At 44.9% G+C, this 576716-nt stretch overlaps 5 protein-coding genes and 2 non-coding genes across 11 annotated transcripts; all 7 read left to right on the top strand.

Annotated features, from left to right (window-relative positions):
- Positions 1–155794: 155794 nt before the first annotated feature.
- On the top strand, positions 155795–443876 carry ASIC4 (acid sensing ion channel subunit family member 4). 2 transcript variants are annotated; one of them, XM_069732768.1, is made up of 10 exons: positions 155795–157097; positions 429935–430079; positions 431385–431512; positions 433493–433652; positions 433980–434036; positions 434377–434530; positions 435435–435526; positions 435758–435837; positions 435919–436023; positions 440130–443876. In XM_069732768.1, the coding sequence occupies exons 1-10, from the start codon at positions 156522–156524 to the stop codon at positions 440241–440243; spliced, it is 1611 nt and encodes a 536-aa protein (XP_069588869.1). In that variant the 5' UTR covers positions 155795–156521; the 3' UTR covers positions 440244–443876. The 2 variants fall into 2 exon arrangements, with proteins under 2 accessions (XP_069588869.1, XP_069588870.1); XM_069732769.1 differs by lacking the exon at positions 155795–157097 and adding an exon at positions 428658–429229.
- A 26314-nt stretch (positions 443877–470190) lies between these two features.
- On the top strand, positions 470191–487032 carry LOC138644423 (uncharacterized). Of its 3 annotated transcripts, none has more exons than XM_069732765.1 (7): positions 470191–470333; positions 470713–470795; positions 470967–471053; positions 471409–471461; positions 472159–472186; positions 472515–472885; positions 485951–487032. In XM_069732765.1, exons 6-7 carry the CDS (start codon positions 472536–472538, stop codon positions 486834–486836), a joined length of 1236 nt encoding a protein of 411 aa, XP_069588866.1. In that variant the 5' UTR covers positions 470191–470333; positions 470713–470795; positions 470967–471053; positions 471409–471461; positions 472159–472186; positions 472515–472535; the 3' UTR covers positions 486837–487032. The 3 variants fall into 3 exon arrangements, with proteins under 3 accessions (XP_069588866.1, XP_069588867.1, XP_069588868.1); XM_069732766.1 differs by having other exon boundaries at positions 470197–470333; positions 471406–471461; positions 485951–486967; XM_069732767.1 differs by having other exon boundaries at positions 470200–470304; positions 485951–486967.
- On the top strand, positions 471112–471224 carry LOC138646262 (small nucleolar RNA SNORD89). Its single transcript, XR_011314835.1, has one exon. It is a non-coding gene; the product is annotated as a small nucleolar RNA SNORD89 (small nucleolar RNA).
- LOC138646263 (small nucleolar RNA SNORD89) lies at positions 471987–472091 on the top strand. Its single transcript, XR_011314836.1, has one exon. It is a non-coding gene; the product is annotated as a small nucleolar RNA SNORD89 (small nucleolar RNA).
- Positions 487033–501566: 14534 nt separating the features above from the next.
- RETREG2 (reticulophagy regulator family member 2) lies at positions 501567–509062 on the top strand. Of its 2 annotated transcripts, none has more exons than XM_069732762.1 (10): positions 501567–501761; positions 501875–502668; positions 502849–502955; positions 503607–503637; positions 503891–504029; positions 504553–504637; positions 504714–504845; positions 505901–505995; positions 506509–506644; positions 507332–509062. In XM_069732762.1, exons 2-10 carry the CDS (start codon positions 502397–502399, stop codon positions 507787–507789), a joined length of 1455 nt encoding a protein of 484 aa, XP_069588863.1. In that variant the 5' UTR covers positions 501567–501761; positions 501875–502396; the 3' UTR covers positions 507790–509062. The 2 variants fall into 2 exon arrangements, with proteins under 2 accessions (XP_069588863.1, XP_069588865.1); XM_069732764.1 differs by having other exon boundaries at positions 501573–501678; positions 501762–502668.
- A 10894-nt stretch (positions 509063–519956) lies between these two features.
- On the top strand, positions 519957–553273 carry ABCB6 (ATP binding cassette subfamily B member 6 (LAN blood group)). Its single transcript, XM_069732761.1, has 20 exons — positions 519957–520205; positions 528912–529452; positions 532038–532175; positions 534334–534517; positions 536311–536403; positions 538354–538546; positions 538628–538749; positions 539695–539804; positions 541428–541493; positions 541730–541855; positions 541936–542012; positions 542413–542476; positions 543113–543198; positions 543421–543478; positions 544021–544125; positions 544197–544371; positions 544583–544695; positions 544903–544997; positions 551296–551364; positions 551934–553273. Exons 2-20 carry the CDS (start codon positions 528934–528936, stop codon positions 552088–552090), a joined length of 2550 nt encoding a protein of 849 aa, XP_069588862.1. The 5' UTR covers positions 519957–520205; positions 528912–528933; the 3' UTR covers positions 552091–553273.
- Positions 553274–556778: 3505 nt separating this feature from the next.
- CNPPD1 (cyclin Pas1/PHO80 domain containing 1) lies at positions 556779–576055 on the top strand. The gene is made up of 8 exons (XM_069732760.1): positions 556779–556963; positions 559463–559565; positions 559920–560001; positions 561545–561665; positions 568699–568827; positions 569190–569251; positions 571177–571294; positions 571374–576055. The coding sequence occupies exons 1-8, from the start codon at positions 556868–556870 to the stop codon at positions 571983–571985; spliced, it is 1323 nt and encodes a 440-aa protein (XP_069588861.1). The 5' UTR covers positions 556779–556867; the 3' UTR covers positions 571986–576055.
- The last annotated feature ends 661 nt before the right edge of the window (positions 576056–576716 follow it).

Below are 576716 nucleotides of genomic sequence, written 5' to 3'. Positions count from 1 at the left end.
TTGTTTTCTCTTGTCCAGCTTAGACTGTGTCAGGGTTTTCTCAGTCTGGTTGGATTCTCTGGAGTTGCAGATATAGGCTCCACATCTTTAGTTAGATGGTGGAGTTTTTGTATTTTCTGCTGTGGATATTTTTGGAAGGATTTTAATACTGACCGCTTAGTATCCTGTCCTATCCTTTCCTATTTTAGCTAGACTGGCCTCTTTTGCTAAATCCTGTTTCCTGCCTGCGTGTGTCTTTTCCTCTTCTACTCACAGTCATTATTTGTGGGGGGCTGCCTATCCTTTGGGGTTCTGCTCTGAGGCAAGATAGAATTACTATTTCCATCTATAGGGGTATTTAGTCCTCTGGCTGTGTCGAGGTGTCTAGGTTTTGTTTGGCACACCCCACGGCTACTTCTAGTTGCGGTGATAAGATAAGGGTTTGCGGTCAATATAGTTACCACCTACTCCAGTGAAAGTTTTCATGCTGCTCCAAGGTCACCTGATCATAACAGGAGTATAATACTGGATGTAACTCAGGATCAGTAATGTAATGTATGTACACAGTGACTGCACCAGCACAATAGTGAGTGCAGCTCTGGAGTATAATACTGGATGTAACTCAGGATCAGTAATGTAATGTATGTACACAGTGACTGCACCAGCAGAATAGTGAGTGCAGCTCTGGAGTATAATACTGGATGTAACTCAGGATCAGTAATGTAATGTATGTACACAGTGACTGCACCAGCACAATAGTGAGTGCAGCTCTGGGGTATAATACTGGATGTAAATCGGGATCAGTAATGTATGTACACAGTGACTGCACCAGCAGAATAGTGAGTGCAGCTCTGGAGTATAATACAGGATGTAACTCAGGATCAGTAATGTAATGTATGTACACAGTGACTGCACCAGCAGAATAGTGAGTGCAGCTCTGGAGTATAATACAGGATGTAACTCAGGATCAGTAATGTAATGTATGTACACAGTGACTGCACCAGCAGAATAGTGAGTGCAGCTCTGGGGTATAATACAGGATGTAACTCAGGATCAGTAATGTAAAGTATGTACACAGTGACTGCACCAGCAGAATAGTGAGTGCAGCTTTGGAGTATAATACAGGATGTAACTCAGGATCAGTAATGTAAAGTATGTACACAGTGACTGCACCAGCAGAATAGTGAGTGCAGCTCTGGGGTATAATACAGGATGTAACTCGGGATAAGTACAGGATCAGTAATGTAATGTATGTATGCAGCGCCCCAGAGTCCTGGTCGTTGCAGTAATGTCGCTCTGCCACTAAGGGGAGTGATGTTATGTCTGATTGCACTAAAGGAGTTCACCTGACCAGGTATCACAGTCACACATTACACTTCACATTCCGGCCACCAGGGGGAGCAAAAGGTTCTATTTACTAGGCCACTCCTCACACTTTGGTAAAACTGGGGGTTGGATAGGAAGTTAGGCAGAAGCTGACTGGGTTTTGTCCAGGCAACATCCCGTGACAGGGGGTATTGCAGGGAAGATTCAGGGGGGTCGCTGTCAGGCGTGGGAACCTGGCAGGCAGCTAGCGACAAGGATAGATCGTCACGGAACCGCGCCTGCACTACCTTGCGACGGAATCTAAAGAAAGGACACGAAGCGAAGTATATTGTGGAGAAGTGAGAAATGAGATCAAAGCACAAAGGAGAACCAGTAGGAGTCATGCCCCGAGATCGGCAACATCCTACTGAGGCGCGTAGCCGGTGGCCAGAACGCCGAGGAAGTAACTGACTCCAAGCATTACTTCAAACAGAGGCAGGACATTTGATTATAGGTTGGCTGTCTACCATACATCACCTAAGAAGACATAGGGGGCAAAGTTGGAGATTGGCGTCTCTAGGGTCTCAGAATAGCTCCGAGCCTTCCCGTCAAACGGGTGCATCCTAGCCATAACATACTGGGGGACGAAGCAGAACATCAGAATAGAAACGACAGTTGGGAGGACTATCCCGAATGCTCAGCAGGGAAGCACTACAACACACAGGCGCTAGTTGGTAGGCAACGATTTCCACCTGCAAAGGGAACTCTGGATGTGCCTTCGGACCGGCCGGTCTCAGCCAGCCCTGTTAACAGTGCTCTGGATTGCGGATCCTGAAGTCACCAGTAAAGAGGTAAAGAGACTGCAACCCTGTGTCCTCGTTATTAACTGCACCTCACACCACCTACACTACTGGGAAGCCCTGGGGATATACTTCACCTGTGGGAAGGTATACCATCTAGCTGCTATTACATCACCCCAGTGGACCCTAAGCAGCGTCGGTCACCCTGACCGAGTACCACAGGTGGCGTCACAAACCCTTGACAAACTACCATCAGCCCTTTCATTGGACGCCCCTTAGCAGGGTCATGGACCGGGTCCAGCCACCGTGACAACCCCAGAACTGATTCAGAGAGGACCGGTACCGAGTAATCTGTGGCCCTGTGTCTGGGGGCGCTCCATGTACACAGTGACTGCACCAGCAGAATAGTGAGTGCAGCTCTGGAGAATAATACAGGATGTAACTCAGGATCAGTAATGTAATGTATGTATTGTACACAGTGACTGCACCAGCAGAATAGTGAGTGCAGCTCTGGAGAATAATACAGGATGTAACTCAGGATCAGTAATGTAATGTATGTATTGTACACAGTGACTGCACCAGCAGAATAGTGAGTGCAGCTCTGGAGAATAATACAGGATGTAACTCGGGATAAGTACAGGATCAGTAATGTAATGTATATACACAGGGGTGTAGCAATCGCAGTCACAGAGGGTACAACCGATGCAAGGCCCATTTTGGAGGGGTCCACCGAAGCAAGAGCATATTTCAGCTGGATCTACATCTGAGGATGCACATTCAGCTGAAATGTATTGCGGCAGATTGCGGAGATTTAGAAATCTAAAAGTGCTCGTCCATTTGACCAACATGTACGTGGGGGTCCAGGTCCAAGTTTTACATCGGGGCCACTTAGACTCTAGTTACGCCTATGGTAATGTATGCATACATGTACTTATTCTTTACATAAAATCCATAAATTATACATTTTTTGCCATCCTAGATTAAAGTCTCCCCATAAGATCCAAGCCACGTTTCGACACCTGGAGGATCGGGGTGGATACTTCTGTTACTGTATTATTTTGTTGCTACATTACCCATGTTGGGCGCTTACTCCTGCAGTAATAGCAGAAAATAACTGTTCCTGCAGAGCAGCGCTTCGCCTCACATTGGACACAATGTTCCGATTCTTTATGTAGTTAAATGGAGCTTGGAAGGCAGACTGACACTTTTACCCTCCAGAGGAAGTATATGATGCAATGACACAGCCATATGTCTGCCGGCTACCGGAGACTTGCTGAACTAGAAGACTGCGCGCATTACGCCATGGAGGATCTTTTCCATTAGACTGAGGTTGCCGAAAATTTCACAGTTTTTACCTGCAGATCTTTTTTTTTCTGACATTTCCTCTGAGGTAGAAGGAAATCAATAAGATATAGAGCGCAGGGAGACGGTTATGTGTGCAGCAGATTCTGGCCATTCCTCACTTAGTTCTAGGATAGCTGAAGTCAGGCTGAAACGTGCAGAAAATACTCGGCTATTGCTACGCCAGGACATTTCTGTAGAAAATTACGGGGCAGCTTTTAACATATGTCTGAAGTGGGGGAGCCTGGACGACAGTGGAAAATGGCATGTCTGCTTTATAAGTATCACACAAAGGCTGCGGACGTTGCTGTCACGTCCGACAATGGAGCATACATGGGTCATTGACCTCTCTGCCACATACATCATGGTCCAAATGATTATGCAAATTGAATTTAAGTGTCATAAAGATATTGTTTTTTCCCCATAAACTAATGGATGGTTTGTGTCTCAGGGTGTTTGAATCAATGAAATCAATCTCTGACCCCTGTGATAATTAGTTTGCCAGGTGCCCAATTAAAAGAAAACTCCTTAAGAAGGACATTTCACATTATTAAGCAACCTCAGTTTTTAAACAATAAGGATCTCTCTGCCTTGGACAAGGTATGAAAATATTAGATATTTCATGAACACCTAAGCGTGATCATCCCACTGTGAAGACATTTGTGGCCAATACACAGCACAGAAAGGTGTGTGCAGATAAAGGCAAAATAAGGAAGGTTTGTGCAGATAAAGGCAAAATAAGGAAGGTTTGTGCAGATAAAAGCAGAATGAGGAAGGTTTGTGCCAGACAAGTTAATTTAATTAAGAGAGCAGCTGCTAAAATATCACAAAGCAGCAAACAGGTTATATGAAACTGCTGATGCCTTTGGAGTCCCGGGAGCCTCAAGGTGAAGGATTATCTATAGGCTGCAGTTGGGCATGAAGCTACTATTTGGCTGCCCCTATACAACTTTCACAAGCAGAAACAGTTGCGGTGGTCCAAACATACATGAAGACACATTGTAGAAAAGTCTTGCGTACTGATGATGTTGTGCAACCCTGGATGGTCCAGATGGATGGAGTAGTGGATGGTTGGTGGATGGACACCATGTCCCAACAAGCCTGTGATGTCTGCAAGGAGGTATGTTATGGGGAGAGAGCTGGTAGCCCCTCTAGGGTCCTTGAAGGTGTGAAAATGACCTCAGCAAAGTATATAGAGTTTCTGACTGATCACTTTCTTCCATGGTACAAAAAGAAGAACTGTGCCATCTGTAGCAAAGTCTCTTCATGCTCACAATGCCCAACTCATGCTGCAAGGAAGACCTGAGTCATTGGCGGCTATGGTGATAAAGGAGGAAACCCATGCGCGGCCACCACCCTCCCCTGACCTCAGCACTATTGGGAACCTTTGGAGTATCCTCAAGCAGAAGATCTATGAGGGTGGGGGGCCAATCACATTAGAACAGCAGCTCTGGGGGCGATTCTGATCCTGCAAAGAAATTCAAGAAGAAACTCTCCAAATACCCACAAGTTCTATTGGAGGCAGAATGGTGGCGCTGACATCACAGACGCTCCGATGTTACATGGACCTTGGCTGTTATGATGGTTTTGACTGAAAAAGCTTCTGATGTCAGTAATGTGACGTCTTAATGCTGCAGATCCCACAAATGTCCATTTTTATTTCTTTTCAACCTATAAAATGTTTGGAAACTGTTGTGCAGAATAATTTGGTGCATTTTGAATTTTTTTTTAGTTTTGCTCATTGGGAGGTTCTTCAAATAAAATGTGATTTGACCTCTAACGGTCAATGATTTTAACATCAAACTGACTCATCTGCATCCAGCATTTAGGAAAAACAGAGAAAAAATAACATTTTCCTCATATTTTGGAATGCCGTGTTTGTTATCTATCTGTTGGGGCGCTGTTGCAGATTTTGCATTGAAGCCATGCTGCTTTAGAGCGCTTTCACATGTCCTGATATCTCCGATAGAGGAAAAACAGTATCGGAGATATGAGAGTCTGTGTGTACGTTTGTAGAATTCTTGTGGCATACGTGTGGCAACCATGTGCCACATCAGTATCACACGTACTGGCACCTGGGAAGCAGCAGTACAGTTAGCGTTGTTCCACGGCGCCGGGTGCTGAAGACCGGTCGCATCATTCTCCAATGCTCAGGCTGCAATCAGTGCCAGCAGGGGAGAATGTTGAGAGTTGTGTTCAAATGATAACAGCGAGAGCAGGCGGCGGCTGATGGGAGTATTCAAGGCTCCATACATTACAAAAAAAGCCCCATTTAATAAACTGTGTATATTATATAATATATATTTCCCTATAAAGAGTAATCCCCCTCATCTCCGTATCCAAGATCTGGCATTTCTAACATTTATACTGGAATTTTTCTCATTTTGCTTTCTGGAGTTTGATTAACTTTTTTGTCACTTTGTTAAAAGTAACGACAATTACAGATGGAGAAGAGAACCAATTACCTGCTATTGTGCTGAGACACTCGTATCTATCCACAATGAGGAAAGGTAACAAGGGAATAATATCTGCACATTTGCATAGATCAGACAGCGGCAGCTTTATCTATAGGGTTAACACAGCCGAGATAATGGGAACATTAACTACAACTTGTCTCACAAAATATCGAGAGAAAGAGAAAAAAAATGTCCAGGTTATAGCAGCTGTAAGTATTATATACAGGAGATGCCCAGGTTATACCAGCTGTACATATGTAATTATATACAGGAGATGCCCAGGTTATACCGGCTGTACATATGTAATTACAGGAGATGCCCAGGTTATACCGGCTGTACATATGTAATTATATACAGGAGATGCCCAGGTTATACCAGCTGTAAATATTATATACAGGAGATGCCCAGGTTATACCAGCTGTACATATGTAATTATATACAGGAGATGCCCAGGTTATACCGGCTGTACATATGTAATTATATACAGGAGATGCCCAGGTTATACCGGCTGTACATATGTAATTATATACAGGAGATGCCCAGGTTATACCTGCTGTACATATATAATTATATACAGAATATGCCCAGGTTATACTGGCTGTACATATATAATTATATACAGGAGATGCCCAGGTTATACCAGCTGTATATATATAATTATATACAGGAGATGCCCAGGTTATACCGGCTGTACATATATAATTATATACAGGAGATGCCCAGGTTATACCAGCTGTACATATGTAATTATATACAGGAGATGCCCAGGTTATACCGGCTGTACATATGTAATTATATACAGGAGATGCCCAGGTTATACCTGCTGTACATATATAACTATATACAGAATATGCCCAGGTTATACCGGCTGTACATATATAATTATGTACAGGAGATGCCCAGGTTATACCAGCTGTACATATATAATTATATACAGGAGATACTGAGGTTATACCAGCTGTACATATATAATTATATACAGGAGATGCCCAGGTTATACCAGCTGTATATATATAATTATATACAGGAGATATCCAGGTTATACCAGCTGTACATATATAATTATATACAGGAGATGCCCAGGTTGTACCAGCTGTACATATATAATTATATACAGGAGATGGCCAGGTTGTACCAGCTGTACATATATAATTATATACAGGAGATACCCAGGTTATACCTGCTGTACATATATAATTATATACAGAATATGCCCAGGTTATACCAGCTGTACATATATAATTATATATAGGAGATGCCCAGGTTATACCGGCTGTACATATGTAATTATATACAGGAGATGCCCAGGTTATACCTGCTGTACATATATAACTATATACAGAATATGCCCAGGTTATACCGGCTGTACATATATAATTATGTACAGGAGATGCCCAGGTTATACCAGCTGTACATATATAATTATATACAGGAGATACTGAGGTTATACCAGCTGTACATATATAATTATATACAGGAGATGCCCAGGTTATACCAGCTGTATATATATAATTATATACAGGAGATATCCAGGTTATACCAGCTGTACATATATAATTATATACAGGAGATGCCCAGGTTGTACCAGCTGTACATATATAATTATATACAGGAGATGGCCAGGTTGTACCAGCTGTACATATATAATTATATACAGGAGATACCCAGGTTATACCTGCTGTACATATATAATTATATACAGAATATGCCCAGGTTATACCAGCTGTACATATATAATTATATATAGGAGATGCCCAGGTTATACCGGCTGTACATATATAATTATATATAGGAGATGCCCAGGTTATACTGGCTGTACATATATAATTATATACATGAGATATCCAGGTTATACCAGCTGTACATATATAATTATATATAGGAGATGCCCAGGTTATACCGGCTGTACATATATAATTATATATAGGAGATGCCCAGGTTATACTGGCTGTACATATATAATTATATACAGGAGATACCCAGGTTATACCAGCTGTACATATATAATTATATACAGGAGATGCCCAGGTTATACCGGCTGTACATATATAATTCTATACAGGAGATGCCCAGGTTATACCGGCTGTACATATATAATTATATACAGGAGATGCCCAGGTTATACCAGCTGTACATATGTAATTATATACAGGAGATGCCCAGGTTATACCAGCTGTGCATATGTAATTATATACAGGAGATGCCCAGGTTATACCGGCTGTACATATGTAATTATATACAGGAGATGCCCAGGTTATACCTGCTGTACATATATAATTATATACAGAATATGCCCAGGTTATACCGGCTGTACATATATAATTATGTACAGGAGATGCCCAGGTTATACCAGCTGTACATATATAATTATATACAGGAGATATCCAGGTTATACCAGCTGTACATATATAATTATATACAGGAGATGTCCAGGTTGTACCAGCTGTACATATATAATTATATACAGGAGATATCCAGGTTATACCAGCTGTACATATATAATTATATACAGGAGATGCCCAGGTTATACCTGCTGTACATATATAATTATATACAGAATATGCCCAGGTTATACCAGCTGTACATATATAATTATATACATGAGATATCCAGGTTATACCAGCTGTACATATAAAATTATATATAGGAGATGCCCAGGTTATACCGGCTGTACATATATAATTATATACAGGAGATGCCCAGGTTATACCGGCTGTACATATATAATTATATACAGGAGATGTCCAGGTTATACCAGCTGTACATATATAATTATATACAGGAGATGCCCAGGTTATACCAACTGTACATATATAATTATATACAGGAGATGCCCAGGTTATACCGGCTGTACATATATAATTATATACAGGAGATGCCCAGGTTATACCGGCTGTACATATATAATTATATACAGGAGATGTCCAGGTTATACCAGCTGTACATATATAATTATATACAGGAGATGCCCAGGTTATACCAGCTGTACATATATAATTATATACAGGAGATGTCCAGGTTATACCAGCTGTACATATATAATTATATACAGGAGATGCCCAGGTTATACCAGCTGTACATATATAATTATATACAGGAGATACCCAGGTTATACCTGCTGTACATATATAATTATATACAGAATATGCCCAGGTTATACCAGCTGTACATATATAATTATATACATGAGATATCCAGGTTATACCAGCTGTACATATATAATTATATACAGGAGATGCCCAGGTTATACCGGCTGTACATATATAATTATATATAGGAGATGCCCAGGTTATACCGGCTGTACATATATAATTATATATAGGAGATGCCCAGGTTATACCGGCTGTACATATATAATTATATATAGGAGATGCCCAGGTTATACCGGCTGTACATATTTAATTATATATAGGAGATATCCAGGTTACACCAGCTGTACATATATAATTATATATAGAAGATGCCCAGGTTATACCGGCTGTACATATATAATTATATACAGGAGATGCCCAGGTTATACCAGCTGTACATATATAATTATATACAGGAGATGGCCAGGTTATGCCAGCTGTACATATATAATTATATACAGGAGATGCCCAGGTTATACCAGCTGTACATATATAATTATATACAGGAGATGTCCAGGTTATACCAGCTGTACATATATAATTATATACAGGAGATGCCCAGGTTATACCAGCTGTACATATATAATTATATACAGGAGATGCCCAGGTTATACCGGCTGTACATATATAATTATATACAGGAGATGTCCAGGTTATACCAGCTGTACATATATAATTATATACAGGAGATGCCCAGGTTATACCGGCTGTACATATATAATTATATACAGGAGATGTCCAGGTTATACCAGCTGTACATATATAATTATATACAGGAGATGCCCAGGTTATACCAACTGTACATATATAATTATATACAGGAGATGCCCAGGTTATACCGGCTGTACATATATAATTATATACAGGAGATGCCCAGGTTATACCAGCTGTACATATATAATTATATACAGGAGATGTCCAGGTTATACCAGCTGTACATATATAATTATATACAGGAGATGCCCAGGTTATACCAGCTGTACATATATAATTATATATAGGAGATGCCCAGGTTATACCAGCTGTACATATATAATTATATACAGGAGATGCCCAGGTTATACCAGCTGTACATATATAATTATATATAGGAGATGCCCAGGTTATACCGGCTGTACATATATAATTATATACAGGAGATGCCCAGATTATACCGGCTGTACATATATAATTATATACAGGAGATGCCCAGGTTATAGCAGCATTTGCTCTATGAATAGACTGGACGGTGATGGATGGGGCTGGCTGTGATGTTCTGCAGCGCCGGTTCCTTTCCTCTGCAGCACATCTATATCGGTCACGCCACAATGTAACACTTTGTTTTACAGTTGATACATCGGACCTGCACCGGGGGTTAAAGGTTTACATGTGTCAGTCGGGGAAATGTGCAGAGTCTGCAACTCTTTCCAATGACTGTTTTCCTGTCAGTTCATCGCGGAGCCAACACTTCGCTGAGCGGTGTAATCATATCATGCTCCAACCATTAAAGCGACAGTACAGTTTTTTATATTAGGAAATCTCTTGTACTTTGCTGTTTTATAAGTGAAGTTACTGTAACAGGAGATGGGAGAATTTAAAAAAAAAAAAAAAAGCCAATAATTTGCATTCCTGTTCCAGAAGACACATATTGGGCAGGATTCCATGTGCCGCAGCTGAACGTTGACCGCTATGTAATGTTTGAGCCATCGGTCACTCGGTGACTCCGGCGATTCCTCCGAGCACATTTTATTACAATGTAACGTTTTTAGATTGAGTTTTGCCCTCATTAAAGTAATTGTCTTGTGGCAGGCAGTGCGTTTATCTTGAGCACAGAATCCCATTATTTCCCATTAATCCTCATCTCAGAAAAATCTGAGGCCATTTAACTCTCACATTGACCAGGGAAATGCTTAAAGGGCAATTCCAGACACAATTGTATTACCAGTTGTAGCTGCAGTATACACTTAGAGATTACATGGTGCCAAGACTGGGGCAAATTAACCCCTTTCTGACCTCGGACGGGATAGTACGTCCGAGGTCAGAAGCCCCGCTTTGATGCGGGCTCCGGCAGACATGTGCCCATAATAGGCGCGGGCAGAATCGCGGTCTGCCCGCACCTATTAACTAGTTAAATGCCGCTGTCAAACGCAGACAGCGGCAGTTAACTACCGCATCCGGCCGGGCGGCCGGAAATGATGGCATCGCTGACCCCCGTTACATGATCGGAGGTCAGCGATGCTTGTACCTTGTAACCATAGAGGTCCTTGAGACCTCTATGGTTACTGATCGCCGGTAGCTGTGAGCGCCACCCTGTGGTCGACGCTCATAGCACACCTGATTTTCAGCTACATAGCAGCGAACAGCAGATCGCTGCTATGTAGCAGAGGCGATCAGGTTGTGCCTGCTTCTAGCCTCCCATGGAGGCTATTGAAGCATGGCAAAAGTAAAAAAAAAAGTGAAAAAAATAAAAAAATATAAAAGTTTAAATCACCCCCCTTTCGCTCCAATCAAAATAAATCAATAAAAAAAAAATCAAATCTACACATATTTGGTAACGCTGCGTTCAGAATCGCCCGATCTATCAAAAAAGAGCATTAACCTGATCGCTAAACAGCATTGCTATCATTAAAAACGTCAGCTCGGCACGCAAAAAATAAGCCCTCAACCGACCCCAGATCATGAAAAAATGGAGACGCTACGAGTATCGGAAAATGGCGCAATTTTTTTTTTTTTTAGCAAAGTTTGGAATTTTTTTTCACCACTTAGGTAAAAAATAACCTAGTCATGTTAGGTGTCTCTGAACTCGTACTGACCTGGAGAATCATAATGTCAGGTCAGTTTTAGCATTTAGTGAACCTAGCAAAAAAGCCAAACAAAAAACAAGTGTGGGACTGCACTTTTTTTGCAATTTCACCACACTTGGAATTTTTTTCCTGTTTTCTAATACACGACATGCTAAAAACCAATGATGTCGTTCAAAAGTACAACTCGTCCCGCAAAAAATAAGCCCTCACATGGCCAAATTGACGGAAAAATAAAAAAGTTATGGCTCTGGGAAGGAGGGGAGTGAAAAACGAACACGGAAAAACGAAAAATCCCAAGGTCATGAAGCGGTTAAGGCTCATCGTGTACAGGGACGTGTGACAAGTGACGGTAAAATTGCAGAATAATGTTGCGACATTGCATTTGATGATTTCCTATGGTGTCGCACATGGATCTCCTGCGATGAAGAGTCACAAATGAATCTCCAAAATATTGGATTTTCTGTCTCTGGTCGTACGGTGCACATGACTCACTTGCCATAAGCTTCAATGCAAGTCACATGTAACTATGAACTATCTGCAGATAAAGGTCAACAAATCTGCCTGAGATCTCTAACCATGTTGTGTCAGGGTTTACTATTAGCACCACTAACAACTACAACATGCCTCCCTAGTGCGGAATACTATAATACTGACTCCTATGTGCAAGAATATAACTACTATAATAATGCTACTATGTACAAGAATATAACTACTATAATACTGTCCCTATGTAGAAGAATATAACTACTATAATACGGCTCCTATGTACAAGAATATAACTACTATAATACTGTCCCTATGTAGAAGAATATAACTACTATAATACGGCTCCTATGTACAAGAATATAACTACTATAATACTGCTCCTATGTACAAGAATATAACTACTATAATACTGCCCCCTATGTACAAGAATATAACCACTATAATACTGCTCCTATGTACAAGAATATAACTAGTATAATACTGCTCCTATGTACAAGAATATATCTACTATAATACTGCCCCCTATGTACAAGAATATAACTACTATAATACTGCCCCTATGTACAAGAATATAACTACTATAATACTGCTCCTATGTACAAGAATATAACTACTATAATACTGCCCCTATGTAGAAGAATATAACTACTATAATACGGCTCCTATGTACAAGAATATAACTACTATAATACTGCCCCTATGTACAAGAATATAACTAGTATAATACTGTCCCTATGTACAAGAATATAACTACTATAATACTGCTCCTATGTACAAGAATATAACTAGTATAATACTGCTCCTATGTACAAGAATATAACTACTATAATACTGCTCCTATGTACAAGAATATAACTACTATAATACTGCTCCTATGTACGAGAATATAACTACTATAATACTGCCCCTATGTACAAGAATATAACTACTATAATACTGCTCCTATGTACAAGAATATAACTAGTATAATACTGCTCCTATGTACAAGAATATAACTACTATAATACTGCTCCTATGTACAAGAATATAACTACTATAATACTGCCCCCTATGTACAAGAATATAACTACTATAATACTGCCCCTATGTACAAGAATATAACTACTATAATACTGCTCCTATGTACAAGAATATAACTACTATAATACTGCCCCTATGTAGAAGAATATAACTACTATAATACTGCTCCCCATGTACAAGAATATAACTACTATAATACTGCCCATATGTACAAGAATATAACTACTATAATACTGCTCCTATGTACAAGAATATAACTACTATAATACTGCTACTATGTACAAGAATATAACTACTATAATACTGTCCCTATGTAGAAGAATTTAACTTCTATAATACTGCTCCTATGTACAAGAATATAACTACTATAATACTGCCCCTATGTACAAGAATATAACTACTATAATACTGCCCCTATGTACAAGAATATAACTACTATAATACTGCCCCTATGTACAAGAATATAACTACTATAATACTGCCCCTATGTACAAGAATATAACTACTATAATACTGCTCCCTATGTACAAGAATATAACTACTATAATACTGCCCCTATGTACAAGAATGTAACTACTATAATACTGCTCCCTATGTACAAGAATATAACTACTATAATACTGCTCCCTATGTACAAGAATATAACTACTATAATACTGCTCCCTATGTACAAGAATATAACTAGTATAATACTGCCCCTATGTACAAGAATATAACTAGTATAATACTGCTACTATGTACAAGAATATAACTACTATAATACTGCTCCTATGTACAAGAATATAACTACTATAATACTGACCCTATGTAGAAGAATATAACTACTATAATACTGCTCCCTATGTACAAGAATATAACTACTATAATACTGTCCCTATGTACAAGAATATAACTACTATAATACTGCTCCTATGTACAAGAATATAACTAGTATAATACTGCCCCTATGTACAAGAATATAACTAGTATAATACTGCTACTATGTACAAGAATATAACTACTATAATACTGCTCCTATGTACAAGAATATAACTACTATAATACTGACCCTATGTACAAGAATATAACTACTATAATACTGCCCCCTATGTACAAGAATATAACTACTATAATACTGCTCCTATGTACAAGAATATAACTACTATAATACTGCTCCTATGTACAAGAATATAACTACTATAATACTGACCCTATGTACAAGAATATAACTACTATAATACTGCCCCCTATGTACAAGAATATAACTACTATAATACTGCTCCTATGTACAAGAATATAACTAGTATAATACTGCCCCTATGTACATAATTGCCTCCAATAATAATGTTCTGCAGCGGCTGTTGGTAGTTTCTTTTTCTAAGGCTGCCGTCACACTATCAGTATTTGGTCAGTATTTTACATCAGTATTTGTAAGCCAAAGCCAGGAGTGGAACAATCAGAAGAAAAGTATAAGGCCGGCATCACACTCAGCGTATGGAAGTACGGTCCGTATTTTACGGCCGTAATACGCATAAAAATTCCAGAAACGGTGATCCGTAAGTACTCTGTCGGCAAGGTGTGGCCGTGTATTTTGCGCATGTAATGTTGCGTATGTAGGCCGTATGACATCCGTAACGCACATTTTTCACGCAACCTGACAAAATGGACATTTAACGGTTTTTGAGGCTGAAATTAATTTCAGAGGCTCTATACAGCTCTGCGGTCACATCCTGACATGTTCTATCTGTACTGTCGCATGACCATCAGAACCTGTGATATATTGTTGGAGATATTACGTCCAGGTATCACCTATCAGGACACAAGGATGCGAAAAGCCATATCTGCCGAGGAGCGGCTTCTCCTAACCTTACGGTATGTATTCTACATTCTCACATACTGTGTGTTGATGATCTTTTTTTTATGTGTTGTGTTCTAGCAGGTTTTTTCAAGTATATGTGTTCATATGCGTGACCGCTCATACAGGAGAAGATGCGGCCAGAACAGGAAGCAGCGCCAGCGAGGGAGCCGGGTGAGTATTTTAATAACAGCGGGCGGGCGCCCAGGGGGTGGGAGGGGGTTGGGGACAGGGATCTTTATGTTAAACATGAGAAACAAAAAATAAAAGGAATATTCATATCTTCTCTACAGCAAACGCTGCTGCACAGAAGATATGAATGGCGGCTTCAGCACGATGCAGGGGACAGCACTAAACTTTAGCGCTGTCTCCTGCAAGGTGCGTGCGGTACCCAGTGGGCACACGGGCGGCACACGTGTGCCGCACGTGTGCCACACTGATGTGCCACAGAAACACACGGGCACACGGACACGGATAATTCCGGTACCGATTTTTCCGGTACCGGAATTATCTGGATGTGTGGGACTGCCCTTAGATCCATACTGCCATCCAAAAAGGAAAGCCGATCGTAGTAAATGTACTTCCTTTTTTTGGGTGGTGCTGCTGACCCACTTGCTGCCTTTCCCGCCAGTACTGGTCCCTGATGCTGCGCCATCGTCTCCTAACATCATCCACTGCAATGACAAGGTAACAAATATTGTTTAGGCTCATTCTGCACATTGCAGATAGGCATTGATAGATCATATATAAACGATGATAATAAAATGCCTTCTTAAATGATTTTCATAACGTTACAATTGCTTAAAAAACAAAAAAAAAAGAAAAAAAAATAGAAAAAGAAACAACACAAGGACAGGGTCCACACCCCTCTGTACCAGTTTGGCGTAAAAAAAAAAAATAGTACCCAAAGCAACATCCATATTCGCTATGTACGTAAACAGTTTCTCATGTTAATCATCTTTGTTTTTACCAAAAAATACCATACTAAGGCCAAAAATATTCTTCCTGCAATCATGTAGGTAAAGCATTTTTCAAGGTTAATTAATGTGGAAACATGAGAGCACTTACAAAGTTGTGTCTGCGCCGCACGTGGCCGTTGGGCATAATCTGGGAATAGGAGCCCACAGATGCTCCTCCAAGCTGCCTCTTTCCTGGCCCGGCTGGAATAATTTGGATCCCGCTGGTCCCATATTTCTGGCCTTTCTTGGACCAGGATGAGGAGCATATCCACGTTGATTATGCTGGCCATGCTGCTTGCAACTCCGTGGAGGCGAGCGCCAGACTTCCGGGATGTCTGTGTGGCTTTATCAGCTAATTAGCATGTCTGAGCTTCCTGATTGAGGGCTTGGCACAATTCCTGGCACCTGGAGATGTCTGGCGTATTTCTCGCAAGTCACACTGTTGGTCCCTGTGTAATCTGTATTTTTCTCACCCCCATAGACTTTCATTGGCGATTTTTTTTTTTGCGCAATACGGTGACAAACGCAGCATGCTGCGATTTTCTACGGCCGTACAAGACCGTATAATACGGATCTGTAAAATACGGCAGATAGGAGCTGGGCCATAGAGAATCATTGTACCGTATGCAATCCGTATTTTCTGCACCTCTCATACGTCCGTAAAACTCACTAGTGTGACGCCGGCCTTATAGAAACATCTGCACCACTTCTGCATTTATTACCCACTCCTGGTTACAGATACTGATAAAATACTGACCAAATACTGAGCGTGTGTCGGCAGCCTAATGGTGAAATCTGCAATGTTTTCCTCTGCTGCGTGGTGAAAAAAATATAAAATAAATAAAATAAAAGTTGTTATTAATTTCAGATCAGCCTCTTTGCTGTTTAACATCATTATCTCCTAATCTGCAGTCACACTGTGGGTTTCTATAATACAGAATAAAAGCCTCGCTGGTTGTGATGATAATTGCTTTTTTATTTTGGTCCACAAATACCAAATTACACTCATTTCACTGAAAGTTAATGTTTCTGTAACCGAGAGAGGTGTCTGCAGCCGCCGGCGGTGGATTTAAAGGGTTTTCACCACTCCCTTTAAACGCTGTATAGAAGACAGTGACTCTTGCACTGCAGATGTCATCGCTTGCCGTCCCCTCCAGCCAGGGAAGGGTTACCCCAGGTTGTGTTTTCGTGCTCCCGGCGCAGTAATTGCCGGCGTGCCCCTGCATTATGAGGGCTGGCAGGCAGCAGGTGTGTGTTATAGAAGTCGTTAGGAAAACTGCGGCCTCTTTATCATTCCCAACTCCTTCCCGCGGCGCCGCCGGGTCTCCCGAACATGACTACCAGGCCGGTGAGGTGATTTGTCCTCATTGGAGGCTTGAGCGAGAGGCGAAGAGCTGCCCGCGAGAGAGGCCTCCATCCCTCACGAAACGCATTAGAGAGGAGGCCGTGCGCGGCGCCTCATCTGTCCTATTAAGGCAGCGCGGAGGAGACGCACACGGTGACCTCCGAGAGGAGAGGTGCAGGCGGCGCCGCTGTACAATCAGCCCAGGAACATCATTCTCCTGGACTTTTTCCATTATCTCCTCTTTTGAATACTGAACACTATTATATTTTATTACACTATTTTGTTATTTTACAATATATTTATATATATTTTTTTTTTTACAAAAGGAATATGTTTCAGACCAGATGCTCTTAAGAACAAGATGTTCAGCCCTCAAAAGAGGCCATTGTGCTCATGCTACACCCAGAGGAAGAAAACCTGTACTATTCCCTGCGATCATCTAATACTCCTAACTGCTGAGGGTTTGCTACTAGTGATGAGCGAATATACTCGTTACTCGAGATTTCTCCAGCACGCTCGGGGGTCCTCCAAGTATATTTTAGTGCTCGGAGATTTAGTTATTTCTTGCCGCAGCTTTTCCTCCAACAAACAATAAAGATATGTTTCCATCTTGTAACAGTCTGACATATTGCTAGTACATGCCATGACATTAATATTGATGGGGGTCCAAACTCCGGGACCCCTATCGATGCCAAGAACAAAGAGGTAAAATGACACTCACCCGTACAAACATTACAAGGTTGAAGATTGAGGGTTTTTTTTTTTTAAATATTTGCAGAGTTATTTCTTTGGCTTCTGAATAGTAATCCGGAGAGACAGAAATTCATTTTTTTCAGTTTTCAGCCCTTTCCTACAGCGTGAAGCGCCATTTTAACCTCTGTCAGATATTATTTTCCCCGTGATATCGTGAAGACTAATGATTTTCTTGATGAAGTCACGGTTGCTTAACCAAGAGAATTAGCTTGAACCAACCGGGCAACTGTAACTCAGAATTTGAGGATTTGATGAGCGGTGGATAACGGTTGTTTTTTTTTTAATGCCGCTGATGGAAATCCCACCCAATGTAGGCAGGATATAACTGTGCCCACTTCTGTACGTGTGGACCAAGTGTTCATCACACTGGCAGAAATACATCTGGTTCTAGGAGACTTCGCACTTCATAACTTTGAAAATAAGGAAAGAAGGAAACATCTTTTCTTTTTCTTTTCAAATAAACCACATCTATAAACCCCCAATCCTTCTGCAAACACAGAAATCACTATCCCAGTAAAGTTTATCATTTGCTGATTTTTCTTTTAATTTTGGCCATTTTTAAATGTATTTTTCGTTGTTTCTTTTTTTTTCAGATCCAGTTGGATGAAACACGTAAGTTGGGCTGCGCTGCTGGAGTAAACCGATTCTTTAACAATGATGATAAAAAGGTTTTCTATGTTACAATGCTGTAACAATGTCTTTGTCAAATGGAAAAACAAAACAAGATAATACAAACTTTATTTATACAGAGTTTGCAGATGTTTTCAGTTCTGCAACATCTCAGCAGAACATTCACATTTTTATCCTAAGCCAATGTTTAATGTTTACACGTTGCAGTTTTTTTTTTTTCTAAGGCTATGTTCACACCTTGCATATTTGCGGTGTTTTTTTTTTTTGCTGCATTTTTTTATTAAAATTAAAAGCTGCTTTTTACAGTACCAGCAGAAGCTATGAGATTTCAGAAATCTAATGAGCACGCCTTTTTCCCTGACTGAACTGGAAAACAGCTGCCTTTTTTTAAAACTGCAGTATGTAAACTCTTTATGTATTTTTTCAGCATTTTTTTACCCATAAAAAGCAATGAGCAAGTAAAAAAGCTGCAAAAATGCTGCTACCAGTTTGTAGTGACGAAAATGCAGGGACAGCAGGATTGGAAACTCATTTAGTTTTGTGTTTTTGCTTCTACTGACACCAAGTACAGTTTAATTAAATTAGTGCTATGTGTGAAAGCAAACCAATGTGTAAAGTAAACAATGCCCAACCAAGTCAATGCCCTACCAATGTGTAAACAATGCCCAACCAAGTCAATGCCCTACCAATGTGTAAAGTAAACAATGTCCAACCAAGTCAATGTCCTACCAATGTGCAAAGTAAACAATACCCAACCAAGTCAATGTCCTACCAATGTGTAAAGTACACAATGCCCAACCAAGTCAATGCTCTACCAATGTGTAAAGTAAACAATGCCCAACCAAGTCAATGTCCTACCAATGTGTAAAGTAAACAATGCCCAACCAAGTCAATGTCCTACCAATGTGTAAAGTAAACAATGCCCAACCAAGTCAATGTCCTACCAATGTGTAAAGTAAACAATGCCCAACCAAGTCAATGTCCTACCAATGTGTAAAGTAAACAATGCCTAACCAAGTCAATGTCCTACCAATGTGTAAACAATGCCCAACCAAGTCAATGCCCTACCAATGTGTAAAGTAAACAATGCCCAACCAAGTCAATGCCCTACCAATGTGTAAAGTAAACAATGCCCAACCAAGTCAATGCTCTACCAACGTGTAAAGTAAACAATGCCCAACCAAGTCAATGCCCTACCAATGTGTAAAGTAAACAATGCCCAAGTCAATGCTCTACCAATGTGTAAAGTAAACAATGCCCAACCAAGTCAATGCCCTACCAATGTGTAAAGTAAACAATGCCCAACCAAGTCAATGCCCTACCAATGTGTAAAGTAAACAATGCCCAACCAAGTCAATGCCCTACCAATGTGTAAAGTAAACAATGCCCAACCAAGTCAATGTCCTACCAATGTGTAAACAATGCCCAACCAAGTCAATGCCCTACCAATGTGTAAAGTAAACAATGCCCAACCAAGTCAATGCCCTACCAATGTGTAAAGTAAACAATGCCCAACCAAGTCAATGCTCTACCAACGTGTAAAGTAAACAATGCCCAACCAAGTCAATGCCCTACCAATGTGTAAAGTAAACAATGCCCAACCAAGTCAATGCTCTACCAACGTGTAAAGTAAACAATGCCCAACCAAGTCAATGCCCTACCAATGTGTAAAGTAAACAATGCCCAAGTCAATGCTCTACCAATGTGTAAAGTAAACAATGCCCAACCAAGTCAATGCCCTACCAATGTGTAAAGTAAACATTGCCCAACCAAGTCAATGTCCTACCAATGTGTAAAGTAAACAATGCCCAACCAAGTCAATATCCTACCATTGTGTAAACAATGCCCAACCAAGTCAATGCCCTACCAATGTGTAAACAATGCCCAACCAAGTCAATGCCCTACCAATGTGTAAAGTAAACAATGCCCAACCAAGTCAATGCTCTACCAATGTGTAAAGTAAACAATGCCCAACCAAGTCAATGCCCTACCAATGTGTAAAGTAAACAATGCCCAACCAAGTCAATGCCCTACCAATGTGTAAAGTAAACAATGCCCAACCAAGTCAATGCCCTACCAATGTGTAAAGTAAACAATGCCCAACCAAGTCAATGTCCTACCAATGTGTAAACAATGCCCAACCAAGTCAATGCCCTACCAATGTGTAAAGTAAACAATGCCCAACCAAGTCAATGCTCTACCAACGTGTAAAGTAAACAATGCCCAACCAAGTCAATGCCCTACCAATGTGTAAAGTAAACAATGCCCAAGTCAATGCTCTACCAATGTGTAAAGTAAACAATGCCCAACCAAGTCAATGCCCTACCAATGTGTAAAGTAAACATTGCCCAACCAAGTCAATGTCCTACCAATGTGTAAAGTAAACAATGCCCAACCAAGTCAATATCCTACCATTGTGTAAACAATGCCCAACCAAGTCAATGCCCTACCAATGTGTAAACAATGCCCAACCAAGTCAATGCCCTACCAATGTGTAAAGTAAACAATGCCCAACCAAGTCAATGCTCTACCAATGTGTAAAGTAAACAATGCCCAACCAAGTCAATGCTCTACCAATGTGTAAAGTAAACAATACCCAAGTCAATGCCCTACCAATGTGTAAAGTAAACAATGCCCAACCAAGTCAATGCCCTACCAATGTGTAAAGTAAACAATGTCCAACCAAGTCAATGCCCTACCAATGTGTAAACAATGCCCAACCAAGTCTATGCCCTACCAATGTGTAAAGTAAACAATGCCCAACCAAGTCTATGCCCTACCAATGTGTAAAGTAGACAATGCCCAACCAAGTCAATGCCCTACCAATGTGTAAAGTAAACAATGCCCAACCAAGTCAATGCCCTGCCAATGTGTAAAGTAAACAATACCCAACCAAGACAATGCCGTATCAATGTGTAAAGTAAACAATGCCCAACCAAGTCAATGTCCTACCAATGTGTCAAGTAAGCAATGCCCAACCAAGTCATTGCCCTACCAATGTGTAAAGTAAACAATGCCCAACCAAGTCAATGCCCTACCAATGTGTAAAGTAAACAATGCCCAACCAAGTCAATGCCCTACCAATGTGTAAAGTAAACAATACCCAACCAAGTCAATGTCCTACCAATGTGTAAAGTAAACAATGCCCAACCAAGTCAATGTCCTACCAATGTGTAAAGTAAACAATGCCCAACAAAGTCAATGCTCTACCAATGTGTAAAGTAAACAACGCCCAACCAAGTCAATGCCCTACCAATGTGTAAACAATGCCCAACCATGTCAATGCCCTACCAATGTGCAAACAATGTCCAACCAATTCACCTTCCCTTGCAGTTTTTACTTTTGCAATTGTGTATTTTTTCATGAAATCATTTAACCTTAGTTCATGACTTTGCTTCATGCATGAATCCAGTATTTTGTCCAGAACAGCCACTACTTTGTCAGACATTTTGTTTTACTGCTAAGAGATCAGGTTTTAGCTGCAGAAAAAAATGCGGCAAAAAAGCAATGTGTGCATAAAGCACACAATGAGCTGTTGATTAGTCTTTGATGTTGCAGATTTTCAGCAACTATTAAGTAAAATCGGTTATTTGCATTTTTTCATTTTTTTTTATCCTTTTTGACATGGTAGTTTTGATCCCTTGTTGCTAGATCATGTTTTAATCAAAGATGCTTTGTTTTTCATAATTCCTGAAATTTGGCTTTCACAAAACTTTACTAATATAGTTTTCTGCATCTAATGCAAGTCTATGGGGAATATCCGCACAGAAAACTGCAGGAGAAGCTGACATGTTACGGATTTCAAACATTCACCGCAGGTCATTGTATTCTGCATTAAAAAACGCACAGTGGGCAGGAGATTTCTATAAATCCCATCCACTTTGCTGGAATTGTAAGACGCTGCAATTTTGACTCAGCGAAAATATGCAACATCAAAAACTCATTGTGGGAACACAGCTTATAAAGTGAAAAAAAAAAAGGCAAAAATAAAGATCATTTGTTAATTTTGCGCAAGATTAATTACCAATATGCTGAACTGTGAAGAATTTGCTGCAAAAACCATCTCAATAATCTGCACATATGAACGCAGCCCCATTTTCTTCCCTCCTTTGCTGTAGTCATGAACCCTCTTCAGGTGAGATGAGCAAATACATTTCAGGCAAATTCTCAGATTTCACAAAGAAATTTGGATTCACCAGTATCCGAATTTTTTTCAACCTCTTTTCCGTCAATTCAATTTGAAACCAATTTATTCCATGCAATCGAATATTTCCCCCCGGACTGAGCGAATCTGCTCGGATCCAATTTCTGGAGATTTTCTCAACTCCACTCATTGCTTCCGGATCGGATCCCGGAGACGTTCTCTCCCCACCAAGGCAGATCCTTTCTATGATCGGATTTTCCCAGGATCTGTCTTGTTGTGGCGTAATTAATATAATTAATATAATAAAACACAGCGACTTTAGGGCAGATTTGCACAAGCCCCGGCCGCGCTGCAGCAGATCGTGACGGGACGTATTTCGCAGGTGATAAAGACGTCACTCCGGGTTTGATTCACTTTTCTTTTTTTTTTCTCAAGTCTTGAAGATAAATTAGAATCTGGACAGGAATCAGATGAGACCGGGGACGGAGTGCGCCCTGTTATTTGGGAATGTGGAACGCGCCAGCCGCGGGGTAACGTGGCGGAAATGTGCAATACGTGTTTGCTCCACGCCGGCGCGCGGCTTGGGATCTCAATTAAGTTAAACGTCCTTTTCTTTTTACGAGAGATAAACTTTATGGGAAGTCGTAAGAAATAGTGCGGGAGAGTAATTACAATAATTTTATGACAAAGGCTTATCAACTACCTGTGATTAAACTGTAAATCCAGAGACCTCGAAAATTGTGATTTTCTGGCTGTGTTAACAATAATGCCATGCAACATTTACTAAATCCTTCGCCTCTTTTGCATAATCTATTTCCCCTCGCCCGTGCGTCACCGCACTCCTCCGATTCCTCACTCTCCACTGCTAATAGCGCTTATTCCTCCAGCTGCAGAGAACTTCACAGAACCAGAGAGCAAGTTCCGATAATCCAGCACGTTTAGGGTTGATGCCGGATTAGTGGATTTACAGTCTTCATATAAAACAGCATCTAATTATATAAAGTCCAAAATGAAAAAAAAAAATCATGGCTGCTTTGTTTCAGAAACAGCTCCACACCGGTTCACAGGTTGTGAGAGGAACTGCAGCTCTTTCCAATTCTCTCAACTGCTTTTGGAAGAAAGCAGATATTATTTATTTTACTCACTTATTTAGCGCCATTAATTCCATCATCATCACTGTCCCCATTGGGGTTCACACTATATAACCCCTATCAGTGTGTCTTCAGAGTGTGGGAGGAAACCCAAGAACCCGCAGGGAACCCACGCAAACATGGGGAGAACATACAAACTCCTTGCAGATGTTGTCCTTGGTGGGATTTGAGCCCAGGGCCCCTGCACTGCACAGCAACTGTGATGCTCTATTTGTAGTAAAATGCTAACCACTGAGCCACCGTGCTGCCCTATATATAAGTACAGTGCTAATCACTGAGCCACCATGCTGCTCTATATATTAGTACAGTGCTAACCACTGAGCCACCATGCTGCTCTATATATTAGTACAGTGCTAACCACTGAGCCACCATGCTGCTCTATATATTAGTACAGTGCTAACCACTGAGCCACCGTGCTGCCCTATATATAAGTACAGTGCTAATCACTGAGCCACCATGCTGCTCTATATATTAGTACAGTGCTAACCACTGAGCCACCATGCTGCTCTATATATTAGTACAGTGCTAACCACTGAGCCACCATGCTGCTCTATATATTAGTACAGTGCTAATCACTGATCCACTATGCTGCCCTATATATAAGTACAATGCTAACCACTGAGCCACCATGCTACCCTACATATAGTGCAGTGCTAACCACTGAGCCACCATGCTGTTCTATATATTAGTACAGTGCTAATCACTGATCCACTATGCTGCCCTATATATAAGTACAATGCTAACCACTGAGCCATCATGCTGCCCTATACATAATAAGCATACAACCTTAAACCTCTCATACACCTATGGGGGCAACACTTCATATAATTGAAAACCACATACTGTACATCAAACTATAGTGAATCGTATGTACTGTAGATCAAGAAGTGTTTGATTAAAAGAAATATTATTAAAATCAATGCTTTATTGTGATAAATATAAAATCATACACATACAATTTAGAAGAGCGCCTCAAACCAAAACAGCTGACACATAAGAAGTAGCTGGACGCTGTCTCCCTTCACCTCGAATATGCAGAGGAACAAATGGTGCAAATGTTTTAATGAAACCAATTGCAAAAAAATATATTTTAAGCCCCAAATATATTATTATTATTATTTATTGTTATAGCGCCATTTATTCCATGGTGCTTTACATGTGAGGAGGGGTATACATAATAAAAACAAGTACAATAATCTTGAACAATACAAGTCATAACTGGTACAGGAGGAGAGAGGACCCTGCCCGCGAGGGCTCACAATCTACAATATATACATTTAAATGAAAAAAAGATAGTCTTCAAAAATGGACAAACCCCTTTAATCTGCAAGGTAGGAATCCATGGCAGACACTCAGCAGCGATTCACTTTATGGTGCTAACGATCGATAACAGAAAGCAATAGCATAACAATCGCATTTACTGCTTTATGGGATGGGAATACATTATAGACGCCCATAAGAGCAGGAGGTCATAAATCTCCCCATACAGATACTTTGTTATATTTTATGGGCTTCCTCTTCCTCGCTGGTTGATGGCGGATGGTTCTCTCCATCTTTCGTGGTTTATTTCTATTCCAATTATTTATGAATTGATACTGATATTATCACAGAGTAGTTACATTGTGTCATCATGTGACTGTATTCAAAGAATAAACAATTCACAACACCTCATAGCAAATAAAGGGTTAACTATCACCCAAAAGAGAGGCGCACGTCAATTCCAGAGAGTCCTTCCCGGAAAATATCCAAACATTCAAATAGAGAATGAAGACAGCGCCTCGTACGTTGGTGAAAAATCGCAGTTCCTTTATTCTGCCCTCTGTGGCAACATTTCGATCTACATGATCTTTTCCAAGCACAGCACATGTCACAATAACCCTGTTTAAATAGTCTCCATAACCTCCCTTTAATCAACAATAACCAATCATAAACAATAACAATAACATGTCAGAAATACACTTATCTGTAGTCACTGTATCCTTAGTGATTGTAGTTACATTGTGTCCTTGGCGACTGTTAAAGTGTGTCCTCGGTGACTGTAGTTACAATGTGTCCTCGGTGACTGTAGTTACAATGTATCCTTGGTGGCTGTATTTACATTGTGTTCTTGGTGACTGTAGATGCAATGTGTTATTGGTGACTGTAGTTACAATATATCCTTGGTGATTGTAGTTACATTGTGTCCTTAGTGACTGTAGCAGAGCAAAAAAAGGGGAGAAGCCAGCGCCCTGCCCTGCCTCAGGCTTTGTTTAATTATGCACCTGTGCCTCAGCCTGTCTCACTCTTCATCTGTGGCTCTGGATGGGCAGTGTGGAGGTTGGATCCGAAATGTCTGTCTGGACCTGGTCAACCTTTATCCTCGCTTGCCTACTCTGGCGCCATGGGGGTGACTCACTAATGCTCCAGGTACAGCATGCTTTTAATGTGGTCTTGCTTTTAGTTCTTTTAGGAGGCCTTTATGGCACAGCGAATATAAAAAACGTAGTGTAGGACTGCCCCAATATGAGATTGCCGTGAAGAGGCGGGGTGGCTCAAAGAATTGATCAATTGTTTGCTAAATGTCTCATTTTGAAAATACAGTTAGAAATTAATATGTGCATTTGCACTTTATGTATTGCGTCTTAACCTTAGGCTGCGCTGGCTTCTCCCCTTTTTTGCTCCCTTAGTGACTGTAGTTACAATATATCCTTGGTGATTGTAGTTACATTATTCTTGGCGACTGTAGTTACAATGTATCCTTGGTGACTGTAGTCACATTGTGTCCTTGGTGACTGTATTTACTAAATATCCTTGGTGACTGTAGTTACATTGTGTCCTCGGTGACTGTAGTTACAATATATCCTTGGTGACTGTAGTTACAATGTATCCTTGGTGACTAGTTACATTGTGTCCTTGGTGAATGTAGTTACAATGTATCCTTGGTGACTGTAGTTACATTGTGTCCTTGGTGACTGTAGTTACAATATATCCTTGGTGACTGTAGTTACAATGTATCCTTGGTGACTAGTTACATTGTGTCCTTGGTGAATGTAGTTACAATATATCCTTGGTGACTGTAGTTACAATGTTTCCTTGGTTACTGTAGTTACAATGTATCCTTGGTGACTGTAGTTACAATGTATCCTTGGTGACTGTAGTTACAATGTATCCTTGGTGACTGTAGTTACATTGTGACCTTGGTGACTGTAGTTACTCTGTATCCTTGGTGATTTTAGTTAGAATGCATCCATGGCGACTGTAGTTATATTGTCTCATCATGTGACATTACATCACAGTCCACTATAGATGACGGATTTCAGCCAAAGTGGTGCTGACGAATGGCTTTTGCACAGCACCTAATTCTTTTACCCTTTCATCCAATAATCTAGAAAGTCTGTTAATCCGGCACAGAATGTGGAATTACACAAATCAAATCTAAAGACCTGAGTGAAAAAGTAAATAACAGTGGAAAGAGTTCTCTAATGTACAAGTGAAGTTCATACACCTTTCTATGACAGAAACTCTCCAAGCAATCATCCGGTTCCATCATTGCCATATGACAGGATTTTTACTGTTCATGGATGATTTTAGTGCATTGGGGCTTTCCCTGCTTGTTGCACACCTCTATGATGCCAGCCCCCACCCCGAGCAAATGACTGCCATGTAATATCTCATTTCAGGGCAACACGGTGACTCAGTGGTTAGGAATGTATCTTTGCAGCCCTGGGGTTCTGGGTTCATATTCCATCAAAGACAACTTCTGCAAAGAGTTTGTATGTTCTCCCCGTGGGTTTCCTCTGGGTTCTCCGGCTTCCTCCCATACTCCAAAGACTGATAGGGAATCTAGATTGTGAGCCCCAATGGGGACAATGATAATACCGTCTGTAACGCGCGGCGGAATTAATGGTGCTACATAAGCAACGCATAATAAGTAAATAATAAATAAAATGCCTTCTGCCTGGTGGCTGCTTCCACCCAGTCACATCAGCTATTTATCAGGGTTGCCACAAAAAAGGACCAATTGACTGAGTCTTACTGAGGCTATGTGCACACGTTGCGGATTGGCCGCTGCGGATCTGCAGCAGTTTTCCATGCATTGTACAGCACCATGTAAACCTATGGAAAACAAAATCCGCAGTGCACATGCTGCAAAAAGAAACGTGCGGCAACATAGCGTTGTTCATTCCGCAGAATGTCAATTCTTTGTGCAGATTCCGCAGCGGTTTACACCTGCTCCATAATAGGAATCCGCAGGTGTAAAACCGCAGGTGGAATCTGCAAAAAAAATTGCGGTAAATCCGCAGTAATTCAGCAGGAAATCCACAGTGCGGGTTACCTGCGGATTTACCAAAATCAGTCAGGAAAAATCCGCACCACTTTCCGCAACGTGTGCACGTGGCCTAAAAGGGCTCATTTCTGCTGAGATAATTCCTTTAATTAAAGGAGTTTAAGGTCTAGCATTTGAAATCCCTGATGATCGTCTCTTACTACCTGGAAAATCTGCAGTGGCCACTACAGGCGAAATGTGGTATTACATGTTGCCCATTGAAGCGTCAGGTTGACCATGCATTTGGTGGCTCTGAGTCCTCCAGATGGGGAGATGCTCTTTTAAGCTGCCATCCTCACCGCGGAATAGAGGGGTCACAATCTATAGACACCCGTCTTTTTTTCCTAATGGCTTTCGACTCAATCTTGAGCCACGGCCATGGTTATGGATAACCGATCTGCAGGAAGACCGATCTTGGGTAGCTTAGGTCACCAGGGTCTTCTCTGTCGAGTTTGCCTTGGTTCATGGTTCCGAGCTTTATAACACCCTCAGTTATGTGCCAAATTCGTAATTCTGTCATTTTGGCCAATTATTATAATAACTTGTGATTATTTGTGGATTGTAATAAAAGTTTCGGCTCATGTGACTGCTGAAAGATTTCCTCTATTGATGGGGGCGCCGTGGTCTTCTTGCCTCTGCTGATCTCTGTATTTCCCCATGCGGCGTACGACCCCCTTCCTCAGTCTCCCGCTCTTCTGCTCGGCGTGCCGCCTTATCTCACTCCGTCTATCTTGCTTTATTGGAGAGCCGCTTCTCTCTGCCCCATTTCACAGGCTCAGATCTCCCTCTGTTCCTCCGTTGTTTGCCTCTCAGATAATATAAAGTCTCAGACAATGCTCTGGGGAGCAGAGATCTCGCAGGCGCCGGGCTCTGAACTGGCGCACACAATGCTCGGGTTTCTATGTGGCTGCTCTCGGCGGGGAGTCGCAGCATGGGGACGTGATTGCAAGAGGACGCGGCTTTCTTTGCCGCCAACCTATTTGGTCTGATGCCAGGAAAAAAAAGGGGCCAAGATGCAAAAAAAAAAGAAGAGGGCGCTGCGCTCCCCCACCTCTGTTCTAACCAAACTCCCGCCAGTTTCATAGGCGCGGCGGGATGCCTGTGTACTATGATGGGGGATGCTAATGCGGGATACATTTTGATTGTTTGCGGACAGCGGGGCCCTTTGATTGGAAAATCAATATGGGAGTTTGTTTAATGAGTGAAGATGTAAAACTTGTCTCGATGGCAGAACAAAGCGTTGGCGCTGCTGTGAAGGGGCCTTTTAATATATTCTTGGAATTTCCCGATGCAAATAAAAAAAAACTTAGTAAGTGCCGGAGTTCCAGACATGGAAACGTCTTCATCATGGAGAACATCTCCTTGACCCTCGCTGAGATCAGCATTGTCAGAGCCCTCGGTGACAACGTCAATGTTATTTTGGTCGCAGCGTGACGGCTTGTTTGTTGGCGAGTCCGCGGGACCTCAGTCGCTGTCTTCTTCCGACACATATATGTATATGGAGAAGTGGCCCCGGGTCCCCAATGATCTCATTAAAACTACTTATGCCCTTTCCAGACAATTACAGATGTAATAGCTGTCAGGGAGGATGTGTGCGTTCTCTGTCAGGACAGCGGACATTTCCCGGCTTGTCTGCCTCCAATATGCATCAATTCTAACCCACCAGAGAGGAGCGGGGATTACGGGGGGCCGCCGCGGAAGTAGCGTTTGATGTGCACTGCAACCCACCTCACTCCAGGCTATTTATAAGACTATAAACGTCTTATAATTAGTGAGCGTTCCTCCTGTCTCCATTATACATTACAGCTGGGTTGGACCGCTTATAGCTCATCCGCCCTGTGGCTGCTTTTTTCCTCCCACTGGACTCGTGTTTTGCTTCCTGTGCAAAATCTTGGTCAACTTGGAAGCCATGTTTTCTTTCATGAGGAGCAAGGAAACAGTTTACTGCTTATGCAAGGCGACGCGGCTTCTTGCAAGTGTTTGCATCTTTTTTAGGCTGGTTTCACACTTGCGTTTAAAAAAAAAAACGCATGGTGAAAAAACGCATGTAAACGCGTGCAAACGCTGCGTTTTTTTGACGCATGCGTTTTTGCATGTGGTGAAAAAACCGTGGCGTTTTGACGCGTTTACATGCGTTTTTTCATGCGTTTGCGTTTTTTAAACGCATGCTGAGAAATGTGTGACAGCTGCCAATCATCAAAATAAAGTAAAAAACCCACTATAAACACATAGTTAGGGTTAGGGGTAGGGATCATAACCCTAACCCTAAAGGGATCCTAACCCTAACCCTAAAGGGATAAGGGGTAGGGTTAGGATCCCTTTAGGGTTAGGGATAGGGGTAGGGTTAGGGATAGGGTTAGGATCCCGTTAGGGTTAGGGTTAGGATCCCTTTATCACCTTTATGGTGGGGGTGGCATATCAGTGTGTTTTCTGGGTTTTTTTTTAATAAAAACACATGCATTTTTAACGCAAACAAACGCATGTGCTTAAAAACGCATGCGTTTACATAGACATCAATAGTTTTTTTTGCCGTGAAAAAACGCATGCGTTTTTTTGCGGCAAAAAAAAGGCCGCAAAAATTACTACATGTTGCATTTCCGCAACACAACGCATGCAGAGAAACGCATGCGTTGCAAAAATGCGTCAAAACGCATGCAAAAAACGCATGCGTTATTAATGTTAAATATAGGAAAAAACGCATGCGTTTTTTTCCGCAAAACAACGCAAATGTGAAACCAGCCTTAGATATATAGGATAAAGTTTAGTGTATACAGCTCATATATAGATTAATCAGATGGGTAACCACTTGTATGCAAAATATTGTGTCATGCACCAAAAATACATAAATCATCCCAAATAAAAAGTGCAAAAAGGACAGTGTATAAAATTATTATACAATTTTTATTGAAAATAATATAAGGTATAAAAAAAACTAATATAATCACCAAATATAGCTGATAAACATGGGCACAATATAATAGTAAGAACAGACGCCAACCAAATATTACAAAAAAGTACAAAATAATATATAGACCTCCACAATAATGTACCATATACTTTATATTATTTTCAATAAAAATAATTTTATACACTGTCCTTTTTGCACTTTTTATTTGGGATGATTTATATAAGCTCATATATAGAGCCAAGTGTAACCATGGTTACAGACTACAAACAAACCCTGTGTAGTCGGATCCTGCTACTCCACTATCAAAAAGAGAGAGCTGCTCAGCTTCAATCACCCTGATGAAGCTGCTATTCCAGACACAGCCTATGGATAATTGCGGATTTGATAGCGGTCAGGGATATTTGTGCACCTTTCAGGACATTGGATAGTTCTTTGCTTCCAGTACATATCAATGATGGAATACCAGAGTGGAGCAGGAATGATGGAGCCTTGTTGTTAGCACTGAAATAACAACCTGTGCAATGTACTCGATCCAGCGAACAAATCTCATGCACCGTTAGAAATTCTATACAAACTCACTGTGACCTTTGCTGTATTTTTGTCATTCTATCTCTGGCTTGAAAAAAGTCCAAATATGGCTGAGACGTTGCTTTGTCTACCATCTTCTATTTCTACTGTGTGATTTTAGGGAAGGAATAAAAGTTCATTTTTTTCATACAAGCTATCTATGTTGCCTCGGATTACTTGTTTGTTTGTTTGTTTGTTTTTTTTTGCAAACTTTGTAATGTAATAAGTGCCATACTGGAAAAATCCATGACCTTAGTATGGACTCATGGAGGGTGTACTGATCCATTGTCGGATGAGTGACTCCGGGCCATCAGAACAGATGATTCTGTGTTCCACCCTCTATCTATGCAGAACAGGTTCACATCCATATTCCTTTGCATCATAACCTTTGCTGTTATCACTGGACACACATCTATGAGGTCTAATATGTTATTTCTGAGTCATTTCATAAGAAATGTTTGGCACAAACATCGGCTCCATATAGGAACTTATGGGGTTCATTACTGTGAGACTGAGCCCACAGGAGGATGCTCTGGTAGTCGGTATGACCTTGCCTTGGACTGAGCCCTCAGGAGGACGTCTGGTGGTCAGTATGACCCTGCCTCAGACTGAACCCACAGGAAGATGCTCTGGTGGTTGGTATGACCTTGCCTGAGACTATGAGCCCTCAGGAGGACGTCAGGTGGTCGGTATGACCTTGCCTCAGACTGAGCCCACAGGAGGACATCAGGTCGTCAGTATGACCTTGCCTTGGACTGAGCTCACAGGAGGACACTCTGGTGGTCAGTATGACCATGCCTCAGACTATGAGCCCACAGGAGGACACTCTCTTGGTCGGTATGACCTTGCCTCGGACTGAGCCCAGAGTAGGGTGCTCTGGTGGTTGGCATGACCTTGCCTCGGACTGAGCCCAGAGTAGGGTGCTCTGGTGGTTGGAATGACCTTGCCTCGGACTGAGCCCAGAGTAGGGTGCTCTGGTGGTTTGAATGACCTTGCCTCGGACTGAGCCCACAGGAGGACACTCTGGTGGTCGGTACGACCTTGCCTCGGACTGAGCCCACTGTAAGACACTCTGGTGGTCGGTATGACCTTGCCTCGGACTATGAGCCTTCAGGAGGACATCTGGTGGTCAGTGCAACCTTGCCTCGGAATGAGCCTACAGGAGGATATCTGGTGGTCGTTATGACCTTGCCTTGGACTGAGCTCACATGAGGACGTTTGGTGGTCAATAAGACCTTGCCTTGGACCATGAGCATCTTTCTGATCTGCTTGTCTCTGAACCACGGTATGAAAATGGGTTCACCATAACGTGGCAATGGAGCCATGAATTACTGGATCAATTTTAGATCACCCCCTATATAATCCACTAACAACCTGTCTCGGTCTTCAATTCCAATGCCCAGTCTTTCCATCACACACCTTTCAAACTACCTCCAACACCTCTTATCTTCTACTCTTCCACCTTTTGCTTTGCCATTCCATTCAACCTCCCCAAATCGATCACACATGTAACTTATCAGGTCTCGAGTTAATCCACACACCTCTCTGCTGCAGAGAAATCCACTTTTAGAAGTGATTTGCAAATGGGTCTACAAATGCTGGGGGCGGGGCAGAGCACTTCCACTGCCTCTTAAGGGTGGTTTCACACTTGCATTTTTGTCTGCAGCGTTTTTTGCACAAAAAAACGCATGCGTTTTTTCCCCTATATTTAACATTGAAAACGCATGCGTTTTTTTGTGTACACTTTTGGTCGCATTTTCAATCGCATGCGTTTTTTTACTGCATGCGTTCATTTTCAAAAATGCAACTTGTAGTATTTTTGAGAGGCGTTTTTTGGACACAAAAAAACGCATGCGTTTGCATGCTTTTTTTGGGTCAAAAAACACATTGGAGTCAATGGGAACGCATGCGTTTTTTTGTGCATGCGTTAAAAACGCATGCATTTAAAAAAAAAAAAACATAAAAACACACTGATAAACCACCCCACACCATAAAATTGATAAAGGGATCCTACCCCTAACCCTACCCCTAACCCTAATCCTAGCTCTTTCTGTTTATAGTGGGTTTTTTACTTTATTTTGATGATTGGCAGCTGTCACACATTTATCTGCATGTGTTTAAAAAACGCAAACGCATGAAAAAACGCATGTAAACGCGTCAAAACGACGCGTTTTTTCACCACATGCAAAAACGCATGCGTCAAAAAAACGCAGCGTTTACATGCGTTTTTTCACCATGCGTTTTTTTTTTTTAAAACGCATGCGTTTTGAAACGCAAGTGTGAAACCAGCCTAAGTCAGTACCATTCTCAGCTGAATTCCTTCCTCCAGTGAGTGACTGATGTGCTACATAAGTAATAATCCCATAGTGGGGGCAGAGTTAGGCTGAGAATTGTGTGGACAGAGGATGTAGTACAAGATTTTGGTGCCACCCAGAGCACTTACTCATTTATTTATAATTTCTAAAGTGTTTTGAGGGGTGGTGATGTGGGGGAGATATAGAAGGCTCTCAACTCTTCCCTTTCTCCTCTTCCAATCTATCATCATCAATGAAATTGCTCCACTTTTCCACCACACTTCTTTCAATACATCTTCAACTTCTCTGCTCGACTCTTAGTCTTCCAATCTACTTTCAAAAGTCATCTCTTCCTTTTCTCCTTTTTCAGCCTCCACTGCTTGACTTTCCCACTTTTCCATGTCTTTCAATGTATCTTCAATTCCAGTATTTGACTGTTCCACCTTAAAATCCTCAAATCTATCCAGTCCACTCCCTGACATTTCCAGTGCACTTTTTTAAATCTACCTTTTAACTCTGCTTCTTGATTCTTCAATGTCTCCTCTTCCTATCGCCTCTGCAGCTTGACTCTTCCACTGCACATTTTCCAACACTCAAGCTCAGCTCTTCCTTTTCGCCTCTTCCTTTATTTACATTACTTAACTCTTCCTTCTTTAACTCTCAGTGTTAATATCTATGTATTTTTTGTTACATAGCTGTTCCGCGTATCCTGGGCTCCACTCCCTTCACCTGGGTCCTCTGCCCTCTGTTGTGCTCCACCTCGTGTTTTTCCGGTTTCCTGATGTGGATCATCTCCTTAGACCTATTTAAGGCCCAATGACTCACAGGTCTGTGTCTTGGGATTGAGGCTCTAGTGTTACTTGGTTCCCCTCCATCTGTCTGTCTGTTCCTGAGTTTCCAATTAGTCCTCGTTCCGATGATTCCACTTGTCCTTTGGAACCTGCTCTAACGCCTGGGGACCATGTTCCCACCCAGACCAAAGGCTTAGCGTATCCACCTCACCTGGTGCGTCCTTACACTATCAAGTCCAGTTCTTGACTTTTCCACTGCACTTCTATCAGACTACCTTCCACCTTATTGCTCGATTTTTTTTTCACATCTTCTCTTCTAAGCTACCTTCATCTGTACTGCTTGATGTGACCTTCAATTCTACTGCTCAAGGTTAAGTGCTCACCTGTGGGTAGGTGGATTCTCTAAGCCATACGCCAGGATTAGCAGCACAGACAGAGGGGATGATCCAGCAGAAATGATCTCGCGGAACGTCCAGTTATAGTATAACTGGATATACAAGATGGTAGATGGATAAGCAAAACAGGAAGCACTAGATGCAGCAGAGCCAAGTAGGCAGCAATGGAACAGCAGAATAGAAGATGAAGCAGCGCCAGGATGGCTGACATGAGCTTTGCAAATATTACTAAGACACAGCAGAATTTTAGATGCAATAGCACCAGAATAGCAGAAATGGGTACATTTTCAGGTACTTTGTTGCAGCAGAGTTGTAGGTGTCACCAGTACCAGGGCTGAGCTTTGTAGTTAAAACTGATTGTAGGGCCTGGGGGGATCAGAGACCAGTATAACTTAGAAACCACATAGTAGCATATTGCACCATTACCTCAATACTCAGGCGGTGCACAGCTGCCTGAGCCAGAAATAACAAACCTTGTATTTTGACATCAGAGGTGCTTTCCAGGATTTTACAGTAATACTACACGGACTAATACAGAGAGAACACATTGCCTCTCACACTGCAGTCCAATATTCTCCCTTCTTATTGAATTCACAAGCAAAGTTCATCCCCCTCCTCAGTTTTCACCTCCATCCTCTGCTCTACCTCCCGCTGTATCGGATATTGTTACATGTTTGTGGATCCATATATTTAAATATTTATTGTTTTGGTAAACTTGAGTATCAATCAAGTGCTGGGGGCGCTGTTGCAATGATGCTAATGTAAATATTTTACTTTGATGATGGTGGTAATTGGTACTGCAAGTGACTAATTGTAATAATGTTTTACATGAAGCTTTACCCATATCCTGGCATATCTATTTCTTTATCTCATGGAAAATTCTACATTATGTAATAAAACATTTTTCATTATGACTGACACTTCCCCTTTAAATACATTTTTGTCACAGTGAGTCTTCAAATATAAGAGGTGAGTATAAGGATTAGGCGCCATCATTAAATAGAATTAATTAATGCAAATCTTATCAGACTTTGGTAACAACATTTGCGGTTAGATAAGAGCCGTTAGGGAGGACGGGTGTCATGCCTCGAGAATTTCAGTCTCAGGCCACTTGATGCCTCCGTGTCCTCTCGTATCCTCTTTTATCTTCCCTTCTGCTGCTTCTGCAGAGGTGATAGATCACGCCAATAAATCCCACAGTGTGTACGCCGTAATATCCAATATATTTTCAAATATAGTTCAATTATTTTTCACATATATCATAGCAAAATTGGGCCGGCGCAAGGCAGAATTAAGGTCTGTGAGCCGAGTGGGGAAGCCTTAATGAGTTTTCTGTGTGATATTATGCATGAGGTCAAGCAGGACACGTCTGGGAATCTTACAGTGACGGCCCGAGCTGCGGTGACGGCCCGAGCTGCGGTGACGGCCCGAGCTGCGGTGTCTGGCTGCTGTCGCTGCACTAAAACCTAGTCCCACATCACTGTATCTGCAGATGTTGTGTTATTATAAACACGCACACAGTCGGACCCTCCCCGGACAATTACACCAAGAAAATTACAATTTCTAAACTATCGGCTGGAGCAGCCCTGGCATGTAATTTCACAGCATTTTAACATAATGTAATTCACAGGGGTAAAGATACGCTGAGCCGGCAGCTTACCTGATGGAAGTCCCCTTGTCATTTTACAGCAACTTACCTGATGGAGCCTGCTTGTCATGTCACAGCAACTTACCTGATGGAGACTGCTTGTTATGTCACAGCAACTTACCTGATGGAGCCTGTTTGTCATGTCACAGCAACTTACCTGATGGAGCCTGCTTTTCATGTCACAGCAACTTACCTGATGGAGCCCGCTTATCATGTCACAGCAACTTACCTGATGGAGCCCGCTTATCATGTCACAGCAACTTACCTGATGGAGCCCGCTTATCATGTCACAGCAACTTACCTGATGGAGCCCGCTTATCATGTCACAGCAACTTACTTGATGGAGCCTGCTTTTCATGTCACAGCAACTTACCTGATGGAGCCTGCTTGTTATGTCACAGCAACTTACCAGATGGAGCCTGCTTGTCATGTCCCAGCAACTTACCTGATGGAGCCTGCTTGTCATGTCACAGCAACTTACCTGATGGAGCCTGCTTGTTATGTCACAGCAACTTACCTGATGGAGTCTCCTTGTCAAGTCCCAGCAACTTACCTGATGGAAGCCCCCTTGTCATATTACAGCATCTTACTTAAAGGAGCCCCCTTGTCATGTTACAGAAAAATACCTTGAAAAAAAATAGTAGTGATGTCAGCAGAGCATACTTGGCTGAAATTTATGATGTCACAGCAGCAGCCCCTTTGTGATATCATATAGGTTAACATTACTAAAACACGCTCCTGATGTCACAACAGTTTACCTGACATCATATACTGTACATACTCACTCTTTCTTTCCTCTCTTTCTTTCTTCTCCTTTCTTTCTTCTTTCTCTCTTCTCTTTCTCTCTTCACTTTTCTTTTTTCTTCTCTTCTCTTTTCTTTCTCTCTTCTTTTTCTCTCTTCTCTTTTTCTTTTCTTCTTTCTCTCTTCTTTTCTTCTTTCTCTCTTCCTCTCTTCCCTTTTTTTCTATTTTCTCTTCTTGTTCTCTGCTCTTTTCTTCTCTTTTTCTCTCTTCTCCTTCTCTCTTCTCTTTCTCTCTTCTCTTTTTCTCTTTTCTCTTTCTTTCTTCTTTTCTCTTTCCTTTCTTTCTTTGCAGAACTGAATATTCAGTGCACTCATTCACTCCTCTGTCCTTTACTCACCATGACATCCGCTCTGTGCTCTCTGGAGCAGATATTTGATAAGTAATTTCTTGGTGAATTTGGCGCGTTCTCAGAACTAATGAGTCTTCTGATTTCAGATCTTTTATCCTCAGACTTTGTTGTTTCTTTGGTTCTTGGCGATCCTGTGTACAGGCCGGTGCTCGGAGTAACTACACGGACGGGGGGCAAGTTACATGATAGAGTAACCACTTAAAGCCTTCTCTAAATTTGGGCATTGTATCTAATAAAGAGAAAAAAAAATCACAATTAAAGGGGTTTATCTGCCCTTCAAAGCAATATAGAAATAATAGAAGTTTCACAGTTACTAACCCTGCACTTTGCAATGTAGGGGGATGTTTAAGTGCTGCCCCCCATTACCACCCCGAATATAAAAGGACTATTTCTAAGCGAGTTTGTGTGAATTCCATACATTGTAGGTTTCAGTTGAAAATTCAAGACAATTCCAGAAAACTTAGATCTGTTTTTGGGGTCTACAACTTTGGTACCCCCAATGAACCATACTGCATCCTTGCCACTGATTGGCTGTCGTGTATTAGTACCGTCCCCTGCAGAGGCTTTGCTTGATCTCCATTGCAGGGAGAAGAGTCGGAGAGGAGATTTCTGCTGCAGCAATTTGCCCCCAGACAAGCACAAAGTCTGCTAAGGTGGCTCCTTTCACGAATCTTGTCAGCATCAGCACCGTGAGCAGGAACAAAGGGAACATTGGAGAGTTCCTTTAATTAAGTGACCACAACCACTAATGAGCCACGGCGAGAAACACAACTTCACAGTTATATTTCCTAACAAATTAGGCCGCGCGGCTATTAATGAGCAGCAGAACGTGCTGAGGTGTGTGATAACTATTAACCCTTTAGGTTAGCCAGTGCCTCCGGCGGCCTCCCCAGGTGCAGTAATATGCCAAGGACGTCACAATATCTGCTGGTCTCATGTAAAGTGGGTCCTGTCCCCTGTATGTAATATCTCCGTGTGATTTGCGCTTTCTTATGGCTCGTCCCCCCCTTGCCCTTCTTCCTTTTTGCAGTGCACAGGCAGACAGCTCGGAGACGGATGTAATTCTTCAGCTCGGGGTGCTGTGATTACAGAGGGCAGGTCCATCTCTTTGCAGCTTCAATGAATATTTATGTAATTTGCGCTGTATTGCCTGGGCTTGTGAGAATGGAAATGTCAGGGGACTTCTGTCTTCTGCGTCATTCTGCCCCCAGGGTCTTTTTATTGCTCTGCCCTCTTGTCAGGCCCATTTAAGGGTGCAAAGACATAATGGAAAGTGGTGGGGGGCCACAATGAGAAGGGGAGCGCACGAAATGACATTTACATTCACAGAACGCAGAATAGTGTCATTTAAAGATCTTCATGGAGCTGCAGCGGGAAAGCAATCACATTTACGAAATAGGGCAGTGGCCTTTAGATAACACATCAAGACCGCAAACTTAACACCTATAACATGTTTTCCTCTCGGCTGGCAACAAGCGGCGTATAATTGAGCTTTCCTATAAGAGGAGAAAAGCCTGCGGCCAGCGTAGATTGCAGGGTTTGTCTGATCATCTGATCGCTGCTGATTCTTTACTGTTTTGCTCCTGACTCCACCTTCAGGCAGCTATCGGGTACTGCAACCGAAAAATTACAGAGATAATCTGCAAATACTTTGAGCATTTGCACAGATTCCACTCACTGAAGATGGGTCACATAAATCCCTGATATAGATGAAGCAGAGATGGGCTTGTCATTTCACCCGCTAAGATATTGCAGATTAATTTATCTGTGATTTTCGCTTAGACCTGCAAGTAATGTATTCTATCACCGTAAGCTTTGCATTAGCAGAAAGCACTGGTTAAAGTGTATCTGTCATCTCAGGGGTATGTGCATGAGGAATAAAACTATTTTAGACCATTATATGACTTGTGTCCTCTATTTTAAACCAATTTACTCTTTACGTGCTCCATCTCTAATTTCCAGTTCTCTCTGAGCTAGTGGGTGTAGATGAGCTGCTATGATGTATCCCATACACAGCACACACAGACATGAGTGATTCTTGCTCTCCTGCCTTTATAATACATGTTCATAAGCAGCAGAAAGCATGGAGGACATTATACGGCAGTGCTGAGCATTGTAGCTGTGAATCCAGCTCTGCGGGTGAGATGAACTTTTACTAGAAAGTAGCAGCATGGAGACTTATTTTATATCAACAATATGCTGCACAGCTGTGAATCCATCACTAGGGTGAGATTAAAAAAAAAACTTATTAGACAGCATCATGAATGGCATTTTGTGGCATTACTGAGCAGTATATCTGTGAATCCAGCACTGAGGGGAGATTAAACAACTCAAAAAGCAGTAGAAGGGTTTACAGTGGCATATTATTATTTATTATTATAGCGCCTTTTATTCCATAGCGCTTTACATGTGAGGAGGGGTATACATAATAAAAAACAAGTACAATAATCTTACACAATACAAGTCCCGCCTGGTACAGGAGGAGAGAAGACCCTGCCCACGAGGGCTCACAATCTACAAGGGATGGGTGAGGATACAGTAGGTGAGGGTAGAGCTGGTCGTGCAGCGGTTTGGTCGATCGGTGGTTACTGCAGGTTGTAGGCTTGTCGGAAGAGGTCGGTCTTCAGGTTCTTTTTGAAGGTTTCAATGGTAGGCGAGAGTCTGATGTGTTGTGGTAGAGGGTTCCTGAGTAGGGGTGATACGCGATAGAAATCTTGTATACGATTATGGGAAGAGGAGATAATAGGGGAGTAGAGAAGGAGATCTTGTAAGGATCGGAGGTTGCGTGCAGGTAAGTACCGGGAGACGAGGTCGCATATAAAAGTTTGGGCATCCCTGGTCAAAATTACTGTTATTGTGAACAGTGTTAAGTTGAAGATGAAATTTATCTCTAAAATCCCTAAAGTTACAGATAGCACATTTCCTTTATATTTTAAGGCAATATTTCTGTTTTAATTTAAAAAATTACAAAAAAGAAAATGGGCAGATGCAAAAATTTGGGCACCCTTGGAGATTTGTGTGCTCAGATAACTTTGACCATGGTTTCAGCCCTTAATTAGCCTGTTAGGATTATGGCTTGTTCACTATCATCATTAGGAAAGGCCCAGTGATACAAATTTCCCAGCATTACAAGCACCCAGCCTCCTCTAATCTTGTGCCAAAAAACAGCAGCTATGGGTTCTTCTAAGCAGCTGCTAAGCACCCTGAAAATGAAAATGGTGGAGGACCACAAAGCAGGAGAAGGCTATAAGAAGATAGAAAAGCGCTTTCAAGTTGCCCTTTCTTAATTTTGAAATGTAATTAAGAAATGTCCGTTACCAGGAACAGTGGAGGTCAAGAGAAGGTCTGGAAGACAAAGCAAAATTTCAGTGAGAGCTGATCATAGGATTGTTAGAGAGGCAAATCAGAACCCCCGCTTAACTGCAAAAGACCTTCAGAAAGATTTATCAGACTCTGGAGTTGTGGTACATCGTTCTACTGTTCAGAGACACCTACACAAATATGGCCTTCATGGAAGAGTCATCAGAAAAAAAGCTCTCCTGCATCCTCACCTTAAAATTCAGCATCAGAAATATGCAAAAGAACATCTAAACCAGCCTGATGCATATTGGAAAAAATTCACGTGGACCGATGAGGATAAAATAGAACTCTTTTGGGCAAAAAGATAAAAGGTGTGTGTGGAGAAAAAAGGACACAGACTTTCAGGAAAAGAACATCTTGCCTACCATTAAGCATGAAGGTGGATCAATCATGCTTTGTGTTGCAGCCAATGCCACAGGGAACATTTCACGGCTTAGAGGGAAAAATTGATTCAATGAAATTTCAGCAAATTCTTGATGCAAGCATCAAACCATCTGTAAAAAAGCAGAAGGTGAAAAGAGGATGGATTCTACAAAAGAACACATCACAATCCACAATAGACTACCTCAAAATGCGCAAGCTGAAGGTTTTACAATGGCCCTCACAGTCCCCTGATCTGAACATCATTGAAAATCTGTGGCGAGACCTCAAAATAGCAGAGGATGCAAGACGACCACCCAGGAATCTCTCAGAACTGGAAGAATTCTGCAAGGAAGAATGGAGGAAAACCCCTCAAATAAGACTTGTCTGGCTACAAAATTGTTAACAAGCTGTGATACTTGTAAAATGGGGCGCTACTAGGTACTAACAATGCAGGGTGCCAAAACTTTTGCTTTGGTCCATTTTCCTTTTAGTCATTTAAAAAAAGGTAAAAGATGAAAAAATATATATATTTTTTGCCTAAAATACAAAAGAAAATGTGTCATCTTTAACTTTAGGCCTTTTAAAGATCATTTAATCTGCAGCTTGCTTAACTGTCCACAGTAACAGTCATTTTGACCTAGGGTGCCAAAAAAGTTCATGCCACTGTATGTGTACCTGCCTCTCCCTCTCACCCCGCATTTCCATAGATCTCAATGGGCAACTGTAATCTGATCCCTCAGTGACATTTTCAGTCCTACTTATCTAGATTTTAGCAGTATTTCAAAGTGGATGATAAATTCAGGAGTCCGGGTGGGAGAGAAGAAGTGGCTCGAAAGTGGAGAAAGAAGCATATTTTTCTGATATGATATATTACAACTTTTCTTATATTCGCTGCTACTAGGGTTGAGCGAAACGGGTCGAACATTTTCAAAAGTCGCCGACTTTTGGCTAAGTCGGGGTTTCATGAAACCCGATCCGACCCCTGTGCGGGGTCGGCCATGCGGTACGCGACTTTCGCGCCAAAGTCGCGTTTCAATGACGCGAAAAGCGCCATTTCTCAGCCAATGAAGGTAAACGCAGAGTGTGGGCAGCGTGATGACATAGGTCCTGGTCCCCACCATCTTAGAGAAGGGCATTGCAGTGATTGGCTTGCTGTCTGCGACGTCACAGGGGCTATAAAGAGGCGTTCCCGCCGACCGCCATCTTACTGCTGCTGATCTGAGCTTAGGGAGAGGTTGCTGCCGCTTTGTCAGAAGCAGGGATAGCGTTAGGCAGGGTCCATTAACCACAAAACCGCTTGTGCTGCAGCGATTTGCACTGTCCAACACCACCCTCGGTGTGCAGGGACAGTGGAAGTTTTTTTTTTTTTTTTTTTCCCCTCAGCGCTGTAGCTCATTGGGCTGCCCTAGAAGGCTCCCTGATAGCTGCATTGCTGTGTGTACGCCGCTGTGCAAACCAACTGCTTTTTTCAAAGCACAAATCCTCTTGTTCCTTCCTTTCTGCACAGCTATCTTTTTTGTTTGTCCACACTTTTTATTTCATTTGTGCATCAGTCCACTCCTTATTGCTGCCTGCCATACCTGGCTGAGATTACTGCAGGCAGGGAGATAGTAGCTGCCTGCCATACCTGGCTGAGATTACTGCAGGCAGGGAGATAGTAATTGTAGGACATTCCCTGTTTTTTTTTTTTTTGTTTTTTTTTTGGTGGGAGATTAAGATTGGCAATTTGGCATTTCTGCTAGAGTGCCATCCCTGTGTGTGCCATCTCTCTCACATAGTGGGCCATAGAAAGCCTTTTCATTTTTCTGTATTTTTTTTTGTGGGGTGTATAAATTCTCCCTGATAAAAATACAGTGGGAGATTAATATTGGCCTTTGGGCTTGTGTGCCAGTCCTGAGTGTGCCATCTCTCTCACAAATAGTGGGCCATAGAAAGCCTATTTTATTTTTTTTGGGGTTTTATAAATTCTCCCTGAAAAAAAGGGAGATTAATATTGGCCTCTGGGCTTGTGTGCCAGTTGTGAGCGTGCCATCTGTGCCAGTCCTGAGCGTGCCATCTCTCTCACAAATAGTGGGCCATAGAAAGCCTATTTAAATTTTTTTTTGGTTTTATAAATTCTCCCAGAAAAAAAGGGAGATTAATATTGGCCTCTGGGCTTCTGTGCCAGTCCTGAGCGTGCCATCTGTGCCAGTCCTGAGCGTCCCATCTCTCTCACAAATAGTGGGCCATAGAAAGCCTATTTTATTTTTTTGGGGGGTTTTATAAATTCTCCCTGAAAAAAAGGGAGATTAATATTGGCCTCTGGGCTTGTGTGCCAGTCCTGAGCGTGCCATCTGTGCCAGCCCTGAGCGTGCCATCTCTCTCACAAATAGTGGGCCATAGAAAGCCTATTTATTTTTATTTTTTTTTTTATAAATTTTCCCTGAAAAAAGGGAGATTAATATTGGCCTCTGGGCTTGTGTGCCAGTTGTGAGCGTGCCATCTGTGCCAGTCCTGAGCGTGCCATCTCTCTCACAAATAGTGGGCCATAGAAAGCCTATTTAAATTTTTTTTTGGTTTTATAAATTCTCCCAGAAAAAAAGGGAGATTAATATTGGCCTCTGGGCTTCTGTGCCAGTCCTGAGCGTGCCATCTGTGCCAGTCCTGAGCGTCCCATCTCTCTCACAAATAGTGGGCCATAGAAAGCCTATTTTTTTTTTTTTTTGGGTTTTAGAAATTCTCCCTGGAAAAAAAAAGGGAGATTAATATTGCCCTTTGGGCTTGTGTGCCAGTACTAAGCGTTCCATCTCTCTCTCTCTCTCTCTCAGTCAGTGGGCCATAGAACGCCTATTTTTGGTTTTATTTGTTTTCTAAATTCTCCCTGAAAAAATCATTTTATTTTATTTGGTTTCTAAATTCTTCCTGATAAAATCACATTTTTTTTATTATTTTTTTTTCTAAAGTCTCCCTGAAAAAAAAAAAAAAAAACAGTGGGAGATTAATATTGGCCTTTCTGCTTGTGTGCCAGTCTTGACTCCTGGGTGCGTCATCTCTCAGTCAGTGGGCCATAGAACGCCTATTTTTGGTTTTATTTGTTTTATAAATTCTCCCAGAAAAAATCATTTTATTTTATTTGGTTTCTAAATTCTTCCTGATAAAATCACATTTTTTTTATTATTTTTTTTTTCTAAAGTCTCCCTGAAAAAAAAAAAAAAAAACAGTGGGAGATTAATATTGGCCTTTCTGCTTGTGTGCCAGTCTTGACTCCTGGGTGCGTCATCTCTCAGTCAGTGGGCCATAGAACGCCTATTTTTGGTTTTATTTGTTTTCTAAATTCTCCCAGAAAAAATCATTTTATTTTATTTGGTTTCTAAATTCTTCCTGATAAAATCATATTTTTTTTATTATTTTTTTTTCTAAAGTCTCCCTGAAAAAAAAAAAAAAAAAACAACCAAAAAAAACAGTGGGAGATTAATATTGGCCTTTCTGCTTGTGTGCCAGTCTTGACTCCTGGGTGTGCCATCTCTCTCTCTCTCTCTCTCTCTCTCTCTCTCTCTCTCTCTCTCTCTCTCTCTCTCTCTCTCCAATTGTGGTCCATAGAAAGCCTATATTTTTTTTCCTTGATTTGGGTTCTAAAATCTACCAGAGAAAATAACTACATCAATCATTGGTAGAAAAATATTGGCCTCTGGGTTTGTGTGCCACTCCTGACTCCTGTGTGCGTCATCTCTCAGTCAGTGGGCCATAGAACGCCTATTTTTGTTTTTATTTGTTTTATAAATTCTCCCTGAAAAAATCATTTTATTTTATTTGGTTTCTAAATTCTTCCTGATAAAATCATATTTTTTTTATTATTTTTTTTTCTAAAGTCTCCCTGAAAAAAAAACAAAAAAAACAGTGGGAGATTAATATTGGCCTTTCTGCTTGTGTGCCAGTCTTGACTCCTGGGTGTGCCATCTCTCTCTCTCTCTCTCTCTCTCTCTCCAATTGTGGTCCATAGAAAGCCTACATTTTTTTTCCTTGATTTGGGTTCCAAAATCTACCAGAGAAAATAACTCCATCAATCATTGGTAGAAAAATATTGGCCTCTGGGCTTGTGTGCCACTCCTGATTCCTGTGTGCGTCATCTCTCACTCAGTGGCCCATAGAAAGCATATAGTTTGTTACATTTGTTTTCTAAATTCTCCCTGCAAAAATCTTTTTTTTTTTTTTGGGGGGGTTTCTAAAGTGTTCCTGAAAAAAATAAAAATAAAAAAAAAATAATAGTGTGACATTAATATTAACATTTGTGCTTCAGTGACAGTCCTGCGTGTGGGGCATCTCTCTAATTTGCAGCCACCAAAAAAAGAGTGTGTAACATTGGGCCTGATTTTCGCTGTGGTCTCACCAACCTGTAAAGGGGTAGCTAAATCATACTGAAGTTATAGCTCACCGTGTAAGTTGTGTGACTGCAACAAATAACGTTAGTTTGGTTACGTTTTTAAAACAATGAGGAAGTCTAGTGGAAGAGGTCGTGGCCGGGGGCGTTCATTGTCAGCTGGTAATGAGGGTAGTGGTAGTGGTGGAGCATCAGGTGGTCGTGGGGGAAAAAATATTGCACCTAAGTCTGGAGCTGTGGAGCCAGGTTCGTCGTCCGGCTACACAAGGCCTCGAACGCTCCCTTTTCTGGGATTAGGAAAACCGCTTTTAAAGCCGGAGCAGCAAGAGCAAGTTTTGGCTTATCTTGCTGACTCAGCCTCTAGCTCTTTTGCCTCATCTCGTGAAACTGGTAAAAGTAAAAGCAGCGCGTCGTTAGTGGATGTTCACGGTCAGGGACAAGTCACTTCCTTGTCCTCTTCAGCAAAAACAACAACAGAGAAGAATGCAGCAGGCGACACAACGGGTTACTCCATGGAGCTCTTTACACATACCGTCCCTGGCTTAGAAAGTGAAGCAGTTAACAGTCCATGCCCATTACAAATTGAATCTGACATGGAGTGCACTGACGCACAGCCACAGCCAGACTACTATGCTGGTCCTTTGACTCAGACCACAACATTGCCCTCGCAGGGTGCTGATCAAGAATCAGACCCTGATGAGACTATGTTGCCCCATCACGAACGCTATACCACCGAACGACACGGTGACACAGACGAAGTTGCGCAGGAGGTACAAGAAGAGTTATTAGATGACCCAGTTCTTGACCCCGATTGGCAGCCATTGGGGGAACAGGGTGCAGGCGGCAGCAGTTCTGAAGCAGAGGAGGAGGAGGGGCCGCAGCAGGCATCAACATCGCCACAGGTTCCATCTGCCGGGCCCGTATCTTGCCCAAAACGCGTGGCAAAGCCAAAACCTGGTGGAGGACAGCGTGGCCATCCGGTTAAAGCTCAGTCTGCAATGCCTGAAAAGGTATCCGATGCTAGAAAGAGTGCAGTCTGGCATTTTTTTAAACAACATCCAATTGATCAGCGCAAAGTCATCTGTCAAAAATGTTCTACTTCCTTAAGCAGAGGTCAGAATCTGAAAAGTCTCAATACTAGTTGCATGCATAGACATTTAACCACCATGCATTTGAAAGCTTGGACTAACTACCAAACGTCCCTTAAGGTTGTTGCACCCTCGGCCAATGAAGCTAGTCAGCAACGCAACATCCCTTCCGGCAGTGTAGGACCACCATTTAGCGCACCACCTGCTGTATCTGTGCAGGTATCTTTGCCAGGCCAAAGCAGTCAGGGTCAGGGAATCACCAGTTTCGTAGTAGGAAACACTGCATCTAGGGCACCGGCGGCAACAATACCATCTCCCACCGTCTCTCAGTCTGCCATGTCCACCGGCACCCCCGCTAGTTCCACGATCTCCAGCTCTCCAGTCCAGCTCACCCTACATGAGACTATGGTTAGAAAAAGGAAATACTTAGCCTCGCATCCGCGTACACAGGGTTTGAACGCCCACATAGCTAGACTAATCTCGTTAGAGATGATGCCCTACCGGTTAGTTGAAAGCGAAGCTTTCAAAGACCTGATGGACTACGCTGTACCACGCTACGAGCTACCCAGTCGACACTTTTTTTCCAGAAAAGCCATCCCAGCCCTCCACCAGCATGTTAAAGAGCGCATCGTCCATGCACTCAGGCAATCTGTGAGCACAAAGGTGCACCTGACAACAGATGCATGGACCAGTAGGCATGGCCAGGGACGTTACGTGTCCATCACGGCACACTGGGTAAATGTGGTGGATTCAGGGTCCACAGGGGACAGCAAGTTTGGGACAGTTCTGCCTAGCCCACGGTCTAGTAAACAGTTGTCTGTAGCCGTTCGCACCCCCTCCTCCTCCTCCTCCTCGTCCTCCTGCAGAAGCAAGAGCTCGTCCACAGACCGCAGTCGCACAAACACTCCATCCGCACCTGCCACTGTTGCACACCAGGTCTCCCATTATGGGGCAGCTACTGGCATACGTCAGCAGGCTGTATTGGCTATGAAGTGTTTGGGCGACAATAGACACACCGCGGAAGTTCTGTCCGAGTTCTTGCAGCAAGAAACGCAGTCGTGGCTGGGCACTGTAGATCTTGAGGCAGGCAAGGTAGTGAGTGATAACGGAAGGAATTTCATGGCTGCCATCTCCCTTTCCCAACTGAAACACATTCCTTGCCTGGCTCACACCTTAAACCTGGTGGTGCAGTGCTTCCTGAAAAGTTATCCGGGGTTATCCGACCTGCTCCTCAAAGTGCGTGGACTTTGCGCACATATCCGCCGTTCGCCTGTACACTCCAGCCGTATGCAGACCTATCAGCGTTCTTTGAACCTTCCCCAGCATCGCCTAATCATAGACGTTGCAACAAGGTGGAACTCAACACTGCACATGCTTCAGAGACTGTGCGAACAGAGGCGGGCTGTTATGTTTTTGTGGGAGGATACACATACACGGGCAGGCAGTAGGATGGCAGACATGGAGTTGTCAGGTGTGCAGTGGTCGAAGATTCAAGACATGTGTCAAGTCCTTCAGTGTTTTGAGGAATGCACACGGCTGGTTAGTGCAGACAACGCCATAATAAGCATGAGCATCCCCCTAATGCGTCTGCTGATGCAAAGTTTGACGCACATAAAGGATCAGGCGTCTGCACCAGAGGAAGAGGAAAGCCTTGATGACAGTCAGCGATTGTCTGGTCAGGGCAGTGTACATGACGAGGTACCGGGCGAAGAGGAGGTGGAGGATGAGGAGGATGATGGGGATGAGTATATTTTTAATGAGGAAGCTTTCCCGGGGGCACGGGAAATTGGTGGCGTGGCAAGGCCGGGTTCTGGTTTTTTGAGGGACACAAGTGACGTAGATTTGCCTGCAACTGCCCCTCAACCAAGCACAACCGCAGATTTGACAACGGGAACTTTGGCCCACATGGCGGATTATGCCTTGCGTATCCTCAAAAGGGACACACGCATTACAAAAATGATGAACGATGACGATTACTGGTTGGCCTGCCTCCTTGATCCTCGCTATAAAGGCAAATTGCAAAATATTATGCCACATGAGAACTTGGAACTAATATTAGCAACAAAACAATCAACTCTTGTTGACCGTTTGCTTCTGGCATTCCCTGCACACAGCGCCCGTGATCGTTCTCACACGAGCTCCAGGGGCCAGCAGACCAGAGGTGTTAGAGGGGCAGAAATCAGAAGTGGCGTTGGCCAGAGGGGTTTTCTGACCAGGTTGTGGAGTGATTTTTCTATGACCGCAGACAGGACAGGTACTGCAGCATCAATTCAAAGTGACAGGAGACAACATTTGTCCAGTATGGTTACAAACTATTTTTCATCCCTTATCGACGTTCTCCCTCAACCGTCATTCCCATTTGATTACTGGGCATCCAAATTAGACACCTGGCCAGAATTGGCAGAATATGCATTGCAGGAGCTTGCTTGCCCGGCAGCTAGTGTCCTATCAGAAAGAGTATTCAGTGCTGCAGGTTCAATACTAACAGAAAAAAGGACTCGTCTGGCTACCCAAAATGTAGATGATCTAACCTTCATTAAAATGAACCACAACTGGATTTCAAAATCTTTTGCCCCACCCTGCCCGGCTGACACCTAGCTTTCCTATGAAAAGGTCTTGCCTGTGGACTATTCTGAATGACTTTTCCAATCTCGTAATTTTCTTCACCTGATTGTCCAGCATACGACATGTTTCCACCTCACGAAATGGCCAAACTCCCCACACGGGGCCGTGCTATCGCCACTTTGCGCTTGGACCCTTGAGAGTGCTGTTTGTCTGAAGAGGTGGGTGTGGCCGCTTTTGGTCGACGGCACTGCCACTGGGTCCCTCATAGTACAATAAAGTGTCTCTGGCGGTGGTGGTGCGCACCCAACGTCAGACACACCGTTGTAATATGAGGGGCCCTGTGCCTGTAACGCCGGCCACAAGACAGTTCCCCCCCCCAGCTCAAACAGTGCTTTACCACTAGCAAAATTATCTCTCACAGCTTCACCAATGTGTAGTCTAGGCGCTGACATCCTTCAATGCCTGGCACTGACAATACCATTGTTTTGACATTTTTGTTATGTTAGGCCTTCGAAGCCTGTCTGCGGTCCCTTCTTTCTACAACTACTACACTGACCAGGCCACTGCTGGCCGTGTTACCCTGGAACCAATTTAAAAGTGCCTACAGTCAGCCCAATTTTGTTATGTTAGGCCTTCGAAGACTGTCTGCCGTCACTCCTTCCACTAGACTTCCACTGACCATACACTGCTGCCCATGTACCCCTGGAACCAATTTAAAGTGCCTACAGCCAGCCCAATTTTGTTATGTTAGGCCTTGGAAGCCTGTCTGCGGTCACTCCTTCCACTAGACTTCCACTGACCAGACCACTGCTGCCCGTGTACCCCTGGAACCAATTTAAAAGTGCCTACAGCCAGCCCAAGTTTGTTATGTTAGGCCTTGGAAGCCTGTCTGCGGTCACTCCTTCCACTAGGCCTCCACTGACCACACCACTGCTGTCCGTGTACCCCTGGAACCAATTTAAAATTGCCTACAGCCATGTGTTATTATTTTAGGCCTTCGATGCCTGTCTGCGGTCACTCCTTCCACTAGGCCTCCACTGACCACACCACTGCTGCCCGTGTACCCCTGGAACCAATTTAAAATTGCCTACAGCCAGCCCAATTTTTTTATTTTAGGCCTTCGATGCCTGTCTGCGGTCCATTCTTTCAACTACTACTACACTGACCAGGTCACTGCTGCCCGTGTACCCCTGGAACCAATTTAAAATTGCCTACAGCCATGTGTTATTATTTTAGGCCTTCGATGCCTGTCTGCGGTCACTCCTTCCACTAGGCCTCCACTGACCACACCACTGCTGCCCGTGTACCCCTGGAACCAATTTAAAATTGCCTACAGCCAGCCCAATTTTTTTATTTTAGGCCTTCGATGCCTGTCTGCGGTCCATTCTTTCAACTACTACTACACTGACCAGGTCACTGCTGCCCGTGTACCCCTGGAACCAATTTAAAATTGCCTACAGCCATGTGTTATTATTTTAGGCCTTCGATGCCTGTCTGCGGTCACTCCTTCCACTAGGCCTCCACTGACCACACCACTGCTGTCCGTGTACCCCTGGAACCAATTTAAAATTGCCTACAGCCATGTGTTATTATTTTAGGCCTTCGATGCCTGTCTGCGGTCACTCCTTCCACTAGGCCTCCACTGACCACACCACTGCTGCCCGTGTACCCCTGGAACCAATTTAAAATTGCCTACAGCCAGCCCAATTTTTTTATTTTAGGCCTTCGATGCCTGTCTGCGGTCCATTCTTTCAACTACTACTACACTGACCAGGTCACTGCTGCCCGTGTACACCTGGAACCAATTTAAAATTGCCTACAGCCATGTGTTATTATTTTAGGCCTTCGATGCCTGTCTGCGGTCACTCCTTCCACTAGGCCTCCACTGACCACACCACTGCTGCCCGTGTACCCCTGGAACCAATTTAAAATTGCCTACAGCCAGCCCAATTTTTTTATTTTAGGCCTTCGATGCCTGTCTGCGGTCCATTCTTTCAACTACTACTACACTGACCAGGTCACTGCTGCCCGTGTACCCCTGGAACCAATTTAAAATTGCCTACAGCCATGTGTTATTATTTTAGGCCTTCGATGCCTGTCTGCGGTCACTCCTTCCACTAGGCCTCCACTGACCACACCACTGCTGTCCGTGTACCCCTGGAACCAATTTAAAATTGCCTACAGCCATGTGTTTTTATTTTAGGCCTTCGATGCCTGTCTGCGGTCCATTCTTTCAACTACTACTACACTGACCAGGGCACTGCTGGCCGTGTTACCCTGGAACCAATTTAAAAGTGCCTACAGTCAGCCCAATTTTGTTATGTTAGGCCTTCGAAGACTGTCTGCCGTCACTCCTTCCACTAGACTTCCACTGACCATACACTGCTGCCCATGTACCCCTGGAACCAATTTAAAGTGCCTACAGCCAGCCCAATTTTGTTATGTTAGGCCTTCGAAGCCTGTCTGCGGTCACTCCTTCCACTAGACTTCCACTGACCAGACCACTGCTGCCCGTGTACCCCTGGAACCAATTTAAAAGTGCCTACAGCCAGCCCAAGTTTGTTATGTTAGGCCTTGGAAGCCTGTCTGCGGTCACTCCTTCCACTAGGCCTCCACTGACCACACCACTGCTGTCCGTGTACCCCTGGAACCAATTTAAAATTGCCTACAGCCATGTGTTATTATTTTAGGCCTTCGATGCCTGTCTGCGGTCACTCCTTCCACTAGGCCTCCACTGACCACACCACTGCTGCCCGTGTACCCCTGGAACCAATTTAAAATTGCCTACAGCCAGCCCAATTTTTTTATTTTAGGCCTTCGATGCCTGTCTGCGGTCCATTCTTTCAACTACTACTACACTGACCAGGTCACTGCTGCCCGTGTACCCCTGGAACCAATTTAAAATTGCCTACAGCCATGTGTTATTATTTTAGGCCTTCGATGCCTGTCTGCGGTCACTCCTTCCACTAGGCCTCCACTGACCACACCACTGCTGTCCGTGTACCCCTGGAACCAATTTAAAATTGCCTACAGCCATGTGTTTTTATTTTAGGCCTTCGATGCCTGTCTGCGGTCACTCCTTCCACTAGGCCTCCACTGACCACACCACTGCTGCCCGTGTACCCCTGGAACCAATTTAAAATTGCCTACAGCCAGCCCAATTTTTTTATTTTAGGCCTTCGATGCCTGTCTGCGGTCCATTCTTTCAACTACTACTACACTGACCAGGTCACTGCTGCCCGTGTACCCCTGGAACCAATTTAAAATTGCCTACAGCCATGTGTTATTATTTTAGGCCTTCGATGCCTGTCTGCGGTCACTCCTTCCACTAGGCCTCCACTGACCACACCACTGCTGTCCGTGTACCCCTGGAACCAATTTAAAATTGCCTACAGCCATGTGTTTTTATTTTAGGCCTTCGATGCCTGTCTGCGGTCCATTCTTTCAACTACTACTACACTGACCAGGGCACTGCTGGCCGTGTACCCCTGGAACCAACATCAGAAAATATAAAAATAAGTATTTTGCTTATAAAAAAGAAAATACTGGTGAGATATCAAATGCAGACATTTTAACATTAAAAACAAACACACAACTAAAATCTGGTACAGTACTAAAAATGGCCACCAGCTACAATTACTTTCTCCTGCAAGTAGTTAACTGAAAGTTTTTTTAAATTGAAAACACACATATGGCATCCACCGAGTGTTGTCCTGTCGCGTCTTCTTTATATTATTGCCGAGAAGATGCAAAATAATGAAAATAATAAAATCATTAATTACCAAAATAATAGAGAAAGTCAACACCACATTGCAAATAAACATTCATTCCAAATAAAGAAGCAGGGCGCGTCCGAGGGTGAGTATATACCTAATAAGAATCTAATCACCCTCGGACGCGCAATGCTTATTTCCAACAGCCTTCCTTCCTAAGAATCAGCCCTTCCGTCGTGTAGAGAGACGTTGTGTTACACTCCAAGGTGTTCCCCAGGTTGCCTTTCCTGAGCTTCGATCTTCCGGCTCTCGTTTAGTAGTTCTTGGAAACTACACTGCATTAGGCCTTCAAATTGGGTATGGGGTGTAGAGAGAGGGTGTGTTACACTCCAAGGTGTTCCCCAGGTTGCCTTTCCTGAGCTTCGATATTCCGGCTCTCGTTTAGTAGTTGTTGGAAACTACACTGCATTAGGCCTTCAAATTGGGTATGGGGTGTAGAGAGAGGGTGTGTTACACTCCAAGGTGTTCCCCAGGTTGCCTTTCCTGAGCTTCGAAATTCCGGCTCTCGTTTAGTAGTTGTTGGAAACTACACTGCATTAGGCCTACAAATTTGGTATGGGGGAAACATTGGCGCATCTGCGGTCCCTCCTTCCTCTAGGCCTCCACTGACCTGTCTACTGCTGCCCGTGTTCCCCTGGAACCAATTTTAAATTGCCTACAGGCAGCCCAATTTATTATGTTAGGGCTTCGAAGCCTGTCTGCGGTCCCTCCTTCCACTAGGCCTCCACTGACCTGTCTACTGCTGCCCGTGTACCCCTTGAACCAACATCATAAAATAAAAAAAAAAGGATTTTGCTTATAAAAAAGAAAATACTGGTGAGATATCAAATGCAGACATTTTGACATTAAAAACAAACAAACAGCTAAAATCTGGTACAGTACTAAAAATGGCCACCAGCTACAATTACTTTCTCCTGCAAGTAGTTAACTGAAAGGTTTTTTAAATTGAAAACACACATATGGCATCCACCGAGTGTTGTCCTGTCGCGTCTTCTTTATATTATTGCCGAGAAGATGCAAAATAATGAAAATAATAAAATCATTAATTACCAAAATAATAGAGAAAGTCAACACCACATTGCAAATAAACATTCATTCCAAATAAAGAAGCAGGGCGCGTCCGAGGGTGAGTATATACCTAATAAGAATCTAATCACCCTCGGACGCGCAATGCTTATTTCCAACAGCCTTCCTTCCTAAGAATCATCCCTTCCGTGGTGTAGAGAGACGTTGTGTTACACTCCAAGGTGTTCCCCAGGTTGCCTTTCCTGAGCTTCGATCTACCGGCTCTCGTTTAGTAGTTGTTGGAAACTACGCTGCATTAGGCCTTCAAATTGGGTATGGGGTGTAGAGAGATGGTGTGTTCCACTCCAAGGTGTTCCCCAGGTTGCCTTTCCTGAGCTTCGATCTTCCGGCTCTCGTTTAGTAGTTCTTGGAAACTACACTGCATTAGGCCTTCAAATTGGGTATGGGGTGTAGAGAGAGGGTGTGTTACACTCCAAGGTGTTCCCCAGGTTGCCTTTCCTGAGCTTCGATATTCCGGCTCTCGTTTAGTAGTTGTCGGAAACTACGCTGCATTAGGCCTACAAATTGGGTATGGGGTGTAGAGAGAGGGTGTGTTACACTCCAAGGTGTTCCCCAGGTTGCCTTTCCTGAGCTTCGATATTCCGGCTCTCGTTTAGTAGTTGTCGGAAACTACGCTGCATTAGGCCTACAAATTGGGTATGGGGTGTAGAGAGAGGGTTTGTTACACTCCAAGGTGTTCCCCAGGTTGCCTTTCCTGAGCTTCGATCTTCCGGCTCTCGTTTAGTAGTTGTTGGAAACTACGCTGCATTAGGCCTTCAAATTGGGTATGGGGTGTAGCGAGAGGGTGTGTTACACTCCAAGGTGTTCCCCAGGTTGCCTTTCCTGAGCTTCGATCTTCCGGCTCTCGTTTAGTAGTTCTTGGAAACTACACTGCATTAGACCTTCAAATTGGGTATGGGGTGTAGAGAGAGGGTGTGTTACACTCTAAGGTGTTCCCCAGGTTTCCTTGCCATTGCTTCGGTCTTCCGACTCTCGTTTAGTAGTTGTAGAAAAGTACACTGCATTAGGCCATACAAAATGGGTATGGGGTGGAGAGAGATGGTGTGTTACACTCCAAGGTGTTCCCCAGGTTGCCTTTCCTGAGCTTCTATCTTCAGGCTCTCATTAAATTGTGGTTAAATGGAACAACTGCATTTGGCGTACTAGTTGGTTTGGGGCCTACTATCGGTGTCTGCCACTCCTTGCTGTTCTCCTCCACTGAACAAAGCTGTGCCGCCTGTTTACTACGGTTGCCAATTTTGAACTGCATTTCGACTACTTACTGATTTGGCCCTACTCTCTGTGTCAGCCTCTCATTCCAGTTGTCCTCCACTGCAATGCCCCCTGGTTATTCCTGTGTTACCAATTTTGAACTGCATTTAGCCCACTTTCTTCTTTGGGCCTATATCTGTGTTTCCACTTCATCGTGCCCATTGCCCAGCCAGTGATAGATGAGTCTGCTGGTACATTGACCCATAACGCAACATTCCCCGTGCACGCTACACAACAACATTGTGACCCTGCTGAAAGTCAGGTTGCTCTTCCCGCATACCATACCACCTTACACGGGGACAAAGAGGAAGGTGCAGATGAAAGTGCAGGTTCCTTCATCAGGTGGGGGGAGGAATACTAGTTGGCGACGTCACTGGCACAGGGCCTCTCATAGTACGCAAAAGTGTTGCTGCCGGTGGGAGGCGCCCCCGCCGTGCAAACACACCGCTGTACTTTGAGGGGCCCTGTGCCAGTGCCAATGCCAACGAGTGGGCCCCCCCTGCTTGCTCAGGTTCACAGCACTTGCAAAGTTGAAATACTTACCTCTCCCTGCTCCACTGCCGTGACGTGGTCCAGATTTCCTGGGCCCACTAATTACTTGAACCAGCCCTACCCCCCACAACTTTAGCCAAATGACCCCCAATTTCAAATGCCTTCCAATTATTATAAGGTAAATTACGCTTGACAAGCTTCATTAAGAAGAATGGATGGTTTTGACATTAAAATGGGCACTCTAGGTGTTTTCCTGGCCCCCACTCACTGCCGACTATGCTGCCCCATTGACTTGCATTGGGTTTCGTGTTTCGGTCGATCCCGACTTTACGTCATAATCGGCCGATTTCACTCGACCCGACTTTGGACATAGTCGGGTTTCGCAAAACCCGGCTCGACTCTAAAAAGGTCAAGGTCGCTCAACTCTAGCTGCTACTATTGATCTATGTAAAGTTTGTTGAGACGACAGTGACCATTTAAATAGACTGGATTGAGTCTGGTGATGGTCCCTGGGCAGATATTTAGGGATGAGAGCATCTAACCCCCTTTTTTGGAGAGTCCTAATTTAGAGCCACATGCGTGGTCCCGTCCCCCCCAATATAGGATCACTGGTCTTCTGGGTACCCCGCCAGCCATGCCCACTACACTATAACAAAAGCCACCATCTTTCGGGACTACCAGGCTTTTGTCAGCTTCCTCCCTCTGCATAGAGATGATTATTATCTTCCATTAAGGATCCAAATATTGTGCTGCGGCGGAGCGCCGGGGGAGGGGAGGCAGTGACATACAATTAGCTCATATGCATGATAGCAATTTGTCACATTCATCTCCGACTGGTGAGGAGAACTCTGCTCAGCCGAAGATTTACTGCAATAATTTCTACTTAAAGAATGGAAGTAAAACATATTCTTAAATGACCCATTGATTGAATGAGAAGGAACCTGAACGTTATTGCTCGCGCTGCGCTGAAAGATAACATTCAGCATCCACTGACCGGGAACGCTCTAAGTCTCCGGAGGACTCGTCCTATGGAGGATTCGGGTCATTTGTGATTTAATGAATAGTAATAGGCACAAAGCGGCCCTCTTCTGCTATAAATATACGCCCCGTGCCGGTAGTACGAGCCGGAGTGATATCACGCGGCTGATAATACACGCACCTGCAACTCAGTGTCTTCTATGGGGTCCCGAGAAAAAACTTCATTTCCAGCCTGGGTGACCGCAAATACGATTATAGGTAGGGCAGATTTTATTGAAAGTTAAGAATGACCCCCATTCGTCACACATATATAATACAGACTTTGTATACAGAGGACACATGAATGTTTATATGTAATCACTCCAATGGGATGTGAAATAATACCGCCATAGATATCACATAAAAAATACTTACATACATCGCATAAGTACAATTGCAATTCAGCATCCAAATAATGCAAACATATAATTTCCAAATAATACTCCCACACAATGCATATATAAAGCTGCAATTCAATGTCCACATAAATTGCATTTTAGACAGTGAAGAATTGAAAGGATTATTCCGATGCTTTGCATAATTTGCTTGTCTGGATCTGCTAATTACGGTAATCTGGTGGGAAGTTGTTCCAATTAAGCACAAATTCTGTGGCGCGATGTTTGGAAAAACTATTACTGACAAAGTCCACATAGTACAGCCACACAATGCCCAAAATGCTTCCATACAATGGTCATATAAAGCTGCAAATAATGCCACCATAGAACCAGAGAAGATCATTCCAATTGCAAATCAGCATCCAAATACTGTCATAAAATTCCAGCTAATACTTCCATACAATGCTCAAATAAAACCGCAGTTTTGTATCCAAATAATGCCACCATAGAATGCTACCATCCCCCTCTGCGATTCATATAATACAACCATTCAATGTCAGATAATACTTCTGTACAGGGTTAAAATAATTTGCAATTAAAGGTAAATGTAATAACACAATACAATACTTAAATAAAGCTGCAATTCACTGATCAAATAACGCCATCATGCAATGCCAGATAGTACTTCAATACATTGCTAAAAAAAACTGCAATTAAGTGTCCACACGACACTGCAACACAACATAAGAACAATTCCTAGAGACAATAATCATTTTCACCTTGAATTTTGTGTGCAAATAATACCCCCAGACCATGCTTACACCCCACTCTGCAAATAAAATAATTCAGCCATTCAAGGTAACATAATACATCCAAACAGTGTCCAAATATACTGCAATACTAGCAACATATAATGCTGCAATAAACCTGCAACTCTGTGCCCAAGTAATATCGCTTGCAATTCTAACGAATGCTCCCATACAATGCTCATATAAACTGCAATTCAGTATACAAACGATAATGCGCATGCAAATCTGTAATTTTGCTTCCAAATAATACCACCATACAGTGCTAAAAAAAACTTCAATTCAGTGTCCAAATAATACATTAAAACAGTTAACTTTGAAATGTATCTGCTATTAAATATCCCTTCTGTTCCCAAAGAAAGCGAGCTTCTACATTTACTGCCCGCTGCCTAGATTACCGGCCATTTCTGCAGTCTATCAGAGGTGGCCGGTTTCTTAGGCAAGGAGTGCAATACTTACAAGCTCTTTGGTGTAGGGCTTGTAAGCGCTGCTCTGACGCTTCCTCCAGGGAAGCAGAGGGAAACCTGCTAGGATTATTGGAGTGGCAGCCCAGCCGCGGAGCGCAAAGACTCCCAGCATGACTCCGGAAGGCTGGGGGAGCAGTGCAATCCTGAAGACCCCTTTAAGGAAGTATGTCTGAAGTTTTTGAGTGTGTGTCCACCATCTTTGAAGTTCACTCAGACACCACAGTCCAACCCCAGGTAGATAAATTCACTGAACTGCACTTCTCGACTCCCAGTCTGATGCATTGACTCCCACGCTGCGGATTTGATGAGCGTTACAGGTACTCAGTTTGGCATATCTGACACATTATACATCATCTCCAGATTCCTACTTGACAGCCTCTTAATTGTACATTTTCATGAAAGACAAAGAATACAGCATTTTGCGTCGTCGCCTTATAGAAGGAAATAGATCATTTTACGAAAAAATTTATTTACGGCCGGTCAGTGACAGTCCTCGCCTGAAGGACGTGGTCTTCTCTAAAGTGGCTGCCATCACCGGTAGTCACAGACATTATCACGAGGGCCATTTTCTCATATGCAACGTACGATACAAAGCTTGAGGTTGGGGTACTATGTAATAGTCTAATTTCCGGATATAAGAATTGACCTCGGCTGCTAAATTGCCAGTCTGCACAATGCTAAGGTGCTGCCTTAAAAAGGATGTCCTGCTTAGACAATCTCTTCTGGGACTGATGTCTTCCATACACAGCGAACACAAACAAAAATACTATCATTTCTCAATATAGCGTATGTTCAGAAGCAGCAGCATGGAAGACATTATGGAGCAGCACTGAGCAGCGTAGCTGTGAATCCTGCACTAGAGTGAGACAACACTTAGTAGAAAGCAGAAACTAAGAGGATATCAAACAACAGTAATGAACAGTATAGCTGTGAACCCATCACTGTGGTGTGAAGGAAACACTTAACGGAAGGCAGAAGCATGGAGGACATTTTAAAGCAGCACTGAGCAGTGTAGCTATGAATCATCCACTAGAGTGAGACAACACTTACCAGAAAGCAGAAACAAAAAGGATATCATACAACAGTACTGAACAGTATACCTGTGAACTCATTACTGGGGTGAGAAGGAAACACTCAATGGAAGGTAGCAGCACGGAGGACATTGTGAAGGAGCACTGAGCAGTATAGATGTGAATCATCCACTGGAGTGAGACAACACTTATTAGAAAGCAGAAGCAAGGAGGATATCTTACAACAGAACTGTGAATTCCTCACTGCTGTGAAAAAAAACACTTATTAGAAGGCAGCAGCATGGAGGACAATATGAAGCAGCACTGAGCAGTGTAGCTGTGAATCATGCACTGGAGTGAGACAACACTTACCAAAAAGCAGCAGTCAGGAGGACATTATGCAACAGCAATAAAAAGTTTAGCTGTGAATCCATCACTAGAATGAGAAATAAACATTTTTTAGAAGGAAGCAGAATGGAGGCCATTATATTGCAGTACTGAGCAATATAGCTGTGAGTCCACCTAGCAAGTGAAATAAACATCTACTAGAAAGCAGAAGAATCAGTCTATGTGCGTCTCCCACTCTGCTCCTGATTCATTCTCACTCCATAGACATAAATAGGCAGCAGACATCTGATCTCACAGAGAGCTGGTCAGTTTTAGCAATGTTTTATCCTAAATAATAGAGAGGCAGTGAAGAGGAGAAGTGGCTCATAAGTGGAGAAAGATGCACATTTCCCTGATGAGATATATTACAAAGTATCTTCTCTTTCCTTGCACTATTGATTTTCGCAGTTTGCAGAAGTGGCAGCGATTATTTTAGTGACACGAATGGATGGTCGCTCAGCAGTTGAGTTACATCCTTGGGGAGAATGGGAACCCCCAGTTTCTCGATTGTGGCCTCGGGTTGATCAAGCATTTAGGGAATATGAATCCTTATGTTGTAAATATATTTATTGGTGGTAAACCCCTGACATGCTGTAGACATTTCCGAGCCGCGCACACTTTGATTCTCAGCACTGTAGATTTCCCAGCTTTAGATCTCGCCTTCAGAATCAGCAATGAAGAATTGATTTCAGAGCCGCCGTGCGCCGTCCCTTTTTATGTGGCGCGCAGCCAAATTATGAGACACGCAGAGAGCTGTGATCGTATCTGTAAGCATCCCCCAAGGGATCACGGGGGTCACCGTCACATTTATCCGTACACAAGAGCTGTGATTTAAAGCACAACGTTTCTACCCAAAATAAATGGGGATTATTATGTTAAAATATTGATTTGCTTCCAATATCTATGATGAATCTCCTCGCTGGGGCGGAAGATGTGTTTTATATTTATATTTTATTGCTCTGATGTCTGGAGTCCGATAACAGCAAAGATCCATTTATCTTTCATAAGATGTGCAGCCGAGCATTGAATAAAGATTAGCGCTGGGGAGTCAGGTACTGGCACCCATGGAGGGCCGGACTGCACCGGGGGCCACAGGGGCCGCAGACTTTATGTATAAAACAAGTCTGATACTTGTGAAATGATCGACAATCCCTCCCTGCTCTACATGAGACCCCCAGGGAGGATCCGGCATTATTGAATGTAGACGCATTTTTTCAAGCACTCGGATTATTGTATGACGAACCTAATTCTGTGGATCATGCAGAAAAAACCCTGTTGGCCCTGTGTCAAGGTCAGGAAGCGGCAGAATTATACTGCCAGAAATTTAGGAAATGGTCTGTGCTCACTAAATGGAATGAGGATGCTCTGGCTGCTATTTTCAGAAAAGGTCTTTCTGAAGCCCTTAAAGATGTTATGGTGGGCTTCCCTACGCCTGCTGGTTTGAGCGAATCTATGTATCTAGCCATTCAGATTGATCGGCGTCTGCGCGAGCGCAAAGCTGTGCACCATATGGCAGTGTCCTCTGAGCAGAGTCCTGAGCCTATGCAATGTGATAGGATTTTGACTAGAACAGAACGGCAGGAATTCAGACGTCAGTATAGGCTGTGTTTTTACTGTGGTGATTCTGCTCATGTTATTTCTGTTTGCCCTAAACGTACTAGGAGGGTCGCTAGGTCTGTTACCATTAGTACTATACAGCCTAAATTTCTTTTATCTGTGACCCTGATTTGCTCATTGTCGTCCTTTTCTGTCATGGCATTTGTGGATTCAGGCGCTGCCCTGAACTTAATGGACTTAGAATTCGCCAGGCGCTGTGGTTTTTCCTTGCAGCCTTTGCAGAGCCCTATTCCTTTGAGGGGTATTGATGCTACACCATTGGCCAAGGATAAACCTCAGTACTGGACGCAGATGACCATGTACATGGCTCCTGCACATCAGGAAAATTGCCGTTTTCTGGTGTTGCATAACCTGCATGATGTGGTTGTACTGGGATTTCCATGGTTACAGGAACATAATCCGGTGCTGGATTGGAAAACTATGTCTGTGACTAGTTGGGGCTGTCAAGGGGTACATAGTGACGTTCCTTTGATGTCAATTTCCTCTTCCCCCTCTTCTGAGGTCCCTGAGTTTTTGTCGGATTTCCAGGATGTATTTGATGAGCCCAAGTCCAGTTCCCTTCCTCCACATAGGGACTGTGATTGTGCTATTAACTTGATTCCTGGTTGTAAGTTCCCTAAGGGACGACTTTTCAATCTGTCTGTGCCAGAGCATGCCGCCATGCGGAGTTATGTTAAGGAATCTTTGGAGAAGGGGCATATTCGGCCGTCTTCGTCACCATTGGGAGCGGGTTTCTTTTTTGTTGCCAAGAAGGATGGCTCCTTGAGACCCTGTATTGATTATCGTCTTCTTAATAAGATCACGGTCAAATTCCAATACCCCTTGCCTTTGCTTTCTGATTTGTTTGCTCAGATTAAGGGGGCTAGTTGGTTTACTAAGATTGACCTCCGAGGGGCATATACCGTATATACTCGAGTATAAGCCGAACCGAGTATAAGCCGACCCCCCCTAATTTTGCCACAAAAAACTGGGAAAACTTATTGACTCGAGTATAAGCCTAGGGTGGAAATGCAGCATTTACCGGTGAATTTCAAAAATAAAAATAGATCATTATTTCCCCATAGCTGTGCCATATAGTGCTCTGCACCGTTCATATTTCCCCATAGCTGTGCCCCATACAGTGCTCTGCACCATTCATTTTGTCCCATAGCTGTGCCCCATACAGTGCTCTGCACCGTTCATTATTGTCCCATGGCTGTGCCCCATATATGCCCTGCACCGTTCATTGTGCCCCATATCTGCTCTGCACCGTTCATTGTGCCCCATATATGCTCTGCACGGTTCATTATTGTCCCATAGCTGTGCCCCATATATGCTCTGCACGGTTCATTGTGCCCCATATATGCTCTGCACGGTTCATTGTGCCCCATATATGCTCTGCACCGTTCATTGTGCCCCATATATGCTCTGCACCGTTCATTGTGCCCCATATATGCTCTGCACCGTTCATTGTGCCCCATATATGCTCTGCACCGTTCATTGTGCCCCATATATGCTCTGCACCGTTCATTGTGCCCCATATATGCTCTGCACCGTTCATTGTGCCCCATACTGTGCTCTGCACCGTTCATTGTGCCCCATAGATGCTCCACATAAATCTGCGCCGCTGCCGCTGCTGCTGCAATAAAAAAAAAAAAACACATACTCACCTCTCTTGATTGCAGCTCCCAGCGTCCGGTCCCGGCGCCTCCATCTTCCCGGCGTCTCTGCTCTGGCTGATCAGGCAGAGGGCGCTGCGCACACTATACGCGTCATCGCGCCCTCTGACCTGAACAGTCAGAGCGCAGATAGACGCCGGGAAGATGGAGGCGCCGGGAAGCTGGAGCGGCGCCCGGCGGCTGGAACGCGGACAGGTGAATATAAAATGCTTACCTGGTCCCGCCGCTCCTGACACTGCCCCCGCCTGTCACAGCTGGTCTTCGGTGCCGCAGGTTTCTCTATCAGCGGTCACCGGCACCGCTGATTAGAGAAATGAATACGCGGCTCCACCCCTATGGGAGGTGGAGCCGCCTATTCATTTTTCTAATGAGCGGTCCCACGTGACCGCTGAAGAGGGGAAGAAGCTGCAGCACAGAAGACCGTGGGACGGCAGGGACAGCGCGAGGATCGCTGGGACTAGGTAAGTATGCCTCAGCGCCCTCACCCCCTCACCCGCCGACCCTGCCGCCCACCTTGACTCGAGTATAAGCCGAGAGGGGCACTTTCAGCCCAAAAATTTGGGCTGAAAATCTCGGCTTATACTCGAGTATATATGGTAATCTTGTTCGTATTAAACAGGGTGACGAATGGAAAACTGCATTTAATACGCCCGAAGGCCATTTTGAATACCTTGTGATGCCATTCGGGCTCTCTAATGCTCCATCTGTGTTCCAGTCTTCCATGCATGATATTTTCCGCAATTATCTTGATAAATTCATGGTTGTATATTTGGATGATATTTTGATTTTTTCCGATGATTGGGAGTCTCATGTGAAGCAGGTCAGGATGGTATTCCAGATCCTTCGTGATAATGCTTTATTTGTGAAGTGCCTATTCGGAGTTCAGAAGGTCTCTTTTTTGGGTTTTATTTTTTCTCACTCGTCTATAGAAATGGATCCTGTTAAGGTCCAAGCTATTCATGACTGGATTCAACCCATATCTGTGAAGAGCCTTCAAAAATTTTTGGGCTTTGCTAATTTCTATCGCCGTTTCATTGCCAACTTTTCCAGTGTGGTTAAGCCCCTTACTGATTTGACGAAGAAAGGCGCTGATGTGACGAATTGGTCCTCTGGGGCTGTTGAGGCCTTTCGGGAGCTTACACGCCAATTTACTTCTGCCCCTGTGTTGCGTCAGCCGGATGTTTCTCTTCCTTTTCAGGTTGAGGTTGACGCTTCTAAGATTGGGGCAGGGGCCGTTTTGTCTCAGAGGGATTCTGATGGTTCTTTGATGAAACCGTGTGCTTTTTTTTCCAGAAAGTTTTCGCCTGCGGAACGCAATTATGATGTCGGCAATCGGGAGTTGTTGGCTATGAAGTGAGCGTTTGAGGAGTGGCGACATTGGCTTGAGGGAGCCAAGCACCGCGTTGTGGTCTTGACTGATCATAAGAATCTGATTTACCTCGAGTCGGCCAAGCGGCTGAATCCTAGACAGGCTCGATGGTCTCTGTTTTTCTCCCGTTTTGATTTTGTGGTCTCGTATCTTCCGGGATCTAAGAATGTTAGGGCTGATGCCCTCTCTAGGAGTTTTTCGCCTGATTCTCCTGGAGTCCTTGAGCCGGTTGGCATTCTTAAGGAAGAGGTGATTCTTTCTGCCATCTCCCCTGATTTGCGGCGGGTGCTTCAGGAATTTCAGGCTGATAAGCCTGACCGCTGTCCAGTGGGGAAGCTGTTTGTTCCTGATAGATGGAGAAGTAAGGTAATTTCTGAGGTTCATTGTTCAGTGTTGGCTGGTCATCCTGGGATTTTTGGTACCAGAGGTTTGGTTGCTAGGTCCTTTTGGTGGCCTTCCTTGTCGTGCGATGTGCGTGCTTTTGTGCAGTCCTGTGGGACTTGCGCCCGGGCCAAGCCTTGCTGTTCCCGCGCTAGTGGGTTGCTTTTGCCTTTGCCGGTCCCTGAGAGGCCCTGGACGCATATTTCCATGGATTTTATTTCGGATTTACCCTCCACACCTTTAGTCAGGTGTGGAGATTTTTGTAAACTGTGTGGATTTTTTGTAGTGTTTTATACTGACCGCACAGTATTCCATCCTGTCCTATCTATCTAGCTAGACTGGCCTCCTGTGCTCATCCTGGTTTCATTCTGTGTATGTCTTTTCCCTCCCCACTCACAGTCATTACTTGTGGGGGGCTATCTATCCTTTGGGGATTTTCTCTGAGGCAAGATAGTTTTCCTGTTTTCTATCTTTAGGGGTAGTTAGTTCTCAGGCTGTGACGAGGTGCCTAGGGAGTGTCAGGAGCATCCCACGGCTACTTATAGTGTTGTGTTGAGCTTAGGGACTGCGGTCAGTACAGGTACCACTTCCTTCAGAGCTCGTCCCATGTTGCTCCTAAACCACCAGATCATAACAGCAGCCACAGTCTCATTAACAGTGCAGCCACAATGTCCCATTAACAGTGCAGCCACAATATCCCATTAACAGTGCAGCCACGATGTCCCATTAACTGTGCAGCTGTAAGAGGGTGGAGCTGTTATGGACAGTAAGGAACATGCTGTCACTTTAAGAAACTGCACCCCCTTGTCTGAAGTGATGAAATGTTCTGCTTATCCCCTGCAATAGAGTGTGTGAATGAGCTGGACTGTGCAGATGGCAGGGGTGGAGCCTGAACAGCCTGTGTGAGCTGAAGCTGCTGCAGAGAGAACTTTGTGCTGTTTTCTGCAAGAGAGGACCCACAGCCTGACAGACTTTTCCGGATGCAGCGAGAGTGGCTGTCCTGTGTGAGTTTGAGAAGCCACGAAGCTACCGAAAAAGAGATTTACAGTTTCCAGGAGCACCTCCAGGACCCAGAAGCAAGGAAAAGACCAAGTTTCACGGAGCTGGCAGAGAGCCGTGCTCAGCACCACCTTACTAGACTGCTGGGGGCCCCCCGGGACTGGATCTGAGTCCGCAACATCACTGTGAGTTTGTTCCTGTTTTGTGCACATGCCAGGGCCTAGTGTAGGCTTCAATGGTCAGAACACGGCAGCCGTGAGGCCTGCTTAGTAAAAACTAGGGAGGTTATATGTAGCATCATTATTTGTTTATTGTTTGCATTTACCTGTGTGACGTATGTTGATACTGTAACTGTTGGAGTACTGTGCTATTTTACAGACAAGCTAAAGAATATAACTCATGTAAATTATGTTTTACCATTGCATACCCGTTTGCATCTTCCTCATCCACTTCATTCCTTGGCTTCCAATAAATCTATCCTTTGTTGTTTGCACCTCATCTTGGTCCCCCGGCCATCGCTTCACAGCCACGATGTCTCATTAACAGAGCTGCCACAATGTCTCATTAACAGTGCAGCCACAATGTCTCCTTAACAGTTGTAAGTTTGTGCTTACCGCATGTGTTGGGGGACACTCGCTTGGCACAGGATTCGAGCACACAGGCTCGGTTTTTCGTTTAAACACAGTCTATGCGTTTTTTTTAAAAGTGCCGTAAACCAGGTTATGCACAGTTCATTATATACATTTCATAGAACACAATAGGCACCAACCGGTGATATTAACTTGCAGCTTTATCTTAGACACTTCATATACGGCTTTGTCTCACAGACATTAAACATGCTGAACCTCTCACTTGGTCCAGTTACCATGGATGTCCGTACGCCGAACAGTTCATCAATGTCCCTAGTCATATAGCGCACATAACATTGGGTCGCGGTCTCTAAATACGCTGAACCTCACTTCATTCAGTTACCGTGGGAGGCCACACAGTTCATAGAATATCACAAGCACCAACAGTCAATGGTACCTTATGGGAGCTCCTGCTCCACCTGCTGACTCCTCGTCAGTCCTCTCTCCTAGGGAAACTGCCTTACGGGGTTCACCAACTTGCCTGGCCGGCACACATCAGTCAGTCCAGAGCCACCGAAGGACTGTAGGTTCCCCAACACAGACCATCCAGGTCCACAGTCTCTCAGGTGCTCCAGGAAGACTCCACTCACCGAAGCTTCCAACACAGACCGTCCAGGACCCCAGTTTCACTGTGCGCTATTTAGGACGTCCATCCCACCCGGGACCATCCAACACACTGGCATGTGCTCTTCAGGACTCCTTCTCCCAAGACATCCAACACATATTGTGCTCTTCAGGAAGCCTACTCCCAGGTCTCCCAACACAGGTTACTCCCGGTGACCCCCAGGCCAGTAGAACCTGCTAAGGACCCGTTCTTGTGTTTTGTCTACTCCCAGATGTACACCCAAGATATAGGAATGGGCCAGGTTTAATACCTTATGCCTATAGGGACCTGGTACTAACAACTGCTCTACTACTTCATCTCTCAGCTTAGTGACCCGTGAAATGAGTAAATCCCCATCACTGCTTCTACTCAATGCCCGACTGTCAGGATAAAATATAACTGGAGCGGGAACTTTTCACATTTTCCATACATTTCACCCAAAAGCCAAATATCCCTAACTTGATGGCCGCCAGCACGTCATTCTGTATGGCACCTTGATTGCTTCCATCTTGGTCTGACTCCAATCTTCCTACAAACAGCCCAACACCCGACTAATCCGGGGCATTATATCACCTCCAGGGAGGTATCTCAGGCTTTCTGCCTCCAGGGCGCCCACCGGGCACAAATACAGATGCAGAGACTGGATTTTATGGGCGAGCTGCCAGGCTGCACACTTCACCATTCTTCTGGGACTTGCGGTCCCTTCCCTGCAGCAAAAGGAATATGACTGAATATTTGGCAGTAGGATGAAGGCAGTCTGCTAAGTCTTCCTCCAGCGCTGGAGAACATTCCAAGAGCCGTGAAAACCTTTTACCATCTGCAGACTTCTGTTAATTATGTCCTTTCTCATACTCTGTCTTAATTAGAAATTGTTTTACTGACAGTCTCAAAAATATAATCGTCTCATTTGTGGCATATTTATCACCTGTGCAAAACTGCAAATCAAATCCACCGGGAGCTGAGGGAGGAAGGTGCGGAGGGCGGCAAATCTTCCCAGGGGAGTAGGAGAATGGGGCTGTGACTAGAAGAAAAGTCTGACCATGGAAAGGTTGTGCCTTCCATAGAGGCAGACCAGGCGGCTTGGTTTTGGCTTGGTGGGGACTTGGTTTTTGCTTAGTTGTAGAATTAATCTCCAGTTTTACAAAAAACAATTTTCGAGAAGCAAATCCAGCAAATTATTATTACGGGCCAGGAAGGGGCTATAATAAAAGGTATATTCCCTCACTTCTCCCGCCATGCTTCTTTGCTCTGTTTTAGTCGTCTTCTTCAGTCTCGTCTTCCTTAGCCTCACAAGACATCATCCTGAAGAAGCTGAACACGAGGAATATGGCCGGACACCGAAATATGCGCCCAATGGCCCAGTGAAGACTGGACTGAAGAAGACAGCTGGACTGGAGCTAGGCCAGGGGCGTAGAATTTATTTTAGTTTTTATCTATTACGTTTATGTTCTAGGATCAGTAGAAAATTGAATTTCCTGCACAAATTCTAGTGAATCTGGACATTAGAACTTTTGCAGATTCGCTCACTTCCACCAAGGAGTTTTCTCTTTTCCATGTTTCCTCGTAAGTACCGCCAATCTTTAGGAAATTAAATATGGACGTATAAGATGGCCACACACGAGATATGTGTCTACTAAATCTGAAGAGTTTGTCAAGAACAGTCTATGTATATGGTTATGTCATCCAATGGCAGATATTGGAGGAAAGAAGGATTGTACATGCTGGATTTCAAAATTCCCAATCGTTCTGATCTTCAGGGACATAAGTCGATGATCTATGAAAGCAATATCTTGTCTGCGCTGCTGCCTGTGTCTGCGCTGCTGCCTGTGACTGCGCTGCTGCCTGTGACTGCGCTGCTGCCTGTGACTATGCTGCTGCCTGTGTCTGCGCTGCTGCCTGTGACTGCGCTGCTGCCTGTGTCTGCGCTGCTGCCTGTGACTATGCTGCTGCCTGTGTCTGCGCTGCTGCCTGTGTCTGCGCTGCTGCCTGTGACTGCGCTGCTGCCTGTGTCTGCGCTGCTGCCTGTGTCTGCGCTGCTGCCTGTGTCTGTGCTGCTGCCTGTGACTGCGCTGCTGCCTGTGACTGCGCTGCTGCCTGTGTCTGCGCTGCTGCCTGTGTCTGCGCTGCTGCCTGTGACTGCGATGCTGCCTGTGACTGCGCTGCTGCCTGTGACTATGCTGCTGCCTGTGTCTGCGCTGCTGCCTGTGACTGCGCTGCTGCCTGTGTCTGCGCTGCTGCCTGTGACTATGCTGCTGCCTGTGTCTGCGCTGCTGCCTGTGACTGCGCTGCTGCCTGTGACTGCGCTGCTGCCTGTGTCTGCGCTGCTGCCTGTGACTGCGCTGCTGCCTGTGTCTGCGCTGCTGCCTGTGACTGCGCTGCTGCCTGTGTCTGTGCTGCCTGTACAGTACAGTAATGTGAGTCTTGTATTAAGCTACTTGGCTAAAGGGAATTTCTTATTAATAATGTTAAAAAGAAAATCTATATTTAACATAAAACCTGTTTCCACATTTGGTGATGTAAATAATTCACTGTAATAATAATAATTTTCTGATGCCGCTCGCTGTATCTTGTGTGTCCGCTCAGGGGAAGGTGCCGCCGGTAACCTCGCTGTTTGCCTCCTAGTTCCAGCCTCCATGTAAATGTCAGGTTTTTGCCTCAGTTGTAAAGTAATGAATGTTCGGCATTCATCTAATCCTCGACGATGTTCCACCACAGTTTACACAACATCCGCCGTCCTCCTCTTATCTCCCGTGATCCCTTTAAGGTGTAGCCTCAGATGTCGCTGCTCCTTCACGGCTCGCGCGGTAGAACTTGCTGCAGGGGTTTGCGGCATTTTTTATTTTACAGGTTGTGGAATTGATAATGTGTTTGTGTGAGGATATAATATCATCTGCATGTCTGTGAAAGGCGTTAATTCCTTACCCCCCTCCCCAGAATATGACCGATCTTTTGTACTGAATTTCTGAAATGTCAAATTTCCATAAAGATGATACACGGGAGCCGTAGAACATGCATTCAATTACCATGCAGCCGTAACAGCACAAAAAAGCCGCCTCCTTCCGCCAAGCGCCGTGCGCCAGCTGCTTAACCCCTTACCTATCCTCTGGGGAGATGGAAAATTTTCACCGTTACGCTATGTTCACATGTTGCTTTTTTACTGAGTTTTCTTCTGCAGCCCAAACCTGCTCTCTTGACAGTAATAAAAGCTGCTTACAAAAAAGGCAATTTTGCTGCTTTCTCAGTGCGTTTTTGCGATATTTTTTTTGCTGCATATTTGGTGCAGAATATATGTGTCATTTGTCTACTGAACAGGTTTAATAAAGTTTATCTCATTCAAAAAAAATGCAGCAAAAACGGATGGTTGCGTTTTTGCGGCTTTTTTTTTTTTGCACTTTATCATTGTTTTCTATGGTGAAAAAAAAATTGCAAAAATGCTGAAAGAATTGACAGGCTTCAGTTTTCAAAAGAGCAGCAGTTGCATTAAAAAACAGCGCAAAAACACACCCTTATAGTCCTATGCTAAAAAAAAGAAGCAGATTTCTCTGATAAGATATATTAGCAAGTTATTTATTTTCATGTGTTCTATTGACTTATGAGATAAAACTTTACACACTGGTTCCTCTTTAAGTATTAAAGGTACTGACATACGGTACAGAGGGTGCGTACATAATTGTGCCATCCAGTGCCCAAATATCTTACTGACTAAACATAGCTCAGCTGGTGCCATAATAACGCCATGATGTGCGCCAGGAGGGAACTGGAGTGATTTGACTCCAAAATGGTCACAGAGTCAATGGAGTAGATTTGGAGTCTCTGAAAAGTGACCCACTGAGAAGCGAGTCTACGGTGGGCCGTTAGTGGCTGGTATAGGGCGCTGAAAATCCCCAAAAAGGTTGAGATCCCTGTTGCCCTTACTATAGCCCAGACCTCTGCCATGGTTTGTGGCTGGACGCCTCTGCCATGAAGGGGGCCAGCCGTTCTCTTTTCATGGATGGAGGTGGAGGACACCATCTAAAATCCTGACAAATACCTGGAAATGTACAATCTGACCGTCCCCTTAAACCATCATCTTGTATAATATAGCATTACACCACATAGGCATCATTTTTGCACCACGTAAATATTTCCGTGCTAATAACCGCGTGCTTTATAGATACAGAAATTAAAAAAAAAAAATTTAATCCTTAACTGAAAAAAAATCATTAAACTCAAAGCTTCAGACTGGAAAGAAAATGTCCGACAAAGCAAAAACAGATATTAAAAAAAGACGCGATTTGAAATTGATTATTATAGATGACACCTTAAAACTCATCTGTGTTAAATGTGATAAACCTGTTTTGCAACTTTGATGAATTTGCACTGAGAAGGACTTGGCTCAGCACAGCTGGCACCCGAAAGTGGCGCGGCGTCTCTCCTGGCCGCGCCTCAGGCTGGCATCTGTACTACTTCTTAAAGGGGCCGTTCTCCTGTCTGTACGAAGAATCACTGGCGATCAGCTCTCATTGGAGCTGCGAGTTAGCATTTTCCCTGCAGCGGCCACTGCAGGAGAAACGTGGTATTACATGACGCCCTTTCACATGTGACCATGTGAGACAAAGTGGCGCTACGTCCTCTGGAGAAGACCAGACTTTCTGGAAATATAGACAAACCTGATATTCAGCTGCTGGATCCTTGGTCCAATCTGGCCATTCCATTTTTTATTAAAGGGGTATTCCTACCTTGTAAAGTAATTTCTAAGATAGGACACCAGTTTATGGTCAATGGAGGTCTGACCTATCCTGAGAATTTTTCCTTAATATGGCCATGAGACTGTGCAGGAAACCATATCTGGACCTATTCACTTAAAGGCTCTGTCCACTGCAATATTGTATTGCACAAATGGGCCCATGGTGGTCTTAAAAGAGCAAAAACAGACAATGGCCTACTGGTCTCCATCAATCCTCTGCATTAGCGGCTGTAATACCTGCTCCTTCTTCCATCGGGAGCGTCATATGACCCCTTACTGATAATCAGTGACCACTGATTTGCTGCAACCGTGAAATTTAATCCAAGCCGATAGACATACAGTAGACGGTTTCTCCTACTGGACCGCTGCAGGCAATCAGTGTCCACAATCATGTGACCCCCTCTTTCGGAAAAGGATGCTGGGGACATGGCCAGGAGCTATGGCCAGTAGGTGAGTATGTGTTTTTTTTTCTATTTTAAGACCCTTGTGGGTCCACTTGTACATTCAAATCTTGTGGTGCCCAGCCCCTTTATATGGGGAGGGTCTGCACTGCCTTCGAAATTGGCAGCCAGGTGCCGCTGTGTAAGGAAAACTGTAAAGGCAATGGCGGTCTACACCAGCACGAGTCCCTCATTCTCAGTGACGCTCCCCTAAATCGGACCATAAATTGGAATTAGGCGTTGGGTGAGTATAACTGTGTTTGTTATTTTTAATTATATTTGTAACACGGTGTGTATTTTTATTTCTTCTAATAATGGACTTTATTCTGGCGGTGTGTTTAGGATTAGTAATGGATAGGTGTCTTAAAGGCACCCCTCCATTATTAATCTGTGGGCTTGATGTCACCTGACAATACAAAGGTGACAACGACCCCAGAAATATGAACCCTAATTACCACCGCTACAGGGCAAGTGGGAAGAGCCGGGCAAAGGGCCAGAGTAGGTGCATCTAATAGATGTGCCTTTTCTGGATGGCTGCGGGCTGCTGTTTTTAGGCTGGGGGGGTCAATATCAATGTCAAAAATGTCAGGGATCCCATGTAATTTTTTAAATTATTTATTTAAATAATTAAAAATAAGGTGTGCGGACCCCTCTATTCTTGAAACCAGCCTTGCTAAACCTGACAGCTGAGGATTGCAGCCTGCAGCTGTTAGTTTTGCCTAAAAGACCTCACATCATTTAAAAAAAAAAAAAGTATTTATAGTGCAGGTGCCGGCTCATGAATACTCCTATCAGCCACCGCCTGCTCTTGCTTTTATTAGTGGCAGCAGGCGCAGGCTGATGAGTGTAGTAGTCCCATCAACCAATGCCTGTGACCGGAGGTAAACTTTTTACTGCCATTCACAGCTGAGGACTCACGCTGTCATCTGACAGCGTGAAAACCGTGGCTCTGACCGCTGGTAATAATCCTACCGCCGATCAGAAGCAGTGTTTGCCACACTGTCATGCAGATCACAGTGTGGCAAACAATGGATGTTTGGGCCCCCCATTCATCTGAATGGGTCTTGGATTCAGGTACTGTTCTGGTACCCATACCAAACTTTTTTTAAGGGTTCGGCCGAACTCGCCGGACCAAACATTCAGGGGTTCGCCAATCACTACCATCAAGAATTTTCTAATACTGACGACTTTTTATTCTCCGTATAAAAGCTCCTTACGTCTGTTGATTTTCCGTAACACTGGCGGCTCCTCGGCTTCTGCTGCTTCCGTTCAGGATGAGTCTCAATCGATTGGAGAGAAACCGGTTAAATTGGAAAGTCTCAAATTGAATTTAAAAGGACGATATAAATCAGGAGGCGATGGCGGTGCTGCCGGGGTCTGGGCGCTCTGCAGGAGCCATCAAAGCTTCCCCGAACAGGAGGATATGGGGCGCTGGCGTCGCTCTGTGTCACATTTCCAGCACTGATTTATGTTTTGGTTCATTCCGGGATTTCTGAAGTTTTTTTTCTGCTTTTTTCTTCTGTTATTTAAGTAGATTTTTTTTCTTTATTATTGATTTTTTTTGCTTTGTTTATTCCCCTTGTTCTTAATAAGCAACCTATGGAGAAGCGGGGAAAATGGCCAATGGAACTTTAAAAAGAGAAGAAAAAAAGCTCAGCATGTAGAATGGGCCATAAGGATGGGACAGGAAGGCAAGTAAATACTTACTGCAACATAGTAATGATGCTGAGAAATATTCTGATCATTATTCAAGGGTTAATGAAACGGCACAAAAATACCGCTACCCCAATGTGCAGGGCTGGTCTTACGCCTGAGGGTGAGCTATGCCCTACGTTCCACGGCCATCCCATGTAGAGTACTATCTTACAGTGTACACATAATCATGGGGCCTAAATAAACAGCACCATCCAACATGGCACCAAACATTATGAAATAATACTTCTATACCATTGCTTAAATAAAAATGATACATAGTGTCACTACTATTAAGTGCAAAAATAATGTACTGTACATTTCTTAAAAGAGAACCACTTAATTCCCAGCTCCATACCGTCATACAGTGTAATATAATATGCTATACAGCATGTATGTTGCAGCATAACACGATGCCTACGTCAATACCACCATACAGTGCAAAGAGTGTACACTGTGCAGTGTTTAAGTTGTAGAACCAGTTTACACCTAGGCTAATACCGCCATACAGTGCTCACATATTACACTATACAGTGGTTAAATGGCAGCAGTACATATTGCCGAAGTGAAATACTGACACATAATGCATAAATAGACTTCAAGACCATCATATAGTGCAAAACCAATATACTGCAGTATACAATGTTTAAGAAGGAGCACACAATGCTTATGTTAATAGAGTTGAAAAGTGAAAAAAAATAATATACCGAACAGTGCATAAGTTGTGGCACCACACAATGACCAAGTCTGTAACACTGCCATATGGTGCAAAGTTATATACTGTGCAGTGTTCAAGAAGCAGCACACAATACTTAAATTAATACTGCCATACAGTGCAAAAATATAGTCATCATACAGAGACCTAATAAAAGCACCAAATATAAAATAAGAGAAGACGCAAGTTACGTCTGTTCATGGGCTTGTGAGCCGCGGGCGTGAGGGCATCTGTGGCTTCTACTTCTGCGGGAGCAACGGATGCAACCGATGAGACACAGCGGAAATTGCACAATCCCAAAAGCCAACCCTGCTCCTCTCTGTCTGGCCAATCCAACGAATGAATGATCCATCCACGATACCTCTGGGGTGGGACGTCTGATGGAGCTGGGAGACGCTAATTATGCCTGAGTAAGACCGATTCAGGTCGAAACGCGTAGCCTTATCTATTACAAACACCTGTCTGGTCCACCACATGTAAGGATTGTCTATTTTAACCATTTGGATTATTAAAGATTTCAAGTTTTTATCGGAGCTGGAGTATCTATTTTCTGTTGGATTTGCTGTTGCTGATAATATATATATATTGTGCATGACAGCGGTATTCTACATCTGGACTTCAGTTCTCCACATTCTGCAGCACGTTGTATACTCAGGACTTTCCGTTTTAATTTGCAATTAACCAAATGTTCTTTCTACTTCTTTTACCAGGTGTGAAGATAAAAGAGAAGCTTCAGGGTCTCATGATTCACAAACATACAGTACATGTTCCTAACCGCACTGCTCTCATCACACGAGGCGACGCTGCAGACACACGGATAAAATAACTAGAATAATGGGAACAGACGTGAAGACGATCAAATAGATGGAAGATGTTCTGAAATATACAAAAGTATTGAATGTATTTGCATTTATCCTTTCCTGATATCTGAAGAACTCTATTTTGTTTTGCAATTTTTACTTCATGAAAAATTCCTGAGGATGAGAAAATGTGGAAATCAAAGCAAATATATAGGTACAGCAAAGTTGTGAGAACAAAAGCTAAGCTACAAGCATACTGCCCCTATATACAGGAATAAAAGCATTATAATACTGCCCCTATACACAGGAATATGACTACCATAATACTGCTCCTATGTACAAGAATATAACTACTATAATACTGCTCCTATATACAAGAATATAACTACTATAATACTGCTCCCTATGTACAAGAATATAACTACTATAATACTGCTCCTATGTACAAGAATATAACTACTATAATACTGCTCCTATGTACAAGAATATAACTACTATAATACTGCTCCTATGTACAAGAATATAACTACTATAATACTGCTCCTATGTACAAGAATATAACTACTATAATACTGCTCCTCTGTACAAGAATATAACTACTATAATACTGCTCCTCTGTACAAGAGTATAACTACTATAATACTGCTCCTATGTACAAGAATATAACTACTATAATACTGCCCCTATGTACAAGAATATAACTACTATAATACTGCTCCTATGTACAAGAATATAACTACTATAATACTGCCCCTATGTACAAGAATATAACTACTATAATACTGCCCCTATGTACAGGAATATACCGTAACTACTATAATACTGCTCCTATATACAAAAATATAACTACTATAATACTGCTCCTATGTACAAGAATATAACTACTATAATACTGCTCCTATGTACAAGAATATAATTACTATAATACTGCTCCTATGTACAAGAATATCTACTATAATACTGCTCCTATGTACAAGAATATAACTACTATAATACTGCCCCCTATGTACAAGAATATAACTACTATAATACTGCTCCTATGTACAAGAATATAACTACTATAATACTGCTCCTATGTACAAGAGTATAACTACTATAATACTGACCTATGTACAAGAATATAACTACTATAATACTGCCGCTATGTACAAGAATATAACTACTATAATACTACCTCTATGTACAAGAATATAACTACTATACTACTGCTCCTACAGTATGTAGAAGAATATAACTACTATAATACTGCCCCTATGTACAAGAATATAACTACTATAATACTGCTCCTATATACAAGAATATAACTACTATAATACTGCTCCTATGTACAAGAATATAACTACTATAATACTGCTCCTATGTACAAAAATATAACTACTATAATACTGCCCCTATATACAAGAATATAACTACTATAATACTGCCCCTATATACAAGAATATAACTACTATAATATTGCCACTATGTACAAGAATATAACTACTATAATACTGCCCCTATGTACAAGAATATAACTACTATAATACTGCCCCTATGTACAAGAATATAACTACTATAATACTCCTGTTAGCTGTGAGGACATGTCTCAGCAGTTCGCCTCATGTCTGGGGCAAGCCCGGGGAGGGGCCACTCTGGGCGGGGAAGCTCCCCAAACAAGGCCCAGGCTTCTCGGCCTACACTCGGAAAAAGCTCCCAGGCTCCTTCCAATTGGAATACACATCCCAGAGCCACCATTAAGCAATGTAAATCAACAAGCCTAAGCTCCACTGCTAACATGAAGAAAGAAAACAGAGTGAATGTGAGTAAAGTTATGGAAGATACACCAGCTTCATTAACAACAAGGAAACCTGAGGTAAAAGTGTCATTAAATAAAGAAATGCAGCAAAGCCCAACTATATAGATACTGTAGTTTCTCTGAAGTGTGTGGAATAGTTCTGAGTCTCTATGAGCAGTGGCGTATCCAGGGGGGGCAGCCGGGGCATGTGCCCCGGGCACAGCCGACAGGGGGGCGCCAGCGGGCCGCCTGATGATGCGGCGGTCCAAGGAGGCTCCTCATCGGCTGCATTCTGCCACCCCCACACTGAGATAGTCCCGTTCTCTGAGCCAACTGTCAAATTGATGGAGGGGGTGGGGGGAGGCAATGATGGAGGTGGAAATTGGTATGGGCAATGATGGTGATGGGGGGAAAATGCAATGATGGTGGGGAGGAGGAAATCATGGAGGTGGTGGAAAGGGCAATAATGAAGGGGGGAGAAATGATGGAGGTGGTAGAATGGACAAGGATGGTGGTGGTGGAAAGCACACTGATGATATTGGAGGGGGAGAAAATGATGGAGGTGGTGGAATGGGCAACTATGGTGATGGCGGCGGAAAGGACAATGATGATGGTGGTGGAAAGGGCAATGATGGGGATGGTGGGGGAAATGATGGATATGGTGGAAAAGGCAAAGGAGGAAATGATGGAGGTGGTTGAATGGGAAATTATGGGGTGGTGGGGGAGAAAGCAATAATAGTGTTGGTGGAGAAGGCAAAGATTGAGGTGGTGAAGAGAGCAATGATGGGGTGGGGTAGAGGAAAATAATGGGCATATATGAGGAAACAGTACAGGAGAATGGGGGGCATATCTGAGGAAACAGTATGGGGGATGAGTGCAGACAGTATGAGGCGCGAACGGGGGAAAGTATGTGGACACAGTATGAGTAGCGATGTGAAAAATGTATGTGGACATAGTACGGGGAGTGAGGGTGATGGGATGTGTGCAGACAGTATGGGGAGTCAGGTGAGCAGGCAGTATAGAAAGTGAGGGGGGAAATATATGAGGAGACAGTATGGTGAACAGGAGGGATGACAGAGGAGGAGACAGCATGGGGGAGGAGGGAGGAGGGAGGGGAATAGTGTGAGGAGACAGTATGGGGGAGAAAAGTGAGTGGGCACAGAATAGAAAATGAGTATTGGGGGCATAGCATGGGGGGACAGTGTAAGGGCACAGCCAGGAGGGGACAGTATACCAAGGAGGGGGAGTGTGATGAGAGAGTACAGTATAAATACTGGGCCCTATAGAGGGGGACACAGTGTGAGAGGACAGTGTGAAGAGGGGGCCGATATCGAAAAGAAAGGAGAGGTCAGTGTGAAGAGCATGTACCATAAGAGGAACAATGTGAGGGTCATATTTTGAGCAGACAATATAGTGAGGGGCAATTTTTTATTCAGGAGGATTATAATGACACTTATATCTTTAAGGGCGTCATGTTGAGATTTTCTGCAAAAGAACGGAGAAGATGGAAGTCTGCAGAGATGGTTGTGGATGAGAAAACTCATAAAGGGGTCTGGACAAGATGAAGAAAAGGAGAATGACTCCAGAGATGACGTCATCAAAAGGTACCTGGATGTAAATGTTATTGGTGATACTGACTAACTCTCATGTTTTTATTTATGTTAGGAGCATTAAAGGGGATGTCCAGGTTTGTAATGAGTCTGCAGTCATTCTTTGTGACTGCAGACTTCTGAGTTCTCACAGTGCGCCCTGCACGCTGTCAGGATTCTCTCGTGCCGGTGATGAACTGAGCGAGTCCGGGCACGTCTAGTCGGAATGTGGTCAGAAGTATCCAAATCACATGCTTGTGCTGACATGACTGTCCACCCGCAAGGGAGAATCCTAAGGGTATGTGCACAGGTAGAATGGTCCACTGCGGATTTTTCCGCAGCGGATTTGATAAATCCACATTGAAAATCCGCTGCAGTTTTTACTGCGGATTTTTTCGCGTTTTCTATTGCGGATTCCGCTGCGGATTTACATCTGCAGTTTTCTATTGGAGCAGATGTAAAAACACTGCGGATTCCGCAAAAAGAAGTGTCATTCTGCGGAAAATAAAACGCTGCGTTTCCGCTGTTTTTTTTCCGCAGCATGGGCACAGCGTTTTTTGTTTCCCATAGGTTTACATTGTACTGTAAACTCGTGGGAAAGTGCTGCGGATCCGCAGCAAAATCTGCATCGTGTGCACATACCCTAAAAGTGTGCAGTGCATGCGTTGTGAGAATTCAGAAGCTGCGATGTCAGGATTCGGCTCTGCAGGTTCCAGTAGTCGTCACATGGACACTTCACTCACATGCGACTTTCATACTCGTGGTCCTGTGACAACGAGCTTCTCTTCTGCTTCTCTCAGTTTTTCACTGAATGTTGAGAGCATTGGGGAGAGGAGCTCGTGGGTACATGACTAGTGTGCAAATCACATATGTTATGGGGGTGGGGGGGGCGCCAAAATGTATTCTTGGCCCGGGTGCCAGAAACCCTAGATACACCTCTGTCTAGGAGATCACTCAGATATCAATCTCAAGTGAAGGAGACAGTGAGAGGTTATCAGGGCAAAGTGCCCCCTCTAGTGGCCGCTGAGAGCAGGTGTTGAGTGTATCTGATGTCTGACTCTGGGCAGTGACTGCGGCCGCTGCGGCTTTATTGCACTATCTGCTCTGATTTCCCTTGTTGAGATCAATGGAAGGTTACAGAGTTTCTTCTCGACCCTTGTTGGCCAAAGAGCTAATCTATATTTGCGTAGATGACTTATAGATTGTGTGCATGAGGGAGGGCTGTAGTAGGGGAAGAATTATTGGCTTTTATTGATCATTCACTGACCCCTTAATGTACAATCTTTGCTAAAAGCCCCGGGGGTGGGTGATGGTGGGGTTTTGGGGGCTGGACGGGGTCCGGAGCCCAGTGATCAGTCCTCTCCCCATTATACATTCACATTGATACTTTTCAAGTGCAATGTTCCGTCACTATCTATTTCTCCCTCTTGTCATCCACTAGCTAGGGAGAGGCTAAGCTGCAGTGTTCTTCGATGGCGTTCTTCACCATGGAAAGGTTTCTTTTTAAACCATATAGCAGTATTATTCAGGCCAAGTACGACACTATTATGAAGCTTCAATTGGCAATCTTGTTTGACCCTTTGTGGTGCACTTTCGTGGTTTTCATTTATAGCATTACTATTTCAACACTATATGGCAGTATTAAGAGCTTACTATGGCTGAGTAATTTTATCCCGAAAAATGCTGGTTTGTGTTCACTTTATAGCAGTATTGTACATGCACTACATGGCAGTAATCTGTGGCTATTGTATGGGACTGTCCTGTTGCTATGTGTTCACCTTATGGCAGCCGTATATATGCACTACATGGTAGTAATATGTGGATACTGTATTGTGTGGGCATTTGGCTGTGTATCGTACTGTGAAGTGTTCACTTTATAGCACTATTATGTAAGTACTGCTAGGCAATTATATGTGGCTTTACACAGAGCTGTAATTTAGCTCTGTTTGATGCTACTTTATTCACTTTGTGATATTATTACTTATGCACTATATGGTAATATTAAAGAGAAACAGTTAACTCGAAGAACACTATTGGCCTGCAGATATACGGTAGGTGTAGTGCAGCGGTGTCCATGGTGTGCAGTGATGAGGCAGTGACCCAGCAAAGTTCAAAACAAAAGTCTCTTTAATGTTCAACTCACAAAAAGTAGACAGTACATGATATCCTCGTACACGATCCTAACGATCACAGCCGGGAACCATATCCTCTGGTTTGCAGCCGATAAACACGCCAGTCCACCTCCGAGACCAGTTGCCGTGGGCAACTACACCGCTGTGTACACTTTGGGTGCCAGACTTTCTGGCTGCCTTGGCTGTTCAACTCCGCTGGCCTGCGTTGCCTCACACAGGTGGAGCTCTGCAGAGCCTCCTGCTCTGTACTCCTCTAAACACCAGACACTGATTCTGCACCTGACACACCCAACCCTCTGCTTCAGGGGTTTTAACTGGAATCTGTGGCCTTCAGCCACAAGGAAAACCCAGACAGGATTGAAACGGACTGCACGACTACCATCCTGTAGCCTGTTTCAAAAAACAAAAGCCCAGAGCAGGTTTTCTCTAAATCTGCCTTGGACAAGCAGCATGTCCAAGACCTATACTTTTTATTCCGCATTGCAATCACAGCTATGCCTGTGACTGCAATGCACTCTCATGGCCTCATTACGCCCCCGTGCGCATTCTGGGGGAAAGCACAGTGACCCTTACACGTGACACCGGTCACTGTCTCACAATTGCACTCGCTGCTACGCCTGTGACTGTAATGCACCCCCATGGCCCCAACATGCCTCTGTGTGCATCCTGGGGGAACACACAGCAACCCTTACAAGTAACACTGGTCACTGCCTCACAATTGCAATCACTGCTACGCCTGTGACTGTAATGCACCCCCATGGCCCCGACATGCCTCTGTGCACATCCTGGGGAGACACACAGCGACCCTTACAAGTAACACCGGTCACTGCCTCACAATTGCAATCACTGCTACGCCTATGACTGTAATGCACCCCCATGGCCCCAACATGCCTCTGTGCGCATCCTGGGGGGAACACGCAGTGACCCTCACATGTAACATCAGTCACTGCCTCACAAGGGGTAAACAGCGTTACATCACTGCTCACCTGCCTATACTGCAGCTAAATCAGAAAAAGAAAAATGTACACAAGAACCAATCCTAATAAAAGAAATACAACATTTTATTAACAAAAAGAACCTAAAAGACAGATAAGGTTATTAAAAAAGTGCGGCTACCATGAAAAAGTTGACTTTCCTCCCAGGAGCCGACTGCTCTCAGTCATAGGTGGAGCACAGAGCGGTATTGTAAGATCGCCCCAGCGCTATGACTGACAGCTCCCTCTCCAATGTCAATATTAGTAGCTTCCATATGGCAACTTTATGTACCGTAGCCATTGTGTATGAACATTGTGTGCACTGTATAACAATGTTATTTGCACAGTGTAATGTTGTGAGATCTTCCATTTATCTTATTATTGTGTTAGCACTATATGGCAATATTATTTGGCCATTGTATAAGATCACTTTTGGGGGTAGTTTGTGCTGTTACATATTAGATGTGTGTGAGTATTATTTAAGCACTAGATGGCAATATTATGTGTGTAATTTATGGACTGTTTTATGCATTTTATGGTAATGGTATAAAATCACTTTTTTCCATTACTATTATGTAGCTACTATACATCAATATTAATATTTCATGGGGGCTGTTTGATGCCATTCTAGACACTGTGTGGTGTTTTTATTGGGGTAGTAGTAAAAGTTTTACATTGTTATATTATTGTTTTATTTATTTATTTATTTTAATTTGTAGCACATTTTTTTCTGGAACTGTTTTATTATCCTATTTATGGTTGGAATCCACATGTGCAGTGCAGACGATTCATTACTGTCTTATCCAGTCTCTGCAATTTGGTTGCTGCCTATGTAGAGCGCAACAGTTGAGATGTGTTTGTCATTGGCTACTGCACTCTGCATAGGTAGCAAATGAGCTGAAAAGCCGTCTTCATTATACTCTGAGCTTTATCATTCCAGTTTCTGTCTAGAAAGATCGCAGCAGCTGATGACAATCTTATCTGGACTGCTGACTGGCGCACTTTTATAAGCGATGTCCCTTTAAGCGCTGGTTTCTGAAGCTGCTCCTGTCCGCCGGTTTGACCTTCCAGATGTAATGCCGCCCTCACATTTCATTCGGCTCACGTCATTCCACAGGGCCAAAGAAATGCAATATTTAATTATTATTAATTGGAAGACGCCCAGCGTTTCTTTCTGCCACAGGCTCCAGCAGACCCCAGAATTGGGAGGGGAGGTGGAAATGATATTTATGGGGCTGTCCTGCTCCAGTGGCCTTCACCAAGCCAGAGGTGCCGTTTATTTGCATCGAATCAATACTCATAATCAAGACAACATTGTAAAAGCCGTCACCGAAGAAAGTGGTTACATTGTGAGCGGCACAGAGCGTTCTGCGCCCCGGCCCCCGCGACTTTCTCTCCTCTCCTGTAATTGTGTTACAGTTTTGCCCAGAAGGAGGGAAGTAGATCAGATTTAGAAGAAAAGGAAAATAAAGAGAAAAAGTGACAGAGCGGTGACAAATCTGAGGACTGTAGAAATGTCTGTGCTGACGCCAGAGAACAAAACCTTCAATAATCTAACAAGTATCAATATATTTTCTGTTTTCATATTCCTCTCTATCTATATCATTAATATCAAGTTATACTGTAACATCACTGTGTGCATTATCCCTGTACTGTGACATCACTGTGTGCATTATCCCTGTGCTGTGACATCACTGTGTGCATTATCCCTGTACTGTGACATCACTGTGTGCATTATCCCTGTGCTGTGACATCACTGTGTGCATTATCTCTGTACCGTGACATCACTGTGTGCATTATCTCTGTACTGTGACATCACTGTGTGCATTATACCTGTGCTGTGACATCACTGTATTATCTCTGTACTGTGACATCGCTGTGTATTATCCCTATACTGTGACATCACTGTGTATAGTATTGCTGTAATGTAACACCACTGTGAGCATTATCTCTGTACTGTGACATCACTGTGGATTATCCCTGTACTGTGACATCACTGTGTGGATTATCCCTGTACTATGACATCACTGTGTGGATTATCCCTGTACTGTGACATCACTGTGTGCATTATCCCTGTACTGTGACATCACTGTGTGCATTATCCCTGTACTGTGACATCACTGTGTGCATTATCCCTGTACTGTGACATCACTGTGTGCATTATCCCTGTACTGTGACATCACTGTGTGCATTATCCCTGTACCGTGACATCACTGTGTGCATTATACCTGTGCTGTGACATCACTGTATTATATCTGTACTGTGACATCACTGTGTGCGTTATCCCTGTACTGTGACATCACTGTGTGCGTTATCTCTGTGCTGTGACATAACTGTGTGCGTTATCTCTGTGTTGTGACATCACTGTGTGCGTTATCTCTGAGCTGTGACATCACTGTGTGCGTTATCTCTGTGCTGTGACATCACTGTGTGCGTTATCTCTGTGCTGTGACATCACTGTGTGTATTATCTCTGTGCTGTGACATCACTGTGTGCATTATCTCTGTGCTGTGACATCACTGTGTGCATTATCTCTGTGCTGTGACATCACTGTGTGTATTATCCCTGTACCGTGACATCACTGTGTGTATTATCCCTGTACCGTGACATCACTGTGTGCATTATCCCTGTACCGTGACATCACTGTGTGTATTATCCCTATACTGTGACATCACTGTGTGCATTATCCTGGTACTGTAACATAGTTAGTAAGGCCGAAAAAAGACATTTGTCCATCCAGTTCAGCCTATATTCCATCATAATAAATCCCCAGATCTACGTCCTTCTACAGAACCTAATAATTGTATGATACAATATTGTTCTGCTCCAGGAAGACATCCAGGCCTCTCTTGAACCCCTCGACTGAGTTCGCCATCACCACCTCCTCAGGCAAGCAATTCCAGATTCTCACTGCCCTAACAGTAAAGAATCCTCTTCTATGTTGGTGGAAAAACCTTCTCTCCTCCAGACGCAAAGAATGCCCCCTTGTGCCCGTCACCTTCCTTGGTATAAACAGATCCTCAGCGAGATATTTGTATTGTCCCCTTATATACTTATACATGGTTATTAGATCGCCCCTCAGTCGTCTTTTTTCTAGACTAAATAATCCTAATTTCGCTAATCTATCTGGGTATTGTAGTTCTCCCATCCCCTTTATTAATTTTGTTGCCCTCCTTTGTACTCTCTCTAGTTCCATTATATCCTTCCTGAGCACCGGTGCCCAAAACTGGACACAGTACTCCATGTGCGGTCTAACTAGGGATTTGTACAGAGGCAGTATAATGCTCTCATCATGTGTATCCAGACCTCTTTTAATGCACCCCATGATCCTGTTTGCCTTGGCAGCTGCTGCCTGGCACTGGCTGCTCCAGGTAAGTTTATCATTAACTAGGATCCCCAAGTCCTTCTCCCTGTCAGATTTACCCAGTGGTTTCCCGTTCAGTGTGTAATGGTGATATTGATTCCTTCTTCCCATGTGTATAACCTTACATTTATCATTGTTAAACCTCATCTGCCACCTTTCAGCCCAAGTTTCCAACTTATCCAGATCCATCTATAGCAGAATACTATCTTCTCTTGTATTGACTGCTTTACATAGTTTTGTATCATCTGCAAATATCGATATTTTGCAAATGTGACATCACTGTGTGCATTATCCCGGTACTGTAACATCACTGTGTGCATTATCCCTGTACTGTGACATCACCGTGTGCATTATCTCTGTATTGTGACATCACTGTGTGCATTATCTCTGTATTGTGACATCACTGTGTGCATTATCTCTGTGCTGTGACATCACTGTGTGCATTATCCCTGTGCTGTGACATCACTGCATTATCTCTGTACTGTGACATCACTGTGTGTATTATCCCTGTACTGTGACATCACTGTGTGCATTATCCCTGTACTGTCTCATCACTGTGTGCATTATCCCTATACTGTGACATCACTGTGTGTATTATTCCTGTAATGTGACATCACTGTAAGCATTATCTCTGTACTGTGACATCACTGTGTACATTATCCCTGTACTGTGACATCACTGTGTGTATTATCCCTGTCCTGTGACATCACTGTGTGTATTATCCCTGTCCTGTGACATCACTGTGTGTATTATCCCTGTACTGTGACATCACTGTGTGCATTATCCCTGTACTGTGACATCACTGTGGACATTATCCCTGTACTGTGACATCACTGTGTGTATTATCCCTGTACTGTGACATCACTGTGGACATTATCCCTATACTGTGACATCACTGTGTGCATTATCCCTGTACTGTTACATCACTGTGTGCTGCCTACTGTGCTTTTTATACCAATGTTTCAGGAATATTATGCCGCTGAGCTGCTGTATCTAAGCTTTTCCCGTGTGATACGGTATCAGAGCTTTACATTCCCCTTCGGTTCGGTTCGTGTCGGCATTTCTTACGTCACGGTTACCCAAAGCGATTCGGCGCTGTGAGATGGCGGACACTCCGCAGACAATGTCTCTGCACACAACTATCACAGGAGAGAATGGTTCTTTTGTGGTGCAGAACAAACCTGTGATTGCAAAGGAGACTCCAGAAACTTCTGTGACTCTTTCATGATTTCAAGGTGACAGAAGCCGATTGAAAGTCTCCAGAAGTCTCGTCGTTACCGGAGTTCACTGCAGACTGATTCTCTGCTCCTGGAGACGCCTGATAGAAAGAAGAGCGACGACAGTTTATACTCTAGGAAAACGTATCAGCTGCCGGTAGAGATGAAATACGGCGAATCGTAACAGGCTGTGCGGCCGGACATCCCGCACCCCGGGCGCAGCCGCAGGAAACATGCGCGATGCAACGGAGGATCGTGTCTGTCTAGAGTAAAGTGTTTCTTCCGACAATCCTGACAGACTAAAGATGTGAATGGGTTAATAATAATATCATTGGTAGTAGAAGGCGGCGAAGAGGTTAATAGTATCAATCCTTGTGGGCTAGAGGAGTGATGGGGTTCTCACAGCGAGGAAAGCATGGTGGGTTTTGTCCACGATCGTAACTCACTACATTGGAGTGATGGGTTTACTGTAAGTTGCAGTACCTGACGCAACCTGTGGGCAGGTGTGGCACTATTTTTGGAAGAAGCCGACTTTTTTTTCTAATCCTACATAATTCCTTTAAAGAGAATGTCCCTGGTGGTATAGGGCAGTAAATATGTCCATTTTAACATCCATAATGGTGTTTGGAAGCCAGGGGGTAAGTGAAAGCATCCTCGGTGGCTTAAGGCACTGAAAGGGTCAATGGTCATATGTAAGTTTGCACTTCGCTTCTATGTCGGGCAGGGACATGATCCCGTGCTTTCTCCTGTGGATACCAATGGGGGACTACTAAGGGTGAGCTGAATACTTTTTTCCTTGTCAATGATAATGTACCTGATGGTCTAGGGAAAGTGAATGAGTCAATGATAACATTCCTGGTGGTCTAGGGAAATAATTGAATCAATGATAACGGTCCTGGTGGTGTAGGGAAGTGAATGAGTCAATAACAACATTCCTGGTGATCTAAGGAAATGATTGAATCAATTATAACGGTCCTGGTGGTCTAGGGAAATGAATGAATCAATGATAACATTCCTGGTGGTCTAGGGAAATGATTGAATCAATTATAACGGTCCTGGTGGTGTAGGGAAGTGAATGAGTCAATAACAACATTCCTGGTGGTCTAGGGAAATGATTGAATCAATGATAACATTCCTGGTAGTCTAGGGAAGTGAATGAATCAATGATAACGGTCCTGGTGGTCTAGGGAAATGATTGAATCAATTATAACGGTCCTGGTGGTCTAGGGAAATGAATGAATAAATGATAACATTCCTGGTGGTCTAGGGAAATGATTGAATCAATGATAACATTCCTGGTGGTCTAGGGAAATGAATGAATCAATGATAACATTCCTGGTGGTCTAGGGAAATGAATGAATCAATGATAACGGTCCTGGTGGTCTAGGGAAATGATTGAATCAATGATAACATTCCTGGTGGTCTAGGGGAATCAATGATAATGGTCTTGGTAGTCTAGGGAAATGATTGATTCAATGATAACGGTCCTGGTGGTCTAGGGAAATGAATGAATCAATGATAACGGTCCTGGTGGTCTAGGGGAATCAATGATAACGGTCCTGGTGGTCTAGGGGAATCAATGATAACGGTCCTGGTGGTCTAGGGGAATCAATGATAACGGTCCTGGTGGTCTAGGTCAGTCAAGAAGTTAATGATAACATCCCTGATAGCCAAGAACAGTGGAGGACTCAATGTTACCAAGCTTGGAAGCCTTGGAATTACATTGTGTTGTTTTTAAGTGTTCCCTTTATGCTTTTTGAGCAGAGTATATGATGCACACACCTCCCCCTCCTGGGGTTATCAGGAGAACGGTCCTCCGAGCTGTGAGTCTGAGTGACTGATATACTGCCCCATTATGTCTGATATGTTAGTCCTATAAAGTAACTTAATAACACAGTGAGGTATCAGAGACGCCCGGGGCATAAACACGTCCTTCTCCTCGCCGGTGCTGCAGATTCTCTACAAAGGACACAGACGGAAATTAACTTGTGGTAGAAGAGGAGAAATATATAAGGGACAAAACTCACCCCCAGAGCAGCGTTAATACAGCGTCTCGCTGCATGATATTATCCCCACAACACATCCCCATCATCAGTGCACGGCCGCAGGACCTAAAGTTCCATAATCATAATAGTTAATAACTGACCCCATGGTCCGTCCTATGAAAAGTCCAATAATGGATCATATAAGATCATCTACAGTGGGAAAATAAGTATTTGATACACTGACGGGTTTGCAAGTTTTCCCACCTACAAAGAATGGAGAGGCCAGAAATTGTTATAGTAGATACACGTCACCTTCTTTGTAGGTGGGAAAACTTGCAAAATCAGCAATGTATCAAATACTTATTTTCCCCAATGTACATAGTATTACAGTATTATGTATTGTGTAGTATTATTAGTGTCTCAAACTTTATCATTGGGTGAGTGAAAAGTCTATAGAAAAAATATTACAGAAAGGTTCAATTTCTAGAGCATAAAATAACTGAATGAAAAACCATTATCATAGTAGTTATATTCTTGTACATAGGGGCAGTATTATAGTAGTTATATTCTTGTACATAGGGGCAGTATTATAGTAGTTATATTCTTGTACATAGGGGTAGTATTATAGTAGTTACAGTATATTCTTGTACATAGAGGCAGTATTATAGTAGTTATATTCTTGTACATAGGAGCAGTATTATAGTAGTTATATTCTTGTACATAGGGAGCAGTATTATAGTAGTTATATTCTTGTACATAGAGGCAGTATTATAGTAGTTATATTCTTGTACATAGGGGTAGTATTATAGTAGTTATATTCTTGTACATAGGAGCAGTATTATAGTAGTTATATTCTTGTACATAGGAGCAGTATTATAGTAGTTATATTCTTGTACATAGGAGCAGTATTATAGTAGTTATATTCTTGTACATAGAGGCAGTATTATAGTAGTTATATTCTTGTACATAGGGGTAGTATTATAGTAGTTATATTCTTGTACATAGGAGCAGTATTATAGTAGTTATATTCTTGTACATAGGGAGCAGTATTATAGTAGTTATATTCTTGTACATAGGGGGCAGTATTATAGTAGTTATATTCTTGTACATAGGAGCAGTATTATAGTAGTTATATTCTTGCTCATAGGGAGCAGTATTATAGTAGTTATATTCTTGTACATAGGGAGCAGTATTATAGTAGTTATATTCTTGTACATAGGGGGCAGTATTATAGTAGTTATATTCTTGTACATAGGAGCAGTATTATAGTAGTTATATTCTTGTACATAGGAGCAGTATTATAGTAGTTATATTGTTGTACATAGGGGCAGTATTATAGTAGTTATATTCTTGTACATGGGAGCAGTATTATAGTAGTTATATTCTTGTACATAGGAGCAGTATTATAGTAGTTATATTCTTGTACATAGGAGCAGTATTATAGTAGTTATATTCTTGTACATAGGGAGCAGTATTATAGTAGTTATATTCTTGTACATAGGAGCAGTATTATAGTAGTTATATTCTTGTATATAGGAGCAGTATTATAGTAGTTATATTCTTGTACATAGGGGGCAGTATTATAGTAGTTATATTCTTGTACATAGGAGCAGTATTATAGTAGTTACAGTATATTCTTGTACATAGGAGCAGTATTATAGTAGTTACTAGCTGAAGAGCCCGGCGTTGCCTGGGCATAGTAAATATCTGTGGTTAGTTATAGCACCTCACTTCTCTTATTTTCCCATCACGCCTCTCATTTTCCCAATCACTTCTTTCAATTTCCCCCTCTCATTTTCTCCCTCACTCCTCTCATTCCCCCTAACACTTGTCATTTCGACCTCACATCTGTCATTTTCCGATCACTCCACTATTTTCCCTCGCTCCTCTCATTTTGCACTCACACCTTTTCATTTTCACCTCACACCCCTCATTTTCACCTCAGTATATACATGTTTGCATCTCCCCTGTATATAGTATATACCTGTATGTCATCTCCTGTATATAGTATATACCTGTATGTCATCTCCCCTGTATATAGTATATACCTGCTGTGTGTCATCTCCCCTATATATAGTATATACCTGTATGTCATCTTCTATATATAGTATATACCTGTATGTCATCTCCTTCTATATATAGTATATACCTGTATGTCATCTCCTCCTGTATATAGTATATATCTGTGTCATCTCCTCCTGTATATAGTATATTCCTGTATGTCATCTTCTATATATAGCATATACCGGTATGTCATCTCCTCCTGTATATAGTACATACTTGTAGGTCATCTGCTCCTGTATATAGTATATACCTGTGTGTCATCTCCTCCTGTATATAGTTTATACCTGTATGTCATCTCCTCCTGTATATAGTATGTACCTGTATGTCATCTCCTCCTCTATATAGTATATACCTGTGTGTCATCTCTCCTGTATATAGTATATATATGTGTGTCATCTCCTCCTGTATATAGTATAAACCTGTGTGTCATCTCCTCCTGTATTAGACCTCGTTCACACGTTATTTTGTCAGTATTTTTACCTCAGTATTTGTAAGATAAATTGGCAGCCTGATAAATCCCCAGCCAACAGGAAGCCCTCCCCCTGGCAGTATATATTAGCTCACACATACACATAATAGACAGGTCATGTGACTGACAGCTGCCGTATTTCCTATATGGTACATTTGTTGCTCTTGTAGTTTGTCTGCTTATTAATCAGATTTTTATTTTTGAAGGATAATACCAGACTTGTGTGTGTTTTAGGGCGAGTTTCATGTGTCAAGTTGAGTGTGTTGAGTTGCGTGTGGCGACATGCATGTAGCGACTTTTGTGAGATGAGTTTTGTGTGGCAACATGCGTGTAGCAACTTTTAGTGTGTCGAGTTGCATGTGACAGGTTAGTGTAGCAAGTTGTGTACAGCAAGTTTTGCGCGTGGTGAGTTCTATGTCTGGTGCCTTTTGATTATGTGCAAGTTTTTTGTGAGGCAACTTTTGCATGTGTTGCAACTTTTGTGCATGTGGCAATTTTTCCGCGTGTGCAAGTTTTGCGTGTGGCGAGTTTTCCATGAGGTGAGTTTTGCACTTGTGGCGAGTTTTGCGTGAGCCTAGTTTTTGCATGTGGCGAGTTTTGCGCGTGGCGAGTTTTGAGTGGCGACTTTTGTGTTTCGACTTTTTTGTGGCGAGGTTGGTGTATGTGTGGTGAAATGTGTGCTGAGGGTAATATGTGTTCAAGCACGTGGTAGTGTGTGGCCCATTTTGTGTGTGTGTTCATATCCCCTTGTGTGGTGAGTATCCCATGTCGGGGCCCCACCTTAGCAACTGTACGGTATATACTCTTTGGCGCCATCGCTCTTGTTCACATCTGGCAGCTGTCAATTTTCCTCCAGCACTTTTCCTTTCACTTTTCCCCATTATGTAGATAGGGGCAAAATTGTTTGGTGAATTGGAAAGTGCGGGGTTAAAATCTCACCTCACAACATAGCCTATGACGCTCTCGGGGTCCAGACGTGTGACAGTGCAAAATTTTGTGGCTGTAGCTGCGACGCGTCCAACACTTTTCCTTTCACTTTTTCCCCATTATGTAGATAGGGGCAAAATTGTTTGGTGAATTGGAACGCGCGGGGTTAAAATGTCACCTCACAATATAGCCTATGACGCTCTCGGGGTCCAGACGTGTGACTGTGCAAAATTTTGTGGCTGTAGCTGCGACGGTGCAGATGCCAATCCCGGACACACACACACACACACACACACACACACACACACACACACATTCAGCTTTATATATTAGATATTCTTGTACATAGGAGGCAGTATTATAGTAGTTATATTCTTGTACATAGGAGCAGTATTATAGTAGTTATATTTTTGTACATAGGAGCAGTATTATAGTAGTTATATTCTTGTACATAGGAGCAGTATTATAGTAGTTACATTCTTGTACATAGGAGCAGTATTAAAGTAGTTATATTCTTGTACATAGGAGCAGTATTATAGTAGTTATATTCTTGTACATAGGAGGAGCAGTATTATAGTAGTTATATTCTTGTATATAGGGGGCAGTATTATAGTAGTTATATTCTTGTACATAGGGGGCAGTATTATAGTAGTTATATTCTTGTACATAGGAGCAGTATTATAGTAGTTATATTCTTGTACATAGGGGCAGTATTATAGTAGTTATATTCTTGTGCATAGGGGCAGTATTATAGTAGTTATATTCTTGTACATAGGAGGAGCAGTATTATAGTAGTTATATTCTTATACATAAGAGCAGTATTATAGTAGTTATATTCTTGTACATAGGAGCAGTATTATAGTAGTTATATTCTTGTACATAGCGGCAGTATTATAGTAGTTATATTCTTGTACATAGGGGCAGTATTATAGTAGTTATATTCTTGTACATAGGGGGCAGTATTATAGTAGTTATATTCTTGTACATAGCGGCAGTATTATAGTAGTTATATTTTTGTAAATAGCGGCAGTATTATAGTAGTTATATTCTTGTACATAGGGGGCAGTATTATAGTAGTTATATTCTTGTACATAGGGGGCAGTATTATAGTAGTTATATTCTTGTACATAGGAGCAGTATTATAGTAGTTACAGTATATTCTTGTACATAGGAGCAGTATTATAGTAGTTATATTCTTGTACATAGGAGCAGTATTATAGTAGTTATATTCTTGTACATAGCGGCAGTATTATAGTAGTTATATTCTTGTACATAGGGGCAGTATTATAGTAGTTATATTTTTGTAAATAGCGGCAGTATTATAGTAGTTATATTCTTGTACATAGGGGCAGTATTATAGTAGTTATATTCTTGTACATAGGGGGCAGTATTATAGTAGTTATATTCTTGTGCATAGGAGCAATATTATAGTAGTTATATTCTTGTACATAGGAGCAGTATTATAGTAGTTATATTGTTGTACATAGGGGCAATATTATAGTAGTTATGTTCTTGTAAATAGGAGCAGTATTATAGTAGTTATATTCTTGTACATAGGAGCAGTATTATAGTAGTTATATTTTTGTACATAGGAGCAGTATTATAGTAGTTATATTCTTGTACATAGGAGCAGTATTATAGTAGTTATATTTTTGTACATAGGAGCAGTATTATAGTAGTTATATTCTTGTACATAGGAGCAGTATTATAGTAGTTACATTCTTGTACATAGGAGCAGTATTAAAGTAGTTATATTCTTGTACATAGGAGCAGTATTATAGTAGTTATATTCTTGTACATAGGAGGAGCAGTATTATAGTAGTTATATTCTTGTATATAGGGGGCAGTATTATAGTAGTTATATTCTTGTACATAGGGGGCAGTATTATAGTAGTTATATTCTTGTACATAGGAGCAGTATTATAGTAGTTATATTCTTGTACATAGGGGCAGTATTATAGTAGTTATATTCTTGTGCATAGGGGCAGTATTATAGTAGTTATATTCTTGTACATAGGAGGAGCAGTATTATAGTAGTTATATTCTTATACATAAGAGCAGTATTATAGTAGTTATATTCTTGTACATAGGAGCAGTATTATAGTAGTTATATTCTTGTACATAGCGGCAGTATTATAGTAGTTATATTCTTGTACATAGGGGCAGTATTATAGTAGTTATATTCTTGTACATAGGGGGCAGTATTATAGTAGTTATATTCTTGTACATAGCGGCAGTATTATAGTAGTTATATTTTTGTAAATAGCGGCAGTATTATAGTAGTTATATTCTTGTACATAGGGGGCAGTATTATAGTAGTTATATTCTTGTACATAGGGGGCAGTATTATAGTAGTTATATTCTTGTACATAGGAGCAGTATTATAGTAGTTACAGTATATTCTTGTACATAGGAGCAGTATTATAGTAGTTATATTCTTGTACATAGGAGCAGTATTATAGTAGTTATATTCTTGTACATAGCGGCAGTATTATAGTAGTTATATTCTTGTACATAGGGGCAGTATTATAGTAGTTATATTTTTGTAAATAGCGGCAGTATTATAGTAGTTATATTCTTGTACATAGGGGCAGTATTATAGTAGTTATATTCTTGTACATAGGGGGCAGTATTATAGTAGTTATATTCTTGTGCATAGGAGCAATATTATAGTAGTTATATTCTTGTACATAGGAGCAGTATTATAGTAGTTATATTGTTGTACATAGGGGCAATATTATAGTAGTTATGTTCTTGTAAATAGGAGCAGTATTATAGTAGTTATATTCTTGTACATAGGAGCAGTATTATAGCAGTTATATTCTTGTACATAGGGACAGTATTATAGTAGTTATATTTTTGTACATAGGAGCAGTATTATAGTAGTTATATTCTTGGACATAGGGGCAGTATTATAGTAGTTATATTCTTGTATATAGGAGCAGTATTATAGTAGTTATATTGTTGTACATAGGAGCAGTATTATAGTAGTTATATTCTTGTACATAGAGGCAGTATTATAGTAGTTATATTCCTGTACATAGAGGCAGTATTATAGTAGTTATATTCCTGTACATAGGGGGCAGTATTATAGTTGTTATATTCTTGGACATAGGAGCAGTATTACACTAGATTTTGCTCACTCTAACCAGTGGAAGTGAAAAATGTATAGTATTACAACTACACCAATAAAAGCATCTACCGTTAAAGAAGAAATACTTTTAGTATGATTCCGTGAATGTTCCTGATATTCTTTTTTAAGCAGGTGATTTTAATGCTGTCTATGAGGAATAAGAGTAATTATTGATCATTGATTTACAAGGTAGGAAAAGTGAAGAAAAAGGGAAGTTGTAATATTTAAAAAACTAAACATAGTTGCAGTCATCTGTTGAGTGATATTTATGGGAAATGAGTGAGTGGATAGAAGACATGGAGAAACTTGCATCGTAGCAGCGTCTACAGAAAATACGTGCCTGTTACAAAGCCGACGTTGTCAACTGAGTTTGTCACCGCAGGGGTCAATGTCTGCAGGCAAGAGGCGCGCTGCACGAAAGGAGAATCAAGGAATTGACATTGCAGAATTTCAGGCCGTCCAAAGAACGCCGGGAGACAGGATTGTCCCTGGATGAGACCACAAGGATCTGATCATTTCTACCATGCAAAATATTTAAGATCCCCTATAAATTGCAATTCCATGTAGCACCACGCGTTAATAATATTTACATGTTTTTAACAAATATCAAAGAAATTCAAAAGAAAACAAACATAGAATCTAGTAGATTTATTGCCTTTATGTGAAATTTAGAGTAAAGAATTTTCTTTTCCTTCTGCATTTTGGGGGTAAATGACCCTTTGTTTGGATTTTCCTAAAGTCGGGTGCAGCAATGCTCACAGTAAGGTCGGGTGCAGCAATGCTCACAGTGTGAATACAAACACTAGAAATGACTCTTGTCTACTGCACGGATTCATCCTCATCCTTCTGCAGCTCTTCAGTCCTAATATAGATGTTATCAAATACAAGTGTGTGTTCATGTCAGAGGGAATCCTCCAGGGAAATACTAAAACAGAATAAAAATATTACATTTTAAATTCATACATGGAAGTGCCCAAATCCTCAGCCTCCGGGGCGTCTGGATTTCTACAACCTCAGAACATCGTCAACTTTCTGTCATTCACAATTTTGAAGAACTCAAAGGAAAAACGTTATAAAATCTGTCAGCGAAACGTCCACAAATGTATAAAAGTATAACAGAAAAATAGGAATGACCTCAGTGAATAATGTGCAAATGCTCAGAATAAAATATGTCATGTGGTTAAAGAAAAGTGTCTGCTATTATCAACTATCCACTCCTGAATTCACTAGTCTGCTGCAAAACTACTGGAGCTACCGCCTCACCAAAACCGGAGCTGCTGCAACCCCCCAACCTACTGTCTGCTTCCCCACCATCCTGTAGAATGTAAGGACCTCTCCCCTCCGTATCAGTCTGTCATTGTTAGTTTGTTTATTGTAAGTGATATCTGTAATTTGTATGTAACCCCTTCTCATGTACAGCACCATGGAATCAATGGTGCCATATAAATAAATAATGATAAAATATAATAATAATAACAAGAATAAACTACTATAAACTGCCTCCTATATTCAAGAATATAACTACTATAATACTACTCCTATGTACAAGAATATTATTATAATACTGCCCCCTATGTACAAGAATATAACTATTATAATACTGCTCCCTATGTAAAGGAATATAACTACTATAATACTGCCCCTATGTACACGAATAACTACTATAATACCGCCCCCGATGTACAAGAATATAACTACTATAATACTACCCCTATGTACTAGAATATAACTACTATAATACTGATCCTATGTACAAGAATATAACTGCTATAATACTGCTCCTATGTGCAAGAATATAACTATTATAATACTACTCCCTATGTAAAGGAATATAACTACTATAATACTGCCCCTATGTACTAGAATATAACTACTATAATACTACTCCTATGTACAAGAATATAACTACTATAATACTGCCCCTATGTACTAGAATATAACTACTATAATACTGATCCTATGTACAAGAATATAACTACTATAATACTACCCCTATGTACAATAATATAACTACTATAATACTGCTCCTATGTACAAGAATATAACTACTATAATACTGCTTCCTATGTACAATATAACTACTATAATACTGCCCCTATGTACAAGAATATAACTACTATAATACTGCTCCTATGTACAAGAATATAACTACTATAATACTGCCCCCTATGTACAAGAATATATCTACTATAATACTGCCCCTATATACAAGAATATAACTACTATAATACTGCCCCTATGTACAAGAATATAACTACTATAATACTGCTCCTATATACAAGAATATATCTACTATAATACTGCCCCCTATGTACAAGAATATAACTACTATAATACTGCCCCTATGTACCAGAATATTTCTAGTATAATCTATAGATTGGAATGGGTATGGTTATTTGCACTTCTCACTGGAGATCATCCTTTTGTCTTTCACTAATATATTATGGGGCACTGACTTTCAGACATTCTGTGGATTTTTAGTTAGTAACTTTCTCTCGGTTAATGAATATTGGGATTTCCTACATCCGCTCTGAACGTTGGGTCTCACTGGCAATTACATAGTTTTCCTCCTGACCAATCAGAAGACAGATCTCCCAGATTTGCATGCCGCACTTGTGCAGATCGTTGGACTTTATTGCCCAGTTTTGTGGCCCTTGAGACTGAAGTAATCCTGACTATTCGTTCTTTGATCCAAAAGAATATTGAATTTTTCAAATGAATATTTTTATACAATTATCATACAACTCACATCACTCATTGACGATCCTTCACCAACCCGCTCCTGTTCAGAAAATTCAGGAATAAGGTAGTATTTGCAGATCTCATTAAATCCAGCTGCCAGTGACCTGATGAAGACTGGACTCTGTAATTAGATTAGGGAGCTTTGACAAAGACTGAATTGTTCACATTAAACCCTCAACTGTCTATTATCTATCTATCATCTATCTATCTATCTATCTATCTATCTATCTATCTATCTATCTATCTATCCTTCTATCTATCTATTATCTATCTATTATCTATCATCTATCTATCTATCTATCTATTATCTATCTATTATCTATCTATCATTATCTATTATCTATCATTATCTATCTATTATCTATCTATCTATTATCTATTATCTATCTATTATCTATCTAGCTATCTATTATCTATCTATTATCTATCTATATATCTATCATTATCTATCTATCTATCTATTATCTATCTATTATCTATTATCTATCTATCTATCATTATCTATCTATTATCTATCTATTATCTATCATTATCTATCTATTATCTATCATTATCTATCATCTATCTATCTATCTATCTATTATCTATCTATTATCTATCTATCATTATCTATTATCTATCATTATCTATCTATTATCTATCTATCTATTATCTATTATCTATCTATTATCTATCTAGCTATCTATTATCTATCTATTATCTATCTATATATCTATCATTATCTATCTATCTATCTATTATCTATCTATTATCTATTATCTATCTATCTATCATTATCTATCTATTATCTATCTATTATCTATCATTATCTATCTATTTCCTATCTCTATTTATTATCTATCTCTATTTATTATCTATCTATTATCTATCTATTATCAATTATCTATCTATGTATCTATTATTTATCTAATATCTATCTATTATCTATATATCTACTATCTATCTATTATCAATTATCTATCTATATATCTATTATCTATCTATTATCTGTCTATCTATCTCTCTGTCTAAATATCTCATATCAATCTACGTTTATCTTTCTATAGCTCTATTAGAGATGAACAAATCAATTTAATGAGAATGTCATTCGTCATATTTATGAAATTTGCAGGTCTTGGCAACAAAAAATTGCCAGCTTCTACTTTAGACATTGCTGAAGTTTCCAAATCTGGTAAGAGGCAAACATTACCAAATGGCCGCATGGTCTTCCATGTAATACTTTGCAGCTATCACATCACATGATATAGCAAAGCTAATTAGGAGAAACTATCATAGCCATTATAAAAGCCAAGGCAGGGAAAGCAGTGGCCATTTTTTTGGCAACTTAGCATATTAAGGGGACATTAGAGCGCAGAGCTCAACAATAGAAATAGAGAGGGTAAGCCATAAATCACTGGACAAATACTCCAAACAATAATGTGTTGTTTAACTGCAGCACAGATAAAGGTGTGTGTACTAGTCTCTGAATAATTCGGAGATTCAATTGATAGGGGAGAGAGAAACAGATAGGAGAGAAGTCAGCAGCAGCACTAGACTCAGTTTGAGTGATGAGTGGCGTGGTGCAGCTAGCATCGGTCCTGCCGCATTTGAATTACACATTTCTTAATGCTCTAGAAAGCAGAAACAAGGCAGCACAATAGTTTTTACGCACAAAAATATCTGAATTCAGTGTAAGTCAGAGACATTGTGCTTGCTTGTCACCAGGGCTGGCATTAGGGGCAGGCAGACCAGGCAGCTGCCTGGGGCCCCCGCTCCCCCAGGGGCCCACAGCTAGCGGCAAGTCACGCAGCCACTATGAGGCCTGTTGTAAATTCTGTTGTCGGGCTCCCTCCTGTGGTCATGAATGGTACTTCGGCTGGTTCTGTCCATGGACTTCCTCTGGTGGGTGTTTCTGAGTTTCCTTCCTCAGGTGACGAGGTTAATTCGTTAGCTGCTGCTCTATTTAACTCCACTTAGATCTTTGCTCTAGGCCACCTGTCAATGTTCCAGTATTGGTCTAGTTCACTCCTGGATCGTTCTTGTGACCTGTCTTCCCATCAGAAGCTAAGTTCCAGCTTGTATTTCTTTGGTTTTCTATTTTTCTGTCCAGCTTGCTATTTAATTTGTTGTCTTGCTTGCTGGAAGCTCTGGGACGCAGAGGGAGCGCCTCCGCACCGTGAGTCGGTGCGGAGGGTCTTTTTGCACCCTCTGCGTGGTCTTTTTGTAGGTTTTTGTGCTGACCGCAAAGTAACCTTTCCTATCCTCGGTCTGTTCAGTAAGTCGGGCCTCACTTTGCTAAATCTATTTCATCACTGTGTTTGTATTTTCATCTTTACTCACAGTCATTATATGTGGGGGGGCTGCCTTTTCCTTTGGGAAATTTCTCTGAGGCAAGGTAAGCTTTATTCTTCTATCTTCGGGGCTAGCTAGTTCCTTAGGCTGTGCCGAATTGCATAGGGAGCGTTAGGCGCAATCCACGGCTATTTCTAGTGTGTTTGATAGGTTTAGGGATTGCGGTCAGCAGAGTTCCCACGTCCCAGAGCTCGTCCTTATTATCAGTAACTATCAGGTCATTCCGTGTGCTCTTAACCACCAGGTCCATTATTGTCCTGACCACCAGGTCATAACAGAGGCCCCTGTAAGGCAGGGGGCCCCGCCTGCTGCCAGCGCTGACTCCCCCGCCACATCGAACTATACCGGCGTCTGCCGATACAGTTCAATGCAATGATGGAGGAGAGAGCTTCACCTGACACTCCCTCTCCCATCATTCCCCGCTTTGCCTCTGTCACTGCGGGTGCGCGCGCACTCACTGTGTGCCAGGCAGTGCAGCGGTATCCGCCGAGACAGGAGCAGGGAGCACCGCGGGCACATGGAGAGGTGAGGTTATTTACTGGACTGTGGGACCATTCTCGGGAGGGGAGAAGAGGGGAGGGAAGGGGGATGTGGGCTGTGCTGTGTACTACTGTGTGGGCTGTGTTGTATACTACTGTGTGGGCTGTGCTGTATACTACTGTGTGGGCTGTGCTGTGTACTACTGTGTGGGCTGTGCTGTGTACTACTGTGTGGGCTGTGCTGTATACTACTGTGTGGGCAGTGCTGTATACTGCTGTGTGGGCAGTGCTATATACTACTGTGTGGGCTGTGCTGTATACTACTGTATGGGCAGTGCTGTATACTACTGTGTGGTCAGTGCTGTATACTACTGTGTGGTCAGTACTGTATACTACTGTGTGGGCAGTGCTGTATACTACTGTGTGGGCAGTGATATATACTACTGTGTGGGCAGTGCTGTGTACTACTGTGTGGGCAGTGCTATATACTACTCTGTAGGCTGTGCTGTATACTACTGTGTGGTCAGTGCTGTATACTACTGTGTGGGCTGTGCTGTATATTACTGTGTGGGCATTGCTGTATACTACTGTGTGGGCTGTGCTGTATACTACTGTGTGGGCTGTGCTGTATACTATGTGGGCTGTGCTGTGTACTACTCTGTGGCTAGTGCTATATACTACTGTGTGGGCTGTGCTATATACTACTGTGTGGGCTGTGCTATATACTACTGTGCGGGCTGTGCTATATACTACTGTGCGGGCAGTGCTGTATACTACTGTGTGTGCAGTGCTGTATACTACTGTGTGGGCTGTGCTGTATACTACTGTGTGGGCAGTGCTTTATACTACTGTGTGGGCTGTTCTTTATACTACTGTGTGGGCTGTGCTATATACTACTATGTGGGCTGTGCTATATACTACGTGGCAGTGCTATATACTACTATGTGGGCTGTGCTATATACTTCTATGTGGGCTGTGCTATATACTATGAGGGTATATTATATTCTATGGGGGAGGCTGTGTTATATACTATGTGACTGTGTTATATATTTGGGGGTACATTATACATTATATTCTATGGAGGAGGCTGTGTTATATACTATTGGGGGCTGCATTATATTCTGTGGGGGGCTTTATTAGATTTTATGATGGATGATTGCATCATACTCTTTGATGGACTACATTATATTCTATGGGGAGGTGGGCTGTATTATATCCTGTTCAGGGCTACATTATATTCTATGGGGGGCTGTATTATATTTATATTCTATGAGGGGTTATTGCATCATACTCTTTGAGGAGGCTACATTATACTATATGGGGGGCTGCATTATAGTCTATGGGGCGGTTACATTATACTCTGTGGGGGGGTGACATTATACTTTGTTGGGGGCTGCATTATACTCTGTGGGGTGGCTGCATTATACTTTGGGGTAGTGGCTGCGTTATACTATATGTGGGATGCATTATACTGTATCAAGGACTATGGGGAATACATTATACTATATGAAGAATTATGGGGTGCATTATACTATGGAAAGTGAATTGTACTACATGGATGACTATGGCGGTGCATTATACTAAATGGAGCACTGTGAGGAGTGTATTATGCTATATGAAGGACTGAGGAGTATATTTTAATATATGGAGGACTATGAGGAGTGTATTATACTATATGGAGGACTATGGGAAGTATAATACTACTAGATTGTGGCCCGATTCTAACGCATCAGGTATTCTAGAATATGCATGTCCCCGTAGTATATGGACAATGATGATTCCAGAATTCGCAGAAGATTGTGCCCATCGCTGATTGGTCGAGGCAACCTTTATGACATCATCGTCGCCATGGCAACCATTATGACATCTACGTCGATACTGTGCCCGTCGCTGGATCAGAAACGTGGGATTTCTACGTCCTTTATGACATCATCGTCGCTGTGCCCGTCGCTGATTGGTCGAGGCCTGGCGGCTTCGACCAATCAGAGATGCAGGATGTCTACGTCCTTTATGACATCATCGTCGCTGTGCCCGTTGCTGATTGGTCGAGGCCTGGCAGCCTCGACCAATCAGAGACGTGGGATGTCTACGTCCTTTATGACATCGTCGCTGTGCCCGTTGCTGAATCAGAGACGCGGGATTTCTACTTCGATGCTGTGCCGGTCTCTGATTGGTCGAGGCTGCCAGGCCAATCAGAGACGCGGGATTTCCAGGACAGACAGACAGACAGACGGAAAAACCCTTAGACAATTATATATATAGATATGGAGGACTATGAGGACTGTATTATACTATATGGAGGACTATGGGAAGTATATAATACTATATGGAGGACTATGAGGACTGTATTATACTATATGGAGGACTATGGGGCACATTGTATTATATGGAGGACTATGAGATGTGCATTTTACAATATGGAGGACTGTGGTGCACATTATAATATATGGAGGAGTATGGGGTGTATTATACTAAACAATCAAAATGCAGCATATTAATTGGGTGATTGTTTATGCCGGAGTAAAAATCCTTGTTCTCAGCAGCACAACGTCGGTGTAAACTGTAGATGTGCTGCTCATAACATGATACTGTATGGTGATCTGTTAGTGATCTATTAGTGATCGTTCTGTTCCCATCATTCTTTCTCAGACAGTGGAAAGAGGCCGGGAAACAAGCGTCCAATGACTTCAGTATTGTCGATCACACTCATTTAGCGGCCTGAACTCAGCGCATGTAAATACAACCGAAATGCTTCTGTGTGATGTGCAATATGTTAGCATTTGGGGCCCCATTTTAAACTTTGCCTTGGGCCCCACTTTGCCTAAAGCCGGCCTTGCTTGTCACAAGCAACTGTACTGAATTTTACATTTCTTGTGCAATACTTTTCAGAAAGGCGGTGTGATTGTCTTTTAAAAAATACAAAAAAAATCTTCAAAATCCAGGAGTAGAAAAGCTTGTCAAAAGTTATAGCATTGTATAAAATGGATGGTAAAAGGGATATTGGCAGTAGGAATGGGTGGGGTAGGAAAAAGAAAAATAATGATTACCTCGGCTAAGAATATGGAAGCCACTAGCATCAACCACCACTTGCACCAGCTGACGTCGTTTGCCTCCACCAAATGTATCAGTGGGCATATTCCGTTATGGAATATATGCAAAATTAATTGTCTCAGCCACAGCAGGACGATGCTACCTCTGTCAGAGACACCATCAGTTTTAGTCAACATTTGGCAAAGAATGTTCTGCTTGATCATGAATGGCTAATACGGAAAATCTTTGGACCATTTTTAATTTAAATAAAAACTTGAAAAAGTTTGTGCTATTAAAAGGGCTGATGGATATTACTGGTGACCGACCATCCATTTCTATGGGGAGGTCACTACATAGTTACATAGTTATTAAGGTTGAAGGAAGACTATATGTCCATCTAGTTCAACCCATAGCCTAACCTAACATGCCCTAACATGTTGATCCAGAGGAAGGCAAAAAAACCCCATGTGCAAAGAGTAAGCTCCACATTGGGGAAAAAAATTCCTTCCCGACTCCACATACGGCAATCAGACTAGTTCCCTGGATCAACGCCCTATCAAGGAATCTAGTGTATATACCCTGTAACATTATACTTTTCCAGAAAGGTATCCAGTCCCCTCTTAAATTTAAGTAACGAATCACTCATTACAACATCACATGGCAGAGAGTTCCATAGTCTCACTGCTCTTACAGTAAAGAATCCATGTCTGTTATTATGCTTAAACCTTTTTTCCTCCAACCGCAGAGGATGCCCCCTTGTCCCTGTTTCAGGTCTATGATTAAAAAGATCATCAGAAAGGTCTTTGTACTGTCCCCTCATATATTTATACATTAAAATGAGATCACCCCTTAGTCTTCGTTTTTCCAAACTAAATAGCCCCAAGTGTAATAACCTATCTTGGTATTGCAGACCCCCCAGTCCTCTAATAACCTTGGTCGCTCTTCTCTGCACCCGCTCCAGTTCAGCTATGTCTTTCTTATACACCGGAGACCAGAACTGTGCACAGTATTCTAAGTGTGGTCGAACTAGTGACTTGTATAGAGGTAAAATTATATTCTCCTCATGAGCATCTATGCCTCTTTTAATGCATCCCATTATTTTATTTGCCTTTGTAGCAGCTGCCTGACACTGGCCACTGAATTTAAGTTTGTCATCCACCCATACACCCAGGTCTTTTTCATTGACGGTTTTGCCCAGAGTTTTAGAATTAAGCACATAATTATACATCTTATTACTTCTACCCAAGTGCATGACCTTACATTTATCCCCATTAAAGCTCATTTGCCATTTATCAGCCCAAGCTTCTAGTTTACATAAATCATCCTGTAGTATAAAATTGTCCTCCTCTGTATTGATTACCCTGCAGAGTTTAGTGTCATCTGCAAATATTGAAATTCTACTCTGAATGCCCCCTACAAGGTCATTAATAAATATGTTAAAAAGAAGAGGGCCCAATACTGACCCCTGTGGTACCCCACTGCTAACCGCTACCCAGTCCGAGTGTGCTCCATTAATAACCACCCTTTGTTTCCTATCCCTGAGCCAGCTCTCAACCCACTTGCACATATTTTCCCCTATCCCCATTATTCTCATTTTATGTATCAACCTTTTGTGTGGCACCGTATCAAAAGCTTTTGAAAAGTCCATATACACTACATCCACTGGGTTCCCTTGGTCCAATCCGGAACTTACCTCTTCATAGAAACTGATCAAATTAGTCTGACATGAACGGTCCCTAGTAAACCCGTGCTGATACTGGGTCATGAGGTTATTCCTCTTCAGATACTCCAGTATAGCGTCCCTTAGAATGCCCTCCAGGATTTTACCCACAGTAGAGGTTAAGCTTACTGGCCTATAATTTCCGAGTTCAGTTTTTGTTCCCTTTTTGAATATTGGCACCACATTTGCTATACGCCAGTCCTGTGGCACAAACCCTGTTATTATGGAGTCTTTAAAGATTAAAAATAATGGTCTATCAATGACTGTACTTAATTCCTGCAGTACTCGAGGGTGTATCCCATCCGGGCCCGGAGATTTGTCAATTTTAGTGATTTTTAGACGCCGCCGCACTTCCTGCTGGGTTAAGCAGGTGACATTTAATTGGGAATTTTTATCACTAGACATTTTGTCTGCCATGGGATTTTCTTGTGTAAATACTGATGAAAAAAAGTCATTTAGCATATTGGCTTTTTCCTCATCCTCATCCACCATCTCACCCAGACTATTTTTAAGGGGGCCAACACTATCATTTTTTAGTTTCTTACTATTTATGTAGTTAAAGAATATTTTAGGATTATTTTTACTCTCTCTGGCAATGAGTCTCTCTGTCTCAATCTTTGCTGCCTTGATTTGCTTTTTACAGAATTTATTTAATTTTCTGTATTTATTTAATGCCTCCTCGCTACCTACTTCCTTTAATTCTCTAAATGCTTTCTTTTTGTCACTTATTGCGCCCCTTACAGCTCTATTTAGCCATATTGGTTTCCTCCTATTTCTAGTATGTTTATTCCCATACGGTATATACTGTGCACAGGTCCTATCCAGGATGCTAATAAACGTCTCCCATTTTCTTTGTATATTTTTGTGTCTCAGGATATCGTCCCAGTTAATTGCACCAAGATCCTCTCTCATCCGTTTGAAATTTGCCCTCCTGAAGTTTAGTGTCCTTGTAACCCCTCTACTACACATCTTTTTAAAGGATACATGAAAACTTATTATTTTGTGATCGCTATTTCCCAAGTAACCCCCAACCCTTATATTTGATATGCGGTCTGGCCTGTTGGTTAATATTAGGTCTAGCAGTGCCCCCCTTCTTGTTGGGTCCTGAACCAGTTGTGAAAGGTAATTGTCTCTCATAATTGTCAAAAACCGATTACCTTTGCTGGAACTGCAGGTTTCTGCTCCCCAATCTATTTCAGGGTAGTTGAAGTCCCCCATAATAATGACTTCTCCTTGAGTCGCAGCTTCATCTATTTGCTTTACTAGGATATTCTCCATTGCTTCCATTATTTTTGGAGATTTATAACAAACCCCTATCAGTAATTTATTATTTTTTCCCCCTCCCCTTATCTCCACCCACAGGGATTCTACATTTTCATTAAATTCACCTATATTATCGCGCAGGATGGGTTTTAAGGATGATTTTACATATAGACACACCCCTCCCCCTCGCTTATCTGTACGGTCATTTCTGAACAGGCTATAGCCCTGCAAGTTAACAGCCCAGTCATGGCTCTCATCCAGCCACGTTTCAGATATCCCCACCATGTCATAATTATGCTCCAACAACATTAGTTCTAATTCGTCCATTTTGTTGGCGAGGCTTCTGGCATTCTACGACGTTACTATGTTTGTGTGCACATTTTGGTGATATGTTTCCTCACGACCGCTCCTCCTCGATATGACCAGTTGTAAAAATCCTCATAAGTGGAATACTGAACGTTATGGGCACCCGAACAAATGAGCATGCAAGGATCAGACACGGTGATTGTTACACGTTTTTTGACCCTGAACAGCTTTCCTCCTCCGTCTGTTACACGCACCCGTCCTGTGGACTCATAACAAGAGAACTCTTTTTATTTCTGTTTTATTTTTCTGACACATTGTAGCAAACTTCCAGAGATTTGTGCCGCTGCTGCTGATGCGTTTACTTCGGAAGACCCTTTTATGACAATTCATTTGTCCGCATTATTATATGGAGTATTCGCACTGGGTCCTGACATGATGGACAAGGGGAAAATAGATATTGGGGCACTCGAGAAGCTCAATGTGTACCGACAAGTTGGACAGTAAAAGGCCAAATACTAAAGGAGCCCCTGTCAGACGGTGCGAAAATCTCCAACCGGGGACATTTACCTATTTGCATCTGTTCACCAGGTGTCTAAATAATTAATCCCGTCCACATCAATAGACTTGGATGGTCGATGGCACATTTACCTAATCTTCAGGGCGCAATGTGAAGATGGCACTTGTCAGTGACCTGGCATTCACGTCGAGCTGGTATTTAGTCGCTGCTGCCGCCGGTGCAGGCGGCGCAGACTGTGACATATGAAAGCCGAGAGTCTGTTCCTATAAATGTTGCTGAAATGTCTTTGGCAGTCTGCGGTCAGAGCCTTGCCAGGGCCATGTACAGTAGATGTGATGCCAATCTGTTGTCTCTCTGCACGCCGCCAACTGCGTCCCCAAACTGTACGGTGTCTACAAACACAAAATGAGGCACAATATCAAGTCTAAGAAAAACAGAGTGCGAAGACAGACCTGCGTGGTGGGAAGTCGGGTGGCAAAATGTGTCATAAACAACATTTCGATAGTCCAATTGAAGCCAGATTATCAGATGTTTAGAAGCGGTGCCCTGAAATTAGCGCCCAGTCTAAAGTCAGCAAAATGTGACAAGTCCGGAACGTCAGCAAATCCTGAATCAAAATGGAAGAGAGCTATACTACACAATCAACTGCAACATTAATTCTACCAGATTTATAGTGTTACAGAAGGGTAACCTTAGTATCGGGTGCAGATGTAAGATTTTCTCAAGAGGGTCATTGTCATGTATATACAAGGTGGACACATCATGCTCTTACTGTAAAAGAAGCAAAATGAGTACAAAGTACATGTAAGTTATGATGATACCGCCATACTGTATCACGAAACTAATGCCAGAATACACTTAATAATGGTGCAACAATGTACATATAACTAACGCCATTATATAGTGCACATAAATAATTCTGTTCACATAACTAATGCCGTAATATAGTATACTTAATAATGGCGCAACAATGTCCATATAACTTATGCCATTATATTGTCTTCAAAGGGAGATTTGTAGTTAAAATTCTGCGCCACCGCTAACATGAATTTCAGGAGAGTATAGTTGATTCACAGTGGTTTTATGCAACGCGTTTCAGGGGTCTCATGCCCCCTTCATCAGGAAATACCACCACCTAGACCTTTTGCAGTCTCTACATGGATGTAAAGGTGTAGCCAGGATCTGATGGCTCCGTGCTCCACCATTGAATTCCCAGTTACGTGACCTGAAGGTCCTTCAGTCTCCATTTGAATGGAAAGGTGGAGCGGGGATCTGACTGCTCCATGCTCCACCACTGCATTCCCAGTTATGTGACCTTAAGGTCCTTCAGTCTCTACGTGGATGGAAAGGTGGAGCAGGGATCCGACGGCTTCCTTCTCCACCATTGAATTCCCAGTTACGTGACCTGAAGGTCCTTCAGTCTCTACGTGGATGGAAAGGTGGAGCAGGGATCCGACGGCTTCCTTCTCCACCATTGAATTCCCAGTTACGTGACCTGAAGGTCCTTCGATCGCTACATGGATGGAAAGGTGGAGCAGGGAGCCGTCAGATCCATGCTCCATCATTGTATTCCCAGTTATTTGACCAGAAGGTCCTTCAGTCTCTACATGGATGGAAAGGTGGAGCAGGGATCTGATGGCTCCCTGCTCCACCATTGCATTCCCAGATACATGACCTGAAGGTCCTTCGATCTCTACATGGATGGAAAGGTGGAGCAGGGATCTGACGGCTCCCTGCTCCATCATTGCATTTCCAGTTATTTAACCTGAAGGTCCTTCATTCTCTACATGGATGGAAAGGTGGAGTAGGGTTCTGACGGCTCCCTGCTCCACCATTACTTTCCCAGTCACATGACCTGCAGGTCCTTCGATCTCTACATAGATGGAAAGGTGGAGTGTCATGATTCCAATGGCAGGGAATCACAAAAGGACAAGCACCAACGAGCTCTAGGGTGATGGAACCTGAGCTGACCGCGACCCTAAACCTGAACACACAAATAACAATAGCCGGGGAACGTGCCTACGTTGATCCTAGACGTCTCGCACCAGCCGAAGATCTAACTTCCCCTATTAGAAGAAACACAGACCTCTCTTGCCTCCAGAGAAATACCCCACAGAAATAGCAGCCCCCCACATATAATGACGGTGAAATGAGAGGAAGGCACATACACAGTATGAAATCAGATTCAGCAAAATGAGGCCCGCTAAAACTAGATAGCAGAGGATACAAAAGTAAAACTGCGGTCAGCAAAAAACCCTTCAAAAAACCATCCTGTAATTACTTGAACTCATGTTCCAACTCATGGAACATGAGGAGCAATTACAGCCCGCTAGAGCAACCAGCAGCAAAGAAACAATTATATGCAAGCTGGACAAGACAAAAATAAATCAAAACGTGGAACAAGAAAATCAAAAACTTAGCTTGTCCTGAAGAATACTGAAGCCAGAAGCTGAGGTAACAAAACACTCTGATAACCTTGATAGCCGGCGGGGAAATGACAAGAAAGCCCGGTTAAATAGGAAACTCCCAAATCCTAATAGAACAGGTGGACACCAGAGACAGCAGAACACAAATCACCCAGTACCATCAGTAACCACCAGAGGGAGCCCAAAAACAGAACTCACAACAGTACCCCCCCCTTGAGGAGGGGTCACCGAACCCTCACGAGAACCACCAAGGCGACCAGGATGAGCCCTATGAAAAGCGCGGACCAAATCATCAGCATGAACATCAGAGGCAACCACCCAAGAATTATCCTCCTGACCATAACCCTTCCACTTGACCAAATATTGGAGTTTCCGTCTGGAAACACGAGAATCCAAGATCTTCTCCACAACATACTCCAATTCTCCCTCCACCAGCACCGGAGCAGGAGGCTCAGGCGAAGGAACAACAGGTACCTCATACCTCCGCAACAACGACCGATGGAACACATTATGAATAGCAAACGATGCCGGGAGATCCAAACGAAATGACACAGGGTTAAGAATTTCCAAGATCCTATAAGGACTGATGAACCGAGGCTTGAACTTAGGAGAAGAGACCTTCATAGGAACAAAACGAGAAGACAACCACACCAAGTCCCCAACACGAAGTCGAGGACCCACGCGGCGACGGCGATTAGCAAACTGCTGAGCCTTCTCCTGGGACAACTTCAAATTGTCCACCACATGACTCCAAATCTGATGCAACCTATCCACCACCATGTCCACTCCAGGACAATCAGAAGGCTCCACCTGACCAGAGGAAAAACGAGGATGAAACCCCGAATTACAAAAGAAAGGAGAAACCAAGGTAGCAGAACTAGCCCGATTATTAAGGGCAAACTCGGCCAGCGGCAAAAAGGTAACCCAGTCATCCTGATCAGCAGAAACAAAACACCTCAAATAAGTTTCCAAGGTCTGATTAGTTCGCTCCATCTGGCCATTCGTCTGAGGGTGGAATGCAGACGAAAAGGACAAATCAATGCCCATCTTAGCACAGAACGTCCGCCAAAATCTAGACACAAACTGGGATCCCCTGTCAGAAACAATGTTCTCCGGAATCCCATGCAAACGAACCACGTTCTGGAAAAACAGAGGGACCAACTCAGAGGAGGAAGCAAACTTAGGCAAGGGTACAAGATGAACCATTTTAGAAAAGCGGTCACACACAACCCAGATGACGGACATTTTTTGAGAGACAGGGAGATCCGAAATAAAGTCCATGGAAATGTGCGTCCAAGGCCTCTTCGGGATAGGCAAAGGTGACAACAATCCACTGGCTCGAGAACAGCAAGGCTTAGCCCTAGCACAAACCTCACAAGACTGCACAAAAGAACGCACATCCCTAGACAAGGAAGGCCACCAAAAAGACCTGGCCGCCAAGTCTCTAGTACCAAATATTCCAGGATGACCTGCCAACGCAGAAGAATGGACCTCAGAGATGACTCTACTGGTCCAGCTATCCGGAACAAACAGTCTCTCAGGCGGACAACGATCAGGTTTACCCGCCTGAAACTCCTGCAAAGCACGTCGCAAGTCTGGGAAGACGGCCGACAAAATCACCCCATCCCTAAGGATACCAGTGGGCTCAGAATTTCCAGGGAAGTCAGGCACAAAACTCCTAGAAAGAGCATCCGCCTTCACATTCTTTGAACCTGGCAGGTATGAAACCACAAAATTGAAACGAGAGAAAAACAGTGACCAACGAGCCTGTCTAGGATTCAGACGCCTGGCAGACTCAAGGTAAATCAGATTTTTGTGATCAGTCAAGACCACCACACGATCTCTAGCACCCTCCAGCCAATGACGCCACTCCTCAAATGCCCACTTCATGGCCAAAAGTTCCCGATTACCCACATCATAATTCCGCTCAGCGGGCGAAAATTTTCTAGAAAAGAACGCGCATGGCTTCATCACCGAGCAATCGGAGCTTCTCTGTGACAAAACCGCCCCCACTCCAATCTCGGAAGCATCAACCTCAACTTGGAAAGGAAGCGAAACATCAGGCTGACGCAACACAGGAGCAGAAGAAAACCGGCGTTTAAGTTCCTGAAAGGCCTCCACAGCCGCAGGAGACCAATCAGCAACATCAGCACCCTTCTTAGTCAAATCCGTCAAAGGCTTAACAACACTAGAAAAATTAGTTATAAAACGACGATAGAAATTAGCAAAGCCCAAGAACTTCTGCAAACTCTTAAGAGATGCAGGCTGCGTCCAGTCACAAATAGCCCGAACCTTGACGGGATCCATCTCAATAGTAGAAGGGGAAAAAATATACCCCAAGAAAGAAATCTTCTGGACTCCAAAGAGACACTTTGAGCCCTTTACAAACAAGGAATTAGCCCGCAGGACCTGAAACACCTTCCTGACCTGCTGAACATGAGACTCCCAGTCATCAGAAAAAAACAAAATATCATCCAAATACACAATCATAAATTTATCCAGATATTCACGGAAAATATCGTGCATAAAGGACTGGAAGACTGAAGGAGCATTAGAAAGTCCGAAAGGCATTACCAAATACTCAAAATGGCCCTCAGGCGTATTAAATGCGGTTTTCCACTCATCACCTTGCTTTATTCGTATAAGATTATACGCACCCTGGAGATCAATCTTAGTGAACCATTTAGCCCCCTTAATGCGAGCAAACAAATCAGTCAACAAAGGCAAAGGATACTGATATTTTACGGTAATCTTATTCAAAAGACGATAATCTATACAAGGTCTCAAGGACCCATCTTTCTTGGCCACGAAAAAAAAACCTGCTCCCAAAGGGGACAAAGATGGACGGATATGTCCCTTTTCCAAGGACTCCTTAACATAATCCCGCATAGCAGTATGCTCTGGCACTGACAGATTGAACAAACGACCTTTAGGAAATTTACTACCAGGAATTAAATCTATAGCACAATCGCAATCCCTGTGAGGAGGAAGCGAACTGAGCTTAGGCTCCTCAAAAACATCCCGATAATCCGACAAAAATACAGGAACCTCAGAAGGAGTAGATGAAGCGATAGAAATCGGAGGTGCATCATCATGAACCCCCTGACATCCCCAGCTTAACACAGACATTGTTTTCCAGTCAAGGACTGGATTATGAGTTTGTAACCATGGCAGACCAAGTACTAGAACATCATGTAAATTATACAACACCAGGAAGCGAATCACCTCCTGATGAACGGGAGTCATACGCATGGTCACTTGTGTCCAGTACTGAGGTTTATTCATAGCTAAAGGTGTAGAGTCAATTCCCTTCAAAGGAATAGGGACTTCCAGAGGCTCAAGACTAAACCCACATCGCTTGGCAAATGACCAATCCATAAGACTCAGGGCAGCGCCTGAATCTACATAGGCATCGACGGAAATGGATGATAATGAGCAAATCAGAGTCACAGACAGAATGAACTTAGACTGTAACGTACTAATGGCAACAGACTTATCAACCTTTTTTGTGCGTTTAGAGCATGCTGATATAACATGAGCTGAATCACCACAATAAAAGCACAACCCATTTTTCCGCCTATAGTTTTGCCGTTCACTTCTAGACTGAACTCTATCACATTGCATTGTCTCAAGTGCCTGTTCAGAAGACACCGCCAAATGGTGCACAGGTTTGCGCTCCCGTAAACGCCGATCAATCTGAATAGCCATAGTCATAGACTCATTCAGACCCGTAGGCGCAGGGAACCCCACCATAACATCTTTAATGGCCTCAGAAAGGCCATCTCTGAACTTTGCAGCCAGGGCGCACTCATTCCACTGAGTAAGCACTGACCATTTCCGAAATTTTTGACAATATATTTCTGCTTCATCTTGCCCCTGAGAGAGAGCTAATAAAGCTTTTTCAGCCTGAATCTCTTGGTTAGGTTCCTCATAGAGCAAACCCAATGCCAGAAAAAACGCATCCACATTAAGCAACGCAGGATCCCCTGGTGCCAATGCAAATGCCCAATTTTGAGGGTCACCCCGCAGGAAAGATATAATAATCTTAACCTGCTGAGCAGGGTCTCCAGAAGAGCGAGATTTCAAAGAAAGGAACAGCTTGCAATTGTTCCTAAAATTCAGAAAACTAGATCTATCTCCAGCAAAGAACTCTGGAATAGGAATTCTAGGTTCAGACATAGGAGCATGTACAACAAAATCTTGTATATTTTGAACCTTAGCAGCAAGATTATTCAAGCTGGAAGCTAAACTCTGGACGTCCATGATAAACAGCTAAGGTCAGAGCCATTCAAGGATTAAGAGGAGGAAAAAAAAAAAAAATCAGCCAGGCTGCAATTAGGGCTAGGCAGCAACCTCAGAGGAGAAAAAAAAAAAAAAAAACTTCCTCAGACTACTTTTCCTCCTACTTCAGCCCAAACATTTTTAGGCCGGCTATACTGTCATGATTCCAATGGCAGGGAATCACAAAAGGACAAGCACCAACGAGCTCTAGGGTGATGGAACCTGAGCTGACCGCGACCCTAAACCTGAACACACAAATAACAATAGCCGGGGAACGTGCCTACGTTGATCCTAGACGTCTCGCACCAGCCGAAGATCTAACTTCCCCTATTAGAAGAAACACAGACCTCTCTTGCCTCCAGAGAAATACCCCACAGAAATAGCAGCCCCCCACATATAATGACGGTGAAATGAGAGGAAGGCACATACACAGTATGAAATCAGATTCAGGAAAATAAGGCCCGCTAAAACTAGATAGCAGAGGATACAAAAGTAAAACTGTGCGGTCAGCAAAAAACCCTTCAAAAAACCATCCTGTAATTACTTGAACTCATGTTCCAACTCATGGAACATGAGGAGCAATTACAGCCCGCTAGAGCAACCAGCAGCAAAGAAACAATTATATGCAAGCTGGACAAGACAAAAATAAATCAAAACGTGGAACAAGAAAATCAAAAACTTAGCTTGTCCTGAAGAATACTGAAGCCAGAAGCTGAGGTAACAAAACACTCTGATAACCTTGATAGCCGGCGGGGAAATGACAAGAAAGCCCGGTTAAATAGGAAACTCCCAAATCCTAATAGAACAGGTGGACACCAGAGACAGCAGAACACAAATCACCCAGTACCATCAGTAACCACCAGAGGGAGCCCAAAAACAGAACTCACAACAGTGGAGAAGGGTTCTGACGGCTCCCTGCTCCACCATTACTTTCCCAGTTACATGACCTGAAGGTCCTTCGATCTCTACATGGATGGAAAGGTGGAGCGGGGATCTGATGGCTCCCTGCTCCATCATTGCATTTCCAGTTATTTAACCTGAAGGTCCTTCAGTCTCTACATGGATGGAAAGGTGGAGTAGGGTTCTGACGGCTCCCTGCTCCACCATTACTTTCCCAGTTACATGACCTGAAGGTCCTTCGATCTCTACATGGATGGAAAGGTGGAGCACGGATCTGACGGCTCCCTGCTCCATCATTGCATTCCCAGTTATTTGACCTAAAGGTCCTTCGGTCTCTACATGGATGGAAAGGTGGAGCAGGGATCTGATGGCTCTCTGCTCCACCATTGTATTCCCCTATATGAGTCCTCAGGACATAGATACAGCTAAAGTCGGCACAGACCCCAGACCACCAGGGATGGTGGAAAAGCTCCCCAAATTCGGGACAGTCCCGTTGCATCTGGTACAGTTGGGAGGTATTTAAGTCATAGGACATCACCCCATCCCTATTTTATGGTGGCGTTTATGGCTTTGCATATAGGACCAGTGTAATCGCCTGTCTCCTGCTGCTGTGCCCATAGCCCACCATTCATTCCATGCCTGCAGACATCTCCCCGGCCGCTGGTTGCTCCTTCTATAGTATCTACACCAATGTATAGTATGTTCATTTGTATTCGGTGGACTGGTGGGAGGCGCAAGCTCGTCTTCAAGACAAAACTGTGCCTGTGCGGTGTAAGTGTCCCTCCTTGGAGTGGCCAGGGGCTTCCCTTAGATAATGATCCCCTCATTGTCTACTCCACTTCTGCTCACAGGTTTTATTTCATAGGAAACACCAGCAATTGCAGATTTGCATTGTAAATGGGGGCAGTTGGCGGTGGCCGGTCCAGGCAGTGTGTTATCGGCAGCCAGATGGCGGCGTTAGATGGTTGTGTGTCGCGCGCCTCCTGGAACAAGTTTGTCTCGGGTTCAGTGCTGGGATTTAGCCGGCAGGATGCCAGTCAGTGGAAGTGAGAGATAAGTCTCTTGGATGGGGAACAAAGCAGGATTGTTGGCAGCGAGGCGCCGAGGGAGAGCTTTAGAAATCAGGAGGGTGCAGCTACGTGGAGCGCCCTACACAAAGTCACCCGTAACCAGATCACAGCCAATGGGGAGGCTGCATTACTGCTCTGGACTGAGCTGCCTAAATCCATATGTAAAGGGGATATTACTGCCTCGGTATTAGAGAGATAAGGGAGGAGACGTGGAAGAGGAAAGTGAGTGTGAAATGAGGAAAGCGCAGAGCGGAGGATGGAAAAAAAGTGACGCCAGGAACGGATCAATGGGACCTCAAATGCAGATGGAGCAGAGTCAGAGGTTTGTCAGAGGTCGCAAAGTCCGTCAGATGGATCAGATCAGACTTTGCCATTTGGCATGGCCTGGAAAGCTACCGCATTGTCACACACAAGCTAAGTGTCCATCCCCCCAAAAAATTATATCTTATATTAAGTAATAATTACATAGTAATAGTACATGAAGATAACATACGGAACTTAGTTAACACTTGTATTCTTCCCATACAGAAGGCCACTGCAAAGAAAGCATATACAATCCACAGAGGCATAACATGATGCTCCTGGACCCCAATGCAATGGAGCCCCCCATCCAATCCACAGAGGCATAATGTGATGCTCCTGGACCCCAATGCAATGGAGCCCCCCATACAATCCACAGAGGCATAACATGATGCTCCTGGACCCCAATGCAATGGAGCCCCCCATACAATCCACAGAGGCATAATGTGATGCTCCTGGACCCCAATGCAATGGGCCCCCATACAATCCACAGAGGCATAACATGATGCTCCTGGACCCCAATGCAATGGAGCCCCCCATACAATCCACAGAGGCATAATGTGATGCTCCTGGACCCCTATGCAATGGAGCCCCCCATACAATCCACATAGGCATAATGTGATTCTCCTGGATCCCAATGCAATGGAGCCCCCCATACAATCCACAGAGACATAACATGATGCTCCTGGACCCCAATGCAATGGGGCCCCCATACAATCCACAGAGGCATACCATGATGCTCCTGGACCCCAATGCAATGGAGCCCCCATACAATCCACAGAGGTATAACAAGATGCTCCTGGACCCCAATGCAATGGAGCCCCCCATACAATTCACACAGGCATAATGTGATGCTCCTGGACCCCAATGCAATGGAGCCCCCCATACAATCCACAGAAGCATAATGTGATGCTCCTGGACCCCAATGCAATGGGCCCCCCATACAATCCACAGAGGCATAATGTGATTCTCCTAGACCCCAATGCAATGGGGCCCCCCATACAATCCACAGAGGCATAATGTGATTCTCCTGGACCCCAATGCAATGGGGCCCCCCATACAATCCACAGAGGCATAATGTGATTCTCCTAGACCCCAATGCAATGGGGCCCCCCATACAATCCACAGAGGCATAATGTGATTCTCCTAGACCCCAATGCAATGGAGCCCCCCATACAATCCACAGAGGCATAATGTGATTCTCCTAGACCCCAATGCAATGGAGCCCCCCATACAATCCACAGAGGCATAATGTGATGCTCCTGGACCCCAATGCAATGGAGCCCCCCATACAATCCACAGAGGCATAATGTGATGCTACTGGACCCCAATGCAATGGAGCCCCCCATACAGTCCACAGAGGCATAATGTGATTCTCCTAGACCCCAATGCAATGGAGCCCCCCATACAATCCACAGAGGCATAATGTGACGATCCTGGACCACAATGCAATGGAGCCCCCATACAATCCACAAAGGCATAATGTGATGCTACTGGACCCCAATGCAATGGAGCCCCCCAACGATCACAGGTCTTTAATAGTAATGGTCTTGTCATATGGATCAAACGAACCCTCTGGACCCCCCATGGCTCTGAAGTCTGGGTGCGACTGCCACCCTTGCACCCACTATAGTTGAGCCCCTGACCAAACAGGATCGGATTTTCAGCAGTGAGTCCCAATGGTGGACAGATGCCATTGGGTCCATCAAGTAAGTCCGGGAATCCAACATTAACCACTTACAAATCTGCTGTATTCTTGTGTAACAAAGGTCTTGATACAACTGCACCAAACATTCGGAACAAAGTAGTTTCAATTGGATCTGGTAATTATCAGAATTTCCAGATTTTGGTTTACACATCCAGAGTGGATATCTACCATAAGGGTTGCAATGCTGGCAGTGATATCTGGGCCCAAAGACTAAGGGGGCCAACAATGTGCACCTGGCTGCTGGTCGTAGATTTGGGAATTTTTCCCTATCTGTCAAAAATTTGCAGTCAAGAGATATTCACATTCACCAAAAATGAAGTGAAGTCTCATCGCCACCGCCGGATTTGGCATTACTGTGCTAATTAATACAAAAGATTTGTGGGTTAATTAGGTCAATATGACTAAAAGTTTGGAGGAAGGAGGTAAATGGCTGCCTGCTGAGACTATTCCAGAGAGAGGGGAGAGGGAGCGTCCCTGCGGGAGCCCACCGTCTCCTGCGCTCACCTGCTGTTCTAGGTACTGATTGCGGGGGCGGCGGAGGGAGCGAATGTAATGTAATTAATGGCACTGGACAAACATTCCTAAACTTCATCTGACAAATTAGGGAAAAATGAAGACGACGCGAAAATCAGCACACGTAAGAAACGTGAAGATCACAAAGCACAATCAGATCTGCAGGTCCTAAGACATGAAGAAAAGTCTCCTGGCAAAAAGATCGACCCCCAGAACACATCAACCACCCTCCATTTGTCATTCTAGAGGCCATATAATAGTCCGAGTTATAAATGGAGCAGCTCTCTCTGCATCTATCTCAGCAGGAGGTCCCAGCACAGTAAGAATGGACATTCTCAAAAAGTCACCTAATAGGACAGAGCGTCAGAGCTTCGTTCTTAGGGTTCCAAAGCCCTGATCCCGAGATCCGTATTTTGGAAGCCTGAGAATGAGGATTTGAAGCTTTGTCCCGAATTAGGTGAGCATGCGCCGCCTCTGTTCAATTCATTGTCTATGGGACTGCTCAATATTTACTGGCAGTCCCATAGACAATGAATTGCCTCCATTCAGCAGAGTTCCATAGCAAATTATGGGATCACTAGAGGCCCCAGTAGCCTGTCCTGCATTTTTCTCTCCATAGAGGAAGCAGCACGTAAGTGTCTTCAATTGGCACCAGGTAAAGAATATTGCACTCCAGGGGAGACATCACGGTACCTGGACTGTGCTTACAGACATGAAGAATCCTCAGTGGTAAAAATATTAAGGTTTTTATTCAAGCAACGCATTTCGGTGCCAGAATGGCGCCATTTTCACATTTTTTATGGGGTTGCAAAATGCGATTTTGCCTCTATGCTCTGATAAGTGACATGCAATTAATCAGCTGTGTGAACCTTTCATCGTCCAGACTGTGATTGAAGCAGCTCTATCAGCCTCTCTCCCAGCAAGAAATCCCAGCAATATAATTATATTGAAGCCAGTTCTTCTCCTGTAACTCAACTTGTAACTTTTTAGGTCTGAATTTAATGTTTTACATATAGACTGTAACTAGAGATGAGCAAATTATTTTGATGTAGATGAAATTTGTCCACGCAAACTAGAACAATTTACGATTTTATCCAGGAAAAATGCAAAAAAAATATGCCTGCCACTGTTTTATACAAAGCAGAAGATTGCATGGGCTTTCTTGTAATGCTTTTCACCTATCATAGCACATGGTATAGCACAGCCAATCAGAAGGGATTATCATGGCCAGTTTAAAAGCAAAGGCAGGGAATGCAGCAGCTATTTTTATAGTGAATCTGGATAGCAAGATGACGTCACAGCTCGCAGCTTCGCAATAGAGGCAGGAAGAAGAAAACTAAAACACTCAATAAACATAGCAGATAGTATGTGTCAGCAGAGAAGTGAAAAACAGCTACCCCAACATTCACCCCTAGCCATGAGGTCACTTGGACTTAGGCTGGGTTGCACCTTGTAGTGCTTGCAATTCGTGCTGAATCCATTCGCCGTGGATCAAATTTAGGCGCAAAAGTTCAACTAAGTGTGCAGATTCGAATTTCTAAAGATCCGCTCAAATTAGAAACAATAAAAAAAATCAATCTCGCGACCTTAATAAGGATTATGACTCTCGCCTAGGTTTGTATTTTCCAATAGTTATTTCAGGGACTCCTGGAAATGTGATAAAACTCCTTGATCAATTCGCAACAATCCTGATACAATTAAAGTCTTTAGAAAGCATTTTATGAAGAAGAAATAACACTTTTTACAAGTGACGGTAATTGACCCCGAAATGCAAATTTTCTCTATAAAATGTTAACCCCCGAGTCTGCAATGCAGATCACACAATGTGCTGCCAAGTTATCACTAATTAGGACGAGTGCATGGAAATTGAGGATACGAGAAGATGTTCTGAGAGCTCAGCAAAGGGTTCCCTAGAGGAGACTGGAGAAATCTAACACTGGACAGACTGGTCCTTTACTATTTTGGCTAAAATACCGAACAGTGAATAATATATGGAATCTAAACCCGCCCATTGATTCCAGAGACGTAACTAACTAATTGTCTATTACTAGCTAATATGGAACCCAAGAAGACTTTGTCCAAGAGAGGAAGCCCCTCCAAGATATGAATCTTCAACTGTGGCAAAACTACAACTCCCAGCATGCCCTCCCAGCCTTTCCTAAAAATAAGAAGTGGACAGAAAAAGGACAATTGTCATAGGTTACAACTGGGATAATTTGTTCCTCAGACGTCTGGGAAAACCAAGTCACCCCAACCTTGTGGTTGTCTCCTAGAATTCCTGGTGATTTAGAAAACCTATTGGTTTGATTTAGATATGTGCACACGTTCAGGTTTTTTCGCGTTTTTTTTTCGTGTTTTTTCGTGATAAAAATGCTATAAAAACCCATTTAAAACGCATACACTATGCATCCTATCATTTAGAATGCATTCTGTAATTTTTGTGCACATGACCGCATCGCGGTAAAAAAGCAGCATGTTCATTAATTGCGTTTTTTTCACGTTTTCCCGCTATTCTATGCATTTGGAAAAAACGCAAAAAACACATCAAAAACGCATAAAAATGTGCAAAAAAACGCATCAAAGCTGCGAAAATAAACGCGAAAAAAACACATGCGGATTTCTGGCAGGAATGTCCGGTTTTTGTCAGGAAAATTTCTGCCAGAAATCCTGACGTGTGCACATAGCCTTAAAGGGTATGTAAACTTTTGCAAAACCATTTTTTAATTGCTTCATTACACTCTAAAAATAAAATTGAGCAACTTTACTTAAACTTTGATTAAAAATATCCTACAAACGTCTGTCTCGATGGTTGTAGACTACACGTAAACACTGTGTAGTCTCTTTCTCTCTCTTATTCATCAGCTACTTTTTTTTATCGTATAGGGTAGAAAGAGTGGAGAAAATACATTATCAGACTACGCAGGGGTTCTTTTGTAGTCTGTAACCATGGAGATTGATAGAGCTGACAGGAGCTGCTTAAACAAAGTAAGAGATATTTATTAACAAAATTGTTTCTTTTATATATATTAGATACCTTGGTGACATACGGGAAGCGCATTTATCTTTAAGAGGGTTTTGGGAACCATTCTAATTTTTTTATGGCGCTAAGAACTAACAGGCAGTTAGTTGCTAACTACCTGCCTGTCCTGCCCGGTGCCCATCTCTGCCGACACACAGTGGTCACAAACCGCTCCTGCCAGCGATTCTGCAGCTTCCGGAGATGTCACTTTGACAGAGCAGCTGCTTCTCTTCCGCTCTGCTCTGTCAATAGGAAGCTGCTGTCAACGTCATGCTGATTGACAGCTGACATCTTGCTGCTAAACTATGTTAAAAGTATAAAAAAAAGTGTTTTTAAAGTAGGATATAAACACATAAAGAAGGGGCGCATTCTGAAATATGTTGGGGTAAGAGGAGATTAGAAGCAGCGTCCGAGAAAATATTTTAGTGGAAGCATAGTAGATTGCTTGAATTTAGCTAGATGTTGTAGTTTTTAGAAACCTTGTATAAATTGTTAGTACAAGCAAATATAAGAAAATGTAAAAATATCATTGAACTCTGCTTCTGTCTCCACTTATGAGACACTTCTTTTCCTCACCAGTTCTTCCTGAGCTCAAGATTTACTCTGAAAAAACTGGGAATTTGTCACCAGGATTTTGTCACCTAATCTACGAACAGCATGATATTAGCAATGGAAACCCTTATTCCAGCAACTTGCCTCTTACTGGGCTGCTTGCTGTAGGTTTAATAAAAATCATAATTTTATCAGCAGGAAATTATCACTAGAAGAGTAGTAATCCTGCTGCCATATAGTTCAATGCCGCTGCCACCACTGATTGGCAGCTTTCTTCCTATGCACAATGCCCATAGAGTGCTGCTAAGCAGTGGTGGGCGCGGGGTAATGTAGAGCGTAACAGTCAGAAGTGCTAGATCTGCAGCAGACAAAATAGGGATTTTATCAAAACTGCAGCAAACACCAAAGTAAATGATATGTCTGAAATCAAGGTCTCTGACCCTACACTATGCTGCTCTCAGGTGGGTTAGCAAAAACCTGGTGATAGATTCCCTTTAAATCTATCTTGGTCACAAAGGAGATGGACTGCAATATCCCTGATGGATCAGATTATAGCTACGTATTGGAATCTATGAAATGTATAAGGTGGATGGGGAGGAAAGATCAGAATAAGAGGAAGACCTATCAGTGTGTTATATCATTCTAGAACTGGATTCATAGTTACACTGCTCATTGTTGCTGTATGATGTTCTAAATGCTTCTGTTTTATGGTAGTGTGTATTTCACCCCAGAGCCTGATTTACAGTTACACTGCTCAGTACTGCTGTATAATGTCCTTTCTGCTGCTGCTTCAGAACATGTGCTATATAAAACCAAGAGAGCAGGAATCCCTCATGTCTGTATGTGCTGTGTTTGGGAGACATCACGGCAGCCAGTCTTCACCCACCAGCTCAGAGACAACAGAAAATGAGAGAGAGAGCCTGTAGAGGGAAGAACTGGTGAAAATGCAGAATACCAGTCATATAATGGTCAGAAATAGCGTTATTCGCCATGTACTATACATATAACAACTGTCCCTGAAGAGAACCTGAAATTATTATTATAAATGTTATGAGGGCAGAATTATTTTTTTTTTTCGCTGTTAATTTTAGATGATTTTATGAAAAGGGTAAACAACGCCAAAAAAATGTATCTATGAATATTGCAGATGCCCGTTCTAATCTCTTCTCTCTACAATCTGCCTTCCAGGAGAACATAAAGGGTTGGCTATGGGCGGTTTATCTCTTAGGTTTCCATAAATGTTCCATATTGTAGGATTAACATTCTTCGGGTCAGAACTGCAGAACATAATCTGTGACTGTATTCTCGCTTTAATGCCAAAGATTTATAGCAGCACTGAGCTGAATGAGAAAAGCATGAATCCAGAGCGGGAGTTAACATTAAACACATGGTCTGCGCCTCGGGGTTCAGCTCACTCCTCACTATGCACATATGCCAGAATCTTCATCGCTTGTTGGCGAGTAAAAAATAAAGTTTTACGATTCTTCTATACAGCACGCGGCCAGTTTGTAAAATGTATTTCTTCAACTTTAAAGGGGTTGTCTTATTCTATAACCATGTTTCACGTATCCTTTGCTGATTGTAAAAAATAAGGATCCGTCAGCTCTCCTGCGTGGTGTGATATACACAATCATGGCTGAAAGAGATGGCACCATTGAAATTGTTCCAGAAAATCAACGATTTCTCCCAAAAATTATTGCAATTACAAATGCTTTGTTATACATATTTATTTCCTTTATGTGTATTGGACACAGAAAAAAAAACAGAAAAAAAGGCAAATTGGACATAATTGCACAGAAAACCCCAAAATTGTTGCACCATCAACTTAATAGTTGTTTGCACCCTTTGGAATAAATAATTGCAATCAATCGCATCCTATAGCCATCAACTTCTTACAACTCTCAGCCGGAAATTTTGGACTCTTTCTTTGCAAACTTCTCCAGGTCTCATTTCGCCTTCTCCCTACAACAATTTTAAGATATCACCACAGGGGATCAATGGGATTTAGATCCTAACTCATTGCTGCCACTTCAGAATTCTCCAGCACTTTGTTTTCATCCATTTCTGGGGGCTTCTTGAAGTATGTTTGGGGTCATTGTCCTGATGGAAGACCCATGAGCTAGGACACAAACCCAGCTTTCTGACACTTGGCACCTAAAATCCTTTGGTAATCTTAAGATTTCATGATGCCTTGCGTACAGACAAGCACCCAGTGCCAGAGGCAGCAGAACAATCCCAAAACATCTTTGAACCTCCACCATGTTTGACTGTAGGTACTGTGTTCTTTTCTTTGTAGTCATCATTACGTTTTTGGCAAACAGTAGAATGATGTGCTTTACCAAAAAGCTCTATATTGTTCTCACGTGTCCACAAGATTATTTCCCAGAATGATTTTGGCTTACTCACGTACATTTTGGCAAACTGCAGTCTAGCTTTTTTATGTCTCTGTGTCAGCAGTGGGCTCCTCCTGGGTCTCCTGACATAGCGCTTCATTTCATTCACATGTGGACGGAAAGTTTGTGCTGACACTGATGCACCTGAGCCTGCAAGACAGTTTGAATTTCTTTGGAACTTGATTGGGGATTATCCACCATTCGGACTATCCTGTGCTGCAACATTTCAACAATTTTTCTTTGTCGTCCAGGAAGATTAGCTACAGTGCCATGGGTTGTAAATTTCTTGTTTATGCTGCGCACCGTGGACAAAGACATCAAGATCTCTGGAGACGGACTTGTAACCTTGAAATTATTGATATTGTTCACCAATTTTGGTTCTCAATGCCTCAGACAGTTCTCTTCTCCTCTTTCTGTTCTCCATGCTTAGTGTGGCACACACAGACACACAATGCAAAGAATGAGCCAACTTCTCCGCTTTATATCTGGTTTCAGATGTGATTTTCATATTGCCCACACCTGTTGCTTGCCACAGGTGAGTGTGAACAAGCATCACATGCTTGAAACAAAGTTGTTTACCCACAATCTTAGAAAGGTGCCAACAATTTTGTCCTGCCCATTATTGGGTTTTGTGTGAAATTACGTACAATTTGCTTTTTTTTCCTCTCTTTCTTCTTGTGCTGTTCCAATACAAAAAAGGAAATAAATGTGTGTAACAAAATATGTGTGATTGCAAAAATTTTCTGGGAGAAATACTTAATCTTCTGGAAAATATTTAAGGGTGCCAACACTTTTGGCCATGACTGTATATGATCTGTCAGCTCTCCTGTACGGCATAATATATAGAGGATCTGTCTCACACTATCTATATAGTTTCTTCAGTGTTTTATGCTTTTCTCTTCTTATTTTTTATGGCTGAGCTATGACGTCCTCTCACTATCCAGATTCACCACAAAGCGTCTGCTGCATTCCCTGCTTTGGCTTTAATATTGGCTATACTTGTGTCCCTCCTGGTTGGTTGCACTTTACCATGTGACGTGATAGCTGCAAGGCATTATGGGCATGAAAACCTGAGGTCATGTGATCCATAAGGTAACAGAGCATAAACTACAAGTAACTCATCAACAACTTCCTCTAAGTTGTTTCAAAATTGAAATAAAGTATCTAAAATCTTTGTTTTCCTTTTTCATTTATTTTTCTGCTCCCCTTCCACTTTTCTAGACTTTAGGCTGCAGTTAAAAAAACATCTTGACACAAGTGTCACTCAACTCCGCAACTTTCCAAAACTTAACGTTAACCATGGAGGAAATGCGGCTGTCAAAGTTTAATAATTCGCTTGCAGATTTCTTCAAGAATTTGTAGATTTTCAGACTAGAGACAAATAGGAAAATGTTTCCTTTCTGCTTCTATAATTGCTAATTTCTTTTTAGGGTCGTGTCCCTTTAAGAGGATATTTTAGCTAATTCCTCATCTGTGATCTTGAGCCCCCCATGTTTCGTGCTGCCGCAGGTCCGCTCGGCTGATCAGAGGTGGATATCTATCGATGCCGGAAATGTCTCCATTGCACCTCATTAACTATCGCAACATTTTATACTGAAGATTAGATGATGACCCTAAAAATCCCGTTGACTTCTTGCCTGGGAAATTATTAATCCTCATAACCTGTGCCTCTCAATCAATCATATGTGATTGGCGCAGACCTGTCCGTCACCCCCTTCCCCCTTCACATTGCCGGGTCCGGTGTCTTTACCTCCCTGATGAATTTCCCATCAGTCCCCCACTGCATGAGTAATGGAGGGAGCCGGGGGCAGAGTATCGACACGCGCACATACTAACACAACATGTCTGTCACGGGCTAATCAATACTGAGATGGAGGATGTGCGTCGTGGAGAGGAAAACCTCAACGTGCTAAAATATCACCGCCGTTACCTTCTGCTCCTGGGTGACTGCCGGCGACGGGGGACTGCTAAATATTCCAGATCGGATGATGGATCACTTCTGATCCCACTGATCTGTATGACACAGAGAGATCCTGCCGCTACGCAGTGCCATCTGTTAGCCCCTCCAGCGGGCACCACAAGGGGTCTCGCCATGGCAGCGATGCTCGGCATTTTTCGATTAGTTTTACGCATCGATTTATCGTTCCACAAACCTATCATATCTTCTTCACCATTACAGAATCCATATCTCACCTCCCTCCTACATACCCCCCTCTTCTACCCAAAACTACGTCTCGCCCCTGGTGCTCCTGTATCTGCTTGACTTGTAGGCTATTGTTCTGTCCCCCATCTTTTTCTGGTACCCCATGCCCCCCAACTAGGGTTGTTTCTCCTCTACTATGCATTACACAGCCTACTAACCACCAGGAGACATCTACTGCACGTCCTGGGGGGCCGAACGAGTACCTCTTGCTAGAAATGGGCAAATTGATTCTCCAAATTCACAATTGATTCAACGCTAATCAAAAGTACTACAATTACCCTGAAAAGATGTGTGTAACACTCTGAGGTCTCCTAGGACTGCATCTAACGCCTTTCATGCTCGTTAATGCAAACACATATAGCTATGAGTACACAGATGGCAGCCGTTCTTCATTGCTGTGCTGTTACACACTATCTATAATTTATTCAGTATTTTATGGCTTTCTCTATTGATAAAGTGTGAGCTGTGACGTCCTCTCACTATTGAGATTCACCCTAAAATGGCTGCTGCATTCCCTGCCTCGGCTTTTATACAGGCTATGATTATGGTTGGCTTCTTCTTTTGATATTGCAGTATTCAGATACATTTCTGTTAAATATGTATCAATATGATTTATCTCTCATGCAATGATTTTGCCATCGACTCCAAGTGGGAATCCTCCGCATCTTACTATGTGGGCACCGGACCATCTGGGCTACGCAGGACTCTGCCCACTCGGTGACTGTATCTCTGTAAGGAAATCGGAGGTTATACTGCCTCCTTATATAACCCGGCCTCATCTACAATGGAGTCTGTGTGGTGCAATTCCCCAACGTCTCCATGTATGGGTGCCCACGTCTGGCTCCTGGGGAACCTCCTTTGCTTCTGATTTTTACCCCTCCAAGAGTTTTTTCCTTATCACTTGATAGACTTGTATCAGCCTTAGTTTTTGCGGTGCGAGTTGATGTTTTTCTTCGTACCATTTTGGGCTCCAGTCAACTTTCTGATCTCTTTTTATTCCTTTTTTTTTTTTCATTAGGTGAAAGGCTCATAAAACAGCGATTCTGCCAATTTGTATTTTTTTCTTTGTTTCTCAGGGTTTATTGTACAGAATTGACATTTTATTTCTTTAGTTCAGATCTTTTATTTTTGTTCTAGTAAAGGGAATTAAAGACGTCTTTATAACTTTTTTTTAAACATTTTAAATCGATGTGTTACATTGTTAGCTGTCCTCCCCCCCACCCCCCCTATGGGGTTCGAACAGAAACAAGGGCTTTTAGTAGGCCTGTTGCTGCCTTGATAACATCATTGGCTCTCCGCAGCGCATGTGGGGAGCGATGATTGTCAGAAGGAACGCTTCTCCCTATTTCCAACCCTTTAAATGCTGCTGTCATGACTGACTGTGACATCTAAGAAGTTCAACTAAGTACCGACTGTAGAACCTGATAGACCCCCCCACAGTTAATTTACTGGCGGTCCAAGGTCAAGGATACATTTTGCCGCAACGGTCAGCCCCCGTCGGAGCACCTCCATACTGGTCAAACCCTGGACATTACATAGAACCAAGCATCAGGAAGGGGGACCTAAAGGCACGAGCCAGTTCCAAGAAGACGAGCCCATTTTAATTTGGCAGTGCCGCCTCCTTTGCCCCACTTGGAGGACGCCGGGACTCTCTGATTAGGTCTCTCTGGAGATCAGTTTTTGCAGGAAGGCGCTTACGAGTTAATGAAGTGCTTTCAGGATATTGGCTGCGCCGCTCTCCCGTCCTCCTCCTCTTAATATGGCTTTAAATAACACGCAATGCATCATGTTAATGGAGATAGCCACGTCTGCCGCAAGTGTGTAAATGCTGGGGGACAATGGAGACGATAAATGTGCTTGTTCCACTCCAGGAATTTATTACAGAGTCCGATGCCCATTAACCTTTTCACTGCCCGCATCACATGGTCTCGTGCTGCCAAATCTATCCGTCCTATTAAATAAATAGCCCCTTTTATAGCGAGCCCCTCCCTGTCTATACCGAGATGATGATATCGCAGAGGCCGCGCTTGGCAAAACGGCACAAAAAAAAAAAAACAAGAAAAAGGACGATTACAGAAGAAAAGTGTAATTAAATCGCCTTTAAAAAATAACAGATCAATAACTTATTTAAACAGCCCGCACCCCGTCTGTGTACTAATGAGACGCCGGAGCCTCTGTGTATTACCATCCTCTAATATGGGGCTGCTTCCCAGAAAATTGCTTAAATTGCAATTCCATTATTTTATCTTAACCCCTTTAGGACGCAGCCTTTTTTTTTTCATTTTTCTGCCTTGATATTTTTTTTTTCCTCTTCTTTTTTTCCGAATCCATAACTATTTTATTTTTCCATTCGCATTTGTAGATTTGAATGAAACCATATAATTTACTGAAAAACGGGGAAAAAAATCCAAGTTCTGTGAAATGGTGAAAAAAAAAATAAATTGGGGATTTCTTTCTTACCAGCTGTAAACTTGATTCTCCAGGTCAGTGTGATAACAAATTTGTACAACTTTTTTTATTTAGCTGCTTTTTAAAAAAAAAAAAAAAAAAATCTGATTTTTTTTTATATTTTACATATTTTTTTTTCACCGTTTCCCGAGACCAAAACCTTTTTTTTTATTTCTCTGTTTTTGTGTGGTGACCTGTAGTTTTTCTTAGCACTATTTTTTTTGGGGGGGCGTAAGATATCTTGATTAATTTTTGTAATAAGTGCACTAACCCAAAAAAAAAAAATCTGAGATATATTTTATTTTTTTTATTTACACTGTATACAACAAGGGGAATTTAATGTTATATTTTGATAGATCGGATTCTTACGGATGTGGCAAAAACAAATTTTGTTTATTAATTTTTGTTTTACATTTTTGCTTTGTTTTATTTTTTAAATATTTTGTTCAAGTTTTTAGTTACTTTTTACACATTAATTTTAGTTTTCCTAAGAAAGTGTAATAAGGCTTCTTTCACACTTCAGTTGTTTGGTGTCAGTCTGCTCCGACATCGTGACGATCGACGGATCCGTCAAAATTGTTGAGAAAACGGTTCTAACGGATCCGTTTTTTTGACGCATCTGTGTATCTGGGAAAAGTATCTACTTTTTGGAGAATGCTCAATTGAAAAAGCGGATTGGGGCGACGGATCCGCCAAATGACGGCCAATAGGCGGCCATTCTAGGAAATGGCGGACGCGACGGATCCGTTGCGAATTGCCATTTCGGTGCAGACAAAAAATGTTACAATGTCCGAGACGACGTCCGTCAAATTTCGACGGATCCGTCAGATGGCGGATAGGACTGACGACCATCCGCCACAATCCGTCGCTATCTCGATTTTTCCAAAGCGTTTGATACCGTGCCGCACAAGAGGTTGGTACACAAAATGAGAATGCTTGGTCTGGGGGAAAATGTGTGTAAATGGGTTAGTAACTGGCTTAGTGATAGAAAGCAGAGGGTGGTTATAAATGGTATAGTCTCTAAAGGTACCTTCACACATAACGATATTGTTAACGATATCGTTGCTTTTTGTGACGTAGCAACGATATCGTTAATAAAATCGTTATGTGTGACAGTGACCAACGATCAGGCCTCTGCTGGGAGATCGTTGGTCGCTGAAGAAAGTCCAGAACTTTATTTCGTCGCTGGACCTCCTGTGGACATCGCTGAATCGGCGTGTGTGACACCGATCCAACGATGTCTTCACTGGTAACCAGGGTAAACATCGGGTAACTAAGCGCAGGGCCGCGCTTAGTAACCCGATGTTTACCCTGGTTACCTTCCTAAAAGTAAAAAAAACAAACAGTACATACTTACCTACCGCTGTCTGTCCCCGGCGCTGTGCTCTGCACTCCTCCTGTACTGGCTGTGAGCGTCGGTCAGCCGGAAAGCAGAGCGGTGACGTCACCGCTCTGCTTTCCGGCCGCTGTGCTCACAGCCAGTACAGGAGGAGTGCAGAGCACAGCGCCGGGGACAGACAGCGGTAGGTAAGTATGTAGTGTTTGTTTTTTTTACTTTTAGGAAGGTAACCAGGGTAAACATCGGGTTACTAAGCGCGGCCCTGCGCTTAGTTACCCGATGTTTACCCTGGTTACCGGCATCGTTGGTCGCTGGAGAGCGGTCTGTCTGACAGCTCTCCAGCGACCAAACAGCGACGCTGCAGCGATCCGGATCGTTGTCGGTATCGCTGCAGCGTCGCTTAATGTGAAGGGGCCTTAAGGCTACATTCAGACTAGCGTTGTGCGCCGCTGCGTCGCCCGACGCTAACCCGACGCACACTAGCACAACGCTAGTGTGAACGTAGCCTAACTGGGTCGCTGTGACCAGTGGGAACCGCAGGGGTCGGTATTGGGACCTGTTCTCTTCAACATATTCATTAATGATCTGGTAGAAGGTTTACACAGTAAAATATCAATATTTGCAGATGATACAAAACTATGTAAAGCAGTTAATACAAGAGAAGATAGTATTCTGCTACAGATGGATCTGGATAAGTTGGAAACTTGGGCTGAAAGGTGGCAGATGAGGTTTAACAATGATAAATGTAAGGTTATACACATGGGAAGAGGGAATCAATATCACCATTACACACTGAATGGGAAACCACTGGGTAAATCTGACAGGGAGAAGGACTTGGGGATCCTAGTTAATGATAAACTTACCTGGAGCAGCCAGTGCCAGGGGGGACAATACAAATATCTCGCTGAGGATCTGTTTATACCAAGGAAGGTGACGGGCACAAGGGGGCATTCTTTGCGTCTGGAGGAGAGAAGGTTTTTCCACCAACATAGAAGAGGATTCTTTACTGTTAGGGCAGTGAGAATCTGGAATTGCTTGCCTGAGGAGGTGGTGATGGCGAACTCAGTCGAGGGGTTCAAGAGAGGCCTGGATGTCTTCCTGGAGCAGAACAATATTGTATCATACAATTAGGTTCTGTAGAAGGACGTAGATCTGGGGATTTATTATGATGGAATATAGGCTGAACTGGATGGACAAATGTCTTTTTTCGGCCTTACTAACTATGTTACTATGTTACTATGTAATGCAAGTCTATTGGAAAATAACGGATCCGCCCCCAAAAAATGGCGGATCCGCTATTTGACGAAAACGGCGGCTTCAAACTGACGCCAAAAGACTGAAGTGTGAAAGAGGCCTAACCTACAAGCATTTAATCGCTTGAACTATATGATGTAATGCTATAATATTGTGCTATATAGTAAAAATAAGTACACCCAATAATGTTCAGCCACGGGTTTTGTTTGCTGTCAGTGAATGGAAAACAGTCGGAATGGAAAAAACTTGATTGTGGAATTGTCTCTGTTACATCCTATCTCTCTCCTGTTGTGACAATTGCTACAATGTATCAATGCAGGTAAAATGTATCACTCTGGAAAGAGACAGACACATAGATTATTCAATATTATTTTCTCCCTATTAATTGGCATGTTGCTCCTTTAAATCTCCGAGACATAAAGGATTCGATTTATTCTGGGGATCTGTCCTTCATCTTATTGATAATCATTGATCCATACGACAGTCGCTGATCCTGCCAATTTCCTCTGAAAAGAAAAAAAGAAAAGCAATGTAAAGGTCATTAGACGTCTACAGAGATGTATGGCGCTCCTGCAGATGACATGTTGTGCAGGTGGATGAAGTGACAAAACTAAATCATGCGACTTTTACAATTTGCCACTGGGGGTCTTCGAGGGAATAATCTGATAGACCACTCAGCCATATAGAATAATAGCATATTTTAATTCATTTTCATTGTTTTTATTACACATTTTGGCAGTGACCATAGAAGCAGTGCAAAACTGCTCTATGGCGGGAGGAGGTCTGGGACTGGGACTGCTTTAAATGATACTGATAAGGCAGCTGCCAAAGTCACCACTAGGGGGAGCTCCATGTATCTGGACTTATACTGCTCCCATTGAGCACTATATTAGCTGTATAAGTCCAGATACAGTGAACTCCCCCCAGTGGTGACTGTATGCAGCACCCATCTTTTCACTCAAGTCCTGTAAAAAAGCACGATCTTGCTGCCCTCATCTTCACAATGACTTAAAACTGCTTCTGCTGCACATACCAGCCTAATATGTACTGGAACTCTCTCAAATCTCATGCCATCACATGCAATTAATTGCACGAGTAACAGAATGTATGGATCAAAGTGTTAGTAACTTTCCTTTGTGTTCTTGCAGCCATTTTTTTTATCCTGCATGTTAATAAGTGTTTTCTTTCAATGAAAAGAAGAGGTAACTCTGCATCATTAGCTAGGACACCAGACATAAATAGGTTAATGGCGGCCTCTTTTTATAGGGCACATGCATGTTCATTAAGAACGCCGGCATATCTAGGGTAACAGCTGATGCTTATCTGCATAATGATGCCACCAATATTCCCTTAGAGTAAATGACCGCTCTCGATTGCTACTTTCTTCATATAAATAAATCTAAATTTATGTGCTCATTAATACCATAATATCTTCGTAGTGTCTGGAGCTCAATATTTGGAACACAGAGCACCAAACCCCTGAGTGGACCTGAAAAGACAATAAATCACAAAATTCTTCATACTTTAGGCCACCACTTGAGGGAGCTAAAGAGCTCAATGCTAAACTATTCAGCCGAATTTGCCTCCTCTTCACCACGAGAGATTTGATGTTTTCAGATCGACATATTAGGAGCAATTTTAGGTTTTCTGTGCGTCGTTAACATCTGTCATAGAGCTGAACCCCCTAAAAAAAAAAAGTAAAAATACTCAGCTAACAATACCGGTCCTGACCCAACATGTAGGCAGCTCTTCTCATACCTGGAGATGAGCCGTGAAGGGGGCACATATTATTTTGTATATACAGCATCCTCTATTCTGTATTTTACCATGATGATTAAATGACTTTAATAATAAGTGAAGTTATTGATCTATGGGAATATCATGTAACACTGTCTAGGCCCTAAGTCCCCGTTACTGTTCGGCGCATTTGACAGATTTTCGCGAGTCGCCCCCTCCGTCCCTGCGGCCGGTCGCTTGCTCCCTCTCTAATCCTTCACAGCTGCACATTTGCTGGAGATCAATAGATTATGTTCCTGCTCTTTGCGGCAGCGCTGGGTTTTGTGCCTGGACAGTGGGATATCGCTCGGGATTACTTCTTACTTCGTGCGCCCTATTGCTCGCCATTGTTCCTAGGAGGATAGGGGCGGCCAAATCTCTACATAAAGAGGCCAATCTGGATCGGATCAGGGTGAATTATAGATGGAAATAATATAATGACATCTTAATTAATCTGAGGCTGTGATACAGATGTGAAGGACTACAAGCCCCAGCATACCCTGCGAGTCAAAGGGTGGCGGGGGAGATCAAGAACCTGCCGTTCTGTGACCATAGTTGATGCATTGAAGTCCTGGCAAGTCCTCAATGCTGGGACTTGTAGTTTTGGATTTACTACAGTTGTGGAACTACAACTCCCATCATACCCTGATCCAAAACTCCTTCTAGAATTAGTTAAATGGGACTGAAAATAAAGAAAGCTACAGGCTTACACAGCGCCTGGTGGGAGTAGCTCCTATTTGTATTGAGGTAATGCATAAGTTCCTTCTTTTGGGTGATAGTAGATGCAGAATGTGTAAATGACTGGCCCTAGATTGGAGCACGCTCCACTTTTGCATTTAAGACTAAAAATCACTTTTACTATAAGACGTCAATATAAAAGTTGGCCCGTTTGCTTCCTGTAGTCTCCGTGCTGCACAATCTTTTGCGAGTTAACTGAGGATCTGTCAGTGAGCTCGTTCTGACAGTCTGAGCTTAGAGCTTGTAACTCTTTTATCTGTCTGTTTCGAGCTCCCCTCAGCTGAATAATGACTACAGACGACATCAACATTGAATGTGCACGTGCAAAACTTGTAATGAAACTCAGTTGCAAAAATTATTATTTTATCCTCAAATACCAGCATTTAGATGAAATATTACATTTTTTTTCCCCAAATGTGGACAACCCTGTGTCAGATCTAGAAAACGAGGCAAATGACCTAGAGAGGAATTCTGAGTCAATAGAAGAAGACGCTCGTTTGTTTCCCATAGTGACGATATGAAGAGCGTCTCTCACTTCAGAGGACCTTACATGGACAGCCCACTGATAGAAATAAGAATGATGTAATACTTCATTTATCCTGTGGTGGCGCTGTAGGAGAACTGAACCCTTACTGGCAGGTGATGGCTGATCACTGGTGGTCTCAGGACATCTTGTGATCAGGTTATTGTCAAGGGGCCTCCCAATAAAAAGGGATAATCTGAAGCGGAAACTCCATGATAGAGAAGAATGTATTAGGAGTTTCTTTTTAAGCAATTGTAATGCAGCTCGCAGCTTCCCTATTTTATTTGCTGATTATAGGGTAACTGTAACCTGTCTTAGAATTCTTCATTTTAAGCATAGAGCAATTCTCCGGTGTACGGCGATTTCCCTTAGTAAATGATCCTATCGCAGGAACACATAATTTAGCCATTAAAGTTGTTAGTTCAGCTTTGTTCCCCTGTTTGCAGAGCAATTACAATACAGTCATTAGTCAAACAGCCACAGACACCTTCCAAGTGTCCGCCGGTAGCCAATAGAGCTACCCGAATTAATTGATAGGAAGTTTTTACACAATATGAAACAAGCAATTTGCCAGAGATTAGATGTGCTAGCGATTACACGACATATTAAAAAGAGGTTTTACAAAAAAAAAAAAGAAGTTCTTAATTTTGGGGGGGGGCCGTAGATACTTTACAAATTGAGTGATGAAATTGCAATTTTTTTCCTTGACCACTAGATGTCAGCATAGCAGAGTGGACTCGTATCTCGCTTTACAATCTGCTGTGAAACGGAATGTCCTGATGATCAGTAGGCGGGAATTGGTTACAGATTATCTCTCGCTCCTCTTATAACATGGCAGATCACCATGAGTATTCCTACTGACAGTGTACATAATTATACCTGCACACCTGAGTAACCCCTAGAATTAAATATGATTCCTTAGAATTAGATCAAAATGAGCTGCAGTCAGAGGCATGTATATGAGGGGTGCAGAGGTTGGAACCTCATCTTTGCTACATAGGAGGACGCTAGTGCTATAGGTGGCACTTTTTCCCATCATCTATGGGCAGTCCGCAGGGCCGGCAGTGCCACCCGGTGCCTAAGCATTAACTTGAAATATCCGCGGCATGTGTGAGGGTGACGTGCACCCCGCATATATGGAGTGGGCTCCGGAGCTCAGCTGACTCCGTACTGCTGAGTGGGGGGTATCTGTTCCAACACCATTAATCCCCCCACTTATATGGGCTTATTGGAAATCAGTAATGTTATAACACAGCAATATTACATTATTACAGTGCATTGTACAGAGATCGTAGGTTCAAGTCCCCTAGGGGGAACCAATAAAAAAAAAATAATTATATATATATTAAATTGTACATTATTCAAAATTAAAGTTCTAATCGTGCTCCTTTTCCTGGAATGTAAATATAATAAAAACTATAATATTTTTAACGTATTTGGTATCGCCACTAAAAGTGTCTGTCAGAACTAATAAGAAAGATACACAGCGGGCTCTACTATATATTGTATAACAAGCATGTATAAGTAAGAGGATATAGAAAGAAGAAGAAAAAGACAAGATACAGAGGGGAAACACCTGACATTGGCAACATATTTATTGGTCAAAATAAACAGAACAGAACACACAACAGTTAAACACTTTAGCGTGTCTTTTTCTTCTTCTTTGTATATCCGTCCGAAGCACTAAAACATCAGAATATTTATCTCACTCACTAAATGACAAAATTAAACACAAAATCGAAATGGCAGAATTGCTGTTTTTCAATCACTTCACCTCCCCAAAAAAAGGGAATCAAAAGAGATTAGAAAGTTGTATTGTCTCCAAAATGGTAATGATAAAAGATATAGCTTGTATTGGAAAAAGTAAGCCCTGATACAACTCTATTGACCAAAAAAAACAAAAAAAAACTTCTATCTCCTGGAAGGCGAGGAGGAAGAATCAAAGTCAAAGAGGAGCCCGACAGCACCCTGTCACCCAAGGGTCCGGCATGAGCCTGGGAGGCAGCCTCTATCTACACTTACGGTGCTCCACACCGCCACCCTTTGAGTCCGGAACACAAGCCAACTGTCCCAAATTTGTCTGGACAGTCCCAAATACACACAGTCCTTGAAAATAGGGCTCATTGCCCAAAAATTGGGGTGTTTCTATAAACCCAATTGCAGGTGCAGCAAACATGGCGGTGCACAGAGTGTCAGTGCCGCCAAGCTCCGGCCTCCAGCAAGCCTCCATGGTTCTAGCCTGTGGTACATTTGTACAAAGTTTCAATTTTTTGCAAAAGAACAAATATCACCTCTTTCTACAATGCTGCACACGGCGCTTGTGACTTTCACTAATGCCCCTTGTGCCACTTTTATAGAACATTCCGTGCCCCTAAGAACATGGCTCTCCAGTCCTATCTATTCTAAAGAAAAAGAAGGTAACCTTCATCAAAAACCGACACATTGAAGCAGAACGTAGCGATGACCCTGTGCTAATGACTGCTCTCTCATACAATGGAATCTCCTTTCCTTCCTCATAGGAAACCATTCATATAATGGAGGATAAAGTAATGTCCATTTGGCTGCCATCAGCCGACACGTTCCGTGGCAATAGCCTCCACTTAGCTGAATTGCAGTTTTTAACCCTTCTGTCGCCCAGACGAAAGCAAACAGCTGAGACCCCGAGTCCTGCAGCGGAGGAGCCAGGAGCAGGTGCAGAGACGGGAAAGCGGTAATTGTGCAAACAGCTCAATATTTTCATAATGACGCGTTATCTCGCTGAGGATCTGTTTATACCAAGGAAGGTGACGGGCACAAGGGGGCATTCTTTGCGTCTGGAGGAGAGAAGGTTTTTCCACCAACATAGAAGAGGATTCTTTACTGTTAGGGCAGTGAGAATCTGGAATTGCTTGCCTGAGGAGGTGGTGATGGCAAACTCAGTCGAGGGGTTCAAGAGAGGCCTGGATGTCTTCCTGGAGCAGAACAATATTGTATCATACAATTATTAGGTTCTGTAGAAGGACGTAGATCTGGGTATTTATTATGATGGAATATAGGCTGAACTGGATGGACAAATGTCTTTTTTCGGCCTTACTAACTATGTTACTATGTTACTATGTTACTATGTTATTTGCAGAAATGATGAGAATTGAGGCGCGTGCAATTTTACTGTATTACAGCACAGAATACTTCCAATGAACGGTAAACACGCTCCTCCGAAATCCAACAAGACAGAAACAGTCTGTCTGTGATGTTCCACCTGAAAGCCATTGATGTATAGCAGTAGGGAATCGCATGATAAGCACTTTTCTAATCTAGTGTTATTTCAGAATTAATAATAAAAAAGGAAGGAAATGACACACCGCTGTAAGAAACAGAAACACTGATAATTATAGAAGTCTGTACTCTGTGACTAGAGAGGACGGAAAGCTAATTCATTTACGAACTGTATTATACTCCAGAGCTGCACTCACTATTCTGCTGGTGCAGTCACTGTGCACATACATTACATTACTGATCCTGAGTTACATCCTGTATTATACCCCAGAGCTGCACTCACTATTCTGCTGGTGCAGTCACTGTGCACATACATTACATTACTGATCCTGAGTTACATCCTGTATTATACCTCAGAGCTGCACTCACTATTCTGCTGGTGCAGTCACTGTGTACATACATTACTGATCCTGAGTTACATCCTGTATTATACCCCAGAGCTGCACTCACTATTCTGCTGGTGCAGTCATTGTGTACATACATTACATTACTGATCCTGAGTTACACCCTGTATTATACCTCAGAGCTGCACTCACTATTCTGCTGGTGCAGTCACTGTGCACATACATTACATTACTGATCCTGAGTTACATCCTGTATTATACCCCAGAGCTGCACTCACTATTCTGCTGGTGCAGTCACTGTGTACATACATTACATTACTGATCCTGAGTTACATCCTGTATTATACCCCAGAGCTGCACTCACTATTCTGCTGGTGCAGTCACTGTGTACATACATTACATTACTGATCCTGAGTTACATCCTGTATTATACCCCAGAGCTGCACTCACTATTCTGCTGGTGCAGTCACTGTGTACATACATTACATTACTGATCCTGAGTTACATCCTGTATTATACCCCAGAGCTGCACTCACTATTCTGCTGGTGCAGTCACTGTGCACATACATTACATTACTGATTCTGAGTTACATCCTGTATTATACCCCAGAGCTGCACTCACTATTCTGCTGGTGCAGTCACTGTGTACATACATTACATTACTGATCCTGAGTTACATCCTGTATTATACTCCAGAGCTGCACTCACTATTCTGCTGGTGCAGTCACTGTGCACATACATTACTGATCCTGAGTTACATCCTGTATTATACCCCAGAGCTGCACTCACTATTCTGCTGGTGCAGTCACTGTGTACATACATTACATTACTGGGCTATAATACAAGATGTAACTCAGGATCATTAATGTAATGTATGCACACAGTGACTGCACCAGCAGAATAGTGAGTGCAGCTCTGGAGTATAATACAGGATGTAACTCAGGATCAGTAATGTAATGTATGTACACAGTGACTGCACCAGCAGAATACTGAGAGCAGCTCTGGAGTATAGTACAGGATGTAACTCAGGATCAGTAATGTAATGTATGTACACAGTGACTGCACCATCAGAATAGCGAGTGCAGCTCTGGGGTATAATACAGGATGTAACTCAGGATTAGTAATGTAATGTATGTACTGTTGTGAATTCTGTGGCCAAGCTCCCTCCTGTGGTCGTGAGTGGTACTGCGGCTGGTTCTGTCTATAAGCTTCCTTTGGTGGATGAGAGTGGTACTGCGGCTTCTGAGTTTCCTTCCTCAGGTGATGAGGTTAAGTCGTTAGGTGCTGCTCTATTTAACTCCACCTGGTGCTTTGATCCTGGCCTCCAGTCAATGTTCTAGTATTGGTCTTGCTTCCTCCTGGATCGTTCCTGTGGCCTCTCTATCCTGCATAAGCTAAGTTCTGCTTGTGTTATTTTTGTTTGCTATATTTTCTGTCCAGCTTGCTATATTGGTTTTTTCTTGCTTGCTGGAAGCTCTGAGACGCAGAGGGAGCACCTCCGTACCGTTAGTCGGTGCGGAGGGTCTTTTTGCCCCTCTGCGTGGTTGTTTGTAGGTTTTTGTGTTGACCGCAAAGCTATCTTTCCTATCCTCGGTCTATTCAGTAAGTCGGGCCTCACTTTGCTAAATCTATTTCATCTCTGTGTTTGTATTTCATCTTTACTCACAGTCATTATATGTGGGGGGCTGCCTTTTCCTTTGGGGAATTTCTCTGAGGCAAGGTAGGTTTATTTTTCTATCTTCAGGGCTAGTTAGTTTCTCAGGCTGTGCCGAGTTGCATAGGGAGCGTTAGGCGCAATCCACGGCTACCTCTAGTGTGGTGTGTTAGGATTAGGGATTGCGGTCAGCAGAGTTTCCACGTCTCAGAGCTTGTCCTATGTTTTTGGTAAATGTCAGGTCACCTTGTGTGCTCTGAACTTCAAGGTCCATTGTGGTTCTGAATTACCTGTTCATAACAGTACTGGAGGCCCAAAGTACTAATGCTTCTCAATAGAGGGAAAAGAGAAGTTCTGAGACCATTTTTTTTTTCTTTGCACTGTGTTCTGTCTTTCTTTTCCCCTTTACATCAGGGTGGTTCAGAACACAGGTGTGGACATGGATATTCAGGGTCTGTTCTCTTTGATGGATAATCTCGCTATAAATGTACAGAATATTCAAGATTTAGTGGTTCAGAATCCTATGTTAGAACCTAAAATTCCTATTCCTGAGTCATTTTCTGGAGATAGAGCCAAGTTTTTGAATTTTAAAAATAATTGTAAACTATTTCTGGCTTTGAAACCCCGCTCCTCTGGTGACCCAGTTCAACAAGTTAAGATCATTATTTCTTTATTACGTGGCGACCCTCAAGACTGGGCATTTTCCCTTGCGCCAGGAGATCCTGCATTATGTAATATTGATGCGTTTTTTCTGGCGCTCGGATTGCTGTACGACGAACCAAATTCAGTGGATCAGGCAGAGAAAAATTTGCTGGCTCTGTGTCAGGGTCAGGATGAGATAGAGATTTTTTGTCTGAAGTTTAGAAAGTGGTCCGTGCTCACTCAATGGAATGAATGTGCGCTGGCAGCTATTTTCAGAAAGGGTCTCTCTGAAGCCCTTAAGGATGTCATGGTGGGATTTCCTATGCCTGCTGGTCTGAATGAGTCTATGTCTTTGGCCATTCAGATCGGTCGACGCTTGCGCGAGCGTAAATCTGTGCACCATTTGGCGGTATTATCTGAGCATGAACCTGAGCCTATGCAGTGCGATAGGACTTTGACTATAGCTGAAAGGCAAGAACACAGACGTCTGAATGGTCTGTGTTTCTACTGTGGTGATTCCACTCATGCTATCTCCGATTGTCCTAAACGCACTAAGCGGTTCGCTAGGTCTGCCACCATTGGTATGGTACAGTCGAAATTTCTTTTGTCCGTTACTTTGATCTGCTCTTTGTCTTCCTATTCAGTCATGGCATTTGTGGATTCAGGCGCTGCCCTGAATTTGATGGACTTGGAGTATGCTAGGCGCTGTGGGTTTTTCTTGGAGCCCTTGCAGTGTCCTATTCCATTGAGAGGAATTGATGCTACGCCTTTGGCCAAGAATAAGCCTCAGTACTGGACCCAGCTGACCACGTGCATGGCTCCTGCGCATCAGGAAGATATTCGCTTTCTGGTGTTGCATAATCTGCATGATGTGGTCGTGTTGGGGTTGCCATGGCTACAAGTCCATAATCCAGTATTAGATTGGAAATCCATGTCTGTGTCCAGCTGGGGTTGTCAGGGGGTACATGGTGATGTCCCATTTCTGACTATTTCGTCATCCACCCCTTCTGAGGTCCCAGAGTTCTTGTCTGATTACCGGGATGTATTCGATGAGCCCAAGTCCAATGCCCTACCTCCGCATAGGGATTGTGATTGTGCTATCGATTTGATTCCTGGTAGTAAGTTTCCTAAGGGTCGACTGTTTAATTTATCTGTACCTGAGCACGCCGCTATGCGGAGTTACGTGAAGGAGTCTTTGGAGAAGGGTCATATTCGCCCGTCATCGTCGCCATTGGAAGCGGGTTTCTTTTTTGTGGCCAAGAAGGATGGTTCGCTGAGACCTTGTATTGATTACCGCCTTCTAAATAAAATTACGGTCAAATTTCAGTACCCCTTGCTGCTGTCTGATTTGTTTGCTCGGATTAAGGGGGCTAGTTGGTTCACCAAGATAGATCTTCGTGGTGCGTATAATCTTGTGCGTATTAAGCGGGGCAATGAATGGAAAACTGCATTTAATACGCCCGAAGGCCATTTTGAGTACCTGGTTATGCCATTCGGACTTTCTAATGCTCCATCAGTGTTTCAGTCCTTTATGCATGACATCTTCCGAGAGTACCTGGATAAATTCCTGATTGTGTACTTGGATGATATTTTGGTCTTCTCGGATGATTGGGAGTCTCATGTGAAGCAGGTCAGAATGGTGTTCCAGGTCCTGCGTGCTAATTCTTTGTTTGTGAAGGGGTCAAAGTGTCTCTTTGGTGTTCAGAAGATTTCATTTTTGGGGTTCATTTTTTCTCCTTCTACTATCGAGATGGACCCTGTTAAAGTTCAGGCCATTTATGATTGGACTCAGCCAACATCTCTGAAGAGTCTGCAGAAGTTCCTGGGCTTTGCTAATTTTTATCGTCGCTTCATCGCTAATTTTTCTAGCATTGCTAAACCGTTGACTGATTTGACCAAGAAGGGTGCTGATGTGGTCAATTGGTCTTCTGCTGCTGTGGAAGCTTTTCAGGAGTTGAAGCGTCGTTTTTCTTCTGCCCCTGTGTTGTGCCAACCAGATGTTTCTCTTCCGTTCCAGGTCGAGGTTGATGCTTCCGAAATTGGAGCAGGGGCTGTTTTGTCGCAGAGAAGTTCTGATTGCTCGGTGATGAAACCATGCGCTTTCTTTTCCAGGAAATTTTTGCCTGCTGAGCGAAATTATGATGTTGGCAATCGAGAGTTGCTAGCCATGAAGTGGGCATTCGAGGAGTGGCGTCATTGGCTTGAAGGAGCTAAGCATCGCGTGGTGGTCTTGACTGATCACAAAAACTTGACTTATCTCGAGTCTGCCAAACGGTTGAATCCTAGACAGGCTCGTTGGTCGCTGTTTTTCTCCCGTTTTGACTTTGTGGTTTCGTACCTTCCGGGCTCTAAAAATGTGAAGGCGGATGCCCTGTCTAGGAGTTTTGTGCCCGATTCTCCGGGTTTGTCTGAGCCGGCGGGTATTCTCAAAGAGGGGGTAATTTTGTCTGCCATCTCCCCTGATTTGCGGCGGGTGCTGCAAAAATTTCAGGCTAATAGACCTGACCGTTGCCCAGCGGAGAAACTGTTTGTCCCTGATAGGTGGACGAATAAAGTTATCTCTGAGGTTCATTGTTCGGTGTTGGCTGGTCATCCTGGAATCTTTGGTACTAGAGATTTGGTGGCTAGATCCTTTTGGTGGCCGTCTCTGTCGCGGGATGTGCGTTCTTTTGTGCAGTCCTGTGGGATTTGTGCTCGGGCTAAGCCCTGCTGTTCTCGTGCCAGTGGGTTGCTTTTGCCCTTGCCGGTCCCGAAGAGGCCTTGGACACATATCTCTATGGATTTTATTTCGGATCTCCCCGTCTCTCAAAGAATGTCGGTCATTTGGGTGGTTTGTGATCGCTTCTCTAAGATGGTCCATTTGGTACCCTTGTCTAAATTGCCTTCCTCCTCTGATTTGGTGCCATTGTTCTTCCAGCATGTGGTTCGTTTACATGGCATTCCAGAGAACATCGTTTCTGACAGAGGTTCCCAGTTTGTTTCGAGGTTTTGGCGAGCCTTTTGTGCTAGGATGGGCATTGATTTGTCTTTTTCCTCGGCTTTCCATCCTCAGACAAATGGCCAGACTGAACGAACCAATCAGACCTTGGAAACATATCTGAGATGTTTTGTTTCTGCTGATCAGGATGATTGGGTGTCCTTTTTGCCTTTGGCTGAGTTCGCCCTTAATAATCGGGCCAGCTCGGCTACTTTGGTTTCGCCATTTTTCTGCAATTCTGGGTTCCATCCTCGTTTCTCTTCAGGGCAGGTTGAGTCTTCGGTCTGTCCTGGTGTGGATACTGTGGTGGATAGGTTGCAGCAGATTTGGACTCATGTAGTGGACAATTTGACTTTGTCCCAGGAGAAGGCTCAACGTTTCGCTAACCGCAGGCGCTGTGTGGGTCCCCGACTTCGCGTTGGGGATTTGGTTTGGTTGTCATCTCGTTATATTCCTATGAAGGTTTCCTCTCCTAAATTTAAGCCTCGTTTCACTGGTCCTTATAGGATTTCTGAGGTTCTTAATCCTGTGTCTTTTCGTTTGACTCTTCCGGCTTCGTTTTCCATCCATAACGTGTTCCATAGGTCATTGTTGCGGAGATACGTGGCACCTGTGGTTCCATCTATTGATCCTCCTGCTCCGGTTTTGGTTGAAGGGGAATTGGAGTATATTGTGGAGAAGATTTTGGATTCTCGTGTTTCGAGACGGAAACTCCAGTATCTGGTTAAGTGGAAAGGTTATGGTCAGGAAGATAATTCCTGGGTCTTTGCCTCTGATGTCCATGCTGCCGATCTGGTTCGTGCCTTTCATGTGGCTCATCCTGGTCGGCCTGGGGGCTCTGGTGAGGGTTCGATGACCCCTCCTCAAGGTGGGGGGGTACTGTTGTGAATTCTGTGGCCAAGCTCCCTCCTGTGGTCGTGAGTGGTACTGCGGCTGGTTCTGTCTATAAGCTTCCTTTGGTGGATGAGAGTGGTACTGCGGCTTCTGAGTTTCCTTCCTCAGGTGATGAGGTTAAGTCGTTAGGTGCTGCTCTATTTAACTCCACCTGGTGCTTTGATCCTGGCCTCCAGTCAATGTTCTAGTATTGGTCTTGCTTCCTCCTGGATCGTTCCTGTGGCCTCTCTATCCTGCATAAGCTAAGTTCTGCTTGTGTTACTTTTGTTGCTATTTTTTCTGTCCAGCTTGCTATATTGGTTTTTTCTTGCTTGCTGGAAGCTCTGAGACGCAGAGGGAGCACCTCCGTACCGTTAGTCGGTGCGGAGGGTCTTTTTGCCCCTCTGCGTGGTTGTTTGTAGGTTTTTGTGTTGACCGCAAAGCTATCTTTCCTATCCTCGGTCTATTCAGTAAGTCGGGCCTCACTTTGCTAAATCTGTTTCATCTCTGTGTTTGTATTTCATCTTTACTCACAGTCATTATATGTGGGGGGCTGCCTTTTCCTTTGGGGAATTTCTCCGAGGCAAGGTAGGCTTATTTTTCTATCTTCAGGGCTAGTTAGTTTCTCAGGCTGTGCCGAGTTGCATAGGGAGCGTTAGGCGCAATCCACGGCTATCTCTAGTGTGGTGTGTTAGGATTAGGGATTGCGGTCAGCAGAGTTTCCACGTCTCAGAGCTTGTCCTATGTTTTTGGTAAATGTCAGGTCACCTTGTGTGCTCTGAACTTCAAGGTCCATTGTGGTTCTGAATTACCTGTTCATAACAATGTACACTCTGACTGCACCAGCAGAATAGTGAGTGCAGCTCTGGAGTATAATACAGGATGTAACGCAGGATCAGTAATGTAATGTATGTACACAGTGACTGCACCAGCAGAATAGTGAGTGCAGCTCTGGAGTATAATACAGGATGTGACTCAGGATTAGTAATGTATGTACACAGTGACTGCACCAGCAGAATAGTGAGTGCAGCTCTGGAGTATAATACAGGATGTAACTCAGGATCAGTAATGTAATGTATGTACACAGTGACTGCACCAGCAGAATAGTGAGTGCAGCTCTGGAGTATAATACAGGATGTGACTCAGGATTAGTAATGTATGTACACAGTGACTGCACCAGCAGAATAGTGAGTGCAGCTCTGGGGTATAATACAGGATGTAACTCAGGATCAGTAATGTAATGTATGTACACAGTGACTGCACCAGCAGAATAGTGAGTGCAGCTCTGGAGTATAATACAGGATGTGACTCAGGATTAGTAATGTATGTATGCCTCTACACACTCTTTGACATTATTTATATGATCTTGGTCTTGTAGATACCAGGGTTTCATCCTCAGTACATGGATGGAGATCACTGACAACCTCTGGACCGTGATACCATTTCTGCCGGTGTAATTTAACAATATACTTGAGATTGACTTAATTTAGTTGTGGATTTCAATCAATTGCATTTAGTGAGGACGAGCCGCTGCTGCCACCGGGGATTGAGTGTTGTGTTTGCACTTATCAGGAATGATATAGATCCAGCTAATAGGAGGCTGATCTGCAAGTCACACAGGTAAATCCATTAGGCTTCACCCATCCATGATCTCCGTTCTGTTACATCTCGGCTCTCTCTAGTTACATTGTCAGCCCCTTTAATTACAGATATGTTACAATTTGTTAATGCCTGTGCCAGTCATTGGGTGGAGTTGGTGGGTATAATGCCCAACACTGCAGCCATTCTTCATGCCAACATCTGTGCCAGTGTCACTAATAGCTTCAGTACATGCCTGCTTCGTCAACAAGGGCATAATTGTTATAAGATGGGATATCAGAGGGCAATGATGACACTTATATAATGAAGATTGGCAGTGCCCGGATGATGAGAGTGCCAGTACAATGTGAACACGGTCTGGGCTGGTACATTGGAGGGTCAGATAGACGGAATGTGCCATACTGGATCTACACTCAGGTAGAAATGTGTGCAATGGGAAAAAGCTGTCACATTGTCATACTGAAGCTCCAGGAATAAAGTTTTTCAGCAGCAGATAAGAGTGCCAGCCTCCTAGTGATGACCAAGGTTAGACAGCAGTGCCAGCGTCCTAGTGATGACCAGGGTTAGACAGCAGTGCCAGCCTCCTAGTGATGACCAGGGTTAGACAGCAGTGCCATCCTCCTAGTGATGACCATGGTTAGACAGCAGTACCAGCCTCCTAGTGATGACCAGGGTTAGACAGCAGTGCCAGCCTCCTAGTGATGACCAGGGTTAGACAGCAGTGCCAGCCTCCTAGTGATGACCAGGGTTAGACAGTAGTGCCAGCCTCCTGGTGATGACCAGAGTTAGACAGCAGTGCCAGCCTCCTAGTGATGACCAGGGTTAGACAGCAGTGCCAGCCTCCTAGTGATGACCAGGGTTAGACAGCAGTGCCAGCCTCCTAGTGATGACCATGGTTAGACAGCAGTGCCAGCCTCCTAGTGATGACCAGGGTTAGACAGCAGTGCCAGCCTCCTAGTGATGACCAGGGTTAGACAGCAGTGCCATCCTCCTAGTAATGATCAGAGTTAGACAACAGTGCTAGCCTCCTGGTAATGACCAGAGTTAGACAGCAGTGCCAGCCTCCTAGTGATGACCAGGGTTAGACAGCAGTGCCATCCTCCTAGTGATGACCATGGTTAGACAGCAGTACCAGCCTCCTAGTGATGACCAGGGTTAGACAGCAGTGCCAGCCTCCTAGTGATGACCATGGTTAGACAGCAGTGCCAACCTCCTAGTGATGACCAGGGTTAGACAGCAGTGCCAGACTCCTAGTGATAACCAGGGTTAGACAGCAGTGCCAGCCTCCTGGTGATGACCAGAGTTAGACAGCAGTGCCAGACTCCTAGTGATGACCAGGGTTAGACAGCAGTGCCAGCCTCCTAGTGAACCAGGGTTAGACAGCAGTGCCAGCCTCCTAGTGATGACCAGGGTTAGACAGCAGTGCCAGCCTCCTAGTGATGACCAGGGTTAGACAGCAGTGCCATCCTCCTAGTAATGATCAGAGTTAGACAACAGTGCCAGCCTCCTGGTAATGACCAGAGTTAGACAGCAGTGCCAGCCTCCTAGTGATGACCAGGGTTAGACAACAGTGCCAGCCTCCTAGTGATGACCATGGTTAGACAGCAGTGCCAGCCTCCTAGTGATGACCAGGGTTAGACAGCAGTGCCAGCCTCCTGGTAATGACCAGAGTTAGACAGCAGTGCTAGCCTCCTAGTGATGACCAGGGTTAGACAGCAGTGCCATCCTCCTAGTGATGACCAGGGTTAGACAGCAGTGCCATCCTCCTAGTGATGACCAGGGTTAGACAGCAGTGACAACCTCCTAGCGATGACCAGGGTTAGACAGCAGTGCCAGCCTCCTAGTGATGACCAGGGTTAGACAACAGTGCCAGCCTCCTAGTGATGACCAGGGTTAGACAGCAGTGCCAGCCTCCTAGTGATGACCAGGGTTAGACAGCAGTGCCAGCCTCCTAGTGATGACCAGGGTTAGACGGCAGTGCCAGCCTCCTAGTGATGACCAGGGTTAGACAGCAGTGCCAGCCTCCTAGTGATGACCAGGGTTAGACAGCAGTGCCAGCCTCCTAGTGATGACCAGGGTTAGACAGCAGTGCCAGCCTCCTAGTGATGACCAGGGTTAGACATCAGTGCCAGCCTCCTAGTGATGACCAGGGTTAGACAGCAGTGCCAGCCTCCTGGTGATGACCAGGGTTAGACAGCAGTGCCAGCCTCCTAGTGATGACCAGGGTTAGACAGCAGTGCCAGCCTCCTAGTGATGACCAGGGTTAGACAGCAGTGCCAGCCTCCTAGTGATGACAAGGGTTAGACAGCAGTGCCAGCCTCCTAGTGATGACCAGGGTTAGACAGCAGTGCCAGCCTCTTGGTGATGACCATGGTTAGACAGCAGTGCCAGCCTCCTAGTGATGACCAGGGTTAGACAGCAGTGACAACCTCCTAGTGATGACCAGGGTTAGACAGCAGTGCCAGCCTCCTAGTGATGACCATGGTTAGACAGCAGTGCCATCCTCCTAGTGATGACCAGGGTTAGACAGCAGAGTGCCTTTCTCCTAGTCAAGCCTGGTATGAAGGGCCGCACCAGCCTGCCGGCAAGGCTCAGTTGTAGGAGGTAGTGCAATCCTGCAAGTGACATCCTGCGCCATAGTTTGGTGCCAGTGTCCAGGCACAGTCCAGTGTTAGAAGAGCGTTTGTTCCTGTGAGTGGGATCCAGGGTGCCAGTCTGCTGTAAAGGTCCAATATTGGAAGGCGGTGCCAGCCTGGCAATGTTATCACCATTTCTACAAGCCCGCAGCTATGCCACAAGACCCAGTTGGTGGACGGTTTTCTTCTTGTCTTCAGGACTCATTGTTGCACTGCAGTAACTTGAAGCCATTAGGCCGAGCAGGATCCGAATCTGCAGAACTCCCAATAAAGTGAATGGTCAGATCTGCCCTTCATGGTCACAGAAGACGGAAACCGCTTCTCCAATGGTGAGACACATATTTGTCACATATTCATGGAATGCCCCTTTAAGAAAGATTCTGTTTATAAACAAGGAACAGAATGTCGTACAAATAAATAGATTAATGCATTGAATAAGATTGTTTGTGTCTCAGACGTCTCTGCCGCTTACGTGTGTGATTTCTAAAATAAACACGTAGCCATGGAAATGAAGAAGTAATAATAACCAGAACTTAAAATTAATCATACCTGTACAACAAGACAAACCACAACCCGGAAAAAAAATGACATTAAGGCTCCACCCACTATGTAAATGCTCCGCCCACCCCATGCCCCAATATCCATATACAATACATACAGTAAAATCCCTGCAATCACTAATCTCATAGACAAAAGCTTGTTTCCTGCAGAAAAACTGTTAGCAATCTGCAATCTGGATCTATAAGTGACACCCTGGAAAACAATATAGTGAGGGAAATAAGTATTTGATCCCTTGCTGATTTTGTAAGTTTGCCCACATGAACAGTCTATAATTTTAAGGGTCGGTTAATTTTAACATTAAGAGATAGAATATAAAAATAGAATCCTGAAAATCACACTGTATAAATTATATACATTTGTTTGAATTTTGCAGTGAGAAATAAGTATTTGATCCCCTAACAACCATTAAGAGTTCTGGCTCCTACAGACCAGTTAGACGCTGCTAATCAACTGGTTACCTGCATTACAGACAGCTGTCTTACATAGTCACCTTTATAAAAGTCTCCTGTCCACAGACTCCATTAATCAGACTCTAACCGCTACAACATGGGCAAGACCAAAGAGCTTTATAAGGACGTCAGGGACAAGATCATGGACCTGCACAAAGCTGGAATGGGCTACAAAACCATAAGTAAGACGCTGGGTGAGAAGGAGACAACTGTTGGTGCAATAGTAAAAAAATGAAAGAAATACAAAATGACTGTCAATCGACATTGATCTGGAGCACCGTGCAAAATCTCACCTCGTGGGGTATCCTTAATCATGAGGAAGGTGAGAGATCAGCATTAAACTACATGGGGAGAACTTGTTACTGATCTCAAGGCAGCTGGGACCACAGTCACCAGGAAAACCATTGTTAACACATTACGCCATAAAGGTTTAAAATCCTGCAGTGCCGCAAGGTCCCCCTGCTCCAGAAGGCACATGTGCAGTCCGTCTGAAGTTTGCCAATATACACCTGGATGATTCTATGAGTGATTGGGGAGAAGGTGCTGTGGTCAGATGAGACAAAAATTAAGCTCTTTGTCATTAACTCAACTCGCCGTGTTTGGAGGAAGAGAAATGCTGCCGATGACCCAAAGAACACCATCCCCACAGTCAAGCAAGGTGGTGGAAAATTATGTTTTGGGGATGTTTCTCTGCTAAGGGCACAGGACTAATTCACCTCATCAATGGGGGAATGAATGGAGCCATGTACCGTAAAATGCTGAGTGACAACCTCCTTTCCTCCTCCTGGACATTAGAAATGGGTCATGGCTGGGTCTTCCAGCAAGACAATGACCCAAAACTTACAGCCAAGGCAACAAAGGAGTGGCTCAAAAAGAAGCACATTAAGGTCATGGAGTGACCTAGCCAGTCTCCAGACCTTAATCCCATAGAAAACTTATGGAGGGAGATGAAGCTCCGAGTTGCCAAGCGACAGCATCAAAATCTTAATGATTTAGAGATGATCTGCAAAGAGGAGTGGAGGAAAATTCCTCCTGACATGTGCGCAAACCTCATCATCAACTACAGAAAACATCTGACTGCTGGGCTTGCCAACAAGGGTTTTGCCACCAAGTAAGTATTAAGACTTGTTTGCCAGAGGGATCAAATACTTATTTCTCACTGCAAAATGCAAATAAATGAATATAATTTATACGATGTGATTTTCTGGATTTTATTTTTGATATTCTATCTCTCAATGTTAAACTGAATCTACCCTTAAAATTATAGACTTACAAAATCAGCAAGGGATCAAATACTTATTTCCCCCACTGTAGTTGCAGATTCTAAATAGAATTATCTTAAATAAAGTTGTCACTATGTGCAGATATTATATTACACTCACTATTCTGCTGGTGCAGTCACTGTGTACATACATTACATTACTGATCCTGAGTTACATCCTGCATTATACTCCAGAGCTGCACTCACTATTCTGCTGGTGCAGTCACTGTGTACATACATTACATTACTGATCCTGAGTTACATCCTGTATTATACTCCAGAGCTGCACTCACTATTCTGCTGGTGCAGTCACTGTGTACATACATTACATTACTGATCCTGAGTTACATCCTGTATTATACTCCAGAGCTGCACTCACTATTCTGCTGGTGCAGTCACTGTGTACATACATTACATTACTGATCCTGAGTTACATCCTGTATTATACTCCAGAGCTGCACTCACTATTCTGCTGGTGCAGTCACTGTGTACATACATTACATTACTGATCCTGAGTTACATCCTGTATTATACCCCAGAGCTGCACTCACTGTTCTGCTGGTACAGTCACTGTGTACATTACATTACATTACTGATCCTGAGTTACATCCTGTATTATACCCCAGAGCTGCACTCACTGTTCTGCTGGTGCAGTCACTGTGTACATACATTACATTACTGATCCTGAGTTACATCCTGTATTATACTCCAGAGCTGCACTCACTATTCTGCTGGTGCAGTCACTGTGTAAATACATTACATTACTGATCCTGAGTTACATCCTGTATTATACCCCAGAGCTGCACTCACTATTCTGCTGGTGCAGTCACTGTGTACATACATTACATTACTGATCCTGAGTTACATCCTGTATTATACCCCAGAGCTGCACTCACTATTCTGCTGGTGCAGTCACTGTGTACATACATTACATTACTGATCCTGAGTTACATCCTGTATTATACTCCAGAGCTGCACTCACTATTCTGCTGGTGCAGTCACTGTGTACATACATTACATTACTGATCCTGAGTTACATCCTGTATTATACCCCAGAGCTGCACTCACTATTCTGCTGGTACAGTCACTGTGTACATTACATTACATTACTGATCCTGAGTTACATCCTGTATTATACCCCAGAGCTGCACTCACTATTCTGCTGGTGCAGTCACTGTGTACATACATTACATTACTGATCCTGAGTTACATCCTGTATTATACCCCAGAGCTGCACTCACTATTCTGCTGGTGCAGTCACTGTGTACATACATTACATTACTGATCCTGAGTTACATCCTGTATTATACCCCAGAGCTGCACTCACTATTCTGCTGGTGCAGTTACTGTGTACATACATTACATTACTGATCCTGAGTTACATCCTGTATTATACTCCAGAGCTGCACTCACTATTCTGCTGGTGCAGTTACTGTGTACATACATTACATTACTGATCCTGAGTTACATCCTGTATTATACTCCAGAGCTGCACTCACTATTTTGCTGGTGCAGTCACTGTGTACATACATTATATTACTGATCCTGAGTTACATCCTGTATTATACCCCAGAGCTGCACTCACTATTCTGCTGGTGCAGTCACTGTGTACATACATTACTGATCCTGAGTTACATCCTGTATTATACTCCAGAGCTGCACTCACTATTCTGCTGGTGCAGTCACTGTGTACATACATTACATTACTGATCCTGAGTTACGTCCTGTGTAACCTCTGGGATGCAGAACTTTTAAGAATAGGATAACGTAAAAACAAATATGTTGGAGATTATAATAGGAGTCAATGGCACATGTATCCATTTAGAGGTGTATGAGAATGCAAATTTACAGCAGATTCCTTTAAGGTTTGATATAGTTGTCTGTATAGTGCTGTGTTATTGGTGGTGCTATATAAGTGAGTAAGATAAATAAATACGGTTGCTTCCTGTAATTACTATTTAGTTTTTTTTTTTACATACATTTAAAACATAAATATGGAGTGTGCCCGAATAATAATGATTATCATCTCTTAAGGCGAAGCACTAAGCAAATGATCTTCACATAAGTTATACCTAATAGTGACACATTATTATTATTACTACTTTTATTACATAATGTTCACATTAAGCCAAAATACACATTTTTGCGTGTGCTTTTTTTTTTACATCCTTTGTAAATAGTATTAATATTAATCGTAACAATTAATACAAAATGCGTTTGATAGTAATAATAAATAATAAAATAAAAATAATAGTTAAAAATATAATATTGTTATATAATGAGATATAATAATAATAATATAATCAAAACCTTTAATAATAGTTATGATAAATATTTTTTTAAGTAGTTTGGTTAAATCACAATAATAAGTAGTAAGTAAATTCCTTTAAGTATTAAAATGTTGCTTTTGATGATAATTAAATCAAAAGAGTTAATTATAATAAAGTATTAAAATATTATTATTGTGTCATTTTTAATTACTAAATTAAAGGACTATCTGCATTTTGTGGTGGTAGCAGCAGGAGCAGCAGCAGCAGTAGTAGCGGTGTAGTTAAATGGTTGTGGTGCTGAGTTAGGATTGTTACATTGTTATTAGTAATATTATTCCGCAGAATATCCCCGTGGTTGGCGGTATTAGTAATAATGGCGGGACGCCTGTGATGCACCCGGCCAGTAGCCGGGAGCAGCAGACCAGTAGTAGCAGCAGCAGCAGTAGTAGCGGTGTAGTTAATGGTTGCTGTGTGGAGTTAGGATTATTACATTATTATTAGTAATATTATTCCGCAGAATATCCCCGTGGTTGGCGGTATTAGTAATAATGGCGGGACGCCTGTGATGCACCCGGCCAGTAGCCGGGAGCAGCAGACCAGTAGTAGCAGCAGCAGCAGTAGTAGCGGTGTAGTTAAATGGTTGCTGTGCTGAGTTAGGATTGTTACATTATTATTAGTAATATTATTCTGCAGAGTATCCACATGGTTGGCGGTATTAGTAATAATGGCGGGACGCCTGTGATGCACCCGGCCAGTAGCCGGGAGCAGCAGACCAGTAGTAGCAGCAGCAGCAGTAGTAGCGGTGTAGTTAAATGGTTGTGGTGCTGAGTTAGGATTGTTACATTGTTATTAGTAATATTATTCTGCAGAGTATCCCCATGGTTGGCGGTATTAGTAATAATGGGTGGGACGCCTGTGATGCACCCGGCCAGTAGCCGGGAGCAGCAGACCAGTAGTAGCAGCAGCAGCAGTAGTAGCGGTGTAGTTAAATGGTTGTGGTGCTGAGTTAGGATTGTTACATTGTTATTAGTAATATTATTCTGCAGAATATCCCGTGGTTGGCGGTATTAGTAATAATGGCGGGACGCCTGTGATGCACCCGGCCAGTAGCCGGGAGCAGCAGACCAGTAGTAGCAGCAGCAGCAGTAGTAGCGGTGTAGTTAATGGTTGTTGTGCGGAGTTAGGATTATTACATTATTATTAGTAATATTATTCCGCAGAGTATCCACATGGTTGGCGGTATTAGTAATAATGGGTGGGACGCCTGTCATGCACCCGGCCAGTAGCCGGGAGCAGCAGACCAGTAGTAGCAGCAGCAGCAGTAGTAGCGGTGTAGTTAATGGTTGTGGTGCTGAGTTAGGATTATTACATTGTTATTAGTAATATTATTCTGCAGAGTATCCCCATGGTTGGCGGTATTAGTAATAATGGCGGGACGCCTGTGATGCACCCGGCCAGTAGCCGGGAGCAGCAGACCAGTAGTAGCAGCAGCAGCAGTAGTAGCGGTGTAGTTAATGGTTGCTGTGCGGAGTTAGGATTATTACATTGTTATTAGTAATATTATTCTGCAGAGTATCCCCATGGTTGGCGGTATTAGTAATAATGGGTGGGACGCCTGTCATGCACCCGGCCAGTAGCCGGGAGCAGCAGACCAGTAGGATTTTGGCTCGTCCCTAGCAGCCACCAGTGAGAGCAGAGAATCACCAGGACTGTTATTCAAACAAGTGTGGCCATCAGACTGGAGCCCATAGTGTGCAGCCGCCTCACTCCGCCTTACTGCGACTCACTGCCCAGTGCTGCTTAAGGCACTTCATTCAGATTTCTATTGCTCTATCACACACACATATTCATCCCTCTCCTCCTCCTCCTCCTCCTCCTCCTCGCTTGTGATATGGGGATCCCATTCCATCTCTCAGACCGGGGATTGTCTTAGCACTTGTTTAAATGCTTGCTGCCTATGCTGGGAGCGAAAGCAGGAAAGGAGACCAGATTTTTATCCCTTTCGCAGCTGTGCTCGCCGAGATAAGCGAAGTCACTGGGAGAGAAACCTTAAAGCGGAGAAGGACCGTGCAGAATTGAACAGCTCTTAGGAGCGACAAAGCCTCCCGCTCCTCCTTGCCCCGCTTTCCTCTAATCAGTCTTTTCTCATTGCTTGGACTCCCAAGATTGTGGCTTTAAACCTTCGAGAAAGAAGAGACCGGAGACAAAAAAATAAATAAAAGGATTTTAAATTTTTCTTGCCTTTTTCCTATCGAGCAAAAAGTGCTTTGGAACTGGAGTGATCTGGGACGTATTTAGGGGAACAGGGCGCGAGGGGTTACTCCGGATTTTGAAGACCCCCCCTAAGCCCTGTTTTCTCGAAAACTTGATCGCCAATGCCCATCGAGATAGTCTGCAAGATCAAGTTTGCAGACGAGGATGAGAGCCAGAAGGAAAAAGAGGAAGGAGAGAGGGAAAGCTTGATCGGGGATGAGGTTCCCACTGCTACCCGGGACTTATCCGGCTTTGCCAGCACCAGTACTCTTCATGGACTGCGGCACATCTTCCGCACGGGTAGACTGGGCATCAAGCAAACCCTATGGGCATTGGCATTTTGTGCATCCTTGCTATTTTTCCTCTACCAGGCAGCAAAGTGTGCCTTGTATTACCTCGAACACCCCCATGTCACCTCGTTGGACGAGGAAGTGACCAGTGAAATTATTTTCCCAGCTGTCACCATCTGTAACATCAACCGATTTCGGCACTCGGCTCTCTCCGACGCGGACATTTACCATTTGGCCAACCTGACCGGACTCCCTCCGAAAGACCGGGATGGCCACAGAGAATCGGATTTAGTTTACCCCGCCGCTAACATGCTGGAAATAGTAAACCGGACTGGGCACCAGTTGACTGAAATGTTAAAAAGCTGCAACTTCAGTGGAAATAACTGCACTGCACAAAACTTCTCGGTGGTGAGTGCCCCAGTTTTATGCCAATCCGCGGGCACAGCCCGTCTTATGTTGTCTAATCCAAAATGTTCTATTATTTCCTTACTTTACCCCCAAAAAACGACATCAAAATACTAACCGGTTAATAGGGAGTCAGTAAACGCTTCCTCTACTGGTGGGGTCAAGGTCTTGACTTGGGTCTAAGAACTTCTTTCAGTCTAAAAACCTTAGATAAAGTGGATGAAAAATGACTGAAAAAAGTGTGACTATCCAAGATTTGGGGAAGACTTGCTTCAAAAATTTTCTTAAGTGTCCCCTTTTGATCGATTCCTAAAATTTGGCAACACAAATTGGTCTAGTTTTGCCGTCAAAAACAATTCTTGACCCTTGTCCAATCTGGGGGTCAATCTATGCATCTATGTGTAGACTAATAACAATTTGTGCCCAAATCTTTAACCCTCTGTTGTTGCCAAAACCTGCAGATATCGTTGGGCTCCCTTGCGGCAAGGACGATAAAAGCCAGACAGGAGGAGTGAGATCAGGTCATGCACGGATGTAGCAGAGCTGAATTTGGCATTGCGTATCATGGGTTTACCTTGACTGAATTGCATCTATTGACAAACTCAGCTCTGCTACATCTATATCCTTTGCCTACAGGTTTATGATCATTGGGGACATCTTCTGTATCATACAAGGGACACATTGCATTAGAATATTACTGTCATAGTGTTAGATATAATGTTGCAGAATTATTCACATTGTTGCTCCTGATTTCTCGCTGTTCCTGCACCAGATTTTTGGAACATTTTATATATTTATTGCATGTTTTGAGCCAACAAGAAAATTAATCGATCTGCAACGTACTTTCCAGGTCGCGTCAACGATGGACGTGGTTAGGGCAAATCGTAAAAACAGTTTTTAGGTGCAAAACACCGGTCTAAAATAATCCGGCCGAGAGGTGACGTCAAAGAGGAAACCATCTAACGTGCGCCAAATGTATCACACAGCGTAATAAATGTGGCACCGTTCGATTTGGACTAACTCTATCTGAGCCAATTTTAATACGCTTTCCCCGATGTGTTTTGCTAATTCCTTGACGATCGGCTTCCCAATACTTAATCTGCTCTCGCCTTCCAGCATACAGGACGGTCAGACTGAAATATCAGGATCATTCCTTTCCACCCTTGTGGGTTATGAGGGGTTAATTTGTCTTGGCCGTCGTTAAATTAGCAGACGAGAAATGCAAAAGAGCTCCGGAGAGGATCTGTCCGCGGGGAGACAAATAGAAGCTAAAACATTCAAAATGTCAATTTTGGCTGAGATGAACGAGGGGCGAAAATGTTTTTGTGGAGTCGCAGTGAAAAAGTCTGTGACATCGTATCGGCTTTAGAACCGAACACAATTACATTTCACGCTTTTTACGCCCGTCGCGGGTAATCGCTGCTGCGTAAATATTACATGCTGCAAAATGTTGTATCCGTGGCGGCTGCAGAGATGTCACTTTCCTGCTTTATGGATTAGTATCTAGAGGGGGGTCTGGGACGCCCTGCGGGAGAAGAAGGATCACTGGCTCCAAAATGGAATTTATTTTTAATTTTCTGTTACAGTCGGACTCCTCGGCTACAGTATATTCCGCAGGTCATTAGCCGAAGCGCTTTATTGCTCTCGATCCAACAGGCAATATTGACACAAGAAAATGAGATAAACAATGACTCCAGATCTGATAAACGCTCCATAGCTCAGCACTGTACTTGCCGTTATCCAATTTTCCAAATATAGCAGATATAAAGAGCCATAGTAGAGCTTCTGGGCTCTTATAATCATATAGTCTACTGGGAAACATGTTTGACTACTTTTTTTTAACATTTTGTGCTTTATATAAAACTGTCCATCGGGGGGCAATGGAGAATACAGGAAATTAACTCACTGTTTCTCTAGTGGCAGTGTGGGGTAGTGCAAGAATTTTGCGTCTTTTACATAAAAACTGGAGAGTGTGGATGTGAATTACTGTATACTACCCTGTAAAGGTTATCGATGTCATTGGAGAGTTTTATAAACGGTTGTGGTTGTCCTGATGTGGAAAGTCCAATGGCACCCTTGTAAAAACAGGTCCGACTGAACACATGGGAAGGATGGAACCTCTGCATGAAGGCTGCAAAAATGTTCAAGTGAGTGTGGCCAGTTATGGGTCTTTCAAAGTCTGAGTAAGAGCCTAAAGTGTATTCAGACTGGAGACAGAGTGAGCCTAGCTGTCAGGGCCAGCACTCCGCTGCCTCCAATTGTCAGGACAATCACACGATTGATTGACGGTCGATGGACGAGGCAACGACTGCTTTCGCCACTAGGCCGGTTATTGTGCTCTTCCCAGTGAATGTATAGTATATACACATCTGTTCCAACACAGAAGTATATATACACTTCGTTATAGTCCTCGCCAAGCTCTGCAATGATCACAGAAAAACTAGCTGCAACCACCAATCATTTATACAGGCGATTGGACGCCCATTTCTGGTAACATGGGGCCTCACGAGACTTCAAGGGTGCGGTTTACAGAGCAAGAGGAATGAAACTATTACATTTTATATATTTAATTCAAAAAAGAAGGCAGTGTGTATAAAAAGATACAAAAGATGTTAACAAGGGTACAAGACAATAAAGTATATACAAGTATATAAGATACAAGGGATAAACAAAGGAATGTTACTAGAGCTGATATCACAGGAACAGCGCAGATCTTTGTAGAGGAGAACGCTCTGATTGGAAAATGGTGCTGTTCTACAGCGAGTTGTATCTCCGAGCATTGAACGATGGTTGTAGTTCACATCCGGCTTTTAGCAGGTACACGCCACTCCCACATGCCTCCCTCTGTGACCTCACATGCCTCCCCTTGTGACCTCACATGTCTCCCCTTGTGACCTCACATGCCTTCCCTTGTGACCTCACATGTCTCCCTCTGTGACCTCACGTCTCCCTCTGTGACCTCACATGTCTCCCCTTGTGACCTCACATGCCTCCCTCTGTGACCTCATATGCCTTCCCTTGTGACCTCACATGTCTCCCCTTGTGACCTCACATGCCTCCCTCTGTGACCTCACATGCCTCCCCTTGTGACCTCACATGCCTTCCCTTGTGACCTCACATATCTCTCCTTGTGACCTCACATGCCTCCCCTTTTGACCTCACATGCCGCTCCTTGTGACCTCACATGCCTCCCTTTGTGACCTCACATACCTCCGCTTGCGAACTCACATGCCTCCCTCTGTGACCTCACATGCCTCCCCCTGTGACCTCACATGACTCCCCCTGTGACCTCACATGCCTCCCCCTGTGATCTCACATGCCGCCCCTTGTGACCTCACATGCCTCCCCTTGTGACCTCACATGCCTCCCCTTGTGACCTCACATGCCTCCCCTTGTGACCTCACATGCCTCCCCTTGTGACCTCACATGCCTCCCCTTGTGACCTCACAAGCCTTCCCCTGTGACCTCACATGCCTCCCCTTGTGACCTCACATGCCTCCCCTTGTGACCTCACATGCCTCCCCTTGTGACCTCACATGCCTCCCCTTGTGACCTCACAAGCCTTCCCCTGTGACCTCACATGCCTCCCCTTGTGACCTCACATGCCTCCCCCTGTGACCTCACATGCCTCCCCTTGTGACCTCACATGCCTCCCCTTGTGACCTCACATGCCTCCCCCTGTGACCTCACATGTCTCCCCTTGTGACCTCACATGCCTTCCCTTGTGACCTCACATGTCTCCCTCTGTGACCTCACGTCTCCCTCTGTGACCTCACATGTCTCCCCTTGTGACCTCACATGCCTCCCTCTGTGACCTCATATGCCTTCCCTTGTGACCTCACATGCCGCCCCTTGTGACCTCACATGCCTCCCCTTGTGACCTCACATGCTTGCCTTGTGATGTCTGATTTGGGGACCGGTACATGAAATGTGACTCAGGTATCTGCCCACCTGGAAGTCCCAAATGGGACATGGCATATATATAACATTATCCATCTGGCTGATATTAATTTGAGGCTGATTGGCAGGCCGCACTGCAGTGCAATTATATGCATTGCGTTCGTCCCAGGGTTATGATGCCAAAAATATGTCTCCCATAACTATTGGTCCTACGCCGGTCACAACAACCCCAATATTCTTATCTGGTGCCAAAGCGTTTGACATTATTGGCCAAATCTGCTCTCCATCAGATAACGTACTTCAATTACCTGTTCACAGCAGGAGGTCACAGAGCACAAGGGGTCACATAGTATTAGTGTTCGCTCTTTTTGGTTCATTTCTATTCTTCTATGCTCGATATGAGGGTGGCATGTCCCATCTCAAGAGATGGTCTGAGAGATTGTAAAATAGTATCAATTACATTTAAGGCATTGACAATTCTGCATAATGTTGCAACATTAAAAAACAGTACCTCCTGCGGGACGTGACGACCGGTGCTGGTAAACATAGGTCCTAACAACATCCAGCGCCGCTCTTATAGGTGGATACTAATAGAGTCCAGCAATGAGAGGAGAAGGGGCTCCGTATTTGAAGTTTGCATTAAAGAGAATGTGTCATGGAAAAATTACCAATTGTTTAAACACCAGATTTTTGAGCTGCATGTATTTTTTTTAATATATGCAATCTTCCTAAAAAAAAAAATAGTAATTTTGACATTTTTAAACTGTCACAGTGGATATTTTACAGTCACATTTTCTGTCCTTTCTGGAAGAGTTTTCGGCAGTTTCCTTATCATCAGAGGCAGGATTACAATGGTAGGTAACGCCTCTATACACCAGATCCACCAAAAACAGTAGCCGATGTCATAGCTACCCCTGATCACTGCCCCTTTACAGAGACTTTTCACATGCTCATTAGATGCTTCAATACAAAAGATAGTCAGAGTCTGATCATTGCTGCTAATGCACAAGTGCATTTTCTAAACTATGAGTCTACAAAAGCCCCAGAGCCCTGTGCGAAAATTGTAAGATTTCTGATATTTTTAATAAAGATTGTAATATAGAAAAAAAAATTGGCAACATTTAGAAAAAATATTTATTCCAAAAACCTGATTTAAACATTAGATTATTTTCTGATGACACATTCCCTTTAAGAACCGCCCAGATGGTGTTTGCTGTATGCAGGTGTACTCCAGTCATCTATTTTGTATTTTTTTTTAATTAATTGGAAATCCTGATACCATTCATAAGAAATTAATGGCTGAATTTTTCCTTCCCTGAAAAGAATAAATTATGAAGCAGACTATTAAAGGGGCTCTCCAAGGTTAGAAAAACATGACTTCTTTCTTCCAGAAACAGCCCCATATTTGTCAGTGAGGGTCTGGTATTGAAGTTCAGCTCCATAGAAGTGACTGTAAATGAGCTGCAATACCAGCCATAACCTGTGGACAGGTGTGGCGCTGTTTTTTCTTTCTTTTTAAAGATACAGTGTTTTTCTTCTAATCCTAATGATCATTTTTGATGAAGAAATACAACTAATCTGTGATGGGAATGGGAAGTTGTCTTGTTCGGTCACCAAAGTCTGTTTGGATCTATTCTCCATTCAGTCACACAGGTCAGGCTTCTTTAAATTCCGTGACCCGGCCCCGGACCCGTCCTCCTCCTCTCTATAATGCTCAACCTGTTAGGAATAAATGGGATGGGGAGTTCAGTAGAGCAGAAGAAACTGCACAGTATGAATGGTGCACACTAATGATGGCCATGTATCAGCTTGAACTTTGCATTTTCCTGCAGCTGCACATTGAGGTGGAGGTAATCTAAGTATTGATCGCCATTATTGAGGATGCTTTAGCTTGGATTTATAGGTTTCCTACAGATCAATACATTTAGTTTGCACAATTATGCACAATGTTCTTTTTTCACCTTCGCCGTTTATTGTGGACTTGTTTAAAGGTGCAAAGGTGAAGAGCGATCCGGGAAGGAAATACGTGTTGAGCTTTCCCTACCAAGACACACAGGAGTCCTGTGCTAAAAACGGATCAGAGCTAAAAAAATAAGACATTTTCGCAAAAAAAATGATTCTGCTATTCATTGTCCAATACTGAGTAATATACAGTGTAAGTGTTATAAAAAGATATCACTTAAGACCAATTTACAAAATGGACAAGACTGTGGAGACATCGGGGGTCAGCGGGTGCTCTATTCCGCATGGACCAGGGCACATCCCACCGAACGTCCACTCTCCTTTCCCGTGGGCAGAACACTACTCAGACAACACAGGGCGAGGGTAAAACAGAGTGGCAATACTTTATTAAACCACCAACGTTCAATAACATATAGAACAGTCCCAGCAAAATACTCAAGATGGTGCAAAATTACAGAACCTCACCCTTGCGCTGACTCGCTGGTAAAAGAGCAGCTGCGACTTCGGATCTAACAGAGCAGACTACCCTGACCTGTGGAAACCAGGTTTTGGTGGGCCCCACAGCGAGGAGGTAACAACAAGCTTGGTAAGCTGACAGTCCATTGTGGTATGTGGCCAGGTGACTGGAGGGTCACAAACTGGCTTCTCCAAACGTCTCCATGGAGCCAGATGACCGGCTGGGCCCCAATCCTGGCTTCCACCGAATGTATCCATGGGGCTTAGTTAACTACTATATTACTGCTCCTATGTACAAGAATATAACTACTATAATACTGCCCCTATGTACAAGAATATAACTACAATAATACTGCCCCTATGTACAAGAATATAACTACTATAATACTGCTACTATGTACATGAATATAACTGCTGTAATGCTGCTCCTATGTAAAAGAATATAACTACTATAATACTGCTCCCTATGTACAAGAATATAACTACTATAATACTGCCCCTATGTACAAGAATATAACTACTATAATACTGCCCCTATGTACAAGAATATAACTACTATAATACTGCCTCTATGTACAAGAATATAACTGCTATAATACTGCCCCTAAGTACAAGAATATAACTACGATAACACTGCCCCCTATGTACAAGAATATAACTACTATAATACTGCTCCTATATACAAGAATATAACTACTATAATACTGCTCCTATGTACAAGAATATAAATACTATAATACTGCTCCTATGTACAAGAATATAACTACTATAATACTGCCCCTATGTACAAGAATATAACTACTATAATACTGCCCCTATGTACAAGAATATAACTACTATAATACTGCCCCTAGGTACAAGAATATAACTACTATAATACTGCCTCTATGTACAAGAATATATCTACTATAATACTGCTCCTATGTACAAGAATATAACTACAATAATACTGCCCCTATGTACAAGAATATAACTACTATAATACTGCCCCTATGTACAAGAATATAACTACTATAATACTGCCCCTAGGTACAAGAATATAACTACTATAATACTGCCTCTATGTACAAGAATATATCTACTATAATACTGCTCCTATGTACAAGAATATAACTACAATAATACTGCCCCTATGTACAAGAATATAACTACTATAATACTGCTACTATGTACATGAATATAACTGCTGTAATGCTGCTCCTATGTAAAAGAATATAACTACTATAATACTGCTCCTATGTAAAAGAATATAACTACTATAATACTGCTCCTATGTGCAAGAATATAACTACTATAATACTGCTCCCATGTACAAGAATATAACTACTATAATACTGCCCCATGTACAAGAATATAAATACTATAATACTGCCCCTATGTACAAGAATATAACTACTATAATACTGCTCCTATGTACAAGAATATAAATACTATAATACTGCCCCTATGTACAAGAATATAACTACTATAATACTGCCCCTATGTACAAGAATATAACTACTATAATACTGCCCCTATGTACAAGAATATAAATACTATAATACTGCTCCTGTGTACAAGAATAAAAATACTATAATACTGCTCCTATGTGCAAGAATATAAATACTATAATACTGCTCCTATGTGCAAGAATATAACTACTATAATACTGGTCCTATGTGCAAGAATATAACTACTGTAATACTGCCCCATGTACAAGAATATAACTACTATAATACTGCTCCTATGTACAAGAATATAAATACTATAATACTGCTCCTATGTACAAGAATATAACTACTATAATACTGCCCCTATGTACAAGAATATAACTACTATAATACTGCTCCTATGTACATGAATGTAACTACTATAATACTGCCCCTAGGTACAAGAATATAAAATACTGCCCCTATGTACAAGAATATAACTACTATAATACTGCTCCTATGTACAAGAATATAACTACTATAATACTACCCCCTATGTACAAGAATATAACTACTATAATACTGCCTCTATGTACAAGAATATATCTACTATAATACTGCCCCTATGTACAAGAATATAACTACTATAATACTGCCCCTATGTACAAGAATATAACTACTATAATACTGCCCCTAGGTACAAGAATATAACTACTATAATACTGCCTCTATGTACAAGAATATATCTACTATAATACTGCTCCTATGTACAAGAATATAACTACAATAATACTGCCCCTATGTACAAGAATATAACTACTATAATACTGCTACTATGTGCATGAATATAACTGCTGTAATGCTGCTCCTATGTAAAAGAATATAACTACTATAATACTGCTCCTATGTAAAAGAATATTACTACTATAATACTGCTCCTATGTGCAAGAATATAACTACTATAATACTGCTCCCATGTACAAGAATATAACTACTATAATACTGCCCCATGTACAAGAATATAAATACTATAATACTGCCCCTATGTACAAGAATATAACTACTATAATACTGCTCCTATGTACAAGAATATAAATACTATAATACTGCCCCTATGTACAAGAATATAACTACTATAATACTGCCCCTATGTACAAGAATATAACTACTATAATACTGCCCCTATGTACAAGAATATAAATACTATAATACTGCTCCTGTGTACAAGAATATAAATACTATAATACTGCTCCTATGTACAAGAATATAACTACTATAATACTGGTCCTATGTGCAAGAATATAACTACTGTAATACTGCCCCATGTACAAGAATATAACTACTATAATACTGCTCCTATGTACAAGAATATAAATACTATAATACTGCTCCTATGTGCAAGAATATAACTACTATAATACTGCTCCATGTACAAGAATATAACTACTATAATACTGGTCCTATGTGCAAGAATATAACTACTATAATACTGCCCCATGTACAAGAATATAACTACTATAATACTGCCCCTATGTACAAGAATATAAATACTATAATACTGCTCCTATGTACAAGAATATAAATACTATAATACTGCTCCTATGTACAAGAATATAACTACTATAATACTGCTCCTATGTACAAGAATATAAATACTATAATACTGCTCCTATGTACAAGAATATAAATACTATAATACTGCTCCTATGTACAAGAATATAACTACTATAATACTGCTCCTATGTGCAAGAATATAACTACTATAATACTGCTCCTATGTACAAGAATATAACTACTATAATACTGCTCCCTATATACAAGAATATAACTGCTATAATACTGCCCCTATGTACAAGAATATAACTACTATATAATTCTATCTTTTATGAAAAGTTTTCATGCAATATGTAATTTGTAGCTGGGATGTGTTTTCTGGTTTTATATGACTTAGTGATTAACACTTTGCATCTGTTCAGTGACAACTGAATTTTTTTAATGATAAGGAATTAATTACATCATTTGCCTATGTACAATATGAAAATGATAATTCCCTTCATTATGTTGGGAATGTGCGGTAGACGGTGAATGTATCAGTACTGGTTGCTGGGCTGCTGTTTGCTCTTCTTACTCTCCGTTCCCTCCTTCCATAGATCGGAGTAATGGTCTCGTTTAGAGCAGCAGATGGGGAGCTGATACATTTGGCTTTAAATGCTGAGGAAATTATTTGCACTTGGTTCTATACATAGAAGTGTCTGTAACTTGCAGATTTCTGTAGGATTGCAGCGCAGGTTGTTCTTCATCAGGACAGTTATTGTTGCCGCAGGAATTCCATGCAACCTACCATAAACAATTACACAGTGTCTGCTGCCCTTTAAGATGCTCATAGTCTACATGGTTTACACCACACCATCCATCACTGTTTCATCACTGTGTCTATTATCTCTGTACTGCGACATCACTGTGTGTATTATCCCTGTACTGTGACATCACTGTGTGCATTATCCCTGTACTGTGATATCACTGTGTGTATTATCCCTGTACTGTGACATCACTGTGTGTATTATCCCTGTACTGTGACATCACTGTGTGCATTATCCCTATACTGTGAAATCACTGTGTGCATTATCACTGTACTGTGACATCGCTGTGTGTATTATCCCTGTACTGTGATATCACTGTGTGTATTATCCCTGTACTGTGACATCACTGTGTGTATTATCCCTGTACTGTGACATCACTGTGCATTATCCCTATACTGTGACATCACTGTGTGTGTTATCACTGTACTGTGAAATCACTGTGTGCATTATCACTGTACTGTGACATCGCTGTGTGTATTATCCCTGTACTGTGACATCACTGTGCATTATCCCTATACTGTGACATCACTGTGTGTGTTATCACTGTACTGTGAAATCACTGTGTGCATTATCACTGTACTGTGACATCACTGTGTGTATTATCCCTGTACTGTGATATCACTGTGTGTATTATCCCTGTACTGTGACATCACTGTGTGTATTATCTCTGTACTGTGACATCGCTGTGTGCATTATCCCTGTACTGTGACATCACTGTGTGCATTATCCCTGTACTGTCTCATCGCTGTGTGCATTATCCCTGTACTGTGACATTGTTGTGTGTATTATCTCTGTACTGTGACATCACTGGGTGTATTATGCCAGTACTGTGACATTGCTGTGTGCATCATTATCCCTGTACTGTGACATCACTGTGTGTATTATCCCTGTGCTGTGACATCACTGTGTGCATTATCCCTATACTGTGACATCACTGTGTGTTATCACTGTACTGTGAAATCACTGTGTGCATTATCACTGTACTGTGACATCGCTGTGTGTATTATCCCTGTACTGTGACATCACTTTATTATCCCTGTACTGTGACATCACTGTATTATCTCTGTACTGTGACATCGCTTTGTGCATTATCCCTGTACTGTGACATCACTGTGTGTATTATCCCTGTACTGTGACATCACTGTGTGCATTATCCCTGCACTGTGACATCACTGTGTGTATTTTCCATGTACTGTGACATCACTGTGTGCATTATCCCTGTACTATGACATCACTGGGTGCATTATCCCTGTACTGTGACATTATTATTTATTATTATAGCGCCATTTATTCCATGGCGTTTTACATGTGAGGAGAGGTATACATAATAAAAACAGATACAATAAGTCAATAACCTTACACAATACAAGTCATAACTGGTACAGGAGGAGAGAGGACCCTGCCCGCGAGGGCTCACAATCTACAAGGGATGGGTGAGGATACAGTAGGTGAGGGTAGAGCTGGTCATGCAGCGGTTTGGTCGGTCGGTGGTTACTGCAGGTTGTAGGCTTGTCGGAAGAGGTGGGTCTTCAGGTTCTTTTTGAAGGTTTCGATGGTAGGCGAGAATCTGATGTGTTGTGGTAGAGGGTTCCAGAGTAGGGGGGAAGCGCGAGAGAAATCTTGTACACGATTGTGGGAAGAGGAGATAAGAGGGGAGTAGAGAAGGAGATCTTGTGAGGATCGGAGGTTGCGTGTAGGTAAGTACCGGGAGACGAGGTCGCAGATGTATGGAGGAGACAGGTTGTGGATGGCTTTGTACGTCATGGTTAGGGTTTTGTTCTGGAGTCTCTGGATAATGGGGAGCCAGTGAAGGGATTGACAGAGGGGAGAGGCCGGGGAATAGCGGGGGACAGGTGGATTAGTCGGGCAGCAGAGTTTAGAATAGATTGGAGGGGTGCGAGAGTGTTAGAGGGGAGGCCACAGAGCAGGAGGTTGCAGTAGCCAAGGCGGGAGATAATGAGGGCATGGACTAGGGTTTTTGCAGATTCTTGGTTTAGGAATGTACAGATCCGTGAAATATTTTTGAGTTGGAGGCGGCAGGAAGTGGAAAGGGCTTGGATATGTGTTTGAAGGAGAGATCAGAGTCAAGGATTACCCCGAGGCAGCGAGCTTGTGGGACTGGGGAGAGTGGGCAGCCATTTACTGTAATGGATAGGTTCTTTGGGGGATTTCGCGTGAGATGGGGGAAAGATGATGAATTCTGTTTTCTCAATGTTAAATTTTAGAAATCTAGCGGAGAAGAAGGATGAAATAGTGGACAGACATTGAGGGATTCTGGTTAGTAGGGTGTGTATTAGCACCGTGTTAGTCCCGTGTGTATTATCTCTGTGCTGTGACATCACTGTGTGCACTTTCCCTACATTGTGACATCACTGTATCTCTCCTAGTAGCCAATTTACCCATTTAAATTGATGACTAACATGACAGATCATCTAGTTCGGGCCACCCCCCCACACCCACAGATGTGAAACCCACCACAGTTTCCAAGTTTTGTCGTCTCCACTTAATTACAGCAGCTCTGTACGCGCCTCAGAGATTAAAGCAGCCGAAGCTCTATAGACACAGATCTGCCCCAAAACAGACAGCACGAAAAAAAGGCTGAGCATCCACAAGAATATTAAAAACACGTTATGGCACATCTCCCCCCCCCCCCCCCCCCTCCATCATGGCAGTGAATGAGTTAATGTGGTGCGAGGCTTAATGATTAGGTATCAGCAGAACTTAGCGACCCAGAGCTGTCCTGCAGGGGAGATCCAGCAGAAAATCGGCCGTGGGGCATTACCTCTGCTGCTCCCCCCGCACTACACTCAGCTGGGGCTGGAGAAGTGCGGAGTTCAGCAGAGTCTGCTCCAGGGGGCTGCGGAGGGGGCGTTCTTCTCTCTGCCATATTTCCTATGCCCCCCGCTGTTTCAGACATCTCACTCTAATTTTACATTGGGATTTCCAGAGAAAAATAATAACAAAATATTCAAGGCCCTCAGTGAAAGTATTGACAAAATGTTATTTTTTTTAAAAAAACAAACAAACATATATAATACAAATATAGAAAAAAATCTTATAATTTGCATTATTGTAAAGTAATCGGTGCTGGATTACTAAATATTCTGGATTATTGGACAGTCATAAAAGAATATATATCAGATGGGAAGAAATTCTAAAAGTAAATAGTTTCCCAAGATCTTTTTTTTTTATTATTACTTCAAGAAGTTTCCAGTTTGGTTCTAAACAGAATTTGTAGATTTTCTGGATTATAGGTAGACAGATTAAAATGGGTAAATGGAAAATAATATATATTTTTTTATTATTGTTTTTAAAAATGTTGTCGTAGTTCACAATTTGAATCAAGTGTTGGATTATCAGACTCTCTAGATTAATGTAGTTTTAATACTATAATAAATTAACAGTAACAGTTTGATTTTTTTTTCAATAGATTGGCAACTAAAAATTTCAAAAACATAAAACAATTAAACATTTTTGGGAGGATGGGCTAGAACTTGACAGGCTTAAGTAAAGTTTGTGCAGTAACGGTCGACTGGTGGGGCGTCTGTTTATCTAGAAACGTATCAAAAATGGTAAGAAAAAACATTGGACTTGAGATCCTCAGAGGCGGGGCCACAGCACTCACGAAATATGATGCTGATTGCCTGTCTGTCAAATGCTGATGAAGAAGAATTGTAATGAGATGTTAATGAAGTTGTCATCCTAGGTACATGTGTAATTGTAACGACGAACCTTCAACATCAGCACCAACTCAGTAGAAGCTGCAACCTAAAGAAGTTCCACCCACAAGGATCTCATTGACTTATACTGGTATACTTTGTAGCTGTATAGCTTTGTAGCTTTATATATATATATATATATATATAGTTACACAGTGGCATGTACAAGTTTGGGCACCCCTGGTCAAATCATTGTTATTCTGAACAGTTAGGAAAATTGATGATGAAATGACTGTAAAGTTACAGATGACACATTTCCTTTGTATTTTAGACAAATATAGAAATACTGTATTTTCTTATTTTACATTTTAAAAATTAAAAAAAAAAAGGAAAATTAGCTGATGCAAACATTTGGGCACCTTTCATGATTAGTACCTAGTAATGCCCCCTTTTGCAAGTATCACAGCTTCTAAAAGCTGTTTGTATCAAGACAAGATTCTTTCAATTCTTGCTTGAGGGATTTTCCTCCATTGTTCTTTGGAGAATTCCTCCAGTTCTGTGAGATTCCTGGGTGGTCGTCTTGCATCCTCTGCTATTTTGAGGTCTCGGTACAGATTTTCAATAATGTTCAGATCAGGGGACTGTGAGGGCCATTGTAAAACCTTCAGCTTGCACCTTTTGAGGTCATCTATTGTGGGTTGTGACTTGTGTTTAGGATCATTATCCATTTGTAGAAGCCATCCTCTTCCTCTTTTCACCTTCAGCTTTTTGTACAGATGGTGTTATGTTTGCATCAAGAATTTGTTGAAATTTCATTGAATCCACTCTACCCTCTACCCGTAAAATGTTCCCCGTGCCATTGGCTGCAACACAAACCCAAAGCGTGACTGATCCACCCCCATGCTTAATGGTAGGCGAGATGTTCTTTTCCTGAAATTCTATGCCCTTTTTTTCTCCACTCATACCTTTGATCATTGTGGCCACAGAGTTCTATTTTAACCTCATCGATCCACGTGAATTGTTTCCAAAACGCATCAGGCTGGTTTAGATATTCTTTTACATATTTCTGATGCTGAATTTTATGGTGAAGAAGGCAGGAAAGGTGTTCTTCTGCTGACTCTTCCATGAAGGCCGTATTTGTGCAGGTGTCTCTGAACAGTAGAACAATGTACCCCAACTCCAGAGTCTGCTAAACCTTTCTGAAGGTCTTTTGCAGTTAAGCGGGGGATCTGATTCTCTAGCAATCCTATGAGCAGCTCTCACTGAAAGTTTTCTTGGTCTTCCAGACTTTATCTTGACCTCCACTGTTCCTGGTAACTGCCATTTCTTAATTACATTTCGATCTGAGGAAAGGGCGACTTGACTCTTTTGCTGTTCTCTTATAGCCTTCTCCTGCTTTGTGGGCCTCCACCATTTTCATTTTCAGAGTTCTAGTCAGCTGCTTACAAGAACCCATAGATGCTTTTTTTTGGCACAAGATAAGAGGAGGGCAGGTTTTTATAAAGCTGGGAAATTTGCATCACCGGCCTTTCCTAATGATGATCGTTAACAAGCCATAACCCTAACAGGCTAATGAAGGTCTGAAACCTTGGTCAAAGTTAACTGAGCACACAAATCCCCAAGGGTGCCCAAACTTTTGCATTAAGCCATTTTCCTTTTTGTAATTTTTAAAATGTAAAAGATGAAAATATTTTTTATGCCTAAAATACAAATGAAATGTGTCATCTGTAACTTTATGGCTTTTAGAGATAATTTAATCTTCAACTTACTCAATTGTAAACAATAACTAATTTTGACCAGGGGCGCCTAAACTTTTACATGCCATTGTATAGAAAGATTGATACTGTATATTTCTGATAATCTTGCACAGCAGATCTTCAGTTTTGCTGTAGTTTTTGCTCCAGCCCTGAATGGGTTAATGATGACCGCCAGCAGCGCGTTCACCTTTCCCGCTATTACAGCTTGCAGACGACTAGTTTAGCAGCCGCGTAAATGTCCTTAATATTCCATGAACTGACATCTTGTAAATTTCGTCCTTTTAACTTGCCATTTTCGCTCTGACATTTTCTTCTTTTTGACTTGTTTTTGCATTAGAAAATATTATAGGGAATAAAAATACAGCGAAGGTTTTAAAGGAGCAGCGAAGTGATAACGACCATCACAATTTGTGAAGCTTCTATATGGAATTATTGGCAAGATTGTACATGATGTGACAAATATTTCATCTGTTACTTTGCACATAAGTGGAGAGGTCAGTGCCCTCTGCAAAATCATTACATTCCTCTACACAAATACTCTGCTGCTGAGGGGACCTTGCTCTTTTTCCTATCTGTTTGTCACCTCCTTATTTTCTCCTTTCGCCTTCTCATAAGAGAAAAACATCTGGTTGCATTAATCTACACACCCTTAGACTAATACTTTATTGAAGTCCCCTGTGAACTTCTGGCAGATTTCAGCCTTTTTGGGTCGGAATCTATCACATGGCACATCTAGAACTGGTGGTCTTTGCCGGCTCCTTCTTGCAGCAGCTCCACATGTCAGGTTGCGGGGGCATTTCCTGTGGTCAGCGCCCTCTTCAGGTCACCGACAGATTGTCCATAAGGTTCAGGTCGGGGCTTGGGCTTGGCCACTGCAGAACTTCCATCTTCTTCTGGTGAAGCCATTCATTCGCTGATTTGGAGAACACTTAGGGTCATTTTCTGCCGAAAAGTGAAATTCATCTTTATGTTCAGGTTTTTAGCAGAGGCCTGGGGGCTCTGATGCAAAAATAGACTGATATTTGAACTGTTCATTATTCGCTTCACCTTTACTAAAGCTCCAGTTCCATCTGCTGATAGATAGCCCCAAAACACAATGCTGCCTCCACCATGCCTCACTGTGGGGATGATGATCTTCTGGTGATGCGCAGTGTTTTCATCTTTTAGAGTTATCACCCAAAAATTCCACCCTTCTCTCATAAGACAACACGTTTTCATGCTTTTGGCTGACGTAATAGAGGTTTCGACAACACATAGCTGGGCATGGATGTTTTTTTTGTAAGAAAAGGCTTCAGTCTCCCATCCCCTGACTTCACAGTCCAGACAAGAAGAATACGAGACATTGTTATCACATGCAGGACACAACCAAGACTGGACAGAATTTCCTGCAGCTCCTTTATTGTTGCTGTTGGCCTCTTTGCTGCCTCCCAGACCAATTTGCTTCTTGTATTTTCAAACATTTCTGATGGACGTCTAGTTCTAGGTAATGTCACTGTTGGGCCAAATTGAAGCCAATGACGTCTTCACTGTGTCCATGCTTTATTTAATGCCCTGGGAATGGTTTTGTACCTTCTCCTGACTGATAACTTTCACAATGAGATCCTTTGCTGTGTTGTCAGCTGTTTATGAAACATGGATTTTACTATAAAATGCAACTAAAAAATGCCAGGAAAATCCTCCTAAAACAGTGAAACTTTCTAAGGGGATAATCAGGATCCCTGTAAATAACGGCGCCCGTGCACGGACTACTATGTAACATGTCAATGTGATTCTGAACACAACCCCATCCCCAATTATAAGCAGGTGTTCACACTTATGCAACCACATTGTTTGAGTTTTGTTATTTCCATTTTCATCCTCAGAATTATTTCATTTTGCTTTTCAATGGATTTTTTTTTACAGATCATGGGGTCATTAAAGGTGGAAAAAGATAATTTTTCTTGGTAAGATTTTTTTACAAGACGAAAAAACTTTCATTTTAGCAGGGGTGTGTAGACTTTTTCGATCCACTATAGGAAACCCAACTGGCACGACCAGAATGTTAGTGTACAGAAATATTCCTCCCGCATGATTGGCACATTCATCTCCTTAAATGCTCTGTACTGCTGTTATCCTGCTCCTCATTAACCTCCCTCCTGTATAATTTCATTTCCGCTCATGTCTCTGCCTGTGCCGCAATCAGCGCTAAGTAATCAGGTCACTCCCCGCTCAAAAGCAGCACTCTCTTCTGAAATACTCTGTGCTGCTGTTGAATGGGGCTTGCAGTAATTCATGTTCTTGCCTCCAAAAACAACCCCATTTAGATGAATAGAACTGATTTTCAGTTGCAGACATTTCTGCCACAATGTGTCTGTCTAATGGCGGATGATACATTCTGTCAATCCCATCCCTGCGGCGGTCCTCGTGTCTTCTGGAGGATCCCCGCGGTGCCGAACACTTTACACAATCAGATATCTCCCGGGCCGACCACTTACCTGAAGAGATCTGGCTGATCCCAGAGCAAGAGCGGCACTTTCCCAGCTCATCCCATCTCATCTGCACCGCCCCCCCCCCCACTGTGCAGGACCCTGGACCCCCTAGTTGTTTATCTGTATGTATGAGGCCGGTGATATTACAACATATCATGTAGTATCACATTGCACCGCAGCCAGACAGTAAAGCTTACCCAATGGGCGTCAAATTGCTAATACATTGCAATTATGGAAAAATAATGGCGCCAAGTTAGGCTGTAGTACCGCTACATACATGGATTCAAGTTGCAGTAAAATTGTGCAATAGTTGAAAAAAATCTAAGGAGTCCTCCGCTTCAACGGATTTTCTGATACTAAGGATGTGGCCAGTGCTTTCACCAAAAGGTGCACTGAAAATTGTGTTCTGTATTTGGCAACATTTTTATATATATTGTATGGCAGCATTAGTAATGTGCACAGTGTGGTGACATTATTGGTGTGTACTAAGTAAAAGCATCATAAATATAATATATACAAATAATCAGCATTACAAAGGTGTATCATATGACAAATGCCTTCATGTGCACTATGTGGTAGCATCACCTATACATACTGTATAGCAGCATTAGTAATGTGCACAGTGTGGTGAAATCATTGATGTGTGCTGAGTAAAAGCATCATATATATATTAATATATACAGCATATATGTACTGTATATCAGTATTACTATTGTGTATCATATGGCAACCTTATCTATGTGCACCGTGTGGGAGCATCAGTTACATGTAATGTATGGCAGCATTATTAATGTGTATTATGTGATAGCATCAGTTATAAGTACAGTATAACAGAATTCGTAAAATATGCACATATGGTAGCATTAGTTATGTCATGTGCACTGTGTGGTAGCATAGGTATACGCAACATATGGCAACATAACGCCTACTGTGTTGTGACAATATTTACCTGTACTGTGTGATAGCATCTGTTGCTTGTGCCGTATAGGAGCATTAGTATTGTGTACCATTTGGCGGCATTATTTGTATTGTACTGTGTTATAGCCTCAGATGTATGCACTGTATTGCAGCATTGTTACAATGTACTGGGTGGTGGCATCATTTTAATGTACAATATGGCAGCATTGTCTATGTGCACTATATGGCAACATAATTTATCCACATCATAATGAGGGTAATGACTGCGTCCATCCAGTGTGTGAGTGCCGCACAGATTTCAATGCCTGGATCCTGATTACTTCCGTGCTTACCTCTAAATTAGAAAAAATATCCAAAAAGTCCTGGAATCTTCTGAATCCGTGAAGTTCTGAGAACTTTCCATTGCTGCCTTCACATTTCTTCCTGCTAATTGCAGCTTTTCTAGTCCTCTGTAAGGCGAATATACGAAACTACCAGAATCACCTGGAATTACCGATAATCTGACTACCCCGCCGCACTGACGACCACGACAGCCGCCGGCCGGTAACCAAGGAGGGGATGAATATCTCAGGGTCTTAGATTATGAGGTTTTCTCAACTGACAGATGACAGCAGTGAGTTCATTATCACAGGAAATATCAGAATATTCATACGAATAAGCAAAACGACGCCGAAATGTCACCTGTTATCAGCGGCCGAGACTTCATTCTACCAAAGCAACAATGGGGCACAATTACTGTAAGGTGTCGGCCATGAGGGGAGATCAGGGACCCAATATCACATGTAGAGACGGTGGAAACTGATACATATGGGAAGGTGCGAGAATATACAGAGAGAGGTACGGGCCTGCACCCCTAATCACATTACTCCCGGTATATAACATGCGGCTTTTCATCCCGAGTGTATGATCTCTGGCCCCTCAACTCCAGTGTATAACATCCAGCCCCTCACCCCCTGATGTATAACATCCAGCCCCCCACCCCCTGATGTATAACATCCAGCCCCTCACCCCCTGATGTATAACATCCGGCCCTCACCCCCTGATGTATAACATCCGGCCCCCACCCCCTGATGTATAACATCCGGCCCACACTCCCTGATGTATAACATACAGCCCCCCACCCCCTGATGTATAACATCCAGCCCTCACCCCCTGATGTATAACATCCGTCCCTCACCCCCTGATGTATAACATCCGGGCCACACTCCCTGATGTATAACATCCAGCCCTCACCCCCTGATGTATAACATCCGGCCCCCACCCCCTGATGTATAACATCCGGCCCACACTCCTTGATGTATAACATACAGCCCCCCACTCCCTGATGTATAACATCCAGCCCTCATCCCCTGATGTATAACATCCGTCCCTCACCCCCTGATGTATAACATCCGGGCCACACTCCCTGATGTATAACATCCAGCCCTCACCCTCTGATGTATAACATCCACCCCCCACCCCCTGATTTATAACATCCGGCCCACACTCCCTGATGTATAACATCCGGCCCTCACCCCCTGATGTATAACATCCACCCCCCACCCCCTGATGTATAACATCCGGCCCTCACCCCCTGATGTATAACATCCAGCCCTCACCCCCTGATGTATAACATCCAGCCCCTCACCCCCTGATGTATAACATCCAGCCCTCACCCCCTGATGTATAACATCCAGCCCCTCACCCCCTGATGTATAACATCCAGCCCCTCACCCCCTGATGTATAACATCCAGCCCCTCACCTCCTGATGTATAACATCCAGCCCCTCACCCCCTGATGTATAACATCCAGCCCCTCACCCCCTGATGTATACTGATGTATAACATCCAGCCCTCACCCCCTGATGTATAACATCCAGCCCCTCACCCCCTGATGTATAACATCCAGCCCCTCACCCCCTGATGTATAACATCCAGCCCCTCACCCCCTGATGTATAACATCCAGCCCCTCACCCCCTGATGTATAACATCCGGGCCACACTCCCTGATGTATAACATCCAGCCCTCACCCCCTGATGTATAACATCCAGCCCCTCACCCCCTGATGTATAACATCCAGCCCCTCACCCCCTGATGTATAACATCCACCCCCCACCCCCTGATGTATAACATCCGGCCCTCACCCCCTGATGTATAACATCCAGCCCTCACCCCCTGATGTATAACATCCAGCCCCTCACCCCCTGATGTATAGCATCCAGCCCTCACCCCCTGATGTATAACATCCAGCCCCTCACCCCCTGATGTATAACATCCAGCCCCTCACCCCCTGATGTATAACATCCAGCCCCTCACCTCCTGATGTATAACATCCAGCCCCTCACCCCCTGATGTATAACATCCAGCCCTCACCCCCTGATGTATAACATCCAGCCCCTCACCCCCTGATGTATAACATCCAGCCCCTCACCCCCTGATGTATAACATCCAGCCCCTCACCCCCTGATGTATAACATCCGGCCCCTCACCCCCTGATGTATAACATCCGGCCCCCCACCCCCTGATGTATAACATCCGGCCCCTCACCCCCTGATGTATAACATCCGGCCCCCACCCCCTGATGTATAACATCCACCCCCCACCCCCTGATGTATAACATCCAGCCCCTCACCCCCTGATGTATAACATCCGGACCCCACCCCCTGATGTATAACATCCACCCCCCACCCCCTGATGTATAACATCCAGCCCCTCACCCCCTGATGTATAACATCCGGCCCCTCACCCCCTGATGTATAACATCCGGCCCCCACCCCCTGATGTATAACATCCAGCCCTCACCCCCTGATGTATAACATCCACCCCCCACCCCCTGATTTATAACATCCGGCCCACACTCCCTGATTTATAACATCCGGCCCCCACCCCCTGATGTATAACATCCGGCCCCCACCCCCTGATTTATAACATCCGGCCCACACTCCCTGATGTATAACATCCGGCCCCCACCCCCTGATGTATAACATCCGGCCCCCACCCCCTGATTTATAACATCCGGCCCCCACCCCCTGATGTATAACATCTGGCCCCCACCCCCTGATGTATAACATCCGGCCCTCACCCCCTGATGTACAGGGTGGAGCGCGGTAATTTGCTTTTTTGCACTCCATGCTGTGGCGGCACTGTCGGTCGAAAAGAGGGGAGAGTGGGTGTGGCTTACAGTGGCTGATGGGAGATTTGTATTCCTCTGCCTTTCAGTTGCCATCATGCAGTGGACACGTGAGGAGAGGTCATTTTGTGTTGAAGCGTATTTTTCAAATGCCCACTCGATCATTGCAGTGCAGCGTGCTTTTCGTTTACAATTCGCTGTTCCTCCACGCGGACGTGTTCCTGGACGGCAATCAATTGTAAATTGGGTGAATGCATTCAGAACAGCAGGGAATGTGTCATGTGTACGAAGGGGACCTGAGAGAAGGATTACAACACCACAAAACATCGAGAGAGTTAGAGCAGCAGTACTGCAATCTCCAAAACGCTCTGCTCGGAAGCAATCATTTGCTCTTGGCATTTCAAGACGTTCTCTCCACCGGATTCTTTATGATGAACTGAATTTTCACCCGTATAAAATGTGCGTGGTCCAACATTTGTCAGCATGGGACTATTTGACATGGCGGACCTCTTGTGAAGACATGTTAGCAACGATACCCCGTGACGCAATTGTGTTTTTTTCTGATGAGGCACATTTTCACCTCAGTGGGTGTGTAAACAAACAAAATATGCGTTACTGGAGTGAAACAAACCCCAGAGAAGTTCACGAGAGACCTCTGCATTCGGACCGCGTCACTGTGTGGTGCGCCATATCACGAGTAGGCATCATTGGTCCTTACTTTTTTCAGGATAATGGTCGTGCCATAACTGTGAACTCCGAACGGTACTTGTCTATGATACAGGATTATTTTCAGCCGGCTCTTGAGGCAATGGAACTAGAGGATACATGGTTCCAACAGGATGGTGCCACTGCACACACAGCGAGGGTTACCATGAATTGTTTGAGGCAAAAGTTTCCTGGACGGCTTATCTCTTTGAGGGGAGATGTGAACTGGCCAGCACGCTCACCAGATTTAGCCCCATGCGATTTTTTCCTTTGGGGTTACCTGAAGTCTAAGGTGTATATCAACCGTCCCAACACCTTGGAAGACCTAAGGAACAATATTGAAGCTGAAATTGGCAGAATACCAGTGGACATGCTTGTTAGAGTTCATGAAAACTTCAGAAAACGTATGCAGCAGTGTGTGGATAGCGAAGGTCGACATTTGCCAGATACACTATTTAAAACCATGTAATTTAAAAATTCCATTACTGTTCAGTATAATTAAAATATAAAATAAATTTTTCTAATGATCATAATTTTTTTATCTAATTCCCAAATCAGCAAATTACCGCGCTCCACCCTGTATAACATCCAGCCCTCACCCCCTGATGTATAACATCCGGCCCCCCACCCCCTGATGTATAACATCCGGCCCCCCACCCCCTGATGTTTAACATCCGGCCCCCACCCCCTGATGTATAACATCCGGACCTCACCCCCTGATGTATAACATCCACCCCCCACCCCCTGATGTATAACATCCAGCCCCTCACCCCCTGATGTATAACATCCAGCCCCTCACCCCCTGATGTATAACATCCGGCCCCCACCCCCTGATGAATAACATCCAGCCCCCACCCCCATATTAATGTCTTTGGTTATAAGATGGGAGGTAAAAAAAAGCCACTGGAGGATGAATAGTGAGGGGGCACATACTTTTCTCCACGTAGTCTATAATATGCCATCATCCACATGCTGCAATAATGTGTACACCTCACTGTAACGACGTCTTCACAATGTGCAGGATAGCGATACATAGCGGCCGTCCGTGATGGACGGCTTCCCGCACAATTACATTGGAGAAACTCTTCATTTTAGGGTTTAATTTCCAGATGATCTTCCCTTAATAAATAGATATTACGCGTCGCGTTATTTATTGCTGTACATGCACCGAGTTCATTATCATTCAATACATTAGGAAATTAATTCTCATGAATTGGCCGGTTATTGCTTTATTATGGCGAGGGTACAACTCACTGAAATAATGGCAACGAGCCTGGGGGATTGCTGGAAGTTACTAATATTATATACTGCCCCTTATACAGGCTGGCGATGGCAACATTTTGGAAACAAGACACTCATGGTTTGTATCAATGTCGGAGGAGATTTAAAAAAAAAATAAATTTGGTTAATAAGAAAAATCATGAAGCCCCCTTTATTAGACCTAAAATCCAAATGAAGGGTATGGGAAGGGGCTGCATCCAAAAAGGAGAATGAGCTCCAATCCATACAGAACAGACACATAGATAATAAAGTGGTTGTACAGGATTAGGAAAAAACGTCAGCTTTTACTTAAACAGCACCACCCTCGTCTTCAGGATGTGTCTGGTATTGCAGCTTAGTTACATTTGCGTCATTTGAACTGTAACCCATAGACAGGAGGGGCGCTGTTTCTAAAGCCCACCATGTTTTTCTAAATCTGGACAATCCCTTTAAATAAAGGTTATTTAATGTTTTTTTACAAAGAAGTGTCAATTAAGGATTTGCAACACAGACGCTTGATTGTACGCATTTGTGGTGGTCCCACTGTGGAGGGGTCCAGTCATTGAAGCCCTGTGTAATATATCAGCATTTATCGCATCGGATCCCTTTAAGACGTTTCTTCGGCTGTAAGTAGCAGGCTTCTGAATCCCGCCGCTGTTAGACGAGGCCTGAGACGTTCTGAGTGATCTCCTCTTCAGTCTTAAATTAGCCTTACACAAGGAGACTATCAAATCATACAGCATTAGATTGTTCTAGCGAACAGGCAGCGCAAATGAAAAATTACATCCCCCAGAGAGCACGTGCAGTTTTAATTATCTGCCGACCTGAAATAATCTGGAAACTTTATTTTTCCGTATGGCTGAGATTGTGAGATATTGATTTTATATACATGAAGGATGCGATGTATCTCTACACAGGCTGTAAAAACATGTGGAAACCTATAAACATGGCTGCTGCCTCCCAGAAAACAGCGCCACCCTTGTCCATGGTTATGTCCGGTACCACAGCTCAGTACCAGTGAAATGAATGATTCTGAGCTTCACTACCACATACAACCTGTGGAAAGAAGTGGCGCTGTGTTCAGATCAAGCTGCCTTTGCCTTTTTGTTTTTCTTGGACAACCTATGTTATTGAGATGAATGGGTAATACGTTGAGGTTTGTTATCTCTGGTACGCAGAACATGTGCATATATATGTGTATCCATGGTTGCAAACTACAAACATACATTGTCTATAGTCTGATCATTCAGTTATGTATTATTCCATTTATTTTTACTAACTGTTTTTCCGAAGCACTAAAGAGATATCTGTAATTAAGGCAGGTAAGAATGTATTACTAATAAGATGTATCAGCTGCATTTCACAGTAAAGTCAGTGTGAGAGAGTGAGGAAGAAAAGCAGTTTCCTGGGTAATTCTCTCTGTGCTCTGAACCTGCAGCTCCACACACGGGAAATCTACTGAGCTCTGAACAAGCAAGTCCACAAGCAGGGGAAACCCACTGAGCTCTGAACCTGCAAGTCCACAAGCAGGGGAAACCCACTGAGCTCTGAACCTGCAAGTCCACAAGCAGGGGAAACCCACTGAGCTCTGAACCTGCAGCTGTACAAACATGGGAAACCCACTAAGCTCTGAAGCTACAGCTGTACAAACATGGGAAACCCACTGAGCTCTGAACCTGCAGCTGTACAAACATGGGAAACCCACTGAGCTCTGAATCTGTACAAACATGGGAAACCCACTGAGCTCTGAAGCTGCAGCTGTACAAACAAGGGAAACCCACTGAGCTCTGAAGCTGCAGCTGTACAAACATGGGAAACCCACTGAGCTCTGAAACTGCAGCTGTACAAACATGGGAAACCCACTGAGCTCTGAACCTGCAGCTGTACAAACATGGGAAACCCACTGAGCTCTGAATCTGTACAAACATGGAAAACCCACTGAGCTCTGAACCTGCAGCTGTACAAACATGGGAAACCCACTGAGCTCTGAATCTGTACAAACATGGGAAACCCACTGAGCTCTCTGAACCTGCAGCTGTACAAACATGGGAAACCCACTGAGCTCTGAACCTGCAGCTGTACAAACATGGGAAACCCACTGAGGTCTGAATCTGCAGCTGTAAAAACATGAGAAACCCACTGAGTTCTGAATCTGTACAAACATGGGAAACCCACTGAGCTCTGAACCTGCAGATGTACAAACATGGGAAGCCCACTGAGCTCTGAATCTGTACAAATATGGGAAACCAATGAGCTCTGAAGCTGCAGCTGTACAAACAAGGGAAACCCACTGAGCTCTGAAGCTGCAGATGTGCAAACATGGGAAACCCACTGAGCTCTGAAACTGCAGCTGTACAAACAAGGGAAACCGACTGAGGTCTGAAGCTGCAGCTGTACAAACATGGGAAACTGTTGTGAATTCTGTGGCAGAGCTCCCTCCTGTGGTCACAAGTGGTACTTCGGCTGATTCTCTCTGGGAGTTTCCGTTTGTAGAGGAAAGTGGTACATCTGCTTCTGAGTTTCCTCCCTCAGGTGATCTGGTGAGGTCGTTAGGTGCTTCTCTACTTAACTCCACCTAATGCTTTGATCCATGCTTCCTGTCAATGTTCCAGTGTTGGACTTGTTTTTCCCTGGATCATTCCTGTGGCCTGCTGCTCTGCATAGCTAAGTTCTTCTTTGCTATTTGTTTGCTATTTTTTCTGTCCAGCTTGTCTAATTGTTTTGCTGGAAGCTCTGGGACGCAAAGGGTGTACCTCCGTGCCGTTAGTTCGGTACGGAGGGTCTTTTTGCCCCCTTTGCGTGGTTTTCTTTAGGGTTTTGTGTAGACCGCAAAGTTATCTTTCCTATCCTCGCTCTGTTAAGAAAGTCGGGCCTCACTTTGCTGAATCTATTTCATCCCTACGTTTGTCTTTTCATCTTAACTCACAGTCATTATATGTGGGGGGCTGCCTTTTCCTTTGGGGTATTTCTCTGAGGCAAGGTAGGCTTATTTTCTATCTTCAGGCTAGTTAGTTTCTCAGGCTGTGCCGAGTTGCATAGGCAGAGTTAGGCGCAATCCACGGCTGCCTCTAGTGTTGTTTGGAGAGGATTAGGGATTGCGGTCTGCAGAGTTCCCACGTCTCAGAGCTCGTTCTATGATTTTGGGTTATTGTAAGATCACTGTATGTGCTCTGACCGCTATGTCCATTGTGATACTGAATTGCCTATCACAACAGTACAGGAAGCCCCAAGTGCTAATGATTCTCAATAGAGGGAAAAAAGAAGTTCTGAGACCATTTTTTTTCTTTGCATTGTGTTTTGCCTTTTTTTTCCCCTAGACATTTGGGTGGTTCAGGACACAGGTGTAGCAATGGACATTAAAGGTCTGTCTTCATGTGTGGATCAGCTCACGGCAAGAGTTCAAAATATTCAAGATTTTGTGGTTCAGAATTCTTTGTTAGAACCGAGAATTCCTATTCCAGATTTGTTTTTTGGAGATAGAACTAAATTTCTGAGTTTCAAAAATAATTGTAAACTATTTCTGGCTTTGAAACCTCGCTCCTCTGGTGACCCAGTTCAACAGGTTAGGATCGTCATTTCTTTTTTGCGTGGCGACCCTCAGGACTGGGCATTTTCTCTTGCGTCAGGAGATCCTGCATTAAGTAATATCGATGCGTTTTTCCTGGCGCTTGGATTGCTGTATGATGAGCCTAATTCAGTGGATCAGGCAGAAAAAAATGTGCTGGCTCTTTGTCAGGCTCAGGATGAGATAGAGGTATATTGCCAAAAATTTAGAAAGTGGTCCGTGCTCACTCAATGGAATGAATCTGCACTGGCAGCAATATTCAGAAAGGGTCTCTCTGAAGCCCTTAAGGATGTCATGGTGGGATTTCCTATGCCTGCTGGTTTGAATGAGTCTATGTCTTTGGCCATTCAGATCGGTCGACGCTTGCGCGAGCGTAAATCTGTGCACCATTTGGCGGTATTACCTGAGATTAAACCTGAGCCTATGCAGTGCGATAGGACTATGACCAGAGTTGAACGGCAAGAACACAGACGTCTGAATGGGCTGTGTTTCTACTGTGGTGATTCCACTCATGCTATCTCTGATTGTCCTAAGCGCACTAAGCGGTTCGCTAGGTCTGCCACCATTGGTACAGTACAGTCAAAATTTCTTCTGTCCGTTACCTTGATCTGCTCTTTGTCATCGTATTCTGTCATGGCGTTTGTGGATTCAGGCGCTGCCCTGAATTTGATGGACTTGGAGTATGCTAGGCGTTGTGGGTTTTTCTTGGAGCCCTTGCAGTGTCCTATTCCATTAAGAGGAATTGATGCCACGCCTTTGGCCAAGAATAAGCCTCAATACTGGACCCAGCTGACCATGTGCATGGCTCCTGCACATCAGGAGGTTATTCGCTTTCTGGTGTTGCATGATGTGGTCGTGTTGGGGTTGCCATGGCTACAAGCCCATAATCCAGTATTAGATTGGAAATCCATGTCGGTCTCCAGCTGGGGTTGTCAGGGGGTACATGGTGATGTTCCATTTCAGTCAATTTCGTCATCCACCCCTTCTGAGGTTCCAGAGTTCTTGTCTGATTACCGGGATGTATTTGATGAGCCCAAGTCCGATGCTCTACCTCCGCATAGGGATTGTGATTGTGCTATCAATTTGATTCCTGGTAGTAAATTCCCAAAAGGTCGACTGTTTAATTTATCCGTGCCTGAGCACACCGCTATGCGCAGTTATGTGAAGGAATCCCTGGAGAAGGGGCATATTCGCCCGTCATCGTCGCCATTGGGAGCAGGGTTCTTTTTTGTAGCCAAGAAGGATGGTTCGCTGAGACCTTGTATAGATTACCGCCTTCTTAATAAGATCACTGTTAAATTTCAGTACCCCTTGCCATTGTTATCTGATTTGTTTGCTCGGATTAAGGGGGCTAGTTGGTTCACCAAGATAGATCTTCGTGGTGCGTATAATCTGGTGCGAATCAGGCAAGGCGATGAATGGAAAACTGCATTTAATACGCCCGAGGGTCATTTTGAGTATCTAGTGATGCCATTCGGACTTGCCAATGCTCCATCAGTGTTTCAGTCCTTTATGCATGACATCTTCCGAGAGTACCTGGATAAATTCCTGATTGTGTACTTGGATGACATTTTGATCTTCTCGGATGATTGGGAGTCTCATGTGAAGCAGGTCAGAACGGTTTTTCAGGTCCTGCGTGCTAATTCTTTGTTTGTGAAGGGATCAAAGTGTCTCTTTGGTGTGCAGAAGGTTTCATTTTTGGGGTTCATCTTTTCCCCTTCTACTATCGAGATGGATCCTGTTAAGGTCCAAGCCATCCATGATTGGACTCAGCCGACATCTCTGAAAAGTCTGCAAAAGTTCCTGGGCTTTGCTAATTTTTATCGTCGCTTCATCTGCAATTTTTCTAGTATTGCCAAACCATTGACCAATTTGACCAAGAAGGGTGCTGATGTGGTCAATTGGTCTTCTGCTGCTGTGGAAGCTTTTCAAGACTTGAAGCGTCGTTTTTCTTCTGCCCCTGTGTTGTGTCAACCAGATGTTTCTCTTCCGTTCCAGGTCGAGGTTGATGCTTCTGAGATTGGAGCAGGGGCTGTTTTGTCGCAGAGAGGTTCTGATAAATCTCCGGGTCCGGATGGCATACACCCACGAGTACTAAGAGAACTAAGTAATGTAATAGATAAACCATTATTTCTTATTTTTAGGGACTCTATAGCGACAGGGTCTGTTCCGCAGGACTGGCGCATAGCAAATGTGGTGCCAATATTCAAAAAGGGCTCTAAAAGTGAACCTGGAAATTATAGGCCAGTAAGTCTAACCTCTATTGTTGGTAAAATATTTGAAGGGTTTCTGAGGGATGTTATTCTGGATTATCTCAATGAGAATAACTGTTTAACTCCATATCAGCATGGGTTTATGAGAAATCGCTCCTGTCAAACCAATCTAATCAGTTTTTATGAAGAGGTAAGCTATAGACTGGACCACGGTGAGTCATTGGACGTGGTATATCTCGATTTTTCCAAAGCGTTTGATACCGTGCCGCACAAGAGGTTGGTACACAAAATGAGAATGCTTGGTCTGGGGGAAAATGTGTGTAAATGGGTTAGTAACTGGCTTAGTGATAGAAAGCAGAGGGTGGTTATAAATGGTATAGTCTCTAACTGGGTCGCTGTGACCAGTGGGGTACCGCAGGGGTCGGTATTGGGATCTGTTCTCTTCAACATATTCATTAATGATCTGGTAGAAGGTTTACACAGTAAAATATCGATATTTGCAGATGATACAAAACTATGTAAAGCAGTTAATACAAGAGAAGATAGTATTCAGCTACAGATGGATCTGGATAAGTTGGAAACTTGGGCTGAAAGGTGGCAGATGAGGTTTAACAATGATAAATGTAAGGTTATACACATGGGAAGAAGGAATCAATATCACCATTACACACTGAATGGGAAACCACTGGGTAAATCTGACAGGGAGAAGGACTTGGGGATCCTAGTTAATTATAAACTTACATGGAGCAGCCAGTGCCAGGCAGCAGCTGCCAAGGCAAACAGGATCATGGGGTGCATTAAAAGAGGTCTGGATACACATGATGAGAGCATTATACTGCCTCTGTACAAATCCCTAGTTAGACCGCACATGGAGTACTGTGTCCAGTTTTGGGCACCGGTGCTCAGGAAGGATATAATGGAACTAGAGAGAGTACAAAGGAGGGCAACAAAATTAATAAAGGGGATGGGAGAACTACAATACGCAGATAGATTAGCGAAATTAGGATTATTTAGTCTAGAAAAAAGACGACTGAGGGGCGATCTAATAACCATGTATAAGTATATAAGGGGACAATACAAATATCTCGCTGAGGATCTGTTTATACCAAGGAAGGTGACGGGCACAAGGGGGCATTCTTTGCGTCTGGAGGAGAGAAGGTTTTTCCACCAACATAGAAGAGGATTCTTTACTGTTAGGGCAGTGAGAATCTGGAATTGCTTGCCTGAGGAGGTGGTGATGGCGAACTCAGTCGAGGGGTTCAAGAGAGGCCTGGATGTCTTCCTGGAGCAGAACAATATTGTATCATACAATTATTAGGTTCTGTAGAAGGACGTAGATCTGGGGATTTATTATGATGGAATATAGGCTGAACTGGATGGACAAATGTCTTTTTTCGGCCTTACTAACTATGTTACTATGTTACTATGATTGCTCAGTGATGAAACCATGCGCTTTTTTTTCCAGGAAGTTTTCGCCTGCTGAGCGAAATTATGATGTGGGCAACCGAGAGTTGCTGGCCATGAAGTGGGCATTCGAGGAGTGGGGTCATTGGCTTGAAGGAGCTAAGCATCGCGTGGTGGTATTGACTGATCATAAGAACTTGACTTATCTTGAGTCTGCTAAGCGTTTGAATCCTAGACAGGCTCGTTGGTTGCTGTTTTTTGCCCGTTTTGACTTTGTGATTTCGTACCTTCCGGGCTCTAAAAACGTGAAGGCAGATGCTCTGTCTAGGAGTTTTGTGCCCGACTCTCCGGGTGTATCTGAGCCGGCGGGTATCCTCAAGGAAGGAGTAATTGTGTCTGCCATCTCCCCTGATTTGCGGCGGGTGCTGCAAAAATTTTAGGCTAATAAACCTGATCGTTGTCCAGCGGAGAGACTGTTTGTCCCTGATAGGTGGACCAATAAAGTTATCTCTGAGGTTCATTGTTCGGTGTTGGCTGGTCATCCTGGAATCTTTGGTACCAGAGATTTGGTGGCTAGATCCTTTTGGTGGCCATCTCTGTCGCGGGATGTGCGTACTTTTGTGCAGTCCTGTGGGATTTGTGCTCGGGCTAAGCCCTGCTGTTCTCGTGCCAGTGGGTTGCTTTTGCCCTTGCCGGTCCTGAAGAGGCCTTGGACACATATCTCTATGGATTTTATTTCAGATCTTCCCGTTTCTCAAAAGATGTCAGTCATTTGGGTGGTCTGTGATCGCTTTTCTAAGATGGTCCATCTGGTACCCTTGTCTAAATTGCCTTCCTCCTCTGATTTGGTGCCATTGTTCTTCCAGCATGTGGTTCGTTTGCATGGCATTCCAGAGAATATCGTTTCTGACAGAGGTTCCCAGTTTGTTTCGAGGTTTTGGCGAGCCTTTTGTGGTAGGATGGGCATTGACTTGTCTTTTTCCTCAGACTAATGGCCAGACCGAACGAACCAATCAGACCTTGGAAACCTATCTGAGATGCTTTGTTTCTGCCGATCAGGATGACTGGGTGTCCTTTTTGCCTTTGGCTGAGTTCGCCCTTAATAATCGGGCCAGCTCGGCTACCTTGGTTTCGCCATTTTTCTGCAATTCTGGGTTCCATCCTCGTTTCTCTTCAGGACAGGTTGAGTCTTCAGACTGTCCTGGTGTGGATACTGTGGTGGACAGGTTGCAGCAGATTTGGACTCATGTAGTGTACAATTTGACCTTGTCCCAGGAGAAGGCTCAATGTTTCGCTAATCGCAGACGCCGTGTTGGTCCCCGACTTCGTGTTGGGGATCTGGTTTGGTTATCTTCTCGTCATATTCCTATGAAGGTTTCCTCTCCTAAGTTTAAACCTCGTTTCATTGGTCCGTATAGGATTTCTGAGGTTCTTAATCCTGTGTCTTTTCGTCTGACCCTCCCAGATTCTTTTTCCATACATAACGTATTCCATAGGTCATTGTTGCGGAGATACGTGGCACCTATGGTTCCATCTGTTGACCCTCCTGCCCCGGTTTTGGTGGAGGGGGAATTGGAGTATATTGTGGAGAAGATTTTGGATTCTCGTGTTTCTAGACGGAAACTCCAGTATCTGGTTAAATGGAAGGGTTATGCTCAGGAAGATAATTCCTGGGTTTTTGCCTCTGATGTCCATGCTCCCGATCTTGTTCGTGCCTTTCATGTGGCTCATCCTGGTCGGCCTGGGGGCTCTGGTGAGGGTTCGGTGACCCCTCCTCAAGGGGGGGTACTGTTGTGAATTCTGTGGCAGAGCTCCCTCCTGTGGTCACAAGTGGTACTTCGGCTGATTCTCTCTGGGAGTTTCCGTTTGTGGAGGAAAGTGGTACTGCGGCTTCTGAGTTTCCTCCCTCAGGTGATCTGGTGAGGTCGTTAGGTGCTTCTCTACTTAACTCCACCTAATGCTTTGATCCATGCTTCCTGTCAATGTTCCAGTGTTGGACTTGTTTTTCCCTGGATCATTCCTGTGGCCTGCTGCTCTGCATAGCTAAGTTCTTCTTTGCTATTTGTTTGCTATTTTTTCTGTCCAGCTTGTCTAATTGTTTTGCTGGAAGCTCTGGGACGCAAAGGGTGTACCTCCGTGCCGTTAGTTCGGTACGGAGGGTCTTTTTGCCCCCTTTGCGTGGTTTTCTTTAGGGTTTTGTGTAGACCGCAAAGTTATCTTTCCTATCCTCGCTCTGTTAAGAAAGTCGGGCCTCACTTTGCTGAATCTATTTCATCCCTACGTTTGTCTTTTCATCTTAACTCACAGTCATTATATGTGGGGGGCTGCCTTTTCCTTTGGGGTATTTCTCTGAGGCAAGGTAGGCTTATTTTCTATCTTCAGGCTAGTTAGTTTCTCAGGCTGTGCCGAGTTGCATAGGCAGAGTTAGGCGCAATCCACGGCTGCCTCTAGTGTTGTTTGGAGAGGATTAGGGATTGCGGTCTGCAGAGTTCCCACGTCTCAGAGCTCGTTCTATGATTTTGGGTTATTGTAAGATCACTGTATGTGCTCTGACCGCTATGTCCATTGTGATACTGAATTGCCTATCACAACAGGAAACCCACTGAGCTCTGAAGCTGCAGCTGTACAAACAAGGGAAACCCACTGAGCTCTGAACCTGCAGCTGTACAAACATGGGAAACCCACTGAGCTCTGAACCTGCAGCTGTACAAACATGGGAAACCCACTGAGCTCTGAACCTGCAGCTGTACACACATAGTTGAAACCCACTGAGCTCTGAACCTGCAGCTGTACAAACATGAGAAACCCACTGAGCTCTGAATCTGCAGCTGTAAAACATGGGAAACCCACTGAGTTCTGAATCTGTACAAACATGGGAAACCCACTGAGCTCTGAACCTGCAGATGTACAAACATGGGAAACCCACTGAGCTCTGAATCTGTACAAACATGGGAAACCCACTGAGCTCTGAACCTGCAGCTGTACAAACATGGGAAACCCACTGAGCTCTGAAGCTGCAGCTGTACAAACAAGGGAAACCCACTGAGCTCTGAAGCTGCAAATGTACAAACATAGGAAACCCACTGAGCTCTGAAACTGCAGCTGTACAAACATGGGAAACCCACTAAGCTCTGAAGCTGCAGCTGTACAAACATGGGAAACCCACTGAGCTCTGAAGCTGCAGCTCTACAAACAAGGGAAACCAACTGAGCTCTGAAGCTGCAGCTGTACAAACAAGGGAAACCCACTGAGCTCTGAAACTGCAGCTGTACAAACATGGGAAACCCACTGAGCTCTGAAGCTGCAGCTGTACAAACATGGGAAACCCACTGAGCTCTGAAGCTGCAGCGGTACAAACATAGTAAACCCACTGAGCTCTGAAGCTGCAGCGGTACAAACATGAGAAACCCACTGAACTCTGAATCTGCAGCTGTACAAACAAGGGAAACCCACTGAGGTCTGAAGCTGCAGCTGTACAAACATGGGAAACCCACTGAGTTCTGAAGCTGCAGCTGTACAAACAAGGGAAACCCACTGAGGTCTGAAGCTGCAGCTGTACAAACATGGGAAACCCACTGAGTTCTGAAGCTGCAGCTGTACAAACAAGGGAAACCCACTGAGGTCTGAAGCTGCAGCTGTACAAACATGGGAAACCCACTGAGCTCTGAAGCTGCAGCTGCACAAACATGGGAAACCCACTGAGGTCTGAAGCTACAGCTGTACAAACATGGGGAACCCACTGAGCTCTGAACCTGCAGCTTTACAAACATGGGAAACCCACTGAGCTCTGAATCTGCAGCTGTACAAACATGGGAAACCCACTGAGCTCTGAACCTGCAGCTGTACAAACATGGGAAACCCACTGAGCTCTGAAGCTGCAGCTGTACAAACATGAGCAACCCACTGAGCTCTGAAACTGCAGCTGTACAAACATGGGAAACCCACTGAGCTCTGAACCTGCAGCTGTACAAACATGGGAAACCCACTGAGCTCTGTATCTGTACAAACATGGGAAACCCACTGCGCTCTGAAGCTGCAGCTGTACAAACAAGGGAAACCCACTGAGCTCTGAAGCTGCAGATGTACAAACATGGGAAACCAACTGAGCTCTGAAACTGCAGCTGTACAAACATGGGAAACCCGCTGAGCTCTGAATCTGTACAAACATGGGAAACCCACTGAGCTCTGAACCTGCAGCTCTACAAACAAGGGAAACCCACTGAGCTCTGAAGTTGCAGCTGTACAAACATGGGAAACCCACTGAGCTCTGAAGCTGCAGCTGTACAAACAAGGGAAACCCACTGAGCTCTGAACCTGCAGCTGTACAAACATGGGAAACCCACTGAGCTCTGAAACTGCAGCTGTACAAACATGGGAAACCCGCTGAGCTCTGAAACTGCAGCTGTACAAACATGGGAAACCCGCTGAGCTCTGAAACTGCAGCTGTACAAACATGGGAAACCCGCTGAGCTCTGAAGCTGCAGCTGTACAAACAAGGGAAACCCACTGAGCTCCGAAACTGCAGCTGTACAAACATAGGAAACCCACTGAGCTCTGAAACTGCAGCGGTACAAACATAGGAAACCCATGAGCTCTGAAGATGTACAAACATGGGAAACCCACTGAGCTCTGAAGCTGCAGCTGTACACACATGGGAAACCCACTGAGCTCTGAAGCTGTACAAACATAGGAAACCCACTGAGCTCTGAACCTGCAGCTCTATAAGAAGAGAAAACTGATTGCACTCTGAACCTGCAGTTGGTTAAGTAGGGGAACCCACTGAGCTCTGAAATAACAAAACTTTGAACCTGGAGCTCCACAACTAGGCAAACCCACTGAGCTCTGAACTACATGGTCCCCAAACAAGGGAAACCCTCTCTCTGACCACTAAACTAGCAGACCTCTAAACCTGTAGCTCTACACGTAGGAGAAGCCCACTGAGCTCTGAACTAGCAGCTCCACAAGTAGGAAAACTCACTGAACTCTAAACATGCAGCTTGACAAAGAGGGAAACCCTCAAAGCTCTGATCCTGCAGCTACAGTAGATAAGCAGGGGAAAACCACTGAGCTCTGAACCTGCAGCTCCACAACCAGCATGTGTCAGATACTGAATCTTCAAAGTAAAAGAAGCAATGCAGAAATCAGTGAGAAGCATACTACTGCAACATTCTGAAGAATTTGGCTCAAAATATGTCAATAAATACTACAAGACAAAATTAGAAAAGTGACTTGAGACTGTATTAAAAAAAATGCACCAACATTTTGGTACAAATTCTTGGCATAAAGTTAAAAAATAAAAAATGTAATAAACAGTGTAGCTGCGCCAAATTTATCAAACATGCATGAACCACTCCGATAAATCTGGCGCTTTTTTCAGACTTTCCAGAGTTTGCACTAGGAATTACCCGGTATTGATAAATCTGCCCCGTTATTTCCAGCTTCCATTTGATGAATTAATGACACACCAGTGACACATTGGAAGTAGCGAGCGCACGCTCTCCATCTACACACCGCCTTTATAAGTGCGGCGCTCCCTTGTCATCCATGAGACCTTACCCAGCCTCGCTGGCCTCTGTACGCCAGGTTTCCTTTTGATAACTGGTGACCTGCGCCGCGCAGCGCTTCATCTGTGTCACAGTTTAGGAATGTTCTTGCTCATTAGTAGAACACCTCTTGGGATGGCCCCGACACGCGGCACATTCTCCTTGTCCTTTCTTACACTATCGCTCATCCACGTCCTTCTGTTTTGATATAATCGTCTGGTACATGATTCCCCCGGTGTCGGTTTTGTACGGCGCGGCGCACAGAAAACTATACAGTGTTTCATAAATGGTAAATGAGACGTGGCCACATCGGTGTATCACAGACGTGCTGGGAAATCAGAAGATTGTTGGCTTTTTGTTTTTATTAAACTTAGTAAAATATTGCAGATATGTATTTTATTGATTTGTTATCATGGGAGACTCCTATTATCTCACTGAAGTAGACATGGCTCTGTTCATGCTTGCTGTCCACGGTGCTGAAACAGCCTCTCTGCCGTGTAGGAAAGGTACAGGGATCCAAGTGGTAAAGATTCTCCATGCGGAGAGCGACATGTGAAGCCTGACATGCCAAGGTGAGGAGACTTTGAAGTCGCAATGCTCCTCTGGGAAATAAGCAAATTGTCTCTTCAGAGGGGAAGAAGACAGGAACTCCAGCGCCACCTATAGGAAGTAGCAATCCTAAAAGTCAATATCGACTCTCTAACGAGCCTTCTCACAAGAGTTAGGATAATAGCCAAAACCAAAATCTCACTTTACAGCCCATGTGTTACCCCTTGGAAGCCAGTCAGACGCCTCTCTCCGAGCCAAACCATATCTACCACTTTGCACTGAGGAGGGGCAGTACCTCCAAACACAGTTTTTGCTCTATATACAGTAAATAACACAGGATCCACCGTTCGCAATAGATGATGTCACAGCTCACCTCCTCCTCCTGTACAGTGACTGATAACACCTCTATATACAGAAGATAACACAGGATCCACCATTCACAATAGGTGATGTCACAGCTCACCTCCTCCTTCTGTACAATACTGATCACACCTCTATATACAGTAGGTAACACAGGATCCACCATTCACAATAGGAGATATCACAGCTCACCTCCTCCTCCTGTACAATGACTGATAACACCTCCATATACAGTAGATAACACAGGATCCACCACTCGCAATAGGTGATGTCACAGCTCACCTCCTCCTCCTGTACAATGACTGATAACACCTCTATATACAGAAGATAACACAGGATCCACCATTCACAATAGGTGATGTCACAGCTCACCTCCTCCTTCTGTACAATACTGATCACACCTCTATATACAGTAGGTAACACAGGATCCACCATTCACAATAGGAGATATCACAGCTCACCTCCTCCTCCTGTACAATGACTGATAACACCTCCATATACAGTAGATAACACAGGATCCACCACTCGCAATAGGTGATGTCACAGCTCACCTCCTCCTCCTGTACAATGACTGATAACACCTCTATATACAGTAGATAACACAGGATCCACCACTCACAATAGGTGATGTTACAGCTCACCTCCTCCTGTATAATGACTGATAACACCTCTATATACAGTAGATAACACAGGATCCACCACTCACAATAGGTGATGTCACAGCTCACCTCCTCCTCCTGTATAATGACTGATAACACCTCTATATACAGGAGATAACACAGGATCCACCATTCACAATAGGTGATGTCACAGCTCACCTCCTCCTGTATAATGACTGATAACACCTCTATATACAGTAGATAACACAGGATCCACCACTCACAATAGGTGATGTCACAGCTCACCTCCTCCTCCTGTACAATGACTGATAACACCTTTATATACAGTAGATAACACAGGATCCACCACTCACAATAGGTGATGTCACAGCTCACCTCCTCCTCCTGTATAATGACTGATAACACCTCTATATACAGGAGATAACACAGGATCCACCATTCACAATAGGAGATATCACAGCTCACCTCCTCCTCCTGTACAATGACTGATAACACCTCTATATACAGTAGATAACACAGGATCCACCACTCACAATAGGTGATGTCACAACTCACCTCCTCCTCCTGTACTATGACCTTCACCCACGCTCATTAGATGCTTCAATAAAAGTGATAGTGTCAGAGTTTGCTCATGTGGCTAATGTATGTGTGCTTTTCCCAAAATGAGCAGCTTAGGGTTCTTAAATAAACTCTCCAGTGGCAAGTGTAAAAATTGGAAGATTTTCACAGGTTATGTCTGGTGCTGCAGCTCCATAAAAGTACGCTGAGCTGCAATACCACACATAGCCTGTGGACAGGTGGGGCGCTGTTTTCAGAAAGAAAGCAGCCATGTTTTTGTTATCCATGACAACCCTTTTACGCGCCACATTCTCGTCATACTTTGGCACTAATTCTTAATTTTTTCAATGGCAGATCTTTACCTCTTGTTGTGAGTCCATTTCATCTGATCGCTCCCTAAATGAGTGCAGTTTTTTCCCCAAGAACCCAAATGTGCAGACGTTTGCCGAGTAACCCTTCCCAATCTCAGACTTTACTGTAAATGTCTTGTGTTTAGATTACGTGTTGTATATGTGATATTTGGGGCGATACCGCCGTCCACCGCGTCGGCCGCTTGCGCCCCGAGGACACGCGTTCCTCAGGTTGGGACTCCTCGCTGTACATGATTGCTTCTCGCTGCCTGTCATGTAGAAAAAATAAATTGAACAGCGCTGAACTCTCCCAGGAAACGTCCGCAGACGCTCTGCATTTAGATTCTGCACATTTGCAAATTGTACGAAACTGATTTAAATTAGTTTTTTTCATTTACAGGAATTTTCTAATATTTTTCATTCTTTTTAATCTTTTATTCATTTTACTCCAAATTTACTGCCTCTTTTGACTTCAAAACTTGATGGCTATCTCCTCTTTGAGAAGCGCAGCTTTCGGATCACCAGGGTGAACATTTTGGATATATCCCACGTCTCTACTGTATTGAAAGTGTGGTGACCCTGTAATGCGTCACAAAAAACGCAACCCTGGGGGGCACCAATGTGAACCCCTGCTACACTTCACATGGCCTTCAGAACAGAAAAATAATATGTCTGTTAGTAGTCACCAATAGAGGGAGCTCATTCCACATAGATTCATACAGCCACCACTAGGAGGAGCTCACTGAATACAGAATTATACAGCCACCACTAGGAGGAGCTCACTACATACAGATTCATACATCCACCACTAGGAGGAGCTCACTACATACAGATTTATACAGCCACCACTAGAGGGAGCTCACTACATACAGATTTATACAGCCACTACTATGGGGCGCTCATGACATACAGATTTATACAGCCACCACTAGAGGGAGCTCACTATATACAGAATTATACAGCCACCACTAGGAGGAGCTCACTACATACAGATTTATATAGCCACCACTAGGGGGAGCTCACTACATACAGATTTATACAGCCACCACTAGGAGGAGCTCACTGCATACAGATTTATATAGCCACCACTAGGAGGAGCTCACTGAATACAGAATTATACAGCCACCACTAGGAGGAGCTCACTGAATACAGAATTATACAGCCACCACTAGGAGGAGCTCACTGCATACAGATTTATACAGCCACCACTAGAGGGAGCTCACTACATACAGATTTATACAGCCACCACTAGGAGGAGCTCACTGAATACAGAATTATACAGCCACCACTAGGAGGAGCTCACTGCATACAGATTTATACAGCCACCACTAGAGGGAGCTCACTACATACAGATTTATACAGCCACCACTAGGAGGAGCTCACTGAATACAGAATTATACAGCCACCACTAGGAGCAGCTCACTGCATACAGATTTATACAGCCACCACTAGAGGGAGCTCACTACATACAGATTTATACATCCACCACTAGGAGGAGCTCACTGCAGACAGAATTATACAGCCACCACTATGGGGAGCTCACTACATACAGATTTATACAGCCACCACTATGGGGCGCTCACGACATACAGATTTATACAACCACCACTAGAGGGAGCTCACTATATACAGAATTATACAGCCACCACTAGGAGGAGCTCACTGCATACAGAATTATACAGCCACCACTAGGAGGAGCTCACTGAATACAGAATTATACAGCCACCACTAGGGGGAGCTCACTGCATACAGAATTATACAGCCACCACTAGGGGGAGCTCACTGCATACAGAATTATACAGCCACCACTAGGAGCTTGTAGTCTGTGGAGGAAGGTGCTGTTTTGTGTGCTCCAGGAGAGTAACCAGTTTTTCACTCAGGAATCCCCCCCCTCTCTGACCCAGGAAAGAGAGGGGTGTATTGGATGGACTGTGGGGCTGAGTCCCCGTCTCCCACCCCTCGGTCTAAGCCGGCGAGGGGTGGGAGCTCATCGCTACCGGCAAAGAGGGTCACCAGATCCGGCAAGGCCCAAAACATGGTGGAGCCCAGGAAGACCCAGGAGGGCTGCAAAGCCCCTAAGGCTGAGGCGAGGGCCACTGCGGTGTCTCCTCCCGGAGGTGAGCGGAGTACTCGCAGAGGTGCAGCGGCGCCGGTGCCGAAGGATTGGGGCACTAGGGCCGCACGGGAGCCGGTTGACAGCTATGCCTCCCGCGTCCATGCGTACCTCAGCGAGCATGAGGAGGCTAAGAAGACCCTCAGGAGACTCCGGGAGGAGATGAAGGAGGTGAGGCAAGCTGCAAGCAGAGCCTCCCGCACAGAGAAGTCTGCCCTAACAACCAGGATATCCAGCCTGGGGATATGCATTGAGGGCATGGAAGCCCGGAGAGCGGCGATATTAAACAACAGCGGGCCCTTCCGGGAAAAGCTGGAGAATGACGACCGATTCCACAACATGGCTGCTGCAAAGGAGCCAGAGGGGTCTTGGCGTCCGACCCAGGTGGAGGAGGTGGACCATGAGGAGATGGAGGAGGCACCGTACCCACCTGGGGGCTTGGTAAGTGATCTCCAGGCCACACACAGCGGGATAGATCCAGTGCAGGTCCCACTCCCATCAGACCATAGTATTTCAGAGGATGATGGGGGTGATGCGGATGATAGCAGCAGCGATAACAGCAGCAGTGGGGGTTGCCTCGTCTTGCAGCAGATCCGTCAGCTAGAGTCCCCAGTAAATTATGCCCACCTGAAGTTTGGGGATGAGGTCTGCGGGGACGAGGCAACCGGGAGGGGGAAAAAGAAAAGAAAAAAAAGGAAGAAAACATCGGAGGAGAGGTTGGTGTTTGTCCCCCTTCCTGGGACCCCCCGATCCCGCTGTGTGGAGCCCGCTACCCACCCCGGCCCGGGACCTGCAGTGGGTCCGGTGCGAGGGAGCGGGGAGAGTACAAGTCATATGGCGCAGGTCGCCGTCTCTGCTGGCGGTAGCAGAGGGGGCGAGAGTGGGCATGCGGCTGCAAAGCCGGACAGTGTGCATGGTCTGGAGAGTGGCCCTGTGGCGGGCAGTAATAAAACCTGTGGAGGTGTCCAGGCCCGATCCTCTGTGGAAACGGGGGACGGCCTGGTGCCTGCTGCACCCGCTGACGCTCGGGGGGTAGGGGCTGTGGGTACCTTGCCGGTGGTCACCGCTCCCCGCAGTGTTGGCGGTTCGCTGTCAGCCGGGGCCGCATCATCGGCGGCGTGTGCTGTGGTGTCGGGGTCCCCCACATGCAGATCCGATGCTGGGTCAAAATCCGGGACCCCGGCACCGGTTATCATCTCGGGTGCAGCTGTAATGGCTGCGGTAATGCAGGTCCGGACGGCATCCTCGCCGAAGAAAGTCGCACCGCCGGGGTCCTCTGCATGTGTGTCACCTGTATCTGTGGGGGACCCGGCGGTGAAGTGCACACAGGAGCGTGGAGATGGTCTGCAGGAGAGGCTGGAGCAACAGTCTGCAGCTGCCAGCACATGCTCTGCTGAAAAGCAGGGTGTGGTAATCAAACCCTGCAGTATTGATCTTAAAGGGGCAGCTGCACTGCAAACAGCAACAACCCCAGCAGAAAGCAGAAAAAAAAATGTAAATAAGAATGGAAGTGGTGCAAGTGGTGTGACTAGTGTGTGTGATAATGGTGAAGGGTCAGGTGTTGGAAGGGCAGTTTCTGCTGGAGGTATGGTTGGTGTGAATGGTGCCAGCGTGGGGACTTCTAATGAAAATGGTGAGGCTGAGGTAAGTGAGGTGGAGATGGTTGACTGTGAGGTTGAGGGTTCAGGGAATATAGGGGCTGGTCCATCGTCCCCCTCACCTGCAGCCGCCATTAGTTATGCGGCTGCTGCCGCTGGGGTTCCACAGGGGTCTTCCTCATCTCCGGACCCAGGGAATGAAGCTTTTCGCCGCCGTTTCCTGGAGGCCCTCAAAAAAGGGGAGCAGACGATCAATGTAGAGGGAAGAGAGGTGGCGTTGTCCTACTGGCTAGATAAGTTTGGGCTAGCTGCCTTCCAAGAGAAAAGGGGGGGGGGGGGAAGACCGTGTGGTCCCTCCCGACAGCCGGGCAGGGGGTCTCCAGGAGAAATGTGGTTCGTCTTCACTGGAGGGGCGATGAAGCGTGTCCATCCAGGACAAATGTGGTGAAGCTCCTCATGAAGATGGACTTCAGGGCTATTGACATCTTTGCTCTGATACATCCTTTTGGGACCTCCACCTTTGATATCAGCTTTGTTCGGCCGGAGGGCTTGGAGCTCTTTTGGTCGAATTATGAGCTGGTAAAAGAGGAGCCCGGCTGGCGAGGTTTCGCTGTGGAAGCAATTTCTCGCCAAAGTGGGCTGAAGAAAGTGACCGTTTTAACATGTAATGAGTCTCTTTCTGGCGTTGACATAATGACCTGGTTGAGTCGGTACGGCGAGGTTGTGGAGGTCCCGAAGAAGAACCGAGACGATTTTGGTATCTGGTCAGGGGGCTGGACCTTCATGGTAAAGTTGAAGCGTTCAGGGGGCACTGTCACCCACATCCCTTCCTCGGCTTTTCTGGGAAGGGATCGGATTCTGGTCTTCTACCAGGGGCAGCCGAAGGTATGCCACAGGTGCGGTGATCCTCGCCACTTCAGCGCGGGCTGCAAGGTGCAGAAATGTGCCTTGTGTGGCGAGGTAGGTCACCTCGCCGCATCCTGTGGTGTCATTCGATGTCACCTGTGTGGTGATCTAGGTCACCCGTTCAGCCGCTGCCCTCATTCCTTCTCTAATGCCATGGCCAGCCGGGCGGAGGGGAGCCGTGAGGAAGTTCCTGGCGGTGCAACTTCTGCAGAGGTTGGAGGTGGTAGAGGGGGAGGAGCTGAGGGGCCGATGAGGAATGGCAGGGCTAGGGGCCCCTCTTACCAGCGGAGGCAGGCAAGGCGTCAGGAGGGCAGGGGGCAGGAGGAGCCTCAGGAAACTGGGGTAATGGCTGCCCCCTCCTCCGAGGCGACAGCCCATGTCACTGAGGCCCCGGGGGAGGAAGCGGTGAATGGGGAGATCAGACGGGTGGAGAATGAGGAAGCGGCTGATCTCTCAGATGCCTCTCAATATGAAAGTTTTGATGAGGATGGAGGGGAACAGCCAAAAGAAATGGGTGACAAGGGTACCAAGAGTGCCAAGAGTGCCAAAAGTAAAAAAAAGAAGAAAAAAGGTGGAAAATCTTCTTCCCTGACCAAGGTGCCTAAGGAAGGTCCCACCAACTCCCCTCTGATCCCTCTCTCCAACCGGTTCCAAGCCCTTGACGATCCTGCTGAGACGGGAGTCGGGGGTGAGGTTCCGGAGGTAACATCGGGAGGGAGGGCCTTTGGGAGGCGGGGGAGTCCCTTCTCCGGGGGGTGTGTCTTCCTCGGGAGGTGGGGACGACCCTGGGTCCGGAGATGAGAAAGAGGTGGGAGGCATGGATACCTCTGTCTCTCTGAAAAGAAGAGGGGGGGCATCATCATCCGGAGATGAGCGGGCTAAGAAAAAGGGTGGGGTGAAGAAAAAGGCCATCTCACTCGATCACTCATGATGGCGGCACCCACCCCGTTGACTCTAGCGACCATTAATGTCGCTAGTATAAAGTCTGATGCGGCTAGATTTACGGCCTTTGATTTTCTCACCCGATTTGAGGCTGAAATTTTGTTTTTGCAGGAGACCAGGCTTACGGATATGGGGGCCATACGCAAGGCGAAGAGCGAGTGGAGGTGCGGGTCTTCGTACTGGTCTCTTGCGGCCGAGCCGTGTAGCGGGGTGGCAGTCCTTTTTAAGACTGCATCGGTTGAATGCCGGAGAGTTATCGAGGTAGAAATGGGGAGGTGCCTGGTCTTAGACGTCTTCATGAGGGGACAGGAGCTTCGGCTCATTAACATCTATGGTCCGTAGTCAAAGTGGGACCGTAAATGTCTCTTCCTGAAGATTAAGCCCTATCTTTTTACGAGTCGGCAGGTGGTCTTTGGAGGTGACTAACACTGTCACAAGGCTTCGTGATAGGGGAGGCTCCATTGACCGGCTGGCTTATGATAGTAATACTCTTAATAGCATAGCTAGTGACGCTCGCCTGGTGGATGTCCACATCCGGCACACCCCAGGTCACTGTGGTTTCACCTTTCATAGAGGTAATTGTAGGTCTAGGATAGACAGGTTTTTTTTAAAGGAGGAAGCCATCTCTTCAGCAGTGTCCGTTGTTGAGGTGGAGTTCTCCGATCACTGTCTGATTTCTTTTTCTCTGAATGTTTCAGAAACCCCTCGGATGGGAAGGGGACTATGGAAGCTGAATTCGTCCCTCTTGGAAGAAGCAGAGATAAGACAATCCTTTGAGGACTTTCTTCAGAGCCAGGTACCGCTTTTGGATCTCTGTAGCGATAAGTCAGAGTGGTGGGAGATGTTCAAAGATCGGGTTGCGAGTTTCTTCCGCCAGCTCTCGAGCCTCAGGAGCCTGAGCAGGTACCGCCTGTGTCAGGAACTGAGGAGGAAACTCGAACATCTCGTCTCGGCTGGAGGTGACCGTGAGGAGATCTCCAGAGTGAAGTCTTTACTCAAGAGGTGTCAGTACGATAGGCACACATCTTTGGTTTTTGAGAGGGATTTCGGGAGGTACCGCTCGCCTGACCCCTACAGAAACTGTAAGATGTCAGTGAGTTGTAAGGTGGTGACAGGTTTGGTCGACGATACGGGTTCCCTGAAAAGATCCAAATCAGGGATCCTGGAGGTGATCAGATCTTTCTACTCACACCTCTTGGGGAAGAGGGATCTGGATCGGAACGTGATGTCGGCTTTCCTGGCCGAGGCCATCCCTGAGCCAGGGGATGACCCCTCGCTTCACGTTTTGACAGAACCAATCAGGGAAGAGGAAGTGTGACTGGCCATTGATGGGCTTCGGCCTAAGAAATCGCCAGGTCCGGATGGCTTAACATCCGAGTTTTATAAGACCTTTAGGGACTCCTTGGTCCCTCTCTTGACTGAGGTGTTTAACGAGTGTCTCTCCTCGGGCGCTCTTTCCCAGTCGATGAGGCAGTCTGCCCTGATTATCCTGTCAAAGGGTAAGGACCCGTCCCGTATTGAGAATTGGCGTCCCATAGCTTCTCAATACGGACCGGAAGGTTCTGGCAAAGGTGCTGTTCAAACGGCTGGTGAAGTTTGCACCCCGGCTCCTTTCGGGGGCCCAGCACTGCTCTGTTCCAGGCCGCAGTACGTTTAGTGCTGTGCTCGGTGTCCGAGAGGCAGTGGAGCAGGGCAGGGCAGGTCACTGGAAGGGGTACTTGCTGTCCTTAGACCAGGCGAAGGCTTTTGATCGGGTTAACCACGAGTACCTCTGGTCCGTCCTTCTGAGGTACGGTCTGCCTGGGGGGTTTGTAAATTGGCTAAAGATCTTGTACGCGGGGGCAGAGACTTTCCCGCTCGTGAATGGTTGGTCTGGCCGCCCTTTTGAGGTTGGGTCTGGGGTCCGCCAGGGCTGTCCATTGAGCCCGCTGTTATACGTGTTCGCGATAGATCCCCTTTTAAGGAGGATTGAGCGTGGGCCGTTGGCGGGAGTCAGGATGGACCAGGTGGCCCCGGAAGCCACTCTGAGGGTGGTAGCGTATGCCGATGACGTCTCCCTTTTCGTGTCCTCGGGTGAGGAGGCGGAGTGGGTCATGTCTGAGGTTGATCGCTACTCGGAGGCTTCTGGGTCCAGAATTAATCAGGAAAAGTGTGAGAGTCTCTGGCTGGGAGGGGGAGACCCTAGTTTTGGTCTCCCGGACACTCTTCCAGAGCCCCAGGCATCGGCAAAAATCCTAGGCATCGAATTTGGCCCTGGGGACTACCCCCAGCAAAATTGGGAGGGCAGACTTAAGATCGCCGCCCAGAAGGTGGACCAATGGAAGGGTTGGTCTTTGACCCTGAGGGAAAGGGTTAGCCTGGTTAAGGGTTTTTTGCTACCCTTGTTAATATACCTGGGCAGCGTCTGCATGTTGCCAGAGCCGCTCTGGACACGGGTCTACAGCCTGTTTTTCCAGATGTTATGGGGAAATAGGCTGAACCTAGTCAAGCGGGAGGTCACATATCGCACAAGGAGACTAGGAGGGTTGGGTATGGTCAACCCAGTGGTGTTTCTAATAAACACTTTTGTCAAGACTAACATCGCCAACCTCTGGTCAGAGAGGGCTCCTCCGTGGGTATTCTCCTGCAGGGGATGGCTTCGGCCCTTCTTCCAGGAATGGGAGACAGGAGGGCAAGTGAAGGACCTGCGCACACCGCACGGGCATCTCCCGGCTTACGCTACCCCGGTTCTGAAGGTGATCCGCCGGTGGGGTCTGGGAATGTGGGAGATCAGGACCATGTCGAGGAAATTCCTTGACAGGAGGGTTCTGTTGACCCATTTCCAGAAGCCTCTGGTGCTCAAAGATTGCCCAAGTCGGGATCTGGAGGGTGGGCTGAGGTTATTGAATTCTACACGGGTCCCCTTGAAGTTTTGGGACTTGGCTTGGCGCTGCTTCCATGGGAAACTGTACGTAAGGGACAACCTGAAGTGTAGGAACTCCGATGATCGGGGTTGTCCCCGTGAGGGGTGTTGCGACACGCTGGAAAGCATGGAGCACTTCCTCCTTCAGTGTCCTTTTAATACAGGGGTCTACAACAGGGTAGGTGCTTCCATAGGCTGGCCTCGGCTGGCACACCTTTCCTATGCGGAGTGGGCGTATGGGGCATTCGGATCCCTGGGTGGCCGAGATCGGGGCACTTTATTTCTAGTCAGTTTAGTCGTCAGGTTTTACACGTGGAACGCACGGTGCTTAGTGTCAACTCAGCAGAAAATCCTCCCCCGGGACGAGGCTGTTAGGAACATTCTGGGTGGCCTGGTGAAGGTGCGCTCTCTGGAGTATGACAGGCTAGGTGCAGCGAGGGCCTCTCTTCTCTGGAGAGGGTTCTCATTTAATGTACCTAGGGCTTAGATAAGCAGGTAAATGGTAGGGACAGGTAGATGGCCTCAGTAGGGACAGGTAGATAGTTAGGGACAGGACAGGGACAGCCCAGGGACAGTTAGGTAGGCACGCGGTGAGTTAGGTAGGGTAGTAGGGTCAGGCAGGGAGAGACAGGGAAAGGTAGGTAGAAAAATAGGGGCAGATGTCTAGACAGGTAGGGTCGGCTGGTAGTGTAAGGATTGCTAGGGTAGAAGCCTGTCATCTCCGGTTTCCCGGTGGCGGGCTGGGGCTTTTCACGATCAGATTTTTGTTTTGCAGAAGTGAATTACTGATATAGGGCTTACAGGCACCAATCCTGGCTCTGGGTAAGTGTTGTATATAGAGAGTTATGTAGTATTGTAATGTAAGGTGATGATCCTGTGGCTTTCAGGGTTAAAGCACCTGTCTTGTAAGCAAGAGGTTATGAGTTCCTTGGTGAGGTTATTTTTGTATTGTGTGGGTGTTTTTTTGTGGTGGGAGGGAGGGGTTTGGTGGTAGGTTGTTTATGGTTGTATTTGCTGTGTAAAAGGAAAAAAAGGGGAAAAAAAAAAATTATAAAATAAAAAAAAAAAAAAAAAATTGTGTGTTTTAGATAGATGTGTTTAAGCCAGGTGGCTATAGTGTTTCTTTTTGGGCGATGGACCAGAGTTTTCTTTGTTAGGTTTGCTATGAAGTATGTGCGCGTGTATTAATAAAATGTTTCTTCTCTCCTTGGGTGATGTAACCTGGGGAGGAGGAGATCTGGAGAATCATAAAGTGAAAAGACAAGTAAAGGACAGAAAACAACAAGAAAGAAAGATGGAGGAAGCTTCTCTGAGAAAGAAGAAGGCAGTTTGTTTTCTTTTGCGGGGTTGCTTTGACTGGGGGCTGTTATGCTGGACTCGGACTTTGCTTTGGACTGGGGGGATAATGTTGGACTCGGACAGTTGCTTTTGCTGGGGTTTTGATTTTTGCTGTTTATTGTAAGTTTTGTATTTTTATAATAAGAGTTCACTACATACAGATTTATACAGCCACCACTAGGGGGAGCTCACTACATGCTGATTTATACAGCCACCACTAGAGGGAGATCACTGCATACAGATTTATACAGCCACCACTAGAGGGAGCTCACTACATACAGATTTATACAGCCACCACTAGAGGGAGCTCACTACATACAGATTTATACAACCACCACTAGAGGGAGCTCACTATATACAGATTTATACAGCCACCACTAGAGGGAGCTCACTGCATACAGATTTATACAGCCACCACTAGAGGGAGATCACTGCATACAGATTTATACAGCCACCACTAGAGGGAGCTCACTACATACAGATTTATACAGCCACCACTAGAGGGAGATCACTGCATACAGATTTATACAGCCACCACTAGAGGGAGCTCACTACATACAGATTTATACAGCCACCACTAGAGGGAGCTCACTACATACAGATTTATACAACCACCACTAGAGGGAGCTCACTATATACAGATTTATACAGCTAACACTAAGAAGAACTCACACTACATATAGATTCATATATCCATTTAAATCAATCCAGTGAGATCCACCTTGTGGCTTCTAGAAGTTGCCAGATTTTTTTTACTCTCTGGTTATGGCAATAGCACATAAAAACTTTTTTTTTTTTTTTCAAAATAATTGTAATCCAAAACTAAAACATATTTATTTTTCTGTCAGCAAAGCCATATGAAGTGTGTGTGTGTTTTTTTGTAATTTTTATTCGTACTATTTTGAAGTATCATGACAATTTTCTTAGTTTTCTTTTGGAACGATGAATACTATATTAAAAAAAGAAGCATTTTTATGGTGTTCAATGTGCAGTGTAAATAATGTGTTGATTTTTATTCTATGGGAGTTACTGATGGGATCGTACAATTTATATATTATATTTAATGTTTTGTCACAATATTGGAATTTGTAAATGGGAAATAATTGGGTTTTTGGTAATTTTTGCTACTTGGACTTTAGTTGTTTTTTTACAATCTGAATTCAATGTTTTGCTTTATTTATTTATTTATTTTTTTAATCCCTGTATGAATTCGGTCCTCTGACTGGTCCTGTGATACATTATACTTTGAATGCCGTCACACTATCAGTATTTGGTCAGTATTTTACATCAGTATTTGTAGCCAAAACTAGGAGTGGAACAATCAGAGGAAAAGTATAATAGAAACATCTGCACCACTTCTGTATTTATCACCCACTCCTGGTTTTGGCTACAAATACTGATGTAAAATACTGACCAAATACTGATAGTGTGACGGCAGCCTTACACTTCTTCTGGCATTGGCTAATAGTCGTTTCTTACATGGTTGTCCGTTGGTACCTACAGGATCTAGCTGACAAATTGACGTTCACATGTAAGGGAGTAAACCTCCATGATGTAAGTTATCTACGATCCCGGCTATTAGATGCAAGGTCAGCTGTTTATAATTCAGCTGCAAATGATAGAAAAACCGCAGCTCCTGCACCAGAGCCATCACTGCGCCAGAGTCATCACTGCGCCAGAGTCATCACTGCGCCAGAGTCATCACTGCGCCAGAGTCATCACTGCGCCAGAGTCATCACTGCGCCAGAGTCATCACTGTGCCAGAGCCATCACTGTGCCAGAGCCATCACTGCACCAGAGTCATCACTGCACCACAGCCATCATTGCACCAGAGTCATCACTGCGCCAGAGCCATCACTGCACCAGAGCCATCACTGCAGCAGAGTCATCACTGCACCACAGCCATCACTGCACCACAGCCATCACTGCACCAGAGTCATCACTGCGCCAGAGCCATCACTGCACCACAGCCATCACTGCACCAGAGTCATCACTGTGCCAGAGCCATCACTGCACCAGAGTCATCACTGTGCCAGAGCCATCACTGCGCCAGAGCCTTCACTGCACCAGAGTCATCACTGCAACAGAGGCATTACTGCACCACATCCATCACTGCACCAGAGCCATCGCTGTGCCAGAGGCATCACTGCACCAAAGTCATCACTGTGCCAGAGCCATCACGGAGCCAGAGCCATTACTGCACCACAGCCATCACTGCACCACAGCCATCACTGCACCAGAGCCATCGCTGTGCCAGAGGCATCACTGCACCAGAGTCATCACTGCGCCAGAGCCATCACGGAGCCAGAGCCATTACTGCACCACAGCCATCACTGCACCACAGCCATCACTGCACCAGAGTCATCACTGTGCCAGAGCCATCACTGCGCCAGAGGCATTACTGCATCAGAGCCATCACTGCACCAGAGCCATCGCTTTGCCAGAGGCATTACTGTGCCACATCCATCACTGCACCAGAGCCATCACTGCACCAGAGCCTTTACTGCACCACAGCCATCACTGCACCAGAGCCATCACTGCACCAGAGCCATCACTGTGCCAGAGCCATCACTGCACCAGAGCCATCACTGCGCCAGAGTCATCACTATGCCAGAGTCGTCACTGCGCCAGAGCCTTTACTGCACCAGAGGCATTACTGCACCAGAGCCATCACTGTGCCAGAGCATCACTGCACCAGAGCCATCACCGCACCAGAGCCATCACTGTGCCAGAGCCAAAACTGCACCAGAGCCATCACTGCACCAGAGCCATCACTGCACCAGAGCCATCACTGTGCCAGAGCCAAAACTGCGCCAGAGCCATCACTGCACTAGAGCCATCACTGCACCAGAGCCATCACTGTGCCAGAGCCAAAACTGCACCAGAGTCATTACTGCGCCAGAGCCATTACTGCACCAGAGCCATCACTGTGCCAGAGCCAAAACTTCACCAGAGCCATCACTGCACCAGAGCCATTACTGCACCACAGCCATCACTGCACCACAGCCATCACTGCACCAGAGTCATCACTGTGCCAGAGCCATCACTGCGCCAGAGGCACTACTGCATCAGAGCCATCACTGCACCAGAGCCATCGCTTTGCCAGAGGCATTACTGCGCCACATCCATCACTGCACCAGAGCCATCACTGCACCAGAGCCATCACTGTGCCAGAGCCATCACTGCACCACAGCCATCACTGCGCCAGAGTCACCACTATGCCAGAGCCATTACTGCGCCAGAGCCATTACTGCACCAGAGGCATTACTGCACCAGAGCCATCACTGCACCAGAGCCATCACTGCACTAGAGCCATCACTGCACCAGAGCCATCACTGTGCCAGAGCCATCACTGCACCAGAGTCATCACTGCGCCAGAGCCATTACTGCACCAGAGCCATAACTGTGCCAGAGCCAAAACTGCACCAGAGCCATCACTGCGCCAGAGCCATCACTGCGGCAGAGTCATCGCTGTGCCAGAGCCATAACTGTGCCAGATACATCACTGCGCCAGAGCCAACACTGCACCAGTCATCACTGTGCCAGATACATCACTGCGCCAGAGCCATCACTGCACCAGAGTCATCACTGTACCAGAGCAGTTACTGTGCCAGAGCTTTCACTGCACCAAAGCCATCACTGTCATTGGACAATGTATGGCAGTATTATATATCATTGTCTGGCTTACTTGGCATTGTATAATATTTGTCACTGGATAGGGGTATACGTCAATCCATAATGTTATTATTTGGCATTGAATAGTGTATTATAGGGCATTGTTTGTAACTATTATTTGGTATTATATGGCTGAATTATTTGAAATTGCATGATGATATTATATGGCATAGTATGGCGGTATATTGTATGATATTGTTTGTCACTGGATAGTGGTCTATGTCATGGTATGACCCGGTTATATATAATTGTATAATGTTATTACTTGGCATTGAATAGTGTATTATAAGGCATTGTATGTACAGTAAGTATGATTTGGCATTATGTGGCAGTATTATATATATCATAGTATGGTGGTATATTGTATATTATTTGTCACTGGACAGTGGTATATGTCACTGTATGGCAGTATTATATATCATTGTCTAATGTTATTATTTAGCATTGAATAGTGTATTATAGGGCATTATATGTAACTATTATTTGCATTATGTGGCAGTATTATATGGTTTTGTATGACAATATTTAGGTATGAACATTAGGGTAGAACCTTTATATACTTGTATATGGGATTTTTAGTTTCTGGGACACAGAAAAAGGATTGTGTTTTTGGATATCAGAATCGTCTTCTTCTCCTAAAACTTTTTCTCTCCAGGTTTTACTTCTTATTTTCTGTTGGACATTTTCTCTTTTTCTGTGATTTAATTTCCTCCTCGCCGTCGCTCCATCCAGCAGCGGCAGCCTCCTTCCATCCTTATCTTTTGTCTCCTTTCCAAGGCAATTCCTTTTCTCCTCAGAAGCCATTCATTCTCCCGTTGTCTGCCTTCAGCTTCATGTAGTCGCTCTCCGCGTTTCGTTCTACCATTAATATCCCACTTTATAGCAACTAATTCCGTTTTGTGATGAGGATATTTCAAGAGTCTGTCGGAGAAGTGGTAGAGACGATCCCTCCACCCTCCTTTTATAGGGCTCTGCCAAAAAAAAATCTGTCCTAAGACAAGGTACAAAATTTAAAGGGGTTACTCAGAAATATGATATTGAGTCAACAACTGCAACTGGGTCCTGGTGCCTCAGGGGCTCGAAGGCTCCTCAACTTCAAAAGGCAACAGTATTATAAATGGCTCCTATCAGTAAACCTCCCCAATCATCAAAAACTACATCAACTGCAAAATAGAAAATAGAAGACAAGCTGAAGGGGGAAGGAGGGATGTGCAGCTGCAGATTCTCAGGGCTTCAGTGAGGGAGGAGCAACAGATAAAGACATTTGATTGGTTCAGAGCACACAGCACAGCTCTGACATCAAGGCTGAAAGTAGTAGGGAAAGTAGCGAGAAAGTTCACCCGCTGAGTATGTAACGATTGTGGCAGCAGTTCACTATTTCTTTTCTGCCTATTTTTACCACTTATTCGGGGTTTATGCACATGGATTGTGTCATTTCACTAGCCAGGCGTGCCAGTGCATGCCCAGACGTCGGCTTCACTCCTGCCCGTCATGGTCATGGATTGTGACTCAGGTTTTGAAACAACAATCACAAAGTTGTTTAGTCTCTTCCCGGTCATTGCTGGGATATTGCTGTCCTGGCTTTTAACCCCTCGTGTCCGGCCTAATGCGCGGTTGTGTTCAGTGCTGCAAAAAAGTGCTTAGGATGGCAAATGATGTGAGCGCTGCCTAATGAATGCTTCACCGTGTAATTTTCTTTTAAACAATGTGTAATTAGCATTTATCGACACACAACACGGGAACGAGAAACATTTCCATCCAACCAGTTTGTCCCTGTCATTTCCTTCCATGATATCTACAGTCATTTACTAGAGTGGTATCATGTCTCTCCCCGTCCTCTACATGACAAACTGAGGTTATCAACTAACCGTGCCTGCAGCCACTGCCTCCTCTACCCTGCACTCATCTCCTGCCTCCTCTACCCTGCACTCATCTCCTGCCTCCTCTACCCTGCGCTCATCTCCTGCCTCCTCTACCCTGCGCTCATCTCCTGCCTCCTCTACCCTGCGCTCATCTCCTGCCTCCTCTACCCTGCACTCGTCTCCTGCCTCCTCTACCCTGCGCTCGTCTCCTGCCTCCTCTACCCTGCACTCGTCTCCTGCCTCCTCTACCCTGCGCTCGTCTCCTGCCTCCTCTACCCTGCGCTCGTCTCCTGCCTCCTCTACCCTGCACTCGTCTCCTGCCTCCTCTACCCTGTACTCATCTCCTGCCTCCTCTACCCTGCGCTCATCTCCTGCCTCCTCTACACTGCACTCGTCTCCTGCCTCCTCTACCCTGCACTCATCTCCTGCATCCTCTACCCTGCACTCATCTCCTGCATCCTCTACCCTGCACTCGTCTCCTGCCTCCTCTACCCTGCACTCGTCTCCTGCCTCCTCTACCCTGCACTCGTCTCCTGCCTCCTCTACCCTGCACTCGTCTCCTGCCTCCTCTACCCTGCCCTCTTCTCCCACCTCCTCTACCCTGCGCTCTTCTCCCGCCTCCTCTACCCTGCCCTCTTCTCCCGCCTCCTCTACCCTGCACTCTTCTCCCGCCTCCTCTACCCTGCACTCTTCTCCCGCCTCCTCTACCCTGCACTCTTCTCCCGCCTCCTCTACCCTACACTCGTCTCCCGCCTCCTCTACCCTGCACTCGTCTCCCGCCTCCTCTACCCTGCACTCGTCTCCCGCCTCCTCTACCCTGCACTCGTCTCCCGACTCCTCTACCCTGCAGCCATCTCCTGACTCCTCTACCCTGCACTCGTCTCCCGCCTCCTCTGCCCTGCACTCGTCTCCCGACTCCTCTACCCTGCAGCCATCTCCCGCCTCCTCTACCCTGCACTCGTCTCCCGCCTCCTCTACCCTGCACTCGACTCCCGCCTCCTCTACCCTACACTCGTCTCCCGCCTCCTCTACCCTGCACTCGTCTCCCGCCTCCTCTACCCTACACTCGTCTCCCGCCTCCTCTACCCTGCACTCGTCTCCCGCCTCCTCTACCCTGCACTCGTCTCCCGCCTCCTCTACCCTGCACTCGTCTCCCGACTCCTCTACCCTGCAGCCATCTCCCGACTCCTCTACCCTGCACTCGTCTCCCGCCTCCTCTGCCCTGCACTCGTCTCCCGACTCCTCTACCCTGCAGCCATCTCCCGCCTCCTCTACCCTGCACTCGTCTCCCGCCTCCTCTACCCTTCACTCGTCTCCCGCCTCCTCTACCCTGCACTCGTCTCTCGCCTCCTCTACCCTGCACTCGTCTCCCGCCTCCTCTACCCTGCACTCGTCTCCTGCCTCCTCTACCCTGCACTCGTCTCCCGCCTCCTCTACCCTGCACTCTTCTCCCGCCTCCTCTACCGTGCACTCTTCTCCCGCCTCCTCTACCCTGCACTCGTCTCCCGCCTCCTCTGCCCTGCACTCGTCTCCCGCTTCCTCTACCCTGCACTCTTCTCCCGCCTCCTCTACCCTGCACTCTTCTCCCGCCTCCTCTAACCTGCACTCTTCTCCCGCCTCCTCTACCCTGCACTCATCTCCCGCCTCCTCTACCCTGCACTCATCTCCCGCCTCCTCTACCCTGCACTCATCTCCTGCCTCCTCTACCCTGCACTATCTCCTGCCTCCTCTACGCTGCACTCATCTCCTGCCTCCTCTACTCTGCACTTTTCTCATGTCTTCTCTACCCTGCACTCTTCTCCCGTCTCCTCTACCCTGCACTCGTCTCCTGCCTCCTTTACCCTGCACTCGTCTCCTGCCTCCTTTACCCTGCACTCGTCTCCTGACTCCTCTACCCTGCACTTGTCTCCTGCCTCCTCTACCCTGCAGTCATCTCCTGACTCCTCTACCCTGCACTCTTCCCTCTGTCTCCTCTACTCTGCACTCATCTCCTGCCTACTCTACCCTGCACCCTTCTCCCGTCTCCTCTCCCCTGCACTTTCCTCCTGTCTCATCTCCCCTCCTCTCTTCCATCTGTCTTCTTTCCCCTCCACTCTCCCCTGTCTCCTCTATCCTGCACTCTTGCCTGTCTCCTCTACCCTAAACTCTTCTCCTGTCTCCTCTCCCCTGCACACTTCCCTGTCTCCTCTACCCTCCACTCTTCCCTCTGTTTCCTTTCCTCTCAAGTCGTCCCCCTGTCTCTTCTACCCTCTACTTTTCCCTCTGTCTCTTCTACTTTCCACTCTGCCCTCTGCCTCATCTCCCCTCCCCTCCGGTCCACTCTTCCCTCTGTCTCTTCTAGCCTCTACTTTTCCCTGTCTCCTCTACCTTCCACTCTTCCCTCTGTCTCCTCTACTTTCCACTCTTCCTTCTGTCTCTTCTACCCTCCACTCTTCCCTTTAACCCCTCGTGTCCGGCCTAATGCGCGGCTGTGTTCAGTGCTGCAAAAAAGTGTTTAGGATGGCAAATGATGTGAGTGCTGCCTAATGAATGCTTCGCCGTGTAATTTTTTTTTAAACAATGTGTAATTAGCATTTATCGACACACAACACGGGAATGAGAAACATTTCCATCCAACCAGTTTGTACCTGTCATTTCCTTCCATGATATCTACAGTCATTTACTAGAGTGGTATCATGTCTCTCCCCGTCCTCTACATGACAAACTGAGGTTATGAACTAACCGTGCCTGCAGCCACTGCCTCCTCTACCCTGCACTCGTCTCCCGCCTCCTCTACCCTGCACTCATCTCCCGCCTCCTCTACCCTGCACTCGTCTCCCGCCTCCTCTACCCTGCACTCGTCTCCCGCCTCCTCTACCCTGCACTCGTCTCCCGCCTCCTATATCCTGCACTCGTCTCCCGCCTCCTCTACCCTGCACTCGTCTCCCGCCTCCTCTACCCTGCACTCGTCTCCCGCCTCCTCTATCCTGCACTCGTCTCCCGCCTCCTCTACCCTGCACTCTTCTCCCGCCTCCTCTACCGTGCACTCTTCTCCCGCCTCCTCTACCCTGCACTCATCTCCCGCTTCCTCTACCCTGCACTCTTCTCCCGCCTCCTCTACCCTGCACTCTTCTCCCGCCTCCTCTACCCTGCACTCTTCTCCCGCCTCCTCTACCCTGCACTCTTCTCCCGCCTCCTCTAACCTGCACTCTTTTCCCGCCTCCTCTAACCTGCACTCTTTTCCCGCCTCCTCTAACCTGCACTATCTCCTGCCTCCTCTACGCTGCACTCATCTCCTGCCTCCTCTACTCTGCACTTTTCTCATGTCTTCTCTACCCTGCACTCTTCTCCCGTCTCCTCTACCCTGCACTCTTCTCCCGCCTCCTCTACCCTGCACTCATCTCCTGCCTCCTCTACCCTGCACTCGTCTCCTGCCTCCTCTACCCTGCACTCGTCTCCTGCCTCCTCTACCCTGTACTCGTCTCCTGCCTCCTCTACCCTGCACTCGTCTCCTGCCTCCTCTACCCTGCAGTCATCTCCTGACTCCTCTACCCTGCACTCTTCCCTCTGTCTCCTCTACTCTGCACTCATCTCCTGCCTACTCTACCCTGCACCCTTCTCCCGTCTCCTCTCCCCTGCACTTTCCTCTTGTCTCCCCTGCACTCTTACCTCTGTCTCCTCTCCCCTGCACTTTCCTCCTGTCTCATCTCCCCTCCTCTCTTCCATCTGTCTTCTTTCCCCTCCACTCTCCCCTGTCTCCTCTATCCTGCACTCTTGCCTGTCTCCTCTACCCTAAACTCTTCTCCTGTCTCCTCTCCCCTGCACTCTTCCCTGTCTCCTCTACCCTCCACTCTTCCCTCTGTTTCCTTTCCTCTCAAGTCGTCCCCCTGTCTCTTCTACCCTCTACTTTTCCCTCTGTCTCTTCTACTTTCCACTCTGCCCTCTGCCTCATCTCCCCTCCCCTCCAGTCCACTCTTCCTTCTGTCTCTTCTACCCTCTACTTTTCCCTGTCTCCTCTACCTTCCACTCTTCCCTCTGTCTCCTCTACTTTCCACTCTTCCTTCTGTCTCTTCTACCCTCCACTCTTCCCTCTGTCTTCTCTACCCTGCACTGTTTCCTCTGTCTCCTTTGCCTTCTACTTTTCCCTCAGTCTCCTCTACCCTCTACTCTTCCCTCTGTCTCCTCTAGTTTCCACTCTGCCCTCTGTCTCATCTCCCCTTTCCTCCACTCTGGCCTCTGTCTCCTCTCCCCTCCACTCTTCCCTCTGTCTCCTCTCCCCTCCACTCTTCCCTCTGTCTCATCTACCCTCTCCTCCACTCTTCCCTCTGTCTGCTCTTCTTTCCACTCTGCCCTCTGTCTCATCTCCCATCTCCTCCACTCTTCCCTCTGTCTCATCTCCCCTCTCCTCCACTCTTCCCTCTGTCTCCTCTACTTTCCACTCTGCCCTCTGTCTCATCTCCCATCTCCTCCACTCTTCCCTCTGTCTCCTCTCTCCTCCACTCTTCCCTCTGTCTCCTCTCTCCTCCACTCTTCCCTCTGTCTCCTCTACTTTCCACTCTGCCCTCTGTCTCATCTCCCCTCTCCTCCACTCTTCCCTCTGTCTCATCTCCCCTCTCCTCCACTCTTCCCTCTGTCTCCTCTACTTTCCACTCTGCCCTCTGTCTCATCTCCCCTCTCCTCCACTCTTCCCTCTGTCTCATCTCCCCTCTCCTCCACTCTTCCCTCTGTCTCCTCTCTCCCCCACTCTTCCCTCTGTCTCCTCTACTTTCTACTCTTCCCTGTCTCCTCTCCTCTCCCCTCCACTCTTCCCTCTGTCTCCTCTGCTTTCCACTCTGCCCTCTGTCTCCTATCCCCTCTCCTCCACTCTTCCTTCTGTCTCCTCTCTCCCCCACTCTTCCCTCTGTCTCCTCTACTTTCTACTCTTCCCTCTGTCTCCTCTCCTCTTCCCTCCACTCTTCCCTCTGTCTCCTCTACTTTCCACTCTTTCCTCTGTCTCCTATCCCCTCTCCTCCACTCTTCCCTCTGTCTCCTCTCTCCTCCACTCTTCCCTCTGTCTCCTCTCTCCTCCACTCTTCCCTCTGTCTTCTCTCCCCTGCACTCTTCCCTCTGTCTCCTCTACTTTCCACTCTGCCCTCTGTCTCATCTCCCCTCTCCTCCACTCTTCCCTCTGTCTCCTCTCCCCTCTCCTCCACTCTTCCCTCTGTCTCCTCTCTCCTCCACTCTTCCCTCTGTCTCCTCTCTCCTCCACTCTTCCCTCTGTCTCCTCTACTTTCCACTCTGCCCTCTGTCTCCTCTCCCCTCTCCTCCACTCTTCCCTCTGTCTCCTCTCCCCTCTCCTCCACTCTTCCCTCTGTCTCCTCTCTCCTCCACTCTTCCCTCTGTCTCCTCTCTCCTCCACTCTTCCCTCTGTCTCCTCTCTCCTCCACTCTTCCCTCTGTCTCCTCTACTTTCCACTCTGCCCTCTGTCTCATCTCCCCTCTCCTCCACTCTTCCCTCTGTCTCCTCTCTCCTCCACTCTTCCCTCTGTCTCCTCTCTCCTCCACTCTTCCCTCTGTCTCCTCTACTTTCCACTCTGCCCTCTGTTTCATCTCCCCTCTCCTCCACTCTTCCCTCTGTCTCATCTCCCCTCTCCTCCACTCTTCCCTCTGTCTCCTCTACTTTCCACTCTGCCCTCTGTCTCATCTCCCCTCTCCTCCACTCTTCCCTCTGTCTCATCTCCCCTCTCCTCCACTCTTCCCTCTGTCTCCTCTCTCCCCCACTCTTCCCTCTGTCTCCTCTACTTTCTACTCTTCCCTGTCTCCTCTCCTCTCCCCTCCACTCTTCCCTCTGTCTCCTCTGCTTTCCACTCTGCCCTCTGTCTCCTATCCCCTCTCCTCCACTCTTCCCTCTGTCTCCTCTCTCCCCCACTCTTCCCTCTGTCTCCTCTACTTTCTACTCTTCCCTCTGTCTCCTCTTCTCTCCCCTCCACTCTTCCCTCTGTCTCCTCTACTTTCCACTCTTTCCTCTGTCTCCTATCCCCTCTCCTCCACTCTTCCCTCTGTCTCCACTCTCCTCCACTCTTCCCTCTGTCTCCTCTCTCCTCCACTCTTCCCTCTGTCTTCTCTCCCCTGCACTCTTCCCTCTGTCTCCTCTACTTTCCACTCTTTCCTCTGTCTCCTATCCCCTCTCCTCCACTCTTCCCTCTGTCTCCACTCTCCTCCACTCTTCCCTCTGTCTCCTCTCTCCTCCACTCTTCCCTCTGTCTTCTCTCCCCTGCACTCTTCCCTCTGTCTCCTCTACTTTCCACTCTGCCCTCTGTCTCCTCTCCCCTCTCCTCCACTCTTCCCTCTGTCTCCTCTCCCCTCTCCTCCACTCTTCCCTCTGTCTCCTCTCTCCTCCACTCTTCCCTCTGTCTCCTCTCTCCTCTACTCTTCCCTCTGTCTCCTCTCTCCTCCACTCTTCCCTCTGTCTCCTCTACTTTCCACTCTGCCCTCTGTCTCATCTCCCCTCTCCTCCACTCTTCCCTCTGTCTCCTCTCCCCTCTCCTCCACTCTTCTCTCTGTCTCCTCTCTCCTCCACTCTTCCCTCTGTCTCCTCTACTTTCTACTCTTCCCTCTGTCTCCTCTCCTCCCCACTCTTCCCTCTGTCTCTTCTCCCCTCCACTCTTCCCTCTGTGTCCTCCACTTTCCACTCTTCCCTCTGTCTCTTCTACCCTCCACTCTTCCCTCTGTGTCCTCCACTTTCCACTCTTCCCTCTGTCTCTTCTACCCTCCACTCTTCCCTCTGTGTCCTCCACTTTCCACTCTTCCCTCTGTCTCTTCTATCCTGCACTTTCCTCCTCTTTCACTCTGAATTCTTCCTACATCTCCACTACCTGTATTCTTTCTTCTGTCTCTTGTGCCCTGCACTTTCCCACTTTCTTCTATTGTGTACTGTTTCACTGTCACCTCTACTTTGCACTTGAGCAGCTTTGTGTTTTGAGAACATTTTGCAATATTTCTAGTTATTTATGCCTGAATGCTGGTGTATTCTCCTAGATGAATCAGCGATTACATTAAAACTGATGGTTTGTCGTTCTTAGCGCAGATTCTCTACGGTCAGAGCATGGCACATGGATTCTCTCTGGGCAGTTCCCTTTCACATGCTCTACTACCGTGGACCTTGCGCACCATCAGTGACTTCTTTATTTTCATGGGCCATGCTAATTAATGGCATACAACCGTACATATATCTATTACTTGTAATGTGATTATGGGATCTAATAGAGATCGTCCTGGTGGGGTCGGACGGTGTTCACACACGGATGGTGAATCGGAAGAGATCAGCAGGGACAGACTGGAGTTTAGTGATGTGATAAATGAATGGAGCGCACGCGGATTAAATCCAATTAACTTAAAGGGTGTTGGGTTACTTTAGTAGCGATGCACTGTCATTTCTCACAGAGATGTCACCTGGTGACAGATATAAATTGTCCCATGGGAGCTCTTCATTAATGAGGTAAACGAGGTGCGAGCGTGCTAACGAAGACATGATTATCAAGCACTGCCTGTTTGTGGGGGGTGGAGTGAACACAATTGATATGGATCAGGTAGATGGAAATTTATCCATCACTTTCCATATGGAACTGAGATTAAAATTACATTATGCAGATTTGTAAAGTGTCAGCGGTGGCAATGAGCCCCTAATAAAGATAAATCTACATCTGTGCTCATTTCTCTACCTATCAGTTTTTCTATTCTATCTCATACTTATCTATCTATAAAATACTAAATCTTACCAGCCCCGTGAACACAGTGAAGTGTGAATAGGTACAAGCTGCTGTGACTACATTATATACAATGACAAAGTATTCATACCCTGTGAACTTTTCGACATTTTTTCACAAACGTAAATGTACACAAAGTAGCGAGTATTTGTGATGTGTAAAGGAAATGATTCAGGGTTATCAAAATATTTTAAAAATAAAATAAAGGTGCACTTGTATTCAGTCCCCCTGGAGTCAGTACTTTGTAGGACCACCTATCACTGTAATTCTTGCTGCAATCTTTTGGGGTCTGTCTCTCCCAGTTTTGCACATGTAGAGGTGACATTTTGCCCCTTTTTTGCCCACTTGCTCTCAATCAGTGAGATTGGATGGAGACATTTGTGGTCAGTAATTTTCACGTGTTGTCACAGATTCTCTGGGATTTGGGTCTGGACTGTGACTGGGCCATTCACACACAGCAATATGATCTAAACCCTGCATTGTAGCTCTGGCTGGATGTTTAGTGTCATAGTCCTGTTGGAAGGTACACCTACACGCCAGTCTCAAGTCTTTTGCAGCCTCAGGTTTCGCTCCAAGATTTCCCTGCACTTAGCTCCATCCATTTTCCCATCATCTCTGACCAGCTTCCTTGTCCCAGATGAAGAAAAGCTTGATGATGCCACCACCATGTGTGATGGTGGGGATGGTGTTTTCAGGGTGATGTACAGTGTTAGCTTGCCACCACACATAGCATTTTACATTTAGTCTAAATTTTGTTTTTGAACAATTAGGTGAATTATCAAACTACAAAATTAACTTAGATAAATCAGAAGCCCGCAATATTACTGCCCCCAAAATATGATATAGAGAAAAATACCCTATTTAAATGGCGCTCAAAACATATCAAATACTGAAGAGTGCTAATTACCAGCTAACCAAGAGAACTGTATCAAAGTAACTTCCTAACACTTACCAACAAGATTAAAACCATTCTAAAATCTTATGACTTTTCATACTTATCTTGGATGGGCCGGAAAAACGCAAGAAAAGAATACATAGTTCCAAAAATATTATACACAATGAACATTCTAACTATTAATCTTCCTATGATATATTTTTTTAAACTATTAAGCAAATTATCTCCCTTTATATTTATATTTGGAAATATAAAAAAGCAAGATTTCCATATAAGCTCCTTACCTATCCTAAATCATTAGGAGGCTTAGGACTGGCAGACATCCATTCCTACTACAAAGCAATCCACATTGGTAGGTGGATGAAACTGGGTCATTCCCAGAAACAAACTAACAAAAGTGACCTTGAACTTCTACTTGGCAAACAATCACATCAATACATCTGGACTAATAATCCTCCCCCAATAGACACTAAATTAGATGATATCACAACCACGACTCCAAAAATTAAGAGGAATTATTACCCCATCGCCTTCACAGACACCTTCAGCTTTAGCTTCAATTTGCACCATTCTACATTTACTTGACCCCAACTATGTAGATATATACGACTTATGGTCCTACTTACCGATGACATGCAGATCTACCTATCCGGACCTGACCTCACCTCTGTACTCACCAAAATCCCGCACTGTCAGTCTGCTATCTCAGCTTTCTTTTCTGCTCGCTTTCTAAAACGACAAAACAGAATTCATCAACATTCCCCCATCTCACTCTACCCCTCCACCAGACCTATCCATCAATGTCAATGGCTGCTCACTTTCCCCAGTCCCCCACGCCCGGTGCCTCGGGGTGATCCTCGACTCTGCCCTCTCAGCCACATATCCAAGCCCTTGACTCCTCCTGCCACCTCAAACTCAAAAATATTTCCCGGATCCGCGCATTCCTCGTTAACGAAACCCCCAAAACACTAGTCCATGCCCTTATCATCTCCCGCCTTGACTACTGCAACCTCCTACTCCTACAACCTGTCTCCTCCATACATCTGTGACCTCGTCTCCCGGTACTTACCTACACGCAACCTCCGATCCTCACAAGATCTCCTTCTCTTCTCCCCTCTTATCTCTTCTTCCCACAATCGCATACAAGACTAAATGGACATAACCCCCAACCACAGTCAGTCCTCGCCTTTCCCATATTCCAGCACTGAAGTCCTATAATCCACTTCCATCCTTACGTATCTGCACTACACCTCTTCTTATCGACACTCAGTCATTTCCTCCCCCACCATTCTCCTCTCTGTTACTTGATGGATTTATCTAGATTATAATCGCTTGATCATTTAAGTTTATTTTCTTTTTGTATAAAATCTTTTTAAATTGACTTTTGTACACCGCCACTGCCCTCATTCTCCTTGATTAATATTTTTGGTTTGTCATTTTTTTCCCTAAATTATTTGCTGTTGTTAGTTTATATATCTTATACATAAAGAATAATTTTAAGAAAAGTTCCCATTGGTCCGTTCCCACCACTCGGTCGCGGTGTCCCCCCCATGGCATGAAATAGCTTCTATGCAAATTGATATTGTATTTCTTCCTATTTATGTATTGATGTATCTATCTGGCTGTTTCCTCTTTATCGGATTTGTTACACAGTATTAATATATTTTCTGGATATTTGCATGGTTAGTATTGGAGGATATGTGATGGGGGCCTCATATATGGAGCCGGTATATAGGGGGCACATCGGAGTGGTGCTCTCTATATTAGCCGTCTCTTGGGAGGCGGTAGGGGGTGTTCATCCTGCAGACTCGTAGGAGACTTTCCTAATTACATGTAACGATTAGACCATAAAAGCGTCTGCAGATTATCAGTCCCTAATTTATTAGGTAGTGTGAGATAGAATCATTGCCCTCTATAAGGAGATCCAGGGTTGTAGGGAGACTAATGGACCAGCGTCCGTGCTCCCACCATGCCTCCTGCTTAGTGGTTAATGAGATCTGCAGCTTTATGGCCTCCACGTTCACTGGACACAGGTCTGTCCATTGTTGCGCCAGACTGATCCATTAAGAGTCCTCCTCGGTCATCGCTCTTTATAGCATATCTTCCAATATTTCTGCAGACATCTCATCTGATTTAAAACGCACTGTCCCTTTAAATAATATTTTTTTTAAAAATACAGCTTTGGTTGTAACTGGAGAATATAATTAAAAATCAGCAAAGAATCAGGCAGTTTTTTTGTAAATTGAGTAAATTAATGTTGTTAATTCTATATTTGACACTTTTACAGAAAGTAACCAAATCTCGGTAGGAAAAAAAAAGAAATCCTTAAGTATTTTCTTCCCTCCTGTTGCTACTTTAAGGATTGCGTAAGATAATAAATGTCTGCCTTCTTCATAGAATAGCGCCATCCTTGTCCATGGGCTTTGTCTGGTATTGCAACCCAAGTTGTCTGACTTGATTGCAGAAGAGGGAAGATGAATTTTTCAAGGAAGGAACAGTCATTGTTCTAATATCTCCACCCCCTTTAAATAATCTCCTGGGAGAGTTGATTGCATGGAGTCAGGGCATTCTGGGACTTATAGTTTTACAACATCCAGAGAAAGACTGGATGCAGACCACATTGCTGGCTGACGTGCTGCACATTGGCAGTGCCTGGGCTCACCAGCTTAGCGGGCTCCATGACCACAACACGTGGCTTCAGCCACACTCTGCCCTCAGCTCTCTATATAGACTGTCCTCATTATATAGTACAAAAAACCACCAACTACAAGATATCGGCACCTAATAGTCACATTTCGCTTTGCCCCTTTTACCAGCATTGTGCCGCACTATAGCGCCTACATCAGCGCCAAACTCTTCGTGGGCCTTTTCTGACTACCGGAGACTCCAACAGACAGTGCAGCTGAAGAGCTGCCGACACTGAGAATTTATATATAAGACCCCCGTATTCCAGACCTGGAAATATCTCTAATATCTGCTCTCATGTCATTAAATACCATGAACTCGGCAATGTTTTGTCTAGGCGCCAATTCTACTCCTCAGTGACCGGCTCTCTGTCGCTGCCTCCATCTTTGTTTTTTTCCTACGGTTTGATGTGGTTTCTGGTACTCGGTTGCCCCCGGGGGTCTTGTACATGAGTCACAACAGCTTCTAATCGAATGAAAAAAAAAAAAAACCGACAACAACAAAAACTGAGGTCAAGATACAAGAAATAGTCTATACCAGACAAATAACCAGGGCAGGGTGCGAGCAGAGGGGTCAGGCTGAGCGGCGGAGGGGGCAGGCTGGGAGAACTAGCACAAAGTCAGCAGCGCCAGGATCAATACACACCGGTCTGGTGGTCTCTATGATGGGCTGATCCAGAGCCAATGGTCCCCTGCAGCGAGAAAACTGATTAGATACTAATAATTATTATTATTATTTATATAGCGCCATTAATTCCATGGTGAGCAAGCCTACATTGTTACAATGAGCTGAAAGTAAAAAATAAAATTTGCGTAAAATCTTTAAAAAAAATATATAAAGAATGTGCAAGGCTCAACATAATAAGAAACTATATGTATTTTATTTAGATTTCATTGAACAGTATTAAAAACAATATATGAAACCAACAAAGTTTAAACATTCAAAACATTATACATCGGTGGACAATAACACTATCCGTCCAATACACCTAAAGGGAAGATCAAGTGGAGAAAGTTGATTGAATATAAAGAATTCAAACTCAGGATTGAAGACGGATACTCACATAAATGTATGAGCCACATATATATATATATATAATAAATGTATGAGCCACTAATAGTAAATACCCTCTGACAAAGCTTGATGCGAAACGCGCAGCTGGTGTGTTTTCTTTGATTGCTGAGCTAGTTACATTTTTACCAGTACGTGACACCATTGTTTCACTCTTACGTATTGTCCTTTAGAACATCTACAATTGTACGCGTGGAATTTGCTATTTTGGGTTCATACATTTATGTGAGTATCCATCTCCAATGCTGAGATTGTAAACTTCATCTCCAATCGACTTTCTCCACCTGATCTGCCCTTTATGTGTTTTGGGGCAGATGGTGTTATTTCTCCTAGTTATAAATATTCAAAAGGACAATACATAGGAGAGAAACAATGGTGTTACCTACTGAGAAAGATGCACAGTTGTGCCAGAAATACTTCACCAATCAAAGAAAACGCTAACGAGTCACGTTTCACCACCAGCTTTGTCAGGAGGTGGCATTTACTATTTTTTCTCTTACATTTATGTGAATATCTGTCTTCAATGCTGAGTTTCTAAACTTTATATTCAATCAACCTTCTCTACCTGGTCTGCTCTTTATGTGTATTGGATGGATAGTGTTATTGCCCACCGATCTTCAGTATTCTTAATGTCTTATCTTTGTATGTTTCATATATTGTTTTTAACACTTAAAAGAAATCCAAAACTGATATTTTCTTAGTATGTTGAGCCTCCCACACTCTTTTTACCGGCTTAATTACATACTAAGTAAATGTGCAATATGCCTTCACGCTCACATTTTGAATGACCTCTTCTCCAGTCACATTTAAAGCAGCATTAGAGCTCAGAACAATAGCAGCAGGATAGGCCATATCCACGAATTATAACATCTTTAATGGGATTTTCACCGTTAACTATTCCTCAATGCAGTCTATAAAAACAAACTACATGTTAAAGGGATTGTCTCATCTTCCTAAAGGAAATCTGTCAGCAGGTGTTCACTATGTAATCGGAGAGTAGGTTCAGAGACCCTGATTCCAGCAACATGTCATGTACTGTATTGTGTGTTACTGTTTCAATAAAATCAGTGTTTTAGCAGCAGGAGTTATCACTACAGGACTAGGTGTCTCTTCCCTCCTAGTCCAACCACACCCGCAGCACTGATTAGCTACTTTCTGTTAATGTACAATGTTTATAGAAATCTGCCAATCAGAGGTGTGGGCGGGGTTATACAGAGCTCAGCATTCCGAGCTCTGCTAGATCTGCAGCAGAGAAAACAGGGATTATATCCAAAGGACATAACCCAGACCAGCAAGTTATACATCACTGGAATCAGGGTATCTGCCCCTACATGATAATATCTTGCACTCATTTTTAATTTTGTACTCTAGTCACATCCAAAGCAGCATTCAGAATACTTCAGGTCTCCTTTTACCAAGGAGCAATGCAGAAATAACAGTTATAACTAGCTGGCTGTTTCCAAGCCCAATCGATAGAATTTTTGAAAGCAGCTTTGATTGTATAACGATTTTAGTTCCATTATATCCTATACTCCGGTCATAATCGGACACTCTTCATAAAGTTACTAATCTTTTGTGGTGGTAAATGCTGTTGTAATTGGAGTAACCCTTTAATTCCTTCCAGACGTATTGATCGGCCCGATGATGATGGAGGATTATTGCCACTTTTAAGTACATTCTGGATAATTTCCTCCCTTACGGATTGATCGATGCGCTGCTAGAACCATAATATTAGGACCAATTGTGGACAGTTTTTCCTACTGTATAAAGAAGTGGTGATTTATAGATATTGGTTCCGTTATATATGTTCTCTGGTTTCCAAGTTCCATCATCCCGGTGTGACAGGTAATCTACCGCGGTGTCAGCGGCAGCATCCGTCTTTGCAGGATTAGACCCGATGATCGTTATTTAACCTTTCTGGGTAGAAATATCTTTCCCTTCTTTTCCCGAACTTGTTATTCTTAAAGGGATTGTCCAGTCTTGAGCTCCGTTTCCTTTGTTTCTTTTTTATTATGTTACAAAGTTTCACATTTTGTGCTGATTAATTTCTTATGTCTTTATAGTTGTCAACGCTTCCATACTGTAATACGGAGCTGCAGAAGTAGATAAATTGTCATCAATGTTGTTTTTTTTCAGGTTTCGCATAAATTGATAGTCGAAAAAATATATAACAAATGTGCAATAGATCTTATGAGAGAAATCTGCTTCTTATTCCACTTATGAGCCACTTCTTCTCCTCCTGCGGCCTGAACTGATCTACTGATTTATTCTGAAAAAACTGCTATAAATCCATCTAGAATAAATCAAAATGACCTGCCCTTTCACTGAGGGATCAGATTACAGCTGCCTGCTGTAATGTATGGAGGAGAAATGGGAAAAAAAACGCAGACCGTGCTGCTGATTTCTAGTAAGTGTTTTATCGTGCCACAGCCTGTCTGTCGCTTCAGGTGACTGCTCAGAATAAGCTGATATTTGTGAAATGAGGTATAACACTATTTCTGGACATTTTATGACTTAAATCCTGCATTTTTCACCAGTTTGCACCTCCTGTAAACTATATCTTTAATTTTCAGTTGTGTCTGAGCTAGTGAGTACATACTAGCTGCTATGATGTATTTCACACATGGCACAAAAAGACTTGAGGAATTCTTGCTCTCCTATCTCAAGGTGTCAAATATTCACAAGAAGGAAAAGCAGCACGGAGGACATTAAACAGCAGAACTGAGCTGTGTATCTGTGAATCCAGCACTGGCATGAGAAACACTGGAAATTGTGAGCAAAGAATATTATAGGATAGTACTGAATAGTGTAACTGTGTAACAAGCAATGTGGTGAAAAATAATACTTATAAGAAAGCAGAAGAAGAATATAACACATTATACAACAGTTCTGATTGGTGTAACTGTGGTTTCAGCTCAGGGGAGTAACATAAAACACTTTCTGGAAAGTAGCAGCATAAAGGATATTATAAAACCTTACAGAGCAGTGCAGCTGTGAATCCAGCACTGGACAAGGACTTGCTGGAAAGTAGCAGCATAAATGATATTATACAACCTTACAGAGCAGTGCAGCTGTGAATCCAGCACTGGATAAGGACTTGCTGGAAAGTAGCAGCATAAAGGATATTGAACAACCTTACAGAGCAGTGCAGCTGTGAATCCAGCACGGGACAAGGACTTGCTGGAAAGTAGCAGCATAAAGGATATTATACAACCTTACAGAGCAGTGCAGCTGTGAATCCAGCACTGGACAAAGACTTGCTGGAAAGTAGCAGCATAAAGGATATTATACAACCTTACTGAGCAGTGCAGCTGTGAATCCAGCACTGGACAAGGACTTGCTGGAAAGTAGCAGCATAAAGGATATTATACAACCTTACAGAGCAGTGCAGCTGTGAATCAAGCACCGGACAAGGACTTGCTGGAAAGTAGCAACATAAAAGATATTATACAACCTTATAGAGCAGTGCAGCTGTGAATCCAGCACTGGATAAGGACTTGCTGGAAAGTAGCAGCATAAAGGATATTACACCACCTTACATAGCACTGCAGCTGTGAATCAAGCACCCGACAAGGACTTGCTGGAAAGTAACAGCATAAAGGATATTATACAACCAACCTTACAGAGCAGTGCAGCTGTGAATCCAGCAATGGATAAGACAAATAGATTCTTGAAAGTAGCAGAAGGGCCCTGTGTGTGTCTGGGCTTATCTTTCAGTCTGTTCTTCTCTACTCCCCTCTCCATTCATAGGCAGCTGTTATTTGATTCCTCAGTTAACTGGCAGACCCAAAATGGATTTTAGTAGTTTTTTTGTGAAGCAGCATGAGAGTGGCTCATAAGTGGAGAAAGAAGAAAAATTCTCTGATAAACTATCTTAAAAAATATTCATCACTTTAGATAAAATCAGAAACTCCTTTCCGACTACCCTGTAGATATACCAGTCAGCGTGCCCTCTTTGCCTCTAAGTGCCCTTGCCATGGTATTAGAGAAGAGAAATAGACGTAATGCCCAACAAATAGCTCCGAGCACCCCGACCTGATATATATATAGCTCTGAGTCACGACCCGGCTCGTCACCGCCCTCTTGGCACTGTCATAAAGCATCCTGCATGGAGCATACAGCGCGTTTCGCTTCCTTTAGGGCAGATGCGGCTTTGAGAGCTAGAAGTCAGTCATATGGGACAGCTGATAATTTTTATAATTATTATTATTATTTATTGTTATAGCGCCATTTATTCCATGGCGCTGATAATACCAATATTATGACAAGGGGGATACACAGTTATGCAACTGAGTAATGTAGCGAGCAGGTAAATCTCCGACTCGTGATGTGATGGAAAGCGCCATACGAGAGATAGAGAATGTCAGGAGGAGATTAGACGCGGTCAGGCCGCTATCTCGCTCCGCGCTCGCACAGACGCGTGCAGATGGATTGCAGTTTTACATCAAAGACGGAAAGAAAAAAAAACAAGTAAACAAAATACGCAAGCGAACAGCGGGAGGGCGGCTACAAAGAGGCAGCGCTGCGCCCACGGGCGACAGGTAGAGGGTGGTATTCAATGCCCATACTACAGGAAGGAGGATAATCCACCCCAGAAAGTAATGGGTAGCAGAGCGGCCGCAGAGACGGAGCTGCTTACTCGGGGCATTGTCATATATCCTGAACCAAGGAACATAAGCTTTGTATGATTAATAGAGAGAACCGAGGCACCGGGAGCCTCGCACCTCCAGGACAAAAGAGATTACCGAAAACAGACTCCACATAGGGACGGTGCTAAGATAAAAGAATGTATTGTCATTACGTCACCAGGGATGAAGAGGAAGATTTATACAAAGCTATAAGAGGCGCAACCAGCAACAAAAAGATCTAATAGAAAGAAAAGAACAAAAATCCCACAACAAAAAAAGGATTAAAAAGTAAGACATTTACCAAGTCTATCATTTCCACAGTACAACAATTCTTGTACCAAGCGGGCAGTATTATAGTAGTTATATTCTTGTACATAGGGGCAGTATTATAGTAGTTATAGCCTTGTACATAGGAGCAGTATTATAGTAGTTATATTCTTGTACATAGGGGCAGTATTATAGTAGTTATAGCCTTGTACATAGGAGCAGTATTATAGTAGTTATATTCTTGTACATAGGGGCAGTATTATAGTAGTTATATTATTGTACATAGGAGCAGTATTATAGTAGTTATATTCTTGTACATAGGGGCAGTATTATAGTAGTTATATTCTTGTACATAGGCGCAGTATTATAGTAGTTATATTCTTGTACATAGGGGCAGTATTATAGTAGTTATATTCTTGTACATAGGGGCAGTATTATAGTAGTTATATTATTGTACATAGGAGCAGTATTATAGTAGTTATATTCTTGTACATAGGGGCAGTATTATAGTAGTTATATTCTTGTACATAGGGGCAGTATTATAGTAGTTATATTCTTGTACATAGGAGCAGTATTATAGTAGTTATAGCCTTGTACATAGGAGCAGTATTATAGTAGTTATATTATTGTACATAGGAGCAGTATTATAGTAGTTATATTCTTGTACATAGGGGCAGTATTATAGTGGTTATATTCTTGTACATAGGGGCAGTATTATAGTAGTTATAGCCTTGTACATAGGAGCAGTATTATAGTAGTTATATTCTTGTACATAGGGGCAGTATTATAGTAGTTATAGCCTTGTACATAGGAGCAGTATTATAGTAGTTATATTCTTGTACATAGGGGCAGTATTATAGTAGTTATATTCTTGTACATAGGGGCAGTATTATAGTAGTTATATTCTTGTACATAGGGGCAGTATTATAGTAGTTATATTATTGTACATAGGGGCAGTATTATAGTAGTTATATTCTTGAACATAGGAGCAGTATTATAGTAGATATATTCTTGTACATAAGAGCAGTATTATAGTAGTTATATTCTTGTACATAAGAGCAGTATTATAGTAGTTATATTCTTGTATATAGGAGCAGTATTATAGTAGTTATATTCTTGTACATAGGGGCAGTATTATAGTAGATATATTCTTGTACATAAGAGCAGTATTATAGTAGTTATATTCTTGTATATAAGGGCAGTATTATAGTAGTTATATTCTTGTATATAGGAGCAGTATTATAGTAGTTATATTCTTGTACATAGGGGCAGTATTATAGTAGTTATATCCTTGTACATAGGGGCAGTATTATAGTACTTATATTCCTGTACATAGGAGCAGTATTATAGTAGATATATTCTTGTACATAGGAGCAGTATTATAGTAGTTATATCCTTGTACATAGGGGCAGTATTATAGTAGTTATATTCTTGTACATAGGGGCAGTATTATAGTAGTTTTATTCTTGCACATAGGAGCAGTATTATAGTAGTTATATTGTTGTACATAGGGAGCAGTATTATAGTAGTTATATTCTTGTACATAGGAGCAGTATTCTAGTAGTTATATTCTTGTACATAGGGGTAGTATTATAGTAGTTATATACTGCCCCCTAGGTGCTAAAATATAACTACTATAATACTGCCCCTATGTACAAGAATATAACTACTGTAATACTGCCCCTATGTACAAGAATATCACTACTATAATACTGCTCCTATGTACAAGAATATAACTACTATAATGCTGCTCCTATGTACAAGAATATAACTACTATAATACTGCCCCCTATGTACAAGAATATAACTACTATAATACTACTCCTATGTACAAGAATATAACTACTATAATACTGCTCTAATGTACAAGAATATAACTACTATAATACTACTCCTATGTACAAGAATATAACTACTATAATACTGCCCTTTGGTACAAGAATATAACTACTATAATACTGCTCCTAGGTACAAGAATATAACTACTATAATACTGCTCCTATGTATAAGAATATAACTACTATAATACTGCCCTTTGGTACAAGAATATAACTACTATAATACTACTTCTATGTACAAGGATATAACTACTATAATACTGCCCCTATGTACAAGAATATAACTACTATAATACTGCTCCTATGTACAAGAATATAACTACTATAATACAGCTCCTATGTACAAGAATATAACTACTATAATACAGCTCCTATGTACAAGAATATAACTACTATAATACTGCGCCTATCTACAAGAATATAACTACTATAATACAGCTCCTATGTACAAGAATATAACTACTATAATACTGCTCCTATGTATAAGAATATAACTACTATAATACTGCCCTTTGGTACAAGAATATAACTACTATAATACTACTCCTATGTACAAGGATATAACTACTATAATACTGCCCCTATGTACAAGAATATAACTACTATAATACTGCCCCCTATGTACAAGAATATAACTACTATAATACTGCCCCCTATGTGCAAGAATATAACTACTATAATACTGCCCCTATGTACAAGAATATAACTACTATAATACTGCTCCTATGTACAATAATACAACTACTATAATACTGCTCCTATATACAACAATATAACTACTATAATACTGCTCCTATGTACAAGAATATAATTACTATAATACTGCCTCCTATGTACAAGAATATAACTACTATAATACTGTCCTTTGGTACAAGTACATCGCTTATACAGTGTTAGGTAGCAGTGGAGCACAGAATACCATTCATGTTGTGATCTTTTACGCTGGGATGAGATTTGTACAGTGATCTGGGTAGTTGATGATTTGGGAGGATAAGATGTCGGTGGAGCGACTGTGAATTGAATTAAGCAATGTAAATCTATCTACTTAATACTTAAATTAGTATTTACTTGATGCTCTTCCTTAGGATTTGATTTCTTCCCCGGAGGCTCCGACCATTTACCCCCTACATGAGGCAGGATGGGGGGGTCCGGTCCCGCGCGGCTCCATCTCTTTTCTAGTTGTAGATGAGAACTGGAGAAAAATCTAATTTGTCATTAAAAATAAGGATCAATAATGACTTTAGCAGTGACCCTCTGCTGGAGTATACATTGTTTTTCTGAGCAGACGGTTCCATTGCCAGTTATTTATTGGAAAGAGGAGGCTAAAAATACTCGGAAAGAAAGCGTATTTAACCCTTTCAGGAACTGGGAGAAAACACCATCGAGTATTTTCACTCCGATCAGTTACGTGTCACATTAATTCTGGGGATGTAAACAGCGATTATTGGTAATTGAGGAGCTTTGGATCATTTACTTTCAATGATTATTACTAGAGAAGGCCGAAATTAATTAAACTTCATGCAAAATATAGGACAAACCAAGCAATTATTGGGATCAGTGGGTGTCCATACACCTGGGCTTTCAACAATTTCGACAGTAAGGGGCTTGTGGTCTGTGTTCAGACAGTTAACGTGTAGAATTAATGTTTCTTGATGTTTTTAAGTACGCATATGTATTCTTAGCTAGTGGCAACTATTAAAGGGGTTGTTCCTTCCAGTGGCGTAGGAAGGGGGGTGCGGGGGGGGCGGTCCGCCCCGGGCGGCACAATGCTGGGGGCGGCCGGCGCTGCAGGAGAAGAAGATGAAAAAAAAAAAAAAAAAAAAAGACGCCCCTTTAAATCTTCGGGCGGCGCCGTCCGCCGCCACGACCAGGGCCAGCTCCCCCCACCCCCGGTCCCGCCCCCGCCCCCGCCCCCCGCTCTATACTCACCTCTCCTGGTTCCTGCGGCGCCGGCAGCTGCAGCGTCCTCTGACTCTGCGACGTCTCAGAGCAGAGGGCGCGATGACGTCACTACTGTGCGCGCCGCTCTGCCTCTCTGTCCTGAGCGTCGCAGAGCCGGAGAGACGCTGACTGCACCGGACCTGCGCTAGGAACGGGAGAGGTGAGGATTTTACTTTTTTTTTTTTTTTCTTTATGTCTGACTGTCTGGGGCTGGGGCAATGCTGGACACACTGGGGCAATACTGGAGACCATGGGGCAGATTGCTGGACACACTGGGGCAGTACTGGAGACCATGGGGCAGAATGCTGGACACACTGGGGCAATACAGGAGACCATGGGGCAGATTGCTGGACACACTGGGGCAATACAGGAGACCATGGGGCAGATTGCTGGACACACTGGGGCAATACAGGAGACTATGGGGCAGATTGCTGGTCACACTGGGGCAATACTGGAGACCATGGGGCAGAATGCTGGACACACTGGGGCAATACTGGAGACCATGGGGCAGATTGCTGGACACACTGGGGCAATACAGGAGACCATGGGGCAGATTGCTGGACACACTGGGGCAATACAGGAGACTATGGGGCAGATTGCTGGTCACACTGGGGCAATACTGGAGACCATGGGGCAGAATGCTGGACACACTGGGGCAATACTGGAGACCATGGGGCAGAATGCTGGACACACTGGGGCAATACTGGAGACCATGGGGCAGAATGCTGGACACACTGGGGCAATACTGGAGACCATGGGGCAGAATGCTGGACATACTGGGGCAATACTGGAGACCATGGGGCAGATTGCTGGACACACCGGGGCAATACTGGAGACCATGGGGCAGAATGCTGGACACACTGGGGCAATACAGGAGACCATGGGGCAGATTGCTGGACACACTGGGGCAATACTGGAGACCATGGGGCAGAATGCTGGACACACTGGGGCAGTACAGGAGACTATGGGGCAGAATGCTGGACACACTGAATACTGGAGACCATGGGGCAGATTTCAGGACACATTGAGGCAATGCTGGAGACCCTGGGGCAGACTTCTGGACATACTGGGGCAATACTGGAGACCATGGGGCAGATTGCTGGACACACCGGGGCAATACTGGAGACCATGGGGCAGAATGCTGGACACACTGGGGCAATACAGGAGACCATGGGGCAGATTGCTGGACACACTGGGGCAATACTGGAGACCCTGGGGCAGATTGCTGGACACACTGGGGCAATACTGGAGACCCTGGGGCAGATTTCTGGACATACTGGGGCAATACTGGAGACCATGGGGCAGATTGCTGGACACACCGGGGCAATACTGGAGACCATGGGGCAGAATGCTGGACACACTGGGGCAATACAGGAGACCATGGGGCAGATTGCTGGACACACTGGGGCAATACTGGAGACCCTGGGGCAGATTGCTGGACACACTGGGGCAATACTGGAGACCCTGGGGCAGACTTCTGGACACACTGGGGCAATGCTGGACACTGGGGCAGATTGCTGGACACACTGGGGGTAATATACTGGACACACTGGGGCAATGCTGGACACTGGGGGTAATATGCTGGACACACTGGGGCAGACTGCTGGACACACTGGGGAAAGGCTGGACACTGGGGCAGATTGCTGGACACACTGAGGGCAGATTGCTGGACACACTGGGGGTAATATGCTGGACATACTGGGGCAGATTGCTGGACACACTGGGGGTAATATGCTGGACACACTGGGGCAGATTGCTGGACAACATGGAGGTAATATGCTGGACACACTGGGGCAGATTGCTGGACAACATGGGGGTAATATGCTGGACACACTGGGGGCAGGACTTGAGGCATGGGCAGAATGTAGATACGGGGCATGATTGGAGACACGGGGAAGGATTGGATCATGGGGCAGGACGGATACGATGGAGGCTGGTGGGGCAGGATGGGGAGATCATATGGGGTAGAATGGATACTCATGAGGGCAGGATACGACAACATATGGCTGGAGCCAGGAATGAGATAAACGGGGCCAGGGTGGGGAATATTATTACCATAGGGGATAATTAAGGGATATTATTACTGCAGTGATGTATTTATTTTATTTTTTGAGTATACTGTTTTAAATGGGGGGGCGGTCCTGTTACTGTGCAGAGTGACACTATATCACCTTTTTTTCTTCATGTGGTGTAATGTAGAAGTTGTGAAAAATTAAGTAATGTGTTCTGCAAGCGGAGCTCGAGATAACTGTGTTATTTCCTGCAGAAACGAGTCCTGGCTGGAAGGAATGATGGCGGTCTGTGCTGGATGAAAGATGAAGGACTTCACCTAGAGACGTCACTGGTGAGTCAGTGTTACCTATACACTGACACTATACACTGTATACTATATAGAGGTCCTGTGTATAATGTCACCAGTGATCTCTGTATTACCTCTACACAGACACTGCATACTAAGTACAGATCTCCTGTGAATACTGGCACTTATGGTGATAGTATTGTGGTTTTTTTTTTATTACTGATCAGTATTGTAGTATTCAGTCACTATGTGGTGGTAATATGTGGTCTGGAAATGGTGCGGTGGTATTTGTCCCTTGTATGTAGTATTATTCGGTCACTATGTGGCCTGGTCATGGTGTGGTGGTATTAAGTCACAGGTGTGGCATGTGGGGGTGACACCATTAGGCCCAGTTTAAGTTCTACAAAACAGGAAAACCATTTTTGGTAACCTTTGTGTGTATTGAGCTGGGGGGGGGGGGGGCGCCAAACTCGGGATCAGCCCCGGGCGGCAAAAGCTCTAGCTACGCCTCTGGTTCCTTCTAAGGTATTGGAGAGGTCATCAGAATCTGATCAGTGGGCACCCAATGCCCCATAGTCTTCTCTTGAATAGAGATGTTCTGCAGCACCCTGCAGCGCCTGCTACATATTGATCTGAGCTCCAATCAAAGCTGCCAGACAAAATAACGGCTGATCAGTTTCGGGGGCTGGATGTCAGACCCCTGCCAGTCTGATATTGATGGTCGACCCAAAATATTGAGACTGGACATCTCCCGTAAGAATCAGTATGTAGCATGTTATGTTTGCTAATGACAGGTGTTATGAAGGCAATCCAGAAACACAGTGTGCTTAGAGATCAGAGCGCACACAGTGATCTGACAAATACCCAAAAATACAAGAACGAGCTCTGAGACGTGGAAACTCTGTAGACTGCACACCTGATCCTATCCTAAACACAACTAAAAGCGGCTGTGGATTGCGCCTAACAACTACCTAGGCAACTCGGCACAGCCTAAGAAACTAGCTAGCCTGAAGATAGAAAAATAGGCCTGACTTGCCCCAGAGAAATTCCCCAAAGGAAAAGGCAGCCCCCCACATATAATGACTGTGAGTAAGATGAAAAGACAAAACGTAGGGATGAAATAGATTCAGCAAAGTGGGGCCCGATATTCTAGGACAGAGCGAGGACAGTAAAGCGAACTTTGCAGTCTACAAAAAACCCTAAAGCAAAACCACGCAAAGGGGGCAAAAAAAAACCACCGTGCCGAACTAACGGCACGGCGGTACACCCTTTGCGTCTCAGAGCTTCCAGCAAAACAAAAGACAAGCTGGACAGAAAAAAAGCAACAAAAAAGCAAAAAGCACTTAGCTATACAGAGCAGCAGGTCACAGGAACAATCAGGAGAAGCTCAGATCCAACACTGAAACATTGACAAGGAGCAAGGATAGCAGCATCAGGCGGAGTTAAGTAATGAAGCAGTTAACGAGCTCACCAGAACACCTGAGGGAGGAAGCTCAGAAGCTGCAGTACCACTTGTGACCACAGGAGTGAATTCAGCCACAGAATTCACAACAGTACCCCCCCCCCTTGAGGAGGGGTCACCGAACCCTCACCAGAGCCCCCAGGCCGACCAGGATGAGCCGCATGAAAGGCACGAACAAGATCGGAAGCATGAACATCAGAGGCAAAAACCCAGGAATTATCTTCCTGAGCATAACCCTTCCATTTAACCAGATACTGGAGTTTCCGTCTAGAAACACGAGAATCCAAAATCTTCTCCACAATATACTCCAATTCCCCCTCCACCAAAACCGGGGCAGGAGGCTCAACAGATGGAACCATAGGTGCCACGTATCTCCGCAACAACGACCTATGGAATACATTATGTATGGAAAAGGAGTCTGGGAGGGTCAAACGAAAAGACACAGGATTGAGAATCTCAGAAATCCTATACGGACCAATAAAACGAAGTTTAAATTTAGGAGAGGAAACCTTCATAGGAATATGACGAGAAGATAACCAAACCAGATCCCCAACACGAAGTCGGGGACCCACACGGCGTCTGCGATTAGCGAAAAGTTGAGCTTTCTCCTGGGACAAGATCAAATTGTCCACTACCTGAGTCCAGATCTGCTGCAACCTATCCACCACAGAATCCACACCAGGACAGTCCGAAGACTCAACCTGTCCTGAAGAGAAACGAGGATGGAACCCAGAATTGCAAAAAAATGGAGAAACCAAGGTAGCCGAGCTGGCCCGATTATTAAGGGCGAACTCAGCCAACGGCAAAAAGGACACCCAATCATCCTGGTCTGCAGAAACAAAACATCTCAGATATGTTTCCAAGGTCTGATTGGTTCGTTCGGTCTGGCCATTAGTCTGAGGATGGAAAGCCGAGGAAAAGGATAGGTCAATGCCCATCCTACCACAAAAGGCTCGCCAAAACCTTGAAACAAACTGGGAACCTCTGTCAGAAACAATATTCTCAGGAATGCCATGCAACCGAACCACATGCTGAAAGAACAAAGGTACCAAATCAGAGGAGGAAGGCAATTTAGCCAAGGGCACCAGATGGACCATTTTAGAAAAGCGATCACAGACCACCCAAATGACTGACATCTTTTGAGAAACGGGAAGGTCAGAAATGAAATCCATCGAAATATGTGTCCAAGGCCTCTTTGGGACCGGCAAGGGCAAAAGCAACCCACTGGCACGAGAACAGCAGGGCTTAGCCCTAGCACAAATCCCACAGGACTGCACAAAAGTACGTACATCCCGTGACAGAGATGGCCACCAGAAGGATCTAGCCACTAACTCTCTGGTACCAAAGATTCCAGGATGACCAGCCAACACCGAACAATGAAGTTCAGAGATAAGTTTATTAGTCCACCTATCAGGGACGAACAGTTTCTCTGCTGGACAACGATCAGGTTTATTCGCCTGAAATTTTTGCAGCACCCGCCGCAAATCAGGGGAGATGGCAGACACAATGACTCCTTCCTTGAGGATACCCGCTGGCTCAGATAAACCTGGAGAGTCGGGCACAAAACTCCTAGACAGAGCATCCGCCTTCACATTTTTAGAGCCCGGAAGGTACGAAATCACAAAGTCGAAGCGGGCAAAAAATAACGACCAACGGGCCTGTCTAGGATTCAAGCGCTTGGCAGACTCGAGATAAGTCAAGTTCTTATGATCAGTCAATACCACCACGCGATGCTTAGCTCCTTCAAGCCAATGACGCCACTCCTCGAATGCCCACTTCATGGCCAGCAACTCTCGATTGCCCACATCATAATTACGCTCAGCGGGCGAAAACTTCCTGGAAAAGAAAGCACATGGTTTCATCACTGAGCAATCAGAACCTCTCTGTGACAAAACCGCCCCTGCTCCAATCTCAGAAGCATCAACCTCGACCTGGAACGGAAGAGAAACATCTGGCTGACACAACACAGGGGCAGAACAAAAACGACGCTTCAACTCCTGAAAAGCTTCCACAGCAGCAGAAGACCAATTAACCAAATCAGCACCCTTCTTGGTCAAATCGGTCAATGGTTTGGCAATGCTAGAAAAATTACAGATGAAGCGACGATAAAAATTAGCAAAGCCCAGGAACTTTTGCAGACTTTTCAGAGATGTCGGCTGAATCCAATCCTGGATGGCTTGGACCTTAACTGGATCCATCTCGATAGTAGAAGGGGTAAAGATGAACCCCAAAAATGAAACTTTCTGCACACCGAAGAGACACTTTGATCCCTTCACAAACAAAGAGTTAGCACGCAGGACCTGAAAAACCATTCTAACCTGCTTCACATGAGACTCCCAATCATCTGAGAAGATCAAAATGTCATCCAAGTAAACAATCAGGAATTTATCCAGATACTCACGGAAGATGTCATGCATAAAAGACTGAAACACTGATGGAGCATTGGCAAGTCCGAACGGCATCACTAGATACTCAAAATGACCCTCGGGCGTATTGAATGCAGTTTTCCATTCATCTCCTTGCCTGATTCTCACCAGATTATACGCACCACGAAGATCTATCTTAGTGAACCAACTAGCCCCCTTAATCCGAGCAAACAAGTCAGATAACAATGGCAAGGGATACTGAAATTTAACAGTGATCTTATTAAGAAGGCGGTAATCAATACACGGTCTCAGCGAACCATCCTTCTTGGCTACAAAAAAGAACCCTGCTCCCAGTGGTGATGACGATGGGCGAATATGTCCCTTCTCCAGGGATTCCTTCACATAACTGCGCATAGCGGCGTGTTCGGGCACGGATAAATTAAATAATCGACCTTTAGGGAATTTACTACCAGGAATCAAATTGATAGCACAATCACAATCTCTATGCGGAGGTAGAGCATCGGACTTGGGCTCTTCAAATACATCCTGATAATCAGACAAGAACTCTGGGACCTCAGAAGGGGTGGATGACGAAATCGACAAAAATGGAACATCACCATGTACCCCCTGACAACCCCAGCTGGATACCGACATGGAATTCCAATCCAATACTGGATTATGGGTTTGTAGCCATGGCAACCCCAACACGACCACATCATGCAGATTATGCAACACCAGAAAGCGAATAACTTCCTGATGTGCAGGAGCCATGCACATGGTCAGCTGGGCCCAGTATTGAGGTTTATTCTTGGCCAAAGGTGTAGCATCAATTCCTCTCAATGGAATAGGACACCGCAAAGGCTCCAAGAAAAACCCACAACGTTTAGCATAATCCAAATCCATCAGATTCAGGGCAGCGCCCGAATCCACAAACGCCATGACAGAAAACGACGACAAAGAGCATATCAAGGTAATGGACAGAAGGAATTTGGACTGTACAGTACCAATGACGGCAGACCTAGCGGACCGCTTAGTGCGCTTAGGACAATCAGAAATAGCATGAGTGGAATCACCACAGTAGAAACACAGACCATTCAGACGTCTGTATTCCTGCCGTTCAACTCTAGTCATAGTCCTATCGCACTGCATAGGCTCAGGTTTAACCTCAGGCAGTACCGCCAAATGGTGCACAGATTTACGCTCGCGCAAGCGTCGACCGATCTGAATGGCCAAAGACAAAGACTCATTCAAACCAGCAGGCATAGGAAATCCCACCATGACATCCTTAAGAGCCTCAGAGAGACCCTTTCTGAACAAAGCTGCCAGCGCAGATTCATTCCACTGAGTGAGTACTGACCATTTCCTAAATTTCTGACAATATACTTCTATATCATCCTGACCCTGGCACAAAGCCAGCAAATTTTTCTCAGCCTGATCCACTGAATTAGGCTCATCGTACAGCAATCCGAGCGCCAGGAAAAACGCATCGACACTACTCAATGCAGGGTCTCCTGGCGCAAGAGAAAATGCCCAGTCTTGAGGGTCGCCGCGCAAAAAAGAAATAATAATCAAAACCTGTTGAATAGGATTACCAGAAGAATGAGGTTTCAAGGCCAGAAATAGCTTACAATTATTTTTGAAACTTAGAAACTTAGTTCTATCTCCAAAAAACAAATCAGGAATAGGAATTCTTGGTTCTAACATAGATTTCTGATCAATAGTATCTTGAATTTTTTGTACATTTATAACGAGATTATCCATTGAAGAGCACAGACCCTGAATATCCATGTCCACACCTGTGTCCAGAATCACCCAAATGTCTAGGGGAAAAAAAAAAAGTGAACACAGAGCAGAAAAAAAAAAAAAAAAAAAAAAAATGATGTCAGAACTTTTTCTTTCCCTCTATTGAGAATCATTAGTTTGGGCTCCTTGTACTGTTAATTTTGCTAATGACAGGTGTTATGAAGGCAATCCAGAAACACAGTGTGCTTAGAGATCAGAGCGCACACAGTGATCTGACAAATACCCAAAAATACAAGAACGAGCTCTGAGACGTGGAAACTCTGTAGACTGCACACCTGATCCTATCCTAAACACAACTAAAAGCGGCTGTGGATTGCGCCTAACAACTACCTAGGCAACTCGGCACAGCCTAAGAAACTAGCTAGCCTGAAGATAGAAAAATAGGCCTGACTTGCCCCAGAGAAATTCCCCAAAGGAAAAGGCAGCCCCCCACATATAATGACTGTGAGTAAGATGAAAAGACAAAACGTAGGGATGAAATAGATTCAGCAAAGTGGGGCCCGATATTCTAGGACAGAGCGAGGACAGTAAAGCGAACTTTGCAGTCTACAAAAAACCCTAAAGCAAAACCACGCAAAGGGGGCAAAAAAAACCCACCGTGCCGAACTAACGGCACGGCGGTACACCCTTTGCGTCTCAGAGCTTCCAGCAAAACAAAAGACAAGCTGGACAGAAAAAAAGCAACAAAAAAGCAAAAAGCACTTAGCTATACAGAGCAGCAGGTCACAGGAACAATCAGGAGAAGCTCAGATCCAACACTGAAACATTGACAAGGAGCAAGGATAGCAGCATCAGGCGGAGTTAAGTAATGAAGCAGTTAACGAGCTCACCAGAACACCTGAGGGAGGAAGCTCAGAAGCTGCAGTACCACTTGTGACCACAGGAGTGAATTCAGCCACAGAATTCACAACAGTAGCACACATTGGAAATACATTTTCTATGTAAAATCTACCCATTCACTAAGCAGCAGAGTGCCCCTTTATAAGTAGTGCTACATAATATTAATCTTCAGTTAGTCTGAGGACGGGTTCACATTGGGTGTGTTCTACGTGGATTTCACCAGTATTCTGCGCCACATCCACGTGAAATGGTCATAAAACTGATACTGCGCAGATAATTCTGTGAATCCAGGAGATGAAAAATAGAAGTGACATATAATCTGTGACTGTAGGTTCCAAGTGAAATCCACGCCAGGTAGCGTTATGTGAATTATCCCCAATGACTGAGGTTAATCCATGCGCCAATAAGAACGGCAAAGAAATTGGAGGATGAGTCTTCTTGGGTTATTTGCCGCAGATTTTCTCTAAATATACAAAGTCACCTTTTTATACAACCTGGAGCATAGAAGTCCACTAGAGAAAGGGAAAGGTGCAAAACAACTAGACACGGTGACAACTCAGACTGCTACATAGACCACAATGTGCCTAATACGCCCTGCGCCAAAGATTCACCGTGCAAACCGAGTAATATTGTCTATTCTGCAGCCACTTACACAATTTAGGAAGAAGCAGACTGTAGAATAAAAGGTTAACAAAACTCCTAAAATGTAATAAAAACCTAAATCTATAACCTTAATTGTGTTGGATTGCTTGTAATTGCATAATCAATTTCGTCTACATTTTAAGACTGACAGTTAATTGAGAATCAGACGGGGAACGGTAGAAAAGTAGAGAAGAGGCTGCATCCATCCCCAGACACCGATCATAAGAATGCTCAGCACAAATCTCATCCACATGTGTTACTCATCATGAAAGTCCATGACCTGAACATTGTATGATGCCCCCCAAAGTACTTACAGGTCTGCATGGAGTATTCAGGAAAGTGAAGGTCAGCGTACTACTACAAAACTACCCCCTATGTAATACCGCCCCTATGTACAAGAATATAACTACTATAATACTGCCACTATATACAAGAATATAAGTACTATAATACTGCCCCTATGTACAAGAATATAACTACTATAATAATGCCCCTATATACAAGAATATAACTACTATAATACAGCTCCTATGTACAAGAATATAACTACTATAATACTGCCCCTATGTACAAGAATATAACTACTATAATACTGCCACTATATACAAGAATATAAGTACTATAATACTGCCCCTATGTACAAGAATATAACTACTATAATACTGCCCCTATGTACAAGAATATAACTACTATAATACTGCCCCTATGTACAAGAATATAACTACTATAATACTGCCCCCAATATACAAGAATATAACTACTATAATACTGCCCCTATGTACAAGAATATAACTACTATAATACTGCTCCTATGTACAAGGATATAACTACTATAATACTGCCCGCTTGGTACAAAGATACAATAATACAGCCCATATGTACAAGAATATAACTACTATAATACTGCCTCCTATGTACAAGAATATAACTACTATAATACTGCTCCAATGTACAAGAATATAACTGCTATAATACTGCCCCTCTTTACAAGAATATAACTACTATAATACTGCTCCTATGTACAAGAGTATAACTACTATAATACTGCTCCTATGTACAAGAATATAACTACTATAATACTGCCCCCTATGTACTAGAATATAACTACTATAATACTGCTCCTATGTACAAGGATATAACTACTATAATACTGCCCGCTTGGTACAAAGATACAATAATACAGCCCATATGTACAAGAATATAACTACTATAATACTGCCTCCTATGTACAAGAATATAACTACTATAATACTGCTCCAATGTACAAGAATATAACTGCTATAATACTGCCCCTCTTTACAAGAATATAACTACTATAATACTGCCCCTATGTACAAGAATATAACTACTATAATACTGCCCCTATGTACAAGAGTATAACTACTATAATACTGCTCCTATGTACAAGAATATAACTACTATAATACTGCCCCCTATGTACTAGAATATAACTACTATAATACTGCTCCTATGTACAAGAGTATAACTACTATAATACTGCCCCTCTGTATAAGAATATAACTACTATAATACTGCCCCTCTGTACAAGAATATAACTGCTATAATACTGCCCCTCTGTACAAGAATATAACTACTATAATACTGCTCCTATGTACAAGAATATAACTACTATAATACTGCCCCACTGTACAAGAATATAACTACTATAATACTGCTCCTATGTACAAGAATATAACTACTATAATACTTCTCCTCTGTACAAGTAGATAACTACTATAATACTGCCCCTATGTACAAGAATATAACTACTATAATAATGCTCCTATGTACAAGAATATAACTACTATAATACTGCCCCTATGTACAAGAATATAACTACTATAATACTGTCCCTATATACAAGAATATAACTACTATAATACTGCTCCTATGAACAAGAATATAACTACTATAATACTGCTCCTATGTACAAGAATATAACTACTATAATACTGCTCCTATGTACAAGAATATAACTACTATAATACTGCCCCTATATACAAGAATATAACTACGATAATACTGCTCCTATGTACAAGAATATAACTACTATAATACAGCTCCCTAGTTTTATTCTTGTACACAGGTGCAGCACTATAGTAGTTATATTGTGGTATATGGGGACAGTATTATTATTTATTTATATAGCACCATTGATTCCATGGTGCTTTACATGAGAAGGGGTTACATACAAGTTACAGATATCACTTACAGTAAACAAACTAACAATGACAGACTGATACAGAGGAGCGAGTACCCTGCCCTTGCGGGCTTACATATTATAGCAGTTATATTCTTGCACATAGTGAGCAGTATTATAGTAGTAATATTCTTGTACATACGAGCAGTATTATATTAGTTATATTCTTGTATATAGGGGCAGTATTATAGTAGTTATATTCTTGTATATAGGGACAATTGTTGTGAATTCTGTTATCGAACTCCCTCCTGTGGTCGTGAATGGTACTTCGGCGAGTTCTGTCTATGGACTCCCTCTGGTGGCTGTGAGTGGAGCTGCTGCTTCTGAGGTTCCTTCCACAGGTGACGTGGTTTATCCTTTGGCTGGCTGCTCTATTTAACTCCACTCAGATCGTTACTCCATGCCAGCTGTCAATGTTCTTGTACTGGTTCAGTTCGCTCTTGGATCTTTCTGGTGACCTGTCTACTCCAGCAGAAGCTAAGTCCCTGCTAGTTAATTATTTGTTCATTGTTTCCTTGTCCAGCTAGCTATCATGATTTTGCCTTGCTAGCTGGAAGCTCTGGGATGCAGAGTGGCACCTCCGCACCGTGAGTCGGTGCGGAGGTCTTTTTGCACACTCTGCATGGTCTTTTTGTAGTTTTTTGTGCTGACCGCAAAGATACCTTTCCTATCCTCTGTCTGTTTAGTAAGTCTGGCCTCCCTTTGCTGAAACCTGTTTCATTTCTGTGTTTGTGACTTTCATCTTAACTCACAGTCAATATATGTGGGGGGCTGCCTTTTCCTTTGGGGAATTTCTCTGAGGCTAGGTAGGCTTTATTTTCTGTCTCTAGGGCTAGCTAGCTCTTAGGCTGTGAAGAGGCGTCTAGGCAGAGTTAGGTACGCTCCACGGCTATTTCTAGTTGTGTGATAGGATTAGGGGTTGCGGTCAGCAGAGCTCCCACTTCCAAGAGCTTGTCCTGTGTGAGTTTAACCATCAGGTCGTTCCGGGTGCACCTAACCACCAGATCCATAACAGGCAATATTATAGTAGTTATATTCTTGTACACAGGGACAGTATTATAGTAGTAATATTCTTGTACATAGGGAGCAGTATTATATTAGTCATATTCTTATACATAGGGGCAGTATTATAGTAGTTATATTCATGTACATAGGAAGCAGTATTTTAGTAGTTATATTCTTGTATATAGGAGTATTATTATAGTACTTATATTTTTGTACACAGGTGCAGCATTATAGTAGTTATATTCTTGTACATAGGGGGCAGTATTATAGTAGTTATATTCTTGTACATGGGGTAGTATTATAGTAGTTATATTCTTGTACATGGGGGACAGTATTATAGTAGTTATATTCGTGTACATAGGAGCAGTATTATAGTAGTTATATTCTTGCTTATAGTTTGCAGTATTATAGTAGTTATATTCTTGTACATGAGTGACAGTTTTATAGTAGTTATATTCATGTACATAGGAGCTGTATTATAGTAGTTATATTCTTGTACATAGGGGCAGTATTATAGTAGTTATATTCTTGTACATAGGAGCAGTATTATAGTAGTTACATTCTTGTACATGAGTGACAGTATTATAGTAGTTATATTCATGTACATAGGAGCTGTATTATAGTAGTTATATTCTTGTACATAGGGGCAGTATTATATTAGTTATATTCTGGTACATAGGAGCAGTATTAGAGTAGTTATATTCTTGTACATGGGGCAGTATTATATTAGTTATATTCTGGTACATAGGGGCAGTATTATAGTAGATATATTCTTGTACATAGGGGCAGTATTATAGTAGTTATATTCTTGTACATAGAGGCAGTGTTATAGTAGTTATATTCTTGTACATAGGAGCAGTATTATATTAGTTATATTCTGGTACATAGGAGCAGTATTATAGTAGTTATATTCTTGTACATAGGGGCAGTATTATAGTAGTTATATTCTTGTACATAGGGGCAGTATTATAGTAGTTATATTCTTGTACATAGGAGCAGTATTATATTAGTTATATTCTGGTACATAGGAGCAGTATTATAGTAGTGATATTCTTGTACATAGGGGCAGTATTATAGTAGTTATATTCTTGTACATAGGAGCAGTATTATAGTAGTTATATTCTTGTACATAGGAGCAGTATTATAGTAGTTGTATTCTTGTACATGGGAGACAGTATTATAACAGTTATATTCTTTTACATTGGTTACAATATTGATCTGTAGGATGTCAATGTTGTGGACATTTTGCTTTTATTTGTTTTTAATCATGGAGTATTGATTTATAGCTATGATTAACATCTATTTAATACATAGCAGTGCACATTGTTACTATTTACTAATGCTTTTTTATTTTTCTTGGTTGAACAATGCTTTACTGAAGTCGCAACCTCTTTACTGCGTCTTTATTCTTGATATTTGTAATGTTTGTTCCTGTAGATTCTTGTAGCCATAAACTCTTTTCTTACACATTTTGAGTGAAATAATATGGGGTATATTTGAATTTCACAGCTGATAGTAGTATTACTTCCTCCCCCCATGATGTGAGACATAAAAGCTGAATTCCCCCACAGAATCTATAGAGAATACGATACATAGGTGGCTGCGTTTCTTCACCTCTGATAAGAACACATTGTTATAAGTAACAAAGTAATAGAGAGTATTAACATTCTGACAGCTAATTATCCCATAGATCCACTTACTGAAGGATTAAATACAGCTAAAAGGATTCTGGGTACAGATATGCAAATGATTCTTTCCATGAAGACACCTGGGCTTTATCAGTTATCGAGCCAGAGATATGGAGCCTTCAGTAGAACCAGAGGACAGAGGACTCTGAACTTGTTAGATTCCATCAGTGCAAGATATGGATCAGTGGCTTCTGCAGTGAGGGACAGAGAGAATATATTAATTCATTATATTTCTCCTGCTCTCTGTTTATAAGATTATTGGAGGTGGAAATGTTCATAGTAATCAGGAATTCTCATGTAAAGATGGTGAGAAAGTGCAAGCAGGTGAAATTACATAGACACGAGTTATGCAAAATGCATGTATCTCTCCTATACAAGCAGCACCAACATCTTTAACTAATATAATACTACTGCCCCTATATACAAGATTATAACTACTATAATACTGCCTCTATATACAAGATTATAACTACTATAATACTGCCTCTATATACAAGATTATAACTACTATAATACTGCTCCTATGTACAAGATTATAACTACTATAATACTGCTCCTATGTACAAGAATATAACTACTATAATACTGCTCCTATGTACAAGAATATAACTACTATAATACTGCTCCTATGTACAAGAATATAACTACTATAATACTGCCCCTATGTACAAGAATATAACTACTATAATACTGCTCCTATGTACAAGAATATAGCTACTATAATACTGCTCCTATGTACAAGAATATAACTACTATAATACTGCTCGTATATACAAGAATATAACTGCTATAATACTGCCTATATGTACAAGAATATAACTACTATAATACTGCTCCTATGTACAAGAATATAACCACTATAATACTGCCCCCTATGTACAAGAATATAACTACTATAATACTGCTCCTATGTACAAGAATATAACTACTATAATACTGCTCCTATGTACAAGAATTCAACTACTATAATACTGCCCCTATATACAAGATTATAACTACTATAATACTGCTCCTATGTACGAGAATATAACTACTATAATACTGCCCCTATGTACAAGAATATAACTACTATAATACTGCCCCTATGTACAAGAATATAACTACTATAATACTGCTCCTATGTACAAGAATATAGCTACTATAATACTGCTCCTATGTACAAGAATATAACTACTATAATACTGCCCCTATGTACAGGAATATAACTACTATAATACTGCCCCTATGTACAAGAATATAACTACTATAATACTGCCTATATGTACAAGAATATAACTACTATAATACTGCCCTTATGTACAAGAATATAACTACTATAATACTGCTCCTATGTACAAGAATATAACTACTATAATACTGCTCCTATGTACGAGAATATAACTACTATAATACTGCCCCCTATGTACAAGAATATAACTACTATAATACTGCTCCTATGTACAAGAATATAACTACTATAATACTGCCACTATGTACAAGAATATAACTACTATAATACTGCCCTTATGTACAAGAATATAACTACTATAATACTGCCCCTATGTACAAGAATATAACTACTATAATACTGCACCTATGTACAAGAATATAACTACTATAATACTGCCCCTATGTACAAGAATATAACTACTATAATGCTGTCCATATGTATAAGAAAATAACTACTATAATACTGCCCCTATGTACAAGAATATAACTACTATAATACTGCCCTTATGTACAAGAATATAACTACTATAATACTGCTCCTATGTACAAGAATATAACTACTATAATACTGCCCCTATGTACAAGAATATACAGTGGGGCAAAAAAGTATTTAGTCAGTCAGCAATAGTGCAAGTTCCACCACTTAAAAAGATGAGAGGCGTCTGTAATTTACATCATAGGTAGACCTCAACTATGGGAGACAAACTGAGAAAAAAAAATCCAGAAAATCACATTGTCTGTTTATTTAACATTTTATTTGCATATTATGGTGGAAAATAAGTATTTGGTCAGAAACAAACAATCAAGATTTCTGGCTCTCACAGACCTGTAACTTCTTCTTTAAGAGTCTCCTCTTTCCTACACTCATTACCTGTAGTAATGGCACCTGTTTAAACTTGTTATCAGTATAAAAAGACACCTGTGCACACCCTCAAACAGTCTGACTCCAAACTCCACTATGGTGAAGACCAAAGAGCTGTCAAAGGACACCAGAAACAAAATTGTAGCCCTGCACCAGGCTGGGAAGACTGAATCTGCAATAGCCAACCAGCTTGGAGTGAAGAAATCAACAGTGGGAGCAATAATTAGAAAATGGAAGACATACAAGACCACTGATAATCTCCCTCGATCTGGGGCTCCACGCAAAATCCCACCCCATGGGGTCAAAATGATCACAAGAACGGTGAGCAAAAATCCCAGAACCACGCGGGGGGACCTAGTGAATGAACTGCAGAGAGCTGGGACCAATGTAACAAGGCCTACCATAAATAACACACTACGCCACCATGGACTCAGATCCTGCAGTGCCAGACGTGTCCCACTGCTTAAGCCAGTACATGACCGGGCCCGTCTGAAGTTTGCTAGAGAGCATTTGGATGATCCAGAGGAGTTTTGGGAGAATGTCCTATGGTCTGATGAAACCAAACTGGAACTGTTTGGTAGAAACACAACTTGTCGTGTTTGGAGGAAAAAGAATACTGAGTTGCATCCATCAAACACCATACCTACTGTAAAGCATGGTGGTGGAAACATCATGCTTTGGGGCTGTTTCTCTGCAAAGGGGCCAGGACGACTGATCCGGGTACATGAAAGAATGAATGGGGCCATGTATCGTGAGATTTTGAGTGCAAACCTCCTTCCATCAGCAAGGGCATTGAAGATGAAACGTGGCTGGGTCTTTCAACATGACAATGATCCAAAGCACACCGCCAGGGCAACGAAGGAGTGGCTTTGTAAGAAGCATTTCAAGGTCCTGGAGTAGCCTAGCCAGTCTCCAGATCTCAACCCTATAGAAAACCTTTGGAGGGAGTTGAATGTCCGTGTTGCCAAGCGAAAAGCCAAAAACATCACTGCTCTAGAGGAGATCTGCATGGAGGAATGGGCCAACATACCAACAACAGTGTGTGGCAACCTTGTGAAGACTTACAGAAAACGTTTGACCTCTGTCATTGCCAACAAAGGATATATTACAAAGTATTGAGATGAAATTTTGTTTCTGACCAAATACTTATTTTCCACCATAATATGCAAATAAAATGTTAAAAAAACAGACAATGTGATATTCTGGATTTTTTTTTCTCAGTTTGTCTCCCATAGTTGAGGTCTACCTATGATGTAAATTACAGACGCCTCTCATCTTTTTAAGTGGTGGAACTTGCACTATTGCTGACTGACTAAATACTTTTTTGCCCCACTGTAACTACTATAATGCTGTCCATATGTATAAGAAAATAACTACTATAATACTGCCCCTATGTACAAGAATATAACTACTATAATACTGCCCCTATATACAAGAATATAACTACTATAATACTGCCCCTATGTACAAGAATATAACTACTATAATACTGCCCCTATGTACAAGAATATAACTACTATAATACTGCCCCTATGTACAAGAATATAACTACTATAATACTGCCTATATGTACAAGAATATAACTACTATAATACTGCCCTTATGTACAAGAATATAACTACTATAATACTGCTCCTATGTACAAGAATATAACTACTATAATACTGCTCCTATGTACGAGAATATAACTACTATAATACTGCCCTTATGTACAAGAATATAACTACTATAATACTGCCCTTATGTACAAGAATATAACTACTATAATACTGCCCTTATGTACAAGAATATAACTACTATAATACTGCCCCTATGTACAAGAATATAACTACTGTAATACTGCCTACATGTACAAGAATATAACTACTATAATACTGCCCTTATGTACAAGAATATAACTACTATAATACTGCTCCTATGTACGAGAATATAACTACTATAATACTGCTCCTATGTACGAGAATGTAACTACTATAATACTGCCCCCTATGTACAAGAATATAACTACTATAATACTGCTCCTATGTACAAGAATATAACTACTATAATACTGCCCTTATGTACTAGAATATAACTACTATATTACTGCCCTTATGTACAAGAATATAACTACTATAATACTGCCCCTATGTACAAGAATATAACTACCATAATACTGCACCTATGTACAAGAATATAACTACTATATTACTGCCCCTATGTACAAGAATATAACTACTATAATGCTGTCCATATGTATAAGAAAATAACTACTATAATACTGCCCCTATGTACAAGAATATAACTACTATAATACTGCCCCTATGTACAAGAATATAACTACTATAATACTGCTCCTATGTACGAGAATATAACTACTATAATACTGCCCCCTGTGTACAAGAATATAACTACTATAATACTGCTCCTATGTACAAGAATATAACTACTATAATACTGCCCCTATGTACAAGAATATAACTACTATAATGCTGTCCATATGTATAAGAACATAACTACTATAATACTGCTCCTATGTACAAGATTATAACTACTATAATACTGCCCCTATGTACAAGAATATAACTGCTATAATACTGCCCCTATGTACAAGAATATAACTACTATAATACTGCTCCTATGTACAAGACTATAACTACTATAATACTGCCCCTATGTACAAGAATATAACTACTATAATACTGCCCCTATATACAAGAATATACCTACTATAATACTGCCCCTATGTACGAGAATATAACTACTATAATACTGCCCCCTATGTACAAGAATATAACTACTATAATACTGCTCCTATGTACAAGAATATAACTACTATAATACTGCCCTTATGTACAAGAATATAACTACTATAATACTGCCCTTATGTACAAGAATATAACTACTATAATACTGCCCTTATGTACAAGAATATAACTACTATAATACTGCTCCTATGTACAAGAATATAACTACTATAATACTGCCCTTATGTACAAGAATATAACTACTATAATACTGCCCTTATGTACAAGAATATAACTACTATAATACTGCCCTTATGTACAAGAATATAACTACTATAATACTGCCCCTATGTACAAGAATATAACTACTGTAATACTGCCTACATGTACAAGAATATAACTACTATAATACTGCCCTTATGTACAAGAATATAACTACTATAATACTGCTCCTATGTACGAGAATATAACTACTATAATACTGCTCCTATGTACGAGAATGTAACTACTATAATACTGCCCCCTATGTACGAGAATATAACTACTATAATACTGCTCCTATGTACAAGAATATAACTACTATAATACTGCCCTTATGTACAAGAATATAACTACTATAATACTGCCCCTATGTACAAGAATATAACTACTGTAATACTGCCTACATGTACAAGAATATAACTACTATAATACTGCCCTTATGTACAAGAATATAACTACTATAATACTGCCCCTATGTACAAGAATATAACTACCATAATACTGCACCTATGTACAAGAATATAACTACTATAATACTGCCCCTATGTACAAGAATATAACTACTATAATGCTGTCCATATGTATAAGAAAATAACTACTATAATACTGCCCCTATGTACAAGAATATAACTACTATAATACTGCCCCTATGTACAAGAATATAACTACTATAATACTGCTCCTATGTACGAGAATATAACTACTATAATACTGCCCCCTGTGTACAAGAATATAACTACTATAATACTGCTCCTATGTACAAGAATATAACTACTATAATACTGCCCCTATGTACAAGAATATAACTACTATAATGCTGTCCATATGTATAAGAACATAACTACTATAATACTGCTCCTATGTACAAGATTATAACTACTATAATACTGCCCCTATGTACAAGAATATACCTACTATAATACTGCCCCTATATACAAGAATATAACTACTATAATACTGCCCCCTATGTACAAGAATATAACTACTATAATACTGCCCCCTATGTACAAGAATATAACTACTATAATACTGCCCCTATATACAAGAATATACCTACTATAATACTGCCCCTATGTACAAGAATATAACTACTATAATACTGCCCCTATATACAAGAATATAACTACTATAATACTGCCCCTATGTACAAGAATATAACTACTATAATACTGCCCCTATATACAAGAATATAACTACTATAATACTGCCACTATGTACAAGAATATAACTACTATAATACTGCCCCTATATACAAGAATATAACTACTATAATACTGCCCCTATATACAAGAATATAACTACTATAATACTGCCACTATGTACAAGAATATAACTACTATAATACTGCCCCTATATGCAAGAATATAACTACTATAATACTGCCCCTATGTACAAGAATAGAACCACTATAATACTGCCACTATGTGCCGCTCTTGTAATATTGTTTCCCATAAAGACATGGTGTGTAGAGACGTCTCTTACATGATCACATAAGAGTGAATATAATCGCCCTTCTGCCTTATTTTGGGGTTTGTACCATGTGGAGTTCTTCAGACAATCTCAGAAGGAAGTAAACGCAATTAGTGCCACAAAAAATAACCTTTCTTGTTTTGTTTTTTTGCAAAAATATAAGTTAAAAAAAAGCCCTCTGCATGGTCGTCTTAATCTGCGGGTTAATTACACAATTAATATGTGAAGGGTTTTGAAGTGGGAAGTTTAATTGGAGAAAAATAACATTTAGCCGAGTGTCGCTCGGGGGTGAGGTGTGAGTTCTGCGGTGCGGCCTTAACCCCTGCATGGCTGTGCTCATCCTCTGTGATGCAGATCTCCCGACTTCTGATCAGGAATATGTCACTTGCTGAGATAGAAAACATTTGTCAGATGCTCCTTGATCAGTTCACAGGAGGTGACTGTGAGTCACATACAATAAATGTCACGGAGACTCCCATCCGACAGCACAAACCATCGCCTTTCACATCTCAGCTGTGCGCAATGGAGATTCACCGGTGATCACTACCTTTAACTCTTCCAAGAGCAGATACATTTATTAATAGGAGAGCATTTTTCTTCTTTTTTTTAGTATTTTTTTTTTTAAGAAAATTATATTTTTTATGCTTTTTTTTCTTTCATCTTTTGCCTCTTTAAATTACAGCATTGTTTGGATGCAATAAGAAAGAAAAAAATGTGTTTTACCTGTCATGATCCCAATGGCAGGGGATCACAAAAATGACAAGCACAGATACAAACAAGCTCTAGAGCGATGGAACCTGAGCTGACCGCGACCCTAAACCTAACACACAAATAAAAGTAGCCGGGGAACGTGCCTACGATGATCCTAGACGTCTCGCTCCAGCCGAAGATCTAACTTCCCCTATCAGAAGAAACACAGACCTCTCTTGCCTCCAGAGAAATACCCCACAGCAAATAGCAGCCCCCCACATATAATGACGGTGAAATGAGAGGAAAGCACATACGTAGTATGAAAACAGTTTCAGCAAAATGAGGCCCGCTAAAGCTAGATAGCAGAGGATACAAAAGTGAACTGCGCGGTCAGCGAAAAACCCTTCAAAAAACCATCCTGAAATTACTTGAACTCATGTGCCAACTCATGGTACATGAAAAGCAATTTCAGCCCACTAGAGCAACCAGCAGCAGAGAATCACATATCTGCAGGCTGGACTAAAAACCAAATTAAGCAAAACACAAAACAGGAAAATCCAAACTTAGCTTGTCCAGAAAGTTCTAGGAGCAGGGAGCAGAGGTAACAAGACACACTGGATACATTGATAACCGGCGAGGAAATGCCAGCAAAGCCAGGTTAAATAGGAAACTCCCATATGCTGATGGAACAGGTGGAACCCAGAAACCCAGGAAAGACAAGTCACCCAGTACCATCAGTAACCACCAGAGGGAGCCCAAAAACAGAACTCACAACAGTACCCCCCCTTGAGGAGGGATCACCGAACCCTCACGAGAACCACCAGGGCGACCAGGATGAGCCCTATGAAAAGCGCGAACCAAATCATCAGCATGAACATCCGAGGCAACCACCCAAGAATTATCCTCCTGACCATAACCCTTCCACTTGACCAAATACTGGAGTTTCCGTCTGGAAACACGAGAATCCAAGATCTTCTCCACAACATACTCCAATTCTCCCTCCACCAGCACTGGAGCAGGAGGCTCAAGCGAAGGAACAACAGGTACCTCATACTTCCGCAACAACGACCGATGGAACACATTATGAATAGCAAACGATGCCGGGAGATCCAAACGAAACGACACAGGGTTAAGAATTTCCAAGATCCTATAAGGACCGATGAACCGAGGCTTAAACTTAGGAGAAGAGACCTTCATAGGAACAAAACGAGAAGACAACCACACCAAGTCACCAACAAGAAGTCGAGGACCCACGCGGCGACGGCGATTAGCAAACTGCTGAGCCTTCTCCTGGGACAACTTCAAATTGTCCACCACATGACTCCAAATCCGATGCAACCTATCCACCACCATGTCCACTCCAGGACAATCAGAAGGTTCCACCTGACCAGAGGAAAAACAAGGATGAAACCCCGAATTACAAAAGAAAGGAGAAACCAAGGTAGCAGAACTAGCCCGATTATTAAGGGCAAACTCGGCCAGCGGCAAAAAGGTAACCCAGTCATCCTGATCAGCAGAAACAAAACACCTTAAATAAGTTTCCAAGGTCTGATTAGTTCGTTCAGTCTGGCCATTCGTCTGAGGATGGAATGCAGACGAAAAGGACAAATCAATGCCCATCTTAGCACAGAACGTCCGCCAAAATCTAGACACAAACTGGGATCCCCTGTCAGAAACGATGTTCTCAGGAATCCCATGCAAACGAACCACATTCTGAAAAAACAGAGGGACCAACTCAGAGGAGGAAGGCAACTTAGGCAAGGGTACCAGATGAACCATTTTAGAAAAGCGATCACACACAACCCAGATGACGGACATTTTTTGAGAGACAGGGAGATCCGAAATAAAGTCCATGGAAATGTGCGTCCAAGGCCTCTTCGGGATAGGCAAAGGTGACAACAATCCACTGGCCCGAGAACAGCAAGGCTTAGCCCGAGCGCAAACCTCACAAGACTGCACAAAAGAACGCACATCCCTCGACAAGGAAGGCCACCAAAAAGACCTGGCCACCAAGTCTCTAGTACCAAATATTCCAGGATGACCTGCCAACGCAGAAGAATGGACCTCGGAGATGACTCTACTGGTCCAATTATCCGGAACAAACAGTCTCTCAGGCGGACAACGATCAGGTTTACCCGCCTGAAACTCCTGCAAAGCACGTCGCAAGTCTGGGGAGACAGCAGACAAAATCACCCCATCCCTAAGGATACCAGAGGGCTCAGAATTTCCAAGGGAGTCAGGCACAAAACTCCTAGAAAGAGCATCCGCCTTCACATTCTTTGAACCTGGCAGGTATGAAACCACAAAATTGAAACGAGAGAAAAACAGTGACCAACGAGCCTGTCTAGGATTCAGACTCCTGGCAGACTCAAGGTAAATCAAATTTTTGTGATCAGTCAAGACCACCACACGATGTCTAGCAAACAAATCAGTCAACAATGGCAAAGGATACTGATATTTTACGGTAATCTTATTCAAAAGACGATAATCTATACAAGGCCTCAAGGAACCATCTTTTTTGGCCACGAAAAAAAAACCTGCTCCCAAAGGGGACAAAGATGGACGGATATGTCCCTTTTCCAAGGACTCCTTAACATAATCCCGCATAGCAGTATGCTCTGGCACTGACAGATTGAACAAACGACCTTTAGGAAATTTACTGCCTGGAATTAAATTTATAGCACAATCGCAATCCCTGTGAGGAGGAAGCGAACTGAGCTTAGGCTCCTCAAAAACATCCCGATAGTCAGACAAAAACACAGGAATCTCAGAAGGAGTAGATGAAGCGATAGAAATCGGAGGTGCATCATCATGAACCCCCTGACAACCCCAGCTTAACACAGACATTGATTTCCAGTCAAGGACTGGATTATGAGTTTGTAACCATGGCAGACCAAGTACTAGAACATCATGCAAATTATACAGTACCAGGAAGCGAATCACCTCCTGATGAACGGGAGTCATACGCATGGTCACTTGTGTCCAGTACTGAGGTTTATTCATAGCCAAAGGTGTAGAGTCAATTCCCTTCAAAGGAATAGGAACTTCCAGAGGCTCCAGACTAAACCCACAGCGATTGGCAAATGACCAATCCATAAGACTCAGGGCAGCGCCTGAATCCACATAGGCATCGACGGAAATGGATGATAATGAACAAATCAGAGTCACAGACAGAATGAACTTAGACTGTAAAGTACTAATGGCAACAGACTTATCAACCTTTTTTGTGCGTTTAGAGCATGCTGATATAACATGAGCTGAATCACCACAATAAAAGCACAACCCTTTTTTCCGCCTATACTTTTGCCGTTCACTTCTGGACTGAATTCTATCACATTGCATTATCTCAGGTGACAGTTCAGACGACACCGCCAAATGATGCACAGGTTTGTGCTCCCGTAAACGCCGATCAATCTGAACAGCCATAGTCATAGACTCATTCAGACCAGCAGGCGCAGGGAACCCCACCATAACATCTTTAATGGCCTCAGAAAGGCCATCTCTAAACTTTGCAGCCAGAGCGCACTCATTCCACTGAGTAAGTACCGACCACTTCCGAAATTTTTGACAATAAATTTCTGCTTCATCTTGCCCCTGAGAGAGGGCCAACAAAGCTTTTTCAGCCTGAATCTCTTGGTTAGGTTCCTCATAGAGCAAACCCAATGCCAGAAAAAACGCATCCGCATTAAGCAACGCAGGGTCCCCTGGTGCCAATGCAAATGCCCAATCCTGAGGGTCACCCCGCAGGAAAGATATAATTATCTTGACTTGCTGAGCAGGGTCTCCAGAGGAGCGAGATTTCAAAGAAAGAAACAACTTGCAATTGTTCCTAAAATTCAGAAAACGAGATCTATCTCCAGAAAAAAACTCTGGGACAGGAATTCTAGGTTCAGACATAGGAGCATGTACAACAAAATCCTGTATATCTTGAACCTTAGCGGCAAGATTATTCAGGCTGGAAGCCAAACTCTGGACGTCCATGATAAACAGCTGAGATCAGAGCCATTCAAAGATTAAGAGGAGGAGGAAGTAGCCAGGCTGCAATAAGGCTAGGCAGCAAACTCTGAGGGGAAGGAAAAAAAAAAAAAAAAAACTTCCTCAGACTACTTATCCTCCTACTTCAGCCAATACAATTAACACTTTGTGGGCCGGTTATACTGTCATGATCCCAATGGCAGGGGATCACAAAAATGACAAGCACAGATACAAACAAGCTCTAGAGCGATGGAACCTGAGCTGACCGCGACCCTAAACCTAACACACAAATAAAAGTAGCCGGGGAACGTGCCTACGATGATCCTAGACGTCTCGCTCCAGCCGAAGATCTAACTTCCCCTATCAGAAGAAACACAGACCTCTCTTGCCTCCAGAGAAATACCCCACAGCAAATAGCAGCCCCCCACATATAATGACGGTGAAATGAGAGGAAAGCACATACGCAGTATGAAAACAGTTTCAGCAAAATGAGGCCCGCTAAAGCTAGATAGCAGAGGATACAAAAGTGAACTGCGCGGTCAGCGAAAAACCCTTCAAAAAACCATCCTGAAATTACTTGAACTCATGTGCCAACTCATGGTACATGAAAAGCAATTTCAGCCCACTAGAGCAACCAGCAGCAGAGAATCACATATCTGCAGGCTGGACTAAAAACCAAATTAAGCAAAACACAAAACAGGAAAATCCAAACTTAGCTTGTCCAGAAAGTTCTAGGAGCAGGGAGCAGAGGTAACAAGACACACTGGATACATTGATAACCGGCGAGGAAATGCCAGCAAAGCCAGGTTAAATAGGAAACTCCCATATGCTGATGGAACAGGTGGAACCCAGAAACCCAGGAAAGACAAGTCACCCAGTACCATCAGTAACCACCAGAGGGAGCCCAAAAACAGAACTCACAACATTTACCCTAATGTCAACCATGTTGGTTTTGCCTTAAACTAGGACAAATTACAATTGTGCTGCTCGGAGATTAGGATATATTGGCCGTGTAGTAGTAATATTGAACTAGGTGACGCTGTCGCACCCGCTATTTAAGTAACTAATCTCAAAATTCCCAAAATAGTCAGTCACAAAGCTTAAAAAGAAATTGTCTCATATTGTCCCCGGCTCTGAAAATCCTAACTAGACATTCAGGTAGATAAGAGAAATGACTCCTGTGACGGTGGGACAAGTCCAGCTGTAGAGTCAGGCACGGTGGAGAAGAAACATCCTAAAGACGGAGTCATTCAACGGCAGCCGGTATTGGTGAAATTTTCCTTGAAAAAACTCAGTAGACTATAGACAGCTCCTCGGGGGTGGGGCATAAGTAAAGGAAGAGGGGCTTAGGGAAAGGCTTAACAGATTAAAGGGATTGTTCTATAAACAATATTTATTACTTTCTACTGATTTATGTACATGATCAGTAGTGTATATATATATCCCCTTAGCGCGGTATCATTTTATTTTATTTGCAGTGGGACAGCATGTTCGACTCTTTTTCTTATAAAATGTTACAGTTTATTATAGAGAAACGGTCATCCAATATTGATGTAATAAGTAAATAAATTACCGATATCTTTGACCAGCTTAAAACCTGTACCTTAACTGAAGAGACACGAGATCTCGCAGACAATATTTTATATAGACTTAAAGAGAGGGAGAAGGAAATACTAAGCAAGAAAATACGAACATTTAAGAGAGACAATGTGCCAGAACAGAACTACTTAAACCATCCGACAACAATGAGACCTGTTGATATATCCACCGATGTTGCACAACATAGATCTGATGAGCTAATTCTAATTGATGAGTATATCCTCACGCCCAATCAGAGTGAGACTCAGATCTCACTGGTATTTTCATCATACGCTGAGTCAAACTCAATCCAGTACACACCAGTATCAGCCCGTAATAGGGAGAATCTCAGATCCCCAATTATCCCCATTCGCAACGGGGATAACCTCCTAAATACCCCTACGAATTGTAGTACATCTCTCCACGCGGACTTAAGTCTGCATGACGAGTTCGTTTCACAGTCAAATACCACAGTACAAACCTCGAATAGGTTTTCTGTACTCTCACCATCGGATAGGAACGAGGAATCCATACAGACACAAGATAGGCCGGGCACATCCACTGAAAGAAGACCCCCGAACACTGTACTAGGGGGATTGCATAAAACTCACCCAGACAGAAACACGGCCACTAACGTACCTCTCAGACCCATTAGAAGCACACTACATAGAAATAAATCTAAGATTAATACATCGAGTAGAAGCAAAACAGGTGGGGCCCCCTCCGTAACGACATTAGGACCTAGGTCACACCGACCCATCAATCAGGATTTTTTCCGGGCAAGACCTACAAAACAAAGAGAGGTAGGAAGGGGAGGAAACTCACCAAAAACGCAAACAATAACCAACAGAAATCCAACTTCCACTAAAGGTACCGTCATATTTAGCGAGGCTGCAGCGATACCGACAACGATGCCGATCGCTGCAGCTTTGCTGTGTGGTCGCTGGAGCGCTGTCACACAGACAGCTCTCCAGCGACCAACGATGCTGAAGTCCCCGGGTAACCAGGGTAAACATCGGGTTACTAAGCGCAGGGCCGCGCTTAGTAAACCGATGTTTACCCTGGTTACCAGTGTAAATGTAAAAAAAAAAAACACTACATACTTACATTCCGGTGTCTGTCCCCCGGCGTTCTGCTTCCCTGCACTGTGTAAGCACCAGCTGTAAAGCAGAGCGGTGACGTCACCGCTGTGCTTTACGGCCAGCCGACACTCAGTCAGTGCAGGGAAGCAGAACGCAGGGAAGCAGAACGCTGGGGGACAGACACCGGAATTTAAGTATGTAGTGTTTGTTTTTTTTTACATTTACACTGGTAACCAGGGTAAACATCGGGTTACTAAGCGCGGCCCTGCGCTTAGTAACCCGAAGTTTACCCTGGTTACCAGTGAAGACATCGCTGAATCGGCGTCACACACGCCGATTCAGCGATGTCTGCGGGAGATCCAGGGACGAAATAAAGTTCTGGCCTTTCTGCTCCGACCAGCAATGTCACAGCAGGATCCACATCGCTGCTGCGTGTCAAACACAACGATATCGCTATCCAGGACGCTGCAACATCACGGATCGCTAGCGTTATCGTTGTTAAGTTGTTCAGTGTGAAGGTACCTTAACCCTCAGAGAATTTTTAACCTAAGCTCCCACCAATTAACTGATAACGAAATCTCGCTCCTACAAAAGGGATTAAAATATGCCCCAACAGCTGTGGGCCGCCCATTTAATCTTTATATCAGTATGAAAAAATACTTGACGAATTTGGCTGTAAAGAAATATTTTTTTCAAAAAAGAGAAACACTCAATCAATCAGACCATTACAGAACCTGGCACTTATATTCATACCTCGCTAGCTAAACCATCTACCTTTCACCCAATCCGGGAGCAGTCCGAGGCATTTGTTACCTTTGATAGACTGGTCACGGAGGATATAAGAAAATTGCAAAAGAGACAAACCAGATATATGCCCTGTAATCTTAATCCAAAGGACAAGAAAGCGATGAAGGAAATACAGCAGAATAACAACATTATTGTCCGTCCAGCAAAGGAGGGGGAATCGTAATAATGGATCATATAATGTATCATGAAGAGTCCACGCGGCTGCTTGGTGACACTGTCACATGTAAGAAACTCATAAATGATCCCACTCAAGACTATGTTAAAAAAAACTAAACATTCTGTGCCTCAATGGCAAAAGATTGGCAATCCTGATCAAAAAAAGAGTATGAATTCGTTATGAATAAAGATCCAAGCTTGGCCATCACGGCCAACCTATCACGGTATGTGGGCACGCACCTGCAAAAGTGCATGCCACCTATACCAGCCCATTTGAAGGATACTGGCCATATTTTACAGGTTTTAGAATGAGTGAAGTGGGATACCGGGTACATCCTAGGCACGTTGGATATTAAATCGTTATATACGGTGATCGATCAAAAAATGGGCTGCCAGATTGCAGGCCAATTTCTCCGTTCCTTAGACACTTACCCGGATACTCAGGTCACGTTCATCAAAGAATGTATTGATTTCATTTTGTGGCATAATTATTTCATGTATGAAGGTGAATTCTACTTGCAGATATGGGGCACGGCTATGGGGACACGCTTTGCCCCCTAGCTATGCTAAATTGTATGTGGCAAAGTGGGAGGAGTCCCACATCTATGTATCCGGGAATCTACGCACTGGCCTAGTCCTGTGGCGACGGTATATCGACGATATTATATTTATTTGGGATGGCTCGAGATACAGCCTGGATTCATTTATTCTGAGCTTGAATGAGAACAACTTTGGCCTTGAATTCACTCCTACGATTAGCACCACGAGCGTGAATTTCTTGGATTTGAGCATATACATCGAAGATAATAACTTGCTCACAAGATGCTACCGAAAGGAGGTTGATTCCAACAGCTTTATTCACATGAGTAGCTGCCATTTGCCGGTATGGCTTGCGAATATTCCTAGAGGCCAGTATACAAGAGTAAGGCGTAATTGCACCACTTTGAGTGATTACAATGAGGAGGCGGAGATCCTTACTAAACAGTTCCTGGAAAAGGGATATCCAATCTCCCTACTGGAACAAGCCGAACAAGAGGTGGGAGCTGCCTCGAGGGAGCCTCTGGTACATAAAACCAGAGACAGTAATCCATCAAGCAACAGCATTCAAGATCAAATTCGACAATTGTCATGCTCAATTTCATGCCGGCCATAAAAAGTTCCAATCTATTATTTTGAAACATTGGGCCATTTTGCGGAAAGACAAGGTTATAGGAGAACACCTACCCATTGTCCCCAGATTTGGATTCAGGAAGGCCCAGTCCTTGGGCAACTTGGTGGCTCCAACCCTTAGAAGCCAAAAGGCAGAGGTCGGTATTTCTAGGGATATTGCCCCTGGATTCATTCCATGCGGCACTTGTTTTTGTTGCAGAAACACAATCCATAACAAAACAAGTTACCTTTACCGACTCTGATGCTTCGATTACTTTTAGTGTCAAAAGCAACATTACCTGCTACACTACAAGGGTTATTTTACTTAATTGAATGCCCATGTAAAAAACTGTACATGGGCCGCACTAAGAGGCGGCTTATGGTACGCGTCAAGGAGCACCTTATAAACATTAAGAAAGGGCATATGAGCCATCACCTTTCACGCCATTTCTCTGAGAAACACAACAAATGTATTAAAGGTGTTTGTTTTATGGGAATTCAAAAAATCCAGCAGAATGCTAGGGGGGGGGGGGGCAATCTTATAGAGGCGATGTCAAGAGCGCAATCTGTTATGATCCGGTGACCTTGGAGCCGCATGGAACTTTCTCTGGAGTTAGTGTAACTGTACTGACCGCAAATCCTGAACTTAGCACCGCAACTAGAAGTAGCCGTGGGGTGTGCCTAACAAATCCTAGACATCTCGACACAGCCGGAGGACTAAATACCCCTATAGATGGAAATAGGAATTCTACCTTGCCTCAGAGCAGAACCCCAAAGGATAGGCAGCCCCCCACAAATATTGACTGTGAGTAGTAGAGGAAAAGACACACGCAGGCAGGAAACAGGATTTAGCAAAAGAGGCCACTCTAGCTAAAATAGGAAAGGATAGGACAGAATACTAAGCGGTCAGTATTAAAATCCTTCCAAAAATATCCACAGCAGAAAATACAAAAATTCCACCATCTAACTAAAGATGTGGAGCCTATATCTGCAACTCCAGAGAATCCAACAAGACTGAGAAAACACTGACACAGTCTAAGCTGGACAAGAGAAAACAAATGAATAGCACAGAATTATTAAGCACACAGCATGTGTGCCACAGAAACAAAAAACAGACACTTATCTTTGCTGAATTGGCAGCAAGGCAGGAGGAACCAGACAAAGATCCAAAACCTCCCAGAACCATGGACAACTGGCAAGGACTAATGAATCCTGCAAACCTAAATACCCCAGTCAGAACTGCAATCAGCAGAAACACCTGACCAGGACTGCAACTCAGGGACAACTGCATTACCACCTACAACCACTGGAGGGAACCCAAAAGCAGAATTCACAACAGGAATCTAAATGGATTTTTTCACTGAATTGTTTGGCCCCCAAAAGGTCTTAATTTTGGGCTAGAGTTCTATGCATTTTAGTGGTGCGATGAACCAACGACCCGTTGGTGGTTCCCCCCCCCCCTTCCTTTTTATCCATTTTAGGTCTATTTACTCAAATTGCCCCCATGCAACTTGCAATTATAAAATCAATAGGGATGGTACAGAGTGACTTCTCTCGTTCCTCTACTCCTCTGCTAGTGTCTTAATACAGGTTTTTTAATTGCTTTTTTAATATAATAGTTTCTTAAAGATATTATATATTTATATATATGGGGCACATACCGTCCTTTTATTCTTCACCTATATTCGGCGGAGATATATATATTTTATATATTTTTTATTACGTGCATTTAATAGTGTTTAATAGTAGTAGTATTTTATTTTTCATTTTGTATTTTATTTAATAAAGCATTATGCACTTTTTTTTAATTCATTAAATTAATTAAATTAATAAAGCATTATGCACTTTTTAACTGATAGGCATAGAGGAAAAAAATGAGACCCATGCACAGTTTTTATATTTTGAGCTCTCACACACAGGATTTGAACCCGTGTCAGGGGTGCATGTTACTTTTCCCCATGTTCAGCCCTGCATGGACTATGTCATTAGCTCTGGGCGCCACGTTCTCCACCTTAGGCTACATGCCAGCAGTGGTGGTTTACATCAGATTGTATTAGCATCCTTAGGGGCGGTGTTAGGAGCGAGGGGCGATACACTCATGGCTATTTAACTGGGCTCCCCAAGCAGGCGGTAACTCTGATGAAGAAGGACTGCGCTCCTTCGAAACGCGTCGGTTTCCTTCTTGGTCCCAGCGCTGCTCCATACTTTTTGTGACGTCACACAGCTAGCGCTCCCGTTGGCCATTTTTTTTTTTCTTTCTGCTCCTTCACTGTTTCCAGGGACGCCACCGGCCGGGGCGTTCCTGGTTTCCACGCCGACTCACCGCCTTCCCGTCTGGCTGCGGCCACCCTTTGTTGGCCTCCTCGCCCAGTACCTGTTTCTCAGGACCAGCGTCCCACGAGCCGGACTGATCAACGACGCACTTCATATTCCTGGCATCCCCGGCCGGCACCACATCCATCACGGGATCTCGGTGAGTCAGACTCGCAATGCCCTTACCTGCGGCATGTTAGCTCAATGTTATACTTAGTGCACTCCATTCTCATGATCTGATTTATGTACATGATCAGTAGTGTATATATATATCCCTTTAGCGCGGTATCATTTTATTTTATATTTTTTATGCTTTTTTTTTTCTTTCATCTTTTACCTCTTTAAATTACAGCAATATTTGGAAGAAAAAAATGTGTTTCACCCTAATGTCAACCATGTTGGTTTTGCCATAAACTAGGACAAATTACAATTGTGCTGCTCGGAGATTAGGATATATTGGCCGTGTAGTAGTACTATTGAACTAGGTGACGCTGTCGCCCCTGCTAATTAAGTAACTAATCTCAAAATTCCCAAAATAGTCAATCACAAGGCTTAAAAAGAAATTGTCTCATATTGTCCCCGGCTCTGAAAATCCTAACTAGTCACTCGGGTAGATAAGAGACATGACTCCTGTGATGGTGGGACAAGTCCAGCTGTAGAGTCAGGCATGGTGGAGAAGAAACATCCTAAAGACGGAGTCATTTAACGGCAGCCGGGATTGGTGAAATTTTCCTTGAAAAAACTCAGTAGACTATAGACAGCTCCTCGGGGGTGGGGTGTAAGTAAAGGAGGAGGGGCTTAGGAAAAGGCTTAACAGATTAAAGGGATTGTTCTATAAACAATATTTATTATGTATCCACAGAGTAAATGATAAATTATTGATTACGGGGAGTTTGGCTCCCAAGACCCTTAATCACTGCAGTGGAGGGCCCAAAATCTTCTGTGTCCATGAAGAGGCAGTGAGCATGTGAAGTGCCCCACTAGGGCCCGGGGGTACTCGGTACCGGGTCTGGTGGTCATTAAAGTGGTAGTCACGGTGGCAGTGACCTGGTCCGTGGCCCTGTGCGTCCAAGTTAAAGGAAAACTCTTTAAAGGGATTATTTGGAATAAATGTACATGACGCCACCTGTGATATTCGGTCAGGGATGACCGACGCTGCTTAAAGGGTTCAACTGGGGTGATGGTACTGCAGCAGGGATGGTATGGCTTCCCACAGGTGAGGCTTAGTCCCCAGGGCTCCTGGTGTAGTAGGTAAAGATGGTAGATGGCAAAGTGCAGAAAACAATGAGAGGACACAAGGTTGCAGTCTCTTTACCTTTTACTGGTATGATGCAGCCACAGTCCAGGGTACGGATCACAGGTGATGGAGAGGCCCGGCAGGCTTGGAAGCGATTCGGAAATCCCCCTAGCCAGGTGTGGTTGGAAGCCTTTCTCTCTGCACTGTGTTGTAGTCCCTTGCTGCCTAAGGCTTCAAACAAGGTCCTGACTTTCTCTCTGTCCCTTTAAGTAGGACACTACTAATATTATTATTATTATTACCCACATGGCAGGCATTTCAAGCCTTTTTACAGGTGTCTCTAGTTATGACTCCGGGCTCTATGTGCTGCTGTTGCTTCGGGTGTTGATGGTGGACAGGCAACTTGAAATCTCCTGTCCATCAGTTTCTGCTGTAGGGCATACAATCCCACACAGCCTCAGACTCCCGGTGTCCGGTTCCTGCGCTCAAGCGTGGAGGGAGCTCAGTCGCAGCTTTCCTCCAGCTCCTCACTTCTCCTGTGCTCCTCCTCCTTCACTGTCTGCTATGGACTGCTCTGTTTCTCTCTCCTCTTTCCAGGAGCTGCAGAACCACATGTCTGCACAGCCCCAGCTTTCCACTCCTCTCAGACAGACTCACCCTGTCCCTGACAGACTCCTCTCACAGACTAACTAACCCTCCTCCAGCCAGAATATATGTAGGGAAGTTCCCCTGAATCCGGGTCTCGAGCTCCCCCTCCTAGTCTGCAGTCAGAACAATGTTATACAGTATGTTCTTGTTACCTGGTAAAGGGATCCTCGTTGCTTCCAAGTATGGCATCACCCTCCCCGTGAGGAAGGCAATACCACTGTAACAACCGGTTACCTGAGGTGTTACACATGTGCGACCATGTCTTCCATAGTCGTGGTCACACATACTCACTATTGACCCATTTGCACATAGAACTTTGGAGCTTCGTTGTCGTGATCCCAGCGATTATTCATTAATCATTGATATTGCAATTAATATTGAAGACTTTTTTTCCAATGCTCTTTTGGATGGTGATACAGTGGCGGACATACCATTGGGGTCCAAGAGGTCGGCGGGAGACTTACATCTCCAAAGTAGATGGAATTGTGCAGTATGATGAACTTTTGGACTACAAAGGGCCCATGTATTGTTCTTGCCTCGTCTGATATACTGTAAGTATAACTGGACAAAGGACTGGGAGCTAAAGTATCCCTTTAATGGTCAGGCGTGCACTTGTGCTATAATTAGAACCATTTTCGTGAGTCATTATTAATGAATCTTTCAGGTCCTGCCCCCCTTTTTTGCAACTTTTGAAAAGTGTCGAGAAGTGGAAAAGTTGCACATTTTGCATTAAACTCGGCAACTTTTTTTTTTTTTCTGCCTGAAAACTGTAGTAAATCCATTAATAAGATTTTTCCGTCTCGCGCTCATTTTATAATGTTCGGCTACATGTAATTGAAGATAATTGAATTTCCCTCACTGTTCTCGCCACGAAACGTAGAGAGCCGTATTAACAAGAACCAGGCGGCAATTGAATTAGAGAAGGGACGGATGGAAAACAACTGATTCTTTATCATATCAAAATACTCAGTGTAACGTTAAGGTCCACAGACGCCGGCAGGATCGCATATCACTGCCAGGTCCCACGCATAGGTTTAACCCTTTAACTGCTGACAGGTGAGGTGTCCAAAATGAGGTGTCCGTGCTCCAACATGGCCAAAGTGAGCTGCAAATTGGGGCAGCTTGTCACAAATGACATAACTTAATAGAGCTGTCAATCACACCGAAGCCCTACCTACACTGGGAACGATGGTCACCTTCATATACCCATCTGTGCCATACAGAGTGCCAAAATACAGTGGATGTCTCATTGGCAGAACCCTTAGGAAATAGCGGCTCAAAGTAAGGACAGCTCAGGAGAAATGCTGTTTTTCTCAAAGATCCAACTAAGTAGATTATTGCCATAACTGCCATGTAGCTACCAGCTCTACCCTCTCCTAGTGCATCCTCACCCATCCCCTGCAGACTGTGAGCCCTCGCGGGCAGGGTCCTCCCTTCTTATGTACCCGTGTGCCTTGTTTTTTGCTCATGTTTAGTTGTATTTCTCTATATTTGTCCCTTTTCACATGTAAAGCGCCATGGAATAAATGGCGCTATAAAAATGTACAATAATAATAATAATAAAATAGTACCTGAATTCTCCAGTAGTGGCCGCTGCAGGAAAAACATTTGACCAGTCTTAACCTGTGGCGATCAACTGATTGTCGCAATTAGGCAGCCTCTTCAAACCCCTGAAGAGTCCCTTTAAACAGGATTTTCACTGTAAATATATAGAGGTAGATGAAACCAGGGTTCATACGTGAATAGATTATTAGAAGTGTTTTGTTTTACATTATTAGCAAAAAAATACCAGATTTCTTCCAGAAACAGTGCCACATCTGTTCATGGGTTGAGTGCGGTATTGCAGCATATATCTATTAAAGAACATGAGGCTGAACTGCAATGCCAAACACAACCTGTTGACAAGTGTGGCACTGTTTTTGGAGGAAATCAGCCATGCTTTTGTAATCCTGCAAGCTATGATGGATGCATTTATTTCTATTGGGTCTGGATAGTCTCACATGCTGAACACAGCGCTATGCAGAACTCCCACCTCTCCTGGCTTGTGCTCCTTTGCAGGTTTCTGTTAGTAGTGCAGGGGTTAATATGTTCAGCTTAGAGTCTTTGAAGCTTTCCTGATTGGATGATCTCAGCTGTTCAGTGTTGGCCACTCCCTTCTCCTATATATGCTCCCCTCTGCCAATCTGGATTTCCAGGGTTAGTCTTGTACTACCTAGTGTGGAGTGGAGGTGTCGGCTGTTGGTAGAGGCGTTTGGAGTGTTGATCTGTGACAGTTGCTTGGTGTTTCTGTTGTTTGCAATTCCTCACCCTCACCTCTTTGGTTTACCTCCCTCTTCTCCCCTATGTTTCTTTCTGTTGTCTGTGAGTACATAGTTGTATATTTGGTATTTCATTTATCCCTGTATGTCCTACCTTTTTAATCTGGTTTGTGTATATACATACCCCATTTCTCCCTGATTCCCTGGGTGGGGGAGGGGGACAGATATAGGGCAGATTCAGGAGTCAAGCAAGGTATTTGGTCCCGGCATCTTCATAATCAGAAGCAATCCTGAGAGCAGGGATAGCTAGGGCTACCCTAGCGTTATGGACAGGGAAGGAGCCCTTGGCCCCGAGTATTCCTACAACAGATTTGCGACTGCATTTTCTTCATATTTAACTTGACATTGGACCCTTTTATGGTTTCCACATTGCCTAATATGACATGTGGATGGCTGCAAATCCACTATAGGCACAGATAGCACTGCATCCTTGTTTTCCATGTAAAGGTTGTAGGCATAGATTGTACTGGCCCCTTTCTCTCCCTGTAAATTGTATAGTCATAGATAGTGCTGTATTCCTGCCTCTCCCTGTAAATGATTTGGGTTAAATCAGTACTGCCTCTTGGCTCACTTTGTAAATAATGTAGGTACAGATAGTGCTGCTTTCCTATTTCTTTGTGGTAAATTTCTGCGCTGCTGAATCACTGGAATTTCAAAATTATTAGTACATGTGGCTTTATTATTCTACGCATTTCAGAGTTCAAGACTCCTTCATCAGGAAACACCAGATGTTCCTGTTGTAGAATAATAAAGCCACTGTAACACCCCAGGTAACCGGTTGTTACAGTGGCATTGCTTTCCTCACGGGGAGAGTGATGTCATGCTTGGAAGCGAGGAAGGATCCCTTTATCAGGTATTCAGCACATACAACACTGTTCTGAATCCAGGCCAGAAGGGGGAGCTCTGAACCCGGATTCAGGGGAGCTTCCCTAGATAATATATATTCTGGTCTGGAGGAGGAGTTAGGCAGTCTGTCAGAGACAGGGAAGGAGTTAGTCTGTCGGAGGGAGAGTGAGGAGAGAAGAAGCAGACAGACAGAGTCAGAGAGGAAAGCTGGGGTCGTGCAGCCACAAGAGGTGCTGCAGCTCCTGGGAAAGGAAAGAACGAGAACAGAGCAGTCTGTAGGAGACTGAGAGGGGAAGAGGAGAGCAGAAGAGTAAAGAGCTGGAGGGAAGCTGCGACTGAGCTACCTCCACGCTGAAGCACAGAATTCTGGTAGCCAGAAGACCGAGGTTGTGGGGATAACTTCCAGCCCCATGGCAGAAACTGGCGGACAGCTAGATTTCAAGTCACATGTCCACCATTAACACCCGAAGATACAGTAGCAGATAGAGCCCGGCGTCATCTGAGAGACCCTGTAAAAAGGCTCGTGTTACCTGCTATACCGGTATTGTCCTACCTAAAGGGGGACAGAGAAAGAACATGAGGACCTTGTGTGAGGCCTAAGGCAGCAAGGGATGACAATGCAGCGCTAGAAGGAAGGCTTCCAACCCCACTTGGTTAGGGGGATTCCTGATTCGCTTCCAAGCCGGCCGGACCGTACTAGTACCTGTGATCCATTACCCTGGACTGTGGACGCCTGAACTCTAAAGTAAAAAGGTAAAGAGACCGCAACTTTGTGTCCTTTGTTTATTTCTGGCACCACACCATCTTTGCCAAATACACCGGGAGCCCTGGAGACCCAGCTTCACCTGTGGTAAGCCATACCATCCCAGCTGCCATAACATCACCCCAGTGGACCCCTTTAAGCAGCGTCGGTCACCCCTGACGGAATACCACAGGTGGCGTCACGAACAAACTTTAATCAACAATCCCTTTAAAGTCCTTTCCCCCTTTTTGCATGGGCACCCATGGCCACGGATCGGGTCCCTGCCGCCGTGACACAAGCCTTTAAGTACCAGACCCAGTACCGATTACCCCACGGCCCTGGCGGGCGTTCCACCACATGTACTAATAATTCTGGAATTCTAGTGATTCAGCAACGCAGAAATTTACCACAATTATCCCAATCAATAATGATGTAGGCACAGATAGTACTGTATGTTGTCTCGTTCTGTAAAACACGTAGGTAAAGGTAGCACTGCTTACTTTTCTCTTCCTGTAAAGGTGTAGGCATAGCTGGTGCTTCGTTAGACTTTCCAAGTAAATGATTAGGCTCAGATAGTACTACATACCTGTCTCTCCTTATAAATGATGTAAGTGCAGATAGGACAGCCCCTTTGTCACTCCCTATAAATGAGATCAGTTCAGATAGTACTGCCTACCAGTCTCTCCCTGTAAATGATGCAGGTATAAATAATATGAAGGTAAGTGGTTTTTTTGTTAATTTTTTAGGAAACTTTTAAAGATTTGTCTTAAGTTTTTTATTCATCATCTATCTACATGCATGACAATTATTATGGATCTATAGATAAAACTATAGGTAAAACATCACTGTAAGTTGCAGTTTGTTCTTCTGCATGTTTTCCCTATTTCTTCTTTTTGAGTCCTGAAAAAGACACCAATGTAACTGAAGTGAGGAGGAAAGCCCAAAGTTAAGAAAATAATAGGTAGCTGCTAAAGAAGGAGATTAGTGGGAGATTAAAGAAGATTGAAGGTAGGGAGCGAGAGATAATAGTCAGTAAGGTGGAAACGAAGAGAAAGGACGGAAGGAATAAGAGAAAACGAGGCGAGTATTACACATGAAAAGACAGGAGGGTGGAGATAAAAAGCCTGAACAACAAAGGTCACCGCCTTCGTGACCTGAATCATTGCCATTTGTGTCTCCTGTCACATCGGCCGCCTAATAATAGGTTAATTAAGACGCCACAAATCTGATTAGAACCTAAAATAGAATATCTAATTTGGACACGTAGAGACGGCGCAGGTAATACACCGCCACTCTCTGCTCTGTGCCCGAGGGTGGCGGATACTTGAGAGCATGAATGTGGATACAACTAGGCATCAAAGAGTGGCCAACTTGGGGGGTCTTTGGGTGAAAAGCCATAATGGGTGCATATAATCAAGTAAACTCAAGTAAGTAGGGCGGTATTAACTCCATGGTCATCAATGTCACGTAGGTACGAGAGGTTATCGGTGACGTTTTTTCTTATTTGGAAAGTCAATAAGCTAAAAGATTTACATTGCTCTGGGCTGGAGTTCCATACGGCTCCTTGTGGTGGCCGGACCACAGAAAACGTCACTTTTGTAGCCAGCAGCTGGGTGCCTCCTGAGCTTGGGGCATCCTTGGTCTGGCCTCCTGGCTGTCTCTTTTTCTTGTAACATCCTTAGTCTGGCCTTCTGGGTGCCTCCTGAGCCTGGGATCCTTGGTCTGGCCTTCTGGGTGCCTCTTTTGCTTGTAACATCCTTAGTCTGGCATCCTGGGTGTCTCTTGTGCTTGTACCATCCTTGGTCTGGCATCCTGGGTGTCTCTTGTGCTGGGGGCATCCTTGGTCTGGCATCCTGGGTGCCTCCTGAGCCTGGGATCCTTGGTCTGGCATCCTGGGTGTCTCTTGTGCTTGTACCATCCTTGGTCTGGCATCCTGGGTGTCTCTTATGCTTGGGACACCCTTAGTCTGGCCTCTTGGGCGCCATTTGTGCTTGAGGCATCCTTAGTCTGGTATCCTGGGTGTCTCCTGTGGTTAGGACATCCTTGGTCTGGCATCCTGGGTGCCATTTGTGCTTGAAACATCTGTGGTCAGGGATCCTGGGTGCCTCTTGTGCTTGGGGCATCCTTGGCCTGGGATCCTGGGTGTCTCATCCTGGGTGCCTCTTGTGCTTGGGGCATCCTTGGCCTGGGATCCTGGGTGTCTCCTGTGGTTAGGATATCCTTGGTCTGGGATCCTGGGTGCCATTTGTGCTTGAAACATCTGTGGTCTGGGATCCTGGGCGTCTCTTGTGCTGGGGGCATCCTTGGTTTGGGATCCTGGGCGTCTCTTGTGCTTTGGGCATTCTTGGCCTGGCTTGTTCAGCTTTTGAAAGAGTCAAACCCAAGAATTTGTCAGGATCACGTGTTCCCTTTAAGAGGTTTAGCTGAATAATATAATGCCTCTCCCATACGGCGGAGTTCATTCAGCTGCGTTACTTCGATGCTCCCTACTCAGGCTGATAAAACAATAAGACGGAGCATCCATTATATCTCAGCCTGCAACAAAGACAAGCAAACGTGTAACATAAAGACAAGGAGAGGACAGATATTCCTGGGATTTGTGCAGATGACAATTCTCCGAGCTGTGGTGGGAGATGAGCTGTATGTACATATGTACAGGATGTGTGCGCAGTATATACAGTGTGTACATTGTATACAGTTCTACCAAAAATTAAGAGACCACTGCAAAATTTTCAGTTTTTGTGAGTAAAATGTAAATTGCTCTTTTATCCTATAAACTTCTGACAACATGTCTCTGAATTTCCAAGCAATACATTTTGTATTTTTTTCTGAAAAGGAGAAATGGTCAAAATAAAAAAATAAAAAAAACCCAGTGCTTTCAGAACTCAAATAATGCAAAGAAAACAAGTTCATAATCATTTAGAAACAACAATACTAATGTTTTAACTCAGGAAGAGTTCAGAAATCAATATTTTGTGGAATAACCATGATTTTTAATCCAAGCTTTCATGCGTCTCCTCTCGGCAGCTTTCCACCAGTCTGTCACGCTGCTCCTGGGTGACCTTATGCCACTCCTGGTACAATAATGTCAGCAGTTCTTCTTTGTTTGATGACGTGTGACTATCCATCATCCTCCTGATTACATTCCAGAGGTTTCCAATGGGGTTCAGGTCTGGAGACTGGGCGGCCATGGCAGGGATTTCATGTGGTGGTCTCTTTATTGCTGCCAGAGCTGTAGCTACGTATGTTAGGGTTGGTGCAAATCCCGTTCCATCAGCCATGACACTGGGCTGCGGCCGCTACGTGGGGCCTGCAGTAGGAATCCCACCTATTACCAGCCGACGTCCGCTGCTCTTTTGATTATCCTGCCTGGTGTGGAGGGATGCACATGTGACATCGGCCAGGATACCTGCGCGATTACACCGTGCACATACAGAACAGTGCAAAAGTTTTAGGCAGGTGTGAAAAATTCAGCAAAGTAAGAAGCTTTCAAAAATGGAGTGTTAATAGTTTATTTTTTATCAATTAGCAAAATGCAAAGTGAATGAACAAAAGAGAAATATAAATCCCATCAGTATCTGGTGACCGCCCATCGCCTCCATCATCAGTATCTGGTGACCGGCTGTCGCCTCCATCATCAGTATCTGGTGACCGCCCGTAGCCTGCATCATCAGTATCTGGTGACCGCCCATCACCTCCATCATCAGTATCTGGTGACCGCCCATCGCCTCCATCATCAGTATCTGGTGACCACCCGTCGCCTCCATCATCAGTATCTGGTGACCGACCATCGCCTCCATCATCAGTATCTGGTGACCGCCCATCGCCTCCATCATCAGTATCTGGTGACCGCCCATCGCCTGCATCATCAGTATCTGGTGACCGCCCATCGCCTCCATCATCAGTATCTGGTGACCGCCCATCGCCTCCATCATCAGTATCTGGTGACCGCCCATCGCCTGCATCATCAGTGTCTGGTGACCGCCCATCACCTGTGGATCGCCCCCAGACACAGGGCCACGAGTTCTCGGTACCGGGCCTCTCTAGTTCGGTTCTAAAGGGGGTCACGGAGGCTAGACCCGGTCCGCGACCCTGCTAAGGGGCGTCCAATAAAGGTGGAGCAGTTCATCAGGGGTTCGTGATGCCACCTGTGGTGTTCGGTCAGGATGACCGACGCTGCTTAGGGGTCCGCTGGGGTGATGTTAGGGCAGCTGGATGGTATACCTTCCCACAGGTGAAGTATGTCCCCAGGGTTTCCCAGTAAGGTGGACAGTGATGGTGTGAGGTGCAGTCAATAACGAGGACACAAGGTTGCAGTCTCTTTACCTCTTTACTGAAGACTTCAGGATCCTCAATCCAGAGTACGCTTAACAGGGCTATCAGAGACCGGCCGGTCCGATGGGCACATCCAGAGTTTCTTTCGCAGATGGAAATAGTTGCCCACCACTAGCGCCTGTGTGTTGTAGTCCTACCCTGCTGAGCATTCGGAATAGTCCTCAAAACTGCTGTTCTCGTTCATCGTTCTCTACAGCTCTCTCTCTCTTTGGTTCCAGATCTTTCTAGTTCAACGTCCCCCAGGTATGTTATGGCTAGGACGCACCCGTATGACGGGAAGGCCTGGAGGTCTTCCGGGACCCTAGAGATGCCCCTCTCCACGCGTTGCACCCTATGTCTTCGTAGGAAATTTAAGGTAGACAGCCAACCTATAATTAACTGTCCTGCGGAGTTCGAAGTAAGACCTAGAGTCAGTTACTCCTGCGGTGTTCCGGCCACTGGCTACACGCCTCAGTAGGATGTTACCTCGGTCTCACGGCACGATTCCTACTGGCTCTCCTTTGTGCTGATCTCGTTTCTCACTGTTCCACAATATCCTTCCCTTCGTGTCTCTCGTATACCGCCGCGGGGTGTGCAGGCGCGGTTCCGTTACGTTCTGCTCTGTCGCTAGGCACCTGCCAGGTTCCCACGCCTGACAGGGACCCCCCTGTGTCTTCTCCCTGCAACACCCCCTGCCACGGGATGTTGCCTGAATCCAACCCAGTCAGCTTCTGACTAACTTCCTCCCCAGCCCCTAGTTTTACCAGTGTGAGGAATGGCCCAATAAATAAAGCCTTTTTCTCCCCCTAGTGGCCGGAGTGTGAAGTGTAATGTGTTCTGGTGATACCTGGTCAAGAGAACTCCTTAGTGCCATCAGACGTACCGCCACTCCCCTTAGCGGCAGAGCGTCATACTGCAACGACCAGATCTCTGGGGCGCTGCACTTGCATCATCAGTGTCTGGTGACCACCCGTCACCTCCATCATCAGTATCTGATGACCGCCTGTCTCCTCCATCATCAGTGTCTGGTGACTGCCCGTCTCCTCCATCATCAGTATCTGGTGATCGCCAGTCTCCTCCATCATCAGTATCTGGTGGCCGCCCGTCGCCTCCATCATCAGTATCTGGTGACCGCCTGTCTCCTCCATCATCAGTGTCTGGTGGCCGCCCATCACCTCCATCATCAGTATCTGGTGACCGCCCATCACCTCCATCATCAGTATCTGGTGACCGCTTGTCCCCTCCATCATCAGTATCTGGTGACCGCCCATCACCTCCAGCATCAGTATCTGGTGACCGCCCGTCTCCTCCATCAACAGTATCTGGTGACCGCCCATCTCCTCCATCATCAGTATCTGGTGACCGCCCGTCTCCTCCATCATCAGTATCTGGTGACCGCCCATCACCTCCATCATCAGTATCTGGTGACCGCCCATCACCTCCAGCATCAGTGTCTGGTGACCGCCCGTCTCCTCCATCATCAGCATCTGGTGACCGCCAGTCTCCTCCATCATCAGTATCTGGTGACCGCCAGTCTCCTCCATCATCAGTGTCTGGTGACCACCCGTCACCTCCATCATCAGTATCTGGTGACTGCCCGTCTCCTCCATCATCAGTATCTGGTGATCGCCAGTCTCCTCCATCATCAGTATCTGGTGGCCGCCCGTCGCCTCCATCATCAGTATCTGGTGACCGCCCATCTCCTCCATCATCAGTATCTGGTGGCCGCCCATCACCTCCATCATCAGTATCTGGTGACCGCCCATCCCCTCCATCATCAGTATCTGGTGACCGCCCATCTCCTCCATCATCAGTATCTGGTGGCCGCCCATCACCTCCATCATCAGTATCTGGTGACCGCCCATCACCTCCAGCATCAGTATCTGGTGACCGCCCGTCTCCTCCATCAACAGTATCTGGTGACCGCCCATCTCCTCCATCATCAGTATCTGGTGACCGCCCGTCTCCTCCATCATCAGTATCTGGTGACCGCCCATCACCTCCATCATCAGTATCTGGTGACCGCCCATCACCTCCAGCATCAGTGTCTGGTGACCGCCCGTCTCCTCCATCATCAGCATCTGGTGACCGCCAGTCTCCTCCATCATCAGTATCTGGTGACCGCCAGTCTCCTCCATCATCAGTATCTGGTGACCGCCCGTCTCCTCCATCATCAGTATCTGGTTACCACCATCGCCTTCAGCATCAGTGTCTGGTGACTGCCCGTCACCTCCATCATTTCTACTCATCACTTGCACTCAGTTTATGAAGGAACTCGGCAATCAAACAATGGGGCTCTGGTAGGTGAGCACCTTTTTTTTTTTATTTTTTAAGATCACTATGATATTTTTCTAAAGTAAAAAAAACATGTGTATGGAGTATGGGCCCTTTAAACAGAGCGTTGGTCAATCATATTACCGGGAACTCCCCAATAGCGGGGTGAGAACTCCGCCTCCGCGGTCTCCAGCTGTTCGGTATAATCCAGTCCTTGGCCCGACGTCCCGCTATTACCCCGACGTCCCGTTCTTACCCCGACGTCCCGCTATTACCCCCTGTTGTCGGCGCCTCCTGTATGAGCATTGTGTGTAAACCAAGGACGGAACATGAAAAGCTCTGTTCTCGCTCCGCTACAAAGTATCACAAACTCCAACAACTGTTCTTTTCTGCGGGATCGATACAACGTAGCGCACATTGTGCAGGGCGCGCGTAACACACAAAGGCAGAAGATGGCAGCGCCGGCTGTATAAGTTGTGGGGGATTGTACATCCTCCCCCTCTCTATTTCATAGATTGACTTTAAGTGCTCACATTAAAATCAAAAAGAAGGAAAAAAAAAATCTCAGGCAGAAAAACTAATTGTTCTTTAATTAGTTTGCCAGCGTGACAGCGTCGGTGGGAGGGGGAGACAACGGGGCTGCGAATTTCAAATCCGTTTCCTAACAAGGGGGATTAAGTGCTTTAACCCTCTCGTGACGAGTGACAGTGTTTAATAATCTCAGGCCCGGGAGATAACGTGACGATAACGGAGGAATAAACGCAGTACAGGCGATGCCGATACGCATGAACGGGTGTCGGCCGATGGATATCTCCCCGGATTACGGCATCATTGTGCAGGGGCAAAAACTTACAAAAAGTGCCATATAAAAGTATAAATGCACACCGGACAGATCTACACGTAGCCCTGCCACTCACACACTGAACACACACTAATGCCGCCACTCACACACTGAACACACACTAATGCCGCCCACTCACACACTGAACACACCACTAATGCCGCCACTCACACACTGAACACACCACTAATGCCGCCACTCACACACTGAACACACACTAATGCCGCCACGCACACACTGAACACACACTAATGCCGCCACTCACACACTGAACACACCACTAATGCCGCCCACTCACACACTGAACACACCACTAATGCCGCCACTCACACACTGAACACACCACTAATGCCGCCACTCACACACTGAACACACCACTAATGCCGCCACTCACACACTGAACACACCACTAATGCCGCCACTCACACACTGAACACACACTAATGCCGCCACGCACACACTGAACACACACTAATGCCGCCACGCACACACTGAACACACACTAATACCGCCACGCACACACTGAACACACACTAATGCCGCCACGCACACACTGAACACACACTAATACCGCCACGCACACACTGAACACACCACTAATGCCGCCACTCACACACTGAACACACCACTAATGCCGCCACTCACACACTGAACACACCACTAATGCCGCCACTCACACACTGAACACACCACTAATGCCGCCACTCACACACTGAACACACCACTAATGCCGCCACTCACACACTGAACACACACTAATGCCGCCACGCACACACTGAACACACACTAATGCCGCCACGCACACACTGAACACACACTAATACCGCCACGCACACACACACACACAGATTGTCCCCTTATAAGTATATAAGGGGACAATAAGTATATAAGGGGACAATACAAATATCTCGCTGAGGATCTGTTTATACCAAGGAAGGTGACGGGCACAAGGGGGCATTCTTTGCGTCTGGAGGAGAGAAGGTTTTTCCACCAACATAGAAGAGGATTCTTTACTGTTAGGGCAGTGAGAATCTGGAATTGCTTGCCTGAGGAGGTGGTGATGGCGAACTCAGTCGAGGGGTTCAAGAGAGGCCTGGATGTCTTCCTGGAGCAGAACAATATTGTATCATACAATTAGGTTCTGTAGAAGGACGTAGATCTGGGGATTTATTATGATGGAATATAGGCTGAACTGGATGGACAAATGTCTTTTTTCGGCCTTACTAACTATGTTACTATGTTACTATGTAACTATGTTACTGAACACACACTAATGCCGCCACTCACACACTGAACACACACTAATGCCGCCACGCACACACTGAACGCACCACTAATGCCGCCACGCACACACTGAACGCACCACTAATGCCGCCACGCACACACTGAACACACCACTAATGCCGCCACGCACACACTGAACACACACTAATGCCGCCACGCACACACTGAACACACACTAATACCGCCACGCACACACTGAACACACCACTAATGCCGCCACTCACACACTGAACACACACTAATGCCGCCACGCACACACTGAACACACACTAATGCCGCCACGCACACACTGAACACACACTAATACCGCCACGCACACACACACACACAGATTGTCCCCTTATAAGTATATAAGGGGACAATAAGTATATAAGGGGACAATACAAATATCTCGCTGAGGATCTGTTTATACCAAGGAAGGTGACGGGCACAAGGGGGCATTCTTTGCGTCTGGAGGAGAGAAGGTTTTTCCACCAACATAGAAGAGGATTCTTTACTGTTAGGGCAGTGAGAATCTGGAATTGCTTGCCTGAGGAGGTGGTGATGGCGAACTCAGTCGAGGGGTTCAAGACAGGCCTGGATGTCTTCCTGGAGCAGAACAATATTGTATCATACAATTATTAGGTTCTGTAGAAGGACGTAGATCTGGGGATTTATTATGATGGAATATAGGCTGAACTGGATGGACAAATGTCTTTTTTCGGCCTTACTAACTATGTTACTATGTAACTATGTTACTGAACACACACTAATGCCGCCACTCACACACTGAACACACACTAATGCCGCCACGCACACACTGAACGCACCACTAATGCCGCCACGCACACACTGAACGCACCACTAATGCCGCCACGCACACACTGAACACACCACTAATGCCGCCACGCACACACTGAACACACACTAATGCCGCCACTCACACACTGAACACACACTAATGCCGCCACGCACACACTGAACACACCACTAATGCCGCCACTCACACACTGAACACACACTAATGCCGCCACGCACACACTGAACACACCACTAATGCCGCCATGCACACACTGAACACACACTAATGCCGCCACTCACACACTGAACACACCACTAATGCCGCCACTCACACACTGAACACACCACTAATGCCGCCACTCACACACTGAACACACACTAATGCCGCCACGCACACACTGAACACACACTAATACCGCCACGCACACACTGAACACACACTAATACCGCCACGCACACACTGAACACACCACTAATGCCGCCACTCACACACTGAACACACACTAATGCCGCCACGCACACACTGAACACACACTAATGCCGCCACGCACACACTGAACACACACTAATACCGCCACGCACACACACACACACAGATTGTCCCCTTATAAGTATATAAGGGGACAATAAGTATATAAGGGGACAATACAAATATCTCGCTGAGGATCTGTTTATACCAAGGAAGGTGACGGGCACAAGGGGGCATTCTTTGCGTCTGGAGGAGAGAAGGTTTTTCCGCCAACATAGAAGAGGATTCTTTACTGTTAGGGCAGTGAGAATCTGGAATTGCTTGCCTGAGGAGGTGGTGATGGCGAACTCAGTCGAGGGGTTCAAGAGAGGCCTGGATGTCTTCCTGGAGCAGAACAATATTGTATCATACAATTATTAGGTTCTGTAGAAGGACGTAGATCTGGGGATTTATTATGATGGAATATAGGCTGAACTGGATGGACAAATGTCTTTTTTCGGCCTTACTAACTATGTTACTATGTTACTATGTAACTATGTTACTGAACACACACTAATGCCGCCACTCACACACTGAACACACACTAATGCCGCCACGCACACACTGAACGCACCACTAATGCCGCCACGCACACACTGAACGCACCACTAATGCCGCCACGCACACACTGAACACACCACTAATGCCGCCACGCACACACTGAACACACACTAATGCCGCCACTCACACACTGAACACACACTAATGCCACCACGCACACACTGAATACACACTAATGCCGCCACGCACACACTGAACACACCACTAATGCCGCCACTCACACACTGAACACACACTAATGCCGCCACGCACACACTGAACACACCACTAATGCCGCCATGCACACACTGAACACACACTAATGCCGCCACTCACACACTGAACACACACTAATGCCGCCACTCACACACTGAACACACACTAATGCCGCCACTCACACACTGAACACACACTAATGCCGCCACTCACACACTGAACACACACTAATGCCGCCACGCACACACTGAACACACCACTAATGCCGCCACGCACACACTGAATACACCACTAATGCCGCCACTCACACACTGAACACACACTAATGCCACCAATCACACACTGAACACACCACTAATGCCGCCACGCACAAACTGAACACACCACTAATGCCGCCACGCACACACTGAACACACCACTAATGCCGCCACTCACACACTGAACACACCACTAATGCCGCCACGCACAAACTGAACACACCACTAATGCCGCCACGCACACACTGAACACACCACTAATGCCGCCACTCACACACTGAACACACCACTAATGCCGCCAATCACACACTGAACACACCACTAATGCCGCCAATCACACACTGAACACACCACTAATGCCGCCAATCACACACTGAACACACCACTAATGCCGCCACGCACACACTGAACACACCACTAATGCCGCCACGCACGCACTGAACACACAACTAATGCCGCCACGCACACACTGAACACACCACTAATGCCGCCAATCACACACTGAACACACAACTAATGCCGCCAATCACACACTGAACACACCACTAATGCCGCCAATCACACACTGAACACACCACTAATGCCGCCACGCACACACTGAACACACCACTAATGCCGCCACGCACGCACTGAACACACAACTAATGCCGCCACGCACACACTGAACACACCACTAATGCCGCCAATCACACACTGAACACACCACTAATGCCGCCAATCACACACTGAACACACCACTAATGCCGCCAATCACACACTGAACACACCACTAATGCCGCCACGTACACACTGAACACACCACTAATGCCGCCACGCACGCACTGAACACACAACTAATGCCGCCACGCACACACTGAACACACCACTAATGCCGCCAATCACACACTGAACACACAACTAATGCCGCCAATCACACACTGAACACACCACTAATGCCGCCAATCACACACTGAACACACCACTAATGCCGCCACGCACACACTGAACACACCACTAATGCCGCCACGCACGCACTGAACACACAACTAATGCCGCCACGCACACACTGAACACACCACTAATGCCGCCAATCACACACTGAACACACCACTAATGCCGCCAATCACACACTGAACACACCACTAATGCCGCCAATCACACACTGAACACACCACTAATGCCGCCACGCACACACTGAACACACCACTAATGCCGCCACGCACGCACTGAACACACAACTAATGCCGCCACGCACACACTGAACACGTGCCTCATACACACTAGTCACAAGCTGGATACATATTGTACAATGGGCTGAGCATCCATCATTAATGTGCTGTTCCAATTTCGCCAATGCGTTACTCCTCCTGCACATGTGCAGTTCACGCTCCGGCCAGTCCTGCACATGTGCAGTTCACGCTCTGGCCAGTCCTGCACATGTGCAGTTCACGCTCCGGCCAGTCCTGCACCACCTACATGCAACCAAAAACCCAACACTTTTATTTCCTGAAAGCCAACATGGTGCACTCTCTACTGAGTGCGCTAAAAAATGACAAAAGATGCCAAAACAAAGTGCACTGGGAGGTGGACAGTCATACCCCTCTTCAACAGGAGAAAGGTCCCATTATCTATCCCTCCAAACGGCCACAGAAAGGGTCAGGGACAGTAGCATCCCATAGCCAAAACCAAGGGATTCCAAATTTTGCTCCTAACATCTGCCTGGCGAGAACTAGGACTCCTTGGGCACTTTAGGCTTTCAAGCCTACTCAAACCTGGTGGCTTCGTCCCTGGAGGGCTCGGGTTTCCACCAGACGACTATATGACCCACCTAGAACTAACCAGCGCATCAGACCCTGTGTGAATAATGTATCTGTCTACCGGGACGGCCCCCGGCAAAAGGCGCCTTGTCTAAAGATGGCACACTTGAGCTTAGCCAAATTGTCGAGACCCAATAACCCGGATTCCTACCACACAAGCACCACTCACAAATCACTGCCACACCGGATACACACTGAATATGCACTAGGGGAGCTAAAGGGTGAAGTTTCTCCTTGTCGAGAGCATCAAGTTGGTATAAGGAGACTTATAGGCCATGCAATACTTCCCAGCTAACGTGCGATATACAAAATGCCTCTTTGGAAGAGAAGAGTTACTCTAGTGCCACCTGGCAGGTCCTCAGTGGCTTCTCCTTGCCATGATCCCTTTAAGGCTGCGGTCACACGCTCAGTATTTGGTCAGTATTTTACATCAGTATTTGTAGCCAAAACCAGGAGTGGGTGATAAATACAGAAGTGGTGCAGATATTTCTATTATACTTTTCCTCTGATTGTTCCTCTCCTGGTTTTGGCTACAAATACTGATGTAAAATACTGATAGTGTGACGGCAGCCTTACGGAGAGTGCTCTCTCTTAACATGCACATAGAGAGACCTGTCAGTCATGGAGACCGACCTCAGACTAGTCATCCAAGACACTTAGTTCCATGCTGAATTTTCTATGTTCCTTTCTCTTGAACGCTGCAGCGTAAAACATGCACAGCTACAATAACACAACCAGTGTCTGATTCACACTGCCCCTGGTTTGAGCAGCATGAATCTGATGACTATTTCCCTTTATAAAATTAATCATGAGTCATTTTTATGTTATCATCTTTGCTGTTGTTGGAAGTAGTTTTTAAAAATCCCTATAAACTTTTTAAAACTCTTGATTCCTTCGGTCACCACTAGGGGGAGCTCCCCCTAGTGGCAATTGCAGGCTGCGGCCAATTGGTCAGTCAGCTCCAGCTTTCCTGCACCTCCACATATGTGTACTTAAATTGCTGCAAACATGATGTATCTTTTATGTCCTACGTCTCTGCCAAAGCCAATTGTTATCCCTAATAGTAAGTCCAGTGTACGACAAATAAAAACAGCTAGATTAGTAATTGGATGCATGCACTGCACATAATCACTGCAAGAGGGTAAACCCCGGACAGCGAAAACCATCAGAGGGAAGCACCAGGGCAGCTAAAGATGATTTATTATTATACTTATTTGCTGTTATTTAGGAAACTGTTCAAAAGCTTTAAAAAAAATCCTGTACATTTTTGGCTACTTGCAGTCACCACTATATGGAGCTCACAGCAGACAGATAGCGGTCCCATTAGACTCATTAATATTACATTTGTATGCAGTGAGCTCCCCCTAGTGGTGACTGTGAGTAGCCAGCATTTGATCAGCCAGTGGGGACAAAAGAAGAGTATTTGGATCTCTGTATTGGAACACATGCTGACCTTTATTGACCTGCATGTAGACAGAGAATCACATTAACCCTTTAATTCCGGAATGGGGGTTTAGACATTGTCCGGCATGTCCTGGTTTTGCTCCCCCCCCCCGGCTTTACATTAGCGCGATGGGCCGAGCGACATGTGACCGCTCTATCTAATGTTCGCATAAAAGAGCCTCGGGACGCTGACGATCAATAAGGGAACAGCGAAGCCATTTACAAGCACAGATCAAGAGAGATAGCGCGCCACGGAAAGATCTACTCCTCTACGGAGCCAGAAAATCTTTATGCGGCCGCCCAACTTATCACACAGACAGCTTTATTGCCGCCACGGCTAAGTGGGCTATAGAAAAGAGATCTGGAGCCGTCGCTCTCTGTCCCTGCGATTTACCATTGACCCCCTCGGCTGCGGAGGCGACGGACACGACGCTCTGCAGCGATGGCGAGCCCGGGACGGGAAGGGTTAACTGTCACTCCACGTGTCCTGCCGTGGCGTTCTTCATCCTGCACCTTCCACGTCTCCTCCTACGCTTCCCGTACTGAGATATTTCACCACTTTTATTCCGTCTTTACTTGTGTGTTTTTTTTTTCTCGCCGAGGGAGAAGCAAACAAGTAAATTAATCATGCAGGTCTGAGAAGAAAAGAAACGCGTCCAACCTGCCATTTACTGCGCCATTCTCATTGCTGAAGCGAAGAACCAGAAAGTTCAGTCCAGATATTGGAAGATGAACAGAAGTAATTGCAGGATTCTTAAAGAGGAAGAAACCGGCACATAACACAACCCCCAACATCTCCACCCGAGAACACAGGATTCTCAACATCTCCACCCGAGAACACAGGATTCTACAGCAACATTGTATCAGGACAGAGCGCAGATTCCATATTCTTTTTACTCAGGTGGGAGCGCTCACAATAGCCCCCCACAGAGTAATGTACTTTATATGAGCTACAGAAAAGAGAGAAAAATATATCTGAGGTCGGAGAATCTAGGCCAAATACGACACAAGCAATATCCACTGTAATAGTACAAGAATATAACTACTATAATACTGCCCCTATGTACAAGAATATAACTACTATAATACTGCCTCTATGTACAAGAATATAACTACTATAATACTGCTCCTATGTACAAGAATATAACTACTATAATACTGCCCCCTATGTACAAGAATATAACTACTATAATACTGCCCCTATGTACAAGAATATAACTACTATAATACTGCTCCTATACACAAGAATATAACTACTATAATACTGCCCCTATGTACAAGAATATAACTACTATAATACTGCCCCTATGTACAAGAATATAACTACTATAATACTGCTCCTATGTACAAGAATATAACTACTATAATACTGCTCCCTATATACAAGAATATAACTACTATAATACTGCCCCTATGTACAAGAATATAACTACTATAATGCTGCCCCTATGTACAAGAATATAACTACTATAATACTGCTCCTATGTACAAGAATATAACTACTATAATACTGCCCCCTATGTACAAGAATATAACTACTATAATACTGCCCCCTATGTACAAGAATATAACTACTATAATACTGCCCCTATGTACAAGAATATAACTACTATAATACTGCCCCTATGTACAAGAATATAACTACTATAATACTGCTCCCTATATACAAGAATATAACTACTATAATACTGCCCCTATGTACAAGAATATAACTACTATAATACTGCCCCTATATACAAGAATATAACTACTATAATACTGCTCCTATGTATAAGAATATAACTACTATAATACTGCCCCCTATGTACAAGAATATAACTACTATAATACTGCTCCTATGTACAAGAATATAACTACTATAATACTGCCCCCTATGTACAAGAATATAACTACTATAATACTGCCCCTATGTACAAGAATATAACTACTATAATACTGCTCCTATGTACAAGAATATAACTACTATAATACTGCCCCTATGTACAAGAATATAACTACTATAATACTGCCCCTATGTACAAGAATATAACTACTATAATACTGCTCCTATGTACAAGAATATAAATACTATAATACTGCCCCTTTGTACAAGAATATAACTACTATAATACTGCTCCTATGTACAAGAATATAACTACTATAATACTGCTCCTATGTACAAGAATATAACTACTATAATACTGCTCCTATGTACAAGAATATAACTACTATAATACTGCCCCCTATGTACAAGAATATAACTACTATAATACTGCTCCTATGTACAAGAATATAACTACTATAATACTGCCCCTATGTACAAGAATATAACTACTATAATACTGCCCCTATGTACAAGAATATATCTACTATAATACTGCTCCTATGTACAAGAATATAGCTATATAATACTGCCCCTATGAACAAGAATATAAATACTATAATACTGCTCCTATGTACAAGAATATAACTACTATAATACTGCTCCTATGTACAAGAATATAACTACTATAATACTGCCCCCTATGTACAATAATGTAAATTTCCATATTATTTCTAGAATATTCCATCTTGTTATATCGGTTTGGGGGTATCCTTTGATCCCACCGCACTTCTCGTTCTCCGGTACGGCTCGATGTTACATAGTAACATAGTAACATAGTTAGTAAGGCCGAAAAAAGACATTTGTCCATCCAGTTCAGCCTATATTCCATCATAATAAATCCCCAGATCTACGTCCTTCTACAGAACCTAATAATTGTATGATACAATATTGTTCTGCTCCAGGAAGACATCCAGGTCTCTCTTGAACCCCTCGACTGAGTTCGCCATCACCACCTCCTCAGGCAAGCAATTCCAGATTCTCACTGCCCTAACAGTAAAGAATCCTCTTCTATGTTGGTGAAAAAACCCTCTCTCCTCCAGACGCAAAGAATGCCCCCTTGTGCCCGTCACCTTCCTTGGTATAAACAGATCCTCAGCGAGATATTTGTATTGTCCCCTTATATACTTACATGGTTATTAGATCGCCCCTCAGTCGTCTTTTTTCTAGACTAAATAATCCTAATTTCGCTAATCTATCTGGGTATTGTAGTTCTCCCATCCCCTTTATTAATTTTATTGCCCTCCTTTGTACTCTCTCTAGTTCCATTATATCCTTCCTGAGCACCGGGGCCCAAAACTGGACACAGTACTCCATGTGCGGTCTAACTAGGGATTTGTACAGAGGCAGTATAATGCTCTCATCATGTGATCATGTGTATCCAGACCTCTTTTAATGCACCCCATGATCCTGTTTGCCTTGGCAGCTGCTGCCTGGCACTGGCTGCTCCAGGTAAGTTTATCATTAACTAGGATCCCCAAGTCCTTCTCCCTGTCAGATTTACCCAGTGGTTTCCCGTTCAGTGTGTAATGGTGACATTGATTCCTTCTTCCCATGTGTATAACCTTACATTTATCATTGTTAAACCTCATCTGCCACCTTTCAGCCCAAGTTTCCAACTTATCCAGATCCATCTGTAGCAGAATACTATCTTCTCTTGTATTAACTGCTTTACATAGTTTTGTATCATCTGCAAATATCGATATTTTACTGTGTAAACCTTCTACCAGATCATTAATGAATATGTTGAAGAGAACAGGTCCCAATACTGACCCCTGCGGTCCCCACTGGTCACAGCGACCCAGTTAGAGACTATACCATTTATAACCACCCTCTGCTTTCTATCACTAAGCCAGTTACTAACCCATTTACACACATTTTCCCCCAGACCAAGCATTCTCATTTTGTGTACCAACCTCTTGTGCGGCACGGTATCAAACACTTTGGAAAAATCGAGATATACCACGTCCAATGACTCACCGTGGTCCAGCCTATAGCTTACCTCTTCATAAAAACTGATTAGATTGGTTTGACAGGAGCGATTTCTCATAAACCCATGCTGATATGGAGTTAAACAGTTATTCTCATTGAGATAATCCAGAATAACATCCCTCAGAAACCCTTCAAATATTTTACCAACAATAGAGGTTAGACTTACTGGCCTATAATTTCCAGGTTCACTTTTAGAGCCCTTTTTGAATATTGGCACCACATTTGCTATGCGCCAATCCTGCGGAACAGACCCCGTCGCTATAGAGTCACTAAAAATAAGAAATAATGGTTTATCTATTACATTACTTAGTTCTCTTAGTACTCGTGGGTGTATGCCATCCGGACCCGGAGATTTATCTATTTTAATCTTATTTAGCCGGTTTCGCACCTCTTCTTGGGTTAGATTGGTGACCCTTAATATAGGGTTTTCATTGTTTCTTGGGATTTCACCTAGCATTTCATTTTCCACCGTGAATACCGTGGAGAAGAAGGTGTTTAATATGTTAGCTTTTTCCTCGTCATCTACAACCATTCTTTCCTCACTATTTTTTAAGGGGCCTACATTTTCAGTTTTTATTCTTTTACTATTGATATAGTTGAAGAACAGTTTGGGATTAGTTTTACTCTCCTTAGCAATGTGCTTCTCTGTTTCCTTTTTGGCAGCTTTAATTAGTTTTTTAGATAAAGTATTTTTCTCCCTATAGTTTTTTAGAGCTTCAATCGTGGCAATCATTTGGATATCACATTGCTGAAAAAGAAAGTGAAAGAGCAAATTCATCTGTACTGTGTCCTCACGCTCAGGATTGGGGTGTTTCCCGGAGGTCGGACCCCCAGTTATCACACATAAGGTGATTACATGTGTTATCTATCGGTTCATGTGATGGATATTTCCCTGTGATTCCTCGGTGCCGTCATTCTCTTTCCTTCTGGACATTATTATTTATTGGCCTCTGAGATTTGTGTCAATATTATATTTTCGTTACAGCCAATATAATGGATTGCAGATTTGCAGCGTTTGCTCTTTGCTGGTCGTCGCCCCCCGTCCCCTGCAGTTCGGCCCCCTCGGGCCCCCGCGAGCCGCTGATGTGTTGGTCCCGCTTGCAGTCACAATGTGGCGCCGTTCCGTAATGACTCGTTGGGTCGGATCTTATCATCATTTCTCATCTGACAATGATTTTCCCACATTCCGAACTGTAAATTCACCAAGTAACATTCAATAACATAAAGATTTGCTGACTGGCGGGAAAGATGCTGAATAATTACTTCTGCCGGCAGATTCACTAAATTGCAGCACACGACTTCTAGTTATTGCATGTTAAACGGATATTAAACCCATGTCGGAGCCCGGGGCGGTGAGAATCCGCTGAGACGCTGCTATCAAGGTAGCAGTAATGCGCCAGGAAGGGGAAGAAGAGGCCAAGGTTGAATCACAGCTCTCCTGAGCATCTCCAAATGAAGCGGAGTCATTCTGCGGCCCCCGCCGGCCCCCGGGCTTCATGGAAACCAATTCTGGGTTAAAGAAAAATGTAAAAGAAAAAGTCCAATTTTTATACCAAGGGCGATAATCAGCAGCCGAGGTCCGGAGAGATGTCAGCGTCTTTATAACCTTTGCTCTGTTGCTGTTTTGCTGCAATCATCCTGTGGTAATATTCTCTTCTGCTCCAGTCACATCCAAAGCTGCATCAAATATAAACCCATTTTTTTCCATACCTTTCTTCACTGGATCTAACACTCAAAGTGAGAAATATCAACCATCTTTTTGTGCCAACAACTGCTTTGCAGAGTTATATGTTTCCATGGTAACAGACTACAAACGAACACCGTGTAGTCAGATCTTGCAGTCACACTCTCTTCAATGTCGTCCTCTATGTTTTTCTGTCCTCCTGAATGTTTGCAAGCAATAAGCTGGAGGATAGATGGAGCGAGGCGAATGTGTCTGCAGGGTCAGACTACACCAGTAGCGTAGCTACCGGGAGGGCAGATGGTGTGGGCGCCCCAGGCCGGGAGCTACGCCACTCTTATTGCATTGGCGCACGCAGCGCGCCGATACAGTTACATTTTGCGGCAGAGCAACCAGGAGCCTGCTAATGCAGGTGTTGCTCCTGGTTGTAAAAATTGGGGAATGAATGGAATGCTGGGGAACGTAGCATCGTAGACTTGCGGTGATGCGCCCCCTGCTGGCATAAACTCATATGAACTCTAGCGTGGGAATTTTTCTGAATATTTTCCCACGCTAGAGTTCATATGAGTTTATGCCAGCAGGGGGCGCATCACCACAAGTCTAGGATGCTACGTTCCCCTGCTTTCCATTCATTCCACAGTTTTTACAACCAGGAGCAACAGCTGCATTAGCAGAGCTCCTGTTTATAAAATTATTGAACCCTTCAGATGGATTTACAGCGTGGGACCTGACTGTACGACGGACAGGTATGGGATATTGTTGCTTTTTTATTTTATTTTTTCACAGAATGAGGGTCTTCAGGTGGATAAAGTGTACAATAAAGCTTTTAAAACCCCACGTGTGTATTTCTTTCATTAAAATACTTTATTCATAATGTGTGTGTGTGTGTGTATTATTAACCCTTTATTACTATTGGACTAATAATGGATAGGTGTCTTATTGACATCTCTCCATTATTAACCAGGCTTAATGTCACCTTACATTAGCAAGGTGACATTAAGCCTTTATTACCCCATATCCCACCGCTACAGGGGAGTGGGAAGAGAGTGGCCAAGTGCCAGAATAGGCGCATCTTCCAGATGTGCTTTTTTTGGGGTGGGTGGGGGCAGATGTTTTTAGCCAGGGGGGGGGGGCAATAACCATGGTCCCTCTCTAGGCTATTAATATCTGCCCTCAGTCACTGGCTTTCCCACTCTGGCGGAGAAAATTGCGAAAATTGGAGCCTACGCAAGTTTTTTTTCCATGACTTAAACCTTTATTTTAACAACTAGAGCCCCCAAATTTTGCACACATACACTTCTAACAGTAGTGCGGAATATGTAAAAAAATAAGGGATATGAAATGGTTTACTGTATGTAAACCATGTCTCATATCCTGTTGGGTTTGATAAGGAGAAAGCAAAAGCCGGCAAATGAATTACCGGCTTTTATGCTATCAACATAAATATATGTATATATATATGTGTCTCACTGACATATGTGTATATATATATATATATATATATATATATATATATATATAGACTGTATATATGTTTTCACGAATATTTGCGCCCATGGATCCATTACAAGTCCATTTTGCAAGGTTGTGAGAAAAAACCGCAGTACGGATGCCATACGGATTACATACGGAGGATGACATGCGTAAAATACGCTGCCACACCCTGCGTACGGGCTCCTACTCACTTGCGCGAGACTCGGATGAGTTTTGCATGTTAATACCCGGCACTGCACCTGGCACAGAGGAGCGGAGCGTGCGGCTTCATGTATTCCTATGCGGCCGCACGCTCCGATCTGAGTGGCCGGGTATTAACATGCAAGACTCATCCGAATCTCGCGCAAGTGAGTATGAGCCCTGCGCATGACATACGGATCACTGTTTAGGGAACATTTCTGCGTATTACGCCTGTAAAAAACAGACCGTATTTCCCTACGCTGAGTGTCACCCCGGCCTAAGTGTGACCCCGGCCTAACACGTGACTGCTGGATTGTATTCTGTAACCATGGAGATACATAGGTCTGCATGGAAGCTGTATGCCCAAAACGGTTGAAGAGAATTCTGAGTTTTTTTACAATGTAGCCTTTACACTCTCATATCAGTAGGGTTTTGACCATTGGTAACTCCACTGACACGGGTCGCCGTGCACCCCCCGCTGGCTATGGACTTGTGGCCATAAGACCCCCAGAATTCTAGCATTTATCACAAATCTGGATAAATCTGGAGACTTTTGTACATTTCCAAAATGTAAAAAAAAATATGGTTTGACCAGAGATCAACCTTAACCTGAACCCGAAAACCCATGGAGATGTGATCTCCCCGGCGCTCCTGATACTATGGCTGCGAGCAGTAAATTGGAGTCCTGAGACCCTGAGCTGCCGCGAAATCCCAATAAATTGAAACAAGGAGCAAATTATCGCCCACTTGTTCTGTGTGGCCGAGCCATAAAGTACAAGGCTCCCGGTGCAGATGGCTGCTGAGTTGTGGCTCGCTCACCTGCCGGGGACACGCTGATGTACGGGGTCTCGTGTGGACGCTCACTGCACATTATGACCCATCAACACATTGCAGTTTAGAGCCCCTGATCTGGCTGATAACATTGGGGTGAAGCCGGCACCGAGGTAATCACGGCATAAATTCTGCGCGCCGGCGGAAAGTCGCCGCCTCCGAATAAGTAACTGTGCCGGACAGGCTGGGGGCGGCAGAGGGGTCTATCAAATCATCTCTTCCTGGTGTTTCTGGTCCCAGAACCAAAATGGGCCCGGCTCAGAGTCTTCCCCAAAACTTACTGAGAATACGTGCACGAGGTTCTCAAACTTTTGGGAATTTTTTTGCCTTACTTAAATACATGTATTTGGGGGTAATTTTGCAATTGGCTCCTAATGATAATCTACTGCTGATAAAACAGCCATTTAATAAAACTGCAACAAGAAGCCCAGTAAGTGACACGTGACTGGAATCACGGTCTCTGTCTCTACATCATGCAGCTGTCAGATATCTTTTTTTGAGACTTTTAATGCAAAATGTTGCATGTTCTGTTAAAAGATTGCAAAATTTGCACCCCAAAGGAAACAAAAAAAAAAGACATACATAAAATAACTCTGGGGTTACCGGAGTACACGTGCACAAAAATAACAAGACTTCATAAAAAGTCAAAATTGATGAATCTGGAAAATGAAAAACTCGTCGAACGTAACGAACAGACAAAAAAAAAGTGAACAGATTAAAATAGATATAAAAAAGAAGAATTTTGTGCAAATAAAAAAAAAATCAGGTGAAAAACACCAAACACTGGACGAAAAACAGACGCAAAAGAAATAATAAATCGGGCTCTTAGGGTATGTGCACACGTCCGGATTTTTAGCGTTTTTTTTTTGCGGAATTTCGCAATAAAAACGTTATAAATCCGGAAAAAAAACACTAACATTATGCATCCTATCTTTTAGAATGCATTCCGCATTTTTTGTGCATATGTTAGCGTTTTTTTCCGCAAAAAAACGCATTCCGCAAAAAGAACGGACATGCTCATTCTTTTTGCGGATTTTTTGCGGATTCCATATCAAACAGGACATTCCTGAAAAAAAAAAAACGCAAAAAATCTGCGCAAAATCCGCGCAAAAAACGCGCAAATTCCGCAAGAAATCCGCGCGAAAAAAGACGCGGATTTCTGGCAGAATTCTCAGGATTTTGTCAGGAAAAAAAACCTGACGTGTGCACATACCCTTATTGTGCAAAAGTAGTTAAAAAAAAATCATACTTTGCCATCGCCATAATCATAATCACCCCAGATTGATACCACCGTGTTATTTGCACCCCATGGGGCTCGGTGCATAAAAAAGCGCCAAAGTAAAACAAGAGCAAAATTGCTACAATTTTTCAACCAATTAAAGTGGAAAAAAATATGTAACTCCTAAATAGATACAAGTTATATATTAATTAAAGGGGAACTCCGGCATTTTAGTTTTCACCCAATGCCAACCTCAGGGTGCCAGGAATGTGGCCGCCATTATTACCCTTTGGATCACTTTTGTTCCTCTCTGTGTGACAGTATTGGGGCGCCCAGCGCCGCGCCCCCTCCCCCACTCCGCGCACGCCCTCCGCTCCCGTCCTCCTGCGGTCACCCTTCCTCCATGGTGCAATGAGCTATAAAATACCACAAATGGCCGAGCTCTTATCTAATCAATAAATATCACTTACAAAAAGAGGTGAGCGTCTTTTAAAAGACTGAACTTTATTAGTGAGATAAAAATGTATTTATGTCTCGGGATCGCTCCGTCGTGTTTAACCCATCGTTAGATTTAATGCGTGTGTCAGCGATCCAAACCAGGAGCGTCCTACAACCACGAGCCAAGGCAGGGTGCTGGCCGGAGTCTCTCTATAATGGAGGGCTATGTACAGAGGACAGCTCCATCTACCCCCCACCCCCTGAAGATGGCCGGACCCTCATTGTAAATACATCATTGTAAATACACACCTGTACTTTGTATCTCCCCCTCCTCATTGTAGAGTGTAAGCTCTCACGAGCAGGGGCGGATTATTGTGCTTTAATTATTGTATTGTTAACGTTGTTACTTATGACTGTTGTGTTTGAAACTGTTAAACTGTAAAGCGCTGCGGAATATGTTGGCGCTATATAAATAAAGATTATTATTATTATAGGAGGTTTGTACACGTCTCCTTTAAATGTGGGATCAATCCCGTAGGAACCTGCATCAGCATTGATAATGTGCTCATAGATCTATAGATATTTCTAGTCTTCGGAATATCACTGTTAAGAGAAAATTTTCCTTTGTTATGGAATCGCTCTTTAAGCGATTGTCTGCCATAATCATTTTACATAGGTATTATGTTAAACAATCAATTAGAAATTACAACCTTCACCTTCCTAATGAAAAAAATTGGTGGCCACACGTGTTAGGCCGGTTTCACACGTCAGTGGCTCCGGTACGTGAGGTGACAGTTTCCTCACGTACCGGAGACACTGACTCACGTAGACACATTGAAATCAATGCATCTGTGCAGATGTCAGTGATTTTTTGCGGACCGTGTCTCCGTGTGCCAAACACGGAGACATGTCAGTGTTCGTGGGAGCGCACGTATTACACGGACCCATTAAAGTCAATGGGTCCGTGTAAAACACATACCGCACACGGACGCTGTCCGTGTGCAGTCCGTGTGCCATGCAGGAGACAGCGCTACATTAAGCGCTTTCCCTCCCACTGGTGCTGAGGCCGCGATTTATATCTTCCCTGCAGCAGCGTTTGCTGTAGAGAACATATGAATAATAGTGTGTAAAATCCAGATCCAGGTCCCCCTCCTCGTCCCCCCGCTGTGATTAGTGATTAAAATACTCACCCGGCTCCCTCGTAGCGTCCTGTCCTGGCCGTACCTTCTACTGTATGAGCGGTCACGTGGGGCCACCGATTACAGTCATGAATATGCGGCTCCACCTCCCATAGGGGTGGAGCCGAATATTCATTACTGTAAATGAGCGGCCCCACGTGACCGCTCATACAGGAGAAGCTGCGGCCAGGACAGGACGCTACGAGGGAGCCGGGTGAGTATTTTAATCGGGGGGGCACAAGGAGCTTTATTTTACACACGATTATTCATATCTTCTCTACAGCAAACACTGCTGCAGGGAAGATATGAATGGGGCTTCAGCACAATGCAGGGGACAGCGCTAAACTTTAGCGCTGTCTCCGGCACGGTGCGTTTGGTACCCAGTGGGCACACGTGTGCCGCACATGTGCCACACTGATGTGCCACAGAAACGCACGGGCACACGGACACAGATAATTCCAGTACCGATTTTTCCGGTACCGGAATTATCTGGACGTGTGAGACTGCCCTTAGCCCCTCTGCATGAAATTCAATGGAAGTTACCGAAACCACAATTAAAGGGGTACTCCACCCTATGGGGGATAATTATTTTTTTTCACTTAGATGTATGAAATTGGGAATAAAAACTATTTTTCCTCATTGGTTTTCCTAAAATAAAATTGCACCGTTTGTCTTCTGTAGCCTCTGTTTTGCCCTGGGCATTGCTGGCTGCAGCAGGAAAATTGTGCAAAATTCTTAAAGAATCCAAAAGGAAAAAATGATTTTTAGCACCAAGTACAAGGATTTAAGTAAAAGAAAAACATATTGTCATCAAAGATGGACATCCCCTTTAAGCGCATTTATAGTAATCAATCCTTAGCATTGACTTAGTAGTAGCTCATAGATTATATTTCCTGTTTACACCAGTACTTTGACCTGGGATAAGTCCATTTTTTTTTAAATAAAAACGTTATCTGGGGTCATCATATTATGTGTTGAGACTTTACATTTGTGATTATGTCATCATCCGGTTCCCGATCTGTATGATCTCTGTAACTGTTCAAAAAGCAAAATAAAAAAAAAAAGTATCATCTTCAGTAACATAGTATCTAAAAATGAGGAGAGGAGGGAGAGGGGACATGAAGCTGCAGACTGACTCCTTTACCTATGATGTCACACCAAGAAGACTCCGCCCACCGAGCGCAGCTGGAGAGAGAAAATGAACTTTTATGGAACTGATGCAGAGAACACAAATCCTGAGATCTACAACAAATCTCATAGAATCCGAGGCATAAGAATTACCCAGCGTCCCCCTCATCAAGGTCCAGTGGGTTTTGCAGACAGAGAGGACCATGGGCAGCTATACTGCTGGGAACCAGGCAGGTCAGGACTTTACTAGGGCAGCCCATGCTAAGGATGGAAGAAAACTCCCTTTGATGCACTCAAGGGGGGAATTCTATAAATTGCAACATTCATTTACAAAAAACACTGATAAAGTCCTGCAGTCAGCGCTTACAGGCGGTATAATTAAATCCTGACCGTTAATGCCGTAACAGCGTTGATTGAAAGAAGCGACGTGATTGATACTGTATATGACGGTTTTATGGTTTCCAGTCACAGCATTAAGTCAGAGTGCGGCATTATGGGAGAAGAGCGCAGTGTTATGGGAAAACAGTGCGGCATTATGGGAAAAGAGTGGGGTGCTGTGGGTAAAGAGTGCAGTGTTATGGGAGAAGAGCTCGGCGTTATGGTAGAAGAGCGCAGTGTTATGGGAGAAGAGCGCTGTGTTATGGGAGAAGAGTGGGTGTTATGAGAGAAGAATGCAGTGTTATGGGAGAAGAGCGTGGTGTTATGGTAGAAGAGCGTGGCGTTATGGTAGAAGAGCGCAGTGTTATGGTAGAAGAGCGCAGTGTTATGGTAGAAGAGCGCAGTGTTATGGGAGAAGAGCGCTGTGTTATGGGAGAAGAGCGCTGTGTTATGGTAGAAGAGCGCTGTGTTATGGTAGAAGAGCGCTGTGTTATGGGAGAAGAGCGTGGTGTTATGGGAGAAGAGCGCTGTGTTATGGGAGAAGAGCGTGGTGTTATGGGAGAAGAGCGCTGTGTTATGGTAGAAGAGCGCTGTGTTATGGGAGAAGAGCGTGGTGTTATGGGAGAAGAGCGCTGTGTTATGGTAGAAGAGCGTGGTGTTATGGGAGAAGAGCGTAGTGTTATGGGAGAAGAGCGCAGCGTTATGGGAGAAGAGCGCAGTGTTATGGGAGAAGAACGCAGTGTTATGGGAGAAGAGCTCGGCGTTATGGGAGAAGAGCGCAGTGTTATGGGAGAAGAGAGCAGTGTTATGGGAGAAGAGCTCGGCGTTATGGTAGAAGAGCGCAGTGTTATGGGAGAAGAGCGCAGTGTTATGGGAGAAGAGCACGGCGTTATGGGAAAACAGTGCGGCATTATGGGAAAAGAGTGGGGTGCTGTGGGTAAAGAGTGCAGTGTTATGGGAGAAGAGCTCGGCGTTATGGTAGAAGAGCGCAGTGTTATGGTAGAAGAGCGCAGTGTTATGGGAGAAGAGCACGGCGTTATGGGAAAACAGTGCGGCATTATGGGAAAAGAGTGGGGTGCTGTGGGTAAAGAGTGCAGTGTTATGGGAGAAGAGCTCGGCGTTATGGTAGAAGAGCGCAGTGTTATGGGAGAAGAGCGCTGTGTTATGGGAGAAGAGGGGGTGTTATGAGAGAAGAATGCAGTGTTATGGGAGAAGAGCGTGGTGTTATGGTAGAAGAGCGTGGCGTTATGGTAGAAGAGCGCAGTGTTATGGTAGAAGAGCGCAGTGTTATGGTAGAAGAGCGCAGTGTTATGGGAGAAGAGCGCTGTGTTATGGGAGAAGAGCGCTGTGTTATGGTAGAAGAGCGCTGTGTTATGGTAGAAGAGCGCTGTGTTATGGGAGAAGAGCGTGGTGTTATGGGAGAAGAGCGCTGTGTTATGGGAGAAGAGCGTGGTGTTATGGGAGAAGAGCGCTGTGTTATGGTAGAAGAGCGCTGTGTTATGGGAGAAGAGCGTGGTGTTATGGGAGAAGAGCGCTGTGTTATGGTAGAAGAGCGTGGTGTTATGGGAGAAGAGCGTAGTGTTATGGGAGAAGAGCGCAGCGTTATGGGAGAAGAGCGCAGTGTTATGGGAGAAGAACGCAGTGTTATGGGAGAAGAGCTCGGCGTTATGGGAGAAGAGCGCAGTGTTATGGGAGAAGAGAGCAGTGTTATGGGAGAAGAGCTCGGCGTTATGGTAGAAGAGCGCAGTGTTATGGGAGAAGAGTGGGGTGCTATGGGTAAAGAGTGCAGTGTTATGGGAGAAGAGCGCAGTGTTATGGTAGAAGAGCGCAGTGTTATGGGAGAAGAGCTCGGTGTTATGGTAGAAGAGCGCAGTGTTATGGGAGAAGAGCGCAGCGTTATGGTAGAAGAGCGCAGCATTATGGGAGAAGAGCTCGGCGTTATGGTAGAAGAGCGCTGTGTTATGGTAGAAGAGCGCTGTGTTATGGTAGAAGAGCGCTGTGTTATGGGAGAAGAGCTCGGCGTTATGGTAGAAGAGCGATGTGTTATGGGAGAAGAGCGCAGCGTTATGGGAGAAGAGCGCTGTGTTATGGGAGAAGAGCGCAGTGTTATGGGAGAAGAGCGCAGTGGGCTGTGTTATATACTATGTGGGCTGTGTTATATACTGCGTGGGCTGTGTTATATACTATGTCACTGTGCTCTACACTACGTTGGCTGTGCTATATACTACATGGCTGTGCAATATACTATGTGGCTGTGCTATATACTATGTGACTGTGTTATATACTTTGTGGGCTGTGTTATATACTGCGTGGGTTGTGTTATATACTGTGTGGGCTGTGCTATATACTAAGTGGGCTGTGTTATATACTACGTGGCTGTGTTATATACTGTGCAGGCTGTGCTATATACTACGTGCCTGTGCTATATACTACATGGCTGTGCTATATATTACGTGGCTGCTATATACTACGTGGTTGTGCTATATACTATGTGGCTGTCTTATGTACTACGTAGCTGTGCTGTATACTATGTGCCTGTGCTATATACTACATGGTTGTGCTATATACTACGTGGCTGTGCTATATGCTACTTGGGCTGTGCTATATACTACGTGGGCTGTACTATATACTACGTGGGCTGTGCTATATACTGCATGGGCTGTGTTATATACTGCATGGGCTGTGTTATATACTGCGTGGGCTGTGCTATATATTACTTGGGCTGTGTTATATACTACGTGGGCTGTGCTATATACTGCGTGAGCTGAGTTATATACTATGTCACTGTGCTTTACACTACGTGGCCTGTGCTATATACTACATGGCTGTGCTATATACTATGTGGCTGTGTTATGTACTACGTAGCTGTGCTGTATACTATGTGCCTGTGCTATATACTACATGGCTGTGCTATATACTACGTGGCTGTGCTATATGCTACGTGGGCTGTGTTATATGCTGTGAGACTCTTTCACCCGGGGCCCTCCAAAACCTGCAGCTGGCCCTGGCTTCAGCAACAGGCGCAGTCCGGCCGCGAATTGGCGCAGGATTTGAACCACGCTTCGCTAATTGCTCGCACCCGGCCGCCCGTATCCTGTGTATTCATTGCATTATTCTGAAATTTTCATAAATAAACTACATACATATTCTAGAATACCCGATGCGTTAGAATAGGGCTACCATCTAGTTTATTATACTTGGTAGGAGACTGTTTCCTGTACCCCAACATTTCTTGCGCCCAGCTCTTCCTGCACCGATACTTCTTGCACCCTGCTGATCCTGCACCCCAATATTTCTTGCACCCAGCTCTTCCTGCATTGCAATCACTGATTTATTGTATGGGAATTCGTTACTTCCTTTACTTTAATCCATTGTTAACTTCTTTTGTGAAGCGGATACTTTGTTGCTTGTGTCATTCTGCCTTATTTGCTCAGTAAGGTTCAGACTTTCTGACAACATATTTTGTCTACGCATCCAACACTTTATTCATTCTGGGGGAATATAGAATATGTCTCGATGTACTGTTGGTTTATTTGTTGTTTCACCTTCTTGACATTGCGTTATTATTGATTTGTGTTTTTTGCACTTATTTATTTTTTCATCTTATGATAAAGTATTGATATATTTTAATCTTTTATCGTAGGGGGTAAATCAGTTTGTGGATAGATGTTTAATTTCAGATTAGATGTAGCAGAGCTGAGTTTGTTTTTAAAGTGGTATTCACTATTCATTAGACTATGATATTAGTTTATGATCAGTGCAGTGCAGGTCCATCTTCTACGACCTCCTATGTGTAAAGACACTGCAGCCCTGCGGTTGGCACTGTGACTACATCTGCACTCGTTTCCCCTTCTGTGCATGGAACTGCATTTGATTAGTACCGGACTGCAGTTCCATGCACTGCCAGGTGTGCAAGGGGCGCTGTGCAGGGGATGCAGCCTTTCAATCTCAGTTTTGGTTGGGGTTTTCAAAGGTGAGACCCCCACTGATGATTAAACCTAGTCTCCAATATTGCCTCCAGTGTGTATCCTCAAACGTCTGCACTACAGACAGCACATCATGTCAGTCCTCGGCTCTGCTACATCTGACCAGTTTTGGCTGTGACCTTCATAAACGTCTGTGCACAATTTGCTGCAGACTTCACAAGCCTTACATTTCGGCTATTTCCTTTTGGGCACGTTGTTTTCTGGCTCCTTCCCATCCAGAATATCACATATCACTTTCATCGTCCCCGGTTATTAGGACATAATGGCCGTTATTTCCGCTCAGTAATGTTCACCTTCCAGCGCTTTATCAGGCGCATGAGACTGACACCGCTTTACGAGGTGAGAAAATACAAGTCTCTTCCAGGTGAGAGGGTCTTGGTTTGATATCTGTGCGTGACACCGGGTGACAAGCGCTTGTCTCGGGGGAGTGCGACGCTCCTGACAGCGCCGAGCGATGCGTAATCAGACAGCCGGGGGCGATAGATCGCAGGTCGGCGTCCAGCACTCACTGTCATCCTGTTAATTATCTCCTCGTTGGTGACACTGACATTATTTATCAGCATAAACGACAAGATGGGAGTATGTGGTCCCCGACGCGCGTTTCGCGCTGCAGCGCTGTGCTCTGCAGATCATGCCACAGCTCGGGCCTCATTCACACACATGTAACGGGTCCAGGTTCGCTTGTTCTGAAATTTAAAAAAAAAATGTTAATTATGCACGGTATCCTGACCCTAAAGGGGATATCTGGGACATTTACGGCATATGCATAGGACGTGGCGTAAATGTTTGATAAACGCAGGAATCGCCCTTGGGATACATCAGACTTTAGCATCTCGCTCCCCAAAATGTCAGGAGCCCTTGGGAATTTTTAAGAGCATCCATCAAAATGAATGAAGAGAGCACACGCCGCCTCCGCTACAATCCTGACAGAGGCCCCTTCCTCCGGAGGGATGTGGGTCCAAATGCTGAAATGTCCCAGACAGGACAGCCCCTTTAAATGCCATTTTTCTCTTCTTTGCTAATAAATCAGAGGGACCTTTATGATGTTCACATGCCCCCCATCCCTGAGATCATGGAAGGTCTGATGTAAATCTGGTCTTCTCCATGTCATCTGTGGTCAGAGCATCTCCAGAGGTTCTGGGGAGACGAGGAGAATTTATTAATTCGCTCCGCTGGCGGCTCTGCAGGACGCACTCGTGTGTGGCACATAACTGTTATTTCTGAGGATGGGAAAAGGAAACCTGTAACCGTAGAAACATTGAAAGTATCAGTAATTAAGGGGTCAACTGCCCGGGATCAGCGCGTCCTCCGGCAAATGGTTCTGGGGACTTGGCTGGGAATAATCCCACCTGAGAACTTCTCTTCCAGGGCATCTCATGGAGATAACAGAGGATATACAGTATCTGATTTTACTGCTATAATTCCACCAGAGAAGTTTGGGGGTCCTGCGGTGCCCCCCACAGGCAGCTGTAGATCTATATTAGGTATATTGCAGCCAGTGATGTCATTGTGTGATGTCATAACTGAGCAGTACTGAGCAGAACAAATGGGAGTGAGATAAAACACTTAGTGAAAAGCAGAAGCATGGATGACATTATACTGCAGGACTGAGCAACGTATATGTAAATTCAGATCTGGTTGAGGTAAAAAATAAAAACGTAATAGAAAGCAACAAACAGACATTATACAGCTATACTGTGCAGAGTAGATGTTAATCCAGCGCTGCAGTGAGCTAAAACACTCATTAGAAGTTATCATAACGGAAGACATTATAAAGCAGTAATGAGCCATGTGGATGTGAATCTAACACTTGGATACATTTATAATCTTACTAAAAAGAAGCAGCATGGAGAACAGGATACTACAGTACTGAGCAGTGTAGCTATGAATTCAGCACTGAGGTGAGATAAAATACTAAAAAGCAGTGTTGCATGTGTTTATAGTCCGCTCTCACTCTGCTCCTCCACCTTCCATAGGCTTCATTAGGCAGCTGTAATGTGATCTCTCAGTGAGCTGAGGTGCCTCTTGTTTTGAGTAAAACAGAATTCAGCAGTTTTTCAGAGTGAATGATGAATTTAGGGTGTGCTGGAGGTGGAGGAGAAGGTCCTGGAGGAGGGAGAAGTATATTTCGGAGATAATATATATTTTAAAGAAAAGACTAGAAATTCTGGAATTCTAGAACCGAATCTACGGAGCGCTGGAATTCACATGCAGTTTTCTATTTACGTCAATGTTTTGGAAAACAAAAACCTTTTAAAAAAACTCCATAAAACCACAAGAGATTTATCAAAGTTCAAACTAAAAATAAGCAACGTCCTGATAGCTGGCAGGGAAGAGCGTTTGCACCCATGCAGGGAGCAGGGAAGGTTTAGTGATTGCAGTGCGTGTGCAGGCGGAATGACAATGACACCGCGAGCCCTGGAGGAAGCCGTGTCAGCGCCTTGATCCCAGCCACTGAAAATGCTGGCAGAATCAAAACTCTGAATAATTAGAAAGAAAAACGATAACGCAAAAGGGCGGCGCTGCAGAAAGAGGGACGTCCGGGGTACAGAACCTACTCTCATATACCTGATTAGGCGAATTTATACAGGAGGGTCCCACATTCAGGGTCCTAATCTATTCTGAAGGTTCAAGAATAGCTATGAAGGGTCCCCCCCCCCCCCCCAAGAATAGCTATGAAGGGTCCCTCCCCCCCCCCGACTCTGGAGGACTGGACCATCCATGGGTTACTTAGTAACACCATCAATTTCAGTTACAACTGTGTAATGCCTCATTTCTCCAGTGGGGGCGCTGCAGGAAAATATATCACTTTCTCAATAGTCTATTGCAAAACCATCATTGCAGCTAGGATTTCATCACTCAGGACGGAGTTTCAGTTTATCGCTCTCTCTTTATAGGTTAATACTTTTGCCTATGCAAAGTGGCTCGATGGAGCCCCCTGGTGGTCAGCACCCCTGGTTGCAATCCCTTGTTGTACAATATTTGACCTCATTCACACTATCAGTATTTGGTCAGTATTTTACATCAGTATTTGTAGCCAAAACCAGGAGTGGGTGATAAATGCAGAAGTGGTGCAGATGTTTCTATTATACTTTTCCTCTGATTGTTCCACTCCTGATTTTGGCTACAAATACTGATATAAAATACTGACCAAATACTGAAAATGTGACCATGGCCTTAGGATTAGAAAACAATGGCTCCTTTCTTCCAAAAACAGCACCACCCCTGTCCTCAGATCGAGTGTGGTATTACAACGTATCTCCAATCACAATAGAACCAAACTGCAATACCAGACACAACCAGTGGAGAGTGGTGGTGCTGTTTTCTAATCTAATACAATCCCTTTAATATTCTGTGAGTGGATAGTCCTGTAAAATATAAGTTGCATTTAGTATAAGACTACATTGTAACATTGAGGTGCAATTCCATGCACAACCTGTAAGCAGGAGTGGCGCGGTTTTTGGAAGAAAGAAGCCATATTACCTATAGAACCATTACATTAGCTTTGTGGTTATGCTTCATCCTCTGTATAAAGAAATATTTAGTTATTTTCTAATATTATTGATGTTTCAATCTACTGAAACTCTCAGCTTGCTGTCAGTGAATGACGCCGTCCTGATCATGTCCGGCCCATACAGGGACCCAGCAAATCACGAGCGAGCTCTGGAAAAATATCATTGTGTCTTGTGGGTTTTCCAGTTTTGGAATGTACACACATATATATTCCTATCCACTGACAGCAAGCAGAGGGGTTCTGCAGAATCTGATACAAGAAGTATATCGTAAAGTTACAGAACTATTGATTTATGTACAGGAAACCAGGAGACGTCTTGCGCGATTTGCTCTGATCCGTGCAGGTGTTTTTCAGCGTCTGTTCCTTTAATGACCCGAATACAGAAGCCATTACTAAACACTACAGTTCCCAGGATATTGCATCTTCCAGCAGGTTGGATGTTACAGTCTGGAGACAGAAGCAGAGAACTGAGCAGAATAACGGGATTTATCCAGGAGTCCGGGACAAGAGGATTAGAGTTGGGCTTTTGGACATCAAAGGCGCTGACCTGAGGCTCCGAGTGGAAGAACATCGGCAGGAAAATGTCTTCTGCGGATACTTAGTGACTCTGTATCTTCAGAGCCTCACCGGCTGCAGAGGCAACAACAATAGCCCCCTGAAGGAAAGAAATCTCCCCCAAACTGTTAGAAAAGCTGTTAGCCTTGTACCTGATAAACTGGCAAATAGATGGCGAAGACTGACGCGCTTCTCCTGGTCAACGATGATAAAATTATGTCTGTGGTTAATAATATATAATGCTGATTCTGTATTCACTGAAAGGTTAACGCATTTCAGGGTGCGACCGACCCCTTCATCAGGCCTAAGTCAGAAGATAATCCTCTGCCATAAGCATCAACAGAGCACTGATTTGTAAGCAGCCGGCAGAAAACACAGCCCAGCTCCGCACTGCCTAGGAATCACAAATACAGGAGTGCAGGAGAGTGGAGCTCTGCTAGAAACCAGCTAACAATGACGAGAAACCTCACGGGCAGCTAGAAGGTAGAATAAAAAAGGTAGGATATTATACAGGAGCAGAAAGCTAATATGTAGATTATTCTGTATGTTAGAGGTGGAGGCCGCAGAGCCGCGCTGGAAGGAAGCAGCGGACAGAGAATACACATGATCCACCATAACCTAGAACTACAGCAAAACAGATCCAATGGAGGGAAATAGAGCCTGGAGGGGCATCAATTGGGAGGTTGAAAGGTGCAAAATGGGGCTGGTTTAAAAATGACTTCTATTAGCACAACTAAATCTATGTACGGTATTATACGATGACCCTGTGATTTTGCAAATATCCCTTTACGTGAAGTGATACAAATCTGGTTATAGATAGATAGATAGATAGATAGATAGGATAGAATCTTCCCGTTGGCGCTGCCCTTACACCCTTATTACTTGTCACTCAGCTTTCCCAAGAGCAGATATTATTTCACAGACGTGTCAGGCGTTTATATCCTCCACATGTGGCACGGTGATATCTGGCGCACTAACGAGACGTCCACGTGCCGCGTCTTCGCGTGGGGTGATGTCTGCTGGGTGGGGGGATCTGACAGGAGCATCTGTTCCGCCTGCAGGTTCCTCCTGACTCCGCGCCAGCCTGCGGTGACGAACCTCCCGGTAATGGACACAGTTACTGTTCTCAGTGACATGGCAGGGGCACAATCAGCGGCCCCCCGGCCCCCCTATGGCATCCGTCTCCCCAGCATTCACGTCCAGGCTCCATGAACTTAGAATTCTCCTCTGGGCACAATACTCTCAGCATTTTGCATTAAGTAAAGGGTATTTTCCTCGCCGCGGGTCTATGGAAATCAGCCGCACAAATGCAATTAAAATATTCCGGAAAATCAATGGCTTTATACGACGGCAAGGAACCCGGCATGCCTGACTGATTTACCCACAGCTATGAGGCTGGTGGAACCGACCACCTTAAAAAAAAACAAAAAAACTTCTATAATGAAAAGTTTTTCAACTTTCTAACAAACGTTGTACTTCAATCCCTCAAGATCTCTGCTTGCTGTCAGTGAGCGATCACATCAGGGGCATAATTATAGACGCTTCTTAGAGCTGCAGTCGTTCCTGGGCCAATTCTGTTGCATATAATGAGATCAGTATAATAAGTGACACATGAGGTCCGGGCGGCACTACTGGTCCTAAAGAGAGGGGCCAAAACCTGCACCCCCTGGACCCTGGTCCACTCATAGCATCCTGGCTGCATATGTTACAGTGTTCTAGTGCAGATCTGAGACGCTTAGGTCAAAGATTTCCATTCACTGACAGCAAGCAGAAATGTTGCAAGTGATGAGAAATTGAAACAAAGTATATTAGAAAGTTGCAGAATTGTTCCTCTTTTTTGGGGGGGATTACTGTTACATTTCCTTTTCCGGCCCCAGGATCCCCAGCAATATGCCGATGGATTTGTGGTTTATTAACACTAGAAGGTTTGGTGACAACAGCCCCATCCTTCGCCCCATTTGCTGCCACACTGGAGAAGTTTGACATATAAGGAGTTGACTTTTTTTGGTGGAAATCCGCTGTACACAATGATGTGAGATGAATGTCCGCCGGTTTGTTCTTGGCGGTTTCCTTCTTCTAAAGACACAGAACCGCTGCGATATCCTAATGAAAGCTGCCCTGTAGTAAGATCACCTGTCATTCTCCGCACCGGCCCAGTGTGACATTCTGTCTTATCTTTTCAGATCATCACCTCGGACCCCTTCCCGCCTGCAGACTCCCAGCCGAGAGCCCATGCCCTTTCTAAAAACAGCCCATCATCGCCCGCGCTGCGCATCCATCTCTCCGCTCCCCTCGCTCTCACCTCATCTCCCGTCTGAAAATATTTGCATTTTAAGGATCTATAGCCGTCTCTGGTAGAAGGGTAATGTCACCGCCAGGAAAAGGCAGCCAGATCCAAGGACGTTCAGCGCCAATCGTCTAACAGCCCGGACTAAACCCAGAAAATACCTATTATTATTTATATTCTCCGGGTTATTAATGTGATTTATCTATAGCCTCCGAAACAGCCGGAAAAATGATTTCTGCAATTACACATCAACATTCAGCACAGACGTCATTCACATTATTCCTGCTCACAAATGAAAAAGAGCAGTGACAACCGCACTAAATACAAAGCTACATCACACGAACACTTGTCACTATCACCCTATTCACTAATGGCAAACTATTCCACACCATCAACTACTATAATACTGCCCCCTATATACAATAATATAACTACTATAATACTGCCCCTATATACAAGAATATAACTACTATAATACTGCTCCTATGTACAAGAATATAACTACTATAATACTGCCCCTATGTACAAGAATATAACTACTATAATACTGCCCCCTATGTACAAGAATATAACTACTATAATACTGCTCCTATGTACAAGAATATAACTACTATAATACTGCCCCCTATATACAAGAATATAACTACTATAATACTGCTCCTATGTACAAGAATATAACTACTATAATACTGCCCCTATGTACAAGAATATAACTACTATAATACTGCTCCTATGTACAAGAATATAACTACTATAATACTGCTCCTATGTACAAGAATATAACTACTATAATACTGCCCCTATGTACAAGAATATAACTACTATAATACTGCTCCTATGTACAAGAATATAACTACTATAATACTGCCCCTATATACAAGAATATAACTACTATAATACTGCTCCTATGTACAAGAATATAACTACTATAATACTGCCCCTATGTACAAGAATATAACTACTATAATACTGCTCCTATGTACAAGAATATAACTACTATAATACTGCCCCTATATACAAGAATATAACTACTATAATACTGCTCCTATGTACAAGAATATAACTACTATAATACTGCCCCTATATACAATATAACTACTATAATACTGCCCCCTATATACAATAATATAACTACTATAATACTGCCCCTATATACAATAATATAACTACTATAATACTGCCCCTATATACAAGAATATAACTAATATAATACTGCCCCTATATACAAGAATATAACTACTATAATACTGCCCCCTATGTACAAGAATATAACTACTATAATACTGCCCCTATATACAAGAATATAACTACTATAATACTGCTCATATGTACAAGAATATAACTACTATAATACTGCCCCTATGTACAAGAATATAACTACTATAATACTGCCCCCTATGTACAAGAATATAACTACTATAATACTGCTCCTATGTACAAGAATATAACTACTATAATACTGCTCCTATGTACAAGAATATAACTACTATAATACTGCCCCCTATATACAATAATATAACTACTATAATACTGCCCCTATATACAAGAATATAACTACTATAATACTGCTCCTATGTACAAGAATATAACTACTATAATACTGCCCCTATGTACAAGAATATAACTACTATAATACTACCCCCTATGTACAAGAATATAACTACTATAATACTGCTCCTATGTACAAGAATATAACTACTATAATACTGCTCCTATGTACAAGAATATAACTACTATAATACTGCCCCTATGTACAAGAATATAACTACTATAATACTGCCCCTATGTACAAGAATATAACTACTATAATACTGCCCCTATATACAATAATATAACTACTATAATACTGCCCCTATGTACAAGAATATAACTACTATAATACTGCCCCCTATGTACAAGAATATAACTACTATAATACTGCTCCTATATACAAGAATATAACTACTATAATACTGCTCCTATGTACAAGAATATAACTACTATAATACTGCCCCTATGTACAAGAATATAACTACTATAATACTGCCCCTATGTACAAGAATATAACTACTATAATACTGCCCCTATATACAATAATATAACTACTATAATACTGCCCCTATGTACAATAATATAACTACTATAATACTGCTCCTATGTACAAGAATATAACTACTATAATACTGCCCCTATATACAAGAATATAACTACTATAATACTGCTCCTATGTACAAGAATATAACTACTATAATACTGCCCCTATGTACAAGAATATAACTACTATAATACTGCTCCTATGTACAAGAATATAACTACTATAATACTGCCCCCTATATACAAGAATATAACTACTATAATACTGCTCCTATGTACAAGAATATAACTACTATAATACTGCCCCTATGTACAAGAATATAACTACTATAATACTGCTCCTATGTACAAGAATATAACTACTATAATACTGCCCCTATATACAAGAATATAACTACTATAATACTGCTCCTATGTACAAGAATATAACTACTATAATACTGCCCCTATGTACAAGAATATAACTACTATAATACTGCTCCTATGTACAAGAATATAACTACTATAATACTGCCCCTATATACAAGAATATAACTACTATAATACTGCTCCTATGTACAAGAATATAACTACTATAATACTGCCCCTATATACAATAATATAACTACTATAATACTGCCCCCTATATACAATAATATAACTACTATAATACTGCCCCTATATACAATAATATAACTACTATAATACTGCCCCTATATACAAGAATATAACTACTATAATACTGCCCCTATATACAAGAATATAACTACTATAATACTGCCCCCTATGTACAAGAATATAACTACTATAATACTGCCCCTATATACAAGAATATAACTACTATAATACTGCTCATATGTACAAGAATATAACTACTATAATACTGCCCCTATGTACAAGAATATAACTACTATAATACTGCCCCCTATGTACAAGAATATAACTACTATAATACTGCTCCTATGTACAAGAATATAACTACTATAATACTGCTCCTATGTACAAGAATATAACTACTATAATACTGCCCCCTATATACAATAATATAACTACTATAATACTGCCCCTATATACAAGAATATAACTACTATAATACTGCTCCTATGTACAAGAATATAACTACTATAATACTGCCCCTATGTACAAGAATATAACTACTATAATACTGCCCCCTATGTACAAGAATATAACTACTATAATACTGCTCCTATGTACAAGAATATAACTACTATAATACTGCTCCTATGTACAAGAATATAACTACTATAATACTGCCCCTATGTACAAGAATATAACTACTATAATACTGCCCCTATGTACAAGAATATAACTACTATAATACTGCCCCTATATACAATAATATAACTACTATAATACTGCCCCTATGTACAAGAATATAACTACTATAATACTGCCCCCTATGTACAAGAATATAACTACTATAATACTGCCCCTATATACAAGAATGTAACTACTATAATACTGCCCCTATATACAAGAATATAACTACTATAATACTGCCCCTATGTACAAGAATATAACTACTATAATACTGCCCCTATATACAATAATATAACTACTATAATACTGCCCCTATATACAAGAATGTAACTACTATAATACTGCCCCTATATACAAGAATATAACTACTATAATACTGCCCCTATATACAAGAACTAGATTGTGGCCCGATTCTAATGCATCAGGTATTCTAGAATATGCATGTCCCCGTAGTATATGGACAATGATGATTCCAGAATTCGCGGCAGACTGTGCCCGTTGCTGATTGGTCGAGGCAACTTTTATGACATCATCGTCGCCATGGCAACCATTATGACATCTATGTCGATACTGTGCCCGTCGCTGATTGGTCGAGGCCACAAGGCCTCGACCAATCAGAGACGCGGGATTTCTACGTCGATACTGTGCCCGTCGCTGTGACATCATCGTCGCTGTGCCCGTCTCTGATTGGTCGAGGCCTGGTGGCCTCGACCAATCAGAGACGCGGGATTTCCTGGACAGACAGACAGACGGAAAAACCCTTAGACAATTATATATATAGATGTAACTACTATAATACTGCCCCTATATACAAGAATATAACTACTATAATACTGCCCCCTATGTACAAGAATATAACTACTATAATACTGCTCCTATGTACAAGAATATAACTACTATAATACTGCCCCTATGTACAAGAATATAACTACTATAATACTGCCCCATGTACAAGAATATAACTACTATAATACTGCCCCCTATGTACAAGAATATAACTACTATAATACTGCTCCTATGTACAAGAATATAACTACTATAATACTGCCCTCTATGTACAAGAATATAACTACTGTAATACTGCCCCTATGTACAAGAATATAACTACTATAATACTGCCCCCTATGTACAAGAATATAACTACTATAATACTGCTCCTATGTACAAGAATATAACTACTATAATATTAACATAGTAACATAGTAACATAGTTAGTAAGGCCGAAAAAAGACATTTGTCCATCCAGTTCAGCCTATATTCCATCATAATAAATACCCAGATCTACGTCCTTCTACAGAACCTAATAATTGTATGATACAATATTGTTCTGCTCCAGGAAGACATCCAGGCCTCTCTTGAACCCCTCGACTGAGTTCGCCATCACCACCTCCTCAGGCAAGCAATTCCAGATTCTCACTGCCCTAACAGTAAAGAATCCTCTTCTATGTTGGTGGAAAAACCTTCTCTCCTCCAGATGCAAAGAATGCCCCCTTGTGCCCGTCACCTTCCTTGGTATAAACAGATCCTCAGCGAGATATTTGTATTGTCCCCTTATATACTTATACATGGTTTTTAGATCGCCCCTCAGTCGTCTTTTTTCTAGACTAAATAATCCTAATTTCGCTAATCTATCTGGGTATTGTAGTTCTCCCATCCCCTTTATTAATTTTGTTGCCCTCCTTTGTACTCTCTCTAGTTCCATTATATCCTTCCTGAGCACCGGTGCCCAAAACTGGACACAGTACACCATGTGCGGTCTAACTAGGGATTTGTACAGAGGCAGTATAATGCTCTCATCATGTGTATCCAGACCTCTTTTAATGCACCCCATGATCCTGTTTGCCTTGGCAGCTGCTGCCTGGCACTGGCTGCTCCAGGTAAGTTTATCATTAACTAGGATCCCCAAGTCCTTCTCCCTGTCAGATTTACCCAGTGGTTTCCCATTCAGTGTGTAATGGTGATATTGATTCCCTCTTCCCATGTGTATAACCTTACATTTATCATTGTTAAACCTCATCTGCCACCTTTCAGCCCAAGTTTCCAACTTATCCAGATCCATCTGTAGCAGAATACTATCTTCTCTTGTATTAACTGCTTTACATAGTTTTGTATCATCTGCAAATATCGATATTTTACTGTGTAAACCTTCTACCAGATCATTAATGAATATGTTGAAGAGAACAGGTCCCAACACCGACCCCTGCGGTACCCCACTGGTCACAGCGACCCAGTTAGAGACTATACCATTTATAACCACCCTCTGCTTTCTATCACTAAGCCAGTTACTAACCCATTTACACACATTTTCCCCCAGACCAAGCATTCTCATTTTGTGTACCAACCTCTTGTGCGGCACGGTATCAAACGCTTTGGAAAAATTGAGATATACCACGTCCAATGACTCACCGTGGTCCAGTCTATAGCTTACCTCTTCATAAAAACTGATTAGATTGGTTTGACAGGAGCGATTTCTCATAAACCCATGCTGATATGGAGTTAAACAGTTATTCTCATTGAGATAATCCAGAATAACATCCCTCAGAAACCCTTCAAATATTTTACCAACAATAGAGGTTAGACTTACTGGCCTATAATTTCCAGGTTCACTTTTAGAGCCCTTTTTGAATATTGGCACCACATTTGCTATGCGCCAGTCCTGCGGAACAGACCCTGTCGCTATAGAGTCACTAAAAATAAGAAATAATGGTTTATCTATTACATTACTTAGTTCTCTTAGTACTCGTGGGTGTATGCCATCCGGACCCGGAGATTTATCTATTTTAATCTTATTTAGCCGGTATTGCCCCTATGTACAGGAATATAACTAGTATAATACTGCCCCTATGTACATTACTATAATACTGCTCCCTATGTATGAGAATATAACTATTATTATTATTATTTATTATTTATTCCATGGTGCTTTACATGTGAGGAGGGGTATACATAATAAAAACAAGTACAATAATCTTGAACAATACAAGTCATAACTGGTACAGGAGGAGAGAGGACCCTGCCCGCGAGGGCTCACAATCTACAAGGGATGGGTGAGAATACAGTAGGTGAGGGTAGAGATGGTCGTGCAGCGGTTTGGTCGATCGGTGGTTACTGCAGGTTGTAGGCTTGTCGGAAGAGATTAGTCTTCAGGTTCTTTTTGAAGGTTTCGATGGTAGGCGAGAGTCTGATGTGTTGTGGTAGAGCATTCCAGAGTAGGGGTGATACGCGAGATAAATCTTGTATGTGATTGTTGGAAGAGGATATAAGAGGGGAGTAGAGTAGGAGATCTTGTGAGGATCGGAGGTTGCGTGTAGGTAAGTACCGGGAGACGAGGTCACAGATGTATGGAGGAGACAGGTTGTGCATGGCTTTGTACGCCATGGTTAGGGTTTTGTACTGGAGTCTCTGGGCAATGTGGAGCCAGTGAAGGGACTGACAGAGGGGAGAGGCCGAGGAATAGCGGGGGGACAGGTGGATTAGTCGGGCAGCAGAGTTTAGAATAGATTGGAGGGGTGCGAGAGTGTTAGAGGGGAGGCCACAGAGCAGGAGGTTACAGTAGTCGAGACGGGAGATGATGAGGGCATGGACTAGGGTTTTTGCAGATTCTTGGTTTAGGAATGTAGGGATCCGTGAAATATTTTTGAGTTGAAGTCGGCAGGAAGTGGAAAGGGCTTGGATATGTGGTTTGAAGGAGAGATCAGTGTCAAGGATTACCCCGAGGCAGCGAGCTTGTGGGACTGGGGAGAGTGGGCAAAGGCAGAGGACAGGTCAAGGAGGAGGAGGACAGTAGTGTCGCTTGCTCTTGGCGGTTAAGAGGTCATTGGTGACCTTAGTTAGGGCAGTTTCAGTGGAGTGGTGTGACCGGAAGCCAGATTGTAAGCGGTCAAAGAGGGAGCAAGAAGAGAGATGGGAGGACAGTTCAAGATGGACATGTTGTTCCAGTAGCTTGGAGGCATAGGGGAGAAGTGATATAGGGCGATAGCTTGATACAGAGGATGGGTCAAGAGAGGGCTTTTTGAGGATAGGTGTGATTGAGGCATGTTTAAAGCTTGAGGGGAAAACACCAGTTGTTAGTGATAGGTTGAAGAGATGGGTTAGGGTTGCGATGAAGACTGTGGTGAGGTTTGGGATGAGGTGGGATGGGATCGGGTCAAGTGCACAGGTGGTGAGATGTCATCTTGTGAGTAGAGTGGAGAGTCGATCTTCTGTAATTGTGGAGAAGTTGGTTTTGGAGGTGGAGGGCTGGGAAGTCGGGAGGAAGGGCTCTGGGGGTTGTCGACTAAAACTGTCTAGAAAGGCCGTACTGGGGGCCCACGGCACGTAAAGGGAGGCCGCCATGACGGGGTTACGTGGGACCTGGGGAGCTGGAGCAGTTAGAAGGGATACGGTGGTAAGGGGTTAACTGGGAACTTGAGGGGTGGCTTTAGGGGCATTTTTTGAAAATAAGGGGTGGAACTAGGGGACTGTGGGGAGGGGGCACATAAAAAGGGGCACGCTCCTCACGCAGGCATCCATTTTAGGTGCCTGCGTGACAAGTGAGGAATCTCTGTCACACTTACCAGAATGGACGTTGAAGCGATCCTCCAGCGTCTCCGGACGGCAGCCAGCTCCCAGGGGACAGATTGGCTGAATGCATCCGTTAACAGCCTTCTCCAGGGGACATCGGGAGCACCATCGCAGGCACCGCAGGACGGGCGCCGGCCGCGGAGGACTAGGCCTCCGGCGCGCCTAAGCCCGGACATCATCCCCAGGGCCCGGCACCGAAATAGGAGCCCCTCTGCGGACCCTCCGGTAAGCAGCGCTGTTCCCTCCACCTCACAGCGCGGCGCCGGGAGGAATCCTCCAGTGCGGCGGGGCCTACAACGGGGGGTGGATCCTTCCTCCCCTCCTTCAGTGTCCGGGCGACGTGGGGCGGCAGGAGCAGGAGCCGGTACGGCGGCCGCCAGCATGCCCGCTGGCGCCGCTCAGCGTGGGAGGCAGCGACAGCCGAGGAGACGGGGGTCAGGTGCGGTGGCCCCTCAGCGCCGAGGATTATGCGGGCGGCAGTCGGCTGGCCCTGGCATCAGCGTGCGGCCTTCTGCAGTGCACAGCTCTGGAGTCTTCAACGCAGCAGCGCCCTCTGCTGGTGGTGGCCTGGATATTGCAAGTTCTGCACCCTCTGCTGGTGTTGGCCGGGATTTTCCTGCAGCTGCGCCCTCTGCTGGTGATGGCCGGGATTTTCCTGGATCTGCGCCCTCTGCTGGTGATGGCCGGAACTTTCCTGGATCTGCGTCCTCTGCTGGTGGTGGCGGAAATTTTCCGGATTCCGGCAGGCGACATTCCGTCGCTTCGGTACGCAGTGCCGGGGACGTATCCGTGGCAAGGAGCCGCACATCTTCCATCGGGCGGCAGGATGCTGGCTCGGCCTTTTCCCTTTCCGCAGCACCAGGGCAGTCGACGGCATCACCGAGTCGCCAGGACACGGATACGGCCGCCAGGAGTTTGGCGGGCAACATCGCGGATCAAGCCGGTCGGGATGCAGGACACCTTCGGCTGGGAGCTGGATCTTCGGCTGCTGGGCTCACAGCACCCAGGCAGCTAGGTGAGAACATTTTCCCTATCTTTAATTTGCCAGGCATAGTTTCCCCTGAAGCTAGGAATAGTGACATTACTTCGGGAGTTGCTAGCGGGGGTATGGGTTTAATCCTTAGAGGTTTAGGGGAGCTAGCGGGCTTGTGGGGGTCCGGTCTTAGCAGGGGGTCTTTGCCGTCAGCTGCTTGGTTGGGAAATACGGGGTCGTTTGAGGGGTCTAGACAGTTGTCTGAAGTTACGGGTACATCCAGCAGTGCGGGTCCTGCGGCAGACACGGGGAGCTCATCAAGGGAGAAGGACGGAACAGCACCAGGGCCTGGGTCAGGAATTGATGCACCAGGTGAGGGAGCTTTGCAGGATAAGGAAAAGGAGGATGTACCGCAACTAGACGATGCGGCTAGGGGGGAGGTCTATGTCTGCTTCGAGGGCCCGTTAGGGGCACATTTAAAACAAGAGGTTAGGGAAAAAATCTGGAAAGGGGAGTACATAGAAATATTTTCTCTTTTACCCCTAGAGAGATTTAATTTGGATAGACCTAGAAGGGAGGACTCTAAAAAAGAAGATGAGGAGAAACGGAGATATAGGCTGATTCCCAGATCATTTTCAAATTGGCTGCAAGCTTTCGCTATTATGGCTAGCGTAATCGGGGAGAAGGCCCCGGAAAATTGCTCGGCATTATTTTGTTACTTAGATGCCATAGGGGAGGCTTACAGGACCTATGGGGGACAGGGTTGGTTACGCTATGACGAACAGTTTCGTCAGCGTAAGGCTTTTAGGCCAAGTATCAGGTGGGATCACAAGGACATAGCGTTGTGGATGAGAGTTATGGTCCCGTCCCGTTTAGGTCAGACTAGCCAGCCTTTTCACGGGGGCGCCGGGAGTTCAGGGCAGTCAGGACACTCGGCGGCTTTGCAGAAGGGACTGTGTTTCGCCTTCAATGATGGCATATGCAGATTCGGGAGCAAGTGTAAATATAGGCACGAGTGTTCAACCTGCGGGGGGGTGCATAGCGCTTCAAAATGTTTCAGGGGTAACAGGCAAAAAGTTGGAGATTCAGCTGACAAAAGGGGTGACTCTGGTGCAGTGGGTCGTGATGGAGGCCTTTCTAAGTAGATACCCTGATAGGTCAGCTGCAGTTTTATTGCGCGACGATTTTAAGGAGTGTTTCAAAATCCCTTATGTTGAGCAGGATGTTAGTTTAAAAAGAAAAAATTTGAAATCGGCGTTACAATTCCCGGAGGTCGTGTCGGAGAAGTTGAATAAGGAAGTTGCTCTGGGAAGAATGGCAGGCCCGTTTGTCGCCCCTCCGATTGCAAATCTGAGGGTGTCACCTCTTGGCGTGGTCCCTAAGAAAGAACCTAATAAATTTAGGTTAATCCATCACCTGTCATTTCCGAAGGGATCTTCGGTTAATGATGGTATTGATCCCGAGTTGAGTTCGGTGTCGTACTTATCATTCGATTCAGCGATGGAGTGGGTTAGAGCATGTGGAAAGGGGGCTAAGCTGGCTAAGACCGACATCGAAGCGGCCTTTCGTTTGTTGCCAGTTCATCCTGACAGTTTGCATTTATTGGGTTGTTTTTGGGATGGCGGCTTCTTTGTTGATCGTTGTCTTCCCATGGGTTGCTCGATTTCATGTGCTTACTTTGAGGCCTTCAGCACGTTCCTAGAATGGGTGGTGAAAGATGTGTCTGGGATACGCTCATGTTCGCACTATCTGGATGACTTTCTGTTTATAGGGCCAGCGGAATCAGCAGATTGTTCGATTTTGTTGCATACAATGGAGAGTGTGACAAAAAACTTCGGGGTGCCTTTGGCGGAGGATAAAACAGTTGGTCCGGTGACAGTGTTGAGCTTCCTAGGCATTGAAATCGACACGGTAGCAATGGAATGTAGGCTACCTGCAGACAAGGTTACCGCGTTGCGCCAAGATGTGGTTAATACGATTGGTTTGAAGAAGATAAATTTGCGCAGTTTGCAATCGTTGTTAGGGAAACTGAACTTTGCATGTAGGATCATGCCGATGGGTCGAGCGTTCTGCCGCCGCCTATCCTTGGCAACAGTAGGGGTAAAGTCCCCTTTGCATTTCATCAGGATAAAGAAAGAGTTTCGGGACGATTTGAAGATGTGGGCGGATTTTCTTGACGAGTACAATGGCAGATCTCTGTGGATTCAGCCGGTGGCAGATGCTACCTCCTTGGGCATTTTGGTGCATGTCGTTGAAATGAGTGGCTTTGGTCTTTTCTTTCATGGTAGCTGGTCAGCAGCGGCTTGGCCGGAAGAATGGAAGGAGGAGGGGTTAACAAACAACCGGCTACTGTTGCATTTGTTCCCCAGGGTAGTTGCGTTGGCCCTGTGGGGTGACAAATTGAGGAATTTGAAGATTTCTTTTCATTGTGAGCATGTTGGAACGGTGACGGCGGTAAACTCGTTGTCAGCGGCTACGCCTGCAGTAGTGAAGGTCTTGCAGCACTTGGTTTTCCTGGGTCTTAAGTTTAACTTATGGATTGTATCTGAAGTTAGCTTGTCAGCGCCTGATCCAATAGTTGTTGCTCTTTCTCAATTTCAGTGGCAGCTTTTCCGGGATTTGGCACCACAGGCGGAGAGCGCGGGCCGGGATTGTCCAGTGGAGTTGTGGAACCTGCCGCGAGGGCCGTAACAGAGTTATTTACCAAATCGCTCGCGGATTCATCTTGGTCTCATTATAATCAGGCTTGGAGCTTGTGGGAATCCTGGATGTCAAGTATGGACCAGGATATGGAGGAGGAGTATGGTTTGTTGTTGTTCTTAGGTCATCATTGGGAGGCAGGTTGGTCTGTGACACGTTTGAATAAGTTTCTGGCGGGGCTAGCCTTCAACCTTAAATGGAGGGGGGGTAAGGATATAACGAAATCCTTCTTGGTTCGGCAAGTTGTTCGGGGTTGGAAGAAAGGCTGGAAGGCTTCGGACGGTCGCCGACCCGTATCTTATAAGGTGCTCTCAGCCATTGAGCGGAAGTTGCAAGAGGTGTGTTTTTCCGAATGGGAAGTGGTTCTGTTCCGTGCAGCCTTTTCTTTGGCCTTCTTTGGGGCATTTCGGTTAGGTGAGTTGGTTAGCCCGTCCGTTAGTAAAAAAGGTATTTTGTTAAGAGAAAACGTGGATGTCGAAGGGAATAAGGTGGTAGTGTTTATTAAGGCTTCCAAAACGGACGTGTATGGGAAAGGGTGCAAAGTGGTGTTGCTCAATGTTGAAGGATCCCCGGTGTGCCCGGTGGCATCCGTGAAGAAGTACATGGCAAAGGGCGGGGTGTTAGACGAGCCATTCTTGGTGCACGAAAATGGGTCTTTCTTGTCCCGTTTTCAGTTTATTTCTGTTTTTAGGAAATGTTTGGCGGCAGCGGGCTTACCTGCAACACAATATAGTGGTCACTCCTTCAGGATCGGGGCAGCGACTGAGGCCGCTAGGTGGGGCCTTGGTGAGGATGTGGTTCGGAGAATTGGGAGGTGGGAATCTTCAAGATTCCAGTCGTATGTTCGCCCAAACCTATTGTGAGTTAGAAGCTGTGTTAAGTTAATTGTTTGTTGCCTTTCTTTCTGTGTTGCAGGGCCTGATCCGATGCTCGTCTGGATCATGGGGCATTCGTATGTTGTATGGGCTGCGTTGCGTGCTGCGGTTCGTCCGGACGGTCGTCAGTTGGGTCTTTCTCGAGAAACAGTGACTTTACGATGGATCGGTAAAAGGGGGATGGTGTGGAAGGAATGGTTACCTGAATTTCATCGTTTTGTTAGACTGGATAGAGTGCCGGAGATCGTGGTGATACATTTAGGGGGGAATGATTTGGCTAAACGGTCTTGTAGGGAGCTGATTAAGGATATCAAATTCGATATCCTGAGGTTCTGGGTCATGTTTCCAAAAGTGTTGTTGGTGTGGTCCGACATCATTCCCCGTAAAAGATGGAGAGGTGCTAGATCACACGAGGGGGTGAACAGGGCCCGGATTAAAATAAACAGGGCCATATCTCGGTTTATGGTGAGGAATGGCGCGTTGGCCGTGAGACATGTGGACTTGGAATCGGGTCAAGGAGCTTACTGGAGAGCTGATGGCGTGCACCTGAACGCGGTGGGTAATGATATGTGGTGTTTGGCTATCCGTAGTGGCATTGAATTAAGCTTGAAGGTGTGGAGGGACATGAATGGCTAAGGTGTCAGGCCATTCGTGTTCGTGGCGGGGGTGGAGGTCCTCGAAGTCGGTGGAAATGGTAAATCATGGTTCAATGGGGTGGGGATCTTGAGAGGTCCTGGACACCCCATGAGAGAATTTAACAAGGCGCGGTACGGTTATTCCGCGTGAGGTGGATTTATGGACCCCTGGCATGGGGGTGGGTTCGGTGGACCAGGATTGGTTGTTATCTATCCCTGAGCTGGTGCTTTACGGCTGGGGGTAAGACTCATCCTGGGCTGAACATTGTGGAGTTTTTGGGATACTGAGTTTTTTATAACTTTGGGGCTTCGAGGACCGCCCCTCCTATTCTGGGTTGTCATAAAAGTTCTGTTATCTTTTATTTAATAAAATGGCTGCTGTGGCCAATTAAATCCAACATATGTCTCCGTCTGCTGTTTTGAGTACGTTAGAAGTTTATTCTTTAGATTGTTAAGAGATCTGTTTAAGGGGGTTGGGGTAATTTTTTCCAGGTCACGGAACTCACGTATACCCTATGTCACTGATGTTCTCAATCTTCTGCTTGAAAAATGAGGCAAAGTCTTCAGCGGAGATAAGTGGGGAGGGAGGAGGTGCTGGGGGCGGAGGAGAGAATTGAAGGTGTTGAATAACTGTTTAGGGTTGTGAGACAGGGAGGATATGAGAGATGAGAAGTAGGTTTGTTTAGCTGGGGCGAGTGTGGTCTTGAAAGTAGTAAGGGACTGTTTGAATGCGATGAAGTGCTCGTTGGAGTGGGATCTTTAGAGTGGGATAACTACTATAATACTGCCCCTATGTACAAGAATATAACTACTATAATACTGCCCCTATGTACAAGAATATAATTACTATAATACTGCTCCTATGAACAAGAATATAACTACTATAATACTGCCCCAATGTACAAGAATATAACTACTATAATACTGCCCCTATGTACAAGAATATAACTACTATAATACTGCTCCTATGTACAAGAATATAACTACTATAATACTGCTCCTATGAACAAGAATATAACTACTATAATACTGCCCCTATGTACAAGAATATAACTACTCTAATACTGCCTCTATGTAAAGAATATAACTACTATAATACTGCCCCTATGTACAAGAATATAACTACTATAATACTGCTCCCTCTTGTCACCAAGAATTTATATCTATTTTAATACTACATCCATGTGGCAGCATTCCTGCTCCTTCTTTTGAAGCTCACAGACAGACGTAGCAGCGTGGATGACATGCAGCAGTACTGAGCAGTGTAAATGTGAATTCAGCACTGAGGAAAATTGAAATAACTTGTTAGAAAGCTCGTCCCGGTGTTCCTGTATTCTTATCTGCCTGATTTCTGACTCTGGTCCTCCATGCTCCCCAACTCCCCTCAGCCTTGTAAAGCACCATTGACAGCACAGCAAGATGGAGCTGATGATTTCAGGACACAGGAGTTAGAAGAAGTGGCTCATAAGTGGCAGAAGGAAGAAGAATTGTCTCCGATATATTACAAAGTTTCTTTTATTTACTTGTACTATTGACATATGCAAAGTTTCAGAACGTGCAGCTGTCATTTCAAAGAAATCCGTCAGCAGGATTTAACCCCTGAAACTCTATATATGAGTGTGTAGATCTTTCAAAGACAAATCCAGCAATACCTTTACATGAGGCTGAAGAACTATTTGTAGATCTGAAGTCTCTGTCACTCCAGCTCTATTCCTTGTCGACTGTTGCCTCCTCATTTTTGACTGATGGATCATTTGCCTGAAGTCACACAGTATAGAGGCTGTCAGTCAAGCAGGAACAGGCGGTGCCAGGCGGGGGAATAGAGCTGGAGTGACAGAGGCTTCAGATCTACCATAGCTCTTCAGCCTCATTTGCATATCAATTCACATGCTAATATCTCCATGATGGAGGAATATACTGGCCATTTAAAGATATTACTGGCCATTTCGGTGATAGACCTACAAGGGCCCATGAATAGTTTGGGGTGTGAATCTTGGTGACAGACTCCCTTTAAGACTCCCTTTAAGACTCCCTTAGATGGGATCTTTAGGTTCGGGATGACTTTTGTTGGATCCATCTTTGAACGTTGTGTTTGGAGTGAGATGTTTCTATAGATTTTCTCCCCTTGTGGATTGTTTTATGGAGCCGTTTGGTTGTACTGATCGGGCGCACGTAGTTCATCCTCTCGTGCCAAGAAAGTCGTTCTCTTGCCAGAATATTCTCTCCTCCGGACTCAGAGCCAGAAGTGTTTTCTTCTGTAATTAACAGGTAAATTACATTACAAGGAGCATCCGGCTTTCTGTCCTTCGGAGCGATATGGATCTGGAGTGTTCGATCCTTAAAGAGGTATACCCGCGGTGAGCACCAAGACCGCCGGCGTCGTCTCCACCTCCGTGGCCCCACGTATACGGTCACTGTTTATTCACGGGTATGAAAATCTTAGTTGCAGCCGTGAGCTCGGTGAGTTACAGCCGAATTGGCCTCACTTTGGGGATTTTTTTCCCTATTCGGCTCTCTATGCAGCGCCTGTAGCTTTAAACGCACTTGTTGGGGCCAGCATTTGGCTCGGCATTACTGAGGGATATGCTTTGTTAATAATTTTGCCTCTCAGATTGACCTGACCCCTGATTAAAGCTGATAGGGCTTTGGCGGACGCCTCGTTAGCTGTGGGTTTAATTTGCAGCAGAGATCTCTCTGAAGGACGCGGGCTGCCTTTGATTGGAGAGTCAGGGACAGCTCTGTCGGAGGTGTAATCAGTGACTGCGATTTTCTCCTCTCCCTTTTCTCTTCTGATAATCAGGAAGAGTAAGAGGGGCCCCAGTCACTGCGAATACTGACCCCGTGGGGGGTTACGATTAACCCTTCTACTGACATCTGCAAAATCCATTTCTACCGGATAATCAATTCCCACGCGTTTTGGGCCCTATTGACTTTAATGCTTTTGTGTCTGGAATATCCAGTGGGGGGTGAAGGAAAAGTGGCAGCTAGGGGCTCATTACTGAGGGCGATGGATTTTTTTTTTTAGCCCCCTATGGTTATTATCTAGCCAATAGAGAACATGGGCAGTACCAAATATCTCAAAATCGAGGAAGGTCCCTTTAATGGCATATACGATGCAAATCGTTCATTAACCCAATTCTTATTATTACGCACCCTATATTTAAAGCTAGCGTGGCACTGAGCGGGTGCATATGTAGATAAGTAGTAGTGATGAGCGAACAACGAGCTCCGATAGCGTCTAATCCGAGCAGGATCGGGTGTAGAGCGAACAACGAGCTCCGATAACGTCTTATCCGAGCAGGATCGGGTGTAGAGCGAACAACGAGCTCCGATAACGTCTTATCCGAGCAGGATCAGGTGTAGAGCGAACAACGAGCTCCGATAACGTCTTATCCGAGCAGGATCGGGTGTAATCCGAGAATCTGGGAGTGCTCTTATATTATGTTCGAGTCCCTGCAGCTGCATGATTTATGGCTGTTACACATGTGGGGGTTGCCTGTGTGTTAGGGAGTCCCCACATGTGCTGAGGCTGCCACAAACCATGCAGCTGCGGGGACTGGAACACAACATGCGATAAAACCCGAGCATGCTCTGATAAGACGTTATCCGAGCTCGTTCACTCATCACCAAGGCTATATTCACACTTAGCGGTTTTTACCGCGGAACCGCCGCGATTTTGATGCTGCGGGTCCGCAGCAGTTTCCATAGCGTTTACAGTAACATGTAAACCCTATGGAAACCGCAAACCGCTGTGCACATGCTGCGGGAAAAACCGCGCGGGAACGCAGCGGTTTACAACCCGCAGCATGTCACTTCTTTGTGCAGAATCGCTGCGATTCTGCACCCATAGGAATACATTGAACCGCTTACTTCCCGCATGGGGCTGTGCCCACGTTGCGGGAAGTAAGCGGATAATGTGCGGGTGGTACCCGGGGTGGAGGAGAGGAGATTCTCCTCCAGGCCCTGGGAACCATATTTGGGGTTAAAAAATAAAAAATCTGGTTATACTCACCCTCTGATGTCCGGAGCTCCTGGGCGCTGCACGCGGCCGTCCGGTCAGAGTTGCTGTGCGACCAGGACCTGCGGTGACGTCGCGGTCACATGACCGTGACGTCACGAAGGGTCCTTCTCCCACAGCATCTTAGGAACCGGACCGCCGGGTGCAGCGCCCAGGAGATCCGGACATCAGAGGGTGAGTATAACCAATTTTTATTATTTTTAACATTACTATTGATGCTGCATATTGCTGCATATGCAGCATCAATAGTATAGGCGGAAACCCGCAGCGGAAAACGCGGAACAAACCGCGATAAATCTGCAGGGAGAACCGCAGTTGTTTTGCCCTGCAGATTTATCAAATCCGCTGCGGGAGAACCCGCAGGGACCCGACGCAAGGTGTGAACATAGCCTAATAGTAGTTTATTACGAGGGAGATATTTCTAGAGGCTCCTAATGCGGCATTTTCATGTGTACGTTGATAAATGGGATTATAGGACAGACTTTATATCTGATCTTTCAGTTCCACAGAAGGAAAGAGTTAAAAGCGGCCTCCGATTTGTCTGTAGAAGCGATGTTCACTCTGAATATGGGGAGACATCGAATTATAGAGGACCCGCAGGATGATTACTGATCGCCCACAGCACTTCTATTAAATAAATGCACCTCTTCAGCGGCCGTCCCTGCTCTTTATGCATCATCTGGGTGAAGTAGAAAAATAGTTTTCACCTTGGTGTAGAACAAAAAGGCAACAATGAGGCTTTGTACAGTCGAAGCGACGGTCGCACTGGCAGGGAAGCCTTGCTCTATAGCGCTGCCTACAGGTCTTATAGAGATCTGTGCTGATTTACAAGCGTTGGGACCTTTCATGGCTAAATATGAAGAAGAAAAGTACGAAAAAAAATTGATATTTCTGTAATATTTTGGGGTTCATGGAGAGGGGGAGTCTTGATGGGAAGGGCTGGAAGAGGGAGGATCTGTGCTGAGGGTCACTGCGCTCATTGCAGTTATTTCTGCTGACTTTGTAGGATTTGCTACAATGTATCCAGTCTAGAAACCTTCTGTGAGTAAACACATCTGCAGCAGAGAGATCTGTCCTGTCGTGTTTGCTATAATGTGTCAGCGCAGGTAAATGTATCTGTCTGGATTCCCGGAAAGGGACATTTTTCTAGCTCACGGAATGAATCTTTGGCAGGTACACCCCAGAGTGTGAATATCATGTCCCAGGGACCCAGCAAGTATATACAGGTTCTCACAAAATTAGAATATCATCAAAAAGTTCATTTATTTCTGTTCTTCAATACAAAAAGTGAATCTCTTATATTATATATAGTCATTACACACAGGGTGATCTATGTCACATGTTTATTTCTGTTAATGTTGATGATTATGGCTTACAGCCAATGAAAACCCAGAAGTCATTATCTCAGTAAATTAGAATACTTTATAACACCAGCTTGAAAAATGATTTTAACATCCCAAATGTCGTCCTACTGAAATGTCTGTTCAGTAAATGCACTCAATACTTGGTCGCGGCTCCTTTGGCATCAATTACTGCATCAATGTGGCGTGGCATGGAGGCGATCAGCCTGTGGCGCTGCTGAGGGGCTATGGAAGCCCAGGTTGCTTTGATAGCAGCCTTCAGCTCATCTGCATTGTTGAGTCTGGTGTCTCATCTTCCTCTTGACAATACTCCATAGATTCTCTATGGGGTTACGGTCAGGCGAGTTTGCTGCCAATCAAGCCCAGTGATACTGTTAGGATATGTGTCCACGGGCCGGATTACATCCGGAATAGCTGTGGATTGAACGCTGCGTAGAGCCGCAGGGTTCAATCCGCAGTGTCCAGATGTTACAGCATAGTGGAGGAGATTTTATGAAATCCCGTCTCCACTATGCGTGCGAACACGCACCCGGCGGCCCTGCGTTTCCGGACATGCGGCATGTCTTTTTAGAACGCAGCATGTCCATTTACCTTGCGGCGATGCTGTGCCGCCACAAGGTAAAACACAGGGCCCTATGTGTGGGGTGCAATGATTCCGGATGTGTGCAATGAATACATCCAGAATCATCGCGTCTACAGAAGGAGGCGGGGCTTTGGGCGGAGCGAGTTTTCCGCTCCATCCAAAGCGCCGGCCATCCTGAACGTGGACACGTACCCTTATTTGTAAACCAGGTATTGGTACTTTTGCTTGGATACAGCACTGTGTGAACAGCCGGCTTCTTTACCAATGACCTTTTGTGGCTTCCCCTCCTTGTGGAGTGTGTCAATGACGCCTTCTGGACATCTGTCAGGTCAGAGTCTTCCCCATGATTGTGGAGCTACTGAAACAGATTAAGGGACCTTTATAAACACTTAGGAAGCCTTTACAGGTGTTTTTTGTAAAGTATTCTAATTTACTGAGATAATGACATTTGGGTTTTCATTGGCTGTAAGCCATAATCATCAACATTAACAGAAATAAACATGTGAAATAGATCACTCTGTGTGTAATGACTCTGTATAATCTATGAGTTTCACTGTTTGTATATTAACTTTTTGATGATATTCTAATTTTGTTAGAAGCACATGTACGTCACTTAGAAACTTTGGGTCTGATCTATTTTTGCGCTTGCTCCCGGTTTTGGTGTTTTTTTTTTGCCTTTTGAGCCTTTGCTGTATTTGAACCTCATTCTTCTTTTAGTTTGCGCTTTAACTCCATTTTCTATGTGTTCACCTTGGGGGGGTTTTTTTGTTCGCCATTATAGGTTAGATTTTTCTTTTTCCAGATATTTTCAGCTGAATCATCAATTGCAACATTTTTACAGAAGCTCCCTACATCTTTTTGTGTAAATGCGCTCTCGTCTCCCCTCTGGAGTGCTTCCGTTACACAGCATACATTTTTACGCAAATGTTAGAGCAGTGTGCGACGTTTTAGTGAAACATGCAACTCTTTACTTTGAAAAAGGAGCAAAATAGGTAAAAAATAAAACTAAAGAACATTTTTTATTTTGCGCAAAATTTCTGACCCTCGTGAGCCATTTTGAAGAATTTAGATTTAAATATGTAGTTCATTTTTTGAGAAAGGGTTCGGTACGCACCAGAAACGCGTAAAAAAAACCTAATTACAGTATTTCCTTACGTGGAACGACACCTTTTTCATAGCATTGTAGTCAACCAGAAGGCACATCTCCTACTTCTCCTCAATTTTGGCACAAAAAAAAACAAACAAAAAATCGACGCATTCCACAAGACAAAGGAAAAAGTGACTTGATATGAAACAAAGTTTCGAACTTCTGTTCTACCTCCTCTCATCTGGCCGGACTTGTGACTTATCCAGCTGGTTCTTCCGTCTATTAGGTGACTGCAGATGGACGGATTTGTGATTAGATAAAACATTCGCCTTCCTCTACGGACACAAACCCGCCAACGGCGCCTGCGCAAGTCCTGAACCTTGTGAATCTAGCGCAGCTGCAGCGGGAAAAGTCAGTGAGTTTCAATGGAGAAGACGGAATGAATCTTATCTGACAACTCTTCTCAGTTATCAAACTCAACGATAAACACTTTTTTCAATGGTTTTAGTCCTGGTGATCTGTTGATCGCTTCAGATCAGTTGAGATCACTGGATCACACGGACATTAGCTGCAAATTTTCGCAGCAGTGGCCACTCCTGAAAAAATGTAGCCTTGCATGATGCTCATTGAAGTGAATGGAAGCCATGACCAAACCGAGTCATCCAGACTGGAAGATACTTTTTGTCCATTTTGGCCAATAGAGTAAAATAATCTCTTTCATAAAGGTATTGTTTATAGGGATTTTGTCAATGGACCACAAATGGTGAAAGGTACAGGTTGTATCTGCTGAAAAGGTCAATTGGAATGTTAAATATTTCTGTAAATATTGATGGAATTGTCAGTTTATCCCTTTCCTCTATATTGTTGCTAGGGTCTTATATTGTAGTGCAGCACGCGATAATCATTAGCCGAGTATTCTGGAGACCGGTCAGCTTGTTACAGCGGCTCATTGACCTCCCCCCAGTACTGTAAGTGACCCCAACAATTTAACCTTGACACATTAAACCTATTTCACATTTGGAAAACACGAGATGAACTCCGCAGATATTGGCAATGGCAGCTCCATTTAATTATAGAGCATTATTACAAGTAAATCCCGCAGCGGCCTCCTACGGAACCTTCCGCACAACTTTTTCCTTATAAATCAATATTTCTCTGAATTTTAAAATTACCAGAGGATTTCACCGCGAATTGTTTGATCAGAAGGAGAAAGGAAAGTGAATGAATTTCTATGTGATCAACAGAACCCTGTACTGGAGCGCTGCGGGAGCATTACTCTCATGTAATTACCTCCAAAAACTGCGAGACGGAAACATAGAAATGACTTATTTTATTATCTGCTTCCAGCCAAAAATTACACTGAAAGTCTAAATGGTTAAAAAGGAAAAAAGTCCTGCACACTAATGTGCACACGGATTAATAGGTCCACGAGGGGGGAACTAATGGAGCAACCGCAAATGTGCAAAAGTCTCTTTCCTGGTTAAAATTACATTATACAACTAAGGCAGAAGTATATGAGTTACATTCTTATAGGGGCAGTATTATAGTAGTTATATTCTTGTACATAGGGGCAGTATTATAGTAGTTATATTCTTGTACATAGGAGCAGTATTATAGTAGATATGTTCTTATACATAGGGGCAGTATTATAGTAGTTATATTCTTGTACATGGGGCAGTATTATAGTAGTTATATTCTTCTACATAGGGGCAGTTTTATAGTAGTTATATTCTTGTACATAGGAGCAGTATTATAGTAGTTATGTTCTTATACATAGGGGGCAGGATTATAGTAGTTATATTCTAGTACATAGGGGCAGTATTATAGTAGTTATATTCTTGTACATAGGGACAGTATTATAGTAGTTATATTCTTGTACATAGGGGCAGTATTATAGTAGATATATTCTTGTACATAGGGGCAGTATTATAGTAGATATATTCTTGTACATAGGAGCAGTATTATAGTAGTTATATTCTTGTACATAGGAGCAGTATTATAATAGTTATATTCTTGTACATAGGGACAGTATTATAGTTATATTCTTGTACATAGGGGCAGTATTATAGTAGATATATTCTTGTACATAGGGACAGTATTATAGTAATTATATTCTTGCACATAGGAGCAGTATTATAGTAGTTATATTCTTGCACATAGGAGCAGTATAATAATAGTTATATTTTTGTACATAGGGGCAGTATTATAGTAGTTATATTCTTGTACATAGGAGCAGTATTATAGTAGTTATATTCTTGTACATAGGAGCAGTATTATAGTAGTTATATTCTTGTACACTGGGGCAGTATAATAACAGTTATATTCCTGTGCAAAGTGAGCTCCTCCTAGTGATGGCTGCAGAATCTTATCATGTATATCTGTATACAGGGAGCTCCCCCTAGTGGTGACTGCAGACAGTATACACATGTATTGTAGATTGTAAGCTCTCACGAGCAGGGTCGTCTTATTTTGCTTTATTACTGTATTGTTAACATTGTTACCTATGACTGTTGTGTTTGAAACTGTTAAACTGTAAAGCGCTGCGGAATATGTTGGCGCTATATAAATAAAGATTATTATTATTATGTATCTCTGTATACAGGGAGCTCCCCCTAGTGGTGGCTGCAGACAGGATCTTATCATGTATCTCTGTATACAGGGAGCTCCCCCTAGTGGTGGCTGCAGACAGGATCTTATCATGTACCTCTGTATACAGGGAGTTCCCCCAGTGGTGGCTGCAGACAGGATCTTATCATGTATCTCTGTATACAGGGAGCTCCCCCTAGTGGTGATTGCAGACAGGATCTTATTATGTATCTCTGTATACAGGGAGCTCCCCCTAGTGGTGGCTGCAGACAGGATCTTATCATGTATCTCTGTATACAGGGAGCTCCCCCTAGTGGTGGCTGCAGACAGAATCTTATCATGTATCTCTGTATACAGGGAGCTCCCCCTAGTGGTGGCTGCAGACAGAATCTTATTATGTATCTCTGTATACAGGGAGCTCCCCCTAGTGGTGATTGCAGACAGGATCTTATCATGTATCTCTGTATACAGGGAGCTCCCCCTAGTGGTGACTGCAGACAGGATCTTATCATGTATCTCTGTATACAGGGAGCTCCCCCTAGTGGTGATTGCAGACAGGATCTTATCATGTATCTCTGTATACAGGGAGCTCCCCCTAGTGATGATTGCAGACAGGATCGTATCATGTATCTCTGTATACAGGGAGCTCCCCCTAGTGGTGACTGCAGACAGGATCTTATTATGTATCTCTGTATACAGGGAGCTCCCCCTAGTGGTGACTGCAGACAGGATCTTATCATGTATCTCTGTATACAGGGAGCTCCCCCTAGTGGTGACTGCAGACAGGATCTTATCATGTATCTCTGTATACTGGGAGCTCCCCCTAGTGGTGGCTGCAGGCAGGATCTTATCATGTATCTCTGTATACAGGGAGCTCCCCCTAGTGGTGATTGCAGACAAGATCTTATCATGTATCTCTGTATACAGGGAGCTCCCCCTAGTGGTGACTGCAGACAGGATCTTATTATGTATCTCTGTATACAGGGAGCTCCCCCTAGTGGTGACTGCAGACAGGATCTTATCATGTATCTCTGTATACAGGGAGCTCCCCCTAGTGGTGATTGCAGACAAGATCTTATCATGTATCTCTGTATACAGGGACCTCCCCCTAGTGGTGACTGCAGACAGGATCTTATTATGTATCTCTGTATACAGGGAGCTTCCCCTAGTGGTGGCTGCAGACAGGATCTTATCATGTACCTCTGTATACAGGGAGCTCCCCCTAGTAGTGACTGCAGACAGGATCTTATCATGTATCTCTGTATACAGGGAGCTCCCCCTAGTGGTGATTGCAGACAGGATCTTATTATGTATCTCTGTATACAGGGAGCTCCCCCTAGTGGTGGCTGCAGACAGGATCTTATCATGAATCTCTGTATACAGGGAGCTCCCCCTAGTGGTGGCTGCAGACAGGATCTTATCATGTATCTCTGTATACAGGGAGCTCCCCCTAGTGGTGACTGCAGACAGAATCTTATCATGTATCTCTGTATACAGGGAGCTCCCCCTAGTGGTGGCTGCAGACAGGATCTTATCATGTATCTCTGTATACAGGGAGCTCCACCTAGTGGTGACTGCAGACAGGATATTATCATGTATCTCTGCATACAGGGAGCTCCCCCTAGTGGTGGCTGCAGACAGGATCTTATTATGTATCTCTGTATACAGGGAACTCCCCCTAGTGGTGACTGCAGACAGGATGTTATCATGTATCTCTGTATACAGGGACCTCCCCCTAGTGGTGACTGCAGACAGGATCTTATTATGTATCTCTGTATACAGGGAGCTCCCCCTAGTGGTGGCTGCAGACAGGATCTTATCATGTACCTCTGTATACAGGGAGCTCCCCCTAGTAGTGACTGCAGACAGGATCTTATCATGTATCTCTGTATACAGGGAGCTCCCCCTAGTGGTGATTGCAGACAAGATCTTATCATGTATCTCTGTATACAGGGACCTCCCCCTAGTGGTGACTGCAGACAGGATCTTATTATGTATCTCTGTATACAGGGAGCTCCCCCTAGTGGTGGCTGCAGACAGGATCTTATCATGAATCTCTGTATACAGGGAGCTCCCCCTAGTAGTGACTGCAGACAGGATCTTATAATGTATCTCTGTATACAGGGAGCTCCCCCTAGTGGTGGCTGCAGACAGGATCATATCATGTATCTCTGTATACAGGGAGCTCCCCCTAGTGGTGGCTGCAGACAGGATCTTATCATGTATCTCTGTATACAGGGAGCTCCCCCTAGTGGTGACTGCAGACAGAATCTTATCATGTATCTCTGTATACAGGGAGCTCCCCCTAGTGGTGGCTGCAGACAGGATCTTATCATGTATCTCTGTATACAGGGAGCTCCACCTAGTGGTGACTGCAGACAGGATATTATCATGTATCTCTGCATACAGGGAGCTCCCCCTAGTGGTGGCTGCAGACAGGATCTTATTATGTATCTCTGTATACAGGGAGCTCCCCCTAGTGGTGACTGCAGACAGGATCTTATCATGTACCTCTGTATACAGGGAGCTCCCCCTAGTGGTGATTGCAGACAAGATCTTATCATGTATCTCTGTATACAGGGACCTCCCCCTAGTGGTGACTGCAGACAGGATCTTATTATGTATCTCTGCATACAGGGAGCTCCCCCTAGTGGTGGCTGCAGACAGGATCTTATCATGAATCTCTGTATACAGGGAGCTCCCCCTAGTAGTGACTGCAGACAGGATTTTATCATGAATCTCTGTATACAGGGAGCTCCCCCTAGTAGTGACTGCAGACAGGATCTTATCATGTATCTCTGTATACAGGGAGTTCCCCTTAGTGGTGACTGCAGACAGGATCTTATCATGTATCTCTGTATACAGGGAGCTCCCCCTAGTGGTGGCTGCAGACAGGATCTTATCATGAATCTCTGTATACAGGGAGCTCCCCCTAGTAGTGACTGCAGACAGGATCTTATCATGTATCTCTGTATACAGGGAGCTCCCCCTAGTGGTGATTGCAGACAGGATCTTATCATGTATCTCTGCATACAGGGAGCTCCCCCTAGTGGTGATTGCAGACAGGATCTTATCATGTATCTCTGTATACAGGGAGCTCCCCCTAGTGGTGGCTGCAGACAGGATCTTATTATGTATCTCTGTATACAGGGAGCTCCCCCTAGTGGTGGCTGCAGACAGAATTTATCATGTATCTCTGTATACAGGGAGCTCCCCCTAGTGGTGGCTGTAGACAGAATTTATCATGTATCTATGTATACAGGGGGCTTCCTCTAGTGGTAGTTCCCGGCAGTAATAATTTTATTATTTATCTCTATGACTTTGTGACAAACATTAGAGGACAAATAGAGTATTGAATATCTATAAAGAACGGTCAACCTTCTATATATATAATTGCCTAAGGGTTTTTCCGTCTGTCTGTCTTTCTGTCTGTATGTCTGTCTTTCTGTCTGTCTGTCTGTCTGTCCTGGAAATCCCGCGTCTCTGATTGGTCGAGGCCGCCAGGCCTCGACCAATCAGCGACGAGCACAGCGACGATGATGTCATAAAGGACGTAGAAATCCCGCGTCTCTGATTGGTCGAGGCCAGGATTGGCTTCGACCAATCAGCGACGGGCACAGCGACGATGATGTCATAATGATTGCCATGGCGACGATGATGTCATAAAAGTTGCCTCGACCAATCAGCGCCGCGAATTCTGGAATCATCATTGTCCATATACTACGGGGACATGCATATTCTAGAATACCCGATGCGTTAGAATCGGGCCACAATTTAGTATTTAATAATGGGGGTTGTCCCAAATCATGGGGAAGCAGTAAGGTTGTGTCTCATTCATTCGTCATGTTTTAGTATGAGTCAGTAAGAAACAAATGTCACCATACAGTCCATTATCAGAGTGTGCGGCGTCATCTGGTGCACTGATGTTGATGTGTCAACTCCACCAATATGTCTCGTGAGATTAATCTCTGGGAAAACCACAATGGTATTTAATGTAATTTTATGTAATTAATCTTACAAGATGAATCACCCAAAGGAAAGAGAAACGTTCTTATGTTCACTATTTCACATCAGCATTTCCTGCCCGGAATCACTTAAATTTGTTAATGAGCGATTAATCGCTTGTCCCATTAAATTCTGTGGGGGAGATTAATTGCTCGTGCAACGTAATTAATTTGCAGCATTGCACAGTTGGAAGGGATCAGTTACAAAAAAAATAAAATAAAAATAAATCGCTCGTGTAGCAGATCACAGAGGAAATACTGGGTTACAACCCAGGCGGAGCGCTGTTATATCTTCATGCTGTAACAGCATCGCACTTATCTCCTGCGGACACTGTATGTGGGCACAGAATGGCACTTTGGGTGAAGTACTGGCACTGTTTGGCGATATCTAGGCTTTTCGGGGTATTGGATGGCACTATGTTAGCACAGTATGGCGGTGTGAATGCCACCACAATTTGGTACTGTATGACTATGTTGGCGACTAGTGGCATTTTGGACATCGGTCATTTGACTTTGCGGGGGGTCCTGAGTGGCTCTAAGGGGAAGTAGGATGATGTTGGCACACTTTGGTGCCATGGCCGCACAGTATGGCGCTATATGGGCACTGTATGTTCTTTTGCCTGTGCACTGTGGTGCTGCATATAGTAGTGTTCAATATAACAGCAGTGTGATCAGGAACACGAGTTATCATCACACAATCTTTCTCCTAGTCGTTATTTCCAGCATTGGGAACGTTGCACGCTGTTCTCTAATTCATTACCTGAAGAGAAATGTAGATAATTTGTAACTAATCTACAGAAAATAACAAAAAATGAACATTGTCTGTTCTAATAAACAGCAGCGTCTGCATTTGTCTTTACTATTTTTTGAGGACTTCTCATTCCTGTGAATCACTGACCTGATATTTCCTTGTTCCCCACAGTTTTTATAGAACGGCGTCACATCTATGTTGCACGGAGTCACCAACTTCTGGCCGCGGTCACCCGTGATTCCAGCCCAGGATGCTCGGACCACATCCCACTATTTTTTGGGCAATTGTTGGCTTTGCCTCAGAAAAAGCATTTTGTTTTTACACCCCACAAGTGTCCTATCGGATTAAGGCCGGCCGCCCCATAACCTCAATTTTGTTGGACTGGAACCAAGATTTTGCTTGTTTACTGGTGTGTTTAGGGTCATTGTCTTGTTGAAGCCCCCATTTCATGGTCATATCCTCTTCTGTGTAAGGCAACACGACCTCTTCAACTATTTTACTATCTACAAACTGGTCCATGATCCCTGGTGTGCGGTAAACAGGTTCGGCACCATAGTAAGAGAAACCTGCCCATATCATGATGCTTCCACCATGCTTCACTGTGTGCAGACTGTACTGTGGCTGAATGCAGAGTTTGGGGGTCGTCTGATGAACTGTCTGCGGCCCTTGGAGCCAAAAACAACAATTGTACTTTCATCAGTCCACAAAATGTTTCTCCATTTCTCTTTATGCCAGTTGATGTGTTCTTTGGTACATTGTATCCGCCTCAGCACATGTCTTTTTTTTAGCAGTGGGTCTTTGCAGGGACTTCTTGGTAACAGATCGGCGTCACACAGACGTCTTCTGTCACCGTCCTCACAGGTAACGCAAGACTGTCTGTGATCAGATAACAACAGGAGGACAGAAAGAGCAAACTGATTATATCTAAAAGATATCAGATCATTTTATTATATCATAGAAAAGGTAAAATGTCACAACAATATATAGAACACCAAAAACAATGCAGACTGTTATGAACCCCACCCACCCCTATCCCCACCCCACATATACATTTCTTTTCCCTGAGTTACGGTCTTTGGACCTTTATTTATTTATTTATCCAGGGATTGAAGTGTATATGTGGGGTGGGGTGGGGATAGGGGTGAGTGGGGTTCATAACAGTCTGCATTGTTTTTGGTGTTCTATATATTGTTGTGACATTTTACCTTTTCTATGATGTAATCAGTTTGCTCTTTCTGTCCTCCTGTGTCCTTTTGTGCACATGTTGCGTATTTTTTGGTGAAAAAAACGCATGCGGAAAAATACGCAGCATGTTGATTAATTTAGGGGATTTTAAGTAGATTTCCCATATAGTATTGCATTGGGAACCTCTGGAAAAAAATGAGAAAAATCCACATAAAAACCGCGCAAAATACGCGATAAAATTGCAACAAAAACGCGTGCCGAATTCCTGCGGAAAAGGATTTTCTCAGGAAATTTCTGCATACTTTCCGGACGTGTGCACATAGCCTAAATGTTTGAGTGAGGAATGGCGCTACACACTGTCTGTACGGCAGGATCGGTGCAGTGTGGGCTTTACAGCGTCCTGAGTGGCTCTGAGTGGACACAGGACGGCACTTTGAGCACCGCATGTGGTTGCATTTTGCTGTGACACTTTTTTTTGCTCTGTCAGACAATATCTTGATTCTAAAAGACTTTGTGACGAGTGCTGCACGGCTCTAAGGGGAAGCAGCATGGAGATATGGCGGCACAGTATGGAGATATGGCGGCACAGTATGGAGATATGGCGGCACAGTGTGGAGATATGGCGGCACACAATGGAGATATGGCGGCACAGTATGGAGATATGGCGGCACAGTGTGGAGATATGGCGGCACACTATGGAGATATGGCGACAGAGTTGGAGTCATGGCAACACAGTATGGAGACATGGCGGCACAGTATGGAGATATGGCGACACAGTATGGAGATATGTTAGCACAGTATGGAGATATGGCGACACAGTATGGAGATATGGCGACACAGTTGGAGACATGGCAACACAGTATGGAGATATGGCGGCACAGTATGGAGATATGTTAGCACAGTATGGAGATATGGCGACACAGTATGGAGATATGGCGACACAGTTGGAGACATGGCAACACAGTATGGAGATATGGCGGCACAGTATGGAGATATGGCGGCACAGTATGGAGATATGGCCGCACAGTGCGACACTGTATGTGATTCTGCTTGTGCTCTACGGTTACCGTATCAATGTGTGAGCAGAGATTACATGGCAGGTATTATAGGAGGCCACTGCTGGGTAATATCTAAGTATGCCCGTCTTTTTGTGTACTGAATAGCCTGTTTGGCAGCGGGAGGGCACTTATCTTTGTGTTATGTTATCACAGCTTTTGGGCACTGATTGGTAATATTTACACCCTACAAGACCTTTATAATGAGTGCTGTATGGCCACGAGGGGTAACCGTATGGCACAATGTTAGCACAGGCACTAAGTTGGCACAATATGGCACAGTATGGCACTATGTAGGCACTATATGGCACTATGCTGGCACTATGTGGCACTATGTAGGCACTATATGGCACTATGCTGGCACAGTATGGCACTATGTAGGCACTATACGGTACTATGTTGGCACAGTATGGCACTGGGTAGGCACTATACGGTACTATGTTGGCACAGTATGGCACTGGGTAGGCACTATATGGTACTATGTTGGCACAGTATGGCACTATGTGGCACTATGGTAGCACAATATGGCACTGTGTAGGCACTATATGCTACTATGATGGCACAGTATGGCACTGTGTAGGCACTATATGCTACTATGATGGCACAGTATGGAACTGTGTAGGCACTATACGGTACTATGTTGGCACAGTATGGCACTATATTGGCACACTATGGCACCGTGTAGGCACTATATGGTACTATGTTGGCACAGTATGGCACTATGTGGGCACTGTACGGTACTATGTTGGCACAGTATGGCACTATATGGCACTATGTTGGCACAGTATGGCACTGTGTAGGCACTATATGGGACTATGTTGGCACAGTATGGCACTATGTGGGCACTATACTGTACTATGTTGGCACAGTATGGCACTATGTGGGCACTATACGGTACTATGTTGGCACAGTATGGCACTATGTTGGCGCTGTATGGGCGCAGTTTAGCACTGTGTGTGTTGTACATTACATCACATTATCTCCGGCACATATTGCACGATACATGCACTGCGATTCCTCAGAATGCTGGGATATGTAGTTCTTCTGTAGCTTGGTCACTAATGATGAATGCTGTAAATAAAAATTGCTGACAGGGCTCTACAGAAATGAGATAATCTCACATTATAAAGGGCAAAAATAAACCAATGCACAAATCTACAAATGTATGACTGTGACTGTATGGGTGGAAATGTTTAGTTCCATCACGAATCATAGATCCCGGCCCCCGAGGGATCGAATCCATCACAGCTGTAGTGATCACAGACGCCTGCTGAAGGCAGCGAGGAAAGGGTTAACTCTGACAGGAGGCATGTTCAGCATGTTGTGCACATTGCACATGATTCCCCCGGCGCCCACCATGCATCACATCCCTGACACTGCACTGGCATCATTCACTACATATTCAGCAGTGCAGGGAAACCTGCCAGGGAGGCAGCAGGGAGACAATGGAGCGACCGGGACACAAGTGCTGAGCCACAAGGAACAATACCCATCTAGGGGGGCTTCTGTGTGCAAAGATGGCAGCGCCAGAGGCTGAAGAGGTCACCCCCACTGCACCCCGCTGCATGGCAACATGCAAACCCTGCCCAAAATGCATCCCCCCTATTAGTGTCCGCAGGCCCAGCAGAGCGCCCCCATAATAAAGAAACAATACCGGAAACGTGCCCCCATAATAAAGAAACAATACTGGAAGCAGAGCGCCCCCATAATAAAGAAACAATACTGGAAGCAGAGCACCCCCATAATAAAGAAACAATACTGGAAGCAGAGCGCCCCCATAATAAAGAAACAATACTGAAAGCAGGGCGCCCCCATAATAAAGAAACAATACTGGAAGCCAAGAGCCCCCATAATAAAGAAATAATACTGGAATCAGAGCGCCCCCATAATAAAGAAACAATACTGAAAGCAGGGCTCCCCCATAATAAAGAAACAATACTGAAAGCAGAGCGCCCCCATAATAAAGAAACAATACTGGAAGCAGAGCGCCCCCATAATAAAGAAACAATACTGGAAGCAGAGCCCCCCCATAATAAAGAAACAATACTGAAAGCAGAGCGCCCCCATAATAAAGAAACAATTCAGAAAGCAGGGCGCCCCCATAATAAAGAAACAATACCGGAAGCAGAGCGCCCCCATAATAAAGAAACAATACCGGAAGCAGAGCGCCCCCATAATAAAGAAACAATACCGGAAGCAGAGCGCCCCCATAATAAAGAAACAATACCGGAAGCAGAGCGCCCCCATAATAAAGAAACAATACTGAAAGCAGGGCGCCCCCATAATAAAGAAACAATACCGGAAGCAGAGCGCCCCCATAATAAAGAAACAATACCGGAAGCAGAGCGCCCCCATAATAAAGAAACAATACTGAAAGCAGAGCGCCCCCATAATAAAGAAACAATACAGAAAGCAGGGCGCCCCCATAATAAAGAAACAATACCGGAAGCAGAGCACCCCCATAATAAAGAAACAATACTGAAAGCAGAGCGCCCCCATAATAAAGAAACAATACTGAAAGCAGAGCGCCCTAAGAAGTGCAGCAATACCCTTGCTTTGGTTTCAAACCCGCCGCTTGCTTTGGTTTAATACTCGCCGCTTGCTTTGGTTTAATACCCGCCGCTTGCTTTGGTTTAATACTCGCCGCTTGCTTTGGTTTAATACCCGCCGCTTGCTTTGGTTTAGTACCCGCCGCTTGCTTTGGATTATTACTCGCCGCTTGCTTTGGTTTAATACTCGCCGCTTGCTTTGGTTTAATACCCGCCGCTTGCTTTGGTTTAATACCCGCCGCTTGCTTTGGTTTAATACTCGCCGCTTGCTTTGGTTTAATACCCGCCGCTTGCTTTGGTTTAATACCCGCCGCTTGCTTTGGTTTAATACTCGCCGCTTGCTTTGGTTTAATACCCGCCGTTTGCTTTGGTTTAATACCCGCCGCTTGCTTTGGATTATTACTCGCCGCTTGCTTTGGTTTAATACCCGCCGCTTGCTTTGGTTTAATACCCGCCGCTTGCTTTGGTTTAATACTCGCCGCTTGCTTTGGTTTAATACCCGCCGCTTGCTTTGGTTTAATACCCGCCGCTTGCTTTGGATTATTACTCGCCGTTTGCTTTGGTTTAATACCCGCCGCTTGCTTTGGTTTAATACTCGCCGCTTGCTTTGGTTTAATACCCGCCGCTTGCTTTGGTTTAATACCCGCCGCTTGCTTTGGATTATTACTCGCCGCTTGCTTTGGTTTAATACCCGCCGCTTGCTTTGGTTTAATACCCGCCGCTTGCTTTGGTTTAATACTCGCCGCTTGCTTTGGTTTAATACCCGCCGTTTGCTTTGGTTTAATACCCGCCGCTTGCTTTGGATTATTACTCGCCGCTTGCTTTGGTTTAATACCCGCCGCTTGCTTTGGTTTAATACTTGCCGCTTGCTTTGGTTTAATACCCGCCGCTTGCTTTGGTTTAATACCCGCCGCTTGCTTTGGTTTAATACTCGCCGCTTGCTTTGGTTTAATACCCGCCGCTTGCTTTGGTTTAATACCCGCCGCTTGCTTTGGATTATTACTCGCCGTTTGCTTTGGTTTAATACCCGCCGCTTGCTTTGGATTATTACTCGCCGCTTGCTTTGGTTTAATACCCGCCGCTTGCTTTGGTTTAATACCCGCCGCTTGCTTTGGATTATTACTCGCCGCTTGCTTTGGTTTAATACCCGCCGCTTGCTTTGGTTTAATACTCGCCGCTTGCTTTGGTTTAATACCCGCCGCTTGCTTTGGTTTAATACCCGCCGCTTGCTTTGGTTTAATACCCGCCGCTTGCTTTGGTTTAATACCTGCCGCTTGCTTTGGTTTAATACCCGCCGCTTGCTTTGGTTTAATACCCGCCGCTTGCTTTGGTCTTATCTGCTATGAAATGAATTGAGCGCAGATGAGAATTCCTATAATCCAGCCCTGTGACATCCGGAGATTTCCGTCTATTAACTCCCCTCGGTCTGCAGTCACCTAATTAATGACGGCCATTGTATCCGGCGTAATTATCTGATAACGCTGCCTGGACGATTGTTGCCACAGCCGAATCCAATGTTTACGTGCAGAAGTAGCAGAGCCGAGGTTGTCGGCACTTTTCATGTAACGAATAACTTGGCTCCATTTGTGCTATTAGAGCATATGGGGGTGCTCTCTGCGCTATTAATGGGGGGCCGCTGGGGGGCCATGTATTAGGGTGCATTCTCCGTACACCCGGGGACAGATCCTGGCCACAGACTCAGCGCTCGGTGCACGATGCAGCACGGATCGTCAGCTCTTTGATGAGAATGTGAATATGGCGGCAGACATGGACGCCGTGGAGCAATCCTATGCAATTACCAGATCACGAGCCGGACAATGGCCTCTACAGCAAGAGACTGGACCCTGTTCATCATGGCCCCATATATGTGACCACAAAGCGACACGGTTATATTAATAAGCCGAGTAAAAATGGGGTTCATGTGTAAGGCTTGCCATAAATATCTACGTTTTTTACCGGCCGTAAATGCCGCTGTTCTCCTGAATTCGGAGACGTTTTTCATTTGTTCCTGCGACTCTCTATTCTTGAGATATGGCTCCGTCTTCTCTGTACAAAAATCCATTCATGTTCTCCAATTGGGCGTGGTTTTGTCAGGACTACACCCACTTGGCTAACAAGAGTAGATTTATATACAGGTAATAAAAGGCCATATCTCAGCAATGGAGAGGAGCAGGAAAAAAAGAAAAACGACGCCGGATTCAGGAGAAGAGCAGCATTTACACTGGGTAAAAATAACGTACATATTTATGGAAATTGACAGGTCCTTATTAAAGGGGTTGTCCAGAACTGACTGATTGCAAAATTATTTTTAGACTGATGATCAATGTTCTATTGTGGAGGTCTAATACCCGGCGTCAACCATGATCTCCGCACTGTTCGGCCGCCGGTCTCTGATATTGCAGCCTAGACCATATTCACTTCTATAGGAGAGATGTGCAGTACCGAGAATGTCCACTACATGGTGAGGGCAGTTGTGCTACTCCAGCTCCTGTAATATCTACTTTTTGCGACCGTGGAACCAAATATAAGCTGAAACTTGGGGTCCCGGGAGTGGGACCCTCTTCAGTCTGATATTCTGATCTATTCTAAATACATCAGTCTCAGAAAACCCCTTTAACTATGGATCTGGTATTCCATTCATGAACCAGGAGGCTCAGGATAAATACATACAAATTTCTGGGGTATTTCTGGGCGGTTTGGGGGCATTTTCGATGATACAGGAGGGACTTTTTTCATTCATATGTATTTGTGATCAGTGTAACATCTGGCCTTGGTACCGCGCTGCCGCTATTGGAGGATTTGTCGCTGTATACTCAGTGCGCACCGCTTTCTGGGGCCGGGATTAATGATATTCTTGGTTTTCCGCTCTTTGGGACCAATAAAGTGCGACAATATTCCAGATAAATAAGCAGCTTTGAAGCAAATGTTCGTAAACGCAGTAAATGGAGATTCAGGTTATTCTGTGAAGTTCACGCGTTTCGGTGACCCCCTCGATGTCTCCTTTTCGCTTTGTCAGGGTCTCCCCACAGGGGCTGCAGAAGGTGCCTGTGTCCAAGATAACACAGGCTGCATTAAGGAGCGGGGTAATGAAGGGCACTGCTCGGAGATAAGCTCCCCTCCTCGGGCTTTGATCTATCATTGCCAATTTCCATTTTTAAATAACTGTGACCGAATACAGACGCAAAATCTTCCTCCTCTTCTGCATTTTATCCTCCATACCTTGAAAGCGCAAAATCATTGTTTATTTGCTACCATTTAGTGAGATGGATGTAAAAAAGTATATAATCCTAATCTATAGGTGAAAAAGTATTGAATATTGCACTGGAGTCACTGTGTACATACATTACATTACTGATCCTGAGTTACCTCCTGTATTATACTCCAGAGCAGCACTCACTATTCTGCTGGTGCAGTACCTGTGTATATACATTACATTACTGATCCTGTGTTACATCCTGTATTATACCCCAGAGCTGCACTCACTATTCTGCTGGTGCAGTCACTGTGTACATACATTACATTACTGATCCTGTGTTACATCCTGTATTATACCCCAGAGCTGCACTCACTATTCTGCTGGTGCAGTCACTGTGTACATACATTACATTACTAATCCTGTGTTACATCCTGTATTATACCCCAGAGCTGCACTCACTATTCTGCTGGTGCAGTCACTGTGTACATACATTACATTACTGATCCTGTGTTACATCCTGTATTATACCCCAGAGCTGCACTCACTATTCTGCTGGTGCAGTCACTGTGTACATACATTACATTACTGATCCTGTGTTACATCCTGTATTATACCCCAGAGCTGCACTCACTATTCTGCTGGTGCAGTCACTGTGTACATACATTACATTACTAATCCTGTGTTACATCCTGTATTATACCCCAGAGCTGCACTCACTATTCTGCTGGTGCAGTCACTGTGTACATACATTACATTACTGATCCTGTGTTACATCCTGTATTATACCCCAGAGCTGCACTCACTATTCTGCTGGTGCAGTCACTGTGTACATACATTACATTACTGATCCTGTGTTACATCCTGTATTATACCCCAGAGCTGCACTCACTATTCTGCTGGTGCAGTCACTGTGTACATACATTACTGATCCTGAGTTACCTCCTGTATTATACACCAGAGCTGCACTCACTATTCTGCTGGTGCAGTCACTGTGTACATACATTACTGATCCTGAGTTACACCCTGTATTATACTCCAGAGCTGCACTCACTATTCTGCTGGTGCAGTCACTGTGTACACACATTACTGATCCTGAGTTACATCATGTATTATACCCCAGAGCTGCACTCACTATTCTGCTGGTGCAGTCACTGTGTACATACATTACTGATCCTGAGTTACCTCCTGTATTATACACCAGAGCTGCACTCACTATTCTGCTGGTGCAGTCACTGTGTACATACATTACTGATCCTGAGTTACACCCTGTATTATACTCCAGAGCTGCACTCACTATTCTGCTGGTGCAGTCACTGTGTACACACATTACTGATCCTGAGTTACATCCTGTATTATACTCCAGAGCTGCACTCACTATTCTGCTGGTGCAGTCACTGTGTACACACATTACTGATCCTGAGTTACATCCTGTATTATACTCCAGAGTTGCACTCACTATTCTGCTGGTGCAGTCACTGTGTACATACATTACATTACTGATCCTGTGTTACATCCTGTATTATACCCCAGAGCTGCACTCACTATTCTGCTGGTGCAGTCACTGTGTACATACATTATATTACTGATCCTGAGTTATATCCTGTATTATACTCCAGAGCTGCACTCACTATTCTGCTGGTGCAGTCACTGTATACATACATTACTGAACCTGAGTTACCTCCTGTATTATACACCAGAGCTGCACTCACTATTCTGCTGGTGCAGTCACTGTGTACATACATTACATTACTGATCCCGAGTTACCTCCTGTATTATACTCCAGAGCTGCACTCACTGTGTATATCCTGTGTTATTCTGCATACGGTTAGACACTGTGTGCAGAATTATTCGGCAAGTTGTATTTTGATCACATGATACTTTTTATACATGTTGTCCTACTCCAAGCTGTTCAGGCTGAGAGCCAACTACCAATTAAGTAAATCAGGTGATGTGCGTCTCTGTAATGAGGAGGGTCGTTGTCTAATGACGACATCAGAACCCTATATAAGGTGTGCGTAATTATTAGGCAACTTCCTTTCGTTTTGCAAAATGGGTCAGAAGAGAGATTTGACGGTTCTGAAAAGTCCAAAATTGTGAGATGTCTTGCAGAGGGATGCAGCAGTCTTGAAATTGCCAAACTTTTGAAGTGTGATCACCGAACAATCAAGCGTTTCATGGCAAATAGCCAACAGGGCTGCAAGAAGCGTGTTGGGCAAAAAAGGCGCAAAATAACTGCCCATGAATTGAGGAAAATCAAGCGTGAAGCTGCCAAGATGCCATTTGCCACCAGTTTTGCCGTATTTCAGAGCTGCAACGTTACTGGAGTAACAAAAAGCACAAGGTGTGCGATACTCAGGGACATGGCCAAGGTAAGGAAGGCTGAAAAACGACCACCTGTGAACAAGAAACATAAGATACAATGTAAAGACTGGGCCAAGAAATATCTGAAGACTTTTCACAGGTTTTATGGACTGATGAAATGAGAGTGACTCTTGATGGGCCGGATGGACGGGCCAGAGGCCGGATCAGTAAAGGGCAGAGAGCTCCACTCCGACTCAGACCCAGCAAGGTGGAGGTGGGGACTGGTATGGGCTGGGATCATCAAAGATGGACTTGTGGGACCTTTTCGGGTTGAGGATGGAGTGAAGCTCAACTCCCAGACCTACTGCCAGTTTCTGGAAGACTTCTTCAAGCAGTGGTACAGGAAGAAGTCGTTATCGTTCAAGAAAAACATGATTTTCATGCAGGACAATGCTCCATCACATGCCTCCAACTACTCCACAGTGTGGCCGGCCAGTAAAGGTCTCAAAGAAGAAAAAATAATGACATGGCCCCTTGTTCCCCTGATCTGAACCCCATAGAGAACCTGTGGTCCCTCATAAAATGTGAGATCTACAGGGAGGGAGCACAGTCCACCTCTCGGAGCAGTGTCTGGAGGCTGTGGTGGCCGCTGCACGCAATGTTGGTCGCAAACAGATCAAGCAACTGACAGAATCTATGGATGGAGACTGCTGAGCGTCATCATAAAGAAAGGGGCTATAGTGGGCACTCATTTTTGGGGGTTTTGTTTTTGCATGTCAGAAATGTTTATTTCTAAATTTTATGCAGTTATATTGGTTTACCTGGTGAAAATAAACACGTGAGATGGGAATATATTTGGTTTTTATTAAGTTGCCTAATAATTCTGCACAGTAATAGTTACCTGCACAAACACATATCCTCCTACGAGCCAAATCTAAAAAACCCCACTCCAACTTCCAAAAGTATTAATCTTTGATATTTATGAGTCTTTTGGTTGATTGAGAACATCGTTGTTGATCAATAATAAAAATAATCCTCTAAAATACAACTTGCCTAATAATTCTGCATACGGTGTAGTTACTTCGGTGCCTAGAGGTGAATCTGTTCCTCCTGGCCGTTCCCTTTTTGGTTTCTCGTCATTAGAGTCTTTTCTTATCCTGGAAGGAGACAGAGATCATTTTTCTTCCTCCTCTGATATTCATGAATTCTGTGGCTCCGACTTCTCCACATGACGTATAATGTGACAGGTTCCCGAGGAGAACAGACTCATTGGAAAGGGGACAGAGGTGTGTAAGACTGTCATGGAGCTACTGATAACATGAGTGTGGGGACCACGGGGGTTAATGAGATGGGAGGTGAGATGACAGGTAGACAGGAGTAGGTTAAGGGCAGCCGTCAGCCCCAGAGGAGGCGCTCATCACTAGCACCAAGGAACATATTAGAGTCGTGTCCATCGCAGGCGACATCCCATCTCCCTCTGCACAGTCCCCACACTTTCCAGCCATGTCCTTGGATCAGTCCTCATCTTCCACGGCTCCGGAGAACAATGTGGATAATGAAAGCTTGCCCTGACTGTAAAATATATATCACGTTTTTCTGCTATTGTGGTTCTCAGAGCTTAATTCTCAATTCATCTGGTATAAGTCAGCAAGCTTGTTCAGGATCAGTAATGTAATGTATGTACACAGTGACTGCACCAGCAGAATAGTGAGTGCAGCTCTGGAGTATAATACAGGATGTAACTCAGGATCAGTAATGTAATGTATGTACACAGTGACTGCACCAGCAGAATAGTGAGTGCAGCTCTGGAGTATAATACAGGATGTAACTCAGGATCAGTAATGTATGTACACAGTGACTGCACCAGCAGAATAGTGAGTGCAGCTCTGGAGTATAATACAGGATGTAACTCAGGATCAGTAATGTAATGTATGTACACAGTGACTGCACCAGCAGAATAGTGAGTGCAGCTCTGGAGTATAATACAGGATGTAACTCAGGATCAGTAATGTAATGTATGTACACAGTGACTGCACCAGCAGAATAGTGAGTGCAGCTCTGGAGTATAATACAGGATGTAACTCAGGTTCAGTAATGTAATGTATGGGTCCGGATGGCATACACCCACGAGTACTAAGAGAACTAAGTAATGTAATAGATAAACCATTATTTCTTATTTTTAGTGACTCTATAGCGACAGGGTCTGTTCCGCAGGACTGGCGCATAGCAAATGTGGTGCCAATATTCAAAAAGGGCTCTAAAAGTGAACCTGGAAATTATAGGCCAGTAAGTCTAACCTCTATTGTTGGTAAAATATTTGAAGGGTTTCTGAGGGATGTTATTCTGGATTATCTCAATGAGAATAACTGTTTAACTCCATATCAGCATGGGTTTATGAGAAATCGCTCCTGTCAAACCAATCTAATCAGTTTTTATGAAGAGGTAAGCTATAGACTGGACCACGGTGAGTCATTGGACGTGGTATATCTCGATTTTTCCAAAGCGTTTGATACCGTGCCGCACAAGAGGTTGGTACACAAAATGAGAATGCTTGGTCTGGGGGAAAATGTGTGTAAATGGGTTAGTAACTGGCTTAGTGATAGAAAGCAGAGGGTGGTTATAAATGGTATAGTCTCTAACTGGGTCGCTGTGACCAGTGGGGTACCGCAGGGGTCAGTATTGGGACCTGTTCTCTTCAACATATTCATTAATGATCTGGTAGAAGGTTTACACAGTAAAATATCGATATTTGCAGATGATACAAAACTATGTAAAGCAGTTAATACAAGAGAAGATAGTATTCTGCTACAGATGGATCTGGATAAGTTGGAAACTTGGGCTGAAAGGTGGCAGATGAGGTTTAACAATGATAAATGTAAGGTTATACACATGGGAAGAAGGAATCAATATCACCATTACACACTGAACGGGAAACCACTGGGTAAATCTGACAGGGAGAAGGACTTGGGGATCCTAGTTAATGATAAACTTACCTGGAGCAGCCAGTGCCAGGCAGCAGCTGCCAAGGCAAACAGGATCATGGGGTGCATTAAAAGAGGTCTGGATACACATGATGAGAGCATTATACTGCCTCTGTACAAATCCCTAGTTAGACCGCACATGGAGTACTGTGTCCAGTTTTGGGCACCGGTGCTCAGGAAGGATATAATGGAACTAGAGAGAGTACAAAGGAGGGCAACAAAATTAATAAAGGGGATGGGAGAACTACAATACCCAGATAGATTAGCGAAATTAGGATTATTTAGTCTAGAAAAAAGACGACTGAGGGGCGATCTAATAACCATGTATAAGTATATAAGGGGACAATACAAATATCTCGCTGAGGATCTGTTTATACCAAGGAAGGTGACGGGCACAAGGGGGCATTCTTTGCGTCTGGAGGAGAGAAGGTTTTTCCACCAACATAGAAGAGGATTCTTTACTGTTAGGGCAGTGAGAATCTGGAATTGCTTGCCTGAGGAGGTGGTGATGGCGAACTCAGTCGAGGGGTTCAAGAGAGGCCTGGATGTCTTCCTGGAGCAGAACAATATTGTATCATACAATTATTAGGTTCTGTAGAAGGACGTAGATCTGGGGATTTATTATGATGGAATATAGGCTGAACTGGATGGACAAATGTCTTTTTTCGGCCTTACTAACTATGTTACTATGTTACACAGTGACTGCACCAGCAGAATAGTGAGTGCAGCTCTGGAGTATAATACAGGAGGTAACTCAGGATCAGTTATGTAATGTATGTACACAGTGACTGCACCAGCAGAATAGTGAGTGCAGCTCTGGAGTATAATACAGGATGTAACTCAGGTTCAGTAATGTAATGTATGTACACAGTGACTGCACCAGCAGAATAGTGAGTGCAGCTCTGGAGTATAATACAGGATGTAACTCAGGTTCAGTAATGTAATGTATGTACACAGTGACTGCACCAGCAGAATAGTGAGTGCAGCTCTGGAGTATAATACAGGAGGTAACTCAGGATCAGTAATGTAATGTATGTACACAGTGACTGCACCAGCAGAATAGTGAGTGCAGCTCTGGAGTATAATACAGGATGTAACTGAGGATCAGTAATGTATGTACACAGTGACCGCACCAGCAGAATAGTGAGTGCAGCTCTGGGGTATAATACAGGATGTAACTCAGGATAATATATAAATGGGACCACAAATAAGTAGATCATTTTTTATGATATTTCTGAGTAGAAGTAAAACTTAAAATGTTAGTACATTTGAGATTTGCAAACATTAGATGGTGTAGGTATAACCTTGACAGTTCCATAGTGTTACATGTCACACAGAGTGATCTATTTCACGTGTTGATTTCTGTTAATGTTGATGATTATGGCTTACAGCCAATGAAAACCCAAAAGTCATTATCTCAGTGAATTAGAATAATTAACAAAAAACACCTGCAAAGTCTTCCTAAGTGTTTATAAAGGTCCCTTAGTCTGTTTCAGTAGCTCCACAATCATGGGGAAGACTGCGGACCTGAGAGATGTCCAGAAGGCGTCACTGACACACTCCACAAGGAGGGGAAGCCACAAAAGGTCATCAGTAAAGAAGCCGGATATTCACACAGTGCTGTATCCAAGTATATTAATGGAAAGTGGAGTGGAAGGAAAAAGTGTGGTAGAAAAAGGTGCACAAGCAACCGGGTTAACCGCAGCCTGGAAAGGATTGTTAAGAAAAGACCATTCAGTAATGTGGGGGAGATTCACAAGGAGCGGACTGCTGCTGGGGTCATTGCTTCACCACACACAGACGTGTCCAGGACATGGGCTACAAGTGTCACATTCCTTGTGTCCGGCCACTCATGATCAATAGACAACGCCAGAAGCGTCTTTACCTGGGCCAAGGAGAAAAGAACTGCACTGTTGTCAGTGGTCCAAGCTGTTGTGTTCAGATGAAAGTAAATTTTGCATTTCAGTTGGAAATCCAGGTCCCAGAGTCTGGAGGAAGAGTGGAGAGGCCACAATCCAAGCTGCTGGAGGTCTGGTGTGAAGTCTCCACAATCAGTGATGGTTTGGGGGCCATGTCATCTTCTGGTGTAGGTCCACTGTGTTTTATCAAGACCAAAGTCAGCGGAGCCGTCTACCAGGAGATTTTAGAGCACTTCATGCTTCGCTCTGCCGACATGCTTTTTGGAGATGGAAATGTCATTCTCCAGCAGGACTTGGCCCCTGTCCACACTGTCAAAAGTATCAATACCTGGTGTAAAAACAACAGTATCACTGGGCTTCATTGGCAGCAAACTCGCCTGACCTTAACCCCATAGAGAATCTATAGAGTATTGTCAAGAGGAAGACGAGACACCAGACCGAACAATGCAGACAAGCTGAAGGCTGCTATCAAAGCAACCTGGGCTTCCATAACCCCTCAGCAGTGCCACAGGCTGATCGCCTCCATGCCACGCCGCACTGATGCAGTAATTGATGCAAAAGGAGCCCGACCAAGTATTGAGCGCATTTACTGAACAGACATTTCAGTAGGACGACATTTCGGATTTTAAAATCATTTTTCAAGCTGGTGTTATAAAGTATTCTAATTTACTGAGATAATGACTTTTGGGTTTTCATTGTCTGTAAGCCATAATCATCAACATTAACAGAAATAAACATGTGAAATAGATCACTCTGTGTGTAATGACTCTATAGAATATAGGAGATTCACTTTTTGATGATATTCTAGTTTTGAGAGAAGCACTTGTATTTCCTTGTTTGACCTTGTCTGCCATTGATGACCTTGGAGAGGTGGCTCCTCCTTTCCTACCTCCTGGGTTGCAGACTCCGGGCTCTTTTGCAGTGACGTCCTATATGTTCCCGCTCTTAGATCTGTTCCTAGGTAACTTGATAGATGCACAGACTCCGCTGACAGCAAACCTCGCCTGATATGTATCACTGACATCCTCTGGAATAAGGACGCAGATGTCCAGAGGACCATGAAGCAGGAGCAGCACTGATGTGGACATGACGCTGCTCATCCAGATCGTTAACTGTTAATAAGGAGAACAATTACATAAAAACAATGTGATTAAACCTTAACTAGCGGAGCCGCCAAGGTCAACACAATTTCACCTCATTTATAAAGTATTACTATGTGAAACGTCTTCTTAAAGGCAAAGCTACATTTTCCTGACTGCCCAATTTCTGACTAGTGCTGCTCATCCCTACAGATAGCACGGGCCCTTTACGAGGTCCAGTTCTTTCCCTGGATGCGTCACTGTAAGATTTTCCAACACATCTGTGCAACCAATTGATACTTTTTAGCCTTTTATGTCCTGACCTACATGGGCATTGGGTAATCGGGTGGCAGCTGAGGGTCTCCTACATTTCATATTATTACGCGGGGGGCTCAGCGCAGCTTCCATTACCATAGAACAGATCTGACCTTGTGATAGGACCATAAAATCATTAGTAAAATCTAGAGATCTGGGCGTCATCACACCGGGAGGCATCGCTGCATGTGCCCAATATTGTCTTAGGGTACCGTCACACAGTGAAATTTTGATCGCTACAACGGTACGATCCGTGACGCTCCAGCGTCGTAACAATATCGCTCCAGCGTCGTAGACTGCTGTCACACTTTGCAATCTACGACGCTGGAGCGATAATTTCATGACGTATGTGCAATGTAGAAGCTGTTGGTTACTATGCGCACATCGTATACAATATATGTTACACCATGCGATCATGCCGTCACAGCGGGACACTAGACGACGAAAGAAAGTTTCAAACGATCTGCTACGACGTACGATTCTCAGCGGGGTTCCTGATCGCAGGAGCGTGTCAGACATTGCGATATCGCTCGAACGTCACGGATATATCGCTCGAACGTCACGAATCGTGCCGTCGTAGCGATCAAAATTTCACTGTGTGACGGTACCCTTAGGAGTCATAAATTAAGAAGAAATCAAAAATTTTGCAAATTCTGTCAAATGTTCCAAAATAGTGTTTATGGCATGAAGCATTTTGTAATATTTGCCCCAAATTTGTATCCTCATAAATATGAAAACTTTATCAATTCTTGTTGGCGCTAGCGGTGCCCCATAAAATGTCAGCGCTCATTGGGCCCCTCTGCTGTCAGGTAGTAATGGGGGGCTCAGCATTTATGGACACTGTGGCATTGCAGCTCTGGGATCATGTAGGGTGTGTATATGGAGGATGTATATTCCCTTATTTACTTGGGTTTCCTTAAAGGGAACCTGTCAGGATGATTTTACTATTGACACTAGGACTATGGCTGTATAGGTCCTTGTACAACAATAAGAACGATACCAGTCTTGTGCTAATCTGATGCGCCACTGCTGAGAAATCAAGCTTTAAAGCCACATGCAAATTAGCTTGCGTTGGGGGCGTGTTGATGCATTCCCACTGGACTGACACGCCCCTAATGCACTTCCTGGCTAATTTGCATGTGGCTTCAAAGCTTCATTTCTCCGCAGTGGTACATCAGATTATCACAAGACAGGTGTCATTTTTATTGTCGTTCTAGGACCTACACATCTGAACCACTGACAGGTTCCCTTTAATATGCCATTGTTTGGTTTTGCCACACAGGATAATGGGCTGAAACGAGCCAGGGAAATTAGCAAATTAATGTCATCTATATGCAGCTCTGCTGACTATGTTGGTGCTATATTAATAAGAGAATTTTCAAATGTTACTGGTGGACACAGACAGACGAAGCCCCTGTGCAATGCAATGTATGGATCCTTTACAGTCCAATAGCTCAATGTTCTGAACGATTCCAGCAGCTTTGGAGCTGGATGTGGCCCCCTGACCTCTTGGGCCCCTGTTTGGCTGCACAGGTTGCACTAATTATATGTCTTCCCCTGAAGTGTATGGATGGCATGTGTACATCTCTGCAGACTATGCAGGTGCCATATAAAGAGATAATACACATATTGCTATGGGCCGGATGTCTGCCGGCCAGGCTCTGTGTGCGCGGTGGGGAGAGCTGATAAAACGGCGCAGTTGCTTCAATGGATTAATCCTTGCGGTTTAATCGGCCAGGAAAAGTAAGCTTATCTCTCCGCTCCAAACGCGGCCTCAGGGGACGGTGGCGCTCAGACCCTATACGCGCAGGTGAACACATATCCTCCTATAAAGACACAGATATGGACTCCAGAAACACTCGGATGAGGACGCATCAATAATTCCCACCCAAACGCCTGTCCCCCGAGACACGAGTCATGGACATCAGACGGGGCAGGAGAATGTCACCTGCAGAGGCGGGAGGGAGTATAGAAAGAGGGCTAATCACTGTATGGTAAAAAGTTCTGCAACTTTCCAACATACTTTGTGTGTTAATTTCTCACCATTCCAATATCTCTGCTTGCTGTCAGAGACTGGAAACTTGTTTCCAACCAAAGGCTGAACTTTCACCTTTTACTTCTCTTTCCTTCTTACAGTTTCCATCTATACCAGGGGTGTCAAACTGCATTCATGGAGGGCTGCAAACAGGTCATGTTTTCAGGATTTCCTTGTACTGCACAGGTGATAATTTAATCACCTACACACATAATGAGTTGGTGATTAAATTATCACCTGCGCAGTACAAGGAAATCCTGAAAACATGACCTGTTTGCAGCCCTCGAGGAATGCAGTTTGACACCCCTGAATACAGTAAACATCTGGACTGATACATTGTATCTGCGCTGACACATGATACAAACTGTGCGGCACAGGAGAGGTGGATATAAGGGGGTATTTCTGCAGTGAGAAGTGATCCCCTTTATGCTGGAGAGGTGATAACTTACTGATCAGTGGGGGTCCGACCCAATCATCAGAGCGGGGGGCTTTTATCACCAGGAGACAGGAGCGGTAGCGCACATCCGGACCGCCGCGCCATTCATGCCCTGTAGAATCAGTGGAGAAATCTGAATTCTGCACTCCAGCGATATCTAAAAGAATGATTGATGCAGCGGTCAGGCGTGTGCACGGCTGCTACAGTCTAACGCGAGTAAAGGTGCCCCGTTCTGACGATCTATAGGGGTCACAGGATCGGGAGTTGTCCGAGGATCGTCTAGCCCGGTGAAAGATGTAGGAAAAAAATATTTATTCTATGTAAATTATTAAATAGGTTTTTCATTTTAAAGCATGTGATCCTCAAATGATTGGATACTTGTAAAATAAAAAAAAAAACAAATCCAGTAAGTTCTCATCCTCTGGTTACGGTCCACCTGTATCATGGCAGCTGCTCATGGGTTGGACCCAAAGGCCGCTCATAAAAAGCATTGCACAACCTCCATGTCTCCGTATAATACAGCCCCTAGATGTAACTCCGACACCTCCCATCCACCAGGTGCCATTGCTAATATCGGGGGTGTTGGGCCCCATAGGCACCAAGGTCCAGGAGCAGCTTCTACCTCTGTACCCCCTGAAGAAGCACAACTGGGGAAACCTGAAAATGACCTCATGATGGGACTTTCTGATATGCAAAGAAACAAAACCACCATGACACGTGGCAGTCAGCCTGGCCTGTAATGGCTGATAACAGAGATCAATAAATCACAATCACCTACATATCTAATGGAAAATATAACAGCTTTCATCATGTGTCCGTACACAAAAATCAGCAGCACCACGATGTCAGAGCTGCTGCTCCGCAGGGTCCGTGACCGCACATTCATCTGCCATAACCTCGTTACATCTTTCTTCGTGCAGACGCCTTTGCTTTAACCTTCAGCTCTCAGTCAGCGACTTCCTCTATATGTTCTGTATATGGTCTCTGGAGGAACGACAAAGGGTTAATTGCAAGCTTCAGAATGAAGATTATAATATATGACCCGGCAGAGCGCGCAATGGTGACATCTGTCAGATAAAAAGCATCGGACACCGTGTTGTCAACCTCGGGTTCCGGACTAATGCGGGTCATAGACGGTGACGCACAATGGGCAGCGCTGACCTCTGTGCTGCCGAGGCCATCGTACATCACGCTGGCGCACACTAATTGATTTTTCACATTTTTTCTGCAATTTGTGACATTATACAATATTATATTCACGTAATTTCATCAGACTTGAACAAAAAGTCCAGATTTGATTTCTGAAGCAGAAAAAAAAACAAAGATAAAAAATCCATATGAAATTAAACACTTTTTTATTTATTATAAAAAGACTTTTGGAGTCATGGTCAACCATCCTATAGACAATGAATGGGGCAGAGGGTGTACAGCCACAAAACAGCTGTGGAGCTCAAATCATGGGGATCCAGTGCCACGTACTCACGATCCTAATAACTTCATCGTTTGGGAATAATTTTATAATTTGAGAGGTTTGTAATCCAATGATACTGATGCAATTCAGTGCGGAGGATTATATGGATTATTCCAGATTGGCGGACAGTTTGGCCGTGTTGGAGCTGGATTTTTATCTTTGGCTTTTCCCAATTTGTGGCTGAGTTCTGTAATTATGTAAGTTGGTGACGCAGTTGGTAGAGTCTGCAGGACTTTCCTCAAATTGCAGAACGTCTTCTCCCAAGCAGTAAGATTCACTCTGATACCCAGGGCTATGTGCTCTGTTACCTACCCAGACCCCTGTCCAGAACCAGTCACTCGAAGATCAAGACACTCACCCAACCAGACACAGAACCAGACACAGATACTCAGCCAGAACCAGGGACTCACCCAACCCACCAACTAAACTAATAGCCAGTGCCAGGCACCCACCCAACCAACCACTTATCCAACCAATCAAATAGACACAGATACACAGCCAGAACCAAGCACTCACCCAACCCACCAACTAGACTAACAGCCAGAACAAAGCACTCATCCAACCAACCAGGCACTTACCCAAACAATCAAATAGACACAGAACCAGACCCAGATACTCAGCCAGAACCAGGCACTCACCCTACCAACCAACTAGACTAACAGCCAGGTCAAGGCACTTATCCAACCAATCAACTAGACACAGAACCAGACACAGATACTCAGCCAGAACCAGGCACTCACCCAACCCACCAACTAGACTAACAGCCAGAACAAAGCACTCATCCAACCAACCAGGCACTTACCCAAACAATCAAATAGACACAGAACCAGACCCAGATACTCAGCCAGAACCAGGCACTCACCCAACCCACCAACTAGACTAACAGCCAAACCAAGGCACTCATCCAACCAACCAGGCACTTATCCAACCAATCAATTAGACACAGCACCATACACAGATACTCAGCCAGAACCAGGTACTCATCAGCCAGCTAGACTAACAGCCAGAACCAGGCACTCACCCTACCAACCAACTAGACTAACAGCCAGACCAAGGCACTTATCCAACCAACTAGACAAAAAAACAGACACAGATACTCAGCCAGAACCAGGCACTCACCCAAGCCACCAACTTGACTAACAGCCAGACCAAGACACTCATCCAACCAACCAGGCACATATCCAACCAAACAAATAGACACAGCACCAGACACAGATACTCAGCCAGAACTAGGTACTCACCAGCCAGCTAGACTAACAGCCAGAACCAGGCACTCACCCTACCAACCAACTAGACTAACAGCCAGACCAAGGCACTCATCCAACCAACCAGGCACTTATCCAACCAATCAAATAGACACAGCACCAGACACAGATACTCAGCCAGAACCAAGCACTCACCCAACCCACCAACTAGACTAACAGCCAAACCAAGACACTCATCCAACCAACCAGGCACTTATCCAACCAATCAAATAGACACAGCACCAGACACAGATACTCAGCCAGAACCAGGCACTCACCCGACCCACCAACTTGACTACCAGCCAGACCAAGACACTCATCCAACCAACCAGGCACTTATCTAACCAATGAAAAAGACATACTCAGCCAGATCCAGGCACCCAACCAACCAACCAGCACTTATCCAACCAAATAGACATAGCACCAGACACAAATACTTAGCAAGAACCAGGCACTCACCCAACCAACCAGCTAGATTAACAGTCAGAACCAGGCACTCATCCAACCAACCAGGCACTAATCCAACAAACCAAATAGACACAGAACCAGACAGACTGAGCAGAACCAGGCACTCACTCAACCAACTCACAAGCTAGACTAATAGCCAGAGCCAGGCACTCACCCAGAGCCAGGCACTTACTCAACCAACCAGGCACTTATCCAATCAGCTAGACACCTAACCAACAAAGCACCCACTCAACCAATCAAGTAGACTAATAGCCAGACCCAGACACTCACCCAGAACCCGACATTCACCCAACTAACCAGCATTTATCCAACCAAACAGACACAGATCCGGACGCAGATACTCAGCCAGAACAAGGCACTCTCCCAACCAATCAACTAGATGAACAACCAGAGCCAGAAACTAACTTAAACTACAGTCATGGCCAAAAGTTTTGAGAATGACACCAAAATTCTATTTTCACATGATCTGCTGCCCTCTGGTTTTTATTAGTGTTTGTCTGATGTTTATATCACATACAGAAATATAATTGCAATCATATTATGAGTACCAATAGGTTATATTGACAGAATGAGTTAATGCAGCAAGTCAATATTTGCAGTGTTGACCCTTCTTCAAGACCTCTGCAATTCTCCCTGGCATGCTCTCAATCAACTTCTGGACCAAATCCTGACTGATAGCAGTCCATTCTTGCATAATCAATACTTGCATTTTGCCAGAATTTGTTGGTTTTTGTTTGTCCACCCGTCTCTTGATAATTGACCACAAGTTCTCAATGGGATTAAGATCTGGGGAGTTTTCAGGCCATGGACCCAAAATCTCTATGTTTTGTTCCATGAGCCATTTAGTTATCACCTTTGCTTTATGGCAAGGTGCTCCATCATGCTGGAAAAGGCATTGTTGGGCGCCAAACTGCTCTTGGACGGTTGGGAGAAGTTGCTCTTGGAGAACATTCTGGTACCATTCTTTATTCATGGCTGTGTTTTTAGGCAAGACTGTGAGTGAGCCGATTCCCTTGGCTGAGAAGCAACCCCACATATGAATGGTTTCAGGATGCTTTACAGTTGGCATGAGACAAGACTGGTGGGAGCGCTCACCTCTTCTTCTCCGAATAAGCTGTTTTCCAGATGTCCCAAACAATCGAAAAGGGGATTCATCAGAGAAAATGACTTTGCCCCAGTCCTCAGCAGTCCACTCCCTGTACCTTTTGCAGAATATCAGTCGGTCCCTGATGTTTTTTCTGGAGAGAAGTGGCTTCTTTGCTGCCCTCCTTGAAACCAGGCCTTGCTCAAAGAGTCTCCGCAGTCTCACAGTGCGTGCAGAAGCACTCACACCAGCCTGCTGCCATTCCTGAGCAAGCTCGGCACTGCGGGTAGTCCGATCCCGCAGCTGAAACAGTTTTAAGATACGGTCCTGGCGCTTGCTGGTCTTTCTTGGGTGCCCTGGAGCCTTTTTGACAACAATGGAAGCTCTCTCCTTGAAGTTCTTGATGATGCGATAGATTGTTGACTGAGGTGCAATCTTTGTAGCTGCGATACTCTTCCCTGTTAGGCCATTTTTGTGCAGTGCAATGATGGCTGCATGTGTTTCTTTAGAGATAACCATGGTTAACTGAAGAGAAACAATGATACCAAGCACCAGCCTCCTTTTACAGTGTCCAGTGATGTCATTCTTACTTAATCATGACCGATTGATCGCCAGCCCTGTCCTCATCAACACCCACACCTGTGTTAATGGATCAATCACTAAAACGATGTTAGCTGATCCTTTTAAGGCAGGACTGCAATGATGTTGAAATGTGTTTTGGGGGTTAAAGTTCATTTTCTGGGCAAATATTGACTTTGCAAGTACAGTAATTGCTGTTAAGCTGATCACTCTGACATTCAGGACTATATGCAAATTGCCATTAGAAAAAAATGAAGCAGTAGACTTTGGAAAAATTAATATTTGTCTCATTCTCATAATTTTTGTCCATGACTGTACATATGAACCCTGACTAACTGGACATCACCCAGTCGTTCAGCACCCAAACATCTGAACACTTTCCGAAAACCCCAGGCACTTACCTAAACAGAGCCTTTCCCAGCGCCAGGCGCTTCCTTCATCACACATCCACTTCAAAGTCATATAATAAAACATTCATCCAATCACATCGGCCTCGACACATCATTGCTTTTGCACTTTTTTTCTGGAGTAAAAATGTTTCTAAGTGCGCAGTCAGACGGCCGTATTACTTGTGCGAGGATCGCATTGCAAGCCTCGGACTGGCCATCGGCTCTCCTGTCCTGAGCGTGACGTATGTCTGGGCAGCTATGAAGCTCCAGTCTGGAGAGCCGATGGCCAGTCCGAGCATTGCAATGCAAACCTCATGCCAGCAATATGGCCGTCTGACCTCACCCATATGGTGACTTTTATGTTCATGTTCATCATTCATTATTTTATTTGAGCCTTTAAGCTTTTGCTTTGATTCATCTGGGGGTTTTTGTTTTTAATGACGTGGTTTTCCTTATCCAGATGTTTCTAGCCTAATTCATCATTTGTAACTTTTCAAAATATTCCTAAATGTTATCAAATTCGGGCTCTAGTAATCTGAGTACAAAATCGGTCTAAAAAAAGGCAAGGAAAAAAAAAAAAGTATAATTGCTTTTGTACAAAAATTCATCCATTTGACCCATTTTGACGAATTTGGTGCCCCAAAAAAATATCACAAAATATCAGATAACAAAAAAGAAAACGAAACACAAATGAATTGGAGTCTTGATACCTGACAATATGGGACATAAGGTAGTGATCGTGGGGGGGGGCAGCCATTATTCTGTCCATCAGGCCAGTGAAGAAAGCAGCCTGGCTGATAACAGAGAACTATAAACCGTAAACCATGGACTCCATGCACCATGACGCTCGGGATCACATCACGGTTTGTTTTCTAGGTTTCCTGTTTCGGGATGGTAATAAATGGCGCGCTGTTTGTGGGTTCTCTCTCCTCGGCTGATATGATCTTACAGCTGAACGCTGCGTATAGATTTCTCGACTCCTCGTCGCTGGCGACGATCTATCACTTGTGTTGGAAGGACAGTTCAGATGACAAGAGCCGGGATAACGAGGCTCCAGAACAAGACAGGTCTGAGGACGAGACGTCGCAGGATCAAAGTCGCAGAGGATGAAAATAATAAACAGCGCGCCGGGGGAGGGGCGCATCTCTACAAGAAGCCACCGAGGTCCCTTCCTGGGGGGGGAGGGGGGGCGAGACACGACCACGGACAATAATAGATTTTGGCTGCTCCGTTTCCATCCCATCCCCCACCGTAGATGTGAGATATTAAATATTAAGCAGCATGAGGCGGAGGAGCGAAATCCACAGCGCCAAAAACTCACCAAAATGCCCAAAAAATAGCTGCTAATAAATGACGGCAAGCAGAGATGTGAGAAAATCGCAGATCATTATTGTACCAAACCAGAAGACGCCTTTAGTCCTTGTATACAGACTATTCTGCAATGCGCTTTGTATAAGGCTGCGTTCACATGTTGCGGTCACGATGCGTTTTGTTTTTGCACATTTCAAAAAAAATCGGTGTAAAAAAAGCTGCGGTTTTACTGCAATCGCGGCAAATAAATGCACCGCACCACAACGTTTCAATCCAGCCATACAATTTGTAACCATCTTCAAAAGTTTTGCTTGCTGTCAATGAACGGAAACCTCTTCCAATCCGTCCTGCGCTGTGGCCGAGTGACACAGACGCAGCGAGAAGGAAAAGCCGTGATACAATGTATCAGACCCTGCGGTCATTCCAATTGGAATAATGCGGTTGGGTTGTCAGGAGGAGTTCTGACATCATGGTGATGTTACGGGAAAATGCAGGGGGTGTTTTATGGAGGGGGGGTTGCTGCGTTGCTGCAGATTTTCAAATTTTTTGCCATGCACAAGGCAGAATTCATGGCTAAATCTGCACCAAAGTCCCCAATGAAATCCATTTGTACTTTGTGTGGATTCCGGACCTTGTAATAGGCACGAAATTAATTTTTGTATGTTACAAATAAAAGATTTTTGCAAAATTTGTTGATTGGTTCAACAATGTAAATTTTGAGCTATGTGTGAACCCTGCCTTAAAGGGATTTTATATTGATGATCTATCCATCTATTGGTTGTGGTCTGACTCCCAGCATTCCTGGTGCCATAATGAGAAGTGCCACAGCGCCGCACATGCTGTAGTGGCCGCAGACGGTAATGCAGCTCTAAGCCATTCACTCGTATCAGAGAGAACTTGCAGTACCGTTCACTGCCACTAAACAATACACAGCGCTGTGCCACCATCAACCTGCCGATCGCTGGGGGTGAAGGGGGTCAGACGGACCTCCACCAATCTGATAATGAAAACCCCTTTAAGGTCGGGGCCACCTTCAATCCGCAGACATGTGGGAAATGTTATTTATTAATGTTTTGCTGTGGTATGACGATCTGGATAAGTCCGGGATCACACACAGCGAGATACGGCCGAGTCTCGCAGGTGAAAACCAAGATCTGGCGCCGGCACACCAGAGCGGAGCGTGCAGCCGCACAGCAATACATGGAGCTGGAGTGCCGGCACCACAGCTTGGTTTTCACCTGCGAGACTCGGCCGTATCTCGCGTATGTGTGATCCCAGCCTTAAAGGGATACTTATTCAAAGTTTGAAAATTGCTAATTTTTTAAAATTTTTCTCAAATTTCTGCTATTTTTTTAATAAATAAACAACAAAACATATCAACCTAAATTTACCATAGAGTATAATGTGCCACAAAAAAACAATCTCAAAATCACTGGGATTTGTTGAAGCGTTCCAGAGTTATTACCACTTAAAGTGACACTGGTCAGATTTTAAAAATTTGGCTCCGTCACTAAGGGGTTAAATCTGCACGTTTTCTGCGTTATCTGTGAATAAAACTACAATTCATTAAACAACTAATGTGGAGAAAGCACATGTAATCCTTGCACATGTAATCAGCACACATGTAATCCCCGCACATGTAATCCGAGCACTTGTAGTCCCCACACATGTAATCCATGCACATGTAATCCCTACACATGTAATCCGTGCACATGTAATCCCCACACATGTAATGTGTGCACACATGTAATCCACGCACAAGTAATCCCCACACATGTAATCTGTGCACATGTAATCCCCACACGTGTAATGTGTGCACACATGTAATCCACGCACAAGTAATCCCCACACATGTAATCTGTGCACATATGTAATCCACACACACATGTAATACACACACACACACATGTAATCCATGCACACATGTAATCCGTGCACAAGTAATTCCCACACACATGTAATCCGCACATATGTAATCCACACACATGTAATCCATGCTAACATGTAATCCGTGCACAAGTAATCTGTGCGCCTGTATTCTGCGCTAATGTAATCCCCACACATGTAATCCACGCACACATGTAATCCGTGCACACATGTAATCCATGCACAAGTAATTCCCACACACATGTAATCCGCACACACATGTAATCCGCACACACATGTAATCCGCTACACACATGTAATCCGCACATATGTAATCCATGCACACATGTAATCCGTGCACAAGTAATCTGTGCGCCTGTATTCTGCGCTAATGTAATCCCCACACATGTAATCCACGCACACATGTAATCCGTGCACACATGTAATCCATGCACAAGTAATTCCCACACACATGTAATCCGCACACACATGTAATCCGCACACACATGTAATCCGCACACACATGTAATCCGCACATATGTAATCCATGCACACATGTAATCCGAGCGCCTGTATTCTGCGCACATGTAATCCACGCACATATCTAATCCGCGCACATGTAATCCCCACACATGTAATCTGCGCGCCTGTATTCTGCACACGTGTAATCCACGCACATATGTAATCCGCGCACACGGAGTCCACGCACAAAAATAATAAGGGAAACCTGCATTTTGAACCCAGTGTTTTTACTGCCAATAGAGAAGATTTTGGTTGCAGAAAGAAAACGCCGTGTGTGAACGTAACCTCATACTGGTTGGAGTCTGGCAATGAATACATTTTACTCCAGGCGAATCACAAACTTATTTTATATTTCTGGCAAATTCTGGACATAAAACTGCAGAAGAAGAGACGCGTGTGTCCTACTTTATTGGTCTCTGCTCCACTTCTGCATCGTATCCTATAGACTGCGCCGCGCTGTGCTTTATATATAGCAATACAACTGGGTCAGTTATAGTGGGAGGAAACTGGGAGAAATCATGTTCCTCTGATTACACTCCATCCAGCACGGGCGGTCACAGATATAGTAACAGTTATTAAGGATGAAGGAAGACTCGAAGTCCATCTAGTTCATATAGCAGAGCCAACGCTGTCATGGCGGCTCTGCTCTCACAGTATAATGGATTGTCCTGCAGTTTTATCATCATCACTGTGGTATTATCACTGAACGTAATACACTTAGCTCTGCTACATCTGTAACAATCCAGCTGATAAGTGTTAATATCGCCCATCAGGGGCCTCCAACCACTTGTGGTGCTAGAACACACAGCATCTCATTGGATTTGTATGGGAGAACGGCTGGAGAACTACAAGTTGCAAGTCGGATATTGAAAGTCCCACTGCAAGAAGACCCCTTTGCCATTGTGGACCCACAGACGTTTGTCACATAATGAAGAGTAATGGTTGGTGCGGCGACATCAGTGGGGGATTGAGAGCGATTCTGGCCCCTCTGCGGGGAAGCGAATAAATTGCATTTTGGAAGTATTTCATTTTCAGATTCACAACTTAATATGAATGTGCTCTGGAACATTCTGCTCCAAAACATGTTTATTATAAAGAGCTATTGTCCTGGAAAGGGCCCTTATAGTGCGCTCACACACTGGCCTTTTCTGTCTGACAGCCTCTATAGATTGCTGGTCACTGACAAAGACATGAACAGTCTAGAATTTTAAGGGTAGGTTAATTTTAACACTGAGAGATAGAATATCAAAAATAATATCCAGAAAATCACATTGTGTAATTATTTCCTTCACTGTATATATATATATATATATATATATATATATATATATATATATATATATATATATATATATATATATATATATATATATGTGTGTGTGAATGTGAGTAGATATATATATATATATATATATATATAATGTGTGTGTGAATGTGAGTATATAGATATATATATTACAGGGATTGTACAGAATCAGAAAAACATGACTGCTTTCTTCCAAAAACAGCGCCTCTCCTGTCCACAGGTTGTGTGCGGTATTGCAGCCCAGCCTCATTCGCTTCAATGGAGCAAATATCAGCCACAATCCATGGCCAGGAGCGGTGCAGCTTTTCTAATCCTGACCCGTCCCTTTATGGCAGTGATGTACAGTAAAGCAGATCTCCGTATATCACGTCGCTGACGTGTCCTAAGATAAGTGGAAATATAATGATGCTACCAGGAGATACAATCTGTTGTGTAATAACCACGGTGATAAAGCCCAGACGTAGCCGATATTTATACCTTTTATCACAGAGGACCATTTGTATCCTCCCATCCTACTCTGCAGTGGGAGAGTTGATACAATGTTTCATATCAGAGATGAGGGAACGTTCATAAATCAGCGCAGGCTGCTGGAGGAAGACCATGGATGGAGTCGCTGTTGGCTCCTGGTGGCCACGTGTTTCTCCACAATGTCCTCATCTTTATCTTATATGTGGATTCTGTTCTATTTTTTTTTTTTATAGGTAAAAAGAGTTTAGACTTTTTTTTCTATGATTTTGATGACTTGTTTTGACTTCTTTTTAGGACACATGAACCATGTTCAGTTTTCTTACTGATGATACTCAGCTTCTGCATTTAAAGGCTGGGATTTTATTAAACTCATAGGATGGTGAATGCAGCGGCCATCTGTAACCTCTGTGCTGCTTCTTGTCTTTTTTGTACCTGCTTCAGCCGCTGGGCGGCGCTGCACCTTTGTTGCGTGTGATGCTTAACAGCATTGGTCCTGTTTAATTCCAGGGACTTTCAGTGCTGCTAGATCAAGAAGCTATGGGGTTGTTGTCTCGTTTTTTATTACTCTTTTCTGAGAGCCCTGGGTGGGCTGCCTGCTTTTTAAACCCCCAGGTCTCTGACTTCCACTGCCAGTCAATTAGCTTTGGTACCTTACTTGTGATGGAGTCCTTGCTGCTCCTCCACCTGTTGCTACTCCTCTTGTTGCTTCTCCTCCTCCTGTTGCTGCACCTACTGCTTCTTCTGTTGCTCCTTTTTGCTGCTCATCCTGTTGCTCCTACTCCTGTTGCTAATTTTCCTCCTCATGCTGCTGCTCCTTCTGTTGCTTCTCTTCCGATTCCTGTTGCTTCTACTCTTATTCCTTCTGTTGCTTCTCCTGTTCCTGTTGCTGCTCCTCCTGTTCCTTCTCCTCCTATTCCTTCTGTTGCTTCACCTCTGCTTCTCCTCCTTCTCCTGTTGCTAATTTTCCTCCTCATGCTCCTGTTCCTTCTGTTGCTTCTTCTCTGGTTCCTGATCTTCCTGTTGCTGCTCCTCCTGTTTTTGTTGCTGCTCCTACTGTTCCTGCTGCTGCTGCTCCTCCTGTTCCTGCTTCTCCTCCTGTTCCTGTTGCTGCTCTTCTTGTTGCTCCTTCTCTTGTTACTGTTCTTCCTGTTGCTGCTCCTCCTGTTTTTGTTGCTGCTCCTACTGTTCCTGCTGCTGCTGCTCCTCCTGTTCCTGCTCCTACTGTTCCTGCTGCTGCTGCTCCTCCTGTTCCTGTTGCTGCTGCTCCTCCTGTTCCTGCTGCTGCTGCTCCTACTGTTCCTGTTGCTGCTCCTCCTGTTCCTGTTGCTGCTCCTACTGTTCCTGCTGCTGCTGCTCCTCCTGTTCCTGCTCTTTCTGATACTGCTCCTCCCATTTTCTGACCTTGGCATGAATTTTGTCCATCCTCTTGTCTTACAATTCTGTTCCTGACGTTAACACTTGTCCCTGACCCTACATGACGACCCTTCCTGCCTCTGGTTCGCTCCTTTGGATGGCAGACCTCCCGTGGAAGCGATCCACTGGATCAGATCCCTGTACAGGGATGAAAGGATGAAGGTCGGGGATTCCTCTAGAATCTGTCAGATGGAGTGCCAAGCCTATCCAAGCCAGCCATTTTGAGCCTACGGCATCTTAGAGATGTGATACTATCACAATTGCAATGTCCTTTACCTAAAATAATGTTTTCAGCCAGAAAAGTCAACAAAAAGAGCCGGACACTGGGTGATTTACAGTCAGCATGCCAGTGTAATAAAGAAGTTGGCTTTCAGTTCAAGACACACAAGCTAGTGGGAAAGAAAGTTCCAGCAGCTATTGTGCTGGTAGAATGCTGATGAACAGCCAATGTCCTCTCAGAATGGGTGGATTGGAAATTAGTCTCCATTCACTCATCCATGGCTATTTTTCCATCTCAGTAAAACGGACTATTTTTCTCTCAATCGTCATTTGTTTTGTCTCCATGTCGCGTTCTTTTTTTTTCTCATCCATTTTTAAAACCTGAAGGAGATATAATCCGTCCGGACATTTATTTATCCATTGTCTCTTAACAATGGATCAGTGAAAAACAGAAGTAAAAATGAAATACAAAGTCTGACTTCTTCATAGAGTTGAATAACCGAGTCTGATCTGCAGGAAAGGATGAGAATAGGACGAGCACCGAGGCTCATGGACCGGAAAGGATGTGTGCGGATCAATGAAACTTCATGGGTGATCTATCCGCTTTAAGAAAGGACAACACACAGACATGTGCAACTGATGTGTAAACGCAGCCTTACAAAGCAGGAGAGTCGGGATAGTTCCGGTACATATTAGTCTGGTATGTGCACCAACAGCAGTTGTGACTTGTTGTGGGGATGAGATCAGCACTGCAATGACGTTCTACAGGTTTTGTGTAAAAGGTCAGGAACACTTTAGTTGTTTTCATAGAATCCTGTATAACATTGTATCCTTTGAGTTCTATCATTACACTGTCCGTTTTCTTCTCCTTTGGCTTCGTCTGTCTTTTTAAATGATTTGTCTTGGATGGCTGCCATGGACGATCATCTTCTGCGCGGAGTAAATGGCCTTCACTGGCGGTCAGCTTCTCCTCTTTGTGACTGATAATGCTGAAATGCAATTAGGAGATATTTGCGTTGTCTGATTTGAGTCTGGAGACCATTAATAAGAAGCGGAGTCTGAAGTCAGATCCAAATCGCCAGAATCGGTGCAATTCTGCGCCATTTATACTGTGTAAATCTGTCAAGACGATTCCTGCAGAAATGATAAAGAAACTCCCACAGCCACCTCCGAGAACCAGGCTCAGATACTGATAACTAGGCTGAGCATTCCTTAAAGGGATACTATCATCTTAAAGGGATTTAGAAGGACTCTTTCCATGAAGCTTTGGTTCATAGAGGAGATTCCCAAAATTCAAAAGGCCTAACCTCCTAACCTCCGCCGCATTTGAGTCGCCCTACCAGGGCCTGGGGTACTCGGCATCGGGTCCGGTCTCTTAAAAGGAATGTCACGGTGGCTGCGACCCGGTCCGTGGCCTTGGGACTCACTGTAAAGGGGAACGGTCTTTAAAGGGGAATTGTGAATAAGTCTGTAGTGACGCCACCTGTGGTGTTCGATCAGTAGGGGGACCGACGCTGCTTTAAAGGGGTCCTCTGGGGGATGTTGTTGCAGCAATGATGGTGATGCTTCCCACAGGTGAAGCGGGGTCCCCAGGGGTCCTAGAGTGTATGGTGATGATGGTGTTTGCAGGTCAATGAGTAAAGGACACAAGTTGTAAAGTCTTTACCTGGTTTACTGTAGTTGGCAGGCCACAGTCCAGGGTACCGGCAACAGGTACATTAGGAGTCCAGGCAGCCCAGAAACAAGTGGAATCCCTTTGGCAAGTCAGGTTGGGAGCCTTCCACTTTGCACTTGCTATAGTCCCTTGCTGTCTGTAATGTCCTAGCAAGGTCCCTACTCTTTCCCCTGTCCTGGGACAGGTACCTGTATGGTAGGCAGCTTGAGCCGTTCCTTCTGGGGTCTTTGCACGGTGACTCCAGGCTCCAGGGTGCTGCTGTACCACAGGCTTAATTTGGGCAGTATATGTGTACTGTGCCCTCCGGTTCTGCTAGGTGTCCTACAGTTCCACTCTAGCCTCTCGGGCTCCCGGTACCCGGTTTCTGCGCTTTGGCTCCTCGGAGGCCCACTCGCAGCCTCCTTGAGCCCTGAAATCTCTCCTTTGTGTGCTCCTTTCCTGTCTGCTCTCCAGACTCAACTGCACTCACTGGTCTCTCTGGACCAACTGTCTGACTCCTCCTCCAAACCAGGATCTTTATCAAGGGAAGCTGCCCTAAAGCAGGGTTTTGAGCTCGTCTTCCTGGCCTTGATTCAGAAGGTGTTTGTGTGTGTGTGATTTACCTGCCAAAGAGATCCCTCTTGTTTCCAGGCATAGCACTACCCTTCCCAAGAGGACGGCAGCACTACTGTGGTACCCGAACTCCTGGGGTGCCACACATTCATTGCCTATGGGAGGATAACTTTCAATTCTGGAAACACCCCTTCAGTTTCGCAAGGGCACAAAACTCCAAAGTCCATGGAGAGATCCACATTTGATCGTGGGCAGGGAGCCCTTTGTTTAGATGTTTCAATATTGCTGTGCAGGAGCGCGCCGCCTCTCGGCTTCATGCTGCCCGGGAACAAGTATATTGCAAAGTTTACTCAAAAAGGGTTTTCTGGGCAGATTCTGCGCCAAATCTGCATCACATTTTCCACAAAATTTCTGCATGGATTTCTTTCTGCGGATAAAATCTTATGTGGCGTGTAAGGCGTTTTTCCAGATTCCGGATTCAGCCCCATTGGATCAGTACTAATGCGCCAGAAATCCTGAATGTCCGCCTTGGATTTCTGCTCTGGATCCTCTATTAAATATGGAGCCAAATTAAACACGTGTGAACCTCCCCCTAAAGGAATGATCCGCATCAGACAACTGCTACCCGTACCCCCTAATTAGACACCCCCTCTATAAAGGGGGAACCTCTCAATTCCCTATTTGGGGGTCCGACCTCATTCAAACGTGCCCACTGATCTCAGTAGGTGCCATGTAACTCTTCATTCCCTCCAAAATGACCCAGAAAGGCTTTTATAATGCAAATTACGTTGTACAATACAATATAATATTTTGGTACCGTGTTGGCCAGAAAAAACAAAAAACAGTCGATGTAGATACTTATGTCCCCCAAAATTAAGAAAAGTATTTAAGGAGTGATACCTTTATTGGATTGGCTAACCAGAGAAATTACATTTGCAAGCTTTCAGAGCTCAAAAGGCTCCAGAAAAATTGAGCTTTACTTGAGTTGGTACACATGCAGGTCATAATCGCATGTTCACATTGGCCATAAAACATATAAAACCTACAAGAGAAAAAAATGAGCAAATACCCTGCTGTAACTAAGTAAATAAAAAGCAAAAAGTGCATCTAAATAACACAGAGTTCTTAGTGATACTGTTTTTGATCCAAAATAGAATAAAAGCCATCCCACCACGACAAGGTGACTCTGATCGGGATGGTCCTACACTGTCTAATATTAAAACCTTACCATGTGCTGAGGATTCAAGTCTAAGTATTTTTCTATCCACTGGCTAACACGAATCCAAGTGTTAAATTGAGTCCTACTGTTAGAGATTGAAACATATTTGTATATTTGCATTGAAACATATAAATATGTGGAGCGCCCCCAGACGCAGGGCCGCAGGTTACTCGGTACCGGTCCTCTCTGTCTCAGTTCTGGGGTTGTCACGGTGGCTGGACCCGGTCCGTGACCCTGCTAAGGGGCGTCCAACAAAAGGGGTGATGAAAGTCGGCTAAGGTTTCGTGACACCACCTGTGGTATTCGGTCAGGGTGACCGGCGCTGCTTGGGGCCCGCTGGGGTGTTATTATGGCAGCTAGATGGTATACCTTTCCACAGGTGAAGTATGTCCCCAGGGCTTCCCAGTAGTGTAGGTGGCGATGATGTGAGGCGCAGTTAATAACGAGGACACAAGGTTGCAGTCTCTTTACCTTTTACTGAAGACTTCGGGATCCGCAATCCAGAGCACTGCTAACAGGGCTGGCTGAGACCGGCCGGTCCAAAGGCACATCCAGAGTTCCCTTTGCAGGTGGAAATCAGTGCCTACCACTAGCGCCTGTGTGTTGTAGTTCTTCCCTGCTGAGCATTCGGGATAGTTCTCACAACTCTCGTGTTCGTTCTTTCTCTCTCTCTCCGTCCCCCAAGTTTATCTGGATAGGACGCACCCATTTGACGGGAAGGCTCAGAGCTATTCTGGGACCCTAGAGACGCCCCTCTCCACGCTTGCCCCCTATGTCTTCTTAGGTGATGTATGGTAGACGGCCAACCTATAATCAACTGTCCTGCGGTATTTGAAGTAATGCTTGGAGTCAGTTACTTCCTCGGTGTTCCGGCCACCGGCTATGCGCCTCAGTAGGATGTTGCCTTTCTCGGGGCACAACTCCTACTGGCTCTCCTTTGTGCTTTGACCTCGTTTCTCACTTCTCCACAATATCCTTCTCTTCATGTCCTTTCTTAGGATGCTGCCGCAAGGTAGTGCAGGCGCGGCTCCGTCACTTTCTATTCTTTCTGCTAGGTCCCTGCCAGGATCCCACCCCTGGCAGGTCCTCCCTGGAGCTCTCCCAGGCTGCGTTCTGATCTAACTTCCTATCCAACCCCCAGTTTTACCAGTGTGAGGAGTGGCCTAATACATAGAGCCTTTTGCTCCCGCAGGTGGCCGGAGTGTGAAGTGTAATGTGTGACTGTGATACCTGGTCAGGTGAACTCCTTTAGTGCAATCAGACATAACATCACTCCCCTTAGTGGCAGAGCGACATTACTGCAACGACCAGGACTCTGGGGCGCTGCATATGCAGTAGGACTCAATTTGACACCTGGAACCATGACTCGTTACATGGACACAGTTCACACCTCCACAAGAAGGTCTTCAGATCTCTAATAGATCACTTCCACCTCATCTGCCTGTATAACACAAACCTTAATCTGATCTCCTTGGCCAATCTGTAGCAAGCATCCCCTCATGTCCTTGTGTAATCCCCATTTAAATGTTGCCATGTTTTCTCAGCGATTCACTTGTAATGGAGCCTGATGAAGGGGCCTTTTGAGCTCTGAAAGCTTGTGAATGTCATTTCTCTGGTTAGCCAATAAAGGTTTCACTCCTTGAATACTTTCCTCAATTATTTGGGGACATAAGTATCTACATATAATGCAAATGACAAACTCTTCCATTTCTTGGTCTGGATCTGCGGACAATCGTGCAAAAATCAGGACTTTTATTGAGTTTTCTTTTTGTGAAGTGAACAGAGGAGCGTGAGGGATTTTAGGCAGCAGACCCCTCGTTATTACATTTCCCTTTTCTCTCTTTTTTGGCTTCTTTTTATCCTTCCTCCTAATAGATGGATCTTAGGGGATGAGACAGAAGCACATGAGGGGTGAAATGACTATGTGGGGGCATAATTAGACCCGGCGTCACTTTCTCTACCTGCCCTATATTCCGCCCTGTTAGTAAGAAAGTCCTGCTCAGGTTCATAAACTGCTGCGTCTGCAAAACCAAATCTGATTTATTTCCCGAAGCCCCTAAATGGCCTGTTCTCATGTGGAGTCACATCACCCCCGGCGGCTCCAGCTAATGTGTGACCGTGGATAGCAGTGTGTGATTAGGGAAGGCAGCCAGCAGGAAGGCTGTACTGTGCCCAAGATGCTGCTGCGCCCCTTCTCTGTCTGCGCATTTATTCCTAATGTCCCCGCAGTGCCGCCGGTGCTCGTCCTCTGCTGCCGGCCGCACTCTCTGGATGCCTCCTGCATCCTCTGCCTGACGTGATGAGCGCCCCTCCTGGTGGCGCACCGCCTCTGCACATCTGTGGATTATTGTTCCAGAATGGCAGGGAATGACCCTCTATCTAAGGAGTCATATTTTAAAGGGGGCCTGACACAAAGCCAGTGCAAAAATACAACTGCTGATGGGGCATCTTCCGGAGCTACAGGTGGAGGGGGATGTAGTGTATCCACAGAGTAAGAGCCCCCCAGTAATGCTGTAGCTGTATGGTGAAGATAGAGGGGGCCGTGCACAATTCTGGGGGTTCACAATGAACATCACGTATGCAGTGTAAGAGCCCCCCAGTAATGCTGTAGCTGTATAGCGGGGATATAGGGGGCCGGTGCACAATTCTGGGGGTTCACAATGAACATCACGTATGCAGTGTAAGAGCCCCCCAGTAATGCTGTAGCTGTATAGTGGGGATAGAGGGGGCCGTGCACAATTCTGGGGGTCACAATGAACATCACACATGCAGTGTAAGAGCCCCCCAGTAATGCTGTAGCTGTATGGTGAAGATAGAGGGGGCCGTGCACAATTCTGGGGGGTCACAATGAACATCACATATGCAGTGTAAGAGCCCCCCAGTAATGCTGTAACTGTATAGTGGGGATAGAGGGGGCCGTGCACAATTCTGGGGGTTCACAATGAACATCATATATGCAGTGTAAGAGCCCCCCAGTAATGCTGTAGCTGTATAGTGGGGATAGAGGGGGCCGTGCACAATTCTGGGGGGTCACAATGAACATCACATATGCAGTGTAAGAGCCCCCCAGTAATGCTGTAACTGTATAGTGGGGATAGAGGGGGCCGTGCACAATTCTGGGGGTTCACAATGAACATCATATATGCAGTGTAAGAGCCCCCCAGTAATGCTGTAGCTGTATAGTGGGGATAGAGGGGGCCGTGCACAATTCTGGGGGGTCACAATGAACATCACATATGCAGTGTAAGAGCCCCCCAGTAATGCTGTAGCTGTATAGTGAGGATAGAGGGGGCCGTGCACAATTCTGGGGGTCACATTGATCACATATGCAGTGTCGACAGTCGCGCCCATGATGAGCGATTAAGGCCACATTAATGCCGTGGAGGAGAATAGCGGACGTGGCACCAGGGCGAATCTGCGCTCTTCTCCAATGCATGGATGGTATATTCTTCGCCAGGATGACATCATCGTACACTGCAGCTTGTGACATCATCAGTAGGAAGGTGGAGGCTTTGGCACCAGGGCCATGGGTGAGCACACCATTGGTGCAGCCTGTAAAGCCATACAGGGGCCCAAGAGGTAACGGGGCCCAATTTCACCATCACAGCAGGTGGAATTCAGCATTTTGGTGAATTATTGGATTGCACGCCGCCCCTATAGTGTTCTTGCTCAGGGGCCTCTCCTGTCTGTGTCCCCAAGTGACCAGGACCAAGAACTTCCAAGCACCTCTGTGGTGTCCAGGAGCCATTCCCTGAGCAGAACGGTCTGATAATGACCCCTGCAGCCAATCATTGGCCTCAGTGGCAGCCCTGTCATGTGTGGTCTAGGCTAGATTCACCCATTTCACAGCCCTAGCCCTGAGTATAAGTATCCTGGCGCAGGGGGCGAGGTTTGGGCACCTTCCCCCCTAGTCCTCCCGGCTGCACCCGCCGGTGAACGGCGATGGTCACGTTTATCGCACATGTTCTTTGCTACTTTGTATCTCTGGCCCAGGATTTACCTGCCGGCTCCTTCTTACAGTCATGGAAGTGCTCGGCTTATTATTGCACGCACAGATTGTGGCCGCGGCTCCATTTATTAATGTCAGGATCTCACACGCGGTAACGCACATAGCATTCTGCCGGATCACCACATTTGTTACTGTCAGCACATCGCGCACGCTCAGCCAGAAAGCAACGCAGCAAATGCAGAGTCAAAATGCCACCAGAAAGAGCGGGCGTCCTGTAGGGTTATTGTCCATTAATGACGCCACTCGCGGGTACACGGGACCGCGCCACCGCCGGCGGCTCCGAAATACAGTGTCTGCGCCATGAGCTGTGACACCAGAGGACTGTGCACTTCATGGACACATCTATGAGCTGTGCGATTATTCCAGCTCCCAACATGTGTCCTGGGATGGTGCAAAAAGATTGGAGCAGTGATGATCCGACCACTGGGACCTCAACTGATCTGCTAACAGTCAACCATTTCTAGACCTCCCAATATGGTGACCCCCCCACTCCATGCACCATTATACCATTATAGGAAGTACAGAGACAGGATTATAGAGAGCCGACAAAGAACAACGTACGTATATTAATAATCCATATAGTTTATGCTCCAGGGCTGCAAAATCTATTAAAGGTGCCTTAGCCTTATGATGACTACCTGCAGCCACCACTAGAGGGAGCATATACATACATATCATGAACGAAAAAATAGCTCTGTATGCAGGGAGCTCCCCCTAGTGGTGGCTGCAGACAGGATCTTATCATGTATCTCTGTATACAGGGAGCTCCCCCTAGTGGTGACTGCAGACAGGATCTTATCATGTATCTCTGTATACAGGGAGCTCCCCCTAGTGGTGGCTGCAGACAGGATCTTATCATGTATCTCTGTATACAGGGAGCTCCCCCTAGTGGTGACTGCAGACAGGATCTTATCATGTATCTCTGTATACAGGGAGCTCCCCCTAGTGGTGACTGCAGACAGGATCTTATCATGTATCTCTGTATACAGGGCGCTCCCCCTAGTGGTGACTGCAGACAGGATCTTATCATGTATCTCTGTATACAGGGAGCTCCCCCTAGTGGTGGCTGCAGACAGGATCTTATCATGTATCTCTGTATACAGGGAGCTCCCCCTAGTAGTGGCTGCAGACAGGATCTTATCATGTATCTATGTATACAGGGAGCTCCCCCTAGTGGTGGCTGCAGACAGAATCTTATCATGTATCTCTGTATACAGGGCGCTCCCCCTAGTAGTGGCTGCAGACAGGATCTTATCATGTATCTCTGTATACAGGGAGCTCCCCCTAGTGGTGACTGCAGACAGGATCTTATCATGTATCTCTGTATACAGGGAGCTCCCCCTAGTGGTGACTGCAGACAGGATCTTATCATGTATCTATGTATACAGGGAGCTCCCCCTAGTGGTGGCTGCAGACAGGATCTTATCATGTATCTATGTATACAGGGAGCTCCCCCTAGTGGTGACTGCAGACAGGATCTTATCATGTATTTCTGTATACAGGGAGCTCCCCCTAGTGGTGACTGCAGACAGGATCTTATTATGTATCTCTGTATACAGGGAGCTCCCCCTAGTGGTGACTGCAGACAGGATCTTATCATGTATCTCTGTATACAGGGAGCTCCCCCTAGTGGTGGCTGGAGACAGGATCTTATCATGTATCTCTGTATACAGGGAGCTCCCCCTAGTGGTGGCTGGAGACAGGATCTTATCTATCTCTGTATACAGGGAGCTCCCCCTAGTGGTGACTGCAGACAGGATCTTATCATGTATCTCTGTATACAGGGAGCTCCCACTAGTGGTGGCTGCAGACAGAATCTTACCATGTATCTCTGTATACAGGGAGCTCCCCCTAGTGGTGGCTGCAGACAGGATCTTATCCTGTATCTCTGTATACAGGCAGCTCCCCCTTGTGGTTGCTGCAGACAGGATCTTATCATGCATCTCTGTATACAGGGAGCTCCCCCTAGTGGTGGCTGCAGACAGGATCTTATCCTGTATCTCTGTATACAGGCAGCTCCCCCTTGTGGTTGCTGCAGACAGGATCTTATCATGTATCTCTGTATACAGGGAGCTCCCCCAGTGGTGGCTGCAGACAGGATCTTATCCTGTATCTCTGTATACAGGCAGCTCCCCCTTGTGGTTGCTGCAGACAGGATCTTATCATGTATCTCTGTATACAGGGAGCTCCCTCTAGTGGTGACTGCAGACAGGATCTTGTCATGTATCTCTGTATACAGGGAGCTCCCCCTAGTGGTGACTGCAGACAGGATCTTATCCTGTATCTCTGTATACAGGGAGCTCCCCCAGTGGTGGCTGCAGACAGGATCTTATCATGTATCTCTGTATACAGGCAGCCCCCCCTTGTGGTTGCTGCAGACAGGATCTTATCATGTATCTCTGTATACAGGGAGCTCCCCCTAGTGGTGACTGCAGACAGGATCTTATCATGTATCTCTGTATACAGGGAGCTCCCCCAGTGGTGGCTGCAGACAGGATCTTATCATGTATCTCTCTATACAGGCAGCTCCCCCTTGTGGTTGCTGCAGACAGGATCTTATCATGTATCTCTGTATACAGGGAGCTCCCCTAGTGGTGGCTGCAGACAGGATCTTATCATGTATCTCTGTATACAGGGAGCTCCCCCCAGTGGTGGCTGCAGACAGGATCTTATCATTTATCTCTGTATACAGGCAACTCCCCCTTGTGGTTGCTGCAGACAGGATCTTATCATGTATCTCTGTATACAGGGAGTTCCCCCTAGTGGTGGCTGCAGACAGGATCTTATCATGTATCTCTGTATACAGGGAGCTCTGTTGTGAATTCCGCTCTTGGGCTCCCTCCGGTGGTTGTAAGTGGCACTTTTGTGAGTTCTGCACTTGGGCTCCCTCTTGTGGTTTCAAGTGGTATGGCTGCTCCTTGGAGTTAGCTGTCTTCAGCTGCCTCCCCTTATCGTCTCTTCTGCTCGGCTATTTAGGCCTGGCTGTTCCTTCAGCCAGTGCCACTTGTAAATGGTTCCTGGTTGGATTCACATCTCTTTGGATTTCCCTGTTATCCTGACCAGTTCTGCAAAGCTAAGTTTTTGCTTGCGCTTTTCTGTTCACAGATTGTGGACTTATCCGTTCAGTGCTTTCTATGTTTGTCCAGCGTTATCAGTATGAATTAATTCTGTCTTGCTGGAAGCTCTGGGAAGCAGATTTACCCTCCACACCTTTAGTCAGGTGTGGAGATTTTTTTTGTAAACTCTGCGTGGATTTTTGTAGTGTTTTATACTGACCGCACAGTATTCCATCCTGTCCTATCTATCAAGCTAGACTGGCCTCCTGTGCTCATCCTGGTTTCATTCTGTGTATGTCTTTTCCCTCTCCACTCACAGTCATTATTTGTGGGGGGCTAATCTATCCTTTGGGGATTTTCTCTGAGGCAAGATAGTTTTCCTGCTTCTGTCTTTGGGGGTAGTTAGCTCTTAAGCTATGACAAGATGCCTAGGGAGAGTTAGGAGCATTCCACGGCTACTTCTAGTGTTGTGTTGAGCTTAGGGACTGCGGTCAGTACAGTTACCACTTCCTTCAGAGCTCGTTCCATGTTGCTCCTAGACCACCGCATCAAAACAGTGCTCCCTCTAGTGGTGGCTGCAGACAGGATCTTATCATGTATCTCTGTATACAGGGAGCTCCCCCTAGTGGTGGCTGCAGACAGGATCTCATCATGTATCTCTGTATACAGGGAGTTCCCCCTAGTGGTGGCTGCAGACAGGATCTTATCATGTATCTCTGTATACAGGGAGCTCCCCCTAGTGGTGACTGCAGACAGGATCTTATCATGTATCTCTGTATACAGGGAGCTTCCCCTACTGGTGGCTGCAGACAGGATCTTATCATGTATCTCTGCATAGAGGGAGCTCCCCCTAGTGGTGGCTGCAGGCAGGATCTTATCATGTATCTCTGTATACAGGGAGCTCCCCCTAGTGGTGGCAGCAGACAGGATCTTATCATATATCTCTGTATACATGGAGCTCCCCCTAGTGGTGGCTGCAGACAGGATCTTATCATGTATCTCTGCATACAGGGAGCTCCCCCTACTGGTGGCTGCAGACAGGATCTTATCATATATCTCTGTATACAGGGAGCTCCCCCTAGTGGTGGCTGCAGACAGGATCTTATCATGTATCTCTGTATACAGAGAGCTCCCCCTAGTGGAGACTGCAGACAGAATCTTATCATGTATATCTGTATACAGGGAGCTCCCCCTAGTGGTGGCTGCAGACAGGATCTTATCATGTATCTCTGTATACAGGGAGCTCCCCCTAGTGGTGGCTGCAGACAGGATCTTATCACGTATCTCTGTATACAGGGAGCTCCCCCTAGTGGTGGCTGCAGACAGGATCTTATCATGTATCTCTGTATACAGGGAGCTCCCCCTAGTGGTGGCTGCAGACAGGATCTCATCATGTATCTCTGTACACAGGGAGCTCCCCCTAGTGGTGGCTGCAGACAGGATCTTATCATGTATCTCTGTACACAGGGAGCTCCCCCTAGTGGTGGCTGCAGACAGGATCTTATGTATCTCTGTATACAGGGAGCGCCCCCTAGTGGTGTCTTCAGACAGAATATTATTTAATTAATTGTCTATTCAGGAGATTTGGAGCTTTGTATGAGAAAAGCTAAGCTCCAGCTGCTAACAATGTTTTTAATTAATTATCCTGTAGCGAACATGATGATAAAAAGTGGACCATTAAGTTTAACCTTATAACCTATTTATTTTATATAACAATTTTCTTTGCTGTTTGTTTTTGTGATGTGGAGGAAACAATGTTCCTGCTTAAAAAAATAATTGGGAAAGTGAGAAAGAAAATCCAAACAGCACAAACATCTTCACATATCGCAGCTTCCTGCATCTGTATGTCACATGGAAACTCTGCCTTTCAGGATTGCAGGAAAGTGGGGTGTTTTAGGACTGTGGGAGAAAATGTCATCACGTTCTTTGTGTTCTCTGTGGGTTGTATAATATTTAGCATTTTCCAGGTTCTCGTCTTTTATCGGTTATTATGCTGCATTGCGGAACGTGATCATGAATCAATAATATTAATGATAAACCTTTAATACGCTCCGGTTACAGGAGCTCGTAATGACGAGTGGCCGCGCCGCCACCAACAATAATAAAATTCAATCTATTTGTTACTGACAAAGCTGTGACACTCCAGGGACACACTAACCTAGCAGGGAGCCGGGGACAAGGGCTTTATCTGCAGCTGCCGGAGGTCACAGGGCAATGAGTCTGTATGATCACAAAGCAGGATAATAATTATATAGCCCCGGAGAGTGAGCCATGTCACATCACCTCTCCAGTAGAGAGGTCAGCGGGCAGGGAAAATGAGCTCTTACCCCCTGGATGTGACCCACCGACCAGACAGAAAGGGAGCGGGAAACAGAAAGCGAGGGCGCCCCCTGCAGGGCCCAGCGAGGAATCGCAAATTATTGCAGATTTCCACCTTGGATTCTCAAAAAGGTTTAAAACATTATGAGCAAATATTATATTAAGGCTGTGTGCACACGTTCAGGATTTTTCACTTTTTTTGTGTTTTTTCAGCGTTTTTTGGAAAAAGACGCAGTATGCGGAAAAAGACGCAGTATGTTCATTCATTTTGCGGAAAATCTCCGGATTTGCCACTATATAATATAGTAGTGGAAAGCTCCGGAAAAATCCTCGGGAAAAAAAAAAACAAAACACGATAAAAATGCGAGCGGATTTATTGCAGAAAAAGTCTGGTTTTGTTCAGGAAAATTCTGCAAAGAATCATGACGTGTGCACATAGCCTAAATAAAGACATTATGGAAACAGGAACACATGGGCTACTTGCACAATGAACAAGTCTGTAGGAACATGCTCACACACCACCCAGAAACTTGAAGACACAAAGCAGCATAGTAGAACCAAAAACACTCAGTTTCAAAAAATCACAGTAATTCGCAAGTGCTAGTAAAAAGATGTAAAAAACAGGGTATTTGGTTGATACGTTTTTTGCAAAAAATGTATACTAAGCTGCTCCACCAAACGTCAAGGTATACCCATATAGAGCAGTCCTAACTGATGTATGCAATCCCTATCTGATGTATTTAAAAACCTGATCATCTGTATATTACCTGTGTGAACAGGCTTCAGAGAGGAAAAGTCCATGTGGACATGCTGGAACAGCTTTTGTGCAGATAACCCAAGAGGAGTGGTGGGTAACTCCCTAGTCTTGTAGACACAAGAGAACAATTATGGAAACAGGAACACATGGGCTACTTGCACAGTGAACAAGTCTGTAGGAACATGCGAACACATCACCAAGAAACCTGAAGACACAAAAGAGCATAGTAGAACCCAAAACACTCAGTTTCAAAAAAATCATAGTAATCCGCAAGTGCTAGTAAAAAGATGTAACCAACAGGGCATTTGGTTGATACGTTTGATGGTTCTACTATGCTTTTTTGTGTCTTCAAGTTTCTTGGTGGTGTGTGAGCATGTTCCTACAGACTTGTTCACTGTGCAAGTAGCCCATGTGTTCCTGTTTCCATAATTGTTCTCTTGTGTCTACAAGACTAGGGAGTTACCCACCACTCCTCTTGGGTTATCTGCACAAAAGCTGTTCCAGCATGTCCACATGGACTTTTCCTCTCTGAAGCCTGTTCACACAGGTAATATCCTGATGATCAGGTTTTTAAATACATCAGATAGGGATTGCATACATCAGTTAGGACTGCTCTATATGGGTATACCTTGACGTTTGGTGGAGCAGCTTAGTATACATTTTTTGCAAAAAACGTATCAACCAAATACCCTGTTTTTTACATCTTTTACTAGCACTTGCGGATTACTGTGATTTTTTGAAACTGAGTGTTTTTGGTTCTATTATGCTCTTTTGTGTCTTTAAATAAAGACATTGCTGAAATGGCAATTCCCTGACATAACGCTATACACCTTCCTCTCTGCATCATATGATGTTTGCAAACTGTCCAAACATGGCCCCGAGTCAGCAAACTATTTTTGACATCATTCTGGCAAAAAGACCGTTGTGGTAATATTTCTGTGCAACTTGTAGTTATTTGCCTCATAATACACCTTAGCTGCTGCAGAACCTCATAATACACCTCAGCTACTGCAGAACCTCATAATACACCTCAGCTGCTGCAGAACCTCATAATATACCTCAGCTGCTGCAGAACCTCATAATATACCTCAGCTGCTGCAGAACCTCATAATACACCTCAGCTGCTGCAGAACCTCATAATACACCTCAGCTGCTGCAGAACCTCATAATACACCTCAGCTGCTGCAGAACCTCGTGATATACATTGCAATGGACGGGTTAGTCTCTGCCATCCTTGCCAGCGCCTGTCACCCATCTCCATGCAGCAGTTCTCCGTCGCTGCTGATCTGCGGCTTTCTGCCAAGTGAAGAATTTGCATTTTCAATGTTCAAACTTTTCAGGACTGATGCGGAGTCGCTCTTCACGTTGGCAGGTTTCTTCCAGCTGCTTTGCCTCCTTTTATTCCCTGGGGCAGCGCAGGGGCACAGACTGGATGCCAAGTCCTAAAATCAGAAGCTTAACCCTCTCCCTCCTGTGCTCAGCTGCCTCCCACGGGTCTAGAGAGGTATCAGACCATCGCCTCCCCCCCGCATCCATGTACTTCTGCGGGGAGCGGGGTCCTCAGTCAGCCAGGTGGGCGCAGTGATCCGCCATCACACCATGATCCACATTATTGAGACAGATTGCGGCACCTGCTCGCGTTGCCCGCTGAGCCCTGATTGTGATGTGGCCCCTGACATCGCGGACACAGCCGGATGGGGCCCGGAAAAAGGCAACAGGAGCAGATTTAACTGAGGGGAACTCCAGCAAGCACGAAAGTCCATCATTACTAATTTATTACACCCATTCCTGTGCATAGGAGCCCTATACTGATAGAACGATTACATATGACTCTTATAGAGGGGGTGCGATGTCCGCTAATTGCACAGTGACTTTGCATTGACTGACTGACATCTATCCCCCCTGAAGCCATGAACATTCACACTTGGCTCAGTATGCGGGGTTCTTTCATGGGGGAGATGGAGATAAGCAGCTGTTGAACGCCTCTATTGGCCGCTTCTCTCCCAACAAATAAAGGACTGGACATATTGAAAACCAACATGTCCGATCTTTCACCCGACGTCTGCTGTCGGGAAGAGTTTAGGACATCCCCTTACACTCCGAGTAGTAACCTAATCCTTATCTGATATGTACGGAAAGACATAATATCCCTCTGACGACACTGACGTGACACAGCATGGAACAGGCAGTGTTGTCATAGGGTTCGGGCACAGAAATCTATAGCTATGGCTTGTAATAAAGAGATGTGTAGCCCACCCTTGTTTATGTTGCGGCCCCTCTGTAAGTTCCGTGCACTTGTGGGAACAACAGTTAAGTCCATCTTGGGCTGACTTTCCTTTTCAATAGAAACCAGGAGATTTGCAAACATCATCTCCATCCCATAATCGCATCTGCCATGGATTTACCGTTTTGGAGATGTCACTACACAACAAGAACCGCTGGATCAAACCCTCCGATTGGTGGCCACTGATGGCACTGTTCCCAGGGGCCCCATTGCCACAACAAGTGCTGCCTCTATGGGGCCACCGGACCCCTCCAACATTCATAGATAAGTCTTCTTGTATGAGGAGTGATGACATCACTCTTTATGCATTAAAGAATCACTCATCATCCTCCTCCCAAACTTTTATCCTCTTATATTACAGCCATCATATTATACAGCACTGTGCACTTACAATTGCTCATTTTGCCTTTCTACCCAGTTAATTCTTCTCTTTTCTCTGCTCTGTGTAGAAACAGGAAGTCTCTTGTCCCTGCATTTATCATCCCCCCTCTTCATTTCCTGTCCCAGCTGCTCCCTCCTCCCATAGACTTTTGCAGTGACTGATGACTCATGCAGAGAAAATTGACCTCCTGTTGCTACATAGAGCCTGGAAGGATTCAGCTCATCAGTTATTAATCAAGTGATGAAATAGACCTAATGGAAAAGAGAAGAAGAATTAACTGGGTAGGAAGGAGGAGGAGGAGGACAAGGAGGAGAAGGGCAAGGAAGAGGAGGAGAAGGGAGATGATGAAGAGGAGGAAGAGGAGGGCAAGGAGGAGGAAGAGGAGGGCAAGGGCGAGGAAGGGGAGGACAAGGGCGAGGAAGAGGAGGACAAGGGCGAGGAAGAGGAGGACAAGGGCGAGGAAGAGGAGGACAAGGGCGAGGAAGAGGAGGACGAGGAAGAGGAGGAGGAGTGCTTCTTTAACATTTTTTCAGAAGTTGTAGAATGTGAATGGGGCAGATAACGCCTCTACTAGATGTCATGAGCTGCCGCCAGTCACCGGGCAGCCAGACGCCCGATGTACCCAGTGCCGGCACAGACTGACTGGCGGCTCAGTGATCTGCGCATGTGGGCGCACAGACTGTCCTCTCTTTGTGAAGGTGAACAGGTTCTTATCACGAGAGATTTACATCAAAGAACAGGAAAAGAAAACATATTATGTAGAGAAATTCCCCTGAATAATGGGGTTATACCCTCATTTCGCGGCGCGCTATGGCGAGGGGCGGGGCCTCACCGGAGACCGCGAGTGCCAGGCGGGAACGCAGGGGAGAGATAAGGGATTGGGAGATAAGGGGATAGAGAGGAGTAGAGAGAAGGAGCAAAAATGCAAACTATAAGGATCCTGCGAGCAAAAGACGGGAGATAATGGAAGAGTCGGGGAAGCAGGCGCTACAAAGGAGAGAGATACAGACAGGAGAAGAAAGGAGGATTAGCCGAGGACGAGATAGGAGAGAACAAAGCAAAGAACCAGAGTTATAGAGTGGAGAAGAGCTGCACACGTCCCCGGAGACGAGCGGCACCGACTGCGGCCACCGGCCAGCCCCGTGATTCATTAACACCGAGCCAGCGCTGCCCCATTACATAGAAATATAGCCGGTTAATAGAGCGCCAGCCAACAACCGGGCAAGATTTAAGGACAGAGGCAAAATAGTCCGAGGGAGGGAAGGACTGTGCGAAATGGGAAACTAATGGGATAATAAAGCCGCACGGGGGATCGGTGGTGGGAAATATACGGCGGACGCTCGGGATAACGGTGGTACCGCCATACGGTGGTAATCCTGCTAAGAATCACCATTAATCATATAAAGTGATGGCGTACAGCTGGATATCACTATGATTGGCGGGTGCGGACCTCTGGGACGGCAGCGCTGGTGTTCCCCTCCTGTGCAGGGACCTGCAGCTGATCCTGAATCACTTACATGCAGTTGTGCCGCAGTTCCCTGCACAGGACAGGACGATGTTCGGGACCTGGAATCATGGGATTTATTGCATCTGTGTATTGATATGAGTGCAAACGTAATGCACCAATGAGCAGCATGCAACCGGCGGCACAAATACTAATAATACCTAATACAGAGGTCGGGGGTCAACCAGTGACTACAATGGGTCAGGAGTGCAGCCTGCGACAAATCCAAGTGTAACTGAAGTGTTCCCAGTGTTAGAAACCAAAACGTGCAGCAGCCACTATGTGCACTAAGATATACTTATATACCGCATTACCGCCATATAGACTGTACTTATATACCGCATTACCGCCATATAGACTGTACTTATATACTACATTACTGCCATATAGACTGTACTTATATACCGCATTACTGCCATATAGACTGTACTTATATACCGCATTACCGCCATATAGACTGTACTTATATACTACATTACTGCCATATAGACTGTACTTATATACCGCATTACTGCCATATAGACTGTACTTATATACCGCATTACCGCCATATAGACTGTACTTATATACTACATTACCGCCATATAGACTGTACTTATATACTATATTACCGCCATATAGACTGTACTTATATACCGCATTACTGCCATATAGACTGTACTTATATACCGCATTACTGCCATATAGACTGTACTTATATACCGCATTACTGCCATATAGACTGTACTTATATACCGCATTACTGCCATATAGACTGTACTTATATACTACATTACTGCCATATAGACTGTACTTATATACTACATTACTGCCATATAGACTGTACTTATATACTACATTACTGCCATATAGACTGTACTTATATACTACATTACTGCCACATAGACTGTACTTATATACTACATTACTGCCATATAGACTGTACTTATATACTACATTACCACCATATAGACTGTACTTATATACTAAATTACTGCCATATAGACTGTACTTATATACTACATTACTGCCACATAGACTGTACTTATATACTACATTACTGCCATATAGACTGTACTTATATACTACATTACTGCCATATAGTCTGTACTTATATACTACATTACCGCCATATAGTCTGTACTTATATACCGCATTATCGCCATATAGACTGTACTTATATACTACATTACTGCCATATAGACTGTACTTATATACTAAATTACTGCCATATAGTCTGTACTTATATACTACATTACCGCCATATAGACTGTACTTATATACCGCATTACTGACATAGGTAAAAAATGGGAGGAAACAGGAGTGTCAGATAATTATAGTAAAAAATATATACATTTTATTACAGTATTTTTATAAAATGACAGGTAGAATGGCGAAATACATAAACAGACACATGAATCGGGGTCAAACATAAGAAAATGAGTACAGAGACATCACCCATACGCTGACGGTGTAGCACAGAGCACAGCAGTGTCAGGCGGTATACCCCAGTAAGATCTGTGCCTGGTAACGAGAAACCTCAGTATAGTAACCAATCTATGGCGGGGAAGAGCTTACCGGGGAGAACAGAGGACCCTGATGGAAAAGACCCAACGCACGTTTCGCGTGTTCCAGACCGCTTACTCAAGGGGACGCAATTAGATTGTGCAACAAGGACCTTAATGTAGCCATGGTGATTAGTCACATGATATATCACATGGTCCGTGTGGACCAATAGAAGTGGCGCAGGCACAATGTGCCCGGTGGGTCCCGGCAGCTAGAGCACAAGAAGTCAGGCGTCATTGCGCAGCAGGTGGAAGGCGCATGCAGACGTCCGGCCTAGTGCGAGACACGGCAGGCAGCAGCCACAAAATAAGAATTTTCCGCACAGAATCTGCCTCTCTTCGCAGAAAATGCAGGCCATAATGGTTGCGAATTTAATGCGGAATTGATGCTGATTTGTTGCGGATTGTCATGCGTTTTTTGATGTGCGGATTTGCCTTACCCAATGTATAGTCAATGGACGCAGGAATGCCGCGTTTCCGCACAAAGAATTGACATGCTGCGGGGAAAAAAAGCAGCGAATCCGTTCTGATTTTTCCGCACCATGTGCACAGCAATTCTCAAATCCCAATTTACTATCATTGTTACTGTACTACACTGCGGATTTGATGCAATTCCGCGCGTCCAAAAACACTGGAAACGCATCAAAATCTGCAGCGTGGGCACACAGCCTAAGTCCCGCATGCTCACTGCCTCGGGGTGATCCTCGACTCACATATCCAAGTTCTTGCCTCCTCCTGCCGTCTCAAACTCAAAAATATTTCCCGGATCTGCGCATTCCTTGATCTCGAAAACAAAAAAAACCCTAGTCCATGCCCTCATCATCTCCCGCCTCGACTACTGCAACCTCCTGCTCTGTGGCCTCCCCTCTAACACTCTCGCACCCCTCCAATCTATTCTAAACTCTGCTGCCCGACTAACCCACCTGTCCCCCCGCTATTCCCCGGCCTCTCCCCTCTGTCAATCCCTTCACTGGCTCCCCATTACTGAGAGACTCCAGTACAAAACCCTAATCATGACATACAAAGCCATCCACAACCTGTCTCCTCCATACATCTGTGACCTCATCTCCCGTTACTTACCTACACGCAACCTCCGATCCTCACAAGATCTCCTTCTCTACTCCCCTCTTATCTCCTCTTCCCACAATCGCATACAAGATTTCTCTCGTGCTTCCCCCCTACTCTGGAACCCTCTACCCCAACACATCAGACTCTCGCCTACCATAGAAACCTTCAAAAAGAACCTGAAGACCCACCTCTTCCGACAAGCCTACAGCCTACAGTGATCCTCAACCTACTGACCCGCCGCACAACCAGCTCTACCCTCTCCTACTGTATCCTCACCCATCCCCTGCAGACTGTGAGCCTTCGCGGGCAGGGTCCTCTCTCCTCCTGTTCCAGCTGTGACTTGTATTGCTCATGTTTATTGCATTTGTCTATATTTGCCCCATTTTCACATGTAAAGCGCCATGGAATAAATGGCGCTATAAAAATGTATAATAATATAATAATAAAGAGGCAAAGCAGAAGGTTACAAGTGGCTTAAGAGTATAAAGAACAAAAACAAGACAATAAGGAAAAATTGACATAAAGCATGATGAAGACCGTGGACTCCGGACTGGGGAGCCTAGAATGGACCCAGGGATCCATGGACCACACATAAAGAAAATAGGTTTTCCGGTCTTTATAGAAAAGTCGCGAAACGAAGGGATTCGTTAAGGCCCTTGGGGGCCACGGTATCTAAAGTAACAATCCACTTAGTTTCCCTCTGGGTAAGAAGCTTTTTGTTGTTCCCCCTCTGCCCCCCATATGAATAATATCGATGCCCCTACCCATAAGTGGGGTATACAGGAGACCAGCGCATATCTTGTGACAGACACACGTGTATCCTGCAGCAGAACTAGTGTCATTTATCACGCGACATGTGGCTGTTCCAAGATCTACGCTGGTCTCACCTGTAGGGAACTAAGGGTGCGGGCGCGTGAACGCGTGCGGGACATTTGCGCGGCTAAGACAGTGGTCCATCCCTCTGAAAATGATTCTCCCCAATTTAAGGCATATATATACCCCTCCTCACATGTAAAGCGCCATGGAATAAATGGCGCTATAATAATAAATAATAATTATGACGCCAAATCACTTATTGTTAGGGGAAACGATATTATTATTAGTGGTGACCGTTCACCTTTCCTGTGTTTTACCGATGATTAGTTTGTGCGACTAATAAACAGATCAGCAGTAAATATTGTAGCACAGAATATACAATGGATACACTAGTGACAAGATTTAAAGGGGAACACACATTTTAGCTGGAGTTATCTGTATGAAGGACACGAAGCAGCAACTTGTTTTTTTCCCTGTTTTTTTTATTTTTTTATGCATAAGAAAACAGAGGCAGCAGCGAGCGTCATCCATCACAGCCGTCGCCGTCCTTCAGTCACAGGCAATCTGCATCCACACCGTCTGATACATGACACACAGACAGGATCATCCGCTATCTTGTCACCAGCAAAGTTGTCTGCCGACAGGAGGTTCAGGCTGCCACCGGTCCGCGCTCAGAGGGGGGCGCCGCGAATCTCACGCTGAGAGATTCATGTAGTCCTGCATTCATTTTCTTTGTTGGAAGAATATTTAAATCCTGTGAACAGAGTCTGTGGATAGTAACGCTATTACATGTGGTGCCATATATACAGTATATACAGTGTATATATATAGAGAGAGAGAGAATGGACAATATATACAGTATATACAGTTAGGGCCAGAAATATTTGGACAGTGACACAATTTTCACGAGTTGGGCTCTGCATGCCACCACATTGGATTTGAAATGAAACCTCTACAACAGAATTCAAGTGCAGATTGTAACGTTTAATTTGAAGGGTTGAACAAAAATATCTGATAGAAAATGTAGGAATTGTACACATTTCTTTACAAACACTCCACATTTTAGGAGGTCAAAAGTAATTGGACAAATAAACATAACCCAAACAAAATATTTTTATTTTCAATATTTTGTTGCAAATCCTTTGGAGGCAATCACTGCCTTAAGTCTGGAACCCATGGACATCACCAAACGCTGGGTTTCCTCCTTCGTAATGCTTTGCCAGGCCTTTACAGCCGCAGCCTTCAGGTCTTGCTTGTTTGTGGGTCTTTCCGTCTTAAGTCTGGATTTGAGCAAGTGAAATGCATGCTCAATTGGGTTTAGATCTGGAGATTGACTTGGCCATTGCAGAATGTTCCACTTTTTGGCACTCATGAACTCCTGGGTAGCTTTGGCTGTATGCTTGGGGTCATTGTCCATCTGTACTATGAAGCGCCGTCCAATCAACTTTGCAGCATTTGGCTGAATCTGGGCTGAAAGTATATCCCGGTACACTTCAGAATTCATCCGGCTACTCTTGTCTGCTCTTATGTCATCAATAAACACAAGTGACCCAGTGCCATTGAAAGCCATGCATGCCCATGCCATCACGTTGCCTCCACCATGTTTTACAGAGGATGTGGTGTGCCTTGGATCATGTGCCGTTCCCTTTCTTCTCCAAACTTTTTTCTTCCCATCATTCTGGTACAGGTTGATCTTTGTCTCATCTGTCCATAGAATACTTTTCCAGAACTGAGCTGGCTTCTTGAGGTGTTTTTCTGTCTATTTTTGGTATTGATGAATGGTTTGCATCTAGATGTGAACCCTTTGTATTTACTGTCATGGAGTCTTCTCTTTACTGTTGACTTAGAGACAGATACACCTACTTCACTGAGGGTGTTCTGGACTTCAGTTGATGTTGTGAACGGGTTCTTCTTCACCAAATTAAGTATGCGGCGATCATCCACCACTGTTGTCATCCGTGGACGCCCAGGCCTTTTTGAGTTCCCAAGCTCACCAGTCAATTCCTTTTTTCTCAGAATGTACCCAACTGTTGATTTTGCTACTCCAAGCATGTCTGCTATCTCTCTGATGGATTTTTTCTTTTTTTTCAGCCTCAGGATGTTCTGCTTCACCTCAATTGAGAGTTCCTTTGACCGCATGTTGTCTGCTCACAGCAACAGCTTCCAAATGCAAAACCACACACCTGGAATCCACCCCTGACCTTTTAACTACTTCATTGATTACAGGTTAACGAGGGAGACGCCTTCAGAGTTAATTGCAGCCCTTAGAGTCCATTGTCCAATTACTTTTGGTCCCTTGAAAAAGAGGACGCTATGCATTACAGAGCTATGATTCCTAAACCCTTTCTCCGATTTGGATGTGGAAACTATCATATTGCAGCTGGGAGTGTGCACTTTCAGCCCATATTATATATATAATTGTATTTCTGAACATGTTTTTGTAAACAGCTAAAATAACAAAACTTGTGTCACTGTCCAAATATTTCTGGCCCTAACTGTATAGAGAGAGGGAGAATGGAGAGTGAATGAGAGAGAGAAAACTCTGAATCAGATCAGTATTCGGTGTGATGCCTTTTGACCAGATACTGATGATGGAGACTGCAGGAGGGCACTAGGCACTGATGCTGGAGGTGACGGGCGGTCACCAGATACTAATGACGGAGGCGATGGGCGGTCACCAGATACTGATGCTGGAGGTGACAGGCGGTCACCAGATACTGATGCTGGAGGTGACGGGCGGTCACCAGATACTAATGACGGAGGCGACGGGCGGTCACCAGATACTGATGCTGGAGGTGACGGGCGGTCACCAGATACTGATGCTGGAGGTGACGGGCGGTCACCAGATACTGATGCTGGAGGTGACGGGCGGTCACCAGATACTGATGCTGGAGGTGACGGGCGGTCACCAGATACTGATGCTGGAGGTGACGGGCGGTCACCAGATACTAATGATGGAGGCGACAGCCGGTCACCAGATACTGATGATGGAGACTGCAGGAGGGCACTAGGCACTGATGCTGGAGGTGACGGGCGCTCACCAGATACTGATGCTGGAGGTGACGGGCGGTCACCAGATACTGATGCTGGAGGTGACGGGCGCTCACCAGATACTGATGCTGGAGGTGACGGGCGGTCACCAGATACTGATGATGGAGGCGACGGGAGGGCACCAGATACTGATGATGGAGGTGACGGGCGGTCACCAGATACTAATGATGGAGGCGACGGGCGCTCACCAGAAACTGATGATGGAGGAGATAGGCGGCCACCAGATACTGATGATGGAGGAGACGGGCGGTCACCAGATACTGATGATGGAGGCGACGGGAGGGCACCAGATACTGATGATGGAGGAGACAGGCGGCCACCAGATACTGATGATGGAGGCGACGGGTGGTCACCAGATACTAATGACGGAGGCGATGGGCGGTCACCAGATACTGATGCTGGAGGTGACAGGCGGTCACCAGATACTGATGCTGGAGGTGACAGGCGGTCACCAGATACTGATGCTGGAGGTGACGGGCGGTCACCAGATACTAATGACGGAGGCGACGGGCGGTCACCAGATACTGATGCTGGAGGTGACGGGCGGTCACCAGATACTGATGCTGGAGGTGACGGGCGGTCACCAGATACTGATGCTGGAGGTGACGGGCGGTCACCAGATAATGATGCTGGAGGTGACGGGCGGTCACCAGATACTGATGCTGGAGGTGACGGGCGGTCACCAGATACTAATGATGGAGGCGACAGCCGGTCACCAGATACTGATGATGGAGACTGCAGGAGGGCACTAGGCACTGATGCTGGAGGTGACGGGCGCTCACCAGATACTGATGCTGGAGGTGACGGGCGGTCACCAGATACTGATGCTGGAGGTGACGGGCGCTCACCAGATACTGATGCTGGAGGTGACGGGCGGTCACCAGATACTGATGATGGAGGCGACGGGAGGGCACCAGATACTGATGATGGAGGTGACGGGCGGTCACCAGATACTAATGATGGAGGCGACGGGCGCTCACCAGAAACTGATGATGGAGGAGATAGGCGGCCACCAGATACTGATGATGGAGGAGACGGGCGGTCACCAGATACTGATGATGGAGGCGACGGGAGGGCACCAGATACTGATGATGGAGGAGACAGGCGGCCACCAGATACTGATGATGGAGGCGACAGGCGGTCACCAGATACTAATGATGGAGGCGACGGGCGCTCACCAGATACTGATGATGGAGGAGACAGGCGGCCACCAGATACTGATGATGGAGGTGACGGGCGGTCACCAGATACTGATGATGGAGGAGACGGGCGGTCACCAGATACTGATGATGGAGGTGACGGGAGGGCACCAGATACTGATGATGGAGGTGACGGGCGGTCACCAGATACTGATGATGGAGGAGACGGGCGGTCACCAGATACTGATGATGGAGGCGACGGGAGGGCACCAGATACTGATGATGGAGGTGACGGGCAGTCACCAGATACTGATGATGGAGGCGACGGGCGCTCACCAGATACTGATGATGGAGGAGACAGGCGGCCACCAGATACTGATGATGGAGGCGACGGGCGGCCACCAGATACTAATGATGGAGGTGATGGGAGGTCACCAGATACTGATGATGGAGGAGACGGGCGGCCACCAGATACTGATGATGGAGGAGACGGGCGCTCACCAGATACTGATGATGGAGGCGACGGGCGGCCACCAGATACTAATGATGGAGGTGATGGGCGGTCACCAGATACTGATGATGGAGGAGACGGGCGGCCACCAGATACTGATGATGGAGGCGACGGGCGCTCACCAGATACTGATGATGGAGGAGACAGGCGGCCACCAGATACTGATGATGGAGATGATGGGCAGTCACCAGATACTGATGATGGAGGAGACGGGCGGTCACCAGATACTGATGATGGAGGCGACGTGCGCTCACCAGATACTGATGATGGAGGCGACGGGCGCTCACCAGATACTGATGATGGAGACTGCAGGAGGGCACTAGGCACTGATGATGGAGGCGACGGACGGTCACCAGATACTGATGATGGAGGCGACGGGTGGTCACCAGATACTAATGATGGAGGCGATGGGCGGTCACCAGATACTGATGATGGAGGCGACGGGCGCTCACCAGATACTGATGATGGAGGCGACAGGCGGTCACCAGATACTGATGATGGAGGCGACGGGCGCTCACCAGATACTGATGATGGAGGCGACGGGCGCTCACCAGATACTGATGATGGAGGCGACAGGCGGTCACCAGATACTGATGATGGAGGCGACGGGCGCTCACCAGATACTGATGATGGAGGCGACGGGCGGCCACCAGATACTAATGATGGAGGTGATGGGAGGTCACCAGATACTGATGATGGAGGCGACGGGCACTCACCAGATACTGATGATGGGGTGACGGGCGGTCACCAGATACTGATGATGGAGGAGACGGGCGGTCACCAGATACTGATGATGGAGGAGACGGGCGGTCACCAGATACTGATGATGGAGGAGACGGGCGGCCACCAGATACTGATGATGGAGGAGACGGGCGGTCACCAGATACTGATGATGGAGGAGACGGGCGGTCACCAGATACTGATGATGGAGGAGACGGGCGGCCACCAGATACTGATGATGGAGGAGACGGGCGCTCACCAGATACTGATGATGGAGGCAACGGGCAGTCACCAGATACTGATGATGGAGGAGACAGGCGGTCACCAGATACTGATGATGGAGATGATGGGCAGTCACCAGATACTGATGATGGAGGCGACGTGCGCTCACCAGATACTGATGATGGAGGCGACGGGCGGTCACCAGATACTGATGATGGAGGAGACGGGCGGTCACCAGATACTGATGATGGAGGCGACGGGCGGTCACCAGATACTGATGATGGAGGCGACGGGCGGTCACCAGATACTGATGATGGAGGCGACGGGCGGTCACCAGATACTGATGATGGAGGCGACGGGCGGTCACCAGATACTGATGATGGAGGCGACGGGCGGTCACCAGATACTGATGATGGAGGCGACGGGCGGTCACCAGATACTGATGATGGAGGCGACGGGCGCTCACCAGATACTGATGATGGAGGAGACGGGCGGTCACCAGATACTGAGGATGGGGGCGACAGTCGGTCACCAGATACTGATGATGGAGGCGACAGTCGGTCACCAGATACTGATGATGGAGGAGACGGGCGGTCACCAGATACTGATGATGGAGGTGACGGGTGGTCACCAGATACTGATGATGGAGGAGACGGGCGGCCACCAGATACTGATGATGGAGGAGACGGGCGGCCACCAGATACTGATGATGGAGGAGACGGGCGCTCACCAGATACTGATGATGGAGGCAACGGGCAGTCACCAGATACTGATGATGGAGGAGACAGGCGGTCACCAGATACTGATGATGGAGATGATGGGCAGTCACCAGATACTGATGATGGAGGCGACGTGCGCTCACCAGATACTGATGATGGAGGCGACGGGCGGTCACCAGATACTGATGATGGAGGCGACGGGCGGTCACCAGATACTGATGATGGAGGCGACGGGCGGTCACCAGATACTGATGATGGAGGCGACAGTCGGTCACCAGATACTGATGATGGAGGAGACGGGCGGTCACCAGATACTGATGATGGAGGTGACGGGTGGTCACCAGATACTGATGATGGAGGTGATGGGCGGTCACCAGATACTGATGATGGAGGTGACGGGTGATCACCAGATACTGATGATGGAGGCGACGGGCGGTCACCAGATACTGATGATGGAGGCGACAGTCGGTCACCAGATACTGATGATGGAGGAGACGGGCGGTCACCAGATACTGATGATGGAGGTGACGGGTGGTCACCAGATACTGATGATGGAGGTGATGGGCGGTCACCAGATACTGATGATGGAGGTGACGGGTGATCACCAGATACTGATGATGGAGGCGACGGGCGGTCACCAGATACTGATGATGGAGGAGACGGGCGGTCACCAGATACTGATGATGGAGGAGACGGGCGGTCACCAGATACTGATAATGGAGGCGACGGGCGGTCACCAGATACTAATGATGGAGGCGATGGGCGGTCACCAGATACTGATGATGGAGGCGACAGGCGGTCACCAGATACTGATGATGGAGGAGACAGGCGGCCACCAGATACTGATGATGGAGGAGACGGGCGCTCACCAGATACTGATGATGGAGATGATGGGCAGTCACCAGATACTGATGATGGAGGCGACGGGTGCTCATCAGATACTGATGATGGAGGAGACGGGCGCTCACCAGATACTGATGATGGAGACTGCAGGAGGGCACTAGGCACTGATGATGGAGGCGACGGACGGTCACCAGATGCTGATGATGGAGGCGACGGGCGGTCACCAGATACTAATGATGGAGGCGATGGGCGGTCACCAGATACTGATGATGGAGGCGACAGGCGGTCACCAGATACTGATGATGGAGGCGACGGGCGCTCACCAGATACTGATGATGGAGGCGACGGGCGGCCACCAGATACTAATGATGGAGGTGATGGGAGGTCACCAGATACTGATGATGGAGGCGACGGGCACTCACCAGATACTGATGATGGAGGAGACGGGCGGTCACCAGATACTGATGATGGAGGAGACGGGCGGCCACCAGATACTGATGATGGAGGAGACGGGCGCTCACCAGATACTGATGATGGAGGCAACGGGCAGTCACCAGATACTGATGATGGAGGAGACAGGCGGTCACCAGATACTGATGATGGAGATGATGGGCAGTCACCAGATACTGATGATGGAGGCGACGTGCGCTCACCAGATACTGATGATGGAGGCGACGGGCGGTCACCAGATACTGATGATGGAGGAGACGGGCGGTCACCAGATACTGATGATGGAGGCGACGGGCGGTCACCAGATACTGATGATGGAGGCGACGGGCGGTCACCAGATACTGATGATGGAGGCGACGGGCGGTCACCAGATACTGATGATGGAGGCGACGGGCGGTCACCAGATACTGATGATGGAGGCGACGGGCGGTCACCAGATACTGATGATGGAGGCGACGGGCGGTCACCAGATACTGATGATGGAGGCGACGGGCGCTCACCAGATACTGATGATGGAGGCGACGGGCGGTCACCAGATACTGATGATGGAGGAGACGGGCGGTCACCAGATACTGAGGATGGGGGCGACAGTCGGTCACCAGATACTGATGATGGAGGCGACAGTCGGTCACCAGATACTGATGATGGAGGAGACGGGCGGTCACCAGATACTGATGATGGAGGTGACGGGTGGTCACCAGATACTGATGATGGAGGTGATGGGCGGTCACCAGACACTAATGATGGAGGTGACGGGTGATCACCAGATACTGATGATGGAGGCGACGGGCCGTCACCGGATACTGATGATGGAGGAGACGGGCGGTCACCAGATACTGATGATGGAGGAGACGGGCGGTCACCAGATACTGATGATGGAGGAGACGGGCGGTCACCAGATACTGATAATGGAGGCGACGGGCGGTCACCAGATACTGATGATGGAGGAGACGGGCGGTCACCAGATACTGATGATGGAGGAGACGGGCGGTCACCAGATACTGATGATGGAGGAGACGGGCGGTCACCAGATACTGATAATGGAGGCGACGGGCGGTCACCAGATACTGATGATGGAGGAGACGGGCGGTCACCAGATACTGATGATGGAGGAGACGGGCGGTCACCAGATACTGATGATGAAGGTGACGGGGGATCACCAGATACTGATGATGGAGGGGAAGGGCGGTCACCAGATACTGATGATGGAGGTGACGGGCAGTCACCAGATACTTATGATGGAGGCGACAGTCAGTCACCAGATACTGATGATGGAGGCGACGGGCGATCACCAGATACTGATGATGGAGGCGACGGGCGGTCACCGGATACTGATGATGGAGGAGACGGGCGGTCACCAGATACTGATGATGGAGGCGACGGGCGGTCACCAGATACTGATGATGGAGGTGACAGTCAGTCACCAGATACTGATGATGGAGGCGACGGGCGGTCACCAGATACTGATGATGGAGACGATGGGCGGTCACCAGATACTGATGATGGAGGGGAAGGGCGGTCACCAGATACTGATGATGGAGGAGACGGGCGGTCACCAGATACTGATGATGGAGGTGATGGGCGGTCACCAGATACTGATGATGGAGGTGATGGGCAGTCACCAGATACTGATGATGGAGGTGATGGGCGGTCACCAGATACTGATGATGGAGGCGACAGTCAGTCACCAGATACTGATGATGGAGGCGACGGGCGATCACCAGATACTGATGATGGAGGCGACGGGCGGTCACCGGATACTGATGATGGAGGAGACGGGCGGTCACCAGATACTGATGATGGAGGTGATGGGCAGTCACCAGATACTGATGATGGAGGCGACAGGCGGTCACCAGACACTGATGCTGGAGGCGATGGGTGATCACCAGATACTGATGATGGAGATGATGGGCGGTCACCAGATACTGATGATGGAGGTGATGGGTGGTCACCAGATACTGATGATGGAGGCGATGGGCGGTCACCAAACACTGATGCTGGAGGCGATGGGTGATCACCAGATACTGATGATGGAGGTGATGGGTGGTCACCAGATACTGATGATGGAGGTGATGGGCGGTCACCAGACACTGATGCTGGAGGCGATGGGTGGTCACCAGATACTGATGATGGAGGTGACGGGTGGTCACCAGATACTGATGGGATTTACATTTCTCATTTGTTCATTCGTTTTGCGTTTTGTTAATTGATAAAGAAATCTATTGCCCCTTCCCCACACGGCCAAATCCTTGTTTTCCATCCATCGCCGTCCTATTCTGAATCCTGTTAAGCCAGAACTGTCAATCAAGGTAGAAGAGGGCGGAGATGGATGGAAAATATGTAGGCGGGAATCTGCACCGATCTGCTAGTCCTTGTTCGAGGTGCACCGAGCACTGGTCCTTGGTTTGAACTGTCATTTTCTGCTGATAGGATACATTTTAGATTTTTTCTTATTGTAGCCCTATATCACAATTACAAACCACAAGGCATCAATACATTGCATTATACCCTATGAGGGGACTGCATTATACCCCAATGGGGCTACATTATATTCTTTGGGTGGCTGCATTATACCCTGATGGGGCTACATTATATTCTATGGGGGGCTGCATTATACCCTATGAGGGGGAGACATTATATTCTATGGGGGATGCATTATACCTTATGAAGGGGCTGTATTATATTCTATGGGGGTGCATTGTACTATTTGAGGGGGCTACATTATATTCCATGGGGGGCTGCATTATAGTCTATTAGGGGGGCTGCATTATACCCTATGAGGGGGCTGAATTATACTCTATGAGGGGGCTGCATTATATTCTATGGGGGCTGCGTTATATCCTATGAGGGGACTGGCATTATATTCTATGTGGCGCTGCATTATAGACTATTAGGGGGCTGCATTATACCCTATGAGGGGGCTGAATTATACTCTATGAGGGGGCTGCATTATATTCTAAGGGGGCTGCATTATACCCTATGAGGGGGAGACATTATATTCTATGGGCGGGATTGCATAATATTATGTGATGGGGCTACTTTATATTCTATGGGGGGTGCATTGTACTATTTGAGGGGGCTACATTATATTCTATGGGGGGCTGCATTATAGACTATTAGGGGGCTGCATTATACTCTATGAGGGGGCTGTATTATACTCTATGAGGGGGCTGCATTATATTCTATGGGGGCTGCATTATATCCTATGAGGGGGCTGGCATTATATTCTATGGGGGGATACTTTATACTATATTAAACTATATTAAGGGGGCTGCATTATATTCTATGGGGAGGGCTGCATTATACGCTATGAGGGGGCTACATTAAATTCTATTAGGGGGCTCCCCCAAACTCTGCTATATCATTATCATGTGTACTACCTTCAATTATAACCTGATATTAGCATGTTGTACCGCACAGTTGGTGGTCTTGTATCTATTTCTATGTAGCTACATAGTGGGCCCTTTCAATGATTTTCTCTGGTGGGCCCAAGGTGCTCCAGTACAACGCTGTCTCCAGTAATCCAGAAAGGTGAGTGGGAATCTGACCACGGTAGATGTGGTTGTGATGTTTATTTTTGGATCAGAATAGATGTCTTGAAAGAAATTGCAAAACAATAAAATTTGCAGGGGGGCACTTAAAGGAACATCTAGTTCTTACATCATCTCACCCCTCGCTGCACCTCCTGTCATAGTAAAGACTGTTTGCAGATTTTTTTATCTTCTCCAAAGAAAAAAATGCATTTTCTATAAAGGACTATCTATTATTTTACTGCCCTTGAATGAACCCTTTCAGGGAGCTGCACACAATAAATGGCAGGACGTCAGATGATTGGCAAATTATTCTTATTAACCCCTTGAAGAAATTGCTTTTTATTTTTACCCATTTGTCCATTATTGCCTCCCGAGAGGCTTTGTCATTTGTATATTAACTTTTAAGCCACTGAATTCAAAGTTTTTCAAAAACTTTATACATTTTAGGGGGGGAGTTCAAAAAAATGTTTTATAACTTTTGCATTGTATTTTTTTTATTTTTTTGTCTCGTCTTATTCTGAGAGCCATAACTTTATATTCCCCTTTTTCACTGCGCGTTGTGATATTTGCAGGGCGAGCTGTAGTGTCCATTGGTTCCCTTTCAGGGTAAACACAACTTTCTGATTAGTTTTTGATCCTGTGGATATGTGATACCTTGCAGAATTGGGACGTTCCCTTTAAATCAGCCTCTCTCTGTGTAGGGTGCCCTTTAAATATCTCTCCTAGATGTGCAGTAAGTCCAATTAGGTGTTGTCTGTGTCCCGGTGTATATAAGTATAGTCCAGGAATCCTCCCATTATCGCTATTACCGCAGAGTTCAGGAACAGTTTCACAAGAAATAGGGAGAAAATGAAGGTTGTTGTGAGTCCCCCGCTGTGAATCATGGGGGGGGGGCAGAGGTAAATTGGCAGGGGCTCCTGGCTAGATGACATGGTAAAGGGACTGGGCTCGGGGAATGAGGGGCAGGTGTGGATTTAGAGGAGAAAAAAAAATGAAAAATGATTATCGACTTTGAGACGCGAGCTGAGCTGTAATGAAAAGAGAGTGCGGAGCGGACAGAGGCGGCCGGAGAAGCCGGCGAAAAGGATATTACTGCGAAATTAAAGATAGCAGATACGGATGAGCAGAAAACATTAAGCCCAACCTTTGTGTCCATCCTGGGGATGTTTCTTCCATTTTTTTTTCCTTGTTAACCTCATGTCACAGTAATTGGACCAAGACTTGGTGGGAATTCCTGGCACTAAAGAAATCTCACAGGTTTAACCCCTTCCTGGCTCCGCTCCCCTGCAGTGCGTCCGTGTTCTAATGCACAGGCGTTCTGTCATCCCTGGGACCCGAGGGTCTTGAATCCTCCAGCCCCCTCTCCACGACATAAATGCAGTTAAACGCCCACAAAACCTTTTCTTCCCGTAAGGCTGCCGTCACACTATCAGTATTTGGTCAGTATTTTACATCAGTATTTGTAGTCAAAACCAGGAGTGGAACAATTAGAGGAAAAGTATAATAGAAACATCTGCACCACTTCTGTATTTATCACCCACTCCTGGTTTTGGCTACAAATACTGATGTAAAATACTGACCAAATACTGATAGTGTGACAGCAGCCTAAAGTTACTTCATCATAAAAAAAGCAAATACCCCCTCCCTAATTAAGGTAATTTCATGCAAAATGAAAAGTTCTGAAACTTTTTGATACAAAGTTGCATTTTAATTCTTGTTTATATCCCGCAGCTGAGAAACCCGTAAAGAACTGAAACTTCTCACAGATGGGGATTTGCTACAGTTACATTCAGTTTAGACAATATTTTGGATTCGGAATCCAGACTGATACATTGTAACAAACTGTCAGGTCCGGAAGCCGATGTGTGCGGATGATGGGTTTGGATTGCGGAGGATTTTCCAGGCTGGATACAATTGGAAGAAATCTCCAGCTGTGAGAACAACTTTGTCTCCTTTTCTTCTGTGGATGTAAGTGACAATGTTTCTGAAACAAATCGTAACAATCCTGAAAATCAAAGTGTATTAGACAGTTGCAAAAGTTGTAAAACTTAAAAAAATCTATTTTGGATTTCACCCTGTGGATCCTCCTTTCCTATGCAGTGTTTTATAAGCCCTCAGCCCTGCTCACAAGTAAATATATGATTCCTTGAGGGACCCTCTGACCTCCCCCAGCTATAGAACTCAATAACTGACCCCTTATATCTGCACCCCTCCCCCACCCATTCTGCGCTATAATTTGCAGGTGCAGTAGACATGAGCGGAGTCCTGTCACAAGTGCAATTATTTCACCTTGACGCTCCTGATTTCCTCGGCTCTCGTCCACATAAACATCTCCCAGGACCCAGATGTTGCACTTCTCAGGGTGTTTAATTGGGTTGTTGACAAGCGGCTGCGTCTTCGTTACTTTGTCCCATGTATTGATCTTTGTTTGTGACTCACTTTTGTCTCTTTTATTGCATTTTATTATTTCTGTTATGTTCTTCTTATTATGCTTGTTAGGTTTCTCTGCATCACCTTATTAAGGGAAATGCTCCGTTACCAGAGGCGAAGATCGTCAGGCTGCGTCTACAAGTTATCAGCAAAACCTTATGTGAAATAATTCACTTTATATCTGTACTTCAATAAAGAGGTGTCTGAATTAGGGGGGAATCACCAGCAGAATAATGAGTGCAGCTCTGGGGTCTAATACAGCATGTAACTCAGGATCAGTAATGTAATGTATGTACACAGTGACTACACCAGCAGAATAGTGAGCGCAGCTCTGGAGTATAATACAGCATGTAACTCAGGATCAGTAATGTAATGTATGTACATAGTGACTGCAGCAGCAGAATAGTGAGTGCAGCTCTGGGGTATAATACAGGATGTAACTCAGGATCAGTAATGTAATGTATGTACACAGTGACTGCACCAGCAGAATAGTGAGTGCAGCTCTGGAGTATAATACAGGATGTAACTCAGGAGCAGTAATGTAATGTATGTACACAGTGACTGCACCAGCAGAATAGTGAGTGCAGCTCTGGGGTATAATACAGGATGTAACTCAGGATCAGTGATGTAATGTATGTACACAGTGACTGCACCAGCAGAATAGTGAGTGCAGCTCTGGGGTATAATACAGGATGTAACTCAGGAGCAGTAATGTAATGTATGCACACAGTGACTGCACCAGCAAAATAGTGAGTGCAGCTCTGGAGTATAATACAGGATGTAACTAAGGATCAGTAATGTATTGTAATGTATGTACACAGTGACTGCACCAGCAGAATAGTGAGTGCAGCTCTGGAGTATAATACAGGATGTAACTCAGGATCAGTAATGTAATGTATGTACACAGTGACTGCACCAGCAGAATAGTGAGTGCAGCTCTGGAGTATAATACAGGAGGTAACTCAGGATCAGTAATGTAATGTATGTACACAGTGACTGCACCAGCAGAATAGTGAGTGCAGCTCTGGGGTATAATACAGGAGGTAACTCAGGATCAGTAATGTAATTTATGTACACAGTGACTGCACCAGCAGAATAGTGAGCGCAGCTCTGGAGTATAATACAGGATGTAACTCAGGATCAGTAATGTAATGTATGTACACAGTGACTGCACCAGCAGAATAGTGAGTGCAGCTCTGGGGTATAATACAGGCTGTAACTCAGGATCAGTAATGTAATGTATGTACACAGTGACTGCACCAGCAGAATAGTGAGTGCAGCTCTGGAGTATAATACAGGAGGTAACTCAGGATCAGTAATGTAATGTATGTACACAGTGAATGCACCAGCAGAATAGTGAGTGCAGCTCTGGGGTATAATACAGGAGGTAACTCAGGATCAGTAATGTAATGTATGTACACAGTGACTGCACCAGCAGAATAGTGAGTGCAGCTCTGGGGCATAATACAGGATGTAACTCAGGAGCAGTAATGTATGTACACAGTGACTGCACCAGCAGAATAGTGAGTGCAGCTCTGGGGCATAATACAGGATGTAACTCAGGAGCAGTAATGTATGTACACAGTGACTGCACCAGCAGAATAGTGAGTGCAGCTCTGGAGTATAATACAGGATGTAACTCAGGATCAGTAATGTAATTTATGTACACAGTGACTGCACCAGCAGAATAGTGAGTGCAGCTCTGGAGTATAGTACAGGATGTAACTCAGGAGCAGTAATGTAATGTATGTACACAGTGACTGCACCAGCAGAATAGTGAGTGCAGCTCTGGGGTATAATACAGGATGTAACTCAGGATCAGTGATGTAATGTATGTACACAGTGACTGCACCAGCAGAATAGTGAGTGCAGCTCTGGGGTATAATACAGGATGTAACTCAGGAGCAGTAATGTATGTACACAGTGACTGCACCAGCAGAATAGTGAGTGCAGCTCTGGAGTATAATACAGGATGTAACTCAGGATCAGTAATGTAATGTATGTACACAGTGACAGCACCAGCAGAATAGTGAGTGCAGCTCTGGGGTATAATACAGGATGTAACTCAGGAGCAGTAATGTATGTACACAGTGACTGCACCAGCAGAATAGTGAGTGCAGCTCTGGAGTATAATACAGGATGTAACTCAGGATCAGTAATGTAATGTATGTACACAGTGACTGCACCAGCAGAATAGTGAGTGCAGCTCTGGGGTATAATACAGGATGTAACTCAGGATCAGTAATGTAATGTAATGTACACAGTGACTGTACCAGCAGAATAGTGAGTGCAGCTCTGGGGTATAATACAGGATGTAACTCAGGATCAGTAATGTAATGTATGTACACAGTGACTGCACCAGCAGAATAGTGAGTGCAGCTCTGTGGTATAATACAGGATGTAACTCAGGATCAGTAATGTAATGTATGTACACAGTGACTGCACCAGCAGAATAGTGAGTGCAGCTCTGTGGTATAATACAGGATGTAACTCAGGATCAGTAATGTAATGTATGTACACAGTGACTGCACCAGCAGAATAGTGAGTGCAGCTCTGTGGTATAATACAGGATGTAACTCAGGATCAGTAATGTAATGTATGTACACAGTGACTGCACCAGCAGAATAGTGAGTGCAGCTCTGGGGTATAATACAGGATGTAACTCAGGATCAGTAATGTAATGTATGTACACAGTGACTGCACCAGCAGAATAGTGAGTGCAGCTCTGGGGTATAATACAGGCTGTAATTCAGCATCTGTACAGGATAAGTAGAATTCTCTTACAATGTATTATTGTATTCTTTTTCTGTAGCACATAACTATAAGATTGTGCGCTCGGCAGTTTCCCTTCTTTTGCTCCTGGTACATGCAGGCTATTTACCGCACTGGCTTCTCACCTCTGTACACAGCAGTTTACACTTCTGCGTGGATAATAATTACTCAGTGACAAAAGAAACTGAAGTTCTTGCTGCTTTATACACTATTAATGAGATTCGATGTTTTCTGATGCTATTAAATGGCTGCAAACTGCATGAAAATATGAATAATGCAATTACAAGACTTCACGGAAGACAAAAAGGATAGATTCTCACATTTATCCGGTAAAAAGCGATGCGTTTCTGTGATTTTGCTGCCCTCTTCTCTCCTTCCTATGTATTATTGAGCAGGAGCATAAACCTCTTTCTGGTCTGTTCTTATCTGCTACAATCAATGCCTATTAATTAATGTTGCGTCGTTTGTTATTCTCCATACACATTCAGCAGTGTATCTATTCACTATAGAATAAAAACACTACAGATTGAGTTATTTCATATCCAATGCTCCAGTCCCTCCCAGAGCTGCACCCAACTCATTGCCCCATCACCCCCTTCCCCAACAGCCATTTTCCTGCCAGAACATTCTGTAGATTGCCTCTTGTAGGGCATCATCTCCACCAGCAGGGGGCAGCAGTGAGGGGCCAGGTCACTGATCTCACTGTAAACCAGGAGAAATCTGAAGATAAAACAAGATAAAGTAAAGCAAAGTATTTGTAAACTTGTCCCTAGCATTGCCAGTCAGGGCATGCTGGGAGTAGTAGTTTTACAACAGTTTAAAGCCGCAGGTTGCAAACATCTAGCGTTATGCAAAGCCCAGATCCCATCGATCAGGCAGATTGGTGTCATTTCTGCTGCCCTTGGATATGACAGCGGAGCAGCTTAGAGCTGTCCATCATATACAGGATTATCTATGCACACAAATAACCACTGCCACCAATGACCAACAATGCAGGGTCCTGTACTGATCGTTGCCTTTTCCTCCTCTGCTGCTCTCCATGGTGCTGAACTCCAGGACTGGCTTCATAGGCAGAGAGTCCACTGTCCACAGAGCTACAGGAGTCATTACAGAGCATTGCCCCCTGCAACAGCCAAGATCAGAGCTGGCTCCGATCCGGGCCGTTCAACAACTCAGATCGCAGCATGAATGCTGCTCATGGCGCAGAACAGACCGCATAGAGGGAGAAGGCTCCATCTGTCACACCGTCAGTTCCCCAGACCAAAGGCGCAGCGTGCTGATGGGTTGTCATGTACATAAAAAATGGAGTCAAAATTCTGGAAAAGTTATAAATACCAGAAAATGATTAAAATTAAAACGGCAAGTCAACTACTAATCAGGCCCTTTATAAACCTGTGTGATGGAAAAATACAATGTATCGATGCAAATATCAATTAGTGTAAAATAATGAAGGAAAAAAGGGGGTTATTATTCAAACTTTGAAAATAATAAAATATATCTATGTATAACGACCTTCAGAATAAATAACACCCAGACAAAATACAATGACAGAATTCTAATTTTTCTCCACCTCACACAAAATGTATATATATATATATATATATATATATATATATATATATATATATATATATATATATATATATATATATATATATATATACAGTACAGACCAAAAGTTTGGACACACCTTCTCATTTAAAGATTTTTCTGTATTTTCATGACTATGAAAACTGTACATTCACACTGAAGGCATCAAAACTTTGCCAAGAGTGTGCAAAGCAGTCATCAAAGCAAAAGGTGGCTACTTTGAAGAACCTAGAATATAAGACATAATTTCAGTTGTTTCACACTTTTCTGTTAAGTATATAATTCCACACGTGTTAATTCATAGTTTTGATTCCTTCAGTGTGAATGTACAATTTTCATAGTCATGAAAATACAGAAAAATCTTTAAATGAGAAGGTGTGTCCAAACTTTTGGTCTGTACTGTGTATATATATATATATATATATATATATATATATATATATATATACATATATATATATATATATCATATTTATATATACATATATTTATAACTAAACACTATCAATATGTTATACATTCTCTAAATTGGTGCCATTAAAAAGTGCAAGTTCACTGCACCGACTTACAACTGAGTGATAAAAATCCTGTCTCCCTGCAGCCACCACTAGAGGGAGCTCACTGCATACAGTGTTATTACTGAATGCAATGTATAAAGAGTATGCAGCAAGCTCCTGAGCTCCCCCTGGTGGTGGCTGATGGTAGTCAGCATCTTTTTTTTTCTATTTTCATGTGTATATTGGGGATATGGAGCTCTGTGTCAGAAAAACAAAAGTCTCATCTATATAAAGAAAATAATCAATGAAGATGTTTTAGACTTTAAAGCAACACTATATGGATGTAGCCTCCAAGGGTATAACAGGGACAAAGACTTGAATTCCTTATTTGCAAAGTTGATTACATCAATTCACCTGAATTCAGAGACCTGAGATTTGGGGATTTTTTTTCCCCCTTAGCGATGACTTTCTCCAGAAATCAGCTGCATCCCGGAGAGAGACTCATTTTATAATATCGACATGCTTAATAAGTTGAGAGTTGCTGTTCCTGGGGCCGAGGTCTGCGGCCACATCTGACAGTGACTCATTTTGTGCTGCTGTTTGCAGATAGGGAAAAAAAAATATGAGAAAATAATGAATGTGATTTCTGCCGCTGCGGCTGATGAATGCATACGATATACATGAAGTCGCAGATTATTCGCCTGATTATCATCTCCAGCCGCGGAGCAGGCGTAGTGATGGCATAAAATGGGATGCAAGGGTCATTATGGCGCCAGGATTCTAGATGACAGCTCATAGGATCGGTATTAGTTGGCTCCGATCAATGAGGTCCTGACCCCCTTGGTCTGCAGGGAGGGGATTAGCGCTTTAATCCCTTTGCTAATGATATAGTTGTTAATGATAATCCGGTCGGTACGGGGGCAGCGTCAGTCGGGGGCATCACCGGGAAGAATCCTAATGAGGGTTTTGCACCAGGTTTTTATAAAGCAAGTAAAAGTTTTGCATAGAGATGATGGTGGTAGTTGTACTTTCCCTCTCAGGGAGGATTATCAGGCAGCTTTATGGGAAGGTCTATATGAGGGCATGCTGAGAGTTGTAGTCTCACAACAGGAGCTCTCCAGCCTCACCATATCTGCTGTGTATTGGCCGATGACAAGGTTTTGGGGCTCAGTGATTGCTGGTCACATAGCGCCCTCTACTACGCTCCCCATCGTCTGCTGTGGTGTCGATACCTTACGAGACAGACCTTGATTATGGCTTCTGTCTGGCTAATGTTACCCTATGGACACAACCACTATACGGCTCCTCGGCTCCCTCTAGTGGTGGCTAAAGGAGGAAAGAATGTTATCATTTTAATAGTTTTGCACTTTGAAGGTAGATAAGTTTGTCGAGTTCACCCTATAACCTAACGATCACTTTACTGCAATGGATCTGGAGCTCAAAAAATTATATTCTTCATTGGTATAAAGCGATATGAAGGCAGCGATCAGTACGGAACGACTGAGGGACCCATTCAACAAAGAAGCTTCACTCTTGGTTTTTAAGTGTCTTGATGCCACAATAAGGGAAGGCGGCCATTATATAAATTAGCAGTGAAGATACCGGCCAAGATGAGCCAGGATCAGCAGCAGATCTAATAATTCAAGGCAGGTGGTGGAGACTGATGGGTGATATGTGTGAGGAGCCCGGAGAATATCCTCACTGAGAACATCTGACCTTACAAGCCAGCGGTGAAATAGTTAATCGTGTTCACTTTAAAATAGTGGAATTCAGATCTGCTCCTTCCAGTCTGTTACCTCCAGGCGAAACCTAGGACTTCTCGGGCCTGTGTCACACTGCCATCCAGTGGTCACCTGCGGAACAGCGAGCAGCAGCATTGATGATATAGGAGGAGTAGTTTTGGTGGGAGTAGTAGTAGTAATGTTATTATATTTTGTATTTTCCGGCACATGTGATTTATCCTTCTCCTTTGGGATTCTCCAACCTCCAGTAAATAGGATTTAATGGACAGAAACTATAACAGAACAGATAGTATCAAAGTTTGTATCATCTGCGACATTAGTGATGTTCAGTAGTATATATATATAACACGTGTCTAATATGTGTACAGTATATACTGTATGTATTCATGTGTGCGGGTGTCCACAGTGTGTTCATAATATATACAGCATACGGAGGAAAGTATGTGCCCCCTCCACATACAGCGATGATCGAGATGACGCCTCATTCTCTGACCGTGCGGCCGCTCATGTCCCCCCCCCCTTGTCTATGGAGCTTGTGCCCTGGGCACAGTCATGGGGGGCAGATGAGGGTCTTCCCCAAACTGTTCCCACAAAGCAAAAGCTACAATTGTCCACAATGTCCTGTGCTGAAGATGAAGATTTCCCATCACTGGAGCGGAGGGTCCGCAGCCGCCCCCTGATAACAGCACATAGCAGTGTCCTCCTCCACCAAACAATGGACCCCAGATGATCTACAATGGGAGACAATGATGGGGCCGGATGTTATACATCCTTGGGTGATAGAGCCGGATGTTATATACTGGGCGCAATGGGGCTGGATGCTATACACCGAGGGGGGAGGGGCTGGATGTTATACATCGAGGGGGAGGGGCTGGATGTTATACACCGAGGGGGGGGAGGGGCTGGATATTATACACTGAGGGGGGAGGGGCTGGATGTTATACACCGAGGGGGGAGGGGCTGGATGTTATACACCGAGGGGGGGAGGGGCTAAATATTATACACCGAGGGGGAGGGGCTAGATGTTATACACCGAGGGGGGAGGGGCTGAATATTATACACTGAGTGGGAGGGGCTGAATGTTATACACCGAGGGGGGAGGGGCTGAATGTTATACACCAAGGGGAGAGGGGCTGGATATTATACACCGAGGGGGAGAGGCTAGATGTTATACACCGAGGGGGGAGGGGCTGAATGTTATACACTGAGTGGGAGGGGCTGAATGTTATACACCGAGGTGGGAGGGGCTAAATGTTATACACGAAGGGGGGAGGGGCTGGATATTATACACCGAGGGGGAGGGGCTAGATGTTATACACCGAGGGGGGAGGGGCTGAATGTTATACACTGAGTGGGAGGGGCTGAATGCTATACACCGAGGTGGGAGGGGCTGAATGTTATACACCAAGGGGGGAGGGGCTGGATGTTATACACCAAGGGGGGAGGGGCTGGATATTATACACCAAGGGGGAGGGGCTAGATGTTATACACTGAGGGGGAGGTGCTGGATGTTGTATACAGGACTGGGGGGGGGGGGGGGCAATGATGGAGCCAGATGTTACACACCGGTGGGCAATATACTGGATGTTATACACCGGTGGGAAATGATGGGGTTCGGGGTTATATACAATTGTCCACAATGTCCAGTGCTGAAGATTAAGATTCCCCATCACTGGAGATGGGGGTCCGCGGCCACCCCCTGATAACAGCACATAGCAGTATCCTCCGCCACCAAACAATGGACCCCAGATGTTATACAATGGGAGACAATGATGGGGCCGGATGTTATACATCCTTGGGTGATAGAGCCGGATGTTATATACTGGGCGCAATGGGGCTGGATGCTATACACCGAGGGGGGAGGGGCTGGATGTTGTATACAGGACTGGGGGGGCAATGATGGAGCCAGATGTTACACAGCGGGGGGACAGTGATGAGTCCAGATGTTACACACCAGTGGACAATATACTGGATGTTATACACCGGTGGGAAATGATGGGGCAGGGGGTTATATACCTGGAGGGGCAATAGCAATAATGGGGCTGGATTCTATCCACCGCCGGTGAGGAGCTGAAGGAGAAGCTTATATTCACTGATTAAGTCGTGGGGCCGGAAACTCCTCTCCATATAGTGTCTGTGCAGCTTCTTGTGTTTTGTGTATATTACAAATGTATGTAAATATTTATGTGTTTCTCTGTCTGTAGCGTTGTGTCTGTACAATGTGTATATATATATATATATATATCATAGACTAAATAGCCATTCAGGAGTCGTGGAAAGCTGGGTGCCTTCCCCTAAGGGCTCATACTCATTTATGAGAAAAAAAACGGTCTGTAATCTGGATTGAAAAAAAATGGACGAGTGCCATGCGAGTACAATGCGATTTTTCTCACATAGCATCCGTATGCAATACGTTTTTTTTCTCTGCTACTATTTTCATACAATCATTTACAGTGTTCTGTGCCTCAGAATGGTAAGGTATCTGTAAAACACGGACGGAAAACGGATGTTCCGTATGTCGTGCGATTTGTTTCTTGCACCCATTGACTTGCATTGGCGAGTCTCATCCGAGATACGCAGCAATACGCAGCATGCTACGATTTTGTTCTCAGTCCGATTTCGGATGTCACCTATTGAATAACATTGGTCCGAGTGCAGTCCGATTTTTTATCGGACTGCACTCGTCTATTTTCCTCACAAGTGAGTATGAGCCCTGAGACTGTTATAACTGGGACCAGTCTTCACCTCGATATTTGGCTCCTTGGTTTAGGCTATGTGCACATGTATTCTGGTCCACTGCGGATTTTCCCACAGCGGATTTGATAAATCTGTAGGGCAAAAACGCTGCGTTTTTGCCCTGCAGATTTATCGCGGATTTACCGCGGATTTCACTGCCGTTTTACATCTGCGGTTTTCTATTGGAGCAGCTGTAAAACTGCTGCGGAATCCGCAGAAAGAAGTGACATGCTGCGGAATGTAAACCGCTGCGTCTCCGCGTGATTTTTCCGCAGCATGGGCACAGTGTTTTTGGTTTCCCATTTGTTTACATTGTGAACTCATGGGACACTCCTGCGGATCCGCAGCGTTTTCCGCATCGTGTGCACAGAGCCTAACCCTTTATATTATTCTGCCGTCTGTTGCGCCATTTCACTTGTGCTGTAACTTTTTTCCTGAACTCCATGAATCATTAATTGTTGGCAGAACTTGAGAAAACTTCCGGTAAGTTTGTCCGAGGCGCTGACTGCAGATACATAAATTTCCATTGCTACATTTTACAGAGGGACATTAATCTGCGCTCTATTACTGGGGCATCACGCCGAGGCGCTGTTTAAGGGCGCCACTTACATTTGGGAATCATTAAGTTAATGAATAAATGATAAGGATAAATAATCCTCTGTGTATGTAAGAACCGGAAGCGGCAAATGGAATATGCCCCGGTGGGGGAGGGGAGGACACCATCAGCAGTGAGAGGGTTAACACTTCATTCCCGCATACTGCAAGATGCCGCGTTCCCTTCCAAGGATCGTCCGGCTCTTCCCGGCCACATCGACACGTTCATTATGCAGCGAGCGTTGTCCGGGACAATCAATATTTCATAATTAACACTTCACATTAAAGGATCGTTAGCATCACAATCACCAGAGAGAGTGGATCATGCTCAAGGCTGCAAGAGCGGCGGACAAGGACACTGACCTGCACCCAGCCCGGCCAAAGAGTGGCCCCCGGGGGCCAGATGAGGCCCCTGTGATCCACTGACAGGTGGTAAAGCTTTGGGCATGCTGGGAGTTGTAGTCACAACAAGAAGCAGACATTGACCTAAGAGATTGATGTGGCCAACAGCCTGGATTGTCCCATATGTCGTGACACTACAACTCCCAGCAATGTTTCCATTCATTAACAGCAAGCAGAGGTATTAGGCTACTTTCACACTAGCATTGTTTGCTGTATGTCGCAATGCGTCGTTTTGGAGTAAAAACGCATCATGCAAAGTTGCCCGCAGGATGCGTTTTTTTTTCCATAGATTTTCATTAGCGACGCATTGCGACGTATCGCCACACGTCGCATCCGTCGTGCGACGGATGCGTCGTGTTTAGGTGGACCGTCGGCACAAAAAAACGTTCCATGTAACGTTTTTTGGTGCGTCGAGTTCGCCATTTCCGACCGCACATGCGCGGCTGGAACAGGGGTAACAGGGGTAAGGAGGATTCTTTACTGTAAGAGCAGTAAAACTGTGGAAATCTGTCCTCACTGTGTTAGGGAAGGAGCAATGTGGATCTGATAACCGGGGAACCATCCCTGTCCCCCTGGTGGGCAAACAATGGGGGGATTATGGGGACTATACCCTTTATGTGTAGGTACAAGGACCTATTTCCATCCCATGTCCCTGTGCAGACATCACAATATTCCTCATGGACAGAGTCAGCCGCACTCCATAGCCATAACACCGGGCCCGGCGGCCCATGACTAAAGTCCCCCTGATGAATATTAGAAGATAAATCATTGGGCATGAAGCATCTGCCGGATTGTCAGCCCCCTATAGATACAATCACTGGGTTGTCAGAACATATCGATCTGTTCATTTGCCCACAATGTATCACCCGACCCCGTCAGAGTCTTTCCATTGCAGAGCTGCATTACCAGATGGCGCCAGCAGTTGGCAGCACTTATTCTCCCATTACTTTGTATCCACCTGGCTGATTTCCCAATGAGATTTCTGAACAGTTTTCTGCCCGTTGTTTTATTAAACCAAATTAAATATAGATTTTACATTTGTGGTTTCAGAAACTTTGCCGCGTTTCTAATTTTCGGTATAAAATCAGAAAGGTAACAAGTTTGTGTGGAGCGAACGCGTTCCATGTTCTTGGTCCGAACCTGTGATAGCTGCGGGCTAGGCGTTGTCAGAGCCGCACCCGTCATCGAACATTTCTGTTTTCAGCATCCCTATAACTTATATACTCAGCCTCATTTACAGTGCAAAATTTGGGATATGTAAAAGAATTTGTCAGCAAGTTTTTGCTCTCCCATCTGAGACCAGCATAATGTAGGGGCACAGACCCTGATTCCACTGATGTGTCACTTACTGAGCTACTTTGATACAGTTTTGATAAAATTCCCATTGTTTTCTGCTGCAGCTCTTTCAGTTTTCCAACTGCTGTATTACCTGGTCCACACCACTCATTGACAGCTATATGTACACTGTGCATAGGCAGAAAGCTGCCAAACAGTGGTTAAGCCTGCATTATACCGATCAGGAGAACTATACGGCATGAGACAACTGGTCCTCTAGTGATAATCTCCTGCTAATAAGGCAGTGCAGTTATCAAAACTACAACAAGTAGCCCAGTAAGTGACACATTGCTGGAATCAGGGTCTCTGTCTCTACATTATGCTGCTTTTACATAGGGTAGCCCAAATCTGGTCACATATTCCAATTAAGTTCCCACAAAATCGTCAGGAATGCCCCTATAACAGTCACTTTTAGGCATAGATTTGTCAATCTCTGCCCCTTAGCAGCCAGTTTGCAGAACCCCTCCTCCCCCCCCCATTCCACACATGCATTTGCTGGGTGAGTGGGTGGGCTCTCCTGGCTAAGTGGGCAAGCTCTTCTTGCTTTATTAATGAGCTCTTGTTGCTGAGCTGTGTGCTCTGAGACAGTTCGGTCTCCCCCTGCGGATCCTCCATTCACTCCTTCATGCTGCAGCTGCATCGCCCTCCTCTCCCATCCTCCCTCTCATGTACAGTATTTAGAGTTTCTCACTAAACTTTTTTCAATAACTTAGAAAGTTTGGGGATTTTTACAGAGAATTTGCAAACAGGCCGCACACATGAGACAGATGTCAGCTACGCGGTATTAAATATAATAACGTTTAATATACAAACGTTTTCTACTGATATCTGTAAAAAATATATAATAGATTAGATTGGAAGCGGGTGTCCGTAATGGGAACCAAAGCAGCACTTCATTTATTGTGTGATATTTTGGATTTCTGCGGGTATTTGGTTACACTGGACGGGTATCCTGCTCAGGACTGTACTCGGCCTCATGTCTGGAGCAGGAATACTTGTTGTTCTTCAAGCAGAAAAGCTGCCAGTAGTTATGGCGGTAATAAAAATACAGGAAAGTCAATCTGACTTTGTCACACAGGATTTGATGCAGTGATGACCGACCAATCCAAGGAAAGAGAAAACGAGAAGAGAAAACGCCGGTCACACAATCCAAGAACAGCAAAAAGCAGATATGGAAAGAATCTGATAAAAAAAGGGATTCTAGGTCTTTCAAAAAGGCAGTAGTATTATAGTAGTTATATTCTTGTACATAGGAGCAGTATTATAGTGGTTATATTCTTGTACATAGGAGCAGTATTATAGTAGTTATATTCTTGTACATAGGGGCAGTATTATAGTGGTTATATTCTTGTACATAGGAGCAGTATTATAGTAGTTATATTCTTGTACATAGGAGCAGTATTATAGTAGTTATATTCTTGTACATAGGAGCAGTATTATAGTAGTTATATTCTTGTACATGGGGGCAGTATTATAGTGGTTATATTCTTGTACATAGGGGCAGTATTATAGTGGTTATATTCTTGTACGTAGGAGCAGTATTATAGTAGTTATATTCTTGTACGTAGGAGCAGTATTATAGTAGTTATATTCTTGTACATAGGAGCAGTATTATAGTAGTTATATTCTTGTATATAGGAGCAGTATTATAGTAGTTATATTCTTGTACATAGGGGCAGTATTATAGTAGTTATATTCTTGTACATAGGGGGCAGTATTATAGTAGTTATATTCTTGTACATGGGGGCAGTATTATAGTGGTTATATTCTTGTACATAGGGGCAGTATTATAGTGGTTATATTCTTGTACGTAGGAGCAGTATTATAGTAGTTATATTCTTGTATATAGGGGCAGTATTATAGTAATTATATTCTTGTACATAGGCGCAGTATTATAGTAATATTCTTGTACATAGTAGCAGTATTATAGTAATTATATTCTTGTACATAGAGACAGTATTATAGTAGTTATATTCTTGTACATAGGGGCAGTATTATAGTAGTTATATTCTTGTACATAGGAGCAGTATTATAGTGGTTATATTCTTGTACATAGGAGCAGTATTATAGTAGTTATATTCTTGTACATAGGAGCAGTATTATAGTAGTTATATTCGTGTACATAGGGGCAGTATTATAGTGGTTATATTCTTGTACGTAGGAGCAGTATTATAGTAGTTATATTCTTGTACATGGGGGCAGTATTATAGTGGTTATATTCTTGTACATAGGGGCAGTATTATAGTGGTTATATTCTTGTACGTAGGAGCAGTATTATAGTAGTTATATTCTTGTACATAGGAGCAGTATTATAGTAGTTATATTCTTGTACATAGGGGGCAGTATTATAGTTGTTATATTCTTGTACATAGGGGGCAGTATTATAGTAGTTACATTCATGTACATAAGAGCAGTATTATAGTAGTTATATTCTTGTATATAGGGGCAGTATTATAGTAATTATATTCTTGTACATAGAGACAGTATTATAGTAGTTATATTCTTGTACATAGGGGCAGTATTATAGTAGTTATATTCTTGTACATAGGGGCAGTATCATAGTAGTTATATTCTTGTTCATAGGGGCAGTATTATAGTAGTTATATTCTTGTTCATAGGGGCAGTATTATAGTAGTTATATTCTTGTTCATAGGGGCGGTATTATAGTAATTATATTCTTCTACAAAGGAGCAGTATTATAGTAATTATATTCTTGTACATAGGAGCAGTATTATAGTGGTTATATTCTTGTTCATAGGGGCAGTATTATAGTAGTTATATTCTTGTACATAGGAGCAGTATTATAGTAGTTATATTCTTGTACATAGGGGCAGTATTATAGTAAATATATTCTTGTACATAGGGGCAGTATTATAGTAATTATATTCTTGTACATAGGGGCAGTATTAAAGTAATTATATTCTTGTACATAGGGGCAGTATTATCGTAGTTATATTCTTGTACATAGGAGCAGTATTATAGTAGTTATATTCTTGTACATAGAGGCAGTATTATAGTAATTATATTCTTGTACATAGGAGCAGTATTATAGTAATTATATTCTTGTACATAGGGGCAGTATTATAGTTTAGTTTTGGAACCACAACAACTTAGCCATGAAGTGGAGACCCTGCAATGTTACATTACAGAGCGGGGGGTCGAGTGCTGAGGAGCAAATGGCAGAAAAGTCTCCACCGCTCTACTGCCCCCATAACTGCAGAGTCCAGACCTCCTCTGGTATAAACACTGTGCCCCCCGCCAGGAGCTTCATGGCCGAGCAGCTGCATGCAGCCGTACATCACCAAGCACAATGCCGAGCGTCGGATGGAGCGGTGTAAAGCCGCCACCACTGGACTCTGGAGGAGACGTGTTCTGTGCAGTGACGGATCGCACTTCTCTATCTGCGTCTGATGGAGGAGTCTGGGTTTGGTGATTCCAGGAGGACGTTACCCCTGACTGCATTGTGTCCCCTGTACAGATGGTGGAGGAGGATACTCTGGGCTGTTATCAGGGAACGGCCTCGGACCTTTAGTTTTAGTGAAGTGAAATCTTAACCTTGTGAACAATTGTAGCTTCAGCTTTTTGTAAAGAATTTGGGGAAGGTCCTTCCTGTTCCCTATGACTGTTGCACAAACTGTGGTCCATAGGGATATAATTGGGGGGTCTGATGTGGAGGAACGTGACTTTCCTGCAGGAACACCCATGTCGTGTGGTCTGAGCACTGGTGTGACTGAGGTCTTAGCGCTCACCCAAGTGTCTCCGTGCTGTGAATCTGAAGATCTGCGGCTGTTGCTGCTCAGTCAGGAAAGGGTTACGCTGGTTCTAGTCTTTGCTGAACACAGAATTTTTCAGGACACTGAATCAATATCCTGGACTCCTACATAATACCAATGAGATTATTGCCACAAATATGGCAAATCATCTGCTTCATTACAATCTCAGGACAGAGGAATCTCAGAGGCTGGAAAATGAACTGTCTGAAGTCAGGAGAGATCTGCAGATTATTGCACAGACGCTCCCCCAAGATACCAGGCAGTGATCCTGCAGACTGTTACACATGCGCAGAATGCAGGAGGCGATGACTGCAGAATATTGCACAACCTGTAGAGCGGTAGAAGAGAATATGGCGGATGTAGTGTACGAGGACGGTGACTCCACTGCTAACACTCAGCAGATGTCACACAGCCATTCCCAATAAGCAAGAGTGACTGCAGAGTATCGCACACGTCCCTTTAGGCCGGCGTCACACTCAGCATAGGGAAATATGGTCCGTATTTTACAGGCGTAATACGCAGAAATGATCCCAAAACAGTGATCCGTATGTCATCCGTAGGCAGGGTGTGGCTGCATGTTTTGCGCATGTAAACCTCCGTATGGGCGTCCGTACGGCGAGAACTCGTCGGCTTGCAAAATGGGCATAGAATGGATCCATGGGCTCAAATATTAGTGAAAACATATATACTGTCTACATATATATATATGTCAGTGAGACACATACAGTATATATATATATATATATATATATATATATATATATATAATCCATATATATATATATATATAGTTAATACAGAGCTAGATAGCAGAAAAGCCAGTTATTCAATTACCGGCTTTTGCTTTCTCCTTCCCAAACCCAACATGATATGAGACATGGTTTACATACAGTAAACCATCTCATATCCCCCTTTTTTTTTGCACATTCCACACTACTACGTAATGTTAGTAGAGTGTGTGTGCAAAATTTGGGGGCTCTAGCTGTTAAAATAAAGAGTTAAATCACGGAAAAAACTAGTGTGGGCTCCCGTGCAATTTTCTTCGCCAGAGTGGTAAAGCCAGTGACTGAGGGCAGATCAGGGCCGGACTGGGGCAGGTGAGATTTATTGCGCAGCTTGAAGCTTGACCCCACTGACAGCGCGACCAGATCTGTGTCATCAGCTCCAGTGTGGCCTGATCTATGTGTAAGAACAAGCTGCAGCAATAACTCACAGCAGAGGGTTGTATACAGGACCATAGGCTGATCACTCCTGAGCCTGGCTGCAGGACATCATACACTCTATATAGAGAGAGAGAGAGAGAGAGAGAGAGAGAGCCACCATATATTATATCATGTACGTCCTGTAGTCAGGTCCAGGAGCGATCAGTCAGTGCATATATCTTAGCATACACAGTGTACAGGAGAATATGTCGCTGACATATCCTATACTGTGTGCACAGACATCTGATCTTATATACAGGATAATCTGTGATGATATAGGACCTGATGTCTATATACATAGTGTAATATATAACACTAGCTGAAGAGCCCGGCATTGCCCGGGCATAGTAAGTAACTGCCGTCCCGCTCTCTCCCTCTGCAGCCCCACTCTCCACCCACCGTCCCGCTTTCTCCCTCAGTAGCTCCGCAGCCCCGCTGTCTCCCTCCGCAGCCCAGCTGTCCATCCACCGTCACGCTCTCTCCCTCAGCAGCCCCGCTCTCCAATGGCCGTCCCTCTCTGCACTCGCCGTCCCGCTCTCCACTCGCCGTCCCACTCTCCACTCGCTGTCCCTCTCTGCACTCGCCGTCCCGCTCTCCACTCGCCGTCCCACTCTCCACTCGCTGTCCCGCTCTCCACTCGCTGTCCCTCTCTGCACTCGCCGTCCCGCTCTCCACTCGCCGTCCCACTCTCCACTCGCCGTCCCTCTCTGCACTCGCCGTCCCACTCTCCACTCGCCGTCCCGCTCTCCACTCGCTGTCCCTCTCTGCACTTGCCGTCCCACTCTCCATTCGCCAGCCACATGAGGTCTGGCATTGTCCTGCATTAGGAGGAACCCAGGGCCAACTGCATCAGCATATAGTCTCACAAGGGTCTGAGGATCTCATCTCGGTACCTAATGGCAGTCAGGCTACCTCTGGTGAGCACATGGAGGGCTGTGCGGCCCCCCAAAGAAATGCCACCCCACACCATTACTGACCCACTGCCAAACCAGTCATGCTGAATGATGTTGCAGGCAGCAGATCGCTCTCCACGGCGTCTCCAGACTCTGTCACGTCTGTCACATGTGCTCAGTGTGAACCTGCTTTCATCTGTGAAGAGCACAGGGCGCCAGTGGTGAATTTGCCAATCCTGGTGTTCTGTGGCAAATACCAAGCGTCCTGTACGATGTTGGGCTGTGAGCACAACCCCCATCTGTGGATGTCGGGCACTCAGACAATCCTCATGGAGTCGGTGTCTAACCGTTTGTGCAGACACATGCACATTTGTCGCCTTCTGGAGGTCATTTTGCAGGACTCTGGCAGTGCTCCTCCTGTTCCTCCTTGCACAAAGGCAAAGGTAACAGTCCTACTGCTGGGTTGATGTCCTCCTACAGCCCCCTCCACGTCTCTTGGTGTAGTGGCCTGTCTCCTGGTACCGCCACCAGCCTCTGGACACTACACTGACAGACAAAGCTACCCTTCTTGCCACAGCTCACATTGATGTGCCATCCTGGATGAGCTGCACTACCTGAGCCACTTGTGTGGGTTGTAGAGTCCGTCTCATGTGAAAGCACAACAAACATCCAAAAGTGGCCAAAACATCAGCCAGAATGCATTGGTACTGAGATGTGGTCTGTGGTCCCCACCTGCAGAACCTCTCCTTTATTGAGGTGTCTTGATAATTGCCAATAATTTCCATCTGTTGTCTATTCCATTTGCACAACAGCATGTGAAATTGATTGTCAATCAGTGCTGCTTCCTAAGTGGACAGTTTGATTTCACAGAAGTTTGATTTACTTGGAGTTATATTCTGTTGTTTAAGTGTTCCCTTCATTTTTTTTAGCAGTGTATATAACTGTACTGTGATCTCTTATATGTTCTGCAGAGCTGATATCTACCAGTATATGGTCATGATATGGCGGTAACACAGATCTTGGCCTTTGTAGAGATTTTTGGAGGCTTAGTGGTTAGCACTGTTGCTTTGCAGCACTGGGGTCATGAGTTCAAATCCTACTAAGGACAACATCTGCAAGGAGTTTGTATGTTCTCCCCGTGTTTGCCTGCAGTTCTTCCGGGTACTCTGGTTTTCTCCCACATTCCAATAACTCATAGGGAATGTAGATCGTGAGCCCCAATGGGGACAGTAAAGATAACATCTGTAAAGTGCTGTGGAATTAATGGCGCTATATCAGTGAGTAAAATAAATAGATAAATATTAGTTTAGTGGGTATATGACTCTTTGTATCACTGTCCATCAGCTATATGAAGATGCCGCAGCAGCACTATGTAGAGCGCAGCATCATCTTCATTATCTATGAGACCCAGCTCTGTGTGTGAAATAGCAGCTTTGCCCGATCCTCCACCTAAGAGCAATAAAAAGGACTGAGCTGTAATGCTGGATACAGCTGTGATTCTATGTTATATAGTCGTGTTACACTCCCCTCACTACTTGTGACCAACAGGTACACAAAGATATTATACAGTCACCATGTGGCAAGTGGGCCTGTGTGACTTCAAATGCCAGGGCAGAAATGTAGTCCCAGTCCGGCCCTGGGGCAGATATTAATAGCCTAGAGAGGGTCCATGGTTATTGGCCCCCCTGGCTACCAGCCACCCCAGAAAAGGGACATCTGGAAGATGCGCCTATTCTGGCACTTGGCCACTCTCTTCCCATTCCCCTGTAGCGGTGGGATATGGGGTAATGAAGGGTTAATGTCACCTTGGGTGACATTAAGCCAGATTAATAATGGAGATGTCAATAAGACGCCTATCCATTATTAATCCAATAATAGTAAAGGGTTAATAATACACACACATTAGGAAAAAAGTATTTTATTGAAATAAAGACACAGGGTGTTGTAATAGTTTATTATACGCTCAATCCAAATGACGACCCTCGTTCTGTAAAAAAGGTAAAATAAAAAAACAGCCATATCCCATACCTTTCCGCCGTTACAGTCATGTCCCACAATGTAAATCCATCTGAAGGGGTTAAATAATTTTACAAGCAGAAGCTCTGCTAATGCAGCCGCCCCTGCCTGTAAAAAGTGGGGAATGAATGGGAAGCAGGGCAACCAACGTAGCTACCTAGACCTGCGGTGCTGCGCCCCCTGCTGGCATAACCTCATATGAACTCTAGCGTGAGAAAATATTCCGAAAAATTCCCACGCTAGAGTTCATATGTGGTTATACCAGCAGGGGGCGCAGCACGGCAAGTCTAGGTAGCTACGTTCCCCTTCTTCCCATTCATTGCCCACTTTTTACAGGCAGGGGCGGCTGCATTAGCAGGCTTCTGCTTGTAAAATTATTTAAGCCCTTCAGATGGATTTACAGCGTGGGACATGACTGTAATGGCGGAAAGGTATGGGATATGGCTGTTTTTTTATTTTCCCTTTTTTTACACAACGAGGGTCGTCGTTTGGATTGAGAGTATAATAAACTATTACAACACCCTGTGTCTTTTTCAACAAAATACTTTTTAATAATGTGTGTGTGTTTTATTAACCATTTACTACTATTGGGTTAATAATGGATAGGTGTCTTATTGACATCTCTCCATTATTAACCTGGCTTATTGTCACCTTACAATAGCAAAGTGACATTAACCCTTCATTACCCCATATCCCACCGCTACAGGGGAGTGGGAAGAGAGTGGCCAAGTGCCAGAATAGGCGCATCTTCCAGATGTGCCTTTTCTGGGGTGGCTGGGGGCAGATGTTTTTAGCCAGGGGGGTCCTATAACCATGGTCCCTCTCTAGGCTATTAATATCTGCCCTCAGTCACTGGCTTTACTACTCTGGCGGAGTGGGTATATGACTCTTTGTCCCCCCCAGGACATATGCGATTTTCACACTTAGGGCTCATTTCCACTTGTGATAGACAAATTGGTCCGTAATCTGGACCGAAAAAAGGGATGAAAAGTATGCGTTTGTCATGCGTTTGTGATGCGAGTTCAATGCGATTTTTTTAATCCCACCATCCGTTTTACATCCATATGCAATCCGTTTTTTTTCTCTGCAACTATTTTTATACAGTCATTTACAGAACTATTTACAGTGTTCTATGACACAGAATGGTAAGGTATCCGTAAAAAACGGATGGAATACGGATGTTCCGTATGCCATGCTTTTTTTTATCGCACTCATTGACTTGCATTGGCAAGTCTCGTCCGAGACTCGCAGCAAATCGCAGCATGCTGCGATTTTTTTCTCAGTCCGATTTCGGCTGAGAAAAAAAATCGCAAATGAAAAGACACCTATTGAATAACATTGGTCCGAGTGCAATCCGATTTTTCATCGGATTGCACTCGTCCGTTTTACTCGCAAGTGGAAATGAGCCCTTAGTCATGTACCGACGAGCTCCTCTCCCCAATGCTCTCAATGATCACTGAAAAACTGAGAGAAGCAGAAGAGAAGCTCGTTGTCACAGGACCACAAGTATGAAAGTCGCATATGAGTGAAGTGTCCATGTGACGACTACTGGAACCTGCAGAGCTGCATCCTGACATCGCAGCTTCTGAATTCTCACAACGCATGCACTGCACACTTTTAGGATTCTCCCTTGCCGGTGGACAATCTTGTCAGCACAAGCATGTGATTTGTATACTTCTGAACACATTCCGACTAGACGTGCCCGGACTCTCTCAGTTCATTTTCATTGAGTGAGGCCACACATGTCTAGTCAGCACATGACCGCATGTATCTAAATCGCCAGCATGAGAATCCTGACAGCGTGCAGGGTGCACTGTGAGAATTCAGAAATCTGCAGTCACAAAGAATGACTGCAGACTCATTACAAACCTGGAAATTCCGTTTAAAGCTCCTAATATAAATAAAAACGTGAGAATTAGTTAACATCACACATAACATTTACATCCAGGTATCTTATAGATGACGTCGCCTCTGGAGCCGATCTCCTTCTTTTCTTCATCTTGTCCAGACCCCATGATGAGTTTTCTCATCCACAGCCGTCTCTGCAGACCTCCATCTTCTCCGCTCTTTTGCAGAAAATCTCTACATGACGCCCTTAAAGATACAAGTGTCATTAAAATGCTCCTGAATAAAAAAAATTGTCCCTCACTATATTGTCTGCACAAAATATGACCCCCACACTGTCCCTCTTATGGTACATGCTCTTCACACTTACCTCTCCTTTCTATACCGGCCCCCTCTTCACACTGTCCTCTCACACTGTGTTCCCCCTATAGGGCCCAGTATTTATACTGTACTCTATCATCACACTCCCCCTCCTTGGTATACTGTCCCCTCCTGGCTGTGCCCTCACACTGTCCCTCCATGCTACACCCCCACTATTCAGTTTCTATTCTGTGCCCACTCACTTTTGTCCCCCCATACTGTCTCCTCACACTATTCCCCTCCCTCCTTATACTGTCTCCTCTCACATCCCTCCTGTTCACCATACTGTCTCCTAATATATTTACCCCCTCACTTTCTATACTACCTTCTCACCTAACTCCCCATACTGTGTCTGCACATATCCCATCACCCTCACTTCCCGTACTCTGTCCACATACATTTTTCACATCGCTACTCATACTGTGCCCTCATTCTCCCATATTGTTTCCTAATACATGCCCCCATTCCCTCATACTGTTTCCTCATACATGCCCCCAATTCCCCCATACTGTTTCCTCAAACATGCCCCCAATTCCCCCATACTGATTCCTCATACATGCCCCCCATTCCCCAATACTGTTTAATCATACATGCCCCCAATTCCCCTGTGGTGTTTCCTCATATATGCCCCCCATTGCTCTTCATTTTGTGTCCTCAAGTCTCCCACACACATTAAATCCCCCATCCCCACTACAAATCTCACCCCACACATAATAAATTCCCCCATACCCAAATTCTCCCCACACATAATAAATCCCCCTATCCCCACTCAAATTGTCCACACACATATTATTGTCCTCTACCCCACCCCATCATTGCTCTCTTCACCACCTCCATCATTGCCTTCTCCGTCATGCCCATCATTGCCCATTTCACCACCTCCAGCATTTCCTCCCCAGCAATCCCATCATTGCCCTTTCCACCACATCCATAATTTCCTCCTCCTCCACCATCCCCATCCTTGCCCATTCCACCACTTCCATCATTTCCTCCTCCACCACCATCCCCATCCTTGCCCATTCCACCACTTCCATCATTTCCTCCTCCACCACCATCCCCATCCTTGCCCATTCCACCACTTCCATCATTTCGTCCTCCACCACCATCCCCATCCTTGCCCATTCCACCACTTCCATCATTTCTTCCACCACCATCCCCATCCTTGCCCATTCCACCACCATCCCCATCCTTGCCCATTCCACCACTTCCATCATTTCCTCCTCCACCACCATCCCCATCCTTGCCCATTCCATCACCATCCCCATCCTTGCCCATTCCACCACTTCCATCATTGCCCTCTCATTTTCTTCTTTGCACATTCCCCTGCAGCGCGCAACACACACGCATGCACCCCTCTCACCTCTCCTCGCGCTCTGCCGCAGCATCTCCATTGCCTTCCTCTGACACAGCCGGCCGCTGAATGATGACGTCATCCAGCGCGCGTCTGTGTGAGAGGAAGCGCGGGCAGGAAGCAGGAAGACAGATCGCTGCAGCTCCGCTGCTATTTTCTCTTGTAGGCAGCGGAGCTGCAGGGATTTCTCCCTGCCTGCCACAGCCACCCTGCAGGGGCCCCCCTCCATCTCCGCATCTGTTGGGAGCCGGCACTCTGCAGCTTGCCTGTGCTGGCTGTCAGCTTGACAGTCGGCACAGAGAACAGCTGACTCCCAGTGCGGGGGGCGGCAGAATGCACCCGCCGGGGGAGACGCTGCGGACCGCCGACTGCGCCCCCCTGCTGGCTGCGCCGGGGGCACATGCCCCGGCTGCCCCCCTAGATACACCACTGCCATGCAGTATATAACACTGCCCACGTAGTACATGGCAGCCATGTAGTATATAACGCAGCCCACACAGTATGTAAGACAGACCCCATAATATATAGCAATGTGGGCACTATATGCGTGGTTAAAAAAAGACTTAAAATAAAAACTAAACATATACTCATCTTCCGAAGGCCCCTTGTAGTCCTGGCGCCTGTGTGCGGTGCAGGCGGCAGCTTCCGGTCCCGGGGTTGGTATGAGCGCAGGACCTGTGATGACGTCGCGGTCACATGACTGTGACGTCATGGCAGGTCCTTCTCGCATACCATCCTTAGCACCGGAACCTGCCGCTTGCACTGCCGAGAACAACACGCCACGTCGGGGGGGGGGGGGGGGTGAGAATAACGTTTTTTTTTTAATTATCATTATTATTTTTAACATTAGATCGTTTTACTATTGATGCTGCAAACGCAGCAGCATCAATAGTAAAAAGTTGGTCACACAGGGATAATAGCTGCGTAACCGGAGTGCGTTACACCGCGGTCCATTAACGCTGCCATTAACTCTGTGTGAGGGTTGACTGGAGGGGAGTACGGAGCGGGCGCTGACTGTGGGGAGGAAGGAGCGGCCATGTTGCCAACGGACTGTGCCCGTCGCTGATTGGTCGTGGGCGCTTTGCCACGACCAATCAGTGACTTGTATTTCCATAACAGACAGAGGCCGCGAACAATGAATATCCGTGACAGACAGAAAGACGGAAGTGACCCTTAGACAATTATATAGTAGATTCTATTCTAACCTGTCAGTGTGATTTTACTGTACACCGCACTGAATTGCCGGCTTTTCTATAGAACACCGCTGCGTATTTCTCGCAAGTAACACTGATGGTCTGTGTGTGATCCGTATTTTTCTTGCCCCCATAGACTTTTATTGGCGGATTTTTTTTTGCAATACGCTGACAAATGCAGCATGCTGCGATTTTCTACGCCCATAAAATACGGCTGAGAAATATACGGCAGATATATAGAGAATCATTGGTCCGTGTGCAATGCGTCGTTGTTGCGCCTCTCATAGTCTGTAAAACTCTCTAGTGTGTCGCCGGGCTTATTTAGTAGCACACTGACTCTGCAGAATATTGCACACATCCCTTTATTTATTAGCACACTGACTCTGCAGAATATCGCACACTTCCCTTTATTTATTAGCACACTGACTCTGCAGAATATTGCACACTGACTCTGCAGAATATCACACACTTCCCTTTATTTATTAGCACACTGACTCTGCTGAATATCACACATGTTCCTTTATTTACTAGCACAGTGACTCTGCAGAATATCGCACACTTCCCTCTATTAGCACAGTGACTGCAGAATATCGCACATTTCCCTTTAATAATTATTAGCACAGTGACTTTGCAGATTATTGCACACTTCCTACTATTTATTACTATAGCCTATAGTAATAAATAGTAGGAAGTGTGCAATAATCTGGGATGTGCAATAATCTGCGGAGTCCGTATAGTCTATAGGGACTCCGCAGATTATTGCACATCCCCGTTTATTTTTATACAGAAAGTGAGACCATGCAGATTGTTTCCCTAGAATGCAGATTATTCCACAGCTTTTCCATATAAAAAAACATTAACCCTGCAGACTATTGCACATCAACCAAATATGGTGAGGATCTCTGAAGATCACCTTTTTTTAAAATAAGGACTCTGCAGATTTTTGCCAATTATTCTGTAAAAACAGAAAACAACATTATACAAGCGCCCCCACCCATCAAGAAAAAGACACATAGATTCAAGACTGCAGACTATTGCATCTCTAAACCTTCCCTCCCTGCAGAGCATCTCATCTTTACTTGTTGGGTTTTTTCACAGCATTTGGCGGTCCTCAGTCCTGCGATGTCTCCCCCCGTGGTTCTCAGTGTAATTAATGTATTGTCATCCATTAATTATGAGCAACGTATGAGAATTATCACTTTATGAAAACAGACGCTTTAGGGGAAATCGTGTTCTCTGCGTAATTACAGAAACAAAGTATCAGCCGAGTGTCCGGAATGTGGAATGGAGACAGGACGATGAGAGAAAACCGTGGATCTGGGGGTTTAGGCTGCGGAAATGGAGACACTTTGCATCGGCCAATCAGAGTCTTTAAAAAGAACCAAACTTCTTTAAGAAATTGCTTGATTTTTGTTTAACTCTTCCCCGGCCCTGATAGGCAGAAATGTCACAATGATTCCATCCTTAGGCTAGGTTCACATTGCGTTATGTGAACCCGTTAAACAGACTACGTTACACCGCGGCATAATGCGGTGTAACGTAGTCCGTTAACGCCGCCATTGCTTGTAATGGCGAACGCATCGCTAGCGCACGCCCACATTGGGCGTGCGCTAGCGATGTGCCGTCATTTGAGTGACGGACCTCGAACGATGCTTGTAGCGTTCGAGGTCCGTTCCTCGCTAGCGCAGATCGGGCATCTGCGCTAGCGGGATTGGCAAACGCGATCCCTTTTGGGACATTGCGTTAGCGCAGTCCGTTGCGCTATGCGCTAAACGGACTGCCCTAACACAATGTGAACCTAGCCTTACTGTAAAGTACTGACTCCTGCAGAGCTGCAGTGTAAAGCATGGGGGATGGATAAAGCCATTTCAGGATAAACTACACTTGTTACAACTGGAGATAAACGTCCATCCAGGTTTTCAATTCTAATCAAAAACGGCTTTTTGCATTCACTTCTTGATTCTTGATGAAGGAGTAAGATGCTCCGAATTCATAAACGACAAGTGCCTCTTAATGAATTTGCCGCCACTTTCAGGCGCTGAACATTTTTGCCGTAGTGTACGGTTTACGACACAAATTGTGATGAATTAGTCGCCAGCACTCGGCCTCTTCCGCTCCCCACGAAGATCCACACACTCTTCACAAAGTTGTCGGAGTCGGTCCGAACTGCTGCAAAAACACCAAAAGTCACAAACCTGAAACATTTCAAACTGTTCTACCTTATAATTCTGGAAAATAAAACTGTTCAATGACTTGGGGCCTGTGGCTGTAAACACGAAAGCCCCAAGCAGAGCTTCAGTGTAAAGCATGAGGGACAATCAATACAACCGTATAAACAATCCACAAGAAGGCTTCGCTCTGTACTAAGCCTCCTCATCTCGGCATGCTTAGCATGTCAATCTCCGCAAGGAGAAACGATACTTTTTGGATAATGATAGCCTCTGGATACAAATAATGACGTTCCCATTCACTGACAGAAAGCAGGTATATTGAAAATGGTGAGGAATGTAAATGGAAGTCTACTGGAAATGTGCAGAACTTTTTATTATACGATGCTTGAGCTTTGTTTACAGACAACGGGGCGACACCTCAGATATTATTATTGGCTTTCTATGCGCTAATTGCAAAATGCCAGAAATGGATTGGCGCACACCCAGAACTACTCCCTTGTGGGACAGCGGCAGAGGAAGCTGTGAGAGTAGTAGTTCCCATTAATTACTGGGCTTTCTGGAAGGGAGGCAGTGCTAGTGAGCTCCCATTATAGCCTGCCCAGTCTGCGCTGTAACCAGTGGTCTCTGCTACATCTTGGGCTGTGCCCCCTAGCTGGCATCCGGCCCAGCACTCCTGGGTTTTCCATCTATCATGGGGAAAAATTTGGATTTTGGGGATACTAATTTTGCTGCAAAAGCTACGGATAAATTCTTAAAAACCACGAAGATCCATGGGCTGATCCACCTGCGGACCTCGCGGCCCCTCAGGCACCGGCTGTTCTTTGGAGCCGTGTTCATGGTCTTGCTGGGGTTTGTCATCTCCTATTCCTTAGAACATATCTTCTATCTAATGTCTCATCCCGTCCAAACGAATGTCAAGATGACGTGGGTGACGGAACTGAAGTTTCCAGCGGTCACCATCTGTAGGGTGCGGCAGCAGAAAGGAGTCACCCAGTACCCCAAAATGTCTGCGCCACCTGGACATCAGATTGATGAGCTGGGACTTCCAATGTCGTCCAATGAGTCGTGGAAAGATCTAGATAACATGATATTAAAATGCATGTACCGGGGATGTAACTGCACGAGCCATGACTTTACTCCCGTGAGTAGAACGTGACCTAAGAATCTTTATTTTCTTCCCATAGTCAAAGTTTTATCTCCAAATACTTTCCGATATACTTTTTGTATCAACTCCTTACTATTTTAAAGATCTCTGCTTACTGCCTGTGAAATGTAACTCTTTTTTACCATTCAGAACCTTTACAGACGTGATACTTCTCAAAGCTGAAGGTTTGTTTCAATTATATACAGTCTGAACAATAAACAATACGTGAAATCCATCATCAGAAGCTGCAGAAGTCTCTCCTCTCCTCACAGTTTGCTACAATGTATCAGTAAAAAATAAAGGTATCAACCTGGAGTCCAGATTGTGAAAATTCCAGATGATTATCCAGAGTGGATACAATTGTATCAAATCTTCAACTGAGAGAAGTAATACTGTCTGTACAGGCTTTTATAATGTTACCATTCACAAAATGAAACATAAGATATATTGTTACATTTGCAGAAATACTTCCTGCCACATGCAATCACCTTGGTGATCTGCTATAATATTGTGGAGTATTATGTGTATATATCATTGCTGACTGTTTCCAATCACAGGGATGACACAAGGATGGAGGATAGGTTTGGAGTTGTCTTAGCATGCTTGGAGTTGTAGTGTTTCAGGGTGGTGAGTGCCCACATCATCTGTGACTTCCATGTAAGCAGGGTCTATACACATATTAACCATTTCTTCTCCTTACAGGTTTACACCAGATATGGGAAATGTTACACCTTTAACGCTGACAAAAGGAACCCAAAAGTGACCCGACAAGGGGGGATGGGAAATGGACTGGAGATAATGCTGGACATCCAACAGGAGGAATACCTTCCCATCTGGAGAGAGACCAGTGAGTTTCTGTGTCCTTAAAGGGGTCCTGAGTTTAGGAGTAAGAACACTACTGAACCCACCCTTTTATTCTTCCAATGTATCTAAAACAAAAATGTAAGCAATTTTGCTAAAAGTTTTAATTCAAACTCTATCATTTTGTGTCTACAGCTCCTGTGCAGTCCTGTGTGTCTCCATCGTTACAGACTACAAACAAACCCTGTGTAGTCTGATAATGCCGCCCTGTTACTTTTCATTATCTGTTGTCTGTAGCTTATAAAGTGGAGGGAGCAGAGTACAAAGTAACACAACTACAGAATCAGGCGCAGAGATGGTTCATCTTCTCTAACCATGGAGATGCATAGGATTGTATAGGAGCTGTATACACAAATAACCAGAATAGACTTCATGGAAAGTTTATTTTTTCACCTGAGATGCCCCGGGACAACAAATAGAATGTGGTGAAAAGTGTGTGTGTATATACCGTGTATATATTATATATAATGTTCTCCTTCTGAAGGACTTGCCAAGATCATGGTGACCATTAATCTCAATGGGCACGGTGATAAAGCAATATCCCTACAGCGAGCCTCCTGCTCATTATCTGGGAGAGCGGCCTTAGAAATGGGAGCTGTCCTGATCTCACCACCCTCATTTGCCCATTTTACCCCTGAAATAAGCGAGTTTCCCTAGGCCGGGGTCACACTTGCAAGTGTAAAGCGAGAAACTCGCACGAGTCTCTCGCATCAATACCCGACACTGCCGCCGGCGCTCGAGGTTTATCAATACCAGATGCTACTGTAGCAAACTCCCAGCTGTAAGAAGTATAATTATTTTATTGCTTGTCATTCACAATCAAGAGAAGGAATATAAACCAGCTCACCCGTGATGCAGAAGCTGAGTTTCGGGAGCACGGACCCGCTGTGTCCAGGCGTGTAGAATCCAAAAGAAAAAAATGTCCAGCTTCACCGAAGGTTGTTACAATTCCAGGGAGTCGAGTCCTTTATAAAAGTGAAGAATTGTAGCATTATATAGAGTATATTGGAAAGTTACAGAAGTGTTTATTATCCCACGTTCTAAATTCTGTTTAAACAGAAAACCCTTTTTAAGTTTTTCATGAAAAAGGCAGGATTCAGTGAATAGGGACAGGTGGAATATTAGGTGTTAATGTCTCCGGTCTGTGAGATTGATTTCGCTGATGAATAATTGAGTGTCGGTGATTACAAGAACACGAAGTGTCCAACAAACATTACAGAACTAAATGTAACCACAAGGAGCGAGCGAAGCCCCCAGGGACCAGACCAACCCCCATCTCTTTACTCCCCAGATGAGACATCCTTCGAAGCTGGGATCAGGGTGCAGATACACAGCCAGGACGAGCCCCCCTACATCCACCAGCTGGGGTTCGGAGTGTCCCCCGGATTCCAGACCTTCGTCTCCTGCCAGGAGCAGAGGGTATGTATGATGATGAGGATCCTGCCGGAGCGCTCAGGATACACATAGGGGTGCAGTAAGGATCCAGGTGGGATCTGACCCAGAAATCGCACCCCAGGGTCTCATTCACTCATGGATCCGTAGTCTGCAGCCTGCAATTGGTCTGTGCTGTCATTGGTAGAATGTTCTCTTCCTTTCGTTATTCTTTCCTAGAAGCAATGCTTCCCTGTAATATGGTGCACCATGTGGCGGCACACATCCTGCCTGGCAGCGGTATATTATAAAGCAGGAGGAGCTGAGGAGACTAATATATAGATTTATGTGATAAACATCAGTAGTATTTGTAATGTCTTAGTACTGGTAACAAATCGATCTAACTCTTAGCTGATGAGTCCAGTGGGTGGAGTCACTCTGGCTGTCAATCACAGTAGGGCCGCCCACTGGACTCATAAGCACAGATTTAGACAACTTTCTGTTTACACCAACTTACTGGTCATCTTCTCCTGCTCTATAACAAGAGGAAAATCTGTTTAATGTGACAGGTTCACTATCAAGGAGAAACCTACAGAGAAATGTTACATTGGAAGCAAAGGTCTACAAAGCTAATTATTCACCACATTTGGGAACGGCATATTATTTACATACATTACGTGCATGGCTGTGCAAATGTAGTCAATGACTTTTGTGCTAATCCAAGATGCAGAGAAGTAAATCAATTTTTCAATGTCTAACTGGCCAGAAAATCAGCGCATTGGCTGAAAGATTAATCCGGAGGATAAATTATACTAAATTACTGAATCCCGATCTACCATAACAGAGATTGTATCCAGTCCCCCATTATGACACACTGAGAATATACATATCACACATATATGGTACTATTATCAGAGTCCAGCGTACATTTAACTTTGAACTGGTCCATTAACAACCAGCAGAATAGTGAGTGCAGCTCTGGAGTATAATACAGGATGTAACTCAGGATCAGTAGTGTAATGTATGTACACAGTGACTGCACCAGCAGAATAGTGAGTGCAGCTCTGGGGTATAATACAGGAGGTAACTCAGGATCAGTAATGTAATGTATGTACACGGTGACTGCACCAGCAGAATAGTGAGTGCAGCTCTGGGGTATAATACAGGATGTAACTCAGGTTCAGTAATGTAATGTATGTACACAGTGACTGCACCAGCAGAATAGTGAGTGCAGCTCTGGAGTATAATACAGGATGTAACTCAGGATCAGTAATGTAATGTATGTACACGGTGACTGCACCAGCAGAATAGTGAGTGCAGCTCTGGGGTATAATACAGGATGTAACTCAGGATCAGTAATGTAATGTATGTACACAGTGACTGCACCAGCAGAATAGTGAGTGCAGCTCTGGGGTATAATACAGGATGTAACTCAGGATCAGTAGTGTAATGTATGTACACAGTGACTGCACCAGCAGAATAGTGAGTGCAGCTCTGGAGTATAATACAGGATGTAACTCAGGATCAGTAATGTAATGTATGTACACAGTGACTGCACCAGCAGAATAGTGAGTGCAGCTCTGGGGTATAATACAGGATGTAACTCAGGATCAGTAGTGTAATGTATGTACACAGTGACTGCACCAGCAGAATAGTGAGTGCAGCTCTGGGGTATAATACAGGATATAACTCAGGATCAGTAATGTAATGTATGTACACAGTGACTCCACCAGCAGAATAGTGAGTGCAGCTCTGGGGTATAATACAGGAGGTAACTCAGGATCAGTAATGTAATGTATGTACACAGTGACCGCACCAGCAGAATAGTGAGTACAGCTCTGGGGTATAATACAGGATGTGACTCAGGATCAGTTTTGTAATATATGTACACAGTGACTGCACCAGCAGAATAGTGAGTGCAGCTCTGGGGTATAATACAGGATGTAACTCAGGATCAGTACAGGATACAATTTAACTAACTGTTATTGGTTTCTAAAGGTCTCACATTTGTATTGTTTTTGCACACAGCTGACCTATTTGCCCCAGCCGTGGGGTAACTGCAGATCCAGTGCACCGTCTGGTGAATTCCTTCCAGGTTACAGTAAATACAGCATTTCTGCCTGCAGATTGCAGTGTGAGAGACAATCCGTGGTGAGGAGCTGCTCCTGTCGAATGGTCCATATGCCAGGTAACGGTCGCCTGCCGCCTTCTCTGATCATGAAAAGTCCGATCTGTACTGAACGTGTCATGTCAGTGACTTGCACAATTGCAGCTACTGATGGGTTTGTCTCTTATTGAACAGTGACTCTTCTCCTGCTTTGCCACGTAGCTCTGACAGTCAGTAGTCTGGGAAAGCTGAATGACAAATATTGTCTCCAGTGTAGCTTGAATCTAATACAGTTGGATAGAAAAATACTAAATGACAGATACAATTTATTACATCTAGATATTTCTATGTATACCATCAGTAAAGTTTATTAACCTCTTTCTTCTGTCAATGTTTTAATTTCCATAGGAAATGAGACAATCTGCTCCCCCTCCAAGTACATCAGCTGCGCTGACAACACACTAGGTACGGAATCCCCCAAAGTTCTGCCTGCTTCCGTCCCCTGCTTGTCCTTATGATCGCCATCGATCCAGATCCCTCGCGGGTTTGTCTGACCGTACGTTTCCCCTACAGCGGCCACTACTGGTGGAATGTAGCATCACATGCTGGCGGCTCTAGCTCCTCTTCTCTGCCTTATAGAAGTGCCCCTACAATGCCCCTAATAGGATGTATGGAAAGAGGTCTGCCTGATTATACCGCTCCTTTAATTATGTATTTGCAAAAATACTCAAACCCCAATGTGCACTTGGTATTCGTGTATACAGTGTCCAGGTCCTGCAGAGTGTTCTCGTCTCTTCCCCTACAGACGCCATGGTAGAAGACAGTAATGATAACTGCACTTGCCCCACACCCTGCGACATGACGCGCTACGGCAAGGAGATCTCCATGGTCCGGATTCCCAATAAAGGATCCGCTCGTTATCTGGCTAAAAAATACAACCGGAATGAAACATACATTAGGTAAGAGAACATGTCGGAGCCTCCCCATATTCAGGCTCATTCCCTTCAGTCTATGGCTGGACGTTTTCTTATAATTTTCCACTGAGGATGAGTTACGTGCTATCTCTCCATGTACTGAATCAAAATGACCTGCAGGATAAAGCATGGTGGAGAGAGACAAACACAATAGCCTGTGTGAGCCGGGTGAACTCATGGACTAAACCTTTATGAAATAAGCCGTCATAAACAGTGACAATCATTCATCAAGAAGATACAGATTGTCACCACCCTGCCCCCACACTCACTTTTGCTCCTCCCAGAAGTAGCCGTTGCCCCCACATCATCTAATGTATCTATAGCTGTCGCCTTCCTTCCCTTTTTCCATGGTCCTCTTACTATTCATTCCCTTTTCACTCCCCGTCCCAGCACATACAACATACTGACATTTCCTACTTTCTGCTTCCCTGTATAGACTGTGACAGAATGAGCAGAGTCATGTCTTTATCATCAGAGGGCTTTAGAGTATGTTTATTGTATATGGTGGGAAATCTCCCGGTATAATTATTATAAGTATCCACGAATGCATCTATATAGATTTTTTTTTTAGATAGGGCAGAAAAGAAAAAGTATACACACTGGTGAAGATCTGTATGCAGCTCCCAGATTACTACCTGGTTTCTGGGGCAGGGGCGGAAAAACGGTAAAACTCTATCACCCTTTTATTGCAGCAACCATAAAGCACAGACACACGGCCGCCCCCTGGGTTTATTAGGGAAGATGTTAACATAAAAGTCTACATAGCTACAAAGTTTCATAAAAAAAAAACAACACAATAGTTGTCTCTCTGCAGGATAATGTCTAATTAAAGGAATAAAAAGTTACACACGAGACTTTCCCTTTAAGTCATCCATATTTTACTCCGCAGGGACAATTTCCTCATCCTCGACATTTTCTTTGAAGCCCTGAACTATGGGACAATAAAACAGAAGAAAGCGTACGACCTGGCCAGTTTACTTGGTAAGAGAATGGGATCTTCCAGATGAACCACTTGACGGACCAGAAAAAAAAAAGATTTAGCCATTTAGTTTTGCTTTTTTGATTCCCAAATATCTTGCCCTTCTTGAAGGACGTCTCTATGTCGCGCATCGGGTATAATGTATAAGACATGAATGTGCGTGGTATCGGGATGTAGGCCACGTCGGACTGTCTTATCCTCACGTGGACATGTCCTTTTATCTCGTCCTTCAGGAGACATCGGAGGTCAGATGGGTCTATTTATCGGAGCCAGTATCCTGACCATCCTGGAGATCTTCGATTACGTCTACGAGGTGAGTTACAGTAGTCGGTGGTATCCATCTCATCCCCCGTGCCTCTGCTATGACGCCTGACTTGTATCTTCTACTCTGTAGCTGATACGTGATAAAGTGAACAAACTATTTCGGAGAAAACCCTCGCCCACCAGAAAGCCGAAAGAAAACATTTCAACGCTCGCCATGGATGACCTGAATGACCAGGTACGGAGCGGTGGCTACACAGGAAAGAATGGGGGGCACTCAGACATATAGGAAATATTGGAAGTGCTACAGGGGATGGGGGAGTTTGGGAAGTTGGGACAAGTGGAAGATCGATAACGGCTACTTCTCCAAATTCCTGCCAGTCATGTATGCAACACTTACTCCTCTAGTATGTGGCTCCTCAGTCCTTGCCAAGAATAGTGTCACGGGGCTACCGCGACAGAGGTTCCAGAGAACCGCAGCGCTCTGGGCCTCATTCACACACAGTGAACAGAAGCTCTTCACCTGTATTCTGACCTGGCTACTTTGTGCCAGCAGTGCAGGAGTTAACCTTATTGCTGAGTAGCTGAGAGCTGGGTCTGTCTCAGCTGAAGTAGATTTTGGTAATCTGATCCTCTAGACCCAGTCCTGACTTCAGCTATTGTCAGTGATCAGTTCTACTGCCTGGCTTGGAGGTTGAAGGAGCGTAGTGTTGGTGTTGGAGGTTTATTTATTGAGATTGGTGTCTGCAGTTTTGGTTGCATGTTAAACCTGTTTTCCTTCCTAAGTTTATTCCTTCTCTTCCCTTCTCTGTGTTTCCTCTGTGGTTGTGTGAGTATTTGGTGAGTTTGAGAGGGAAAGCCAGGGCCCCATTTAAGTGGTAGGGACAGGAGCGGGTCCCAGTACGCCATCCTGCCCCTTTATTGCCGTTTATGGCGTGACAAATAGTATATGGCTCCTCAGTCCTTGCCAATAATCTTCTTTGCTGCCATCCTAGGTGGGTTGTGGGTTATTTGGTTGATTTGTTGTTCCATTGTTTGATTGGTCAGTTCATAGAACCACTGGTTTGCCAATCGATTGGTTGAGCTAATTTCCAGGGGATCATAAGAATGACTGCCCAGTATTTGTGTATAAGAAGCTCAGCAATAGATGATAATAATAATAATAATCTTTATTTTTATATAGCGCTAACATATTCCGCAGCGCTTTACAGGTTGCACACATTATTGTCGCTGTCCCCGTTGGGGCTCACAATCTAAATTCCCTATCAGTATGTCTTTGGAATGTGGGAGGAAACCGGAGTACCCGGAGGAAACCCACGCAAACACGGAGAGAACATACAAACTCTTTGCAGATGTTGTCCTTAGTGGGGCTTGAACCCAGGACTCCAGCGCTGCAAGGCTGCTGTGCTAACCACTGCGCCACCGTGCTGCCCTTACTGCTCTTTACTGATCATGCGATCATAGTGCTGAACATGATCACCAAAAGTAAATGCCACTGTCCGAAGAGGTGAGTCCACAGAAACATGTTGTCACGGATGTGTCAGAGGCTGCAGACCATTGCACTGCATCTGTCTGCAGAAGGTCTCAGCAGTTTGCTTTGCGACTTCTGCCTGGTCATTCTGATACTAGGACCCATTGTCCACTTCCCCCATCTCTAATGGTCACACCTGGATCTGGGTGTTTATAACTCCCAACTTCCTGTTGGGGGTTCTGGGTGATATTTGCATTTCCCTGTTGAGGCTTGGAGCTGTAGCAGTTGGCTATCGTCCTCTCTGGAGTTTGGAGGACGTTGGTGTTTCTCTCTTGAGTCTACTCAAGCTAAGTGTTCCATTTGTCTCGCTTGTCTATCCCAGTTGTCTTTAGCGGTAGTGGGGATTGACTAGCGCTCATCCTGTCCTTCCTAGTGCAGGGCTTATCACCAGGGTCAGGCATCCTGCTCAGCGATAGGTGCGGAACCTATATAGGGACGATAGGGCAAACAGGATGACATTAGATCTGTCTAGGGGTCTCCACTCCCCCCCCCCCTTCCCTAGTGTTTGGTTCCCTTTCCCTTATCCCTTCATGTTGCACTTATCCTTTCCTACACATACGATGTGAAATATTTTACATCGCCATTGTGCAACGTGTGTTTTTCTTGCACTGCATAAAGCTGAACTCTACATTTGTAGCATTTACCGTATATACTCGAGTATAAGCCGAGATTTTCAGCCCAAATTTTTGGGCTGAAAGTGCCCCTCTCGGCTTATACTCGAGTCAAGGTGGGTGGCAGGGTCGGCGGGTGAGGGGGAGAGGGCGCTGAGGCATACTCACCTAGTCCTGGCGATCCTGGCGCTCCCCCTGCCGTCCCACGGTCTTCGGTGCTGCAGTTCTTCCCCTCTCCAGCGGTCACGTGGGACCGCTCATTAGAAAAATGAATAGGCGGCTCCACCTCCCATAGGGGTGGAGCCGCGTATTCATTTCTCTAATCAGCTGTGCCGGTGACCGCTGATAGAGGAAGAAGCTGCGGCACCGAAGACAGCTGTGACAGGCGGGGGCAGCGTCAGGATCGCTGGGACTAGGTAAGTATTTTATATTCACCTGTCCGTGTTCCAGCCGCCGGGCGTCGCTCCATCTTCCCAGCGCCTCCATCTTCCCGGCGTCTGCGCTCTGACTGTTCAGGTCAGAGGGCGAGATGACGCATATAGTGTGCGCGGCGCCCTCTGCCTGATCAGTCAGAGCAGAGACGCCGGGAAGATGGAGGCGCCGGGACCGGACGCTGGGAGCTGCAAGCAAGAGAGGTGAGTATGTGTTTTTTTTTTTTTTTATTGCAGCAGCAGCAGCGGCACAGATTTATGTGGAGCATCTATGGGACAAAATGAACGGTGCAGAGCAGATATGGGGCACAGATATGGGGCAATAATGAACGGTGCCGAGCACAGTATGGGGCACAGCTATGGGACAAAATGAACGGTGCAGAGCATATATGGGGCACAGATATGGGGCAATAATGAACGGTGCAGAGCATATATGGGGCACAGATATGGGGCAATAATGAACGGTGCAGAGCATATATGGGGCACAGATATGGGACAATAATGAACGGTGCCAAGCACAGTATGGGGCACAGCTATGGGACAGTAATGAACGGTGCAGAGCATATATGGGGCACAGATATGGGACAATAATGAACGGTGCCGAGCACAGTATGGGGCAGAGCTATGGGACAAAATGAACGGTGCAGAGCATATATGGGGCACAGATATGGGGCAATAATGAACGGTGCAGAGCATATATGGGGCACAGATATGGGGCAATAATGAACGGTGCCGAGCACAGTATGGGGCACAGCTATGGGACAGTAATGAACGGTGCAGAGCATATATGGGGCACAGATATGGGACAATAATGAACGGTGCCGAGCACAGTATGGGGCACAGCTATGGGACAAAATGAACGGTGCAGAGCACAGTATGGGGCAGAGCTATGGGACAAAATGAACGGTGCAGAGCATATATGGGGCACAGATATGGGGCAATAATGAACGGTGCAGAGCATATATGGGGCACAGATATGGGGCACAATGAACGGTGCAGAGCATATATGGGGCACAGATATGGGGCAATAATGAACGGTGCAGAGCACAGTATGGGGCACAGCTATGGGACAAAATGAACGGTGCAGAGCATTGTATATGGGGCACAGATATGGGGCAATAATGAACGGTGCCGAGCACAGTATGGGGCACAGCTATGGGGCAATAATGAACGGTGCAGAGCACAGTATGGGGCACAGCTATGGGACAAAATGAACGGTGCAGAGCACTATATGGGGCACAGCTATGGGACAAAATGAACGGTGCAGAGCACTGTATGGCACAGCTATGGGACAAAATGAACGGTGCAGAGCACTATATGGCACAGCTATGGGGAAATAATGATCTATTTTTATTTTTGAAATTCACCGGTAAATGCTGCATTTCCACCCTAGGCTTATACTCGAGTCAATAAGTTTTCCCGTTTTTTTGTGGCAAAATTAGGGGGGTCGGCTTATACTCGGGTCGGCTTATACTCGAGTATATACGGTACCACAAGTGATGAGACCTTTTGAAATCGCAGAGGCACCTGAGCCCAGGTGTTGCTGCTTCCTCTGCACCCCCTTATCCTATCTCCGGCCAACTCTACTCTAGTGATCATATTGGTTGTTTTCCACCTCACACCAGCATATAGTAGGATATGTAGTAGGATAGGCACACTATGTAACATTTGGGATGTGATCAAGCCAAAAGGAAAATAGATTTCATGTATTGTTGACTTTAAACATTTTAAGACAGTGGACTAGATAAACAATTTCTTGATTTCTATCTAGAGCTCCACCGAGACCCAAGGACGACATCCAGAAGGCGCCTACGGCACCACGATGCTCCCCAACCATCATCGGCATTACACACACCATGGTGTATTTGAGGACTTTGCCTGCTAGACACATAATGGTGAGGTTGTACCCACCAAAACCAACTTTTGTTTTCCGACAGAGGCAAAAACATATTATGATTCCTCTGAAGAAATTGGGAAATAACCCTAACACCTACGTTTGGATGAACTGGAATTGTCAAGTACTTATATAATGCAGGAAGATCTTAAGAACCTCCTTAGAGGGTGAGATATAACACCTGCGAATATCCAGGACATCATGATGCATCTTCTTTGCTCCAGTCCGTAGAGCTCGTTCCTCTGCAGAGTTGGGTGGGTCGTCATTAAATCTATAGCACTGGTTTCAGATCGGATCTTCTTTACTTGAGTTTTTACTCTTCGTCCATCTACATTTCACACTGAGGATTGGATGAAAACATCGAGGAGTCCACAATAAGAGTAAAGCAGGTTTAGATGTCATCATGTAATGTGCGCAATGTATGGTATAGAGTTACAGGTCACGACTGGTTTCAGAACATGATGGTTTGTAGATAGACTTCTCCGAGGAGCACAGTCACCAAATCGCCAGGTGTTTATTAATATTTATACTCCTTTTATATAGTTCAAAAATCCAGGCACAATGACTAAACAGGTGTAACATTCAGAATATCTACACATAAAGCACACCCACTCTTCAATATACTCGAAAACTGTAAGAAAGATGGACAGTCCACCGCCTCCTACCTTCATATCTACGGTAGGTTTCTCTTTCTTTCTAGGACCACCAATGTCTAGTTTCAACTAACAGGTTCCTCAAGTTTTCAATGCTTTCCAAGCTTTTCCAGACAAAAAAATGAAATGGTGACCATCTACATATTTTTTTAGGGACTTACATTCCCACAAGACCCATTGAGAGCTGCCTTATTCCTACCAGTACACCACCACAGAAATATGGAAATATAAATGTCCTACAGTCTTGGGAAAAGCTTTCCGAATTGTTAGAATTAGTTGATAAATCTGTGATAGGACAACTATGGTGAGACTATTAGAAGTCTTTAGATGTGTGGATGTATGTACCAATGTCGGAAGTTTTCAGAAGATGCTGAAGGACTCAAGGGTCTCGATACATGATAGATAGGTCTTAAGTTGATAATGAAGTACAATGAGAACACAATGGCTAATAAAGAATTGAGAAATCAATATAAGAAAGGTTAGTGAGCTCCAAAACCAAAGAGGATTTACATCGATGGTTAAGGTTTCATGGACCATAAATATAAGACCATGAGTGTTGTACCATCATACACTAACAACATATAGATGAAAAGGTAGACCAATTACTAAAGGGGGTCCCATATTAATTGTAGAACAGGTGGAGAACCTTCACTGGGGAAGTTTGAATAGGCTTCACACTCGCCCAGATCACAAGGACCAGTTCAGTAGAATGGGACAGTACTGGAGAAGAAGATACTGAGGAACGAGGGACTGGTGGGGGACGTGCATTTCAGAGAGGGCACTTGGACTATGGGTTATGGTGGACACTTAGTGGAGATGTCGCCTTACAGAAGACATATTGGTAAAGGGTTTGCATTCTTCAGATGTGGCAGAATATTGGTGACCTACTGGAAGAACAGACATACGGAGCTCTACTAGGTACACGGAGAGGTCAATAGACGAGTAAGATGTTAAAGATGGCAACGGAGTCACGTGCAATCAGGAAAGGACTGGGAGCTCGGAAAGCACCAATGATGGTGGAGCAGTCATGTCAGCTAAAAAGCCAGAGAGTCGTAGTCGGTAAGGGTACAGGTGGAGGGTCTACATGTGACTTCGAAAATGACAGTGGTGGGCTCGTACAGATGGGCATGAGCGAAGCTAAGAGTGTGGTAAACATAGCAGACAATGGGGGTCCACAAGTGGAAGTCAGGGACTTTTCTGCCTTGAAGTTGATGGAAGGTGCAGGAGCGGAGCCCCGGGCAGGGAATGAAGGTGGAGTCCCCAAATAGGTCAGTATGAATGCCACACATATCATGCCAACGCTGGGAAAGAATTGAACTTAACTGGAGAAGTCTGGAAAGAAAATGATTTTACAGAAAGAAGGTCATACTATAAAAAAATGTTACTAAATCTAAGTTATTGAAGTGCCTGGTTAGAGAGAGTAATGGACCAGACCCCAAAAACTAAGCAGGGTCCCGAAGAACCGGAGGGCGGACGGCAATTCTGGGTGAAGTCCAATGGAAGCATAGTCTCACATTGGAGACCAGGAGTTTGGGGTTTGGTAATTATGAAAATGTCTCTATATCCCATGGATGAATTACAGATACAATCACCACAAATATATTTATTGCGACATTAAGATATATTTATAGAAAATATCGAGCATAAAAAAAAACTATAGATTTATATTTTTCACGCCTTTCAGAGGAGCTTGTCTTTTAAATGCGAGCTCTCCATTGGAACATCCATTGGAAACATAGCCGGGGATTCACTCCTGGTTTACAACTTTATCCAAGCTCCCCCTTCCTGTCAATACCCCAGGGGAAAAACAGAGGGGGCATCCTGATCTTTGCCCCTGTTCCTGGCACAGGGTCCATAGCTGGCCACATGGGCTAATCATATGGTACGTACATAGCTGGCCACATGGGCTAATCATACAGTGCGTACATAGCTGGCCACATGGGCTAATCATACAGTGCGTACATAGCTGACCACATGGGCTAATCATACGGTACGTACATAGCTGGCCACATGGGCTAATCATACAGTGCGTACATAGCTGGCCACATGGGCTAATCATACAGTGCGTACATAGCTGACCACATGGGCTAATCATACGCTACGTACATAGCTGGCCACATGGGCTAATCATATGGTACGTACATAGCTGGCCACATGGGCTAATCATACGCTACGTACATAGCTGGCCACATGGGCTAATCATACGGTACATACATAGCTGGCCACATGGGCTAATCATACAGTACGTACATAGCTGACCACATGGGCTAATCATACAGTGCGTACATAGCTGACCACATGGGCTAATCATACGGTACGTACATAGCTGGCCACATGGGCTAATCATACGCTACGTACATAGCTGGCCACATGGGCTAATCATACAGTGCGTACATAGCTGGCCACATGGGCTAATCATACGGTACGTACATAGCTGGCCACATGGGCTAATCATACAGTGCGTACATAGCTGGCCACATGGGCTAATCATACGGTACGTACATAGCTGGCCACATGGGCTAATCATACGGTACGTACTCTGTCATGAAGGATATTTCCTCCGGCTGGAACTTGGCTCAGAAATTAATGTAGAAAAAAATTGTGATGGTAAGATGGGCATCTAAAGGGGTCTTTTTTTTCCCACCCCTGCTCATAGGCTGAGAGAGGTATTGCAGGAAAGCACTATTCATATCCAGGAAGCTTAGCTGCAGTACCAGACTCCGCATGTGGACAGGCGCGGAGCTTTTTTTGTTTTTCTAATGTCTAATGACCCCTTTAATTCTACGAGGAGGCAGGGAGGGTGGGCTAATATTCTGGACACAGATTCAGCTACCGTGGTCCATCTCTCTCATCCCCCCGAGTGGTCCCTGTCCGGTCCCATGTAATGACGGGGTTTGGAGTAAAAGACTTTGTTTTGATTGTACAATATTTTAATGTTAAAACTATAAAATAAAAAGTATTTTTAAGTGTTTATGTTTCCTATCATCATTTGTGTCTAATGGGTCACGTGTCCGATCAGAGAGACGCAGATCAGGTCACTTTTGATGACACATTCCCTTTAAGGCGATCATGTGTGATACCATCAGCTGACTTGTTGTATCTAAGCCTATCAGATGTGATACTGTGTGCACAGGGCTGCCACTAGAAATTTCGGGGCCCCATACTGGCAAAATTTTCGGGGCCCCCTTGAGACTCCGCCCAGGCTCCACCCCAGCCCCGCCTCCAGGCTCCACCCCTCGAACTGTCCACAGTCCCACCGCTCTCTCTTGGAAAAACTCCACTTCTCACCAATCACACATTAACAGTTCCCATCACCAGATCACACATATAGCCGGCAGCTTTTGTTTTGGCCAAAAGATTTTTAAGCCGCCACCATAACACGGTAGACACTTTTGGCCGGGCCCTACTCTGCTGTAACCTATTAAATATTTGTTAAAATATGCAATACAATTTAGGTATATTTTTATTTATTTTTCAATTTTTAAAATGCCCAATAATATCACATAGAAGGAACAAATACCACAACACTATGACCAGATGACATATTACCACCACAGTGATCGAATAATATCACATACAAGGAACAAATACCACAACACCATGACCAGACCACATATTACCACCACATAGTGACTGAATACTACAATTCTGATCAGTAATTTTTAAAAAAGCACCATACTATCACCATAAGTGCCATTATACACAGGAGATCCGTACTTAGTATGCAGTGTCTGTGTACAGATAATATAGTGATCACTAGTGAAATTATACACAGGAGCTCTGTATACAGTGTATAGTGTCAGTGTATAGGTAACACACTGACTCACCAGTGACGTCTCTAGGTGAAGTCCTTCATCTTTCATCCAGCACAGACCGCCATCATTTCATCCAGCCAGGACTTCTCTCTGCAGGAAATAACACAGTTATCTCGAGCTCCGCTTGCAAAACACATTACTTAATTTTTCACAACTTCTACATTACACCACATGAAGAAGGCGACATAGTATCACTCTATACAGTAACAGGACCGCCCCCCATTTAAAACAGTATACTCAAAAAATAAAATAAATACATCACTGCAGTAATAATATCCCTAAATTAGCCCCTATGGTATTAATAATATCACCCAGCCTGGCCCCGTGTGTCTCATTCCTGGCGTCAGCCAGATATTCTCCCATCCTGCCCTCATGAGTATCCATTCTGCCCCATATGATCTCCTTATCCTGCCCCATATGATCTCTCCATCCTGCCCCATCTGTCTCCATCATATCCATCCTGCCCCATGATCCTGCACGATCTGTCTCCAATTCTGCCCCCAGTGTCTCCAATCATGCCCCATGTCTCCATTCTGCCCCCTATGTCTCCAACCATGCCCCCATGTCTGCAATCCTGACACTTGTCTCCAATCATGCCCCCTGTGTCTCCATTCTGCCCCATCTGTCTCCAATCCTGCCCCATCTGTCTCCAGTCATGCCCCCATGTCTTTCATCCTGCCCCGTGTCTCCAATCATGCCCCGTATCTCCATTCTGCCCCGTGTCTCGCATTCTGCCCCTGGGTCTCACAGTCTGCCCCTGTGTCCAGCATTCTGCACCTGTCACTGTGTCCAGCATTCTGCCCCTGTCACTGTGTCCAGCATTTCTGCCCCACTGTGTCCAGCATTCTGCCCCAATGTCCAGCATTCTGCCCCTGTCACTGTGTCCAGTATTTCTGCCCCTGTCTCCAGCATTCTGCCCCACTGTGTGTCCAGCATTCTGCCCCACTGTGTGTCCAGCATTCTGCCCCACTGTGTGTCCAGCATTCTGCCCCACTGTGTGTCCAGCATTCTGCCCCACTGTGTGTCCAGCATTCTGCCCCACTGTGTCCAGCATTTCTGCCCCTGTGTGTCCAGCATTCTGCCCCACTGTGTCCAGCATTCTGCCCCACTGTGTGTCCAGCATTTCTGCCCCTGTCTCCAGCATTCTGCCCCACTGTGTGTCCAGCATTCTGCCCCACTGTGTCCAGCATTTCTGCCCCTGTGTCCAGCATTTCTGCCCCTGTGTCCAGCATTTCTGCCCCTGTGTGTCCAGCATTCTGCCCCACTGTGTCCAGCATTGTGCCCCACTGTGTGTCCAGCATTTCTGCCCCTGTGTGTGTCCACCATTCTGTCCCACTGTGTCCAGCATTTCTGCCCCTGTGTCCAGCATTTTTGCCCCACTGTGTCCAGCATTTCTGCCCCACTGTGTCCAGCATTTCTGCCCCTGTGTGTCCAGCATTCTGCCCCACTGTGTCCAGCATTCTGCCCCACTGTGTGTCCAGCATTTCTGCCCCTGTCTCCAGCATTCTGCCCCACTGTGTGTCCAGCATTCTGCCCCACTGTGTCCAGCATTTCTGCCCCTGTGTCCAGCATTTCTGCCCCTGTGTCCAGCATTTCTGCCCCTGTGTGTCCAGCATTCTGCCCCACTGTGTCCAGCATTCTGCCCCACTGTGTGTCCAGCATTTCTGCCCCTGTGTGTGTCCAACATTCTGTCCCACTGTGTCCAGCATTTCTGCCCCTGTGTCCAGCATTTTTGCCCCACTGTGTCCAGCATTTCTGCCCCACTGTGTCCAGCATTTCTGCCCCTGTGTCCAGCATTCTGCCCCACTGTGTCCAGCATTTCTGCCCCACTGTGTGTCCAGCATTTCTGCCCCTGTGTGTGTCCACCAGTCTGTCCCACTGTGTCCAGCATTTCTGCCCCTGTGTCCAGCATTTCTGCCCCACTGTGTCCAGCATTTCTGCCCCACTGTGTCCAGCATCCTGCCCCCATTGTGTCCAGCATCCTGCCCCACTGTGTCCAGCATTTCTGCCCCACTGTGTCCAGCATTTCTGCCCCACTGTGTCCAGCATTTCTGCCCCACTGTGTCCAGCATTTCTGCCCCTGTGTGTCCACATTTCTGCCCCACTGTGTCCAGCATTCTGCCCCACTGTGTCCACCATTCTGCCCCACTGTGTCCGGCATTTCTGCCACTGTGTCCAGCATTCTGCCCCACTGTGTCCACCATTCTGCCCCTGTGTGTCCACCATTCTGTCCCACTGTGTCCAGCATTTCTGCCCCACTGTGTCCAGCATTTCTGCCCCACTGTGTCCAGCATTCTGCCCCACTGTGTCCACCATTCTGCCCCACTGTGTCCGGCATTTCTGCCCCTGTGTGTCCAGCATTCTGCCCCACTGTGTCCACCATTCTGCCCCTGTGTGTCCACCATTCTGCCCCTGTGTGTCCACCATTCTGCCCCACTGTGTCCAGCATTTCTGCCCCACTGTGTCCAGCATTTCTGCCCCACTGTGTCCACCATTCTGCCCCTGTGTGTCCACCATTCTGCCCCTGTGTGTCCACCATTCTGCCCCTGTGTGTCCACCATTCTGCCCCACTGTGTCCAGCATTTCTGCCCCTGTGTGTCCACCATTCTGCCCCACTGTGTCCACCATTCTGCCCCACTGTGTCCAGCATTTCTGCCCCTGTGTGTCCACCATTCTGCCCCTGTGTGACCAGCATTTCTGCCCCTGTGTGTCCATCATCCTGCCCCCCGGGCCCCCCTGGATCGCAGCAGCTCTCAAAGAAAAAAAAAAAACACAACTTCTTACCTGGCCAAGCTCCAGCGCCGGGTGAAGCTCCCTCCAGGCTCCACACAGACGCACTCGCCGCCGGGCTGACGTCAGACGCCGGCGGCGGCGAGTGCGCACTGCGGCCCTATTCAGCCGCCAGCCTCAGACTGGCTGGCGGCTGTTAACTATTGACGTGCGGGCGCGGGCCCGCACGTCAATAGTGTGCCGCTGCCGCAGCGCCTGCAGGGGGGGCCCGGTGACCAGATGAGACGGGGCCCGATGCGGGCCCCCTCTGCTCACCGGGCCCCATACGCCAGTCACGGCTGTCATGCCCTGATGGCGGCCCTGTGTGTGCACTGCGCCGCCCATATGACCTGGATACCAGGCACGAATGATATTTATGGACCACGTGTTGCACATTACAGACATCCCCTTTAAGGAAACCTTCTGTACGATGAAAAATAACAAATATTTCCAAGTCCATAATGGATGCCAGTAAGTAAAGCACATAAACATCTTTCTTGTTTTCTGATTTCAGCTCCGGGAGATGGAGGTGATAATGAGGAATATCGATATAAATAAACTATTTGTTTACCGGGGATACAAAAGTATTATTAGAGGAGCAGATGTAGGGGGTGAAGAATTGGGTGAGGGGTTTCTATAGAAACAGTAGTAATAATTGGAATTAATGCATTATACATTGCACTTTGCACAATATTAAACAGTATATTTATAGGTGCTGTACAGCATTTTAAAAAAAATTGAGGAAACAGCGCCTCCCCTGTCCATAGGTTGTGTCTGGAATTGCAGTTTATCTTCAGCAAAGTGAAAGGTTCTGGGTTGCAATTCCACATACAACCTGTGGGCAGGTGTGGCGCTGGGTTCGGAAGAAAGCGGCCATGTTTTTTTCATTTACCCCCCTTCACTTTGGTCCCAAGTTTACAATTCTAAAACCACTTTCAATAAGAAATGATGAGCAGAATAACTGTCCAGCTCAGCTGCATTGTGAATAGTAATCTGAAATAAATATATTCTCTCACTAGAGGCGCAAACTCTTTCCCCCATGCTTTACACTGCAGCTGTGCTTCCACTGACAAGCAAAAGGGTAACAATGTTCTGAGCTTCTGACTTTCAGGCTCCAGATCTCATCATCCTCTACCGCTTCCATCATGAGACTTCCATCATTTCATAGACAATCATCTTTCCTATCTCATACATAAATGTGACTTCCCGCTATTTAGCGTATGATTAGTGATGCAGATTCTCGTCATGTCGCTGCATTGTTACTGTTTTACTCCTAAAGATCTAAATTTTAGTTTTTAGTATTGTGATTAGTGTTGAGCATTCCGATACTGCAAGTATCGGGTATCGGCCGATATTCGCTGTATCGGAATTCCGATACCGAGTTCCGATATTTTTGTGATATCGGAAATCGGAATCGGAAGTTCCTATAAGTTCCCAGTCATCTTCAGCGTGTGCGGTGCGTATGGTTCCCAGGGTCTGAAGGAGAGGAGATTCTGGGATCCATATTCATGTAAAAAATAAAGAATAAAAATAAAAAATATGGATATACTCACCCCTCCGACGAACCCTGTCTGTCACCGCTGCAAGCGTCTTCCTCCGTTCCTAAGAATGCAGAGAGTGAAGGACCTTTGATGACGTCGCGGTCAGGTTACCGCTGACCGCTCACGTGACCGCGACGTCATCGAAGGTCCTTCACTCTCTGCATTCTTAGGAACGGAGGCAGACGCTCGCAGCGGTGACAGACAGGGTTCGTCGGAGGGGTGAGTATATCCATATTTTTTATTTGTATTCTTTATTTTTCACATGAATATGGATGCCAGGGCCTGAAGGAGAGTTTCCTCTCCTCCAGACCCTGGGAACCATCCAGGATACATTCCGATATTTGTGTCCCATTGACTTGCATTGGTATCGGGTATCGGTATCGGCGATATCCGATATTTTTTGGACATCGGCCGATCCAATCCGATACCGATACTTTTGAATATCGGAAGGTATCGCTCAACACTAATTGTGATCCAAGAAGTATCGTTTCTCCTTGTGGAGAGTGACGTGATAAGCATGTCGAGGTGAGGAGACTTAAAGTTTTTAGTATTGTATAATTCCACCTTTGGCTTTTACCGCGGTCTGAATCCTTCTGGGCAGCTCTCGATCAGATTCAATCATGTCTCCACCGACATCTGATCCCAGGTCTCTTCTCCACGTTCCGCATGTTGGTGCACACTGGTCACTTGGGTCTGTACACAGCTTATTCTTCACCTCTACCCAGAAGTGTTGGATTGGGTTGAGGTCTGGGGACTGTGGGGACAATCAGCACCTCTACTTCATTGTCATTGACCCATTTTTTTGCCATGTTTCATGTCGTTGGTGCATATAGCTCAGCATTGAGATCACCATCGATCCTGGTCAAGTATCCAATCCCTTTGGCTGTGAATCAACCCCATATCATCAGGCTTCCTCCACCAAAACTTGACATTTCCTTCAATTTCTCCATCCTTTAGCTTCTTTTTCTCTTGTTTCTTCAACACCCATATGCAGCCATCAGAGCCGTCTATTGACTTTCATGTTATCGCTCCAAATTCTCCGTCTCCAATCTTCCACTTTTCAGACTTTTTAGGAAATTCAAGCTGACGCTTCTTATCATGATATCAAAGTCGAGTCATCCTTACCTTTCTTCGGGCCACCATTCCAGACTTGTGTAATGTACATCACACGGTGCTTCCATGGACGTCCTTTACGAAGCATAGAAGCCTCCTCCACTGCCATGTTTGTCACACCAGAACTGATGGACGTTGTGATGAGCCGACTTGTTGGCTTCTGAACGGATGGACGGATTTCATTTCATATCTTCCAGCTGTCATGGCGCTCACATGATTCAGTTTGGCAATTTTCTTGGCCGATAGCCCACCATCGATGAGCTGGATGTTGCGGTTTCTTTTTCTTGGGAAATCTTCATGGTGGCTCCTCGATTCGAACCATTGACCTTTCTCTTCGGAATCATCTTAATAACACACGGAGCTATTAGGGAATGTGAGAACAGGTTGTAATTTGTAATATTCAGGAAGAAAAAGACTTTTCCACCACCAGGAGCAAAACAATAACAATGCAGCGACATGATGAGAATCTGCACATTAATGTATGAGATAGAAAAGATGATTGTCTATAAAATGATGGCGGTCTCATGTCAGGAGCAGTGGAGGATGGTGAGATCTGGAGCCTCAAAGTCAAAAGGTCAAAACATTGTTCCCCTTTTGCTCGTCACTGTACAGACATTACTGCTTAGCAGGAGAATTATAAACTACCGGCAGCTCCATCACCAATGACAGCGACGATTCCCAGGTAAGTGCCGGCGCGGACTGACCGACTGCAGGATAATGTCCTTTGTTACGCAGAAGTATTTGCAGCCTTTACTTTTGAAGTCGGGTGTTCAGTCTCATCCGGAGCCAAAATTACGGTGCCTGCAACTTAATAGAGCGAGCGCTGTACAGACACTGAGCCAGCAGGAGCTGCTATAATGGGAGAACTCTGGGCTAAGAGCAAGCAAACGACTACGGCACCTGACATCATATCAGCCAGTTTCCACTCTCTAGCTCAGAGACAACTGAAAATTAGAGATGCAGAAGGGAAAACTAGCGAGAAATGTAGAATACAAGTCACACAATGGACATAAAGAGTGACATTTCCTGCATTGATTTGCCAATAAAAATTGTGAGGGGGGGTGGGGGTGTTATTATTTAGAAAGGTAAAAGAAATATATTTTTAGGATTGCAGGTTCTAGCCCCACTGCCAGGATTTGAACTTGCGATCACTTGATCACTGGTATAATGCACTACACTACTTCTGTATTTCAGTGTATAGCCCAGTGAGCACTAACAAAGCAGACATTGACAGCCATGAAAGCCCACCAATTACTTTACGTGGGGGCACAAGGTGAGACAGAGAGGCATCTTTCCATCTAACTGCTTAGATGCTGTTGTCTGTATTGATCGCAGCATCTAAGAGGTTGATCTGCCAAGATCTGATACAGCAGCAGTTATAGGCGAGTGTTCGCAGTATAACACAGCCGGCATCCACCAAGTATGGAAAGGGCACATTTCCTGCACTCGCTCCCTAGAATTCCTGAGCACAACCGCACTACTTTGTGTGTTTAGAGGAGTTGGGGGTTTCCTTAAGTGAGAATTTTATGCCATTTGCAAAGCCTGCTAGAATAAAGCAACATGTGAATGCATACTACCCTTACTATAGGCAAGGTAACATAGTAACATAGTAACATAGTTAGTAAGGCCGAAAAAAGACATTTGTCCATCCAGTTCAGCCTATATTCCATCATAATAAATCCCCAGATCTACGTCCTTCTACAGAACCTAATAATTGTATGATACAATATTGTTCTGCTCCAGGAAGACATCCAGGCCTCTCTTGAACCCCTCGACTGAGTTCGCCATCACCACCTCCTCAGGCAAGCAATTCCAGATTCTCACTGCCCTAACAGTAAAGAATCCTCTTCTATGTTGGTGGAAAAACCTTCTCTCCTCCAGACGCAAAGAATGCCCCCTTGTGCCCGTCACCTTCCTTGGTATAAACAGATCCTCAGCGAGATATTTGTATTGTCCCCTTATATACTTATACATGGTTATTAGATCGCCCCTCAGTCGTCTTTTTTCTAGACTAAATAATCCTAATTTCGCTAATCTATCTGGGTATTGTAGTTCTCCCATCCCCTTTATTAATTTTGTTGCCCTCCTTTGTACTCTCTCTAGTTCCATTATATCCTTCCTGAGCACCGGTGCCCAAAACTGGACACAGTACTCCATGTGCGGTCTAACTAGGGATTTGTACAGAGGCAGTATAATGCTCTCATCATGTGTATCCAGACCTCTTTTAATGCACCCCATGATCCTGTTTGCCTTGGCAGCTGCTGCCTGGCACTGGCTGCTCCAGGTAAGTTTATCATTAACTAGGATCCCCAAGTCCTTCTCCCTGTCAGATTTACCCAGTGGTTTCCCGTTCAGTGTGTAATGGTGATATTGATTCCCTCTTCCCATGTGTATAACCTTACATTTATCATTGTTAAACCTCATCTGCCACCTTTCAGCCCAAGTTTCCAACTTATCCAGATCCATCTGTAGCAGAATACTATCTTCTCTTGTATTAACTGCTTTACATAGTTTTGTATCATCTGCAAATATCGATATTTTACTGTGTAAACCTTCTACCAGATCATTAATGAATATGTTGAAGAGAACAGGTCCCAATACTGACCCCTGCGGTACCCCACTGGTCACAGCGACCCAGTTAGAGACTATACCATTTATAACCACCCTCTGCTTTCTATCACTAAGCCAGTTACTAACCCATTTACACACATTTTCCCCCAGACCAAGCATTCTCATTTTGTGTACCAACCTCTTGTGCGGCACGGTATCAAACGCTTTGGAAAAATCGAGATATACCACGTCCAATGACTCACCGTGGTCCAGCCTATAGCTTACCTCTTCATAAAAACTGATTAGATTGGTTTGACAGGAGCGATTTCTCATAAACCCATGCTGATATGGAGTTAAACAGTTATTCTCATTGAGATAATCCAGAATAACATCCCTCAGAAACCCTTCAAATATTTTACCAACAATAGAGGTTAGACTTACTGGCCTATAATTTCCAGGTTCACTTTTAGAGCCCTTTTTGAATATTGGCACCACATTTGCTATGCGCCAGTCCTGCGGAACAGACCTTGTCGCTATAGAGTCACTAAAAATAAGAAATAATGGTTTATCTATTACATTACTTAGTTCTCTTAGTACTCGTGGGTGTATGCCATCCGGACCCGGAGATTTATCTATTTTAATCTTATTTAGCCGGTTTCGCACCTCTTCTTGGGTTAGATTGGTGACCCTTAATATAGGGTTTTCATTGTTTCTTGGGATTTCACCTAGCATTTCATTTTCCACCGTGAATACCGTGGAGAAGAAGGTGTTTAATATGTTAGCTTTTTCCTCGTCATCTACAACCATTCTTTCCTCACTATTTTTTAAGGGGCCTACATTTTCAGTTTTTATTCTTTTACTATTGATATAGTTGAAGAACAGTTTGGGATTAGTTTTACTCTCCTTAGCAATGTGCTTCTCTGTTTCCTTTTTGGCAGCTTTAATTAGTTTTTTAGATAAAGTATTTTTCTCCCTATAGTTTTTTAGAGCTTCAGTGGTGCCATCCTGCTTTAGTAGTGCAAATGCTTTCTTTTTACTGTTAATTGCCTGCCTTACTTCTTTGTTTAGCCACATTGGGTTTTTCCTATTTCTAGTCCTTTTATTCCCACAAGGTATAAACCGCTTACACTGCCTATTTAGGATGTTCTTAAACATTTCCCATTTATTATCTGTATTCTCATTTCTGAGGATATTGTCCCAGTCTACCAGATTAAGGGCATCTCTAAGCTGTTCAAACTTTGCCTTCCTAAAGTTCAATGTTTTTGTGACTCCCTGACAAGTCCCCCTAGTGAAAGACAGGTGAAACTGTACAATATTGTGGTCGCTATTTCCTAGATGCCCAACCACCTGCAGATTTGTTATTCTGTCAGGTCTATTAGATAGTATTAGGTCTAAAAGTGCTGCTCCTCTGGTTGCATTCTGCACCAATTGTGAAAGATAATTTTTCTTGGTTATTAGCAGAAACCTGTTGCCTTTATGGGTTTCACAGGTTTCTGTTTCCCAGTTAATATCCGGGTAGTTAAAGTCCCCCATAACCAGGACCTCATTATGGGTTGCAGCTTCATCTATCTGCTTTAGAAGTAGACTTTCCATGCTTTCTGTTATATTTGGGGGTTTGTAACAGACCCCAATGAGAATTTTGTTACCATTTTTCCCTCCATGAATTTCAACCCATATGGACTCGACATCCTCATTCCCTTCGCTAATATCCTCCCTTAAAGTGGACTTTAGACAAGACTTTATATAGAGACAAACCCCTCCTCCTCTCCGATTTTTACGATCCTTTCTAAACAGACTGTAACCCTGTAAGTTAACTGCCCAGTCATAGCTTTCATCTAACCATGTCTCGGTTATTCCCACTATGTCAAAGTTACCTGTAGATATTTCTGCTTCTAGTTCTTCCATCTTGTTTGTCAGGCTTCTGGCGTTTGCAAGCATGCAGTTTAGAGGATTTTGTTTTGTTCCAATCTCCTCACTGTGGATTGTTTTAGAAATGTTCTTACCTCCCTTCTGAGTATGTTTTCCTGGATCTTCTTTGTTCGAGTCTAATGTTTTTCTTCCCGTCCCCTCTTCTTCTAGTTTAACGCCCTCCTGATGAGTGTAGCGAGTCTTCTGGCGAATGTGTGTTTCCCAGGTTTGTTGAGGTGTAGTCCGTCTCTGGCGAGGAGTCCATCGTACAAGTAATTCACACCGTGGTCCAGGAATCCGAATCCTTGTTGTCTGCACCATCGTCTTAGCCAGTTGTTTGCATCAAGGATCCTGTTCCATCTCCTGGTGCCATGCCCATCTACTGGAAGGATAGAAGAAAAAACTACCTGTGCATCCAGTTCCTTTACTTTCTTCCCCAACTCTTCAAAGTCCTTGCAGATTGTCGGTAGGTCCTTCCTTGCCGTGTCATTGGTGCCAACATGTATCAGAAGAAATGGGTGGACGTCCTTGGAGCTGAAGAGCTTTGGTATCCTATCGGTCACATCCTTGATCATCGCACCTGGAAGGCAGCATACTTCTCTTGCAGTTATGTCCGGTCTGCAGATGGCTGCTTCTGTGCCTCTCAGTAGTGAGTCTCCCACCACCACCACTCTTCGTTGCTTCTTGGCTGTACTTTTTGCTGTCACTTGTTGCTGTGTGCCCTTTTCTTTTTTGCTTGCTGGTATTGCTTCATTCTTAGGTGTGCCATCTTCATCCTCTACAAAGATTTGATATCGGTTCTTCAGTTGTGTGGTTGGTGATTTCTCCATGGTCTTCTTGCTTCTTTTGGTCACATGCTTCCACTCATCTGCTTTTGGAGGTTCTCTGACACTTTTTGCACCTTCTGTGACCAGTAGAGATGCTTCTGTTCTGTCTAGAAAGTCTTCATTCTCTTTGATGAGTTTCAAAGTTGCTATTCTTTCTTCCAGACCCCGCACCTTTTCTTCTAAAAGGGCCACTAGTCTACACTTCTGACAGGTGAAATTGGATTCTTCTTCTGGTCGATCTGTGAACATGTAGCACATGCTGCAGCTCACCATGTAGGTTGTCACATCTGCCATGTTGCTCCTAGATCCTGCTGACTTGCTGTGTGTTTTCCTTCTTGTGTAATCTACTCAGCCAAGCTCTCTTGCAATAATGTCCTTACGGCGCGCGGTTTGGTGATGCTTTCGAAGCAGCTGGTCCCGGCTGTACCCAACGATCTTCTAGCTTAGGGAGACTTCGCTTCTCCCAGAAGGCACCTGGAATATGCAAATTAGCCTCCTGAAGCTTGAATCCCTGGTTAGGGGCAAGCAGACTAGGCAGCTGCTTAGGGCCCCCGCTTCCCCAGGGACCCACAGCCAGTGGTGTGCTGTTAATAGCAGCACACTATGTGGCCGTTATGAGGCCCATGAGACAAGGGACCCGGCACTATAGGCATGGCATTAGGGGCAGGCAGACTAGGCAGCAGCCTAGGGCCCCCGCTCCCCCAGGGACCCACAGCCAGTGGCGTGCTCTTCATAGTGGCTCACTGCGCGGGCCCATGAGTCAAGGGGTCAGGCACCAGGGCCGCCCCACCACACGTCGCGTTCAAAGATGCCGATACAGTTGAAAGCAATATGGAGGAGAGTCAGATGACACCCCCTCCCCCATCATTCCCCTCTGACACAATTGGTGCATGATTATGTCACTTCACTGTGAGCCGGGCAGACTACAGTGGAGCTGCTGAGACACACTGCATTATACTCTTTGAGGGGGTGCATTATATTCTATGAGGGGGGTGAATTATATTCTATGGGGGCTGCATTATACCCAATGAGGGGGCTGCATTATATTCTATGGGGGCTGCATTTTATTCTATCGGGGGCTGCATTACACCCTATGAGAGGGCTGCATTCTACTATATGGGTGCTGCATTATATTAAATGGGGAGCTGCATTATACTCTATGAGGGGGCTACATTATATTCTATGAGGGGGCTGCATTATAGCACACCCAAGACACTGTCACATCCAGCTGAAAACACCTCGTCTTAAATCATCTCAAAACCCCTAAAACCAGTATATGTGCACCCAGATTTGTCTCTTTTCTGAAGGGCTGCTCACAAAATTCACCATTTTCAGATGTGCTCTTCATAACTGTTTGCTACAACTGGAGCTAATGCACCAAGCTGGCATACAACCGCGAGCCACAATTCATGGGACTGCGAACCACATGTGGCTCCTGAGCTACAGGTTGGGGACCCCTGCTCTATGGGGTGGCACCATTATACTCTATGGCGGGCTGCATTATACTCTATGGGCTGGAAGCATTATACTCTATGGAGGGGCTGCATTATACTTTATGGGGTGGCAGCATTATACTCTATGGGGTCTGCATTATACTCTATGGGGTATCAGCATTATACTCTATGGGGAGCTGCATTATACTCTATGGAGTGGCTGCATTATACTCTATGGAGGGGCTGCATTATACTTTATGGGGTGGCAGCATTATAATCTATGGAGGGGCTGCATTATACTCTCTGGAGGGGTTGTATAATACTCTATAGGGTTGCAGCATTATACACTATGGGGACTGCAATATACTCTATCGAGGAGCTGCATTATACTTTATGGGGTGGCAGCATTATACTCTATGGAGGGGCTGCATTATACTCTATGGGGTGGCTGTATTATACTCTATGGAGGGGCTGCATTATACTTTATGGAGGGGCTGCATTATACACTATGAAGGGGTTGCATTATATGGGGTGTATTATACTCTATGGAGGGGCTGCATTATACTCTATGGGGTGGCTGCATTATACTCTATGGAGGGGCTGCATTATACTCTATGGGGTGGTTGCATTGTACTCTGAGGTGGACAGTATTATAATCTATGAGGGAGCTGTATTATAATCTATTGGGTGACTGCATCATACTCTTAGGGGAACTGCATTATATTCTTATTGAGGACTATAAGCAGTGCATTATACTATATGTACAATATGGGACCTACATTATATTGTATCAAAGACTATGGGGATTGCAGTATACTATGGGGAGTTCATTGTACTACATGGAGGACTGTGAAGAGTGTATTATACTATATGGAGGACTATAGGGGGTGTATTATACCATATGGAGGACTATAGGGTGCCTTTTACTATGTGGAGGACTATGGAGGGCATTATACTAAACGAGCAAAATGCTGCCTATGTATCTATTTATTGAGTGATTGGATTGGTCATGCTGGAACAGAAATCCTTGTTCTCAGCAGCACATCGCCGGTGTAAGCTGCAGATATGCTGCTGATAACACGATCCTGTATGGGGACAGACTGATCTAATAGTGATTGTTCTGTGCCATCATTCTTCCTCAGCTGGTGTAAAAAGGCCGGGAAACAAGCGGCGAACGACTTTAATATTGTCAATCGCACCCGATTAACAGCCTGACAGGTAAATACAATGAAAATATTTCTGTGTGATGGTGCCATATATCATAATTTGGGACCCCATATTAAACTGTTGCCCAAGGCCCCAAAACCGGCCCTGACTAAAGGGAACAGCTGCAGAAATGCCTCCCCCACTTTAGCCAGAGCTCAGGAAAATTGGGGATCACTGACACAAGGCCCCCTAAAATCCTCTACTCTAGAACTATCCAATCTGTCTGGAGCAGAATTTAACATTGTGCCCGACAAAATTCTCTCCAAATATTTCTGGCACCAGAAGCCGCCACAGAATCAGCAACTTCTTGAAATAGTGATGAATATTTTATCACCGCAGACAAGATACAGCAACAAATCTCAGTCTTCCAATCTGGCTACAGCTGGCGAGCAATAAAAATTATCTACTCGAAAAAAAAAAAGGAATTTCTGCCAAACATACAAAATGTGGATACTTATCAAACCAATGGCAGCGTCCTGCAGGACAGACGAGCGGATCTGTGATAGAAACGCCGAAGGGTTTTAGGTCGTTCATCAAAAGAACGTATTTCACTTTCTTGGATGAGAAACGATGTCACCGACACAAGGTCATTGACTGTCCGGACATAAAACTCAGCAACACAGACTACGCAATAGTAAAAAGTCATACAAGAAGCAAACATTTCTTACTGTTTATAAAGCATTGCCCCCCTATGTACAAGATTACAACTACTATAATACTGCCCCTATGTACAATAATATAACTACTATAATACTGCTCCTATGTACAAGAATATAACTACTATAATACTGCTCCCTATGTACAAGAATATAACTACTATAATACTGCCCCTATGTACAAGAATATAACTACTGTAATACTGCCCCTATGTACAAGAATATATCTACTATAATACTGCTCCCTATGTACAAGAATATAACTACTATAATACTGCCCCTATGTACAAGAATATAACTACTATAATACTGCCCCTATGTACAAGAATAGAACCACTATAATACTGCCACTATGTACAAGAATATAACTACTATAATACTGCTCCCTATGTACAAGAATATAACTACTATAATACTGCTCCTATGTACAAGAATATAACTACTATAATACTGCTCCTATGTACAAGAATATAACTACTGTAATACTGCCCCTATGTACAAGAATATATCTACTATAATACTGCCCCCTATGTACAAGAATATAACTACTATAATACTGCCCCTATGTACAAGAATATAACTACTATAATACTGCTCCTATGTACAAGAATATAACTACTATAATACTGCTCCTATGTACAAGAATATAACTACTGTAATACTGCCCCTATGTACAAGAATATATCTACTATAATACTGCCCCCTATGTACAAGAATATAACTACTATAATACTGCCCCTATGTACAAGAATATAACTACTATAATACTGCTCCTATGTACAAGAATATAACTACTATAATACTGCCCCTATGTACAAGAATATAACTAATATAATACTGCCCCTATGTACAAGAATATAACTACTATAATACTGCCCCCTATGTACAAGAATATAACTACTATAATACTGCTCCTATGTACAAGAATATAACTACTATAATACTGCTCCTATGTACAAGAATATAACTACTATAATACTGCCCCTATGAACAAGAATATAACTACTATAATACTGCTCCTATGTACAAGAATATAACTACTATAATACTGCTCTTATGTACAAGAATATAACTACTATAATACTACCCCCTATGTACAAGAATATAACTACTATAATACTGCTCCTATGTACAAGAATATAACTACTATAATACTGCCCCTATGTACAAGAATATAACTAATATAATACTGCCCCTATGTACAAGAATATAACTACTATAATACTGCCCCCTATGTACAAGAATATAACTACTATAATACTGCTCCTATGTACAAGAATATAACTACTATAATACTGCTCCTATGTACAAGAATATAACTACTATAATACTGCCCCTATGAACAAGAATATAACTACTATAATACTGCTCCTATATACAAGAATATAACTACTATAATACTGCTCCTATGTACAAGAATATAACTACTATAATACTGCCCCTATGTACAGGAATATAACTACTATAATACTGCTCCTATGTACAAGAATATAACTACTATAATACTGCCCCTATGTGCAAGAATATAACTACTATAATACTGCCCCTATGTACAAGAATATAACTACTATAATACTGCTCCTATGTACAAGAATATAACTACTATAATACTGCCCCTATGTGCAAGAATATAACTACTATAATACTGCCCCTATGTACAAGAATATAACTACTATAATACTGCCCCTATGTGCAAGAATATAACTACTATAATACTGCCCCTATATACAAGAATATAACTACTATAATACTGCTCCTATGTACAAGAATATAACTACTATAATACTGCCCCTATGTACAGGAATATAACTACTATAATACTGCTCCTATGTACAAGAATATAACTACTATAATACTGCTCCTATATACAAGAATATAACTACTATAATACAGCACAATATACAGCAATGTGTGTGATGAGCTGTGAGTCCGGTGTACATGTTGCTTCCTTTTTCCTGGTTGCTCTTTATCTGGCCGTATATAACATTTGTCCTCCGAGGCCTCCTGTTGACCTTGAATATATTTGTATACGGTAATTGTGCACTTATATAGAACGCTCTCTACAAATAACCAAACCTATTTAGCCGCACTTTCTTTATGATTGAAGTCGTCCATTTTCTTTATTAATTTTGTTTCCGGTCACTGAACTCTGTCCAATTTCATTAGTTTTTTTTTTTAATTTACGACTTGAAATCCAGAAATCTGATACGTTGTATGTTGAGGTTTTTTATTGTTTTTTTTTTTTTACATCTTATTACATAGAGGGAAATCATTCTTTAGCATATTTGCTTTTACCTAATGAAGCAGGGGTGTAGCTGTGGGTCTTGTGATGTGATGGTAGTACTTGAGTGCTGCCACGTAAAAAGACATAAGTATGTGACAAAATAAATATTGGCTGTGACTGGAGAACCCGGTACAAGTGTCCATCATGTCACAGTGCAAAACTTATATTCTGACTGCAGATGTGATTGGCGCAAATATTGAATATACAGGCTCAGGTCGCCCCCTGCTGGTACAGTTGGTGTAATACGGCATTGTGCATATAATAACCGCACATATCAGATACTAGATGGAGGCCGGATGCCATCACATCGGGAGGGCGGTAATGTCGCGATGGGGGCTGGCTTTGCAGTGTTGAGAACCCTCCCCCCATGTGCTCACCCACCTTTCCACTCTCTCTTTCCCCATGTGCTGACTTCTTCCGTCTGTGCTCTCTTCTTTGACATTGGTGTACTTTTTAGCCATATTGGCATTGATATTTGCTTTTTAAAGGGGTTTTCACATGAACGAAAGTTCATTTTAAAAATTGTCTGTGTCTGACCGTGTACCGAACATACCACAGCTCCTGGGCAGGGGAGGAAGCAAAAGACAATACTGACATTACAGCAGGAGATCGCAGAGGATACATTTTGTGAGGTAAAATATTGTTTAAAAACAGTGAGTGAAATATTTTACCTCACAAAATGAATCCTCTGTGATCCCCTGCTGTAATGTCAGTGTTGTCTTTTACTTCCTCCCCTGCCCAGGAGCTGTAGTTTGCTCCGTACACAGTCAGACACAATTTTTAAAATGAACTTTCGTTCGTGGGACAACCCCTTTAATGTGACCGGCATCCTCTGCCTGTAGAAACCTTGCGCATCTGCCGCCAGGATCAGCCGAATGATTCACTGCACCTGCACGGTATTCGCGCAGGCGCAATAAATCAGACTTCCGCCATCTTTGTACAGACAGATAGCGGTGGTGACATTAAAACTGCGCATGCGCTCCTCCTGTACAAAGATGGAGGCGGTCAGTGAATCATTCGGCTGACCCTGGCAGTGGCGTGTTCGCGACGGTGTTCCGCTGGTGGTACCACGCACGAGGCTGCGTACGGCGTATACAGTGTGTGGTGCGTACGGCGTGTACAGTGTGTGTTTCTGTGTGGTGCATACGGCGTATATAGTGTGTGTGTGTGGTGCGTACGGCGTATACAGTGTGTGTGTGTGGTGCTTACGGCATATATATATAGTGTGTGTGTGTGTGTGTGTGTGTTGTGTGTGTGGTGCCTACGGCATATACAGTGTGTGTTTGTGTGGTGCATACGGCGTATGTAGTGTGTGTGTGTGGTGCCTACGGCGTATGCAGTGTGTGTTTGTGTGTGGTGCGTACGGCGTATATTGTGTGTGTGTGGTGCGTACGGTGTATACACTGTGTGTGTTTGTGTGTGGTGCATATGGCGTATATTGTGTGTGTGTGGTGCGTACGGTGTATACAGTGTGTGTTTGGGTGTGGTGCGTACGGCGTATATTGTGTGTGTGTGGTGCGTACGGTGTATACACTGTGTGTGTTTGTGTGTGGTGCATATGGCGTATATTGTGTGTGTGTGGTGTGTACGGTGTATACAGTGTGTGTTTGGGTGTGGTGCGTACGGCGTATACAGTGTGTGTGGTGCATACGGCGTGTACAGTGTGTGTGTGGTGCGTATAGTGTTTATATAGTGGATGCTTTCCTGAAACAGAAAGTACTTACAAGCAGCATAATACAAAGAATAGCAGGTCTCTTTCGTCCCGCTACATTTAGCCCAACTTGGGTCTCTCCCTAAGGTGGCTAGCATATATGTACAGTGTATATAGTGATTGTGTGTGTGTGTTGTGTACGGCGTAGATAGTGTGTGTCTGTGTGTGTGTGTGGTGCTTACAGCATATACAGTGTGTGTGTGTGTCTGTGTGTGTGTGGTGCATATGGCGTATACAGTGTGTGTGTGTGGTGCGTACAACGTATACAGTGTTTGTGCGTGTGGTGCGACGGTGTTCCGCTGGTGGTACGGCGCAATAGGTTGGGACCACCAGCAGTTTCCATATTGAGACACCTATCACTTGGGTGTCCCAATATGGCGGTCGGTGAACTTCCCCCGCTTGGAATTCTGGGATCCGTACACATCTGGACGGAACATGATGTGAAGACATCACAAGGTAAGTCTGTCAGATATTGGGAGATAAACTAAGGCACTCAGCTGCCGTGGATGCCGCGTCACTGCCAGGCACGCCCGCACATCTCCTAGGGCTTCCCACTTAGGCTGGAGTCACACTAGCGAGTTTTACGGACGTAAGAGCGCAGAAACTACGTCCGTATAACTCGCCAAACAAATGGCACAATTATTCTCTATGCCCCTGCTCCTATCTGCCGTATTTTACTGATCATTATTATACGGCTTTCTACGACCATAGAAAATCGCAGCATGCTGCGTTTGTCACCGTATTGCGCAAAAAAAACGCCAATGAAAGACTATGGAAGCCCCAAAAATACAGATTACACACGGACCAGCAGTGTGACTTGCGAGAAATACGCAGCGCTGTTACAGAGAAAAGCCGGCAATGTCAGTGAGACACACATATATATATATATATATATATATATATATATATATATATATATATATACCAAATAGTAAAAAGAAGGCAGCACTCCAAAAGTTTCAGGTGAAAAAGGATGAAATTTTAATCGACCCACATCACTGCGCGACGTTTCGGCTCACTGAGCCTTTTTCAAGCTTGAAAAAGGCTCAGTGAGCCGAAACGTCGCGCAGTGATGTGGGTCGATTAAAATTTCATCCTTTTTCACCTGAAACTTTTGGAGTGCTGCCTTCTTTTTACTATTTGGTATACATGTTGGATAAATGTTTGGACCATATTATCCAGGGGGCTAGGCACCCACCATTGGTGAGCATTGTGCTGTTCCATTTTTTTCTATATATATATATATATATATATATATATATATATTTATTATTACTTCATACAGCGCTAGATAGCTTTAAAGCCGGTAATTCAATTACCGGCTTTTTCTTTCTCCTTCCTAAACCCGACATGATATGAGGCATGATTACATACAGTAAACCATCTCATATCACCATTTTTTTGCAGATTCCACACTACTAATGTTAGTAGTGTGTATGTGCAAAATTTGGCCGTTCTAGCTATTAAATGAAAGGGTTAAATTTTGGAGAAAATTGGTGTGGGCTCCCGCGCAATTTTCTCCTCCAGAGTAGTAAAGCCAGTGACTGAGGGCAGATATTAATAGCCTGGAGAGGGTCCATGGTTATTGCCCCCCCCCCCCTGGCTAAAAACACCTGCCCCCAGCCACCCCAGAAAAGGCACATCTGGAAGATGCGCCTATTCTGGCACTTGGCCACTCTCTTCCCATTCCCGTGTAGCGGTGGGATATGGGGTAATGAAGGGTTAATGCCACCTTGCTATTGTAAGGTGACATTAAGCCAAATTAATAATGGAGAAGCGTCAATTATGACATCTATCCATTATTAGATTAGAGGAGGAAATTAATGAACTGCATAAGAATTTGAAAAAACAACTTGCTGCAGATAAGATGGAAAGTTTTATTGGTTTATTGGAGAAAGATATTGATAAGTGGGAGAAGGATATTAGTGAACTGAAATTAAAAAAAATTCATGAGGGATTCAGCTGATTTTGAGGCTGATAAAATTTTCAGGTGGCAACTCCCCAAGAAGAAACCTAGCAATGTGGACAATAAACCTAATAGGTTAGGACGTGAGGAGTCCTCCTATGCTGAGAGCAGTACCTCATGTAGTGAGGCTGAGAGCACCAGTGATTACCGCATGCAAACAAGAACTCAGAATCGTGATAACAAGAGGTTCCCTGACATTTTTAATCAGAGAAGAACCAATAGGCGTAACAACGAGAAACCTAAGGTAATTAATTTGTCTGATGTAATCCTGAGTGATGCACAAATTAAAGTTTTAGAAAAGGGTTTGACTTTCTCCCCTTCTGCACATTTAGACAAATTTCAAGTAGTGAAAGATCTTCACTTATTTGCACGCAAAATAATTTTGCAAAAATGTCACTATAGAAGTGACTGGACCAGATGTTTCCCACTGAGATAGAAAAAGAAGCTTTAAAGAGCTTAGAAGATCTTATGGAGGAAAATACTATGATTAAGGAGGGTAAGTTCCCAAGTCATATATTAGGCAAGAGCAATAAATTCCCTAGTCTGAACACGTGTTCAGCGGTGGAAATTTTTGTTAAGATGGTTATGGAGGAGGTAGAAAATCTGCCATTGGTCCCTGGTTGGGTATCTAATTTATCTGTGGAAGAGAACAGGGCATTGAAGGAGCTACATGAGATGAAAAATGTGGTCATAAAGCAGGCCGACAAAGGCAGTAACACAGTTATATGGCCTAATGCCTTATATGAGAAGCAAGCTAAAAAAATCTTGGGTAACAGTAATTGTTATAGGAAGCTCCAATACAATCCTCTAACAGAATTCCAGGGTGAGTTGGTCAGCATCCTGGAAACTGCATATGAGGATGGTATTATTCCTAAAAAGATGGTGGAAGGGATTGCCAAATTACAACCATAATTGGCCACCTTCTATTTATTGCCGAAGGTGCATAAAAATCCACTGAACCCGCCTGGGAAGCCCATCGTGTCGGGGATGGGCAGCCTTTGTGAAATTACGTGTAGGCTTATTGATCATTATTTACAGCCATTGGTGCAGGGTTTACCCTCATATATTAAGGATACTACTATGATGCTCCAAAGATTGGATTCTGTACACTTGGAAGAAAATGCGGTTTTGGTCACAGCGGATGTGGAAGCTTTGTATTCATCCATCAGGCACCAGGATGGTTTGAATGCTGCTTCGCATTATCTCTATGAGAGCAATCTTGACCCACCCCTCATTGAATTGATTCTGACATTGCTCAAGTTTGTATTGGAACATAATGTTTTTGTTTTCAATAAAGATATATACCTGCAACAACAGGGTACTGCGATGGGGGCCACTTGGGCCCCCTCGTATGCCAATCTGTTTATGGGTTACTGGGAAAGGAGGATCTTTCTAGAAAATGAGGTTCCGGGAATCAGTGCTATACATGGATGGAGTCAATATATCGACGACATCCTTTTCATCTGGGAAGGCCCCATTATAGATCTACAAATATTGATGGATGAATTGAATCGTAATGATCTAAATCTAAAATTATCCTTTAATTTTGGGAGGAAAGTAGAGTTCTTGGATTTGGATATTGAGGTGCTTCCGGATGGTGGACTCATTACTAATGTGTTTAGGAAACAGACAGCAACAAATACATTGCTGCATGCCTCCTCTGCCCACCAAAGATCAACTGTTAAAGGAATTCCCGTTGGGCAATTTTTGAGGGTTAAACGGATTTGCACGTTGGAGACAGATTTCCATTATCAGGCATCAGATTTGGCTCATAGATTCTTGGATAGAGGTTATAGTAAGAGGCAGATTAAGAATGGATTCAGATCAGCTCAACGTTTGAGTAGGAATGAGCGTCTCTATGGTAGTAGAAGAAAGCACAGGACATCTACTAAAGTCAATCAAGTCCGATTTATCACAGGTTTTAATAAGCAATGGCCAGAACTGGTTAGTATTATGCAGAAACATTGGGGGGTGTTGCAATCTGACCCCATCCTTAGAAAACTGCTGCCCGACAAACCATTGGTGACAGCAAGACGTTCTAAAAATCTGAGGGATCTGTTAGTACACAGTCACTATTCAGCCATTCCAAAACAGCCGGAGATTGAGTTGCATGGGTTTTTTCCATGCAATTCATGTAAAGCTTGTCAAAATCATCTCAGGAGTAAAACCTTTGTTAATCATGATGGATCCAGGACATATGACATACGTAAAAAACTCACCTGTATGTCCAAAGGTGTTATATACCATGCTCGGTGTCCCTGCCAAAAAGTATATATAGGGATGACCACTAGGGAACTCAGGATCAGGACAAGGGAACACATAAGAGACATCGAGAAGGCCCTTTCTGTTGAAGATATTAGTGGGCTCAAGACCTTACCCAGACATTTTAGATTACTACATAACTGTGACCCCAAGGGTCTTAAAATTCAAGCCATTGACCAGATTGATCTGGGCTGTAGAGGGGGTAATCTGGGTAAGGTTTTGGCCCAAAAAGAGAGTAGGTGGATTTACCTATTAAAGACCATGGTTCCGCAGGGCCTTAATGAGACCTTGGGTTTTGCTGCATTTTTGTGAATATTAGTTTATTTCCACATAGGTAGAGTCTGTAATTGCATTTTAACTGTGTGTGTTCGTGGTTTTAACCTTTTTCTTTTATTTCAGTAGTGTGGAACTATTATCCTACTCCCGCGGGTTGTGTATGGATATGAACGGTCCAATTCTAGAGAGATTACCATCATGGATCCATTTATCATCATTGTATAGCTCATGTATTTGTATGGGAGGGGATTAGTTCTTGTAGGTATATATGTTTGTTTATAGGTTACTGTGCGGCAACCTTATGTCTATTGTGCTTGGCGTTCGGGGGATACTATATACATAGGTGTATTTATTTATTATAATTGTATATTGATTTATGTTTTATTTTTATGTGTAGATTGTATATTAATTTTGTTGTAGTAGCACTATGCACTATTGTACTTATTTATCATGATTTATACATTTTATAAAATGTTACTTATTGCAATATGGACTCATGTATTATAATGAAATTTTTATCATGGTAGTAGAATTATTATTCAGTATGCACTATTGTATTTATTCATCATTGTCTATATATATTTCATAGAATGTTATTTATTGTAATATGGATTCACATGTTTTATAATGAATCTTTTTATGGGAGTACAGTTATTATTTAGGTATACACTAATTATATGAGGTATTAGATTGAGGCGCACATTTATAGTTTTAGTTATTTAGTTCCCCTATACACTTAGCACTGGGCACTTTGTTATGGGTTTCTTTCTATCTGTTCTATTGCGCTGCATGCATTTCTCCGTCCCCGGTTGGCGCATGCGCTGGTAAGGTGCCTCCCTGGCTTCCTGCGTCACTCACTATGGTTACGCATGTGTGCGTCCCAGACGCGACGAGCAGGAAGCCTTGTTACCATCAGAGGAGGTCCCACGACCGGCGCATGCGCAATACACCGCCGGTGATTCGGATTCTGCAGGCAGCTGTGGACGCTAGTATATAAGAACGGTAGCTGCACCGCCAACACATACGCCCCCTGTTGAGGAAGCTACAAGGCGAAACGGCGCTGTCGGGGTGCCCGAGGCAGCATACACGAGGCATTAGCTCATATGTAAGTAGCACACCATGGCATTAGTCACCTGATTTAGGCAGTTGTATATACTGTAGTTATTTTGCACATGCATTGCCACTTTACTAAAAGGATCCTGACATTGAGCAGTTTCCATTTAAAGTTTTTTGGCCTCTATATATATACTAGTCTGCCCCCCCTTTTTTGCACATATGCATGGTCACTTTATCCATAGGATTCTGGCATTGAGCAGTATCTACATTGTTTACATTTTGTGCATATTAAATATTAGATTGGATGGGTGCTTCCTGTATACCATTATATGTGTGTATTCATGCCTATGTGTTATTTTCACTGTCCTCGGATGTTTTATGTGATTTTCCCTTTGTTAATTTTTATTGGAGTTTATATAATAAATTATTAAATTTTATATTGTCTGTTTATTTTTGGGCTGTTGCCTCTGAATTTCCCATTTTGGTTGGGGGATGATGATTGGTTACTAACATTAGTAGTGTGGAATATGCAAAAAAAAAATGGTGATATGAGATGGTTTACTGTATGTAATCATGTCTCATATCATGTCGGGTTTAGGAAGGAGAGCGCAAAAGCCGGCAATTGAATTACCGGCTTTAAAGCTATCTAGCGCTGTATGAAGTAATAATATATATACATATATGTGTCTAATAACTATATATATATATATATATATATATATATATACAGTATATATGTTTTTTTTTTACACATGGATCCCTTGTATAGCCGTATGTCGGTTTTGCAAGCCTGCGAGAAAAACACGCAGTACGGACGCCATACGGATTACATACGGAGGATGCCATGCGCAAAATACGCTGACACACCCTGCCTACGGAGGAGCTACGGACCACTATTTTGGGGACTTTTCAGCGTATTACGGCCATAATATACGGACCGTATTGTCTTACGCTGAGTGTGACTCCAGCCTTATACTGGACACACCAGCGTGGACATTATACCTTGCTACAAGCATTCACTGCTGTTGTGCTGCTAATACTCCATTAGGCTACTTTCACACTAGCGTCGTACTCGGCCCGTTGCAGTGCGTCGGGATGACGTACCGACGCTATCAGTGAATGCGCCGCACAACTGGGGCAGCGGATGCATTTTTCCAGGGCATCCGCTGCCCCATTGTGAGGTGCGGGGAGGTGGGGGCGGAGTTCCGGCCGCGCATGTGCGGTTGGAAATGGCGGACCGTCAGCAGCAAAAAACATTACATGTAACGTTTCTTGCATCCGACGGTCCGCCACAACACGGCGCAACCGTCGCATGACGGTTGCGACGTGTGGCAAAGCGTCGCAATGCGACGCTAATGCAAGTCAATGGAGAAAAAACGCATCCTGCACTTTATTGCTCCCATCTTGGGGCACATGTTACATTTTCATCCCTTTTTATTTTTTGGGAAATGCTGCGATCAATGAGTTTCATATTTTTTCTCTACGGCTTTCACCGCGAGGGTTAAATAAGATTATACTTTGGTAGATGGGACATTCATGGACGCGGCGGCGATTCCAAATATGATTATTTTTATTTATTACTAAATAATTGGGGGAATATTATATATAGATATATAGACTGTATATTTATATTTAAAAAAAAAAAACTTTTTAAGGGATTGATCAATAGGGAGAACAGTTGTGTGATTTCGGCCGTTGTAGCCGGAGCTGTCGGTCACCACCAGTTCTCTTGGCCACGGACACTGCAGGGCTCGTCCAGATCAGTGGTCTCTGCAGTCCATCCGCCCTCAGTGATGCAGAGGAGACGCCATCTTTACTATGGGCAAAGCGTCAGCCAATAAATGAGCAGGCACACACCGGAAGGGGCGTCACCGCTGCGTGCGCCTTATGGAAGCGGAAAGGAGGTTCCTGTAGTGACGTCACATCCGTTCTGGGCCAAACGGTCTTTGTGCATCCGCATCGGAGAGAAGGAGGACGGGGGAGATCGGGGCCGGATAACGGCTGTGAGGGCGTCAGAGCCGCGGAGGTTCGGCGACTAAACACTGAGCTGATCGGGTATGGCGGGAGCAGCGTGTACACAAGCCGGGGGCGGAGGACGGGCCGCGGCGGATAAGATGGTGGCACAGGCTGTGGCGGATGTGGTGACCGGGGGGTGGAGGTTCAGCAGACGGGGGAGGGCTGGGGGTGAGGCCAGGTGGATTATGGGCTGGAGGAAAGAGCGGGAAGTCTGGGATGTGGTGGCGGAGAAGGGGCTGGAGCATGGATAGTTGGGGCGGATAGTTGGGGCAGGCAGTGTCTGGAGGATGGGAGAGCAGGTGAAGGTGGATAAGGGGCTGCAGCGTGGCGGTTGGGGGGCTACATTCATGGACCCACATCTGGACATGTGGATGTGGGATGTAAACGCCTATTTGCAGTTACGTTTTTGTTCTTGCAGGATGAGGTTCTGCTGCCTCTGGAGAGAATTATCTACGGACAGTCGTCACAAGGATGATGTGGAACTAGAATTTATTGCTCTTGGTAAGCGATCTACTATTCTGCCAGATCTCACCAAACATGGTGCCCCTACCATAACCCGCTCGTCCTGGCACACACTGACACTCAGCCGGCCTGGGATTTGGTTTTGATGCTCCTGTAATATTTGTAGTTGAGTCTTGTGCAGACTTTTTTTTTTTTTTCCTTCCCCTGCAGTGTCACCCAGCAGCATTTCTATGTGCTGCCATCTTGGGCCGTGTATCTGGATCGGAAGACTTGTCTCCTGACTGCAGACCCTCGTAGGTGAGCATCTCCTACATGGATTAGTGATGGCCGGCAAAAAGCCAAACCCTGGGGCAGCACTGGGGAATGATGACCAAAAAGGCCGAATTGCAGCGTCGTCCTGAGCAGTTGACTCTCTGTAGGAGACGCCATGACAAATCCTCCTGGAGCGAATACATGGCTGACCTCTGCTGCCTCAGGGCTGGGCCTCCTGCTGGAGGCGTTGGGGTAAAGGTTTCCATCTTTGGAGATAACGGCAGCAGCTTGCTGTCTTTCTGCAGAGGACATAGATGATAGATTTCGCCTCTTACATAAGACTCCGTCTCCTGTGTGTGTGGGGGTCTCTGTATAATGTTTTCTGGCTTTCTCTCAGCAGATATCTGCGCTGATTGCCGGAGTTTTTCTTCCACAAAGTCTGTGATCACAAAGGTAAAACTGCCCTTCATTAATTGTGCGTCTCGGTATAGTCAGTGGACGTATATTTAAAATAATTTTTCCACCTGGGACATTCGATGAAACATGAGAGTAAAAAAAAAAAAAAACCTACAACTCCTATGCAAACTTGTCTCTGTGGTTACTGATCACAAAAAAAAATTTGTGTCTGATCCCGCATTCATGTGTTGCTAATCTCCTATTGCATGTAACCATGGCGTTGCATTGATCTGCATAGGACAGGGGTGTCAAACTGCATTCCTCGAGGGCCGCAAACCATGCGTGTTTTCAAGATTTCCTTAGCATTACACAAGGTGCTGCAATCATTATGTGTGTAGGTGATTAAATTATCACCTGTGCAGTACAAGGAAATCCTGAAAACATGACCTGTTTGCAGCCCTCGAGGAATGCAGTTTGACATCCCTGGCATAGGAGCTGTATACACAGAACACCTGGGGAGTTGTACGAGTTCATATCTTGTTCAGCAATGTTTAAGCTTCACTTATATAAAATCGATTGAAGGCTGAGGAATGATGACATAAAAGGCCGAATTACAGTGCCTCCTGAGCAGCGCTCTGAGGGGCATAATGACAAAAACCCTTGAAGCGAAATCAAACTGACCTCGGCTCAGCCCAAACTGCTTCACTTCTTTGTCCAAACTGCATCTGTGATGTTCATGTCTTCTCTCCAACAGGACGGGGCTGATATAAGAACTTATCCAGGTAAGAATCACGGGAGCCTGCCAGAGTCCATAGTGTCCAGAATCGGGGTGGATTTCCCACATGGCATTCTAAGGCCCCTTTCACACATCAGTTTTTTTGCCGTCACAATCCGTTGGCTCGACCGATCCGTCGCAGATTGTGAAAAACTAATGCAACGGATTTGTTTTTTTTCGATGGATCCGGTGAAAATACGGATCCTCACATCAGTATTTTAATCTGTTTTATAAAAACGCCCAATGGGAGGCTCCTAAATGTTATTGGCTACTGAAAACCTATATATACAGTGTTTCTATATTATATTATTATATCTACACCCCATCTTTGACAGGTTGTAGAGCAAGTGGCAAAAATGGAAGCTGTGATTGCGAACATTCACAAGGTCGTTGCGGATTTTACTATGGAGGCGAATCGTTTGAAAGAGATCGTTCTTGAAAAGGAGCGAAAATATCAGCTCATCATGCGTCTGCGCCGGCGTCGTGCTTTGATCCACCGAATCACTGCACGGAGAATGACACGTGGGGTGTGTTCTACGTTGTATATGGAGTTGAGAGGAAACCCCGAGAAGTTTTTTAACTGTGTTCGGATGAAATCAGAAAACTTTGATATTTTGGCTGAACGTGTTGGAGACCTCATCCATAGTAATGACACCTATTGCCGCTTCTCCATTTCACCGGCGGAGCGTCTGATGGTGACTCTTCGGTAAGTCATTGTTATTGTATCTCCTACTGTTAAAGCACACTTATAACCAGGGCTGTGAAGTCGGTAGGCTGAATCTCCGACTCCTCAATTTCCATGACACCGACTCCCTCATACATGGCTCATGTTTCAGTGACATTTATTGTGGTTAAATGGTAACATCAGGCTTTTAATCATTATTATGATACAATAATCAAGTCATTTAGATAAAACATAAAATATGTTTATTGGAATACAACTTAAGAACAAAAAACTTTTTGATATTTACTATTATACATTCTGTAGTAAGTGTAAAAAAAAATGTCAACAAACTTACTGAATAACATTTGTGCTGTCTATGAATTTGTTCCGAGACGTAGTATCATTTCCATCAGATCCTCCTTTATAGATGACCTCACATCTAACCTAATTATTTTAGGGCTAGAGAACGCCTCTACAATAAATTGGGTTGGTTGCAAAGCAGTAACCACATGGGCAACATCTCTAAGTTTCAGGGTATGAAGGAATCGCCTGGTGCACAGTCAGTTTTGATGAATGATTGAACTCTTCTACTTTGAGAGCAAGTGAAAAACGTTGCTGAAATATGGTCAATCTGTTTTCTATGGGAGTGGAATCTTTTTCCCTGCAGCAAGGCTTTGCCTGCTCCATATCGTTCAAATACTTGCCGAAATCAAACTCCTCAACTGATGAGGATGAATGAACGGCAGCACTGGCAGGATCCGCGTCCTCTTGGTCGTCCTGTAGCTCATTCTAACTGCTACCTCAATCAAAGCTTCTTTTCATTTAGTAAGCTGTTGATCATCCAGCAACATACGATGACTCTGGTCCACATAAACAGCTGCTAGAAGAGTTTTATTTTCTAATAGCAGTGTCACTCTCCAGTTCATTGAAGCAGCAATGCCATCTGCGATTAAACCTCTTTGGGACAGACAAAACAAGTTCTTCCACTCCTTTATAAAAAAAAAAAAAAAAAAATTCCAGGAGTTAAATCCTCAGCTTGTAACTTTTTAGTCACTGTAAATGGGTGATGAAGAAATTCCTTTAATTCAGCCACCAGTGTCCATTGACCTTCATGTAGTATTAAGGTACCGTCACACTAGACGATATCGCTAGCGATCCGTGACGTTGCAGCGTCCTCGCTAGCGATATCGTCCAGTGTGACAGGCAGCAGCGATCAGGCCCCTGCTGGGAGATCGCTGGTCGGGGAAGAAAGTCCAGAACTTTATTTCGTCGCTGGACTCCCCGTAGACATCGCTGAATCGGCGTGTGACACCGATTCAGCGATGTCTTTGCTGGTAACCAGGGTAAACATCGGGTAACTAAGCGCAGGGCCGCGCTTAGTAACCCGATGTTTACCCTGGTTACCATCCTAAAAGTAAAAAAACAAACACTACATACTTACCTACCGCTCTCTGTCCTCCAGCGCTGTGCTCTGCTCTCCTCCTGCTCTGGCTGTGAGCGTCGGTCAGCCGGAAAGCAGAGCGGTGACGTCACCGCTCTGCTTTCTGGCTGCCCGGTGCTCACAGCCAGACCAGAGAAGCAGAGCGCCGAGGACAGACAGCGGAAGGTAAGTATGTAGCGTTTGTTTTTTTACTTTTTAGGATGGCAACCAGGGTAAACATCGGGTTACTAAGCGCGGCCCTGCGCTTAGTTACCCGATGTTTACCCTGGTTACCAGGGACCTCGGGATCGTTGGTCGCTGGAGAGCGGTCTGTGTGACAGCTCTCCAGCGACCAAACAGCGACGCTGCAGCGATCCGGATCGTTGTCGGTATCGCTGCAGCGTCGCTATGTGTGACGGTACCTTTACTTGAGAGTTGGCCATATCTACAAGGAAGGGTTTCAGCTCAAGCAATCGCTCAGTCATTAAATAGGTGCTGCCCCACCGAGTGGCTTGATCCACAATTACCCCTTTTCCAGCACGTCTCTTCAAGATGGAATCCGTTTTAGGGGTTCTGGCAGCAATAGCCAATTTCCTCTCTTTGCTAATCAGAGTCACAGCATGTCCCTCTTGCAGACTATCTCTTATTGCCAGTAACAGTGTGTGCACAACACAGCGCCTATGATGAATAAGGAAATAAGTGTGAAGCAGCTTCAACAAGATTATCTAGTTGTAAAGAATCATTTTGCTGTTCCTCTGTAGTAATATCTGTTCCTCCATTTTGGGAACAGGACTGTGGCCTTCCGTCTCCAACATACTGAATGTGAAATGTTCTTCTAGCTGCTGTTCACCTTCATTATTCTCATTCACCAGTTAAATTGTACTTATCATGTTTGCAGCATTATCAATTACACTAGCAAGAACCTGGCTTGTGTTTTTTTTTTTTTTTTTTTTTTTTTAAATCTTGCAGAACTTTTTCTACTAAGGTGTGGAGAAACTGGCTGCTGTGAAGAGCTTTAGTATCTTTTACTGCCAGTGTCTAAAGGTACCGTCACATTTAGCGACGCTGCAGCGCCGGCCGGCGCTGACAGTCAGTGCAGGGAAGCTGATGCCGGGGGACGTGACAGACACCGGAATGTGAGTATGTACTGTGTTGTTTTTTTTTTTTTTTTTAAACTTTTTACAATGGTAACCAAGGTAAACATCGGGTAACGAAGCGCGGCCCTGCGCTTAGTAACCCAATATTTACCCTGGTTACCAGTGAACACATCGCTGGATTGGCGTCACACACGCCGATCCAGCGATGACAGCAGGTGATCAGCGACCAAAAAAAAGGTCCTGATCATTCCCAGCGACCAACGATCTCCCAGCAGGGGCCTGATTGTTGGTCGCTGTCACGCATAACGATTTCGTTAACGATATCGTTGCTACGTCACAAAAAGCAACGATATTTCCTCACCCTTAAAAAATAGTGAGGAAAGAATGGTTGTAGATGACGAGGAAAAAGCTAACATATTAAACACCTTCTTCTCCACGGTATTCACGGTGGAAAATGAAATGCTAGGTGAAATCCCAAGAAACAATGAAAACCCTATATTAAGGGTCACCAATCTAACCCAAGAAGAGGTGCGAAACCGGCTAAATAAGATTAAAATAGATAAATCTCCAGGTCCGGATGGCATACACCCACGAGTACTAAGAGAACTAAGTAATGTAATAGATAAACCATTATTTCTTATTTTTAGTGACTCTATAGCGACAGGGTCTGTTCCGCAGGACTGGCGCATAGCAAATGTGGTGCCAATATTCAAAAAGGGCTCTAAAAGTGAACCTGGAAATTATAGGCCAGTAAGTCTAACCTCTATTGTTGGTAAAATATTTGAAGGGTTTCTGAGGGATGTTATTCTGGATTATCTCAATGAGAATAACTGTTTAACTCCATATCAGCATGGGTTTATGAGAAATCGCTCCTGTCAAACCAATCTAATCAGTTTTTATGAAGAGGTAAGCTATAGGCTGGACCACGGTGAGTCATTGGACGTGGTATATCTCGATTTTTCCAAAGCGTTTGATACCGTGCCGCACAAGAGGTTGGTACACAAAATGAGAATGCTTGGTCTGGGGGAAAATGTGTGTAAATGGGTTAGTAACTGGCTTAGTGATAGAAAGCAGAGGGTGGTTATAAATGGTATAGTCTCTAACTGGGTCGCTGTGACCAGTGGGGTACCGCAGGGGTCAGTATTGGGACCTGTTCTCTTCAACATATTCATTAATGATCTGGTAGAAGGTTTACACAGTAAAATATCGATATTTGCAGATGATACAAAACTATGTAAAGCAGTTAATACAAGAGAAGATAGTATTCTGCTACAGATGGATCTGGATAAGTTGGAAACTTGGGCTGAAAGGTGGCAGATGAGGTTTAACAATGATAAATGTAAGGTTATACACATGGGAAGAAGGAATCAATATCACCATTACACACTGAACGGGAAACCACTGGGTAAATCTGACAGGGAGAAGGACTTGGGGATCCTAGTTAATGATAAACTTACCTGGAGCAGCCAGTGCCAGGCAGCAGCTGCCAAGGCAAACAGGATCATGGGGTGCATTAAAAGAGGTCTGGATACACATGATGAGAGCATTATACTGCCTCTGTACAAATCCCTAGTTAGACCGCACATGGAGTACTGTGTCCAGTTTTGGGCACCGGTGCTTAGGAAGGATATAATGGAACTAGAGAGAGTACAAAGGAGGGCAACAAAATTAATAAAGGGGATGGGAGAACTACAATACCCAGATTAGCGAAATTAGGATTATTTAGTCTAGAAAAAAGACGACTGAGGGGCGATCTAATAACCATGTATAAGTATATAAGGGGACAATACAAATATCTCGCTGAGGATCTGTTTATACCAAGGAAGGTGACGGGCACAAGGGGGCATTCTTTGCGTCTGGAGGAGAGAAGGTTTTTCCACCAACATAGAAGAGGATTCTTTACTGTTAGGGCAGTGAGAATCTGGAATTGCTTGCCTGAGGAGGTGGTGATGGCGAACTTAGTCGAGGGGTTCAAGAGAGGCCTGGATGTCTTCCTGGAGCAGAACAATATTGTATCCTACAATTAGGTTCTGTAGAAGGACGTAGATCTGGGAATTTATTATGATGGAATATAGGCTGAACTGGATGGACAAATGTCTTTTTTCGGCCTTACTAACTATGTTACTATGTTACTATGATATCGTTAACGAAATCGTTATGTGTGAAGGTACCTTTAGTAACAATTTGTTATCACAAACATCGAACATTGATAGCAAAATAGTTCACTCTTTGACGTGTGCAGGCATCCATTTAAAAAATACAAAGCATCTCTTGAGTTGTCTTAACCCCTTCATGACCCAGCCTATTTTGACCTTAAAGAACTTGCCGTTTTTTGCAATTCTGACCAGTGTCCCTTTATGAGGTAATAACTCAGGAACGCTTCAACGGATCCTAGCGGTTCTGAGATTGTTTTTTCGTGACATATTGGGCTTCATGTTAGTGGTAAATTTAGGTCAATAAATTCTGTGTTTATTTGTGATAAAAACGGAAATTTGGCGAAAATTTTGAAAATTTCGCAATTTTCACATTTTGAATTTTTATTCTGTTAAACCAGAGAGATATGTGACACAAAATAGTTAATAAATAACATTTTCCACATGTTTACTTTACATCAGCACAATTTTGGAAACAAAATTTTTTTTTGTTAGGAAGTTATAAGGGTTAAAATTTGACCAGCGATTTGTCATTTTTACTACGACATTTACAAAACCATTTTTTTTAGGGACCACCTCACATTTGAAGTCAGTTTGAGGGGTCTATATGGCTGAAAATACCCAAAAGTGACACCATTCTAAAAACTGCACCCCTCAAGGTACTCAAAACCACATTCAAGAAGTTTATTAACCCTTCAGGTGCTTCACAGCAGCAGAAGCAACATGGAAGGAAAAAATGAACATTTAACTTTTAGTCACAAAAATTATCTTTTAGCAACAATTTTTGTATTTTCCCAATGGTAAAAGGAGAAACTGAACCACGAAAGTTGTTGTCCAATTTGTCCTGAGTACGCTGATACCTCATATGTGGGGGTAAACCACAGTTTGGGCGCACGGCAGGGCTTGGAAGGGAAGGAGCGCCATTTGACTTTTTGAATCAAAAATTGGCTCCACTCTTTAGCGGACACCATGTCACGTTTGGAGAGCCCCCGTGTGCCTAAAAATTGGAGCTCCCCCACAAGTGACCCCATTTTGGAAACTAGACGCCCCAAGGAACTTATTTAGATGCATAGTGAGCACTTTGAACCCCCAGGTGCTTCACAAATTGATCCGTAAAAATGAAAAAGTACTTTTTTTTTCACAAAAAAATTTTTAGCCTCAATTTTTTCATTTTCACATGGGCAACAGGATAAAATGGATCCTAAAATGTGTTGGGCAATTTCTCCTGAGTACACCAATACCTCACATGTGGGGGTAAACCACTGTTTGGGCACATGGTAAAGCTCGGAAGGGAAGGAGCGCCATTTGACTTTTTGAATGGAAAATTAGCTCCAATTGTTAGCGGACACCATGTCGCGTTTGGATAGCTCCTGTGTGCCTAAACATTGGCGCTCCCCCACAAGTGACCCCATTTTGGAAACTAGACCCCCCAAGGAACTTATTTAGATGGCTAGTGAGCACTTTAAACCCTCAGGTGCTTCACAAATTGATCTGTAAAAATGAAAAAGTACTTTTTTTTCAAAAAAAAATTCTTTTAGCCTCAATTTTTTTCATTTTCACATGGGCAGTAGGATAAAATGGATCATAAAATTTGTTGGGCAATTTCTCCCGAGTACGTCGATACCTCATATGTGGGGGTAAACCACTGTTTGGGCACTTGGCAGGGCTCGGAAGGAAAGGCGCGCCATTTGACTTTTTGAATGGAAAATTAGCTCCAATTGTTAGCGGACACCATGTCGCGTTTGGAGAGCCCCTGTGTGCCTAAACATTGGAGCTCCCCCACAAGTGACCCCATTTTGGAAACTAGACCCCCCAAGGAACTTATCTAGATGCATATTGAGCACTTTAAACCCCCAGGTGCTTCACAGAAGTTTATAACGCAGAGCCATGAAAATTGGACCCCAAATATTGTTGTCCAGTTTGTCCTGAGTACGCTGATACCCCATATGTGGGGGTAAACCACTGTTTGGGCGCACGGCAGGGCTCGGAAGGGATGGCACGCCATTTGGCTTTTTAAATGGAAAATTAGCTCCAATCATTAGCGGACACCATGTCACGTTTGGAGAGCCCCTGTGTGCCTAAACATTGGAGATCCCCCAGAAATGACACCATTTTGGAAACTAGACCCCCAAAGGAACTAATCTAGATGTGTGGTGAGGACTCTGAACCCCCAAGTGCTTCACAGAAGTTTATAACGCAGAGCCATGAAAATAAAAAATAAAAAATTTTTTTCTCAAAAATGATCTTTTAGCCTGCAATTTTTTATTTTCCCAAGGGTAACAGAAGAAATTGGACCCCAAAAGTTGTTGTCCAGTTTCTCCTGAGTACGCTGATACCCCATATGTGGGGGTAAACCACTGTTTGGGCACATGCCGAGGCTCGGAAGTGAAGTAGTGACGTTTTGAAATGCAGACTTTGATGGAATGCTCTGTGGGCGTCACGTTGCGTTTGCAGAGCCCCTGATGTGGCTTAACAGTAGAAACCCCCCACAAGTGACCCCATTTTGGAAACTAGACCCCGAAAGGAACTTATCTAGATGTGTGGTGAGCACTTTGAACCCCCAAGCGCTTCATAGAAGTTTATAATGCAGAGCCGTGAAAATAATAAATACGTTTTCTTTCCTCAAAAATAATTTTTTAGCCCAGAATTTTTTATTTTCCCAAGGGTTACAGGAGAAATTGGACCCCAAAAGTTGTTGTCCAGTTTCTCCTGAGTACGCTGATACCCCATGTGTGGGGGTAAACCACTGTTTGGGCACACGTCGGGGCTCAGAAGGGAAGTAGTGACTTTTGAAATGCAGACTTTGATGGAATGGTCTGCGGGTGTCACGTTGCGTTTGCAGAGCCCCTGGTGTGCCTAAACAGTAGAAACCCCCACAAGTGACCCCATTTTAGAAACTAGACCCCCCAAGGAACTTATCTAGATATTTGGTGAGCACTTTGAACCCCCAAGTGCTTCACAGACGTTTACAACGCAGAGCCGTGAAAATAAAAAATCATTTTTCTTTCCTCAAAAATGATGTTTTAGCAAGCATTTTTTTAGATTCACAAGGGTAACAGGAGAAATTGGACCCCAGTAATTGTTGCGCAGTTTATCCTGAGTACACTGGTACCCCATATGTGGGGGTAAACCACTGTTTGGGCACACGTCAGGGCTCGGAAGTGAGGGAGCACCATTTGACTTTTTGAATACGAGATTGGCTGGAATCAATGGTGGCGCCATGTTGCGTTTGGAGACCCCTGATGTGCCTAAACAGTGGAAACCCCTCAATTCTAACTCCAACACTAACCCCAACACACCCCTAACCCTAATCTCAACTGTAGCCATAACCCTAATCACACCCCTAACCACAACCCTAATTCCAACCCTAACCCTAAGGTTATGTGCCCACGTTGCGGATTCGTGTGAGATATTTCCGCACCATTTTTGAAAAATCCGCGGGTAAAAGGCACTGCGTTTTACCTGCGGATTTTCCGCGGATTTCCAGTGTTTTTTGTGCGGATTTCACCTGCGGATTCCTATTGAGGAACAGGTGTAAAACGCTGCGGAATCCGCACAAAGAATTGACATGCTGCGGAAAATACAACGCAGCGTTTCCGCGCGGTATTTTCCGCACCATGGGCACAGCGGATTTGGTTTTTCATATGTTTACATGGTACTGTAAACCTGATGGAACACTGCTGCGAATCCGCAGCGGCCAATCCGCAGCCAAATCCGCACAGTGTGCACATAGCCTAATTCTAAAGGTATGTGCACACGCTGCGGAAAACGCTGCGGATCCGCAGCAGTTTCCCATGAGTTTACAGTTCAATGTAAACCTACGGGAAACAAAAATCGCTGTACACATGCTGCGGAAAAACTGCACGGAAACGCAGCGGTTTACATTCCGCAGCATGTCACTTCTTTGTGCGGATTCCGCAACGGTTTTACAACTGCTCCAATTGAAAATCGCAGTTGTAAAACCGCAGTGAAATGCGCAGAAAAAAACGCGGTAAATCCGCAGCGGTTTAGCACTGCGGATTTATCAAATCCGCAGCGGAAAAATCCGCAGAGGACCAGAATACGTGTGCACATACCGAAGCCCTAACCCTAGCCCTATTCTAACATTAGTGGAAAAAAAAAAATTTCTTTTTTTATTGTCCCTACCAATGGGGGTGACAAAGGGGGGGGGGGGGGGTCATTTATTATTTTTTTTATTTTGATCACTGAGATATAATCTCAGTGATCAAAATGCACTTTGGAACGAATCTGCCGGCCGGCAGATTCGGCGGGAGCACTGCGCATGCGCCCGCCATTTTGGAAGATGGCGGCGCCCAGGGAGAAGACAGACGGGACCCCGGCTGGATCGGTAAGTATGATGCGGTGGGGGGGGACCACGGGGGGGGGGGAAATCGGAGCGCGGGAGGGGTGGAACGGAGCACGGGGGGGCTGGAATGGAGCACGGGGGGTGGGACTGAGCACCGGGGGGGTGGATCGGAGTGCAGGGGGGGTGATTGGAGCACGGGGGGAGCGGACAAGAGCACGGGGGGGAGCGGAGCACTGGATGGAGGGGGGCTGGGGGGGCGATCGGTGGGGTGGGGGCACATTAGTATTTCCAGCCATGGCCGATGATATTTCAGCATCGGCCATGGCTGGATTGTAATATTTCACCCGTTATAATAGGTGAAATATTACAAATCGCTCTGATTGGCAGTTTCACTTTCAACAGCCAATCAGAGCGATCGTAGCCACGAGGGGGTGAAGCCACCCCCCCTGGGCTAAACTACCACTCCCCCTGTCCCTGCAGATCGGGTGAAATGGGAGTTAACCCTTTCACCCGATCTGCAGGGACGCGATCTTTCCATGACGCCACATAGGCGTCATGGGTCGGATTGGCACCGACTTTCATGACGCCTACGTGGCGTCATGGGTGGGGGAAGGGGTTAAAGGGAACCTGTCACCCCGAAAATCGTGGGTGAGGTAAGCCCACCGGCATCAGGGGCTTATCTACAGCATTCTGTAGTGCTGTAGATAAGCGACAATGTTACCTGAAAGAGGAGAAAAAGACGTTATATTATACTCACCCAGGGGCGGTCCCGCTGCTGGTCCGGTCAGATGGGTGTCTCTGGTCCGCTGCGGTGCCTCCTATCTTCATTCCAAGACGTCTTCTTCTGATCTTCAGCCACGGCTCCGGCGCAGGCGTACTTTGCTCTGCCCTGTTGAGGGCAGAGCAAAGTACTGCAGTGCGCAGGCGCCGGAAAGGTCAGAGGCCCGGCGCCTGCGCACTGCAGTACTTTGCTCTGCCCTCAACAGGGCAGACAAAGTACACCTGCGCCGGAGCCGTGGCTGAAGATCAGAAGAGGACGTCTTGGAATGAAGATGGGAGGCGCCGCAGCGGACCAGAGACACCCATCCGACCAGACCAGCAGCGGGACCGCCCCTGGGTGAGTATAATATAACGTCTTTTTCTCCTCTTTCAGGTAACATCGGGGGCTTATCTACAGCATTACAGAATGCTGCAGATAAGCCCCTGATGCCGGTGGGCTTAGCTCACCCGCGATTTTCGGGGTGACAGGTTCCCTTTAAGATATATTCCTTTTGGTTAAGGGCTTCTTCGATCACTAATTTTCTAGTACTTTTGTCTTTCAAGAGAAACACCAAGTTTGTGGGCCATTTCTCCATTAAGAGCTGTAAAAAGCTGGTCATGCAAATAATCATAATGGTACACAGTCCTTCACAACAAGCTCGATGAGCTTTCAAACACCTCTTCTGTCATTGTTGCAGTAACTTTGTCACTTATGAAATACTAGATGGTGGCCCGTTTCTAACGTATCGGGTATTCTAGAATATGTATGCATGTTGCGCTGTGAATGGGGGTTAAATTCCACGCCAATATCGCTGATTGGTTGCGCCCGGCTGGCTGATCAGCGAAGAGTGGTTCAAATCTGGCACCAATTCGTGGCCTGACTGTGCCTGTCGCGGCCGGCCGGGCATGACCAATGACCGTGGCGGTGTTTAAATCCTGTGCCAATATCGCTGATTGGTTGCGCCCGGCTGGCCGATCAGCAAAGCGAGGTTTAAATCCCGCATCAATTCGCGGCTGGACTGCGTCTGTTGCTGATTGGTTGCAGGATGTCGGGGGTTCGGGTGCAGGATATAGCCCAGCCACGTAGCGTACATGGTACAGCCATGTAGCGTACAGTGTATATAGCACAGCCCACGTACTATATAACAGACAGCCACGTAGTAAATAACATAGTGCACGTAGTATACAGCAGTGTGGGTACCATATCTGTTTTAAAATTTAAAAAAGTTTTTATACACTCACCCTCCGGCGTCCACCGAAGTTGTCCCGATGCGTGCGAGGCTGCCGCGTCAGCTTCCGTTCCCAGTGATGCATTGCAAAATTACCTAGATGACTTGGCGGTCTCACGAGACCGCTAAGACATCTGGGTAATTTCGCAATGCATCACTGGGAAAGGAAGCTGGCAGCAGCCTCGCCGCTTGCGCGCATCGGTGGACGGCGGAAGGTGAGAAGACCACCTTTTTATTTTATGAAACATCTTTTTACTATTGATGCTGCATAGGCAACATCAATAGTAAAAAGTTTGTCAGTGTTAATAGCAGCGTTAACAGAGTGCGTTACACCGCATTATGTCGTGTAACGCAGTCGGTTTAATGGACTGCTAAAACGCTATGTGGGTGGCGGGCGCTGACTGGGGGGCAGGGGAGTATGGAGGGGGCACTGACTTCAGGGGAGTAGGGAGCGGCCGGAATGTGCCCGTCGCTGATTGGTCGCGGCCAATCAGCGACTTGGGATTTCCGTGACAGACAGACGGAAGTGCCCCTTTGATTATTATATAGATAGATTTTGTAGCTGATGTTTGAGACGCTCTTTCCTCCTGTGCCTGGTGGGAAGTGCTGGTTTCTTGGTGCTGCTGTGTGATCTTTTTCAATCACAGCTTTGTAAATTCTTTTTCAATCACAGCTTTGTAAATTTATGGGTTGCAGCGTTGTAAATGTCGTCTTAGATTGGAAGCTCTTGAAAGAGCATTTTTATCACTGACTGATTTTTGGCATCATATTTGTTTTCATCTGGTTCACTTATACACTGACGCACAATTTTTTTTAATCTTGAGTCACTAAAATGCTCAAATACAGCGGACTTCATAAGATGCTTCTTAGGCTGCCGTCACACTATCAGTATTTGGTCAGTATTTTACATCAGTATTTATTTGTAGCCAAAACCAGGAGTGGGTGATAAATGCAGAAGTGGTGCAGATGTTTCTATTATACTTTTCCTCTAATTGTTCCACTCCTGGTTTTGGCTACAAATACTGATGTAAAATACTGACCAAATACTGCTAGTGTGACGGCAGCCATACACATTTTGTAATTATGTAAATTCGCTCTCAAAATATTTTTGTCCTGTTAAAAAAAGAAAGAAAAAAAAAAGTATATTGTAATTCTTGCAAGAATAGGGAATCAAGCACTGTATAATTTAGAATATAAGTAAACAAACAATCTTTGCATAAATAGGACAGATATGTATAAAGTTTGTCAGGCTTTTCTCAGGGTACAGCTCACTAAATGCTTCACATCATATTTCTTCACAGTGTATGAAGTGGGAGGGAGCATGTTTGTCCCGAATCATATTGCAGGACATGTGTGTGTGTGTGTGTGTGTGTGTGTGTGTGTGTGTATATGTATGTATGTGTATAATTTTAATATATCTCTCATCGATCCTGTTACTGCATTTCTGAATTTGAGATGTTAGAATCTAAGGGGAAAAACTTTTCTATATATATATATATATATATATATATATATATATATATATATATATATATATATATATATATATATATATATATATATATATATATATATATATATATATATATATATATATGTGTGTGTATATATATATTCAATCATCATAATTTTTCCATATTAGCCAAGAGGAAAAACAAACTAAAACATCAAGCATACAGACAACATATACTGGACTATTGATTTACGCACAGTTTATTGAAAGTTTAGATATGCTCTAGGAAGTACTTACCACCTTTAATCCCGCTTTCCTGTTCACTGCAGAAGTTCTGAGATAAATGCAGGCATTCCTTCCCTGTGTTTATTTTTCCCTTTATCTGTAGAGGAGCCTCACTACTTATCATGAACATAAACTGCAGCACAGATTGATCCCAGCTAAAAGTCTAGACCTTTAGAAAAGGAACAGGAGAGACATTTTCTTATTTCTTATGAAAAAAAAAATATTCCCCCACAAACTGCATTGAACTACTGTACCCAATTATATATTTTAGGAGTCGGTCCATTTTTATACCAACTCCACCAAAATGGGCACAGACTCCGACTCCACAGCCGTGCTTATAACTAATGTTGTTGCTGGTAGTTTGTAGTAATCATTGCCTTTTTTTTATTTTTATTTTTTTAACAGATTTCTTGCAATTGGTGAATCCCTTTCCTCTCTCCAGTTCAAGTTCGGACTCGGGATTGCCACCATATCGGGGATTATTAAACACACCTGCCGCGCATTGTGGGACTGTTTACATGAGGAATATATCCCACATCCCACAAAGGAAAGTTGGCTGGACATTGCTGAAAACTTTCAAAAGATTTGTCAGTTTCCCAATTGCTTGGGTGCATTGGACGGTAAATGTATTCGGATCGTCAAACCAGCTGCATCTGGCGCTGAATATCTTAATTATAAGAAATATTTCTCTGTCGTGCTTATGGCCATTGCAGACGCACAATACAAGTTCACAGCGGTCGATATTGGGCCCTATGGCCTCTCCTCCAATGGCTCTCGAGAATTTAAATTATCTGCAATGGGGCGTTATTTATATGGAAACCGCTTCCAATTTCCACCACCAAGACCGCTTCCGGAAACATCTGGGCCACCAATGCCGTTTGTATGTGTTGGAGATGAAGCGTTCCAACTCTCGGAACACCTGCTGAAGCCATACGCAAGTAGTGACTTGACGCCAACGAAAAGAGTGTTTAATTATCGCTTAAAACGAGCGCGAAGAATGGTGGAATGTGCTTTTGACATTCTCACATCCAAATGGCGAGTTCTGTTGACCACTATTAACCTGAAGACTCACACTGTGGATGAGGTGGTGAAAGCTTGTGTGGTCCTGCACAATTTCCTAATATGCAAGGAACAGATTGCCATGGATGACAACTTGGTAGAAACCTCCTTGTATGATTATCAGGATATTACTTTTCAAAGTCCTGTGGCAGTTTCAAGAATGAGGGACACATTTGCAGAGTACTTTATTTCACCTCAAGGAAGAGTAGAATGGCAGGATGAGATGGTTTGATATCTTTGTTTTTTTGATATAATGTATGTTGGAGTACCAAACTTATTGCAGTTCTCATATTTCTGACTACCATGATTTTTTTTTTTCTATTAACCAAAGTATTGTACCTTATCATTAAATAAATGAAAGACAACAAAGTTTTATGAAAAAAAATATTTTTATTAAATAATAAAGACAGTTTGGGGTGGAGATGGTCCGATCTGTCAGCCCCTCCAGTACTATTTCGACAGTGGGAGTATGGAGAGCGGATTGTGGTGGTGAAAGGGTGGAGAAACCAAGAGGGTGGGTGGACAAAAAGAGTAGGGTTGGGATTTGGTTAGGCTATGTGCACATGTATTCTAGAGGTCTGCGGATTTTTCCGCAGCGGATTTGATAAATCTGCAGGTAAAAGGCACTGCGTTTTACCTGCGGATTCCATCTGCGGTTTTACACCTGCGGATTCCTATTATGGAGCAGGTGTAAACCGCTGTGGAATCCGCACAAAGAAATGACATGCTGCGGAATGTAAACCGCAGCTTTTCCGCGCGGCATTTTCTGCAGCATGCGCACAGCTGTTTCTGTTTTCCATAGGTTTTCATGGTACTGTAAACTTATGGAAAACTGCTGTGGACCCGCAGCTGCAGATCAGACAGAAGAGGTGGTGGATGGAGAAGAGGGTTGTATTTGGGGCATGATGAGTGTGGACGGAGACTGGTGGTAGTGGGCAAGGAGTGGAGGCACAGATGCGGTGGTTGGGAACTTGTATGGGGTAGGAAGCTGGTATTGTACAGGAGGGGAGGGAGGAACGACTGGGGTGGGTGGAGGCGCTTGGGAGCTAACATGCGGTAGAGCTGGTCAGGAGATAGCTTTGTCTACGCGCTCAACTACTGCCTGAAAAAAAATGATGGGGTGATTTTTACTTGCATCTAAATACATCGTCTCTAGACGCTTGCTCAATTCAAGCATACTGTTGTGCATGAGGTTGAATCCAGCACTCACTTGCTTGGACAACAGTTTTGAGTTCTGGAAGGATGCATTTAGATGAAAGAACTCGGGCGCATAGTTCTTTTCCTGACCCCTCTGACGCTGCCGCCCAGAACCCAAAGGTGTTTTATAGGTGTCAGAGGGGTGGGATAAAGGAACAGCTACATCCTCACCAGCAGCTTTATGTAACGAAGTCTGACAAGATGCCCCAGCTCTGGTGGATGGGACCGAGGGACCAGATATAAGGGAAGATGGAGATGGTTCGGGTCTGTCAAAGTGGTGGGATCGCTCCAGAAGGGTTTAACTCTGCAGGCTCCTGAGTGCTGCAGACGGTGCTGTGGTACAAAGAAAATGTAATCTATTGCTTGGCCCTGGCTGAAACAACAAAAAAAGTTACACATGTAAACATTTTTACTTAGTAAATAGGGTGGGGAATATTTACCTTCTCACCATAGTTGACCTGAGGAGCGACAGGGCTCTAGTATACTTCGAGCTCCTGCTTTCTGCATCTTTGTTGAACTCTCTCTCTCTTGAAGTGATCTGAGTGACCGCCGCCGCTTGATAACTCTGTTCCCTGTAAAGTGAAAGCACAAATTGGTTAGTGTACAACACATTACATCCTGCAACACAACTTACTGAACTGTGAATGCTTATGCGCTTGATTCTGGGCCCGAGCATCAAGGTCCTCCCAATCTTCAACAACTTCATGGCCCACTTCCTCCCAGAGCCGACGGGTCACAACAACATCAAAGTGGCAGCGGTCCCCCATGTTCCACAGCGGCTCCCGCTCTTGGACTAGAGAGACCTGCCGCCTCACCGTCAGTCGGGAGCACTCTGAAGCCTGTTAAAGACAAAGAACCAAAACATTACACTCAAATCATCCACATGAAGTTGAAAACGACAAAAAAAAGGTACTTACACTCTGCTGACCGCCTCTATGTTGAGCCCCAGATCGGAAGAATATATATATTAACGTATGTTTTTTTTATGTGCTTGGATGTAGGCTTATGTGTTGTGTGTACTGTGGTAATAATAATCTTTATTTTTATATAGCACTAACATATTCCGCAGCGCTTTACAGTTTGCACACATTATCATCGCTGTCCCTGATGGGGCTCACAATCTAAATTCCCTATCAGTATGTTTTTGGAATGTGGGAGGAAACCGGAGACCCCAGAGGAAACCCAGGCAAACACAGGGAGAACATACAAACTCCTTGTGATAATTTGTTTCTGTGATGCATGTAAGAAACTTACAAAATGCGAGCACGCTCCGGGTCTTTCTCCACCCCGTCCGTCTCCTGGAAGCACCTCTGATGCTGCAGCTTCCTGTTGAACAAGAATTAAAGGGACTCTGTCACCTGAATTTGGAGGGAACAATTTTCAGCCATAGAGGCGGGGTTTTCGGGTGTTTGATTCACCCTTTCCTTACCCGCTGGCTGCAATATTGGATTGAAGTTCATTCTCTGTCCTCCGTAGTACATGCCTGTACAAGGCAATCTTGCTTCCTGCTCCCTCTTCGAGCGCTTACAATCTGGCTTCCGGTCACATCATTCCACTGAAACTGCCCTAACTAAGGTCACCAATGACCTATTAACTGCCAAGAGCAAGCGACACTACTCTGTCCTCCTCCTCCTGGACCTGTCCTCTTCCTTTAACACAGTGGACCATTCACCATTATTGCAGACCCTCTCATCCCTTGGCATCACAGACTTGGCCCTATCCTGGATCTTGTCATACCTAACAAACCAGACATTCAGCACTAGTGATAAGCGAGTGTACTCGTTGCTTGGGTGGTCTCCGAGTATTTGTTAGTGTTCGGAGATTTAGTTTTCATCACCTCAGCTGAATGATTTACAGCTACTAGCCAGGCTGAGTACATGTGGGGGTTGCCTGGTTGCTAGGGACTTCCCACATGTAATCAAACTGTCTAAAAGTCGAAAATCGTGCTGCTGAGGCGATAAAAGCTTAATCTCGGTGCAGTTACAAATACTCGGAGACCACCCGAGCGTGCTCAGGAAAACCCGAGCAACGAGTACACTCGCTCATCACTATTCAGCATCTCCCACTCACACACCACCTCCTCACCTCGCCCCCTATCTGTCGGAGTCCCGCAAAGTCCAGTCCTAGGGCCCCTGCTCTTCTCCATTTATACCTTTGACCTGGGACAGCTCATAGAATCTCACGGCTTTCAGTATCATCTCTATGCTGATGACACACAGATCTACATCTCTGGACCAGATATCACCTCCCTACTAACCAGAATCCCTCAATGTCTGTCCACTATTTCATCCTTCTCCGCTAGATTTCTAAAACATAACATGGACAAAACAGAATTCATCTTTCCTCCATCTCACGCGACCCCCCCAACGAACCTAACCATTATAGTAAATGGCTGCCCACTCTCCCCAGTCCCACAAGCTCGCTGTCTCGGGGTAATCCTTGACGCTGATCTCTCCTTCAAACCACATATCCAAGTCCTTTCCACTTCCTGCCGCCTTCAACTCAAAAATACTTCACGGATCCGTACATTCCTAAACCAAGAATCTGCTAAAGCACTAGTCCATGCCCTCATCATCTCCTGCCTCGACTACTGTAACCTCCTGCTCTGTGGCCTCCCCTCTAAAACTCTCGCACCCCTCCAATCTATTCTAAACTCTGCTGCCCGACTAATCCACCTGTCCCCCCGCTATTCCCCGGCCTCTCCCCTCTGTCAATCCCTTCACTGGCTCCCCATTACCCAGAGACTCCAGTACAAAACCCTAACCATGACGTACAAAGTCATCCACAACCTGTCTCCTCCATACATCTGTGACCTCGTCTCCCGGTACTTTCCTGCACGCAACCTCCGATCCTCACAAGATCTCCTTCTCTGCTCCCCTCTTATCTCCTCTTCCCACAATCGTATACAAGATTTCTGTCGCGTATCACCCCTACTCTGGAACCCTCTACCCCAACACATCAGACTCTCGCCTACCATCGAAACCTTCAAAAAGAACCTGAAGACCCACCTCTTCCGACAAGCCTACAACCTGCAGTAACCACCGATCGACCAAACCGCTGCACGACGAGCTCTATCCTACCTACTGTATCCTCACCCATCCCTTGTAGATTGTGATCCCTCGCGGGCAGGGTCCTCTCTCCTCCTGTACCAGTTATGACTTGTATTGTTTAAGATTATTGTACATGTTTTTATTATGTATACCCCCTCCTCACATGTAAAGCTCCATGGAATAAATGGTGCTATAATAATAAATATATTTATATAGCACCATTGATTCCATGGTGCTGTACATGAGAAGGGGTTACAGACAAATTACAGATATCACTTACAGTAAGCAAACTAACAATGACAGACTGATACAGAGGGGTGAGGACCCTGCCCTTGCCGGCTTACATTCTACAGGATAGTGGGGAAGGAGACAGTAGGTTGAGGGTTGCAGCAGCTCCAGTGTTGGTGAGGCGGTAGCTCCGGTGTCGGTGAGGCGGTAGCTCCGGTGTCGGTGAGGCGGTAGCTCCGGTAGTGGTGAGGAGGCAGCAGGGTCAGTGCAGGCTGTAGGCTTTCCTGAAGAGATGGGTTTTCAGGTTCCGTCTGAAGGATCTGAATGTGGTTGATAGTCGGACGTGTTGGAGCAAAGAATTCCAGAGGATGGGGGATATTCGGGAGAAGTCCTGGAGGTGGTTGGGTGAGGAGTAGTGATGAGCAAATATACTCGTTACTCAAGATTTCCCGAGCATGCTCGGGTGTCCTCCGAGTATTTTTTAGTGCTCGGATATTTAGTTTTCATCGCTGCAGCTGCATGATTTACATCTGTTAGCCAGCATAAGTACATGTGAGGGTTGCCTGGTTGCTAAGGAATCCCCACATGTAATTAAGCTGGCTAACAGATGTAAATCATTCAGCTAAGGTGAGGAAAAACAAAATCTCAGAGCACTAAAAAATACTCGGAGGACACCCGAGCGTGCTCTGGAAATCTTGAGTAACAAGTATATTTGCTCCTCACTAGTGAGAAGCGGATAAGTGTGGAGGAGAGAAGGAGGTCTTGGGAGGACTGGAGATTACGTGAGGGAAGATATCGGGAGATTAGTTCAGAGATATATGGAGGAGACAGGTTGTGGATGGCTTTGTAGATCAGTATTAGTAATTTGAACTGGATACGCTGAGGGAATGGGAGCCAGTGAAGAGATTTGCAGAGGGGGGAAGCGGAGGAGTAGCGAGGAGAAAGATCAATTAGTCGGGCACAGGGGTTAAGGATGGGCTGAAGAGGTGCAAGGGTGTTAGCAGGGAGGCCACAGAAATGGATGTTGCAGTAGTCAAGGCGGGAGATGATGAGGGCGTGCACAAGTATTTTAGTAGATTGAGGGTTGAGGAAAGGATGGATTCTAGAGATATTTTTGAGCTGGAGGCGACAGCAAGTGGAAAGAGCTTGGATGTGCGGTTTGAAGTACAGGGCAGAGTCATGCGTTACTCCGAGGCAGCGGACTTCCGGAACGGGGGAGAGCGTGATGTTGTTAATTGCGATAGATAGGTCAGGTAAGGAAGATCTATGAGATGGAGGAAAGATGATGAGTTCAGATTTGTCCACATTGAGCTTGAGGAAGCGAGAGGAGAAGAAGGAGGATATGGCTGATAGACACTCTGGGATTCTGGAGAGCAGAGAGGTGACGTCTGGGCCAGAGAGGTAGATCTGAGTGTCGTCAGCATAGAGGTGGTACTGGAAGCCATGGGACTTTATGAGTTGTCCCAGGCCAAGTGTATAGATTGAGAAGAGTAGGGGTCCTAGAACAGAGCCTTGGGGACTCCAACAGAGAGAGGGTGGGATGAGGAGGTAGTGTGGGATAAGCTGGAAAGGTACGAGGAGATCCAGGATAGGGCGAGGTCTTTGATGTCAAAGGAGAGGATCTGTAGTAGGAGGCAGTGGTCAACTGTGTCGAAAGCAGAGGACAGGTCTAGAAGGAGGAGTACAGAGTATTATTCGTTAGCTTTGGCTGTAAGTAGGTCGTTAGTAATTTTGGTCAGGGCTGTCTCAGTTGAGTGATGGGGCGGAAACCAGATTGTAGATTGTCGTACAACAAGTTAGATGAGAGGTGGGAGGAGAGTTCAGCGTGGACGTGCTGCTCCAGGAGTTTGGAAGCGAATGGGAGCAGCGATATTGGGCGATAGCTGGACATAGCTGTTGGGTTGAGGGTTGGATTTTTAAGGATAGGCGTGATTGTGGCATGTTTGAAAGCAGAAGGGATGGTGCCAGAAGTTAGTGATAGGTTGAAGAGGTGGGTTAGGGATGGGATAAGTGTGGTGGTGAGGTTAGGGAGGAGGTGGGACGGGGTCGAGCCCACAGGTGGTGAGGTGCGATTTGGAGAGGAGACTTATGCCCCCCTTCAGTGATGTTGGATAGGGAGGTTATGGGGTTTTGGCATTGATCTGGTATACAAAGGGGTTGTGGTGGTTGAACAATGAAGACTTGCGTTGTTTGGTCGATCTTATTTTTAGGGTAAGGTCACACAGGTCGTTTTTGCTGCTTTTTTGTATGCTGCTTTTTACAAAACCAGAGATTTCAGAAATCTCATGCACCCACATTTTTTTTTTTGTGTGATCAGTATTTTGTGCTTTGCTGCGTTTTTTGGACATAGAGCACGTCACTTCTTTCAGCGTTTTTGCTGCGTTTTTTCACCCATTGACTTGAATGGGTGTTGAAAAAAACGCAGGTATTATGATTTGCTGCTGAAAATCCAAGGACATTAGCATGGATAAAGAGAAAAAAACGCACCAAAAAACGTAAGAAAAACACACCTAAACCTGTGTTTTTGACGCAGCTTCTTTCCTGCCAAGATCAGGTTTTGCTGCAGAAAAAAAAAAGCAGCAAAAACGCCCTGTGTGAACTTACCCTTAAAGTGTGTGGCAGAGTCCTCAGCAGAGATGAGGGAGGTTGGAGGGGGCAGTGGGGGGAGGAGGGAGTTAAAGGGAATCTGTCACCTCATTTTACCACTATAAACTGCGGCCCCGGCCATCAGAGGCTTTTCTACATCTGGGGCCCCCCATCTTCATACGATGTCGTCTTCTTCCTTGCTTCCGTCGCGGCTCCTGCACAGGCGTAATTCTCTGCCCTGTTGAGGGCATAGCAAAGTGCTGCAGAGTGCAGGTGCCGGGAAAGGTCAGAGAGGCCCGAGGCCTGCGCATTGCAGTACTTTACGCTGCCCTCAACAGGGCAAATCAGTAGGCCTGCGCCGCGAAAGAAGCAAGGAGGATGACGACATCTATAAAGAAGATGGGAGGCGCTGGACCGTGATGCTCATCGGACCGGACCGCCCCCCCCCCCCCCCAGGTGAGCATAATCTAACTTGTTTTTCTTATCTTTCAGGATACACCAGGGGGCTTATCTACAGCATTGCAGAATGCTGTAGATAAGCCCCTGATGGAGGTCTCCGCAGCTTATAGGGCCAAAATAACATGACAGATTCCCTTTAAAAGGTTTTGAATAACGGTTTGAGGTTGTAGGATGAGGATACGAGGGTTGTGAAGTCGCCTGTTTAGCAGAGGTGAGAGCAGATTTGAGAGCGAGTGTTGCCTGTTTGAATGCAGTGAAGTCGTCTTGCGAACGTGTTTTCTTCTAACGCTGCTCTGCAACCCTGGACAGCTGCCGGAGCTTTTTTGTTATTGTGCCAGGGTTGTCCATTGATACAAAGACAAAAAAGAGAGAGAGAGCGGCACAGCTCTGAAAGATAAAGAAAACCGGTGACAAACCAACGAGGTGTGTAGCAGTCTAAGAAATGAACCAGGAGGTGCAATCTGCAGAAAAATAGTCCATGACAATCCAGAAAAAAAAGAAAGCAGATGCACTCACCAGATGCAGTTACAAAGCGTCCTTTATTTCAGTGCCAGCCGGCACATAATTCACGGCACGGGGGAGAGGGAAGTGGACAGGGAGAGTGCGACAGGTAAGACGACGGCCGTTTCGCGCTGCCTGAGAGCGCTTCTACGGGACCCGTAGAAGCGCTCTCAGGCAGCGCGAAACGGCCGTCGTCTTACCTGTCGCACTCTCCCTGTCCACTTCCCTCTCCCCCGTGCCGTGAATTATGTGCCGGCTGGCACTGAAATAAAGGACGCTTTGTAACTGCATCTGGTGAGTGCATCTGCTTTCTTCTTCTTTTTTTTTTTCTGGATTGTCCATTGATACGTCGCACTCTGCATTGAACGAGAGGGGTAACCGTACATATTGTACTTCATGATAGTGGTAATATTTCGCTGTGACTTGCGTGCGTTTGTGAAAAAAAAATTCAATTTGGCGAAAATTCCTGAATTTTCAAACTTATAGGCTTAAGTCAGATATGTCACACAATAGTTAATAAATAACATTTCCCACAATTTTTGAAAAAAAATTGTATTTTTTGTTGGGAAACTATAAGGGTTAAAAGATGACCAGCGATTTCTCCCTTTTTTTACAACTAAATTTACAAAACCATTAATTTTAGGGACCACCTCACATTTGAAGAGACTGAGAGGTCTATATGACCGAGTACCCAAAAGTGACACCATTTATGTCTCGGACATGTATTTCCTGTGAGAAGAGAGAGGAATGATTGACACGGCGTGTACAGGTTTTTTTGTGATCGTGTTCTCTGGGGTCTGTTACCCCTGGAAGTGGAGACTCCGGAGATTTTTCCGACTCTGGGGTGCGCTACAGCCTTATTCCTGCTCGCCGGTTTCGTGCGGTGACCAGGAAAATTGCCAATTGCAGCATCACAAAGTTTCAAATCCATGATATTTGAGGTGCAAGGTGAAGAATGCCCACAGAAAATTGCCCACAGGCTGAATTATAGGTTAAATGCTCTGTAGGACAGGGGGATAGTATATGCATGTATACATGAGATGCTCTGCAGGACAGAGAATAGCAAAGAGATATGTTAAATGCTCTGCAGGACAGGGGGATATTATGCAGGTATACGTGAGATGCTCTGCGGGGCAGAAGAATAATATAGTATTATAGGTGAGTCGCTCTACAGGATAGAGAACAGCAAAGATCTATAGGTTAAATGCTCTACAGGACAGGGGGATAGTATGCAGGTATACGTGAGATGCTCTGAAGAACAGAGAATAGTATAGAATTATAGGTGAGATGCTCTGCAGTACAGAAGAATGTCGGCGAAAATTGCCCACATAAAAAACTACCGACAAGTTTATTAAGAACAGTTTATTAAGGAGTTCTAATAACAATAACTTAAGTTTATTAAACAATCATTGCACACCTGCGAATAATTAGCTGCCGGGTGATTGTCCTTGACTTCCATTGAAATACAATACAGCACAACACAGGCAGCAAAGAAAATGCAGAATGGATTTCAACAAAGGTCTCTGGGCCCAGTTTACTTCTGGTTTGGTTCACTCATCCCTAGTCCCAGAGTACGGATTCTGTTCTTAGGAGTTGTCATTCCACTGTGCTAACAATAATTCCACTCTCATTGTGGCGTGTCTGGGCCTAGAGACCCTTAAGGTACCGTCACACTAAACGATATCGCTAGCGATCCGTGACGTTGCAGCGTCCTGGCTAGCAATATCGTTCAGTTTGACACACAGCAGGGATCAGGATCCTGCTGTGATGTCGTTGGTCGCTGCAGAAAGTCCAGCACTTTATTTCGTCGCTGGACTCCTGCTGACATCGCTGAATTGGCGTGTGTGACGCCGATTCAGCGATGTCTTCGCTGGTAACCAGGGTAAACATCGGGTTACTAAGCGCAGGGCCGCGCTTAGTAACCCGATGTTTACCCTGGTTACCAGCGTAAAAGTTAAAAAAAAAACACTACATACTTACCTACCGCTGTCTGTCCCCGGCGCTCTGCTTCTCTGCCCTGTGTAAGCACAGCGGCCGGAAAGCACAGTGGTGACATCACCGCTTAGGCTACGTTCACACTAGCGTTATGCTAGTTTGCGTCGGGCGACGCAGCGGCAACGCATGCGTCATGCGCCCCTATATTTAACATGGGGGACGCATGCGTTTTTGTTTGTTGCGTTGTGCGATGCATGCGTCTTTTTTGCCGCAAGCGTCGGACCAAGAAAACGCAACAAGTTGCATTTTTCTTGCGTCCAAATTTCTGCAAAAAACGACGCATGCGTCGCAAAACGCGTTTTTGCGTACGTTGTGCGTTGCGTCGCCGACGCAGCGGCGCACAATGCTATTGTGAACGTAGCCTTAATGCGACGGTACCTTTATTCCACTCTCATTGTTGTGTCTGGGCCTAGAGACCCTTATTCCACTCTCATTGTTGTGTCTGGGCCTAGAGACCCTTATTCCACTCTCATTGTTGTGTCTGGGCCTAGAGACCCTTATTCAAATCCACTCTGCATTTCCTTCCATCCTATGCCTGCCTGCACCTGCAGTATATGTGTATGATACATAGCTAGGTAGGGTCTGTTCACTCGTACTCTTGGTAGTCATAAGTGGACAGGGAAGGAAGTGCAGGCCCCAGATTCACCGCCACTGAAGTCAATGGGAGAGCGGAGCTGCTATGGCACTTCCGCTCCTCTGACAGAATCTCACCTTTCTGCGGTGCCTTTTCCAGGACCATCTATCTCAGCCAGCAGCTCCTGCTTTTGGTGGGCACCCACTGAGATGATAATGTATTAGATGTGACCTGCAGTCCCATGTAACTCCACAGATAATACAGTGATTCTTTTGTGAGCACTGATAGCAGTGATGGCTCCTCTGGATCACATTGCTGCTGGTTCTGCCTGTGCTGCTGTTCTGGGCTGGAGGGAGGAGTGAGGCAGAATCAGTGAGAGATGAGAGCAGACTAGATCTATTGCTGATAATGACAGACTGCTACAAACCGCATATCTTCAGCATTTTTGCAGTTTTGCACTAACATAGTTAGTAAGGCCGAAAAAAGACATTTGTCCATCCAGTTCAGCCTATATTCCATCATAATAAATACCCAGATCTACGTCCTTCTACAGAACCTAATAATTGTATGATACAATATTGTTCTGCTCCAGGAAGACATCCAGGCCTCTCTTGAACCCCTCGACTGAGTTCGCCATCACCACCTCCTCAGGCAAGCAATTCCAGATTCTCACTGCCCTAACAGTAAAGAATCCTCTTCTATGTTGGTGGAAAAACCTTCTCTCCTCCAGACGCAAAGAATGCCCCCTTGTGCCCGTCACCTTCCTTGGTATAAACAGATCCTCAGCGAGATATTTGTATTGTCCCCTTATATACTTATACATGGTTATTAGATCGCCCCTCAGTCGTCTTTTTTCTAGACTAAATAATCCTAATTTCGCTAATCTATCTGGGTATTGTAGTTCTCCCATCCCCTTTATTAATTTTGTTGCCCTCCTTTGTACTCTCTCTAGTTCCATTATATCCTTCCTGAGCACCGGTGCCCAAAACTGGACACAGTACTCCATGTGTGGTCTAACTAGGGATTTGTACAGAGGCAGTATAATGCTCTCATCATGTGTATCCAGACCTCTTTTAATGCACCCCATGATCCTGTTTGCCTTGGCAGCTGCTGCCTGGCACTGGCTGCTCCAGGTAAGTTTATCATTAACTAGGATCCCCAAGTCCTTCTCCCTGTCAGATTTACCCAGTGGTTTCCCATTCAGTGTGTAATGGTGACATTGATTCCTTCTTCCCATGTGTATAACCTTACATTTATCATTGTTAAACCTCATCTGCCACCTTTCAGCCCAAGTTTCCAACTTATCCAGATCCATCTGTAGCAGAATACTATCTTCTCTTGTATTAACTGCTTTACATAGTTTTGTATCATCTGCAAATATCGATATTTTACTGTGTAAACCTTCTACCAGATCATTAATGAATATGTTGAAGAGAACAGGTCCCAATACTGACCCCTGCGGTACCCCACTGGTCACAGCGACCCAGTTAGAGACTATACCATTTATAACCACCCTCTGCTTTCTATCACTAAGCCAGTTACTAACCCATTTACACACATTTTCCCCCAGACCAAGCATTCTCATTTTGTGTACCAACCTCTTGTGCGGCACGGTATCAAACGCTTTGGAAAAATCGAGATATACCACGTCCAATGACTCACCGTGGTCCAGCCTATAGCTTACCTCTTCATAAAAACTGATTAGATTGGTTTGACAGGAGCGATTTCTCATAAACCCATGCTGATATGGAGTTAAACAGTTATTCTCATTGAGATAATCCAGAATAACATCCCTCAGAAACCCTTCAAATATTTTACCAACAATAGAGGTTAGACTTACTGGCCTATAATTTCCAGGTTCACTTTTAGAGCCCTTTTTGAATATTGGCACCACATTTGCTATGCGCCAGTCCTGCGGAACAGACCCTGTCGCTATAGAGTCCCTAAAAATAAGAAATAATGGTTTATCTATTACATTACTTAGTTCCCTTAGTACTCGTGGGTGTATGCTATCCGGACCCGGAGATTTATCTATTATAATCTTATTTAGCCGGTTTCGCACCTCTTCTTGGGTTAGATTGGTGACCCTTAATATAGGGTTTTCATTGTTTCTTGGGATTTCACCTAGCATTTCATTTTCCACCGTGAATACCGTGGAGAAGAAGGTGTTTAATATGTTAGCTTTTTCCTCGTCATCTACAACCATTCTTTCCTCACTATTTTTTAAGGGGCCTACATTTTCAGTTTTTATTCTTTTACTATTGATATAGTTGAAGAACAGTTTGGGATTAGTTTTACTCTCCTTAGCAATGTGCTTCTCTGTTTCCTTTTTGGCAGCTTTAATCAGTTTTTTAGATAAAGTATTTTTCTCCCTATAGTTTTTTAGAGCTTCAATGGTGCCATCCTGCTTTAGTAGTGCAAATGCTTTCTTTTTACTGTTAATTGCCTGTCTTACTTCTTTGTTTAGCCACATTGGGTTTTTCCTATTTCTAGTCCTTTTATTCCCACAAGGTATAAACCGCTTACACTGCCTATTTAGGATGTTCTTAAACATTTCCCATTTCCCACTAGGTCAGCTGTAAATCACAAGTTGATCACACATCATGTGACCATCCTCACCTTTCACCTCAAATATCATAGATCTGAAACTTTGTGATGCTGCAATTAGCAATTTTCCGTGTGGGCAATTTTCCGGGGAGCGTTTCGTGCGTATTGGCGGTCACTAAAGGGTTAATGTCAGCACATCAGTAAAGGTCGGATCTAGCAAAGTGCAACGTTACTTAACCCTTACAGTGACCTGTGGATGAGACACGTCAGGATTGGCCGATTTTGTCGTACCGACCCCAAAAATACAAAAGTGGTGAAAACAATTTATACACAAAGATGGCGGCGTCACTGAAAGAACTCGCAACATACAACAAAACCCGCTGTGCCTCCGGGCGGCGTCAGAGAGCACAGGGGCAGCTGCTCCTCCCTCCCCGCGGTCACACGGCGGCAGGAACACGGTGGAAGCTGTGCTGCCGAGTAAGGCTACTTTCACACTAGTGTCGGAATCTCCCCGTCGCAATGCGTCGGGCAGAGATTCCGACGCTAGCGTTTGACGCACTGCACTTCGGGTGCAGCAGATGCATTTCTCCAGCACATCCGCTGCCCCATTGTGAGGTGCGGGGAGGTGGGGGCGGAGTTCCGGCCACACATGCGCGGTCGGAAAAAGCGGTCCGTCAGGAGCAAAAAACGTTACATTTAACGTTTTTTGCTCCCGGCGGTCCGCCACAACACGGCGCAACCGTCGCACGACGGTTGCGACATGTGGCAAAGCATCGCAATGAGTCGCTAATGTTAATCTATGGGGCAAAAATGCATCCTGCTAACAATTTTGCAGGATGCGTTTTTTGCCATAAACGACGCATTGCGACATCTGGCAAAAAACGCCAGTGTGAAAGTAGCCTAACGGTCACTGGGGAAACGTGCAGACTGACAACCCCGGTAACGCTGCGGGGGACTAAGGGGTTAATGCTGACATAATGGAGGACTGCTCTGCGCAGGTCACAGGTAGGCGCCCCCGGAGCTGCGGCCGTCACTGTTAGCAGCGGTGTCGTCCCCTCACTCCCGCGCCCTCCTGCTGCCGCAATCCGTCATTACACCGACAGCAATGGCGGCCGGCTCAGGGACCAGCCGCATCCGGTCACGTGACCCAGCTGAACCGCAGACACCGTCACGTGGGCCGGAAGCGGTCGCGCTGTGACGTCACTTCCGCTCAGCATCATAACAACAACATCCCGGCTGAGAAGAGTCACCGGAGCTGGGGGAGACTAATCACCGGGGCTGTGAGCGTGGAAGAACCGGGGAGGGGGAAGGGGGAAGCTAGTGAGGAGACACAGGGGCAGAGGATAGGGGTATAACGTAGGGACCCCCGTACAGTCATGACAGGCATCAGCAGATAGGAAATAAGGGCAGGAGGAGCGAAAGGGCAGGATGGGCAGCAGATAGGGGTCAGGGCAGGGGCGTAACTTGTGGCCGACAGAGAGCAGATAGGGGTGTGATTTGTGGACAACAGGACATAGGGTGAGGACGGGCAGTGGACAGGGGTGAAAGGCGAGGACGGACAGGGGTGAAAGGCGAGGACGGACAGGGGTGAAAGGCGAGGACGGACAGGGGTGAAAGGCGAGGACGGACAGGGGTGAAAGGCGAGGACGGACAGGGGTAAAAGGCGAGGACGGGCAGCGGACAGGGGTGTAAGGTCAGGACGGGCAGCGGACAGGGGTGAAAGGCGAGGACGGACAGGGGTGAAAGGCGAGGACGGACAGGGGTGAAAGGCGAGGACGGACAGGGGTGAAAGGCGAGGACGGACAGGGGTGAAAGGCGAGGACGGACAGGGGTGAAAGGCGAGGACGGACAGGGGTGAAAGGCGAGGACGGACAGGGGTGAAAGGCGAGGACGGACAGGGGTAAAAGGCGAGGACGGGCAGCGGACAGGGGTGTAAGGTCAGGACGGGCAGCGGACAGGGGTGAAAGGCGAGGACGGACAGGGGTGTAAGGTCAGGACGGGCAGCGGACAGGGGTGTAAGGTCAGGACGGGCAGCGGACACGGGTGAAAGGCGAGGACGGGCAGCGGACAGGGGTGTAAGGTCAGGACCGGCAGCGGACAGGGGTGTAAGGCGAGGACGGACAGGGGTGTAAGGTCAGGACGGGCAGCGGACAGGAGTGTAATGTCAGGGTGGACAGGGGCATAAGGTGATGACGAGCAGCAGACAGCGGTGGACAGGGACATCCGGTTAGGAAAGGCAGCGGACAGGGGTGTATGGTTAGGGGGGGTGTAAGTTTGGAGGTTCAGGTTAGTAAAGTTTTGGTCACAGATTACTCAGTTCTGGTGACACCACAAGTGTTCTGGGACAATCAGCTGCGCTGTGGTTATTTTTTAGTTTGGGCTCCGATGGAGGGTCAGTGATGATTTTGGTAATTGTGGCGCGTCATTTAATCCTCTTCATTTTCACATCTGGTGACAATATGTAGAAGGGGCCTCCGGCCACCCGCACATCTGACACTTGGGTTGGTGGAAGCTGCAGGGAGGGATTAGCACAAGGGGTATGTTGCAGAGCGACTGGAGAGGAGCCGCATCGTGTCGGAGGATTGGCAGAGCGTTTGTCCTGTGGAGATATAGAAAGTGCTAGAAGACTACGTCAGATTCACACATCAGATCACAATGAGCAGCGCAGCTGAGCCGTCAGCTCCTGGGCCAAGGAAGATGCCCAAAGAAGAAGTGGCACTTTGGTCTTCAGTAGATCCAGCTCAGGGTGACGAAAAAAGTGTCCGTGACTCTGGTGCCTCAGAGGAAGACATGAAATCTTTGGAGGCCAGTCTGCATCAGCGACTGAGCGAATGGGGCCCACTGATTACGGCCGGACAGCGGCTTTTAGTGTGGGAGCAGCCGTTGCCTAGTCTGCTGACGGCAGCTGCTCTGCATGGGGCTTTTTGGTGAGTCTTCCACCCCACCTTCCCCCAGTCAAAAATGGCTGATAACAGGGAACATTAGAATGCAGCTGCATAGTGTCTCTGTGCATTTATAAAATGGGGGTACCTTTTTAAGTCTTATGTAGTCGCAGCAGTTGTTTTCTCTCCTTCACATATGATTCAATTTCTTTGTCTTTCTTGCAGGTTGTTTTCTTACCTGTCTCTCAGACCTGTTTTTTTATTGAGCTTCTTTCTGCTGTGTCTGCTGGGTGTGGATCGCTGGAAGCCGTGGCTGCTCAATCACTGCAGAGGTGAATCTTGTGTAATGTGTGGAGCAATTGCATAAGTCAACACGTATCAATAGAAAACAAACCCATTCCTGCTCTGTGCCATACTGTTTTGACGGGTGGTACAGCGTTTGGATGGGACTGTATCAGAAACAGAAGTTGTAAGACGTAATATACCACTACATGTCATGGGAAATGGCAACTGCAGCCACCATGGTAGAAGGCCCTCGGCACCAATCGTTTGAGATGTCATGAATGCTAAACTCCATAGGAGATTGCGGAGAATTATACAAGCAACTAAAGGATTGCCGTTCCAATTCCCCAGTGGCAGATTGGGTATAAAAATGTTAAAACAAAAGTAAAATAAACTGTTTAGAAAGTAAAAAAATAACATTCACATCATCCCCCGCTCTATTCCAAATAAAGATAATGAAAAAGCATTATATGTGAATAATTGGTATTACCAGTTTTGATTTGTCAAAATCTAAAATTATACATGAACAATCTCCAAATGTGCAAAAGTCTCTCCTCACTGACTTACTGGTTGTGTGGATTCGATGCCGTGTCCCACCACCCCGACGCGCGTTTCGTACACACTTCTTCAGGGGGCGTCAAAATGAAATGTGTTGCTAAATCTGTACAGCTTTTATTAATGACGTGTCTTCTGTTTTACAGCTCAGTCTCGTGGAGATCCAGACGCCGACAGGTATAATGGTCTGATGTCATCTGTCCTCCTGGGGGCTCTGTATCTTATTCTAGCTCCTGGGATACAATGATCAGATACTATAATTTGATGTTTAAGCAGACTAATGATTATCTGAGAAGCCACCTATACAGGGCGCTAAACACCACTGTTATTCCCACTTCATAGATTTGTATTGCTATATATTGAGGCATCCCCAGTTTTTCCTGTAATTTCTGTAATGCAGGAATTAATCAGGTTTGTTGTCTGTTTGCAGTGAGACTACGGTTGGAGGGACGGGCCATCACCGCTTGTTGAGTCTAGCGGAGCTGTGCCACTGCCTGGCCGAGACATGGTTCACCTCGCAGCAGTTCCTCCAGGAGCTGCTGCTCTACAAAAAGCAAAACCCCGGAAAGGTGAGGAGAGACTCTGCAAAGGGAGGTTTACAAAAGCTGTATTCATCAATAGGGCAGAAAATTAAAGGGGCAAATTACATTGTTGTTCCCTATTGCCATTTATACAGTGGCTAATGGGGGTGTATCTGGAGTATGCTCATACCTTCTTACTTTTTCCTGTGTTGAGTTTTTTTTCACAGCAGGGCCTCAAAAAAATATTTCTGCTGCCCAGTCCTAAGGCCCATGCTGACGCTAACAGCCTTGGGCATCAGGGCACGAATCCTGGCTAATAAAATTAGTCTTTGATCCTGTGATGGGCATCACAACCGATCTTGGAATCATTGTAACAACTTTATTTCTTTGTCAATCATGCTCTTCTCACCCCTGTTACATCATGTGAGTCTCAGTCTAAACAAAAAAAAAAAAAATGCCCCTGTGGGTGTGATTAGAGGAAAGGGCCACTGCTGAGATGAATGAGGCCCCGGAGGCTGGTGGTTTCACTTCCACACGGAGGGCTTATTCGGTCTTTCTTCTTTCTCTGCAGTTCTGTGTGATGGTGTGCTCGTGCTGTGCCGTGCTCGCTGTTGTCGGACACTACGTTCCTGGCATTATGATTTCCTATATTATATGTAAGAACTGAGTATGTGTCATATCTGTCCTGTACATGATGAGACGCAGACGTGACTGCAGCTTTCTTTATTGCAGTACTCAGCGTGCTGCTGTGGCCTCTGGTCGTGTATCGGGAACTCATCCAGAGGATGTACACTGCTCTAGAACCCGTCCTCATGAAGTTGGACTACAGCATGAAGGGAGAGGACCTGCCACGTTCTCATAAGAGTAAGTGCCGGGGGTAGAAGGTGTAGTCATTCCTGTGATCCTAAATGGCACGCAACAGCTTTAAAGAGGTCCTAATGGGGATATTGCGGCATCTCAGAAGCCTTTCTAATATACTAGCCAGCAAGTGAACAGACAGTTCTTGAAATTGAAGTGTTGGAAGCAGGAAAAAAAGGCAAAAGTAATGATCTCAGCGGCTGACACAGACCAAACTGTCATAGGCGGACGATTGCATCAGTGCATCTCCCAAACAGAAGATGTTGTCAAGTGTTCCCGGTATACAGCGGGTCTTGTGTGATGTTCCCGGTGTACGGCGGATCTTGTGGGGTGTTCCTGGTGTACGGTGGATCTTGTGGGTTGTTCCTGGTATACGGCGGGTCTTGTGGGTTGTTCCTGTATACGGCGGGTCTTGTGGGGAGTTTCCGGTATACGGCGGGTCTGGTGGGGCGTTTCCGGTATACGGCGGGTCTGGTGGGGAGTTTCCGGTATACGGCGGGTCTGGTGGGGAGTTTCCGGTATACGGCGGGTCTTGTGGGTTGTTCTTGGTATACGGCGGGTCTGGTGGGGAGTTTCCGGTATACGGCGGGTCTGGTGGGGAGTTTCCGGTATACGGCGAGTCTGGTGGGGTGTTTCCGGTATACGGCGAGTCTGGTGGGGTGTTTCCGGTATACGGCGAGTCTGGTGGGGTGTTTCCGGTATACGGCGAGTCTTGTGGGATATTCAAAGTGTAAAGTGACTCTTGTGGGGTGTCTCCTTATAAATCAAGACTTATCGGGTGTTCCAGATATACAGGATTAGTATTTTACCAAATATCATCCAAGAAAGGAGAACTTTAGGCAGGGTCATAGCGGCACTTGTCGTATTGATGCTCCGTAGTAATAACTGTGCCCTTCTTGTCACATCCAGCAGTAGAGTGAATGTAGAGAAAATTACCAATCACACAGCATCGCAGCTTTGATAAAAAGATGTCAGGACACGTGGAATATTACACAAGAGGTGATTGTTTCCAATTTCTAGACTGTTCATGTTTTTTTATTATTATTTTTCATACTTTTCAGAAAGACAAACCAAGAAGGAGCCAGAAGAAGGACAGGAAGTGTCGGCAGATACAGACAGTGAGAGCGAGATTGAGCTGTCCGGCTTCTCTCCTGAGGTGGGTACACAGGATCACATCAGGTCCGACTTCTCTAATCTGCATCTGGCTGCACTATGGCAGCATTGAAGTTAACGTCTGTCCTTATCACTCATGGTCCCTCTGAGACCCCCAGTGCTCTATTTATGAGAGAGCATTCAGGATGATTAAGGCTATGATTCCATGGTCAGGAAACCTTCAGGATTTGCTGTGGATTGGACGCTGCGTACAGCCATAGCGTCCAATCAGTAGCATCCAGATGTTACAGCATAGTGGAGGGGATTTTATGAAATCCCATGTCCACTATGAGTGCAGGGCCGCATCCGGCGGCCCTGTGTAACCGGACATTCGGCGCGTCTTTATAGACTGCAGCATGTCTATTTATCTTGCAGAGACCCTCAATTTCCGCAAGATAAATAACCCAGTCTATGAATACGATGCAGGGATTCCATATGTGTTCACCGTGCATAGAACAGGGGGCAGCGCTTTGGGCTGAGCGGGGTAGACATAGCCTTACTGTTTGTTCTTTTGCAGCTGGACGTGAGAATCACCGCCTTGGCCCTGTCCATTACCGACTCTGAATTGTCGGATGAAGAGGCTTCTATACTGGAGAGCGGAGGATTCTCAGTATCCAGAGCAACGACACCGCAGCTGATCGATATGTCAGAGGGTACGATATTAGTGCATGGTTACATTAATGTCCTCCTACTATACATAGACGGCAGTGTCACTGGCAATACCAGTCTGTCCACATGTAGACAACCTAAAGGGGTTGTGCAGCGCCTCTCGTTACAGCTTTGGAGATTCTGTTTCAACCTGACCAAAACCGCGGCCAAGGCAACAAACCGATACCCAAGCATTGTCCTAATCCAAATAATAGGACATGTGCATGATAGCTGCTGGATATCAGAGTCCTGCCCAGCATTTGTGGGGGAAAAAGAGGCGCTTCACCACCCTTTAAAGGACATATGTCAGATGATTTATACTTAATAAATCATACACAGCTCCAGGATGAGAAATGAGGTAAAGTGTATCTATGTGGCTGCAGATCAATGTAGATTGGGAAACTTGCAAATTGAACAGGGATGTTTGTAGTCAGTAACTAAGGAAACACTTAAATCTGCAGCAGGGCTGTATACAGAAGACATTAGACTGACAATTAGAAGTCATTGTTAACAAAACTTGCTGAAGTGGACGCAGCCTTTAAGTTTTATCGTCATCTATTCCAATAATACCAGAAATAATCAGGCCAGCAGAATTCGCGCTACCACACAACCCCTGTCAGTGGTGGATTTGCAGCCAGCATCCTCATTAAAATTGTTTGGGGCTTTTTCCTTAGCGGTTTCTCTGTTTTTAGATTTGGACCAGCAAGGTGCCGTCTCTGAAGATCCCCCTCCTGCAGACCCTATAGAGTCCCCGCTGTGGCGGAGGCCTGGTGACAATGAAGAGAAGCGTTTACCACCTTCTGAGATGCCACCGCTTTTACCAGTGGAACAACTCACCCTACATCCAGAAGAGCTGTTGCCCTCACTCACCTCACCCCTGCATTTTGTCAACACGCACTTCAATGGGAAAGGTCAGCCGCCCCAACAGGAAGGTGAGATCTACCCCCCGAGTGAGGACGCTGGCGGTGGAGCCATCACCACGCCGTCTTTAGCCAATATGGACCCTTCAGCGCCTGTTGAGCCTGGGGGAGATGGGGAGGATTTTGAGCTTCTGGAACAGGGTGAGCTCGATCTAATGCGGAAGGAGCTGGAGGAGGCCGAGAAGCAATTAACCTCTTCTAAATCCCATCAGCAAGGGCCGGATTCTTAAGGCCGGCGAGGAGGAGCGAAAGTTTGTCTAACTTTTTTGCAAATGGCGTCCTCTGCAGCATGGAAGTGGTATGACATGTGGGCATTGACCGAAAAAAGCACAGATTATCGCCAACCATCTCCCTCGAGAAGACTCTTATTTACTTACTGCCCCCACCCCATCCCGGCCTTTTCATTTATAGTGTTATTGCATTAACTTACTAGGCTTGCTAACCTCCGAAGCTGCTGAGAACCTCACGAATTGAGAAAAAAACGCTGAGATATTGTACGAGTGTTACCTCGGGTTTGGACTTTTTTTTTTTTTGTAGCATCCCTCCCTCAAAAGAAAAAAAAAAAAAAAAAGCAGCCGCTGTGTGGTCACCCAACCCAGTTCCATCTTCTCCTGTTACTGTTATATTTGAAAATGCTTTCCAGTATTGATCCTGAGTTGCATATCTTATACTCCAGTCACAACCAAGGCTGCAGTCATTGGTAAATTTAGAAACTATCAGCGCAAGTCTTGGTGTAAACTTTTACATCCCCCACAGTGCAGAACACCGGGCACAGTCATCCAACTAGAAAGATCCACATTCTGAATGCAGCTTTGGATGTGAATAAGGTACAAACTCCAAATCAACTAACCTGCAAACCTAATCGGTAGTGTATAAATGGAAATCGTAAAGGAGTTTAAGGTCCCCTTGTGTGAGGGCAACACTCTACCCCATGAGGGTAACAGAGGCTGCGGGCACAGGACTGAGCACCAGTTGTCTACGTCCATCTTACATCCGCTCATCTCACTCATATTATCCTGTGATTATTTAGGACAATGATTACAAGGTAATGGGAATGTAGGAGAACGACTCCTCAGGATTTGCCCTCCTGATAGATCCAGTCTCTTCAGAGGAAGCGATGATCCTACTGGCCACTCTCTGCTGATCGCATCTTTTAAAATCTGATGTTTAAGAATAGTTTTTAGCGTTAATATTTATTACAATGTTTTAGAGATACAGATCTGATTCTGATGATTTCTTGCAGCACCTTCCAATATGGCTCCATGAATACTGAAGACGCCTCAATAATGTTTCTTTTAAATCGGACTCTTTCTGAACACACGTGCAAGACTTGTGATTATTTACATGTAAAAAGCCGATGTCCACCTCTGACTTGCACAGTTCACCTACAGATATAGCCTACATGTAAAGTGCAGTCACTGTGTACATACATTACATTACTGATCCTGAGTTATATCCTGTATTATACTCCAGAGCTGCACTCACTATTCTGCTGGTGCAGTCACTGTGTACATACATTACTGATCCTGAGTTATATCCTGTATTATACTCCAGAGCTGCACTCACTATTCTGCTGGTGAAGAATAGTGAGTGCAGCTCTGGAGTATAATATAGGATGTATTTCAAAAAACCTGATCTGCACATCCAAACATAGACACAGTGTGAACAGGTGCTGAACCCAGAGTCGCCAACTCGTATATAATCAAACAAATAGGGCAGCACACTGCAGCGCCAAAACATGCAAACTTGAAAACACGAAATTTTTTTAAACTGCATTACTGCACTAGAAATATGAAAAATGAGAGCTTTTAGCGCATAAAAATGGCCAATTTTATGTGTACCTCGTAGCCACGTTACGGCATCTCTCTTATACGAGGTCCTACTCTAAACCTACCTCTCTGAGAATAAACGTCTCCATCTGAATGGGTACATGTGAAACCTCTCCTTGGACTCAAATTCTCTCTCACTGTGGAGGGGTATTGGACCTACTATAATTTTTGAAATGTATTCTCTAGCCTTCTGATCGTGCACTCCCTGCCTCCTAGCTTCAGGTGTTTTAATTATAGTAGGTCCAATACCCCTCCACAGTGAGAGAGAATTTGAGTCCAAGGAGAGGTTTCACATGTACCCATTCAGATGGAGACGTTTATTCTCAGAGAGGTAGGTTTAGAGTAGGACCTCGTATAAGAGAGATGCCGTAACGTGGCTACGAGGTACACATAAAATTGGCCATTTTTATGCGCTAAAAGCTCTCATTTTTCATATTTCTAGTGCAGTAATGCAGTTTAAAAAAAATTCGTGTTTTCAAGTTTGCATGTTTTGGCGCTGCAGTGTGCTGCCCTATTTGTTTGATAATATAGGATGTAACTCAGGATCAGTAATATAACGTATGTACACAGTGACTGCACCAGCAGAATAGTGAGTGCAGCTCTGCAGTATAATACAGGATGTAACTCAGGATCAGTAATGTAATGTATGTACACAGTGACTGCACCAGCAGAATAGTGAGTGCAGCTCTGGAGTATAATGCAGGATCAGTAATGTGATTTATTTACAAAGTCCTTTATGTTCGTCGTACATTATGTCTGTAAATGAGCTGTATACAGGGTCAGAGGTGGATAAAGCCTTTTAAGATGTAGGTCACTCTGTAGGGGTTGATAAGCCAATGTTGGGGCGCAGGTTTCCTCTCCTCCCCGGTGTGAGTGTATGTGGTGTGGGAGCAGTCGCATCTCTGTACTGTGTACATGTCTGTAGCGGTGACCTAGCTGTATCTGTAAGTCTGTGTGTAGGTGTGCGGCTATGGAAAAGTACAATTTCTATGTGTGTACAGTGTATAATAATATGATTAACACCCTCCCCACATACTCTTCCCCCCCCCCCCCCCCCACCAAAAAAAAGTGAAATAAAGAGCAATGTATTTAGCTTCCGCTCCTCTCAGAAGCCGCTGCATTGTTGTGTGACTACAACATCCTTCCTCGGATCTTTCTTTCGCTCTCTCCGATCGTGTCCTTGTACGCACGATAAACCCCAAACATTATCCAGTACCAGTGTAATAATATCACAGGTGCCATGCTGGTCATTAAAAATCCTTTCCATTCATGAGACTGGAGGGATATTTTATTGTCTTAGCTGCTCATCGCCTAGGTTATTGGCCACTTCTGCAGTCTATCAGCAGTGTCCGGTTTCCTAGGCAAGAATCACCCTAATTACAAGCTTTTTGTAAGTGCTGCTCTGCATCTGGTTGAGCTCTGCATCCGACCACCTTATACTGCAGCGGCAAAGCTGCTCCTGCTTACAGCATCGAAAAGTGCACCGCCCAGGCCACCGGCTCTACCTGTCAATCATCAGGAGCACAGTGCTTTCCTGCAAAAAGGAAGCCGACAGGCAGAGGAACTGTGCGCTCTTGAAGATTGATAATAACCTTTAATTCTGTCCTCTGATTGGCTGCAGAGATCATGAGACATAACACTATCACATGACCCCTGGAAATAGCTGCACTGACGTTGGAGAGGTGGTGCTAGTCTGCTACGTATGTACTTTTTATTTATTTTTACATTTTATGTGGGTGCAAATAAGAAGTGGTGGACAATCCCTTTAAGCCTGGCATGTAGCTGAAGAGTCGCACTTTACAGTTAAAGGGGTATTCCAGTTACACATAAAAATGATCATTTGTAAAGTGAAAAGTTGAACAATTTCCAAGCAATGATTTTCTTATCAGCTCCTCATGGGTGTTAAGAGCTCTGCTTGCTGTGAATCCTCCTGGTGGATTCTGTCCCAGCCATGTGATGTGACACTGTACCAGGGATGTGACAGCAGGTGGCACCATAATTTTTATTTATTGGGGACATGCCCGATTTTATCAGGATAGTGAGAGTGCTCGCTGAGTCATGCTTCCATCACTCTCACACTTGGTTAGTGTAGCGCGTAGAGAACGTTCAGATTAGCGGGAGCATTTTCTGGACTGGTGATTTCATCATTGCGCGTATGTGATCTGCTCCATCCTGATAAGGTAGTGGTGACAGTGCGTGGACTGACGTCAGTAGATCCTTCCATGGAGCGAAGAGTCCAGCACGGCTGCGCTCACCAGTGCCTGTACATGGGGGCAGATATATAATGCAGCTACTTTTTTGCCACTTGTTTAGGGAAAAAGAGGTTGAGTAAAGCCAGGATCAGAGACAACTCAGATCCCAGATGTTACTACATGATTTTTTTTTTTTAACTCCTAGTTAGCTGGCTCAGTTTGTGGTAAAAAAAAAAATATATATATTCCCGTTTCCTGATCCAGCGTTGTCTCCCGTGGTGCCATGATCACTATTATTTGGGTGAAATAGTGACGACGCTGCAAGCAATCCCTGAGATTAGCAGCTTATGCCATCTACATCGGCAGAGCCTCTCAGTGATTGGCAGCGGCGCTGTCCGCGTGATGTTAGTACAGTGTGTGTGTAGCGTACTGTACATGGATATTTGTACTTCCTAAATTATTTTCTGAAAAAAAAAAATGGCATAGGATCCGCCTATATTTTATTAACCAGCAGAGGGAAAGCCGACGACTGGGGGCTGATGTTTATAGCCTGGAAAAGGGGTTATACCTATGGAGCTTCCCAGGCTATTAATATCAGCTCACAGCTGTATTCTTAGCTTTTACTGGTTATTAAAATGGGGGACCCCCCCCCAAAAAAAAAAATGACATAGGGTCCCCTATATTTAATAACTAGCAAAGGCTAAGCAGACAGCTGTAGGCTGATATTAATAGCCTAGGAAGGAGCCATGGTTATTGCCCCCTACTAGACTAAAGACATCAGCTCTCAGCCACCCCAGAAATGGCGCATCCATAAGAATAAAGTCCTTTAATTGGAAGATGAAACAGACTCCTTTCAATGAATCTAAATAAAACCATACGCCAACGTCCTTCTAACTGAAAGTAATATCCCCTGTAAAAGAATTAAAATAATAAACAACCATATTCCTCACCTGTCTGATGAGAAGATAATCCATTTGTCCCATGACGCGTTTATCTCTGCTACATTTAGGCTACGTGCACACGTTGCAGATTTTCTGCGGATCCGCAGCGTTTTTTTGCGGTGCAGAAACACTGCAGATCCGCAATTGATTTACAGTACAATGTAAATCAATGAGAAAAAAAAAATGCTGTGCACACTTTGCGGAAAATCCGCTGCGGTTTAAAAGAAGTAGCATGTCACTTCTTTTTTGAGAATCTGCAGCCTTTTTGTACCCATTCCATTATAGAAATCCGCAGGGATAAAAAACGCAGCAAATCCGCAAGGAAACCGCAGCAAAAATGCGACAAATCCGCAGCCGCGTTTTCTGCCAGGAGAGGCAGAATCCGCACCAGAAATTCCTAATCCGCAATGTGTGCACATAGCCTTAGATGGCAGGCTGCATTGTTGCATGATGAGGCTATACAGCCTGCCATCCAGCAGAGACACAGCTGTGAATGCTTGCTCAGCGCCTCGCGGTGAACGCCTTTCATCTCACTGACGGCAATGCGAGCGTGAGAACTTTCACAGCCAATTAACTCCTTTGAACTAACTGACACCAGTGCGAATGACATTAGAACTCTTCCCACAGCGCTCGTGCTGACGTCCGTGAGTTGACCTGAGTTAAGTGGATGTGAGCTCCCAGGACCTTTCCGTCCGCACTGCGAGCGTGAAAACTTCAGGGAAGTGAAAGGAGTTCACCACGAGACACAAAGCTGAGCAGGCACTCCCAGCTCAGTGTGTCTGCTGGATGGCAGGCTGTATAGTCGCATCATGCAACAATGCAGCCCGAAGTGCAAGGTGCCAAGACTAATACAGTGGTGCACACAAAAAACACTGGTCTATGGAAGTTCTCAGGGACCCTCGGTCCTCTTTTCGAGTGGCAGTTTGACTGTTGTTGGTATCCTATGGTAGCAATACCTTACTAAAACTACACAGCTCCACTTTCAGAAGCGGGTGAGAATGATCAACCAGATTATGTGTAAATTCCTCAGTTACACAATTGCAAAAATTACAATAATGCAGGTTATATGGACTGTCATCTATTGTATGACGGCAACGTATCTGGCAACATGGTCGCATTGGCCCCAAAGCACTCCCCTGATGAGCATTGACGAAAGCGGGAGGGATGGGGGATTTTATAGGAGCGCCGATCACTGTGTGTGTGAATGGGAGTGATCAGTGTGTAGTATATAACACCTCCCAGTACAAGTGAGACCTCCTCAGGATTTGCCTGTATCATATTGCAGCCCTTACACGTGAATATGGTGCATGATGACCCATGAGACAGATGTGGGACACACCATGAAAGAAGGGTCTGATTAGTGGCAAGCAGGGTTGTTTGCGTGACAAGCCAATTTCTTGCAACACCTGCAATATACCTATCTATATGCAAACGTATAAAAACTGATGCATGGATTTGAGTTGGACATAGAGAAACGGTATATTTATCCCAGTTCATATAGCCTATTGTAGTTTACTGTGGAATTTACACATGATCTGGTTGATGATCTCCACCCGCTCCAGAAAGTGGAGCTGTGTACAGTTACAGTAAGGTATTGCTACCTTATGATACCAACACCTGTTAATCTGCCATTCAAAAAGAGGACTTGGGGTCCGTAAGGTCTTTCATAGACCAGTGTGTTTTTTGTGTGTACCACTGTATTTGTCTTGGCACCTTGCACTTTAGGTTATATATGTATTTTATTATTATACCTATTAAAAGTTATATTTTACTCCAAAACGCTGATTTCAATTAAGACTAGTTGGACATAACCATTTGCTATATTCCAACAATGCAACCTACCATCTAGCTGTAGCAGAGCTAGACACATCGCGAGACAAATAGATTATTATCTTCTCGGCGGACAGGTGAGGAATATGGTTGTTTATTATTCTGTTACAGGGGACATTGGCTTCAGTGGACTGGGAATTGATGCGAGTATAGCCGGTTTGGTTTAATTTAGATTGCTTAAAGGGAATCGGTCACCCCAAAATCTATCAATAAAAAAAATGTATTAACCTGATCACTAAATGGCGTAGTGAGAAAAAAAAATTGAAACGCTAGAATTACATTTTTTTTGGTCGCCATGACATTGCATTAACATGTAATAACGGCCGATCAAAAGAACGTATCTGCACCAAAATGGTATCATTAAAAACGTCGGCTCACAAAAAATAAGCCCTCACCTGACCAGAGATCCCGAAAAATGGAGATGCTATGGGTATTGGAAAATTGCGTATTTTTTTTTTTAGCAAAATTTGGAAAAAATTTTTTACCACTTAGATAAGACGTAACCTAGTCATGTTTGGTGTCTATGAGCTCGTAATGACCTGAAGAATCACAATGGCAGCTCAGTTTTAGCATTTAGTGAACCTAGCAAAAAAGCCAAACAAAAAACAAGTGTGGGATTGCACTTTTTTTTGCAATTTCGCCACACTTGGAATTTTTTTCCTGTTTTCTAGTACATGACATGCTAAAACCAATAATATCGTTCAAAAGTGCAACTTGTCCCGCAAAAAACAAGCCCTCACAAAAAAGCAGGTGGAAAAAAAATGCACCAAATATGCATACATGTGAACATAGCCTTAGGTGCAGACTTTGCTGCAGCGGATAGGTAGATGTGACCATATAGGAACCTCAGGGGTGGACATCCTGACCACTGAATTTACCTACTTTTGCTGCAGAGTAGGACTGGTTGTCACCCAGCTTTTCTGTACATATTGGAGGAGCGATCCGTATCTAATCCATTAGGATCCAGTTCGATATCTGGCTTGTACCAAGACAGGACGGAGATCGATGGCGGCTGCTTGTTACTGAGGGGCCATTACTGGTCACTTATCTGATTTGTGATTTGTCAATATCTGTCGGCAACAATGAAGCAGCAGAACCTCTGGCTCCAGAACCGGCTGCTTGTATTCCCTCCGAGTATGAAGCATCCCACTATATTATCAGCAGATTTGTCATCTATCATTCACAACCCCAAAACTCACAGCGAGCCTCCAGAAAATCTTCAAGGGCCTGACTCACCATTCGTGGGGATCATTTTTAAATCCCTTTTCTTTTTTTTTATTTCCTTGAATTCTTTGTCATTTTTAGAAACACATTCTTCAAAATGTTTTTATCTTTTTCCTTTTTTGGTGTTTTTTTTTTTTTTAGGACAAAAAGTCGTACGATCTGTTAAAATGTTGCACACAACTTTTCACATTTGCATAAAAATTTCTGGCCTATAACAAGTTATTCCAGGGGTGACTGGAGTACATTTCTGCAAAAAAAAAAAATATATATTTTTTTTAAATTGCAAGTAATGAATGAGAAATAAATATAAATCATTAAAACCACATTCACAATGACGAACAGAGGGCGCCTCACCGCGAATGAAGGTAACTACAGGTCATTGACCTAGTTTCCATTCATTCGCTGGGATTTTACAGCCACGAGCACAGCTGCATTATAGCAGAGCTCCTGGCTGTAAAAAAAATTAACCCCTTCAGATGGATTTACATCGTGGGACGTTACAGATCTACGGAAGGTATGTATATTGTTGGTTTATTATTTTTTCTTTGTCACAGAGCGAGGGTCTTCAGCTAGTGGATTGAGCGTACAATAAAATATTACAACAAACGGTGTGTTTATTTCATTAAAATACTTTTTAATAATGTGTGTTTTTTTTAAACTTTCATACAATTGGATTAATAATGGATAGGTGTCATAATTGACGCCTCTGCAATATTAATCTGGCTTAATGTCACCTTACAATAGCAAGGTGGCATTAACCCTTCATTACCCCATATCCCACCGCTACACGGGAATGGGAAGAGAGTGGCCAAGTGCCAGAATAGGCGCATCTTCCAGATGTGCCTTTTCTGTGGTGGCTGGGGGCAGATGTTTTTAGCCAGGGGGGGCCAATAACTATAGACCCTCTCCAGGCTATTAATATCTGCCCTCAGTCACTGGCTTTACCACTCTGGCGGAGAAAATTGCACGGAAGCCCACGCCAATTTTTTCCGCCATTTAACCCTTTAATAGCTAGAACGGCCAAATTTTGCACATACACACTACTAACATTAGTAGTGTGGAATATGCAAAAAAAAAAAGGGGGATATGAGATGGCTTACTGTATGTAAGCCATGTCACAAATCATGTTGGGTTTTTGAAGGAGATAGCAAAAGCCGGCAATTGAATTACCGGCTTTTAAGCTATCTCGCGCTGGATGAAATATTAATATATATATATACATATATAGACAGTATATATGTTTATTATTTTTTGAGCATATGGATCCCTTGTATATCCGTATGTCGGTTTTGCAGTACGGATTACATATGGAGGATGCCATGCCATGCGCAAAATACGCTGACACACCCTGCCTACGGAGGAGATACGGACCACTATTTTGGGGACTTTTCAGCGTATTACGGCCGTAAAATACGGACCGTATTGTCTTACGCCGAGTGTGACGCCGGCCTAAGTAGGAAATAGACTTCAAAATTGGTGCAACTTAATAGAAGAATTTAGCGCAAAACGAAACAGCTTAAAACAAGAAAAATATCCACAAATGCAATAAATGAATCGGCTTTAGCCATTCAGTGCACACAAAGGATGAAATGTGCGGATTACCCCCATATCATTTCTGCGGTAATATCTGGAGTGGCGTTTGGCGCAGGTTCACACAGGAAGGTATCCTAAAAGTTCTGCAAATTTCATCCTTTCATTTTTTGATTTTGCAGTTTCCCTTTTTCCTCCAGGCGTTACCGTAATTTACCATAATTTTAGATTTGTATTGATCAGACTTTTACGGATGTGTCGATACCGAATATGCCTACTTTTTTCAATTTTTATGTATTTTTGGTCTGGGAAAAAGGAAAGGATGGGTGGTGATTTCAAATATTTTATTATTTATTTTTTGCTACTTTTTGCATATTTATTTTAGTTCACCTGGGGGAGTGGGACCTGTGAATCCTTGATTATTTGCAGCACGTTCTGAAATATTTTAGTATGAGCACAATGGCCGGGATTAAAGAGAACTACACTCTTGACTAATTAACCACCTTAGATGCTGTGGACAAAAGCAACCGTAGCATCTACCGTAAGTGGTTCCACTGGAGACTCCAAAAAAAAAGATATATGAAAGAGTCCTTAGACGTGGATTTTAGCTTTCAGACTAAAATCCGTCAAGAAGTGACAGCTCAGTGATCTCTCCTGTGAATTGAAAGCAAAGAGTTGAAAAAAAAAACAAATTCCACAGAAATCACCGGGGGTTGGATTTCAGTCGGATTTTACACTGATTTCAAATTATACAGCTGGCACTCTGCTTTATTAGCCAGGATCAGAGATAACTCTGATCCCAACTGCTTAAATGCTGACTGCAGCATCTAATGGGTTAAACAGGGGAAAGGGGCTTCCATTACCATCCTATGGACATATGGGTCCTACAGGCTCACAGATTTATGATAAAAAGAAATGCTACAAAGCAGAAGTAGTGCAATGTATTCTATGAACAGAGTCTCCATGGTCAGCGCTCACTAAAGACAATGACCGGCCTTGCAAGAACACAATGGTCACCGCTGCAGTCCATCCCTGTGCTGGGATGGACATTCCTTTTAAACGAAAATATTTCCATTTACTGAGAGCAAGATGAGATTTTGAACAATGGGAGAATTTGGTACATAATTGTTTATTTATATAGCACCATTAATTCCATGGTGCTGTACATGAGAAGGGGTTACATACAGGGTTATAGATATCGTTTACAGTAAACAAATTTACAGTGACAGACTGGTACAGAGGGGAGAGGACCCTGTCCTTGCGGACTTACATTCTTCGGGATAATGGGGAAGAGACAGAAGGTCGGGGGTGAGGCGGCTCGGGTGGTGGTGAGGCGGCAACTCGGGTGGTGGTGAGGCGGTAGCTGCTCTGGTGGTGGTGAGGCAGCAGCTCGGGTGGTGGTGAGGCAGCAGCTCGGGTGGTAGTGAGGCGGCAGCTGCTCTGGTGATGGTGAGGCGGCAGCTGCTCTGGTGGTGGTGAGGCGGTAGCTCGGGTGGTGGTGAGGCAGCAGCAGCTCTGGTGGTGGTGAGGCGGCAGCAGCTCTGGTGGTGGTGAGGCGGTAGCTGCTCTGGTGGTGGTGAGGCGGCAGTTGCTCTGGTGGTGGTGAGGCAGCAGCTCGGGTGGTGGTGAGGCGGCAGCTCGGGTGGTGGTGAGGCGGCAGCTGCTCTGGTGATGGTGAGGCAGCAGCAGCTCGGGTGGTGGTGAGGCAGCAGCTGCTCTGGTGGTGGTGAGGCAGCAGCAGCTCGGGTGGTGGTGAGGCCGCTGCTCTGGTGGTGGTGAGGCGGCAGCAGCTCTGGTGGTGGTGAGGAGGCAGCAGCAGCTCTGGTGGTGGTGAGGCGGCAGCAGCTCTGGTGGTGGTGAGGCGGCAGCAGCTCTGGTGATGGTGAGGCGGCAGCAGCTCTGGTGGTGGTGAGGCGGCAGCAGCTCTGGTGCTGGTGAGGCGGCAGCTCTGGTGGTAGTGAGGCGGCAGCAGCTCTGGTGGTAGTGAGGCGGCAGCAGCTCCGGTGATGGTGAAGCAGCTGCTCTGGTGGTGGTGAGGCGGCAGCTCTGGTGGTGGTGAGGCTGTAGCAGCTCTGGTGATGGTGACGCAGCAGCTCTGGTGGTGGTGAGGCGGTAGCAGCTCTGGTGATGGTGACGCAGCAGCTCGGGTGGTGGTGAGGTGGCAGCTGCTCTGGTGGTGGTGAGGCGGTAGCAGCTCGGGTGATGGTGAAGCAGCTGCTCTGGTGGTGGTGAAGCGGCAGCAGCTCTGGTGGTGGTGAGGCGGTAGCAGCTCTGGTGATGGTGACCCAGCAGCTCTGGTGGTGGTGAGGCGGCAGCAGCTCTGGTGGTGGTGAAGCAGCTGCTCTGGTGATGGTGAGGCAGCAGCAGCTCTGGTGATGGTGAGGCAGCAGCTCGAGTGGTGGTGAAGCAGCTGCTCTGGTGGTGGTGAAGCGGCAGCAGCTCAGGTGGTGATGAGGCGGCGGCAGCTCAGGTGGTGGTGAGGCGGCAGCAGCTCGGGTGGTGATGAGGCAGCGGCAGCTCAGGTGGTGATTAGGCAGCAGCAGCTCAGGTGGTGGTGAGGCAGCAGCAGCTCAGGTGGTGGTGAGGCGGCAGCAGCAGCTCAGGTGGTGGTGAGGCGGCAGAATGGTTATTGCAGGCAAGTAATTCTAATAATTATTTGGCTGAGTGGCTGAATGGCATGACATTGGCTGGTCACACTCAGTGCTGGCTCAGGATGCCAGAGGGGGTCAGTGATTGATCGCATTGTGCCCCTGCAGAAGCTGAGTCACTGTACACAGAGGCTCCTGCTGAGTCATAGGCAACATGACGGGCGCAGGGACCCAGAGGCGCGCTGCCAGCTGCAGGAGAGCATGCGCTCTGCAAGTCAGTGAGACAGACTGAGCTGGGGTCACAGAGACAGCAGGGAGGACGGGGCACGGGCATGCACTGCAGACCGGCGATTGCTGAACACTGCTGGATGCATGGAGACTGGGACAGGCTGAGAGACTGCAGCATGTGAACAGAGAGACTGCCAGAGAGATCGGAGACAGTCACAGGATAAAACTTACAGCAAGAGACTGAAGCCTGAATGAGAGTGCTGTGCATCGAGAAGAAGGTCCAGGTAAGAGACAGCTCAGAGACTGCTGCATGGAAAAAGACAGCTAGAGACAGACTCAGCTCAGAGACTGCTGCATGCAAATAGACAGCTAGAGACAGACTCAGCTCAGAGACTGCTGCATGCAAATAGACAGCTAGAGACAGACTCAGCTCAGAGACTGCTGCATGCAAATAGACAGCTAGAGACAGACTCAGCTCAGAGACTGCTGCATGCAAATAGACAGCTAGAGACAGACTCAGCTCAGAGACTGCTGCATGCAAATAGACAGCTAGAGACAGACTCAGCTCAGAGACTGCTGCATGCAAATAGACAGCTAGAGACAGACTCAGCTCAGAGACTGCTGCATGGAAATAGACAGCTAGAGACAGACTCAGCTCAGAGACTGCTGCATGCAAATAGACAGCTAGAGACAGACTCAGCTCAGAGACTGCTGCATGCAAATAGACAGCTAGAGACAGACTCAGCTCATAGACTGCTGCATGCAAATAGACAGACAGAGTCAGCTCAGAGACTGCTGCATGCAAATAGACAGCTAGAGAAAGACCCAGCTAATAGACTGCTGCATGCAAATAGACAGCTAGAGACAGACTCAGCTCAGAGACTGCTGCATGCAAATAGACAGCTAGAGACAGACTCAGCTCAGAGACTGCTGCATGCAATTAGACAGCTAGAGACAGACTCAGCTGAGAGACTGCTGCATGCAAATAGACAGCTAGAGACAGACTCAGCTCAGAGACTGCTGCATGCAAATAGACAGCTAGAGACAGACTCAGCTCAGAGACTGCTGCATGCAAATAGACAGCTAGAGACAGACTCAGCTCAGAGACTGCTGCATGCAAATAGACAGCTAGAGACAGACTCAGCTCAGGGACTGCTGCATGCAAATAGACAGCTAGAGACAGACTCAGCTCAGAGACTGCTGCATGCAAATAGACAGCTAGAGACAGACTCAGCTCAGAGACTGCTGCATGCAATTAGACAGCTAGAGACAGACTCAGCTGAGAGACTGCTGCATGCAAATAGACAGCTAGAGACAGACTCAGCTCAGAGACTGCTGCATGCAAATAGACAGCTAGAGACAGACTCAGCTCAGAGACTGCTGCATGCAAATAGACAGCTAGAGACAGACTCAGCTCAGAGACTGCTGCATGCAAATAGACAGCTAGAGACAGACTCAGCTCAGAGACTGCTGCATGCAAATAGACAGCTAGAGACAGACTCAGCTCAGAGACTGCTGCATGCAAATAGACAGCTAGAGACAGACTCAGCTCAGAGACTGCTGCATGCAAATAGACAGCTAGAGACAGACTCAGCTCAGGGACTGCTGCATGCAAATAGACAGCTAGAGACAGACTCAGCTCAGAAACTGCTGCATGCAAATAGACAGCTAGAGACAGACTCAGCTCAGAGACTGCTGCATGCAAATAGACAGCTAGAGACAGACTCAGCTCAGAGACTGCTGCATGCAAATAGACAGCTAGAGACAGACTCAGCTCAGAGACTGCTGCATGCAAATAGACAGCTAGAGACAGACTCAGCTCAGAGACTGCTGCATGCAAATAGACAGCTAGAGACAGACTCAGCTCATAGACTGCTGCATGCAAATAGACAGCTAGAGACAGACTCAGCTCAGAGACTGCTGCATGCAAATAGACAGCTAGAGACAGACTCAGCTCAGAGACTGCTGCATGCAAATAGACAGCTAGAGACAGACTCAGCTCAGAGACTGCTGCATGCAAATAGACAGCTAGAGACAGACTCAGCTCAGAGACTGCTGCATGCAAATAGACAGCTAGAGACACTCAGCTCAGAGACTGCTGCATGCAAAGAAATGGCTAAAGACTGACCAAGCTGAGAAACTGCTTTATTCAGAGAGACAGACCCAGCTCAGAGACTGCTGCACTACACAGAGAGAGTAGGAATATCTGACCACGTGAGACTGTTTCCCTGAGACCACCTTGCTATTACATAAGTGACCACTAACATCCCAGCAGCCTGATAGACTGCAGGTGAGAGACAAGGACACATAATGTTAATTATTATTTAAGGTATGTCTCTTAAAGGGACGTGCGGGCGAGGGCTGTGTGCATTCCTAGAATGTGTTTTTGGGGTTGGATACATTGTATCAGTGTGTTGCTAGGTTACCCATTGTTGTATCATGTTGGCATCTGTTCCTTAATGGTAAAATAAAAAAATATAAAATGGCGCAGCGTAAGACATCGCTGACCCGGCGACACTCGTGTGTCCAGTGTATAAATCAGTAATAATGAACGACTTCCGTTTTCTGTGTCCCTTTATTATTGATGATGTGACTCGTGGAATAGTAATACAGCATGCAGCCACTGTCTGTGAATGGGGCGGTCACGTGCAGTGTAAAGGCAGCACTTGTGTGAATTTTTGTGTCCGGGCTCTGCGGTAATGGTGCGCTGTGTGATTGTGGTAGAGTCGTACGTGTGTGAACAGCTCCAGGGACCGTAATGGCTGCGTGTACATCCGAGAATAACGGACGTCAGAGCGAGGTGAGGAAGGGTCAGTGTGAACTTGGCCCAATGGATGAACTGCAGCCTCGACCCCATAACAACCAGTCATGGCCCAATGCAAGATGATTCCAGGGCGGCTGAAAATGCAAATGTCGTCCCACCACTGTCTGGTGGCACCTAACCCAGTCAGGCTTGTGTGTGTGCGCTAGGCCTCAGTATCCTCGTCTCCATAGCGATGGGTCAGTTGCCTTCTGCTGTGTAGCGATCACTATAATGTCGTAGACGTCAGCAGAATCTCTCAGCGTTCCGACATTGGGAAATGAACTATTCACTTCGGACATGATCAACCTAGTGATCCCCAAATTATAAAAATAAAATAACAGATAGGACCCACCCTCCCCGGGTCTCTGACGCTTCTATGACTGATTGGCTGCTGCGGTGATGTGTGTTGTCCACATGACTTCACTGCTGCAGCCAATCGCTAGGACAGAAGCAGCGGTAGAGAGCCAGCACTGGACCCGGGGAGGGTGAGTACTATCTGATTTTGTAACTTTACATGAGTTATATCTTTTGGGAGCAAGTGCTTTGTTTTTTTTTGTTTTTTTTTTTTAAGTGAAAAAATCTTTTTAACTGCATTATCACTGACATGGAGGATTGAGGGAAGAAACAAAACCAAAGAGGTCAACAGTGCAGTCTAGAGAGGAACTACATACTACAAGTGTAAGGGCTAATGCCGCGCCATCTGCTGCCAGGTCAGCCTAGCCCCTCCATAGCATAACCCTGTAGCTGTTGTATAAGGCTCCATCCATTGGGCCCAATCTCTTCATCAGCCCAGGACGTCTCTCTGCACTCATGTTACTACTGTAAGTCCATAAGTCTTTCATCAATGGAACTTCATATCAGTCTGTCTGTTTTAAAAACTCCTTGCATCTGTGCCAGTGCTGGATGTCCTTGGTTGTCATTCCTGGATTTCATTTTTTTTTCTCTGCAGCCTTTATCCATTTATTGACTTCTCTTTGTAAGAGCTGATATGTCTCCCAAGATTTGGGTCAATATACACTGTGCTTTCTTTCTCTTGTTGAGAGATGTGGTTTACCTTTTATTAAAGACGTACAAGTGGTTTACCTTTTATTAAAGGTGTACAGGCGGTTTACCTGTTATTAAAGGTGTACAGGTGATTTACCTTTGCTGTCTCTTATTGAACGCTTTGGTTCTGTATCTGGGTCCGGTTGTATCTGCTCACTTGTAGTTTTTGGGCTGGCAATGACTTCAGCCATTTGTGCAATAGGGCTAAGCAACAGCACATGTGAAAAAGATCTGAGTATACTAATACATCACAGACTGCACATGAGTCAACAGTGTGATGCAGCAGCAAAAAAGACAAACACAATTATGGGTTGCAGTAAAGTGAAGTAATGATCCCCCTCTACTCCTCCTTGGTCCGACCTCATCTGGAATACTGTGTCCAGTTCGGTTTAAAAAAGGACATGAACAAACTAAAGCAAGTTCAGAGAAGAGCGACCAAAATGGTGAGCGGGCTGCAAAGTATGTCCTACGAGGAACTGTTAAAGGATCTGGGAATCTTTAGTTTGCAAAAAAGAGGAGGCTTAAAGGGAACCTGTCACCCCGTTTTTTGAGATTGAGATATAAATACTGTTAAATAGGGCCTGCGCTGTGTGTTACTATAGTGTATGTAGTGTACCCCGATTCCCCACCTATGCTGAGAAATAACTTACCAAAGTCGCCGTTTTCGCCTGTCAATCAGGCTGGTCAGGTCGGGAGGGCGTGTTCACAGCGCTGGTTCTTCCTCAGCTTTACGTTGGTGGCGTAGTGGTGTCCGCATGTTGAGGTGACTAATCCACTGTGGGCACGTGAACAAGCAGCGCGCGATCTGCGCTGTCATCCCTTTCGTCGGTGGGGGCGGCCATCTTCCTGGGGCCACGTGTGCGCAGATTGAGTGCTCTGCTGCACGGGGCTTCAGGAAAATGGCCGCGGGATGCCGCGCGTGTGCATTAGAGATCGCGGCGGCCATTTTCCCAAAGCCGAGATGCAAACTCGGCTTTGGGAAAATGGCCGCCGCGATCTCTAATGCGCACGCGCGGCATCCCGCGGCCATTTTCCTGAAGCCCCGTGCAGCAGAGCACTCGATCTGCGCACGCGCGGCCCCAGGAAGATGGCCGCCCCCACCGACGAAAGGGATGACAGCGCAGATCGCGCGCTGCTTGTTCACGTGCCCACAGTGGATTAGTCACCTCAACATGCGGACACCACTACGCCACCAACGTAAAGCTGAGGAAGAACCAGCGCTGTGAACACGCCCTCCCGACCTGACCAGCCTGATTGACAGGCGAAAACGGCGACTTTGGTAATGTATTTCTCAGCATAGGTGGGGAATCGGGGTACACTACATACACTATAGTAACACACAGCGCAGGCCCTATTTAACAGTATTTATATCTCAATCTCAAAAAACGGGGTGACAGGTTCCCTTTAATAGCTGTCTACAAACATCTGAAGGGCTGTCACAGTGTAGAGGGATCATCATTATTCTCATTTGCACATGGAAACACGAGAAGCAATGGAATGAAACTGAAAGGGAGAAGATACAGATTAGATAGAAAAAACTTTTTTACAGTGAGGGAGATCAATGAGTGGAACAGGCGGCCATGAGAGGTGGTGAGTTCTCCTTCAATGGAAGTCTTCAGAGGCCGGACAGACACCTGTCTGAGATGGTTTAGTGACTCCTGCATTGAGCCGGGGGTTGGACACGATGACCCTGGAGGTCCCTTCCAACTCTAACATTCTAGGATTCAGAAATCTGATCACTGTCAGTTTTCTCTTCTTATTTCCAGTGACATCATCACATTATCTTCCAGGTCCCCAGTGAAAGTAACAGCGCTGCGAATACTAGTTTGTCTTGTTTTAGGGCTGAGGTTTCTGTATCCATCAAAGATTCCTTCTGCTGCTCTGATTTGGAGTTTGATACATTTTTCTTCTGTAATGTAGACACATTTTCTGCAACTAAAAAAAAAATGTCTGTTTTGTGATTAAGCTGCGGTCACTGCGTATTCATCCCTATATTTTGCATATAGTCTAGAATCTATCTGCAGACATCTGATCGTTATAGTCCGGGTTCGGGTCTTCCTTTCTGTTACCCCTTATTCCAGGTGTGTATGGGACTTTGTATAGTTGTCCTGTCCCTTATTGTTTTGGCTAGGCTTCCATTTGTTTTCATGAATTTATCCCATTATCACTTGTATGTGGGATTCCGCTGACACTTGTCACTTATTTTTGTTACATAGTCTCTTAGTATAGAGGGGAGTGAATACATTTGCAGAGCCCTGGAGCAGCGTTCATGTGACCGCCAGGTGGGAGCGCTGCGATCCTCCTCCTGCCTGCGGGGGTCTCCGGCTCCTCTTCTAATTTGCAGCTCGGCACAATCTCAGGAGACTAACTGGAGATGCCAGCAGGTACAGAGAGGTTGGCTGGGCTCCCATCCGGCAGCCACGGAATAATGACGTGGTCGTGGGAATTGATTTGCTTATCTCTATCTTTTAGTTTATGCAATACGTAAAGTTTTTTGTTTTTCATTACATAAGTGACTATATCTTGGATAGTCCTCTATAAAGGTTACTATATACCCACTACCTGCGGGTAAAGCTGCTGTATACTCCTACAGTCCATACACAAGCCGGTACCTGTGCCGGATCGGGGGGGGGGGGGGTTGGCACGGACGCAATATTCGGTAGCAGTTATGTAATATCTATGGCCAGGATTTTTCTGGCATCACATACAGTAACACGATCTTTTGGTGAGTTCCCACCTATAAACCTATAAACCGGTTGCAAGAAAACGAGGTCACACAATAATAACATTACACAACCATGACGTGCCGCTGTATTGTTCACATAGTGAATTCCGCTAATGGTGTCCATATTACGTCCCTCCCCGTCCATGTAAAATGCTGACCTCATCATGACTGGTCGCAAAATGCATCATCCTGGAGGGAGCATTCTCCTGTTATCACTCACAGGGGAGGAAAAGCAAACACAAAATAGGAAATAAGTTAGCCTGCCTGGTCACAATCCATGTATTCACCATTATAGTCCACATAGTGGTTCCTACAGAAGTGACGCTCACACAGACCACCATGTCCGGACCTGCCGGGGGTCTTTTGACTTGAACGCCATAGTCTCTAGAGTACATGCCTCGCAGCCGGTCTGGACATCGCAGTCTGTACTCCAACCGTGAATATCGGACGGGTGAGACCGGACTATAGGAGAGAACAGATAAGCTAAGAAGAAAAAAAAAGCCAAAACCTTTTCCAGAATCCGCCCTCTGCTCCAGCACTGCTGCTCCAACCATCTCTGCTGGAGCAGAAAAGATCACACCGTGACCACCCACAATGACCTGACCACTGAGGCCACTGATTGGCTACAGGTTCAGATGACTGGTGGTCAGGATGTCGTCTCTTCTGGTCCGGCAGGCACCGCTGGAGCAAGGGGTGGGATTTTCTGTGTATGGGATACAACTTTTAAGCTTGGCATATGTAGTAAGTTTCGCCCTTTCGGCTTCATCTGGGAATTCTTAGATGTGTGTTCCTATGGATAGGCAACCACAATGTTTCAAGTGGGTACCACAAGGCTCTGTCCTGTTCCCAGTGTTGTTCAACAATTTTATAAATGATATAAATAAAAGAACTGAAGGTAAACTAATCAGATGATGTAAAGCTAGGAGGGATAGCTAATACTAGAGAAGACAGAGGATTCAGAAGGATCTAGATAAGCTTGAACAATGGGCAGCGACTAATAGAATGGTATTTAACAAGAGAATTGCAAGATTCTACACCTGGGCAAGAAAAACAAAAATTACATCTATAGAATGAGAGGAATAGAACTAAGCAACAGCACGTGTGAAAAAGACTTGGGTATACTAATAGATCACAGACTGTACATGAGTCAACAGTGTGATGCAGCAGCAAAAAAGGCAAACACAGTTCTAGGATGTATTAAAGAGAAGCACAGAGTCTAGATCACGTGAAGTAATTATCCCCCTCTACTCCTCCTTGGTCAGGCCTCATCTGGAATACTGTGTCCAGTTCTGGGCTCCCCATTTTAAAAATTACATTGGAAAAACTGGAGCTAGTTCAGAGAAGAGCCACCAAGATGGTGAAAGGACTGTATGTCCTACGAGGAACGGGTAAAGGATCTGGGAATGTTAAGCTGCAAAAAAAATATTTTTCTAATATCTAATCTGTATCTTCTCCCTTTCAGTTTCCAGTTTCATCCCATTGCTTCTCGTGTTTCCATGTGCAAATGAGAATAGTAATGATCCCTCTAAACTGTGACAGCCCTTCAGATATTTCTAGACAGCTATTAAGTCTCTTCTTATCCCTCTTTTGACATTGAGGTCCCTTCCAACGCTAACATTCTAGGATTCTATATTGTGCTGTATATTATTCCTTTAGAATGGGAGTAAGCAGGCGACTTTACCTACCGTATTCTATATGTCCTTATACTGGAGGTGTAACATCGGGCAATACTGCCAATATATACCGTACATCTGACAGAAGGCAGACGAGGAGGAAAATACCGAATGCAATGTCCAAATGAAATAGAGAAAAAAACAATACTTAGAAAAGTAAAACCACATAATAATAATAATCTTTATTTTTATATAGCGCTAACATATTCCGCAGCGCTTTACATTTTGCACACATTATCATTGCTGTCCCCGATGGGTCTCACAATCTAAATTCCCTATCAGTATGTCTTTGGAATGTGGGAGGAAACCGGAGTACCTGGAGGAAACCCACGCAAACACGGGGAGAACATACAAACTCTTTGCAGATGTTGTCCTTGGTGGGGTTTGAACCCAGGACTCCAGCGCTGCAAGGCTGCTGTGCTAACCACTGCGCCACCGTGCCGCATACACACTGATAAATAATATATCGTAGCCATATGGAGATAAAATGGTACCAATGTGAGGAAGATTACCTGGGTGGTCAGAGAGGTGAGTGCGGCGCACACCCCGACGCGCGTTTGTCATCAAGGAATGCTTTTCTCCCACTGACAGCAAGCAGAGTTCTTGAAAGTGGTGAGGATATTATACACAAGGTATAATGGAAAATCGGAGAAACTTTCATTGTGCAAGACATAAACGTTTCTTTTTGTGTAATTCCATAACTGTCTCTTAAACATAACTAAGTAATGATACTTGTATTTTTTAGGCATTTGACTCGTGTTGGAAGGATGGCAGTGCTAGGAAGTTACTGTGAGCACAATGGCAGCGTGTCCCAGGCCTGGATGGACCATGGACTGTCTCCTTGTTTTTACTTCACCTTGGTCCCATCTGTTCTTCTCAGCTTCTCTTTTCTACTGGGGACCTTGCAGTCCGTCTTCTATGCCAAGCATAGCCGGACAATGGAGCCCAAGTATGTCCCCAAGTCTCGTCTGTACCGCCTGCAGCTGGCACTGACCATTGTGCTGATATGCCAGGCCCTGGGAGGGCTGATCTGGCAGGCGGCCGGCACGGCGGTCCTGTATGGCTACATGATAGTACACGGCTGCCTGTCCGCAGGGGCATGGGGCTTCAGCATCTGGCTGCTTCATTTGGAGCGGACGCGGGCCCTGGAGCGAGAGCGGAGCAGGGGCCACGGGGTGGTGCTCCTTTTGTTTTGGGCGCTGGCCTTTGCTGCAGAGAACTTAGCCTTTATATCGTGGATGAGTCCGCACTGGTGGTGGACATCGATGGACAACGTGCCCCAGAAGGTGAGCCCTGCGACCTCTATACATACATTACTTACAGATACGGACCTGATGTCGTTCTCCGCACAGGACCAGAGTATGGTAACTGCTACATCAGCAATTGTAGCACAACAGCCACGTCCATAGGAGTACATTAAAGGGGTATTCCAGTGCTGAGACTGATAATCTATCGTCAGGATACAGATCAGCGGAGGTTCATCACCCGCCACCTCCACCGCTCAATCCACGCCTGGAGCCACCATACCAAGCTCGGTCAAGGGGGACTTGTCAGGGAGTCACAAAAACACTGAACTTTAGGAAGGCAAAGTTTGAACAGCTTAGAGATGCCCTTAATCTGGTAGACTGGGACAATATCTTCAGAAATAAGAATACAGATAATAAATGGGAAATGTTTAAGAACATCCTAAATAGGCAGTGTAAGCGGTTTATACCTTGTGGGAATAAAAGGACTAGAAATAGGAAAAACCCAATGTGGCTAAACAAAGAAGTAAGACAGGCAATTAACAGTAAAAAGAAAGCATTTGCACTACTAAAGCAGGATGGCACCATTGAAGCTCTAAAAAACTATAGGGAGAAAAATACTTTATCTAAAAAACTAATTAAAGCTGCCAAAAAGGAAACAGAGAAGCACATTGCTAAGGAGAGTAAAACTAATCCCAAACTGTTCTTCAACTATATCAATAGTAAAAGAATAAAAACTGAAAATGTAGGCCCCTTAAAAAATAGTGAGGAAAGAATGGTTGTAGATGACGAGGAAAAAGCTAATATATTAAACACCTTCTTCTCCACGGTATTCACGGTGGAAAATGAAATGCTAGGTGAAATCCCAAGAAACAATGAAAACCCTATATTAAGGGTCACCAATCTAACCCAAGAAGAGGTGCGAAACCGGCTAAATAAGATTAAAATAGATAAATCTCCGGGTCCGGATGGCATACACCCACGAGTACTAAGAGAACTAAGTAATGTAATAGATAAACCATTATTTCTTATTTTTAGTGACTCTATAGCAACAGGGTCTGTTCCGCAGGATTGGCGCATAGCAAATGTGGTGCCAATATTCAAAAAGGGCTCTAAAAGTGAACCTGGAAATTATAGGCCAATAAGTCTAACCTCTATTGTTGGTAAAATATTTGAAGGGTTTCTGAGGGATGTTATTCTGGATTATCTCAATGAGAATAACTGTTTAACTCCATATCAGCATGGGTTTATGAGAAATCGCTCCTGTTAAACCAATCTAATCAGTTTTTATGAAGAGGTAAGCTATAGACTGGACCACGGTGAGTCATTGGACGTGGTATATCTCGATTTTTCCAAAGCGTTTGATACCGTGCCGCACAAGAGGTTGGTACACAAAATGAGAATGCTTGATCTGGGGGAAAATGTGTGTAAATGGGTTAGTAACTGGCTTAGTGATAGAAAGCAGAGGGTGGTTATAAATGGTATAGTCTCTAACTGGGTCGCTGTGACCAGTGGGGTACCGCAGGGGTCAGTATTGGGACCTGTTCTCTTCAACATATTCATTAATGATCTGGTAGAAGGTTTACACAGTAAAATATCGATATTTGCAGATGATACAAAACTATGTAAAGCAGTTAATACAAGAGAAGATAGTATTCTGCTACAGATGGATCTGGATAAGTTGGAAACTTGGGCTGAAAGGTGGCAGATGAGGTTTAACAATGATAAATGTAAGGTTATACACATGGGAAGAAGGAATCAATGTCACCATTACACACTGAATGGGAAACCACTGGGTAAATCTGACAGGGAGAAGGACTTGGGGATCCTAGTTAATGATAAACTTACCTGGAGCAGCCAGTGCCAGGCAGCAGCTGCCAAGGCAAACAGGATCATGGGGTGCATTAAAAGAGGTCTGGATACACATGATGAGAGCATTATACTGCCTCTGTACAAATCCCTAGTTAGACCGCACATGGAGTACTGTGTCCAGTTTTGGGCACCGGTGCTCAGGAAGGATATAATGGAACTAGAGAGAGTACAAAGGAGGGCAACAAAATTAATAAAGGGGATGGGAGAACTACAATACCCAGATAGATTAGCGAAATTAGGATTATTTAGTCTAGAAAAAAGACGACCGACTGAGGGGCGATCTAATAACCATGTATAAGTATATAAGGGGACAATACAAATATCTCGCTGAGGATCTGTTTATACCAAGGAAGGTGACGGGCACAAGGGGGCATTCTTTGCGTCTGGAGGAGAGAAGGTTTTTCCACCAACATAGAAGAGGATTCTTTACTGTTAGGGCAGTGAGAATCTGGAATTGCTTGCCTGAGGAGGTGGTGATGGCGAACTCAGTCGAGGGGTTCAAGAGAGGCCTGGATGTCTTCCTGGAGCAGAACAATATTGTATCATACAATTATTAGGTTCTGTAGAAGGACGTAGATCTGGGTATTTATTATGATGGAATATAGGCTGAACTGGATGGACAAATGTCTTTTTTCGGCCTTACTAACTATGTTACTATGTTACTATGTCATCACAGCGCCATACACTGAGTAGTGGCCACTCCTGGGTACTGCGGCTCAGATTACTGGAGGAACTGACAATGTTTTCATTTACAGGTGCAGTTCGGCCTGTGGACTCTACGATACCTCTGCACATTGTTCCTCTTCACACTGGGATTTATGGCCCCAGGACGACCACCCAAGCCATACATTATCCTCATCAATGAAGATGAAAGAGATATTGAGAACACGCAGGTGAGAAAAGACGATATAATATTACTGAATATTTGATGATTGAAATAGCGATGATCACGAATATAGCGACTATAATACCGCCCCTATGTACAAGAATATAACTACGATAATACTGCTCCTATGTACAAGAATATAACTACTATAATACTGCCCCTATGTACAAGAATATAACTACGATAATACTGCTCCTATGTACAAGAATATAACTACTATAATACTGCCCCTATGTACAAGAATATAACTACTATAATACTGCTCCCTATGTACAAGAATATAACTACTATAATACTGCCTCTATGTACAAGAATATAACTACTATAATACTGCCCCTATGTACAAGAATATAACTACTATAATACTGCCCCTGTGTACAAGAATATAACTACTATAATACTGCCCCTATGTACAAGAATATAACTACTATAATACTGCCCCTATGTACAAGAATATAACTACTATAATACTGCCCCTATGTACAAGAATATAACTACTATAATACTGCCCCCTATGTACAAGAATATAACTACTATAATACTGCCCCTATGTACAAGAATATAACTACTATAATGCTGCCCCTATGTACAAGAATATAACTACTATAATACTGCCCCTATGTACAAGAATATAACTACTATAATACTGCCCCTATGTACAAGAATATAACTACCATAATACTGCTCCCTATGTACAAGAATATAACTACTATAATACTGCCCCTATGTACAAGAATATAACTACTATAATACTGCCCCCTATGTACAAGAATATAACTACTATAATACTGCCCCCTATGTACAAGAATATAACTACTATAATACTGCCCCCTATGTACAAGAATATAACTACTATAATACTGCCCCTATGTACAAGAATATAACTACTATAATACTGCCCCTATGTACAAGAATATAACTACTATAATACTGCTCCTATGTACAAGAATATAACTACTATAATACTGCCCCCTATGTACAAGAATATAACTACTATAATACTGCCCCTATGTACAAGAATATAATTGCTATAATACTGCTCCTATGTACAAGAATATAACTACTATAATACTGCCCCCTATGTACAAGAATATAACTACTATAATACTGCCCCCTATGTACAAGAATATAACTACTATAATACTGCCCCTATGTACAAGAATATAACTACTATAATACTGCCCCTATGTACAAGAATATAACTACTATAATACTGCTCCTATGTACAAGAATATAACTACTATAATACTGCCCCCTATGTACAAGAATATAACTACTATAATACTGCCCCTATGTACAAGAATATAATTGCTATAATACTGCCCCTGCAGATCATTCTCAGGGGTCTCTGCACATAGAGGGGTCGCTGTAGTGCTAACAGACCCCTCAATAGCCTCGTGTCTTGCACAGGGGATTATGTTGTTTTGCTATCGCCGGCACTACATCCCGGATAGAGCAGCGGTTGTAGCGCGGATGGTCCAGGTTTCAGCTGGATCATGGTGAGTGGCGGTGTTTATCTCCAGTGGTCTTGATACCAGGGCACCAGGGTTTCCTTTGTGTGTAGCTGTCTTTGTCTGTAAGAGCTGAGTTATTGATTCGGCACATTGTTACATTGTTCTCCCCCATCGTTATCTTTCTTTCGTGTCGTGATGTGCAACATTACAAACTCGCCTCTGCTACGTGTGTGGCCGCTCCCTGATTATCGGTTTTCTCAGGTTACATTCACGTTGGATTTCTGGTTTCTCTTAATGTTGAGCGTCCATTTCTGCTGGATGTGGCCGATACGACTGTGACCTGATGCATTTGATTTACCTTGCGTCCGCTGGGTTACCATGTGCTTTCTGTCGTTTTGCATGCAGCACTGAAATCTGCAGAGATTACCGATAGCGGTGGTAATAGAGTATTAGATGGGTGTGCTGCGGTTTTCATGTGCTTGTAGCTATAATTAGCTGAACTGAATGAGCAGGGCTGCAGTGTAAAGCATGGAGGGAAGGACAAGGCAATAGCCACAGGTTGGTGGTCGTCAAGCTGCGACATTACAGCCGTTGGGATGGGGCCACTGAGAGCATGCTGGGAGTTGTAGTTTTATGACGGCTGCAGCAATGCTGGTTGCAAACCACGGTAATTTATTTATTGTCTCATCTGCTATCATTCTCTTTTATCAGCCGCTCTTGAGAAACCCAAATGCATCCACGTGGCAGGATTTCTGGAAGAAGATCCGTCTCGTCGTACAGTACATGTGGCCTCGAGGGAACATTCTGCTGCAACTTGTGGTTCTCTTCTGCATGGGACTGATGGGGCTGGAACGAGTCATCAATGTCTTTGTCCCTATATACTACAAGAATATAGGTGAGAGGCCGCCATTGCTCCACTCTGATCTCTCCGCTCAGGATCTCTGCTCTCTGTCAGTGAATAGCCAACATTCATAGGTTACATTCAGAGACTGAAAACCCGTCCTGATTGTGTCTCTGATACACTGTAACGAGCTCTGCACCTGTGTGAGCTGCACATTATCAGGAGCCGTTTTCAGCCTTTTGTATGTAAAAACTACACTGCTCAAAAAATAAAGGGAACGCTTAAAAAAAACAAAAACGCAAAGTAACTCCAAGTCAGTCACTTCTGTGAAATCAGCCTGTCCAGTTATGAAGCATCACTGATTGTGAATCTATTTCTCCTGCTGTTCTGCAAATGGAACAGACAACAGCTAGAAATGATCGCAAATTAGCAAGACAACCCCTATAAAGGAGTTATTCTGCAGGGGGTGACCACAGACCATTTCTCTGTGCTCATCCTTTTTGGCTGTTGTTTTGGTCACTTTTGCATTTTATCATTGCTCTCACCTCTAGAGGTACAGTAGCATGAGGCGGTGTCTACAACCCACACAAATGGCTCAGGTAGTGCAGCTCATCCAGGATGGCACATCAATGTGAGCTGTGGCAAGAAGGGTAGCTGTGTCTGTCAGCACAGTATCCGGAGCATGGAGCAGACACCAGGAGACAGGCCAGTACACCAGGAGATGTGGAGGGGGCCGTAGGAGGGCAACAACCCAGCCGCAGTACCTCTACCTCAGCCTTTGTGCAAGGAGGAACAGGAGGAGCACTGCCAGAGCCCTGCAAAATGACCTCCAGCAGGAAACAAATGTGAATGTGTCTGCACAAACGGTTAGAAACCGACTCCATGAGGATGGTCTGAGTGCCCGACGTCCACAGATAGGGGTTGTGCTCACAGCCCAACACCGTACAGGACGCTTGGCATTTGCCACAGAACACCAGGATTGGCAAATTCACCACTGGCGCCCTGTGCTCTTCACAGATGAAAGCAGGTTCACACTGAGCACATGTGACAGACGTGACAGAGTCTGGAGACGCCGTGGAGAGCGATCTGCTGCCTGCAACATCCTTCATCATGACCGGTTTGGCAGTGAGTCAGTAATGGTGTGGGGTGGCATTTCTTTGGGGAGCCGCACAGCCTTCCATGTGTTCGCCAGAGGTAGCCTGACTGCCATTAGGTACCAAGATGAGATCCTCAGACCCCCTGTGAGACCATATGCTGGTGCGGTTGGCCCTGGGTTCCTCCTAATGCAGGACAATGCCAGACCTCATGTGGCTGGAGTGTGTCAGCAGTTCCTGCAAGATGAAGGCATTGAAGCTATGGACTGGCCCGCCCGGTCCCCAGACCTGACTGACATTGATTATATGTTTGCTCCGTTGTTCTCAGCGCATTCCACTGTGTAATGAATAAAGATTTGTAACTGGAATATCTCCGTGATCTCTCGGATGTGAGATTTTAGGGTTCCCTATATTTTTTTGAGCAGTATATTGTCGCTCACTGACGATAAGTAGAGATCAGGAAAATGGTGAATATCTTCTGTCTCACGCTGGAAAATTCCACGGCACAGGCCTCTTCATAAAGGCTGGCACAGATTTGCACCTACTTTTGCTCTGCTTCACCAACTTTTATAAAAAAACAAAAAAACGGAAAAAGTTGCAAATAATTGCATAAGTATGGCGGGGCCAACAATATGCACCAATTTTAGCCAGAAAACTGTTGTAAGAGGGTTAAAACATGTTGAAGTGTGTTAATAAGCTGCAAAACTTTCCGGCTGTGTGATGTAAGTGTGTATATTCTGTCTCTTGTAACAGTGGACGAGCTGACGGATGGCTCGGCGTGGCACGCACTGGCCTTCACCGTCTGCATCTATGTCCTGCTGAAGCTGCTTCAGGGTGGAGGAGCAGGTAATGTCCTAGGCCGCAGGTGGAGGGGCGGGGAATGTCCGAGGCCGCGGGTGGAGGGGCGGGGAATGTCCGAGGCCGCGGGTGGAGGGGCGGGGAATGTCCGAGGCCGCGGGTGGAGGGGCAGGTAATGTCCTAGGCCGCAGGTGGAGGGGCGGGGAATGTCCGAGGCCGCGGGTGGAGGGGCGGGTAATGTCCGAGGCCGTGGGTGGAGGGGCAGGTAATGTCCTAGGCCGCAGGTGGAGGGGCGGGGAATGTCCGAGGCCGCGGGTGGAGGGGCGGGTAATGTCCGAGGCCGCGGGTGGAGGGGCGGGTAATGTCCGAGGCCGTGGGTGGAGGGGCGGGTAATGTCTGAGGCCGCGGGTGGAGGGGCGGGTAATGTCCGAGGCCTCGGGTGGAGGGGCGGGTAATGTCCGAGGCCGCGGGTGGAGGGGCGGGTAATGTCCGAGGCCGCGGGAGGAGGGGCGGGTAATGTCTGAGGCCGCAGGTGGAGGGGCGGGGAATGTCCGAGGCCGCGGGTGGAGGGGCGGGTAATGGCCGTGGGTGGAGGGGCGGGTAATGTCTGAGGCCGCGGGTGGAGGGGCGGGTAATGTCCGAGGCCTCGGGTGGAGGGGCGGGTAATGTCTGAGGCCGCGGGTGAAGGGGCGGGTAATGTCCGAGGCCTCGGGTGGAGGGGCGGGTAATGTCCGAGGCCGTGGGTGGAGGGGCGGGTAATGTCTGAGGCCGCGGGTGGAGGGGCGGGTAATGGCCGTGGGTGGAGGGGCGGGTAATGTCTGAGGCCGCGGGTGGAGGGGCGGGTAATGTCCGAGGCCTCGGGTGGAGGGGCGGGTAATGTCTGAGGCCGCGGGTGAAGGGGCGGGTAATGTCCGAGGCCTCGGGTGGAGGGGCGGGTAATGTCCGAGGCCGTGGGTGGAGGGGCGGGTAATGTCCGAGGCCGTGGGTGGAGGGGCGGGTAATGTCCGAGGCCTCGGGTGGAGGGGCGGGTAATGTCCGAGGCCGCGGGAGGAGGGGCGGGTAATGTCCGAGGCCTCGGGTGGAGGGGCGGGTAATGTCCGAGGCCGCGGGAGGAGGGGCGGGTAATGTCCGAGGCCGCGGGAGGAGGGGCGGGTAATGTCCGAGGCCGCGGGTGGAGGGGCGGGTAATGTCTGAGGCCGCGGGTGGAGGGGCGGGTAATGTCCGAGGCCTCGGGTGGAGGGGCGGGTAATGTCCGAGGCCGCGGGAGGAGGGGCGGGTAATGTCCGAGGCCGCGGGAGGAGGGGCGGGTAATGTCCGAGGCCGCAGGTGGAGGGGCGGGTAATGTATCAGCATCTGATACAGTGTGACAATGCAGTGATACATTGTAACCAATCACGCCTGTCTCACTGTAGGATGTAAGGGGGTCTGCATTCAGGTAAACTGAACACCAACCATACATATTTCAGGTTTTAGAAATATTTAGGTAATCAAATAAGACCCCTAAACTCATTCAGGCCCTTAATCGGACCCCTAGAATTAATCATACAAGACCTCTAAGAAGAATTCAACCCCAGATTGACCGCTAAAATAATTTATACCCCAGACCAGGGCCCTAAAATTAATCAGAACCCAGATCAGTCACCTAAAATAAATATAATCCCAGACCAAATTAATAAAATATTCAGACCCCTAACATTGATCCGACCCTGGAAGAGACGCCGAACCAAACCCCGGAAAAGAATCAGAACCCTAAAATGTATTCCACCCTAGACCAGAGCACTCATTTTTGGGGACTGGTGTTTAAATTATTTTTAATCTGGTTTCAGACCCAGAAAATAATTTAGTTTTCAGACCGAGTCCCTAAAATTGATCAAACACCATAAATCCGAGTTGGGCTCTCGGGCCGGACCCCAGACAATATAATGACCTTCTACTTGCCCCTTCACTTTCGGACTTGCTGAGGTTTTTGGCCGCTGATTTTTTTCCCCCTTCCTGTAGGAGCGACAGGTTTTGTCAGTAACCTCCGCACCTTCTTGTGGATCCGGGTGCAGCAGTTCACAAACCGCGAGGTGCAGATCCGCCTGTTCGCCCACCTGCACGCCCTGTCTCTGCGCTGGCATCTCGGGCGTAAAACGGGTGAAGTGTTGCGTAGCGTGGACAGAGGAACCAGCAGCATCAATAGCCTCTTAAGGTAAGGACCCCGGAGTTTGGCTGTGTGGGGCCGCGTGGCTGGAGCCACATGTCAGTGACGGGGGGATGTGTCTCTCTGCAGTTATATTGTGTTCAGCATCCTGCCCACCATCGCGGATATTATCATCGGCATCGTCTACTTCACCTCCTCCTTCAACGCCTGGTTTGGACTCATCATTTTTGTCTGTATGACCTTGTACCTGAGTAAGTATTTTGGAGATCGACCCCCCCATATCATTGACACCAAAACTTTTGGTAATGGGGGCTGGGAATTTTGGACCCCCCAAATCTTTTGCTTAAAGCAAGAAAAATAAATATTGATACAGCACCAATCCCCCAACACTTCTGCCCTGGTCCATCCCCGTTCTCAACCTTCTGTACCAATCACCTGACAACACAGAGATACGTGACCGCTGCAGCCAGTCAGTGTTTGCAGCGGTGACCTGCTACATGTCTGTTTTGAGACCATTGCTGCCGCAGGCGATAGACCCCAGTGGGGCGTCGGTGAAGGGAGTTTGCTTACTTTTGATCTTTCTTTATTTGAAAATGATTTTCCCTTGATGGTGAGACCTTTAGGGACCGGGGTTCACATGCCGTTAATGTGTATTCATTCAACAGTAGAAATTTCTAGACCCCCGAAATCACATACGCTGGAGACCTTCACGTTTTAGGTGATCAAGTTTAGATTCTTAGGGCGCATTTATATGTAGCGATATCTGACCAATCTCTGTCCAATCAGATCAGAATTGGTGAGTGAAATGGGAGCTGATCTGCCTGAAATCTGTCTCAGAAAATTGACCTCACATTCTTAATAATCTGCTCAATGCACCAAAATCGAGCAACGAAAGACTTCTGTGCAGCGACTTCATGCAGAAACCTATCTGTGACCATTGTCCTCATCTGTGATATTCAGGGGGCAATGGAGGCCGGGAGTCTCGGAGCATAAATATTAAGTGATGGGGCTGGGAACTTTAGTCTCTGAAATCTAGAAGCCGGGAATATTACACTCAGTAAACGTTGCCAATTGTGCTGGCGAGCCTTATAAACGAAACTTCTGGGCAATGGGGGCTGATAATCGGGAACTCAGAGGTTAAAGACAATGGGGACTGGGAATTGTCGCTTCTTAATCTTTTTCTTTCCGGTTTTTAGCCCTGACCATCATCATCACTGAATGGAGGACTAAGTACCGGCGGGACATGAACACCAGAGACAACGAGGCCAAATCTCGGGCTGTGGACTCCTTGCTGAACTTTGAAACGGTGACCACCCTCCTCCCTGCTGCTCTGTCTTGTCTCCTGGGGCCCATTATCCGATCCTGCTGCCCATCCTACGCTGCTCTGTCTTGTCTCTGTGGCCGGTTCTCCACTCTGGGACCCATCCTGTCCGCTGCTCTGTCTTATCTCTGTGGACGATCCTCAGCTCTGGGACCCATCCACTCCGCTGCTCTGTCTTGTCTCCTGAGGTCCATTCTCCAATCCTGCAGCCCATCCTCTGATGCTCCAGACCCACCCTTCCCGCTGCTCTGTCTTGTCTCTGCGGACGATTCTCCGCTCTGGGACCCATCCACCCCCTTCTCTATTTTGTCTCTGCGGCCGATTCTCCGCTCTGGGACCCATCCACCCCCTTCTCTGTCTTGTCTCTGCGGAAGATCCTCCGCTCTGGGACCCATCCACCCCCTTCTCTGTCTTGTCTCTGCGGCCGATTTTCCGCTCTGGGACCCATCCTTCCCACTGCTCTGTCTTGTCTCTGTGGCCGCTCGTGGCTGAGATCTGTTACTCACTGTAATGTGACCATGTGAGCTGACGCCTCCATCCACCCATCCACCCCGCTGCTCTGTCTTGTGTCTGCGGCCGGTTCTTCGCTCTGGGACCTATCCTTCCTGTTGTTCTGTCTTATCTCTGCAGACGATCCTCCGCTCTGGGACCCATCCACCCCCTTCTCTGTCTTGTCTCTGCAGACGATTCTCCACTCTGGGACCCATCCACCCCGCTGCTTTGTCTTATCTCTGTAGACAATCCTCCGCTCTGGGACCCATCCTTCCCACTGCTCTGTCTTGTGTCTGCGGCCAATTCTCCGCTCTGGGACCCATCCACCCCCTTGCTCTGTCTTCTCTGCGGACAATTCTCCGCTCTGGGACCCATCCACACCGCTGCTCTGTCATCTCTGCGGACGATCCTCCGCTCTGGGACCCATCCTTCCCACTGCTCTGTCTTATCTCTGCGGACGATCCTCCGCTCTGGGACCCTTCCACCCCGCTGCTCTGTCTTATCTCTGTGGACGATCCTCCGCTCTGGGACCCATCCACCCCGCTGCTCTGTCTTGTCTCTGCGGACGATCCTCTGCTCTGGGACCCATCCACCTCGCTGCTCTGTCTTATCTCTGCGGACGATCCTCCGCTCTGGGACCCATCCACCCCGCTGCTCTGTCATCTCTGCGGACGATCCTCCGCTCTGGGACCCATCCACCCCGCTGCTCTGTCTTGTCTCTGCGGACGATCCTCTGCTCTGGGACCCATCCACCGCGCTGCTCTATCTTATCTCTGCGGACGATCCTCCGCTCTGGGACCCATCCACCCCGCTGCTCTGTCATCTCTGCGGACGATCCTCCGCTCTGGGACCCATCCTTCCCACTGCTCTGTCTTATCTCTGCGGACGATCCTTCGCTCTGGGACCCATCCACCTCCTTCTCTGTCTTCTCTGCGGACGATCCTCTGCTCTGGGACCCATCCACCTCGCTGCTCTCTTATCTCTGCGGACGATCCTCCGCTCTGGGACCCATCCTTCCCGCTGCTCTGTCTTGTCTCTCTGGCCGCTCGTGGCTGAGATCTATGTTACCCACTGTAAAGTGACCATGTGAGCTGACGCCTCCGTCTTCTCTCCCAGGTGAAGTACTACAACGCTGAGTCCTACGAAGTGAACAGATTCAACGACGCAATAGTGAAATACCAGGTAAGGTCGAACCATCCCTGTAATCTGGTGCTGGATATCAAATCTTCAGCGCTCACTTTGCTTTGTTGTTTCAGGAGCCTCGCTCTTTATTAATTCTGCTCCATCTCCAGTTTTACTCCAGATTATTTCACGGTCTTGTGTCCTACATAAGTGTTGCCGGATTATCAGAATTTCTGGATTATTGGTTGTGAGAATAAAGACACTTTACAGTATTTGGTTATTTTTCATCCTTGCAGGTGTCGGAGTGGAAGGTTAACGCGACGCTCGCCTTCCTGAATCAGACCCAGAACCTGATCATCGGGCTCGGGCTGCTGGCCGGGTCGCTGCTCTGCGCCTACTTCGTCACGGAGAACAAATTTAAGGTAAGTGGTGTCATATTGAGCGGCGTTCGGTGTATCCCACACAGCTGGACGCCGCTGACGTCGCCCTCTCGCCCGCACAGGTCGGCGACTATGTCTTGTTTGGAACTTACATCATCCAGCTCTATACTCCTCTGAACTGGTTTGGCACGTACTATAGGTAGGTGAGGTTTCCAGCCCCGGTATATAAGCAGGTACAGAGCTGCAGTATAAAGCATGGTGGACAGAGCAGTGGGCTGAGACAAGAGATTGAAGAGTCTAACAGACAATGCAGCTAAGTAAACTAGTCTGGACTGTACGCTGGGTAGTTGGTCCTGACAAAGGTGTGAATGACATGTGGGTGTTTTGGATTTTATATTTCTATATGTGCTGTAATTTGGGTTATGGTCGAGTACGACTGTTGCTGGAAGGATAGTAGGGTTTTTGATGGGGGAGGTTGGAGTTCAAATGTTCTGATTGAGATTTCCTGTTTTTCCTTCCTGTAAATTTCTTTAGAATCAACAAAAATGGACTTGTTTAAAAAAATAAATAACTAAAGTAAATGTCATATATTTCATCAGGATGATCCAGAATTCCTTCATTGACATGGAGAACATGTTTGAGCTGTTCAGCGAAGACCAAGAGGTAAGCGGACCCCGATCAGGGTGACCAGGGGGGTCCGTCGGGCTCTGGTCACGTCTGCGCCACAATGTGTTCAGCTCACAGAGGATTGTCCAGACTGGATACAATGGTAACAAGATGTCAGGAAGGATTTTCAGCCTCATGGTGTGGACAGGATCTGTGAATTCACTGCTGAGATTCTGACAATGACGAGGAAGTAAAAAGGCAAAGTTTATTACAAGTTTCCGAAACTTTATAAAATCGGGAAACTCTTTTTAAAACGGAATCGCCGTCTTTTCTCACCTTGTTAGTTTGAGTTCCGTTCTCTGTTCCTCTTATAATCCAAATTGATGAGATCTTTATTTTTATGTCTCCATATTATACGGATCGCTATAGAAGCAGCAATATTACACATGATTTGGAATCCCCACCCCCCCCCCCGGGGTGGGGGTCATTGGACCCCATTCTGGAGATGGGCGAGGGTCTCGGCAGTAGGATCTGTATATTTATGTCCTGCAGATAAGTCATGACGTTGTGGACCTAGGGTGATGTTATTTGGATGGAGCAGCGCTCAGGTGCTCACATAGGAAGCGATCCCCGTGATGTCGGCTTCTTTTTTTCACTTTCGGCTCAGTTTTCTCCTCCATTCCTCGTCTGCAGGTGAAGGATCCGGTGAATGCCCCGGGGCTGAGATTCCGTGTTGGAAAGATTGAGTTTGAGAATATCCATTTCAGCTACATGGACGGGTACGGGGGTCTCCTCTATTGTGCCTTATGCCGTATAATCTGTGTAATTCCTGCCGGTAATTCCATAAATCTGTAGAATGGCGTCCATGTCTGATCTTAGCTTTTGGATTTTGTTTGTTTTCTGCTGGGCCAGTAAGAGTTACTGGTGTCGGTGCCGGACTATTGGGGATCTTTACTTTCTTCTATAAAACTCATTAATCGCCATTGTTTTTTATACTGAAGGAGGGAGATTCTGCGCGACGTCTCGTTCACTGTGATGCCGGGACAGACAGTCGCACTGGTGAGCTGCTCAGTTATTACATGGTGTTCTTTACCCTGCTTAATAATAGTCAATACACCAATTACATCTGGCTGGATTTGGACATTCATTATTTAGTATCAAAAATTCATTATTATCCAGCATCGTTTCCCTCTGTAATTTCCTGTAAGGGACTCTCCGCTTTGTTTAAAACCCTCCATGTCAATGGGTCCTTTCTGCTCAAATCTTATCACAAAGTGTTTCCAGTAATCAGCTGTAATCTGCGGGAAGCCTGGCAGTTTCCCTGCGGCGCCCCTACAGGAGACATGAAGCATTACACTGTGCAGTGGGTTGTCTGTGTGATGTGGGACAGGACGGGTCCTCATTGTGACTGATCTCCGCTCATCCTGAACAGAGGACCCCACTTCTTCTAGCTGCAAAGTCCCTAATAGGGTTGTGAAAATGGGTTTTGTAAACCGGAAAATCCTTTAATTGATCAATGCACAACACAGCAGGATTAGACCAGTCCATCAGTACAATGCAACTATGGAGAATGGCCCCTAACCCCATGTCACCATCACTAGGTGGGACCATCCGGCTCCGGAAAAAGCACCGTCATACGCCTGCTCTTCCGTTTCTACGATGTCAAAGGCGGCAGCATCCGAATAGACGGGCAAGACATCTCTACGGTAAGAGCATAGCGTCAGTAACTCTCTCCCATACCCATCTGTATATCCACCCTCACACATCTGCCTTCCAGGTGTTGCAGGCGTCTCTGCGCTCCCATATTGGGGTGGTCCCCCAGGACACCGTGCTGTTTAATGACACCATCCGCAACAATATCCGCTATGGACGGGTCACGGCTACGGACGAGGAGGTGGAGGAGGCGGCCATGGCGGCTGATATCCACGAGCGGATCCTTACTTTCCGCGATGGTGAGTGATCGACTACATGAAGGCAGCGAGACTGAGCCCTGATGGTTGTAGAGATGGAGCAGATCAGGGTCCGCACTAGATGAGCCCCTCGTATATGTGCGAGCCGCTGATCCTGCGTCCCCTCCGGGAGATCACCTGCAGCGTTGCATTTATTGGCAGTCGAGTTTGCTGGAAGTTGCGAGATCTTTACAGAATCCTTCCCCATGTGCAGGTTACGACACACAAGTCGGGGAACGTGGGCTAAAGCTGAGCGGCGGAGAGAAGCAGCGAGTCGCCATCGCCCGCACCATCCTGAAGGCGCCACAGATCGTCCTGCTGGACGAGGTAAAGCTGAGTGTTGCACACCGGTGCCGCGCTCCGCATCTTCTTATTGCTTTGAGGAATTGCCTTGTGAGCAGTTTTTCTTAATGGATTATGGGAACAATATACCGTATTAGGAAATTACGATTTATGCCTTTCCACACATAAGAATATGGCAGCTAGGATATATGATATATCTGGAAGCTGATGTTCCCGGTTTGCTCTTCCCAGGCCACCTCCGCCCTGGACACGGAAACTGAGCGCAACATCCAAGCATCGTTAGCCAAAGTCTGCGCCAACCGGACGACTATCGTGGTCGCCCATAGGTAAGAGACTGCAAGAAGAGACGTCACGTGTGGGGTCTCGGGGGACTGCGCTACACTTTAATAGTAAGTGGCGGCACCACGCGGTTCTGCGCCCGTGCCATCTGCATTGGGTGTCGGCTGTAATATATAATAAATAATAATAATCTTTATTTTTATATAGCGCTAACATATTCCGCAGCGCTTTACAGTTTGCACACATTATCATCACTGTCCCCGATTGGGCTCACAATCTAGAATTCCTATCAGTATGTCTTTGGCATGTGGGAGGAAACCGGAGTGCCCAGAGGAAACCCACGCAAACACGGAGAGAACATACAAACTCTTTGCAGATGTTGTCCTGGGTGGGATTAGAACCCAGGACCCCAGCGCTGCAAGGCTGTAGTGCTAACCACTGCGCCACCGTGCTGCCCAATATATGGAGGACACCCAGCTGCAAACGGCATTAACTCCAAGCCCGATTGTTGCCGGTTGTGGCCCCTTAAGTGGCTGACACATAATCGGGGCTCAGTCTGTCACCCCCGTCGGCACCCCAATACTTTGCTTACTGGGGCAGGAACGTGATCCCATCAGGCTCTAAGGAGACATAATGTATCGCAATACAGAAGTGAGGAAATCTATGGAAATGTGTTCTAGCAGTCGGCCCCTGGTGGGATTAAAAAATGTAAAAAGAAAAAAAAGTTCAAAAGGGTTTTAGATATATATTTTTTTCCCTTCACGAAACCCTTTAATTACTAATAAAAAATGTGAAAAATAAACAATTGATATTTGGGCCTGGACCAGATCATTTACACATTACTCATCCTGCATGGTGGACATTACAAGAAAAAAATTGCTTTTTCCATCCATCCGGTCTGAACACCCCCCTCCCTCCCAAAAACCAGTGAAGTGATCACAATGTTATATGTACCAAAAAAAATAAAAATCATCCCGCTACGGTTCAAGTGATGGACAGATAAATGTTTAACCCCTTCCCGACCTTTGACGCATACGCTGCGTCATGAAAGTCGGTGCCATTCCGATCCATGACGCAGCATATGCGTCATGGAAAGATCGCGTCCCTGCAGATCGGGTGAAAGGGTTAACTCCCATTTCACCCGATCTGCAGGGACAGGGGGAGTGGTAGTTTAGCCCAGGGGGGGTGGCTTCACCCCCTCGTGGCTACGATCGCTCTGATTGGCTGTTGAAAGTGAAACTGCCAATCAGAGCGAATTGTAATATTTCACCTAAAAAAATGGTGAAATATTACAATCCAGCCATGGCCGATGCTGCAATATCATCGGCCATGGCTGGACACACTAATGTGCACCCACCCCACCCCACCGATCGCCCCCCCAGCCCCCCGATCTGTGGTCCGCTCCCCTCGGTCCTGTGCTCCGCTCCCCCGTCCTCCTGCCCGCTCCCCCCGTGCTCCAATCAAACCTCCCGCACTCCGATCCCCCCCCCGCACAGCGATCACCCCCCCCCCCGCACAGCGATCCCCCACCCCGTGCTCCGATCCACCCGCCCGCACAGCGATCCCCCACTCCGTGCTCCAATCCACCCCCCCCCGTGTTCCGATCCACTCCCCCGTGCTCCGACGCCCCCCCCCCCCCCCCGTGCCCTGATTTCCCCCCCCTTATACTGGCGGGCGCATGTGCAGTGCGCCCGCCGAATCTGCCGGCCGGCAGATTCGTTCCAGAGTGAATTTTGATCACTGAGATAGGTTATATCTCAGTGATCAAAATAAAAAAAAAAGTAAATGACCCCCCCCCCCCCCCCCATTTGTCACCCCCATAGGTAGGGACAATAAAAACAAAATTTTTTTTTTTCCACTAAGGTTGGGGTAAGGGGTAGGGTTAGGGGTAGGGTTAGGGTTTCGGTATGTGCACACATATTCTGGTCCTCTGCGGATTTTTCCGCTGCGGATTTGATAAATCCGCAGTGCTAAACCGCTGCGGATTTATGGCGGATTTACCGCGTTTTTTCTGCGCATTTCAATGCGGTTTTACAACAGCGATTTTCTATTTGAGCAGTTGTAAAAAAGCTGCGGAATCCGCAGAAAGAAGTGACATGCTGCGGAATGTAAACCGCTGTGTTTCCGTGCAGTTTTTCTGCAGCATGTGTACAGCGATTTTTGTTTCCCATAGGTTTGCATTGAACTGTAAACTCATGAGAAACTGTTGCGGATCCGCAGCGTTTTCCGCAGCGTGTGCACATACCTTTAGAATTAGGCTATGTGCACACGGTGCGGATTGGCCACTGCGGATCCGCAGCAGTGTTCCATCAGGTTTACAGTACCATGTAAACATATGGAAAGCCAAATCCGCTGTGCCCATGGTGCGGAAAATACCGCGCGGGAACGCTGCGTTGTATTTTCCGCAGCATGTCAATTCTTTGTGCGGATTCCGCAGCGTTTTACACCTGTTCCTCAATAGGAATCCGCAGGTGAAATCCGGACAAAAAACACTGGAAATCCGCGGTAAATCCGCAGGTAAAACGCAGTGCCTTTTACCCGTGGATTTTTCAAAAATGGTGCTGAAAAATCTCATACGAATCCGCAACGTGGGCACATAGCCTTAGGGTTAGGGTTGGAATTAGGGTTGTGGTTAGGGTTAGGGGTGTGTTGTGGTTACGGGTGTGTTGGGGTTAGGGTTGTGATTAGGGTTACGGCTACAGTTGGGATTAGAGTTAGGGGTGTGTTGGGGTTAGTGTTGGAGGTAGAATTGAGGGGTTTCCACTGTTTAGGCACATCAGGGGGTCTCCAAACGCAACATGGCGCCACCATTGATTCCAGCCAATCTTGTATTCAAAAAGTCAAATGGTGCTCCCTCACTTCCGAGCCCCGACGTGCGCCCAAACAGTGGTTTACCCCCACATATGGGGTACCAGCATACTCAGGACAAACTGCGCAACAATTACTGGGGTCCAATTTCTCCTGTTACCCTTGAGAAAATAAAAAATTGCTTGCTAAAACATCATTTTTGAGGAAAGAAAAATGATTTTTTATTTTCACGGCTGTGCGTTGTAAACGTCTGTGAAGCACTTGGGGGTTCAAAGTGCTCAACACATATCTAGATAAGTTCCTTGGGGGGTCTAGTTTCCAAAATGGGGTCACTTGTGTGGGGTTTCTACTGTTTAGGCACACCAGGGGCTCTGCAAACGCAACGTGACGCCCGCAGACCATTCCATCAAAGTCTGCATTTCAAAAGTCACTACTTCCCTTCTGAGCCCCGACGTGTGCCCAAACAGTGGTTTACCCCCACACATGGGGTATCAGCGTACTCAGGAGAAACTGGACAACAACTTTTGGGGTCCAATTTCTCCTGTAACCCTTGGTAAAATAAAAAATTCTGGGCTAAAAAATTATTTTTGAGGAAAGAAAACGTATTTATTATTTTCACGGCTCTGTGTTATGAACTTCTGTGAAGCACTTGGGGGATCAAAGTGCTCACCACACATCTAGATAAGTTCCTTTGGGGGTCTAGTTTCCAAAATGGGGTCACTTGTGGGGGGTTTCTACTGTTTAGCCACATCAGGGGCTCTGCAAACGCAACGTGACGCCCGCAGAGCATTCCATCAAAGTCTGCATTTCAAAACGTCACTACTTCACTTCCGAGCCCCAGCATGTGCCTAAACAGTGGTTTACCCCCACATATTGGGTATCAGCGTACTCAGGAGAAACAGGACAACAACTTTTGGGGTCAAATTTCTCCTGTTACCCTTGGGAAAATAAAAAATTGCGGGCTAAAAAATCATTTTTGAGAAAAGAATTTTTTTATTTTATTTTCATGGCTCTGCGTTATAAACTTCTGTGAAGCACTTGAGGGTTCAAAGTGCTCACCACACATCTAGATTAGTTCCTTTGGGGGTCTAGTTTCCAAAATGGGGTCATTTGTGGGGGATCTCTAATGTTTAGGCACACAGGGGCTCTCCAAACGCGACATGGTGTCCGCTAATGATTGGAGCTAATTTTCCATTTAAAAAGCCAAATGGCGTGCCTTCCCTTCTGAGCCCTGCCGTGCGCCCAAACAGTGGTTTACCCCCACACATGGGGTATCAGCGTACTCAGGACAAACTGGACAACAACATTTGTGGTCCAATTTCTCCTATTACCATTGGCAAAATAGGAAATTCCAGGCTAAAAAATCATTTTTGAGAAAAGAAAAATTATTTTTTTATTTTCATGGCCCTGCATTATAAACTTCTGTGAAGCACCTGGGGGTTTAAAGTGCTCAGTATGCATCTAGATAAGTTCCTTGGGGGGTCTAGTTTCCAAAATGGGGTCACTTGTGGGGGAGCTCCATTGCATAGGCACACAGGGGCTCTCCAAATGCGACATGGTGTCCGCTAACAAATGGAGCTAATTTTCCATTCAAAAAGTCAAAAGGCGCGCCTTCCCTTCTGAGCCCTGCCGGGGGCCCAAACAGTGGTTTACCCCCACATATGAGGTATCGGCGTACTCGGGAGAAATTGCTCAACAAATTTTAGGATCCATTTTATCCTATTGCCCATGTGAAAATGAAAAAATTGAGGCGAAAAGAAATTTTTTGTGAAAAAAAAGCACTTTTTCATTTTTACGGATCAATTTGTGAAGCACCTGAGGGTTTAAAGTGCTCACTAGGCATCTAGATAAGTTCCTTGGGGGGTCCAGTTTCCAAAATGGGGTCACTTGTGGGGGAGCTCCAATGTTTAAGCACACAGGGTCTCTCCAAACGCGACATGGTGTCCGCTAACGATGGAGATAATTTTTCATTCAAATAGTCAAATGGCGCTCCTTCCCTTCCGAGCCTTACCATGTGCCCAAACAGTGGTTTACCCCCACATGTGAGGTATCGGTGTGCTCAGGAGAAACTGCCAAACAAATTTTAGGATCCATTTTATCCTGTTGTCCATGTGAAAATGAAAAAATTGAGGCTAAAAGATTTTTTTTTGTGAAAAAATAGTACTTTTTCATTTTTACGGATCAATTTGTGAAGCAGCTGGGGGTTTAAAGGGCTCACTATGCATCTAGATAAGTTCCTTGGGGCGTCTAGTTTCCAAAATGGGGTCACTTGTGGGGGAGCTCCAATTTTTAGGCACACGGGGGCTCTCCAAACTTGACATGGTGTCCGCTAAAGAGTGCAGCCAATTTTTCATTCAAAAAGTCAAATGGCGCTCTTTCCCTTCCAAGCCCTGCCGTGCGCCCAAACAGTGGTTTACCCCCACATATGAGGTATCAGCGTACTCAGGACAAATTGGACAACAACTTTCGTGGTTCAGTTTCTCCTTTTACCATTGGGAAAATACAAAAATTGTTGCTGAAAAATCATTTTTGTGACTAAAAAGTTAAATGTTCATTTTTTCCTTCCATGTTGCTTCTGCTGCTGTGAAGCACCTGAAGGGTTAATAAACTTCTGGAATGTGGTTTTGTGCACCTTGAGGGGTGCAGTTTTTAGAATGGTGTCACTTTTGGGTATTTTCAGCCATATAGACCCCTCAAACTGACTTCAAATGTGAGGTGGTCCCTAAAAAAAATGGTTTTGTAAATTTCGTTGTAAAAATGAGAAATCGCTGGTCAAATTTTAACCCTTATAACTTCCTAGCAAAAAAAAATTTTGTTTCCAAAATTGTGCTGATGTAAAGTAGACGTGTGGGAAATGTTATTTATTAACTATGTTGTGTCACATACCTCTCTGGTTTAACAGAATAAAAATTCAAAATGTGAAAATTGCGAAATTTTCAAAATTTTCGCCAAATTTCCGTTTTTATCACAAATAAACACAGAATTTATTGACCTAAATTTACCACTAACATGAAGCCCAATATGTCACGAAAAAACAATCTCAGAACCGTTAGGATCCATTGAAGCGTTCCCGAGTTATTACCTCATAAAGGGACACTGGTCAGAATTGCAAAAAACGGCAAGGTCTTTAAGGTCAAAATAGGCTGGGTCATGAAGGGGTTAAATGTAACCAAAGAAAAGAAAGAAAAGAGTGCAGAAAATGCAAAAGGAAAAATAATAATAAAAAAAAATTGGTAAATGGGCTAAATCTGCCCTCAGCTCCTACCAAAGGTAGAGATCTGAGCTGCAGTACCGAGACTTACCAGTCCACAGTGTGTGGCGCTGTTCTGGGTTTGTGCAGCCGCCGCTGAGAACAGCTGATTGGTGGAGGGGCCGAGCGTCGGACCGCTACCAATGTGCCATTGATGGCCCATACCGGCAGTACCTGGTACGTGATAGGTCATCAATTACGTCCCGGCGATCCCTTTAACGCATGAGCAGCGCACTTTACACATTAGTTTAAGACGTTTCTTTCCTAATTATAACTCTCATTTCCAGACTTTCCACCGTGATCGGCGCAGACCAGATCCTGGTGCTGAAGGAAGGGCAGATCGTAGAGAGGGGGCGGTAAGTGCTCGGTCTGTCGGGGGCTTGTGGCCGCGTCTTGGCCCCCGTACATCTGCCTGTAATCATCCAAGATGCAACCTCAAAAAGTGACCACTAAATGTGCAAAAACCATCGCTGCCCGCTTACTGAAGGCAGCCACTGGTGATTACAGGGTATCTAGACTTCTGCAACCATTTTAGAATTGCTGCAAATCTGCTTAAATATTAAATAAAGTACGGTAACTTTTTATATAATCTTGAATTAGTGCCGCTTTGTGTTCACAGCTCCTTTGCTGATCTACGTGTCTCCATGACTACAGACACCCTGTGTGCGGTGTGATCCCATGGTCACATGACCGTTCTCCTACCTGCTAACCTTCGGGGGGGCAGAATACTACACAGAGGGTTTATTATTAGTCTGTGCCTTTTAGGACACATTGGTCCGCAGAGGAGCTGTATACACATAACGGAAAGTGATAAAAAAAAAATAATCATAATTTTGTGCAAATGTATTGGAACAAATTAAAAATGGTTGGAAAAGTCTTCACATCCTCCCCGCTTGGAGCATTTACTTTACAATTCTCCTTCTAGGCACGACGAGCTGCTCGCCAAGGGCGGCGTCTACGCGGGAATGTGGCAGAAACAGCAGAGCGGCAGCGAGTCGTCATCGGACTCGGAGTCCGAGAGAAAGGACCGTGCTTCCGAGAAGCTACAGCAGCCGAAACCAGCGCTGAGGAAGCCTCATTAGACCCCAGAGACCCCCGGCCAGAGCCGCAGACCTTGCCGGGGCCGCTACACTATAGCTTTCCCTCAGCATTCAGGACGGATCACATCTGATTGCTGGGGGCAGAAAATAGACCCCCAGGAACATCTCTTCCAAAGAAGTAACGTGTATGGGGGATTCGCTCAGGCTACGGCTGACATAAGACACTAAACTGAAATCGATTTTCTTATTTTGCACAGTTGAATGTAAGCTACTGTCTGCTGTTATCAGCCACTTCTGTCCAAGGGCGGCTGACAGTATTCTTCACAGGACTGACTGTTGAGAAGTGCAGAAAACTCTGTGCCCCCCGCGATCACTACTATCTCACATTTCTCTTATAATACTCCACTTTCACAAACTTTTATAAACTTCTCAAGACCCTTTAGTGGCTGCAGAAGACTTAAATTACACTGCCAGCCGAAGCCGACCATTACAGAGGGTGTTTGCTGCTTATATATTGGTGGTTTATCCTCAGGATCAAGTCATTACTCTCAGATCGTGGGGGTCAGACACCCGGCCCCCCAATCATCAACTTCTGGTGGCCGGATGGAAACTCCGCGGGGGCGGGACAGCACAGCGCCGTGCACCGTGTAGTGGTCGCTGCTAGTACTGCAGCTCCAATCCCACATCAGTAAGAGCTGAGCTGCAATACCCATAAACGGCCACTACACAATGTGCGGCGCTGTTTTCTCTCCACGCAGTTCACACCTGGCCGCTGCTGGTTGGGGGGGAGCGCTGAGCATCGGACCCCCTCTGATCTGATATTGATGACATATCCCAAGTCATACAGTCCCCGGCTGCCATAGACGTAAGAGGAAATGTGTATTTACAGCGACCTGCCTTCTCCGTGAGTCATCCTGGTTCCCCTTGATTGACGGCAGCAGGGGTCGTGTCCGTCACCAGCACTCGCTCTTCACATGGTGCATCGCAGCCGGTATAAAGGGGTCTCCACCTTCATGATACCTCGTCCACGATCGCGTGGCTCTGGAAGCGTCTCCCGTGACCTCAGGGTTAGATTTTTGTAGAGCCTCCTCCGCTTTTTTTAATTGATGTTTTGTATAATGATGCAGGTCGGGTGATTGCTCAGCGGAGGAGGGGAATGAATATTTATTCAATGGACACAATGGTGGATTGTATGACATGGAATAAAAATGAGAATATTCCTGCGTTTCATCTCTCCGGTCCGATGTGTTATATACTGCAGCGCTCGGCTCTTCAGACTGGGGGCATTACAGCTGTTCATCCTGAGCTCGCTGATTCATGACACTTGGAAAGCCGTAAAGCGAAGGATTCAGCAGCTCAGACTGGTTTGCTGGGTGACAGCTCTCACGGGCACTGAGGTTGCTGACAACTGCTCATGTGACAGATGTGAAGCTAATCCCAGGTAAGTGCCACGATGGTGCCGGTCTGCGATGTTAACCCCTTAGCTATCATAAAGAAGTAAGCATCACGTCCAGTCACAGGAACACGGAAGAAGGAGGATGTCCTCACTCCCCACACTTCACCTCCTCAATCCCTATTATTTGCCCAATTTTTAAAAATCCCAAAAGAAAACTTTTAAGTCCTAAACTTGAGTCTAAAATCATTCCAAGGCCGAGATCACACATACGTGAGATACGGCCGAGTCTCGCAGGTGAAATCCCTCCTTTGGCGCCGGCACTCCAGAGCGGAGCGTGCAGCCGCATAGCAACACATGGAGCCGCACGCTCCGCTCCGGAGTGCCGGCGCCAGAGGAGGGATTTCACCTGCGAGACTCGGCCGTATCGCGCGTATGTGTGATCCCAGCCCCATTGTAGAAATTGTGGTGCAGCCACGGTCTGCTCAGACCCTGCAACCTAAGGGGCCCAAAAAAGGTCCCTGTGGCCCCTAGCGGAAGAACAATACTATTATTGGGGCCCATGAGGTTACGTCTCTGCTTGGATATTTCTGCAACTCTCGTATAATAGAAAGTAGAAAACTGCAAATGTCCATGGCCATTTCTCCATCTATTTCACGTCAGACCAGGCAGGACGGGGTTTGAGGGGCCCGATGGTCCCATAGATGTGTTCTTTCCATATATTATTTAAGCTGGACTAAAAAGATAAACTCAGGAAGGGGGTAATAACCTTGGAGAGCTGCACATGAGATCTGGAGGGGCCGAGATTGTGGAGACCCAGAGTAGCCGAGCTTGTGATGATCCGGATGAGTCGCGCTTGTGATGACCCAGAGGAGCCGAGCTTGTGATGACCCGTAGGGGTCACGTTTGTGGAGACCCGGATGAGTCGCGCTTGTGGAGACCCGGAGGGGTCACGTTTGTGATGACCCGGAGGGGTCGCGCTTGTGGAGACCCGGATGAGTCGCGCTTGTGGAGACCCGGAGGGGTCGCGCTTGTGATGACCCGGAGGGGTCACGTTTGTGATGACCCGGAGGGGTCACGTTTGTGATGACCCGGAGGGGTCACGCTTGTGGAGACCCGGATGAGTCGCGCTTGTGATGACCCGGAGGGGTCGCGCTTGTGGAGACCCGGATGAGTCGCGCTTGTGGAGACCCGGAGGGGTCGCGCTTGTGATGACCCGGAGGGGTCACGTTTGTGATGACCCGGAGGGGTCACGCTTGTGGAGACCGAGAGGGGTCGCGGTTGTGGAGACCCTGAGGGGTCGCGCTTGTGGAGACCCCGAGGGGTCGCTCTTGTGATGACCCGTAGGGGTCACGTTTGTGGAGACCGAGAGGGGTCGCGCTTGTGGAGACCCGGAGTGGTCGCGGTTGTGGAGACCCTGAGGGGTCGCTCTTGTGATGACCCGGAGGGGTCGCTCTTGTGATGACCCGGAGGAGTCGCGCTTGTGGAGACCCTGAGGGGTCGTGCTTGTGATGACCCGGATGAGTCGCGCTTGTGATGACCCGGAGGGGTCGCGCTTGTGGAGACCTGGAGGGTATGAGCTTTAGAGAGGATTATCTGACTTGTCCACGTGACTGCAGAGAATTAGCCCCCAGCATTGATGGTTCTTAACATCATGAACAGGAATGTTGTACCCAAAGGTGATCACAGGTTCTTTAACCCCTTCATGGCGCGGCCTATTTCCGTTTTTTCCTCTCTTTCTTCCAGGAGCCATACATTTATTTTTCCGTCCCCCAGAGCCATATTGGGGCTTATTTTTTGTGGGACGAGTTGTACTTTTGAAAGACGCCGTTCATTTTACCATATAGTGAACTGTAAAATGGGGAAAAAACTGCAAGTGCGATGAAATTGTGAAAAAAAAACCTATTGTGCCATTGTTATGTGGGAATTGTTCTTATGGTGTTCACTTTGTAGTAGCGACGACCTCGCGGTCCGATTCTCCTCCTCAGTGTGACACCGAACACGTCCAGCTTTCTTTGTTTTTACCACTCAAACAATCAGAATTTGTAAGTAGAAGTTTCGGGGATGGTGTCGCCATTTTCCGAGACCCCGTCACATTTGTATTTTCGGATGATGGAGCCGTGTGCGGATTATTTTTTCAGGGTGAGACGATGTTTTTATTGATACCATTTGGGGACAGAGGTGACTTTTTCATCACTTTTCAGCCTTTTTTGTGGAATTGCGGCGTTCCTGAAATGTGTCAGTTTCCGGTGTTTACTGATCGGGTTGTTTTTATATTTTGATCGTCCTTTCCTGAACTTGCTGATAGGTCGTGTACTTTTTTAATATCTTTATTTTCAATGGAGGAAAAGGGAAGGGGGTGACATGAACATTTAAAAAAAAAAAAAAAAATTCAATTTAAAATTTTTTTTTTTTCATTTTTTTAATTTTTTTTTTTTTACTTAGCGTTTGCCCCGATAGAGGACGTGAAGATGCGACTGTCTGATCGCTCGTGCTGGGTGGATTTGTGCTGTCACATCGCTGCATATAGCAGAAATCACGGTCTCCTATGAAGCTCGGCCACAGGCGTGATTACAAGCGAGCTCCGTAATAACAAGTACAGGGGTCGTCCGATGACCCCCGGCTGCCGGGACAACCCATCAACGACTCGCGATCGCGTCACAGTGCGCAGATGGGAGAGAATAACGTGCGTACGTTGGTGTCAGAGGGTGAACAAATGTGTGGGGAAATCAGCGCTGCACCAGTGATTGTTAGCAGTGGGTCCTGGCTGTAATACACAGCTGTCACCTGCCGGGGATGGGGACGACAGTGGCCGCTCATGACTAGATGGATGGCGGAGGTTGTGAAGGGGTGAAAGCTGCTGTCACCAGGCAGGAGCCTCCTGTTTTTGCTGTCATTTTATTCCTTCTGCCTCATTTTATAAATCTGTCTCAGATTTGGCCCTTTATGTTAATTTTTTACTGTCTTCACTTAGGGGGGCGGTGCTTACAGGGTAATTATGCAGCGCAGCTAAAGACCCGCCCCTGAGGAATTACTGAGCCACGCCCCCTCGGAAAGACATGAAATGTAAGCGCCAAACATAAACAATGGCGGAAGTTCTGCTTTACGGCGTCGTCTTTGCACAAAATGGAATAAAAACAAATGAAAGAGCCGTATGTTGCCGAGGGGGAGACGATAAACCAAGAAGCCCTGACACCAGGCTCCGGCCAGGAGAATGACAAGTACTGAGGGGTGGCTCCTGCCGGCCGCCGTACTGTAAGCTCCGCCCTCTCTCCGCACGTTCAGAGGCGGCGCTTCTTCTTGTAAACACGTGACGTCATCGCGCCGGACCCCGCCTCTTCCTCGTCTCCCGGAAGTTCCGCAGCAGGAGCGGCCTCGCATCAGCGGCGGTGACAGCCCCGGCCTCGCCGTAACCTAGCAGTCGCCATGGAGCGCAGAACGTCCGGCCGCCTTTGCGGTCCTCACCCCCGGGAGGAGAACGGCCGCTTCCAGCTGCCCGCACACGGCTTCATGGAGTTCCCGGTGAGTAAGGAGGCCCCGGTGTCCGGGGTGATGACGGCTCCTCGGTTCTCAGGAATCTTGTCGCCTGACAGCTTAATGTAAAGTAATTTTTTCTCTTCTATATGTCCCTGGGAAAGCTGGGTGGTCACCAATATGGCGGCGGTCACGTGTCCCTGTCTTGTCACGTGACCCGCCAATACACTGCACAGAGCTGTGACGTCAGAGCCCTGGACTGAGGTGTAACCAGGGAGATGAGCGATGTCTGTGGAGATGTGCACGGGGCACAGTCATGGGGGGCAGATGAGGGTCTCCCCAAACTGTTCCCACAAAGCAGAAGCTACAATTGTCCACAATGTCCTGTGCTGAAGATTAAAGGGAACCTGTCACCCCGTTTTTTGAGATTGAGCTATAAATACTGTTAAATAGGGCCTGCGCTGTGCGTTACTATAGTGTATGTAGTGTACCCTGATTCCCCATGTATGCTGAGAAATACATTACCAAAGTCGCCGTTTTCGCCTGTCAATCAGGCTGGTCTGGTCAGGTGGGCGTGTTCACAGCGTTCTTTTCTTCCCCAGCTTTCCGTTGGTGGCGTAGTGGTGTGCGCATGTGCAAGGTTCGAATTCCCTGCGCCCACGTGAAGACACAGCGCGCGATCTGCGCTGTCATCCCTTGCATCGGTGGGGGCGGCCATCTTCCTGGGGCCGCGCGTGCGAAGATGGAATGCTCTGCCGCACGGGGCTTCAGGAAAATGGCCGCGGGATGCCGCGCGTGCGCATTAGAGATTGCGGCGGCCATTTTCCCAAAGCCGAGATGCAAACTCGGCTTTGGGAAAATAGCCGCCGCGATCTCTTGTGCGCACGCGCGGCATCCCGCGGCCATTTTCCTGAAGCCCCGTGCGGCAGAGCATTCCATCTTCGCACGCGCGGCCCCAGGAAGATGGCCGCCCCCACCGATGCAAGGGATGACAGCGCAGATCGCGCGCTGTGTCTTCACGTGGGCACAGGGAATTCGAACCTTGGACATGCGCACACCACTATGCCACCAACGGAAAGCTGGGGAAGAAAAGAGCGCTGTGAACACGCCCACCTGACCAGACCAGCCTGATTGACAGGTGAAAACGGCGACTTTGGTAATGTATTTCTCAGCATACATGGGGAATCAGGGTACACTACATACACTATAGTAACGCACAGCGCAGGCCCTATTTAACAGTATTTATAGCTCAATCTGAAAAAACGGGGTGACAGGTTCCCTTTAAGATTCCCCATCACTGGAGCTGAGGGTCCGCGGCCGCCCCCTGATAACAGCACATAGCATTATCCTCCTCCACCATCTGTACAGGGGGCACAATGCAGTCAGGGGGTAACGTCCTTCTGGAATCACCAAACCCAGCCTCCTCCATCAGATCGAGCAGTGCGATCCGTCACTGCCCAGAACACGTCTCCTCCAGAGTCCAGTGGTGGCGGCTTTACACCACTCCATCCGACGCTCAGCATTGTGCTTGGTGATGTACGGCTGCATGCAGCTGCTCGGCCATGAAGCTCCTGGCGGGGGGCGCAGTGTTTATACCAGAGGAGGTCTGGACTCTGTAGTTATGGGGGCAGCAGAGTGGTGGAGACTTTTCTGCCCTCTGCTCCTCAGCACTCGGCCCCCAGCTCTCTAACATTACGGGGTCTCCGAGTTGCTGCGGTTCCGTCCACTTCCCAATAATATCACTCACAGGTGATGGGAGAAGATCCAGGAGGAAGAAATGTCATGGTCGGACTTGTTTCCCCAGTGGCTCCTATTACAGGACTGTGCTGCTATCACTGATCTCTGCGCTATCGGCAGAACTGTCAAATGTTAGAGAAGGATATGGGGGGGGGGGGCAGTTATATACCGGGAGTGAGGGACCAGAGATTATACACCAAGGGGAGGTGAAGTAATGATTGGGCCAGATGTTATACACCTGGGGGAGAGGGGACGGCGATTTTTTTTTTGGGGCCGGATGTTGTACAACAGGGATGCGCGAGGATGGAACTGGCGATTATACATGATGGGTCGGTGGTTATACACCTGGGGGGGTACAATGGTGGGGCCGGTGGTTATGCAAATGGGGGGGCAATGATGGGGCTGGTGGTGATACACCTGGGGGGCAATGATGGGGCCGGTGGTGATAAACCTGGGGGGCAATGATGGGGCCGGTAGTTACACACCTGCTGGGGGGGCAATGATGGGGCCAGTAGTTACACACCTGCTGGGGGGGCAATGATGGGGCTGGTGTTTATACATTTGGTGGGGGGTGCAATTGTGGGGCCAGTGGTTATAGACCCGGGGGGGGGGGGGGGCAATGTGGCTGAAGGAACCAGCTAGATTTAAATATTGTGAATAGTGGCCTGACACTTTTTTTTTCTGTGTAGTTTTTCGACCCTGCGACTCAAAGTAGGAACATTTCTCACCTTCCTGTGATATTCGGGTTTGTTGTACTTACTGTATCATTTTTAGGTGATTCCTTATCAGTCACTTTGTGTTTTGCTCCAGTTTCTACCTGGACACCCCCAGCTGAGCGAGCGGGTACGAAAGCGCCTGTATTATGGCTGGGACGCGGAGTGTCCCATGGAGAACCTGTCCAGTCCCGTGGCCGGTGAGTGCAGCTTCTCTGCTCAGGCTGAGAGATGGTGTCCTAGTCCTGCTAAGGCGCTGTAAACACGAAACAATAGATTTTTCATTAAATTGTGTGTGGTTGTTTTTTTTTTTTTTAATGGGAGTAAATTAAGAAAGAATATGCTAAAGTATACCCGCCCTTCCGAGGATACTTAGTGGTGATGCTGTCTGTAAGTGGCCCATTGGGTGCAGGCGGCTCCCTGTTCTCCCTGCACTGAGCCGATGCCCCCTCCTTACCCCTCTGCTGTCTGGCCATATTCAGACTACAGTCCTGTGCTCTCGGCTACCTCGTCCCCAGGGGTCTCTCTCATTTTGTGTCTCCCTTTTCTTACAGACATCGCTGTGGAACTGTTGCAGAAAGCTGCGCCCAGCCCCATCCGCCGCCTGCAGAGGAAATATGCGTCTCACGTGTCCAGGTGAGTGCCGGCTCAGCATACATCCTGGAGCAAATGATGAGGATTATTAAAAAAAAAATGTCTATGCCCTGAAAGGGGAGAAGAGCCGGCTCCCAGAGCTCACACTGTATAGCAGCTGCTTGTTTCTTCTGTGCTGCTGTCAAACTACAACTCCCAGCATTCTTCACTCTTCTTAGACATCGCGTTCAGTGGTAGGTTTTATGCGATTGCTGGTGGAGTAGACTTCATTGTCTCATCAGTCATGACTCGATCTCAACATGGATCAGACATTATGCGACAGGAGGCCGGGCCATAGTTACAGGACACCGGTGAACGCCGCTCTGCAGCAAGAATGTGGAGCCATCGCCATGTTGTCAGATGTGTAATCAGAAGCGCTCGTTATGTAACTTCCTCCATAATTGTATTTATGTATATACTCGCCTCAGCACTGAAATCACAACACGAACACGGAAAAGTGGTGGATGATGGAAATCGCCGGATGGAGATATTACTGATCTGCGAATGATGGAAACGGAACATCTGGATGTATTCAGGCTGGAGTCTGAGCCTCGTGCAGAGATCCCGGCACCTCCGGTCCCTGCTGCCATCACTGAGGTCATTGATGGTTGTCTGAGGAAGGTTCTGACACTGAATGCACGTCCCCGATGAGCTCAATGGAGACGAGTCCGGAGATGCTGCAGATTTAGGCCACGCAGGCTGCTCACAGCAGTACCCCCAACATGCGAACTAAGGTTGTTGTGCTGAAATTATGGCTCCTGGGACACTTTCCCTGGAAATGAATGGAACGGTGCTTATGGGAAGAGTGTAGTACTGCTTGCTCAGCTCTTTCTGCAGTACCCATAGACTGCAATGGGGAGAGCTGCTGCCCCCTCTTAGTGAATTAGTGACGGCGCCCCCAGATCACCTAAGGTCCCAGGCAGATTGTAGAATTGTTGTTTAGGCACAGATCTTCCTATGTGATCTGAATGGCTGCCGGCTGGGGGGTTACAGGACCTCATAGGAAGCAGATCTTGCTATGGTGGACACAAGTCGTCTGTCAGGTCACCTGAAAATGGTATCCCCTCAGCTGTCAAAATGCTTAATGACCCTTTGTGATCGCCTACCGTTTTGTGTCCACATCTCCTGTGCAGGCCTATGTGTCTCCTTGTCTACAGACTACAAGCAAACCCTGTGTGGTCTGATCCTTTAGACGTATTCTTTCTATTTGCCAACATCCATGCTCTAAAGTGGTGTACGTTCACTCTCTCATGTCTTAAACACTCGGGAGCCGAACTTCTAACAGTGCGTAATACGGAGGAGCCACTGTGGGATTAGTGGGGGATGAGTCCTGAGACCCCACTAAACATGGCACTGGAGAGATGACTGAGCACGCTCCATCCCTCCCCATGCAGTGGCCTCCTCTGTGCTGAGAACAGTAGGTAGCGGACCCTTGCTTTAACCTACTGGGGCGGGTCTTTGCTGTGGGACCACCGCAGTTAATGGCTCTTGCATAACGTGGTTGTAGAGAACTGTGGTGCTGACTGGTGCGTGTCTTTGTCTCTAGGGAGGCCTGCATCTCTCCATGCTCCATGATGTTGGCCTTGGTGTACATAGAGCGGCTACGACACCGGAATCCTGAGTACCTGCAGCAGATCTCCTCCTCCGACCTGTTCCTTATATCCATGGTGAGCGATGGGAGCCGCAACAGTCACACAACTTGTTTTCTGGGTTTCATCGGCTGCGGGGCCGGATTTTCTAGTTCGTTGATTTGCAGTCCCCGGGGGCAGACTAATCGTACGTGTGATCCTGGGTGTGACCCAACCATGAGCAGCTGTGCCAACTAATGTGTCACATCGTGGCAAGCGCATTAATCATATCGATCACATGGACATAGCAAGTCTGCGCCTGTAATACACAGGGACGCTGCTGTTCTAGCGAGGAAATGGCTGTGCTAGGGATCAGAGGCTCAGATCTGCAGTACCTGGGAGTGGCCACTACACAGCGCTGCGGTGTCTTAGCTTTGTGCACTTCCGGCTACAAGAGCTGCAGACAGCTGATCATTGGGGGGTGCAGAGTACCAGACCCGCTGCTAATGTGATAGTGTAAGGGTAAGCGATTAAGTAGTGGACAACCCCTTTAAGCCAAAGGAAACCCCATATTGTCATCGGAGGAATTTTGTTTTTTAAGATGGGCAAATGTCACAAAAAAAGTAATTTAAGGCTGGTGTCACACTTGCGACTGCAATATGAGAAACTCGAGCATCAATACCCGGCACTCGGGACCGGAGTGTTCAGCTGCATAGAAATACATGCAGAGTCTCGCACGAGTTTCTCGCATTGCACTCGCCAGTGTGACCCGGGCCTAACACCTTTAATCTCCTGCCATTCTGGGGGTCTCTGATGTCCGGCCAGTCTGACAGCTGCACCCAGTCACTTACCGTAAGCATGTCCATCTTGTGACCACCAAGGCCAGTGGTTGGTTGCAGGGGGTTTTGGGACTGACGGACACCATCACTTCTGATGCCTATAAGGACATTGGAGAAGTGACTTTTTTTGTGCCAAAACCTGATTCTTTAGGCTATGTGCACACGTTGCAGATTTGACGCTTCGGATCTGCAGCAGTTTTCCATGCGTTGTACAGTACCATTTAAACGTATGGAAAACCAAATCCGCAGTGCACATGCTGCGGAAAATACCTCTCGGAAACACTGCATTGTATATTCCGCAGCATGTCAATTCTTTGTGTGGATTCCGCAGCGTTTTACACCTGCTCCATAATTGGAATCTGCAGGTGAAATCTGCGGTAAATCTGCAGGTAATCCGCAGGTAGGGCATTTTTTTCCTGCGGATTTTTCAGAATCTGCGTGGAAAAATCCGCACACGAATTCGCAACGTGTGCACATACCTTTAGAATACAACTTTTTTTCTCAGTCGCCCATGACAGCACTACCAGAGAGAGAGGGAACCCGCCCTTCAGGACAGGAAACCTACAGGATAAAAAGGGCGGTACCTCTCTCCTGCGTCAGTTTGGTTTCCTGTCCTGACAGGGAACCCTCTAGGATGGTACCTGAGATCCGGAGCCGACCAGTCGACCTATGACGGCGGGGAGGCCCCTGTCACGGCTGGCGCGGTATCCGACGCTGCCGCTGCTGGGTCCGATGGGGCTGCAGAGTGCGCGGAGGGAAGCGCGGCCGCCTCCCCAGATTGGGGTAGGGGCTTCGGGGACCCGGTGTGCCTCGGCGGTGAGCAGGCACTTCCTGATTCGGAGCGGTGGCGTGGTGTGTGTAAGGACACCAAGATGGCCGCCGCACCGGATATAGAAAGTACTACTTCCGGGTCCCGGGCAGAGTGCGCATGCTCAGTGATCCAAGGGGGATCAGCGCTTTCCGGGAACGCAGCCCTGGAGGAGGGGGTGAATCGGCGCCAAAAGATATGATATTTAAACACCGCTGTGGAACCGCTCCTTGCTGCATGCAGTCCTAATAATGGAGGACAGCGACCAGCAGCTCCAGCAGGCGCAGCCCTTGCAGCAGCAGCAGCAGCCACCGCAGCAGCAGCAGCGTCAGCGGCATCACCAGCGCAAGCCAGATGACCAAAAGAAAAGGTCCTCTGCAGGCACCCGCAGTACCCGCTCCAGCAGCCATTCCACGCCGCGGAGTAAAGCCAATATGCCTAACCAGTCGACACCGCAGACTACGGATCTGATACAGGATCCTATACCTCCTCCAGAACCGGTACCTGTGGCTGCGCAAGATGGGTGAGTGATCTTCGTGAAAGTTCACCAAATAATTGGGGTCCCCCTTTTCCGTTTGTTTTTAGGCAAGAAAAAAAACGGAGAAAACTAAGAATAGAGTCTGCCCCTTATGCAGTGAACCCCTGTTGCAAGACTGGGATAAGAAATTGTGTGGCTCCTGTATAGGACAAGTCCTATGTGAAGAAACCCCTAGTTTCGCCTCTGAATTGCGATCTGTAATAAGATCAGAGGTGGAAACAGCATTTAAATCTCTTAAAGGGGAAGGGGTCGAGGAAAAAACACCTGTGCCCTATTCTCACTCTGATTCTTCTAGTCCTGAGGGGGACGCTTCAGACAGACAGGGTTCCTCCTCCTCCTCGGATTCGGAGAGCGGAGGCCGCCACTGCTTCCCATTAGACGAAGTAGATGCCCTTGTAAAGGCCGTAAGATCAACCATGGGGGTTGTAGATCCTCGTCCTGACAAAACAGTACAGGACATTATGTTTGGGGGCCTAGGACAGAAAAGGCGCAGAGTCTTCCCACTTAACGAGAATATTCAAGCATTAATTAAGAAAGAGTGGGAGAAACCAGAAAGGAAAAATTCATCTGTCCCCTCCCTTAAAAGAAAATATCCCTTCGAGGAAGAGGCTTCTACGTCACGGGACAAGGCACCAAAACTCGACGTAGCAGTAGCCAAAGCGTCAAAAAAATTCGCATTGCCCTTTGAGGACATGGGAACTCTGAAGGATCCCCTCGATAAAAGAGCTGATACCTTCCTTAAAGGGGCCTGGGAATCGGCAGGGGGGTGTCTAAGACCTGCAATAGCAGCCGCATGTACTTCCAGATCTTTAATGATCTGGATAGATAACTTGGAAAAGCAACTAAAAGATGGAGTATCTAGACATAAAATGATTGAATCAATTCCCATGATTAGAGGGGCGGCAGCCTTTTTGGCAGATTCATCAGCCGATTCAATCAAGCTTACTTCAAAATCGGCAGCCCTGTCCAATGCAGCTCGTAGGACGCTGTGGTTAAAAAGCTGGCCGGGCGACCTACAGACCAAACAAAAACTCTGTTCAATTCCATGTGAAGGGAAATTCTTATTTGGGGAAACCATAGATGACATTTTGCAAAAAGCAGGGGATAAGAAAAAGGGGTTCCCTATCTTAGCCGCACCATTTGTTAGACGGCCCTTTCGGAGTAGGAAGTTTTTTCGCAGACGTCCCCCAAGGGAACAGAACAGATGGGATGATGGGAGAAGGAAGGATAGGGGCTTCCTCTTCGGTAATTCTCCAAGAGATAAAAAACCCCCTAAGTGACACCTTCCCCAGGGTGGGAGGGAGATTGTCTCAATACCTTCCGGCCTGGGAAAAAATTTCAACCAATTCTTGGATTTTAGATCTGATAAAGATGGGACTTCAAATAAACTTTACCTCCCTTCCTTCCCAAAACTATGTGGTCACCCCACTAAAACCCTCACCTCAGCAACAACAGGCCTTGGAACAAGAAATTTCAAAGCTCATAATGAAAGATGTGATCCAAGAAGTTCCCCTACTGGAAAGAGGCAAAGGGTTCTTTTCCCCACTATTTCTAGTCCCAAAACCGGATGGTTCTTTCCGCACAATAATCAATTTACGGAAACTAAACAGTTATGTAAAAAATCAATCCTTCAAAATGGAATCAATAAAATCAACAATAAAAAACCTGTTTCCGAATTGCTTCATGATAGTACGCGTCGCTGAGATCTAACACTATCATGTCCCCATCCACAAAAATGCCCAGAAATACCTCAGACTAGCAGTAGTCATGGGAGGAGAAATAAAACAATACCAGTACAAGGCCCTTCCATTTGGCATCTCGGTAGCGCCTCGTATATTTACCAAATTGGTAGCGGAAATGATGGCCCACATAAGAGAAAAAGACATTCTAATAATACCGTATCTGGACGACTTCCTAATTGTCAGCAACTCGGCCCAACATTGTCGCCAACAATGCGACAGAGTGATAAAAATCCTAACAGAGTTAAGTTGGCTCCTAAATCTCCAAAAGTCAAAACTAGAACCGACCAGGGTTCAAGAGTTTTTAGGCCTCACTTTGGACTCGATAACACAGGAATGTCGTCTTCCAGACCAGAAAAAAACAGAAAATATCAAATCTTGTGTCCAGAGCTCGTTCAAACCCTCATATGACCCTGAGAGGGGCGATGTCACTGCTGGGGTCCCTTTCTGCTTGTCTCCCGGCAATACAGTGGGCACAAATTCACACGAGGGATCTCCAGTGGGATATTCTGAGGAATCAGGTTACACTTGGGGGACACCTAGAAGGAAACATGTCTCTAAATTCAAACACTATTCGTTCCCTAGCCTGGTGGTTAGATCCCAACAACCTATCAAAGGGGGTTCCGTGGGTAATAGAAACATCTCGGATAGTTACCACGGATGCCAGTCCCACGGGGTGGGGAGCTCACCTGGACGACAGTATCACTCAGGGGGTCTGGACAGATCAAGAATACGAGGTATCTTCAAATCAAAAAGAACTTTGGGCAGTGAGTCACGCTCTATCATATTTTCTTCCCAGCCTACAGGGGCATCATGTCCGGGTTTTTTCGGACAATCAGGTAGTGGTAGCCTACCTGAACCATCAGGGGGGAACCAGATCCCAAGCCCTAATGAACACCACTTCCCAGATCTTCACATTAGCAGAAGTCAACTTCCTATCCCTCTCTGCGCTGCATATAAAGGGGGTAGAGAACCAAAAAGCAGACTTCTTAAGCCGTACCCGATTAAAACAGGGGGAATGGGCACTAAACCAAAGCATCTTCGATCGGATTACCAAAATCTGGGGGGTTCCTGTAATAGATCTCTTTGCCAGCACAGAAAACAGGAAAGTAAGGGAATTTTGTTCTCTGAACCCCAAAGGGGGCCCTCGGGCTCTGGATGCATTTACGATCCCATGGACTCAGGGTCTAGCATACGCGTTTCCTCCTTACATCCTTATTCCGGCTGTTCTGCGGAAAATCAGGCAGGACAGGGCGAGAATCATCCTAATAGCCCCCTTCTGGCCCAAAAGGGCCTGGTTTTCCTGGCTGAGAATTCTATCGGTCTCCGATCCCTGGGTTCTCCCGGATCTTCCGGATCTTTTATACCAGGGACCGGTGTTCCACCCTCAGTCAGCAAACCTCCACTTGACAGCGTGGAACTTGAAAGGTCACTACTAAGGGCAAGGGGCTTTTCAGATAAGTTAGGATCTACACTATTAAAAAGTAGAAAATCAGTAACAACTAAAATCTACGGTAAAACTTGGAAAAAGTTTTTGTCCACCTCTGGGGTAAAATTACAAGACGGGGTCCAAGTGGTCAAAATATTAGAGTTTCTGCAAAAAGGCTTAGATATGGGCCTCTCGGTGAGCACCTTAAAAGTGCAAATAGCGGCCTTAGGTGCATTATATAGTGAGAGTATTGCCTCTAACCCATGGGTAACAAGGTTTATTAAAGCTGCAATACGGTCTAAACCTTTAAAAATCAGAAGCCTTCCGACCTGGGACTTAAATTTAGTCCTATCAGCTCTGACAGAACCTCCATTCGAACCCATAGATTCATTACCAATTAAAATCTTATCTCTCAAAACGGCCCTTCTCACAGCGTTGACATCTGCCCGTAGAATTAGTGACCTCCAGGCTCTATCTGCGAACCCTCCATTCACACAAATCATGGATGATAGGGTAATACTAAAAACAGATCCCGCTTATATACCCAAGGTTGCTTCCAATTTCCACAGGTCCCAAGAAATAATCCTTCCCTCCTTTTGTCCAAACCCTAAAAATAAAAAAGAGGAAAAGTTCCACACCTTAGATGTGAGAAGGTGTTTAATACACTACTTAGAGTCCTCCCGACAGTATAGGAAGGAAGGGTCTCTCTTTATCTGTTTTCAGGGACCTAGGAAAGGACTCAAAGCCTCCAAAAGCACTATAGCTCGCTGGGTAACTGATGCGATAGCCTTGGCATACTCGTCCACGGGAAACGCAGTTCCTGAGGGGCTCAAGGCGCATTCTACAAGAGCCATGGCGACCTCCTGGGCCGAAAGGTCGGAGGTACCAATAGACAAAATCTGCAAGGCGGCCACCTGGTCATCACCTTCAACCTTCTTTAGGCACTACCGCTTAGACTTGGCCTCTTCGTCTGACTTAGCCTTCGGAAGAAGGGTCTTGCAGGCTGTGGTCCCTCCCTAAAGCAATGATCTCTGTAATTCTCTCTGGTAGTGCTGTCATGGGCGACTGAGAATACGGTAGTTACTTACCGGTAACGGTATTTCTCAGAGCCCATGACAGCACCTGCTTATTCCCACCCTATCACGTGTGCGGTGAGCACCTTATTATATGAAATGTGTGTTTCTAATTTAGACACGGTGTAATCCTGATAAGTATTTTGTTAAAATTGTATATTTTCCTGTTGTCACTAACCTGGAGGACCTCTGATGCTATGTAAACCAAACTGACGCAGGAGAGAGGTACCGCCCTTTTTATCCTGTAGGTTTCCTGTCCTGAAGGGCGGATTCCCTCTCTCTCTGGTAGTGCTGTCATGGGCTCTGAGAAATACCGTTATCGGTAAGTAACTACCGTATTTTCAAACACTGAGACAAATCTAGCATGCCGAAACCACTGCAAACAAACGCAAGAAAAACCAAAGAAAGAAAACCTGTTTCTTTCCTGCCAATAGATCCGGTTTTGCTGCAGGAAAAAAAAAACGCTGAAAAAATGCCAAGTTTGAACTTAACCTTTATAAGAAATTCCGAGTTTCAGAAAATCCCCCCCAAGCTTCAAATAAATCTGACTGGTCACCCCCATTCCACATGCAGACAATCGGCCGACGCAGGCCGCACAGTTTGGCCACAGGAATGTCATCCGTTCACTTTGACACCCAACACATTCATTTTTTAAACATCGCTGCAAATGTTCATGTGAGATTTTGGACTTGTTTTTGTACCATAGATGGTAGCCAGTAAGTATCTGTACGATGAAGGTGAGGAGGAAGAAGTGTTCAACGACGAGTGGGGCGCAGCCGGGAGACTGGATGTCCAGACAGTCAATAATCTGGAGATGAATTTTCTCCGAGCGATCGTAAGTCTGTTGTATGAGAGCTTTATGTTTTGTCTCTTTAGCAGGGTGTACAGCGTCCCAATAACTATATGTCTGTAGTGACCACTAGGTGGCGCTCACAGATTGTACATCTGACTCTGAACGGTCTCCAATAACTATCAGAGCTCCCCCTAGTGGTGGCTGTCAATTTTGAAATTGGAATTTCGACACATTTTGTGATTTGGAGCTTTGTCTCCTATAAAGATTGAGAATAAAGTTCAGTGCAGATTTCATTTCATAAAAATAAACTTTTGCTGCAAGAAAGTTTTTATTTTTTTTTTGTTATCTGCAGTCATTGTCATTAGTTGCTATCAGTTATTCAATTGTTTTTCTTTGTCCTATAGGATTGGAGTCTTTACACTCACCCGAGGGAATTCTTTGAGGTGCTGCGGTGGCTGGAAGGCCGGTGAGTTATGACGATTTCTATGTTCATATTATCCCCTCACTGTTACTCTTTGTGCATGCTTTATGATGTTTTTTTGCATTACAAAATGCTGTTTATAAAAGTGTAATAAAGGTGTGTATGTATATCTATCTATCTCTGCAAGTCTATTCCACACGGCGTGCAGGGCGTTATATGTACCCCAAAAGGGCACCATTAATATAACTAATAGCTGATGATGTGTCCTATTGTGCTGGTGGCTTCCTCCCCAGTGACCCCCAAGTCTGGGTCACAGTTCCATTTTCTTTTCTCTATTGCTGCATGGTGCCATTGGGTGGTACTAAGCATCGACTTCACCTGGTTATTGATGCCACTATGCTGCAGTTTTGATTACTAAGGGCACCATTTGCCACTGATGATACACATATACCTTACACAATGTGGCACCATTAATATGGTCATTAATGCCTAGTTTTATTACAGGTTCGCTGGGTGGGCAAAGCCCAGTTTTTTATGTCTCGTTATCTCCAGGCTTCACACAACTATGTAATGTCAGCGTTGTGCAAGGATGTCTATTCAGCTCACTGCAAATTAAATGTAATACATCACTTTTCGGCCTTACTAACTATGTTACTATAGAAGGACGTAGATCTGGGTATTTATTATGATGGAATATAGGCTGAACTGGATGGACAAATGTCTTTTTTCGGCCTTACTAACTATGTTACTGTTACTATGTTAGTTATAATGAGCACTTGTGTGTGTAGCTGTCTCTTATAGCGTACTTGCTGATTCACAGTTTGTGCCATAATTATTGAACAGTCACTGATTTAATCAGGCCTAAAGCATACTATGACCCACGGCTGACGGGATGAATGCTATATAGCCACCATCTTATCTGATACAGCAGAGCGTGTTCTGGTTGGTTCTTTAGTGTATATTCGATGGCTTATTCCAGCTCACCCACTGTGGACTGTGATCCTGAGCGGCAGCTCAACTTACTGCAGTACTCTTATAATCGCCTCAATACAAATATCTAGGATCATCATTATTTAAAGGGAATCTGTCACCCCATTTTAGGCCTAAAAGACGCGGCCACCGGCATCTGGGGCTTATCTACAGCATTCTGTAATGCATTCTGTAATGCTGTAGATAAGCCCCAATGTAACCTTAAAGATGAGAAAAACCGGTTAGATCATACTCACCCAGGGGCGGTCCTGCTGCGGTCCGGTCCGATGGGCGTCGCGGTCCGGGTCCAGCGCCTCCCATCTTCATATAATGAGGTCTTCGCTGCCTGCCACGGCTCCGGCGTACTTTGTCTGCACTGTTGAGGGCAGAGCAAAGTACTGCAGTGCCGGGAAAGGTCAGAGAGGCCCAGCACCTGCGCACTGCAGTACTTTGCTCTGCCCTCAACAGGGAGTTAAAGTACGCCTGCGCCGGAGCTGCGACAGGAAGAAAAGAGGACGTCATTGTATGAAGGTGGGAGGCCCCGGACCGCGAGACCCATCGGACTGGACTGCACCAGGACCGCCCCTGGGTGAGTATAATACAACTTGTTTTCTTTTTCAGGATACATCGGGGGCTTATCTACAGCATTACAGAATGTTGTCGATAAGCCCCTGATGGCGGTGGCCCCTGATCCCCGGCGTCTCTGCGTGGGCGCTCTGCGATCCCTGGCGTCTCTGCGTGGGCGCTCTGCGATCCCCGGCGTCTCTGCGTGGGCGCTTTGCGATCACCTTGCTGGGGATCACACACCTTAATTGCTGCTGTTAGAGCAGCATTGATGGGGTTACCATCAGCAACCTGTGTTTTTCTCCAACCACTGCTCTTATACAGACGGCAACTGCATGTAACACTTGAAATTGGCATGGACAGTGGATGTTGTGAAGGGATTATTAAAATAACAAATATTTTTGTGTTTTAAAAAATCACGTTTCTTTCCTTTGCAGAGTGGCGGAGCAGCAGGGGATGAAGCGCGGCTGGTTCACGTACACGGACGTCGCTGTGCTGCTGGAGCAGGAGCTGTGGCAGAAAGCCTTCAGTGACTTCTGCCAGCAAGTGACCAAGGTTCGGAGGCTTCTGGGCCCGGGGTGCTCTGCTGTTCTGTGGATTACGCGCTGACCTTAGTTCTGTCTTCTCCCCGCAGCTGGCCTGTCTCCTCAGTCTGGTCTACCTCACAGGAGTTGCCACCTTCTTTGCCTCAGTTGCCGTCCTCCACAAGGCCACCGGCGAGATTAACGGCACAGCGCTTCTTCCCGCCACTGTCACGGAGTCTCCTTCAGATGTCTCCGTACCTCTATTCATCCCGGTGCCACCCGAGAAGATCTCTGGTGCTGCCGTTCCTCCGTGCTTCCAAGAACAGGAGTCTGTAGAGTGGCGGTCAAGCGTCAGTGCTACAGCGTTGTATCTCTGGGGCTCGGTGCTGACCGCACTCACCTACAGCGATCCAGGGGGAGCTGCGAGCGAGGAGCCGCAGCCCCCCGACCAGTACTGTCCCTACTGCTCTAAGCCAAAATCGTCGTCCTGGCCCAAAGCCTGCCGTCAGAAGAACGCCACCCGCTGCAGTGTACCCCGGCCAGACGTCCGTGCCTTTCCAGGACTCCACTACGATGGCTTCCATGACTCGCTACTGCGCTCCAGCTGCCCCAACTCCTGTGGCTCAGCAAACTCGGACTTGTCCAGAAACTTGGAGTTACAGATATATTTTTGCAGAGGCAGTAGCTTTGACAGGTTACAAAGCTTCATCGTTCCAGGTTAACCCATATGCAAGGCATCACGTCCTCCCCGAACCCATGCCCTGGGATTAGGAACCCCCCATAAGAGTTGAATCTACTATATCTCACGCTTTTATTTTACTATGACATCGCTAACATCCGTGTTCAGGTGCTGCTGCTTCTAGAGCTTGCTGTCTGTGAATGCAAACATTCATATTTATATCCAGAGGGTGAAAACCTGTCCAGACCTAATACTGCTGACAGCTGATGGTTTGTTACAATGGTATCCAGTCTAAATGAGCCTGTCAGCACAAAGATCTCTCCTTTCATGATGGTTTGTTACAGTGAATCAGTGCAGGTAAAGTGCGTCAGGCTGGGGGTCTGGACCATTATTTAAGCTATTAAAAGGAGTTGTTGAGGCTTTATTCATTGCTATCTGATGAGTTGGCGACTGACGCCTAGCATCCCCCTCCGGTTTAGGCTATGTTCACACTTTGCGGATTTTGCTGCGGATCCGCAACAGTTTCCCATGAGTTTACAGTACAAAAAACGCTGTGCACATGCTGCGGAAAAAAACGCGCGGAAACGCTGCGGGTTACATTCCGCAGCATGTCACTTCTTTTCCGCGGATTTTCACCTGCTCCAATAGGAAACTGCAGATGAAAATCCGCATAAGAAACCGCAGTAAAAACCGCGATAAATCCGCAGTAAAAACCGCGACGGGTTTTCACTGCGGATTTTGAAATTCTGCTGCGGAAAAATCCGCAGTGGAATCCACAAAGTGTGCACATAGCCTTACTGTTATTAGTGCAGGTTGGATGTACGCAGCGTACGGCGACAGAACAGAGCGTCGGCTCCTATTGCAGTGAATGTGATCTGAGCCTGCAGGACCTGTGTAGCTGACTGGTGGGAGTGTGGTTCGTCTGACCCCCAGCAATCTATTGTTGATGATCTATCCTAAGAACAAGCATGGAAAACACATGAAATCCTCAGTTAATAACTTCCTATTTCAATTCTTTATTTTAACAATCTCTGCAGGCTGTCAGTGAATGGACATTGTGTATCGGGCCAATACATTTTGCAATTTTATTAAAGGGGTTATCGCGGACTTTTCTTATTTTTTTTTCCCTACATGACCAAGAACTTAGACAGGTAGTAACAAGCTACCTTCCTGCTCTACAGACAACTCCTGCCGCCTATTTTCCAGATTCGTTTCACCTCTCGTCAACAGAGCAGCTCTGTCTCTACCGTTCTGCTGATTGGAGAGCCGGCTGTCAGTCGGCACGACTTCTGCAAAGTTAGGCAGCAGAGACGCCCGGTCGACAGAGCAGAAAGGAAGAGATGCCATCAGAAGCTGCAAAATAATAATGATAATAATCTTTATTTTTATATAGCGCTAACATATTCCGCAGCGTTTTACAGTTTTGCACACATTATCATCACTGTTCCCGATGGGGCTCACAATCTAAATTCCCTATCAGTATGTCTTTGGAATGTGGGAGGAAACCTGAGTACCCGGAGGAAACCCACGCAAACACGGGGAGAACATATAAACTCCTTGCAGATGTCCTTGATGGGATCACTGATAGGACCAGTCTGTGAGCGGTACCAGGCACAACAGGCACGTGGGTAGCAACCATTTTCCTGTAAGTTCTTGGCCCCGAAGTAAGGAAAGTTCTGGATCTCCCCTTAAAGATGGAGAGATTTATGCTGCTGATGTGTTCAGACGATTGTCCACAGTGGATGAAATTGTAACAAAGCTTCAGCAGTATGAATTAAAAAATAGACACTTGTCAGTGGCATCTGTCAGCCGTAGCCTTCCATGTCGACTAAGAAAAAATTATGTTTTTAAAAATTCACGCAGAACAGAAATTCAACATCTCCTGTTCGATGTAGAGATCCTTTGCGAGAACAGTCACCCCCGGCGCATGTTTCACCACCAATGGATGCTGTTATACGGGACTGGGATGTTGCATGCAAAATGGCATAAAGTTGGAGTTTTGTACAGTTTTGCCTCTCTAGGACGCCATAAAACTGGCGGCTTTTGGGGGCAACAGTTTTGCCTGCTTCTAAAACTTGCTAGCTTTCTGATCCTGATTGCTGGAGTTCTTAGTACGACATTGTCAACGGGACAAGCTCAGCCCTGTCCATCTCGCCCCCTGCATGGCCTGAATTGACCTATAACTAGAATCCCTATAATTGCCTCCCAATAGGCGTAAAGGAGTCACCATGGTAAAACTGCAAAGTAGACGCCGACTCCTGTAATAAAACTTCTTTACTGCACACTGGAAAGTATAGAAAACCTCTCCACTGATATCTATGAAGGAAGGGCGAAAAACGGCACCAAGTAAAACCCCCTCTACAACTAGATTAATAAATGGTAAATTACACTCCAGAGCTGCATTCACTATTCTGCTGCTTTTTATTGGAAACTGTGAGCTGCTGAAAAAATACCTTATCTGAGCTCCTATTAATAGTGAGTGCAGCTCTGGAGTATAATACAGGATGTAACTCAGGATCAGTAATGTATGTACACAGTGACTGCACCAACAGAATAGTGAGTGCAGCTCTGGAGTATAATACATGATGTAACTCAAGATCAGTAATGTATGTACACAGTGACTGCACCAGCAGAATAGTGAGTGCAGCTCTGGTTTATAGGTAACACAGGATCAGTAATAAATGTACACGGTGACTGCACCAGCAGAATAGTGAGTGCAGCTCTGGAGTATAATACATGATGTAACTCAAGATCAGTAATGTATGTACACAGTGACTGCACCAGCAGAATAGTGAGTGCAGCTCTGGTTTATAGGTAACACAGGATCAGTAATATATGTACACGGTGACTGCACCAGCAGAATAGTGAGCGCAGCTCTGGGGTATAATACAGGATGTAACTCAGGATCCGTAATGTATGTACACAGTGACTGCACCAGCAGAATAGTGAGTGCAGCTCTGGAGGATAATACAGGATATAACTCAGGATCAGTAATGCCCCAGCAGAGTAGTGAGTGCAGCTCTGGGGTATAATACATTATATTACGAATCCTGATTTACCTCCTGTATGTACACAGTGACTGCACCAACAGAATAGTGAGTGCAGCTCTGGGGTATAATACAGGATGTAACTCAGGATCAGTAATGTAATGTACGTACACAGTGACTGCACCAACAGAATAGTGAGTGCAGCTCTGGGGTATACTACAGGATGTAACTCAGGATCAGTAATGTATGTACATAGTGACTGCACCAGCAGAATAGTGAGTGCAGCTCTGGGGTATAATACAGGAGGTAAATCAGGATCAGTAATGTAATGTATGTACACTGACTGCACCAGCAGAATAGTGAGTGCAGCTCTGGGGTATAATACAGGATGTAACTCAGGATCAGTAATGTATGTACACAGTGACTGCACCAGCAGAATAGTGAGTGCAGCTCTGGAGTATAATACAGGAGGTAAATCAGGATCAGTAATGTAATGTATGTACACAGTGACTGCACCAGCAGAATAGTGAGTGCAGCTCTGGAGTATAATACAGGATGTAATAATACAGGATGTATCTCCAGATTAAGGTAAGTAATGTATGTAAGAAGTGACTTTATGTAGATTCATTCTGTATGTCACTATAAAAGTGGTGCTAGTGAGGTGTATGCTTTTAAAAACAGATTTAGAATACAAAATTGTTCATGATAGGGGGAATATTTGCTCCTATAAGGAATCGTGTACACGTTTGCCCTCTTACCAGCAGATCTTTGTTTGCCCATCCGCACAACCACCAGGGAAACTTCTCTAATTTGCTCAATAGACACATTACCGTTAAAAAGAATCTGTTACTGATGACACCTGGGTGCAATCTGCGGCTTCACACATAGAATATGCCTAGTTATATACTGCACTGAGCACTTATTTTAGGTATTTTATCTAATTAATTTGGTCAATTTAATTCTAATGGTACATTATTTGCATGAGGTGACAAATATCACATTAATAACCACCAGGATGATTTGTGGTTTCTCTGTAGCAAAAAAAAAATTGTATTTCAGGGTTGTTGTTTTTTAAAGAAATTTTCAGCCTCTATGTTACAGAATAAAAACAGAAGTTGTTCTCACACATCGTCCATGTGTGTTATTCATGTTATATCCTATTAATCTGAGAATACAAGTGAAGACAAGGTGAAAAGAATACTGCCCCTATGTACAAGAATATAACTACTATAATACTGGAAAAGAAAAAGCAACGAAGATCAGCTCACCTCCTCTCAGGCCCAGTGCACGGATCATGCAGTGCAGCAAGTAGTTTGAAGAAAAAGCAGAAGTCCAGCGCGGGTGATGTCCATAAAAAATACCTTTTATTCCATATTCGTTAAAAGCACATAAATGCAGGGGCAGTACGCACAATGAGTAAGGCGGCACGACCGTTGAAACGCGTATGATTTTAATGCACTTTAAGCCTGTGACTGTCACTGGTATGAATCACCCGTTTTTGTGTCTATGGATATGAAGATGGACTTTGCATTTATGTGCTTTTAACGAATATGGAATAAAAGGTATTTTTTATGGACATCACCCACGCTGGACTTCGGCTTTTACTATAATACTGCCCCTATGTACAAGAATATAACTACTATAATATTGCCCCTATGTACAAGAATATAACTACTATAATATTGCCCCTATGTACAAGAATATAACCACTATAATACTGCTCCTATGTACAAGAATATAACTACTATAATACTGCCCCTATGTACAAGAATATAACTACTATAATA

The sequence above is a fragment of the Ranitomeya imitator genome, chromosome 7, assembly GCF_032444005.1.
Source record: "Ranitomeya imitator isolate aRanImi1 chromosome 7, aRanImi1.pri, whole genome shotgun sequence".
NCBI lineage: Eukaryota > Metazoa > Chordata > Amphibia > Anura > Dendrobatidae > Ranitomeya > Ranitomeya imitator.
This window is presented reverse-complemented; position numbering and strand designations above follow the sequence as displayed.

Coding starts and splice junctions, on each gene's coding strand:
- ABCB6 (XM_069732761.1), top strand. CDS start 528,934: ATGGCAGTGCTAGGAAGTTACTGTGAGCACAATGGCAGCGTGTCCCAG. Junction 538,547..538,627: donor AGCATCAATAGCCTCTTAAG/GTAAGGACCCCG, acceptor GTCTCTCTGCAG/TTATATTGTGTTCAGCATCC. Junction 538,750..539,694: donor CTGTATGACCTTGTACCTGA/GTAAGTATTTTG, acceptor TCCGGTTTTTAG/CCCTGACCATCATCATCACT.
- CNPPD1 (XM_069732760.1), top strand. CDS start 556,868: ATGGAGCGCAGAACGTCCGGCCGCCTTTGCGGTCCTCACCCCCGGGAG. Junction 556,964..559,462: donor ACGGCTTCATGGAGTTCCCG/GTGAGTAAGGAG, acceptor GTTTTGCTCCAG/TTTCTACCTGGACACCCCCA. Junction 569,252..571,176: donor CTGCGGTGGCTGGAAGGCCG/GTGAGTTATGAC, acceptor TTTCCTTTGCAG/AGTGGCGGAGCAGCAGGGGA.
- ASIC4 (XM_069732768.1), top strand. CDS start 156,522: ATGCCCATCGAGATAGTCTGCAAGATCAAGTTTGCAGACGAGGATGAG. Junction 434,037..434,376: donor CTGCGCTGACAACACACTAG/GTACGGAATCCC, acceptor CTTCCCCTACAG/ACGCCATGGTAGAAGACAGT. Junction 435,838..435,918: donor TCTTCGATTACGTCTACGAG/GTGAGTTACAGT, acceptor TCTACTCTGTAG/CTGATACGTGATAAAGTGAA.
- RETREG2 (XM_069732762.1), top strand. CDS start 502,397: ATGAGCAGCGCAGCTGAGCCGTCAGCTCCTGGGCCAAGGAAGATGCCC. Junction 502,956..503,606: donor GCTGCTCAATCACTGCAGAG/GTGAATCTTGTG, acceptor TCTGTTTTACAG/CTCAGTCTCGTGGAGATCCA. Junction 504,846..505,900: donor CCTGCCACGTTCTCATAAGA/GTAAGTGCCGGG, acceptor CATACTTTTCAG/AAAGACAAACCAAGAAGGAG.
- LOC138644423 (XM_069732765.1), top strand. CDS start 472,536: ATGGAAGCTGTGATTGCGAACATTCACAAGGTCGTTGCGGATTTTACT. Junction 472,886..485,950: donor CGTCTGATGGTGACTCTTCG/GTAAGTCATTGT, acceptor TTTTTTTAACAG/ATTTCTTGCAATTGGTGAAT.